Genomic DNA, 528279 nt, shown 5'->3' with positions numbered 1-528279 from the left:
TACCTGGATCGCACCAAACCACACAGAACTGCTCCTCAACTTTTCGTCTCCTTTGATCCAAACAAGTTGGGACGACCTGTATCGAAGCGCACCATCTCCAACTGGATGGCGGCTTGTGTCTCTTTCTGCTATGCCCAGGCTGGATTATCCCTTCCCTGTAAGGTCACAGCCCATAAGGTCAGAGCAATGGCAACCTCTGTAGCCTTCCTCAGATCGACACCGATTGAGGAGATTTGTAAGGCTGCCACTTGGTCCTCGGTTCATACATTCACCTCTCATTATTGTCTGGATACTTTCTCCAGACGGGATGGACAGTTTGGCCAAACAGTGTTACAAAATTTATTCTCCTAAATTGCCAACTCTCCCACCATCCCATTGAGGTTAGCTTGGAGGTCACCCACTAGTGAGAATACCTGCCTGCTTGTCCTGGGATAAAGCAATGTTACTTACCGTAACAGTTGTTATCCAGGGACAGCAGGCAACTATTCTCACGTCACACCCTCCTCCCCTGGGTTGGCTTCTCGGCTAGCTACCTGAACTGAGGAGACACGCCCGGACCATCGGGCGGGAAGGCACTGGCGCATGCGCGGTGCGGGCATCTCGAAACTTCTAAGTTTCTTCAAGCAAGACATGCTTGTGAGACGTCCGTATCGGGGCTCTGTCGGATGACATCACCCACTAGTGAGAATACCTGCCTGCTGTCCCTGGATAACAACTGTTACGGTAAGTAACATTGCTTTAGGCGCAACGCTGGGTAAGAGCCTGCGTTGCCAATCGATGCTGGAGGGGCCCATCGCTGTTTGGAAAAAAACAATGTTGATGCCTTCCTTCATTGGGCCCCCCTGACCATTTTGGGCTCTAGGCACGTGCCTACTTGGCCTATTGGTTAATCCTGCCCTGCTCCCATCCCTTATGCAGCAGAACCCTTGCAGATTCTATCCCTCCCATCCCCCCGTGTAGCATCTTTCTATCCCCCGCCTCCCCATCTCTCCCTCCCATCCAAACAGCGAGACAGAAATAACAAACCGGCAGTGTCGGCAGCAATTTAGACAGGCTGCTTTGCGGCCTTCTATTGCCCGGCTGTTCCTCTGCCTCATCACTAATGACGTCATCAGCAACATGGCAGAGGAATGGGCCGGGCAATAGAAGGCCGCGAAGCAGCCTGTCTAGATTGCTGTCGACGCTGCCGGTTTATTTTAAGGTATTTATTTCTGTCTCGTGGTTTGGATGGGAGGGAGAGATGGGACGAGGAGAGGGGGATGGGAATGCTGCTGCTGCCGCCAGCGACTAGGGCTTATTTTTGGAGGTAGGGCTTATATTAAGATCTACCCTGAAAATCATGCAAGGGCTTATTTTTGGGGTAGGTCTTATTTTCGGGGAAACACGGTAGTTTGAATTTTTCCTTTTTGAAGTTCCTGGCTTTGTATTAGACTAGATTATACTACTTCTTTTCTGAACTAGTACTTACTTGATATAATAATTGAAAACTTAATAAAAATAAATAAACTCCCCTTTTACAAAACTGTAGCACGGTTTATAGCGCCCGCTGCAGTGGTAACAGTGCCCATGCTCATAGGAATTCTATGAGCGTTGGAGCCATTACTGCTATGGCTGGTGCTAAAAACCTTGCTACGGTTTTGTAAAGGGGGGGTAAAAAAAAAAGAAAGAAAATGAGCATCTTAGTATTCTAATGATAATACCTACTGTATTCTTCCTACTGTATGTTATATTACCTAAAGTTTGCTATAATATGATAAGAGGTCTATAAAATCCTGAATAGAGCGGAATGGGTACATTTAAAAAAAATACAAAGACTAGGGTACCTGCCTCAAAGTTACAGAATGGTATATTTTAAGCAAATATTTATTCACTCTGGAACTTGTTGCCAGAAGATGTGGTAAAATCAGGGCTCCTTTTACAAAGCTGTGGCAGTGATTCCCCTGTGGAAAATACACCAAAGCCCATTCAATTCCTATGGGCTTTGGTGCATTTGCCTTGGAATTGCTACCATGGTTTTGTAAAAGAGGGTAGTTGAGTTTAAAAAAAAAATTGAGGGAGTGGTCAAGAGTGCCAGGAAGGAGTTAAAGGCTGCAATGAGCTCAGCTGGGTGTTTGCTTTTTTTTCTTATTTCCTTCTTATTTTGTTGTTTTAAAATGGGCAAAGGCAAAAAGGAAGTTAGGGTTTATTCTCAGACCCAAATGAGATATCTTTACTTACCAGATGAAGATAGATGGCTTCCCTGCCCCAGACTGACATTACACTTACAACTCAATGCTCTGGAAGCCAACGCCAACACTCTGTGCTGGGTTGGTGAATTCTGTGCATGCTCAAGGCTTGCTGGACTCCCTTCGAGAATCCCAGAGAGGGTGGGAGCCAGCAGGCCTTGAGCATTCACAGACACTCAAGGCCCTTCAGCCCAGCCCAGAACATCAGCGTTGGCTTCTGGAGCATCGGGACTTTAAGTGCGATGTCAGTCTGGGGCAGAGGGGAGCAGGTAATAATAATAATAATTTTATTTTATATTTTTTTATTTATTTTTTATATACCGCCATACCCGGAGAGTTCTAGGCGGTTTACATCAATTACATTAGGATCTACGTTAACAAGCAGATTTACAAACAAATAATCGATTATGTAATAAGTAAAAACCGAAATTGACAGAAGATGGAAGGAGCTTGTTGAAGATAGGGAAGAGAGAAGCTATTAAGAGGGGGGGGGGGGAAGGGGGCAAAGTGATAATGTGAACGGGTGGGCCATTAGGGGTCTTGTTTGCTGAATAGGTAGGTTTTCAGTGATTTTCTGAAGTCGAAGTAGGAGGGGGCCTTGTATCATTTGGGCCAGCCATGGGTTGAGCTTGGCTGCTTGGTAGGCGAAGGTTTTGTCTATGAATCTTTTAAAGTGACAGAGTTTTAGCGAGGGGAAGGCGAACAGTTGAGTTCTATGGGATTTCTTGTTTATGTGATAGAGGTTGAAGTGGGGGTTGATGTAGCTAGGAGTAGAACCATTTACCGATTTGTAGCAGAAGCATGCGAATTTAAAAAGGACTCGACTTGAATGGCAGCCAGTGTAGTTGGTGGTAAAAGGGGGTGACATGTTCCCATTTCTTAAGGCCAAAGATGAGACGCACGGCGGTATTTTGGATTATTTTTAGTCTCCTGGTGGGTTTTTTTTTGTGGCGTTAAGGTAAATGATGTTGCAGTAGTCAAGGATGCTGAGGATGGAAGATTGTACCAGTAGGCGGAAAGAGGTGTCATCGAAGTATTTTTTTTATGGTGCGCAGTTTCCATAGTACGGAGAAGCTTTTCCTGACCATGTGGTCAGTGTGGTTTTCTAAGGATAAATTTTTGTCCAGCGTGACTCCCAGAATTTTTAGGGTGGATTCAAGAGGGAAAGTAATTCCTTTCAATTGAATTGTAGTGTTTTTGATTTTGTCATTGGGGGTGTCTAGGAAGAATTTTGTTTTGTCGGGATTAAGTTTCAGCCTGAAAGAGAGCATCCATAGTTCAATCTGGTTAAGAATGTTTGTAATGTGGTTAAGTAGTTCTTGTGAGAAATTGGTTAGTGGGATGGCTATTGTGATATCATCTGCATATATAAAGAATTTGAGATTGAGGTTGTGTAGCAGGTTGCCTAGGGAGGCCAGGTAGATATTGAACAGGGTGGGTGACAGGGGGGAGCCCTGAGGGACCCCACAGGTGTTGTCCCAGCTGTATGAGAACGCATTGTTCTGGAAAACCTTGTAGGATCTATTTCTTAGGAACCCCTGGAACCAGTTGAGGACCTGATCAGAAATGCCGATGTGGGCCAGGCATTCTAGTAGAATAGTGTGGTCGACCAGGTCAAAGGCACTACTCAGGTCCAGTTGTATTATCAGTGCACTTGAGCCTTTGCTGAAGAGCATATGGAGGTGATCAAGCAGGGAGGCAATGATAGTTTCGGTGCTGTGATCTGCGCGGAAACCTGATTGATTGACACTTAGGATGTTGAATTTTTCAAGGTATGCTGCGAGTTCCGCCTTTACCAACCCTTCTGCTATTTTGGTAAATAAGGGGATGCTTGCGATCGGTCTGTAGTTGGATGGGGAATCTGGTGGTTCTTTCACATTTTTTATAATTGGGGTAATCATAATATGACCTTGCTCAGACGGGAAGTTTCCTGTGGATAGAAGGGAATTAACCCATGTCATCATGTTTGCTTTGAAGAGGAGCGGGGCAGCTTTCATAATGTTCGGAGGGCATGTGTCCAATTTGCAGAATGAGTGTGAGTATTTGTTGTAATAGGTATTGAAGGAGTGCCAGTTGATTGTTTTAAATTGTTTCCAACTTAGGTCTGTTCTAGTTCCCGGGTCAGGGTTAGATAAATCCGGGTCGGGGAGAATTGGGAACTGCTCGAGGGGGTTGGGTAAGGTGGGTAGTGTAGATCTTAGTTTTTTAATCTTGGTGTTAAAGAAGTCTGCAAGTGTGTTTGCAGTTAGCGTTGATTCTTCGTGTGTGTTTGTGAAGGTCTCGATGTTGTAAAGGTCATTGACCAGTTTGAAGAGGTTACTACTGTTGGTTTTAGTGTTGCCGATTTTGTGGGAGTAGAAATTTTTCCTTTTTTCATTAGTGAGGTTTTTGTAATTTTTTTGTTTTTGTCTCCAGGCTAATCTATGTTCTAAGGTTCCGGATTTTTGCCATAATCTTTCTGCTTTTCTGAGGTCCTTCTTAAATAGCAGCAGTTCTGCATCAAACCAGCCCTCTTTGTTTGTGGTTCTTACTCTGCGGGTTTTAATGGGGGCTATCTCGTTTAGTGTATTGGTGCTATCTTTGATCCAGGTGCTCATGAGTTGTTCCGTTTCTTCGGTTGGCTTAGTGTTAATTTCGAGATGGGACCAAAATTCAGTAGGGTCGGTTTTTCCTCTAGGTAGTGGAGGATAGGAGTACTGGTCAACAAGGGGGAGGGCGATAGGAGTGCCGGTCATTGAGGGGGATAGGAGGAGGAGATAGCAATGGTCATCAGTGGGAATAGCAGTGCTGGTCATCGGGAGGGGGAAAAGATAGCTGTGCCGGTCATGGAAAGGGGTGGAGGCTAGCAGTGCTGAGCATCTGGAGGGGTGGAAAATAGCGAGAGAACCCCATTTTTTTGGTCCCCAAATCTTTGAGTATATACAGTATGGTAAGTATCGTTGGAGAGTCTTATCTGCAATTAAAAGGCAATAAATGCAATTAACTGGAATTATCTGCAACTAGCTAGAAAAGGCAGTTAATATAAGATTTGACCAGGTTTTGAGTCCCGTTATAGAGCTGAAGGCCCAGCTGAAACTACGGGAACAGCATTTTATTAACAGGATACTAAGAAAGAAGAGCTGGAGAAGAGTGTCAACAATTCAGGAATTCTCATCTGTGATAATAAAAGGATTATATCATAGTTGGTGATCTTTAGGAAATCAGATGTTGGAAAACCAAATGAGGAGATTCAATCCCTCTATAAAGAAAGACACAGGTCAAGAGGGTGGTCTGCAAATGGAAGATACGCTGATCGTAGATACTAGAGTCCTCTATAATAGTTATTGAGACATGTACCAATACTGGTCACCGTACCTCAAGAAGGACATGGCAGTACTCGAGGGAGTCCAGAGAAGAGCGACTAAACTGATAAGAGGTATGGAAAATTTTTCATACGCTGACAGGTTAAAAATACTGGGGCTGTTCTCCCTGGAAAAGAAGAGACTTAGAGGGGACATGATAGAAACTTCAAAATCCTAAAGGGCATAGAGAAAGTAGATAAGGACAGATTCTTCAAACTGTGGGGAAACACAAGCACTAGGGGTCACTCGGAGAAATTGAAAGGGGACAGGTTTAGAACTAATGCTAGGAAGTTCTTTTTTAACCAGAGGGTGGTGGACAAATGGAACGTGCTTCCGGAGGGTGTGATAGGCAAGAGCACTTTACAGGAGTTCAAGGAAGGTTTGGATAGGTTCCTGGAGGATAAGGGGATTGAAGGGTACAGATAAAACTAGAGGTAGGTTATAGAAGTGGTCAGAAACCACTTCACAGGTCACAGACCTGATGGGCCGCTGCGGGAGCGGACCGCTGGGCGGGATGGACCTCTGGTCTGACCCAGTGGAGGCAACTTCTTATGTTCTTAATTGTCTCCTTTGCTTTTGGAACATGTTAGAAACTGGGTTCTGAAGCTTATTACCATAATGCTGTTTTGTTTCTTGGCAATAACATATGGAGTTTTCTGATTTATCAAAAGTTACGCAGAGCTGTAGAAAGGAATCCCTGCTTCTGAAACAAAAACAGCTGTTTTTCTTCTTTTGAAGTTGCAAGATAATGTATACATATTTCATGAGCTTGTTTAATTAAAGAATTTTCTAGATAGTAAATCTCTGCCAGTGAGTGCTGTAGACTAATGTTTCACTAGCTTTGCCTCTGGCTGAATAAGCTAAGGGGCTCATAATAAAAAAAAAAAACATCTAAAAAGTGTCCTAAATGGGTACTTGGACGATCAATAAGCCTGATCGTCCAAGTACCCATAATCAAAGCTGGTTTTAGACGTATCTAAAACCAGCTTAGGCCTTTCCCCTGCCTGTAAAAGTATAGAGTGAAAAGAGGTGTTTTTAGAGGAGGGGAAAGGGCGGGCGGTGGGCGGGAGGTAGGCCGACCTAGACCTAGGTGTGCAGTAAGTATAACCAAAACTTTAGGCAGTTGGCACTTATACGTTTTGACTTAGACTAAGTCAAACAGGTATAAGTGCCAAAAAGGGGCCGCTGAGCTGATCGCTGCAGCTCAGCGGCCCCTGCAACCTGCCTATCCCCTATGGCTCATCTCTCCTACCGCGATGGTGATCACCCAGCCCCGTCCGAACCACGGCACTTTGGGGTGAGCATTGTGGCAGGGCATCTTCCCCTGCCAGCAATCCTCACCCCGAAGTGCTGTGGTTTGGAGGGGGTGGGTGCGGGTGGAGGGGGTGTCCCCGCGCAACTCTCTACTCTGACCTCAGGGCTTGACCTGGTTGATATACTTCCAGCACCTGAGTCGGATACCAAGGATATGAAAGTGTATCGCGTTAAAAATCAACAAAACTTTATAATCAATCTGATATTCACTGGTAACCAATGAAGTCATTTCATCAGCCCCTACTATAAAAAGCTGCACTGGCTTCCAATTGAAGCGCGAATACTATTCAAATTTGCTTGCACCTGTTTCAAGCAAGTCTGGGGACTAGCACCTTCATACCTACAAACTCACTTCATCCTACACAACCCCACACGAGCGACCAGAAACAAAAACATATTTGCATACCCAAAGATTACAGGCTGCAGATAGAAATCATTCCTGGATAGAACCTTTAAGTTCCAAGCGAACAGACAGCAAGTTTGGCTGAAAAACTACATAAACGAACCCAACCTGTCTTACAGTGCATTCCGCAAATCGATCAAAACCGCCCTATTCGAAAAAATTCACTGACTAAAATCGTCCCCTTCCGCACTAGGACTCCCCTCCCTTTAAACGCCTTTCTTTCTTTCTCAAGATGCCCCTCATGTATTCAGATATTCGCTATCCATAGTACTCCAATTCAAATGGAAGTTCTAAAGAAATACTCAGTTACTCATTACCCATTGAACCCCAATCTGTAACTTTCCCCTCTTCACTATTATATTATATTTAGACTCATTGTACGATACTGTATTAGACTTATGTATGGTGTTGTCTTTAGACTTATTGTATTGTATATTATATTTAGACTCGTTGTATTATATTGTACTGTGTTGTATACACTCATTGTATTGTATTGTATTGTTTTGTCTTGTATTGTATGTTGACTTATTGTATTGTGACCTTGTTATTCGCTGAATGTCCAGCCTTCTTACAGTGTGAACCGCCTAGAAGTCACCTGACTATGGCGGTATAGAAAAATAAAGTTATTATTATTATTATTATTATGAATGTTATTTGAATGTCTTAGGTGTGGAAGATGAAACAGAGAAACACAGGGGCCCTATTACAAAGCCATGGTAGTAAAAGGGGCCCAAAGTGTTATATAAAACACACCCCAAATCTATTTTTCTATACTGTTCTCCCAGGAGAGCTCAGAATGGTTTACATGAATTTATTCAGGTACTCAAGGCATTTTTCCCTGTCTGTCCTGATGGGCTCACAATCTATCTAATGTACCTGAGGCAATGGGGGAGTTTAAGTGACTTGCCTAGGGTCACAAGGAGCAACGTGGGCTTGAACCCACAACCTCAGGGTGCTGAAGTTGTAGCTTTAACCACTGCGCCACACTCTCCCCTTATGGAAAATATCTACTTACCGAAAACTACCTGGTATCGTTTATTCGTTGCTTTGAGCCAGAGGAAATTAAACGCTGGACTCATTGAAAAGATGAAAAAATTGCACTTTTATTGAACTCTCAAAAACCTTTGAGCACTTGCTGACCTCACTTGCTGATTAGACCATCTGCGATTGGTTCATCTTCATTTGCAAATCTACCCTCGAATATTTTGACCATCTTTTCTAAGTCCCAAGATCGACGTCATTCACCCTTTGAATTCTTGTATCGAGCCAATCATTCAAGATCTATCTTTCCTCTTGCTTTCTTCCACTGTATATAGTGGAAGCGCTCGTGACCTGGCATTATTAAAGCTAAATCTTCTGTGCTCTTTGGAAGCTGGTTTTTACACTCCTTATCTTCACTTGAGTACCTGATTGTAAAACCGCTTAGATAACCTTGATAGGCGGTATATAAAATCCTAATAAAATTAAAAAAAAAAAAAAAAAATTAAACTTTTACAGCCAAAGGACCAGGATTCAATCTGATCCCCTGCTTCTGAGGATCGCTGCTGATAATTCTGGTGCTCTTTTTACTTAGCTCCTGTTCAGAATGCTTTGCAGTCACATATTTTTCCTTCTCTTCATTCATTCTTGCTTCCAGCTTTACCTTATTGTCCATGGAAATGGCAATCTGCATATGTCCCCCTCTGCCAAAGGTTAACAACTTATCTACAAAGTCATTGTACTCAAAACACCAGTACGAAGTAAACAAATAGCTGGAAAAGTGCATGAATACATATTATAAAAATGAAAATTCGAACTGACTCGTGCCAAACATAGATATTCCAATGTAATGACTCATCACCACTTGTATTAAGATTCGATTAATGAAATATTATTAAAAACCTGAGGTCCTTTTTCTCCTTTATTTTCAATAAGTGGATATCTGGTAATTGGGGGAGTGTTTTATATACTACTGTGACATTCATCTTACCTTGTTCCTTTGAGGGTGGTCTTTTGTGAAGAACATGACAGTAGAAAAAGGCCATAAGGCCAGGGGTGTAGCCGCCATCGAGTGTAGCCTACAAAGAGCCGGGGGCCACCTGCTGATGAGACTGCCCACAGGGACATTATACTTAGTGTCGCTGCCTCTGATCCCATTGTTTAATACTTCAATGTGGCCAGAGAGTTGGAGAAGTGCGAGCCACGAAACTTGTCAAAGGAATGGAGCATTTGAGCTGCAAAGAACGACTCAGGAAACTGGGATTGTTTACCCTCGAGAAGAGAAGATTGAGAGGGGATTTGATAGAGACTTTTAAAGTATTAAAAGGATTTGATATAATAGACCAAGAAGCAGCATTGCTAACATTTTCTGATGTGACACGGACAAGAGGTCATAGCCTGAAACTGAGCGGCAGCAGGTTCAGGACAAATGTCAGGAAGTTCTGTTTCACACAGCAAGTGGTGGGTGCTTGGAATGCACTCCCGGAGGAGGTTGTGGCGGAGACTACTGTACTAGGGTTCAAGTGCAGGTTGGATGCACACCTTCTTGCATATCATATTGAAGGATACGGTAAAGTCGGGTCTCCAGAAAGGAGTACCTAAATGGGCCGCTGCGTGTGCGGAGCACTGGATTAGATGGACCTCGGTCTGATCCGGTGAAAGCGTTTCTTATGTTCTCCAACACCTCTAGCTAGAGTTGCATGCAGCCCTCAAAGTCCTCCATCGTGACCCTTAAAAGGTTGTTTGAAATGCTCTTCAGATCCTGTAAATGCGCTAATTTCAGTCTTGCTCACTTGATATAGCAACTGCAAACAATCCCGTAAGCGTTTTCCTCAGGTGTCTCTTTTATGCAATTTCCTACTGTTCACCCTTTATTTGGCATCGTTGCTCCGAAGAAACATGTGTCTTCTATGGGAGCAGTGGCATAGAAAGAGGGAGGGGTGCCATCTTGGTCTTCCTCTCCGCCTTCACACTCCTTCCCCGCTCCCCCCCACTGCCATTCGTGTGTGCCACTTCCCTTCCCCCCCAGCCCCTAGATAAGCAAATTTTGTGATCCTTGTACATTCTTGTGAACTCCACTTATGCTCCACCTATGCGCCACCTAAACCCAGCAAAGTATGTGCCATTATGTCATGTTATGTACTTTTACACCAGTTGTTATTTTATAAAAGGCTATTTATTCGTGTATGTGGCCACATACTCACAAAAATGACTGTAAAATTACCCCTATAGACCCTAGTGATGCTGCTATTTTTTGCACGTTTCTTTGTGAAGTCGATGCTCCTGTTATATATGCCAGCAAATAAACAGGTATTTGCTGTCAACTTCATACATATCTTTTACAAAAACCCTCTTATTTGGCAGAGCCTTTTGTATAATACTCAAAGAAACATGAATGCATCAACCCAATTCCTATCTAGATGTCCTGTGCTAAATGGAGGTTCACATGAATTTCATGCATTAAAATAGCTGAAGGAAAATTAAATGCCTGAAGCATGGTTAAATGTTTAGATGGGAAGAGGTTATTAAAGCCAAAGGGACATTTAAAAAAAAAAAAAAAAGAGAAAGGAGATCTAAATGAAGGAAAATAGGAAAGACCATAAGCCCTGACAATCAGATGTAAAGTATTAATAATGCAGGCCAAAACATAATCATTTTTTTATACTTTATTCATCCAAGAAAAATCATTCTTGTACAAAAATTCAAATCGCTAAAGTATAACACCAACCATATAAGTTGATCATGTTAGAAAAACTCACCACACAATATTCAAAATGGTATTTAACCAGGCAGTATAGGGACATGGAGAAAGCCAATGCTTGTCCTGGGATTGGTAGCATGGAATCTTGGTACTTTTGGGGATTCTAAAATCTTGCTACTCTTTGGAGTTCTAGAATGTTGCTAGTAGGAGGGCTTCTGCTAGGTTCTTGTGACCTGGATTGGCCATTGTCAGAAATAGGAAACTGAGCTAGATGGACCTTTGGTTTGATCCAGTAAGGCTGTTCTTATATTCACATGAAAACTCAGTAGTTTCAAGTTTATTGAGTTTTAATATACCGACCATCAGCAAGTATCTGGCCGGTTTACAATAAAAATTTAAAAAGATAAATAATTAAAAAATAAAAGTGCACATCAAGAACAAAAACAGGACAGACATGAAAGTAAGGGAAAAGGGAGGGGAGAGTTACATGTTAAAAGAAGAAGGGAGAGAGAGGGGAGAGGGTAAAACGTGTGGGGCGGGATCGCTTTAGAAAAGCGGTTTGCTGAATATGGAAAGAAAAGAAAAAAAATTAAAATAAATAAAAATAAAAATTGGAAAAGAAAAAGAAGATAGAGAAAAAAAAGATAAAGAAGAACAAAAAAAATAAAAAGAAAAAAAGGGTCTCTAAATACAGGAGAATGCGTCGCTAAATAAGAAAGTCTTCAGGCTTATCTTGAATTTATCAAGTTGATGTTCGAATCGAAGATGCGGTGGCAGAGCATTCCACAGAGTTGGAGCTACTACTGCGAAGTTTATTTTTCTAGTGTAGAAGAAGTCTTTTATGGAAGGGATTAACAAAAGATTCTGATCTGCTGACCTCAGAAGGCGTGTTGGGCATTGTGGGATAAGAAGCTAATCAAGATATAAAGGCTGGTGGGAAAGTCTTATTTTAAAGGTGAGCAGAATGGTTTTATAGGTGATACGGTGTGTAATAGGGAGCCAGTGTGCTTCCTTCAAAAGTGGAGTAACATGGTCAAATTTGCCAGTTTTATAGATGATTTTTATTGCTGTATTTTGAATTATTTGTAAGCGTCGGAGTTCTTTTTGGGTGAGTCCATTGAAAAGAGAGTTACAATAGTCGAGGTGGGAGATAACTAGAGAGTGAATTAAAATCTTAATTGAATCCGTATCTAGAATTGAAATGAGGGAACGGATAAGGCGAAGTTTAAAAAAACAAATTTTTGCTACTGAACTGATGTGGTCATGGAAAGTGAGGTCTTTGTCGATGATGACTCCTAGAAGTTTTATTTTTGATTCCATTTTTATAGGGATGGATTTGATAAAAAATTTTCCGGATAAAGTCTCACTGGTGTTGATTGGGAGTAGAAGACCGCAGGATCTGTCAATATTGAGGGAGAGTTTATTTGTGCAAAGCCAGTCATTTATTGTGTTTAATTTATTGTTGATGTTGTTTATTTCCAAAATGTTTGAGGTATTGATAGGGTGAAGTAGTTGTATGTCATCTGCATAGGCAAAAATTGTGAATCCGATAGATTGTGCTAATTTAAGAAGAGGAGAGAGAAAAATGTTGAATAAGAGTGGAGATAAAATGGAGTCTTGCGGAACACCATAGTAGCATTTAACCAAAACTTTCCTCTCCAACTGAGGCCCCTCAATACCAACTGGAGGGTGCTGCAGGAATCTACCAGGATTTTCAGTGGCACTATCCGGGTATGAGCCATAGAAAATCTGGGGATCACCCAATTAGCAGGAGGGGCCTAAGCCTACTGGGCCTATTCCGGTTAAACCAGGTGCCTCAGGCCCCACCTGTGGGCGGGGTTTGAGCCGCCTGGCCCAATCAGGCCCTAAGGCCAGCCATTCAACGGATGGCTGGCCTGCCGGACGGACGGGCTTGGCACCCGTCAGTCTGGCCAATGATTTAAAGGTACGGGGGGATTTGGGGGGGGGATCGAGGGGTCGGGGGTGCGTTGAGGGCAGGAGGGCTTGGGATCCCTCCTGCCCATATTTTAGGGGGGGTAGTGGGTTTACCTGGGTAGGAAGAATTGGGCTCCCTCCTGCCTGATCTTGTAGGGGGGGGGTCGTGGCCAGGAGGGCTTGGGCTCCCTCCTGGCCCCATCGTAATCAGTGGGGATCGCCGGGACAAGAGGGCTTGGGCTCCCTCTTGCCCCGAAGCTGTCAGGGATATTCAGGGCTGGCGGGGCAAGAGGGCTTGGGATCCCTCTTGCCCCAATGCTGTCAGGGTGTCGCCGGGCAGGAGGGCTTGGGCTCCCTCCTGCCCAATCGTAATCCCTGCCAGGATCCTCTCCGTCCCCACCCGTCCCCGCCAGGATCCTCTCTGTCCCCACCCATCCCCGCAAGGAATTACCTCCATCCCCGCCCGTCCCCATAAAAAGCAGCAATTACTTCTGACAGGATCATCAATTCCACAGTTTCTTTTGTGTTTGCGCTGCTGTTTTCCTTGTGGAATCTCTTTGGTAGAACCCTTTTTTTGTTTTCTGTTCAGGTAATTAATTTATAAACCCCCTCTTATATGGACGAACCCTGCTTCCTAAGCCTTCCACCCCCGTGGGAGTCCCGTGGGCCAGAGGGGGGTCCCTGTGGGAGTCCTGTGGGTTAGGGGGGATTCCTGTGGGACCCCTGCGGGACCCGTATGATTCCCGTGATCCCCATTCCCGTGCAGACCTCTAGGTCAGAGCAGACTTTACAGGTAGTTAGTGAAGGGCTAACAAGCGTACATTATGCAAAAATGAGGGCTTCAGTAATCTCAGTTGCAGGGGTACTACTATGGAATAATCTGACAGGGTCAATTAGGATGTAGAGAATGACACGGGGACAAAATTTTCTCCAACCCCGGGGGAACTCATTTTTTCATCCCGTCTCGGCGAGTTCTTTTCCTGTCCCTGCCTCCCTTCCTGCAAGCCCTATCCTCATCTGCCCAAGCCTCAAACACTTTAAAATCATAAGTAGCAACATTCTAGAGCTCAGACTGTGATGTCATAATGCCTCATTCCACCAATGCCTAAGCTCCGTCCTCATCTGCACAAGCCTCAAACTCTTTAAAATCATAAGTAGCAACATTCTAGAGCTCAGACTGTGATGTCATAATGCCTCATTCCACCAATGCCTAAGCTCCGTCCTCATCTGCACAAGCCTCAAACTCTTTAAAATCCTAAGTAGCAACATTCTAGAGCTCAGACTGTGATGTCATAATGCCTCATTCCACCAATGCCTAAGCTCCGTCCTCATCTGCACAAGCCTCAAACTCTTTAAAATCATAAGTAGCAACATTCTAGAGCTCAGACTGTGATGTCATAATGCCTCATTCCACCAATGCCTAAGCTCCGTCCTCATCTGCACAAGCCTCAAACACTTTGAAATCCTAAGTAGCAACATTCTAGAGCTCAGACTGTGATGTCATAATGCCTCATTCCACCAATGCCTAAGCTCCGTCCTCATCTGCACAAGCCTCAAACACTTTAAAATCATAAGTAGCAACATTCTAGAGCTCAGACTGTGATGTCATAATGCCTCATTCCACCAATGCCTAAGCTCCGTCCTCATCCGCACAAGCCTCAAACACATTAAAATCATAAGTAGCAACATTCTAGAGCTTAGATTGTGATGTCATAATGCCTCATTCCACCAATGCCTAAGCTCAAGCCTCAAATACTTTTAAAATCATAAGTGTTCAAGGCTTATGTAGTTAAGGCAGAGCTTACAAGAATGGGGCACGGACAGGGACAGCAACAAAACTCATGGGGACAGGATGGGGAAATTGAGTTCCTGTGAGGACGGGGGATAAAATTTGTCCCCGTGTCATTCTCTATTAGGATGTTCTCTGACATTCAGAGATGTAAAAAGGTGTTAAAAATGACTTTATTGACCTTGTCTCGAAAGCTGCTTCCTTTAATAATACTGTTGGAGCTTTTTTGGTGAACCGCTTAGGTTTAAGCGGGGTAAAAGTTTTTAAATAAATGAATATTGTTTGCTGCTGTTTTGAAACCTTTTACTCCACCTATTGGGCTTTTAAAAATATGTTCCCTTTGAGTGCGATCACCTTTCCACTGCAGCCCGCTTCAGTTTCACAGGAGGCTTCTATGACTAAAATGAGGTTTTGACTGAAACTGAACTGGAACGGACTTGAGACGCTTTGAGGCTTTCTCAGGCAGCTGATAATGTGTCAGGACTTCCCCAGATGAATACCAGGGAGTGTACAGACAGGAAGCCGAAGTATCGAGGGCCCAACCAAACTTCCTTCTGTGCAGAAAGGAGGAGGAGGAGGAGGAGGAGAGATGGAGGGGAATAGCAGAGGTTCTGTTCATTAGGGCTTTATACTGTAACATCCATGGTATAGCCATAAAGTGCAAGAACTTGGAAGGCAACATGGAAAAGCTGTCTTACCTTTTTTATTCAGTTACTTAGTTCAATATTCTCGCCAGCTGGCTGGCTTTTTAAAGATGCTTTTCAATAAACCGGCTTTATTATACTTGAGGGTAGGAAGTGGAGGTTCACTGAAATAGGTGGAATCTGTTCTTTGAAATATGTGGGTACTTGTTTCCCATCCTGTGTATATTAAACCTATACCCAATTTTATTTACTGTTTTATTTTTTAATATTGTATTTTATACTGCCTTTTCCCCTAATGTATTAATGTCTAGTAGTATTTTATGTGATGTATGTGGATTTTATTATTTTTATTCAATATTGTTATTTGTTGTAAATCGCATCGAAATATGATTTTGCGATCAAATCAAAGAATTTATTAAACTTGAAACTTGCTTTTTACCTCAATCGCTATTAACTGTTTCTTCATTTAACCCCCTTTTACAAAACTGCAAAAGCAGTTTTTAGCACAAGTTGGCATAAGAACATAAGCAATGCCTCTGCTGGGTCAGACCTGAGGTCCATTGTGCCCAGCAGTCCACTCACGCGGCGGCCCAACAGGTCCAGGACCTGTGCAGTAATTCTCTATCTATACCCCTATAACCCCTTTTCCAGCAGGAAAATGTCCAATCCTTTCTTGAACCCCAGTACCGTACTCTGCCCTATTACGCTCTCTGGAAACGCATTCCAGGTGTCCACCACACGTTGGGTAAAGAAGAACTTACTATCATTCGTTTTGAATCTGTCCCCTTTCAACTTTTCTGAATGCCCTCTTGCTGTAGTTTCCCCACATCTTGGTTTAGAAACAAGAATGGGCTTTAGAAGGCTCTGCTTAACCTCATTCTAGGCACGACTGATCCTCCCTTTGCTCGGTATCAAGAAGGGAATGAAGAAGGGACTTTCCACTGTTGAAAACGTGCACTGTGGAGATGGAATAAATGCCCTATGCAAATGAGTTGTGACTCCTCCCTCCATCAGAGAGTGGGTGTGTGGTCTTTTACTCAAATGATTGCTTTTGCAACAACATCAACAATAAAATGTTGGCTGACACAAACCAGGAAAACGAATACTGAGAACTTGAATCCTTGAAGAGGAGAAAAGGCAAAAAAAGATAAAATGAAACTAGGATTTCACTGTGAGTACAAATTGGGAGCAAGTTAATTCTGCATAGTCCCTTGGTCCTAGCTGGTTATTACACTTCTCCTTCCGTATTCGCTGTGATCGAGGATTAACAGAACCGCGAATACAGAAAAACCGTGAATAACTTTTTCATATGTTATTCGCTGTTTTCTATTAAAAGCCATCGTGAATATGGTGAAACCGCGAATAACATGGTGGGAGACCTGGCCTGTTCCAGAACACAGCGAAGAAAGTGCTGGGAGTCGGCGATTTTCTCTGGAAACGCTTGGAATCTGCGATTTCTCTATGCAAGCTGATGTAATTGGGGGGATGGGGGAGGAGCCAGCAAGCTAAAAACCGTGAATAATCGAAACCGCGATTGCTGAAACCGTGAATACGAAGGGAGGAGTAAAGTAGCATTATAGGTTAACCTTTTTCACAAATTCTAAATTAGGAAGATTTTTTTTGTAAAGTATTGGGGGGAGGGGATATCTTTGCAGGGGGGAGGGGGGTTCACAGCAGCAGGAGGGAGTGGGCATCCTTCCTGCCTCTATTTTTGTTCTGGGGTCGTCGTGGGAGGGTGTCATTGGGAGGGGGCGACCTGACTTTTTTTTTTATGAGCAAGATATTGTGCATGTATTACACACACACAAAATCTGTGCTCATAGGACAAAAATGAAAAAAACATGTCAGACCTTTCGCTTTTTTCCAGCGATCTGATCATGGCATTGCAATGTTAGACTCTTTTTAATATTAATGCCCTCATTTCAATAGCAATGAGGTCATTTGCATGCCAGTCGGAGAATGTACGAACGCATGGGGCCATTTTGTACATCGGGTCGGGCAAATTAGGTCCGTCTCAAAACCAGTCAAACTGGTTTAGCGACAATCGTTAGACAGTCAGAGTTTTGTGCATCCGGCTCTACGAGCTTAAATTTAGTGGAATTAATTGAAAGCCTTGTTGCAAATGTTTCCTACTTATGCTTGCAGTGGCTTATTAAAATGTACAGTCAAACCTCGGTTTGTGAGTAATCCTGTTTGCGAGTGTTTTGCAAGACGAGCAAAACACTCAGCAAACTTTTGACTCGCAAACCGAGTGTTGACTCGATTTGCGAGCACCCCCCCCCCAATAACCGGCATCGCTTCCCCCCCACTCGCAAAGGCCCCCTCGCTCCACCACGTGAACCGGTCCCCCCCCCCCCCCGCCAGTACAACTTAAATTTACCCACCTCCCAGTCTAGCACCAGCATCGGCACCGGCACGCAGGCACAGCTCGTGTGCCTAGAAGATCTTCCGGCTTCGGTTCCACAGACAAAGCGCGCCTTTGTCCCGGCGCGCTTTTGACCTGACACCACGCGCTTTGTCTATGGAACCGAAGCCAGAAGATCTTCTAGGCACACGAGCTGTGCCTGCTTGCCGGTGCCGGTGCTGGTGCTAGACGGGGAGGTGGGTAAATTTAAGTTGTACTGGCGGGGGGAGGGGGGGGCCGGTTCGCATGGTGGTGGTGGGGGTGCCGGTTGGAGTGAGGGGGCCTTTGCGAGCGGGGGGGGGGGGGAGCAATGCCGGTTATCAGGGGTGGGAACATATCAAAGCGAGTTTCCATTATTTCCTATGGGGAAACTCGCTTTGATAAAGCTATATTGTAGCATATACAGTATTCTTTTTAGAACTGCAATAAAACATTGCATGAATTGATAGCTAAATAAACAGAAACCACTGCTACAAACAAATAGAATGATTCAAACTTCGTCACTCAAACCCTCGTAGAATTCAGGGGAGTATACTTGTATGTGTCAGCCTTATCGCTCTCTTCTCAAGGTTTCAAGGTTTATTAAATATTTGATGAATCGCTATATCTTTATACAAAGCGATGTACATAATAATAAAATAAGTTAAGTTAAAATACATACAGTATATATATAAATATTAGAAGTAAGACAAGACCAACAACAATTGGAAGGGAAAAGGGGTTAAAGTTACATCTGTTATATTGAAAAACACATTTAAGGAAAAAACATTAAGGAGCAAAGGGATTCTTAAAACAAAAATTCATATAATAAAGTAAATTTTATATATTAAAAGCCTGTTTAAAAAATGTTTTCAGGGATTTCTTGAAGGAGGAAATGTCTTTTTCAATTTTTCTGTATTGGGGCAATGAATTCCACCATTGGGGGCCCACTACAGAGAACATATCTAATCTGCGAGTGCCTATTATTTTTAAAGAGGGAACAACCAATAGATTTTGGGAAGATGATCTAAGTGTGCGTGCGGAACTATGGGGAATTAACATTTTTGAAAGGCACTGAGGTTCATTGAATATCAAATTTTTAAATATAAGTAGCAAAACCTTAAACTGTATGCGCTGGCAAATAGGGATCAATGAAAAATGGAGTTACATGGTCGAATTTCCTGGCATCATAGATTAATTTTATAGCAGTGTTTTGAACAATTTGCAGTTGTCGTTTTTCTTTTTGAGTGATATTAAGCAACAAAGAATTGCAATAATCTATTTTAGCTATTACTAAAGAATGAATTAAAATATTGCGAGATTTGGATTCAAGGAATTTGGATATAGATCAAATTATATCATTCAAGAGAGTAATTTTAGGGAGAAAGGTACATTGTGGGACTTAGGTTTTCATTACTCAGTTTCACTGGCTTATTCCAGTTCCATACATCTCTAGTGTCATGTGTAAGTGTTAACACAGTCAAACACACCCCTCCCACACACAGTACTTAAAGGACAGTGATCAACACAAGAAAACGTAAATTCCTATAGCTGATGAAGACTTGGAGTCACCTTTCATTCTCTGCAGGTAGGAACACTATACTACAAGAGTTAATATTGAACATTATTTTACTTTAGTTTATTAGAAAATCATGTGGCATTATCGTATGATACAGTACCATTTGGTATGTCTATGAGGGTTAAGAGCCAAATATCTTCCAAAAATAATAAACTCTTACTTATTTTAACAGGAGTCGCCATACAACAAATAACATGTAATTGGAAAAATTGGAATAGATTAAACTACAGTTTTTGGTGGAATTCAGTGCGTCATATTTATAAAATGGAAAGAACATTAGCTATTCAGAAAGGGAATTTTATTAAATTTCAAGATGTGTGTGGGCCATTAACAAATTATTGCAATGAATAGGTATTATTTTTCCCTGATTTGTACAAAGGGGGGACTTTATTATATGATATATGCGTTATGAGGTGTTGAAAGGAAAGGAGAGAAAGGGATAATTCTATGTAATTTAAAGAATTGTAGAATTTCAAGTGATGTATCTAAGTCAAAATGGTGTTACTTTTTGATGCACTTGATGTAAGTTATAAAAATGAATAAAGGATTTTTTTTTTTTAAAGAACATTATTTTTAATCGTCAATACCCGCATTTTTATTGATTGTGCTTTAGTTGTAGTTCTTTATAACAATAAGAAAAAAGGCAGCAAGAAATCGACAGTTCTCTGTCTTAAATCATTAAAAAAAATGTCCCCGGATAACAAATAGAAAAACCTGATTAAAAAGAAATCATAGACATTATTAAGATTTTATGTTAAAAAAAAAAAAGAAGTAGTCTGATTTTTAGTGTCGTAACAGATGAATGAGTTTTGGCTTGCTCAAATTTTGTACATCGCCAAGTCACTTCTAGAACTTGTCTGTCTTCAGAGTTATCCTCAAATGCTCGTGACTTGTAATCTCTATAATTTAGCTCTTGTTCCACTATGCACTGTTTAGGGCCCTGAATAAAGTTCTGCTATTCAGAAATGATTTTTTAGTTTCAGATTTGGAATTGTTTATCGTCTTTTGAAAGCTTACAGCGTGTTAGCAAATCTACAGCATTGTAATGATAATAAAGAAACATACCTCCCAAATGTATACTACAATATTGGACGATCCCCGATCCTCCGAGGTTTTGGCATTGGCGAAACCAATTACATCAGTTGGCCATTTGGGAAGCTAGAGATGCTGGAATTATAAGAAAGCAAAAGATGTTATTTATACAAATCTGGAGTTCATATTTGCAAGATTTACATCCTAAGGACCGTAGTGCGATTTTAAGTTGGATCTCTTAATTGGCCTTTTATTTAGTTAAATGAAGAGAGTATCATTGGGTAGAGAGTACTATAGGGTGGGGAGGGGGGATAGTAAAGGTTCAAAAACATATAGATATAGTGGGGGTTTATTGAAATTGGAATTTGTTTTTTATTATGTATATTATATTATAATAGTTGATGCATTATTGATGTTGTATTTGCTGTATTTGATGATGTTTGCATCAATAAAAATTGTTTGAATCCCAACTGAAAATATCAAAGAAACTGGCATTTGCCAGCCTAGTAATTCCAGATATTTGGTATTTTATGGCCATTGTGGGCTCCTTTTACAAAGCCGCGCTAGCGGTTTTATCGCACGCATGATGTGTGCCTCCGTGCCAAATTCGGCTTGTGACGACTTGCGGCACATGCAGCGATTGGAGCGGTGGTGGCAGTTTGACTCCTGCGCTGCCACTGCCAGGACACCTCTTCTCACCCTCGGACCAGCAAACGCAGAAGCCGCGGGGCATTTGCTAGGCCGGCCTACTTCGATAATACGAGGTGGGCCGGCCTAGCAAAAGCCCCGAGGCTGCCCGGGTTAGCGGATTCTGGACAGGGGGAGCAGGGAAATGAGAAGGGGTACTACCAGACAGGGGGATTAGGTAAGGGGTGCTGCTGGACAGGGGGGAGGTAAAAGGAAGGGAGAAGGGCTACTGCTGGACAGGGGGAGCAGGCAAGGGGTGGTGGTGGACAGCCGAGGAAAGACAGAGACAGAAAGAAAGAAAGAAAGAAAGAAAGACAGACAGTGGCCAAGAAGAGAGAGAGACAGAAAGAAAGAAAGACAGACACACACATCTATTCTAGCACCCGTTAATGTAACGGGCTTAAAGACTAGTTGGATATAAGAGGACAAGACCTCATACAGCATAAGGTGGTGATGTTATGAGTTTGGTATGACATTGCGGTAACTAATAGAGCTTGACAGTACTTTATAGGGCCTGACAATACGAAGCACAGTAAGGCAGTACAGATTACTCATAGGGATCCTCGATGTTTAACCCACAGCTTTTCATCTTCACTTCCTTTTCTGGAGAGAGTATTCTAAGCAAGCACCACTTTTTAAGTGAAAAAATTCTTCTTGATAGAGTTCCTCAGTCTACCTGTTTGTATTATCTCTGGATAATGTTTTTTGGGGTTTTTTTTAAAAATGTTACTGATTTTCATTATTGATATCTTTCAGGTAATTAACCCCCCCCTTTATAGAAAACCATAGTGCAGCTTCTAGCGCCAGCTGTGGCAGTAACAGCTCCAATACTCATAGGAATTCTATGAGCATGAGAGCTGTTACCGCCGCGGCCAGTATAAACCGTGCTATGGTTTTGTAAAAGAGTGTGTGTGTGTGGTTAAAGCTACAGCCTCAGCACCCTGGGGTTGTGGGTTCAAACCCCCACTGCTCCTTGTGACTCTGGGCAAGTCACTTAATCCTCCCCCAGGTACATTAGATAGACTGTGAGCCCAGCAGGACAGACACAGGGAAAAATACTTGAGTACCTGAATAAATTCATGTAAACCATTCTGAGCTCTCCTGGGAAAAAGGTATATCAAATAAATCAGAGTCTGCATGCTAGTCATGACTAGCTCTGGTAGTTAAACGCGGGCTCTTGAGAATTCTAGTCTTCGTCTCTGAAAGTGAGCTGATAAGATTTCTTAGTTCTAGTGTTGGCCTAACACGGTGTTAGAGTAAGGTCACTATTATTGTAAATTGAGAGAGTAAATAATAATATATACCACAAAAGTGGACTGGCAAGTAGTGTGAGAACAAAGTTTATAAGTATGTCCAGTCTATTGAGTAACAATCATGGTGCTTTCGCAAAAAGTATGTTGTCCACATTCTCCATGTCCTCCTTGTATATCACACAGAATTATCTCAAAGCTAAATGAGAAGCAGACTAACATATTAGAAATATTCCTTGCCCTAGAATAAGCAATACAAGACCCCTCCGAAAAAAATCTGATGAAACTTTAGAATATGCCAGTGCTTATGAACACCTTGTTAATGAGCTAATGGGATTTCATAAATTCCTTTATTTATTTGACTAAAATTGTCTTCCTTATGCCTATCAATTCATAAATAGTTTTTTAATCCCTACACATAACACAAAACATATCTGGATGTCTTAGGTGATAAACTAGGAGGAAGGTATATATTGTTTGTTATTGAGAGCTTTCAGTGCATCGGACCTCCCATAACCTACGTCATCTCAGGTCCACATTCTGCTCTCGCAGTATAATCATCTTCTATGCCATCTCCTCCTTCCCTTCCCTTAGTAGTCAAAACCTCACTATTTAATGTTTCCAACTTCCAAATAATTCATTTTAAAATGTATTATTATTTATTCATTTGATTATTATTGTCCCTAATGGTATTCAATTTTATTATTAAAAAAAGGTTTTTTATATTTCTACAATTTTAACGAATATGAAACAACTATCAAATCATTAATTAACTTATAATGGCTCAATCAATTAATAGAACAGCAACACTTATCTTGAATAGCCTGTTGCTGATCCAACATTAGTTTTGAGTGTTATTTGCCCGACACTCTTTATTTGAGCGTTTCAGTCATTTGACCTTCATCGAGGGAACAAGGAATTTATGAAATCCGGTAACCCCATTAGCTCATTAACAAGTTTTTCATTGGGTTGGATTATAGTTAAGAAGATCCGTTCTCTGTATTCTTAATGCTTATGAATACGTCATACAACTTGAGAAGCTCGATGAGAGAAACACAAATTTGTTTCTGTATTTTCTTCAGAGTTGACAGTGGGTCATCTTTTGTGACCCATGACCCTTTTGATATCTTTGACCCATGATCCGCGTTGCATTATCCCAGCTCCAGACTCAGTGTCAGCAGATAAGGCTACATCTATTTGTGACAGCAATGATGCAAGTTCTCTTCATGTTTTATTTTTATCATTATTTATTCTTTTATGGTTACTGTATGCAATTTCCATTCATTCATAAATGGCAGAAAAACATGCATCACAATTGTAATGGTCACAGTACTACAGTCACTGTTCCAAAATCAGCTTATTTTTGTACCCCTTAAGCACAGTATAGGAAGAGGGAGACAGATGCCTGGATGGAAGAAGGGAGGGACAGGAGGGAGATGGTGCAAGAGGGAAGTGTAAGGGGAGAGAGGGGGCAGACTAAGGAAGGGGGGGGAAGAGACAGAGGAGGGAGAAACTGATGGAAGGGGAGAGAGAGTGTGGAGACACTGGTTTGAAAGGAGGAGGGAGAAACTGATGGAAGGGGAGAGAGAGTGTGGAGACACTGGTTTGAAAGGAGGAGAGAGGAGGCAGATGCTGTAAAAAGGGAGCAGATTCTGGATGGAAGAGGGGAAATAAATGAGCAAATATTTGAGGGAGATAATGATGGAAGGGGAAAGAAAGGGGAGATATAGGGGCAAACACTGTGTAGAAAGGAGAGAGAAATAAAGGGAAGTAAAATAGGAGAGCCAGAGTAAGGGATAGATTGTAAAAAAAGAGAGAATTTGAAGACTAGATAGTAAGAATGAGATAAATCTGGACATAGAGGTAGAAAATAAAGTGAAGAAAGTTGAAAGGATAAGGAGGAGAGAAAAATCCTGGAAAGAGACAAGACAGAGGAAAGCAGAAACGGAGAAGTAAATGGCCAGAAATCAAAGGTAGAAAAATAATTTTATTTTATTTTTAATTCAGGTCAAGACAGTAAGCTGTCCTGACCTGAGAAAGAAGGTTTTAGAAACATAGAAACATGATGACAGATAAAGGCCAAATGGCCCAACCAGACTGCCCATCTGCAGTAACCATTAGTCCAATGAAAAGATATCATCTTAATTCTCAATGGGTTTTAGTAAGCAGCGTAAGAGCATTTTACCCGAGGGCCGGTGAGGTAAATGCTCTGGTGCTCATTGAATTCCAATGAGCGTCGGTGCATTTATCTTGCTGGCCCATGGTAAAAAGCTCTTATGCTGCTTACTAAGACCCATTGAGAATTAAGATCTTTCTCAACATGTCATTGCAGCTGCTTATGTGACCTGGATTCATTTTGAGCACCAACCTCTACCTCCCCTCCCCCCAAATGAGACCTATTTATTGGATAAGGTAAAGATGTGAAAGCTTTTTACCTTTTACCTACCTGTAAACTCAGGGAACTCGTAAGGCTCGTTTGGATTTACTACATATCTGTTTCTTGTGTTTTTCAGGCATTGAAGATCTGTCGATCAACAGAAAGACAAAGCGTGAGAACGGTTCACTCATTCACACAGCTATTTCCTACTTGTGATGTTCATGAAGTCCAAGCTTTGAGAACTGAATTTCATTGGTTGTAAATGAATTTTTACCAGATCCATGAAACTCAGTTCTGTAGCTTAGATATCACGGCCTTCAGATACAGAGGAGGTCCAAAAACTGCTTAACCATTCCGAGACTGAGAGGAAGGCCAAGATGGAAATATCCCAAGAACAGACAACCTTTTGACACTGAGAGAGGAATTCATCAAGTGTTAGGGCTATAACATGGTGACTTAATGGCCCTAATGCTTTTGGTTGACCAAATATGCTTTTTCACTCAGAGGGTGGTGGATGTGATAAGCAGAAGCACGCTACAGGGCTTCAAAGAAGGTCTGGACAGGTACCTGGAGGACAAAGGGATTGAGGGGTACAGATAGGAGTAGAGGTAGGTTATAGGGATAGGATTAGAGGTAAATTACAAAATTAGTCAGAGACCACTGTTCAGGCAGTGGGCCTGATGGGCCGCCGCGGAAGCGGACCGCTGGGCAAGATGGACCTCTGGTCTGCCTCAGCGGAGGCAACTTCTTATGTTCTTATGACAGCTCATGCCATCTGCTGCAAGCACCTCAGCATTCTAAAACTGCCATTTCATGTAGTTGGGAGGGAAAGAGGAGCGAGAATGAACGTGTGTTGAACTGCTTGTGAGATGTACCCTCCCTTTTTTATGAAGCCACGTCAGGCTTTTCGTGTTATCACCGGCCGTGGTGGTTTTAGCTCTGATGATCATAGGAATTCTATGAGAGTCTGAACTAATACCACTGCGGATGGCGATAAAAAAGCCAAACGCGGCTTTCATAAAAGGGCCTAAATGTTTGGTCCGTGTTTGAGGAGGGGTGGAAGGAAAGCTAGAAAAGAAGGATGTGTGTGAGTGGACTGTGTTATTAAAAGCATTTTTAAGAAAATTAGTGGAAAATGGTTATAGTGGCTGTAAATTGGAAAAACGTCTGAGAAAAATGTCTGATTTACTATTCTAACGCTGACGACTGGGCGAATAGTGAAGTGACTATAGAGTGAATAGCAAATGCGAGTTTTTAAAGTTCTTTAGTAGCGTGGGGACTGAATGTTTGACAAAGTCGAGTAAATTAATATTTTAAAAAATGGATTTAGAGTGAATAGCCGACACTCTGTAAGCAGAGGAACTTTTAAAGCCTGCTGAGCAGTGATGGAGTGAACAGAGGAGGTGGTTATTTTTAGAGTTCAACCAGAAATTAAAGCTAAATCAGTTCTAGGTGCCCAAAGGGAGCGGAGTTGGCTGTAGAGTTAACCAGTGCGTTTGGATATTATTTATAGCAGCCCCTCCTATTGTTTTTTTCCTAATTGTTCTCTTTTACCTTGACTATTGTAGTTCTTGCCTTTTTACCTTTTGTTTCTGTTTGTCTTTGTTTTTAAAAGTCTTCGCAAGTTATTGTTATTGTTTGGTGATGCTTTGTCAGCTTAAATTTGTATTTTAGCTAAAGTATGTTCTTATATTTTTGTACACCGCCTAGAACAATCCGGTCCTCGAGATCTACTGGCAGGCCAGGTTTTCAGGACCTCCACAATGAATATGCATGAGAGAGCTTTGCCTGCACTGCCTTCTTGGTATGCAAATCTCTCTCATGCATGTTCATTGTGGATATCCTGAAAACCTGGCCTGCCAGTAGATCTTGAGGACCGGACTTGGGCAGCCCTGGCCTAGAAGGTTGATTGGGTGGTATAAGAAATTTTAAATAAACTTGAAACTTGAGCTGGATTCTGGGTGCCATAATTAGGGCCCCACAGTGCTGGGCAGTAGTTAAACCACATAGTTAATCCAAAGTGTTAACTACTCAAAAATAGTTAGTAGTTGCCCAATAGTTAAACTCAATGGCGTAGTGAGGGTGAGAGGCGCCCAGAGCGTTGTTGGCCCTCCCACGCCCTCTTCTCCAACCCCCCTCCACCTCCACATGCTCCTTCCCTTCCCCCTCCTGCCACGCCCATGCCGCTTCCCCTGTACCTTTGTAATGTTTCTGGCGCGAGCAGCAACCCCAAAGCTGCTGTCACGCCAGCATCGGCTCTTCCTAGGCATGGGTCCAGGAAGTGATGTCAAAGGAAGCGCTGACACTAGCGTGACAGCAGGTTAGGGATTGCTGTTTGCACCAGGAATGTTACAGAGGTACGAGGGAAGCGTTGTGCATGCACGGCAGTGGAAGATCAGGGGGTTGGCGGAGAGGAGGACAGGTGCCTGCGCCCTCATCAAGACGGCACCTAGGGCGTATCGCCCCCCTGCCACTACGCCACTGGTTAAACTACATTTTAAGTAATTAAATACAAAACTACGAGGGGGTGCTGAAAAGTTCTCAGTCCAACCAAGAAGAGAGTAACATGGATATGGTTCAATCATTGACCTAAAACAATGTCAAAAATTTTGTTTCTGCAAATTGGCACTTAACAAAAATAAGATAACACTCTTTTCAGTTACAGTGGCCAAAATAATGCACAGAATTTAGGAAGTTGGTTGGGCTGAGAACTTTCAAGCACCCCCTCATACATTTTAAGCAGCTAACAACAAAATCATTTCAATTGGGTTTTTAAGTTCTTCTGTACAGCTTGCTACTGATTTACTAACACCCCAGCTAGTGCAGTTCTCTTGTGATATAATACTTTGGTTCTGGAGCAAGTGATTGGATATAATAAGAAACCATACTGTGATTGGATGGGTTGGAAAGAATGACTGTGATTGGATGAAATGAGACACCGCATTATGATTGGATAAAATGAGAAACTTCATTTCTTTTATGTTATGGCTATGGTGGTTGTTGTTGATTTAGGAATCAATTATAAGTGGTGTTCATTGTTGATTTAGGAATCAGTTACTGAGGAGATCTTGCAGTCCATCTGCATAGTCCTCTCAGTATTCTCCAGGGTGACTCACAGGTCCACCCAGATCCACTCAGGGTCTCCGCTCCAGGTACCCAGGGCTCCTGGCTGATTCCCAGATGCTGAGGAGGTCTTGCAGCCCATCTACATATTCCTGTTTCTTTTTCTATTTCCATGGCTCCAGCACACTTTCCTCTTGATACTGACTTTTCCCAATCTCTTTCTCCATCTCAAACCTCTGCATTGTTCAAGACCACATTGCCCACCTTCTGAATTCATCACCACACCTTCCCTTTTATCTTCTTTCTTCTTACAAGATCATGAAGGGCATAGAGAAAGTGGAGAGGGACAGATTCGTCAAACTTTAGAAGACTACAAGAATGAGAGGGCATTCGGAAGAATTAAAAGGGGACAGATTCAAAACCAATGCTAGGAAGTTCTTCTTCACCCAGAGGGTGGTGGACACCTGGAATGCGCTTCCAGAGGGCGTGATAGGACAGAGTACGGTTTGGGGGTTCAAGAAGAGATTGGATGATTGCCTGAAGGAAAAGGGGATAGAAGGGTATAGACAGAGGATTACTATACAGGTCCTGGACCTGATGGGCCGCCATGTGAGCGGACTGCTGGGCATGATGGACCTCTGGTCTGACCCAGCAGAGGCATTTCTTATGTTCTTATGATTCAACCATCTCCATTCCATCCGAGCGCACTGTCATTATGGCTCTCCTCTTCTCTGTACTCTCTTGCTCCTTCTTTTGCCCTCTGCTGGGGATATCAATCCCAATCATGGTCCTCCTAATCAATTCTAACATTACTTATGCAGGTCACACCATAACATCTCCAATCTTATTATTGTTCATCTTCTCTCCCCTTCTTTTCTGCCTCTCATGTGCCCTGTGGAATGACCTCTCTGTCTTCAACAAGCTTGCTTACATCCATGACCTCTTTCTCTCTCATTCCCTCCCATCTACTTGCACTAACCGAGACCTGGCTCTGCCCTGAAGACTCTGCTTCAGTTGCTGCCCTGTGTCATGGAGGTTACCATTTCTCCCATACACCTCACCCAGTTGGTCATGAAGGTTGTGTTGGGCTGTTACTCTCATCTTGCAGATTTCAAACTTTTCTTCCACCTCACTCACTGCTTTCTTCCTTCGAAGTTCAAGTTTCAAGTTTATTAAAATTTGATTAATCGCTTAACTTAAAATTCAAAGCGATGTACTATTAAAATGAGGGGGGAATACAAGTAATCATCTGAAACATGAGAAGTGACAATGACAATAACATTTATTTCACATACACATATCCTAAGGCATTCCACTAACAGACCTCAGCAGTGCTACTGTGTGTACAAAGTTTAAACACACAGATTGTTAGCACCAAAATCGTCATCGGTCTAAAGATTTTTGTTAAGAACATAAACGCCTTCACCGAATCAGACCTTTTTGATCCATCCAGTCCGGTGACCCGCACACGCGGAGGCCAAGCCAGGTGTTCCCCGATGAAAACCTGTTTATCCGTATCCATCGATGTGATTTGCAAGAAGGTGTGCATCCAACTTGCCCTTGAAACCTAGAATGGTGGTCTCCGTCACAACCTCCTCCGGGAGAGCATTCCAAGCGTCCACCACTCGCTGCGTGAAACAGAACTTCCTGGTATTTGTCCTGAGCCTGTCGCCTCTCAACTTCAGTCCATGACCTCTTGTCTGATTCACATTTGATAATGTGAATAACAATGCTTCTCGCTCTATTTTGTCGAATCATTTTATTATTTTATAAGTCTCTATCATATCCCCTCGCAGTCTTCTCTTCTCAAGGGTAAATAAGCCCATTTTCTTGAGGCATTCTTTGTAGCTCAAATTTTCCATACCTACTACTAGCTTCGTAGCTCGTCTCTGCACCCACTCCAGCAGGGTCACATCCTTCTTTAGGTAGGGAGACCAGTGCTGGACACAGTACTCCAGGTGTGGTCTGACCATTGCTCTGTAAAGCGGCATTATGACATCCGCCGATCTACTCGTGATTCCCTTCTTTATCATGCCCAACATCCTGTTATATATATATAGTTTTCTTTTTCAAAATATTTTGTTATATTTCAAAATTTTTTGTTATATATATATATATATATAGTTTTCTTTTTCAAAATTTTTTAGTATTTAAATACTCATCTTTTTAAGTAGCATAGCGTAGGAAATCTTGGCTGACATAGACCTATGTTTCGCCTCATATAGGCTGTCTCAAGGCATTTCCCCTTAGTATTACCGGTTCCGTGTCTCCCGCTTGCAGTTACTTGAGGTCTGTTAGTGGAATGCCTTAGGATATATGTATGTGAAATAAATATTTCGATTATCCTAAGAGAACACTATAAACCTTGCCTATTGCATTTGTGTAAAGACAATAACAGACATACTGGAACAATAGGAAGAGAGGCTGAACTACAATGTTTTTAGTAAAGAAACATAAAAAGGATAGAATGTGAGGAGGGGGAAGAGAATGTAAAGTATTTAAAAGTAAAAGCCAAAAACAAGGATATACTGAGAATTTGGAGGTTAGTTGAAATTAGGGCTCAAATGCATCTTTGAAGAGAAAGTTTTAAGGTTGACTTTGAACTTATCAAGACGTTTTTCCTCCCTTAGGTAAGCTGGAAGTGAATTCCATCTGTCTATTCGATTTTCTAGCTTTCCAAGTAGCAATCAATTATCGACCCTCCTTGATAAGTCCCTTTCTTCCTTTCTCAATGACCTGGACTCCTGGCTTTCCTTTTATCTTGCTCAAAATTTCACTCCTTCCAGTGGGAAAAACGATGGGACAAAATTGGAGCAATTATTACACTAGAACAAACCTTTGAAAAATCTACCCCAGTATTTGTCTGCCCATGATGTCAATTCCTTTTGAACGTGTACATCATCACATGCATTGTCTACCTGCATGCAAATATACTGGATAAGTGTAGAACACATGCTTCCTGTAGCTACATTGGCTAGGTAGCTTCTTCAGCAATTACCTGTTTAAATTGCCTTCATCTGGTATTTTTCCTGACTTCCTGCATATTTTCAAAGCATCTGGTCCATTCCGAGAACTATAATGAATTTTCAGAATCTTAGAACAGTTTGTCATTTTCACTCTGTACAACCAAAACCAATGTTAGCTTCATTTTTTTTCCAGCAGGGGGCAGGAGTGTAACAGCAGATGGCATGTGAGTACCAGAAACTGCCAGAGGGCTTCTTCAGGGCTAGAGAATGTTAAATCTGAGGCTGAAGTGATTACAGATGGGCAAAAAGCCATGACATTGTCCCAGTCAGACAAGATAATGCAGATCAATGCTTCAACACTGCATGCTCTGACTTTAGAGCTAGATCTGAGCATTATTTCATCAGCAATATTCTTGCATATTTCTGTGCCGAGAAGCAGGAATATGTGTGTGTGCATGTAGGAGATTGAAGATTATAGTAATGTCAAATCATCAACTTTTTAAATTAACCCTGGTAAGGCTAAACAATATTTTTACTGTAACTGTACAAATTCTCTACTAGAGAACTGTGCATGGTGCTGTAATAACAATACTGATGGATAAAGAAGGCTGGATAGCTTATCTGGTTAACTGGTTATTCAAAAAGATACTCACTAAAGTCAGCATTGCTGAATATTGGAAGTTAAAGCCAACTGGATATCTTTATTCTGTTAACTAGTTTATACGGCCTGACTTACTTGCTTAGCATTTACCAGATTGAGCTGAATATTGGAAGCATCCAGGTAATTTAATTTAAATGTCATTTATTTAAAATTTATTCTAGTTAAAGTAAATCCACACCTACACCCTTGCTTTTGCCAGAGACAACCAGTTACATTTTAACTAGGAAACAAGGAATTTGAATTGAATGAGTTATCTGATCCTGAATTTAGGAATATGCAAGAAGAACAGTTATATGGTCTTCCAAACACATTTTGTATAGAGAGATCACGAGGGCAAGAGTAGTGGAAACCGATGCTGATGCCGGACAGACTTCTATGGTCTTTGTCCCGCAAATAGCAAAAGATTGGAAGAAGATTGGCCAAATCTAGCATTTAATTAGTCAAATTTCTAGTCCGTCTTCTCAGAACGGGTACAAATTTACATATACAGTAGAAGATTTAGCAACAAGATTACAACGTCATATACAGCAGATAAACAGAACAACAAATTAAAAGGATGACGAGCAGTAGTAGAAATTCCTATGTACCTGTTTCGGGTACTGAGCACATTGGCATGGCAAACGATGGGCAACAAGGATGCAAATTCACATATAAGATATTCAGAACAGCAGCAGAGGGATAATTCTTGAGAGCTGTATGGAGGGATGAATACAAGATTTTGGGGCTGAGCACAGTAGCATTTATTCTATTGATGCCAGCAACCCAGACGACATCAATCTCCTTAACTCTAAATTAGACAAAATTTGTCAGTGGCTCCATGATAACATGCTATCACTCAGCTTATCAAAATCCAAATGTCTTCTCTTTCCTTGGAAAGATAACATTCAGCTTAGACTCCCCATCACAATAAAGTTTCAAGTTTATTTAAGGCTTGATATACCGACCATCACATGTATCTGGACGGTTTACAATTAAGAATTTAAAAAAAAAACTGTTAAATTTAAAAAAATCTAATTAATATGAAATAAAAAAGGATAAAACTAAAACTATGACAAATTAGGACTTATTAGAGATGAAAGGTACTGGGGGTAGGGATGTTTTAATTACAATATATAAAAAAAAAAATAAGAGGAAGGATAGAGGGGTAGGGAAAAACGAGAGGAAGGTAGGGATGACATTTCTTAAAAAAGAAAGATAAAAATAGATAATAAACTGACTTACCGCCCACAAATCAGTACTGTAGTAAAGAACTGCTTCATCAGATTAAGAATGATTTGATCCCTGGTGAATATTTTGGACCCACTATCTCTCAACGTCTTAATCCATTCTCTTGTTATATCCAAACTCGATTACTGCAATGCACTATATAAGGGTATCTGTCAAAAAGACATCCGCCGCTTACAATTGGTACAAAACACTGCCATAAAAATCATTACAAATAGAAAAAAATCCGATCATGTCACCTCCCTACTAAAATCTGCTCATTGGCTGCCAATTCCTTACCAGATTATTTATAAAATAGCCATTCTCTCTTTTAAGTTTCAAAATACTAAAGAACCGGCCTTTATCCATAAACTTCTTATTCCTCACGAACCTACTTGAATCTTAAGATCCACCTCTCAGTATCTACTCCATATACCATCACTGAAAATCATTAGCACACGTCGAGCTACTTCATTCGCTATTACATCCCCCACGATATGGAATTCTCTACCTTTTCATATCAGGGTGGAAAAAAAACCTAGACAAATTTAAGGGAAATTTAAAGACTTACCTTTTCCACGATGCATTTGACTCTTAAAAAGATCTTGAATATTGCCAGAGTTGCTCAACAATCTTGATTGTTTTTCCTCCCTTTTGTGGCTTACCTTCTATGAACTCTTTACTTTTAATTTTATAGTTCCCCCTTATTTCCTATAGTTTTCTTTGGGCTCCTTTTGCAAAGCCGCGCTAGCGCCTTAAGGCGAAGAATAGCGTGCGCTAAATTGCCGCGCACACTAGCCGCTACTGCCTCCTTTTAAACAAGCGGTAGATTTTCGGCTAGCGCACGCTAATCCGGTTCGTGGGTTAAAAACGCTAGCGCACCTTTGTAAAAGGGCTGTGTCTGTGTCTGGCCGTTTGGTGGGGGATGGACTGGGGAGGGCTTCAGTGGCTGGGAGGGTGCAGATGGGCTGGAGTAAGTCTTAACAGAGATTTCGGCAGTTGGAACCCAAGCACAGTACAGGGTAAAGCTTTGGATTCTTGCCCAGAAATAGCTAAGAAAAAAATTAGAAAATTTAAATGGAATCAGGTTGGGCAGACTGGATGGACCATTCGGGTCTTCATCTGCTGTCATCTACTATGTTGCTATGTTACTATGTATTGGTCAAGTTTTGTTAACTGAATATTCGTCTGTTTTGTCTTCCCCTTTTTAATACAATTTGTAAAATGCTTAAAAGCTCTGATTTGCATTTAATCAAAAATTTTAATAAACTTGAAACTTAAAACCAATAGGCCCTATAAGTAAAGCAGCTAGAATTACAATACATTCGAAGTACAGTGGTGCCTCGCATAACGAACGCCTCGCACAGCGAACGCTGCGCACAACGAACTTCATGTCTTGCTTCCTACAACGAACTTCGTTTAACACAACGAAGTCGCCCGAGCTGCATCCTTCCGCGCAGGCACTGCGCTTAACTGCCCTCTCTCCGCCTGGCTCCCATATTTTAAACCCCCCTGCCGCCGCTGCTGCATATTTTTAAGCCTCTGCCGCCACCGCATATTTTTAAACCTCCCCCCGCCGCCACATATTTTTTTAAAAAAGCCACCACTGCTGCAACTTTAATCTCACCCGCTCACTCGTAACTGGTGGTCTAGCAAATTTCCCAGCCAGAAGCGCAGAGATCAAGAGCAAGCCTTCTGTGCTACTGCCTGGGCCTGCGCTGATCTCTGAATGGCTGCAGTCAGCTCTCGCGGGACTCACAAGAACTAACAGCAGCCATTCGGAGATCGGCATGGGCCCACACAGGCGTGCAGAGGAATTGCTCCTGATCTCTGCGCTTCTGGCCTGTACGCCACTGGCTGGGAAAGATGGGAGGAATTAAAAAAGGTACCGAGGGGGATGATTAAAAAGGTACTGGGGAGTATGTGGGGGGTGATTATAATACACAGCAAGGATCAACAAAACCCCTGTCTCCCCTCCCCTTCACATATATCCCCTCTACTATCAAGAAAATTGAATAAGCCAAATTATTATAGAATGCTACACAGAAATATCATGCTAACAGAATACCACAGTCACACATAGCAGGAATAGGGTTAGGGTAGTGCAACTAGGGCAACTGTCCCCCCTGGTCAAAGAGAGCCGTAAGCCTCTGCCTGGACTTTGCAGTCCCCAGTTGTGTCTAACACCAGCTTTAACAAGATAAATTTATCTTTTTTTATGTCATCTTAGCATATTTTATGCTACAGAACGAATTATTTTTTTTAACATGTATTGTTATGGGAAAACGCATTTCACATAACGAACTTTTCGCATAACAAACTTGCTCCTGGAACCAATTAAGTTCGTTGTGTGAGGCACCACTGTATAGGATAGTTTTTGGCATTTATGGTATGGGTACATGTAGTTGGCAGATAAGATCTTGCATAGCATGAGGGAACTGAGGCCAATGCCGGACAGAAAGGATTGGAACCAGTGTGTGCTTTTATCATGGATACTGATTTCTGCGAGGTGGGCGAGAAGGAACGAGTGATCCATGGTATCAAAAGCTGCACTTAGGTAAACAAGACAAATAGGATGTCATTTCCCTTAACCAGCAGTCATCTATTATGTCGAGTAAGACTGTTTCAGTGCTGTGGTATTTTCTGAAGCCTGACTGGAATGTGGAAAGGGCCTCCCGTTTTGTCGATGAATGCTGGAAACTGGGTTAGTGCTGCCTTTTCCAGTATCTTAGATATGTAAAGCAGGTTGGAGACAGGCCTGAAGTTGGATGGTGTGTTTGGGTCGAGGAATGGTTTTTTTTTTTTTTAGGATCGGCCTTATGATTGCTGATTTCCAACTTTTGGGGACTTGTCCGGTTTGTAGCAAGGTGTTGATGAGTGGAAGGATAGAGTTTATAAAGGAGTCTTTGACATTAGGAGATACAATGGGCAGGGGTCCAAGATGCAGTTTGAGGGCTGGATTGTGTCAACCACAAAGCACTAGATGACGATCCTACTCCCATTTCATACCAAGCTTCTAGAATCAACTACCCCCCACAGATCAGATCCATCAAAGGATTCATGAACTTTAGGAAAGCAATAAAAACTTACCTCTTTACCTAATTCTCTATTACCGTATGATTAAAATAAAAGAAATGCATATTCCTCTTTATATACCAAGTTAGGCAGTAAAAACTCCTACCCACCTCCAATGATCACCAGCAGGAGGGTGCTCAAACCCTCTTGCCGGTAGGCCCCCCCCACCTGCCCCCGATCGTCGGCAGGAGGGAGCCCAACCCCCTCTCCCCGGGTTTACCTTGAAAGGTGGCTGGCCGGATGGGTCTTCCCATCATCCGGCAAGCCTACCTCCATCCAAATGAGGTAGGCTTGCCCCTCTCTGGCCCATCCCACACCATCCTAAGGCCTGATTGGCCCAGGCGCCTAAGGCCTCTCCTATGGGTGGGGCTTAGGCATATGGGCTAACCGGAATCTCCGTGATCATTCAGGGGCAGAGACTGTCATGATCGCTCAGGGGCGGAGACTGACGGCCACAGCCGCGACTGCCATACTAATTACAACAGAAAGATCCCTTGCCACGATAAGTATAGCGGCCGTGTCTACTTACAATGTAGGCCAACATTTTGCTGGCCTACATTGTAAGCATCTCCCGCTCTACTAGGGAGATGCATAGGGCTGCCTAGGTTCACCTAAGGCTACCGCCTAGCCTTAGGTGAGCTTAGGCGGGTTTGCGGGCCTCCCTTGGCTCCCGAAGGCACCTTCAATATAGGCGGCCTGCCTTGGGGGGGGGGGGGGGGGCATTTTTTTTTTATTTTTTAAACGTGCATCCCGATTGGCTGATTAGACAGCTGATGCCTACAGCTGCCTAAAACTGGGACGCGGTTTACAGAATCCGGGCCAAGATGTATAATGATATGTGAATGTGCATTTTCACAGAACTAAGGAGTTTTTGAGGTACCTTGTTGTGGTTTGCTTGTTTTTCATTTGTTTTTGATGACTGTTTGCTTACTTTATAAAGGCCCTGGTGATTAGTGGCTTCAGGGGAGGAGTATCCCATGTTGCTCCTTGTGGCTTCTTGTTCAAAATGTCAAATCTCTATGTCAGCCTCATGAGCTGCTGTGGGAGGTTGTGGCAGCCATTTTGAAACTGGTAATTGCAGGAGCAAGTCTCCTGCTCATGCCATTCCCAATTCAAATATGGAGGGAAGGGGGAGTGTGGGTTGTCTTGTGATAGCAACAGTGATGATGAGGACAGGGCTATGTTTTTGTTTCAGTTCCAGCCAAAACTGGGCGATGGATTCCAGCACTAGATTTGGCTTTGGTCAGCTTCTAAAGTAGTGTATATACAGGTTCTTATTTTGTACCTTGGGCAATGGAGGCTTAAGTGATTTGCCCATAGTCACAATGAGCTGCAATGGAAACTGAACCCTGTTCCCCTGGTTTTCAGGCCACTGCACTAACTCTTTCAATCTGCTGTGTCAGATTTCTTCATGAAAATTCAATGTCTATTTAGAAGAGTTTGTATTAGAGGTCTACACGGGAACGGGGATCGCAGGAATCCCCCCTAACCCACGGGACTCCCACGGGGGACCCCCCCCTCTGGCCCACGGGACTCCCACGGGGACCCCCATCTATCCAACGGGACTTCCACGGGGATGGAAGGCTTTGGAAGCAGGGTTCGTCCATATAATATAATGGACACGTCAGCCTTAGTAAAAGAGGGGGGTTTATAAGTTAATTACCTGAACAGAAAACAAAAAAAGGGTTCCACCAAAGAGATTCCACAAGGAAAACAGCAGCACAAACACAAAAGATACTGTGGAATTGATGATCCTGTCAGAAGTAATTGCTGCTTTTTATGGGGACGGGCGGGGATGGAGGTAATTCCTTGCGGAGATGGGTGGGGACGGAGAGGATCCTGGTGGGGACGGAGAGGATCCTGACGGGGACGGGCGGGGATGGGTGGGATTTCTGTCCCCGTGCAACTCTCTAGTCTGTATACAGTGGTAGATGTTGACCTGATTGACTTGGTTCTCTCCAGTATTGATGTCATTTGTGACGTGCCAATAGCTCTGCTCTAGGAAGAGCCACAGTTCCGTGCGCTATGGCTCTTCCTAGAAATGAAGGGAGAAGTTCTGTTCCTAAAGTTTAGATTTTATGATTTGCCGATGAAGTGGAATAAACAAAGGACTAATTAGGAGGCTGTACAAGGAGAAAATAGAAACTGCAGTCATAAGATTTCTAAATTTAAGTTGCTTTCTGTGTAGAAGCTATCAGCTGCTTCTTTGTTTATCCAGCAGCCCAGAAATGGAAGCCATTTGAGAGGGTTTTCAGTGAATTTTTCTCACTGTGCAAAATGCAAGCTGATTCTATATAAAGAAAACGACAGATCTCAGCTGAATTTATTGCAGCCTCCCATCAAGTACTGCATGTGTTCATTTGGATGTACTAGGCAATCTTCTCTCATTGATTCCCGAATCAAATCATTGTTAATCACATCAATGGTCAGAGCAAATACAGCTCTTGGAAGTCAGTAAACTCATTAGCTCTGACACCAGATCAAGATTGCTGGGTGGGTATTATTGTCGATATCACCCACCAGCACTTCTTTCCATTTTCTCTCTGTCTCTCAACCAGACTTGCTCTAACCTTCATTTGCAAACAGAAGAGTTGCCTGAATTTAACATGAGTTTATTGATACAAACTCATCTGTTGACTAGGAGAGTTGCACGAGACCAAAATTTCACCCATCTCCTCTTGTCCCCACTGGAATGTAACCCTGTACCTGCAAAGATCCATTTTATCAAGTTTCAAGTTTAATAATAATTTGATTAATCGCTTAATCTAAATTCTAAGCGATGTACATAATAATAAAATTACAAAATAAGGGGAATAATACAGTAAATAACAAAACTAAGACTAACGAGACTATTGACAAATTTAACGAAACTAGGAACATAAGGGAGGAGATGGATAAGAGTTACAATTTGTTTAAAAGTTATAGAAACAAATAAGGGAGATACATAAGGAGAGGGAAGATAAAAAATTACTTCAATAAAATTATAGAGAAAAAATAAAATTAGTTAGAAGACTAAATGACTAATTTACAAAGGCATCTTTAAAGAGAAAGCTCTTTAGTTTACCCTTGAATTTTTCTATATTGGGTTCTTCCCTTAAGTGGCTAGGGAGAGAATTCCAAGTTTGGGGGGCCGTGACTGAAAAGATCAATTGTCGTCTAGTATTAATAATTCTAAGGGAAGGAATCGTCAGCAAATGCTGTTCAGCGGATCTTAATGTTCTATTGGAAGTGTATGGAATTAGTAACTTGTAGATGAAAGCCGGAGTTTTAAAAAGAAGGGATTTAAATGTGAGCAGACATAGTTTATATGTTACCTGATGAGCAACTGGAAGCCAGAGCGCTTTCTTAAGAAGGGGTGTTACGTGATCGAACTTCTTAGCTTTGAAAATGAGCTTAATGGATGCATTTTGAATGATTTGTAGACGTTTGATTTCCACCCATCTCTACAATTAATCTCTTCCATCCCCACCCATACCTGCAAGAATCAATACTATTATTAACTTCCTAACAGTATCTCGAGATGGCATCCGATTAGGCTACTGTGCCTCCTTCATTTAGTTTTTAGTTTGTTTTATTTTGCTTTTTAGTTTAGTTTTATGTTAATTCAATTTGGGTTTTTTTTTTAAAGCTTTTCCTAATTTTGATGTGGGTGAGACAGATAGTTTCAGACTTTTGTCAATAACATCGATTTTCTGAGACTGACCGTCATAGAATGTTAGACCAACGGTTTAAAGGCCTTCCTACCTTTCGATGTTGTGCTGGAGTTTCATCGGAAGATTGCAGCTCTCCTTTCCTTTGGGGACTGCTGCTGTGGGATGTGTGCTGCTGCGTTTGGGCCCTGCTGCTGCACCCTGCTTGCTGTCCTCTCTACTGGATGGCTGTCTTGATTGCTGCTTGGCAGAAGAGAATTACAAGGTGACAAAATTCAACACCATTTGCGTCCCCATGGATAACCGCAGGAATCCATCTCCATGTCATTCTTTAAGGCGAGAGGGAAGAATAAGAGTATGATTGGGCACAGCCAATGACCCTCAAGCCTTGAATTGAAGAATACTGGTGTAGAAGGAGTGAGGTTAGACAGACACTAAAGAATGACACGAGATGGTTTCCCACAGTTATCCACGGGGACGGGAACGCTGATGAATTTTGTCACTGTGTCATTCTCTACTTGGCGGCACTGCGGAAGCTGCTGATTGCAGCGGACCCTGCCTTTTTCCATCCAAGCAGAACCTGTGATCTTTCTGGCTCCGGTGGCGGAGACTGAGTTTGGTTCCTGACAGGGGAGATTGGTGCTGCAACGGCGCTGTCATGGCAGCATAGACTGGCTTTTGCGCCCAACTTCTAGCCTTGAGCCTTTGCTTGTGTCCAGCTCCCGGGCTTCTGCTGGGGTCCCATGAGAAGACGGATCAGCCCTCTTCGCTCTCCCTTTCAGGAGAAGAGAAAATGAGGCAGATGAGCTGATTTAGTGACATTGATTCTGGAACTGGAAGCTGTCTGAGATTGACTGGGATTTATTTTTATTTTAATATCTAATTTTCTTTTGTTTTATTTTTGCTGGGTTTGCCTAATTTTTGCTATTTTTTCTTTTATTTCTGCTTTGATACTGAAATTTTGAATTCTCTTATGTTTAGCCTTTTTGTACACCTATAATATTTACAGTACACCTCTTTCTTACATTACATTACATTAGAAATTTCTATTCCACCATTGCCTTGCGGTTCAAGGCGGATTACAAAAGAACTACAATAAAGGTATTACATGAAGAAAATATCTGGTAATTTCTAGAGGAGATATGGAGTAGATGAGGTTGCTTTGGGGAATTGGGAAGGTATTAGGGAGTAGTATTTGGAAGTGGGAAGGAGCTAGCGGTATTAAGTCATTTGCAGGAATTTGTTGAAGAGTTTCTGAATGTTTTGTAGTCTGGGGTCATAATTAGTAGATTGGAGATTTGGTTGTCGAGTTTTGCTGCTTGTGTGGCTGGGAGGCCATCATATAGTTTTTTTCCATTTGCCTTCTTTGATTGGAGGGTACGTGAATGGAGTGTGGGGTTTCCTATGTCTAGTTGATGTAGTTTGGATGAGACGGTTGTTCAGGTAGGTTGGGCTGTCGCCGTTTATGGTTTTAAATAGTAGACAGTAGAATTTGAATAGTATTCTTGCCGGAATTGGAAGCCAGTGTGAGTTGAGATATGCCTCTATGATGTGGTCGTGTTTCCTCAATGAATATATAAGTCACAGTGCTGTGTTTTGGATTGTTTGTAGTTGTTTTATCATTGTTGCTTGGCAGGGAATGTAGATATTGATTTGTGGTTGCATGGTGCAGCATCTATCTATCGTCATTCCTAGTAGTTTTAGGGTGGGTTGAATGGGGTAATTGATTGAGTTCATTTCTTTATTGGTTATGGTTGGGACTTTGTTATTTTCGAGGAGGATGAATTTTGTTTTGTCTGGGTTAAACTTCAGTTTATGATCTCTCATCCATGTTACTATCGTTTCCAGTGTTTGGTGTAGTTTGTCTGTCATAGAGGGCTTTGGTTGATCAAAAAGTATGAGAATGGTGATGCCATCAGCATAGCTATATGAGGTTAGGGCTAGTTTGTCCAGGCAGTCACCGAGGGAGGCAGTATAGAGATTGAAGAGAGTTGGGGATAGTAGGGATTCTTGGGGTACGCCGCAGGGGTTGGACCAAGGTTCTGATTTTTCTTTGTCTTTACTCTGTAGATTCTGGGTTTGAGGAATCCTTCAAACCATGAGCATACCTTGTCCAATGGTCTACCAGGTCAAATGCTGCGGTCAGGTCCAGTTGTATGAGCAGCATTTTTTTGCCTGTGCTGAGGTGTTGTCTAGCTGTGTCAACAAGGGAGCCTAGTAGTGTCTCTGTGCTGAAGTTGGTTCTGAAGCTGGATTGCATGGGGTGGAGTATGTTGTGGTCTTCCAGATAGTTGGTGAGGAGTTTGGGTACTAGCCCTTCTGTTAGTTTGACATAGAGAGGTATTGAAGCAATGGGTCTGTAATTGGATGGTTGATCCGTTGCTCCTTTAGGGTCTTTTAGGATTGGTGTTATGACGATTTCGTTGAAGTCAGTTGGGAAGAGGCCATTTGTGAGCATGGTTTGTATCCATTGTAGGAGTAGGGCACGGAATTTCATGCTGGAGGTTTTTGTGAGATATGATGGGCAGTGGTTGAGGTCACATGATGCGTGGCTGTACTTTCTGGAGAATTTGTTAAGGTCGGACCATTGTATAGTGGGGAAGTGGGACCAGGTTCTGTCTGCAGCTGTTGATTCTTTTTCTATGGGGGGTATTGTGATTTATTTTAGGTGGGTTGGGGTACCGTTGAGGGTAGCTCTGGCATTTGTAATTTTGTTCTTGAAGTTTTTTCTTCTCTTCATACTTCTCTAGTATGTAATTAAATACTTCTGCCATAAATACTATAGTTAGATTGTGAGCCTTCTGGGACAGAGGGAAAATCATCTAATGGACTGAAAAATGTAACCCTCATTTCTAATGTATTAGTATTGTAAACTGCTTAATACTCACGTATAAGCGGTATATCAGATGTAATAATCCAATTAATGTTCTAAGCTTCAGTCTGATGTTCCAGCTGCCTCTCTGGGCATTCCAGGCTTTATTCTGTTGCTTCAATTGAGTACATTCCATGCCTCATTCTGGAATCACAAGAGATTTTGACTACATTTCCATGGGAATCCCACGTCAACAGCTCCATTCCCATGGGAATCCCATGCCAACTCCTTCCATCCTTGCGGGAATCCCGCAATCCACGTTCCCAGGCAGTTCTCTAATCTGATAACATAAGAACATAAGCAATGCCTCTGCTGGGTCAGACCTGAGGTCCATCGTGTCCAGCAGTCCGCTCACGCGGCGGCCCAACAGGTCCAGGACCTGTGCAGTAATTCTCTATCTATACCCTTCTATCCCCTTTTCCAGCAGGAAATTGTTCAATTCTTTCTTGAACCCCAGTACCGTACTCTGCCCTATTACGCTCTCTGGAAGCGCATTCCAGGTGTCCACCACACGTTGGGTAAAGAAGAACTTCCTAGCATTCATTTTGAATCTGTCCCCTTTCAACTTTTCTGAATGCCCTCTTGTTCTTTTATTATTCGAAAGTTTGAAGAATCTGCCCCTCTCTGGGTTCAACTATTATAAGGCAGTCAAATTTTATTTACAACACTTTTTAAGAAGTTCATGAGTTTTATTTCATGCAGCACTTTTCATTCTATGTAACATTTTCTGTATTTAGGTGATGAAAACTGGAACCTCCTACTACTTATCATTTCTATTGCACTACGACATGCTCATATTAGGGCTATACAGTAAATCCCTGCGAATTCGCGGTTCGCATATCATGGACTCATTAATTTGTGGTATTTTCTGACCGTCTCTTCCTGGTACTAAAGTCATGGTTACACCAATCAGGAGCTGCTTTGACTCGGTATCTGGCCTATCAAAGCAGCTCCTGATTGGTGTAACCATGACTTTAGTACCAGGATGAGGCAGTTGGAAAATGTGCCTGGCTTCGTAAGTACAATTTAAGCACCCGCCTGCACCCCAGCTGCCCTCTCCTGCCTTCGATCAACTGAAAAACCGTATTCGTGGTTTTTCAAAATTCACAGGTGTTCCTGGAACGGAACCTCTGCGAATTTTGGGGAAGTACTGTAATTTACAATTAAATATCCTATATCATTGCATGTTATTACCAAACTAAAATGAGCAGAAAAATCATGACTTTTTTTTGTTTTGTCATTCACCAATAATAGAGTGCAGTGTTTGGAAATAGCGACACCTAAAGTTTGTGCCACTTACACAGCATCAAATTGACGGTTAGATGTCTATGTGCACTAGGCACTATTCTAGAAGGTAGTGCTTAAATTCCATTAAGGGGCATATTCAATAGGATGTCTAAGTCTGAGTTTGGACCTTTTGGGAAAGATATCCAGAAATCCAGCAGAGAAAATGTTCATTTTCAAACTACAAGACGTCTATCTTTTTTGTTTGAGAATGCATTATCCAGACATTTGGGCTAGAGAGTTGCGCGGGGACAGAAATCCCACCCATCCTTGCCCGTCCCTGCCAGGATCCTCTCCGTCCCTACCCGTCCCCGTCAGGATCCTCTCCATCCCAACCCATCCCTGTCAGGATCCTCTCCGTCCCCCACCCATCCCCGCAAGGAATTACCTCCATCCCCGCCCGTCCCCATAAAAAGCAGCAATTACTTCTGACAGGATCATCAATTCCACAGTTTCTTTTGTGTTTGCGCTGCTGTTTTCCTTATGGAATCTCTTTGGTGGAACCCTTTTTTTGTTTTCTGTTCAGGTAATTAACTTATAAACCCCATCTTTTACTAAGGCTGACGTGTCCATTATATTATATTATATTATATGGACGAACCCTGCTTCCAAAGCCTTCCATCACCGTGGGAGTCCCGTTGGCTAGAGGGGGGTCCCCGTGGGAGTCCCGTGGGCCAGAGGGGGGTCCCCGTGGGAGTCCCATGGGCCAGAGGTGGGTCCCTGTGGGAGTCCCGTGGGTTAGTGGGATTCCCGCGATCCCCATTCCCGTGCAAACCTCTAATTTGGGCCCTTAGTACAGGGGCAGCCCTATAATGAGGCCAACTGAGACGGTGGACTCGTAAAGTGTGCATAGTCAATAAAAATAGAAGCTTCGCCCAGCGACGGTGGGATTAGTCTGCCTGGTGATGCAGCATATTAATACTTTTAAAGGGGTGACTCCAGCCCTCATCCCACCCAGATGGAAAATAACGTTCATGACCTGAAAAACCCTCGTGTATCCAGCACATAAGGACTGCCACATTATATAATCAAATATCAGGGATATTAAGGCCTCCATGGGTCTTATCTAAAGCCAAAGTTTTAATCTTATCTTTCCATTTGATATGTAGGATTCTTCTTAAGAAGTATGAATCAAAACCAACTTTATTTTGGGGAGTTTGTTACTGGCTATGTTTCTGCACCGTATAACAGAGTGGGTATCATAGTACTTTTATAAACAAGCATCTTTGTTGGAGTTGTTCATTTCTTATTGTCCCAGATCTTACCCAGTCTGTTCATGACTGTTGCCCCTGTACCAGTTCTAATTTTCAACTCTTTTCATTGTTGTTGTCTTCTGTTATCGGACTTCCTAAACAAAGGAATTCTGGCACCTTTTCTAGTTCAGCTTTTATTGATTTAATTGCTGGACTGTCTGCTATGTTTATACGAGTTATAAGCATCATCCTTTTGCTAGATATAGCTAACCTAATTTTCCCACCAAAATGCATTATTCTATCTGTCTTAGTCTACATTGCCTGAGGAGAACGCGTCGACATGGGCACATCATCTGCAAAATCCAAGCCTCTAACTGCATGCTTTCAAGCCATGTGATTCCTGTATTTCTTATTCCTAAAGCATTCCTCATTAACTTGTCCAAGGCTAAGCTGAATAAAAATGATGACAATACATGACCTTGCTTGTCTTCTCTTACTATTTTAAACCAATTTGTATAATCATCTTCCACTCTGACACAGTATTCACTTTTCATACAGGTTTTTAATAACTATGATGAACTTGGTAGGTACTCATATTCCATATGACACTCCCTATAAAGCCTCTGTTGATGCTGTCAAATGCTCTTTTCAAAATCCACAAAATTTATGGATGCTGGGATTTTTATTGAAACATAGAAACATGAAGGCAGACAAAGGCCAATTGGCCCATTCAGTCTGCCCATCTACAACATCCACTATCTCCTTCTCTCCCTAAGAGATCTCTTATACCTGACCCACGCTTTCTTGAGAAATCTTTTACGCAGGATCTGTCAGGCCTGAACTCTGTCCACGTGAGCCTTAAGCTGGTTACAAATATTCATCTGTAAACGGTTTTTTTTGGGTACAAATAACAGAACTTCTCTTCAATTGTTGAAGTTCAATAAACCTCCTTTGGCAGCTTTATAATTACAGGCAGTCCCCGAGTCACAGACGTCCGACTTAAGCTCAACTCTTACTTAAAATCAGGGTCGTGGCTTAATTTGATTTCACTGAGCAGAATTTCCAGTGGCATAGACTCCTACACTTCTCTAGAAGATTCAGGAATGATGCATGGCCAGATTAGGAACAGTATGTGGTTGTGCATACTGTACCTTAGAGGGGAAAACTGGTAGGGACAGTTGATCCTTTTGTCAGCTGGGAGCAGAGATAAGCATTAAGAATCTTAAAATCTACAAGTTCTGAGTTGCATACAAATCCGACTTAAGAACACTTTAAAAACGTAACTCATTCTTAACCCAGGAACTGCCTGTATAGAAATAATCAAGGCATTGTGACATCACTGATGAGGTTGGCTCTTAGGCATTGGTGGAATGAGGCATTATGACATCACAGTATCAGCTCTAGAACGTTGCTACTCCTTGGGATCTTGTCATGCACTTGTGACCTAGGTTGGCCACTGTTGGAAACAGGACACTGAGTTTGAAGGACCTTTGGGCTGTCCCAGTACAGCAACTCTTATGTTCATATGTGAATCAATGACAGGCAGTCCCTGAGTTACAGATGCCAGACTTAAGTACAGTATAACTGGTACATGGTCACAGCTTCATCTGATTTCACTGAGCAGTATTTCCAGTGGCATAGACTCCTGTAGCAGGTTCAGGAATGATGCACGGCCACATTAAGAACAGTGTGTGGTTGTGCATGCTGTTTCTTAAGAGGGAACGCTGGCAGGGACAATTGACCTTTTTGTCAGCTGGGAGCAGAGGTAAGCAGCAATAAACCTAAAATCTACAACTTCTGAGTTACATACAAATCCAACTTAAGAGCAGCTTTAAAAAAACATAACTCGTTCTTACCCAGGAGAATGCCTGTATACTTTTCTTCTAGTCTTCTGGTGTGTTTTTTCTTTCCGATCCCACATTATACAGTCATAATAGACATTCTATCACTTGATTTGATCCTTTCCGCAAGAGTTCCGCAGAGATGCTGTCTAATCCTGGCAATTTTCAATTCCTTAGTCCTTTAATAGCTTTGATGATCTCATCTATTGTGAATGGACTGGTGTTTTAGCAAACAGCTGGTCTAATGCTGTTTTTGACTTTGGATGGTTTAGTGTTTTCTTAAAATATTCTTCCCAACTCTGGACTTTTTCTTTTCGTCTGTGATGACTTGACTGCCTTTTCTACCTTTTGTTCCTAATCTAATCTAATCTAATCTAATCCTTAGGTTTGTATACTGCATCATCTCCACGTTCGTAGAGCTCGACGCGGTTTACAGTAGGAGAAATAGGAAGGAACTACAACAGAAGGTTAGAGGTAAAAGTGTGAAGAAAATTTAGAGGACTTGGGATGCCAAGATAGAAGAGTTTCCTTGATTCCTAAGTTGGAGGGAGACTTACATTTTTGAGAAAAGCCAGGTTTTCAGATGTTTGCGGAAAACTTGGAGAGAGCTCAAGTTCCGAAGAGGGGAGGTAAGGTTGTTCCAGAGCTCAGTGATTTTGAAGTGGAGGGAGGTCCCTAGCTTTCCTGTGTGGGAAATGCCTTTTAGCGAGGGGAAGGATAGTTTTAATTTGTGGGAGGATCTGGTGGTATTAGGGTTCCTGTTAACAATTTGATACACTGTTTTTAAATCTCCTTTCTGTGCTGCTTCTGAAATGTGAACGTTTTCTTCAGCCCATCTTCTCTTCTCCCACACCCTTTGTGACTTCTTTATCTTGAGGACAATATCATCCTATGATGCAACTGACTGATTTTCTTTTCTCTTCCTTATACATGTCCATGTTTCGTCACTTATCCACTCTTCTTTTTTCTTTCTTGCCTGTATTCAGGCAGATTTACCAAAGGAAAATCATGTCAAAACACATTGATTTCTTTGACTGGGCTACCAGAGAACTGGATCGAGGGCAGAAAGGCTGACCTTTACTACTGCACAAATTATATCATATGTTAACAATTCTCTTTCTAGTCTCCATTGAGCAATTTTTTTTTTTTTCAAAAGCTTTTATGTAAGAAATAGATGTTTGGCCACCTAAAATCAAGGCCAGATTTAAGTTTTTATTACCCAAAGGCAGGACTAGAGGGTTATGGCAAAGATCCTCTCTTGTAGTTTATAGCTGAGGAGCCTTGTGGAGACTGGCAAGCAGGGATGAGGGTGTTGGCCAAGTGGAATTTGTCATTGCAGGCCTGCTGGTTCTTAAAAATTTCCCAGTGTTTGGAAATAAGTTTTAAGTGGTAACCTTTTTATTGGACTAACTTAAAATATCTGTCACAAGCTTTCCTATTTATCCTTTTTTCATCATGTGAAGAAACAGTGCAGCTGTACTGGGGGTTGAAACAGTACAAAATCCTCTAGGTCTTAGTAGCGGCACAGTGAGGGGCGGTAGTGCTTCCCTGTGCCCCCTTTCTTGCCCCACTCATGCCCTCCCTTCCCAGTACCTCTTTAAATCTTCGCCAGCACGAGCAGCTTCTCCATCCTGCTGCTTGTGCCAGCCTGCTGCTCCTGCTGTTGGCTTCCCCTCTGATGTCACTTCCTGGCCCCGCGACCAGGAAATGATTTCAGAGGGGAGTCAGGCCAGCACGAGCAGCAGGCTGTAGAAGTTGCTCGGACTGGTGAAAATTTGTTTTTAAAATCTTCCCCTCAGCCCCTGCATCCATCACTTCCTCTTTCCTCCCTTCCATCTCCTCTTCCCCTACTTATTTCTCCCTCTCCTCTATCCCAAATTAGCATCTGCTCCTCTGGGGGCCATAGCCTGGCATCTGTATGTCTCTTTCTAAGGCCCCCCTCCCCCTGGTGTACATCAGAGATGCCACCAGTAGCTTATCCTATGGGCTCTGCAGGCTTCCCTCTACCGTGTCCTTGCCTGTGAAAAAACAGGAAGTGACATATCAAGGGTGGGGATGCAATAGAGGGAAATTTGCAGAGTTGGTGCTGGTTGCTTAATCCAGCAGTGATTTCTATGAAGTAGACTTGGGGTGGGGATCAGAAACAGAAGGGCAGATGCCGGGCCATGGATGGAGAAGAGGGAAAGAGGGGAGTGAGACGCCAACACTGAGGTGTTTTGGGGACTCATGAGTCATTAGACTAGGTGGGCCTGGGCCTAATCAGGCCCACCTGTGGCTATGCTACCGCTCTGTAGTAAAGTCTACTTTATATTAGTTCTCTAGAGTGGTGTTTCTTAAACTGGTCCTGAATTACCTCCTGAATAATTTGCTTTTCAGGGAAAGCACAATGATTATGAATAACATAAATTTACAGTGACTGTCAAGCCAGTCCTGGAGTACCTCCTAGCCAGTCTGGTTTGCAGATTAACCAAAATGAATACACATGACATAGATTTGCATGCATTGCCTCCAGTGCCTGTAGGGTTACCATGTGGCTCCAGAAATAGGAGGACAGATTGAGACATCCGGGTTTTACTTCCATTGGATTCAGTAGAAGTAACGCGCAGCTGTCTCTATCAGTCCTCATTACTTCCATTGCTTTCAGTAGAAGTAAAACCTGAATGTCTCAATCTGTCCTCCTTTTACCATATGGCTCCAGAAAAAGGAGGACGGATTGAGACATTGAGGTTTTACTTCTTCTGAAAGCAATGGAAGTAAGGAGGAATGAAAGAGACAGCTGGGCTTTACTTCTACTGAAACCAATGGAAGTAAAACCCGGATGTCTCAATCCGTCCTATTTCTGGAGTCATATGGTAACCCTACAGCAGGGGTGTCAAAGTCCCTCCTCGAGGTCCGCAGTCCAGTCGGGTTTTCAGGATTTCCGCAATGAATATGCATGAGCTCTGTTTGCATGCACTGCTTTCATTGTATGATAATAGATCTCATGCATATTCATTGGGGAAATCCTGAAAACCCGACTGGATTGTGGCCCTTGAGAAGGGACTTTGACACCCCCGCCCTACAGGCACTGGAGGCAATGCATGCAAATCTATGTCATGTGTATTCATTTTAGTTAATTTGCAAACCAGACTGGCTAGGAGGTACTCCAGGACTGGCTTGACAGTCACTGATCTAAACTGTAAAATCAGAAGGAAAAGTATGTATTTCGACAACCTGTAATGAATGATGCACAAAATTAGAGCAGTTTAGAGTTCCCTGGTGACTTGCCTTGTGACTAGCGATACACTTTCATTTAATAAAGCTGCTCTGGTATTACATTCTGTAGGCGTCCTATGGACAGGAGCTCGCAGTTCTGTCTATACTCATTTACGTTTAGAATTATGACTGTGGATGGAGGAGCAACAGCGTGAAACCCATTGAAAAAACCAGATATCCTTTTCAGTATTCAAGTTTCAAGTTATTTCTAATTGGTTGTGAGTACACTGCCTATTTGGAAAGCCTTCTAGGCGGGTTACAGCCTAATTAAATAGAGTTGAAAAGAATGCCAAAATCTGATAGGACCGAAAACAAAAATGAAAGATAAAATCAAGTTATCTTAGCTATGAATATGTTGAAGAGAGCATCTAGAAGGTCTGGCTGCTAAGCAGGAAAAATCTCAGGCTTTAGAACAGAGAAAGGAACATGAATTTTTCGGAGGGCCCGATGCTCAAAAGTCCCTGTTAAAATCCTATGAGCCATTGTACTATTGGTAAATTTTCTAATTTCTAAAGGATGAGCAATGCTCATAAAACTTTGCATGCAAATAAGGTTCACAGAGCGACTGACATGGAGAGAGGCATAAAAGTGTGCATGTGCCTTGAAAAGCTACATCGCATGCATGCATAGGAGTGCCTTATTGTAGCGTATTATAGGCGCCATGGGGGGAGGGGCAGAAAACTACCAACAAACCATGCAAATCTTTTTTTTTTTTTAACTTCCACCTTGAAACGACAAGCCTGTTCTGCTGTTCTGACTACAGATGCATCCGGGGACAGAAAACACACACACACACAGATAGCCAAAGAGATGATGATCCCCTTTGTACATACGCAGTCACAAGCTAATAATGGGTGTAGTTTATAGGGAAAGAAAGTTTCGTTTCTCATAAAAAACAGGGAGGTGGGAGGGAAATTCCACAACCAGTACACATAAGATAACCAAAAGAGACAATGGTTTCTTGTGTGATTTCTTGCATAGCAAAATAAGCTTATAAAGAATATACCCTTACACACCTCATGCAATTGACATGCCCCAGATCTGCCGGTATATGGTTTTAATGAATGCACCTGAGATGCACATTTAAGACTCACATATAGCAAGATATATATGCTTTTTTTGTGCTCCCAAACCCTATAAAATTATGATGAATGTATCCCATACTTTTTTTTTTTAAATTTCCACCTCTCATGCATGCAATTGCTTATAATAATAATAACTTTATTCTTCTATACCGCCATAATCTTGCGACTTCTAGGCGGTTTACATTGAAGAGAGCCGGACAATCAACGAGTTACAATATGTAGAATAGTCAGTGAAATTATAGTAAGTAGAAACTTAAAAGAAATGCAGCGAATTACAATGTACAGTTTGTTAAGAATTTCAGAGGGGACATATTATGGAAGAAGCAATGGAACATGTGTTTGGTGTAATTACTGTTTAGGTGATATATCTGTCGAATAAGGCAGTTTTTATGACTTTTCTAAAAGCGTCGTAGGTCAGTCTGGCTCCATTAATGTAGTTGTCTAGCCAGTGGTGTTGTTTATTTGCTTGGTACATAAAAGTTCTATCCAGAAATGTTTTGTATTTACAGCCGGTGATGCTTGGGGATGCAAATAGCTTGCAGTTTCTGGTTTATCTTTTTGGGCTGTATAATACGAAGTGAGATAGCAAGTATGTAGGAGCTAGTCCCCAAACTAGCTTGAAGCATATGCAAGAGAACTTGAATATTATTCGTGCCTCGATTGGCAGCCAGTGCAGTAGTCTGTAGTAGGGGCTAACATGGTCGCTTTTTTTCAATCCAAATATCAAGCGGACTGCTGCATTTTGAACAATTCTAAGTTTCCTCATTGTTTTTTGGGGTATACCCATATAAACGATATTGCAATAGTCCAGTGTAGAGAGCACTAGTGATTGCACTAGTAATATGAATGATAATGGGTCAAAGTATTTTTTGATGGTCTTTAGTTTCCATAATATCAGGAAACATTTTTTTACCACTATATTCGTGTGTTCTGCCATTATCTCTCCATTTTATAAACATGACATAAGGAATTCCACCAAAAATTATAATTTAATCTACTCCAATTTTTCCAATTATACGTAATTTGTTGAATGGCAATCCCAGTCATTATAAGTAGTAATTTGTTATTATTGGTAGAAATCTGACTTTTTGCTCTCATTGCCATACCAAACAGCACAGTATCATATGATAATGCCACTGGGTTGTCTAATAAACAATTAATTTGGTCCCAAATTGATTTCCAAAAATTCATAATGAATGGAAAATAGAATAATAAATGATCTAAAGTCCCTGCTTTGAGATGACAGTGACAACATTTATTAGACTTAGAGCTGTCCAATTTTTGTAACCGAACAGGGATCCATAATGCTTTATGTAACAGAAAAAACCAAGTTTGTCTAATAGATGCCGACACTATGCATCTCATCCTCCAAGTCCAAATTCGTGGCCTTTGAGACGCAGTAATTTGATGCTTAATCTCAATGCTCCAAATGTCTCTCAGACCAGTGTTTGGTTTCTTTTTAATAAATCCAGTCAGCAATTTATATCACTGGGCGGCCTGGTGACCCAAGAAGTCCACCTGAAAGCATAAGAACTCCATACTATATTCATTATTAAGGTTTTTCCAGTCAGGCAACCCCGCCTGAAATGCATGCTTCAGTTGCAACCATCTAAAACTTTCTGATTTATTAAGGCCACATTTATGTTGCAGCTGTGAAAATTCAAGCATTTTACCATTAGAAATAACATAATCTAATCACTTATACTATTGATGATTATTAAGTGATATATTTATTGTTAATTTGTTTGGAAGATTATCACACTTATTGTAAGTTTGAAAATGAATAAAGTTTATTAAAAAAAAAAAAAAAAAAGAATATTTCATAGGAGAGAAGCATGTAGAATATTTCATAGAAATTCCTAACTTCACAGATAGGAGCATCATCTATGTAAATGATATCTAAATGAATTAAAGTAATATGTAAAAAGGAATAGAAGGGAGGAACCGTTAAACAATAGAATTCAGGGAAATTCAATTAATAAAATAAAACCAATAAGGGTAAAAACAATGGAATAAAATTTAAAATAATTCATAAACTGGGGAAAAACCAAAATCAAATAAGTCTGCCAGAAGTCCGATTTCCTGAAGCAGCTCTGTTGCCTCAGCATATTTTAAATAATCCCAACGGCAAAAGTCCAGACAGGGCAGATATCAGCTCGGGCTTTCCAGCTGCTGCAGCCCCGACTCATCGCTTCCAGGCAGAAGATGCACAAAGATTGAAAAGAACTTCAGGGTTTCAGACGTATGTGGCATTGCAAGGATGAGCTTTACTCTCTGTGATTGATGATCTCTGACTGAGAAATAATAAATATACAATGTATTAACCTTGAATTTTTTAAAATAAAAATGTAAAAAGGGTAAAAAAAAAAAACCCACATTACCTTTTAGTTATAAATGATCATTTCTCTACATGGAAGTATATTTATCCATGAAACATTTCTATTATTTACCTGGTAACCTGAGGCACAGAAAAGGAGAAACTTTATTTCAAAATACTACAAGGACCTAGGTTATTAAATATTTTAGAGCAACACAGTCCCATGATGAAACAGCTTCAAGCTGTTAATTCTTTTATTCTCGTGAAAGAGAAATTGTATTCTCTCTTGTTCCTTTGTCTGTATGTCTATTTCAGGAGTTCTCAGTCCAGTCCTCGGGATACACCTTGCCAGTCAGGTTTTCAGCTCACACTAAATATGCATGAGCTTGATTTGCATGCCCTGCTTCCATTAGCTACAATTTACCCCCTCTTCTACAAAACTGCGATAGCAGTTTCTAGCGCGGGGAGCCGCGCTGAATGGCCCGCGCTGCTCCTGACGCTCATAGGAACTCGATGAGCGTCGGGAGCAGCGGGGGCCATTCAGCGTGGCTCTCCGCGCTAAAAACCGCTAGCACAGTTTTACAGAGGAAGGGGTTAATCTCATGCATGTTCACTGTGAGTATCCTGAAAACCTGACTGGCTAGGCCAGTGTCCTGCAAACTTTCTCAAGCTGCGGCACACTAAACATAGTGGCCGCGGCTTGAGGCATCCGTAAGCGCGTGGACGCCGCCATGATGATGTCACGTGCAAGTGTGACATCATGACGTCGACATCCGCACCCACATGAAGGCCCTCCAGACAGGCCCTGACATGGCAGAAAAGGGGCCAGCAGGAAAGAGGGCCGGAGAGAAGGAGAGGCACTGGCGTCTACTGATTGTCTACAACAGTGTTCTTCAACCGCCGGTCCACAGTACGATCGATGTGGTGTTATCTTTGAGCCAGCTCCCTCCTCCTAACTGATTCAGTGCACAAAGCCACGGGCAGTGGCTCCTACGGGCATCCTGCGCCTGAACTGGAAGCCTTCTCTCTGATGTTGCAACGTTAGAGGGAAGGCTTCCAGATGAGGCATGGGACGTGCAAAGTGCAGTTAGTACTATTATGGGGGCGGGGTCTGGGGTGGAGATTGGGTAGAGATGGGTGGGGTCTGGCCCACAACTTAGCCCCGTGTTCCTCAACCGCCGGTCCACGGACCGATGCCGGTCCACAGAATAATTCTTTTATTTCTGCTGGTCCATAGGTGTAAAAAGGTTGAAAAACACTGGTCTATAGGACGTGCCTCTCTCTAGGAGAGGCACGTCCTGTATGCAGTCAGTTTTTTTCTCTCCTCCCCAGTGTGCTGTGCCTGAAATCTCAGGCGGCACACAGTTTACGATACACTGGGCTAGGCATTTTCCAGAGACTGGGGGGCTGAGAACCTCTGCTCTAATTTGATGTTAAGAGGATAGCTGTTACTGAAAACTACTGACAACCTTTAAACTGACTTCCTAAGATCAGTTGTTTTTTTTAAATTTTTGATGTAAGCTTTTGTTTATTGAATATTTTGTGATTATTAATCGTTCTTCACCTGTAGATGACTTTACGATCATTATCCCATTCGCTACCTCTCTCTCTGAAGTTACTCCTAAGGCAACAGAAAGTACAAAATCTGATGGAACAATGGATGACTGAATTTAGACTGAAGCTTAATTCAGAAAAAAACAAAATTCTTTGTAGCTTCACCACACCCACCTGAAACTAAAACTTCACTGTGCATCAATAAACTTAGTTACCCTATTCAACCTACTATGAAGGTTTTGGGAGTAATACTGGACCATGGCCTAACCATGAAACACCAGGTGGACTCTTTGGTTAGAAAGGGTTTTTTCACTCTATGGAAGCTTTGGCCCATCAGAGCTTATTTTGATGGTTCATCATTCAGAATTTTGGTATAACCCTTCATACTGAGCCAACTTGATTACTATAATATCGCCCATTTGGCAATTTCCCAGAAGAATATGCAGAGATTACAACTGGTGCAGAATGTGGCAATTAGGCTAATTTTGGGGTTGAGGAGGTTCGATCATGTGACTCCTTCCTACTGACTTCTGCATTGGTTGCCGATGGAGGCACAAGTGAAGTTTAAGTTTGGATGTCTTTGCTTTAAGGTACTATTTGGTGTAGCCCCTAAATATATAACAGAACTTTTCTCTTTCTCAACCAATAGACACAAGAGAAGCTCACACTTGAACTTTGTTTCTCCACCAGTTAGAGGATGTAAATTTAAAAGACATCATCAACATCTTTTTTCTTATCAGGTATCTTATCAGGGTAAAGATCTGGAGCAATTACTTATGCTTACTAATACTTATGGGGAATTTAGGAGACCCCTAAAAACATATCTGTTCCTTATCTGTACAATCTTTCCCACAATAACTGATCTCTAGAGCTGTCAGTCACTAGTTTTTAACTTTGTTAGTTCCACTCAATCTGTAACACTCATAATCATTGTAAACCGCATAGAACTTCACGGTCCTGTGGTATATAAACTGTTATTATTATTACTTGAACTGTAGGAAATTTGGGTTAATTATATGATCGCTAGAGAGCTAAACATTCTGAGATTATGGTCATGTTTTCAGACTAGGATGTTAATAGCAATATGTTTGCCCCTTAGAAGACCATAAATATAGGAGAGCAACCAACCATATCCTTATACTGGTTTAACTTAATACAAAAATGAACAAAACAAGTCAAGGATGAATTTGCCTGGATATAACAGACCGTAAAGCTTCTTAAGACCTTTGCCCTCCAGTGCCTCAGATACATTCTAAAGGTCTTGTTTATTAAAATGCACTCTTTAATGGAAGCCTCATTATTCTTAGTGAGGCCTATTGACTAATATACAGTAGAGCTTGCATTAACATATGTTAATACAGTGACAAATGTTCATTAATAAGAGGATGGTTCCAGAGTAGCATAAGGGACATTTTCGATAGGACGTCTTTGGACGTTTTAGGAAAGACATCCAGAAATCCAGTAGAGAAAATATCTATTTTCAAAATAGGAAGATGCCTTTTTTTTTTTTTTAATGACCTAGCTAGACATGTGTGGCTCTTAGTACATCTATCTTTTTTTTGGCCATTTTCGAAAACAAGATTTCCAAATGAAAACCACACAAAAACAAGCTATTGGGATGTCCAAAGAGCCAGCATTCTTAGCAAACTGGCTACACAGACATCTGAGCTGAGCAGAGGGACACTCTAGAGCAGGGGTGTCCAACCTTTTGGCTTCCCTGGGCCGCATTGGCTGAAAATAATTATTCTGGGGCCACGCAAACGCTGCAGCAAGACAGAGGAGGGAGCCGGCAAGACGGTAAACACCCGGGGGCAGCAGAGGAAAACACTGTTTCGCCTTTGACCAGGGCCGCACAAAATACTTCACGGGGCCGCAGGTTGGACATCCCTGCTCTAGGGGGTACATAAGAACATAAGAAGTGCCTCTGCTGGGTCAGACCAGAGGTCCATCGCGCCCAGCACTCCGCTCATGCGGCGGCGCAACAGGTCCAGGGCCTGTGTAGTAGTCCTCTATCTGTATTCCTCTATCCCCTTTTCCTTCAGAAAATTGTCCAATCCCTTTTTGAACCCTAATACCGTACTCTGTCCTATCGCGCCCTCTGGAAGCGCATTCCAGGTGTCCACCACCCGTTGGGTGAAGAAAAACTTCCTAGCATTGGTTTTGAATCTGTCCCTTTTCAACTTTTCCAAATGCCCTCTCATTCTTGTAGTTTTCGAAAGTTTGAAGAACCTGTCCCTCTCTACTCTCTCTATGCCCTTCATGATCTTGTAAGTCTCTATCATATCCCCTCTAATTCTCCTCTTCTCAAGGGAAAAGAGCCCCAGTTTCTCCAGTCTCTCAGTGTATGAAAGGTTTTCCATACCCTTTATCAAACGTGTCGCTCTCCTCTGAACCCTCGCGAGTATCACCATATCCTTCTTAAGGTACGGTGACCAATATTGGACGCAGTACTCCAGATGCGGATGCACCATCGCCCGATACAATGGCAGGATAACTTCTTTCGTTCTGGTTGTAATACCCTTCTTGATTATACCTAGCATTCTATTCATTCTCTTAGCGGCCGCTGCGCACTGTGCCGATGGTTTCATTGTTTTATACACTATTAAGAACATAAGAACATAAGCAATGCCTCCGCTGGGTCAGACCTGAGGTCCATCGTGCCCAGCAGTCCGCTCACGCGGCGGCCCAACAGGTCCAGGACCTGTGCAGGGATCCTCTATTTATACCCCTCTATCCCCTTTTCTCTCAGGAAATTGTCCAATCCTTTCTTGAACCCCAGTACCGTACTCTGCCCTATTACGCCCTCTGGAAGCGCATTCCAGGTGTCCACCACACGTTGGGTAAAGAAGAACTTCCTAGCATTTGTTTTGAATCTGTCCCCTTTCAGCTTTTCCGAATGCCCTCTTGTTCTCTTATTTTTCGAAAGTTTGAAGAATCTGTCCCCCTCTGCTCTCTTTATGCCCTTCATGATCATATAAGTCTTTATCATATCCCCTCTAAGTCTCCTCTTCTCCAGGGAAAAGAGACCCAGTTTCTCCAATCTCTCAGCATATGAAAGGTTTTCCATCCCCTTTATCAGACGCGTCGCTCTCCTCTGAACCCTCTCGAGTAACGCCATGTCCGTCTTAAGGTACGGCAGCCAATATTGGACGCAGTACTCCAGATGCGGACGCACCATCGCCCGATACAATGGCAGGATAACTTCTTTCGTTCTGGTTGTAATACCCTTCTTGATTATGCCTAGCATTCTATTCGCCTTCTTAGCGGCCGATGCGCACTGTGCCGCGGGCTTCATTGTCATGTCCACCATTACCCCCAAGCATTTTTCCTTATCTGTCCTGGCAGGCTCACACTCTATCTAATGCACCTGGGGGGCAATAGGGGATTAAGTGACTTGCCCAGAGTCACAAGGAGCAGCATAGGATTTTACGTCCAAGTCCCTTTCTTGGGTACTTTCACTCAATAACATCCCTCCCATCATATAGCTGTACCTCGGGTTTTTGCTTCCTACATGCAATACTTTACATTTCTCTACATTAAACTTCATCTGCCATCTCGTCACCCACTCCCCTAGCTTATAGTGAAAATTTCACTTTTTCCCTAATAAAGAGGGAAAAAGTTAAGTTTTCAGTAAATGAGGGGGGTTACAACCCCCCAAACCCTCCACAACGCCGGTGCGATCTCTATTAAATAAAGTGTGTGTGGGGGGGGGTTCCCCACCAACACCCCCCGTCGGAGCCCCTTAAAATACTGTTTTTCTTCGGCGCACTTCCGCCTTGCGCTCAGTTGTCTGCGCGCCTTTGTCATCGCGCGCTTTTGTCTATGAACCCTTGGGATATTTACGACAGCAATCTAGTTTGAGTAGTTTTAAGAAAATGTTGAAGAAACACCTCTTCTGTAAGATGAAATATGGGACTTGATTTATAGTTTTTTGATGCGAGGCGCTGGTAGCCTCTTTGTAATTTTAGGAGGCTTTACATTATCATCATTATGTTTTATTGATGTTCGATCTCTTGCAATGTATGTGATTCTGTTTATGTATATATTTTCATAATGTAACTTTTCAGAATCCAGGGCACAGCATGCTATTTCTTTGGCTTTCAGAGCTCAGTCGTATTGCTTCAAAATGAAGATTACATGATGTACACATGTGTTACGGGACAACTAACAACTGGAACATATGAGTAACCCATAGGACTGGATAAGAGTTTCTTTCATCGTTATCCATCACTGAATTACAAATAGCCTTGTGCCATTTTCTTTAAACCTGTAGCACCAAATAATTGTTTAAGAAATATGATACGATATAAATATTTAAAAGGTTAAAAGTGGATGACAAGAAATCAATACATAACAACAGACAAAGATCACAAAAATCAATGACAGAAAATGAGTGTAATAAATATTTTATTAATATACTGCACTGTATCATCGATGTGGTATTGATAGCATACCGGATGCCATAGACCTTTGTACTGTATGCTTTATAATGGGTCTAAAATGGGTTTTTTACATTTCACCCATTATTCAACCGGGGGTAGTAAGTGGCATCTGCTGACCCTAAATAGGTAATACCAGGGCATGTGTGGCTCCCAGCAATGTAGTTCAAGCTCTTTTCCTGTTCTATCATGTTGATCCCTGTACGGTTTGTTATGTGTTCTTATCTAATATAATAAAATGCTAGGCCGTGCATGCGCACTCAAAAGTCGTGTTCCCTGATCCGTCGCGGAAACACGTCTGCGCATGCGTGGCCCCGGCTGCGGCGGCGGCTTTCAAATTAAAAAAAAAAAGTTACACAGCTGCGGCGGCCTTCCTCACCCCCGCCTCTCACTGTGAATGGTACTGGCTCCTCTCTCGCACTGCACCAGGATCGAGAGAGGAGCTGCAGCGGCGGCTTTCAACTACAAAAACAAACAAACAAAAAAAAACAGCTGAGGGTAACAGCTCTCACCCGGCTCTCACGGTGAACCCTAATGAACATTTAATCAAAGGAAACAACCGGGGGCTGTCCCTTCTCGCATTCTAAAAAAACAAAACAAAACTGCTGCACACAGGGAAGAAATGCTGCTGCAGCTGCTGTACAGGGAAGTGGGGAGGGAGGAAAATGCTGCACAGGGAAGTAGGGAGGGGAGAAATGCTGATGCACAAGGAAATGGAGGGGGAGGGAATGCTGATATGGCTACTGTACAGGAAAGTGGAAAGGTAGATAAATGCTGCATAGAGGGCAGAAAGAGAGACAAATAGAAAGACAAATAATAGGAGGGAGGGAGACAGAAATAAAAGAAGAAAGACACAAGGACATGGAGTGAGACAGAAAGAAAGAAAGAAAGACAGATATACATATATTCTAGCACCCGTTAACGTAACGGGCTTAAAGACTAGTTTTAAAATAATGTACCCTGTTTTAAAATGTACATCTCTTAGAAGTATTATAAGCGATACAATCAAATTTTAAATAATCCTGAAACCTAAACATCCAGGATTCAGCAGTCACATGGAAGTTTACTGGGCACCGGTCAATATTCAGACTGGTGTGAGAAAAGTGGTGAATCGTTTGAATTATAGCTTGAATTTCATAGCTTGGTTAATTTTCTGGTTACCAGGTAATATTAAAGATCTCTTTGAACTGCAAATTTAGGGGGGGGGGGGACATGAGAAAATAAAGGAGAGTAGAAGTACAGTTTTAGAATTTAGTTTTTTCTCAGTTTACCGCAATTACATTAACTTAGGGCTCCTTTTACAAAGGCGCACCAGCGGTTTTGTCACGCGCTTAGCGTGCACTAAAACGCCACGCGCGCTAGCCGCTACCGCCTCCTTTTAAGCAGGCGGTAATTTTTCGGCTAGCGGGCACTAATCTCGTGCGTGCGCTAAAAACGCCAGCACGCCTCAGTAAAAGGAGCCCTTAGTTTCACCGAATAATATTTTTTAATTCAAATATTTATAGGCCGCATATCCTACAATTCTATGTGGCTTACAACAAATAAAAATTAGGCACTTAGAACATCCCTATCTGTCCCGAAGGTTCACAATCTAGCTACAGTACCTGAGTAAATATATTAAAACTTGTTGTTTAGCCCGTTACATTAACGGGTGCTAGCAGCCCTTCTCCCTTACTTTTTCCTCCTCCCTGTCCAGCAGCACCCCCACCCATTCCCTGCTCCCCCTATATAGCAGTAGCCCTTCTCCTTTTATCTCCCCCTGTTCAGCATCACCCCATTTCCAGCTCCCCATATCCAGCAGTAGCTCTTCTCCTTCGCAGGAGCCCTTCTCCCTTCCTTTTACCCCCCCCCCCCCGTCTAGCAGCACCTCTTCCCTGCTTCCACTATCCAGCAGTAGGCCTCCCTTCCTGTTACCTCCCCCCCTGTCCAGAATCACCTCTTCCCTGCTCCTCCTGTACTGCAGCACCCCCCTACCTGCTCCCCCTGTCTAGTCCGGTGATCTCCAGCCATCAGGCTGGCTCCTGCAGGGAGTCTAGTTCCTGTCCGGTCCCCGCCAGGCGTGCGAGCCTGCTCCGCCCCCTCCCGACCTGCCAGGAGTATTTGAATTAGACCCAACGGTTCCTGTTGAGGGAAGCACTCCTCACCGGACTCAGCGGTGAACTCCAGCCATCGGGCCGACATCCGCCTTGTTTTTTGTTTTTTTTTTAGTTGAAAGACGCGGCAGTGGCTCCTCTCATGATCCCCGCATGCGTCGGAAGTCCGACGCAGGCAGGGATCGTAAGAGTAGCCACCGCCGCGTCTTTCAAAGAATCGTAAGCCGCGCATGCGCACTTCCTATGTGTCGCTACAGCTCACGGAAAACCGGCACACACTTAGGAAGTGCGCATGCGCGGCTTACCATTTTATTATATTAGATAAAAAGATATACCAAAATTCCAAGAATGGCACGGTAAGACCAAATGAATGTTTTCTAAAGTTTCATACGCTCCACTTCTAGTTTTGTACTCTGTAGCCTCGTGAGAGATCTCATTTGTTACGACGCCTTTCCATTTAAATTACCTCTACCTTGATTAATCCTATCTGTCTATAACCTACCTGTTTTGTTCCTTTCCAATCCATTTCCCTGTTAGTTCCCGGCCTCTCACATGCCTACATATCTTGTCAATCTGTCTCATAGATTATACATTCCGAGGAGAAGGCACTATCTATGTTTGTAAGGTACTAGGCACACATTATAGTACTAAACAAATAACTTTTTTTTTTTTGACAATGCAGGTGTTAAAAGAAAAAATTGATGAAAACAAGAAGTTGCCTGTTTGGAATGAGAAAAGCCAAAAAGGAATGAGATTGTGAGCAAAGCTGATGAAGTGGAAGGGTAGTAAAGAATACAACTGGAAAGATAATGAAGTGCGAGGCCATGAATATATTTATAAGTAAGTGTCAAAACTTTAAATATAGTGTGGAACTTCACAGAAAGCCCATGCAAAGAGCTCAGGATCGACGTTACACTGGAGTGATGAATAAGGCAGTCAAATATGCAAGCTAAAGAACTGTGGACTACCAGGGAGTACTGAAAAGTTCTCAGCCCAGCCAAGAAGAGAATGACGTGGATATGGTTCAATCAATGATCTGACACAATGTCAAAACACAGAATTTTGTTTCTGCAAATTGGCAATTAACAAAATAAGATACCACTCTTTTCAGCTATATTGGCAAAATAACGCTCAGAATTTAGGAAGTTGGTCGGTTGGGCTGAGAACTTTTCAGCAACCTCTCATATGTAATAAAAGTGAGCTGAGTATAGGACAATCAAGCCATTGTGACATCACTGATGAGGTTGGTTCTTATTGGTGGAATAAAGCATTTTGACATCATAGTACCAGAGACTGAAACTCTTCATACTACCAGAGGGTGCTGAAAAGTTTCCAGCTCAGCCAAGCAACTTCCTAAATTCTGAGCGTCATAGGTGTCGGAAGACCACATGGGCCGTGGCCTCCCCCAAAATTGCCACTTACTTTTATCCTTGGTGGTCTAGAGGTGCAGCGGGGGAGGGAGGGAAGGGGCTGGGTGCAGGAGATAGGGAGTTGGGAAGGCAGGGAGTTCAGGGGGCTGGGAAAGACAGATATTGCATGTACTGGGAGAGGGTAGGGAAGGACAAATGCAAAGGCTGGGGGGGGGGGGGGTTAGGAAAGGAGGAAAAGAGAGATGCTGCACAGGTGCAGTAGTGGGAAGAGTGAGAAAGAAATGCTTCCGGTGGGGCAGGGAGAAGGAACGGAGAATTGTTGAACATAGGTATGTGGTGTGAGAGGAAAAGAGAGATGATGTATATGGGGAAAGGAAGAAAGAGGGAGAATTATTGGACATGATAGTGGTGGAGAGGAGGGAGGGAGAAATGTTACACTGGGAGGGAGGAAAGATGACCCAAAGAAAGGAGAGATGTCAGACCACTGGAATGGGAAGGCGAGAGAGAGATGCCAGACCATGGGAGAGGAGAGAGATTCCAGGCTATGGGAAGGAGAGGAGAAAGATGCCAGACCATATGAGGGGGGAAGGGGTCTGACCAAGGGAGAGGGATGAGATGTTGCATAGGGATGGAGGGGAAGGGGAGACAGAGGGAGGAGATGGTGCACAGCAATGGGTGTGGCAGGGAAGAGTTAAGAAAAAATGCTTCCTATGATGGAAGTAGGGGAGAAGAAAGAGGGAGGAGATGGTACACATGGATAGATGGGAAGGGAAGGCAAGGAAAAGTAGATTTTGAGAAGAAAGTAGAAAAATGGAAGAAAGTTGAATGTTAAAAGTTAATGCAAGTTAATGCAAAAGATGGATATTTTGGTTGTTTGGAACTTCTGAAATTTGCAAACGATCATCTCTTGGAAAGTTACTACAGTTGCACAGTGTGTTTTAAAGAGTGTATCTGGGTCTCCTGAAGCAGAACACGAAACGGGGCCGCATTATTATTATCATAGTCAGTTTTCTATTATAAAAATAAAAATAAAGATGGATATATGGCAGAAAGTGAAGGAGAGAAAAACAGCAAATGGATAAAGTGGCCCTGGATACAAAGTTAAGAGCACAGATAGAAGGAAGTGCAGCCAGAGACTGGGAAAGATGGTTTGAAAACCAAAATCACCAGGCAACAAAGGTAGGGGAAATGATTTTATTTTCAATTTAGTGATTGAATTGTGTCAGTTTTGAGAAATTATATCTGCTGCAAATAAAAGAAATTGGAATGGTGACAAAGTGTATTTCCAGAAAATTACTCCCTTCAGTAAAATGTTGCCAGGATTAACTCCAAATTAATGGAAGCACAAAGGAGGTAACGCTATACATGGTCCCCTCCATGTATGCGCCCAATGCCATGCAATGACAGCCTATTCTGTAACGGCATTCAGATGCCCAGATTCTGTTATAGAGATTTGTGCATAATCCAGTATTGATACACCTTGCATTTACACACTCACAATTACACCAGCCATAGACCTGGCACAAGTATAATTACTTACCCCTCCTCCCTTTTACAAAAGTGTAGAATGGATTTTAGCGCTAGCCACAGTGGTAACAACTCCAACGCTCATAGAATTCCTATGACCATAGGAGCTGTTACCACCGTAGCCTGTGCTAAAAACCACACTATGCTTTTGAAAAAGGGAGGGGGGTAGGATAATGTGTAACTTACAGTATCTCTCAAACCTTTTTAGCTCTGGCACACTAAACTGAGCAAATGTTTTTTGTGGCACATTATTATTGAAATTATAAAATTGCAAAACCAACAAAGAAATACATTTAAGAGTTATTTAAAGTTGTTTAAGTTATGTATGGATAACTGTAACAGTGAAACTAAAGTAGACAGAATAGAATTGCTAATCAATGCGATGAATGTGCTTGTTTTTGAGTGCAAATTAACTCAAAACGCAGCTTGATAGTTGATGAGCAAGCACGCATTTCATCATCCACCATTTGCAGTCATTTAAAAAAAAAAAATTTAATCTCTGTCAGAGCTGAAAATCCAAGTTCAATAGACATGATCCAAACGGTCACAAAGCCTTGATTGCTTAAACACGGGAGCTGCACTTTTGGAGGGGAGAGCTAGGGAATTCCAGAGCAGTGCTGGAGAACTCTCAGGAAGAGCAAGAGCAGCTCACAGGGGAGGTGGAATAGCCCAGGAAGATGGCCAAGGCACCCCAGGGCTGAGTGATCTGGTAAAGGGTGAGGAACCGATTGACATGGAACTAGAGTGGTAGTATAGCTGGGGGAGTACGGAAGGTCCTGGGGCAGTCATGCTTCATGTGTCCCATCTGACTACACTGCAAACAAGCTCCCCTCCCTCCAGCACTTGGATTTCTTCCTTGGAACTGTCTCCTGTTTACCCTTCCTCTCACCTGTCCCAGCCCTGGGCTTGAGAGGGATGTGATCTGCAGATTCAAAAGTCTCTGTGCTTCTCTCTTCAGTTTCTCCTGCTCTTCCTTGTCGTTTATCCTTTGCTTACAACTGCGAGTAACTATAAGAATAGCATTAGAGTCTTCCATAGGCCAGTCAAGGGCTGCATTCTCCAACATTTCTTTTATGGGGGGGTCAAAGTCCGTTAACAAACTTAGCCACCGTGCCTCTCCCAGTGGTATCCCCGGGCTGCCCAGAAAATTGTTTAAAAGATTGGGCACACCGAGTATGGAAGATTGTAACATCCTCCTCCTTTTCCTGTTTCAAAGACATTAATCTGGACCAATCCATCCTTGGCTCACATATGGTCTCTAAATGTGCGGTCAGTTCTTTTCTTAATGTGATATAAGTATTTACTTCAAATGGACTTGTATAATCCTTAATAGGATCCTCCTCCGGCCACTTCCAACTTTTTTCAGCATTGCTTGTCACTCTCATAAAGTCAGAGTCATTAACAAATAATGCTTTTAAGAGGCTGGTTACATCTGCCCTGGTAGGACTGTATGACACCATTAATTGTGATCCCAAGGGCAAATCTTAATTCTCTCTTTCTATACTATTAGTAATAACTAATAACCTTTGCTCTCTGTTTCTTACAAATGCCAAGGATGTGTAATTCATAAACAAGCAGTTCTAACAGAGACTATCAAGGCGGTACTTTTCATTCCTCTATGCTCTGATAAGAAATATAAATAATGATTCTACAGCAAGACCTCTACTCTCATGACTTAACATTTCACAGTGAAGCAAAACCCTGCTCTCACAAATCTTTCATAGTGTATATATTTCTGAGGGGGGGGGGTCTCTTCTCTTAAACTGCGCTAGCAGTTTTTAGCGTGGTGAGCCGCGCTGAATGGTCCACGCTGCTCCCGACGCTCATAGAGTTCCTATGAGCGTAGGGAGCAGCACGGACCATTCAGCGCAGCCCTCTGCACTACAAACCGCTAGCGTAGTTTAAGAGAAGAGAGGGTTAGTCTCTGTTGGGGCCATTACAGCGTGCTGGCTGGTACTAAAAACCCCTTGCGTGGTTTTGTAAAAAGGGGTGGGTGGGTGAGGGGTAAATGCTAATTTTTACGCTAGCTCTATGACTGACATAAGTGTTTATACCTCACTAGCTCTCTTCACTGTCCAAGTTAGATGGTAAGCTCTTCCAATCAGGTACCATCTACAAATGTCAAAATGTAAAGTGCTGCGTATGCGGTCTTGCGGTATACAAAAATAAAGTTATTATTATTACGCCTTCCAGTGGTATATAAATGATAAGAAGATAAGAAGTTGCCCCCGCTGAGTCAGACCAGAGGTCCATCTTGCTCAGCGGTCCGCTCCCGCGGCGGCCCATCAGGCCTAGTGCCTGAACAGTGGTCCCTGATTAATTTTGTAATTTACCTCTAATCCCATCCCTATAATCTACCTCTACTCTTATCTGTACCCCTCAATCCCTTTGTCTTCCAAGTACCTATCCAAAGTTATACCTAAATATGTCTAAAACAATATGTAAAACCATGCTAATGATCAAAATACGTGCTAATGAATGCATATCCCTAACACGATCCTTTGATTCCTTTCTCATAACGTCTTTTGCCCTGCAGTCTTAATCTCTTGCCAACTGCCACTGGTCTGCCAGATCTAAGGTTATTGAGAAAGATGCCAATGGGCCGTGCCTCTTCGTTTCTCGGTTCCCTTTCACAGCATGCTATAAGGGCCAAGAATAAAAAAACAACAGGAGAAGAGCAATGATCAGCATTTTAAATATTTGGAGGCAGCGACAGCACCGGTCCGGAGCCAGTCAAACTCAAGACGGTCATTGTCTCAAGCTGCAGCACTCAAATAGCTCTGGAGAGTTCCTGTCAAAGAGCAGAACGAGGACAATCCATCACAGTGAAGCTCGACGCTGCATTTCCTACGAATCAATGGCATTGGCAAAATCTTTGCTAACGTGTTTCTTCTGCATAATGGCAAGCTGCAACCCCAGGCACAATCTTTTCTGATTAAAATGGCCAAAGAGCTCAAAACAATCTAATGGCAATTGGCAGCTCTTAGCAAATCACCCTTTATTCTGAAAGAGCGTTTCAACTAGGGCTTCTTCTCTACATAATATTAATGAACAAGATTGCATATTTAACTTGCTTCATCTGAGCCATCTGGAAACCAATTTCAAACTGGCTCAAAATGAAAAGCGAACTATTTTGGGCCTTCTTGAATGCATTTAGAACCAAGGGTGTAAATGTTTTTTTAAAATAGTTAACTGTTTGTAACCCTGGGGGTCACAGGGTGCCCTAATATCCCAGGTTGTTTGCCTCTAAGTAAGGGAATGCCGCTGATTGTCTTGCTCCAGCCCCTGGCTCCCACCTGCTTAAACCATCCTGGAGTGGAGGGATGGCCTAGCGGTTACAGTGGCTGCCTCTCACCCTAAGGTTGAGAGTTTGATCACAAGCCACTTAAAACCTCCTTTGCCCCAGGTTCAGGATTTACCCGGACATGTCCTCTTTTTATCAGGGGATATTGAAAATGGATTTCCATTTTTAGAATTTGTTTTTGTTTATCAGTGGATATTATTTTCACTGGCTTCCCATAAAACAAAGACTATGGTCAGTGTTCCCTCTAAGCGGGCGGGTGTTGTGAGCAAACTTTTTTCACTGTGAGCTAAAAATATCGGGCGCCAGCAAGTTATGAGCCAAATAAATATGTTGCTTTCTACCACAGAACTTCCTTACGTTTGTATGGAATCTATCCCCTTTCAACTTTAGAGAGTGCCCTCTCGTTCTCCCTGCCTTAGCTACTAAGTCTATTCCCTTCAGTACCTTGAATGTTTCTATCATGTCCCCTCTCAATCTCCTCTGCTCAAGGGAGAAGAGGCCCAGTTTCTCTAATCTTTCGCTGTACGGCAACTCCTCCAGCCCCTTAACCATTTTAGTTGCTCTTCTCTGGATCCTTTCGAGTAGTACCGTGTCCTTCTTAAAGTACCAGTGCTGGACGCAGTATTCCAGGTGAGGGCGTACCATGGCCCGGTACAGCAGCATGATAACCTTCTCTGTCTCTTCAGTCCAGCATCTGCCCCTTCCATTCACTGTCTGTCTTTCCCTGCCATCTCTCCTCCTGCCCCCCCCCACCCCCCAATTTGGTCTAGCATCCATCATCTTCCTTCTGTTCCCCTCATGGTCTGGCATCTCTATCCTTCCCTCCCCCCTGTGGTTTTTAGCATATCTCTCTTCTCATTTCCTCCACTCAGATCTGATCATTCTCTGCTCTCTCTTCCCTTTTCTTCTCTGGTCTTCCTTCTCTATTTTCTGCCTCCATCTAAATTAAATTCTTTCTTACTATTTAGTCCCGTTTCCCTCTTTTCACTGTGTCTACACACAGCTTGTCACCCCTTTCCCTCACCCCTCCATTATCTTACTATTTTCTTCCCCCTTTATTTATCTCCTCCTTCCATCCAGTATGTGTTCTTTCCCCACTTCCATTCAGCATCTGCTCTCCCTTCTCAACTGACATCCATCTGCCTTCTGCTCTCTCTCCCTTCTTCTCACTTCCATCATCTGTCCCCTTCTCTCTCTCTCTCATCTCCTCCATTCCATCATCTGCCCCTTCTCTCTCTCTCTCTCTCTCCCCCCCCCCAACTTCCATCATCTGCCCCCCTTCCCCTCACCTTTGTGGGTCACTTTCTTTCCCCTGAGGGTGGCTCATGTCACAGGGGAAGCTTTGGCCGAGCAGAACCGCTTGATTGACAGTGGAACTTACTTGATTGATGTCGATGCTGGGGCTCGTTGCCGTTTGAAGGAAAAAAAAAAGGTGGAAAAAAGGAACCTGTAAAGGCGAGAGGAAGGGAAACCTCCAGGACAGCTGCTTTTTGCCCTCCTTCAGCGGCCCAAGAGTTCAGACCAGCAGCGGCAGCTCTGTGTGCTTTTAACTTCGGCACAGAGCTGCCCCTAATCAATAGTTTAGCGCGGTTTCATGAGGCAGCCTCGGGGCCTTTGCTTCGATGATGCGATGTGGGCCGGCCTAGCAAAGGCCCCGAGGCTGCCTTATGAAACCGCGCTAAACTATTGATTAGGGGCAGCTCTGTGCCGAAGTTAAAAGCATACACAGCTGCCGCTGCTGGTCTGGAGGTGCGGAGACAAGGCAGGAGGCAAACGCGGTGGAAGGCAGGAGTCCCGGCACAGCGACTGCAACAGGAAGTTGCAAGTCAGCTGACGCCGGCCTTTCGTTGCGGCGGGGACCGAATCCTTCGTGGACCGGCAAGATTTTGTTTGCGGACCGGCGGTTGAAGAACTGTGCTCTACACTGTGTGCGCTGCGACGAGAAACTTGTGCGCTGCGAGGTAATATTTTGTGCGCGTGCGCACGTCAACGCAGCTTAGCGGGAACACTGACTATGGTATAAGGTGTTATCAATAGTTCACCAAGTTTTGTAGCATTCAGCCCCTGCATGTTTTCAACAATTAGAGAAATATCGACCAGAGAGGTCAGAGCATGGTATGCGATTGCCAGTTTTCAGTAGCAGTGAGAAGAGCCTTAGGCATCTGAGCCAATCAGGGCCTTAAGCCCCTCCCTGGTGCATCCCAGAATGGCTGGCGATTGGCTGGCCTGGAATTGACTGGCCCGGAATTGATGTCAGGAAGGCTTCTGGGTGTCAAGAAGAAGGTACAGCGGTGGCAGGCGGATGGGAGGTTTGAATCAGCACTGGAGGGAGGGAAGGGGGAGGCTGTCAGGCAGCGGCGGCGGTCCGGGGGGGGGTGACTCGGGCGCTGGAGGGAGGGAATGAGGGAGGCAGGCAGGCTTTGGCGTGGCAGGGAGGGAGAGAGGTAGGCAGGTAGTCTTTGGCTCAGCAGGCAGGCAGGTTGGCTTCGAGGGAGGGGTGGGACAAAGGCTGGAAGGCAGTGAGGGGGACATAGGAAGGAGGCACTGAGGATACTAAGGATATAGGAAGGAGGCACTAAGGGCACTAAGGACACAGGAAGGGGCACTAAGGACATAGGAAGGAGACACTGGGGGCACTAAGGACACAGGAAGGGGCACTAAGGATATAGGAAGGAGGCACTGAGGACACTAAGGATATAGGAAGCGGCACTATGGACATGGGAAGCAGGCACTGAGGGTACTAAGAACACAGGAAGGGGCACTAAGGATATAGGAAGGAGGCATTGGGGGTACTAAGGACATGGAAAGGGGCACTAAGGACATGGGAAAGGGCACTAAGGACATAGGAAGGAAGTACTGGGGATACTAAGGACACAGGAAGGGGCACTAAGGACATGGGAAGGGGCACTAAGGACAAGGGAAGGGGCACTAAGGATATAGGAAGGAGGCACTGAGGGCACTAAGGACATAGGAAGGAGGCACTGGGGGCACTAAAGACATAGGAAGGAAGGAGGGAGGGAATAGAAAGGGACAATTGTTGGGCCTGAGTGCAGAAAGAAAGAAAGAAATGAAAGGATGCACAGTCAGAAGGAAACGCAACCAGAGACTCATGAAATACCAGACAGCAAAAGTAGGAAAAATGATTTTATTTTCAATTTAGTGATCAAAATGTGTCAGTTTTGAGAATTTATATCTGCTGTCTATATTTTGCACTATATTTGTTTGTTTTTCTATAGTTACTGAGGTGACATTGCATATTTTAAAGTCATCTGCCTTGACATCCTTGAAACCCCTCCAAATATAAATGATAATTAACATTTTCTCTGTATATAATGTGCTTTGTGGTTTTTTAAAATTTTATGGTTACCATTATGAATTAATAAGATATTATGGGGCTCATAATCGACAGAGAAAAACATCCAAAAACCGGCCTAAGTTGGCACTTGGATGATCATCAGTCAAAAACATCCAAGTGCCAATAATAAAACTGGGTTTTGGATGTATTTATAAACGATCTAGGCCTTCATTGTGCCACTGAACGACCATAGCTAAATGGGGCGTGTTAGGAGGAGTGTCAAGGGTGGGATTTGGGTGAGACGTGGGCAGGGTTAGACTTAGTCGTACTGATGTATAACCGAAAGTTATACAGCACAGGATCGACGGAACTTGAACGTTGTGACTTAGATAATTTAAAACATGGTCTAAGTCACAAAACCCACCTATAGGGACCAAATAAGCACTGCAGACACATAATACAGACCCCCACACACTACCCCAGTGATCACCGACCCCCACCACCCCCAATATTAATCACAACTTGAAAATTGTACCTCCAGAACATCATCACCTGGCAGCCTGGCATAGGAAAGCCTAGTCGTGCTGCACAGAGGCGTCTTAAGCTGTCTTGGGGGTGGGTTAGGGACCCATGGAAAAGAGGACCCATGCCCATAAGCCCCTGTAATTGCATTGATATTGAAACATGTGCATTCCCCTATACACCCCCCAAACCCCTTTTTTACTGGCATATGTGTGGCTCCTGCAGCCATAAGGGCTATTGGGGGTGGTAGATAAGTGGGTCTAGGGGATTCTGGAGGTGGTTTGGGGGGCTCAACATGACCTATAAGGGAGCTGTAGTGACACCCTTTTTGTGAAGTTCACAGCAGTGCCCTGTAAGGCACCCCACTATTTAGGTGCCATGTCTGGGTGTTCAGTCCATCATTTTGCAGACTCCTCCCATGTCCAACAGGGCTTGTTCTAGGCGTTTTTGACTTGGACGAAAAGTTGGACGAAAATGTGGTATATAGATGGACGATTTAGCGACTTGGACAATCAGATCAGCAGGACATATACTTAGACTATTTTCGAAATGAAAAAAAATTTGGACGTAGTTTTCTAAAATGTGTCCTTAGATGTTTTTTACTTTGGACGACTTGCAACTTGGACAAATACGGACTTAGACGTTCCTTTTAATTATGCCCCTCCACGTGTACATGAAAAATGATGGATGAAATTAGGGGCGGGGCTAAGGAGGGATTGGGGGTGGGACTAACAATTAATAGATGTCCCGTTTTGATGAAAAAAATAAATGGTCACGTTAATTATACATTCATATTTAAATTGTCTCTTCTTTAATATTTCTGGGCAATGGACCTTAGAAGTCCACCCGGACCTGTCTTTAGGTTCCCACTGCTGGATTTGCCATTGAAGCCCATTCCAGCCTATCCTAACCATCCTGTCACTGGAGCTTCTATCAATGCCACTCACTATTCACTCACCCATCATCCAAAGATGTCAAACGAAAAAAACTTTCTGATAACCTAATAGCCTCCAAAGCAGCTAAACTGGACAGACAAATCACCACTCTGTTATCTTCGACTACAGACTACAAAGTCTTCTGGAGAGACATTGAAACCATACTCTTCAAAAAACACATAAAACCTATCCAGCACAACCCAATATCCAACTCTCTATTTACCCTTAGATCTCTCTAATACTCTTTATCTACCAAACGTTATCTAAAACCCATAATTTCACCCTATTCTTATCTCCTAAAGACCTTCACTTCCCTTTGGTAACTCTTTACCCAACATATTTTACCTTAAAAATTCTATGTCATCGCTTATTCTATTCCTTCAAATTTTGAATGTAATTTTTGTTTTAGTTTGGATGTAATCCGCCTTGAACCGCAAGGTAATGGCGGAATGGAAGAAATCACTAATGTAATATAATGCCCTCCCCAGCTCATCCTAAACCAAATCGCCATATACAGGACACCTAGTATCGGCGTTAGTTTGTTTTATACCCTTCATTTTCTAATTTGAGATCCTCTGTATTCATCCCATGCTTTTTTGAATTCCATCACCGTTTTCATCTCCACCACCTCTCTCAAGAGGGCATTCCAGGCAACCACCACCCTCTCTGTAAAAAAAGAATTTCCTAACATTACAACTAAGTCTGCCACCCCGCAATCTCAATTCATGCCCTCTGTCTTTATTCCTAACATTAATATCACACTGCATACCCAAATATATTTTTTTAAAAACTTCTTTTTTTTCAAGCTATATGAGCCATGGAACACTGTTATTTGAATCGTTGTAGGGATTGTCTTATTACTGAGATGTGAAACAAAAGTCAGATCTTTGTCATTCTTTGCTTACTTTGAAGGACAGGTGCCCTAAGAAATGCAGATAAAATCTGATCGATGTATTTCTTTCTTGATGGAAACTATGGTAATTGAAAGAATACCATACTATTTAACATCTGTGCCTAATTACTGACCAACTGTTGGTACGCTAGAATGCTGGAGGGAGTCAAAAGGTACCTGTGTACAGTTGTGAATAATAAAGAAACCTATAAACCACAGTATCATTAATCAAACTATAACTGTTTCATCAAAGATCATTCTGGCAACTCATTGTAGAGCAGATGGAGCTGGAGATTGCTTTCAAAACAGAGAATCTGCAGGCAGGAAACACACCCTAAGGAACATACAACAGGGTTGGATTACTGTGCATTAGGACTTTGAATGGATTATCTAGATCAGGGGTGTCAAAGTCCCTCCTCGAGGGCCGCAATCCAGTCGGGTTTTCAGGATTTCCCCAATGAATATGCATTGAAAGCAGTGCATGCAAATAGATGGGAGGGAGGGTACTCGGGGAAGGCAGCCAAGAAAAAGATCTGGGAATATTGGTGGATAACACAATGAAGCCGGCGGCGCAATGTGCAGCGGCCTCAAAAAAAGCGAGCAGAATGTTGGGCATTATCAAAAAAGGTATCACTACCAGAACGAAGGAAGTTATCCTGCTACTGTATCGAGCAATGGTGCGCCCACATCTGGAATACTGCGTCCAATACTGGTCGCCATACCTCAAGAAGGACATGGCAATACTCGAGAGGGTCCAGAGGAGAGCAACGAGGATGATAAAGGGTATGGAGAACTTTTCATATGCCGAACGGTTAGACAGGCTCTTTACCCTGGAGAAGCGGAGACTGAGAGGGGACATGATAGAGACTTATAAAATCATGAAAGGCATAGAGAAGGTGGAGAGGGGCAGATTTTTTAGACTAGCAGGGACAACTAAAACAAGAGGTCATTCAGAAAAACTGAGAGGAGACAGATTCATAACGAATACAAGGAAGTTCTTCTTCACTCAACGGGTGGTAGACACCTGGAACGCGCTTCCCGGAGAGGTGATAAGACAGAGTACAATTCTGGGGTTCAAAAAGGGACTGGATAACTTCCTGGAAGCGAAGGGGATAACAGGACACTGAGCAAATAGGGTATGGACACTTTAGGTGAGGTAGGGAACACTTTCAGGTCATGGACCTGGAGGGCCGCCGCGGGAGCGGACTGCCGGGCACGATGGACCCCTGGTCTGTCCCGGCAGAGGCAATGCTTATGTTCTTATGTAGATCTCATGCATATTCATTGGGGAAATCCTGAAAACCCAACTGGAATACGGCTCTCGAGGACTGGAGTTCCCTACCCCTGTCATAGACCATAAAACTTATGACTACCATGAACACTAGGGATGTACACGCCCCACACATAAAAAAAAAAATTAGGTTCATTTTCACATTTTCTTCCCCTGATTTTTGGATGTTTTTATTTTCAGTTTGCTTTATGCATTCATTTTTAATGCGCACATAATAGAGGCATTATAGTTAGGCACCCCAGCCTATTTTATAATGGTATACAGGTGCTCACATTCTGTTATAGAATACTAGTGTAAGCAAAAAAATAAAGGGATAAAGAGTGCCAAAAAAAAAGCACCAAGCTTACAATGAGAAAACCACAATTGGTCTTGAGAACGGATACTTTAATTGAAAAGACCCAACACAGCCTATGTATTGGATGAAGCCTACATCAGGGGTCAGAATAAATCGTGTGTTTTTGCCCTACTTTCGGCATACAAAAACAACTCTGCCCCTGATTTTCAGACAAGGCGTAAGAAGCTGATAGTGCTTCGACAAAGTCAGATGGTTGAGTTTTTCAGATGCGCTCTCTCCTGATATAGAGAACCAGTTGTCACTTTCCATTTCATTTTCACGAGATGTTGTTGGTCTTGCGTGCTGGAAGTAGGCAAAGAAACATGATTTATTCCGACCCCTGACACAGGCTTCCAGCCGTAACATGGGTCCTATTGGTTTTTTTCATTTAAAGTATCTTACATTCCAGTTCTCAAGGCCAGTTGTGCTTTTTTCATTATATAGAATACTAGTACAACCCAGCATAAGCACAGCTAACGATATGCACCTACTGTTACACTAGACCTTGCACAAATGTGGTCATGAAAATATGGCAGGGATGCATATACCTGACAATAGCCTGTAAATTATATACATAAGTGGGAGCCCCACCCAGGCACAAGCAATGTTATGAGCTAATATGCAGACTCCAAGAAGAAGGGAAGAGTCCTAACAAGGTCTTCCAAGAGGCACAATAGTGATGAATGCACTAAACAAAACATAAGAACATAAGACACGCATTCACTGAATCAGACCTTTGGTCCATCTAGTCTGGTGACCTGCACACACGGAGGCCAAGCCAGGCGTTCCCCAATGAAGACCTTGTTTACACGTATCCCTCAATGTGATTTGCAAGAAGGTGTGCATCCAACTTACCCTTGAAACCCAGAATGGTGGTCTCCGTCACAACCTCCTCCGGGAGAGCATTCCAAGCGTTCACCACTCGCTGTGTGAAACAGAATTTCCTGGTATTTTTCCTGGGCCTGTCACCTCTCAACTTCAGTCCATGACCTCTTGTCCGATTCACATTTGACAACGTGAATAACGATGCCTCTTGCTCTATTTTGTCGAATCCTTTTATTATTTTAAAAGTCTCTATCATATGAAAAAGGATCTGCAAAAGTTAGAGGAATGGTCTAATGCCTGGCAACTAAAATTCAATGCAAAGAAATGCAGAGTAATGCATTTGGGGATTAATAATAGGAAGGAACCGTATATGCTGGGAGGAGAGAAGCTGATATGCACGGACGGGGAGAGGGACCTTGGGGTGATAGTGTCCGAAGATCTAAAGGCGAAAAAACAGTGTGACAAGGCAGTGGCTGCTGCCAGAAGGATTCTGGGCTGTATAAAGAGAGGCGTAGTCAGTAGAAGGAAGAAGGTGTTGATGCCCCTGTACAGGTCATTGGTGAGGCCCCACTTGGAGTATTGTGTTCAGTTTTGGAGACCGTATCTGGCGAAAGACGTAAGAAGACTTGAGGCGGTCCAGAGGAGGGCGACGAAAATGATAGGAGGCTTGCGCCAGAAGACGTATGAGGAGAGACTGGAAGCCCTGAATATGTATACCCTAGAGGAAAGGAGAGACAGGGGAGATATGATTCAGACGTTCAAATACTTAAAGGGTATTAACGTAGAACAAAATCTTTTCCAGAGAAAGGAAAATGGTAAAACCAGAGGACATAATTTGAGGTTGAGGGGTGGTAGATTCAGGGGCAATGTTAGGAAATTCTACTTTACGGAGAGGGTGGTGGATGCCTGGAATGCGCTCCCGAGAGAGGTGGTGGAGAGTAAAACTTTGACTGAGTTCAAAGAAGCGTGGGATGAACACAGAAGATTTAGAATCAGAAAATAATATTAAAGATTGAACTAGGCCAGTTACTGGCAGACTTGTACGGTCTGCGTCTATGTATGGCCGTTTGGAGGAGGATGGGCAGGGGAGGGCTTCAATGGCTGGGAGGGTGTAGATGGGCTAGAGTAAGTCTTAACAGAGATTTCGGCAGTTGGAACCCAAGCACAGTACTGGGTAAAGCTTTGGATTCTCGCCCAGAAATAGCTAAGAAGAAGAAAAAAAAAAAATTTAAATTGAATCAGGTTGGGCAGACTGGATGGACCATTCGGGTCTTTATCTGCCGTCATCTACTATGTTTCTACTATGTATATCCCCTCGCAGTCTTCTCTTCTCAAGGGTGAATAAGCCCAGTTTTCTGAGGCTTTCTTTATAGCTCAAATTTTCCATACCTTTTACTAGCTTCGTAGCTCGCCTCTGCACCCTCTCCAGCAGGGCCACATCCTTCTTTAGGTAGGGAGACCAGTGCTGGACACAGTATTCCAGGTGTGATCCAACCATTGCTCTGTAAAGCGGCATTACGACGTCCGCCGATCTACTCGTGATTTCCTTCTTTATCATGCCCAACATCCTGTTTGCCTTCTTCGACACTGATGCGCAGTGCGCCGACGGCTTCAGGGTCCTGTCAATCAGTATCCCCAGGTCCCTTTCTTGTTCGCTCTTGCCCAATGTCATACCTAACATTTTATATTCATGTTCCTTGTTTTTCCTTCCCAGGTGCATCACTTTGCATTTTTCTATATTAAACTTCATCTGCCACTTTTCCGCCCATTTCTCTAGCTGGTTCAAATCTCTTTGAAGTTCTTCGATGTCCATTAGTGACCCAACTGTCCAACATAGTTTCGTGTCATCTGCAAACTTGATTATATTACTTGTTGTTTCCTCTTCCAGGTCATTTATGAAGATATTGAATAAAATGGGCCCAAGAACCGAGCCCTGGGGCACACCACTTGTCACCTTTTCCCAGTCCGAGAACTTCCTATTTATGCTTACCTTCTGCAATCTGTCCTCCAGCCATCTGCCTATCCATCTTAGGATGTCCCCCTCTATTCCATGGCTTTCTAGTTTCCTCATAAGCCTTGCATGTGGGACCTTGTCGAATGCTTTCTGAAAGTCCAAGTATATTATGTCCACCGGGTCTCCTCTATCGATTTGTTTGTTCACCTTCTCAAAAAATTGCAGCAAGTTCGTCATAGATGACTTCCCCTTCCTGAAGCCGTGTTGACTGGCTCTCATCAGATTATGATTATCCAGATGTTGCACTATACTATCCTTGATTAGTGCTTCTACCATCTTCCCAGGAACCGACGTAAGACTCACAGGTCTATAGTTGCCTGGTTCTCCTCTCGATCCTTTTTTGAAGATTGGGATGACATTTGCTATCTTCCAGTCATCTGGTATTTGGCCGGTTCTGATTGACAAATTAGCAAGGGATTGTAATAGCTCTCCTATTTCTACCTTAAGTTCCTTTAGCACTCTCGGGTGAATTCCATCTGGTCCAGAGATGAGATGTCCAGTCTTATGGTCTAGAACAGGGGTGAGCAACTCCGGTCCTTGAGGGCCGGAATCCAGTCGGGTTTTCAGGATTTCCCCAATGAATATGCATTGAAAGCAGTGCATGCAAATAGATCTCATGCATATTCATTGGGGAAATCCTGAAAACCCGACTGGATTCCAGCCCTTGAGGACCAGAGTTGCCCACCCACGGTCTAGAACAGGAGTAGGCAATTTTGGTCCTCGAGGGCCAGAGCCAGGTCACGTTTTCAGGATATCCATAATAAATATGCATGAGATCTATTTGCATGCACTGCCTCCTTGAGATGCAAATCTATCTCATGCATATTTATTGTGGATATCCTGAAAACCTGACCTGGCTCTGGCTCTCGAGGACCGGAATTACCTACCCCTGGTCTAGAAGATTCCTTTATTCAAATCTAGCAGGTAAGAATAACAATAACATAATGGATTAGACTCGACATGGCCATGTTTTGGCAATGATGCCTGCATCAGGAGTCATGCAGTCCTTGAGAAACATCACTCAGAAATAGTTGTGAGCTTCTGTTTGAACAAACACTCCCAGTTCTTACATCAACATACTGCTAAAGCTTCAATTGTAAGTTGAATTTGACAAACAGAAGCTCGTAGCTCTTTCTGAGTGACGTTTCTCAAGGAATCAACATTGTGCACCTATATTTTGGATTATTTTTCTCTACATGCATCACTTTGCATGTACCATCCAGTCCCCCCATGTCGAAGCAACCTAGGTAAAACAGAGAAACATACACAATGGTTTGACTGTCTTGATTCATGACTCATCAAAAGACAGATGAAAGTACACTTTACAAAATGTACATCTAAACTGAAACTCGTGTTTGTGAGCAGTGTTTGTATGCAGAAAATATTCAATTTTAAAGAAATGGGCCTCAAATCCATAGGAAACTTAGACTCCAATAGTAAGTCCCTCTTAGTAGGTCGTCATTATTCTCACTGGCTCCGATGTGGAAACAGACCAGGGAACAAAAAAATCCTTTAATTAGGAGAAATCTTCTCTGGTCAGAAAACCACATACTCAGCGGTTGGAAGTTGTTTTTGACCTTTTCTCTTGATGCAGCTTTTGTGAAACAAGGCCTTTTAGCCAAAGTCTCTTGTTGAGAATTGAGATGAGAAGATATTTCCCGATGTGAAGAACTACCTGGGCTAGCAAGATAAATGCTCCAAAGCTCATAAAATTCCTATGGGCATTGGAACATTTACCTCATTGGCCGGCACTAAAACCCTCTAGCGTTGTTTAGTAAAACCCAGTGTGAAACAGTAGCAAAATTCAAACTGGCCAAAGATGGCTGAAAGGTTGTGGTAAGGCAAGGGAAGTGTGACCGGAAGTGAAAGAGTCATAGAAACATAGAAATGACGGCAGAAAAGGGCCACGGCCCATCCAGTCTGCCCACACCAAGACTCACCCCTTATCTCCCTCCATGAAGAGATCCGACATGCCAATCCCATCTTTTCTTAAAATCTGGCACCCTGCTGGCCTCAATTACCTGTTGTGGTAGACTATTCCAGGGTTCAACCACCCTTTCGGTGAAGAAGTATTTTCTGGTATCGGCATGAAATTTCTCACCCCTTATTTTCCACGGATGCCCTCTTGTCGCTGTGGGTCCTTTAAGAAAAAAGTGATGTAGCAGACAGAAGCAACAGGAGAGAGTGGGTGGCTCTACCAACACAACAACTACAAACTTACTTCAAATTTTACTGTAGGAAACATTTATCTTGAGTTTCTCGTGCACCACAAAAGGCACACCATTCAGCATCAGCTTCTGGTCCATCGTGCCCTGTTAATTCAAGGTAAAACAGATATTGAACGTTAGATGATTCAGTTTCGTAGCATCGCCGGGAATTCATTTCTCTGAGGTATCATTACTTCCTCCAGACCTGATAAAAAAATGTTATATAAATTAAGTGTGTTTTACTTTTTCTATCTATATGTATTGGCAAATTCATTGCTCTACTTCTCGTTTCATGGATATTGTAATGGTATTTCACTTCTACTGCAAAATCAATGATTATTAAAAATGTATATTCTGCTTGCAGTTATAGGCTATTTCTCAGAATCCGAGACTTACACTTTGCTTTTGCATATAAATGGATCAAAAATTTACATTTAAGTCACATCTTACCAAGTTATTGTCAGCGATGTGCCATGTGTGATGACCCGTCTATATATCTTAAATTATGTAGGTAGTAGATTCAAGACTAGGGAACATTCTCACCTCTATAAAGACATGGCTACTGCAAATAGCTCATACCTGAATAATTTCACAGAGAATAGCGACTCATATAATTTCCTAGCTCTATCAGGCTGATGGGCAGATTAGATGAACTATACTGGCCTTTACCTGCCTTCATTTACCATCTGGTCAATATTCAGCCGGGCACTGCCACTGAATAGCCAGGTCTTCAGGGGCATGTGGACTGAATATCACCAGTGGTTGCATAACTCCTGGCTCCTCTCCAACTCAGCCCCTGGACTACCCTGGTACTAAACAGCCCTACTATTATTCATTATTTCTAGAGCACTACCAGACGTAAATAGTGCTGTACAGAGTCACAAAGGAGACAGTCCCTGCTCGAATGAGCTTACAATCTAAACAATCAAGACAGATAAACAGGATGCCAGGGTAGGGGGTTACAGTTAGAGGGGATGGTTAGGAGGGTGAGCAGAGGGCAGAGGGGAGCAGGGTTATGAGTTGAAGGCTGTTAAAAAGTGGGGTTTCAGCCTGCTTTTGAATAAGGGAATGGGCATGGCGGAAGGACTCGGGTAGTTTATTCCAGGCATACGGGGCAGCAAGCTGAAAGAAATGAAGTCTGGCATTGGAAGTGGAGGAGAAGCACTGTCTTTATCTGTCCAGTTAAATAATTCTGAATATTGATCTCTGTGTTCATTCTTCAAGGGATCCTGTGGCACTGTTCCCTCTAAGCCACGGCACACTAGTATGCCGCCCATGATTCCAGGTGTGCCGCACGATGCCAGGGAGGAGGAGAGGCACCAGCACTAACTGACATGTGCACTGAGAGGCACATCCTGTAGGCAGTCAGCCGGTGCCAGCGCCTCTCTTCCCCGCGCCTCTTCCCTTCCAGCACCCCCCCACTGGCGGCTCAGGGCCCTGACTAGAGGGCCTTTGCGCATGTGTGTATGTTGATGTGATGACATCACGCATGTGCGTGATGTCATCGCATCAATATCCACACCCTTCTGGATGCCCTCAAGCCACGACCACCACGTTTAGTGTGCTGTGGCTTTGCAAAGTTTGCGAGACACTGCTCTAAGCTGAGGGGGAATCCTCCAACTCCTTTGAGGTCGGGGAGGGGGAGGGTGGTTCAGATACTTACCTTGTCTCTACCACATCAACTAGAATGCTGTTCCATGCACTCAGAGCACGTTCACCTTCATTCTATGATCTCTCAGTGATTGAAAGAGGCCTAGCTCCTGTGTATTTGCACCTTAATGTCTCTACCCTTGTGACCCTGGGCAAGTCACTTAATCCCCCCATTGTCTCAGGTACATTAGGTAGATTGTGAGCCCACCGGGACAGACAGGGAAAAATGCTTGAATACCTGAATAAATTAATGTAAACCCTGGGAGAACGGTATAGAAAATTGAATAAATAAAAATAAAAAATACTACTCAAGACTTTAGAAGTTGACCTCTGAACTTGTGCATTTTTCTGATTTCTCACCTTTTCTTCCTGTTTGATCACCTTAAGATCATTGTATGTAATCATCTCCAGATCCTGCTCTTCTTTCATACCCAGATGGACTTGAAACTCTGTGTCCTGAACACTAGGGAGGCATAATCAAAACTTTAAAACATCTAAAAACCTGCCTAAGTCGGCACTTGGACGCCCTAATAGCAGGGATGACCAAGTGCCGATAATCAAAATCACCATTTTGAGCCAATCGAGGCCCTAGGCCCCTCCCACTGCATCTCAAGATGTATTGGAAGGGGGAAGGCCCATCATTTGCAGCATGCGGCCCCGTAGGCAGAAGGGAGTGGGCTTCCCTCCTGCCGATTTTACATCAGATGGTACGGGTATTGCGGTGATGTGGGGGGCGGTGTTGCCTGATGTTGGGTGGTGTCGGGCGATGTGTGTGTGGGGAGGTGTTGCCTCATGTTGAGGTGGTCGGGGGGAAGGATGTAGGGCTCCATCTGATCCTGGCAGGGGGAATCCCCTTCAGCTGAACTGGCAGGAATCCCCCAAACCAGCTCAGCTGTTGGAGATTTCTCTGCCGCGAACAGACAAGGTAGTTGGGTATGTCTACAAAACTTGCTTTTGTGCGTTTTTCACGTGGACATTTTTATTTTTGAAAATAGCCAAAAAAGATGTCCTAAGGCCATTTTCAAAAATAAAAGATAGACGTCTGGCAGCTTTGAAAATGGACATTTTTTCTTCTGGGTTTGTGGACATCCTGCCCAAAAAGTCCAATCTTAGACTTATGTGTCCTATCGAAAATGCCCCTCCACACTATTCAAGTTTTGATAGATCACTCAAGTTTTCTATACCTTCAGGGAGTCAACTCTGTTGCAGATTATGATATTATTCTGAACAATGCAAACCTTTTCCCAAAAGACCTCCCAGAATATTGTTTGTGAGAATGTTGAAATCCCAGAACAAAGACAGATCCCTTCCTTCAGATTGCATTTACCCCATACACTTTGATGCTTCTCTATTTACCAGTTTTTAACCCTGTCAGTCATTTTAGGGCTCAAACCTAGGGTACTCCATTTATTTCTAAGTTAACTACAGTATGAGAAACTCTGACAAAAATCTTGCTGAAATCCAAGTACACTATAATTCTCCTTCCTGCTCCAACTCTTATCACACAGTTAAAGAAATTGATCAGATTTATCTGACAAGACCTACCTCTAATAAGAGAAATGTGGAACTGGAATACAAACCTCTATGAAATTCCAAATGAAATAAACACCAGTGGAGATTGTAGAGATGGATCAATTAGGGCAGGGGTAGGCAATTCCGGTCCTTGAGAGCCGGAGCCAGGTCAGGTTTTCAGGATATCCACAATAAATATGCATGAGATAGATTTGCTTCTCAAGGAGGCAGTGCATGCAAGTCCATCTCATACATATTCATGCTGGAAATCCTGAAAACCAGACCGGAATTGCCTACCCCTGAATTAGGATCATTATTGTTTATTGATTGAAAACATCTAACTGCCCTACCTTTATTAAGACTATGCTACATAGGATCTGTAGTCCATCATAGTCCAGAAACTGAACTGTCCTTTGTTTCAGTCGTGATTCCATTAATTTACTCACCACAGAAGTCAAATTTAACTGGCCTATACTTCCTAGCCTAATCTTTACTTCTACCTTTGTGAAACTGAACCACATCTGCACATCTTCAGTTCTCTTGAGCCACGGTTGACTCTAAAGAAGCATTGAAAATATCAGATGGAGTTCGTTGTGCCACATCTTTATAATAGAACTATGTTTGACAAATATTTTTATGAATTTAAGAACATAAGAGTTGCCTCCGCTGGGTGAGACCAGAGGTCCATCGCGCCCAGTGGTCCGCTCTCGCGGCGGCCCATCAGGTCTATGACCTCTGAAGTGGTTTCTTTACCATCTCTATAATCTACCTCTGCTTTTATCTGTACCCCTCAATCCCCTTATCCTTTAGGAATCTATCTAAACCTTCCTTGAACCCCTGTACTGTGTTCTGGCCTATCACAACCTCCAGAAGCGCGTTCCATGTGTCCACCACCCTCTGGGTAAAAAAGAACTTCCTAGCGTTTGTTCTAAACCTGTCCCCTTTCAATTTTGCCGAGTGACCCCTAGTATTTGTGGTTCCCCACAATCTGAAGAATCTGTCCCTGGCTACCTTCTCTATGCCCTTCAGGATTTTGAAGGTTTCTATCATGTCTCCTCTAAGTCTCCTCTTCTCCAGGGAGAACAGCCCCAGCATTTTCAACCTGTCAGCGTATGAAAAGTTTTCCATACCTTTTATCAGTTTAGTTGCCCTCCTCTGGACCCCGTCAAGAACCGCCATGTCCTTCTTGAGGTACGGCGACCAGTACTGGACACAGTACTCCAGGTGCGGTCGCACCATTGCACGATACAGCGGCATGATGACTTCCTTCGTCCTGGTTGTGATGCCCTTTTTAATGATACCTAACATCCCGTTTGCTGTCTTTGAGGCTGTCGCACAGTGTGCCGAATTTAATTGTTATGAGTTTATTATATATTATATTTTTGTATACTTGTATATTTGTATGATTCCTTCAATAAAATGTTATAAAATAGAAAAAAAAATGGAACGAGTAATTGCCATACAGCGGGGGCATTTTAAGAAGTTTAAGGATGTTTGGGAGCCATTAACAAAATATTGTACAGAATGAATATTGTGGTTTTTTCCCCCTTTATTTATACATACAAGGCATTGGCGGAATAGAAATCACTAATGTAATGTAATATGTTATGTTTCTTGTCTGAAATTCAATTCATGGTACAAGGGGGGAAATATTTGATGTACATTAGGTTTTGATGGAATATTAAGTGTTGTTAAAGTGTAAAGTGATTATATCTTAAGTTGCACTTATTGAAAGTTGTAAAAATGAATAAAGAATATATATAAAAAAAGAAAATATCAGATAATGGAACTGCCAGAACTTTGTGTTCTTAATACTCTTACATGTGGAACCATCATTTTATCTAATTTTAGTGTAGCTTTTAGTCTGCTTCTCTAGACTCTTGTTGAGTTGTCCCTCTATTAGTGTTTGTGTTACACATATGTACCTGTTTTGATGACAAGTAGAGGTGCGTTTAGTTATTACAGACTCAGGGCTTGACATGGCAACAAGCATATCAACAAAGGGTTTTCTTCTGTTCAGCGGTCCTGTTTTCAGGCTTCTAAAGCATAGTTCACGTCTGGATCTGGCTCTAGTTTCGACACTCAGGTCTAAGACTTTCACAAATAAATACACTCTTTACCTTTACAGTCTCCTATTCCTTCTCTTGTAAGCCTTGTGTATTTTCTCTTTACCCCCAGGTGCAAACCATGAAAATAGGACCAAGTTTCCAAGTTTTATTTATATTTGATTAATCGCTTAATTAAAATTATTTCTAAGCGAATTACAATGTATGAGTAAACATGATATTAAAATAGTAAATAACATAAAATAATATAAAATTAACAATTTATACAGTCAATAAAAACAATATGATACTAAATAGGAAATAACATATGAACTATTATAAAATTATAAAATAATAAAATTGAGAAATTTACTTAACAAATATATACTAGACTAATAAGTTTATAAGTAATGTAAAAGATATTTACATGTAAGAGGAGCTCATATGTAATTCAGAAGTTAAACATTAAACATTAAAGGCATCCTTGAATAAAAAGCATTTTAAATTCTTTTTAAAGTCGCTTAAATTATTTACTTCTCTTAACTGTAAGGGTAAAGAATTCCAAAGTTGCGGCACTGATACAGAGAACGTATCTTGACGGCGGGTTCCAATAATTTTTAAACATAGTAACATAGTAGATGACGGCAGATAAAGACCCGAATGGTCCATCCAGTCTGCCCAACCTGATTCAATTTAAATTTTTTTTTTTTTCTTCTTAGCTATTTCTGGGCGAGAATCCAAAGCTTTTCCCGGTACTGTGCTTGGGTTCCAACTGCCGAAATCTCTGTTAAGACTTACTCCAGCCCATCTACACCCTCCCAGCCATTGAAGCCCTCCCCTGCCCATCCTCCTCCAAACGGCCATGCACAGACACAGACCGTACAAGTCTGCCCAGTAACTGGCCTAGTTCAATCTTTAATATTATTTTCTGATTCTAAATCTTCTGTGTTCATCCCACGCTTCTTTGAACTCAGTCACAGTTTTACTCTCCACCACCTCTCTCGGGAGCGCATTCCAGGCATCCACCACCCTCTCCGTAAAGTAGAATTTCCTAACATTGCCCCTGAATCTACCACCCCTCAACCTCAAATTATGTCCTCTGGTTTTACCATTTTCCTTTCTCTGGAAAAGATTTTGTTCTACGTTAAAGGACCATTCCTTGTTTTCTTGGGTCTCCTCCACAGTCAGGGCTGGATTAAAGGGTACACCTAGCAGGCATTTGCCTTGAGCCTGAAGATTTCAGGGGGTCCACCGCTGGCTGCCAGTGTGCTGCTCCGATGGCTGCCCAACTTACACCCATGACTCTCTCAATGCCCCCACCTACCTCCTCTGGCGCTGCAATTAGAATGTTCAGGCAGCCGGCAGCAGTAATGAGGTGAGCCTGCTGCCATCGGCCTGCCCCAGAAGTTGCTTCTGCAGTGACTTCCTGTTTCCACACGGGAGGGACCTGCAGAGAGGCTTCTTCTGGGGCAGGCTGACGGCAACAGGTTCACCTTGTTGCTGCTGGCAGCCCAAAGATTCAAATTGCAGGGCTGGAGGAGGTAGGTGGGGGCGTGGGGGAGGCCGAGAGCTGGGATGTAAGCCGGACAGGATTAGTGGTGCTTGGACATGGCCCAGCATTGAATATCTGGGGCTAATTTTTGTCACCAAAGGCTAAATATCAATCAGGTATTTTAAAATGTTGCAGTCAGCATTTAACAAAACTCTCTCACTTCCATAGCTGGATACTGATCCTCAAGTGCTTTCTTTGCTGGTACAAATTCTATGGCTAAAAGATCTTGGAGGAGTGTGTGGCGCAGTGGTTGGATCGACAGCCTCAGTACCCTGGGGGTTGTGGGTTCAAACCCCGCGCTGTTCCTTGTGACCCTGGGCAAGTCACTCAGTCCTCCGTAGCCCCAGGTACGTTAAATAGATTGTGAGCCCACCGGGACAGATAGGGAAAAGGCTTGAGTACCTGATTGTAAAAACCGCTTAGATAACCTTGATAGGCGGTATATAAAATCCTAATAAACTTGAAACTTGATCTTCAATTATTGCCTATGAAACCATTCTATCAGGATTAGAATAAAGAGTCACACCGCAGGTCTTAATTGAAAATGTACTTTAATTGCATTCTTCAGATATGGCCCATTACAAAGTACCTGTCAGTAAATAAAAGATTAACGTAAAAAAAGTTGCATGAAAAATTGCATTCCTTCAACTCACCAAATATACAGAAACATCAAGCACTCACTTCATGCTGATGAATTAATACAATATACAGTATAAAACAAGCAAAACTAAAAACAGGATGATGTTTCTGCAAACTTCCAGATCATTGGAGTTGTTTTACAATTCTTTTTGTTTTGGGAGGTTAGTTCCAGTTCGTTTGTACTTGGCTTAGACTTGGTAGGGCCAAAATTTTGCAATTCATCAAAATTCAATAAATATAAACATCATTTCATATTGTTACTTTAGTGCAATACTTTTGCATGGCTTGCAAGCAATTTGGCACTCAAATAAACATGTAAGTTCAGGAAGCTACTGTACTTTTGCTTGTCTAGGCTTGTAAATTTTTATTCAAACTGACTCAAAGCCCCCTTGTACAGTTCATGAAAGTTTCCTATGAAGCCACGAAACGTGACTGGAAAAAGCTTGCTACGGAATGGTATCACCCAAATGAAATGCCAAGTCAGTTTCTCTTTCTAAACAAGACACACATTTCTGAAATCCTAGACAATCTGCTTAAAGACAGATTTTAGGGCCCTAATGCTTCATGAAGATGAGGTCATTGGCATGATTCCCTCTCATCACAGATTATTTGCACAGAAAATGGTTTCTGCTTAAATTCAAGCTTTTCCAGTCCTTCTTCAGTACGTCAAGAACTTTCTTCCCAGTAGCTTCACGGATTTGTTCTTGAGTATTCCCTGCCTTCACAATGGGAAGTTTGGTAAATTCTGACAATTTTTTAAAAAACTTTCTAACAGAGTTCAATACTACCTGTAAACAAACATCTTCCGTAATAGCTTTCCATGTGCTGCCAGAGCACAATCCTGCTCCCCCAAACCCTAAAAGATATTACCAAGCACTCCACACTTAGAAAAAAGCAACACGGTTCCCAGCACCATGAAATGCTTCATTGTCACTATACGTGAAGAGTGTCTAATGTTTTGTGGACTTTTATTGCTCACAGAAGATGCAAAAGAAATAATCTATTAATGCAAAGAAAAAAATGCAAATGGATTGTTAAACTATGAGCTTTCTTATAGTGCAGTGTCTCGCAAACTTTGCGAAGCTGTGGCACACTAAATTGGTGGCCATGGCTAGGGAGCATCCGGAAGTGTGCGGATATCAAAATGATGATATCAAGTGCATGCATGTTGCTGTCCGTGCATGCCTGAGCTGCCAGTGGGGGGGGGTGCTGGTAGGGAAGAAGCATGGAGAAGCGCTGGGGAGGAGGAGAGGCGCTGGCTGACTGCGTAAAGGATGTGCTTCTTGCTGCGAGAGGCATTATCCTGTAGGCAGTCATCTGGCACCAGTGCCTGTCCTCTTCCCTGGTGTCTCGTGGCACACCTGGAATCTCGGACGGTACACAGTTTGCGATACACTGTTATAGTGCCTTGCCAGCGGGTTTCAGCCCCTTTAAGCCGATATTTCAAGCAAAGTTTGCTGGTGGCCAACAAATATATAATTTTAGTATCCCCAGATTTTTTATGTTATATAGAGAGTATCGGGCATTTAGATCACTGAACTGACTGATACTATCTGTATTCATGTGGGCAGGTTTAGGGGTAGGGTAAGCGTGGCCCTAAAAATGATTTGTATAGCAGAGAGATTCAGTCACTAAAGGGACCAGTATGGTCATTGGCCAAGATGTATATTCAGTTTCACTAAACAGATAATGGTGCTAATTATACAGATTAAGAGGGGAATTAATCAGGCAGCCTTAGGGTTTAATGCCCCTTAACACACGTTAAGGGAATTAATGCGTGTTAAACGCTAAAAAGCCCATAGATATAAAATAAACTTTAGAATTTTGTGCATGCTAATTCCCTTAACACACGTTAAAGACATGTTAACCCTTTAATACTGACACTGTCTCTTAGCTTAAGCCAATGAGTATGCCAGCTGAAAATTGACCCCATCACAAAGTTAACCAGATGGTTAATAAATAACTTTAAGATGGTAATGGCCTCTGAGTAGGGTTGCCAGATTTTCCAAACGGAAAATCCAGTCCCCTAGACCCGCCGGCCAGCACGCGCAGTTCCGCCTATCCTGCCCTAATCCCACCTCCACTCCCACCCTAGCCCTGCACCCGCTGCCTGCTCTTGTCTGCAAATCGCGTCGGGCAGGAAGGAAGTCTGCGCATTCACGGCTTCCTCCCTGCCCGATGCGATTTGAGGAGGCTTTTCAAAAGCCGGACAAAGTGCCGGGTTTTTAAAAGCCGTTGGGACCACTCAAATGAACTATTCAGGCCCTTGCTATTAGCAAGTAGGTTATCGTATTTTCTGCACAGTGTCTTGTATACCATGTTAAGTGAAATTTCAGATTTCATAAAGTGGAGTTGTTGCATTCAGTTATAAATATACTTCCCCCTTTTACTAAACCGCGGTAGAGGTTTCTACTATAGCCCAGAGCGCTAAATTCGCCGATGTTGCTCTGATGCTCAGAGAATTTCTCTACTGTAGCCTCTTCCAAGGCTTAGTAAAAGAGAGCCATAGGGAAAAGATAATTTTTTTTTTTAGTTTGTGGGCTTCCTCAATTTTCTGAGTGAATATTCTGGTCATTTACGCATGTTTTTGGTGGCCAATTTTTTTAAAAATGCCTACTTTTCTGTGTGTATACTAGTGGGCAATTTTACAAGGTCCTACTTGAATGTCCAAAACACTGTTCTACACACATAAGTCACTTATAAAATGACCCCCATAGTTCTTTAAGGCCATATCTAACTTTCCTCTACAGAAGGTATGCAAAGACATGATCAATGGAGCTACGTGAAACATTAGACCGCTTATAAATTTGAAAATATTTTAATGTTTTCTATTTTGAATTTCCAGGTCCAACCACACATTTTCTGTTCAAATTTTAACTTATAACAAAAATACTTTAGTTGAACAAGTCGAGATTATACATTAGCAAAAATATAAATAGCTGTATTTTATAATACAGAAGTTGCCAGCCAACAGGGACCAGACCGAAAACAATGCCGACAATCACTTCTGTTGTGCAAACAATGTAGGGAACAGGAAGGCTGAAGTTAACAGCTAGTTAGTGCATTAAAGTCTCTTAGAGACTGGAAACCAGCTCTTGCTGGGTTTAATTCTCAAGCCAGACTTTTAATGCATCTGCTTCGCAAACCAGTAATAATTGATCATTCCTTTTTAAGCCGTGGTTTCATCAAACCAGGGTACAAGATATTTATAGAGAGCTCTAGTGCATAAAATCCATTAGAAACAAGGTCTCTATTACACTCGAAGGAAGGTTAATTCACTTATATGATGCCTCAAAATAGATTAGATTCCCAATTGCTCAACTGGAGACATGGCAAGTATGACATTGCACGGCCGTGAAACTCGAGGGGAATGCATAGATAAGAGGTGAACAATAAAGGTAGCCATCCTGGACACTAAGGGGTCCTTTAACTAAACTGTGGTAAGCGCTAGCATGTGCTTGCCGCATGTTAAAAAGGCTTACCATGGGTGCGCTGGCATCCCATGGTAAATTTGCCTCTCTGCACACGTACATCACATGCTAAAAATATTTTAAATTTTCTTCTAAGGGGGCGTGTTAGGGGGGTAGAGAGTGGACATGACAACGTTGATCAGCGCGTAAAGCGTCATCACTAGTGCACTAGGGGTTAGTGTGGGGCCCTTTCCGCCTACAAAATAGGTGTTGGCAGCGGCTCATGTGGTAAAGATTTTTAACGGCCGCGTGCTAATGGAAAAATTAATGCATAGCCATGAATTGGGAAAATGTGCCATTTTCCGGCCGTGGCACAAGTGACCTTAGCGCGTGGGAAAGGCCACATTTGCTGCAGCTATAATTAAAAGGCCCCCTAAGCTGGGGAAAGGAGACCCTGCCTCCCTTTTGAGCCAGTCAATGATTCTGTGAGCAGATAAACTCTAAAGCAAGTGTGTCCAATCTTTTGGCTTCACCGGGCCGCACTGGCCGAAAAAAAATGTTTCTGGGGCCCAAACGCTGCAGTAAGACACAGGAGGGAGCCGACAAGACGGTAAACACCCAGGGGTAGCAAAGGAAAACACTGTATCGCCCTTGACCGGGGCCACACAAAATACTTCACTGGGCCGCAGGTTGGACACCCCTGCTCTAAAGGGAAGGAGGGGAAGTATTAGCAACCTTTGACTGGAGGGATGCTGGGTGGTTTTCTCAGAAAGGCATGACTCACTGTTAGAGCTGCAGCCTCCATATGCAGAGGTTATGAGATCAAATCCCTGTGCTGCTCCTTGGGCGAGTCACTTAACCCTCCAGTTAGCCCACCACTCTGAATGGCAAAGCCACAAAAAGGCAGGACGCAAGTCCCCGTTCCCTAGTCTGACAGCTCTGCTCTGTGTTTAGACTTGTTCATGTAAGCGCCTGTGTTAGGTTCTGGCATGCACTAAGGACAATTTGAATGTTTTCTTGTAAAGATTCTCATTTAGATCCACTGCTTTTGAAAAAGCACAAGCCAGCCAGGATAAAGGCTTCGAAAAAGAAGGTGACGTGGGATGCTGTACAGAGCACTCATTAACTTATGTCAATCACTGCAGATGAAGTCTCTTTAAAAAGCCTGGTCTTTAATGAGGCTGTACACTTGTCATGCTTTTATGGTTTGTATCTTCTGACTGCTCTTTGATTGAAGCTATGCAGTAATGAGTGAATTTGACAAACTGCTAAGATAAAGGCAAACTTCAGAAAACAACGATATCAAAAACAATGATATCTTTGGTGTCAGCATGGCTTTAAATTACCATCTCACATTTCTTGCTACGCATTCAAACATTTTTTGTGACTGGCCTGATGTGGATTTTATCCTTTTAACAATATCTAGTTTTAATACATATTCTGTGTGAAGCATTATGCGATGTATCTTCAGGAAGGGGTAAAACGCGGACCTGACGGACCTGGCGGATCTAAACCCGCCGTTTGCAGTTAGTTTCTGGCCCTGACAGACCTCGGTGACAATTTAGCGCTGACCGATCCTAATACTTTTCCCTCCCTATGCTGAGACGGATCTGTCAGCGCTAAATTGTCACCGAGGTCTGTTTATCAAGTTTCAAGTTTATTAAATTGTTTGATTAAACGCTTTTCCAATTTCAAAGCGTTTTACATAAAATAAAACAGAATTTAAAATACACATCTTATACATGACATTCTACTAAACGAACAGGGGATACATCTTTAGACAAAACAAAAAAAAAAAGAGCCAGAAACTAACTACAAACGGCACGGACCTCAGATTTTTAAGGACTTGCGGGTTTAGATCCGCCAGGTCCGTCAGGTCCGCGTTTTACCCCTTCCCTGTATCTTCTAACTCTCCTCCAGTTTGTGTTTACAGGAAACATGCTGGTACATCTGGCTAATCATTTATTTTTTTCTAAGGCACATCCTGAAGTTTGGCTACAAACTGATTATAAAAATATGTGCTACCTTTTTTTTTATTCTTTTTTTTAAATAATTGGTTCAGCTGCGAAGAAGCTGGAAGCCACTGGACCAAGCAATCACTGCTGAACTGCTGTACTCCAACTGCTAAGGTCAGCCGTTACTGCCGAACACAGCTTGGGCCCGTTTATGAACGGGGTTTACCGCAGGTACCGAATGGGAGAAAACCTTGGTCACAGTTACCCTGTATTGCATTAAAATAATTGGCAGCTCAGTTTAAAGAAGACACAATTAAATAGTTGGCAACAAATTACAATGGAATACGATACTGTTTCGAAATCCCCCCCCCCGATCGTCAACCTCAGTGGTGCAGCTTTCATGTAACCCTCCGCTCCACCCATATCATTTAAAAATAATGTAAAATGCAGAAGACTGCGCAATAAATAAGGCACATCAGCAGAATCGTTACCATGGCGATTGCTACGCGTCACACGGTAAACTACAGTACACAGATCATAAAATTATAATACGGTTTCTGGTTGCATAAAATGCTTTGTGCAATTTGCAGTGATTACACAGCACATTGAGTTTCCACAGTGGATCAGAACCAGCCAGATCAACTAGCTGGCAAGAAAAAGTACGCAGACATACTCCAACACTAAAGGTCGATATTGCACTTGGTGAGAAAGGTTGAGAAGTTTCTTTCTTTCTGTCGCTCCCTCTCGCTCTCTCTCTCATTAAATAAACTTCACAGCTGAGCTGACGTTCATCACCCCAATATGGGTTGTACAGTGGCTCTCCAGAAAGCCTGTGTGAGATTTAAAGGATCTTTGAATGTCTTTTTTTCAAGCAAGGGCCTTCAAACTGTCACTGAACTCACACTTCTTCGGTGGTTGGCACTCGTAAAGTCTTCTGTGCTCTCCATCCATTGGTCGGAATCGTCCTCACTGGGTTCCAGCCCATTGGACACAAAGTTAGGAGGCTTATTTACGTGATACCTTGCAGGACAGGGACTTGCCGTAGAGGCAGCGAAGCAAGAGGGATCAATTTCTACGTGGCAATCAAGGGAAGTTCTGTTGCCATCTCCCCTGGGAGGCTGCATTTCAGGGGAAGAGGGTGAACCTAACATGTTGTCGGGTCTGTTGGCGTGACGTTCGGTGGGTGACACCACTGCGGCCCGAGCGTGGTCTCTCCACTGTTGAATTCTGCGCTCTCTTTCTTCTTTACTGAGTTTACTCAGCTTTTGCGCTTTCAGGATAAGAGAAGATCCACAAGTTCCTTGCACGGCCTTAATAAAGAACCTGGGAACAGAGAAATTTTTGGATTAAAATGAAACACTTTGTGGGCTTCTTTGCAAGTTCAGAACCAATTACAGAGCAATGGAAAGGCAAGAAATAGAAACGGAAACATGACATATTAGAGACTCTACGGTAGAGCCTTCCAGTTTTCACAGGCTACTTGAAAAGCAAGTCTAGTTTTGAATATCCTGAAAAACCAACTAGCCAAAGGAAAGCCCGGTATTAATATTAGGAGACCCTGGCTTTGATTTTCATTTCTAGGGTTTGTTTTGTAAATGATGCCGATGCCGTTTCAAACAACAAGATTTATGTAAATACCATTCTTCACCGTAGATAGGTGTAGAGGTAGGCTATAGGGATAGGAGTGGAGATAGGTTATAGAGCTAGTCAGGGACCACTGCTCAGGCAATGGGCCTGATGGGCCGCCGCGGGAGTGGACCGCTGGGCAAGATGGACCTCTGATCTGCCTCAGCGGAGGCAACTTCTTATGTTCTTATGCCGTTCCTTATACCTAGACTCAGCCAGCTGCTTTAAAACTAAAGACTATGGGTGCTTTTATCAAGGCGCGCTACGGGACATTTCATCACGCGCTCACCCCCGCGGCAGCCTGAAATCCTAACGCCTCGTCAATGGAGGCGTTAGGTACTAGCGCGGCAGGCGGTTTAACGCGCGGTATTCCGGGCGTTACATCGCTACCGCGCCTTTGTAAAAGGACCCCTATAATTAAGCCCAGTTTAGGCATAATTGTGATATGATAGCAGTCAGTGGCATAGTAAGGGGGCAGACCGCCCCAGGCGCTGTCTTAGCGAGGGGCGCCGGTGCCTCTCCTCTTCTCTGCCCCCCTGTGTACCTCTTGAAATATTCGCTGGCACGAGCAGCGTCTTCCACTTGCTGCTCGTGCCGGCCTTGCCTCCCTACTGTTACTTCCTGGTCGCGGGACCAGGACATGACGTCCGAAGGCAGCCAAGGACGGTGCGAGCAGCAAATGGAAGACGCTGCTTGTGCCGGCGAACATTTCAAGAGGTACGTGGGGGGCAAGGGGTGCTTAAGTAGCAGGGCAGAGTGGGGGGGCATACAGTGCGGCAATGTGGGACGCCACTGGCAGCCATTTTTCCTTTGAGCAGAATCTGTTTAAATTTCAGTTTTTCATAGCTTATAGCACAATGCTACAAAGAGATGATAAGTGTATGTAATGTTGTTATTTGCTCTCAACAAAATCTGTGCTAGGTTGATATGCTGAAACCTGTAACAAAGAAATACATACCGTATTTGCCGGCGTATAAGACGACTTTTTAGTACCTTAAAATCCTCCCCAAAGTCGGGGGTCGTCTTATACGCCGGGTACAGTTTACATGCCCTTACTTGCGGGGCTGGATGTACTCAGTCGCGCGGCTCTTCTTCTCCCTACCTTCTCTGCTTGCAGCACAGAGCCGAACGGAAGTCTTCCCGACGTCAGCGCTGACGTCGGAGGGGAGGGAGGGCTTAAACAAAGCTTAAACAAAGCCCTCCCTCCCTCCGACGTCAGCGCTGACGTCGGGAAGACTTCCGTTCGGCTCTGTGCTGCAGGCATGGCAGGTAAGGAGAAGGAGAGTAGCCTCGCGGTACCAAGAGAGAGGGGCGGCCGCCCCGCCCCGGTTGCAGCACAGCCGGCCAGGTCCCCTTACTTTTGTGGCACTTCCCCGACCGACCGATAACAGCCCGGGTCCGACAATCCTCCCTGCCCTGTAGCCGCGAATCTAAATTACCTTCTTACAGCAGCTGTAAGAAGGTAATTTAGATTCGCGGTTAAGGGCAGGGAGGTTTGTCGGACCGGGGCTGTTGTCGGTCGGTTGGGGAAGTGCCACAAAAGTAAGGGGACCTGGCCGGCTGTGCTGCACCCGGGGCGGTAGAGAAGGTGTGCGGAAGAAGGGGTCGTCTTATACGGCGAGTATAACACAAAACTCTATTTTTTAACTAAAAGTTGGGGGGTCGTCTTATACGCCCAGTCGTCCTATACGCCGGCAAATACGGTATATAAAAAGAACACTTTCATTATGCACTCAAATATCTAACTGTACAAAGCTAATGTGGCTATCTGTGGGTCTGGGTCTAATTCTCAAAATGCACAACCTGATTGCAGGTGGCGATACGTGTCCTACCGCCATCTGGCAGCCAATTGGGATGCACGTTTAAAAAAAAAAAATTGTTCTAGGAAAGACGCTTACATTGTAGCTCGTTTACAGAGACACGTAGGGACACTTAAGCATGCCCAAGAATGAGCGTGGGTGTGGTTTCAACCAGAAGTGGCCTTGGGTGTGCTTAAGCATCCTTACATAGACACCTTAAATGTAGGCCTGCAAAATGCTGTCTTACATTTAAGGCATCAGCAATGTAGACGTGATTCTCTTTAGGACACTGATGCGTGATTGACACATGATTGGCGGCCGCCTCTTAGACATCCACCAGGATCGGCATCCTAAAGAGAATCAGGCCTTGTGTACCGTAACCATGATTGATTTCCAGGGGACTGTCTAAAGAGCAACGTCATTCTGGCTTTTTTTCTGCTACGCTCTTTCTCTACCCAAGCTCCCAGCAGAAACAGGAAGTGGATGGGAAGAAGAGCCACGAGCTTGAAGGACAAAGCATAAATGAATAGAGAAAGAGAATGTATTTGGACATGCCAGTCTCCTTGAGGATACCCCCAATGAAAATCTGAAGAGAGGCTATCAAGGCCTCACATGAGAAGATATTCGGTGGTTCTCCTTCAGCTCATTTGGATCCTAAGTAGCCTCCACTTAAAAATTAGGAAACACCACTGGTCTAAGATACGAGACCCCCCCACAGATGTAGTCAACACCATTTAAAAATGTTGAACACTGTTTTCAATGGGAATGTTCCTCATGTACACATGCCGAACATGATATGAGCTGGGGCTATATTCTGGTTATAAAATACTATAAATACAGATTCTCTAATATACAATAGTTTTATAACTGGGACCCTATATAAATGCTCCAAAAAGGCACCTATTTTATGAAGGCAAAATATGCCTATATGCCTTTGTGAAAGTGGCTCCTAGCAATGAATACTATAAAATACTGAGTGGAGTGGAAAGGGTAGATGTGAATCACTTGTTCACTCTTTCCAAAAATACTAGGACTAGGGGACATGTGATGAAGCTACTAAGTAGTAGATGTAAAACAAACTAGAGAAAATATTTCTTCACACAACCTATAATTACACTCTGGCCTCCCCAATGATTCTCGGTCGCTGTGGTTTTGGTCCTCCCACCCACCCTTCTCCTGGTGTTTGCTTAAATCTTCGGGCAGCCGCTGTGCAGAATCAAACGGCAGACTTGCCCCGGAACCCTTCATTGTACTTCCAGGGGCAGATCTGCTCATGGACGCTGCAGGGCAGCTGCTGAAATTTAAAACTAAAGCACCGAGAGGTGGGTGGGGGACTTGGTCAGGGCGGAGCTCCAGGCCCCCCCCCTCAAGAAACCAGCGTTCCACTCCAATCATGTCCCAATTTAAAATGCATAACTTTGGTCATATAGCCACTTAAGTGTTTGGCAGCCAGGGCATGTTAAAGCAAAACTGTTCCATTTTTGGCTCTCTGCCAGTGCTGAGCTGCTTCTCAATATTGCTTCCCTGGCTTATAAGGCAACGTAAATCCAAAGCCCATATACAAACCTTGGTAAAAGAGCACCAACTGGGGTAATTAGGCATACGAGGTAAAAGGTGGGATCGGACATCTGAACCTCCATAGTCCAGTAGGGGTTTGGACTGGTGCACGTGACACAGATTACGTTGTAGATGAGTGAAAGTACAAAGTAGCACACGATGCTTCCAATCACTATTAGTGCGTGTACTATTGTCTATGAGCAAAAACAGACATGGAAATATTATTCTAAACGCATCTTCGGTTTTATGACATTGAACTTTGCCTAAATACACATGATCACAAATAATATGAATACATTCATTGCTTTGTATGATTTTACCCGGAAGAAGATGGGCACATCCTAACCAGACATCCAGCACTAGGCTCTTCCCTCCCTTTCAGACTCACTCAGCTCTGGAACAACCTTACCTCCCCTTTTAGGAATTTGAGCTCCCTCCAACTCTTCCGTAAACATCTGAAAACCTGGTTATTCTCAAAAATGTAACTCCTCCTCCCTCTCTGGTTATTCTAGTCCTCTAAATTTTCTCTTCATTTTGCCTCTTCCCTCCACTGGAGTTCCTTTCTACCCTAACTCTTGTTAACCGTGTCGAGCTTTACGAATGTAGAGATGATGCGGTATACAAACCTAAGGTTTAGATTAGATTAGATTACAGCTCTGCCTTTGTTGTCCTACATCTTTACTACAGTTTTATAGGCTTGTGTTTAGAATTTGTGGCACCTTTTGGAGGACACGGCTATTTGGAAAACACCACTATCGGCATGACATTACAATCGTAAAGGTTTCATGTCCACTTTAAAACTGGTTACATTCATTGGAGGAGCTTTTATTTATGAGGGTAAATAAAAAAAAAGAAAAGGCAAAATACATTTAACGACTTTAATAGAAATAACTGTGAGCAATTGAACATAACATTTTTTCATATAGTCTCTAACTCTGAAGATCCTTGGTGTTTTTTGTTTGGCAATATTGGGGTTGCTCAGCACCCACATAGCTGGCTCCTAAACAGTGGCGTAGTGGGGGGGGGGAGCAGGGCGGTGGCACCTCTCTCCCGCCCCCTTCCCGGGCCATCCTGCTGCGCACACACGCCCCATCCACGTACCTTTTTATCTTTGGCGTGAGCAGCCACAAACTTGCTGCTGACATTGGCTTCTGCGCTCTCTCTGATGTCACTTCCTATGCAAAAAGGTCTTGGAAGTGATGTCAGAGAGAGCTCCGAAGCCGACGCAAGCAGCAAGTTTGTGGCTGCTCACGCCAAAGTTAAAAAGGTAAGGGGGAAGGGAGGAAGGGAGAAGTGGGAAAGGGGGGGGTGGAGAGCAGGAGGGGTGCCAGCACCCAGAGGAAGATCGCACCCGGGGCAGACCGCCCCCCCTGCACCCCTTTTACTATGCGGCGGTGGTGAAAAGGGTGAACAGAATGCTAGGAATGATTAAGAAGAGGATCACGAACAGATAGGAGAAGGTTATCTTGCCGCTGTACCAGGCCATGGTACGCCCCCACCTGGAATACTGCATCCAGCACTGGTTGCCGTACATGAAGAAGGACACGGTACTACTCAAAAGGGAGAAGTGCAACTAAAATGATAAAGGGGCTGGAGGAGTAGCCGTACAACGAGAGATTAGAGAAACTGGGCCTCTTCTCCCTTGAAGAGAGGAGACATGATCGAAACATTCAAAATACTGAAGGGAATAGACTTAGTAGACAAAAACAGGTTGTTCACCCTCTCCAAGGTAGGGAGAACGAGAGGGCACTCTTTAAAGTTAAAAGGGAATAGATTCTGTACAAACGTAAGGAAGTTCTTCATCACCCAGAAAGTGGTGGAAAACTGGAACGCTCTTCCGGAGGCTGTTATAGGGGAAAACACCCTCCAGGGGTTCAAGACGAAGTTAGACAAGTTCCTGCTGAACTGGAACGTAAGCAGGTAGGGCTGGACTCAGTTAGGGCACTGGTCTTTGACCTAAGGGCTGCCGCGTGAGTGGACTGCTGGGCTCGATGGACCACTGGTCTGACCCAGCAGCGGCAATTCTTATGTTCAAGTTATAACCATACATGTGCAGATCCTTTAGACATAATCAGTGTAAGCATGAGAATTCATCTCTTTAGCAGAAGAGATTGGAAAATACATGTTCTTGTTACATCACAAATAGTCATCTTCAATTATACCACTTTCAGGCTGGGCGTCCTCAATAATAAGATAAGATGTGTCTTGCTGAGAGAAATCCAGATCCAACTGACTTCCACTGGGGTCCATTTGTTACCCGAATTACTGCCGGCCCTTTAGCTACCGGCACCAGCCAGCTCGGCGTCACCAAAAAGCAGCCCCTGAGACCAAGGAGGAAAGTAGACACCTACTTTCCTTTACAGAAGAGGCTTCAAATAGGTACCTTCCAGGGATTCAAGACAAAGTTAGACAAGTTCCTGCTGAACCAGAACGTATGCAGGTAAGGCTAGTCTCAGTTAGGGCGCTGGTCTTTGACCTAAGGGCTGCCGTTGGGCACGACGGACCACTGGTCTGACCCAGCAGCGGCAATTCTTATATTCTTACCCCTTTTTAGAAAATCACCCTTCACACTTGAGGAACTTTATTAGTTGCTACAAAATCATTAATACATACCCAAGTCTTCGTTTCTATGGCCAGGTGAAAGTTAACTGTTAAGATGGCAATGGTGTTTATGGGCGTTCCAAATGAAATGAGATCAATATCGGATTTGTAGTATGTCTAGACAAAAAGGAGGAGGAAAACATAAATTAAACTGAGCATCTGAAACTGCAGACTGTTCCTCTGTAACATTGGCCTCCGTGGCCACTTCTATAAACGCTACAATTGCTGGATCCATTTCTATTCTACATTAGATCCAGATTGCTGGCTGTAGAGAGTAAAATCTCTCCATAGTTCGATGTCACCCCGGGGCTGATTTGTAAGAGTTTGTTATCAGCAGAATAACTCTATCTTGTAGAAATGCAGGGCTCATCTACTTTAGATATCAAAATCTCAATGTCATAGTTTCACAGCCCATCAAGCTTAGTCAACTCTATGTATTAAATATCAGAAACTTACAAAATAAGGAATAAAAAAGCAGATAACACTCTGGTAGAAAGCATCCAGCAACGTAATCCAAAATATAGGACGATTGTAGGCCTGCAAGTATAGAGAATAATTGAAATTATTATTCATGTACTATAATCAAAATATTCTTTCAGCTATAGTAGACCTCAGCTACATAGTTCAAGATCTCTCATAAAAAAAAATCCTTTGAAGGTAATTATGTTTTTTGTTGTCACAGAATCTTGGTAATGAATTCCAAGTAGATAGCAGCCTTTATCACTAAGGGCTCTTTTATATTAAAGTGCATTAAGCTGTTAGCACAGGCCTCCAAAAATGGTTACTGTGCATTCAAAAAAGTTGAAGGGTCCTTTTACTAAAGTGTACAATGTTTTCACTAGACTGTGGGAGCAGATAACACATGCTAATTTGCGCATTAAAGGCTTAGTACGCTTTGGTAAAATGATACCCCCTAGTATACAAACTGTTTGCTGTGTTGTGGGGTGAGAACTGGGCAGGTTATGGACAGAAATTGGGTGCGGATAATGCTTGTAATTAGCGCATGCGAAGTTATTGTGTGTTGTCACTGCTGCAGATAACATGGGTGCACTAAGGGCCTGATTCTGTAAACCAGGGCTGCCCAAGTCCGGTCCTTGAGATCTACTGGCAGGCCAGGTTTTCTGGATATCCACAATGAACATGCATGAGAAAGATTTGCATATCAAGAAGGCAGTGCAGGCAAATCTCTCTCATGCATATTCATTGCGGTGCCCTCCGATGCCTAATGATGCCTACCTGAAAATTAGGTGTGGTTAGGGGCAGAGAATAGGTGTGGTAAACCTAGGCCTCACTAGACGTGCGAGATAAATTAGACCAGGTATAATCTGACATAATATACCGGAGCCTACTTCTATGATGCCTGGTAATGTTTAAGGCACAACTAGGAGTGATTCTATAAAGGACACCTAGTAGTTGACAACCGCGCAGTCCGGCACCTCCAAATTAGCCACGGTTGGGTGGCAATAACCCCCTAATTCTATATATAGCACTCAAAATTGCACACACAGATTTGGCACATACCTAATTGAGCATGCAATTTAATTGTTTAATGCGACAGCGCTGATACTTAGATGCTAACAATTATCGGCGCTAATTGACAACAATTAGAATTTATCCTAGGCGCTATTCTATAAACTTGTACCTGTAAATTATTAAGTGTGGATCTAAAAAAAGGATCTATGGCCATGGGAGGGGCATGGGCATTCCAAAAATTTGCACACACTGTTACAGAATACACCTGATCCACACTTAATTTAGGTGAAAGGATTTATGCCTTCAGTCGGTATAAATCCTCATGCCTAAAAGTTAGGTGCAGATCCCAGCACTGAGCGCTATGCTATAAATGGCGCCCAACTCAGAGAGCTGTTTATAGAATATCACTTAGAGGGGCATTTTTGAAAGGACATCTATGTCCGACTTTGGATGTTTTTGCAAGGATGTCCAAAAGTCGGGTCAGGAAAGCGGCCATTTTTGAAAACGCATTTTATGAAAATGCCTCATCTAGACGTTCTGACCCTTAGGACATCTATCTTTTCTCACCATCTTTGAAAATCAAAATGCCCAAATGCAAAATGTCCAAAACAAGACCATTTGGATGTGGGAGGGACCAACATTTTAAGGGACTGGCCACACAGACATGCCAACTGAGCACTTCTGTGATCTTCACATAAAGGGTATCAAGTCAGTTTCACCATAACCCCCTTATACTGTATGGTGAACCCTCCAAAACTACCCCAAAAGCTAAGATACACACCTGTCTACCACCCCAAAAGCCCTTATGACTTGCAGGTCGCACCTATATGGAAGTACAGTAGGATTTTGGTGAGTTTGGTGGGCTTTGGGCCTGGATCCCCTTCTCTATGGTTCACTACACCGGGCTACTCCAGACACCTGCTTGCTTCTCTACTAGGGTTTCCCATAATATCTACAGCTGTCATAGTGGCTGGTATGTACTGTTTCTTTCACATCTTCGGGGGTGGGGTTGGAAGGGAGTCAGTGACCGCTGGGGGAGTGTGTGGGGAGGTCATACCACCACGCATCCAGTGGTTATCTGGGCTCTTTGGGTACCTTTACGATCCTTATGTGCTTTTAAAACAGGTCTAACTCCAAATGTCTAAATGACACCCTGGATGTCTTTGAAAAGGTTACATTATCTCTGCAAGACGTCCAAGTCTTAAGGCTGCCCTAATCCCCCCCCCCCACAACACGGCTCTAACATGCTCCTTGATTTAGACGTACTGGAGGAAAAAAGACCTGCAAGATATCTAAAAAGTCTGCTTTGGAAATCGGCACTTTGACGTTTTGGCGATTAAAACAGCCAAGGGCCACGTTATGCTGTCTTATGGATGTCTATCTGTTTTGAAAATGATGCCATAGCGGTATACCAGTGGTCTCAAACTCAAACCCTTTGCAGGGCCACATTTTGGGTTTCTAGGTACTTGGAGGGCCTCAGAAAAAAATAGTTAATGTCTTATTAAAGAAATTACAATTTTGCATGAGGTAAAATTCTTTCTAGTTTATAAATCTTTCTTTTTGGCTAAGTCTTAATAATAATAATAATAATAATAATATTGTAATTTATAGCTAAAGAGACATATGATCAAGAAACTGTTTTATTTTACTTTTGAGATTATGATAAACATACCGAGGGCCTCAAAATAGTACCTGGTGGGCCGCATGTGGCCCCCGGGCCACATGTTTGAGACCACTGCGGTATACCAAGAGCAATAAATCAATCAATTTGGTCCTAAGTGTGCAATGTATTGACTGCTGTTTTTAACAATAGTCTGATCCTTCTAGCAGCAAACTGAATGTTCCCCGCCCCTCCTAATAAATATTATTAGCAGCCCATTCTCCCTGAGAAACCACATCATAATCCCTGATAATTATACCCTCCCTAATCCCCTTTCCTGAAGAGCAGCAAGCCTCCTGATGACTACAAGAAACCCCTTGAAGAGGATTCCAACTTTACCCCACTACTTGGCACTTACTGATGGTTTCCATGAAGAGATAGAGCTAGTTTCATAAAGGGCACAGATTGGATCCAATCTGTGAGGGATCCGATCCGATCCGTGTCCAGGGGTTTGATTCACGAATAGCCCTCATGCAAATGAGGGCAATCAGAATCACCCCCCCATCTGAGTGTCGGGATCGCTCTCTAGCGATCCCAACGCATGTGCAGACCATCAGTAGATGGTCTGCGCATGCTTAAGAGCAGAGTTGTTTTTTTTTAATGGTTTTAAAACTTTTTTGCGAGCCAGTGGTTTTAACCCACTTTAAACCTGCGGGTTAAAACCACGGGCTTGCACTGCGGGAAGGTCAGGAGAGATTCGTGGCGAGTTGGGGTGGCAGGAGAGAGCAGGAGATCCATGGCGAACAGGAGATTCAGTCCTCAGAAGTCGCTTGTTTGTGATCGGCCAGCCTAGTTGGTGTTGCAGGGTTTTGGTTAGTGAATTGCGTCCCTGCCTAATTTGCATGCCGTTCCCTTCATTTGCATGCTCAGATCGGAGGATGGTCGGCAGAGAGGTAAGTGAATCGGGCCGGGGTAAAATCAGGTCACAAAGGGGTCGCAAACTGATCGGTTTACTTGGTGAATCTAGCCCATAATGTCAATGCAGGAGTAATTCCCAGAATTTCCTGCCCCATTGCATTCCTGCATTCATAATAGCTGTTTTGACCCCTAGAGGTAATACTACACATCCTCACCAATCATCGCACAGTGGGCCAGTGCTAGCTGTTAGTAAATGACTCCCATTATCTACCAGTGGTTCCTTTTTGTGCAAAGGACCTATTTAATGGCTTGAGGGCCATATTTTATATATAAAGACCTAAAAAAATCAACACTATAATGGACGACACTTAGCATGACTCTATAAAACACCAAAGTTATGTGCAGTTTATAGAGCCTCAATTAGCTGAGATTCCTGCCATGAGAGGGAGGAGATGGGGTGGGAAGAATCTGGGGTGGGGGTTATCACCAAAATTCAAGTGTCCTGCTGTAGCTCCCAGACCCAACAAATCTTTGTAGCTGTTTCATTGCGAGATGATGATTCAGCGTTGAAACAGCTGCGCTGAACTGGCTGCAATGAGATGGCCACGAAGAATCATCCTAGACCCATAGCCAACGATCTCCATTAAATATTTGTGGTCAACGGATAGCCTGGTCACCTGCTATGTCATGCAACATAGCCAGTTAGCATAGGGTTAGCAGACGTCCGGATTTCTGCGGACATGTCCTCCTTTAGAGGACATGTCCGAGGGTCCAGACGGCTTTTTAAAACCTGGCATTTTGTCCTGGTTTTGAAAAGCCTCCCTCAAAATCGCTGTTGGGCAGGAGGACATGCGCGGATGTCATGCAATGATGTCACATGCACGCACGTGTGCGTGACGTCATCACGTCACATCCATGCATGCCATCCTGCCCGGCCAGAGCAGTCAGCAGGAGGCGGGGCTAGGGCGGGATTGGGGCGGGACTGGGATGTGATGGGGCGGGGATAGGTGGAACTGGGCAGGCCTAAGGGGGCTGGATTTTCTGAACGGAAAATCTGGTAACCCTAGGTTAGCATCAATATTCATTGGCTGGCCGGCTAAGTGTAGTGGACAGAAAGACCCACATATATAGCAGGGTCTGTCTTTGGCCGCTATACTATATAGCTGGTCAACCAATGAATATCGGCTTATCTGGCTATGTCAAAAGTGGCTAAACCCCCCCTGAAAATTCAGTGGCGGTTGTTGAATACAGTCCGGCATTGAATTTTCAGGTTCGCCGCTGACTGCTGGAGATAAGTCGGCTGCCTCCTGCGGTCTGAATATAGGGCCTCGTGTCTGCAAAATGAATGACTGAAAATAGCTTGCAAGTGATCAAGCGAGCCCACCTGAGAATTCTGCCCACTTTTGTAGAGTTCTGGCAAACTCAAGAGCGTATCGTCAGAAATATCTTTATCGAGGATTCCAAAAATGAGAGGCGGCAGTGAGGTGAAAAAGAGGTTGAAGAAAGTCAGTTGCCAGGAGTCAATCATGGTGGTGCCGGAGAACATGCAGAAAATCTGGAACCAGAAAAGCAAGTTGACATAGGCCTGTGGGAGCAAACAGAACAACAGATGAAGCCGGTACCATACTTTGTGATACTGTACATTCATATATGACATTTCAGAAGCAGAAAAAGAAAGATGCCTATTAATGAGCTAAGTATTGTCCAACGTAGCCAAATTTATTCATATATACATATATAAATACTACAGTATATACACCTCAAAATAATACTACGTCAAAAATAAATACATTTTTTGCAGATTCCTCAGAAGTGCCACCAGCCAGCCATGATCTTTTTCAACGGCCGCACAACCATTTTTTATGACACACACATCATCTTTAGTGTTCGTGGTGTCCTTTATATTACTTAAAGTCACCAAAATATAAATGTTTCAAATAAATTATAATTTTAAATAACTTAGCTCTCTGCCATTTCCTATTTGCTCGTTTCCTATTCCTTTTTAAGCTTTTTTGTCTGCGCCGGGAAGGGACCAATTTGACATGTTTCACCACTCGGCTTTTTCAAGAACGGTCCCCCTTTCATTCTCATCGCGCACCATCACGCACCAATTAGAGAATGACATGGGGACAAATTTTCCCCCATTCCCGCGAGTTTTGTTTCCGTCCCTGTCCTTGCCCCATTACTGTAAGCTCTGTGTTAACCACACAAGCTTAAAACGTGGATCATTTCAAAAGTAACCTTAAATGTTTTCTATTTAAGGATGCTTATAACTGCTAACTTTTCCCTAGCTCTATTTTCAGCTGATTTTTTTTCCCATTCCTGTCGCATTTGCCTTTATTGTTTCTTTTCTCAAAAAGATTGTACCAGTTAGTCGATGTCCTGTGTCGTCTGTAGTGTTAAACTATTGTTTTTTTAATTGTATCCAATATTTTATTGTAATTCGCTTAGTAAACCAAGATAAGTGATTTTATCAAATTTTTTATTAAACTTGAAACTGGATTTTGAAGTGTTTGAGGCTTGTGCAGATGAGGGCGGAGCTTGCGGGAACGGGGCAGGGACAAGAAAAGAACTCATGGGGATGGGACAGGAAAATGAGTTCCCGCGGATATGAGGAAAAATTTGTCCCCGTGTCATTCTCTACCACCAGCATTCAGCCCTGGTAACCTCATAACTGTCTGTGTCAAGTAGGACACATGTATAGCAATTTCAACCAGTCCATATAATGATCCGGGTTTGACCCTGAATATTGTCAGTACCAGGAGAACTTGTCAAAGACTGGAATATTCATTGCTGGTCCCCACATATAGGCTGGTACTAAATCTCTAGATCTAATTAGGGCTGCCTGCTGCAGGGATGAATATTGCCTGATAAGTCATCAGCATTACAAGTTATAAAAAATGCAAGAAAACAAACAACATGACAGACCAACATCAGTTTTGTCAATAACTAGCTGGAGATATATATTTTTTATTAAAAATGAATGCAGACAAACCACTGTGTTTATTTATAATTATGACAACATTTTAAAACAGGATGAACACTTTTTTAGAGCAAGCTTTCAAGCACAAATAGAATCTCAAGTCACATAGACTTGCCTGCACAAGCTTTCAGAAATTGTCTAACTCACAGATTTATCCAATTTAAATTATTTTCTAACAGGCAACTCATTTACATATACATTAAACTTTTAATACAACTGATAGATTGACTGCACTGATGCTTGCAAGAAGTTTATAAAAAAAAAAAAGCATAGCTAAAAATAGGGAGAATGTTAGCATATATTTGTCAGATCTAATAATTATATTGTTTATACTATCTGGTTTCATGTTTTGCTGGGGGTTTTAAATGTCTTTTACCTAAACACATGTAGGGAAATTTTCCAAACAATCTGGGTAAATTAGGTTCTGAATATTGGCCTTCTTCAATGTTCCCAAAAGTACGAGTGTTGTTGCCAGGACCGGATTTGCTGTAAGATTTTGGCACCCATAGGCAAGATCGAAGGGTTCCAGAACATATAGTAATAACCAGTTCAAGTGCAGGAGGATGGTCTAGAATCAGTGGTCCCCAACCCTATCTTGGAGGACCACCAGGCCAATTGGGTTTTCAGGATAGCCCTAATGAATATGCATGGAGTAGATTTGCATGCCTGTCACTTCCATTTGTCAGCCTAGCATTGGGTTAGCCTAACCAATGTCAGCAAAGGCCTATGGGAAATTATATCAATCTGACTCTGGAATGTGGAAGCAGATAGAAACATAGAACATAGAAACATAGAAGATGACGGCAGAAAAGGGCTACATCCCATCAAGTCTGCCCACTCTGCTTACCCGCCCCCTGTCTATGCCCTAATGACCCAATTCCCTTATCTTGACCCTCGTAGGGATCCCACATGGGTATCCCATTTATTCTTAAAGTCTGGCACGCTGTCTGCCTCGATCACCTGCACTGGAAGCTTGTTCCAATGATCAACCACTCTCTCTGTGAAGAAATACTTTCTGGTGTCTGCAGCAGCCACTCTCTCCTCCTCTCCCTATTGGCTAAGGCTCTTAACATTTGCATCTCCTCTTCCTATAGGCTAAGGCTCTTTACACCTGCATTGTGATGTCATAGAACTTTCTGATTATAGAAACATAGAAACATGATGGCAGATAAAGGCCAAATGACCCATCATAGAAACATAGAAGATGACGGCAGAAAAGGGCTACAGCCCATCAAGTCTGCCCACTCTGCTTACCCACCCCCTGTCTATGCCCTAATGACCCAATTTCCTTATCTTGACCCTCGTAGGGATCCCACATGGGTATCCCATTTATTCTTAAAGTCTGGCACGCTGCCTGCCTCGATCACCTGCACTGGAAGCTTGTTCCAATGATCAACCACTCTCTCTGTGAAGAAATACTTTCTGGTGTCGCCATGAAATTTTCCGCCCCTGAGTTTGAGCGGGTGCCCTCTTGTGGCCGAGGGTCCCTTGAGAAAGAAAATATCATCTTCCACTTCGACACGTCCCGTGAGGTACTTAAATGTTTCGATCATGTCTCCCCTCTCCCTACGTTCCTCAAGAGTGTAGAGCTGCAATTTGTTCAGTCTCTCTTCGTACGAGAGACCCTTGAGCTCCGAGATCATCCTGGTGGCCGTCCGCTGAACCGATTCAATTCTGCGCACATCTTTACTGTAATGTGGCCTCCAGAATTGCACATTAGTGCACAGAATTCACATACAGAAAGCATCCAGGCAGACTGTTTCAAACAGCCCTAATTAAATCATGCTTAAAAGGTAACAAACCAACTTGCAGCTAAGAGGTGCTAAGATGTGTTAATGTCTGATGCTTAGGATGGACAGCTTAGGATATACAATGGATCCAGGCGCACAGAGATTGTCAGAGGCATACTGGAAATTACATTTGACTCCAATCTATTCTTCTCCAGTCTAGCACACCTCACTAACCTTTCTGATCAGTGAAACTAACTATTGTTTCAGACAATTTACTTAGGATGGGAATGCTTAACTTCAATAGATTCTATTGAAGTTCAATAGATTCTATATTTAGAATAAGATTCCAAGCTATAAAAGCCCCCTCTCAACATCAAACCTTCCTTCTCTTGCTCTATCTCTGGAACCCGAAGCTTAGACCATCACCTCCAAACCTCTTTTCTCTCTCTCTCTCTCTGCATCTCCCTGGAACTTCACGCTTCTCTCTGGACTCTGTAAGGCAGGGAAACTGTTTTGCTCTCTCCTTAATTGTAATGTTTAATTGTAATGTTTATGAAGATTGCTTTTCTGTAAGCCTATTTCTATAATATATTCTTTATGCCATCACCTCTGGCTGTGCTTCTCATTTAAGTCTACTTCCTGGTGAATCTTCTGTGAAGGTATTGAACTCGGAACCTGGCGTTTGTAAGGGCGCCTAACATAACCCCTCCAACCTTACATTGGGGAGCGTGACCATCCTTACACCATTATATGCAAATCTCTCTCATGCATAATCATTAGGGCTAGCCTGAAAACCCAATTGGCCTGGTGGTCCTCCAGGACAGGGTTGGGGACCACTGGTCTAGATGAAGTCTACCCAGGGCTGTAGTGAGCTATGCATGGGCAGTATGGCTGTACAGGGCAAGGGCCCTGTCAATTGCCTTCCCTGCTTGGCTGTGATGCAGTGGGTGGGACAGGTACTTTAGGGGACATGTCGCACAGGACATGCTTCGGCACACAGTTTGTGACGCACCTTAACAGCATAAGGACATAAATATTGCCATACTGAGACAGACCAAAGGTTCTTCAATTCCAGTATCCTGTTTCCAACAGTGGCCAACCCAAGTCACAAGTGCCTGGCAAGACTCTATGATCCCTAAAGAGTAAAACGGATTTTATGCTACTCATTTTAGGCGTAAGCGGTGGATTTTTCCAAGTCCATCTTAATAACCTCCTTTTGCTGCTATAACTTACCACATTCTTGTAGAAGAAGTAAATCACCATTCGTGCCAAGCGTGAGTAGCACCAGTGTCCATGAACCAGGAGCAGCTTCTTCAAATATTTAAACCGAGATATGGCAAAGTCACTGGCCATCACAGCCTGAAGTAAAAACCCGAGAGCCATCATTAATATCAGCAAAGTAGCTCATTTCTAAGACATGCGTTTCCTGTCACTCCTGTCATAGTGAATCCATCCATGCATTAATCTGCCAAAGCTGTGCTAATCCTACGCACAGCCATGCAAATATAATACCAACATATGCAAAGCACAAAAAGATGATGTTGATGGAAGATCCAGGAAGTGTTTAAAATGCAATGGATGCGGCCTGTTAAAAGCATTTTGCTCCCCTGGAGCAGTAACCTAATGATTCATGCAGCATCCTGAGGACCAGGTTCAATTCCCACTTTTGCTCTTTGGGACTCTGGACAAGCCCCAGGTACAAAATAAGTAAACTGCAGTACTGTGATTGTAACCCAGAAAGGCAGCTTATCAAATCCCACCCCCGTTCCCTTTCCCTTTATCCCCCTTTTCTATTGTAAAATCCCTCTCATTTCATTAAGACAAAATAGTACAGAACCGGTAAATATCACAACAGTGATACCAACAGGGTTACCAGATTTCTTCATGAAAAAAAGAGGACATGTGGCCATGCCTTATTCTGCCCCCCAGCCACGACTCCCACAAAATCTCATCTATTCTTCCCTAAGCCCAGGCTGTGTCTGGAGAGCCTCCAAGCATCCGCAGATGCAATGTGATGATGTCATGTTGGATACGCACATGCTTGGAAGCCCTCCAGATGTGGCCCTGTGCTCGGGGCCTTTCAAAATCCTGACAAACCTCTGCGCATCAGTGTAATTACTGTTCTCAAATAAAAATATGCAGATACTTCAAAGCCTGCCAAAGCCACACCCACAATAAGCCTCCTTGACGGTGCGTGCTACTGGGATACCCTTATTAACAGAGCCTGTTCTTAGATAGACCGTTTTGTACCAGTAACCCTTCCCAGATCATCTCCATATGTTGTTAAGCACCAACTGTGAAATTTCAGAAAAAACAGTTTGTGCAAAAATTAATTTCCTCTTGCTGAACCTGTCCTCATTTGCACATTTCTTGTACTTTCTGCATGGCAAGAATATCTCAAGCTAGCCAGCTTTTCTGTATAATTTATTGAACAGCCTATGGACTCAGGTTAATGCTCTTATCTAAGTTTGCCTTCAGGTTCTTCATATGCTTGACTGATTCCTAAAGATGACAGAATAGAACTATACCTGCATGCCCTCTTGGCCAGAGATCCCAATGCCAATATCCGCCGCTTGAATCATGCTCACATCATTTGCACCATCACCTAGAAAAGATAGAGGCACACTTCTTCAGGCATGAAGAATCAACCAACAGAGCAGAAAAATGAACTGAACAAAAGTGTTGATGTCTACACAGTCTTTGTATCTTCCAGCAGGATCTTGAGAGTTTGCAGTCTTTGGTAGAAGACGGTGTCTTAATCAACAATTATAAGGGCACCTATGTCAAATGTTTAAAAAGGCAACAAGGTTAAGAGCCCTATGTTAGAAAGGATTTGAAGGGGAGAGTTAAAATTCCTACATTATTTGACATGCTGGAGAACTTCTTGTAAATTATGTATAAGGATGCGCAAGACTGCATGGGCATGTCTCTCCATGTATTGTGGGTACATCAATTTTATACAGATGTATGTGGGGAAAAAAGCTGTATGCCTATGTCCCAATAGCATCCATACTCCTCACACCCCGATCCTTCCTGCAGAACAGCAGCAACTCTCTACCCCAGACATCACCCTGGATATCAACGTGCTTTGGGGTGCTCTTTGCAGCTATTAGAACCACACCATTGGGACACCACCAATTATGATGAGCCCTCAACCGAGCTCTTTGAACATGAAGACCACCCCATCATCTCTACCTTGACAGACCAATCATATCTCTGCCCTGGTTCCTACTGGGGCTCCCTGGCCATGAGTTAAGTGGCAGAAATCATGCCACTTGGACCTTGGACCCCCTTTATATTATTATTTCCCTCTTGAATGTTTTGTTTCTTTTTTTCTTTCTCTCCCACTTAGGGTCCTTTGTGGGTTAGCATCACCTCTGACTGGCTGGTATAGTTTTTACTATGGAGTCGATTCTCAGAAAGGGTTATCTGGATAGGAGCTTTAGTGCTCTTAATGATTTGACTGAGACTCTTGAGGGTCTCAACCCTCTCCTCAATAGGGTTACCAGATGCCCAGGAAAACCGGGACATGTCCTCTTTTTAGAGGACTGTCTGAGTGATTGGAGGAATTTCCAAAACCCAGCAGTTTATCTGGGTTTTGGAAGGCCCCATGCTCGGGTCCATGTCTGGATATCCTCTGTGCATGCACAAATGTCATGATGATGTCACATGCATGCACACATGTGTGTGACATCATCATGTCTTGTGCCAGAAGATGTATGAGGATAGACTGGAAACCCTGAATATGTATACCCTAGAGGAAAGGAGAGACAGGGGAGATATGATTCAGACGTTCAAATACTTGAAGGGTATTAACGTAGAACAAAATCTTTTCCAGAGAAAGGAAAATGGCAAAACCAGAGGACATAATTTGAGGTTGAGAGGTGGTAGATTCAAGAGCAATGTCAGGAAATAATACTTTACGGAGAGGGTGGTGGATGCCTGGAATGCGCTCCCGAGAGAGGTGGTGGAGAGGAAAACAGTGACTGAGTTCAAAGAAGCGTGGGATGAACTCAAAGGATCTAGAATCAGAAAATAAGATTAAATATTGAACTAAGGCCAGTACTGGGCAGACTTGCACGCTCTGTGTCTGTATATGGCCATTTGGGGGAGGATGGGCTGGAAAGGGCTTCAGTGGCTGGGAGGGTGTAGATGGGATGGAGTAGGTTTTAACAGAGATTTCAGTAGTTGGAACCCAAGCACAGTACCGAGTAGAGCTTTGGATTCTTGCCCAGAAATAGCTAAGAAGAAAAAATTTAAAAAATTTAAAGTGAATCAGGTTGGGCAGACTGGATGGACCATTCGGGTCTTTATCTGCCGTCATCTACTATGTTACTATGTCAACATCCATGCATATGAAGACATCCAGACACAGCCCCAAGCTCAGGGTAAGAGACCTGCGGTTTGTGTGGGAGCGGTGCTGGGGACAGAAAAGGGCAGGGTGAGGTGTCCTCATTTTTTTAAAGATGAAATCTGATAACCCTACTCCTCAAGGCACACCCAGCCACTTGGATTCCACCTACTCGAGCTGAATAGTGCTGCTGAAAATCTGGACCATTAGGATTTTCAAGGTAGGTTTTCTGGAGGTCTGGGAGGCAGGAGGGAGGTGTGATGTTTCAGAATTGGCTGGGATAGGTGAAAGGGAGCCGCCCTATTCAGGCTCACACCTGGACCACCAGGGCTTACAGCAGGATTGCAAGGCATCAGTGAGTGGGAGGAGGGACAGGATGCAGAGCCTTAAAGGCCAGAGGAGGGAGGGTGCAGAGCTTGTCAGGGCACTTGAATATAAACCTTCGGTTTATATTTGAGTTAACCTTGTTTCCATCTTTTAGGGGGAAAAAGGTTACCTCGGCTTATAGTTGGACAGTTTATATTGGTAATCCAAGTCCAAAGGATAACATTCTGCAACTGCCTAGATTGTATCTCTCAGGTAAATACTAGACAATAATTCATGATATTCAAATATAAGTGCTGGAGAAGCACCCATTGAATAAGTGCATAACACCATAAGATAGCTCCATACCTATAGAAAGAGTCATGACCTTCAGCTTGTCCCGAACTAGTTTGACCACCATGCTCTTTTGTAAGGGTGTGGCACGGCAACACAATACTGAGCGGCAGGCCCGGGTCAGCTCCAAGAATTTCATCTCCAGGTTGCATTGAAAGATTATGCCAAGTGTTTTCCCATCAATCACCAACCCAAAATCAGGAGCAATAGACTGGGGGTCCAGAGATGAGGTAGGTGTCCTTCTCCTTCCAAAAATCCATCGCTTTGGCTTTGTAGGATTGGAATACTTTCTCACTTCTTCCAAAGTGCAGTCAAGCAAGGATTCACAGGTTTCCTGTGAAATGAGGGGAAAAAGGTTACACTTGGATTTGATTACTTCGTCTGGGACCTGCATTCCTTATGGACACTGCTTTTGATCTGTCAGCGTGAGATAAGTGGCCTTTATTTTTTGCTGCCGGACCTTTGTGACTTTGTCTGCTATTCGGAGTGGTTTGGAACATGGCCTATAATATGGGACCACTGCACTTGCTTGTTGTGTATGAGTACTTGTGTTAGCAGTTTGGTTGTAGCCTCGACGGGCATTAATGAGGTCTTTTTCTCCACTTATAATTTGTGTTGGTGTCATTGATCTTAAATTCCCACCTGAATAACAGAAGAGAGCATTATATTATTGAAAAAGAGGTTACACCACATTCCTGTCTTCTTTTCCTCCAAGAAAAACTTCCACTATTGATTTATATTTTAGAAGTGAAATAAATGTTCTTCTGTTTTTAGCCCTTTTCAGAATCCTGGCTATCTCTATTTAGCCCTTATACTGTATCTTTAGTCAACTGTCCGGCTGGCCTAATTCAGTCCCATATTATCTTATTTGCTTGTATGTACATTTTTTAGTGGGGGTTCTGAAGCTCATGGCAAACTCAACTTTTTGAGGAGGCTGTTTTGAAAGAGAGCACCCATCAGAAGCAAGACATGGCGCCATAGCAACAGCCTACCAAGAAGAGGGGAAATATAACACCGAGCTCTACAACACCAAGCAGCATCATGGGGTAAAGATCTAGAACAATTGCTCACGCCTTCCACTTATGGGGAATTTAGGAAACGCCTAAAAACATATCTGTTCCTGATGTATCTAGACAACTGACCCGCACAATACTTTCTCTTCAATACCGATTCCCTTGAATTGTTAACCTCTATCTTTCACCTCTGTTAAGTTCATTCAACTTGTACCATCTTTTAATCTTTGTAAACCGCATAGAACTTCACGGTCCTGCGGTATATAAGCTGTTATTATTATTAACAGTGATTCTCAACCAAGTTTTGGGGCACAGTCGGCCATTGAGGTTTTCAGGATATCCACAATCAGTATGCAGTGCATGCAAAGCTATCTCATGCGTATTCATTATGGATATCCTGAAAATCTAATTGGTTGGGTGTGCCTTGAGGAGTGAGGCGGAGACCCAGAAGGGTCTCAGTCAAACCATGAACCGCACTGATATGCTGAGATGCCTATTGTTTGGCGCTTTAACCCTTACTGACACTGGAGCTTCAGTTCACCTCCCTGAAAGACTTTTCCAGGGATTGATGTGTCTAATCCTTCTTGTATTGGCTAAGGGAAAAGCTTCTCTAACACCCGGATGCTTTATAGGGTGCCAATATCGACGGCCGCTTAAAAAGCAAGTGCCGATCACATTTCAATCTCATGTCAGAGAAAGATAGGTGCTGAAAACATTGGCCAGGGTTTTCCAGGCCTACATTTCTGGCGCCTATCTTGCTGTGAAGAGAAGCCCTGGACCTATGAAAGCAGGCTGAAAGGGAGAGAGACACTGATTCCATGGCTTGAGTTAGGGGAAAATTAGAGAGGTGTTGGATCTGTGAGGGGAGGGCTGGAGGGAAGGGAAGAGAGAGTGGGTGATGACCACATGGTGTTGGGGGTGGGGCTGAAGAGAAGGAAAGAGAGAGAGAGGGTGCTGGCCACTTAGGGTGGTGCTGGTGGCTGGCTAGAGTTGGAGGGAAAGGAAAGAATCACTGGATCCAGGGGAAGGGCTGGAACTAGAACTGGAGGGAAAGAGGTGCTGGACCCATGGAGGGGAGCCTGAAGGGAAGGGAAAGAGATACTGGATTGGGGGCTGGAATTAGAGGGGAAGGGAGAGAGGGTTCTGTACCCTGGGTGAGGGGCCGGACCTGCAGGAAGGAGGAGAGAGAAGGGAAGGGAAACTGACACTGGAGCTTCAGAACCCCCCACTAAAAAATGTACATAGAAGCATGAATACATCTGAGACGCATTTACGTGCACTGGAAGGAGTGCTTGCAAATTTATCTCATGCACGTTCATGGTGTATATTTTCAAAAGCTGGGTGACTGGGGGTACCCTGAAGTCTGGGTTGAAAATCCCTTCTCTAGACCTATAAGATCTTCCCCCCAACCATCACTGTGTATTTACTTAGGGGGAATTTCTAAAAACAGCAGCTAAACCTAGGCGCAAGCAGGCCGTCTACTGACACCTAAGCTAATTAAACACCGTTTAAAACGGCAAAAAAAAAAAAAAAAAAGCAATGTTAAAGTTCCTACTAGCACCTAAAAAAAGGCACTAGAATTGTGCCTACATAGCTGCTTTATGGCGCCTAATGCCACAATGGCCATGACTAGGGTTGCTACATTTTCCAATTGGAAAATCTGGACCCCCTAGACCCGCCCCCCCCCCCAGTTCTAACCATCCCCGCTCTGTAATCCCTAATCCTGCCCCAGCCCCACCCCCCACTACCTCCTCCCTGCCCGACGTAATTGAGGCGGCTTTTCAAAACTCGGATAAAGTGCCGGGTTTTGAAGGGCCATCTGGACCCACGGACGTGTCCTCAAAAGAAGGACATGTCCGAGGAAAGCCAGACCTCTGGTAACCGTAGCCATGGCTAACGCCAGAAGTGGTGTTAGGCATCGTAAAGCACCTACGTAGGCACGATTCACAGCAAGATAGGCGCCAGAAATGTAGGCCTGGAAAACCCTGGCCAATGTTTTCAGCACCTATCTTTCTCTGACATGAGATTGAAATGTGATCGGCACCTGCTTTTTAAGCGGCCGTCGATATTGGCACCCTATAAAGCATCCGGGTGTTAGAGAAGCTTTTCCCTTAGCCAATACAAGAAGGATTAGACACATCAATCCCTGGAAAAGTCTTTCAGGGAGGTGAACTGAAGCTCCAGTGTCAGTAAGGGTTAAAGCGCCAAACAATAGGCATCTCAGCATATCAGTGCGGTTCATGGTTTGACTGAGACCCTTCTGGGTCTCCGCCTCACTCCTCAAGGCACACCCAACCAATTAGATTTTCAGGATATCCATAATGAATATGCATGAGATAGCTTTGCATGCACTGCATACTGATTGTGGATATCCTGAAAACCTCAATGGCCGACTGTGCCCCAAAGACTTGGTTGAGAATCACTGTTAATAATAATAACAACAGCTTATATACCGCAGGACCGTGACGTTCTATGCGGTTTACAAAGATTAAAAGATGGTACAAGTTGAATGAACTTAACAGAGGTGAAAGATAGAGGTTAACAATTCAAGGGAATCGGTATTGAAGAGAAAGTATTATGCGGGTCAGTTGTCTAGATACATCAGGAACAGATATGTATTCATGGCAGATATTCTCAAATCCTGTCTGGTTAGTTGTGTGCGGAGAATCACTGCTCTAGAGGATGCTACGGTCCAGGAGATATGATTAGCCCTGGAATGTCATACAATATTCTTCCCACAATGAAACGCAAGGTCTTTTACCATAGCCGTCAATGCTATGCCTGGAAACTCAATGCTAGGTCCATTCAATTTCTGGGTTTGCAGAGGCAGCTCAAGATAACCAGTTAAGTGCAATATCCAGCACTTCACCAGCTTTGGGGCATCATATAAATATAGGACTGACTTTGACTTGGTCTTATTTATGCAGTGGCCTCGGCCAGTTAATCGCTGAATATTGGCAGCACTAATCAGTTAACTGTAACTGAAACTAGGTGGTTAGCCTCGAATAGGTGATTTTACCCATTAGGAGCCATTTCTGGCCAGTTAAATCTAATCTATATTATATACTCGAATATAACCCAAGATTTTGGGGCAAAAAAAAAATGGCCCCAAAATGGGGATCTTGGTTTGTATTCAGGTCTGTGCTGACCCCTCCCCCTCCCAAACCTGTTGCAGGCTTCTGCAGGCCTGCCATGAGACCTGGTAGTCCAGTGGTGGCTGGGACAGGGGGGGATTCTTCCCACCTCCTGTCCCAGCCCATTCTAAGATCTATGGGCCAAATTCAATATATGGAGCCAGAAAAATTGGTGCTGAAAAATCTGCATTGAGCGCAGTTATATAAACCGCCTCTGGAGTTAGATGTGGTTTATAGAATCACATATAGCGCCCATCTGTATGACTAACATTTAGATGCACAATTGCAAAAATAGTGTAAAATACCACTTATGTGGAGCAATACACATCAGTATTGTTAAGTCCTTATCATTTAGGACATACTATACGGCCTCAGAAATGGAGCCTACGCACAGCAATGTAATCACAAGCTGAGACAATCCGCGTAGTTAAAATACTCCTGCTCCAATCATTGGCCACTACATACTTATTTAAAGTGCTAATTTTTAGCTTTTTTTGATAGATTTAGTGTTTAACTTAAGACTAATATAAGCCCTTAACCACTCAATATTGAAGAAATGATACTATAACTGTGATACTTTTTAAAAAAATCTTCTTCAGATACTGTGTGTATTATCCAGATTTGAAAAACTAGACCACAAAAACTTATCTGCTTTGTTTAGTAGTCTTCACTGGCGGAGTCTTTATAATAAAACCTCAATGCATGTCCATTTGCCAACGCGGCCAGCGTTTCGCGGGAATTACATACATCTGCTGCGTCAGGGCCACCGGGACATTAACACACACACCCACAATCAGTGCATTCGGTCACAGCTTTTCAAAACATTTAGATGCATCATTTATGCCGTCCACAGCTTCCACTATCTCCTCCTCTCCCTATTGACTAAGACTCTTAACACATACATTGTGATGTCTTAGAACTTTCTGATTATAGAAACATTGAAACATGATGGCAGGTAAAGGCCAAATGGCCCATCCAGTCTGCCCATCTGCAACATCCACTATCTCCTCCTCTCCCTATAGGCTGAGGCTCTTTACACCTGCATTGTGATGTCATAGTCCATTATTGTTATAGGCTCACGACTCTTTAACACTTGCATTATGAGGTCACAGAGCTTTATGGTTATAGAAACATAGATAAGGGAGGTGACTTTAGAGCTTACCTCCGACAAAAAGAACAGAAATGGATATTTAGATTAAAAACTTGTACTCCAAATGGTCTTAATACTAGGATAGAGTGGCGCGCATTTTTTTGAAGGGTAAACCGGAAGTCACAGTGATTGGCTGTTTTTTCCGTGTTTCTCGAATGGGGATTGGTGCGGTGCTTTCTTTATAAGCTCTAAGAACATAAGAAATGCCTCCGCTGGGTCAGACCTGAGGTCCATCGTGCCCAGCAGTCCGCTCACGCGGCGGCCCATCAGGTCCAGGACCTGTGCAGTAATCTTTTATCTATACCCCTCTATCCCCTTTTCCAGCAGGAAATTGTCCAATCCTTTCTTAAACCCCAGTACCGTTCGCTGCCCTATAACGTCCTCTGGAAGCACATTCCAGGTGTCCACCACACGTTGGGTAAAGAAGAACTTCCTAGCATTCGTTTTGAATCTGTCCCCTTTCAACTTTTCTGAATGCCCTCTTGTTCTTTTATTTTTTGAAAGTTTGAAGAATCTGTCCCTCTCTACTCTCTCTATGCCCTTCATGATCTTGTAAGTCTCTATCATATTCCCTCTAAGTCTCCTCTTCTCCAGGGAAAAGAGACCCAGTTTCTCCAATCTCTCAGCGTATGAAAGGCTTTCCATCCCCTTAATCAGTCGTGTCGCTCTCCTCTGAACTCTCTCGAGTAACACCATATCCTTCTTAAGGTACGGTGACCAATACTGGACGCAGTACTCAAGATGCGGACGCACCATTGCCCGGTATAGCGGCAGGATAACTTCTTTCGTTCTTGTTGTAATACCCTTCTTGATTATACCCAGCATTCTATTCACTCTCTTAGCGGCCGCTGCGCACTGTGCCGTCGGCTTCATTGTCATGTCCACCATTACCCCCAAGTCCCTTTCTTGGGTACTCTCATTCAATAACATCCCTCCCATCGTATAGCTCTGCAGAACACCGAGCCGCCATTTCTTTAGGAGGAAATCATTGAAGCGGTAGCTCATACTTTAAAGTAAGTAGATTAATATTAAGGGTATTTGTTATTAAGAAAAATAAGGAATTAAAAATTACAATGTATTTTATCTCCTTAGATAATATCCCCTGATGCAGCCGTAGGGCGAAATAGGGCCTGTCGGGATATCTCTGTGTAAAACAGGTTGACTCTGGGAAAGGAGATTGACTTCTCTAAGCATGATAGCTTGTCATCGCGCTAGATTTTTGTAACTGCGTACTGCGGTGATTTCACATTATCAGAAGAAACCATCAAGATAAGTGCTCCTTCTTCTTTTTAAAAAAGATAATATTTTGAAAAAGTAAAGAGTGACAAACTAAGAGTGAGAAAAATTAAGTGAAAATAGTGAATTTATAGCGGAGTTAGACGAGACCAAGGATGTATTTCTCTATGACAATATTAATATTGCCATAGATGGTTTCACAGGTACTCCCTGAGAAACACTGAGGTCTCTTCCGCAGTCACACATTGAAGAGTAGAGGCACTTGATTTCTGATATCAGGAATTTATGAATATCATTTTGTGTGGTCCATTATATAGAAACATAGAAACATGATGGCAGATAAAGGCCAAATGGCCCATTCAGTCTATCCATCCGCAGTAACCATTATCTGTTCCTCTCTTTAAGAGATCCCATGTACCTAACATTCTAATTTCCTGTACATAGTAACATAGTAAATGAAAGCACATACAGATCTGTCACTGCCTGGACCTGCAGCTGGGAAGTGATGTCAGAGGAAGAGCATTAAAGAGGTATGGGGGAAAATAAAGGGCATGCGCACACGCGGGGAAGGAGCGGATAGGGGTGGGAGGTGGAAAAGGGGGTAGAGGAGGGGCACATGTACATCTTTGGACAGTATTTATTTATGGAGATGGGAATAGGTGCAAAGCTACCTCAGCAGGTTCTGAAGGAAGGAAAGTATATCAAGACAGAAGGTCTTGCCCAGAAAGCACACAGAGGTGGGTGAAACCAGTTCTTAGCAACTACATTCCAGAGAAGGGCAAGAAAATCAGCAACAATAGATGTGCTTCTGTATAGGGTGTCTGAAAGTTAATGGATAAACGCCAACATGTTTTCTAGGCTGACGCATATACTATGTCACCTGGGGCTGGGATTATATTATCAGTACAACACAATTGCCATAGTGCTAAGCCCCCAGAGCTATGCAAGCTTTTCAAGTTCTTCTTTCTCAGAACTATACTATTAGATTTCAATTTTAATTCCTTACATGTTTTCCAGCTGTATGAGCTTCCTCACATGCGTGGATTTCCTCCCTGCCCAACAAGAGCAGGCAACAAGGGGGGGGGGGGGTACATGGCTAGGGCGGGACTGGGGGCAGGGTTAAGGCATTACAGGGCAGGGATGGGTGGAACTGGGCGGGTCTGGAGTGTGGGTCTTGGGGGTCTGGATTTTCCGATTGGATAATGGCACATCAAGCCATTTTCAACACTGATCATAAGTATTTGGCAGGATCCCAAAAGAGTTAAATAGAATTGATACTTGTATCTCAGGAATAAGCAGTGGATTTTCCCAAGTCCACCTTAATAATGGTTTATGGATTTTTCTTGCCCTGGATCGGTAGCATGGAATGTTGCTACTCCTTGGGTTTTGACCAGGTACTAATGACTTGGATTGGCCGCCATGAGAATGGGCTACTGGGCTTGATGGACCATTGGTCTGATCCAGTATGGCTATTCTTATGTTTGTATGTGTGCTAAGTATAGGACAATCAAGCCATTGTGACATCACTGCTGAGGTTGGCTCTGAGGCACTGTGGAATGAGGCATTATGACATCACAATCTTATCTCTAGAATGTTGCTCTCATTGGGGTTCCGGAATCTTGCTATTCTTTGAGATGCTGGAATGTTGCTACTCCTTGGGTTTTGGCCAGGTACTAGTGACCTGGATTGGCCACCGTGAGAACGGGTTACTGGGCTTGGTAGGCCTTTGGTCTGACCTAGTATGGTTATTCTTATGCTCTTATGAGCCAAATATAGGACAGTCAAGCCCTTGTGACATCACTGCTGAGGGTGGCTCTGAGGCACTGTGGAATGAGGCATTATGACATCACAATCTGAGCTCTGGAATGTTGCTCTCATTGGGTTTTGGCCAGGATTGGCCACTGTGAGAACAGGTTATTGGGCTTGATGGACCCAGTAAGGCTATTCTTATGTTCTTATGTAACTTGCCCAAACCTTTGAGGAACCTGTATATTGTGGTACACCTCAGTCCAGTGCCACACCTTGCTTTTCTTAAAAAGTGAAAGCTAGGTTTTGTGCAGGGCATCTGGGAACAGTAGCTAACATGCTAAGTATTGTAGATGATTTGGAAAACAAAAAATGGCTACACACTCTCTCTCTCTCTCTCTGTAAACAGCTGAAATACTTCAGATTGGCATGGAAGTTGATAGGCAGCTGGAGGTATCCCAAGTCACATCGGATCATTGCCTCCAGATGCCAGTTTCCCAATGGACTGTACTATCTGTAATAAGGGGAAGTGACATACCTTGGTCTCTGTGTTAATGGTAAAGACGATGTCCTTCTGGTCTAACAGCTGACATGAGTAGGCGATATTAATGGCTGTCTCCTGCTTATCTCCAGTCAGCACCCAGATCTGAATTCCTGCTTCCCGGAGTGCAGCGATTGTGTCTGGCACCCCTTCCTGTAGTCGATCTTCAATACCTGTCGCTCCTAGGAAAGATCACCAGTAAAGCAAACATTTTCCTTTTGAAGACTGGTTTTTCAAGTTAGAAAATCTTGCAATTTAAAACTTTTTTTTAAAGCCTAGGTGATACACTTATAATGCTATAAACCGAGGACAAGTAGCACATAGCCAGAACCATTATCTTTGTCTAAAATGTTGCCTTCTTGTTTTATTTATCCCTTTTGGGACCTCTTTACTAAACTGGGTTAGCTGTCCATGCAAAAATTCATGAATGCCTATAATGCCAAGGATAACTTTGTAACTGGGTGCCTAGTTGAAAGTGGCAAAAATGTGCTTAGTTCTAGCCTATTGTATCAAGAAAAGTAGGCCTCTGCTTTATAAAATTCTAGAGCAGTGGTTCCCAACCCTGTCCTGGAGGACCACCAGGCCAATCGGGTTTTCAGGCTAGCCCTAATGAATATGCATGAGAGAGATTTGCATATAATGGAAGTGAGAGGCATGCAAATCTGCTCCATGCATATTCATTAGGGCTAGCCTGAAAACCCAACTGGCCTGGTGGTCCTCCAGGAAAGGGTTGGGAACCACTGTTCTAGAGTAAGTGGCTAAAATGCACCTTTGTGCAGGGATCTCAAAGTCCCCCCTTGAGGGCCACAATCCAGTCGGGTTTTCAGGATTTCCCCCAATGAATATGCATTGAAAGCAGTGCATGCACATAGATCTCATGCATATTCATTGGGGAAATCCTGAAAACCCGACTGGATTGCCGCCCTCAAGGAGGGACTTTGAGACCCCTGCCTTTGTATAAGGTGTGATCACTAGAGAATGACCTGGCGATGGGGATGTATAGGGTGAAGAAGGGGTCAAAGCTTGTGGGGACAGTTTGGGGATGGAGTTTGAGTTTGGGAAAAAACCCGCAAAAGAGGCGGTGGGACCCCTGGACGATCAGGGAAGAAAAGGGTACATTAAGGAAGATAAACAAATTGCGGACAAACTAAATTCCTTCTTTGCGTCCGTCTTTACGGAGGAGGATACCGCAAAAATACCAGAAACTGTGAAAGTGTTTAGTGGAGTAATAGAAGACATCCTCACCACAGTTGAAGTAGATTTGGACCAGATATACTACCAGATCGACAAACTTAAAAGTGACAAATCCCCTGGACCGGATGGAATTCACCCGAGAGTCTTAAAGGAATTGAAGGTTGAAATCGGAGAGTTATTGCAAAAACTCACCAATCTGACAATCAGAACTGGACAGATACCAGATGACTGGAAGATAGCGAACGTCACGCCAATTTTCAAAAAGGGATCAAGAGGAGAACCGGGCAACTACAGACCTGTGAGCCTTACGTCTGTCCCTGGAAAGATGGTTGAAGCACTGATCAAGGATAGCATAGTCCGGCACTTAGATATACACGAATTGCTGAAACCCAGTCAACATGGGTTCAGGAAAGGGAAATCATGTTTAACGAATTTGCTTCAATTTTTTGAGACCGTGAACAAGCAAATTGATAGTGGAATGCCGGTGGACATAATATATTTGGACTTCCAGAAGGCATTCGACAAAGTTCCGCATGAAAGACTTCTCAGGAAACTACAATGCCATGGAATAGAGGGAGATATACACAGGTGGATAGGCAAATGGCTGGAAAACAGGAAGCAGAGAGTGGGCATAAATGGGAAGTTCTCAGACTGGGAGAAAGTGACTAGTGGTGTGCCCCAGGGCTCGGTACTTGGGCCGATCCTATTTAACATTTATATCAATGACCTTGAAGACGGAATATCCAGTGAGATCATTAAGTTTGCAGACGACACAAAGCTATGCCGGACAATCAGAACGCAGAAAGATAGCGAAGAACTCCAGAGCGACTTGTATCAGTTAGAGAAATGGGCAGAGCAATGGCAGATGAAGTTCAACGTGGAGAAATGCAAAGTAATGCATTTAGGCAGTAAGAATAAGGAACACGAGTATAGAATGTCAGGAGCAACTCTGGGTAAGAGCGAACAAGAAAGGGACCTGGGTGTACTGATAGATAGGACCCTGAAGCCGTCGGCACAATGTGCGGCAGCGGCAAAGAAAGCGAACAGAATGTTAGGAATGATAAAGAAAGGAATCACGAGCAGATCGGAGAAAGTCATAATGCCGCTTTATAGAGCAATGGTCAGACCACACTTGGAATACTGTGTCCAACATTGGTCTCCCAAACTAAAGAGGGATATAAAACTGCTGGAGAGGGTGCAGAGACGAGCAACAAAGCTAATAAGAGGTATGGAGAACTTGGAATATGAGGAACGACTCAAGAAACTAGGACTGTTCTCCCTTGAGAAGAGGAGGCTGCGAGGGGACATGATAGAGACGTTCAAAATACTGAAAGACATCGATAAAATAGAGCAGAAAAACAAATTATTTACACTGTCCAACGTGACACGGACAAGAGGACATGGTTTAAAGCTAAGGGGGGACAAGTCCAGGACAAATGTCAGGAGGTTCTGCTTTACGCAGCGAGTGGTGAACGCCTGGAATGCTCTTCCACAGGAGGTTATTAAGGAATCCACTGTGCTAGGATTCAAAGGCAAATTAGATGCACATCTCCTTATGAGAGGCATAGAGGGATATGGGTGGTAAAACTACATCAGGTGTATACCTGACTGGGCCTCCGCGTGTGCGGATCGCCGGACTCGATGGACCATGGGTCTGATCCGGAGATGGCAGTTCTTATGTTCTTATGTTCTTATGTTGTGGGAATGGGGTCCCTGTGTATTGGATTGGATTTATTATTTCATTTACCGCTATTGGCATAAGTATTTAGTGATGCACAATAAATAATAAATAATTCATTATCCCTGAGACACACCCTGACCATTTTGCCAAATATTTCTTGAACAAGTTCAAGTGATGCTGACGATGATGTTTTGCCATTTAGATACCCAAACTCAAACTCGGGGAATATAAATGTAATATTTGGTGGATCCAAATGATGAACAGTTCAATTGTACAAATAACCGATCCCCTACCCTAAGTGATTTTAACCTTAATACATTATATGTAAACTAACTTCGGAAGTGCTCAGAACCCGCAGGTAGAGAAGCCGCAAACGGGGAACCTGATAGTACCATCACAGCCAGCTTCATTGACTGTCACCAGGCTATGGACTTTTTTAGCGTTTCTATGAAATGATTGAAGTCTTAAGCATGAATTTCAAGCACTAAGCACTGTATATAAAAGAAGAAGATCACAATAAAATAATATAATAAGATTTATTAAACAGATTTTCAGTGTAGGAGGAAGTGCAGTGATAGATCAAGGGGGTTTGCATTTTGGGGTGTGTCCCCGTTTGCGGCTTCTCTACCTGCGGGTTCTGAGCACTTTCGAAGTTAGTTTACATATAATGTATTAAGGTTAAAATCACATAGGGAGGGGATCGGTTATTTATATAATTGAATTGTAATTTAAAAACGCATGTGATATTTTTCTTTGATTATATTGGTATTTACGAACGAAGACACAACCAACTTACCGGAACCTGAGCAATTCTTCAATGGAAATGAAGCAGAAAAATTAACATCCATGGAAGTGAGCCTTGAAGAAGTGCGCAGGCAGATAGAAAAACTAAAAACTGACAAATCCCCGGGTCCAGACGGAATCCATCCAAGGGTTCTGAAGGAATTAAAGGAGGAGATAGCAGAACTATTGCAGCAAGTTTGCAACCTATCCCTGAAAACAGGTGTGATACCAGAGGATTGGAAGATAGCCAACGTCACGCCCATCTTCAAAAAGGGATCAAGAGGTGACCCGGGAAACTACAGACCTGTGAGTCTGACCTCGGTTCCGGGGAAAATGGCAGAAGCGCTGATAAAAGAAAACATCGATGAACATTTGGAAAGAAATGAACTTCTGATACCAAGCCAACATGGTTTCTGCAGGGGGAGATCGTGCTTAACTAACTTATTGCACTTCTTCGAAGGAATCAACAAACGGACGGATAAAGGAGACCCCATAGACATCGTATACCTAGATTTCCAAAAAGCCTTTGACAAGGTGCCTCACGAGCGTCTACTCCGGAAACTGAAGAACCATGGGGTGGACGGAGATGTGCATAGATGGATCAGAAACTGGTTGGCGGGTAGGAAACAGAGGGTAGGGGTGAAGGGCCACTACTCGGACTGGAAGAGGGTCACAAGTGGTGTTCCGCAGGGCTCGGTGCTCGGGCCACTACTATTTAATATATTCATAAATGATCTAGAAATAGGGACGACGTGTGAGATAATAAAATTTGCAGACGACACCAAACTATTCAGTGGAGCTCGGACTAAAGAGGACTGCGAAGAATTACAAAGGGACCTGAATAAACTAGGGGAATGGGCGACGAGATGGCAGATGAAGTTCAACGTTGAGAAATGTAAAGTACTGCATGTGGGAAGCAGAAACCTGAGGTACAACTATACGATGGGAGGGATGTTATTGAATGAGAGTACCCAGGAAAGGGACTTAGGGGTAATGGTGGACATGACAATGAAGCCGACGGCACAGTGCGCAGCGGCCGCTAAGAGAGCGAATAGAATGCTGGGTATAATCAAGAAGGGTATTACAACCAGGACGAGAGAAGTTATTCTGCCGTTGTATCGGGCGATGGTGCGCCCGCATCTGGAATACTGCGTCCAATATTGGTCGCCGTACCTTAAGAAGGATATGGCGATACTCGAGAGGGTTCAGAGGAGAGCGACACGTCTGATAAAAGGGATGGAAAACCTTCCATATGCTGAGAGATTGGAGAAACTGGGTCTCTTTTCCCTGGAGAAGAGGAGACTTAGAGGGGATATGATAGAGACTTATAAGATCATGAAGGGCATAGAGAGAGTAGAGAGGGACAGATTCTTCACACTTTCAAAAAATAAAAGAACAAGAGGGCATCTGGAAAAGTTGAAAGGGGACAGATTTAAAACAAATGCTAGGAAGTTCTTCTTTACCCAACGTGTGGTGGACACCTGGAATGCGCTTCCAGAGAATGTAATAGGGCAGAGTACGGTACTGGGATTTAAGAAAGGATTGGACGGTTTCCTGCTGGAAAAGAGGATAGAGGGGTATAAATAGAGGATTTCTGCACAGGTCCTGGACCTGTTGGGCCGCCGCGTGAGCGGACTGCTGGGCATGATGGACCTCAGGTCTGACCCAGCAGAGGCATTTCTTATGTTCTTATGTTCTTATGTACAAAAGGCTTTATATCTATATATATATAAAATCGGAGGTATGTATGTGTGTGTATGTGACGCGATCACGCAAAAACGTGACCGATTTGAACGAAACTTGGTATGCAGATCCCTCACTACCTGGGATGATATGTTCTGGGGGTCTCGCGGCCCACCTGCACACGTGGGCGGAGCTACAAACATAAAATCAGATTTCACCCATTCATGTCAATGGAAAAAATGTAAAAAGCTGCCATTCTCACAGTAATTCAAAAACGGCTTGACCGATTTGAACGAAACTTGGTATGCAGATCCCTCACTACCTGGGGTGATATGTTCTGGGGGTCTCGTGGCCCACCTGCACATGTGGGCGGAGCTACAAACAGATAATCAGATTTCACCCATTCATGTCAATGGAAAAAATGTAAAAAGCTGACATTCTCACTGTAATTCAAAAACGGCTTGACCGATTTGAACGAAACTTGGTATGCAGATCCCTCACTACCTGGGGTGATATGTTCTGGGGGTCTCGCGGCCCACCTGCACACGTGGGCGGAGCTACAAACAGAAAATCAGATTTCACCCATTCATGTCAATGGAAAAAATGTAAAAAGCTGCCATTCTCACTGTAATTCAAAAACGGCTTGACCGATTTGAACGAAACTTGGTATGCAGATCCCTCACTACCTGGGGTGATATGTTCTGGGGGTCTCGCGGCCCACCTGCACACGTGGGCGGAGCTACAAACAGAAAATCAGATTTCACCCATTCATGTCAATGGAAAAAATGTAAAAAGCTACCATTCTCACTGTAATTCAAAAACGGCTTGACCGATTTGAACGAAACTTGGTATGCAGATCCCTCACTACCTGGGGTGATATGTTCTGGGGGTCTCGCGGCCCACCTGCACACGTGGACGGAGCTACAAACAGAAAATCAGATTTCACCCATTCATGTCAATGGAAAAAATGTAAAAAGCTGCCATTCTCACAGTAATTCAAAAACGGCTTGACCGATTTGAACGAAACTTGGTATGCAGATCCCTCACTACCTGGGGTGATATGTTCTGGGGGTCTCGCGGCCCACCTGCACACGTGGGTGGAGCTACAAACAGAAAATCAGATTTCACCCATTCATGTCAATGGAAAAAATGTAAAAAGCTGCCATTCTCAGAGTTATTCAAAAACGGCTTGACTGATTTGAACGAAACTTGGTATGCAGATCCCTCACTACCTGGGGTGATATGTTCTGGGGGTCTCGCGGCCCACCTGCACACGTGGGCAGAGCTACAAACAGAAAATCAGATTTCACCCATTCATGTCAATGGAAAATATGTAAAAAGCTGCCATTCTCACAGTAATTCAAAAACGGCTTGACCGATTTGAACGAAACTTGGTATGCAGATCCCTCACTACCTGGGGTGATATGTTCTGGGGGTCTCGCGGCCCACCTGCACACGTGGGCAGAGCTACAAACAGAAAATCAGATTTCACCCATTCATGTCAATGGAAAATATGTAAAAAGCTGCCATTCTCACAGTAATTCAAAAACGGCTTGACCGATTTGAACGAAACTTGGTATGCAGATCCCTCACTACCTGGGGTGATATGTTCTGGGGGTCTCGCGGCCCACCTGCACACGTGGGCGGAGCTACAAACATAAAATCGAATTTCACCCATTCATGTCAATGGAAAAAATGTAAAAAGCTGCCATTCTCACAGTAATTCAAAACCGGCTTTACCGATTTGAACGAAACTTGGTATGCAGATCCCTCACTACCTGGGGTGATATGTTCTGGGGGTCTCGCGGCCCACAACTCTATGTTGCTTGCTCAAGGCTGGGTTCACCCAAGAATTTATATGTTCTTGCTCCAGGAGGTGAAACTAAAATTGTTGTTTATAATCAAGTTTTGTGTTAGTTGTATTGTATTCATTTTGTCAAATATTTCACATTATAATTTGAATATTGTACTTTTTATTAAGCTGTAAAAATATAATTTCATTCACCACTATAAAGTATCTTTATTTGAATCCATTTACAGTGTTATTGCTTAATTAAATACCCGTGCAACGCCGGGGCATCAGCTAGTGACATATAAAATTGTAAAACATGCAGGGGAGGGGTCTGAACTTTTGGGGATAGGGTTGGGGTGGGGGATCGAGACAAATTTTGTTCACGTGCCATTCTTTAGCGATCACTCACGTCAGCTTTATAGCCGATTCAAATGATCATGCTTAAATTTGTCAAGAACACACTTGAACTACGGTATTTTATAATTCATGGGTGGGTATGTAGCAGAGTTTGGGAGGCCATGATTAAAATTCCTCCATTTACGTGCATTGCAAAAGAACCACACTGCTTTCCAATAAAGTTTAGTTTCATTTAGTTTACTCATGCTTGCTCTACCAATTTTTGCAAGAAAATTTCCCTAGAATTTATTTCAGCTTCTCTTTATAAAGAAAGCACTGCAGAAAAATCTTTGCGCCAGAAAATGTTTAAATAACGCTGCTTTGCTGCAATATAGAACATTTCCATTTGGCTAGATTTTGGAAATTCTTTTTCATGCTTACCCAGTAAAGTGAGCCTAGTTTCCAGATACTCAGCTGTCTCCATCAGCAGTTCCTCCCGGTTATCAATTGCTGCCTCTGCTTCTTGGCGAAAATTGGACCATTTCTGAAAATCCTCTGGACTTAAAACCTACAGGAACAAAGATTAAACTAAATCATATGGAAACATTCTTTAGGACAGGACTTCCCTGACTTGTCCTCTGATCTTAAAGCCAGTCGAATCTTCAGGGTATTCTCAATGAATGTGCATGAGATAAATACCCCTGAGGTTCCTTGTGAGCTTGGGCAAGTCATTTAACCCTTCTATTGCCTCAGGTACAAACTTACGGGGGTCCCTTTTCTGTGGTGCGCTAACAAATGTATGGTATAAATTAAAAACTAAGGCCAGTAATGGACAGACTTATATGGTTTGTGTCCCATTTGTGTCACTTTGCCTTGGCGATCGACCATTTTCCGGACCTGGCGGCTGTGCACCCCCCCTAAGTTTGCTGTTGGAGAGGAAGTTCGGGCCAGCCAATCGCTGCCTGGCTGGCCGGAACTTCCTCTCCGACGGCAGAATTGACGTCGGGGAGAGGAATGCTGGACAGCCCAACGCAGGGAAGCAGAGCGAGCTTGGGGCAGCTGTGGCGGCGGCGGCTTTGGGACCTGTTCCCCGATGGTGGCAGCAGTGGCTTGGTGGAGGGCAGGGAGAAAGAAAGAAAGAAAGAAAGGGGGCAGGCAGGGAGACAGAAGGGAAACAGAAAAAAAGAAAGGGGACATGAAGAGAGAAAAAAGAAAGGGAGGCAGGGAGAAAGAAAGGGCAGGGAGAGAGGAAGAAAAAGTTGGGGGAGGGAATGAGGTCTGGAGGAGAGGAAACATACAGGCTGAAAGAAGGGAAGAAAGATTGGATGCACAGTCAGAAGAAGAAAGTGCAACTAGAGACTCATGAAATCACCAGACAAGGTAGGAAAAATGATTTTATTTTCAATTTAGTGATCAAAATGTGTCTGAATTTATATCTGCTGTCTATATTTTGCAATATGGCCCCCTTTAACTAAACCGCAATAGCGGTTTTTAGCGCAGGGAACCTATGAGCGTCGAGAGCAGTGCTGGGCATTCAGTGCAGCTCCCTGCGCTAAAAACTGCTATTGTGGTTTAGTAAAAAGGGAGGGGGTATATTTGTCTATTTTTGTATGGTTGTTACTGAGGTGACAGTGCATAGAGTCATCTGCCTTGACCTCTTTGAAAAAACCCCAGAATAGGAATGATAATTAACATTTTCTCAGCGTACAGTGTGCTTTATGGTTTTTTTTTTATTTTATTGTTGGTAGATCATTTTGACTTGGTCATTTTAAAAGTAGCTCGCAAGCCCAAAAAGTGTGGGCACCCCTGAGCTAGAGCATTGAAGCTGCGTGTGACTGTTGTAAAGGTCATCTCTGACACAACCAGAAGTTGCATCAGAGACGACCTTTACGGCAGCCATATGCAACTACAACGCTCCAGCTGCTGTAAGAAGACAGTTTAGCCGGCCACAGGGCAGGGAGGTTTGTCGGACCGGGCTCGTTGTCCGGTGGGGGGCGTTGCAGATCTTGTTGCCAAAATCTGAAAGGTCAGGAAGGGAGAAAGATGGGCCTGTGATGGATGGAGAGATTGAGAGAAGGGGGCAGATGATGGAAGTGGGTTGAAAGGGGCGAGAGAAGAGGTCAGATGATGGAAGTGGGGAGAAGGGAGAGCAAATGCTGAATGGAAGTGGAGAAAGAGAACACATACTGGATGGAAGGAGGGATAAAGAAAAAGGACATATGCTGAATGGGGGAAGAAGATAGAGTTAGTGAAATAGTGGAGAGGTGAAGGAAAGGGGTGGGTAAACATAGTGAAAAGAGGGAAACTGAGGACTGCATAGTAAGAAAGAATTTAATTTAAACGGAGGCAGAAAATAAAGAAGGAAGACCAGAGAAGGAAAGGGAAGAGAGAGAGGAGAGAGAGATGCCAGAGAACGGGGAAGGAGACAGAGATATCAGATCTGAGCGTAGGAAATGAAAAGAGAGAGATGCTAAGAACCACAGGGGGGAGGGAAAGAGAGATGAAAGGAGAAAGATGCCAGACCATGAGGGAACAGAGGGAAGATAATGGATGCCAGACCTAAGGGGGAGGGGGGGTCTAGAGGAGAGAAGGAAGGGGGAGGCATACAGTTTCTGGAAGGGGCATAGAAGGAGAGAAGATGCCATATAGGGAGGGGCAGAGAGATGGCAGACAGTGAATGGAAGGAAGACAGTATCAAGAAGATGAGAAAAGCAAAAACCAGAGAAGAAAAAGGTAGAACAAAAATTTTCTATTTATTTATTGCTTTAGGAGACATATGTCACTGTTTCTGTGGTGTTGCATTTTATGCAGAGTCCAGCTTCTTGCTGGTTCAATTTAACCTTTGTCTGTGTATTTCCATTTTATCCCCCCTTTTACAAAACTGTGGAGCGTTTTTTAACGCCAGCCGTGGTGGTAGCAGCTCTGGCACAGAATTCTATGAGCGTCAGAGCTGTTACCACCGTGGCTAAAATCCACACTACAGTTTTGTAAAAGAGGGAGGGGTTAGTTTGTGATGACATATTCCATACTAGGCGAAGGTGTTTTCTGTGTTCTGTGTGTTCGAAAGACATGGTTTTCTGTTAGGATTGACAGTGTAGGATTGATCTGTGCTGATCTGGCTTGTTTAGTTTTACAATGGGTGTATTGATGTACTGCTCACTGCAATATGTAAGATGCTGCCTTTTCCTAGGTACTCATGTGTGACGTGTGGCTTGTTACTAAAAATCATGTTTTTCATACAGATGGTGGGGGGGGGGCAAAAAATGATGGGGCCCGGGTGTCACATATGCTAGGCACACCACTGGTTAAGAAGAGGATAGGTAGCTTTATATTTTAAATAAATAACTTTACGTTTTGGAGAAAAGCCAGGTTTTCAGATGCTTTCGGAATAATTGGAATGAGCCTAGGTTCTGCAGCGGGCCAGGGAGGTTGTTCCAAAGCTCAGTGAATTTGAAGAAAAGGGATTTCCCTAATTTACCTGCATACATGACACCTTTTAACGAGGGGAAAGATAGTTTGAGTTTGTGGGCGGATCTGGTAGTTGTGTGTGCAAATTGGCTTTGAGCACTGATTTGCATTATAGACAGAATTTGGGGGTCATTCTATAATAGGTAAACCAATTAGGTGCATACATTATGAAATACTACCACTGATATGTATATAGAGTGCTTCCCCCAGTCTGTCAATTCGTTCCTCCTTCCTGTGCTCTCTCAGGAACTGTTTAATCTCTGATTTCCTTCCTTGAGTTCTTTGCCAAGTAGTGGTCTTTGGGACAATTCTATAAGTGGGTACCTCTGCTTAGACTTCCTTTTGCCACACAGAACTGCATCTGGGTGCCCAAATTCCGTCATAGAATACTAGTATAACCCTGTATCGGTGCGACTCATTTACCCACCCGCAGTAATGAAATCCATAGACTTGGAATCTGTGATTGTGTAAATGCAATAGGAATGCAAGTAGCTTACAGCATTCTGTAAGTTATGCACGTGAGTGAGAGCCCCACCCTCTGCCTTCCTATCAGGGGTCTAGCCCGAAGTCCATTTTTGGGGGATCCTAAAAATGGACTGGGAGTCTTGATATTCTCTGCCCTCCCCCCCCCCCACCCAAGCCAAAATATTAACTTTGCTGTTGGAGCTTCCACGCCGTGCCAGTCAAAGGAATCTCCTACTTGGGTCATCCCTGCAACGACACTCAGGCATGTTTTGGCTGCGAATGCCAGCTGTCCTGGGCATGCTCAGTTAGAGCTGAACTGAGCATGTGCGAGATCCGGCATTAGAAGCTGAACTGTATTAAATGCCGCTGAATGCATGACTTACGAAGGAGAAGTCTTCGGCTGGCAGGGCTTGGCACCTCTGCCAGCCAAGGAAGCAGAGAGGTCCTGAGTAGGGTTACTAGATCCGGACCTTGAGAAGGGTAAAATCCAGACAAGTGGCCCCGCCCACCTAGTTCCACGCAGCCCTGCCCTGTTTCACCCGTCACACCCCGTTATGCCTCAGCCCCGCCCCCAAACCTCTTCTCGAGCTCAGAACCATGTTTGGAGGGCTTCCGAACATGCGCAGGTGTGACATGATGATGTCACACGCATGCGCACGGGCATGTGACATCACCGCGTTGCATCCACACACGCGCACATGCCCTCCAGATGCAGCCCCGAGCTCGACGCTTTTCAAAACCCGGACAAAGTGTTGGGTTTTGAAAAGCCATCCGGATGCCTGGACATCCCTCTAAGAAGAGGACATGTCTGGGTTAATCTGGATACCTGGTTCATAGACAAAAGCGTGCGACGACAACCCAGCGCAGACAACTGAGCGCAAGGCGGAAGCGCGCCGAAGAAAAACAGTATTTTAAGGGGCTCCGATGGGGGGTATTGGTGGGGAACCCCCCACTTTACTTAATAGAGATCGTGCCGGCGTTGTGGGGGGTTTGGGGGGTTGTAACCCCCTCATTTACTGGAAACTTAACTTTTTCACTCTTTTTTAGGGAAAAAGTGAAGTTTTCAGTATAACGTGGGGGGTTACAACCCCCCAAACCCACCACAACGCCGGCGCGATCTCTGTTAAGTAAAGTGTGGGGGGGGTTCCCCCTCCCACCCCCCATCGGAGCCCCTTAAAATACTGTTTTTCTTCAGCGCGCTTCCGCCTTGCGCTCAGTTGTCTGCGCTGGGTTGTCGTCACGCGCTTTTGACCTGTCATCTGATAACTCTAGTCCTGAGCCAAAGGTGAGGAGGCCCAGGCCCCGTGACTACTATGTGAATACCTCCTTTGCCACTTACTTAAAGAATAGTGCTTTTGCACCCTGCTAGCTCTTATGTATTCTCACGAGTAATTTTGCCCAATTGATGCATATCTGCAGGCACCCAGTTATAGAACTGTCCTTCACACGTCTTCTCCTTGCACACGTCCATCTTTCAAGTTTTCTTTCCCTTCTCCTCTGCTGGAGCTGTGTCAGATAACTACCACCCTCTCAGTGAAGGATAAGAATGATAGAACTGTGTTCTGTTTTTCCTACCTTTTTTGCTATGCACAGGGTCCTCAGGCCATCTCTTGCATACCAGTCCAGATGCCTTTGAGTTCTTCCTTGTATTTTTTGATGCTTCTTGCCCTCATTCGCGCTCGCTGTAAAATAATGATGCAAAACTGTATAAGTTATTCTGGTCACAGATTTTCCCCAATCGAGCCTAAAACCTTGAAGCCAGACTTGAAAAGGGCACTGAATACAGCAGCAGTCAGTTCCCAAAAAATGAGCTCTGTGCTGGTCTGTATGAAATATGGACTTTTTATGATGTTTGCAATACCTCATAGCTTAAATTTTTATATAGTCTGGGGACTCTGAGTTGTTATACCATCTTTATCAAAATAACACTGCTGTTATCCAATCATAGCCAGGTAAACGAAGGAGCAATTAAACCATGGGCCTATGGGACTATAGCTCTACTAGACATAGGCAGCGCTGTACACATTCTTTGCCTGTACTTCTTCTGTCCTTGGTGGATTCACAATCTAAGTTTTGTACCTGGGACTATGGAGGGTTAAGTGACTTGCCCAAGGTCACAAGGAGCTGTGGTGGGAATGTTCACCAGGATCTCAACCCACTACATTGCCATTACTAATACGTGATTATTACTACTAATACTACACTTTTCCCTCCGTATTCGTGGTTTCAGCAATTGTGGTTTCGATTATTCGCGGTTTTTAGCTTGCTGGCTCCTCCCCCCAAATTACGTCAACTTGCATAGAGAAATCTCTGATTCCAAGCGTTTACAGAGAAAATCGCTGATTCCCGGCACTTTCTTCACCGTCGGGTAGACTGCAGAGAGTCGGAGTAAAGGGACAATACTCTGACTGGCGGGGAGTCAAGAGCGGTGTGCCACAGGGATCGGTGCTGGGGCCGTTACTCTTCAACATATTTATCAATGACCTGGAAAAGGAGGCAAAGTGCGAGGTTATAAAATTTGCAGACGATACCAAACTGTGCGGCAGAGTTAGATCCAGGGAGGAGTGTGAGGACCTGCAAAGGGACCTGGACAAGCTGGAAGACTGGGCGAACAAATGGCAAATGCGCTTTAACGTGGAAAAATGCAAGGTCATGCATATAGGGAAAAAGAACCCGTTGTTCAACTACAAATTGGGGGGGGGGGGGCATTGTTAGGAGACAGCAGACTTGAGAGAGACTTGGGTGTGCTGGTGGATGCATCACTGAAGCCATCTGCACAGTGCGCAGCAGCCTCGAAAAAAGCCAACAGGATGCTGGGCATCATAAAGAGGGGCATAACAACCAGGACGCGGGAAGTCATCATGCCATTGTATCGAGCGATGGTGCGTCCACATCTGGAATACTGCGTTCAATATTGGTCGCCGTACCTCAAGAAGGACATGGCGGTACTCGAGAGAGTCCAAAGGAGAGCAACGAAACTGGTAAGAGGGCTGGAACACTGCCCATACGCCGAGAGGTTGGATAGGCTGGGGCTCTTCTCTCTGGAAAAAAGGAGGCTCAGGGGTGATATGATAGAGACCTTCAAGATCATGAGGGGCATAGAGAGGGTGGATAGGGACAGATTCTTCAGGCTGAAGGGGACAACAGGTACGAGGGGGCATTCAGAGAAACTGAAGGGAGATAGGTTCAAAACGAATGCAAGGAAGTTTTTTTTCACCCAAAGGGTCGTGGACACTTGGAATGCGCTACCGGAGGACGTGATTGGGCAGAGTACGGTACAAGGATTCAAACAGAGACTGGACGGATTCCTGAGGGATAAAGGGATCGTGGGATACTGAGAAAGCTAACCAGAAAATAAGTATAGAAACCCGACCAGGTCGTGCATGTGCAAGACCGGAGGGCTAGGACTTTGATGGGAAGATAGGACTCAATAGGAAACCAAGGTGGCATGGGGGCCCCTTCTGGTGATTTGGACAGGTCGTGACCTGTTTGGGCCGCCGCGGGAGCGGACTGCTGGGCAGGATGGACCTATGGTCTGACCCGGCGGAGGCACTGCTTATGTTCTTATGTTCTTATGTGTTTTGCCTCTCCTTCAGGAACAGGCCAGGTCTCCCACCATGTTATTCACGGTTTCACCATATTCACAGTTTTTCTGTTTTTGCAGGTCTGTTAATTCCCTATCACAGCAAATACGGAGGGAGAAGTGCACTACAGTATTAGGGGATACAGTTAGTGGGAGTGGTGCTATTGATTAGGGTGCTGAGCAGAGGGGAGAAGGGTTGAGTTGAAAGCTATCTCAAAAAGGTAGGTTTTCAGGCTACATTTGAACAAGGGCGGGTTTTCAGTCTATTTAAACAAGGTAAGGGAAGGGGCTAGGCAGACAAACTCAGGTAGTTTATTCCAGGCATATGGGGCAGCTTGATGCCATTTTGATATTTATTAGACGGTCCATGCTCGGAAGAGCTTACAATCTAGTTTGGTATAGTTCCATATGTATAGCTCCTTATTTTGTGAGTTGGTTTAGAAGCTTTATCCACAATTTTCACATGGAAATTCCTTACTGCTTCTAAATATAATTGTTCTGTGAAGGAACAACCAAAAGGGCTCTGAAAGGGCTGTGGAGCGCAATGATCTTGACGGTACATAACGGTATTAAACAATCTTGCAAATATTTTGATGACTGCTGTTTGAGACGCTGATAAACCACCAATAACAGTTTATACTTCACACGAAATTCCATTGATAACCAGTAGATTGTAAACAAGTATGAAGAAACCTGCTCAAATTTGATAATCCCACATAGCAACCGAATGATTGAATTCTGTGCCACCTGTAAGGCATGCAAACTGGAAGCTGGAAACACTCAAAACACAATGCTACTGGAACACTTGTTTCGAGTCATATTTAGCCATGCACGGTTGAAGCTTGCTCAGCATTCTTGCCCTCTGTTTCATCAAGCTGCGCTAGATGTTTTTAGCGCGGGCCGGTGGGGTAAGTGCTCCATCGCTCATAAGAATTCCATAAGCGTCGGAGCATTTACCATGCTGGTCCACGCTAAAAGCTCTAGCGCAGCTTGATAAAAGCGGCCGAAGATGAGGCTTAAAAGACAACTGCCGATCTATATCGCACCCAAATATCGCACATCAGTAGAAAAATGCATTGATGTATTTAGCACAGAGCTACAAGTAGTAGCTTCAGGATCAAAATCTCTAGACGCAAGCTTAACCTTAGGGCTCCTTTTACTAAGCCGCGTTAGGGCTTTAACGCACGGATTAGCGCGCGCTGGCGTTAGTTCTAGAAGCGTAGCGCGCAGTAATTTCCTGCGTGCGCTAAAAACGCTAGCGCACCTTAGTAAAAGAAGCCCTTAGTCTTTGCAACATTCGGCATTACCCTATTAGCAATTTTCCAGTTGAGAGTTATTTTACGGAATAAAACATCAGTTGAATCATGGATAGAAGAAAAGGCTAAAGACAGAATTGAGTATTACCATCCAGTTCCTGGTGGTGTCTAGAATTTCATTTAACCTCGGCACACTCAACATCAGAGACCCTTCTATTGGGAAAAAATTGTATAGAAATCAGCATATAGCCGATATGATATACCTAATTGTTTTATCAATTTACATAAGGGAAGCTGGTACAGATTAAGCAGCACCACAGATTATTACATTAAAAACTCTCTTCTTTGAAACCATACACACTATAGACAACTAAATCAAAATAACCTGTCACCTTAGACACCCACCTGACCTTGATCGAACACACGAACTTGGTGACAAAAAAGTGCTTCTTTACACTTTGGAAATTAAAAACCATCAAAAAATATTTTGACCCTCTTTCTTTCAGACTACTGGTACAGTCAATGATTCTATCCACCCTAGACTACTGCAACATCATTTATGTGGGTATACCCAAAAAAAAACTGTGAGAAAATTAAGAATAGTGCAAAACACGGCCATCCGCTTAATATTCGGTCTAAAGAAAAGCAAACACATTAGTCCCTACTAGTCCCTATTAGTCACAAGTGGTGTCCCGCAGGGCTCGGAGCTTGGGCCGCTGCTATTTAATATATTTATAAATGATCTAGAAACAGGGACAAAGTGTGAGATATTAAAATTTGCGGACGACTCCAAACTATTTAGTGGAGCTCGGACTAAAGAGGACTGCGAATAATTGCAAAGGGACTTGAACAAACTAGGGGAATGGGCGACGGGATGGCAGATGAAGTTCAACTAAACTAAACTAAACTAAGCCTTAGGTTTATATACCGCATCTTCTCCACTGAAGTGGAGCTCGACACGGTTTACAGAGTTTAAAAAATATGGGAAGAGAGAAGAGAAAGAGTTTACAAAGCATAAAAAGAGGGGATGTAATCAGGAGAAGAGATTATTACATGCTAGAGAAAAGCCAAGTTTTCAGTTGTTTTCGGAATAGTTGGAAACGTTGAGAAATGTAAAGTACTACATGTGGGAAGCAGAAACCCGAGGTACAGCTATACAATGGGAGGGATGTTATTGAAGGAGAGTACCCAAGAAAGGGACTTGGGGGTAATGGTGGACATGACAATGAAGACGACGGCACAGTGCGCAGCGGCCGCTAAGAGAGCGAATAGAATGCTCGGTATAATCAAGAAGGGTATTACTACCAGAACGAAAGAAGTTATCCTGCCGTTGTATCGGGCGATGGTGCGTCCGCATCTGGAGTACTGAATCCAATATTGGTCGTCGTAGCTTAAGAAGGATATGGCGTTACTCGAGAGGGTTCAGAGGAAAGCGACACATCTGATAAAAGGTATTGAAAACCTTTCATATGCTGAGAGATTGTAGAAACTGGGACTCTTTTCCCTGGAGAAGAGGAGACTTAGAGGGGATATGATAGAGACTTACAAGATCATGAAGGGCATAGAGAGAGTAGAGAGGGACAGATTCTTCAAACTTTCGAAAAATAAGAGAACAAGAGGGCATTCGGAAAAGTTGAAAGGGGACAGATTCAAGACGAATGCTAGGAAGTTTTTCTTTACCCAACGTGTGGTGGACACCTGGAATGCGCTTCCAGAGGGTGTAATAGGGCAGAGTACGGTACTGGGGTTCAAGAACGGATTGGACAATTTCCTGCTGGAAAAAGGGATAGAGGGGTATAGATAGAGGATTACTGCGCAAGTCCTGCACCTGTTGGGCTGCCGCGTGAGTGGACTGCTGGGCACGATGGATCTCAGGTCTGACCCAGCGGAGGCATTGCTTATGTTCTTAAGTTATGTTCTTATGTACTATAAACTGCTACACTGGTTGCCAGTGGAGGCACGATTATTATTCAAATTTTATTGCTTTTGCTATAAACTGATGTGGGGAATGGCCCCCACCTATCTCCTACCTCACTTCGAACTATACATCCCCATGAGGACAATTAGAAATCGCAATCTCTTTGGCTATCCAAAGATCACTGATTGCAAATACAGATCCTTTATGGACAGTACCTTTAGGTTTCAAGCTAGCAAACAGCAAATCTGGTTGGACGGTTTCATCAACGGAGCCCGGTTGACCTACGGCCCTTTTTGGAAAGAAATTAAGACAGCTCTGTTCGATAGATTTATCTCCTAGACAGATACCCCCCTCCCCTCCTTTTAAAAATAAACAACAAAAAAAAACCCCAACTATTATCCAATATGTTGATATTGCGTATTCTCACAAATTGTATTCTGTTTTTTTCATTGTCTCTTCAGTGACATTTTTTGCCTATTGTATTCTAAATTCGCTGGCTGTCCAGCCCTCATTACTGTAACATGCTAATATTATGTTTCTCACTAACTGTACACTGTAATCACTGTAATTCACTGATTGTACAGCTCTCTTCACGGTAAACCGCTTAGAAGTCGCAAGATTGTGGTGGTATAGAAAAAATAAAGTTATTATTATTAAATCTCATAGCCACTTCAAGTGTTATACTGGTACGGTTATAGAACCTCAATCCTCCCTTCCCCGTTACTCCATTCATAACTCGGTCCTCCTTGAAGTGCTATAATATAATGTAGTATATACATCTGTAATTCCTTATATTATAAGTCGCCTTGAACCTATTTAGGCATCGTGAGACTCAGAAATACAGATTAGATAAAGCAGATCCTGGCGGTACACCTCTACCCACCTCCCTATGCATAGAAAAAAATGCTTCCCACACACACCTCCTACATTCGGTTCATAGACAAAACCGCCGAAGACAAAGGCGCACGCCGACAACTGAGCGCAAGACGGAAGCGCGCCAAAGAAAAAGAGTGTTTTTAGGGGCTCCGACGGGGGGTTTTGTTGGGGAACCCCCCACTTTACTTAATACAGATTACGGTGGCGTTGTGGGGGGGTTTGGGGGGTTGTAACTGCCCTCATTATACTGTAAACTTAACTGTTTCTCAGTTTTTTAGGGAAAAAGTAAAGTTTTCAGTAAAATGTGGGGGGGTTACAACCCCCCAAACTCCCCACAACGCGGTGCGATCTGTATAAAGTAAAGTGGGGGGGTTCCCCCCCACACACCCCCGTTGGACCCCTTTAAAACAGTCATTTTCTTTGGCGCGCGCCTCCGAGTTGCACTCAGTTGTCTGCGCGCGCTTTTGACCCGACACCCCTACATTCTGTTATTCCAAAAAGATTCAAACCACTGTAAAACTGTTCCTTGAAGCATCCAGCATATCAAACGCTGCAGAAATATCAAGAAACACCATTAGGTACTGAATACCTTGATTGAAGCCACCACAAATCTTGTCCAATGGGGCCACCAATAATGATTCTGTATTGCGAGCCTTGCGAAAACCATATTGATTCACATCCAGTACACTGCACTGCTGCAATTGTTCGTCTAACTGATAATAAACTATTTTTTTCAACAATTGTTGATAGAGTTGGCAAAACAGGTATCGGATTAAAATTAAGAAATCTGATCAACGTGTAATCTAGAGTCTTTAATGACTGGTCAAACAATGGTTTTGGAAGTACCCCCCTGACATAATATCAAATCTACTGAAGTTGTTATAACAGTCGGAACCATCATACCCATTGTTCTCAACAAAATGGGTGAACACAAGTCCCCTGAAGAAATGGTTGGACAACATGATTGCAAAATTAGAACATAAGAATAGCCTTAGTGGGTCAGACCAATGGGCCATCAAGCCCAGAAGCCCATTCTCATGGTGGCCAATCCAGGTCACTAGTACCTGGCCAAAACCCAAGGAGTAGCAACATTCCATTCAGAATCCTAAAGAATAGCAAGATTCTGGAACCCCAAAGAGTAACAAAAGATTCCAGAACCCCAAACAGTAACAACATTCCCTGCTACCGATCCAGGGCAAGCAGTGGCTTCCCTTCAATAACAGACTATGGACTTTTCCTCCAGGAAATTGTCCAAACTCTTTTTAAAACCAGCTATGGTATCCACTCTTACCACACCTACCGTCATTTGTTTCTGGTCTACCCAAGTTGCCACATTATCCAACTGAAACCTTCAACCTCACCTACCAATGGGATGATATCAAGGATATTCCTCACCTTAGCCTCAAAAAATACACTAAATTCATCTGCTGTAAAAGCAGAGAGAAATTCTGCCCTACCTTTTTCCTGCGTCAAATTTCTCACTGAATGAAATGCCCCCGATCCGTCCATGATCTGCCCATTTCCACAACCCCTTTTTTGACTCATTTGGGCAAAATGTATAACTTGTAATTAACTCTAATTAGTGTCAATAATTGCTTGTTGAAACGTGAATTGGTATTAATTAGTTATTCAATTAAATTGCACGTGCAAATTTGTACACACAGTTTTCAGCACTTTTTATAGAATTAAGAGATCTATGTATGTATGCATGTATGTATGGGGTTGTTTTTTTTTTTTTTAATGGGTGTAGGTCTTATATAAATGCTTTAAAATGTACTACTATGAAGTCTGGCATTTCTAGGCCTTCAGGTTATTTCAGACACAGAATACACTTGCTCTGCATTGCCTATGAGTCTTAAGTAATCTATTCTGTATTCAGAACACTGGTTCAGTAAAGTATGCACTTTATCTCTACAGGAGAAGGAGAATACTAGGGGTTGCTATGGTAACATCTCTAAAAAGCTTGGAAGCATTTGTCTATCTGGAGAAGCCTTAACTCACTAACATTCTCTACCTCAGAATGCCCTTGGGGACATGCAGATAATGTAGAGAATATTATGAATGGTATAAAACATGCAATAATGTTAATGTACTAGGAGATTTTAATTACCTCTTGCAGGGTCCTCTAAAAGGTCCATGATGACTGAGTCTGCTCCTTTGGTGTATACAATTATCTCCTTTGTCAGTGGGTGTCGCACAACCACCGACATTCTCTTTCTCACCGAGTCGAAGCCCAATGTGTAAAGAAGTTCAAAAGTCAAAAGGGTTCCTTGTGGAAGCCTCACCGTCACCTGATCAGGGGTCCGGGATACGAGTGTGAAACTGTAAGCTTTTGCAGCATGTACCAGTGCAGCTTCATCTGGGCTTTCGGCCTCATAACAAAGTTCGGTCTCCTCTGGACTTTGGGCAACTGAAGCCATGATGTTCTTGATGCTGTCTATACTGTCTTTGCTGACTGAAGAGTCCTCTCTACTCACAAAGTTCCCATCTCCCGAACTGTCTCTGTCCAGTTCATTAGTGGTTGGGCTCACTCTATTGCCTTTTGCTCCAAAATCTGAGCTGGACTGCATTGAAGAAGATGACTGACTAAGTCTCATGAATTTTAGCTTCTGGAACATCTGCTGAAACTTCTCTATGGATGTCCCTGGTAGCTTCAGTTGGGGTGGCTCTGTAACCTTGAAATGTGCACAAGAGAAGGAGATAATTACAACGTGACCTCTTACCTGAGCTGTAACATATCAAAATGGCCTGTGCTATAGGTGACAGTGATGAAACGAGCAGCCCAGGTTCTTTTCTATATCATGATAATAATAATAATTTTATTTTTTATATACCGCTTAACCAAAACTGGTTCTAGGTGGTTTACAACTAGTCATACGGTGAAGAATACAATTTAAAAGGAAAATACAAGTCTAAGCAAAGAACTGATCCTACAATGGAGAATATGATTTTAAAAAAGTACAGTTTAAAAGAAAAGTTCTAAACGGTTTACAACAAAATAAGAACCAATCGTACAGTAAAAATGCAATTTAAAAGGTGATACGTTACATAAAAGAAGCATAAAATTTTTTAAAAGAGAAAACCAGTTAGGATACAAATTTTTCAAATAGTTGGGTCTTCAATAATTTTCTAAAATCAAGATAAGATAACGTAATTTTACCGAACCAACCATTCCATTTAGCAGCTTGAAAAGAGAGAGTTCGCTCCAGAAATCTTTTATAACGACATAATTTAACAGAAGGAAATGTAAATAAGAAGGTCAACTGGATCACAAGATTGGCCGACAAGCCCCTACCACTGCCTCTGTGAATTTTCATATGCATAAGGTTGTCATCAACACAATACGACATAACAATCCACTTATATACCGCCATGCCTTTCAGTTCTAAGCGGTTTACAAGAGGCAAGAAAACTGTACGTTATAAGCTCACTTGTAAAATTTATCAAATAAATGGGTCTTCGGCTTCTTTCTAAAAACCTGATAAGAACTTGATCCTGATGCTAACTTACTAAGGGCTCCTTTTACAAAGCCGCGCTAGGGCCTTAACTTGCGGAATAGTGCCCTAGCCGCTACCACCTCCTTTTGAGCAGGCGGTAGATTTTCGGCTACCGCGCGCTAATCCGGTGCGTGCACTAAAACAGCTAGCCCTAAAACTCTTATCCTGTTTGATAAGCTAAGACTCTCTGAAAAAAGCGCTTATAGATACAACTTTAACTGTGATGTGGGTGGGTATTATTTTATTCATCTCATAATATATATGAATTTCTCAATATTTTTGCTGTATTAGGTTGGTATTTCTGCAATGGGTGGGGAGGGGATGGGAAGGTTTTCTATTTTAATATTAATTGTTTTACATATTTTATGTATTACATAATATTCAAGATATTACAGAATATGATTATAGAATGATATGTTGTATTTTAAATGTTATATTAAGGAACATCAAGTGTTTATTTATAAGATCACGTCTTTTTATGTTACACTTGTAATATGTAAAAATGAATACAAAAATTTAAAACAAAAATAACTTTAACTGTGGGAAACAAAAATATAATACCAGGGAATACAAACTGGGAAAATCCCTTCTCTTCAGAATCACAGGTCTTTGGAACGACCTTACTACCCCGCTGCGGAACCTGGGCTCCCTCCAATTATTCCGCAAGCAACTGAAAACCTGGCTTTTCACTAAAATGTAATTCTATCCCCCCTTACTCTTCTCTTCTATATATAAGTTCATGTAAACCTTTTTTTTCCTTCTCTTCCTATATTTTAAGTTCTTGTAAACCGTGCCGAGCTCCACAACATCCGTGGAGATGATGCGGTATATAAACTTAAGGTTTAGTTTAGTTTAGTTTAATAAATAAGGTTCTTTATAATAATTGTATTCAACTTAAACAAAGATATGTTTTGACCATTTCATGATGCTTAATAACATCACAATGTGCTTTGATATGTCCTAGAATTCAAGTGATCCAAACTGACATGTTTTTATATCACTAAAAAAAGACTTAGATTTAGCCTAGGATTGTTTGTATTTGTTGATTTAACTTGTCTAAATTCGTGTTTGTGAGATATGTTTCCCATAATTTTGTATTTTTATTTAATGTACATCGCCTAGAACTTGGAATAGGCGATTAATCAAACTTTTATAATAAACTTGAAACAAGTTATATTCAAAGCTACTTATCTGTTGGCACCAGATGCCAACCACATGAGCTGCTTTTTTGTTAATCTGCAGCCTGGGAAACATATATAATTATACAGTTGCTGCCGTGCTGAAAATTTACCCCTATAGCAGGGGTAGGGAACTCCGGTCCTCGAGAGCCGTATTCCAGTCGGGGTTTCAGAATTTCCCCAATGAATATGCATTGAAAGCAGTGCATGCAAATAGATCTCATGCATATTCATTGGGGAAATCCTGAAAACCCGACTGGAATATGGATCTCGAGGACCGGAGTTCTCTACCTCTGCCCTATAGAATAGGCTCCTGCCTGGTGCCCTGCTGAAAACTACAAGGCAGGCCCTGCTTAACTGCTACATAGGCTAGGCAGTTGCCTAAGTTGCAGCTTCTGGGGGTGGGGGTGGAGTGGTAAAGAACATCTAAGCAACAAGTTCTGACAGTCACAGAAACTCACAGACTCACTCACCGGTGTGCATTTTTTACACGTTGATATAATTTTAAAGGATAATTTTAGGAGTTATGTATTGAGGACTATCAAATCTTGGAGGGGAGAGGGAGGAGAGAAGGTAGGAGACTACAGGCCTAAAAGTTAATTAAGGACACCCGAGTCTGAAAGCTCACCATAGGTATCTGATATGCTTGCACCAGCCTTGCAGCCAGGTCTCTTCAGCAGATTGTTTCACAAAAGATACACAACATCGGGAAGGGGTAAAACGCGGACCTCGCAGATCTAAACCCGTACCGCCTTAAAAATCTGAGGTCCGTGTCAGTCCGTGTCCGTGGCGCTTGTAATTGCTGTTGCTGACAGACCTTGATGAGATTTTTGCACTAACGGATCCGTCTCAGCATAGGGAGGGAAAAGTGTTAGGATCCGTCAGCGCTAAAAATCTCTTCCAGGTCTGTCAGAGCCAGAGGCTAGTGCTGGAGTTTGGAGACTTCTTTTCCATAACGCACGTCCGAAACCTAAGTCCCTGCTCTCTTGGCTTCTGCTCTGCCGCTCCAGCACTAGCCTCTGGCTCTGACAGACCTGGAAGAGATTTTTAGCACTGACGGATCCTAACACTTTTCCCTCCCTATGCTGAGACGGATCCGTCAGTGCAAAAATCTCATCAAGGTCTGTCAGCGACAGCAATTACAAGCGCCACGGACACGGACCGACACGGACCTCAGATTTTTAAGGCGGTACGGGTTTAGATCCGCGAGGTCCGTCAGGTCCGTGAGGTCCGCGTTTTACCCCTTCCCTACAACATCCAATCAATCCCACAGAAGGGCTTTCAGCAGACTTACCCTTTGCCTGGGCTCAGTTGCTGTAGACACCATCACTGTATTACAGATGGCAAGAGCCAGGAAGAAGTCATTGATGGGGGAGATCTCTGGTCTGCGGCCACCTGCTGGATTACACCGGGACAGTTCTTCTATCTGGCAAGCAGCGTCTTTCACCTTCTTCAGCAGCGTGTGATCTGGAGCAACATCCTTTTCCTGAACCGCAAGACAGAATTTCTCAGTGAAGGTCTCATGTGCCGGTACAACGCATGTACAATCAACAGGTGCTGTCGTGCCACAGGATCTATAATGTCAGTCGACAACCTAAACTTAATGCGGAATGCACGTTTGCTAGTTAAAAAGATAGTCGGGGGAAATTGTGGAAATCACAGTTTGGTATATTCGTCAGCTTGATAGAATGCCTTTTGATCACAACACATCAAAATTATTTCTAAGAGAAGAAAGAAAAAGAAGCTAACCCCCTAATTCTATAATCTGGTGTGCCGATCTTCAAACTTAGGGCACAAAAATGCGTGTGCAATTTATAAAACAGTTGCTAACTGATATTAACAATCATGAATTGGCTATAATTGGGGTTAACTGGTATTAACTAGCAGTAATTTCCAGTTACGTACATACTTGCACCTACCTCCCTTTATCAAGCTGCGCTAGAGGTTTTTAGCATGTCCCAGCGAGGAATTCTATGAGCATTTACACTAGTCATCAAGCTAGCATGAGCGCTCATGCCTAAAGTTAGGTGTGTAACTGTGGCCCTAGGCCGGTATTCTATAAGGGAAATTACTGAGTAACTGCCTTTATAGAATTTGGCCCTGATTTTATAAATGGCTTCTAGGCACTGTTTGGCGTAGTTGTCAATCATCCACTAGCCACCATATATAGAATCATGCCTAGCGGTATCTATGCGTTCATACACACTGCCATTTAGGCCAGGGTTTTCTAAGGTAGGCGCCTACCAGAGCTTAAGTCATTCCATGCCCTGACTCTACGCCGAATCTGTCCTTAATCCGCCCCTAATCATGCCTACTTGCTGATAAGCTTCTTGGTGTAGACGCCTACTCAAAGTGATAGGCACCTACCAGTTAATTCATTTTTTAATGATATTTTTGGATTTTAATGGTGCTTTCAATTGTCAGTGGCAATCAAGCCAATTAAAAAAAATTAAGTTAGGTGTCTAGATCGGCTTGACGCAACGATCTAGGCGCCTAACTGTAGGTGTCTTTTATAGAATCAGGGCCTTTGTGCTTGGCACACACACTTTAGGTGACCTTTTGAGAATTAGCCCTAATAGCCTAAAGTAGGGTTACCAGATTGTAGTTAAATAAAATCTGGACCCATCGCCCTGCCCCGCCCCGCTCACATCACGCCCTGGCCACGCCCTCTCTACCTGTCCTCTTCGGTCTGGAGGGCATCCGCGCATGCGCAGATGCCCTCCCAACGCAGTCCCAAAGAAGAAGCTTTTCAAAACCCAGACAAAATGCCAGGTTTTGAAAAGCCGTCCTACAAAGAGGACATGTCCAGGCAAATCCGGATGTCTAGCCTAAAGGGTCCTTTTACTAAGATGCAGTAAGCACTAATGTGTGTTTACCTTAGAGTGATCAGGTTACCCATTACGGAAAGGAGACTCTTTGGCCAGTCCTGGTCTTAAAATTACATCCCAAAGCAGTGCAGTAAGTGTAGTCCATGATTCTATCCAATGAAATCAGTGCTACAGATCCCATAATGCACCAGGACGAGGTTGGCAGAAATCCAGGACTGGCCAAAAAGTCTCCCTTCTGGAATGGGTAACCCGGTCATTTTAGCTTACTGTAGGTTAAAAAGGCACTACAACAGGACAGGCTCAGGGGTCCTCATGGTAGCTGTGGGATCTGTGCGTACTAACCCTATGCTAAAAAGTGGGAAAGATTTGTTTGATCAGGGGCGTGTTTGAGACGGAGAGTGGGAATGCCTTGCGTTAATTGGCTAGCACAGGTAATCACCATATGAGAGTCCTTATTGCCTACAAAATAGATGGCGGGATGGGCTCATGCAGTAATCCTTACAAAGCTGTGCTAGTGTTTTTAGCATCGGCCGCCACAGTAACAGCTCCAACGCTCATAGAATTGCAATGAGTATCCGAGCTGTTAGCGCCACGGCCGGCGCTAAAAATGCTAGCACGACTTTGTAAAGGAGGGGGATTATGTTTTATTGTTATTGAAACATTGAAAGTACTGAAGGGAATAGACTTAGTAGATAAGGACAGGTTGTTCACCCTCTCCAAGGTAGGGAGAACCAGAGGCCACTCTCTAAAATTGAAAGGGGTTAGATTCCGTACGAACGTAAGGAGTGGTGAAAACCTGGAAAGCTCTTCCGGAGTCTGTCATAGGGGAAAACACCCTCCAGGGATTCAAGGCAAAATCAGAAAACACCCTCCAGGGATTCAAGGCAAAATCAGAAAACACCCTCCAGGGATTCATGACAAAATTAGACAAGTTCCTGCTGAAATGGAACGTACGCAGGTAGGGCTAGTCTCAGGGCGCTGGTCTTTGACCAGAAGGCCGCCGCGTGAGCGGACTGCTGGGCACGACGGACCACTGATCTGACCTAGCATCTGCAATTCTTATGTTCTTATGTTACACCATAGATTCCATATAACATTGTTTGATATAATGAAGAATCACGTAATGCGGTCAAAGGTTGGACCCTAGTTTCTTTTACACTTCTCCCTCCGTATTCGCGGTTTCTGCACTAGCGATTTCAATTATTCGCGGTTTTTTGATTTCTGGCTCTTCCCACCCGAATGACATCATCCATGTTGCAGAGAAAAATTTTTCCGCGTTTTTCCAAGCACCGATTCCCAGCGTGCACAGAGAAAATCGCAGAGTCCCAGTCTCTTTTCAAGAATCAGTCAAATGAGACCAAGTCACACGCATATGCACTCAAGGATCAGGGATCCCCCTCCCCCATTTCTCACAGTCTGATATCTTCCTCTCTCTTTCACTCTCCCCAGTCATCATGCCTCCCCCCCCCCTCCATCCACAGTCCGGTATCATTCCCTCCATGCTCCTACTGCGAACAAGATCTGGCATCTCTCGCTCATTCTCAAACCCCACTGGTTCTACCTTCAAACTTGTCTCTGAGGTTACCGGCAGGGGTGGTAATTTACACGGGGTTGCCTGCGGCGACCCCGGAGCTTTCCCTCCGCCGTGTCCCGCCGGAAACAGGAAGTTGAGTCGAGAGGGGACGCGGCACAGGGAAAGTGGTTGCGTCAGAGGGGGCGGGAAAGGGAAAGCCCCAGGGCTAGTTGTAGGTTTAATGTTAACGGGTGACATCAAAGATAGGTTTGAATATGGGGAGCGGGGATGAAGTAAGGTTGGAATAAGGGTGATCCACCGGAACGTGAGATTGTTATTCGCGGTTTCACCAAATGCGGGAGGGTTTTTAAAAGAAGACCACAAATAACATATGAAAAAGTTATTTGCGGTTTTCCAGTATTCGCAGCCATGTTAATCCCCTATCACCGTGAATACGGAGGGAGACCTGTATTAGATATTGACCCCATATAACCTTGAATTATTTATAATGCAGTCAAATATCTTGGATTGTAACATCAGTGTTGTATAAGATCTACTGTATATTTCTTGTATTTTATGTCACCCTTTACACAGTGAGTTCAGAATTTTCAAAATCCCTTTACACACTTTTCTTTATGCAGTTTTTAAATGCAGGTTTCTAGATACAATTCCATGCAGTGTTTCAAAGACAAAATGGGACTTCAGTGGTATTCATCGCGCTTATTTGCCTTAATTTGCCGCACAGTCCTTCCACATCATAAGTCCTTTAAAAAAAAAACCCAAGTTTTTTAAAATTTTTCAAAATGCCAAATCTTCCATCTTCCCAGAAGTTCATAAATAAGAATTTGTCAAAAACATTAAAGACAATTCATTCCACAGTTATGGGGTCTTTTACAAAGCCGTGGTAGTGATGCCGCTGTGGTAAACACACTGAAACCCATAGGAACTGAATGGGCTTCGGGGCATTTATCGTGGCAGCATCACTACCATGGTTTTGTAAAAGGGCACTTTAACTATAGCGACGTCAGGAACCTGCCTTGTATTTTATGTCCACATCTAGAACTGTGTTTTAGGTGGGTTCTAAATTGTTTAAAATAAATCAATAAATAGCACATGCACAAGAACAGCTGATTGCAGCCTCTGGTGGTGGCTGGATAGTGCCAGAGGACAACCTGGGCAACTGGAGGGGCCACTGGGCAGCCAGGGCCACTGGGCAGATGTGATTAACATCTGTCCGAATCCTGCAGGCAATTTTCAAGTAATTAAAGAATAACTTTGTATAGTAGCAGACTTTAAGATTTAAAAAGGCTGAAACACAAAATACCCTTTAATTATCCACCCACAGTATTTAATTAAGGTTATATTTTTGAAGGAAGTTTACAAAGGAAATAAAAATTGTAAAACTCTTAGAGCCTATTCCTTTCTTTCTTCCACTCAGTTTAGTAATACAGATTTAGTGAAGGAACCTTAAGGGAGTAATATTCAGCCAGCAGTCGTCAGTGTTTCTGTATACATTGTCTGTCGGCAGCCAAATTAAACCTGAGTGCCGACCCTAAATAGTTACACGTCAACTTGCTGGGAGATACCAAGGCACCACTGCTATGCAGTGGAAGTGCCCAGAGAGCTGGCTGGTTTATTTACTTATTTTAGGCACATCAGTATGACTCCTGAGATTTCTGGTGTGCCGCGACACACTGGCGAGGAGGACAGTCATCCATGCCGGCTGCTTGCCTAAAGGACGTGCCTCTTGCGGCGAGAGACACGTCCTGTAGGAAGTCAGCTGGCGTGGATGACTCTCCTCCTGGCCGGTGTCTCTCCTCTTCTCCCTGCATCTCCTGGACTCCTGTAACGGCGGGTTCGCAGCAATACATGCGCAGATGTTGATGTGATGACATCATGCATGTGCGTAATGTCATCGCATCAACTTCCGGGTGCCCTCCAGCCGGGGCACTGCATTTAGTGTGCTGCTGGCTGGAAAAGTTTGCGGGACACTGTTTTAGAGGCTGACCAAAACCTGTGTTTTCCCGTTTCAGCTGAAACCAAAACTGCCACCGAAACTATCCAGCCACTTTTGGCCGAAACCAAAATTGCAGCTGAAACCAAAACTGAAAACTAAAGTTTGGTTGTATGAATGTGACGGGTGAAACCAAAATTGCAGCTGAAACCAATTTCATCTTTTATAAAATCAATAAAACTCTTTGAACTAAAAAAAAACAAAAACCTGAAAACTAAAATTTGGTTGTATGAATGTGATGGGCGAAACCAAAATTGCAGCTGAAACCAAAACTGAAAACTAAAGTTTGGTTGTATGAATGTGACCCAATGTGGATTGCCAGAACTTGCTGCTGGCAGCCCTCTGCTAAACCCACAGATTATTCCCAGGAACTGCAAGAACAGGCTGACAACTGGGAGAGCCATTTGAACAAATATTTCTCAAGTCTGGCATGTTTGGGTTCCCAAGTCAATGCAGATGTAGTTAAATAAGGACCCTCTGAGAACATGTTAAAAAAAAAAAATCATGATTACCAGATTTTAATGCTCACCCAAACTCTTCATAAATAACAAGAGAAAGTAGCATTGAGATATTTCCTGTTTTGTATTTAAAGGACAAGTACAATACAGATTCTTACTAAAATAGAGTAAAGGACTGCACATACTGGTCTATACTGTGGGCATTATACCAGCCTGATGAAGAATCTGGAATAAAATAAAGCACATTGCCACTAGAGGTCATGGTGTCAGACATTTTGAGAGTAGAGCCAGCAGGGGCAAGAGCGACTGGGGATCGCTCTTGCCCTGACTAACCTCTACACAGCCAGAGATTGTAAGATAGGCCTTAGGGGAACATGTACAGGCGGGCATGGGGGAAAGGAAATTCTTGTTCAAATGGGAGGGGGAGGGAGAGAAAAGGAACAACAGCGTCACCAGTGGAGTGCCTCAGGGCTTGGTGCTTGGACCCGTGCTCTTCAACACCTTTATAAACGATCTGGACATAGGTAAGACGAGCGAGGTGATTAAATTTGCGGACGATACGAAGTTATTCAGAGTAGTGAAGACGCAGGGGGACTATGAAGATCTGCAACGTGATATAATCAGGCTCAAGGAATGGGCATCGACATGGCAGATGAGGTTCAACGTGGACAAGTGTAAAGCGATGCATGTAGGTAACAAAAATCTCATGCACAAATATAGGATGTCCAGGGCGGTACTTGGAGAGACCTCTCAGGAAAGGGACTTGGGAGTTCTGATCGACAAGTCGATGAAGCCGTCCATGCAATGTGCGGCGGCGGCGAAAAAGGCAAACAGAATGCTAGAAATGATAAAGAAGGGGATCACGATCAGATCGTAAAAGGTTATCATGCCGCTGTACCGGGCCATGGTGCGCCCTCACTTGGAGTACTGTGTACAGCACTGGTCGCCGCACATGAAGAAGGACACGGTGCTACTCGAAAGGGTCCAGAGAAGAGCAACTAAGATGGTTAAGGGGTTGGAGGAGCTGCCATTCAGTGAAAGATTAGAGAAACTGGACTCTTCTCCCTTGAATAGAGGAGATTGAGAGGGGACATGATCAAAACATTCAAGGTACTGAAGGGGATAGACTTAGTAGATAAGGATCGGTTGTTCACCCTCTCCAAGGTAGGGAGAACGAGAGGGCACTCTCTAAAGTTGAAAGGGGATAGATTCTGTGCAAACGTAAGGAAGTTCTTCTTCACCCAGAGAGTGGTAGAAAACTGGAATGCTCTTCCGGAGGCTGTTATAAGGGAAACACAAAGTTAGACCAGTTCCTGCTGAACAAAGACGTATGCTGATAGGGCTAGTCTCAGTTAGGGCGCTGGTCTTTGACCAGAGGCTGCCGCGTGAGCGGACTGCTGGGCATGGTGGACCACTGGTCTGACCCAGCAGCGGCGATTCTTATGTTCTTAAAGCACAAATTTTCAGCTTTCACTGAAAACACACTGCCAGTTTCTGCCGAAACTGAAACCACGGCCTCAGCCTTTTGACCAAAATTGAAACCAGGCAGAAAAAGGATTTGGGGCCAGTTTCAGCACCATAACTTTAACTGAAACCAAAATTCAGTCGGCCTCTAGTTTATTAACCGCACAACCAAGGGGTTCTTGGTGGTGTACAAGTAACATACAAAATTTAAAGTGACACTGCATATAATACAAATAAAGTACAATAAAAGAAAACAATGAAATTATACCTTGAACTGCTCTTCTACAGATTCCTGCTTTCTACATCTTATCCCTTCAAGGCTTTATTGGTCTTCTTTGCCAAATGTTTGACAAAATAAGAAAGTTTTTAAAACTTAGGACAGCCTTTTTCTTATCCTAATTTAAGCAGACAGTTATATGTAGGGTTACCATATGGCTCCAGAGAAAGGAGGACGGATTGAGACATCCGGGTTTTACTTCCATTGAGAAAGACATGGGGGAAGCCACTGTTTGCCCTTGGGTTTTGGCCAGGTACTAGTGACCTGGATTGGCCACCGTGAGGATGGGCTACTGGGCTTGATGGACCTTTGGTCTGACCCAGTGAGGCTATTCTTATGTTCTTATCTCTATCTGATCTCCTTACTTCCATTGCTTTCGGTGGAAGTAAAACCCGGATGTCTGGAGCCATATGGCAACCTGAGTTATATGGATACTGCTGCTGAATAATGGCAACTCCTGGCTCCACCTCCAGCTGGTCCTGGTAACCAGATTGTGCTGCAGCAGTCTGACGGGATATTCAGTTGCGCTCTCCAGTTCTGCGCTAATGAATATCTTTTGGGAACGCACTGCATGTTAGTTACTACTACTGCTACTACTTATTTCTATAGTGCTGAAATGCATACGCAGCGCTGTATATTTTAAGATAGACAGTCCCTGCTCAGAAGAGCTTACAATCTAAAAAACTGAGTAGGAATCTCTCCTTCCTCGTTAATTAGCGCTGAACATCAACACCTATGATTATCTGTTTTTGTTTAGGTAGAATGATGAGTTGAAATCAAGTCTCAATCAACATTGATTAAATGTTTAATGTTGCTATGCAAATCATGATTTCTACAGAGCTCGCATATGGAGTAGCACACACAGTAGTAGCCTGCTTATTTCTTGCAACTGCATTTGGTAAAAGCAGTTTGCATAGCAGGGTTTAACAAAGGTTTGGCTGCCATCTTATCATATTTGGGATCATTATGGGATTGTTCTGTAGTGGATCATAAATGTATTATGCAATATTGGTTGCAGAAAGAACCTCTTAGTTTTTGGCATTGGAGGAACCAATTACATCGTGTACTTTTATTTGAGGTTTGGGAGGTTCGTCGATCTCTTAGACAAATTTGTCTCATTTTGAAAACTTGGGACCCCTATATTCAAAAACTTTCACCTAGAGCACGAAGTTTGATTCTTAATGAATTACATTGAAGCTATTGTTGTCTTCATGGTTTCCCAAAACCTGGTTGTCTTAGTCACCTTCCATCTTGGGAGGGAGGGGGGATTGGGAAGGGGTGAGGGGTGAAAGGGAAGGGGGCAGAGGGGGGAATAAGATTTGTCTTATAAAATATTTGGAGGAAAGATAGTATTTAATGAATATATGGATTTGAATTTTCAAAATTTGTGAAATTATTTGTAATGAATATCTATATGTATTATATAATTGTTTTACTTTGTTCTTTCAATAAAAAATGTTTGAAAGTAACAAAGGTTTGGATAATTTTCTATAAGAAAATTCCATAAGCCTTTATTAAGATGGGCTTGGGAAAATTCACTACTTATTTATAAGATAAGCCGAGGGAGGTCTTGCCTCACCAATTTGCTTGACTTATTTGAAGGTGTGAATAAACATGTGGATAAAGGCAAGCCAGCTGATGTACTGTATCTAGATTTCCAGAAAGCTTTTGACAAAGTTCCTCATGAAAGTCATGGGATAGGAGGCAATGTTCAATTGTGGATTAAGAATTGATTATCGGACAGAAAACAGAGGGTAGTGTTAAATGGCCATTTTTCTCAATGGAGGAGGGTAAATAGTGGTGTGCCACAGGGATCTGTACTGGGACCGGTGCTATTTAACTTATTTATAAATTATTTCAAAGTTGGAACTATGAGAGAGGTGATTAAATTTGCAGATGACACTAAACTGTTCAAAGTTGTTAAAACGCATGTGGACTGTGAAAAACTGCAGGAAGATCTTAGGAAACTTGAAGACTGGGTGTCCAAATGGCAGATAAAATTTAATGTGGAAAAATGCAAAGTGATGCACATTGGGAAGAATAATCCAAATTATAATTATAATTACTGGATGCTAGGGTCTGTATGCAAAAAAATATCTGGGTGTCATCGTAGACAATACACTGAAACCTTCCACCCAATGTGCGGCAGCAGCCAAAAAAGCAAAGAAGATGCTAGGAATTATTAAAAAAAGGGATAGTAAACTAGATTAAGAATGTTATAATGCCTCTATTTCGCTGAATGGTGGAACCTCACCTTGCGATATAGCGGCACTAGAAAAAGTTCAAAGAAAGGTGACCAAGATGATAAAGGGGATGGAACTCCTCTCGTATGAGGAAAGACTACAGAGGTTAGAGCTCTTCAGCTTGGAAAAGAGATGGCTGAAGTCTACAAAATCCTGAGTGGTATAGAATGGGTATAAGTGGATCAATTTTTTACTGCATAAAGATTTACAAAGACTAGGGGACACTTGATGAAGTTACAGGGTAATAATTTTAAAACCAAAAGGAGGAAACATTTTTTTCACTGAGAGAATAGTTAAGCTCTGGTAGCATCAACATATGCTCCATTAGAAATAAAGGCCTTCCAAAACGCTAAGTTTTCTATCACTAGCTGTAGGCTGATTCTCTGGAATCCAGTAGAGTTTGATTAACCCTCACTATTGAAAATGTGATTGTGAAACAGCACCACCCACTGGCAGGTCTGTAGATGGAGGACTCCTGCAAAGTTTAGAGGGAATAAAGTCAAGGTCTCCTGCAGTCTAAAAAGAGTAAATGCCTCAACAGCATTTTCTTACCTATATTTTGAAGAAAAGAACCTGACAAAACTTTAAACCTCTGTGCTACACAACTGATATGGCCTTTAAAATAATGACACTAGGCTAACTCTCAACACTTATACTGTCTGACTAAAGATTTCCAGTGGTTTTTTTCTTTACAACAAAGCTATGCTTTAATGCTAAAAAGTGTAAAGTAATATACCTGGGTAAGAGAAATCCATGCAGAACTTACACACTAAATGGTGAGACCTTGGCTAGGACCACGGCGGCACGTGATTTAGAGGTGATCATTAGTGATGACATGAAAGCTGCCAATCAAGTGGAGAAGGCTTCCTCCAAGGCAAGGCAAATGATGGGTTGTATCCGCAGGGGTTTTGTCAGCAGGAGACCTGAAGTGATAATGCCACTGTACAGATCCATGGTGAGACCTCATTTGGAGTATTGTGTTCAATTCTGGAGACCACACTACCGGAAAGATGTGCGGCGAATTGAGTCGGTTCAGCGAATGGCCACCAGGATGGTCTCGGGGCTCAGGGATCTCACATATGAAGAAAGGCTAAATAAATTGCAGCTGTACTCACTAGAGGAACGAAGAGAGAGGGGGGACATGATTGAGACGTTCAAATATGTTACGGGCCGTATCGAGGTGGAAGATGATATCTTCTGTCCTATAGGTCCTTCGACCACCAGAGGGCATCCGCTGAAAATCAGGGGAGGGAAATTTCGTGGTGATTCCAGGAAATACTTCTTCACAGAGAGGGTGGTCGATCATTGGAACAGTCTACCTCTGCAGGTGATTGAGGCCAGCAGCGTGTCAGATTTTAAGAGAAAATGGGACATTCACGTGGGATCTCTAAGGGAGTAAAGTCAGGGGGGTGGGTCATTAGAGTGGGCAGACTTGATGGGCTATAGCCCTTTTCTGCCGTCATATTCTATGCTTCTATGTTTCTAACCAACCTACCAAAAAATGAACCATTTTGGAAAGCGTTGCGGGGAAAATGGATAGAAAAATACATACAAAAAAAGACAAATGATCTAGTCTCAGGAAAATGACAGATACCAACAGTGCCAGCGTATGAGATCATTACTTCTCACAGGACTCAGCAAAAAAAAAAAAAAAAAAAGAGGCAGCCCTGGTTAATCCTGGGACCATCCCCCACGAGCTGCAGAAGGTAAAAAGCTGAATTGTTTGCTCTCCTCATTGTCTGGAGGACAATGACATTTTTAAATGAGACACATTGACGTGGGAGATTTCATTCTCTAGGCTCATGCCTCACTGAAATGTAGTGAGATTATTAGCAGTCACGCCAGGGCTCGCTCTGTCTGAGGGATTAGAAGGAGGCGGCATTATTCATTCTGGATTTGATCTCCACCCAGAGACACATTCTGTGACAGCAGAGATAAAACTGACAGGTCCCCTTTAGTATCACTAAATGTTAGAGAATTAAAGGACAGTTCTATAAGGCGCGTTAAAAATTAAGCGCTAATAATGCGACTATGTAGCACGTACACTGGCGATTTCAGAAATAAGCACGAGGTGCTATTCTATAAAATGTTTGCTTCAGTCCCTTACGCCCAATTCTGTGAAAAGTGCCAATAATTGTACGCGCAATTTTGCTCGCGTTCCCAAGTTGCGCATGTAATTTAGTTGACTAATAGGCTAATTAGTGCTGATAATTGGCATTTTAACAAGCAATTCCACTGTTTATTATTCAAAGCTATAAACGGAGACAGCCCTACCTCCTGGAACAATCGACTAACTCAATCCACCTCAACCAGACACAGGAGAAGCCACACAATATTCACACCCCCGCCAACCAAAAAGGTCAAACGAAGAAAAATACATGACAACCTACTGGCCACCAGAGCAGCGAAAATAGACCGACAACTCACCAATCTGCTGACTTCGACCACAGACTACAAAACCTTCAAAAAAGAAACAAAAACCCTACTCTTCAAAAAAATACATAAAACCAATATACATAGAAACATAGAAATAGACGGCAGATAAGGGCCCACGGCCCATCCAGTCTGCCCACCCTAATGACCCTCCCCTACCTTTACCTTGTGAATAGATCTCACGTGTCGATCCCATTTGGCCTTAAAATCAGGCACGCAGCTGGCCTCAATCACCTGAAGTGGAAGACTATTCCAGCGATCAACTACCCTTTCAGTAAAAAAGAACTTCCTGTTGTCACCTTGCAGTTTCCCGCCCCTGATTTTCCACGGATGCCCTCTTGTTGCCGAGGGACCCTTGAAAAAGAAGACCTCTTCCTCTGCCTCGATGCGGCCCGTGAGATATTTGGACGTCTCGATCATGTCTCCCCTCTCTCTGCGCTCCTCGAGCAAGTATAGCTGTAATTTTTCTAACCGTTCCTCGTACGGGAGATCCTTAAGTCCCGAGACCATCCGGGTGGCCATTCTCTGGACCGACTCCATCCTCAGCACATCCTTGCGATAATGCGGCCTCCAGAATTGCACACAGTATTCCAGGTGGGGCCTCACCATGGATCTATACAATGGCATAATGACCTCCGGCTTACGGCTGACGAAACCCCTGCCTATGCAACCCATGATTTGTCTCGCCTTGGATGAAGCTTTCTCCACTTGATTGGCAGCCTTCATGTCCTCACTGACGATCACCCCTATATAATACAACCAAACATACTCTGAACTCCTCCTTGCAATACCAACTCATCAGCAAACCAGAAAATGTTCAAACTATTCCCTAAATACTTCTTATTACCCTAACAATATGTACTTCTTAATACCTTATTCAATTCTTATGTAATCCGCCTTGAACCGCAAGGTAAAGGCGGAATAGAAATCACTAATGTAATGTAATGTAAGGGTTATATGGGTAAATTCAGGCGTGAGATCTGCACTTAAATTTTACGTGAGTCATAAAAAGTGGCACAGAAATGGGTGGATTGAGGATGTTCCTTTAAATTACGCTTGTAATTACAGAATTAGGGCCTCCGCACCTAAATTTAGTCATCTTTCCTAGGCATAAGCACTATTCTATAATTAATGCCTACCATTAAGCAAGGCTTATACAATAGTGCTTTTTTGGTGCCAATTTTTTGGGTACCATACGTAGAATTTAGCCCTCAGGGCAGTGATTCTTAACCTTTTTTGAGTCACGGACCCCCTTCCCCCAAAATATTCACAGAAACCCAACTTTGCATGCATGCATCGAGATTTGATTGTCTCATACAGTGGCTTCCACCCTGGGCACCAAGTTTGTGAGGGTGCTGGCACCCCTCCTCCTCTCTGCCCCGCCTCTTCCCACATGCATGCCCCCTTCCCTTCCCCTGCACTTCTAGTTGTTCATCACCATGAGCAACAACTTCAATGCGCTCCTTCCAGGTGCTGCACAAGGTAAGTGACATCAGCGAGAGAGACAACGGGGTTGCGAGGAGCACGTTGAAGTTTTTGCTGCTTGTGGTGGGGGGAGGGGAGGCAGAGATGAGGGCAGGGAAGGAGCACCACCACCCCCAGGCTCCATCTGTACCCCCGGACATGCCCTCAAAAGGAGGACATGCCCGGGGTAGGCAATTCCAGTCCTCGAGAGCCGGAGCCAGGTCAGGTTTTCAGGATATCCACAATCAATATGCATGAGATAGATTTGCATACTCAAGGAGGCAGTGCGTGCAAATCGATCTCCTGCATATTCATGGTGGAGATCCTGAAAACCTGACTTGGCTCCGGCTCTCGAGGACTGGAATTGCCTACCCCTGCCCTAGCCTAAGCCCCATTATAGAAGTGGTGCTAAGGGGGGGATTTATTAAGGGGTGCTAATCGATTTAGCATGCTCTAATACAGGGGTCTCAAAGTTCCTCCTTGAGGTCCGCAATCCAGTTGGGTTTTCAGGATTTCCGCAATGAATATACATGAGATCTATGTGCATGCACTGCTTTCAATGTATATTCATTGAGGAAATCCTGAAAACCCGACTGGATTGTGGCCCTCAAGGAAGGACTTTGAGATCCCTGCTCTAATGGTTGCGCGTGAGCGGAGCTCAGTTAGTGCCACTCGGTGAATTCCCCCTAAGTGTGTCTTTTTTGTCGCACCAATTAAAAAGAATTGCCACTTTATCCTTTTTCTAAATATTTCACTTGCTGTGCACTTTTTAAAGTGTTTTTAGATGGTTTGGTTTAACATAATTACTTAGAATGCCTTTATTTTAACCAGAGTCAGAACAAGGAAGGAAAAAACTGGGTGCTATATTTATGAAGGCACCAACCTCTGGGATCTGGCGAGGGGAAGGGGTTAACAAGCTCCTCGTTTCACGCAGTGCTGCCCTGAGTGCCTTAGCACTTGGTTCCAGCACTGCTTTTATTGTAATTTATATTCTATTTCAGACACTGAAGTTACACAGTCCAGGGTGTAATTAATCTGTTGTGCTTGAGACACATGGCATTGTTAAGTAGCATTCCAGATAGAGGAACAGGAACGAATATTCCCAAAAAAGGGTCAGTTTGATAAAAGCCGCTGAATGAATACAAAAATATCTGGTTAATTTTAGCTGCTTATCTTTAGGGAAAAATCCAGTCGAACGCAACTGGCTTGGCTTTCAGCTGAAGCACACCGGATTTTTGATTAGACAGATTTAGCACAACCATTTTTTGTGGCTGTGGTTGCCATCCTAAATTTAGCACTGAAATTGGGAACAAAGTGAATAGTTAGGCCCACTGTTGCCAGGGGCTGAGCTAACTCTGTATTGTAACACATTTACAGAAGCTCATGTATTGTATCACTATTACAGAAATTCATGTAAACCACTCTGAATGGACTCCCCGGTCATTAGTAGCGGTATAGAAGCTTTCAATAAACATAAACATTCAATTATTCTTAAAATTTCTATACTGTCTAATTCCTAGGCGGTTTACAACATAACCACATATTCAATACTTTAAAACAGTACAAAAGAGGGAAAAATCATCACAACCTACATTGCACAGTCAATCCTCGATCGGAACAAATCAGACCCTATAAGAAAGCGTTAACAATTGTGTTTTGAGGAGTTTTCAGAAAGTTACTCTATTGGGCTCATTTTCTTAACTGCCCTATCATCAAATCCCATAACTTCACTCCAGCACAACAAAAGGTCATTGCACTAGACTCTACATATTTTGGATTAACATTAGCCTTTAGCAGAGCAGAATTTTCAGAACGTAACAATCTTCTGAGCTGGTCAAAGGCCATCCTACTCTTGAAATACTCTGGAATTGTACCATACAAAAAATGATGACAATTCATCGCAATCTTATATTGTACTCTAAAAGCCACAGGCAGCCAGTGCAATTGCCGAAGACAAGGTATGATATGGGCATATTTTGTTGTTCCTGTGATCAATCTGGCTGTAGCATTTTGTACCATAAACATAAATTCTATTTTGGAACTTCTTTACCAAGATGCCATTATAGAATGATAGCGTAAGTTGGCATTTGCGTGCCTAAATTTTGACATGAACATTTACAACAGATCTAGGGTTGGATTACACACTAGTGCTGCCCGATTCAGAGAAAAATATTTCGATTCGATTCACCCTGTTGAATCGATTTTTCGATTCGATTCACTGTTAATGACACAGCTTTTTAAGTTTAAACATTTTATTTAACCAAGGTAATATCATATCAAAAATTCCCAGCTTCCATCCCCAGCCCTCCAGACTCACCAGCCCCCCTGCTGATTCCCAGCTTCCATCCCCAGCCCCCCCAGCCGATTCCCAGCTTCCATCCCCAGCCCCCAAGACTCACCAGCCCCCCTGTTGATTCTCAGCCCTCCCTGCCGATTCTCAGCCCTCCCTGCCGATTCTCAGCCCTCCCTGCCGATTCTCAGCCCCCCTGCCGATTCTCAGCCCCCCCTGCCGGTTCATTTACTTACTCGACTGGATGTGGAATCGCGGGGAAGAAAGGAGAAATGCGGAGAGAGAACCAGCAAAAAATACCCTTTGCTTCTAAGGTCCGCTGCATGAGGTCTGCTCACTCCTCCCTCGACGCTCCCACGTCCTTTCATTTCTTCTGATGTAACTTCCGGTTTCGCAAAACCGGAAGTTACATTAGATGAGAACGAGTCTGGTGGCCAGCGGTGAAAAAAAGAATGAACTTCAATCGGGGCTGAATCGGTGAGTCCAGTTTTTTACAAAAACGAACCGATTTGAATCGATTCACCTGATTTGAATCGGTGAAGCGATTCAAATCGGTGAAGCGATTCAAATCGGTGAAGCGATTCAAATCGGTGAAGCGACTCAAATCGTGAATTGGGTAGCACTAGTACACACTACTGCCTAGATGTGGCAGTGATGCTGTAATGTACAGTCTGTAAGTTACATGTGTAAATGTCCACCTTGCTTCTGTCCCACCCATGGCCTCTCTGTGAATGCCCTTAAAATTATGCACTAAGGAGTCCTTTTACTAATCTGCGGTAAGGGCTAGCGTGTGCTTACCGTACATTAAAAAGACTTATTATGGGACATGCACCGGCATTCTGCAGTAAATTTTCCAATTTGTACATGCGCACCGTCCACTAATATGTTATCTTCTTTGAGGGAGTGTGTTATGGGGTGGAGAGCGGGTGTGACAAAACTAATCAGTTAGTGCATGAGGCATTGCTGTATGCTAATTGATTAGTGTGGGGACTTTGACCACTTACAAAATAGGTGGTGGTAAGAGCTCATGTGGTAAGTTTTTTTAATGACAAACCAAAAAAGAGAAATACCATATTTTTCGCTCCATAAGACACTTTTTTCCCCCAAAATAAGGGTGGGAATAAGGGTGCGTCTTATGGAGCGAATATACTCCCCTTCCAGCGGTATCTTTAAATTGTGGTGGTTGCTGGATGGCTCCTCGGAGCCAGCGCTGCACAACTGTGCTAACGCCTGGGCCCGCAACACTTCATCGGGCAAAGTAGTAGATCGGCATTCGGGACGCACTCAGCTGACATAGCGGAGACTGCCGCAGACATCTAGCAGGCACAGAACGGCAGGACGGGGATGGCGGCAGAGAGGGCGGCAGAGAGAGCTTATCAACGCCAGCGATCCCAAGGCAGACTCCACCCGAAGGGAGGCAGTGCACAACTGTCGTCATCATCCTCCGAGCATAGCAGCTGCCATGAGGAAGAGAGCAGGGGAGAGACCACGGCTCTGTTGACGCAGAAGGGGGACTGATTGCTGATACAGCTGGAATCGGCATCCCCCTCAGGAAAACTGAAGCATTTTTGGCCTGGGTCACACCACAGAGTCCATTATATTGATAAAAAGTTTGATGTATTGACCGATAATGTCAATACTGAAATCTCCTGGATTCTTCCCTATAATTCGGAGAACTGGTAATATAGTAGTCGAGTTGCTTTTAATCATGATAACCCAGCTCAAAGTAAGCACAATTAAGCACTGCTTTGCAGATTCTGCACCTCCTATCACGTCTTACTATTTAAAGAGATATCTTTAAGATTGGTGCAATCTCTGCCGTTTGTTTACAAGGTATACAGAGAATCAATAGAGCAGATCTATCTGGTTGAACTAGTTCTGTTGAGTGATTGCAAAGTCCTCGTAATCCTTTGCAATCTCTTTGCTTTAATGCTGTTTATAAATGTTCACCATTGTGGTGACTTGCACAGGGGCTGTTGCAAAGGGTAGATAGGCACAGTGATTGCCTGGGGTGGGACAAGTACCTTGCTGCCTTTTTGAGACAGGATATGACTTTGTAAGCAAAGAACTCAAAAAAGGAAGGAGGAAAAGACTCTTTACCACGGGCATTGTTTTGTCCAGAGAATGCCCTATGGTACATCTAAGGCAGTGGTGTCAAAGTCCCTCCTCGAGGGCCTCAAACCAGTCAGGTTTTCAGGATTTCCCCAATGAATATGCATGAGATCTATTAGCATACAATGAAAGCGGTGCATGCAAATAGATCTCATGCATATTCATTAGGGAAATCCTGAAAACCCGACTGGATTGCGGCCCTCGAGGAGGGACTTTGACACCCCTGATCTAAGGGAAGGGCAGATTTTTATACTTTACAATGCTGCAAACAGCTTTCATTCACTACCATAATATACCATATACCGTACTGTATTTTCTTCTATACTGCAAGTTTTGACAAGGATTTAATGAGGTTTACAATAAAATTTCTAATCAGCGATCATGAACAATGAATTACAGGCTTGATGAAGTAGAAATGTCTTTGCATTTTGAATTATGGGTGTGAAGAGATGAGTCTTTAGCATTCTCCTAAAGCTGTAATATATGTCCGGATTTATACTCTACCAATGCCCAAATAAAAGACAGTCTAACTAGGAAACAGAATTTCTTCCTTACAGTCCTCCATAAATGATTATGATTATAAGACACTAGATCAGTATCTACTACTATTAATTATTTCTATAGCGCTACCAGACGCACTCAGGGCTGCACAGAGTCACAAAGAGTAAGGAAATAGTCCCTGCTCAAAAGAGCTTACAATCTAATCAGGCAAGACTGACAAACAGGATGTCATGGATACAGTTAAGGGGAACGGTTAATCAGCTGGCTGGGTTAGAGGGCAGAGGGGAGTACAGGACAATCAAGCCATTGTGACATCACTGATGAGGTTGGCTCTTATTGGTGGAAAGAGGCATTATGACATCACAGTCTCAGCTCTACTTCCCAAAGACTGAAACTCTTCACACTAATGCTACTACTATGAATTATTCCTATAGCACGACCAGATGCACGCAGCACTGTATAGAGTCACAAAGAGTAAGAAAACAGTCCCTGCTCGAAAGAGCTTACAATCTAAACAGACAAGACAGACAAACAGGATGTCATGGATACAGTTAAGGGGAACTGGCTGGGTTGGAGGGCAGAGGGGAGTACAGGACAATCAAGCCATTGTGACATCACTGATGAGGTTGGCTCTTATTGGTGGAATGAGGCATTATGACATCACAATCTCAGCTCTGTTTCCCAAAGACTGAAACAGGATGTCATGGATACAGTTAAGGGGAACGGTTAATCATCTGGCTGGGTAGGAGGGCAGAGGAGTAGGGTTAAGGATTGAAAGCTATATCAAAAAGGTGGGTTTTCAGTCTGCTTTTAAACAAGGGAAGGGGCTTGACGGACAAACTCGGGTAATTTATTCCAGGCATTGGGGGCAGATAGATGAAAGGAACAAAGTCTGGAATTAGCAGTGGAGGAGAAGGGTAACGCTAAGAGTGACTTATCTGAGGAAGGGAGTTCTCTGGGAGGTGTATAAGGAGAGAGAAGTGAGGAGAGATATCCAACCTAGAACAGTTCACAATAAGGAGCTTGTACTTAGTAATATTGCAACAAAGTGCCTCTGAAGAATTTATTATTAGCCTCTTAAGAATCTGACAGCAGATGACTCTCAGCAGCGAGTTTCAGCTAAGGGGCTAAGGGTAGTGGGAGTTGGGGAGGGAGAGGGGGGAAGCGAATAAAATGATGCACGTCACAAGTACGAATATTGAATCAAGTGAGACCTGCCTCTAATTGGACAGGTGGGCAGTAAGATTTCTAAGGTAGATGTAACATTCCCCGAAAAGGATGGAGGGCTACAATTAGAAAATTTTATTGCTGCTTGACAAATAAAAGATTCATATAAAAAAAAAAAAGAAAGAATCAAATGAGGAAAAAGGCAGGAGAATTAATCATTCTAGCTCCCATGTTTGCATTATGGATGCAGCAAATGTTATGCAGAAACATTTTAAGAACACATGTGGGCTGCTGTGGGAGGAAAAAAGAGACCTTGTACAGCACAGCACACGTGGTTTTGCAAGGAGGAAATGGATTCATTCTACCATATAGAACTTAAGAACATAAGAAACGCCTTCACCGGATCAGACCAAGGTCCATCTAGTCCGGCGATCCACACACGCGGAGGCCCATTTAGGTGCTCCTTGTTGGAGACCCGCGTATCCCTCAATATGATCTGCAAGAAGGTGCACTTCAGGTGAATCGATTCGAATCGATTTACCCCACCAAAAAATCGGCCTCCCAATTAAATTGACTGACCCTCCCCCCTCACCCCTAAAGTAGGAGCAGCAGTGCTGCCCCTTGCTGGCCTGCCACTCCTGCTTTAGAGGGCGAGTGGGGAGGGTCACTCGGGAAGTAGCTTCCCCGCTAGTATTTGGCTTCCCACAGCAATTTACTGAAATTCAGCAGCCTGCCCTGCAGAAGAAGATCGCTGGCTCTAGCGATCTTTGTAAGCTGCCATAGGTTGTCCGAGTTGTCTTCACTCTGCCGCGGTCCCACCATTCTCTGACATGTGGCAGTGATTGCTGTACCTTAGAGGGAACACAGGTAGGGGCAGTTTGCCCTTTTAGGCTAGATTCACTAACCTGCCCGATAGGGCCCGATCTGGGCAGATCCAATGAATTCACTACAGAAAAATATGCAGATGGGGCGATTGGAGGAACGCCCCCTGCAGATGGTATGTGCATGCGTTTTGTGTGTTGTTGGTTTTTTTTAACTGGAAGTTTTTTCCCGGGGCTTCTATCTCCAGTGGTGGCAGCCTCTTCCCTCCTTCCCTGCACTGCGAGCCCGCTGGTTTAAAGCGGGGCTGCACTGTGGCGTGCAGCCCCACTTTAAACCCACGGACTTGCACTGCAGGGAAGGCATAGTGCAGCAGAGATCAGTCTGGGAGCCAACAGGCATTGCTCTCTCCCCTGCCCCAGGGCTTCTGCAACCCCTGAAACAGGCAGCAAGATCGGGGCAGCAGAGAGCAGGGCAGAGAACATGGTGGTGCTGGAGAGTGGGAAACGAAGCCGCCTTCCCTGCAGTGCGAGCCCGCAGGTTTAAAACGGGGCTAAACGCCGTGGGCTCGCACTGCAGGGAAGGCAGCAGAGATCAATCTGGGTGGCGAGAGGCATTTTAGTTGCGTCCCCGGCCCCAGGGCTTCTACAGCCCCTGAAACAGGCAGCGAGATCGGGGCAGCAGAGAGCAGGGCAGCGCTGGAGAGTGGGAAAAGAAGATCTGCGACTGGTCCCCAGAAGTCGCTTCTGGAGTTGATCGGCCAGCCCAGTCGGATCGGGAAATGTGTGTTGTGAATCGCGTCCCTGCCAACTTTGCGTTTCTCCTCATTTGCATGCATGGATTTGAAATGGATCGCTGGAGAGGTTAGTGAATGGGGCCGGAGGGAAATTTGATCGTAAAGGGGTCGCAAACCGATCGGTGCACGATCGGTTTGCTTTATGAATCTAGCCCTTTGTCAGCTAGGAGCAGAGGTAAGCAGCACGAATCTTAAAATTTACAAGTTCTACGTTACATAAAAATTCAACTTAAGAACAGCTTTAACCCTTTCAGGACCATAAGGATCGTAGGCCAATTTTTGTGGTTTTGACGACATTTTTATGGTAAAAAGGGCTTGCAGATGCCAAAAAATTGATTTTTTTTTGTGAAATATCATTATTTTTATTTAAAAAATCACACTTCTGGCTTATGGACAGTGTGGCAAGTGAATCTTCTCGTCAATCTGGCAACGACGCTAATGAATGAATGTCGGAACCAGTTTGTTTACATAAAGGCAGTATCATATGGAATCCGTACATATCAAATTTAGAACTGTAGACTATCCCAATCAAAATTTATAGGATTTTAAAGTTATGGGACAAATATGTCCCTTGGTCCTGAAAGGGTTAAGAACAACTCATTCTTAACCTGGGGACTGCCTGAATATGTATGTACAGACTTTCATAATATTCATATTTTTATCTGTATTACTCATAGAAACATAGAAAGATGATGGCAGAAAAGGGCTACAGCCCATCAAGTCTGCCCACTCTACTGACCCACCCCATTAAGTCTGAGTGCTGCTCGACCCACGTAGGGATCCCACGTGGATGTCCCATTTATTCTTAAAGTCGAGCACGCTGGTGGCCTTGAGCATGTGTGTGTGGGGGGGAAGGGGGTGGGGGGTGGGGAACACTGTTTCATGGGTGTGGTTGGAAAGGAGGGGTTGTAATCTATAACTGGGTACCTTTTTTTGGTGCCCTGAGCTGTGCAGTAGGATCCTATTCTATAACCCTGTAAACGTAGACATGCAAATTTCAGGTTTTGGTAGTATTCTATAATGGAACGTGGGTGCCCCAGTGTCATTATAAAATCGTTTTCCACTGTGCATCCTCAGGGTACTTAAATGGAGACGCCTAGTTTATGGAGTTGTGCATACAATTTTTAAATTATGTGCCCTAGTGAATATTAATCTTATTAAGTCACAATCCCCATTTATCTAACACTTTGTATTATTGCCCCAATCTTCATTCTCTTAGAGTGCATACAGTATAATGTTTTGTCCAAGTCAAACTACAATTTTTTTGAATGGGTGGTAAAACCATTATTACATGGCTGCATGTAATTTGTATAGCACTGCATTCACACTTAAATAAAGGGTAATTTTCTTTCTGCTTCTAATACCCCCAGAATATAATAAATAATAATAATAGTTTATTTTTATATACTGCCAAACCATCAGTTCTTAGCGGTTTACACAATAGGAATTACAATAAGTAATTAAAATACAGATCCAAATAACGTTTTATAAAAGATGCAGACTAACAAAATACAACCCTAACTTATTCAAAGTAAAATATGAACAATACAGATTATTTTTGCTAAAATAGATAAGAAACTGTAAACATTATTCCATAGAAATAATAAGAAATCCGCTTATCAAGATAATTTTGAAATCGATTAAATATTGCATTGTTTTAAATAGATAGGTTTTAAGATCTTTCTGAAATTGATAATAAGTGAGGGCTGGAGAAATAAGAGCATTCACTATTCAGCTATCCCCTGAGTAGCAGAGCAGCTATAAGAACATAAGCAGTGTCTCCACTGGGTCAGACCCGAGGTCCATCGTGCCCAGCAGTCTGCTCACGCGGCGGCCCAACAGGTCCAGGACCTGTGCAGTAGCCCTCTATCTATACCCCTCTATCCCTTTTTCCAGCAGGAAATTGTCCAATCCTTTCTTGAACTCCAGTACCGTACTCTGTCCTATTACGTCCTCTGGAAGCGCATTCCAGGTGTCCAGCACACGCTGGGTAAAGAAAAACTTCCTAGCATTCGTTTCGAATCTGTCTCCTTCCAACTTTTCCGAATGCCCTCTATGCTAGCCATATTCCAGTGAATCATTCTCTACAGCCTCAAAACCCTTTTGAGATCTTTTAATAAGACAAACTATTCATTAGGCCTGCACCTGAAGTTGGTCTTAAGTCTAGCCAGTCATAATCTGGTTTTTGAGTTCAACAGCTAGCACTTTGGGGCTAATTTATGTCCTGAGGTAGATCAGACTTTGAGAATCTAAATCCAGATGTTTGGGAGCAACACATTTCAAAGTGGTCAGTCTAGCCTTCCTAAATTGAATATGGTTTAATTCTGAAGCTCAAGGGCCAAAACTTTACTAAGAACAGTCTTACTTACTAGTGGACTGCTAAAGGCTACTTGAGATGGTGGAATGTCGAAACGCCCCTCTGACTTCTTTCGATAGTGGCCCTGGAAATGGGCCCGGGCACTATGACACCTCCTCAAGGCTCTGGTGCCTCTTTGCCTCACAGTAGATGGGTTGCTGAAATGTAGATTATGCCATGACAAAGTATGCATTGCTGGGATATCTTCTTCATAATCCATTTCAATATAGCTCTCGAGGCGTTTTGCTGTAAAAATAATTAAGAAATTACAAGTTGGTTTTCTTTGTCATAAAAATTCTATTTATCAAGACTTCAACCAAGAATCTGTTACCAGTAATAAAGAATAATAAAAGGATGGTTTTTTCTCTCATAAGAACATAAGCATTGCCTCTGCCGGGTCAGACCAGGGGTCCATTGTGCCCGGCAGTCCGCTCCCGCGGCGGCCCCCCAGGTCCATGACCTGAAAGTGTTCCCTACCTAACCTAAAATATCCATACCCTATTCGCTCAATGTCCTGTAAGGTAAACCTCTATCTGTACCCTGTTATCCCCTTCGCTTCCAGGAAGTCATCCAGTCCCTTTTTGAACCCCAGAATTGTACTCTGTCTTATCACCTCTCCAGGAAGCGCGTTCCAGGTGTCCACCACCCTCTGAGTGAAGAAGAACTTCCTTGCATTCGTTATGAATCTGTCTCCTCTCAGTTTCTCTGAATGACCTCTTGTTTTAGTTGTCCCTGCTAGTCTAAAGAATCTGTCCCTCTCCACCTTCTCTATGCCTTTCATGATTTTATAAGTCTCTATCATGTCCCCTCTCAGTCTCCGCTTCTCCAGGGTAAAGAGCCCCAGGTTGTCTAACCTTTCGGCATATGTTCATATCTATGAACTTTTCAGGTATGAGGGGCCTGCTGAAAAGTTCTCAACCCAAACAAACAAATCTGGGGTAGTCTCCATTGAGTCCAATAACTTTTTCACTTTTTTCGTTCTGTATTTTTCCATTGGAACAAAAAATTGGAAAAACATTGGACTGAGTGTAGAGCCCTCGATGGAGACTGCCCCAATTTTGTAAGTCGGGCTGAGAACTTTTCAGTGGCCCCTCATAAGTGGATAGATCTCTTGGTCTATTTTCTTACTCTCAGTGAAAACCGTCTCAGCACTTATCTAATGAAACAGGATTTCAAAAGATTTTGTCTGAAATAGGAGCATACCCTTAAAACAACATTGTGAGATCTGGATTTGGATTTCAGAAAGAAATGCCACTCCTTTTAATGCTAGTGTCCCAGTGGCCTTCACAAACAAATATATTCATACAAAATATATTTTCCTGATGGATTTGAATATTTAGTAATGAAAAATAACTTTAACATATTTTTGTAAGAAGGGTGTTCAAGTGAGTCTAACATTTTCAACACATCTTACCATTCTCCTGATGGGAAAACTCATTGCCTGTAATGGTGCATCGTCGAAATACCATCTTATTCTCTGTTAAAGTTCCAGTTTTGTCCGAGAAGATGTACTGAATTTGCCCCAGGTCCTCGGTGATATTTAAGGCACGACACTGAATAGATAAGTCTATTTCTTCATCATACAAATCAAGGTCATTATGAATAAAGTAGATCTGGCCCAGTTTTACTAATTCAATTGACACATACAAGGAAATCGGAATTACGATCTGAAAGAAAGGTATAAAAAGTGTTAATATTGCCTGATAGACCTTCCCTTATATCAATACTGTCTTATATTAATCTTCCCATCTATTTCAAAGGTTATCCCATTTTTAACTATAAAAATGCAGAAACTAATAGAAAACTGAAAACAATAAGGTATATAAGAATTAAATTAAATTAAAATTAAATACCACATCTTTATGCTACCTCAGTAAAAGAATTATGGGGGGGGAGAGTAATTCTGTAACTTGGCATCTCATTTCAGGCACCCCAATGCCATGTCCTTAGTGTTAATTTTATAGCAGTATAAGTGCACCAAGATACCCTTATAGGACACTAGCATACGTTCGCATTAGTGAGATGTTTATATGGCTTCCTTTCTGTGAAGTTCACAGCAGTGCCCTGTAAGGTGCCCCACTACTCTGTTGCCACGTCTGGGTGGCCAGTCCATCACTTTGCTGACCCCTCCCACTTCCAAAAGGTCTTTTCTAGGTGTTTTGGACTTGGATGATTTTTTTGGGATCAGAATACGGTATAAAGATAGATGACTTAGCAGTCTGGACGATCAAACAGCTGGACGATTAAAAAAAAATTTTTGGACATATTTTTCGAGAATGGACTTTAGACGCTGCCGACTTTGGACGACTATACTCAGATCAATGTCTACCACCTTATTTCAAAAAAACCTCTTATAGGTGTCTTTCAGGGCTTCAGACATGCCATTTGGTCACCACATACCAAATGGCAAATGCCAAATGGCATGTCTAAAGCCCTGAAAGACACCTATAAGAGGTTTTTTTGAAATAAGGTGGTGGACATCGATCTGAGTATGGTTGAGTTATCAATGCCATATATATGACTGAGACATTTACGACTTTGGACGACTAGCACCTTAGGCCCAAAACAGACTCTATATATGTGTAATTTTGCATGCTAAGCACAAAAAGATTATGGAATTAAGGGTAAGGGTTGGATTTTCTAAACGGCATCATTGGCGGAGGTTGCTTAGAAAAGTGGTGCCGATGACATGTCAACCAAGTGACAGTGCCGTTTAGAGAATTGTGGCCACATCGAAAGTAGGTTGCTGGAAATGTAGGCCAGAGTTTTACAGGCCTGCATTTCCGGCGCCTACTTTAGACGAGAATCGCAACCATAGAGGCGCCTAACAACGCCTACGTCCACTTCCGGCATAAACCATGCCTACTTTAGATGTAGGCACCAGTAGGCGCTTCTATGGATGGGAGTTAGACACCGCTGTTTGTAGGTGCTTGCAAGTGCCTACTTTTTTAAAAATTAGATTGGTTTTAAACAATATGGTCAATTACCGCGTCCTTTATCACCAGTTAAAACAATTAAGTTAGGTGGCGATAGGATGCCTATCACCCTCTAGCTTTCGGCACAGTTTTGAGAAATTGGGCTAAGTGCGCTTCCAGTTATTCATAGTTGTCTAGCAGTTTGCCAGAAATCAAAAGTCATCTCGGTTAATTTATTTGTGGATGTTTCTTATTCTCAAAAACCATGCAAAGCAAGGCTTCGGTGGGGCTCAAACAACCTTTGACCTCATAAGTTCAAAATATTACCTGCAAAAGAATTATCATTGTCAGGAACATGTAGAAACTAGCAAGAGCAGGAGAAATATATGTGCCATTATTTTCTGGAACTTCAAAGATGGGTCTTTCATTAAATGCTACTGTCGAAAGGCCATGCCCTAAAGCAAATAGAAAAGAAATGGTTTCAGTGGAATAATATCAAGACTGTGCTTAGGCATGGTGAAATTAATTGAATAGCATTACCAAGCTACGCTAGATCCTTTGAGGTCTATGTGGGATTAATCTATTCAGTCCAATGCCACTCCAAATAATGTTATTTGGCTGAATTCCAGACATCTGATCGCACAAAAGGAAAAGAAATAATGGAGTAGTTTATTGGTCAGAGCACTAGGCGACAGCCAGGGAAGCCAGGTTCAAATCCCACTGCTGCTCTTGTGATCCTGGGCAAGCCATATAACCCTCCATTGTTCCAGGTATAACCTTAGAACATTGGTTTCCAACCTTTTTCATATAAAGAGCAGCCGTGCGAATTTGAGAAAGCTCTGAGGGACACCCAAAAGATTTCAAGCTTACACAAACTACTAATTTTGCAAACTGCTTTGATCTGCTTGTTCAGACTTGGTATTAAATATTAAAAGTTAATACTGATATTGATTGCACAACACTTCAAAAATCTATTAAAAAAACCAGAATCACTTCATCTTGGATTGTTAGCAGTGGCAAATTCCACTAATAGCACTTAAGAGATTGTTTGCAGTTACTTTATCAAGTGGGCAAGATTTAAATTAACATATTTACATGTTTGAGGGCCTTAATGGAAGACTGGGGCTGCATATAGCCCTGGGGCCACACGATGGAGACCACTGCCTTAGACTGTAAGCCCTCTGGGAACAGGAAACTACATACTGTATCTGACTATACCTCTTCTTGAGCTACTACATGTTGTGAAGTTATATAAAAAATATGATTGGATAGGGATGCCTTTAGGGTAGGGTTACCCGACATCTGGATTTCCCTGCACATGTGCTCCTTTCATTCATGCAGGAGGACATCCCCGCAGGCGTCTAATCTGCGCATGTGCAGATGTGCTGCCTGATGAGTACAGGCAGTAGGGCGCGGGGCTGGGCTGGAGCAGGCTTGGGGGCATGATGGGGCTGAACTGGGGGCGTGACGGGGCGGGGATGGGTGGGCCTGGAGGCTGGTCTAGGGGGGGGGGTCCGGATTTTCCAGGGTAAAGTTTGGAAATGAAAGGTTTGTTTCCCCCCATCAAAAATCCTCCTCCTGATGCTTCTCATCAGAACCCCCTTTCAGAAAACAGCCCACCACAAATTCCCTTCAAAGACTCCCTATCACAAATCGTCACCTGAAGAGCCCCCTCTTTTCCGCTGACACCTTACTTTCTCCTGTGCTCTGCTGGACTTAGCTGAGGAAATCTTTGGTGTCTAGAAGTTCCAGACAGACGCAATCCCCATTTTGAATCCAATGTCAGCAGGGGAAGATGCAACTAGGGCTCCTTCCTGCCCTAGGACTCTTAGACACCAGGGATTTCTACAGGTAGGCCTGGTGGTGTTGCTGGTGGGAGTGCCTACAGGAGGCTTTGGGTCTTTGGGAGAAAGGGGGGTTCTTCAGAGGGTATTTGCCATGGGAGGGGGAATTTCAGGATGGGTTTTGTGAAGCTACCTGGGAATACTGGGCCACAGGTTAGTGGTTTGCTGCTCCAGGGCAGGAAAAATAAATTCATGTCCTTATTTTCCTGGAATAGCGCAGCTTGTGGTATTCATCACAAGTTGTAATCAAATTTCCATAATAATGAGGTGTTTTGCATGCATTTGCATGCATTTGCATAATTTTATCCCATGGTAACTTAATGTGCGTTACAGAAATCCAGCTATATTTCCTAAGGAAAGACACTGCTTTTTTTAACATCTTACCTAATGCTCCAATGAAGCACATGATGAATAATAGCCCCACACAAGAGAAGACATCAACATTCATTTGTCTCTCGATCTTGCTGCGCTTATATCGAGGGCCACTGTTGTTCAGCATTGCTTTCGTCTCATGACCTACAAAGCACAAATTGCAATGGTTTTTTTAATTAAGAAGTGTGCTGGACAAAAATCTTAAATCTACCTGCATTCTTTTGCAATCTGTGAGCAAACATTTACGTCAACTCTACGGTTAGTGAAATGTCTATATCTGTTAAGTAGGCACATGAATAGGGTTACCAAACGTCTGGGAAAACCCAAACATGTCCTCTTTTTAGAGGACTGTCCAGATTCTCAGCGGACTTTCCAAAACCTGGCAATTTGTCCGGGTTTTGGAAAGCTCTGGCCACATCTGGAGGGCTTCCAACAAGCATGTGTGGATGACGTCACATGCATTTGCACAAGCTGGAAACCCTCCAAACGTGTCCTGGAGATCAAGAGAAAAAGAGATGCACTTTTTTGTGGGCGGGGCTGGGACAGAAAGGGGCATGGCCATGCACCCGGGTTTTCCCATCGGCAAATACGGTAACTCTACACATGAAAGACAGCTTACATTAGCATGCTATAGAGAAAAGTAGGCCCCAACTTTTCTTTATAGAATAGACTTCAACTAGGCCTAAATCTAGGTACCTTCATACAGATTTACTCTCGTAATATATAATTCTATCAGGAGGGCACTTTAAATAACCTGAAAACTGGCATTTATGTGCTTATGTTCCTACATATGTGCACAAATATTAATATTGTGGCTCTACGTTCAATGGCATAGCGAGGATTAGCGGCACCCAGGGTAGTGATGCTCCTCTCCCACCCTCTTCCCCACCCCGCTGCCAGGCGCGCAAACCCCTTCCCTGTACCTTCTTATCTTCGGTGCAAGCAGCCACCAAATGCTGCCCGTATTGGCTTCAGCGCTCTCTCTGATGTCACCTCCTAGGCATGGGTCCAGGAAGTGACATCAGAGAGAGTACTGAAGCTGATGCGGGCAGCAAGTAGGTGGCTGCTCATGCTGAAGTTAAAAAAAGTACGGGGAATGGAAGGGGCACGCCCATGGCAGGTGGAGGAGTGGGAAGGGGGTGGGGGTGGAGAGGAGGAGGGGTGCCAGTGCCCCGAGCAAAACCGTGCCTGGGGTGACGTCACTGTATACACTATCCTGTACTATGATATCCAATTGTGTAGGTGAATATTTACATAGGCAGAGTTTGAGTGGGGCATGAACTAGACGCACATTTACATGTGTGGAGGGGCATAATTGAAAGGGATGTCTAAGTCCGTTTACGTCCATCTTGCAAGTTGTCCAAAGTTAAAAGACCCTAAGACACATTTTCAAAAGATACGTCCAACTTTTTTTTACTTTAGAAAATCGTCTAATTATACGTCCTGCCGATCTGATCGTCCAAGCCGCTAAATCGTCCATCTTTATACCACATTTCCGTCCAACTTTCCATCCAAGTCCAAAACGCCTAGAACAAGCCCTGTTGGACGTGGGAGGGATTTGCAAAGTGATGGATTGAACACCCAGACATGCCACCTAGATAGTGGATTACCTTACAGGGCACTGCTGTGAACTTCACAAAAAGGGTGCCATGGCTTCTCCTCCCTACAGCTTCCTTGTGAGCCCCCCAAACCACCTCCAGAATCCCCTAGACCCACTTATCTACCACCCCAATAGCCCTTATGGCTTCAGGAGCCACTTATATGCCAGTAAAAAAGGGTTTTAGGGGTGTATAGGGCAGTGCACATGTTTAAGTATCAATGCAGTGATTACAGGGGCTTATGGGTATGGGTCCTCTTCTCTATGGGTCCCTAACCCACCCCAAGATGACTTTAGCTGCCTCTGGGCTGGACGACTAGGCTTTCCTATGCCAGGTGGCCAGGTGATGATGGTCTGGAGGCTGAAATTTAAAGTTGTGAATAAAATTTTTATGGGGGTGGGGGTTTGGTGATCACTGGGGTAGTGTGTGGGGGTCTGTGTCATGTGTTTGAAGTGCTTATCTGGTGAGTTTAGGTGGGTGTTTGTGACTTAGACCATGTTTTTTACATGGTCTAAGTCACAACGTCCAAGTTCTGTCTAGGCTCTGTTGTTAAACTTTCGGTTATACATGCTGTAAGACTAAGTCTAAGCCGGCCCACGTCCCGCCCAACTCCCACCTTCGACATGCCTCCCGAAACGCCCCGTTTAGCTTTGGACGTTGAGTGGCACTATGAAGGTCTAGGTCGTTTAAAAATACGTCCAAAACCCGGTTTTATTATCGGCACTTGGATGTTTTTGAGAAATGTTCTTCCAAGTGCCGACTTAGGCCAATTTTTGGACGTTTTTCTCTTTTGATTATGAGCCCCATAAACTATAGAATCCTAAACTGGCCAATATTTAGCTAGCGGTGAATCGTGCTTTTGGTCTACCACTGGTGCTATAACCGGAAATTCAATGGAGGGCCCTGTGTGAGCTTCAGCATTAAATTTCTGGTTTTGAAAAAAGTTGGTTAGCCAATTAAGCCAATATTCAGATTTAACTAGAAGCCAACAGGTTCCTGATAAGTCTTTCTTCCCCTTTTTCTTTCTTTCTAAAAATAAAACAAGGAAGAAGCCAGAAAATGGAGCATGCCTATATTAAATTTGTAATTCATAAGTTTTATTGACAGATTGGGTATGATAATTAGAAGAAGGAGATTTGAGTCAGTTTCATGGTTAACAGTTCATTATAAAAAGGCTTTAGAAATAATGATTCCCACAGTTCTTCTGCCATACTGCCCATCACAAATATATACCTTGAGTGGAAGGCACAAGAGTGCGAAAATATGCAACTATGAAGAACATCTATATGGAGCATATACTAGAGCCACTGTTCTCTGTAAGCTGCATGGCTGCGTGGCCAAACACCTTCCAGCAGGAGGTCGCAGAGCTATTTAGCCCCACTGTGGAGCTGGTGGGGTCAGGGCTACCACCTTCTCCCTCCCATCTTCTTTCCCTGCTTTCCCGAAGCAGCAGCAGCAGTGACAAACTAAAATATATACCTGCAATATATACCTTGCAATATATACCTGTGTTCCAGGGCATGTATTGGGAGATCCCGTGACCACTTAATTTTAGTGTGCTACTGCTTCTTTGGGAAAGCAGCAGCAGTAGTGGGGATGTTAGGGACCAGACATAAATCAAAATGGGACGGGGGGAGAGAGATGGGGGCAGATGCTGGTAGAGTGGAGTGGAGAGAGACAAAGGGGGCAGAATCTAGTGGAAGTAGGGTGGGGGGGAAGACACTAGTAGAAGTGGGATGAGGAGAGAGAGAGAGAGGGGGGCAGATGCTGGTGGAGTGGGATGGGGAAAGTGAAGGGGACAGATGCTGGTGGAGGTGAGGAGAGAAATAGGGGGCAGATGCTGATGGAGGGGGAAAGGAGAGAAAGGGGCAGGCAGATGCTGAACGAAGTGGGGAGAAAAGAGAGGGCTAAATGCTGATAGCAATGGGAAGGAGAGATAGGGATGTATGGAAGTGAATAGGAGAGGGAGCAGATACTGGATGAAGTGAGCAGGAGAGGAGGCAGATGCTGAATGGAATGGGTATAGAAAGAGGGCACATGGAAGAGAGGATAAAGAAAAGAGCAGATGGGAGGAGGACAGAGTTAGTGAGATACTGGAAGAATAAGAGAAAGTAAAATAGGAGAGCTGGGGGTAAGGGAAAAAGGTGGCAAGTGTTCCATATTTTTCCGACAGAATGAATAAAGTGGAAAATCACTGGACTTAAGTATATAGCCCACAATGGAGATTGCCCCAACTTTGTTGGTTGGGCATAGAACTTTTCAACGGCCCCTCATACGTATAGGATGAAGGTCTTTGAAGTCTTTGAATAGTGATAATGTGGGGTTGTGAGATACTTAGGGTTCCTTAGGTCACCTCTTGATCCCTTTTTAAAGATGGGCGTAACGTTGGCTATCTTCCAATCTTCCGGGATCTCGCCTGTTTTCAGGGATAAGTTGCAAATTTGCTGCAGTAGTTCTGCTATCTCCTCCTTTAATTCCTTTCTGCTTGACTTCCGTTGAAGAATTGCTCAGGATCCGGTATGTTGGACGTGTTTTTTTTTACAAACGAAAACACGTCCAACATACCGGATCCTGAGCAATTCTTCAACGGAAGTCAAGCAGAAAAATTAACATCCATAGAAGTGAGCCTTGAGGACGTTCGTAGGCAGATAGAAAAACTAAAAACTGACAAATCCCCGGGTCCGGATGGCATACATCCTAGGGTTCTGAAGGAATTAAAGGAGGAGATAGCAGAACTACTGCAGCAAATTTGCAACTTATCCCTGAAAACAGGCGAGATCCCGGAAGATTGGAAGATAGCCAACGTTACGCCCATCTTTAAAAAGGGATCAAGAGGTGACCTGGGAAACTACAGGCCGGTGAGCCTGACTTCGGTTCCAGGGAAAATGGCAGAAGCACTGATAAAAGAAAACATCGATCAACATTTTGAAAAAAATGAACCTCTGATAACCAGCCAGCATGGTTTCTGCAAGGGAAGATCGTGCCTAACAAACTTATTGCACTTCTTCGAAGGAATCAACAAACGGATGGACAAAGGAGACCCCATAGACATCATATATCTAGATTTCCAAAAAGCCTTTGACAAGGTGCCCCATGAACGTCTACTCCGGAAATTGAAGAACCATGGGGTGGAAGGAGACGTACATAGATGGATCAGAAACTGGTTGGAGGGTAGAAAACAAAGGGTAGGAGTGAAGGGTCACTACTCCGACTGGAGGAGGGTCACGAGTGGTGTCCCGCAGGGCTCGGTGCTCGGGCCACTGCTATTTAATATCTTCATAAATGATCTAGAAACAGGGACGAAGTGCGAGATAATAAAATTTGCTGACGACACCAAACTATTTAATGGAGCTCAGACTACAGAGGACTGCGAAGAATTGCAAAGGGACTTGAACAAACTAGAAGAATGGGCGGCGAAATGGCAGATGAAGTTCAACATTGAGAAATGTAAAGTATTACATGTGGGGAGCAGAAACTCGAGGTACAACTATACAATGGGAGGGATGTTATTGAATAAGAGTACCCAGGAAAGGGACTTGGGGGTAATGGTGGACATGACAATGAAGCCGTCGGCACAGTGTGCAGCGGCCGCTAAGAGAGCGAATAGAATGCTTGGTATAATCAAAAAGGGTATTATAGCCAGAACGAAAGAAGTTATCCTGCCATTGTATCGGGCGATGGTGCGCCCGCATTTGGAGTACTGCGTCCAATATTGGTCGCCGTACCTTAAGAAGGATATGGCGTTAGTCGAGAGGGTTCAGAGGAGAGCGACACGTCTGATAAAAGGTATGGAAAACCTGTCATATTCTGAGAGATTGGAGAAGCTGGGTCTCTTTTCCCTGGAGAAGAGGAGATTTAGAGGAGATATGATAGAGACTTATAAGATCATGAAGGGCATAGAGAGAGTAAAGAGGGACAGATTCTTCAAACTTTCTAATAACAAAAGAACAAGAGGGCATTCGGAGAAGCTGTTAGGAGACAGATTCAAAACAAATGCTAGGAAGTTCTTCTTTACCCAACGTGTGGTGGACACCTGGAATGCGCTTCCAGAGGACGTAATAGGGAAGCATACGGTACTGGGGTTCAAGAAAGGATTGGATAAATTCCTACTGGAAATGGGGATAGAGGGGTATAGATAGAAGATTACTACACAGGTCCGGGACCTGTTGGGCCACCGTGTGAGCGGACTGCTGGGCATGATGGACCTCGGGTCTGACCCAGCAGAGGCATTTCTTATGTTCTTATGTTATGTTCTTTTACAAAGGTACGTTAGGAATAGCACGCGCTAAATTGTCGCCGCGCTAGCCGCTACCGCCTCCTTTAGTCAATTTCTGTAGGTTTTTCTTTGGGTATTTACAAGGCATTTTATATTTCACAGTCTCTTACTCTGTCTATAGCAGCGATATTTGTTTAACAAAGCAACCATGTGCGCGTGTTTTGAAAAAACTCAAGTTGTAACCAAAATCAAGGAGAATTAGAAGTCTTCAAGTACACCCTTAAAGATTCTCAAAACATATTACTACTGAAATGTTTAGCTGCAATCAATCGCATTCCCAGAAGGACGGCACAGATAGACCAAGATGATTTCAATTTGAATGATTTTTGCCAATTAAAATGAGGAAATTCAAGAGCTCTCTACCATTGAGCTAAATGCATTTTATGAACAAAATTAAAATAGTGAAAAAAAGAGAAAATGACCCATACAGTTTGAGCTTGATTAGCCAGGATGCTTTGGGAATAGTAAACAGGCCTCAACATCTCCACAGCAACAACTTAGCAAAAAGTCTGTTTTATGGTAGTGCCTGACCGATAAATCTGCAGTTTAAATTTTATTTAGCTATTCCCAGAGGTCAATAAAAAGGCTAGAGAAAAATATTGAAGATGTATTAGATAAGAATAACTGTGCTGCTTGTTTTATATTTTACTTAAGAAATAAATGATATAAGCACTGATTATTAAAGCCAGTGAAATGTATAAATCGAAGATGCTGTCAGACTGGAGCAGTAATGGCCTATAAGCTGCTGCTTTCCAAAAACATCTTTTATGAACAGAGCAGCTTGTTTTAGTAAATGACACATTTGAGGATTATTACTTGCTTATGGAATAGGTTTTAACAATCCTGAACTAGAATAGAAAATATGTTTTAAGCCTAAAGATGCCTCTTGACAACAGCTCTACAGAGTTGGTTGCTAAGAGCTTTCCTTGTTGCTAAGCACATTATCCATGATTACAGCTGTCATTCTCTCTCTCTATTTATCTCTCTCTCACCTTCTTCTCTTGCTCTGGTTTTCATTTTTCTCTTGCTGAGGGACAGATTCTTCAAACTTTTGACAACTACAAGAACGAGAGGGCATTCGGAAAAATTCAAAGGGGACAGATTGAGAACCAATGCTAGGAAGTTCTTCTTCACCCAACGGGTGGTGGACACCTATCACATCCAGAGGGTGTGATAGGACAGGGTACGGTATTGGGGTTCAAGAAGGGATTGGACAATTTTCTGAAGGAAAAGGGGATAGAAGGGTATAGATAGAGGGCTACTATACAGGTCCTGGACCTGATGGGCCACCGCGTGAGCGGACGGTATTGGATTTCAAGAAGGGATTGGACAATTTTCTGAAGGAAAAGGGGATAGAAGGGTATAGATAGAGGGCTACTATACAGGTCCTGGACCTGAAGGGCGCTAACTTAATTGGCAAAATACCATTAACAGCCTCAATAATTAGTTAAAGAAAATTGAATTGGGTGATAAGCGCCTTTTTGATTCTATAAAAGATAGACGCCTATCGCAATGCGCTTAGTGGCGCCTAATGCCTACGTGGGCATTTCTATGGGTGGAGCGTGACTTAGGCACCTGAAATGTAGTCCTTTAAAACCCTCGCCTACATTTCAGGTGCCTATGTTTTTACATAGGCACTGTTAGCTGCGATTCTGTAAACGGCGCCTAAGTGCGAATGACACGTAGCTGGCGCCGGCCATTTAAGTCATCATCTAAAGAATCAGCCCCTTCGTTCATTTTTGGTGCCTCTTTATAGTTTTATTCTAGAAAGATGGGCATATAAAGTTTATCATGTGGAGCCAAAAGGGGGTATGGCCACAGGGAGTCAAGGCTGCGTCTAGGCAGTGCTATAGAATGTGGGATATCCACGCCTCATTTAGGTGTGTGGCTTTATGCCAGGGCTCTGTTGGTATAAATCTTCAGGCCCAAATTGGAGCGCTGTTTATGCAATAATGCTGAGTGCAAATTTTTCTTGGCACCCAAATCTGGGCACATTTTTTGAATCCTGTCTGGATAATTCTGCTGAAAATGAAGGACTGGCTGTGGCCAGCAGCATTTATGTGGATCGCAGGTGCTACTGCATGGATAAGTGTTTTTAATATTAGATCAAGAGAAATTAAATGCCTTGGCATGCTTACATTTAAAGGCATGGAATGAAACAGTTCTTGGGCATTCTGGAAATGACCTGGATTTTCTCTTTCTAGGATGAGACTAATGAGACTGGAGGCCTTCAGAGTGACATTATGCTCTGATAGTGCAGCAGTTTCCAGGTAGTTAAGTGACAATAACACAATGCAATTACCTCCACAGGCCTCCCATTTGCCCTGAGAAGTAATTCACCTGCTAGTTCTATTATTCTTGTTGCATGCTAACTTATGGACTCAGAGGTTCGTTTTGGCTTCCACATTTGGACTCGTTTGCATATCTCAGTAGCCAGGGGACCATTTTTCCAGGTCTTCACATTGAGAGTCTAGAATTTACTCGTGTTTTCAGAGTTCAGTGTGCTGACAAGTAGTTTGGCATTAAACAGAGCTTTGTTGTGTTGTCTCCTGGAGTAACTAAAATGGTTATTGCTTGATCCATGCTGCTCTGTACTTCTGATTCTCCTCAACAACATAAAGATGACTTATCTAGCCTGGCTAAGCTTTCTGTCATGAGTCATTTGTACACATCTCATTTGGCACAAGCACCTCATTTAACTGCTTGTCCATGGTAGATTTACTACAAAAATAAGGACACTGGACAATGATGAAATCAAAGCATCATGGACTTGGACTTGGAAAATAAACTGGCTGACCCAATCACATAAATGGGCCTAGCTTGACAGATATTAATATTAATATTAATATGCCTGCGTTAATATTAAACGTGCTATTATAGCAGCCACTGAATTGGAAGCCAAGAACAGGCCTCGTTGACGAGAAGAGAACACACAACGAAGGAGTCGTGAGGACAAGATGTCAAGTAATCAGCCAGGGCTGTATGGTTCAAAAAAATCACTTTATTCGTAGATAGGCCACAATGGCTCAAAGACTCGACACGGGCAGTATTTCGGCATCAGTGCCTTTATCAAGAGTCTGTCTTGAATGTTGGCACAGCGCCTACGTACACTTTGGGAGAAGCGCTGGTGAAGTGTCAACAAAAGCAGTGTAGAAACTAGTGTCCAAAGCTGAGCTGAAGACCACTGGCTGATTGCTTGACATCTTGTTCTCACGACTCCTTTGTGGTCTATTACAGCAGCCAACATGGTAAACAAACCCATGCTAGGTTGCTCAACGTGGAGCGAGTGGACACTGGATATGACATGGACAGGTGGATTGTCATTACAGCACACAAGTTGGTATCATGCACTGTCATGGCTGCTCATAGCATGGCTGCTCTTACCACCACTTCAATAGCAGACAGTAGATACAGCCACACTACTAATATTTCAGTAGCATGGTCATTTCCCAAATCCTGATCACAAGACCTGATTTCCCTCAACCTTCTGAACATATGGTCCATGCCTTGGGTTACCATTTTAGACTGAGATGAGCAGGCAGAGGGGGGCGGGGCTAGGGGCGAGGCTGGGGCCTAGTGTGGGTGTAACGGTGCGGGAATGGGTGGAACTGGGCGTGCCTGGGGGGGGCGGGTCTATGAGTAACCCTATCTATGAGTAACCCTATCCATGTCCCCTCCCTTGATCACAGTCTGAACCCCTTGCCAAGCCTCACCCTCTAAGTATTGTCTTTCCTACCTATTTCCAATCTAATCCTATAACCCTAACCCTCCTCCACACCCACCGGATTTCCCCAGAAATCCCACCTATCTCTAAAACCTATCCCGAGGCAATGACTGGTGGTTCGATGGTAAAGAGTGGGAACACTCCCTCTCCTCTTCCACTTCATCTGGCTCTGGGTTCAAAATGGTATCATAGGCCCTTAGCAGTAATGCTGTGGTAGTACAGCTAGAGGTCAGCGTTTCTACGTTCTGTCTAAAATGGCACACAATACAGTTCGAGGTAAAACGTTCCAACCTGTTAAAAATTCAATGCTAACTGCATACTGCATTAGATACTGCATACTGCACAGATTATGGGAGGACAATGGGCCTGGTCCGTATATTGCAGTTAATGGACAATTCTCTAATTTAGGAGCCTGCAATTTATGTGCCCTTGCACTACTACTTATTACTTATATAGTGCTGAAAGGCGTACGCAGTGCTGTACATTTTCACATTTATAGACGGTCCCTGCTCAGAACAGCTTAAAATCTAACTTGGCCAGACAGACATGACATAGGGGGTTGGGGATGCAGAACCCAAGGTGAGAGGAGTTAGGAGTCAAAAGTACTCTCTAAGAGGTGGGCTTTTAACCGGGCCTTGAACACTGCCAGGCACAGAGCTCGCCGTAGGGGTTTGGGCAGCTTGTTCCAAGCAAGATAGAAGAGATGGAGTCAGGAGTTAGCAGCCGAAGAGAAGGGCACAGAAAGATGGGACTTACCAGCTGAGCGGAGCTCACGGTGGGGGAGGGGGGTCATAGGGGGAGAGAAGTGAAGAGAGATAGTGAGGGGCAGCTGAGTGAGTGCATTTGTGGGTAAATGTATATTAACTCATTCTGTTAACTCATGGGAGTGTGTGGCACAGTGGTTAGAGCTAAAGCCTCAGCACCCTGAGGTTGTGGGTTCAAACTCCATGCTACTCCTTGTGACCCTGGGCAAGTCACTTAATCCCTAATTGTCCCAGGTACAATTGTCCCAGGTAGAATGTGAGCCCATCAGGACAGAGAGGGAAAAAATGCTTGAGTACCTGAATTTAAACCACTGAGGCTATAAGTGGGATATAAATAGACTAGCTTGCCACACCCACTACCTAAATCAGCTCCTTATATCCTGTTTAACTGTATAAACATCTTGCCTTGAGTTTAGCCTCAGATCTGTTCGTCCTCAAGCACACTGTACCACCCATCCTGTCCCCATCTAATATTTGCATTTGACTCCTCAGCTATAGCTGTAGTATAGAAAAACATTAGTGTCACATCTATCCCCCGCCTTTACTGGTGCATAGAAACATAGAACATGATGGCAGAAAAGGGCCAGGGCCCATCTAGTCTGCCCACACTAATGGCCCACCCCCTAACTACCTCCATGAAGAGATCCCAAATGCCAAATAGAAACATAGAACATGATGGTAGAAAAGGGCCAGGGCCCATCTAGTCTGCCCACACTAATGGCCCACCCCCTAACTACCTCCATGAAGAGATCCCACATGCCAAATAGAAACATAGAACATGATGGCAGAAAAGGGCCAGGGCCCATCCAGTCTGCCCACCCTAATGGCCCACCCCCTAACTACCTCCATGAAGAGATCCCACATGCCAAACAGAAACATAGAACATGATGGCAGAAAAGGGCCAGGGCCCATCCAGTCTGCCCACCCTAATGGCCCACCCCCTAACTACCTGCATGAAGAGATCCCACATGCCAATCCCATCTTTTCTTGAAATCTGGCACGCTGCTGGCCTCAATTACCTGTTGTGGAAGATTATTCCAGCGATCAACCACCCTTTCGGTGAAGAAATATTTTCTGGTGTCGCCATGAAATTTCCCACCCCTGATTTTCAACGGATGCCCTCTTGTTGCCGTGGGTCCTTTAAGGAAAAAGAGATCCTCTTCCACCTCGATACGGCCCGCGACATATTTGAACGTCTCGATCATGTCTCCCCTCTCTCTGCGTTCCTCGAGTGAGTACAACTGCAACTTACCCAGTCGTTCCTCATACGAGAGATCCTTGAGTCCTGAGCCATTTGCTGAACCGACTCAACTCTCTGCACATCTTTTTGATAATGCGGCCTCCAGAATTGTACACAGTATTCCAGATGGGGTCTCACCATGGATCTGTACAACGGCATTATGACCTCGGGCTTAGCGTGGGTTTTAGCGCCGGCAGCGGCGGTAACTGCTCCAACACTCATAGACTCATAGACTAAAACCTGCGCTCCGCATTAGTAAAGGACGGGAGTATATTATTTGAATGTTCTAATTGCTGCTTATTATATACTTCATAAGTATTATGCATCTCTTTCAGTATGTAATATATCTCTCTTATTTAAATTTCAGTGCTGTTAATAAGTATATTTTTGAAACTGTTTCATGATAGTCCTAATATTAGGTTTCAAAAGACTGATTTTGACTTTACTTCATTCATTGCATTTATGTTTCTATTTGGTCTTTTTACTGCTGTTATGCTGTTAACGAAATTCTAAGTTTTAGGTTGAATCATGCCTGCTGTACACCACCTTGGGCGAATCTCTTCATAAAGGCAGTTCATCAATTCCAGTAAATAAATGAATAAATATAAAACGTAATGGCACAGCAAAAACCTGCATAGACGACTATTCCCACCGCCTCTTCGGTATTCCTGATGGTGCATCCACGAAGCAAAAGGCTGTCATTGCTAAAACCAATGCGTTCCTCGTTTGATTGTTCCCTGTAAAAAAAAAAAAAAAAAAAGAAGAAAACAATAGTTTGTTTAGCATCTTTTCCCCAGGAAGCTGGAGTGGAACATTGAGCTTCAACGAACCCCAATTTATAGCAAAAATGATTGTCCCATACAAATCTTCTCGTTCTTTAAGATCTTCCTCATTACAATTGCTCTCAATCCCTTCGCTAAGAATCATAGGCACAAGACGTAATGATATGTTCTCTGTGAAAGCCCCTACATTGTGGAACTCCCTTCCAAATTTTATTAAAAACGAAACAGACCTCGTCGCTTTTAAGAAAATTTTAAAAACATATTTATTTCAAGATGCATTTGATTCATGAAACGTAACATTTTAGGTTCCCGCATTCTTCTTATCTTATCTTAACCCATTACTACCCAATGTGCTTTCCTTTTGATGTCAAATTCTAATATATAACAAAATTGTAACTTTCCCCCTTCCTGTTTGTCCAACTTTGTCTGTCTTTTATTTGACTTTCGTAAACTAAATGTATTACCACATTCTGATGGTTTTTAAACTGTACATCGCTTAGATATTGTTATAAGCGATTCATCAAATGAAGATTAAACTTGAAACTTGAAACTTGAGCCTAGCGGCTGACTACTAGGCCACTAACCAGGGAAGCCCAATTCAAGTCCTATCGTTCCTCAATGCGGTTTTGGGCAAAGTGCTTGACTCCCCATTGCCCCTGGTACAAATTTAGGGGGCACTCAGGCCCAAATTCTGTAAATGGTGCTTAAATTGGCTGGCACCTAGAAAACCAGTGTCAGCCACTTAGGTGCCATTGCGGCTACTGGTGCCTAAGATAGGATTACCAGACGTCCAGGAAAACGTCTTTTTAGGGGACTGTTTGGGTTCCTGGATGGACTTTCCAAAACCCACAGCTTGGAAGGCCCCGAGCTCTGGCTACGTCTGGAGGGCTTTCGACAAACAGCGCAGATGAAGTCACACACATCCACCCATGCTGGAGGCCCTCCAGATGCGGCCTGGAGGTTGGGGGAAAAAAGAGACTAGGATTTTGAGGGCGGGGCTGGAGGCGGAATAGGGCGGGTTGGTGGCAGAAAAAGGTAGGGCTGGGGGCGGGACAAGGTGGGGCCATGCATCCGAGTTTGTTCATTATTAAATATGGTAATCCTAGCCTAAGAAGAAAACTTAGGCTCCGGTAATGTAGGCTAGGATTTTAAAGGTTTACATTTCCAGCACCTAAGTTTTGGAGAGAATCAGGTATGCTCCTAGTCACTCCTAAGGTCATCTTTGTCCCTAAACACACTTACTTGGGAAGGGGTAAAACGCGGACCTGACGGACCTGGCGGATCTAAACCCGCACGTCCTTAAAAATCTGAGGCCCGTGTCCGTGCCACTTGTAGTTTCTGTCTCTGACAGACCTCGATGAGATTTTAGCACTGACGGATCCGTCTCAGCATAGGGAGGGAAAAGTATTAGGATCCGTCAGCGCTAAAAATCTCTTCGAGGTCTGTCAGAACCAAAGGCTAGTGCTGGAGCGGCAGAGCAGAAGCCGAGAGAGCGGGGACATAGGTTTCGGACGTGCGTTATGGAAAAGAAGTCTCCAAACTCCAGCACTAGTCTCTGGCTCTGACAGACCTTGATGAGATTTTAGCGCTGACGGATCCTAATACTTTTCCCTCCCTATGCTGAGACGGATGCGTCAGTGCTAAAATCTCATCGAGGTCTGTCAGAGACAGAAACTACAAGCGGCACGGACACGGACCTCAGATTTTTAAGGCCTTGCGGGATTAGATCCGCGAGGTCCGTGAGGTCCGCGTTTTACCCCTTCCCTACTTACTTTGACCTTAGGCACCATGATGTAGGTGCAATTCTGGCACCTACATTTTTAAAAAATGTATTTTTAGGAGGTGTTAAGGCCCAGCTTCTCTATATGGTGCCATTGTCTACAGCCACGGATCGCGTCAATCACGCAACAGTGCTATTTAGAGCACCATGCCTCCAGCAAAGGTAGGCACCGGAAATGTAGACCAGGGTTTTCAAAGCCTACATTTCTGGCATCTACCGTTGATGTGAATCGCACCTCTTTAGGCCCTTTAAGGTTCCTAACTCTACTTTTGTCGTTAGCCATGCCTATAATGCATTAGATGCATAAAGTGCCTACAGTGGCAGATTCTGGCGCCATTTTTTTTAGGCACCAGTAGGCGCCTTGTAAATCATTTTAAAACATCATTTAAACGGCATCTTTCATTTAGCTTACGTGTTGGTAGGGCGCCTACCAGTACCTAAAAAATCAGCACTGTTTATAGAATACTAGCTGATCACCCGGCGTTGCCCGGATATTTATTTATCCCAATCTTCCGGTATTGATAGACTTGTATTCAGTGATTACACCTGGTAAAAATGGAAATATTTGATTGTTTATTTCGTGGACATCTTCAAGCATGGCCCTTTCTATGGGGTGAACTTGGCCTTAAACGGTAGTGTCGGTATTCATCTTAGCGAGCCCAAAAATTATGGGTTAGTCACTAATATCTCTCAATTTCGATAATTTTTACATGTCACCCCCTTCCCACCCCATAGTATTTTTTCCCAGATAGTATGCCATATGTACACTTCCCCCTCCCCATTCGCGGTTTCTGCACTCGCATTTTCACATAATCGCAAATTTTTTTCTGGGGAGGGGGAAAATAAAAAAAAACATATTTTTTACCTCCCTGCCGCTTCCCGGCCTTACCTGGTGGTCTAGCGGGCTTTCAGGGCAGGAGTGATCTTCCTACGCTCCTGCCCCGTGCAGATCGCCATGAGGAAATGGCTGTAGGGAGTTCCCGTCGTAGTCTCGAGAGACTACGGGAACTCACAGGTAAGGCCGGGAAGGCGGCAGGAAGGTGGGGGTGGGTCAGGGCCGGATAATCGCATTTTTTCGCCATTCACGATCCGGCTCTGCCCGTATCCCCCATGAATAACGAGGGAGAAGTGTATACCAAGATTGGTTAAAATCTTTCCATGCATTTCAGGGTTATGCTGGAACATACATACATACATACATACATCTGATTTTATATATATAGATGGGCCTAAGTGCCCCCAGGTTAACCCAGCAATAGCCAGTTAGCACACACTAATGTTTTCAACTAATTGAAAATTGTTCGATTTGCTGTTTACTGTAAACTGCTTAACACTTTCATAAAGGAGGTATATCAAATTCAATAAATCCAATGTGCTAGCTAGGTTAATATTGACAGGCAAAAGAAGAACGCCTTGCCTTGAGATACAGACAGTCCAGCAAAAGGCAAGGGAGATGTCCTTTCAACCAAACGACAGAGTCTTGATTCGACCAATGACAGAGTCTTGGCTCAAAATGGTTGTCCCAACAAGGATTCTAGTTTTGTTCACGCCGAAACTAGGATCCTTGTTGGGACAACCATTTTGTGCAAAGACTCTTGTCATTTGGTTGAAAAGACGTCTCCCTTGCCTTTTTGCCAGCTAGCTAATACTTCCAGGCCCATTCTCTGCTTTTGACACATCACTTCGAAGAAAATATTTTACAAAATAGTCAATACAAGCTTAGCATTCGCTAACAAGAAACCTGTTATGTTGTAGCTTGTTTTTCACCCACTAAGCATGAATTAGTGCTTAACACCTTTGAGCAAAAGGGTCCCTACAGTAAACTTGCTGTCCATTTAGCATGTTTCAAGTTTCAAGTTTATTATTACATTTGATTAATCGCTTAATCCGAATTCTAAGCGATGTACAGATTAATAAAAATTACAGAGTAAAGGAAGACAGACTTAAAATGACAAGTAACTAAACAACTAAAACATAAAAATAAATTAAATTACACATACAAGTAGAAACATCAGGAAACTTGGGAAAGAATTACAATTTAATTATAAAGTAGTAGAATTAGGGTTCAAAACTAAAAGGGAAGGGAATAACAAAAATCAAAATGGTCTAGGTTAAAATCAGAGCCGTAAGCAATTCAATTAATCGTTGAATGCATCTTTAAAAAGAAGACTCTTTAATTTGCTCTTAAATTTTTCAAGATTCTTTTCCTCTCTTAAATATAATGGAAGGGCATTCCAAGATTGGGGAGCCGTTACAGAAAAAATAGACTGCCGCCTCGTATTGATAATTTTAAGAGAGGGCATGACCAACAAATGTTGATCGTTTGAACGCAAAAGTCTAGGTGAGGTATGGAGATCAAAACAACATTTTTCTTTACTCAAACATTATTTTTCCTTAATATTTTGTAATTTTGTCAACTATTCTGCTACGCACTGAAGGGCAGTCTGATGCAAAAACCAAAAAAGTAACCCCCTTTTACAGTTTCAGTAACAGCTCTTAAGCTCATGAGCATCGGAGGTGTTACCGCTGCGGCTGGTGGTTTTGTAAAGGGGGCTAAAAGGAATGCTTGTTGGATAAACACTGGAAAAACACTTCCCCTAGTACTGTCTGACCTTCCTCTGATTTGCCTTGTATCCTCCACACAGTTTTATTCCTTTTGTGTGCTGACAACCACATATTTTGATTCCACCAGATAAGATACACAGCGATAGTATTTATGGCACAAAATCTGAATTTTGTAGCCTCTTAGAACTTCTAATTATCTATAATAATAAAACGCTAAGCGCGCATGTGCACTCTTAACCCCGTGTTGCCTGATCTGTAATTCCATGGCCGGCAGAGTGCGCATGCACGCTTACCACGCATCTCTCTGTCTCACAGCGGGCTTGCCAGCTCCGGCCAGACAACGTTCATTTTTTTGTTCAAAACCCCCGCCGCGGCTCCTCTATCGAACTTCACCAGAGTCGGAGAAGACTTCAGACTCTGGTGGGGATCGAGAGAGGAGAAGCAGCATCGGCTTTGAACTAAAAAATGAACTTTGGCTGGCAGGAGCCGACAAGTCCGCTGCGAGACAGAGAGATGTGTTGCCAAAATTCAGTCGTAGGAGTCAAGCTCCCTTACTGCTCCCCCCTTCCCTTCTCGTAGTCCCGACTACAAACCTGCTGATTCCAACAGCGTGTGCAGCACTCTACACACGCTGCTTCGGGGCCTTCTACTGCCTTGATTTGCTCTGCCGCATCTCTGATGATGTCATTAGGGATGTGCCAGAGTAAATCAGGGCAGTAGAAGGCTCCGAAGCAGCGTGTGTACAGTGCTGCACACGCTGCTGGAATCGGCAGGTTTGTCGGGATCGTAGGAAGGGAAGGGGGGCAATAAGGGAGCCGGCCAGACCGCGGGAAGAAAAAGGGGAGGTAGGGGAAACGCTGCTGTTGCACAGGGAAGTGGTATGGGGGAGGGAAATGGAGGGAGAGGGAATGCTGCTGCTCTGGCTGCTGCACAGGGAAATGGAGGGGGAGGGAATACTGCTGTGGCTGCTGCACAGGGAAGTGGGGGGAGAGAAATGCTGCTGCATAGGAGGCAGGGAGAGAGACAAATAGATAGAAAGAAAGACAGACAGCGGGAGGAAGGGAGACAGAAAAAAAAAGAAGAAAGACACAGGGGCAGGGAGAGACACAGAAAGACAGACAGACAAAGGGGGCCAGAGAGAGAGACAGACAGAAAGAAAGACAGTGGGAGGGAAAGAGAGAGACAGAAATAAAGACAGACAGACATATATTCTAGCCCCCGTTAATGTAACGGGCTAAAATACTAGTCTGGAAAATAATTAGCTAAATTTACAGACATCTAAGAATAGATTTTAACCAATGCCAAGGACCATAGAAGCAAAGAAGAAAGTGAGCAGGAACAAAGACTTGTTAATAAAGCTGGTGTAATATCTTAACAAGAACAAAACTATTACAGGAAGCATAGACATGTCTCAGAAAACATGATTCTTTGAGATGCTGCAGAGATGAAGCTGTCAGAACTCTGTAAGAATAGTTTTAATGATATGTTTCTCTCACAAGAATCTAATATTGTAGCACAATGGCTGAAGCGGCAGAGGAAAGGCTCTGTCGGGGCTGGCCAGAAGCTGCCTGTGTACCGGCACTTCCTCTGCTCACCGGCTACCGCTACAGCTTCGGATGAGTGAGGGAGGGATGGAGGAAAGGAGGGGGGGGGTTGTCAGGATGCTCTGCTGCTTTGGGAATGGAGGGAGAGATGGAGGGAGGGGGTTGTCAGGACCGGCTCTACTACTTCGGGGGCGGAGGGAGGGAATGGGAGGAGGAGGCGGAAGAGAAAGTAGGAGAGAATGGGAGGAAAGAGAAAGTGGGAGAGAAATTAGGGAAGAACAGATGCTGGACCTACAAGTGGGGAGGATGATAGAGTGAGGTGGGAAGGGAGACCAAACATATTTTTACAGTAACTCTCAAGCAACCAGAAACTAGTTATCCAGCATCCACCAATCCCCATGGGTGCTGGATAACTGAGATCCTACTGTATCCTCGCAGCCTCAGAACCCTATTGTGTCCCAAACTGCAAAGTAGTATCTTTTCCCTCCCTCCCATAAGCTCTGCAACACGAAGCGAGAATATCCAAATTTGAGGGCACACACCACACAACACTATTATGATGTACTTACATGTAGCCTTTGAATTTATTGAGGTTATTGTTTGGTTTTTCACAGATTATGGTGTCCTTAAAGGCTTCTGGGTCAAATGGAGCATCCTAAGAAGAGAATTTCAATGAACAGTTACTATTATTCATGCCAGATGCAATCATTCTTATTTTAGTATGCAGATTAGATCAATTTTTATACAATGCAGGTTTAGTGCCTTCATATCTGAAACTAATTTTGACAGGAATGATTGAACATGCACTAAAATGGTCTGTGAAATAGGTTAAAGGTTTCTAATCATCAGACATCTTGATCACATCTTACTGATACTCAGATCATTTAATAAATAGAATGAGACGTTTCAGAGGAATTGTTATACCGATACTTTTGTTCAGCCCATCTTAGTCTAAGAAATCATCAGTATTGGGATTTAGGAACAGGTAACAGAGGGATGTGTTTAGCTTGCCAAGTTTTAAAAGTGGCCAACTCTTCTGTCTCTACAGGGTAGACTCATCCACCTAGCTATCCGTTGAACTCAATAACAATAGAGGAAGGAGAGATTAGGGTAGACTCATCCACCTAGCTATCCGTTGAACTCAATAACAATAGAGAAAGGAGAGATTAGGGTAGACTCATCCACCTAGCTATCCGTTGAACTCAATAACAATAGAGAAAGGAGAGATTAGGATAGACTCATCCACCTAGCTATCCGTTGAACTCAATAACAATAGAGGAAGGAGAGATTAGGGTAGACTCATCCACCTAGCTATCCGTTGAACTCAATAACAATAGAGAAAGGAGAGATTAGGATAGACTCATCCACCTAGCTATCCGTTGAACTCAATAACAACAGAGGAAGGAGAGATTAGGGTAGACTCATCCACCTAGCTATCCGTTGAACTCAATAACAATAGAGAAAGGAGAGATTAGGATAGACTCATCCACCTAGCTATCCGTTGAACTCAATAACAATAGAGGAAGGAGAGATTAGGGTAGACTCATCCACCTAGCTATCCGTTGAACTCAATAACAATAGAGGAAGGAGAGATTAGGGTAGACTCATCCACCTAGCTATCCGTTGAACTCAATAACAATAGAGGAAGGAGAGATTAGGGTAGACTCATCCACCTAGCTATCCGTTGAACTCAATAACAATAGAGGAAGGAAAGATTAGGGTAGACTCATCCACCTAGCTATCCGTTGAACTCAATAACAATAGAGGAAGGAGAGATTAGCTCCTTCCCCTGCTCCAGCCGACTCTGCCATCTACTCAGATTAAACACTCAAGAAAACTTCTGGAATCTCAGATATTGTTGTCCTAGCCCAGGGGTAGGCAATTCCGGTCCTCGAGAGCCGGAGCCAGGTCAGGTTTTCAGGATATCCACAATGAATATGTATGAGATGGGTTTGCATGCCCTGCCTCCTTGAGATGCAAATCTATCTCGTGCGTATTTATTTTCTATATCCTGAAAACCTGACCTGGCTCTGGCTCTCGAGGATCAGAATGGCCTACCCCTGTCCTAGCCTAATACATAAAAATCAACAATACAAAATAAACAAACAAAATACATATATTGAAGTGGGTGAATAGTAACTAGCAGGAAACCACATGCCAACAATTCCAACCACATTAAACACTCAAAGAAAGGACCCTTCTTCCGGAAATGCAAATAATTTTGTCTTAGCCTTACATCTGCTGCCAATTTGTTCTATACAGTGATGGAAAACATTCTGGTTCTGAACTTGACTTTCTTTAATGCTTTATAAGTTAAAATCAATTTTAAAAATCTTTCCCTCACTGACAAGATACCACCTAAGTTTATTTAAGAGGTAGGAAGCAGTACTCCAAAAGCCAATGAGGATTGTTATTTATTTTCCTATTGCAGTTTTCTGCCTTTCATGAATTATCATTGTGAACAGCTCAGAAACATTGCTAATGGCGGGGTATATCAAACTTTAACATGTAGCAGTGATTTCCACGCTAGCTATCAGATGCAGTCCAGGCCCAGTTTCTACCCCAAAGTGGTGGTTTCTGCATTAACTGTTTAACATAGCAAATAATATGTACCGTATTTTCACTCATATACCGCGCACCCGTGTAAAACGCGCACACGGGTATACCGCGCGGGGAACACAAATTTATGTAATAAAATGTTAATATAGCGCACACACGCGTATACCGCGCATGCTAAAACCTCCTCTCGCCTACTCCGAACCGGCATCCTCCCCCCCCCGCTCGCGTCACCCCCCCCTCCCCCTGTGATCTGAGATAATCTGATCCGGCATTCCCCCTGCGAACCGGCATCCTCCCCCTCCCGCTCGCGTCACTCCCCCTCCCCCGCGATCCTACATCCCCCCAGCACCGCAAATACAACTCTTACCCGATTGGGCACCAGCACCAATGCACAGCATGTGCCAGTGCCAGTGCCCGAAGATTATCTCGGAGAGAGCGAGACCAGAAGGCTTTGAGCATGTGCAAATGCTCAAAGCCTAGTCCAGCCCGGCAGAGGAAGAAGGAGGATCTCTCTCGCACCGCCTGGCCCGGCCCAGCCCAGCCCAAACCAATGAGGGAGGATCTTCGGGCACTGGCACATGCTGTGCATTGATGCTGGTGAAGGTACCGGTGCCCAATTGGGTAAGAGTTGTATTTGCGGTGCTGGGGGGGGATGCAGGATCGCGGGGGAGGGGGGGTGACGCGAGCGGGGAGGGGGGGAGGATGCCGGTTCGCAGGGGAAATGCCGGATCAGAATGTAAAAAAAAAATTGTAAAACGTGCTCACACGTATAACGCGCATGGTTATGCACGGTTTGTAAAATCGTGTATAATGCGCGCGTTATATGCGTGAAAATACGGTATTACGTTAAAATACTGAGCAATTTTCATATGCTAAACATCGCACTAAACAACTAAAGCAGCTTAAGAATTAGTCCTTAAATGTTCTTCCAATCTGGTCCGATTCACTATTGAATGTCAGCATTTCAGTGTGAACAAGTGTCACAAAGCAAATGTCTGAGTGGTGAAAAGCGGTTCAGTTCCTATCATTAGGACCATCGGGAGCAGCTAGGTTAATTATCTGACTGGCTGTTCTTAATTACCCTTTGATAGAAAAAAGGCATAAAACAGGAATTTGAGTTTTACTAGGAACAACATACAGATAGACTTTCAAAGGCACTTGTCTTGTTAGAAGGTGCTGCTAATCAGATAAGAGCCACTGAGAAGGATATTCAGCATCATCAGCCAGATAGGTCTATTGAATACAAAGCCTCAGCATTCCCGCAGGGAGATCCCTCCGAATGAGTAAGGCGTACAAAAGATCCTACAGCCATTTCCTACCTCATCTATGGAACCGTCTACCCACACAGATCAGGTCGCTAGACTCACTAATGACCTTCCGTAGAGCAGTAAAGACCTTCCTCTTCCGCCAATTGGGCCATTAAAAACTGCCTCCTCAATATACTTCTCCTTGTGCTCTTCGCTATGACCAGTGTGGTCTCTAGAATAAGCTCCGTTATTGTCTACTGTAACCTATTTGTTGTCATGACTAGTCTGTTTTCAAACGATTGTAAATGTCTACTTGTAACCCATTCTGAGCTTCTGGGAGAACGGGCTAGAAATCAAAATAAATAAATAAATAGCTCATCTGATCAGCTTTGCATTCTCTGGATGGTGCTGAAGTGGTGCATGGATAGAGCTTGAGTAGAACCAGAAGTGATCTGGCTAGTGGCCAGATTCAGTCTTAGCTTTATCCAGTTTCCGGCCATTATCCAGATTGCAATTCTGGGTCAGCACTGAGAGTAGATACTCAGTGCCCGCTGGTGCCAAGGTCTCTTTGTAAAATATCTTGTAGAGCCCTCCACCACTTTTAAGTAGGTGCTAATCGCACTATGCCATCCTTCTCGTTTTTTAAGTTGGTGTACATCAACTTCTTTCACGTGGCTTTTGGTCACTGCATTCACTCACTACACATTCTTCATTTTCATTGATCTTCCAGCACTAGAATCATTTATCACGCTCACATGCACTCTTTCCATAATGCATCCACTTCACCAATTGGTGGTCTCGCACCAATGACCATACTTTTAAGATATTCTCTCTCCAGCCCTAACATATTTCTCTACACCTAGTTGGTTACACACCTAGACCCTATACATTCTTTGACAGGACCCCTGAGGAAGAAGTGTTTTTCGAAACATGGACTGTGTCAGCTCCGCACCTTTTAACCAAGAACCATTTTTGTTATCATATATTTTACATAATTTTTATTGACTTGAATTAAAATCCTGGCACCTTGTACATTCTCTGCAGTCTTTTTTTGTTCTGCTTGCTGTTCCTTCATTGCAGATTCGTTGATTTCTTTAGAAAATACTAGCATAAATCCTGTTAAATATTGTGACTAAATTGAAAGCATGGGCATTACATTGTTGAGGAACGGGTGTAAATGTGTACGTATATAATACGTGTCAATTGCAGCTCTGCCCACTCTCTACCCAAACTCCGCCCTAAGCAGTGGAGTAGTAATAATAATAATAATAACAGTTTATATACCGCAGGACCGTGAAGTTCTATGCGGTTTACACAAGATTAAAAGAAGGTACAAATTGATTGAACTTAAAAGAGGTGAAAGAAAGTGGTTAGTAAGGGGGGGATGGCACCCGAGGCGGAGGACGCCATACCCCTCCAGTGATTGGGGGGTCTCTTAACTACATTCCCCTCTCTCCAGTACCTCTTAAATCCTACTTATCTTCAGCATCAGCAAGTAAGTACTCCTACCTTCTGTCCACACCAGCTCAAGCCATCTCTTTGATGTAACCACTTGGTCTGTTTAAGCAGGAATTTACATCATAGGGAGGGCTCAGAGCCATTGTGAGCAGTGGGTAGGGTCCCTGCACACTTTTGGTGAAGAATTGAAAGATTTCAGAGGTATCAGGGAGGAGAGGTGCAGTTAAGAGACCCTATTGCCGTGGGGGGAGGGAAGAGACTGGGGGAGATGCCTTGGCTCTTCAACTGGCGGGGCTTGGAGATCACTGCTGTGCTGCTGCTGGGTGGTCTCCCCGCTAAAACAGCACCTGCGACACTCTACCCCACATCCCTCCTTACTATGTCACTGGCCCTAAGCATGCCTATTATACAAATATGTTCCAGCTTGCATCATGTATACTTTCAGAACATAAGAACAGCCACACTGGGACAGACCGAAGGCCCATCAAGCCCAGTATCCTGTTTTCCAACTGTGGCCAATCCAGGTCCCAAGTACCTGTCAGAAACCCAAATAGAAGCAACATTCCAGAGCTGAGACTCTGATGTCATAAAGCCTCATTCCACCAATGCCTAAGAGCCAAACTCATCAGTGATGTCAAATGTCTTGATTGTCCAGTACTTGATTCACTTTTACTACATTTTGATTTCTAGAGTGGCGCAGTGGTTAACGCTATAGTCTCAGTACCCTGAGGTTGTGGGTTCAAATCCCTCACTGTTCCTTATGACCCTGGGCAAGTCACTCAATCCCCCTATTGCCCCAGGTACACTAGATAGAGTTTGAGCCCATTGGCACAGATAGGGAAATATGATAAAGTACCCGAATGGTAAGGCAGGCAGGCGGTGCTATGATGCAGTGATTATACCATTGCCAGTTGGGATGGTGGTAATCTTATGACTGAGCACTTCACATATAATTTTTATAGATTTTGATATTGAAATAAGATTTGTTTATGTGTATAAATGTTTTGAATTTCAAAAATCTATCATAGCTGACAACCTACTTGCGACGCAAGCAGCAAAACTCGACCACTCCATCTCCAACCTGCTGACAACAACGTACAACCTCAAAACATTTCGAAAAGAAATCAAAACCCTGCTATTTAAAACATTTATCCAGTCACCTTAACTCCACACACCTTCCCTCCCCCTCCCTGATAAAACCCCTCTCAATTCCACCGCTCCTCTGGTATTCTTTTCCACTCCAAAATTATCAACCAAGAATACAGTACCCTAAAATGTAATGCTCCTGGAAATGTCCAGCTATCTTATTTGTTACCTTATCTGTTATTTTATTTGTAATATTGCCTAGAAATGTCCAGTTGTTTTACTTGTTATCTAATTTGCAATATCTCCTGGAAATATCCAGCTACCTTATCTCAGTTGTAACCCAAAATTGTAACTTTCCTGGAAATGTCCAGTTAGCTCTTTTTGTTATGTTATTTGTAATATTGCCTAGAAATGTCCTGTTGTCTTACTTGTTATCTAATTTGCAATATCTCCTGGAATTATCCAGCTACCTCATCTCATTTGTTACCCAAAATTGTAACTTTCCTGGAAATGTCCAATTAGCTCTTTTGTAATCCGCCTAGAACTGCAAGGTACAGGCGGAATAGAAGTCACTAATGTAATGTAATCTATTCTCCTGCTGAACTTGTGGGGCTACTGTACAGTTAACAGTAAAATAACACATCTTAACTGTTGTCCACATTGATAACTTCCTCCCTTAGTGTGAAGAGTTTCAGTCTCTGGTAACCAGAACTGATATTGTGATGTCATAATGCCTCATTCCACCAATGCCTAAGAGCCAGCCTCATCAGTGAGGAAGCTATCATTTGTGTAAACTTCTTGGATGATGACTCCTAAAGGGCTGAATAGAATTTCTATTTGTCGATTTTCAGAAGATGGAAGTATGAAATTTACTTTCTTGTAGCTGAATATGGATTTGTTGATATCCAATGGTAGTAGAAAAATTGATGTTTTTATCCACTTCATCTAAATACCTTACAATACACAATGGTATTCCAACTGGACAATTTTTAAGACTCAAGAGATTGTGTTCAACACCACCCATCTTCTATGTTTCAGAGGTTCATCCAACGAGGATGCCCCAGAAGAGTTGTACAAACAGCATATAAAAGAGGTAGTAATGCAAGACGGGAGTGGTTATTTGAAACAAATATACAATCTACTGAGACATCTTTAACTTGTGTTCTTCCGTATTCAAGGGAAGCTTTGAATTTTCGCAAAGTTATCAGGAAATATTGGAATATTCTAATATTGCATTCTAATTTAAATAGAGTTTTATGTTTTGCATATACTAGAAGTTCGAATTTGGGAGAGTTGTTGAAAAAATCTGTTCCAGAACGAAATAGTCATAAAGTACCGCCAGGGCATTATCGTTGCAATCACTGTGTGTATTGTCAATATGTATGGGAAACTACTAAAATTATTCATCCACGGTCCAATAAGCTATTTTATTTGCAAAGCCATACAGACTGTACTTCAAGCAACGTGGTATACGGTATTCAATGCCCTTGTTCCAAGTGGTATATCGGTCAAACAACAAGAAAGATAAAATTACGTATAGCTGAACATCTAAGTCATATACGAAATAACCACCTTCAAGCCCCCTTGGTAGAACACTGGAATCAAGCACAACATGATATTAAGGATTTACAATTTGTGGTTCTTTTACAATTACAGAGTATCAGGGATGGCGATATTTCCAAAATTCTTATGAGAAAGGAGCAAAAACTGATATGTGAATGGGACACCATCTCCCCCAAGGGACTTAATAGAGAGATGGAATGGAACAATTGGTAGGTTAGGTGTGATGTCACAGTTGAAGTCTTTTTAAACATTGCGCTTAGTGCGCCTGTGCAAGCGTCTTTAGACTGTTGATGGGTCGTGCTGCAGGATCGGAAGTTCTTCCATCTCCTGCGCCGCAAATTATTTTTCATATATCTTTCATGCGAGCTTGAATTAATGGACATTTCAAGGAAGTGATTATGATAAGCTCGATTTCTATTGATTTATTGTGAAGAAGTTATAAAATGCATTTCAAAAAGATTTTTTAGCAAATAATTTTTTTTTAAATGTTTTACAGTAGCTCGATCTCCAAAAGAAGCATATGGGGAAACATCGGTGTATGTCGAGATCAATAAGATGATATTTTAATGGACATGGCTATTCACAAAGGAGAAAAAGTTTTTGTTATATTTTGGGGACTTGTTCATTGGAAAAGTCACATTACTGATCAATCGTCTGCCCTTGAGGAGGATTACTACCCCCCCCCCTCCTGGAAAAGCATCCAGTCCTTATATTCAGATAAGTGATTTTTGTTGATGCTGGAAAGTTTTAATGCTGGTTAGCATTGGACATATGCAAAAATAATCAGCTGGGACTGGTGTGATGATAAAAACAGAGGTTTTATCATATGGGTAAAACAATTTTCTATTTGAGCATCTTGGAAAATCTTTAGAACAAATTTAATAAATATTAGTAGGTTTACTGTTTTATCCTCTCATGCTGTTGAGTGATCAATTATTGACATTAATTGTCTCTAATTTTTGGAAGCTAAGAACTATCAAAAAATACTTTGACACAACATCCTTTAGATTACTGGTGCAATCGCTGATCCTAGATTACTGCAACATCGCCTACCTGGGTACCCCCAAGAAAACAGTACAAAAATTAAGATTAGTGCAAAACCCTGCAGTTCGCTTGATCTTCGGATTGAAGAAAAAAGACCACACCAGCCCCTATTACAAAAAATTACACTGGCTACCAATGGAGGCGCGAATACTGTTCAAATTCGCATGCATCTGTTACAAACAAGCCTGGGGCCTAGCACCTTCCTACCCGCAAACACACTTCACTCTGCACAACCCCACACGTACAGCCAGAAACAAAAACATCTTTGCATACCCAAAGATCACAGGCTGCAAATACAAATCCTTCCTAGACAGAACCTTCACGTTCCAAGCAAACAGACAGGAATCCTATAACAGCCTCCGGAAGAGCGTTTCAGCTTTCTACCACTCTTTGGGTGAAGAAGAACTTCCTTACGTTCATACGGAATCTATCCCCTTTCAACTTTAGAGAGTGCCCTCTCGTTCTCCCTACCTTGGAGAGGGTGAACAACCTGTCCTTATCTACTAAGTCTATCCCCTTCAGTACCTTGAATGTTTCGATCATGTCCCCTCTCAATCTCCTCTGTTCAAGGGAGAAAAGGCCCAGTTTCCCTAATCTCTTACTGTACAGCAACTCCTCCAGCCCCTTAACCATCTTAGTTGCTCTTCTCTGGACCCTTTCGAGTAGTACCGTGTCCTTCTTCATGTACGGCGACCGGTGCTAGACGCAGTACTCCAGGTGAGGGCGCACCATGGCCCGGTACAGCGGCATGATAACCTTCTCCAATCTGTTCGTGATCCCCTTCTTTATCATTCCTAGCATTCTGTTCACCCTTTTTGCCACCGCCGCCGCACATTGCGTGGACGACTTCATCGACTGGGAGGCTTATGTTAGAGGAGAAGCTTTGGGGCAGTCCCGCAGGACTTGGTGAGAATGTTGCCATGGTGGCAAAAAAGCTGAAGCATCAAAAGTTGAAGAATCAAACAAAGATGACAGTGCTGCCAGCAGTGGCCATTGGATTCGCCAATTGCTCAAGGGGGCGGTGGCTGGTCCTCAATGCCCTCTCAATATGATTTGGACACAAAATGTCCCCCTTAGACTTTTCAGCGCCCACCGGTGGGCGATAGCGCCCCCGTTGGGAACCACTGCTATATACAGAAATTCTGATATTCAGCACTTTCACATATACCAGTGGTTCCCAAACCTGTCCTGGGGGACCCCCAGCCAGTCAGGTTTTGAAGATATCTCGAATGAATATGCATGAGAGAGATTTGCATACCTGTCACTTCCATTATATGCAAATCTCTCTCATGCATATTCATTAGGGATATCTTGAAAACCTGACTGGCTGGGGGTCCCCCAGGACAGGTTTGGGAACCACTGACATATACTGTAATTTATTTTAACCACTGGACATATCTATATATTCAGTAGCACATAGTATAACACTGATGAATATACAATTATTTAATTCTTCCCTAGGCATCCTTCTGAAAATTGGCCACTGCATAGTTTACTCTGCTTATCTTCAATGTCTGATGTAGAGAAAAAGTAGCAGCTCTGTCAGAAGGAGATACCCAACAAGAGGAAGAGATGCCTGAGGGGTAGTGTATTCATTTATGCTACTCTGTGCCAAAAATATCTCTAATACGATCTATGCCAGGGGCAAACAGAGGAAGAATGCCTATTATGCAACGGATGCAGGCCCAAGAGGTGTGAATTCACAGCAAATTTACAGTAACGTTCACTTGTGGTTTGGCTAATTGTCTAAGTGAAACATTTTCTGTGAGCCAGGAGTTAAAAATAAAAAAAGTCGCTCTGTTGACATTTGAAACCCAAATCTGGTAGTGAGAGAAGTTCAAAAAGTGACTCATAAAGTGTGATAATTAATCACACTGGTGATAAAATTGATTTCAGAAAGGAAACATAATCCATTTCTCCTCACAACTCAGCTTCTGCAACTTAACAATTGATAAGAATACTGATTCAATTTATAAAAAAAAAAAAATCTGTCCTTTTGAATCCTTTTCTAGCTGTGCTTTGCGTTCCCCATAGACCTGTAGAGGAATTCTCTTGCACTCTTTCCACCTCTGCATTGTACAGCAAATGTTTGTTCTTGAGCATTTAAAAATGCATTCATAATTCCAAATTTTGTCCATGGGAACAGCTCTTCTTTTTTTAACTTTATTTTTATGGAATTTTTTTAGGGTTTTTTTTTTAACATAATTTTATCTCTACTTTTTGTTTGAAACAATTAACCACCCCTTTTAAAAAGCCATGTTAAGGCTTTTTTTTTTTTTTTTTTTTTAGTGCAAATCTATTTTATTAAGCAACAGTAAATACAACAGCAATAACAACCATGGGATACATTTTCATCAAACACCCGCGGAGGACCGGACTCTTATGTCCTCCCCGGACCCACCATACCCCCACCCCCCACCGAAGAAGCCCCTACCCCCCACCCTCCCCTCCCTATCCCCCCACAGATATAGAAAAACTCGTAAGCAGAGAACAGCAGAGACACCAAGAAGCACTGCCGATCGTGGTGGTATTAGCTCCGATGCTCATGATCGTCGGAGCTAATACTGCCGCAGCCGGCAATACAAAAGTCTAACACGGCTTCATAAAAAGGGGAGGGGGATAAGTCTCCTTTCTGCAGAAAATCTCGAGCCGCGTCAATAAGCAAAAAGTCTGAGATAGTCAGCCAATCACATTTTCCTCTTATGATGTGATGCTCACTTTTTACTAGCAAAGATTTACTCCTGTTGCACAAACTTGGAGTTCCATGGAACTAATGCTACACTTTACTTCACCTTTACAAGCCTTGCATTAGCTTACAGGTACTTTTAAATACAAATTTGAGACAGACATGGAGGAATCACTGCTGGCCCTAGAATCAGTAGCAAGGAATGTTGTTACAGACTACTGCAATTCACTATTGTTAAACATCACGCAAAAGGAAAAAAAACGCTTACAAATAATCCAAAATATGGCAATTAAAATCATTCACAATGGAAAAAAATATGACCATGTAACTCCCTTTTTAATAGACTCGCACTGGCTTCCCATTAATCAATGTATAACATATAAAATATTGCTCCTAGTATTTAAAACACTATCTACCAACGAACCTCAATTTATAGACCGGTTACTAATTCCACATAACATGACACGTTCTCTGCGTTCTACAACTCAAGGGTTGCTTATGGTTCCTTCCTTGAAAATTATTGGAACCAGACGTCATGACATATTTTCAGTAATGGCCCCTCTCACCTGGAATGCCCTCCCTTTATACATAAGAGAAGTTAAAGACCTCAATATATTTAAAACCAATTTAAAAACGTTTCTCTTTAAAGCTTCTTTTAATCTTTAAACAAATCCATTTTAACTATTTTATCCCAATCCTTATGTTTTTCCCCTACCTGGCTTTTTCTTTCTTCTCATTTGAATAACAGTAATTTTGTAACTTTTTCCCTTTTTATGTATCTGAGTCTGTCTGTTTCGTCTGTTTGTTTTTCTCCCCTTTTAAAGCTGTATAACGTATATTTTATTGTTACTCGCTTAGTATGTAATAAGCGATTTATCAAATTTGATTAAACTTGAAACTTGATTAAACTATTTGGGTTCTGCCAGATACTTATGACCTGGATTTGCCACTGTTGGAAACAGGATACTGAGCTAGATGGATCAACAGTCTGATCCAGTCTTATGTTCTTAATTAAAGTATTTTATACTCATCTTGTAGTGGTCAATAATTTTTAAGGCACTGATTACCACAGGCTTACGTGATCCGGACATTCAACGCCAGGCCCAATTCAACACAAGCTCTTTGAATATCCAGTTGCTCAAAGTTAGGGTTACCAGATCTTGCATCTGTTAAAGAATGACACATGGCCACGCCCCATTCCACCCTCAGGCCCGCCCTGTTCCGCCCCTAGGCCCGCCCTATTCCTTCTCCAAACCCCAGCCCCACGCGAATCTCCTCTCTTCAGGCTGGGGTCTGGAATGCCTCTGCGACGTGATGACATCGCATGCATGCACGTGACCTCGCCGCGTCACATCCGCGCAGATGCACACCGGACTCGGCCCCGATCTTACCAGCTTTTCAAAACCCGGATAAAGTGCTGGGTTTTGAAAAGCTGTCCGGATGCCCAGACAGTCATCGGAAAAGAGGACATGTGCAGGTAAATCCGGATAATACCAGTGATGGGGGAAGAGTGGGGGTGGTGGTGGGAAGAGTGGGGAGGCAGGTGCATGGTACAGCGATGCCAGATGCCAACCTCCATTACTACTACTACTATTTATTATTTCTATAGCACTGAAAAAGCGTACCCAGCGCTGTACATTTTAACATACAATAGAAAGTCCCTGCTCAGAAGAGCTTACCCAATCTAATTTAGACAGGACATTACAGGGTTGGGGATATTATGGTAAAGGAATGATACAGTGGGTCTAGGTATTCAACAGCAGTGAGTGGGAGTTAAGAGTTGAAAGCAGTTTCGAAAAAGTGGGCCTTTAGCTTGGATTTGAACATTGCCAGGGATGGAGCACGACGTATGGATTCTATGGCATAATGACTTCCGGCATACGGAGGGGTTTTGTCAGCCTTAAGCCGGAAGTCATTATGCCATTGTATAGATCAATGGTGAGGCCCCACCTGGAATACTGTGTGCAATTCTGGAGGCCGCATTATCGCAAGGATGTGCTGAGACTGGAATCGGTCCAGAGAATGACCACCTGGATGGTCTCGGGACTCAAGGATCTCCCGTACGAAGAATGGCTGGATAAATTACAGCTATACTCGCTCGAGGAGCGCAGAGAGAGGGGTGACATGATTGAGACATTCAAGTATCTCACGGGCCACATCGAGATGGAAGAAGATATCTTCTTCTTCAAGGGTCCAGCGGCAACAAGGGGGCATCCGTGGAAAATTAGGGGCGGAAAACTGCATGGGGACTCCAGGAAATTCTTTTTCACTGAAAGGGTGGTTGATCGCTGGAATAGTCTTCCACTTCAGGTTATTGAGGCCAGCAGCGTACCTGATTTTAAGGCCAAATGGGATAGACACGTGGGATCTATTCACAGAGAAAGGTAGGGGAGGGTCATTGGGGTGGGCAGACTGGATGGGCCGTGGCCCTTATCTGCTGTCTATTTCTATGTTTCTATGTTTCTATGCCACTGAATAAGAGTTTCCAAGTTTATTTAAAATTTGATAACATTGCTTTTGCATAAATTCAAAGCGACGTACAATAATGAAAAACAGAAAACAAGGGGGGACAGACAATTTGGGACGATACTGACACTGCAAATGAGAGGGAGGTGCAGGGAAGAAGTACAATCGATATAGAAAAGAGAACGAAAAAGTGAATAACGTAGGTGTTTTGCCTTTGTAAGAGTCGATGTCCTACCAATACGGAGAAAAATTATAGCTAACCTTTTAATTTCCCTTTAATCCTGTCAAAGTTTTTTTTCCTCCCTTACTTGGGCCGGTAATAGGTTTCACATTTGAGGGGCTGTAACTGAAAAATGCGTTATTGCGCCTGGTGTTAATTATTGTGAAGGATGGAATTGTTAGAAGGTCCCTGCTTTAGAGGAGGACTTGTTGCTCTGGGGTCCTTTCCCATATGTTGCTTCCGGGCCCTTTATTTGAACTTCTGTCAGTGCATGGCGATTTCATTTTGAAACCCTGTGGCTGAACGTGTGGGTGCCTTTCCCCAGTGCGCATTTGTTTAGGGTGGGGGAGAAGGAGCATTTTGCATGGATGGTATTTTCAAACTGCCACACATCCCCAGGTGCAAGTGACTGTGTGCAATCAGCCTGACAGTTCATAGACAACGGCGCGAAAGACAAAGGCGCGCGCCGACAACTGAGCGCAAGATGGAGGTGCGCGCCGAAGAAAATTACAGTTTTTAGGGGCTCCGACGGGGGGTTTTGTTGGGGAACCCCCCCACTTTACTTAATAGAGATCGCGCCGGCGTTATGGGGGGTTTGGGGGGTTGTAACCCTCCACATTTTACTGTAAACTTAACTTTTTCCCTAAAAACAGGGAAAAAGTGAAGTTTTCAGTAAAATGTGGGGGGTTACAACCCCCCAAACCCCCCATAACACCCCCACAATGCGGCGCGATCTCTATTAAGTAAAGTGGGGGGTTCCCCCCACGCCCCCCCTGTCGGAGCCCTAAAACCAGTAATTTTCTGCAGCACGCGCCTCCGCGCTACGCTCAATTGTCTGCGTGTGCCTTTGTCCCGGCGCGCTTTTGACCTGACACCGCTCAATTCCACTGGCATTTCACGAAAGACTTTGCCAAATGTGCAGCCTCAGAAAAACACATATAAAGTAACACAGACGTCCACATGCACACAAAAAGATCAACATCACCTCAGTGTTTTCCACAAGTGGCAGGTTTGCAATTTCCACATGTAGCTGGTGACACACGTGCAGCCTGGTCCCATTTTATAAACACACTTTTCCATGGCCTGCCGGTTAAGTCGTGAGGCCACAATATAGCCTAATCCCATCCTCCAAACTCCACTGGCTCCCTCTAGAATCCAGAATCATGTTCAAATTCGCCTGTTTTTGCTACAAAACAATATTTGGTTTATCCCCAAGCTATATAACCCCCCACTTCGCCCTTAACCACAACTATAAGAACTCCCATAAAATTCAACTCTTCTCCTTCCTCTCCCTAAAACTATGCCACTCAAAAAAATTCCTCGACAAAATCTACGCCTTCCAAGCCGCCAAACTAAACCCTTGGCTAGCCCAAATGGTCCTCAAGGCCTACAACTACCGTATTTTCACGCATATAACGCGCGCGTTATACGCGTTTTTACCTACCGCGCATACCCCTCGCGCGTTATATGCGTGAGCGCGGTATACGAAAGTTTTCAAACATAGTTCCCACCCCGCCCGACGCCCGATTCACCCCCCCAGCAGGACCACTCGCACCCCCACCCCGAACGACCACTCGCACGCGCTCCCACCCGCACCCGCATCCACGATCGGAGCAAGAGGGAGCCCAAGCCCTCTTGCCCGGCCGACTCCCCGACGTCCGATACATCCCCCCCCCCCGGCAGGACCACTCGCACCCCCACCCCGAAGGACCGCCGACTTCCCGACAATATCGGTCCAGAAGGGAGCCCAAACCCTCCTGGCCACGGCGACCCCCTAACCCCACCCCGCACTACATTACGGGCAGGAGGGATCCCAGGCCCTCCTGCCCTCGACGCAAACCCCTCTCCCCCCAACGACCGTCCCCCCCCCAAGAACCTCCGACCGCCCCCCCAGCCGACTCGCGACCCCCCTGGCCGACCCCCACGACCCCCCCACCCCCCTTCCCCGTACCTTTGGAAGTTGGCCGGACAGACGGGAGCCAAACCCGCCTGTCCGGCAGGCAGCCAACGAAGGAATGAGGCCGGATTGGCCCATCCGTCCTAAAGCTCCGCCTACTGGTGGGGCCTAAGGCGCGTGGGCCAATCAGAATAGGCCCTGGAGCCTTAGGTCCCACCTGGGGGCGCGGCCTGAGGCACATGGGCCCAACCCGACCATGTGCCTCAGGCCGCGCCCCCAGGTGGGACCTAAGGCTCCAGGGCCTATTCTGATTGGCCCACGCGCCTTAGGCCCCACCAGTAGGCGGAGCTTTAGGACGGATGGGCCAATCCGGCCTCATTCCTTCGTTGGCTGCCTGCCGGACAGGCGGGTTTGGCTCCCGTCTGTCCGGCCAACTACCAAAGGTACGGGGAAGGGGGGGGGGGGGGTCGGGGGGGTCGCCAGGGGGGTCGCGGGTCGGCTGGGGGAGCGGTCGGAGGTTCTTGGGGGGGGCGGTCGTTGGGGGGGAGGGGGGTTTGCGTCGAGGGCAGGAGGGCCTGGGATCCCTCCTGCCCGTAATGTAGTGCGGGGTGGGGTTAGGGGGTCGCCGTGGCCAGGAGGGTTTGGGCTCCCTTCTGGCCCAACTACCAAAGGTACGGGGAAGGGGGGTGGGGGGGTCGTGGGGGTCGCCAGGGGGGGTCGCGGGTCGGCTGGGGGGGCGGTCGGAGGTTCTTGGGGGGGGGCGGTCGTTGGGGGGAGGGGGGTTTGCGTCGAGGGCAGGAGGGCCTGGGATCCCTCCTGCCCGTAATGTAGTGCGGGGTGGGGTTAGGGGGTCGCCGTGGCCAGGAGGATTTGGGCTCCCTCCTGGCCCGATATTGTTGGGGAGTCGGCGGTCCTTCGGGGGGAGGGATGTATCGGACGTCGGGGGGGGGGCATCAGGCTTTCAGGATGGGGACAGACCTTCAAGGGGGGACAGTGCACGGAAGTCAGGGGGGGGTGAACGGAGAGTCGGGACAGCGCACGGAGAGGCGGGGCAGTGCACGGAAGTCAGGGGGGGGTGAACGGAGAGTCGGGACAGCGCACGGAGAGGCGGGGCAGTGCACGGAAGTCAGGGGGGGTGAACGGAGAGTCGGGACAGCGCACGGAAAGTCGGGGCAGTGCACGGAAGTCAGGGGGGGGTGAACGGAGAGTCGGGACAGCGCACGGAGAGGCGGGGCAGTGCACGGAAGTCAGGGGGGTGAACGGAGAGTCGGGCAGCATGCGCGGTATAATCGTGAGCGCGTTATACCAAAGTTTTTGTGCTTATCATCGTGATTTCTGCGCGCTATACACGTGTGCGCGTTTTATACGGGTGCGTGTTATTTGCGTGAAAATACGGTACCTCGACTTTAGAAAACTACTCAAAACTCACCTATTTCGAGACCAAGACCCTTAATCCCCTTTTCTATCCTCCTCCTCCTCCCCCTCCTGACCCACTCCCCTCCCCCGTCTCCCTCCCTCCCCCCTTCTTCTCTCCTTGCTATTCGCAACTCTACGATCAATTTGATATGTAACCACTTGTAACTACTATCTCCATGTTGTTTGCAACTCTATGATCAATTTGATATGTAACCACTTGTAATCTCTGTCTAACCAATGTGAACCGCCTAGAACTCTTCGGGGCATGGCGGTATACAAAAATAAAGTTATTATTATTATTAAAGTTATTATAATGCAGTGGTCCCCAACCCTGGTCCTGAGGCACCCCAGCCATTCAGGTTTTCAGGATATCTATAATGAATTATGATAATTAGGTGGTAAATAAAGAGGAGAGAGATGAATCATGGCAAAGCAGTTTGGTGAGAAGATGGTGGAAACAGAGTATCACCCATGGTTGGAATAGATCTGAGCTGATCACCCGTTTTGGAATTAAACCCGATCTCAGGCTGCAAAGTTAGTTTCATTGGGTTAATAATGATATTTAATGACACTGTTTATAAAAAGGATAAAATTAATGGTATGAATGTAGATATTTATTGACAATATTTGTATTATGTAATAGGAGGAGGGAGACACATTAATTGCAAAATATAGGACTATGTCGGGCTGAATTGATTGATCTGTTCCTGAAAAAACTGGCGAACACAACATAACTGAGATCTGAGAATGAACTTATGACATAGGAATGAAACCGGAGGAATTTGGTTGAACAATAAGGCAAAGATTTGCAAAAGGATCTGAGCAGTGATAAAGTGGACTTTGGGATGATTGAAAGGGATGGGAGGGTTTCATCTGTATGTGTAGGGTGAATGGCTGATAATTGATTATGAGTATATTAAACAGTTGAAATTTGATTAATTACTATTGCTGTTAGTAGCGATCTGTGTAGGTATATAATAAGTTCTCAAGTTTATTATAAATTTGATTAATCGCTTATTCAAAATTCTAAGCAATGTACAAATCAATAAAATTACAAATTTCTGGGGGGAAAAAAACAAATGAATAGAACTAACCTGACAAAACTAACCAGGCTAGAAAAACACCCCCCCCCCCATTCACCTACCCTCCAATCAAAGAAGTAAAACGGAAAAAAACTATACGACGGCCTACTAGCCACTCAAGCAGCAAAAATAAACCTGGCTTTTCAGCAAATTGTAACTCTATCCTTCCCCCCTTTCTACACATAAGTTCATGTAATCCTTTTTCTTCTTCTCTACCCACTATTTTAAGTTCTTGTAAACCGTGTCGAGCTCCATTCTCATGGAGATGATGCGGTATATAAACGTAAGGTTTAGATTAGATTAGAAATAGATAACCAAATCTCCAACCCCAGACTACAAGATGTTCAGAAAGGAAATAAAAACTATACTCTTCAAGAAATCCCTTAACAAAGCTTAATACCACGAATAACCCCTTCTTACCATCCACTCCCTTACCCCTGATCCTACTTATCCCTCTCGGAAACGACCTCTGATCTAACTTTGTAACTCTTCTTCCATAACTCTTTTGTAATCCGCTTTGAACCGAAAGGTAATGGCGGAACAGAAATCTGTAATGTAATGTAATGTAAGATATTAAACAAAGGAAAGGATGGGAATAGAAATACAAGTTGTTGATAGTAAATAAGACACGTATGGGGGGAAAAAAAATAAGAGGGGAGAGAGATTTGCATTCACTGTCCCCGCTGCATGCAAATTTCTTTCATGAATATTCATTGTGGATATCCTGAATACCTGACTGGCTGGGATGCCTCCAAGACCAGGTTTGGGACTTAATGGTTAGTCAATCAGCTGAGGACCGAGGCAACTGGGTTCAGTTCCCACTGCAACTCCCTGTGACCCTCTAGTCCCCCAGGTAAATAAACTCACAAAACAGATTGTGAGCCCAGCGGAGACAGAGAAAGTACCTGCACAGAAAGGCAGAATATCAAATTCATGACCCTTCACCCTTTTTGGAGGCAGAACGGGGATTTAGAAGATTATTTCCTTGATCACATATGTAAAACCCTGAATGAAATGAGCACTTTGTAAAAATCTGTGCAAACCTCCAACTGGTGCAAAACCAACAGGGAAATTTTTCTTAACGTACATTGGGTCGATATTCAGCTGGCTTGGAATGGTTCCCAGCCAACTAAATAGCAGACAGCAGGCTATCCGGCGCTATTCAGCAGAATAGGCAGCTATCTCCTGCTAAATATCCAGCTCAGTGGATTGGTCGGTGACCGACTATGTTGTGTGACGTAGCCAGTCATCACCAATATTTGCCAGACAGAGCCGCTTAAAAGGCTCTGTCTGGCAAATATTGAATGGAGAAACTTTAACCATGACTACGGCAGAACGAGACTTAGGAGTAATCATCAGTGCCGACATGAAGGCTGCCACTCAAGTGGAGAAGGCTTCATCTAAAGCACGGCAGATGATAGGTTGTATCAAGAGAAGCTTCGTCAACAGGAAGCCTGAAGTCATGATGCCATTGTACAGAGCCATGGTGAGACCTCATCTGGAATACTGTGTGCAATTCTGGAGGCCACATTACCGTAAAGATGTGCTCAGAATTGAATCGGTTCAGCGGATGGCCACCAGGATGGTCTCGGGGCTAAAGGGTCTCCCGTACGAAGAAAGACTGAGCAAACTGCAGCTCTACACTCTCGAGGAGCGTAGGGAGAGGGGAGACATGATTGAGACATTTAAGTACATCACGGGACGGGTCGAGGTGGAAGATGATATCTTTCTTTTCAGGGACCCTCGACCACAAGAGGACATCCGCTCAAACTTAGGGGAGGGAAGTTTCATGGAGATGCCAGGAAGTACTTCTTCAAGGAGAGAGTGATTGAGCATTGGAACGAGCTTCCAGTGCAGGTGATCGAGGCACGCAGCATCCCAGACTTCAAGAACAAATGGGATACCTATGTGGGATCCCTACGAGGGTCATGCCAAGGGATAGGGTCACTAGGGTATAGACTTGAAAGAGAGGGTCAGTAGAGTGGAAGTATAATTACAATTATACTTAAGGGGGTCAGTAGACTTAAAAGGGTGGGTAAATAGTGTGGGCAGACTTGATGGACTGTAGCCCTTATCTACCGTCATCTTTGTATGTTTCTATGTTTCTATGTTTTGGGCCATTAGGCCTTACCTGGCTTGCCGTTGAATATTGGTCTAGCTGGCTATGTCTTGGCCAGCCAAAATTAGACCAGAAATCCAATACAACAAAATCCAAATAGCACCACTAGGTTCCACAAAGGAAATGAAGCAGCAAAACAAGAAAAGATTGTTTTGGCAAAATAAAAATGCCTTCCTTAGAGGTCTTTTAGGGTTCTTGGCACTCTTAAAGTATAAAAATCACAAAAAAATGCAAGTAATAATAATAATAACAACTTTATTTTGTATAATAATAATAATAACTTTATTTTGTATACCGCCATACCCAGAGAGTTCTAGGCAGTTCACAGCAATTAATAATGTTACAAAAGAAGATACCATTGGGAATTAACATTTTTTGGAATGAACATGTCATTTAAGTTGACAAGAATTAACATTTTTTGGGGTGTACAGGTCAATGAAGTTGACAGAATATCCAATGGAGTACAATAGGAAAATACAATAGGAGGGAAAAAAAACCGGTCAGTGAAGTTAGTTGGTTTGGAGGGTACATTAGGGGGGGAAGGTGGAGGTTCATGTGTATTGAAGGGAGAAGAAGGAGCGAGTGGGAGTGTTAGGGATTCTGTCCATGGAATAAGTGAGTTTTGAGTTTTTTTCTGAAGTCCAGGTAAGTGGGGGCATCAAGTATAATTTGGGCAAGCCATGAGTTTAGTTTGGCCGCCTGGAAGGAGAAGGTTAAGAGTTATTGGGTGAATTGACCATTCTTATGTTATAAAGGCGTCCCTGAATAAGAAAGTTTTAAATTTGGTTTTAAATTTGGGTTCATAGACAAAATCGCGCGAGACAACGGCGCGCCGACAACTGAGCGCAGACAACTGAGCGCAAGGTTGACGGCGTGCCGAAGAAAAGCACTATTTTAAAGGGTTCCGACGGGGGGTGTTGGTGGGGAACCCCCCTATTTTACTTAACAGACATCGCGCTGGCGTTGTGGGGGGTTTGGGGGGTTGTAACCCCCTCATTATACTTGAAACCAAACTTTTTGCCTGTTTTTTAGGGAAAAAGTTCAGTTTTAAGTATAATGTGGGGGGTTACAACCCCCCAAACCCCCCACAACGCCAGCGCAATGTCTGTTAAGTAAAGTGTGTGGGGGGGGTTCCCCCCCCACACCCCCCGTCGGAGCCCTTTAAAATAGTGCTTTTCTTCAGCGTGCCGTCAACCTTGCGCTCAGTTGTCGGTGCGCCGTTGTCTCGCGCAATTTAGTCCCGTCACCGTCAGATTGAATGGAGAATGGCTATCTGTGGTGACACGGCATATGGACAAGTTTATAATGACCAGTTTGGGTCTGCTCATCTCAGATATATGTAATCGTCTTTTTCACATGTTCAACATATAATTGAATTTTTAGATAAAGGTCATTTTCCTTTAAAAAAAAAAAAAAAAATAAAGGAGAACAAATCAGTTGTGCTTACTTGATTCAAAAATCCTCTGACCACTTGTCTCTGCTTCAGATTGCTTTCTCCGTCTAGGTTTGCTGTTTCGATGTGACAGACGCCATTCTGGTCGGAGGAGAAGAGGAGCAGAATGTCAGCTGGGATGATCTCATTGCACTCCAACTTGAGAAAATCTCCCACGCGCACATCCTTCCAGCACTTCTCTACATAATCCTTCTCCGTCCTGCGGGTAGAGAAAAGCATAGTTTGCCAATTGGGAACTGCAGTGGCTTGGTAAGAACATAAGAAGTTGCCTCCGCTGAGGCAGACCAGAGGTCCATCTCACCCAGCGGTCTGCTCTCGCGGCGACCCATTAGGCCCACTGCCTGAACAGTGGTCTCTGACCAATTCTACAAATCACCTCTAATCCTATCCCTCTAATCTTACCTCTACTCCCATCTGTACCCCTCAATCCCTTTGTCCTCCAGGTACCTGTCCAGACCCTCTTTGAAGCCCTGTAGCGTGCTTCTGCTCATCACATCCTCCGGTAGCGCGTTCCATGTATCCACCACCCTCTGGGTGAAAAAGAACTTCCTGGCATTTGTTCTAAACCTTCCCCCTCTCAATTTCTCTGAGTGCCCCCTTGTACTTGTGGTTCCCCATAATTTGAAAAATCTGTCCCTGTCCACTTGTTCTATGCCCTTCATGATCGTGAAGGTTTCTATCATGTCTCCTCTGAGTCGTTGCTTTTCCAGCGAGAAAAGCCCCAGCTTTTTCAGTCTGTCAATGTATGAGAGGTCCCACATACCCTTTATTAGCTAGGGGAGGGCACCATTTGTTTTTTGTTTATTGGATTCAAACAGGTACCTGGACACAAAGGCACTCTCAATTGATGGAGAATGAAAGGTCATCAAAATGTTTTATGTACCACCTTTTTATCGATACATTTTTTGACAGGAACAGTCCACAGCATATACACTTTTATTTCTGTTTATCAAAATGGACTAATACAACAACTAGGTTTTCAGGATAAAGATCTGATTCTTGAAACACATGTCCTGATTGCAGGTGGTGGTAGGGTTACCAGATTTTACTCACGTTAGGGTTTTTTTTAATTGCAGGCCGTGGTGGTAAAAGCTCTGCAGCTCAAAGAACTCCTATGAGATTCGGAGCTAATATCGTCACGGCTGGTGATTTAAAAAAACCTAATGTAGCTTCATAAAAGGGGGCCAATACTACTTTATCCTAAAGCAAAAAAAATAAATATAATTTTTTTTTCTACCTTTGTCTTCTCTGGTTTCTGCTTTCCTCATCTTCCTTCCATCCACTGTCTGCCTTCTCTCTGCCCCTTCTTATATGGCATCTCCTCTCTTTCTATGCCCCTTCCAGAAACTGTATGACTCCCCCTTCCATCTATCCCTTCAACCCCATTGGTCTGACATCCATCTTCTTCCCTTCCCTCTCCTCCCCTCTTCCAATGGTCTGGCATCTCTCTCCTCTCCTTCCCTTCCCTCCCCACACCCCCATGGTCTGTCATTTCACTCTTTCCTCTCCCTTCCCTTCCCTTATCTTCCCTCATCTTCCTTCTCAATTTATTTTCTGCATTTGTCTAGATTAAGTTCTTACTATCCTGTTGTCAATTTCCATTTTCACTGGGTCTACTTACAGCTTGCCACCTCTTTCCCTCACCCCCTCCAGTATTTCACTAACTCAATCCTCTTCCCCCCATGTGCCCTCTTTATATTTATCCCCTCCTTCCTTTCTCTACCCCTTCCATCCAGCATCTTCTCCTCTCTCTGTCCACTTCCATCCAGCATCTGTCACCTCTCTCCACTTCCATTCAGTGTCTGCTTCTCTCTTTCTCTCCTTTCCACTTCCATCCAGCATCTGCTCCCTTCTCTCTCCCATCCACACTTCCATCCAGCATAGGCTCTCCCTCTACCCTCCCCACTAATATCCAATGTTTGCCATATTTCTCTCTCTATCCACCCCTTTTCCATTAGCATCTGCCCCTTGTCTCTCCATTCTCCCCTCCCACTTCCATCAGCATCTATCCCCTTTCTTTCCTTCCAACCCAATTCCATCCAGTATCCTTCCCCCTTATGTCTCTCTCCCGGGATCTTGCTGCACCTCCACGGCTGCTGGCTCTGCTCCGGAACATGTAAGTGACATTGGAGGGAGTGGACCGGCAGCCAAGAGGAGGTTGCAGCAAGCCGGTCCATTCCCTCTGACGTCACTTACTTATTCTGGAGCAGAGCCGGCAGCGGTGGTCATTGCGGGACCTTGCTGCGGCTGCCAGTCCACCCTCCTTCAACGTCCTTGTGACCTTGGGCAAGTCACTTAACCCTCCATTGCCCCAGGAGCCATAGTTAGATTGTGAGCCCACCAAGACAGAAAGGGAAAATACTTAAGAGTACCTGATAGAAGAAATTTATACACTGCCCTGAACTTCTCTACGATAGGATGGTAGATCAAATGCCAATAGACATAATTAATTAGCAGAGCTGCCTTATTGTACACTAACCAATTAGCGCCTGGTTAGCACAGGAGTCTTTATTGCCTAGTAAATAGGTGTCCATAACAGCTCCCACGCAAATAGCTATGCACTAATTGGTTAGTGGTCATTAGTGGGTGAAACAGGAAATGCAGCCATTTGACAGTTGCGTTAAAAGTATCCTCACTGTACAGAAAAACCCTGCACCACTGATACCACAGATCACTTTTTTTGGTGCAGCCTGAACAAATGGGAACACATCACTCCCTTCTACCACCAACTGCATTGGTTACCTTTCGATTCCCGAGTCCTTTTCAAGTTCGCCTGCATCTGCTACAAAACAGTATTTGGTCTTTCACCAAAATACCTCTCCCCCCATTTCACTATGTATTGCACCAATAGGAAATCCCGCAGAATTCAGATGTTTGCCTTCCCCTCCATAAAATTATGCCAGCTCAAAGGATTCCTCGACAAAACCTTCGCCTTCCAGGCGGCCAGGCTGAACCCTTGGCTAGCCCAAATGATGCTAGTGGCCCCGACCTACCTCGACTTCAGAAAACTTCTCAAAACATACCTCTTCCGCGAACAGGACCCTTAACTCTTTTTCCCCGCTACAATCCACCCCCCACACCCCTTCCTTTCTCTCCCCCTCCCCTCTCTTGGTTCCCTCTCCCTCCCTTTTTTCTTCCAATCCAACTATGATAAACATCTGCTAAAACCCCAATACTTCCCTTCCTTGTTGCTTGTAATTCCGACAAAATTTTGTAAATCCGTGTTCAGACCGGATCCTAATTTAATTGATGTGAACTGCCTAGAACTCTTTGGGTATGGCGGTATATAAGAACTTAATAATAATAAAAGGGTCTCCTCTATAAACCCAGCAACCTAACTTAAAAGAAATAAAATCATTCCTTGGCAATCAATGCAGTTTAAACAAGAAGGGACCAGTATAGTCAAACCTTTTTTTTTTTTTTTTCCATTTTATTTTATCACAAGTTTTATGTACCAATAAAATCTCATTCAGGACAGAAAATCCATAGGAAAGATCAGTGCTGAAGATGGCGTGAGAAAGGAGAGGAAGTAGAATTTGCTTTTGCGCATTCACCTATGCCCATCCCTGTTTAATCAATTTGGGACAATACGGGGTTTAGATAAGGCATAAAACCAAGCATGGCATGTGTAAACAGAGATCCAAAGCAATCTGCTCTGTAATTTGGATCCAAAGTGTAATTTCCCAGGTATATCGAGTGGAAGCTCGGGCTTGCCAACAATGTCAAATGCTTTCCCATAGGTACTTTAGCCTCACTGCTAGGGCAAAGTTCTCTGGAAGTGTACCGAGATAAATATAGCCCTAAACACACACTTAAAATCATTTTCTCTGTATCTTGAGAATGGACACACCTCAAGAGGAATGTTCATTTCTCAGCAGCTCTAGAAAGCAAGTGCAGAATGGCTGGAAGAAATCGCTCAATGTACAGATGACACCATTTTCAATTGAAAAACGTTTCCTTCTTCTACAAATGAATCCTGCAACTCTTTGGAGCAATGCATCGACGGTAATTTTTTTTTTATATCAATAAAAGGCAGTAATCTTTTTGAGGTCGTGAGTCAAAACTAGAGCTTTCCTAGCGATCTCTCATCCAATTATTGATATTTGAGGGGGTGATTTGATAAAGGATTTGTCACACATTAATTTAAAAGGCATTTATACAGTTATCTCAGGGTTACATGCACAAAAATGTCACCAACATGTAGGTGTGTTCTGAGGAGCAGCTTGCACGCAATGACACTTATTTTTGAAGCTTATGGATGCCCCAAAATGCCAAAATGGATATTCGTGTGCTTTAAATGCCCAAATCTCGATTTTGCAAGGTAGGATTCGGATGTCCGATGCTGCTATACTTCCAAATAGCAAGGGTGAGTGTTGTGGGAGTGTTTTGGGTGGGACTAGGGATGACCTAAAATCAGGATAATCTAGACCCCCCCAGGCCCGCCCAGTTCCACCCATCCCCACCCTGTAAGGCCCTATCCTATCATCCCCAGTCCTACTCGGAACCAGACCATTTATTATCTTATAACATGTACAGCCAGTCTTAAAAAGTACATTCTATCTGACAAGACCTACCTCTAGTGAATCCATGTTGCCTCTGGTCCTGTAATCCACAGGATTCCAGAAACTTCACCATTCTTTGTTTTAAAAGCGTTTTTATTAATTTGCTTACCAGAGAAGTTAGACTTACCAGCCTGTAATTCCCTACTTCTTCCTTACTTTCATTTGTGTGGAGAGGGACCACATTTGCCCTTCTCCAATCCTCCGGTTCCACTCTTGACTCTAGAGACTCGTTGATAAGGTCAGTCAGTAGAGCCACCAGAACTTCCCTAAGTTCTTTCAGCACCTGTACCCCATCCATCCCCATCGCTTTGTCTACCTTTAGTTTAGCTAGCTCCTCACGAACACAACCCTCTGAAAATCGATCGGGGTCTACCACTCCTCCATCCTTATTCACGTTTGTCTTCTGTGGTCCCGCTCCTGGCGCTTCAGCCGTGAACACAGAACAGAAATATTTGTTAAGCAATTCAGCCTTTTTTTAATCAGCTTCTCCATATTTCTTCTCGTCACCTTTGAGTCTCACAATGCCACTTTTGCACTTCTTCCTATCACTGATATATCTAAAAATTGTCTTGTCTCCTTGTTTTACCGTGTCAGCTATTTTTTCTTCCATTCGCATCTTTGCTTTCCTGACTACACATCCAGCCTCTCTTAACTTTTCCAGATATTTTTGCCTGTCTTCCTCTTTCTGTAATCTTTTGTATATTACATTATATTATCCTATTAATGGCCATATGCTAAACTTCGCATAGCGCATGATCATTAGCGAGTGAGCCTCTACCGCACCTGTTTTGTAGCGACTCATGCACAAAACCTGTGCAATGTTCACTTGCTAGCGCACATCCCCTTGTGTGGGACGCCTCAGCGCACCCCACAGTAAGCCATTTTTTCCCCTGCAGCAAACACATATTAGTGCTTTACTGCAGCTTCATAAAAGGACCCCTTAGTTTGCTTTAGAGAACAGGCTTCTATCAGTACCACATGCCTTCTGGAAGGAGTAACCTAATGGTTAGTGCAGTGGCCTGAGAGCTAGGGGAATTGGGTTTGATTCCCACTGCAGCTCCCTGTGACTCTGGATAAGCCACGAAACCCTCCGTTGCCCCAGGAACAAAATAAGTACCTGCATATGAGTACACACTGCTTTGATTGCAACCACAGGAATATCAGATATAGTATATCAGATCCCATCCCTTAATTGTAGGCACCCTGTTGTGGAATTGTTTTTTTCAGATGCTTATTCAGAAAGAATGCTCAGTCAGCATAACTGTCATACAGCAACAGTGACTTTGTAAGACAAGTGAGTGTTTTGCAAGATTTGTGGCAATGATGCCGTATTCTACAGCCTGACTGGAAGTAAGGAATTCTGATGCATCAGCCTGCCACCAGGCTGGTGTAAGACATCTTGGAGATGAGTGTCACGGCAGACATAAAGGCCTTGTTCTTACTCATCTTATTGCAGTTGATGTGGTTATGAGGTGGGGTGGCACTGAGAGGATATGAGGTCATTTCTGGTCCAGGATAATAAACGTATAATGAATCTCATGCATTGACTAATCAAATTGCTCCTTAATTATAATATTAATTAGAAAGCAAGTCACGGTAAGGTAAACAGATGAAGAATACAAGTTGCGACTCTTGACTATTTACTTCCATAGATCTTTCTTTGATTAAGACAAATTCAGAATGAGACAAATTGAAAACGCATCTTTCCCATGTGCGGCCCAATGACAAATAATAAACATAAGAACATAAGCAGTGCCTCTGCCGGGTCAGACCACAGGTCCATCCCGCCCAGCAGTCCGCCCCTGCGGCGGCCCAACAGGTCATGACCTGCCTTAATCACCAGAAGGGGCCCCCTTTGCCCCCTAGGTTTGTCATCGAAGTCCTATCCCTTGCACCTGCACGACCTGGTGAGCTGTCTATATTTATGCATCACCCCAGCATCTCCCTCAGTACCCCACGATCCCCTTTTCCCTCAGGAATCCGTCCAATCCCTGTTTGAATCCCTGTACTGTATTCTGCCGGATCACTTCCTCCGGGAGCGCATTCCATGTGTCCACGACCCTTTGGGTGAAGAAAAACTTCCTTGCATTTGATTTGAACCTATCCCCCTTCAGTTTCTCTGAGTGCCCCCTCGTACCTGTCGTCCCTTTTAGTCTGAAGAACCTGTCCCTGTCCACCCTCTCTATGCCCCTAAGTATTTTGAAGGTCTCTATCATATCCCCCCTGAGCCTCCTCTTTTCCAGAGAGAAGAGCCCCAGTTTATCCAGCCTCTCGGCATATGGGCAGTTTTCCAGCCCTCTTACCAGTTTCGTTGCCCTCCTTTGGACTCTCTCAAGAATTGCCTTGTCCTTCTTGAGGTGCGGCAACCAATATTGAACGCAGTATTCCAGATGTGGGCGCACCATCGCTCGATACAGCGGCATGATGACTTCCCGCGTCCTGGTTGTTATGCCCCTCTTGATGATGCCCAGCATCCTGTTGGCTTTCTTCGAGGCTGCTACACACTGTGCGGATGGTTTCATGGATGGATCCACTAGCACACCCAAGTCTCTCTCAAGTCCCCCCCCCCCATTTTATACTCGAACAATGGGTTCTTTTTCCCTATGTGCATGACCTTGCATTTATCTACGTTAAAGTGCATTTGCCATTTGTTTGCCCAGTTCTCCAGCTTATCGAGGTCCCTTTGCAGTTCCTCACACTCCTCCCTGGTCCTAACTCTGGCGCAGAGTTTGGTATCGTCTGCAAATTTTATAACCTCACACTTTGCCTCCGTTTCCAGGTCGATAAATATGTTGAAGAGTAGCGGCCCCAGCACCGATCCCTGCAGCACACCGCTCGTGACTCCCTGCCAGTCAGAATATTGGCCCTTTACTCCGACCCTCTGTAGTCTACCTGATAGCCAGTGCTTGATCCATCTATGTACATCCCTGCCCACCCCGTGGTTCCACAGCTTCCTAAGCAGCCTTTCATGTGGCACCTTGTCAAAGGCCTTTTGAAAATCGAGGTAAATGATATCTATGGGTTCCCCTTTGTCCACCTGACTGCTTATTCCCTCAAAGAAGTACAGAAGGTTTGTCAGGCACGACCTTCCCTTACAGAATCCGTGCTGGCTTGTCCGCAGTAGGCCATTTTTCTCGATGTGCTCGCAAATGCTGTCCTTGATTATTGCTTCCACCATCTTCCCTATAACTGAAGTCAGGCTCACCGGCCTGTAGTTCCCGGGGTCACCTCTCGATCCCTTCTTAAAGATAGGTGTGACATTCACCAGTTTCCAGTTGTCAAGGATAGGTTGTCAAGGATAGGTAGACCATCTACTCATCACTGTTTGCCAGGGGTACAGATAGGAGTTGAGGTAGGTTATAGAAATAGTCAGGGACCATTACACAGGTGATGGACCTGGAGGGCCGCCGCGGGAGCGGACCGCTGGGCGGGATGGACCTCTGGTCTGACCCAGCGGAGGCAAATTCTTATGTTCTTATGTACCCACCCACTTGGTGAATTGTACCTATATGCAAAGTTTCTAGTTCTCCCTTTGACCATGTTTGGCCCCTGGGAATGCCTTCTTTTTCTGAATACACATTGTGAATGTAAGTACCTACTTTTAGCTGATTGAAAATCCATGTCGGTGGTTTGAGCAATTTAACTAGCTTACGATCATGTAGCTCCAGATAAATTCTTTGAAAAACTAACCCTTTACGTTTCATCCTCATAACTGGAAATGCTGTCTTGGTGCATTCTTACATGATGTGAGATGACCAAAGAAACAATTAATATTCCTGATTCTGCCACAGCATACAATTAGCTAACTAGGGAGTGCAAAAGCTGCACGATCACATGTGCCTTTAAGTCAACTTGTTGGCTCTAGGGATCTTCTGTTCCTCACAACACATGCTTATTATTTTTTACTGTAAAACTCTTCCCCCCTCCCTTCCCACAAGTCAATAATGAGATGTGCATGGAATTCACAGGAATCTGTCAAAAGCCGCAGAGAGCATGCTTTGGCTAGGCAGGGGAGTTCAGCTCTATTCAGGACTCACATGCAAGGCACAAACCTGCAGCCCTTGCCAGATGAATTTCTCTGTTGCACATGAACATTATAAATGTATAGAGCAAAGCGCAGGGCATTTTCTTCTAAATGCAAAGAAGCAGAATAAAAAGTGTATAGTTCCCCCCTCCCTCACAATATCCCCCCAAATGAAGTTCGCTGTCTGAAACTGCATTTGTTTTTACATTTATTTTAAGGTCAAAATGCACAGAAGCCTGGAATCGGGTGCAACATTTTTCTCCTCCTTCCCTCCCCTCCACTTCCATCATGGGTACCTCCCTCTCTCTCTGTCATTCCCCTTGTAAACTTGCCTTTTATCATGGGCAGTGGCAACATCCACAAATTGCAACTCTGTCGGTATAGGGCTTTCCTCTTTGCTGGGTTCCAACTACTTCCTGCTTCCGTGAAGGCAGGACCTGGCAGAGAGGAAGGCCCAATGTCGGCAGAGAAGTGAATTGTGAACATTGTTGCTGCCGCTAGAAGTTCCCAGACAAACAAAAGCACAACCCAAATGAGTCTGCCGTGAAGCACAATCATAACAAACAAAGAAAAAACTGCAGTCAAGGGTACAAGATGCAGGATGGGTTTATTAAATATATATATATTGTAGCTAATGTCACCACCTTTATACAAACCAGGGTGTTTCGGTTAACACTCCTTCATCAGGGGTCCCTAGTTTGTAAAGGTCTGAAAGCAAACCACAAGAAAAATAAACGTGAGCCTGTATGACGCCAGAGTAAATCACGGAGAAAGTCTCTCCGTAGAAAGCCCCCTCGTTGCTCCACGGAGATTTTTCTACGGAGAAACTTTCTCGGCCTGGTTAAGGGGCAGAGTTTGTGCGTGGAACGAGTTAGGTTAGAGGCGCTGATAGCTGTGACTTTATAAAGGGCACCTAACTTTGAAGGATACGCGGTAGGTGCCGTTTTCAATGGTGCCTGCCGATTCAGGTACCGCTAATAGAATCAGGCCTCCAGCTAGAAAGTGCCAGACGAAGATCATATTCTCATTTGCTACCTCCTAACATCAAACCCCTTAATGGACCTAAGAGCTTTAGGAAAGAAACAGAAACCTACCTCTTCACCTGACTCCTCAAGACAAGCTAGCATTCAGACGGTTACTCCCAAACCACTGTATTCTTAACAGATAATAATAATAACTTTATTCTACTATACCGCCATAATCGTGCGACTTCTAGGTGGTTTACATTGAAGAGAGCTGGACAATCAGCGAGTTACAATATGCAGATAGTCAGTGGAATTACAGTATGCAGAATCTCAAAAAGTAGCGAATTACAATATACAGTTTGTTTAGAATTTCAGATGTCCAACTGGCTTCCTGTGTAGGCTTCAGGCTCCAAGAATCTGCTGATCTAGAACAATATGCACCTCACGGTACCTTATTGTCACATCTTCTGTTCCCTGTTGTTAATTGTTATGTGTCTTGTTTGTTACCCTGTTTCCACGAAAATAAGACCTATCCTGAAAATAAGCCCTAGTTAAGATCAACCACCGAAGGCCTCCCCCCCCCCACCGAATGTCCCCGACTCCATCCCTGACACTAGTGCTGCCTGATTTGATGAAAAAAAATTGGACTCATCGATTCGGCAACCCCCACCCCTGCTGCTTTAGGAGGCCTCAGAGCGGAGGTATGTCAGTTTCATGTGGGAGAGTCGTTGGGGTTCTGCTGCACAGGGGGATGTGAGGGAGGGATAGAAAGATGCTGCACAAGGGGATGGGTGAGAGGGGAGGAAAGATGTTGCACATGGGGGTGGGGGAGAAAGGAAAGAGGAAGGATTGAGGTGGAGGAGAGGAACGGAGAGATGATTACTGTACATGAAAGAAATAAGCTCTAGTGCGTTTGTTGGACTCAAATTATTTTCGGAGAAACACGGTATTATGTATGTTACCTGTTCTAGGTTTCTTGGGGATGACGGGATATAAATTAAAATAAATAAATAAATATGTTTAAGCAGATATTTGCAGAATAATGTTAAGGCAGAATAGATCCTTATCATATAAATGATGAAACAGAGGAATGGTTTCCTTTTGAATAAATTAATCAACTCATCTACTATATGCCTTTTTTTTTTAAAAAAAACATTAGAATTTTTACTGAGTCAAAAAAGTATTCAGAACAGGGTCTAATAACAAATGTTCAAACCTGTACCCAGCACAACCACCTCAAGCTTAATAGATTTCAAGTGAGAGAGCATTTTACATCGTCCTTTCCGGCGTTCAGAGATCCTCCGTTATGGGCTGTTTGAAAACATTCATGAAATCACCTCACAGCCACTCATTTCTTCATTGGGTCTCTTGCAAAAAAAAACACAAAAAAACTTTTCAACAATTCAAATTAAATTAAAGAAAGAAAAAAAAAACTTAACTTCCATCGCAACTAGTTCTCCGGACCACTGCCAGAAGGATCTCTGAACGCCGGAAATCTAATCTAATCTTCTTTTTGTGCGTCGCTCATACCTATACAGGGGGAGAGAAATAGGAGGGAGAGAGAGGAGGTGGATAGGAGGAAGGGGAGAGAAAAAGAGGGGAGAGAGGGGGAAAGGAGGAAGGGGAAAGGGAGGGAGGGAGGAGAGGGGAGGATAAAGGAGATTAAGTATCGAACAGATGGGAAATGACAATGTAAAATGCTCTCTCACTTGAAATCTATTAAACTTGAGGTAGTTGTGCTGGGTACAGGCTTGAACATTATTTTAAAACATTTCCACAACATTTCGTGTGGCTGGTGTACAGAATTGCCCTTCACATCTACAACTCCATTCTCTCTCAGACATTATGTGTGATTCAGCTGCTGCTGAAACCTTTGAAGTCCAATATCAATGCAAGTGTTGCTCTCGGAGCAAAGTTCCCAAATCACTGTTTCCAAAGAACAAAGTGCTTTCTATGCCATTCTTACTACCTCGCAGGTATCATTATGAAAGGGTATCATTTACCCCAGGTGCTGCATTTTCTGGATACTGTGGGCTATTTTGGCTTCTTTTACCTGCAGGCTTGAAAGAGGATCTACCCTCAAGATACTTTGACTGATGCTTTTCTGCATTGCCTCTTTCTCTCCTCTTACAAAAGCAGATTCAAAAGAAAAGCCCATTTTGGCTGTATAACAGACTATTAAGCTGCACCTGCAAATGAGACGGAGTAGAGGAGAATAAAATCGAATTCCCCCTCTAACAGGTTCATAAGAACATAAGAACTGCCATCTCCGGATCAGACCCATGGTCCATCGAGTCCGGCGATCCGCACACGCGGAGGCCCAGTCAGGTATACACCTGATGTAGTTTTAGTCGCCCATATCCCTCTATGCCTCTCGTAAGGAGATGTGCATCTAATTTGCCTTTGAATCCCAGCACAGTGGATTCCTTAATAACCTCCTTTGGGAGAGCATTCCAGGCGTCTACCACTCGCTGTGTAAAACAGAACTTCCTGACATTTGTCCTGGACTTGTCCCCCCTTAGCTTCAAACCATGTCCTCTTGTCCGTGTCGCGTTGGACAATGTAAATAATTTATTTTCCTGCTCTATTTTATCGATGCCTTTCAGCATTTTGAACGTCTCGATCATGTCCCCTCGCAGCCTCCTCTTCTCAAGGGAGAACAGTCCCAGTTTCTTGAGTCGTTCCTCATATTCCAAGTTCTCCATACCTCTTATTAGCTTCGTTGCTCGTCTCTGCACCCTCTCCAGCAGTTTTATATCCTTCTTTAGGTGGGGAGACCAATGTTGGACACAGTATTCCAAGTGTGGTCTGACCATTGCTCTATAAAGCGGCATTATGACTTTCTCCGATCTACTCGTGATTCCTTTCTTTATCATGCCTAACATTCTGTTTGCTTTCTTTGCCGCTGCCGCGCATTGTGCCGACGGCTTCAGGGTCCTATCTATCAGTACACCCAGGTCCTTTTCTTGTTCGCTCTTACCCAGAGTTGCGCCTGACATTCTATACTCGTATTCCTTATTCTTACTACCTAAATGCATTACTTTGCATTTCTCCACGTTGAACTTCATCTGCCATTGCCTACAATTGCAAAAACATTTGCAAAAACAATGCAGAACATCTTTCTCAACACGCTCCTGGACTTTTCAGGACTACCACAATGCATATGCATGAGATGAATTTGAATATACTGAATATCCGTCGTATGCAAATCGACTTCATGCACATCTGTTATAGTAGTCTTCGAAACTGACTGGCCTAGTGTGCTTCTAGGCAGTGGCGCATTAAGCGTGAGCGGCACTCGGGGCGGTGGTGCCCCTCCCCCGCCCTCTTCCCTGCCCCCCTGCCGTGCGCACGCTCCCTTCCCTTTCCCCATACATTTTTGACTTCCCTGGCATGAGGTTGCTGCCCATGTTGGTGCTGGCTCACCCTTTGGCATCACTTCCTAAGTGTGGGTCCCGGAAGGGACATCAGAGAGAGTGCCGATGCCGAAGCGGGCAGCAACCTCGCGCAGGGGAAGTAAAAAAGGTAAGGGGAAGGCAAGGGGCGCATGTGCATGGCAAGGAGAGGAGCGGAGGGTGCAAAAGAGGGTGTGTGTAAAAGAGGGAGAGGGGGCGTAAAAGAGGAGGAAGACCGTGCCCAGGGTGAACTGCACCCCTGCACTACACCACTTCCAGGAGAGGGCTGAGAACATAAGAACATAAGAATAGCCTTACTGGGTCAGACCAATGGTCCATTAAGCCCAGTAGCCCGTTCTCACGGTGGCCAATCCAGGTCACTAGTACCTGGCCAAAACTCAAAGAGTAGCAACATTCCATACAGAATCTCAAAGAATAGCAAGATCCTGGAATCCCAGAAAGTAACAAGATTCTAGAATCCCAAAGAGTAGCAACAGTCCATGGTACTGATCCAGGGCAAGCAGTGGCTTCCCCCATGTCTTTCTCAATAACAGACTATGGACTTTTCTTCCAGGAACTTCTCCAAACCTTTCTTAAAACCAGCTGTGCTATCCGCTCTTACCACATCCTCATCAGTTTCCGAATACAGTTCAAATGTACCTACAAATGTATTCGCTCGGCAGCCCCTCTTCCGTTATCTCCCCCTATGTTCTCCCAAGTGAGCTCCGCTCGGCCGGAAGGCCCCTCCTCTCTTTACTCTTCTCCACTCCGTCCCTTCTGTCTTGCTGCGCTGTATGCCAGGAACAAACTGCCCGAATCCCTATGACGGGCTCCATTTCTGGCAACATTCAAGTCACCTCTTTGAGACTGCTTTCAACTCCTAACTCTTCTCACATTGGGTTCTGCACCCCCAACTCTATATGTGATGTCTGTTTGTCCAAGTTAGACTCTAAGCTCTTCCAAGCAGGGACCGTCTACTAAATATCAAAATGTACAGCACTGCGTACGCCTTTCAATGCTATAAAAGTGATAAATAGTTGTAGTTCTAGTAGCAATCAACAACATTCTACCTTCGGAAAAATCATTCTAACTTTAGAAACAACCAGCTTGCTGATATTCCAAGAAAACATATTGTTCTTCTGGATCGAAAGAGGAAATTTAATATTCACAGTGCAGCAGTTCCAGTAGCTAGCTCCTGTGATAATTCTGTCAAATAGCTCTCATATATTTCTAGCTCATGACTGATTTATCTGTCATTGACAAATACAGAGTTTTAGGCCATTATCGAAGTGCTTAGGGCAGCAGGTGCTTATGAAAGGAAACTGGCAAGGATCCAGCGCAACGAAGCAACCTTGGGGTTTTTTTTTTTTTGTAATCTCTGTCCCACTACAGTCAGGGTGGGATGAGCAGATCAGATGAAACCGCACTGAATTTGAAGGAGGGAAGTATTGATTGGCAGAAGGTGAATAACTTGAAATCAGCCCCTCTAAGCAAGATAATACAAGCACTGGCACGCCTTCTGAAAGGAAAGGACTTTTTCCTACAAGGACTTTGTTGGCTCTCAACCGAGAACTCTTGCTCTTGGGAAGCACTTCAGCCACGTCAGGCTGTTCAATACCGACACTCGATGAAGTTACAGGGAAATACGTACTTTTAAAACCAATAGGAGAAATTTTTTCACTCAGAGAATAGTTAAGTCTCCAAGTTTATTCTATATTTGATATACTGACCACCAGCGAGTATCTGTTTGGTTTACGGAGTAAAATTACAATGTTAATTACAATATTAAAATTAAAATATAGTTCTAAAATTTTTTTTAAAAATCATTTCCACGTATTTACATAATTGACGGACGGGACTTACCCCCTCTTTTATGAAACCACACTAGCATTTTTTAGCACAGAGAGCCGCACTGAATGGACCCGCGCTCAAGTTCCTATGAGCATTGGGAACAGCGCGGGCCACTCAGCGCGGCTCTCTGCACTAAAAACCACTAGCGCAGTTTTGTAGAAGAGAGGGTTAGACTGGTTAAGAACATAAGAATTGCTGTTGCTGGGTCAGACCAGTGGTCCATCGTGCCCAGCGGTCCGCTCACGCGGCGGCCCTTAGGTCAAAGACCAGCGCCCTGAGACTAGCCCTACCTGCGTACGTTCTGGCTCAGCAGAAACTTGTCTAACTTTGTCTTGAATCCATGGAGGGTGTTTTCCCCTATGACAGACTCCGAAAGACCGTTCCAGTTTTCTACCACTCTCTGGGTGAAGAAGAACTTTCTTACATTTGTACGGAATCTATCCCCTTTCAACTTTAGAGAGGGCCCTCCAGTTCTCCCTACCTTGGAGAGAGTGAAGAACCTGTCCTTTTCCACCAAGTCTATTCCCTTCAGTACCTTGAATGTTTCAATCATGTCCCCTCTCAATCTCTTCTGTTCAGGTTAGGATGGGAGAATAAAATACATCGAAGTTGCCAAAGGTTGTGGTAAGAAAAGATAGCGTAGCTGGTTTCAAGGAATGTTTGGACAGTTTCATAGACTGCACTTGGACCCCTGAGGAAGACACGTAGGTAAAAAACATGGACCGTGTTGGGTCCCCCATTCCAGGTTGTGGACATATTTTACTGCTGTTCTATTTGTACAAAAAGTCCTAATCAGGAACATCGGTTTCCACAGTTTTTTTTGGTTGGCATGAAAACTTACACCAGGTTTCAATTTGTATAAATTCTCACACCCAAAATTGGGTGCCGCAAACCGTGCGCCTTGGCAGATTCCAGGTGTGCTGCGAGATGCCGGCGCTGGCTGACTGGCGAGAGGCACGTCCCGTAGTCAATCAGTCAGCGCCTGCGCCTCTTCTCCTCGTTGGCGCCTCTATTCCTTCTCCTCACCTCTCCTTCTGAAGCAATGCCCCCCCCCCCTACCGGTGGTAATAGGAGGCTCAGGGCCGCGGCTGGAGGAGAGTTCCACCTGCGTGGATGTCAACACGAGGTCACGCATGTGCGTGATGTCATCGCATCGACATCCGCACGGTTCAGGGTGCCCTCCAGTTGCGGCCGCTAGATTGGTGTGTCGCAGCTTAGAATGTTTGCGACACATTGCTATAAACAGAGCCCGACTCAGAGCCCCATTTACAGAACACTGCTTAGTGCTCTTTTTTGGGGGCTCATGGTTTGCTGGCATATACAGGATTTAACCCATAGTCATTATGGCCCCAAGTCTATAAATCATGCCTACAATATAGGCACCTAGGAGCATAGTGCTCAATGCATGTCAACCATTGTATAGAATCATGCCTAGTGGCACCCTATTTGTGAGTGCAGCTAAGTCCAAAACACATGCCTACATGATAAACACGCCCACCGACAGGCACCTACTATCCAATTACGTGCAATTATGTACCTTTTAATCAATTAAGTTAGGCATGCAGATTGGCTAGGCGGTACTTGAGAGAGTCCAAAGGAGAGCAACGAAAATGGTAAAAGGGCTGGAACACTGCCCATACGCCGAGAGGTTGGATAGGCTGGGGCTCTTCTCTCTGGAAAAGAGGAGGCTCAGGGGAGATATGATAGAGACCTTCAAGATCATGAGGGGCATAGAGAGGGTGGATAGGGACAGATTCTTCAGACTGAAGGGGACAACAGGTACGAGGGGGCATTCGGAGAAACTGAAGGGAGATAGGTTCAAAACAAACGCAAGGAAGTTTTTTTTCACCCAAAGGGTCGTGGACACTTGGAATGCGCTACCGGAGGAAGTGATCAGGCAGAGTACGGTACAGGGATTCAAACAGGGATTGGACGGATTCCTGAAGGATAAAGGGATCATAGGATACTGAGGGAGGAACTGGGATGTAACACAAGTATAGAAAGCTAACCAGGAAATGAGTATAGAAACCAGGTCGTGCATGTGCAAGACCGGAGGATTAGGACTTCGATAGGAAGACAGGACTTAAATGAGAAACCAAGGTGGCAAGGGAGCCCCCTCTGGTGATACAGACAGGTCGTGACCTGTTTGGGCCGCCGCGGGAGCGGACTGCTGGGCGGGATGGACCTGTGGTCTGACCCGGCAGAGGCACTGCTTATGTTCTTATGTATAGGCGCCAACCTTTTAGGAGTCTTTCATAGAATCAGGGCCTAAGAACCCTGTTTATTAGACACAGCCACTTGCTTGCAAAATACACCTAGGTGTTTCTGATTCATAATCCGTTGCGATGGACTGTCACTGACTTACTTGATGCCTCTTGAGTTGTTCTATCTGCTTCGGCATTTAAACACATGTTCGAGTTATCCCAATTGGTTAAAACCAGTGCAATAAATTCCAGTGAAGCAGTGATGATTCTACACTTCCACATGACATGATTCCTCCCGTGGAATAACATTCCAACCGACTTGTTCATGAGAAAATCAGAATGAAGTTTGGCATCTGGATAATTTGTGGGCTTTTGCTTTGCTGAAGGTGGTTAAGAGAGAAAACGCCAGCCTTGGAGACACTCATTTTGCTGTGTGGTTTGTCCATGGGTTCACTACAAATCTTTAAACAAAACTTTATATATTTGCTTTTCTTTCCTCCATAGAAAGTCCTTCTGGTGACGTTTGCAGTAGTTGTTAGCGATGCTGATTAGACATAAATGAAGGCTGACATTCCCCCCCCCCCCCCCCCAAGCTGTCCAGTGTATCTCTAGTTCAGTCTTTCTTTTGTTAGGGTCAACCTTAGAAGTCAGCACCCAAGAGAAAGATCTGGATGCCACTGTAGACACTATGCTGAAGTCTTCTGCCCAGGGTGTGGCGGTAGCAAAAATTGTAAACAGGATGCTAGGAATTATTAGGAAAGGGATGGTAAATAAAACCACGAATATTATAATGCCTCTGTATCACTCCATGGTGCAACCTCATCTTGAGTATTACATTCCATTTTGGCCGCCGTGTCTCAAAAGAAGATATAGTGGAATTAGAAAAGGTTCAAAGAAGAGCGAGCAAAATGATAAAGGGGTGAAACTCCTCTCATACGAGGAAAGGCAAAAAGGTTCAGTCTCTTCAGCTTGGAAAAGAGATGGCTGAGGGGGGATATGACTGAGGTCGACAAAATCCTGAGTGGTTGTAGAACAGGTAAAAGTGAATCAATTTTTCACCATTTAAAACAAACAGGAGGAAATATATCTATTTTTTATAAACTGAAAGAATAGTTAAGCTCTGGAACTCATTGCTGGAGGATGTAGTAACAGCAGTTAGAGTAGCCGGGTTTAAGAAAAGTTTGGACAAGTTCCTGGAGGAAAAGTCCATAGTCTCCCATTGAGAAAGATATAGGGGAAGCCACTGCATGGAATGTTGCTACTCTTTGGGTTTCTGCCAGGTACTTGTGACATGGATTGGCCACTGTTAGAAACAGGAACCTGGGCTAGGTAGACCATTGTTGTGCCTGTTCAAACTTTGGTCCCTCTGTTGAAACTATAAAAATGGAGCCGATATAGGACTTACCTGGGAAGAAATCATTCCTACCTGGATAAGTGCCACTCACCGAGTCCACATCCAGATGTTCACAGTATTATCCAAACTAAACTAAAACTTAGCTCTGTATACCGGATCATCTCCAAACAAGGAGCTCGATTTGGTTGACAGTACAGCGGTACCTCGGAATCCGAATGTACAGGAACTGCAAGCGTTGCTCAGCCCAAAGGTTCCGCTCTGATGCAGTTTCCTGTTTCCAACGCTTGCAGTTGCCGATCTTGCTGCCTCTGCCTGGGGGACCCGATCTTGCTGCCTCTGCCTGGGGGACCCGATCTTGCTGCCTCTGCCAGCGGGGACCTGATCTTGCTGCCTCTGCCTGGGGGACCCGATCTTGCTGCCTCTGCCTGGGGGACCCGATCTTGCTGCCTCTGCCAGCGGGGACCTGATCTTGCTGCCTCTGCCTGGGGGACCCGATCTTGCTGCCTCTGCCTGGGGGACCCGATCTTGCTGCCTCTGCCTGGGGGACCCGATCTTGCCGCCTCTGCCAGCGGGGACCCGATCTTGCCGCCTCTGCCAGCGGGGACCCGATCTTGCTGCCTCTGCCAGCGGGGACCCGATCTTGCTGCCTCTGCCAGCGGGGACCCGATCTTGCTGCCTCTGCCAGCGGGGACCCGATCTTGCTGCCTCTGCCAGCGGGGACCCGATCTTGCTGCCTCTGCCTGGGGGACCCGATCTTGCTGCCTCTGCCTGGGGGACCCGATCTTGCTGCCTCTGCCAGCGGGGACCCGATCTTGCTGCTTCTGCCTGGGAGACCCGATCTTGCTGCCTCTGCCTGGGGGACCCGATCTTGCTGCCTCTGCCTGGGGGACCTGATCTTGCTGCCTCTGCCTGGGGGACCCGATCTTGCTGCCTCTGCCAGCGGGGACCCGATCTTGCTGCTTCTGCCAGCGGGGACCCGATCTTGCTGCCTCTGCCAGCGGGGACCCGATCTTGCTGCCTCTGCCTGGGGGACCTGATCTTGCTGCCTCTGCCAGCGGGGACCCGATCTTGCTGCCTCTGCCAGCGGGGACCCGATCTTGCTGCCTCTGCCTGGGGGACCCGATCTTGCTGCCTCTGCCTGGGGGACCTGATCTTGCTGCCTCTGCCTGGGGGACCCGATCTTGCTGCCTCTGCCAGCGGGGACCCGATCTTGCTGCCTCTGCCAGCGGGGACCCGATCTTGCTGCCTCTGCCAGCGGGGACCCGATCTTGCTGCCTCTGCCTGGGGGACCCGATCTTGCTGCCTCTGCCTGGGGGACCCGATCTTGCTGCCTCTGCCTGGGGGACCTGATCTTGCTGCCTCTGCCTGGGGGACCCGATCTTGCTGCCTCTGCCAGCGGGGACCCGATCTTGCTGCCTCTGCCTGGGGGACCCGATCTTGCTGCCTCTGCCAGCGGGGACCCAATCTTGCTGCCTCTGCCTGGGGGACCCGATCTTGCTGCCTCTGCCTGGGGGACCCGATCTTGCTGCCTCTGCCTGGGGGACCTGATCTTGCTGCCTCTGCCTGGGGGACCCGATCTTGCTGCCTCTGCCAGCGGGGACCCGATCTTGCTGCCTCTGCCTGGGGGACCCGATCTTGCTGCCTCTGCCAGCGGGGACCCGATCTTGCTGCCTCTGCCTGGGGGACCCGATCTTGCTGCCTCTGCCTGGGGGACCCGATCTTGCTGCCTCTGCCAGCGGGGACCCAATCTTGCTGCCTCTGCCAGCGGGGACCCGATCTTGCTGCCTCTACCTGGGGGACCCGATCTTGCTGCCTCTGCCAGCGGGGATCCGATCTTGCTGCCTCTGCCAGCGGGGACCCGATCTTGCTGTCTCTGAGTTTGTGGAACCAAGGAACAATTAATCCAGTTTCTATTATTTTCAATGGGAAAAATTGTCTTGGAACTCAAACGTTTTGGAACTCGAACGGGGTTCTGGAACGGATTAAGTTTGGATTCCAAGGTTCCACTATATTTAAAAAAAATCAAAATGAAGGAAAAGAAAAAAGAGCCAGTGAGTGAGAGACGACACAGCTAGGAAGGATTTCTAAGGTGATTAGAAAACAAAATTGTTTTTAAAGCTTTATACTGCTGAATTTCTGGACAGACTGGTGCTGGGGGTGGTCTGGGCACGGAGCTAAGACAGAGCAGGGAGTTACCTGGTTAGTGGTGATAATCAATCCACTAACTGGGTAACAATCTAGATAAAGTTAGGGCTACAAAAAAAATGTACTTAGTTTATCCTAGGAGTTATCTGGGTACCAATCTGAACATTGCCGATACCTTTATTCTCAAACATTATTCTCAAACCTTCAAGATCCTGAAGGGTATAGAAAGGGTAGACAGGGACAGATTTTTCAGATTACGGGGAACCACAAGTACAAGGGGGCACTCGGAGAAATTAAAAGGGGACAGGTTTAGAACAAATGCCAGAAAGTTATTTTTCACTCAGAGTGTGGTGGATACATGGAATGCGCTTCCGGAGGTTGTGATAGGCCGGAGCACGTTACAAGGCTTCAAAGAAGGTTTGGATAGGTTCCTAGAGGATAAAGGAATTGAAGGGTACAGATAGGAGTAGAGGTAGATCATAGGGATAGTCTGGGACCACTGCTCAGGCAATGGGCCTGATGGGCTGCCCTGGGAGCGGACTGCTGGGCGGGATGGACCTCTGGTCTGCCTCAGCGGAGGCAACTTCTTATGTTCTTATTAGTACCAGTATTTGGGTAGGCCAGGTACTAATGGGGGGGGACTTCTATATTTGGCACCTAACTTCTGCACCAACCTTTTTGGTGTGGAAAAGAGTTCCAGCAGACGCAAGGCGTCAAAATGGGGCAGAAAATGGCAGATCTGTACAAAAATTGCACCCATTTATAGCCTGGGCAAATCACTTTATCCTCCATTGCCCCAGGTACAAAATAAGTGCACATATATATGTAAAGTGCTTTGAGTGTGTAACCACAGAAAGACGGTATCCAAGTTCCATTCTCCCCTTTCTGTGTGGATTTGCCAAAGGGGCATCATGACAGTAAGGACCTGGGCATCGCATCCAACTTGTGCCCTGAGATTTACATAGAAACATAGAAATTGACGGCAGAAAAGGGCTATAGCCCATCGAGTCTGCCCATACCAATAACCCACTCCCTGACTTTTACTCCCCTATAGATCCCACGTGAATATCCCATTTTCTCTTAAAATCTGGCACGCTGTTGGCCTCAATCACCTGCTGAGGCAGCTCGTTCCAATGATCGACCACCCTTTCGGTGAAGAAGTACTTTCTAGCATCACCCTGAAATTTCCCTCCCCTGATTTTCAGCGAGTGTCCTCTGGTTATCGAGGGCCCTGTAAGACTGAAGATATCATCTTTCATCTCTATACGCCCCGTGATATACTTAAAGGTCTCAATCATGTCCCCCCTCTCTCTTCGCTCCTCCAGCGAGTACATCCGCAGTTTTTTTTAGTCTTTCTTCATATGTGAGATCTCTGAGCCCCAAGACCATCCTGGTAGCCATTCGCTGAACCGATTCAATTCTCAACACATCTTTCCGGTATAAATCCTTGTGCCCAAAATTGAGTTCAGATTTCAGCACTACGCATTGTTCTAGAAAGGGAGACCATCTTGGAACGCCCTTTATAGAATACCATTCAGTGCTGTCTATTTATTTATTCATTCAGTTTTCTATACCAGGGGTAGGGAACTCCGGTCCTCGAGAGCCGTATTCCAGTCGGGTTTTCAGGATTTCCTCAATGAATATGCATTGAAAGCAGTGCATGCAAATAGATCTCATGCATATTCATTGGGGAAATCCTGAAAACCTGACTGGAATATGGCTCTCGAGGACTGGAGTTCCCTACTGTTCTCCCAGGGGAGCTCAGAAAAATTTACATAAATTTATTCAGGTATTCAAGCATTTTTCTCTGTCTGTACCTGAGGCAATGGGAGGGATTAAGTGACTTGTCCAGGGTTACAAGATCTCCCCTCTCCCACCTTTCCCCTAAAACAGTGATTCCCAACCCTGTCCTGGAGGAACACCAGGCCAATCGGGTTTTCAGGCTAGCCCTAATGAATATGCATGAAGCAAATTTGCATGCCTATCACTTCCATCATATGCAAATCTCTCTCATGCATATTCATTAGGGCTAGCCTGAAAACCCGATTGGCCTGGTGTTCCTCCAGGACAGGGTTGGGAACCACTGCCCTAATGAATAAGCATGAGAGAGATTCGCATATGATGGAAGTGATAGGCATGCAAATTTGCTTCATGCATATTCATTAGGGCTAGCCTGAAAACCCAATTGGCCTGGTGTTCCTCCAGGACAGGGTTGGGAACCACTGCCCTAAAATATATGCATTGAGATCTTTCAGTCTGTCCCCATACGCCTTATGATGAAGACCACACACCATTTTAGTGGCCTTCCTCTATCCTTTTTATATCTTTTTGAAGCTTGATTTGGTTAAAGGTGCTAGAAAAGATCTTTAACCTTTTGCCCATTCGCTTAACCACACACCAGTTCAGCATAACTACACTGGACCGTGGTGTCAGAAGAGCCGTCCTGTCAGATGTGGCATGTTGCATGGCAGTGACATCACGATTTGAAGCTAGGAAGTCCAATGCAGAAGACTATAATTATAATGCTTGCTCTGTTATGATAGCATGAGAGTTTCAGTTTAAATTTATATGGCAAGTTCCTGACGATTGATTCCTAGCCAGTAATTTGGACACGAATGGCTCTAATCAATGATTGTAATGTTGAAGAAAAGCAGGTTTGGGCACATCTCCTAATATGCAAATAACTTCCCTTTAGAATGAAGAGACGTGTTTTCTTTTAAGCCAGTCATCTGATTGTGATGTTACAATGCACGAGAGATACTCACTTATACAAATATGAGTGACACATTTGCACACACACACGTGCACCACCACCCCAGTCCCACATGAATATAGGACCCATCTGGCTGACAGTTATTCGTGGCATGAAACTTCCACTTTTGACATCTCTTGCACAAAAACCACACAAGAACCTTAATGAAAGATCCTGAAGGGTATAGAAAAGGTAGACAGGGATAGATTTTTCAGATTATGGGGAACCACGAGTACAAGGGGGCACTCGGAGAAATTAAAAGGGGACAGGTTTAGAACAAATGCCAGAAAGTTCTTTTTCACCCAGAGGGTGGTGGATACATGGAATGCGCTTCCGGAGGCTGTGATAGGCTGGAGCACGTTACAAGGCTTCAAAGAAGGTTTGGATAGGTTCCTAGAGGATAAAGGAATTGAGGGGTACAGATAGGAGTAGAGATAGGTTATAGGGATAGTCTGGGACCACTGCTCAGGCAATGGGCCTGATGGGCCACCGCGGGAGCGGACCGCTGGGCGAGATGGACCTCTGGTCTGCCTCGGCGGAGGCAACTTCTTATGTTCTTAATGCAACTTATTTGAGCAGTGCACAGGATAGGAAGAATTATCTCCAGTGTCTGCGCAAGATGGCTTTATGCCAGACTCCAGAAAATTATCAGAATTTGAGCAGGAAACAATATATTCATAAATAATTTAACTCTCCCTATAGCAGCTGATTCTGAGGAGTCATAAGTATCAGGCCATTTATGTGATGCTAAGTTCAGAAAACACTTGTGTTTCTGAGAGCAAAAGATACGAGTAAAGGTCTGTTTTGTTGCGGGATTTGTGTGCGGATGTCCTACCCAAGGCTAAAGCTATTAGAGGGGGGGAGGGGTCATTTACTAATGCAGATAAAGACGACTTCCATTGTTCAACAATGCCTGGACTTTTAGCCAGAATAAGGAGGAAGAAAAGTGTGCGCTTAACCCTGAATTCTATAAAGTCCACCTAAAGTTAAGTGGCGCACCTAGTCGATGTTGACGCCTAACTTAATTGATAGGCTAAATTGGCAATAAGCGCATATTTGATGCAATTGAAATGAATTACTGGTAGGCACACAACTTGGTAGGTGCTCTCTCCAAAATGGGTATGATTAAAGGGCAGATTGTGGGCATTTTTATGAGTTATGTGCATGATTATAGAATACTAGTCTTTAAGCCCGTTACATTAACGGGTGCTAAAATAGATGTCTGTCTGTCTTTCTTTCTTTCTTTCTGTCTCTCTACCTCCTGCTGTATTTCTCTCTCCCTGACCCTCTTTCTCTGTCCCTCTTCCTGTCCCTGTGTCTTTCTTCCTTTCTTTCTGTCTCCCTCCCTCCTGCTGTCTGTCTGTCTTTATTTCTATGCGTCTCTCTCCCTGCTCCATATGTAACATTCCCCCACCCCTTCATTTCCCTGTGCAGCAGCATTTCCCTCCCCTGACCTCACTTCCCTGTGCAGCAACAGAAGCAGTATTTCCCTCTCCGTCCACTTCTCTGAGCAGCAGCAGCAGCAGCGGTATTTACCTTCCCCTACAGGTCCCTGTGCAGCACCATTTCCACCCCCCCCATTTGCTTTCCGCGGTCTGGCCTACCATCGCACTCACTGTGATAAAGGAGATCGAGAGGGCACAGCAGGAAAAACGGCACTAAAGGTAGAAATTTATTTTTAAGTTTATAGTTGCCGCCGCGGCTCCTCTCACGATCGCTGCCTGCATCGGAAGCCTTTTCCGACGCAGGTGCGGCTCATGAGAGGAGCTGCCGCAGCACCTTTAATCTTAAAAATAAACTTCTACTGGTAGTGCCGTTTTTCTTGGATTTAGGTTTGCGCGAGGTGGAGAGCAGGGAGGCCAGCTGGTGGTGGGTGAGTGAGGGCGGGAGGGGGGAGTCGCGGCGTGTTTGGTGCCTCTGTCAATCGGCCCCTGCCACAGCTAAGCGCGCATGCGCACTCCTATCTGAGGGTCCCTACAGCTCATGGAAAACGGGAGCACGCAGGTGGGAGTGCGCATGCGCGCTTAGGGCTTTATTATATTAGATGGTCCAATGTGCGTACAACTTAGGTGCAGGCTTTTAGGCCAAGAAAACCCTGACATAACCAGGATGCGCCTGAAAGTTAGGATGCACCTAAAAGTTAGGATGCACAGCGATACCTAACACCGCTTAGGTGGCGCTTAGTGTAATTCTCTACAAAGCGTCTTACTTTGACAAAATGATGCCAATTTTTTAGGTGAAATATATAGAATCGGGCCTTACAGTAGATAGCCTTTTCCAGCAAAACTCCACGCATGGAAAAAGCCGATGCAAGTGACAGCACGTACTTTGTACCCATGGCAAGATTCAAAGCGAAAAGGCACGCTTGCTTTTGCTTTACAAATTGGAGCAGCACTGATAGGTATAAACCTCATTGTGGACAGTTTGGAAATTGCCACAGAATTGAACTTTTTCAGCATTCATTCCTACAGTGGGAGCGCTTTAACACAGCTGATTGTAAAGGTGAGACACCTTCATGGGTTGGGATGTGTAGAGTGTACACTCTCTAAAGAGTTACATTGAATCATTATTTTCCTCAAACTTGTAGGACTTTATTTACGGTGCCTAGATGTATGTTGCAATCCTATAAAATATGCATGAACAGTTATGCACAGATTATGTATGCATGTCATACGATTCCATTCTATACAACATTTATAGCCCACTTTAATCTAATCTAATCTAATCCTTAGGTTTGTATACCGCATCATCTCCACGTTTGTAGAGCTCGACGCGGTTTACAGTAGGAGAAATGGGAAGGAACTACAACAGAGGGTTAGAGGTAGAAGTGTGAAGAAAATTTAGAGGACTTGGGATGCCAAGATATAAGAGTTTCCTTGATTCCTAAGTTGGAGGGAGACTTACATTTTTTGAGAAAAGCCAGGTTTTCAGATGTTTGCGGAAAACTTGGAGAGAGCTCAAGTTCCGAAGAGGGGAGGTAAGGTTGTTCCAGAGCTCAGTGATTTTGAAGTGGAGGGAGGTCCCTAGCTTTCCTGTGTGGGAAATGCCTTTTAGCGAGGGGAAGGATAGTTTTAATTTGTGGGAGGATCTGGTGGTATTAGGGTTTGAGGAATTCCAAGAAAGAGGGATAAAGGGAGGGAGGATACCATATAGGATACTTTAATCTCCAGATTCTAGGCAGATAACAATATTTAAAAATAATACGTCAAAGTTCTCAGTAAATTAGCAATACAACAATTAAAATTATGAGTTTTTAAAAACTTTTGAAAGATATAATATGAAGAAACTTTCCTTAATTCAGTAAGAAGGTCATTCCAAAGTTTGGTTCCTACATATTCAAAAGATTTACTTATCAAAGACTTCAAAGAAATATATTTACTTGTTGAATAACTGAGCTTCAGAGAATGCTGGAAATGAGAAGCAATCTTACAGGAAAGGATAAATATCTTAATAAACCTTCAGGACCATACCATAAATATGTTATATATCAATGTACCTACTTTAAAATTTATTCTCTTCTTAACCATCAACCAATGCAATTGATTTAAAAATGGAGTCACCCGATCATATTTCTTAGCTTTGAATATCAGAAGCAATTGCAATATATATTTCAACTTCAGTGTAATCCCACAGCACAATGAATTACAATAATCTAACTGGGGTATAATAATTGCCCTAACTATTGTTTGAAAACTATTAGAATAAAGCATAGAACATATTGCACATAGTTGAAGTAATTGAACCCCCCCTGTCTTACTCAATTCATTAACTTGCTTCTCAAAAGTCAAACAATCCAGAATAATACTAAAAATCCAACATTTTTCCTCAACTATAAGTATCTCACCAGTAGACAATACTATTTTTTTTTACCCATAAAACCTTATGGATTGTCAAAACAAGTCAACTTGGTCTTCTGCTTATTAAGTCTTAACAAATTAATAGATGTCCAGTTATCAACTGTTATTGTATTCTGAATAAATCTAAAAGCCTCCTCAAAATTTTCTAAAGCTGGACTCAAAATAAAAATATATCCGCATAAGACAAATATCCACCCATATGCACATATACATGTAGATATGGCAAAATTCTGCCTACGTGCTATACTGTAAATATGTTTGTATCTTACATAGGCACATTTTACAAGTAGACATGCATATTGACCAATAACTGATAGAATATAAGTTATATGTGTCACTTATGTCAGCTGTATGATTCAAGGAGCTGATTCTAAAAAAGGACACTTAACTTAGGGGTCTTTTTATTAAGGTGCGCTAACTGATTTAGTGCACGCTAAATGCTATGGCATCCATTATATTCTTATGGATTTCTTAGCATTTAGCGTGCACTAATCTTTAGCATGCGCTAAATTGGTTAGTGCACCTTAATAAAAGGATCCCTTATTTGGCAAAATACCCTTAACAGCTTCAATAATTGGTTAAAAAAATATATAATTGGGCAATTTGTGGCTATCCAATTCTATAAAAGATAGGTGCCTATCGCATGGTTCCTAATGCTTACATGGCCGTTTCTATGGGAGGACTGTGACGTAGGCGCTGCTAAGTGCAGTGCTTCAAAAATGTAGGCAACTGAAATGTAGGCCTTCAAAACCCTGGCCTACATTTTAAGCACCCAAGGCCTCCTTTTACGAAATCGCAATCGCAGTTTCTAGCGCAGGGAGCCGCACTGAATGGCCTGTGCCGCTCCCGACGCTCATAGAGTTCCTATGAGCGTCGGGAGCAGCGCAGGCCATTCAACGCAGCTCCCTGTACTAGAAACTGCTATCTCAGTTTCGTAAAAGAGGGGGTACATTTTTACATAGGTGCCGCTAGCTGTGATTCTGTAGATGGCACCTAAGTGTGACTGACAAGTCCATGTATAGAGTCTGCCCCGAAGTGTTTCCAAATATATTATAGGCATGAATTTTTGCTGATATGGTTGCATTCTATAAAAGAAAGTAAGGTCCCCCTATTCAAAATGATTCAAACAGCGAGTAGAGGCTGCTGGCCGTTTAAATCGCCTGTCCAGAGTACCGAGCAAATTCCATGGCACTTAAGTGCTTAAGTACCGCTTAAGTGCTTAAGTACATGGCACTTAAGTACCGCTGAAAATGTCCAGTTAGTGCCCAATGCAAAATCAGCGATTTCAGCATTATTTGGAGGGCCAAGTCAGCACTTGGCAGGTTAATTGCCAAAATTCAGAACTTAACCGGCCAAGGTAATCGCATAAATAGGATCGTGTAACAGTCAGTCCTATTTTTATGCAATTATATGTGCTGACTATCACTCTATGAGTGTCGGGAGCAGCGCAGAGCATTCAGTGCACTGGCTTGTGCTATAAATCTCTATTGTGGTTTTATGAAAGGGGGTGGGAGTTAGCTGGCTATGTTTTTGCTGCCCCTGTATACTTAGAAATTCAGTGCTGGAGCCCGGACATAGCTAGGCATCGAACTTCTAAGGAAAACGCCAGCAGTGAGTAGGAAAATGCTGATGTGCCTAAAACGTAGGTGCCCAGTCCTCGAGACCCACCTGGCCAGTTAGGTTTTCAGGATATCCACAATGAGTATGTTATGAAATAAAAGTGCATACCGTGGCGTGAGGGCATGTAAATCTATCTCATGCAGATTCATTGTGGATATCTGGAAAACCTGACTGGCTAGCTGTGTCCCGAGGGCTGAGTTGAGAACCCATGCTCTAGAATAGAGGCTCCTATAATCGCAATAGGACATACAAAAAAAAATTTTTTTGTAAAAAAAAATTTTGTAAAAAATTTTTTTAAAATAGCGCATGCTCTGAGGCAAGGGGCCGCTGAAACGTTCTCAGCCCAACCAACAAAGTCGGGGCACTCTCCATCGAGGGCTAATTGGAAGCACTGTTTTGTAAAAGGAGTCCCAAATACTGTATTTTTCTGACAGAATGAAAAAAAGTGGAAAATCACTGGACTAAGGGCCTGTTTTACAAAGCCGCGCTAGTGACTGCCGCGCGGCAACAGCCTCGAAGCCGTTTAAATCTCTATGGGCTTTGGGGCCGTTACCGCGCTGCAGCTGCTAGCATGTCTCTGTAAAACAGGCCCTAAGTGTATAGCCCTCGACGGAGACTGCCCCAACTTTGTTGAGAACTTTTCAGCAGCCCCTCATATGTACATGTGATTTTATAAAGTACATTACAGCATCACGCCTGCTCTGCTCAGGGATTCCTAGTTGTACACAACATAAGGTTGCTGTATGTCTACATTTACAAATGTATATCCCTATTCAATTTTACAAGAGCCACTTTCAGAGGGTAACCTATGCTTTACATGCAGAAAATGTTGTATAAAATCACCCCAACAAAAAGCAAAACTGAAACTGCAGACTATGTACAAGGCACAACTATTCTAAGTTTCGAATTCACACAGGCATTTGTTTGATTTTTTTCATTGTGGTTTGTTTCAATACCTTATCCACCATGGACCCCTGATGAAGGCGTGTTATCCGAAACACGGACCGTGTCGGGTCCCTTGGTTGGTAATAAGGTTATAGATTTACTGCATTTCTTTGACAGTATAATAAACAATGCCTGCATCCTGTACATAGTCTGCAGTTTCAGCTTTGTTTTTCGTTTTGGTGCTCGGTTCACTGCAGATTTGGTTGGATATTTTCTTTTTTGTGGTATAAAATCACCCCTTCAGGGACTATAGACAAAAGCTTAGTAGATCAGCCCTGTATAGTACTCCCATCCAGTAAGAATGGTCTGATATATTAACCTAATATTTTGCACGTGACATAGGTACGAAGTGAACTGGACTGTGCAGTTCATCACATATTTATCATAGAAGTCTGCTGAAGTCCAGAAAAACTAAATTTTGCATTTTAAAACCCCCAATGGTACGTGTCTGTGAGTTGAGCGATGCGATTGGATGTGCACAGGTTTGCAGTTCATTTTCTTGCTTTTCAGAATTTTTCTTGATTTTTTTTTTTCTTTTTTTGCTGGGGGTGTTGAGTTCACGCACTCAAATTTTTTATTGTGTGTTCGAGCTTTCTAAAGCTTGCAGACCTAGAAAAGGACTTGGGGGTTTTCGTGGATAAAACAGTGAAACCGGCGGCACAATGCACAGCGGCCTCAAAAAAGGCGAACAGAATGTTGGGCATTATCAAAAAAGGTATCACTACCAGAACCAAGGAGGTTATCCTCCTGCTGTATAGGGCAATGGTGCGACCGCATCTGGAGTACTGCGTTCAATACTGGTCGCCGTACCTTAAGAAGGATATGGCGATACTCGAGAGGGTCCAGAGAAGAGCAATAAAAATAACAAAGGGCATGGAGAACCTTCTTTATGCTGAGAGGCTGGAGAAGCTGGGGCTCTTTTCCCTGGAAAAGCGGAGACTTAGAGGGGATATGATAGAAACTTACAAGATTATGAAGGGTATAGAGAAGGTAGAGAGGGACAGATTCTTCCGGGGCAACAAAAACAAGAGGGCACTCAAAAAATTGAAGGGAGACAGATTCAGAACAAATGCTAGGAAGCTCTTCTTCACTCAGAGGGTGGTGGACACCTGGAATTAGCTTCCAGAGGAGGTGGTAGAGCAGAGTACGATTTTGGGTTTCAAAATGGGATTGGACGAGTTCTTGAAGGAAAAGGGGATTGATGGGTATAATTAGAGGGATACTATACAGGCAAAATGTCTTAAATGATAGATAACTTACAGGTCATTGACCTGGGGGGCCGCTGCGGGAGCGGACTACTGGGCAAGATGGAATTGTGGTCTGACTCGGCAGAGGCGATGCTTATGTTCTTATGCTTATGTTCTTAAGTTAATATGTTTAGGTTAATACGCATTAAATTGATTTTGCACAAATAAAATATTTTAAGTCAGCCTAACAACCAAGGGTTCCTTTTACAAAACGACGCTACTGATTAGCATGTGCTGAAGCCTATGGGAACTGAATGGGCTTCTTCGCATTCAGTGTGCAGCTAATTGGAAGCACTGTTTTGTAAAAAGAGTTCCAAATGCTTACTATGAAATTCACATCCTTACTATCTGGTGGTTGTTTTGTTGGGTTTTTCTTGCATATTCATACTTACTGTCTATCCATTTATCTGGCTGCTATGAGGGATAGCATTCATGCTTTATGTCATCTTTGAAATATCTTTCAAGATTACACATGCAAAGCAAAGTCAATATGGGAGTGTGTGGTACAGTGGTTAGAACTACAGCCTCGGCACCCTGAATCCCGCACTGCTCCTTGTAACCATGGGCAAGTCACTTAAACCCCATTGCCCAGGTATATTAGATAGAGTAGGAGCCCGCTGGGACAGTTAAGGAATAATGCTTGAGTACCTGAATAATTTATAAGCCGCATAGAATTGTAGGATAAGTGGAATATAAATTATATATATAAAAAAGAAAGACATGTGAGACTTCCATACAGTAGGCCACATTACAGTAAAGATGTGCGCAGAATTGAATCGGTTCAGCGGACGGCCACCAGGATGATCTCGGGGCTCAAGGGTCTCTCGTACGAAGAGAGACTGAACAAATTGCAGCTCTACACTCTCGAGGAACGTAGGGAGAGGGGAGACACGATCGAAACATTTAAGTATCTCACGGGACGTGTCGAAGTGGAAGATGATATTTTCTTTCTCAAGGGACCCTCTGCCACAAGAGGGCACCCGCTCAAACTCAGGGGTGGAAAATTTCATGGCGGCACCAGAAAGTATTTCTTCACAGAGAGAGTGGTTGATCATTGGAACAAGCTTCCAGTGCAGGTGATCGAGGCAGACAGCATGCCAGACTTTAAGAATAAATGGGATACCCATGTGGGATCCCTACGAGGGTCAAGATAAGGAAATTGGGTCATTAGGGCATAGACAGGGGGTGGGTAAGCAGAGTGGGCAGACTTGATGGGCTGTAGCCCTTTTCTGCCATCATCTTCTATGTTTCTATGTTTCTATACACAAATACAGGATCTCTTCCTGAGGCGAAAGGTTCTCCGAGTGCTCTGGCAATGAAAATGAGAATTCTTACCTGCTGTAAATAAGGCAGCCCATGCTATTGATCTCCTTATCCGACTTGCACCTCCTATAATCCTCCCAGCCATCCTTGATTGCGGTGATAGACAGAATAACAATAATAGGAATCATAGAAATTGCCGGCTGAAATGCATTTACCACTGGCACAAAGTTCAACACAGCCACAGCCACAAAATATAAATTAGCAAAGCGGTGGAACTGTTCAAAGAGGTTCTTGGGGAGGAAAGACAGGACGGTGTATTTTGTGGTCTTGATTTCGTTGGTAGCATAGTCCTGGTTTGGGTTGTCCTTCCATTGATAGTCGTCAAAGGGTAGATTGGAAGTCACCACTCTTGTTTGGTCCTCTCTTTTCCTCCTTATCCGCCTCCTCATTGCATTGCATAGAGTCTCACCGCTCAAAGAAGTCATCATTGGATCGACACTGTTTTTAAGGGCAGTTCGACCCTTTCTCTTAACTCAGCCTTTACTTGTGTGCCTGGGCATACTTGTTCCGTTTCAAGATGACTCCCTTTTCTCTTTCCAAACCCGAAAGAAGAGATCTTGCACGCTACCTGATTCTCCTGTGTGACTTGCTTCAAACACTTTGCCTCTTCTCTTTCACTAGCTATAAAGCACACCTGTAGCATTCCTACGTCACTGCAGGTATATGTGTCAGCCCATAAACCAGTTATACAAAGGTAGGAAGGGCTGCCTCTGGGCCCTAAAGCCTGTCAAATTTTGAACCGGGAGCAGATATACTACTTAGAACTTTATTGGGCAACCTATAATTACGACCTATTGAGTGTTCATCACCCAGATGGAACCACAACGTGCACCTTAGTTTCAGCACTTCAAAAATACACATGCAAGGTGACCTGGCAGAAAGGTATTTTGCAAATGCAGTGAAAACAAAATTTCATCTGATTTGACAGAAATGAAATAAGATAACACTCATTTCAGGTAGAGTGGCATAATAGCGTTCAGAATTTAGGAAGTTGGTTGGTTGGGACGAGAACTTTTCAGCACCCCCTCGTATGTAATAAACAAGTATAGGAATCAAGCCATTGTGACATCACTGATGAGCTTGGCTCTTATTGGTGGAATGAGGCATTATGACATCACAACCTCAGCTCTGGTTACCAGAGACTCTTCACACTACCAGGGGGTGCTGAAAAGTTCTCCGTTCAACCAAGAAGAGAATGAGGTGGTTTCAGCTACAGTGGCAAAATAGCGCTCGGAGTTTAGGAAGCTGGTTGGTTGGGATGAGAACTTTTCAGCACTCCCCTCGTATGGAATCCAAGTAAGCCATGGATAGGACAATGAAGCCACTGTGACATCGCTGATGATGTTGGCTCTTATTGGTGGAAGGAGGCATTATGACATCACAATCTCAGCTCTGATTACCAGTGACTGAAACTCTTCACACTGTGAGGGAGTGCTGAAAAGATCTCAGCCCAACCAAGCAGAGAATGACGTGGATGTAGTTTAATTGGTGATCTGAAACAATGTCAAAAAACATAGAATTTTGTTTCTGCAAATTGGCACTTAATGAAGCAAGATAGCACTCGGAATTTAGAAAGTTGGTTGGCTGAGAACTTTTCGGCACCCCCTATACTAAAGTCTAATTTTCTTTTTCAAATGTATTTGGTGAGGGTTGTAAGAGATAAAGGGAATATGATGTCCGAAAAGCCACAGTGAACTAGGGATGCCCAGGAGAAAACATTGTTCCATTTTTCATGGTGTCAGGTCAAAAGCGCGCCGAGACAAAGGCGCGCGCAGACAATTGAGCGCAGCACGGAGGTGCGCACCGCAGAAAATTACTGTTTTTATGGCTCCGACGGGGGGTGTGTGGGAGGGGGAACCCCCCACTTTACTTAATAGAGATCGCGCCGCGTTGTGGGGGTGTTGTGGGGGGTTGTAATGTAACCCCCCACATTTTACTGAAAACTTCACATTTTCCCTGTTTTTAGGGAAAAAGTTAAGTTTACAGTAATATGTGGAGGGTTACAACCCCCCAAACCCCCCACAACGCTAGCGCGATCTCTATTAAGTAAACTGGGGGGGCTCCCCAACAAAACCCCCCGTCGGAGCCCCTAAAAACTGTAATTTTCTTCGGCGCGCGCCTCCGTCTTGCGCTCAGTTGTCGGCGCGCACCTTTGTCTTTTGCAGGGTTGTCTACGAACCATTTTTCATTCTGCTTTGCTAGTTTTGTTTCTCCTTACATTTTCTCATGTTCAAATTTTGTTTCAGTTCTTTGCACACATAAATATGTTACAAACGTGGGGTAATTTGTAAAGGTTTTTCCCATTTAGGAGGCCATTTTTAAAAGGGGTTCCTAGTTATAGAGCAGGGGTCTCAAAGTCCCTCCGTGAGGGCCGCAATCCAGTCGGGTTTTCAGGATTTCCCTAATGAATATGCATGAGATCTATGTGCATGCACTGCTTTCAATGCATATTCATTGGGGGAAATCCTGAAAACCCGACTGGATTGCGGCCCTCAAGGAGGGACTTTGAGATCCCTGTTATAGAGCCTACTTGTCTATATGAAATACTAGTGTGAGTGACAGGTGCAAACATTTTACAGCAGCCCTAAAGCTAGTCAAAATATGTGTGTCAGTACCTTTCAAATACTTTCATACTTGTGCACTCCACTCATGCTCTACCTAAACTCCACCCCCGTGCACACCCAATGACAAAGGATGTGCCATGATTGTATTTCAAAGGAGCAAACAGCACCTCACTGAGATGTAGACAGACAGACTGAACAGATGACTGGTTAAATAAGAGGTTAAAAAATGAAAATTTTATTGAAGGGACTCGGCAAGGCCATGATTGAGCAACAATACTTGCATCAGGAGTCCAATAACCTTGTTCGAGATAAACATAGAAACATAGAAATAGACGGCAGATAAGGGCCAAGGCCCATCTAGTCTGCCCACCCTAATGTCCCTCCCCTACCTTCACCCTGTGAATAGATCCCATGTGACGATCCCATTTGGCCTTAAAATCAGGCACGCTGCTGGCCTCGATCACATGCAGTGGAAGACTATTCCAGCGATCAACCACCCTTTCTGTGAAAAAGAATTTCCTGGTGTCAGCTCGTAGTTTCCCTCCCCTAATTTTCCACGGGTGCCCTCTTGTTGTCGTGGGACCCTTGAAAAGGAAGATATCTTCCTCCGCCTCTATGCGGCCCGTGAGATACTTGAACGTCTCGATCATGTCCCCCCTCTCTCTGCGCTCCTCGAGTGAGTATAGCTGCAGTTTGTCTAGCCGTACTTCGTATGGGAGATCCTTGAGTCCTGAGACCATCCGGGTGGCCATTCTCTGAACCGACTCCAGTCTCAGCACATCCTTGCGATAATGCGGCCTCCAGAATTGCACACAGTATTCCAGATGGGGCCTCACCATGGATCTATACAATGGCATAATGACTTCCGGCTTTCGGCTGACGAAGCCTCTGCGTATGCAACCTATGACTTGTCTTGCTTTGGATGAAGCTTGCTCCACTTGATTGGCAGCCTTCATGTCCTCACTGACGATTACCCCTAGGTCACGTTCTGCTTCAGTTCTTGTTAGGATCTCGCCATTTAGGGTGTAAGTCTTGCATGGATTTTGGCTGCCTAGGTGCATAACTTTGCATTTTTTGGCATTGAAGCTGAGTTGCCAGGACCTAGACCAGCGCTCCAGTAGGAGTAGGTCGTGCATCATTTTGTCGGGCATTGAAACATCATCTATTGTGCATTTGCCCGCTACATTACTTAGTTTGGCGTCATCGGAGAATAATGTTATTTTACCCCGAAGCCCTTCTGCCAAGTCCCTTATAAAGATGTTGAATAGGATTGGGCCCAAGACCGAGCCCTGTGGCACTCCACTGATCACCTCCGTCATTTCAGAGGGTGTGCCGTTCACCACCACCCTTTGAAGCCTACCTCCAAGCCAGTTCCCAACCCATTTCGTCAATGTATCACCTAATCCTATAGAAATCATCTTGCTCAGCAACCTGCGGTGTGGTACGCTATCGAATGCTTTGCTAAAGTCCAGGTACACGATGTCCAGGGACTCCCCAATATCTAGCTTCCCCGTCACCCAGTCAAAGAAGCTGATCAGGTTGGATTGGCACGATCTCCCTTTTGTAAATCCATGTTGACGGGGATCCCGTAGATTCTCCTCATCCAGGATCTTATCCAATTGGTGTTTTATTAGAGTTTCCATTAGTTTGCTTACTATCGATGTTAGACTCACTGGTCTGTAGTTTGCTGTCTTCATCTTGGAGCCTTTCTTGTGGAGTGGAATGACGTTAGCCGTCCTCCAGTCTGACGGGACGCTGCCTTTCCTAAGGGAGAGGTTGAAGAGCTTGGACAGTGGCTCCGCCAGGAGATGTGTTCATATCATCCACAGAATCATTCTTTTGTTCAGGGCTAAGCTGCAAGAAGGGGAACCAGGTTAATAGACTCCTGAATTGCCAATCACATCTCACTGCTCGGTTTGTCTGGCCATTATTTCAAAATACATTCTTTCGAGTTGGTCAGTATATTATAAGGTCCTTCATGTGCATTTGTAGCCACATTCACTGGTAGATGGGCCAAAGATTCCGGTTGGCCCAGGCGCTTAAGGTCCCTTCTACAGGAGGGGCCTTAAGCGCCTGGGCCAATCAGGGCCTTAGGCTCCTCTCCGGTGCATCCCAAGATGCACCAGGAAGGAGCAGGCCCGCCTTTCCAGCAAAGGCGGGCCTGCTGGCCGGACACAGGAACATATCTGGCCATCCATCTGAAAAAGGTTGGGGGTCCAGATGGGGTTAGGGGGGTCCTGTGGGGGGTCTGGGTGGGGGTGGGCTACCTTTGGGGGAGTGTCTGGCAGGAGGGACTGGGCATCCCTCCTGCTGCGATCATTCAGTGGGGTTGTGGCAGGTGCCGGGCAGGAGGTACTGGGCATCCCTTTTACTGCGATCATTCAGGGAGGGGGAGGTCACAGCAGGTGCTGGGCAGGAGGAACTGGGCATTCCTTCTGCCACGATCATTGGGGTGGGTGGGGGGGGGGTCACAGCAGGTTCCAGCAGGAGAGATTGGGCCCTACAGGGGCGGGAGGATGGGTTGCCTGGGCTGCTGAGCTGATCGTAGCAGCTGCAATGAGCTCATTGGCCCAATCTGGAACTTATACCTGTTTTGACTTGGTCTACGTCAGTGGTCTCAAACACGCGGCCCGGGGGCCACATGCGGCCCGCCAGGTACTATTTTGAGGCCCTCAGTATGTTTATCAAAATCACAAAAGTAAAATAAAACAGTTTCTTGATCATATGTCTCTTTAGCTATAAATGACAATATTATTAATGGAGACTTGGCCAAAAGGAAAGATTTATAAACTATGAAGAGTTTTACCTCATGCAAAATTGTCATTTCTTTAATAAGACATTAACTATTTTTTCTGCGGCCCTCCAAGTACCTACAAAGCCAAAATGTGGCCCTGCAGAGGGTTTGAGTTTGAGACCACTGGTCTAAGTCAAAACGTATAAGTTCTGTACAGGCAACCTCATGAAACTTTCGATTATGGCTACCAGACGACTAAGTCTAGGTTGGCCCACATCCCGTCCACTTCCTGCCCTAACCACTCCTCAAAAAACACCCCTTTTCACTCTGGGCGCCCAGCGGCAGTGAAAAGACCTAAGCTGCTTTTACATATGTCTACAACTTGTTTCAATTATCGGTACTAGGACGACCTGTCTTTTTGATCATCCAAGTGCTGATTAAGGCGGGTTTTTAGATGTATTTTCTCTTTGATTATGTACCTCTTAGCCTATAGGGAGCGGAAGAGAGATAGAGCAGGGCTGCCCAAGTCCGGTCCTCGAGATCTACAGGCAGGCCAGGTTTTAGATATCCACAATGAACATGCATGAGAGAGATTTGCATCCCAAGAAGGCAGTGCAGGCAAATCTCTCTCATGCATATTCATTGTGGATATCCCGAAAACCTGGCCTGCCAGTTGATCTCGAGGACTACTGGACTTGGGCAGCCCTGAGAAAGAGGATGCTACGGATGGGCACATTGGATGGCCCATTTGGCCTTTATCTGCCATCATGTTTTTATTAAATGCGATGATACTGGAAACAGTGGGAGCAAGTGAAGTCCATTATATCTACTTTATTTGTAGTTTTATGTTCTTCTGTTCATTTTACTTTTAATTTTACCCTGGGCGAGTCAGGAAATCACTAACATCTTTGAATGTAGGGGTTTGACCGTTATAGAACCTTAAGGCCTTGAACTGAGGCCTTTCCTACCTGCGTTTGGTGATGGCTGGGGATCGTTGCAGGATCGCAGCTCTTCTTTTCTCTCTTTTGGATGCCGAGGTTGTGACTGTGAGTGGAGTGGCTGCTGTGTTTGGGCCCAGTTCTGCCCTGCGCTCTCTTTTCTCGTCTTCTGGCTTGTTGGCTGCACTGTGGATGCTGCTGAGTTGGAGTGGTTCTTGGGGACCGCAGCGCCCCTTTTGTGCTGGCGGGACTGCGTTGTACCCGATGGCTGTGCTGTAGGTTCCTTCCTTCCGGCGCCGGAGATTGTTGTGCACCACTTTTCTGGCATGCCGGGACCAAGGACAGTTGACGGAGACTGTGTTGTTGGCTTGCGTCGGTGGGGCTTGCCTGGATGGTGTGCAGTGGGTTGGTGACAGCGTCGGATGACCTTTCATGGCCTACTTGAACTCTGAACCCTTTCCATACATGTATAAAAGTGTTCAAATGCATTGTGAAGCAGTAACACTATCCGAAACCTAAGTCTATATTAATAACCAAATTTGCAACTCCTTTCAACTGCCTCACTCTATATCATCCAACTTTAACCCGTATGCATGTATAAACAACCAAATCTGTAACTCCTCTGGTACGTTCCACTTCATGTATGTTAATTTGCAACAAAACAACAAGGCAAGCAGTCCACCAAAGAATCCAACGTCGAACAAAAGAAGATCGGCTGACAATAAGAAGATTCAAATCAGGTTTATTCAAGGTGCTCCCAGGAACCATGCCTGATGCATTTCGCCAAACAAGGTTGGTCAATGCTAACAGAAAACAATGTCTTTCATACACATAGAACAGTATGGAATAAGTAATCACAAACTAACCCTCCCCCTTTTTTCAAAAGCATGGAAGAGATTTATAGCGCTGGTTGGCGGACTAAATGTTCTGCGCTGCTCTGACCCTCATAGGAATTCTATGACCTTCGGAGAAGTGCAAAGCATTCAGCATATTGGCTTGTGCTACAAACCAAAGGAACGGTACAGTTTAGGGCAGGGGTGTCAAAGTCCCTCCTCGAGGGCCGGAATCCAGTCGGGTTTTCTGGATTTCCCCAATGAATATGCATTGAAAGCAGTGCATGCAAATAGATCTCATGCAGATTCATTGGGGAAATCCTGAAAACCCGACTGGATTCTGGCCCTCGAGGACCGACTTTGACACCTGTGGTTTAGGGGGTGAAGAAACAGTGGTGCATATCTCCCCATACTTAACAAAATAGCAGACATAAATTTGAAAAATGAGAAATAACAAATCACTTTACAAATTAACAAATAAAACATAAAATGGAAAATAAGATAATATCATTTTATTATACTAATACATTATTAAATTGGGTTTCAGAGGTCAAATCCTCTTTCCTTAGGTCAGTAAAGTAGACTGCTGTTACAGTATCCTGTCCTGACCTGAGGAAGGAGAATTTGGTCTCTAAAAGTTAGTCAAAAATGTATTAAAATTAGTCCAATAAAATGATCACTGTATTTCCATTTTCTATTTATAAACATTTATCAATACAGCTACAATACTACTTTATCCTATAGCAAAAAAAATTAAAAAATAGAAATATTTTTTCTACCTTTGTCTTCTTGATTTTCATATAGGCTCTTTATCAGCTGAATTATGTGTTTGGGTATTCCAATTTGCACTAGAGCTTTCCATAGTTTATTGTAATCCACACAGTCAATAGCTTTGCTGTAGTCAATGAAGCAAAAGTATAGGAGGTTTTGGTATTCTTTGCTCTTCTCCAATTTTCATCTAACATCGGACTAGGACTCGAGCATGAGTTGATGGCACCTAACAAACTTTGTTGCCCGGTTTCTGCTTTCCTCATCTTGTCATTTTCTTCCTTCCATCCACTGTCTGCCAACCCCCTTCCATCTTTCAATTTCTCCTCCTGCCCTCCCCACACCCCCTTGGTCTTGCATCCATCTTTTTCCCTCTGTTCCCCTCAAGGTCTGGCATCTCTCTCCTTCAATCTCGCTCTTCTCATTTCCTCCACTCAAATCTGATTTTTCTGTCTCCTTTCCTCCCCCCCCCCCAACCCATGCTCTGGCATCTCTCTCTTCTCTATTTTCTGCTTCTGTCTATATTAAATTCTCTCTTACTATTCAGTCCTCAGTTTCCCTCTTTTCACTGTGTCTACCCACAGATTGCCACCCCTTTCCTTCACCCCTCCACTATCTCACTATCTTCTTCCCCCCCATCCAGCATATGCCCTTTATCTTTATCCCCCTCCTTCCATACAGTATGTGTTCTTTCTCCACTTTCATTCAGCATCTGCTCTCCCTCTCAACTGACATCCGTCTGCCCTCTTCGCTCTCTCCCTTCTCCCATCATCTCTCCTCTTCTCTCCTTCTCTTCCTTCACCCCAATTCCATCGCACTGTCCTGTCCATTCACCTGCTCACCACTGCTCCTGTTTTCCCACATGCTCCTGACGCTGATGGCACAAGTTCTCCCCACTTCCGTCATTTGCCCTCTTCTCTCTCTCTCTTCTCCCCACTTCCATCATCTATCCACCTAACCTCTCCCCCTAGTTGGCCCATCTCCCTTTCCCTCACCTTCACGGGTCACCTTTCAGATGTTTTCTTTGTCAAACGGGCCCTGGCATCGATGGCAAATATTATCTTGCAAGCGGTGCTCGGCCCAAAGCTTCCCCTCTGATGTGAGCCTCCTAGGAGAAAACAGCATCTTTCCTCCCCTCTCACCCATCCCCTTGTGCCTTCCCTCTGCAGCATCTTTCTATCCCTTCCTCTCATTCCCCCCCCCCCCAAAAGCAGAATTCGAGCAGTATCTTTCTTCCCCCCGAAGCAGAACCTTTGTATGGCATTTTTCTATCACTCTCCCTCTCATTCCCCCTCCCATTCCCCCAAGCAGTAGAACCCTTGAGCAGCATCTTTCCATTTCCACCCCCATCCCCCTGTGCAGTAGAATCCAGCATTTTTCTATCCCTCCCGCCCATCCCCCTGTGCAACAGAACTCTTGAGCAACATCTTTCAATTTTCCCCCCGCCGCCTTGCAGCCAAACCCCGCTGACCCTCCCATCCAATCCTCCCACCGTGAGATGACTGAAAAACCTCCCAGATCCAACAGCGTTGGCAGCCGCAGAACTCTAAACATGCTGCTTCGTGGTCTTCTACTGCCCGTGATTCCCTCTGCTGTGTCACTGATGACATCATCAGTGATTCGGTAAAGGAAATCACAGGCAGTAGAAGGCCGTGAAGCAGCATATTTAGAGTTCTGTGGCTGCCGACGCTGCTGGATCCGGGAGGTTTGTTGGTCGTCTTGCAGTGGGAGGGTTGGATGGAAGGGTCGGGAGAGGGGGCGACGAATGCGACACTGCTGTTGGCAAATGCAGCAAGGGTGGGAAGAAATGCGAGGACCCAAACGGCCCTAAAGCACCGCACCGGTGGGCCTCCCCCCTGACCATTTCAGGCCCTAGGCACGTGCCTACTGGTCCTATTCTTTAATCCGGCCCTGCACTTAATACTGCAAATTAATCCATCATGCCCAGCAGTCCGCACACGCGGCGGCCCCCCCAGGTCAATGACCTGTAAGTGATCTATTACTCTAAAGCATTGTGTACTGTATAGTAACCCTCTAATTGTATCCCTCGATCCCATTTTCCTTCAGTAACTTGTCCAATCCCATCTTGAAACTCAAAGTCGTACTCTGCTCTACCACCTCCTCTGGAAGCGCATTCCAGGTGTCCACCACCCTCTGAATGAAGAAGAACTTCCTAGCATTTGTTCTGAACCTATCTCCCTTCAATTTTTTTGAGTGCCCTCTAGTTTTTGTTGCCCCTGCCAGTCTGAAGAATCTGTCCCTCTCTACCTTCTCTATACCCTTCATGATCTTATAAGTTTCTATCATATCCCCTCTAAGTCTCCGTTTTTCCAGGGAAAAGAGCCCCAGCTTCTCCAGCCTCTCAACATATGAAAGGTTTTCCATGCCCTTTATCATTTTTGTTGCTCTTCTCTGGACCCTCTCGAGTATCGCCATATCCTTCTTAAGGTACGGCGAAAAGTACTGAACGTAGTACTCCAGATGTGGTCGCACCATCGCCCTATACAGCGGGAGGATAACTTCCTTGGTTCTGGTAGTGATACCTTTTTTGATAATTCCCAACATTCTGTTTGCCTTTTTTGAGGCCGCTGCGCATTGTGCCGCCGGTTTCATTGTTTTATCCACCAAAACCCCAAGTCCTTTTCTAGGTTGCCTTCCCCCAATATCATCCCCCCATCGTGTAGTTGTACATCGGGTTTCCTTTCCCTATGTGCATGACTTTGCATTTCTCTACATTGAAGCTCATCTGCCATTTATTTGCCCACTCACTCAGTTTGTTCAGATCCCTTTGAAGTTCTTTACATTCCTCTACAGATCTAACCCTACCGGAGAGTTTTGTGTCATCCGCAAATTTTATAACTTCACACTTTGTCTCTGTTTCCAAGTCACAAGGTTTTGATACAAGTAAGTGATATTCTCTCTCTTATCTGCCCGAAAACCAGCAGATTTCATACCAGGTTGAAAGGATCCATTTCAATTAATAGGCAACAACGGGATAATTTGATAATTAATATCTAATTTACAACAAATCTGACACCAAGTGGCTCGTAAAGGTGCAAGTATAAAATAATAAGGATTCCTCAGAACAGCATACTCCAACCTAGAGAAATGAAGTAAATAACTGCACTGATAAGATTTCCACAAATGAAGTTCCACTGAAGTCCAAGAAAAATAAAACATTGAAAGAAACCAGTCATGTATATATCTCATATTACAAAAATCTACAAATTGGCGTAAAGACAATAGACCAAGACCTCCCGTATCTATTGGCATAGCCACTGTTGGCAATGGAAGATGGGGTCTACCTTCTTTCCAAATAAACCCTCTAAGAAATTTATTTAATTGAAATTCAATTTTGGGGGGAAAGAATAAGAGGAAGCATCTGATAAATATAAAGCCATTGAGGTAAAATTATCATATTGTATAGAGCTATTCGCCCCATCAAAGAAATTAGAAAATGACACCACATCAAAAGCCGAGATTTAGTCTTTTCTAACAATGGCTGTATGTTTACATCATGAAGTTGAGTGAAATCTTACGGTATTGTTATCCCGAGATATACTATTTTACCTGGCGCCCAAGTTAAGAGAAAAGTGCCATTGAGAAGGTAATGATGATTGGAATGGAAGAACCATTAATTTCTGGTAATTCAATTGAAATCCAGAATGGAAGCCAAATTCATTCAGTGCATCTAGCAGATGTGATAAAGAACACTCCGGATCAGTCAATGTAAGCATAAGGTCATCTGCAAAGGCTAGAACCTTCATTTCACAACCCACAATGGAGAGACCTGTCATATGGACATCATGCTGCAAAGTATGTAATAATGGTTTCATATAAACAAGAAAAAGTAATGGAGATAATGGACAACCCTGACGTGTCCCTCGAGAAATTACAAAAGAAGAACAAGTCCTGTTAATAATAATAGATGCATGAGGTCTAGCATATAGGGCATGCAAGCAATCAATAAACCATCCTGAGAAACCCATGTATGAAAGTGTCGAAAAAAGAAAAGACCACTCCACCCAGTCACATGCTTTTTGAGCATCCAAACTAACCAAGAGTCCAGAAATCCCCTGCTATTGACCTGTCACCAACGCCATCAAAACCTTGTGAACATGCAGAAGTGATGGTCAAGCACGGACAAATCCGACTTGCTCTTGTCCTATAAGTAAAGATAAATAAGAAGCAAGCCTGTCTGCCAAGACCCGTGCAAAAATTTTAAGGTCAACATTATGCAAGGAGATAGGGCGGTATGAATTGACAACATGAGGGTCTTTTCCTTGTTTCGGGATCAATGTAATTAAGACATCTGTAGTACCAAGAGGGAAGGAACCATCTTCCACACAGGAGTTAAAATATCGCACCAACTATCCCGGAATGTGGTAAGTAGTAATTTGTGATATTCCATTGTAAATTCATCAAGTCCAGGCGCTTTACAAGTTGATAATAATTTAATGACCTGCTGAACTTCTACTGCCCGCAATGGTGCATTTAATGAATCTCTCATCTGGGGGGTTAATTGGGGTAGTACTGAGTCTTCCAAATATGTCTGCACCAGAGAAGGCTGAGAATGAGAGTCTGCAGTATACAGGTTGGAGAAATAATCACAAAAAGCTTGAGAGATCCGAGCAGGGTCATTAATATAAGTCCCATCTGGGAGATGAATAGAAGGAATCAACCTAGGTCCACTCCAAGCTTTGGTGAGATGAGCAAGATAACATCCAGGACAATTACCAAAATGAAACAAATTAAATTTACGATAAATATTGTTATGTTTAGAAAGCCCATGGAGAAGAGCATTTAAGGCTACTTGTGCTGTCAACATACCCTCCTTGTGAGCCAAAGTAGGGCGATAAAGATAAGTCCTCTTTGCATTCTGAAATTGACGTTCGAGAGATAATTTTGGAAGCTATACGATGATTACGTCCTGCAACGTAGGTTATAACATCTCCATGGAGTACAGCTTTGGATGCTTCCCAAAAGAGAATCGGGTCATTAGCATATTCTGAATTAAAGTGAGTATAGTCTGCCCATTTTTCCACAAGGAATTGTTAGAAATGGGGATCATCATATAAGTAGGTCAGAAATCGCCAATTGCCACTTCTACGGGTGCCCAGCTCTAAATCTACAAATATCAGAGCATGATCAGAGATGGCCATCGGGCCAATAATAGATGATAGTACCCGAGGAAACATGGATTGAGATATAAGAATATAATCAATATGAGACCAAATAGAGTGAGAACGAGAAAGATGTGTATAGTTTCTTTCAGTGGGGTACAATAGTCTCCAAGAATCAACTAAATCTAATACGGAACATAAATAGAGACCTAATGTGGAACATAAATAGAGACCTCTATTCCCTTATGTGGAATACAGGTCTGCTGGCCTGAGGAAGACCTGTCTAGAGAAAGGTCCAACAGTTGGTTCAAATCTCCAGCTAAAATAAGGGGACCAGCTTCAAAACTCAATGCAGTCTGAACCAAGGAGTGGAAAAAGGCATGTTCGTAGATAGTGGGAGCATATACCACCAATAGATTAAAAGAAAAGGAACTCAGAGTTACTTGTAACAAAAGAAAGCGACCATAGAAATCTTTAGCTAGCAGTTTAGTATGGCATTGTAAGCTTTTGCTAATTAAGATAGCTACTCCTCCCTTTTTACAGTTAGTTGAAGAACAGTAAACCTCTCCCACCCAACCAGTTTTAATCTTCATATGTTCTATATCAGATAACTTTGTTTCTTGTAAACAGGTTATGTCTATCTCCTGGCGTCGGATATATGAGAGCAATTTAGCACATTTAATAACTGAGTTTATCCCTGATACATTCCAAGAAGCAATTCTCAGCAAGGAAGGCAATTTAACCACCATCATCCCAAACATAAAAAGATATAGTTTTCAAAGAGATAAAGTTGTAACATTTGGGGCCCAGCCCTCCACCCAGATGGAATTATGCATCACTGTCATGTAACTAGGCATTAAAAGGGTAAAGTAACATAAAAACCAAGAAATAAAAAGGGAAAAAATAAACAATATACGATTAAATGAAAGAAAAAAAACCCCCAACCATTTAATCAACCAAAACCAAAAATTTACAGTCCTGGAAGACCACCCAACCCTCTCAATTTTCCAACCCGCCCCCCTTCCAAACCCCCTCTCCATGTCCCCATAGGCATCTCTGATCTCCACACTGAACAATAGGAAATCAGGGAGACTGAGTCACAAAGAATGTAATCTGTCCTCAGGTCCCAACCATCTAACATAAATAACCTTAGAACCTTAAACTAAAGTCTAGTCCTCAAGTAAAAATAATGTAACAAAATTATGAAGCAGAATGTCATATGAGATTAGTAGCAAAGCGTGAACAGTTAAAAGATACCTTATGTTCATCAAACATTTATAAACTTATGTAAACAATAAAATATAACCATAAATAACTAAAAATAACTGTTAAATAAATTTAAAAAATTTCATTTCAAGGTCCTGTAGCTTCTTGTGTTGACGGCAGAGATCTCATAAATTCACCGGCAGTTGAGGCAGATTCAAAAGCCCGCCATCCAGCATTAGTTAAAATCTTCAGCGTCGCGGGGTACGCCAGCGTGAAGTGCATCTTATGCTGCACTAGGTCTGTACAAATCAATGAAAACTGTCGTCGCTTGTCAGACAGGGAAGAGTAGTCTTGGAACAAACTGATCCGGTTCCCTTCAAATGTAAGTAAATCTTGACTTTGACGATATTTTTGCAAGAGGGTTACTTTATGTGCATAATTATGCACTTTAGCAATTACTGTTTGAAGTCATTGCCATTTTCAATCTTGCAGCCCAATTGATGTACTCTTTCAAAACGGATAGGTCCAATGCCTGTGGGGAGTGGTAATTGTTTGTGCAACCAGTCCTCTAGTTGAGACAGCAGATGAGAATCTTATCCCTGCGGGAGCGATTTTCTAAGACTTCAAGTCTAGCTTCTTGTATACAAAGCTGTTCCGTTAGGGCTGCCATTGAACCTGAGGTAGTCGTTGTTATATCCTCAACTTCTACCACACGGACAGGAAAGACTTCACTCCTGCTATTTGGTCAGACAGCTGGGTAAATCTTGGCTCCAAAGCATTCACCACAGCTATAAATCTAGATTCCAAGGCCTGAACAACTGCTGTTGTTACTTCTTGCACTGAAAATTCTGAAAATTGACCAGTCTGTGTTGCCAGTCTGTGAGTGGGTTTTCACACTATTTTTCCCCTTCACAAGGCGCTTTGAGCTCATTGATGTTTCAGATCTTAGCAGATATTTTTCCACGTATCTTAAATGAATTGCAGTTCGGGTAGTAGATAAGGACAGGTTGTTCACCAAGGTAGGGAGAACGAGAGGGCACTCTCTAAAATTGAAAGGGAATAGATTCCATACTGAAGTGCCGGAGTGGGACCGCAGAAGACAAATGTGAATAGGGATGGAGGAGTAATAGACCCTAATCGATTTTCAGAGGGTTGTGTTCGTGAGGAGATAGCTAAAATAAAGGTAGACAAAGTGATGGGGCCGGATGGTGTACATCTGAGGATGCTTAGGAACATAGGGAAGTTTTGGTAGCTCCGCTGATTGACCTTGTCAATGAGTCTCTAGAGTCAGGAGTAGTACCGAAGGACTGGAGAAGGGTGGATGTGATCCCTCTGCACAAAAGTGGAAGTAAGGAAGAAGTAGGAAATTACAGGCCGGTAAGTCTGACTTCTGTTGTAAGCAAATTAATGGAAATGCTTTTAAGACAGAGAATGGTCAAGTTTCTGGAATCCTGTGGATTAAAGGACTGGAGGCAACATGGATTCACTAGAGGCAGTGGCGTACCAAGGGGACAGGGACGGGGGGGGGGGGGAGATCTTCGGTCTTCCTCTCTTCCCGGCTGCCCTGCACTTTCTCTCTAGTCCCTCCCCCTCCCCCTCTGCGGTCTTCCAATGCTCGGATTGGATGCTGGAAGTGTCAGTGATTAAGACACCCACTGCCAGCCAGTTTCTCCGGAATTCTTCTCTCTGCTGCGTCCCACATCCTGTGATGCAATTTCCTCTTCCCACACAGGTAGGACGCAGCAGAGTTCAGTAGTAGGCAGGCAGAGGGTGTCTAAATCACTGACACTGCTGGCAATGTGTCACAGAAATCAAAGACAGGGGGTGGGGTGGGGGGGAGAGGGAGGAGGGGGAGGGACTAGGGAGAAATACCAGAGTCCCAAACTGCATGACAGAGAAAGATGCTGTTTGGAGGGGGAGGGGAGAAAGATAGGAAGGGATCAGAGGCGAGGGTAGGGGGCAGGGTGGAGTAGAGAGATTATATGAAGGAATAAAGGAGAGGGGGTAAGCATTAGAGGCATGAGAGAGACAGAGATTGATGCTGGGAAGGGGGTCAGCAGAGAAATATGGAGAGATGGAAAAAGAGAGATGCTGGATCTGGTGTAGGAGAGATAAAAATGAAGAGAGACGAAGCTGGAATAGATCATACAAAGGACAGAGGGGGCACAGACTGGATGGAAAGGGGAGAGGGTAGAGGATCATAGAAAGAAGGCAGGTGCCATATTGAAGGGGGAGAGGGCAGACAGTGGATGGAAGGGGCAGATCCTGGATGAAAGGGAGTGAAGAGAAGATGAGGAATTCAGAAATCAGAGACGACAAAGGTAAATTTTATTGTACAAACAGTACAAAACACAGCCCTGAGACTGATCTATTCACTGAAGAAATACGACCATATCACCACCGCATACCTCGACTCACATTGGCTCCCAATACAAGCAAGAATACTATTCAAATTTTACTGTCTACTATTTAAAGCCATGACTGGAGACAGCCCAGCTTATATGAACAACCGCCTTATCTGAACTACCACAACCAGGCAAAGGAGAACCCAGACACCATTCATGCACCCCTCAATCAGAGGCGTCAAACGCAAAAAAATGTATGATGGCCTATTGGCCATGCAGGCAGCGAAACTAGACCACCAACTATCCAATCTACTGACCACAACACCAGACTACAAAACTTTCAGAAAAGAAATAAAAACCCTGCTATTCAAGAAATCCATCAATACAAACTAACACCCCAGGAAGCACTTCAAAACCCCGTTCAACTCTGTAGCTCTTCTGGAAATGTCCAGATAACTTCTTATGTAATCTGCCTTGAACCACAAAGTAATGGCAGAATAAAAGTCACTAATGTAATGTAATGTATTGTGGGCAGGGCTGGGGCAGCGTGGGGTGGGGCAGATTAGGGCGGGGCCATAGGTGGAGTCATGTGTTCTCTTTTTTTGTCTTCACAAATATGGTAACCCTACCTATGTGGGCCTACAATGAAAATGTAGATGTCATCTACGACTTGCAGAGGGCCCAGATAAGACTAGATAAAGGCACATATGAAAGGTCCCCTTTAATCTTAGCACTCTAGGTACTTATCCAATTTGGTCACACCTTAATTCAACCCCGAGCATGTAAAGAAGTAGACCATTTGACACCTTATGATCTTTTCAACACTTGCGGATACTCCTACAAAGTGGAGGGTTTTGCTAAGGCCAGCTCACAACACTGCAATATTCTCAGTGATATATAGGGAGATCTTGAATTCTGTTTGCCATTTTTGCATCCAGACCTGTCTTCATGGGGAATCTTTACCATTTATCCATCACAATTTCTCTAAAGAAGAAAAATTATCCTAACTTTACCCACTTTGAGCCTTACAGTACCATTCCCTGTTCTATTCTATCTCCTTTTCTCTTTCCTCCTCTAGATTGTACAGAGATATATTTTCTGTTGAAAATATTATTACTATCCATTCAATCGTGTCTGACCTTTGGATACTCTGTATTTAGAATAGCCTTACAGTAACTGGAGAGACTGTTAACAAGTTCTTCCTTATTACCTGAGCTCCGAACACATCCTCAGTAAGTCCAAAGGTCTAAAATTCTAATGCGTTAAACAAAGAAACCTTGAAAAGGGACATTGATGGCCTGTAACTTAAAAGACTGTCTCAGTGACAAGGAGTTTATTGACCTGTGTTATCTAAAACTGGAAGATAATTCAATAGTTGTTTATTTATTTTTAAAACCATTTTATTTAAAAATTTATTACACGCAGCATCCTGCAATTCTCCATGGGGTACAATAAAACGTACACAATAAAATCAAGTAAGAAACTTATTTTTTTTATTTGGGAATAGTTGACAGGTGCCATGAAGATCAAATGCAATAAGGAAGCACTGCACATGAACAAAACCAATTAATTTTCTAACCTTGAAAATGACAAAGTATTGTGCTAATAAAGCAAGGAAATAACAACCAGAATGCTTCCTTGAGTGACTCATGCGTGTCCTTCTGATAAAAAATTACACAGATCAACACATCATTTTCATCAGAACTAATGTTAGGTGGGTTTTGTAGTATTTGTCATGCTGATTACAAATCTGTGTTCAGGTTTTCACTAGCACGTCAAATTATTGTGATGAAGCTCATTATCTATAATTATAAACTTTAATTGGGCGATATATCATGCGTTCATAGGATAAAAGTATAAGGAGGGTTAACGACAGTTGTCTTTGGGTTTTTTTTTATGCTACAGACAGTGATTAATATCAGTCTTTATCATGCCGAAACATTGTACTAATCATCCAGATAGTTTCTGTTACATCTGTGGTTCGTTCATGACGAAAGCATAACTCCAACCCCCCCCACCCCCACCTCCCTCTCCCCCCCCCTCTTCTGGTTTCCCACTCCCTCCATTTTATCCTCTAACCCAACTACGATAAACCTGTGCCTCCTTCCGCGCTACCTGCAATTCCGAAAAAATTTTTTGTAAATCCGGGTTCAGACCGGATCCTAATGTAACGAATGTAAACCGCCTAGAACTCTTTGGGTATGGCGGGATATAAGAACCTAATAATAATAATAATAATAATAATAATAACGTTGTCCAATTACCGTATATCTGAAGAAGGTAAACAAGTTGCACTTTGGCTGTCCACTGGGTGACCAGGATAAGTCTTGGGCTCCACAAATCATCTGTACCAGTTGTTCCAACAGACTTCAATCAACGAAAGGCAGCAATGTCATTTGCAATCCCAATGATATGGAGGGAACCGCGAGACCATATTAAAGATTGCTACTTTTGCCTTGAGAACATAAGTGGATTCTCAGCTAAAACTAAGCACAAAATTATATATCCTACTCTGAATTCTGCTATTAGGCCTGTTCCTCATGTGGAACATGATGAGGAATGTGATGATGATGATGCAGCAGCTGGTCACAATCCATTATCTGATCCTGATTATGTGAATGATGAAGATTCAGAACCAGAGACCTTCACACAAGCTGAGCTCAATGATTTTATTTGTGATCTTAATCTTTCAATAGAAAAAGCAGAACTTCTTGCTTCAAGGCTTAAGCAAAAGCACTTGCTTGCAAAAGATGCTAATATAACTCATTACAGAAAAAGGAATCATAACTTATCAACATTCTTCACAGTAAATGGCTCATTGTGCTTTTGTCATGACATCAATGGGCTCTTCAACAGTTTGTCACAAGTGCATTGTCCAGATGAATGGCATGAAGGCAGTGTTACTGCACAACAGAAATTCCAAACCAAGTATATCAATTGCCCATTCTGCTCATCTAAAGGAGTCTTATGAGAATATGAAGAATTTACTAGAAGCAATCAGTTATAAAACACACCAGTGGAACATCTGTGGTGATCTGAAGGTCATTGCATGTTAATAGGAATGCAAGGAGGATTCACTAAATACTGCTGCTTCCTGTGCTTGTGGAATAGCAGATCTACAACTGAACATTATGTCAAGCATGTCTGGAAGCTGAGGGATACCTATAACCCAGGGACAAGCAGTGTGAAATTTATGCCATTGGTGGATCCTCATAAAATATTTATTTCACCTCTTCATATCAAGCTGGGGTTAAGGTCATGGGTAAAGCAAACTTGCCAAGTTTTCAATATCTTGTTAAGAAATTCCCATAAAACAGCACTGCAAAACTGAAGTAAGGGATATTTATAGGCCCACAGATCAAGTCCATTATGCAGGATGAAGATTTTAAGCAATCACTCTCAGCAGCTGACCTTGAAGCAAGTGGTTAGTGGAAAACTTTCTGGGCAACCATAAGTTTCCTTTAAACAAGCAAGGAGTTCAGAATTTCCTTGACTCATATCAGAAATGTGGCTGTCGCATGTCATTAAAAATACACTTTTTGCACTCACATCTTGACTTTTTTCTGGAAAATCTTGGTATGGTGAGTGACGAGCAAGGAGAACGTTTTCACCAGGACATTCAGTTAATGGAGTGTCGCTACCAAGGTTCCTGGAATGAGAATATGATGGCCGACTACTGCTGGATGTTGTGCCGTGACAATCCAGACACAACTCACAAAAAGAAATCATACTCTAAGCATTTTTGAAGAAATATTGGCTGCTAAGTGAAACAGTACAGAATAATTATGCTATGCTGTATGCTTATTGGACCGAAGATACTGCAACATTTCTTTAAGTGTTTGCTGCAATTCTTAAAACCCTATATGCTAAAACGCAATAAACTAACATTAGCCATAACTTTAAAAGTTTATAAGAACATAAGAAGTTGCCTCCGCTGGGTCAGACCAGAGGTCCATCGCGCCCAGCAGTCCGCTCCCGCGGCGGCCCATCAGGTCCATGACCTGTAAAGTGCTCCTTTGTCTGAAACCCTTCATTCCCCTTTTTCCTTCTATCTATTAACCTTTCATAGTCCTATCTCTACCCCTATCTGTATCCCTCAATCCCTGAATCCTTCAGGAATTTATCCAATCCCTGAATCCTTCAGGAATTTATCCAATCACTCTTTGAAATCCCGTAATGTACTCTGTCCTATCACAACCTCCGGAAGCGTATTCCAGGTGTTCACCACCCTCTGAGTGAAAAAGAATTTTCCTAGCATTGGTTGTGAACCTGTCCCCTTTCAATTTCTCCGAGTGCCCCCTTGTTCTTGTGGTTTCCAATAGGCTGAAAAATCTGTCCCTCTCCACCTTCTCTATGCCTTTCTTGATCTTCTATGTCTCTATCATGTCTCCTCTGAGTCTCCGCTTCTCCAGGGAGAAGAGCCCCAGCCTTTCTAACCTGAAAGGTTTTCCATACCTTTTATCATTCTTGTTGCTCTTCTCTGAACCCTCTCAAATTATCGCTATGTCCTTCTTTAGGTATGGTGACCAATATTGGACATAGTACTCCAGATGCGGGTGCACCATCGCACGATACAGCGGCATGATGACTTCCTTCGTTCTGGTTGTGATACCCTTCTTAATAATACCCAACATTCTGTTTGCTTTCTTTGAGGCTGCTGCGCATTGTGCCGTTGACTTCATTGTTGTATCCACTAGTACACCCAAGTCTTTTTCAAGGTTACTTTCCCCTAGTACTTAGTGGTTAGTGGAAAACTTTTGTAGCTGAACATCAGGTTATTTTTCCCTATTTGCATGACCTTGCATTTCTCTACATTGAAGTTCATCTGCCAGTTATTTGCCCAGTCCTCCAGTTTGTTCAGGTCCCTTTGTAGGTCTTCACATTCCTCCACGGTTCTAACCCTGCTACAGAGTTTAGTGTCATCTGCAAATTTTATAACTTCACACTTCGTCCCTGTTTCTAGGTCATTTATTAAAACATTGAACAACAGCGGTCCAAGTACCGACCCCTGTGGAACACCGCTCATGACCCTCCTCCAGTCTGAGTAGTGTCACTTTACTCCAACCCTATGCTTCCTGCCTGCCAACCAGTGTTTAACCCATCTGTGTACGTCCCCTTCCACCCCGTGGTTCCACAGCTTCCTGAGTAGCCGCTCATGGGGTACCTTGTCAAAGGCTTTTTGGAAGTCGAGATAAACGATGTCCATCTGGCTGTTTATCCCTTCAAAGAAGTGCAGTAAGTTCATTTGGCACGATCTTCTTTTGCAGAAGCCATGTTGGCTCGCTTTCATTAGTCCATTTTTTTCTATGTGCTCACAGATGCTGTCTTTTATCAGTGCTTCTACCATCTAGCCCGGAACAGATGTCAAGCTTACCAGCCTATAGTTTCCCGGGTCACCTCTCGATCTCTTTTTAAAGATAGGTGTAACATTTGCTATTTTCCAGTCCTCTGGGATCTCCCCAGTTTTCAAGGATAGGTTGGAAACTCGTTGGAGCATTTCTGCTATTTCGTTTCTTAGTTCTTTTAATACCCTTGGGTGGATTCCGTCTGGGCCCAGTGATTTGTCGCTTTTCAGTCTATCTATTTGTTGGAGGACATCCTCATGGCTTACTTCTATTGTTGACAGTTTTTCTTCTTGGTCTCCATTGAAGATCTCTTCGGGTTCTGGTACATTGGATGTGTCCTCGTTTGTGAAGACTAAGAGAAGAACTTGTTTAACCTATCAGCTACCTCTTTTTCCTCCTTTACCACTCCCTTTCTGTCTCCATCATCCAACAGTCCTACTTCCTCCCTCGATGGCTGCTTCCCTTTAACGTATCTGAAGAACGATTTGAAATTTCTTGCTTCCCCGGCCAGTCTTTCTTCGTATGTGACTAAAAAAAATAACTAATACCAGATCTGAAATCAGTATGAAAAACTGATTTAGAAAAATGTGCTGTATGGTCAGATGATTCCCCTCAAAAATTTTTGTTGCCTTGTGTTATGTTGATATGCCTTCCTGTGCAGCTTTTCCTTAACCTATTCTGTATTGGGCGTGAGACTTAGCTTGATTGTTTCCTGAAATTTCTGTATTTTGTTTTTCTTGTTTGGTACTTGTAACAGCGCAAGCGGGTTTGTGGTTTTTGGGCCTGTAAACATGACCAGCAATAATACAGAAAAGTTCTTTAATGACTCAAAAAAACAAAACTCCTCAAATCTTGTTGTTTCATAGGATCAGGCATATAGAATTCCCAGTCTCTTGATTTGAAAACAAAAGTTCTGAGCTGAGCCTGGAGATGGTACTGTCACGCCCCAAACACAGACTGAAAAAGTCTTCTTCAAGCAGGTAATGAGGTCTGGTCCTAGCCAGACCTTAGAACAAAACTCATTTAGTACCCCAGAATTAGCTTATTTCAGCCAAACAGAGTGTCTGGATGTTGAAGTCAAGGATATGCTATAACTACTTCTTCCTTAATCTCCTAGTACTCCATAACCTAGTTCTGGCCCTGCTTTATATACCTCCTGGCAGCTGTTTCCCTGAATCCTCCTGCCCATATCACTTCCCCCTAAGGAGGAGTTACCTATGTTATGGTGGTTCTATGTGAGGGAGTATCCAGCAGGAGGAGTGGTAGTGCCTTATAGACTCCCTCACATACCCTCCACTTCAACTCAACCATACTTGGTTGAGCACCTACAATGTCTGGGTCCACTCCATAGGACAGGAAGTCAGCATTAGCATGCTCTCGGCCTGCCCAATGTTGCTACTCAAAGCTGAAGGCTTAAAGGCGAAAGAACCACCTCATTATGTGTGCATTCAAGTCTTTGTGACGAGCCATCCACTGAAGATGTACTATGGTCTGTGACCATCAGGAAGTGTCAGCTCAGTAAATAATAATGGAATGTTTCCAAGGCTCATTTGACAGCTAGGGCTTCCTTTACATTACATTACATTATATTAGTGATTTCTATTCCACCATTACCTTGCGGTTCAAGGCGGATTAAATCCAAACTAAAAACAAGAATTACATTTCAACTTTGAAGTAATAGAATAAACGATGAGATAAAATTTTAAGGGAGAATTATGGGTTTTAGATAATGTATGGTAATTAGAAAAAAATTAGAGAGTACTAAGGGTTTATAGAGTGTTGGGTTAGTATTGTTGTGCTGGATAGGTTTAACATGTTTTTTGAAGAGTATGGTTTTAATTTCTTTCTTGAAGGTTTTGTAATCTGTGGATGAAGATAACAGAGTGGTGAGTTTTTTGTCCAACTTAGTTGCTTTGGAGGCTATTAAGTTGTCATAGAGTTTTTTTCGTTTGACATTTTTGGATGGTGGGTAATAGAATAGTGAATGTGTTCTTCTGTGTCTGATTGAGGAGGATTGATTTAGTCTGTTATACCAGTAAGTTGGGCTTTCTCAGTTGTAAAGTAAGCAGTAGAATTTGAAGTTCCCTCTTGTTTCTATTTCCTCTCCCTAGGTAACAGTTTGTGGCTAATGAAGATCACTGAGTATTCCTCTCCATTTACCTCCTGGGCCAGGGAAGGCCCAAGATCAACCTCAGAGGCATCTGTTTGTACCATCAGGTTTGACACTATGAAATGCAATTTGGCTGCCCCAGTTAACTGGTTTCCCCAGATAGATAGTCTATGTGGCCTCTGGCCTGCCAGCTAAGCAAGCAGTCCTTTCAAAATTCACCAAGAAGTGATCCAGATCATCCTCTGGTGTCATTTAGGTAATATAGGAACAGGAACAATTTCATTGAACCCAGATCTCTATAGTCCTAGACCTGGGAGCCCTGTAGTCTGGGCCTGGAAGCTTTGTTGAAGTTCTACCAGTTTCTGTAGCACCTGTTGCTGCTGCTCCAAGCGCACCTGTATAAACTGCTACTGCTACTGTTGCTTCTGCTGCTGGGCCTGCATGAATTGTTGTTACTGCTGTTGACCCTCCATCATGAGCTAGATTAGTTTCTCCATTTTTACTAGCAGCACTAGGGTACTAAAAAGAACTTGCCTCTCTGGCACTAACCTTACTGTTGCAGGTCTCTCCCTCGAAGTGGAGCTAATCCCTTATCCTCAAAATATGTCAGGATATTAAATGCAGGCTTAGATCCTGAAGTTCATGGGATCCGCTTCATCTGGTGGTTAGAGCTGAATCCCATTCCTGACTAAGAGTGTGAGCAGGGTTTGGGGTTTTGGGGCCTGCAAACACACAAACACAATGAGCAACAGTACAGAAAAGTCCTTTATTGACTCAAAATCACAAAACTCCCTGAATCCTGTTGCTTTACAGGATTGGGCATACAGAAAACCCAATCTCTTGGTTTAAAAACAACAGTCCTGAGCTGAGCCTGAAGATGGTACTGCCATGCCCCAAACACAGACTGCAAAAGTCTTTTTCAAGCAGGTAGTGAGGTCTGGTCCTAGGCAGACCTTAGAATAAGGCTCACATGTATTTAGTACGCCAGAATTAGCTTACCTCAGCCAAGCAGAATGTCTGGATGTTGAAATTAAAGAGTATGCTGAGGCCACTTCTTCCTCCTTCTCCCCTAGGCCTCCCTAACCTAGTTCTAACCCTGCCTTATATACTTCCTGGCAGCTGCTTCCCTTACTCCTTCTGCCCATGTCACTCCCCCTAAGGAGGAACTACTTATGTTAAGGTGGTTCTGACAATGTGAGGGAGTATGCAGTAGGAAGAGTGGTAGTGCCCTAAAGACTCTCTCACAGTACTGTAATAGACATAACAAACTAGATTCAGTAAATTATGCCCAAACAATGGTGTACCAAGGGGGGAGGCGGAGGGATGGTCCGCCCCTGGTGCATGCTCTAAGGGGGTGCATAGCCAGTACACCAGATCTGGGACCTCCTGCTCTACTCTACCACTGCCGAACTAGCAAACTATCATCACTTTGACACTTTGTTTCAGGGTCATATTGGTACACCCATGTTTCATCAACAGTGATAATACGGCTCCAAATATCATCATGCCTCTCCAAAAGGTCCTGGCAAACTTTGACTCTCCTTTGCTTTTGTTCATCGGTGAGCTCCTTCGGGACCATTTTTGCACACACCTGTCTTATGCCAAGATTTTCAATTAAGATTTTTCTGTTTCTCTATTGATGTTTACTTGGTCTGCTATGCTTTTCCCAGTCAGCCGACAATTTTGCCGCACAATTCAACAAATTTTTGCAATATTTTCGTCAGTTTCGCTTGTTACTGGGTGCCCTGGCTTTTCTTCATCAGTGACGCTCTCTTTCCCCTCAGGAAAACATTTAATACATTTGTACACTGCCTTTTTCTTCATAGCATTGTCCCCATAAACTTGGGCTAACATGTCACCGACTGCACTTCCACTCTTGCCAAGTTTAACAAGAAATTTGACGTTTGTTTGCTGCTCTAATTCAAGCTCCAACATTCTCGTGACGGCATACAAAAACACGCAACAACCATAATGAAAGCCACTCGGCAAGACCCCACCGCACATCAACACAAACACAGCCGTGAGACTGATTTACCGAGGTTATGAAACCTTATGTTTGTACAGTGCTGCCAATAGAAGCGCACAGAGGCAAGTTTGCAAACTTAATTGTCAAATCTCATACACAGATCAGGAATATCCTGTTGCGGAATATATATCAGTCCCAGCGTTTCTGATTTCAAATTGTCACTTCAGGCTTGTGGTTTCCTATGTAATGCTGCTCATACCAGGCACTTACGTTATAAGTTAGATTCAGAAAATGAGCGTGGGAAAAGATTGGCGCTAAGGCCCAGCTTCTATAAATAGTACTGGAAGTTAAGGCACCTAGACTGGCACACCGAGCCAATCTAGGCACCTAATGTAATTTTTGAATTGGCTTAATCAGCGCTGATAATTGAAAGTGCTATTAAAATCCAATTAAAAATGATTTAAAAAAATTAATTACTGGGTAGGCGCCTAACTCTGTAGGCGCCTACAACTTTGAGGTAGGTGTCTACACTGAGGTACCTACTGGCAAGTAGGCATGTTTAGGGGTGGATTCAGGGTGCAGTTTGGGCATGGAATGACTTAGGCCACGAAAACCCTGGCCTAAATGGCAGTGCGCCTAAGGATTCAACCCCTGCTAGTGCCTAAGAATGTGATGACCCGTCAAATGCGCTCATGACAATTGTGCGCCGACAATTGCGCCCCGCCATTTGCGTGCAAGGACAAATGCGCGCACTGACAATTGCGCCCTGACAGAATACTATTTTGCCTTTTTTGAGGGTTACAAAGTAAGTAACCCTCTTTTTTTGAGGGGGAACCCCCCCCCACTACACTTAAAACATTCATTTCCTATTTAGTGTTAGGGTTAGGTTTAATCATGATTATGGGAAACCTTTTAGTGGATATCTGGAAGGCCCTGATTTGCTCAGACTCCTCAGGCCCCATCCCTTGGGAGAGGTTTGACGCCTGCCCCTCCCAAGGGACGGGGCCTGAGAAGTCTGAGCAAATCAGGGCCTCCCAGATATCCTTCACAGGCCGCAATTGTCAGGGCGCATTTGTCAGAGCGTAATTGTCCTGCGTGGATTTGTCGGTGTACCTAAATACTTAGGCGCCGCTAGCCATGATTCTATAAATGGCACCTAGTGGATGACTGACCACTGCGCCAAATGGCACCGGGACTCAGATGCCATTTATAGAATCGGGGCCTAAGTGCAATTCCATAAAAGTTGCACGTCCTTTACAGAATCATGCCCAAGCGCAGACTCTGCATTGCCCTTTGGGCGCCAGACTTACGTCTGCTGAAACCTTGTCTTAATACAGGTGCCCGTGTTAGGTGCTCTGAGGCGGTATTCTGTAATTGCGTGCACAACATTTTGGAACACCCCTGGCCACACTCCATTTTCAGATAAGGGCTATAACAGGCACTGCAGCCAGATGCCAGAACAAATCCTAAGTAGCACCAAATTATTGCTACTTAAAGGCTTGCTAATCAAATTGTGTGTGTATCTTGAGCACTTACCCAAATTTAGGTGTTCAACTTAAGGTACCATATGTAGAATATGGAGGTATATTTATTGTATCAATCTATCTATAATTTAACAGCAGACATCACGAGGAAAGATATTTTCTGCAGTCCTTATCACTGAATTCTTTCACCTTTCAAATAATACAAATCTATAGTTTATCTGAGGATCAACTGTTAATCATTTGCATAACATTAGGCTCTACTAAATTCTTGTGGAAATGTAGGAGATGTTTGAAAAATGCAGGTGCACGCTTCATAATTCCCTTGTAGTTCAAAATAGAAGCACTTAATTTCCGGACTTAAAATACGGTGTAATACATTAAAATGTCAGCAAAATCAATCATGAGTAATGGTGTAGTGGCAAAGCAAACAACCCTACCCATATATCTGAACAGCTGTTAGTTGTCAAGAAGGGAACCAAGGGGGCTACATTTCAAGAGTGTAGTAGGATATTAGCACAGGGGAAAACGCCAGCTTAGTTTTCTCCTTGACTTTTGGTACCATTTATTTTAGCAGGTTTCCACTGCTCACCTGAAGCTAGTTTCCCACTCTTCTAGGTATTTAACTTTCTTATATTGCTGACCTGATGTTGGACATCTTGTGTGGGGGAGAAGGGCAATTATTTTTCATGAGAGACAAACCTCATCACTTAGGGGCTCATAAGAACATAAGCATCGCCTCTGCTGAGTCAGACCATAGGTCCATCATGCCCAGCAGTCCGTTCCCGCGGCGGCCCTTCCAGGTCAATGACCTATAAGTGATCCTTTACTCAAAAAACATTTTGCTCTGTATAGTATCCCTCTAATTATACCCTTCAATCCCCTTTTCCTTTAGGAAATCGTCCAATCCCATTTTGAATCCTAAAATCGTACTCTGCCCTACCACCTCCTCTGGAAGCGCATTCCAGGTGTTCACCACCCTCTGAGTGAAGAAGAACTTCCTAGCATTTGTTCTGAATCTGTCTCCTTTCAATTTTTTTTTAGTGCCCTCTTGTTTTAGTTGCCCCCGCCAGTCTGAAGAATCTGTCCCTCTCGACCTTCTCTATACCCTTCATGATCTTGTAAGTTTCTATCATGTCTCCTTTGAGTCTCCACTTCTCCAGGGAAAAGAGCTCCAGCTTCTCCAGCCTTTCAGCGTATGAAAGGTTTTCCATGCCTTTTATCATTCTTGTTGCTCTTCTCTGGGTGCCTATCTTCTTAGGTAGGATTTTAGAAAAGAGAGGCGTCTATTGCATGAGGCCTATTGGCACCTAACCACAAAGTAGGTTTGTTTAGCAGTGGAGAAAGACTTAGGGCTCCTTTGATCAAGCCGTGTGTTAAACCGCCGGCCGCGCTAGCCGCTACCGCCTCCTCTTGAGCAGGCGGTAGTTTTTTGGCCAGCGCGGGGGTTAGCGCGTGATGAAACGTCGCACGCGTTAACCCCGCTAGCGCGGCTTGATCAAAGGAGCCCTCAGTCGCTGCTAAACTCGATTCTCTAAAGGACTTCGGTACCTATAATGTAGGCTTTTAAAACCCTGGCCTACATTACAGGCGCCTAAGTTTTAAGTTAGGCGCCGCTAAGCGCGATTCTGTAATGGGCGCCTAAGTGTGATTGACATGTAATCTAACAATATATAGTAAATCTACTAGATCCCAATATAACAGCCAGATTCTACGAATAATCTTCAAAAAAGATTCTTCAGGATTAATTTATGAAGCAGCAGCCATATTTGAATGTTTAATGGCCATCTGTAAATACAGTAGGAACTGGAGGCTTGAAAGTCAATAATTTGATCGTAGTTGACTGAGATATAAGTATTCTGATGCAATTTTGTTTTCAGTAGGCAACGAGCAAGAATACTTAATCTTCAGACTGAGAAAAAAAGACCACATTAGCCCATACTACAAAAAACTGCACTGGCTACCAATGGAAGAGCGAATACAGTTCAAATTTGCACGCATCTGCTTCAAACAAATCTGGGGCCTAGCCCCTTCCTACCTGCAAACACACTTCACTCCACACAACCCCACACGAACAACCAGAAACAAAAACATCTTCGCCTATCCTAAAAATCACTGGCTGCAAATACAAATCTTTTCCTTGACAGAACCTTCATGTTCCAAGCTAACAGACAACAATACTGGCTGGGAAACTACATAAATAAAACTAGGCAGACCTACAACGCATTCTGAAAATCAATCAAAACCACTCTGTTTTGAAATTCATCACCTAAACAGACCGACCTTCACTCTACGCATTTTCCCCCTACAAACTCGAAGCAATCTCTCAGGCAATTCCAACCCCTCTCACATCCCCCTCCCCTTACAACCCTTTTCTTCTGTAACATTCCCCTCACGCATTTGTAATTCGCTGAATGTCCAGCCTTCTTTCGATGTGAACCGCCTAGAAGTCGTCTGACTATGGCGGTATAGAAAAATAAAGTTATTATTATTATTACTTTCTACACCATGTCACATTTTATTACTGTGAATTCCATTGGCTTCCTATGGAAGCCCAGGTGCTGTTTAAGCTAGGTTGTTTCTGCTATAAAGCACTATGGGCTCCTTTTACGAAGGTACGCTAGAGCTATAACATGCGGAATAGCACGTGCTACATTGCCATGCGCGCTAGACCTTAACGCCAGCATTGAGCTGGCGGTAATTTTCTGCGTGTGTTAAAAAACGCTAGCGCACCTTAGTAAAAGGAGCCCTATATGGATCAGCTACTCCTTATTTGGTCAATAGATTCTTCTTAGCTTCATATAAACATAGTAGAAAAACTCATCCTTTGTTTAACTTTCCTTCTGTCCAAGGCTGTAGAAGGAAAAAATGTCTCGATCATACACTAGCGTACCAAGCAGCTTCTTACGATAAAGAATTCCAAGTGTTATTGCTCACAGCCAATTCTTATAAACATTTTAGAACACAGCTGAAGACCTATCTTTTTTCCAAGTATCTGATTAACTCATTTTGTACTGTTTTCATTAATAGTCTTTTGTAAATCGCGTTGAACTTGTGATTACGCGGTCAACAAGCACAATGTAATGCAAAAAATGCAAAGGATATCCTCCTTAATACATATATCGTAAATGCATTTTTCTAGTTGAAGCTTTCTGGTCAACTTACTTAGTATATACTTTTGTTTTGGAAAAATTGATCTTTCTGTCAAATTGGTATCTTTTGTAGTCCTCTACGCCATCTTTGATTGCCACGATTACCAGCACGATAGCCAACGGCAGTATTGTTATGTCCCTTTGGAACACCTCCAGATTGGGAATCCAGTTGAGGACAGCAAGGAACAAGAAGTAGAGATTGGCCAACCTGAGGAGTACAAAGGTAAGAACAATAACTTGGTTATTCTTTAACTTTCATTACATTTCAGGAAAAATGCAAGTACAATAAAACCTTGGATTGCAACTAACTTGGTTTGCAAGCGTTTTGCAAGACAAGCAAAACATTTTATTCAATTTTAACTTGATATACAAGCAAGGTCATGCAATATAAGTACATACAGTATACACGCGTCACATCATCACAACTGAGCCGATGGTTCTCTCTCTGATACTGAAGGAGTGTAGTCAAGTTCAAGTTTGTTAAAATTTGATATCCTTCCTTATTAAAATTCAAAGCGGTGATACATAGTTTAAAATCAACAATAAAATACAAATCAAAACAAAGAAAGGGGAGAAAAAAATAAATAAACCATAAACACTTAAGCGTAAGACAAAGACATACGAGTAGACAATGACTAACTGGAACAAGAGGAAAAAAGGGGAGAAACTACAATATTAATATAGGAAAGAACAAAAGGAGGGGAAAAGCCAGAAGGTCGGCCGAAAAGGCCGAGCTAACGAAATGTTAAAATATCCTTAGAAGGACGATTACACTTCCCCCTCCCCATTCGTGGTTTCGGCAATCGCGATTTCACATATTCGTGATTTTTTGGGGAGTGGGAAAAAAAGAAAAAAATCCCATAGTTTAGCCTTCCCTCCGGCGTCCCGGCCTTACCTGGTGGTCTAGCGGGCTTTTGGGGCAGGAGCGATCTTCCTATGCTCCTGCCCCGTGTAGATTGCCAATAGGAAATGGCTGTGGGGAGTTCCCGTCGTAGTCTCGAGAGACTACTGTTATATATGCAGTATGGCTTTATATGCAGTACAACTAAGTCTAGAACAGCCCATGTCCCGGCCAAATCCCGCCCTCACCACTCCTCCTAAAACGTCCCTTATAGCTCTGGGGGTACTGCAGCACTGTGAAGACTTAAGTTGTTTTTAGAATGTCTAAAACCTGGTTCGAATATCGGTACTTGGACGACTTGTCTCACTGATCGTCTAAGTGCCGATTTAGGCTGGTTTTTAGACGTATTCCCGTTTCGATTATGAGCCCCTTACTGTTTTGTTCTAGTTCTAAATCCCTGTTCATAACATTAGCATTCACACCCTGTCACCACTATTACTACCATTAAAACTTACATACAATAAATCCAACTATAAAGTTATTAGTGGAATAAATGTTTGGCCGCAGCTTTATTTTCAAACAACTTTAACAAGGTTTAATTTAATTTAATTCTTATATACAATTCTTAATTAATTTTGTTAACATTCCCAAGTCACAATGTGGCTATCCTCACACACTCCCTCCCCCCATGAACTATTTGGTGATGAAAGTAGCTCCTACATACTTGCTATCTCACTTCATATTATACAGTCCCATAAGACAAACCAGAAACTGCAATCTGTTTGCATATCCAAGCATTACTGGCTGTAAAAACAAAACCTTTCTGGACAGAACTTTTATGTACCAAGCAAACAAACAACAACACTGGCTAGACAACTACATTAATGGAGCTAGACCAGGGGTCTCAAAGTCCCTCCTTGAGGGCCGCAATCCAGTCGGGTTTTCAGGATTTCCCCAATGAATATGCATGAGATCTATGTGCATGCACTGCTTTCAAGGCATATTCATTGGGGAAATCCTGAAAACCTGACTGGATTGCGGCCCTCAAGGAGGGACTTTGAGATCCCTGAGCTAGACTGACCTACGTCGCTTTTAGAAAAGTCATAAAAAACGGCCTTATTCGACAGACATATCACCTAAACATTAACTACTCCAAACACAACTTCCATTTCTTTTTTCCTACTATGTCCCCTCAGAAAATTCTTAACAAATCATATTCTGTAATTCGCTACTTTTTCTAAAAGGACCCCTCTGAAATTCTAAACAAACTGTATATTGTAATACGCTGCATTTTTAAGATTCTGTATACTGTAAATTCATTATCTATCTACATGTTGTATCTCGCTGATTGTCCAGCTCTCTGTTGTGAACTGCCTAGAAGTCGCACGATTGTGGCGGTATAGAAGAATAAAGTTATTATTATTATCCTTCCAATCAACCTCATGCCACTTCAACTATAGCATGACCTAAAGTATTATCAGGTCATACCCCCCAACTCATGGTAATGACGTCCATAAGTGATCCATATTCATTCCCACTTCATGGTGGTGTCATCCATGAGTGATCCATTTCATTCCCCCTTTAACATGTACATTAACTCAGTCCCCCAGTTACATTTCACAATATTTCCCCCAAATTTGGCCAAATCACCCATGTTATAACAGCGACCGCCCCAACCCCAAACCCCTTTGCATCCCCCCCCACATCAAAATTTCAACCCTCAACTCCATGCAACTGAAAGGCCAGTCACTAAAGATACATTCAGTAGTATAAAATCTGAGGGATCCATGCCTAATTTAGAAGTGACAATTTACACCAGGTTTCCCTTGGTGCAAGCCCTCGCATCCATGGAGTCTGGCGCTAAGAGCAAACTTGGAGTGCCGTTTATAGAACAGAGATCAGCGCTCATGTTTTTCAGTGCCCAATTTTCAGTACATTTTACTGAATCTAGTTCATAATGTCATCTCATATAGGAGCTGTCTAGTTTGAAGTGCTAGGAATACCTATAAATGCCGGTATTTTAGTCAATTTCTGAGGTAAGTGGCCGCTTATATGTGTAAATGACATGGGATAAAATACTAATTAGCATGAAAGCATGCACTTTCACTGTGAGCATGTAAGGGGAGCATGTAAGCATCATCATGGCCAATTTTAGATCGTTTAATTCAGAGTACGAGAGATAATTTTAAAAAATGATTCCTAGGATAGAGATTTGCAAGCATTCAAGGAAATTGCAAAAGACCAATCTGAAATGTTTCTACAATGGCACAATTGTGACTAATAAAAACTTCATATGCTATTTTTCTCTTTAGTTTCTGAGTCATGGTGGTCACACAGTTAATCCACAGACATCTGAAAATTGTGGCACTTATATTCAGTGCTACTTAACTGAGTTGAAGGCTGTCCTCAGGTAACCCTGTAGCTATCTGCTGTTTCCTGGGATATTCCTGGCGGCTGCAGTATCAGGTATAGAGCTGACACTGAATATCTGGGTACAATTCAGCTGGTGGCCAATGTTTAAAAAAAATCCTGACAACCATGAGGTAAATATTAACCCCTGATATTTCATTCCAAATATATGTTTAGTTATATCAGGCATTGTTTTCTGAACTAGAACAGAGTGGCTGATTCTATAAATGACCCCTAACCGCGCCTAACTTGTAGACGTCGTCCACACGGTTGTCAATCAATCGCATGGTGCTGTTTATAGAGCCTAAGCGGACTTAGGCATTCTAGAGGCAGGCGCTGGTATATTAGGCCAGGTTGTACCAGCACCTAACACCAGCACCTAACACGAACGCCTAATGATGTCTAAGTCAACCACGCCTATTCTCTGCACCTAACCACGCCTACTTTTCAGGTAGACATTGTTAGGTGTCAGAGAGTGCCTCGACTTAGGTGTTGCTAGGCACTGCGTGGATATCTGTGTGCAACCTAACTTGATAATAAAAATAATGATTTTCAATTGGTTAATGGCGTGGTCAATTACCATACCATTTAAACCAATTAAAAACAATTTAGTTCCTCACAGAACTAAGTTAGGCGTCACTAAGCCTCTGTGATTTGGGCACCTAACCTAGGCACCATGTATAGAATCAGCCCCTGACTATCTATTAGGTGTCATTGGATACATTTCAACGACATGTTGAATGGCATTTTTTAAAGGATGTCCAAGACAAAAGAGGACTCCTAAATGCTATGGGTCAATGAGAGGACACGGAGACAAATGAAGGAAAAAAAATTCCTTAATGCTTATTTCATAGTGAAAGAGAACTTCAGTAACCCAGGGTTTACATAATAATAATAATAACAACAGGTTATTTATATACCACAAAGCCGTGAAGTTCTATGCGGTTTACATAATTTTAAATACATTTAAAATACATACCTCCTGGGGTTATTGTGATTTTTGTGAAACTACCATCTCTCAGAATGGACCCATGTCCCAAGTGATTGCCAATACAAATTAAATTATAATACCACATGTGATTCTAAGGGCTTAGTACATGTCATGATATGCCCCTGTCAGAAATATTATGTGGGACATTAGGAGAATTAGGACATTGAACATAGAAGAAAATTGAATACATCAACATCTATGATAAGTAATTTTTGTCAAGAAGGCCATTCTTTTACTGAAATTAAAAGGTTCATTATTGAACAAATTTTTCCTTCAAACTTGGGTGGTGATTTCAACCATCATCTGGCCTACAGAGAACAATTTTGGATACGTACTTTGCAAACTGTCAAATCTCATGATCTAAATGATTTGCGTTGAATGGTATCCCATCATCTAAAAGGGAGGGGTGGTGGGTTTTATTTAGCTTTATAGTCAGCATTATATTCATGTAGTTGCCAGATGTAAGATTTTTCCCAATGAACATATGAACAACATAGACTTTTTATGAGTCTGAGTTTGGACAGTGCATGTTTTGTTAGTACTGATAAAGTTCATTGAGGATGACATCGTCACATATTGACAACACATTGCTGATGTTTTCTTCAGCGTTCAATTCCCTCCAATTTTCAAGGGTTTAAAGAGTATCAGTGATTTGAATCATGATCACTGGAACACTGCCCATACGCCGAGAGGTTGGATAGGCTGGGGCTCTTCTCTCTGGAAAAAAGGAGGCTCAGGGGAGATATGATAGAGACCTTCAAGATCATGAGGGGCATAGAGAAGGTGGAAAGGGACAGATTCTTCAGATTGAAGGGGTCAACAGGCACGAGGGGGCATTCGGAGAAACTGAAGGGAGATAGGTTCAAAACAAATGCAAGGAAGTTTTTTTTCACCCAAAGGGTTGTGGACACTTGGAATGCGCTACCGGAGGAAGTGATCAGGCAGAGTACGGTACAAGGATTCAAACAGGGATTAGACGGATTCCTGAGGGATAGGGGGATCGTGGGATACTGAGAGAGGTGCTGGGATGTAACACAGGTATAGAAAGCTAACCAGGTAATAAGTATAGAAATCCAACCAGGTCGTGCATGTGCAAGACCGGAGGGTTAGGACTTCGATGGGAAGATAGGACTCAATGGGAAACCAAGGTGGCAAGGGGGCCCCTTCTGGTGACTCAGACAGGCCGTGACCTGTTCGGGCCGCCGCGGGAGCGGACTGCTGGGCGGGATGGACCTATGGTCTGACCCGGCGGAGGCACTGCTTATGTTCTTATGTTCTTATCTGAGCTTTTCTAAAGGTCCCCGAAGCAGATGATCGAAAGAGGCTCGTCAAACTTATGATATAGCCAGTCGTCAGGTAAGTGCTTCACATTGTCATTTTGTGTTTTCTCGTTCGCTGAATACTTACACATCACATCTTCAATTTAGTTTTTTACTTTGTTGAGTGGGTTACAATTGAAATCTGACTGGCAAAGAGCAGACACTCAGAGTACTGAGCATTGAAACTTTGTGGTTTAATGAGAGAGAATAATTATGATGTAACTAACCCCCTCCTTTACAGAGCCGCACTGCAGTAACAGCTCCGACGATCATAGAATTCCTGAGCATTACCCCTCTCCTCAAGTTGCTTCATTGGCTCCCTGTCCATTTCCGAATACAGTTTAAACTCCTCTTGCTGACTTACAAGTGCATTCGCTCTGAAGCCTCCCCGATATCTCTCCTCACTTATGCTCCCCCCCCCCCCCTGTGATCTCCACTCATCGGGCAAGCCCCTCTTATCCGTACCCTTCTCTTCCACTGCCACCTCCAGACTCCGTCCCTTCTTTCTTGCGGCACCATATGCCTGGAACAGGCTGCCTGAATCAATACGTCGTGCTCCATCCCTGGCAGTGTTCAAATCCAAGCTAATGCCCACGTTTTTGAAACTGCTTTTAACTCTTAATTCCCACTCACTGCTGTCAGATACCTAGACCCACTGTGCCATTTCCTCTACCATAATCTCCCCAACCCTGTAATGTCCTGTCTTAATTAGATTGTAAGCTCTATTTTATGTTAAAATACGCCTTTTCAGTGCTATAGAAATAATAAATAGTGGTAGTTTCTGAGCTGTTACAGCCACAGCCAACACTAAAAAAACTAACGCGGCTTTGTAAAGGAAGAGGTATTGCATTAATGAGTAGGGATTTTTTTGCCTGCATGCAGCTATTAATACCGACCTATGCTGCCATTGAGTAGTTTGTGTTGCTAAAGTTACTGAAGTTCTCTCTCACTATGAAATAAGCATTAAGGAATTTTATTTCCTTTACTTTTCTCAGTGTACTCTCATTGACCCGTAGCATATAGGAGGGGTTTTCTGAGTTTTGTTTGATTTAGTTATCACTTCTATTGGGATTTTTTTTGAATCGAGTCAAAAATGGGACATTCAAATCAGAACATGCCAAATCAATTCCTACTTCACATGTTCAAAAATCTGTGAGATGGACATCCGTGTGCAAGCTGAAACTTTAAAATTTTGAATGGAGGGAAGCGAGGAACTGTAGAGCAGAATTTTTAGAAAATGATCACAGGTTCAAATCCCACTTTAATACTTTGGGCTTCCTCTACTAAGCTGCGCTAGCATTTTTAGCGCACGCTAACCCCCACGCTACGTGCAAAGCAGGGGTGTCCAACCTTTTGGCTTCCCTGGGCCGCATTGGCCCCCAAAAAATGTTTCTGGGACCGCACAAACGTGCAAACGCGGCAGCAAGACAGAGGAGGGAGCCGGCAAGACGGTAAACACCAGGGGGCAGCAGAGGAAAACACTGCATCGCCCTCGACTGGGGCCGCACAAAATACTTCCCTGGGCCGCAGGTTGGACACCCCTGGTGTAAAGACTAACGCCGGCTCAATGGAGGCGTTAGCGTCTAGCGCGTGCTAAAACCGCTAGCGCAGCTTAGTAAAAAGAGCTCTTTGTTTTTGTAACTGTGAGCCCTCCACGAACAGAAAAAATACCTACTTTACCTAAATATACAAGACACCTGCAAGCCTGTAGGTATTTTTCTATTCATGGAGGGCTCACAAACAAAACAAAAAGAGTTGAGGTGGGTTCTCTGGTTTACAGTCCACTGCAGTAGCTACTAGGTCACTCCTCAGACCTGCTGTCTGCTCAAACTCAACCCAGAAAAAACAAAATTCTTCGTTGCCTCTCCACACCCGCTTGACACCAAAACCCCACTATGCATCAATGAACTTAGTTACCCTATTCAGTCCACCATGAAGATATTGGGTGTAACTCTAGATCAATGCCTAACCATGAAAGACCAGGTGGACTCCTTAATCAGAAAGGGTTTTTTCACTCTATGGAAACTTAGAACCGTTAAATCATATTTCAACACGTCAGCATTCAGAATCCTAGTGCAATCCCTTGTACTAAGTCAACTTGACTACTGCAACATCGCCTACTTAGCAATCTCCCCCAAAAAATATGTGACGTCTTCAAATAATGCAAAATGACTCAGCGGTCAGACTTATCTCTGGGCTAAAGAAATTCGATCATGTAACACCCTACTACCGGCAGTTGCACTGGTTGCCGACAGAAGCACGCGTAAAGTTTAAATTCGCCTGGCCTCTGCTTCAAAGTACTATATGGACTAGCCCCCAAATACATAACGGACCTTTTCTCCTTTTCCACCAACAAACATAAGAGAAGCACACATTCAAACTTCGTTTCCCCTCCAGTTAGAGGCTGCAAACTAAAAAAACACCATGAACACCTTCTCTCACATCGGGCGGCATTATGGGGTAAGGACCTAGAGCAATTGCTCTCGCCCACTACTTACGAGGAATTTAGGAAGCGTCTAAAAACATACCTGTTCCTGAAATACCTAGACAACTGACTTGTTCTTCTCCCTTGTACTTACTCACTCTTTCCGTTCTTAAGTCCAATTATTCTGTACCTTCTCTAATCTTTTGTAAACCGCATAGAACTTCACGGTATTGCGGTATATAAACTGTTATTATTATTATTATTATTATTATTAATAAGAATATTCATAATACCTAAGGCATTCCTGGGAGGGCATTCCAGGTGTCAACCACTCTCTGAAATGCCCTCCCAGAGGAGATTATTGCGGAATCGACCGTCCTAGGCTTCAAGAGCAAACTAGATGCATATCTCCTTAAGAGAGGCATATAAAGATATGGTGGACTATAAATTACGCCAGGTGTACACCTGGCGGGGCCTCCGCGTGTGTGGTTCGCCGGACTTGATGGACCGAAGGTCTGATCCGGTGATGGCAGTTCTTATGTTCTTATGTTCAGGTCACAGAAAAGTGCTGTGATTGAGTAGCTGTCCTTTCGAGTAATTAAGGCATGACACCTCCTCAATCCCCCAGTGGTTGCTGTCCCTTCATCTCCCCCAAAGTGAAACCAGAAGGGGATAATAGAATCTATGACTGCTAAACAGGTCTAAATAAGGATGATCTTCATGTAAGACATGGCTGTTTATTCCCTTTGGTAATCGCTGTTGGACATCCAAATTTCAGGCCCTTCCTGGTCCTGCCCAGAACATACCCTCTCGCTATTTGGATGTACTGCACTTTTGGCCACCTCTATTCTACCTTTGTAAAATCAGGACTTCTGAGCCATCCATATGCTTCAAAAATGAGCACCATAGCTGACTAAATACTCACGCTCTGTCTTCCCACCAGCTAATGGCTGCAAACACAAAAAATTCCATGAGTGTCTGCTCTCTTTTCCACCTGCTATGTACGATAGTGATCTCAGGCACTTGTTTTCCATGTCTCATTTTTATCTTCATTTTAGAAGGCAAATAAAAACTTATCTTTGCAATAAGTTTATAGGTAATTAGCTTTTTTCCTGCCTGCTTATTCGTTGTACTTATATTACACTTCCCCCTCCGTATTCGCGGTTTCAGCAATCGCGGTTTCGATTATTCACGGTTTTTAGCTTGCTGGCTCCTCCCCCCAAATTACTCCAGCTTGCATGGAGAAATCGCTGATTCCGAGCACTGACAGAGAAAATTGCTGATTCCCGGCACTTTCTACACCGTGTTTTGTCTCTCCTGCAGGAACAGGCCAGGTCTCCGACCATGTTATTCGCGGTTTCACCATATTCACGATGGTTTTTAATAGAAAACAGCGAATAACATACGAAAAAGTTATTAGCGGTTTTTCTATATTTGCGGTTCTGTTAATCCCCTATCACAGCGAATACGGAGGGAGAAGTGTACCGCATTGAACTACCTGGTTATGCGGTCTACAAATTGATTTATTGCATTGTATTGTATGACTGTGACTGATAAATTTGGGGATTATTTACCAACATACCAACAGCACTATACTGTAGATACCTGTAAAGCTGTTCGAAGAGATTTTGGGGCACCAAAGTGAGAATGGTATACTTTGTAGTACGAATCCAGTTGTCGGAATAAAATCTTGAGATTCTTTTCCAGTCTGTCTCACATCTCTTGTTGCTTGGAAAGATAATCCTTTGTTTGTCTAGGCTGTATCGAAGGTGATGTTTACCAGAAGATAGTAAAGGTGTGGTTTCTGCCTCTTCCTGATCAGGTTCTTCCACTGCCAGATGTTTGCATCGGTACAGAGCCGAGTCCACCGAGACTGCCATACTTGACTAAGGAAGTCTAGAAGATGAAGTGATAAAACATGAACAGTTACAATTTTTTCTAAGAAGCAGATCAGGCCAGTTTTATGTGATCAATTCAGATCAGAAATAGCAGTGCAGAGCTTGTTTATCAAAGCAAAACATTTTATTAAATTTTAACTTGATATACAAGCAATGTCTTGCAATACAAGTGCATACAGTATACACACATCACAACTGAGCCGATGGCTCTTCTTTATCTGACACTCCGGGAGTGTAGTGACTGTTCTAATTGAGCGTGGTCTTGCAATACAAGTACGTCGGACCACCGGACCAAAAAAAACCCACCATGCTTCAATGACATGCAATCCTACAAAGCTATTTTACCTTATGTTAGGTTATGTCCATACGGAAAATGATGTAATATAAACCACCATAGGCTATGTCTTTTCGTAAAATGCTGCAATTTTTAAATACTCTATGTCCACTAAGTCTATGGGCTCCTTTTACAAAGGTGCATTAGGGCCTTAATGCGTGGAATAGCGCGCGCAAGCCACTACCGCCTCCTCTTGAGCAGGTGGTAGTTTTTGGGGGTAGAGGACACTAGAGCGCGTGCTAATCCGGTGCATGTTCTAAAAACGCTAGCGTACCTTTGAAAAAGAAGCCCTATATTTCCAAACCTGTATGGTAGGACTATACTGTAAAAGCTGAAAATTATACCTCTGTGTACACCAAGTTTGTTTTTCCCACCAAAGTTTGTCCTGCTTATACTGTGAAAGTCATTCAGAGTTGTGAAAAATAGATTTCTGGGAGGACTAGCCCTGCTGGTTTTGAACAGGTTCCCTGTCCTCTGTGGGTTCTGGTAGCAGGGCCTATACTGTACTAGCTCTTATTCATACAAAAACACTTTCACCAAAAGGAAAAAATTGAAGGTGTAATAAACAGAGACACAGGCAGAGACCAATCTATGCGGAGGAAAAAGCCTCAGACAGGGGCCCACCCACCTCCACAATGGTGGAATAGCGGTGTTCAGGCGATCACTTCACTGGCATAAAACCTCCTACTGTAGTGGTCATAGCAATGTGTCTAAAAATTATTATTATTGCTTTCAAATTTGAATGGTAAGAGAAGATAATGACTTAACTTTCTCCTTAAGGATCGGAACACCAACGGTGGCCAGCGTTTCACTGTCAAGCTGCCTCAGGGTGTAAACAAGTCGGACTTGTTTACACCCTGAGGCAGCTTGACAGTGAAACGCTGGCCACCGTTGGTGTTCCGATCCTTAAGGAGAAAGTTAAGTCATTATCTTCTCTTACCATTCAAAGGAGAAAGTTAAGTCATTATCTTCTCTTACCATTCAAATTTGAAAGCAATAATAATAATTTTTAGACACATTGCTATGACCACTACAGTAGGAGGTTTTATGCCAGTGAAGTGATCGCCTGAACACCGCTATTCCACCATTGTGGAGGTGGGTGGGCCCCTGTCTGAGGCTTTTTCCTCCGCATAGATTGGTCTCTGCCTGTGTCTCTGTTTATTACACCTTCAATTTTTTCCTTTTGGTGAAAGTGTTTTTGTATTCATTGTGATATTCACCATATCCGAGTTTTTGTGCTATTACTCTTATTCATAGCCCCAAATCTAAAGAGAATGTCATCAGTTCATAGAAAACCAAATGGAGAAGCAAAAAAAAGTGTTTCTGATTCTATTCAACTTTCTCTGGGTGTCATAAAGCAAAAAAATTTGACCACGTTACACCGCTATTGATTAAGTCCCATTGGCTACCTATTAGCCACCGAATTACTTTTAAGATATTATTCTTGGTTTTTAAAGTTCTAGCTTTCAATGAGCCTCAATTCATGTCTAGAATGCTCATTCCTTATTATGCCCCTCGTTCTCTACGATCATCATCACAAGACTTATTAACTGTCCCTTCCTTAAAAATTGTGGGGACAAGAAGAAATGACATGTTTTCTGTTACAGCTCCACAAACGTGGAATGCATTGCCACTTTACATCAGAAAAGAAAAAGATCTTATCTCTTTTAAAAAAACTCTTAAAAACTTTTTTATTTAACGATGCTTTTATCAAATAAACTACGATACCTTTTATTAATAAAATGCAGAACTAAAAATTTTTTTCCCTTCCCCGTGTTCTTTCCTCTTTATGTTTTTCTACCTGAGAGAATTGTAACTTTACCCCCCTTTTCCTTCTATATCATGTCCGTCTTTAAGCTACATGTATGAAGAAATTTGTAATGTGTTATAAGTATTTTAACTTTTTACTTGTGTCTTAAAATTGTCCTCTAAAAAGTTGTTTTTTAAAAATTGTTTATCGCTTAGAATGTTTGTATAGGCGATTCATCAAATAATAATAAAACTTGAAACTTGATTTACTGGCTTTTAAGGCATGCTAATGCCATTCATGTGTATTATTTGTCACAGATCCCTTTCTCTGTAATGGGTCCTGCTGTAAATGCACAATAAGAACTAGATTCAATAAATGACATTTAAAACATCAGAAAAAAATTAGCGCTCAGTAGTAATGTTGCCCAATTCAGGGAAAACTTTTTCAATTGGATTTGGCCTATTCATTGAATTGATTTTTCGATTTGATTTGATTTAATTCACTTTTCTTACATTTTTTTTTTTTTTTTTCCCAAACAGCCTGGTGGGTTTATTTTTGTAACCTCTTCACCCACCCCACCCCCCTTTGTCCTCTCAAACTCCATGTTGGTGCTGTGGTGTAAACAAAACAAAAAAAGACATTTTCTCGCTCGCTGTCTAACACCAGATCTGGCAGGACACTGACGTATTGTAATCACAAAATAGAAAATAAAATGATTTTTTTCCTGCCTTTTGTTGTCTGGCCATTTTATAATTCAAATCATGTTGGTCCCAGGCTCTGGTTTCTGTTTGTCTCTGTTAATTCGCTCACCAAGGTCTCCTGCCCATTTGACGTTTCTTCTTTCTCTGTGCTTGCCATCCATCTTCCATCTCTGTACCTTCCCTTCCACTGCCATATCCAACAGTTCTGTTTCTTTCCCACTCTCTTTTCCTGCCTTCTGCCCTGGGTCAAACATCTGTATTCCTTTCCATGCAGCATCTCTCCCTTTCTCCCCTCCATTATCATGTACAACCATAGGCAGTGGAACGCTTTTTTGTTTGGGGGGAGGGCAAAAGCTCTGCCCTAGAACCCGCCCCAGACCTGTCCAACCTCCTCTCCAGACCTCACCCCCATAATAATAGTACTAATTGTAAACACCATTTCTTCCACTCATTTTTCATATACACACACAATATAAGCTTATTAATAATACACAATGGTAACCACAAAATTAAACTACACAAAGTGCACTCTTTTTCCCCTCCCCACCAATGCACAGCATTTCTTCCTCTCTCCTCCCCACCATGTGCAACGTCTTCCTCCCCACCATGTGCAACATCTTCCTCCCCCTCTCTCTCATTCCCTCCTTTGCTGCAAAGGGAGTGGGGAAAGAGAGAGAGAGGGATCCAGGGTGCCTCTCTCCCACCCCCTCTACTGCCACATCCAATATTTCTCCCTCTCTTATCCTCCAGACTGTGTGCAGCATCTCATGCCCCTGCTTACCAGCCCCATATCCAATATTTCTGCTTCTATCACCCCTCTCCAGCTCCACGCCACATCTCTTCTTCCATTCCCTCCACCACCATGTCCAACATTCCTCTCTCTTGCATTCATTTCCATGTGCCCCACGGTTTCCTCTCCACCACCACATCCAATATTTCTCCCTCTTAAATCTCTCTACCTCACGCCTCAACCATCACCATGTTCAATAATTCTCCTCTTTCTTCCTTTCCTCATGTATACCATTTCTTTGCCTCTCACTCATAGCCATGCTTAATTCTCCCTTTCTATTCTCTCCCCCACCTCAGCATCTTTTTCCCCCATCCTTCCATCCTATGTCCGAAGTTCATGCCCCCTCCCAAGAGTGTGTTCCTGTGTTCTGGCTGGCTCTAAAACATCCAAGTAGGTCTCCTCCTCATTCTTTCCAACTGCACTTCTTTTTTCATAAAGCCACATGCAGCAACAGCCGAGTATGGCAAGAGGTCCTGGTGTGCTCCCAAGTATCACTAAATTAGGGAGATAATGGATATTATTCTGTGATGATAAATTCAAAACTCTCTATAATCAAATCACAGCTCTAATATTAATCAAATAAAAATATATATAAATAAATATTAGTAAAGTGCTCAGACCAATAGCCCATAGATTAGTGATAACACCAAACTGAGGCTAATACTGGGACCATCATTGCCTTCACTGTCCCAGGCCCAATCCAAATACAACAAGATGGAAAATTACAAGTGATGAGTTGGGACACGATAGCCACAACAATGGAAAAAAATACAAAGGTGCCTGTAGTGAATAATCACAATTTGTTGTACTTGAACGAATGATATATAAACCAAATTCCCATAGGTTAGTCCCGAGCCCCCCGACTCGAGTTTCGACTCTTCATCAAAAATCATAACATGATATTCTAACTACTTATTAGAACTGAAACTTTAAACAAAATTTAGTCTACTAAAGATATCACTCAGTGATAATCTTAAATACAGGATTTACCCACAATTCTCACATATAAATACTTCTATGTGGACTAAATTTTGTTTAAAGTTTCAGTTATAATAAGTAGTTAGAATATCATGTTATGATTTGTTTTGATCGAAACTCGAGTCGGGGGGCTCAGGACTAACCTATGGGGATTTGGTTTACATATCATTCGTTCAAGCACAAGAAATTGTGATTATTCACTACAGGCACCTTTGTATTTTTTTCCATTGCTGTGGCTATCGTGTCCACCCCATTATTTTACATTTTAAATTGTGTGTAAAAATATATGTTTATATTTTATTAATTTTTGGATCTCGCTTAATAAAACTAAATAAGCGATTCATCAAAGCCCAATAAAAACTTGAACTTGAAAATAATCACACTAATTTGAAGTTATCTTGACCATAATGTTGAGCTTGAATTAAAGAAAATTTGATTACGGTATACTCTAATCATGACAGAGAAAATAAAATGACCTTTACTACCTTTGTTGACCAGTCATGTTTCTAATCCTGTTGGCTGCAATCTCTAGTTTCATACTTTACTGTGTCAAGTTCCTCTTGCTGTCTTTCTGAAGCATGGGCCCTCCCTCTCCAAGATATAAGAAGACGGCCTCAGCAGGCCAAAAATATCTTCTCCAGAACATCAACAAGAGCAACTTGGCAGCACCAACATATCACCTCTCATCCCCAAAGAAACAGCAAGAGATGCTCAGTGGTTTCATCATATCACCTCTCAACGGCATCATATAGGTTGGGACCACTGAGCTCCTCTTGCTGTTTCTCTAAGGCTGAGAGGATCCCCTCCCCAAAGCCAGTAGTGTCTGGCCAGCACCCCTCTGGTATCACTCTTTTATCTTATGCCGCTGCAAACTGAAACAAACTGGCTGCAGAATCTTCCCATGCATACCTGTGGCTGCCAGTCCGCCCTCTCTGATGTCACTTCTTCTGGGGCAAAGCCAGCAGCCATGGATATGTATGGGAAGGTCCTGCAATCGATTTGTTTCAGTTTGTCGCTGCTGCTTCGGGAAAGCAGCAGAGGTGGGGATGCTAGGGGCAAACACTGGGGGATGGGGGAAGGGGAAGAGAGAGGGAGCAAACACTGGTGGATTAGAGGTGGGTGGGAGAGAAGAGGCAGACACCGATGGATGTGGATTGGGTGGGAAATAGAGGGGCAGATGCTGATAGGAAAGGGGTGAGGGAGAGAGAGGTTAGGCGCTGGTAGAAGTAGGGTAGGAGGAGAGTAAGGGGACAGAAGCTGGTGGAAATAGTTTGGGGTGGGGGAGAGAGAGGGGTTAGATTTTGTATAGCAGTGGAAAGACAAATTCCAGATACAACAGGGGAGAGAGATGGCAGATGTTGGGGGGGGGGGTTAAAGAGAGGAGGGAGTTGAAGTAATGGGGAAGTGAAAGGGAAGATGCTGGATGGAAGGTGATGGGGACAGAGGGGACAGATGGTATGGAAGGGTAGAGATACAAAAAGGATGGAAATATTGATGGAAGGGGAGAGAGAAGAGATGCTGGATGGAAAAAAGAGGGGGGAATAAGTTGTATGGGAAATGATGGAAGAGAAAGTGAAAGGAAAGAGAGGGGGGAACACTGTATGCAAGGGGGAAAAGACAGATGGAAGTGGAGACTGTGTGGAGTTGCTGAACAGAAAGTGGGAGAAGAGGCAGATGCTATAAAATAGGGGGTAGATGCTGGATGGAAGAGGGGAGAAAAATGAGCAGATATTTGGGGATAAGAGACAGAAAGTAGGGAAATAATGATGGAAGGGGAAAGAAATGGCAGATATAGGGGGCAAACAGTATAGAAGGAGAAGAGAAAGAGGGCAGAGTTAGTGAAAGACTGGGAATAAGGGGAAGTAAAATAGGAGAGCCAGGGTGAGGGAAAGAGATGGAAAGCTGTGGTAGACTGTAAAAAAGAGGGAACTTGAAGACTAGATTGTAAGAATGAGTTAAATCTGGACATAGAGGTAGAAAACCGAAAGGAAAAGGAAGAGAGAAAAATCCTGGAAAGAGACTTATGACAGAGGAAAGCAGAAACCAGAGAAGTGAAGGCCAGAAAATAAAGGTAGACATTTTAAATTTAGGATAAGGTAATGTGGACCTGTGTTTATAAAGGTTAATAATTATAAATAGAAAAGAGAAATAGGATGATATCTTTTCTTTTTTTTTTTAAGTTCAATCTTTTTTATTGTTTTAATCAAAAACAATATAATACAAAAATAGATAACAACAATGCATAAGCACATCATACAGAAAGCAGAGAAAAACAACAATATCATGAGCAGGTAAAAACATCCAACAATATAATATAGTACCATTTCCTAGGTAAGAAAAATTCTAGTCTCTTCAATGTCAAAATCAATAGTATATAAAGAAAGTACATGTTCACCAAGATATAGCAATAAAATAATAAAATGGATATTCAAGAGTTACAAAAATTCACAACAGGAGACCAAACCCTATTATGAGCTAAAAGGGCATTGTATTTTTCAGCAGCTATTTTTTCATATTTAGAATTTAAACAAACAGTATTCCACCACATAACATGACTAATGGAGGAAAAGTCCTTCCAACAGGAGAGAATTGATTTAAAGGCTAAAAGTAAGAAACATTTCAACAATTTGGCTTCATATTTGTCTAACGGTGACTTCAGAGCCTGAGCTCCAAATACCAATATTGAATAAGAGATCTCATCATTAATAGACAATATCTTACAGATCGTGGACCAAACATTTTGCCAAAAAACTTGTAAATGCGGACAACTAAATATCATATGATCAAAAGTGCCAATAGAGAGTAAGCAGGACAGGATGATATCTTTTCATTGTTTTATTTTAAATATATTTTTGACCAATTGTCAGAGACCATAACCTCCTTTCTCAGGTCAGGACAGCTTACTTTCTTGACCTGGGGAAGGAGGTGTTGGCTTCTGAGAGCTAACTGAAAAATAATTTAAGTCCATTCAATAAAAAAATCATCTTATTTTCCATTTTTAAATTTATATTTGTAATCTGTAATGCACAGTGTGTATAACAGCATCAGGGTAATGTAATGGAAAATTTTTGCTTGCAAAAAAAAAATAAAAATATGTTGTTCACATGAACTTAGTCCTTTTAGAGGGAACATTGGTCATAAGGCATATGGGAACCAGAGTGAAAGGGCATAAGATGAAGTTAAGAGGTGATAGGCTCAGGAGTTATTTAAGGAAATACTTTTTTCAGAAAGGGTGGTAGATGCGTAGAATGGCCTCCTTGTAGAGGTGGTTGAGAAAAAAACTGTATCTGAATTCAAGATAGCATGGGACAAGCACATGGGATCTCTTAGGGAGAGGAGGAGATAGTGGATACTTTTCTGGGCAAACTGGATGGGCCTTTTGGCTATTATCTGCCGTCTTGTCTCTATGTTTCTATTTCCTGGATGAAGCAAAATATGGCCTTAGCTAATGGGAAAGGGTGTGTTAAGGCCACCTTTTGCCACAGCTTAATAAAAGGACCATATTGTAAGTACAACTTTTACGTAAAAGGGCCAGTATTCAGTTGTTATCATCTCCCTTTGGGAGATTAATTTTTTTTTTTTTGGGGGGGGAGCGTTTGTACATTACTACAAAGAAATCTGAAGGTTAATGAGTAGCTGAACAGTAACAACCATTTTCTTCCTTATGTAGGGAACTTCAATGTAGGGAAATGCAAGGTCATGCATATAGGGAAAAAGAATCCGATGTTCAGCTACCAAATGGGGGGATTAGTACTAGAGGGAAGTAACCTTGAAAGAGACTTGGGTGTGCTGGTGGATACAACAATGAAGTCAACGGCACAATGCGCAGCAACCTCGAAGAAGGCAAACAGAATGTTGGGTATTATTAAGAAGGGTATTACAACCAGAACGAAGGAAGTCATCATGCTGCTGTACGGTACGACCTCATCTGGAATACTGTGTCCAATATTGGGTGCCGTACCTTTTCAACCTGTTTGGCCACCCTAAGATCATCACATACAATCATACCCAAGCCTGCTCTTCTGTCATGCACATAAGTTCTTCACCCCACTAAACTGTACCTTTCCTTCGGTTTGTAGCACTGGCTGGCATGCTGAATGCTCTGCAATACTCCGACAGTCAGAGTTCCTATGAGCGTCAGAGCAATGCAGAATATTCAGCGCGCCAGCTTGCGCTAGAAATCTCTTTTGTGCTTTTGCAAAAGGGGGTTGGGATTAGTTTGTGATTACTTATTCAATACTGGTGGTTCTGTGATCTGTGTGTATGAAAGACATGGTTTTTTTGTTAGCGTTGACCAGCCTTGTTTGGCAAAACACATCAAGCATGGTTCTTGGGAGCACCTTGAATAACCCTGATTTGAATCTCCTTATTGTCTGCCGATCTTCTTTTGTTTCACGTTTGATTCTTTGGTGGACCGCTTGCCTTGTTGTTTCATTACAAGTTAACATACATGGAGTGGAACATACTAGAGGAGTTACAAATTTGGTTGTTTATACATACATATGGGTTACAGTTGGATGATATAGAATGAGGCAGTTGAGAGGAGTTGCAAACTTGGTTATTAATATAGACTTATTTTTCGGATAGTATTACTGCTTTACAATGTTAAAAATTCTAGTTGTAGACCTGATTGATATCCAGAATGAGTTTGACATGTAAGCAGTCTAGCATAACAAGTTAGCTCAGTTTGTAGATTATGACTATTGACTTTGGTTTATAGATTGTAGATTCATTTGTAGTGTTATATGGTTACGCTTATGGTCATTGCTTAGTCTACGTATATGAGTTCAAAGACTGGTTGGATCATTGGAAGAGGTAGGTTTCACTGCTTTCTAGAAGTTCATTAGACCTTCCAATGATTGGAATATAGCTCTAAGAACTGGGTTTAATCTTCCTAACATCCTTGGCTAGCAAGGACTATGTAGAATTGGTGTACTATGATGGTTTTACTTCTTATAAAGGGAAATTTGAAAGTGTGTCAGGACAAGAAGGTTCAAAAGAAGCCTAAATCATCATTGGGCATGTTTTGACTGCTGTAATAAAATAAAGCTACTATTTATAGAGGCTGATCTTCAACTTCCCACCTTTCAACCTGCCTTTAGTCTGCTGTCAACTTTGTACGAATTTTGATGACATCATTGGAGAGTTTGCCAGGAGAAAAGAAAGAAGAAAGTTACTGTAAAAGTTTCTTATGACTATTGTTTTTAGGCCAACGGATTTGCAATTATAGTTTAATAAATGTTTTAGATTTATTTCTTCAATACTGCCACAAATCCCAGTTTCCTAAGGTGAACTAATTAACATACTGCTATGCAAATGGGTGTGGGAGTTTATAATGTTATTGTATATTTAACTGGCTTCTTTTTAGTGGGACGTGTGAAATCAAATGGAAATCCCACCTGCTGATGACTCAAGATTGCAGTACCGTACACTTTTATATATGGATGGAAAGGGTTCAGAGTTTAACCCCCTCGTTTATGAAACTGCAATAGCAGTTTCTAGCGCGGGGAGCCGTGCTGAATGGCTGTGCAGCTCCCGACGCTCTTAGAAACTCAATGAGGATCGGGAGCAGCGCGCGCCATTCAGTACGGTTCCCCGCGCTAGAAACTGGTATTGCAGTTTCGTAAAAAGGAGGCCTATGTGTTGGGCAAGTAGGTAGGAAGGGAAGGAAAGGGGGATTTGTTCAGAGATGTTTAGGGGTTGCGTAGAAGAAAAACTGTACACTGGCACTGGTAATCTTTGTTTTGAATTTTAAAATAAAAGATAAAAAAGAAATACAAGTGAAAACAGGCAAATAAATGGGGGTGGGGCATGGGGGCCAGTGTACTTGTGTGTCTAAGGGGTCATTTTACTAAGGCATGCTAGCGTGTCTTAGTGTACGCTAAAAATTTGCACTAGTGCGCCTTTTAGGGCCCCCGAAGAATTAATCCTGCCCTGCCTGTAAATATTGATATTTACAAGTATGAATTGCAATAGGGCTTCTAAAATCTAATATAATAAAACCCTAAGCCGCGCATGTGCACTCCCACCTGCGTGCTCCCGTTTTCCGTGCGCTGTAGGGCACCGCAGGTAGGAGTGCGCATGCGCGCGAATCTCTCTCTCTTTCTCTCTTCCACCGAGGCGGATGTCGGCCGTGGTGGCTATCGGCGACTGAAGGCCGCGGCGGCTGTTGGCGGCTGCAGGAAGCAGCGGGCGAGCACGGAGCCCCCAGCAGCGGGTGGCGGTCAGCCCGAGAAACCCCTGACCTACAGGCTGGGCCGAAGTTTCTGTTTGAACTTAAAAGACGCTGCAGCGGCTCCTCTCACGAGCCGCTCCTGCATCGGAGAAGGCGGCGATCGTGAGAGGAGCCGCCGGAAAGTTACACTGGTCGGGGCTCGGGCTGTTGGGTCTGTGCAGGCTCCTCTCGCGGTAAATGGAGGGAGAGGGAATGCTGCGGCTGCTGCACAGGGAAGTAGGGAAGGAGATAGGAAGAAAGACACAGGGACAGGGGCAGGGAGAGAGACAGAAAGACAGACAGACAAAGGGGTCCAGGGAGGGAGAGAGACAGAAAGAAAGACAGCAGGAGGAAGAGAGACAGAAAGAAAAAGACAGGGGTAGGGAGAGAAACAGAAAGAAAGACAGACATATATTCTACCACCCGCGGGAGGAAGGGAGACAGAAAGAAAAGAAGAAAGGGACAGGGAGAGACACAGAAAGACAGACAGACAAAGGGGGCCAGGGAGAGAGACAGCGGGACAGAGAGAGAGAGAGACAGAAATAAAGACAGACAGACATATATTCTAGCACCCGTTAATGTAACGGGCTAAAATACTAGTAACCAACATAATGCTTTATTTTGTCTTAGATTGATTACTTTCTTTCTTGACTAATTATTAATGTAAATTGTTGACATCTTGATTAGGCAGCATAAAAGTATTATAAATAATAAATAAGTGATCTCAGCTTTCCGTCTAGCATACAATGGCAGAAGGGAAGGGAAGAGCAGGAAAAACAGGGATAGCCCCATTGCTGAATAACAGTTATAATTATGGTGATTAAAATGACATCATTCTCCTCCCTGCGGGATGATTTTCTTCTGAGTGTTCTAGGAAAACCGTCAAAATGACGAATCAGTAAGGATTCCAGAGTTATACTGTACCATTTTTCAATTGTTCAATTGCTTTATAGTTGAACAGATACAGTTTAGATACAAAATGACCCGTTAGCCCACAGCTTAATTTACTCAGCGTCACGCTGATATAGGAAGTTTGTATTGAGCAATACCAGTGATTTGGTTTAGCCCCTAAATCAGGGGTAGGGACTCCGGTCCTCGAGAGCCGTATTCCAGTCGGGTTTTCAGGATTTACGGCTTTCAATGCATATTCATTGGGGATATTCTGAAAATCCGACTGGAATACGGCTCTCGAGGACTGGAATTCCCTACCCCTGCCCTAAATACATAACTGACCTTTTTCTCTTTCTCAGCCAATAGACATAAGAGAAGTTCATACTTAAATTTTGTTTCCCCTCCGGTTAGAGAATGTAAATTCAAAAGTCATCATCATCTCCTCTCACACCAGGGTAAAGATGGGGTAAAGATCTAGAACAGGGGTGTCAAAGTCCCTCCTTGAGGGCTGCAATCCAGTCGGGTTTTCAGGATTTCCCCAATGACTATGCATGAGATCTATTTGCATGCACTGCTTTCAATGCATAGTCATTGGGGAAATCCTGAAAACCCGACTGGATTGCGGCCCTCGAGAAGGGACTTTGAGATCCCTGATCTAGAACAATTGCTTACGTCTACTACTTATGGAGAATTTAGGAAACGCCTAAAAACATATCTGTTCCTAAAGTACTTAGGAAACTAACCTCATCCCACAATAACTGATCCCTAGAGTTGTTAATCACTAGCTTTTAACTTTGTTAAATCCACTCAATTTGTAGCATCTTTTTTTTTATATATAATTCTTTATTGATTTTTAAACAAGAACAGTATATTATTGCATTCAGTCATAACACTAATATCTATATAGATAACAGAACTATCATTCAATAATTACATTATTTTGCATATAGTAATAACATAAGAACCAAGTAAATAATATAAAATGAAAGCAAGTTACCTAAAATATCATTATCAATAATTCCTCCCAACCCCCCAACCCCCCACCCTCCCTGGATGTGTAAAGATAAATAAACCAAGAAAAAATTCAGACAAAATACAGTATTATATTTGTACAAATGTAGTCAATGGGCACCGAATTTTGTTGAATATTCCACTAAGTCCCCTACACTCCGCATTAATTCTTTCAATTTGTAGCATCTTTTAATCGATGTTAAACGGCAGAACATTGTTAAATCCATTCAATCTGTAACATCTTTTAATTATTGTAAACCGCATAGAACTTCATGGTCCTGCGTTATATAAACTGTTATATTATATTATTATTCTCAACCAGTGTAGCAGGACACACTGGTTTGTCACCAAACGTTCGACATGGACATCAAGCCTGTGCTTTACCTAACAGCCACCTGTGCTTGCAAGGTGGGGAGAGCAGGTGTGCCCTCCCCCTTCTAAGTGCGCCGGTCCAATGTCACCTTTACCTTCGTTCAACTTCTCATCCATTTTAGTTGCAGGGAACTGACGGCTGCGGCAGCGACTCTGAAACGCAGCCTGTGGCCTCTCTCCACTCTTTCCTTTTGCTGCATTCTGCCCATGTGGTAAAAGGAAGTTGCATCATTGGGGGCGGACCACGGCAGAAGGAAAGCAGGGAGGGAGGCCACAGACTTGCTTAGAAGGGGGAGGCCCTGTTTGCTCCCCCTAACACCGGCCCTGCCTTGAACAGGAAGTTATATTAGAAGGAGGGCTCGAGAATGGCATGAGGAGTAGCAATCTGCTCACTGCTGGCAAAGAATAGAAGCATTTAGGATGTACAGAGACCTCCCCACAGTGGTATAGTGAGGGTATGAGGTGCCTGGGGTGGTGGCGCCCCCTTGAGCCCTCCTTTACACCCTCCTGCTCCGTCACCTCCCCCCCACTCCTTCCCTGCCCACCATGCCACATTCATGCCCTCCCTTCTCCCCTATACCGCTTTAAATTTTCACCAGGGCAAACAGCTTCTCCAGTATGCTGCCCACACCAGCTTTCCCTGTGATGTCACTTCCTGGCCCCACGATCCATAAGTGATTTCAGAGGGTGAACCAGGCCGGTGCAAGCAGCAGGCCGGAGAAGCTGCTCGAGCTTGTGAAGATTTAAAGAGGTCTAGGGGTGGAAAAGGAAGGTGCGAGTGTGGCATGGGGAGCAGAGAGGTGCCAGCGCCCCTACCAAGATGGTGCCCAGGGCAGTCCACCCCCACCCTTCCTTACTACGTCAGTGCTCCCCCATCAGAGGGTGGGGAGAGATACTAGGCCGCTGTGCCGCTGCTGGGTGGTACTCTTGCCAAGAGGGCGCCCGGGGCGCTCTACCCCCCATCCCCTTACTATGCCACTGTCGCTGCTAACTGGATAGCAGTGTTGATCAGTGCTAGTGCTGAAGTGTCGCAGGCTGAATTTTGACCCCAATATGGAGAAGAGAATATTTGTATTTTTTCTCGCTTTTATAAAATAAATGCCTTTTTGGGCATTTCGCCTTGTAGGTGCGCCCTTATGACATTCACCCCTACATAATCACTCCAGAGAGCTAAGCTATGTACATGCTGCATTAAATTTTGTGATATTCCTCTACAGAATCTCTTTGATCTGTTAATGTTTTGGCTTTTCAGCCTTGTTTTATACCACTGTGGAGGAGTGTGTGACACAGTGGTTGAAGCTACAGCTTCAGCACTCTGGGGTTGTGGGTTCAAACCCCGCACTGCTCCTTGTGACCCTGGGCAAGTCACTTAATCCTCCATAGCCCCAGGCACGTTAGATATTATTATGAGCCCACTGGAACAGATAGGGAAAATGCTCTTCGCCTTCCCCTCCCTAAAACTATGCCACTCAAAAAAATTCCTTGACAAAACCTACGCCTTCCAAGCCGCCAAACTAAACCCTTGGCTAGCCCAAATGGTCCTCAAGGCCCACAACTACCTCGACTTCAGAAAATTACTTAAAACTCACCTATTCCGAGACCAAGACCCTTAATGCCCCTTTTCAATCCTCCTCCTCCCCCCCTTCTGATCTACTCCCCTCCCCCGTCTCCCTCCTCTCCCCCCTACTTCTCTCCTTGCTGTTCGCAACTCTATGATCAATTTGATATGTAACCACTTGTAACTACTCTCTCCTTGCTGTTTTCAACTCTATGATCAATTTGATATGTAACCACTTGTAATCTCTGTTTAACTAATGTGAACCGCCTAGAACTCTTCAGGGCATGGCAGTATACAAAAATAAAGTTATTATTATTATTATTATGATTGTAAAACCGCTTAGATAACCTTGATAGGCTGTATATAAAATCCTAAGAAACTTGAAATATGACTTTCTTTTGCTAAAAACTTTAATAAAGTATCATGGGAAAAAAAAATAAAAAATTTCTGACTCCATCAGAGGTCCTTTCCAGTAGGCCAGCCATATGGCATGCCCATTACCACATCTCAACACTAACAAAGAAAAAAGGAGACACGGAGATGATGGCTTCTGTGCCAAGGGCTCATACTTATGCTGGTGTTGTCAGGGAGATATATATCAAACAGCAAGGGCAGTATTACGGAAGGGCACAAAGACAGCATTTTCATTTGCATAGCAATTATTTTTCCCTGAAGCAGTTTGATGCTTGCGCTGCTCCAGAGAGCCTTGTGTAATCAGAAACCAGCCACGACAGTCCTGAGGAAACTATTCATTTCATTAACAGTCCAAAAAAAAAAAAAATGCAGCATTTGAGAACACCCTGAAGAAGGGAACCACGGATATACAGAAATAGCACAGAGGAAGACCCGGGTCCTGAAAAGATTAAGATTTTTTAAAACCAGAAAATGCTGGCATACTACTAATTAGCAGATTGCCAGCACAAACTATAGGTTATGCTGTCAGAGAGAGCTGCAATATAATCTGTGCATTAATCCAGTGAACAGATAAAATGAACTGATCTCCTATTGCAGCGTCTCTTAAACTGTGTGCCACGGCACAGTGGTGTAAGCCAAAGAGATTCTGGGTATGCCACAAGAGATTCCAGATTTTTATTTTATTTTATTTTTTTTAATATTCTTTATTCATTTTCAAAATTACATTAAGTGTAAAATATATTCATTCACAGTAACAATAAATATATAATTTATAAACAATCATTGGTACATTATATACATTTTATCCCTTCCCCTTTCCCATCCCTCCCGTCCATATCTTCCATTATTATATAATATATGTAATAAGAAAAATACCCCCCTCCCTATATCCTGAACTGATAATTAAAAGGGAAATAATTTTACTTAATCCTTACAATATTTTGTTAATGGTTTCCAAACATCCTGAAATTTCTTAAAATATCCCTTTTGTAACGCAATAAATCTTTCCATTTTATAGATATGGCATAAAGAATTCCACCAAAAGTTATAATTTAATCTCTTCCAATCCTTCCAATTATATGTAATTTGCTAAATGGCAAACCCACTCATTATTAGTAATAATTTATTGTTGTTAGCAGAAATCTGACTTTTTACTCTCATTTCCATACCAAATATCACAGTATCATAGGATAATGCCACTGGGTTATCTAATAAATTATTAATTTGGTCCCAAATTGATTTCCAAAAATTCATAATATATGGGCAATGAAACAATAAATGATCTAAAGTTCCTACTTCTAAATGACAATGCCAGCATCTATTAGACAAAGAACTATCTATTTTTTGCAACCTAACAGGGGTCCATAACGCTCTATGTAACAGAAAAAACCAAGTTTGGCTCATAGATGCAGAATTTTATTTTATTTTTACAAATTCCCTTCATAAGTATACACTAGAATAAATGACATGTACACTACATATACAAGAGTCTGCCAATGTTATGAGTGTACATAAAGATACAACTGCCCAGTAGTTATCCTAACTTGAGCAACAAAGCAATCAAGGCTTTGCTACCATTTGGATCTTCTTATCTTTGCGAACTTGGACTTTCAGGGGAAGTATAAATATTTGGCCTTCAAAGATACTTGGTGGTCCTACTGCTAGAAGTACCAGAGAGTTGAGGAAAAGGAGGAGGAGGAGAGGGAAGAAAAGGTTAAAGTGCTGGATGAGGAAGTAGAGAGAAAGACAGAAAGATATAGGTAGAGGAGGAGAGATAAGAAGTAAAGGAAAAAGAACAGGAAGCGTTGAACAAGCTGTTGGATATAGAATTGGCATCACAGGCAAGAAGCACTGCGCGATATCATAACAGCTGTTACCACTTCTAGAGCACTCCTGGATAATGCAGTGCTATACTTATATAAATAGCCCCTATGAAGCTTAGAATTTAGGGAGATAGTTATGACAACAAAGATGCACGCACCTGCAAAAAAAAGCTATTTCACTTCCTGAAAATGCTACAATTTAAACCACCCTATGTCATAAGAACATAAGAAGTTGCCCCCGCTGAGTCAGACCAGAGGTCCATCTTGCTCAGCGGTCCGCTCCTGCGGCGGCCCATCAGGCCTAGTGCCTGAACAGTGGTCCCTGATTAATTTTATAATTTACCTCTAATCCCATCCCTATAATCTACCTCTACTCTTATCTGTACCCCTCAATCCCTTTGTCCTCCAAGTACCTATCCAAGGCTTTTTGAACCCCTGTAGCGTGCTCCTGTTTATCACTAAGTTTATCACTATGTCCACTAAGTCTGTACTTGTAACTCTAAGTATTATATCTGTACTGTAATTGTTGTACACTTCCCCCTTCTCATTCGCGGTTTCTGCACTCACGATTTCACATAATCACTATTTTTTTTGGGGGGGCGAGGGGGAAAAAACACCCATATTTTTGCCTTCCCCCCGGCATCCCGGCCTTACCTGGTGGTCTAGCGGGCTTTCGGGGCAAGAGCGATCTTCCTACGGGAACTCCCCACAGCCATTTCCTATTGGCGATCTGCACGGGGCAGGAGCGTAGGAAGATCGCTCCTGCCCCGAAAACCCGCTAGACCACCAGGTAAGGCTGGGATGCCGGGTGAAGGCGGGAGGGAGGCGGGTCAGAGCCGGATATTCGCAGTTTTTCACCATTCGCGATCCAGCTCTGCCCCTATCCCCCGTGAATAACGAGGGAGATGTGTACTCTAAACCCTTGTCCATGCTGTAAATGCTCTTTTACAAAGCTGCGCTAGCGGCTGCCACGTGGCAACAGCTCCGAAGCCCTTTGGGCTTCGGGGCCGTTAGCGCAATGTAGCTGCTAGCGCGGCTTTATAAAATAGGCCGTGTGTCTCACTAAAATTTGTCTTACCCTTAATATGAATGTACTCCTGTAACCCGTTCTGGGCTCCTTTGGGAGGACGGGCTAAATAAATGTGGACTGGCATTAAGACGTTATTTTACCACTAACTCATACAATGAAACATAGTTCCTAATAACAGCAAACTAATATAACTAAACAGGAGAACATGTGGTGGGCATCTTCCCCCCCTTAATCACCAAAACACAGTCCCAGAATCCTCAGCATAAGATTCAGCATGATTTTGCACTGTAGCAACTAAATCATGGTGAAACTGCATAAAACTTTGTGCATGGTGGACTATATATGAAAGTTTACCACCATAAATCAACATTTATTTATTTTATTTATATTCTGCTCTATCAAAACATTTCTAGGCGGATTCCAATTCAACATACACAATTTTAGCTTCTTCCCACCTCCCAATACCTTCCTGATTCCCCAAAACAAATGGAACTCGTAAGAGGCACCAACATGGAACAACAGGAGCCAGAGGAGAAAGGACCTTGTGAAATAGAGACCAGAACTGAGAGAAAATTACGAGAACAAGTGGTGCAGGGGAAACAGGCTGAGGACGTCACAGACACACAGCAGCAGGAGGAGGATGAAGCTCGGGGGCTGGCAAACCATGAGGAGGACTGCAGGAGTACCAAAACACGAGGAGAACAAAAAGAGAGGGCAAAAAAATGGGTCTTAAACTGCCTGTACACAAATGCTAGGAGCCTGAGTGCCAAAATGGGAGAACTAGAAATCACTGCTAGCAAAAAGGACCTAGACATAATTGGAGTCACAGAAACGTGGTGGACTGAGGAAAATCAATGGGATGTGGCCATACCAGGGTACAAACTATACAGGAGAGACAGGGCACATAAAAAGGGTGGAGGAATAGCGCTGTACGTAAAAGACTCCATACCCTCAACCAGGATGGAAACAACAGTACAGGCGGATGGCTTGGAATCACTATGGGTTAAGCTACAGGGAGGAACTGGGGCAGACATTAAAATGGGTCTGTACTACCGCCCACCAGGACAACCTGAAGAAATCGACCAGGACCTGGAGGCAGAACTGAGGCAGGTATGCAGAAGCGGAAAGGTGATGGTGATGGGGGACTTCAACTATCCAGGGATAGACTGGAGTATTGGGCACTCAAACTGCGCAAGGGAGACCAAATTCCTAGAGGTCATGAGGGACTGCTTCATGGAGCAACTGGTCACGGAACCAACACGGGGTGACGCCACTCTTGACCTAATCTTCAACGGACTAGAGGGGCCAGCAAAGGAGGTGACAGTATTAGCCCCGCTAGGTAACAGTGATCACAACACGATCCAGTGCAGGCTAGAAATTGAATCATCAAAGGGGAAAAGAACCACAACGATGGCACTCAATTTCAAAAAAGGAAATTATGATGCCATGAGGGAAATGGTGGGAAAAAAACTCAAAGGTAACATAGGGGAGATGGATTCCGTAGAAAAAGCCTGGACCTTACTCAAGGGAACTGTGCACGAAGCGCAAAACCTGTGCATCCCCAAGTTCAGGAAAGGGTGCAAAAAAAATAGAACAAAAAACCCAGTGTGGATAACAAATGCAGTGAAGAAGGCGATAAGTGACAAGAAAGCATCGTTCAGAAAATGGAAAAAAGACAAAACAGAGGAGAACCAAAAAGTGCACAAAGAACACCAGAAGGAGTGTCACCGAGCGGTTAGAATAGCAAAAAGAGAATATGAAGAGAGACTGGCAGAGGAAGCAACAAACTTCAAGTCGTTCTTCAGATACGTCAAGGGGAAGCAACCGGCAAGAGAAGAAGTGGGACCATTGGATGATGGAGACAGGAAGGGAGTGGTAAAGGAAGAGAAAGAAATAGCTGACAGGCTAAATGAGTTCTTCACGTCAGTTTTCACGAGGGAAGATATAACCAACATCCCAGAACCTGAAGAGAGCGTAAAAGGAGACCAAGATGTAAAACTGGTCAATTTAGAGGTAAGCCAAGAAGATGTACTCAAGCAGATAGACAGACTAAAGAGCGACAAATCTCCAGGTCCGGACGGCATTCACCCAAGGGTACTCAAGGAACTAAAAAACGAAATAGCGGAGCCACTTCGACAAATATACAGCCTATCCTTAAAAACCGGAGAGATCCCGAAGGACTGGAAAATAGCAAATGTCACGCCCATCTTCAAGAAGGGCTCAAGGGGAGACCCAGGAAACTACAGGCCAGTGAGCCTGACCTCAGTCCCAGGAAAGATGATGGAGGCACTGATTAAGGACAGCATCTGTGAACACATCGAAAACAATGAGCAGCTAAAACCGAGTCAGCATGGCTTCTGTAAGGGTAGGTCATGCCTCACAAACTTATTGCACTTCTTCGAGGGGGTAAACAGCCAGGTGGATAAAGGGGAATCTATAGACATCATTTACCTTGACTTCCAAAAAGCCTTCGACAAGGTACCACACGAAAGGCTGCTTAAGAAGATATGGAACCACGGGGTACAAGGGGTGATCCACCGATGGATCAAAAACTGGCTGGCGAACAGGGAACAGAGGGTTGGCGTAAAGGGCCATTACTCAGACTGGAAAGGGGTCACGAGCGGAGTTCCGCAGGGGTCGGTGCTGGGACTGCTCCTGTTCAATATCTACATAAACGACCTAGAGGCGGGAACCAAGTGTGAGGTTATTAAATTTGCAGATGACACCAAACTATACAGCAGGGCTCAAACCAGGGGAGACTGCGAAAATCTCCAAAAGGATCTAACGCAGCTGGAAAAGTGGGCCGAAAAATGGCAAATGAGCTTCAACATAGGGAAATGCAAGGTCATGCACGTGGGGAAAAAGAACCCGATGTTCACATACAAAATGGGGGGAACACCGCTAGGGGTCAGTAACCTGGAGAGAGACCTGGGAGTGATGGTAGATGCAACACTGAAGGCATCGGCGCAGTGCGCTACAGCCTCAAAGAAAGCTAACAGAATGTTGGGTATCATTAAGAAGGGTATTACGACCAGGACGAAGGAAGTCATCATGCCGCTGTATCGTGCAATGGTGCGGCCGCATCTGGAGTACTGTGTCCAGTACTGGTCACCGTACCTCAAGAAGGACATGGCAGTACTTGAGGGAGTACAGAGAAGAGCAACTAAACTGATAAAGGGAATGGAAAATCTCCCATATACCGACAGGTTGAAGCAGTTGGGACTTTTCTCACTGGAAAAGCGGAGACTTAGAGGAGACATGATAGAAACCTTCAAGATCCTGAAGGGCATAGAAAAAGTAGACAAGGACAGATTTTTCAAATTAAGGACCACCACAAGTACAAGGGGGCACTCGGAGAAATTGAAAGGGGACAGGTTTAGAACAAACGCTAGGAAGTTCTTTTTCACTCAGAGGGTGGTGGATACATGGAACGCGCTTCCAGAGGCTGTTGTAGACAAGAAAACATTAAATGGTTTCAAAGAAAGTTTGGATAGATTCCTAGAAGAAAAAGGGATTGAAGGGTATAGATAGGTATAGACCACTACTCAGGCAATGGGCCGCCGCGGGAGCGGACCGCTGGGCAGGATGGACCTATGGTCTGCCTCAGCGGAGGCAACTTCTTATGTTCTTATGTTCATCTAATCTTTATCTCCTCTAGAAATTACCAGACATCTTCTTCGTGTAATACGTTTTTTTTGTAATTCTTTTGTAATCCGCCTTGAACTGCAAGGCAATGGCGGAATAGAAATCTCTAATGTAATGTAATATCTAAAAAATATTAGACAACATTACATGAATTCAAAATTAAAACATGTCTTCAGGAATCTTGACAAGGCAACTTTGCAAAAGTGGGCTTCACACTGAAAAGAAGGCAAACTACGCAAAAAAATGCTAAACCTTCTAGCACTTTACACTGTTTTCTGGGTGAATCTCACCTGTGCAAATTTGTTTCAGACTTTAGGACTTTGGTCTTTCTGTCATCACCTCAAAGACAATTCTTTAAGCTTGCACCTAAATTTAGGTAGTAAAAAATGAGCACATTATATTATCAGATGCAAAATCAAATCTACAACAATATAGTAAGACACCCCACCCTACCATAGAGCATCTGAAGTTCTTATACAAACAGGAAAAAAAATATGGAGAAAAAGAGACCTCAGAAAATTTGCTCAACTTAAACATACTACGTATCATAGATAAGAAGAGTACAAAACACAGCTCTGAGACTGATCTATTCGCTGAAGAAATACGACCACATCACCGCCGCATTCCTCGACTCACACTGGCTCCCAATACAAGCAAGAATTCTATTCAAATTTTACTGTCTACTATTCAAAGCCATGAATGGAGACGGCCCAGCCTACTTGAACGACCGCCTTATCCGAACTGCCACAACCAGGCAAAGGAGAACCCAGACGCCATTCACGCTTTCCGCAATCAGAGGCGTCAAACGCAAAAAAATGTACGATGGCCTACTGGCCACGCAGGCAGCGAAACTAGACCACCAACTCTCCAATCTTCTGATCACGACACCAGACTACAAAACTTTCAGAAAAGAAATAAAAACCCTGCTATTCAAGCAATCCATCAAGACAAATTAACACTGCAGGAAGCATTTCAATCCCCCCGAAGCAACCCGCTCTACTCTGTAACACTTCTGGAAATGTCCAGATAACCTCTTATGTAATCCGCCTTAAACCGCAAGGTAATGGCGGAATAAAAGTCACCAATGTAATGTAATGTAAAGAACATGTCAACAGACAAAAAAACTCCACGTATAATTACATAAAGTCACTTCATAGATCCTGCAGCCATGTGCTACTGGTGAAGGTTCCAAGGGAAAAGTGTTCCACATCTTGGAAAAGAAATTAATGGAGAAAGTTTAAAAAAAAAAAATACTTAGCTTACACGGTCCCAGCTGCTCCTCATAATTCTCCAGAAGACAACCCTGACAGTGGTCCTGTTTCGCCAACGTGCTATATCGAGGGAAATCGACTTTGCAGCTACTCCGTAGAAGGGAGGAGCCATCCCATCTCGGACTCATCAGAGTTTTGTATAAGAACTGCAGATGTTCTATGGTGTGTGTGTGTGTGTGTGGGGGGGGGGGGGGTCCTACTATGTTGTTATAGATTTGATTTTGCCTAAATTTAAGTACCAATAGTGCACGTGTTTTATAAAACAGCAGCACTTTGGCGTGATTGGTGCCAATAATTGCCAGTTATATACCTGGGCGTCGGTCATGGTGGTGCAATTATGAGCTTCTATGATGTAGTTACAATACATGAGCTTCAGTAATGGTGTTACAATATATGAGCTTACCTAAGTGCTGGGTGCTGTTCTATAAACAGTCCCTCCAATATTCAGCTAGCAATTGTCAGCATTTTTAGAAATGAGAGCAAAGAAACAAATATCATCTAATAATAACAAATTATTGTTAATTTTAACTGGGATTGCCATTCAACAGATCACATATAATTGGAAAAATTGGAAGGGTCTTAATTATTGCTTTTGGTGGAATTCTGTTGTCATATATATAAAACAGAAAGGGTGTTAGCTGTCCAAAAAGGTATTATAACAAATTTCAAAAAGTGTGGAGGCCATTGATGGACTATTGTAAAGATTAAAAATATTCTTCTCTGAATAAAATGTTTCAGATATTAAGGGAGGGAAGGGGAGAGGGGGTATTTTTTGAATATAATTAAATTAATTCATCTTTATGAATGATTAAGGAAAAGATTTATTATATTAATTTATAAGTTGTCAGGTGTTATTTATATTGATTGTACTTGATTTGAGATTTGAAATGAATAAAGTTTATGGGAAAAAAAAAATACTTCCTGTCACTGGCTAAATTAGCCCTGGATATTCAGTGTTGACCAATGTGTGGGCACCAGCAATGGATATCTAGGGCTAATTTGGGCAGCCTTAATTACTGGAACTTATTTGTGTCCTGGCCAACTTTCATCCAGCGTAAGAAAGTTATGTGTGCAGTGGCGTAGTAAGAGGGGGGGGGGTGCGATCCACCCCGGATACGGTCTTCTTAAGGGTGCAGTGGCATCCCTTCTCCTCTCCTCCCCCCTCCCCCCGTTCCTCTCCTTGCCTTCCCCCGCACCTTTTTAGCACTGATGTCACTTCCGGGACCCACGCCTAGGAAGTAACGTGGCAGCATGTTGCTCCCTCCGGAGAAGTTTAAAAGGTATGGGAAAAGAGAAGGGGGCGCGGGGGAGAGGCCGGGAGAAGGGTGCCACCACCCCGGGCGCCACGCACCCTTACTACATGTGCCCAAGCTGAATACCGAGCCAGCACCTGCATAACTATTTTTACTCTTTAAAATCCTCTCGATCCCTTTCCTGACCTCTCAAATAGCTTCCCTCCCTCCAACACCTTTCCCCCAAGGCTATGATGCTCCAGATTAGAGAGTTGCGTGGGGACAGAAATCCCACCCATCCCCGCCCGTCCCTGCCTGAATCCTCTCTGTCCCCACCCATCCCCGCCAGGATCCTCTCCATTCCCACCCGTCCCCGTCAGGATCCTCTCCATCCCCACCCGTCCCCGGAAGGATCCTCTCCGTCCCCACCCGTCCTCATCAGGATCCTCTCCTTCCCCCCCCCCCCCCGTCCCCGCCAGGATCCTCTCCGTCCCCACCCGTCCCAGTCAGGATCCTCTCCGTCCCCACCCGTCCTCGTCAGGATCCTCTCCATCCCCACCCGTTCCCGCCAGGATCCTCTCCGTCCCCACCCGTCCCAGTCAGGATCCTCTCCATCCCCACCCGTCCTCGTCAGGATCCTTTCCGTCCCCACCCATCCCCGCAAGGAATTACCTCCATCCCCGCCCATCCCATAAAAAGCAGCAATAACTTCTGACAGGATCATCAATTCCACAGTTTCTTTTGTGTTTGCGCTGCTGTTTTCCTTGTGGAATCTCTTTGGTTGAACCCTTTTTTTGTTTTCTGTTCAGGTAATTAACTTTTAAACCCCCTCTTTTACTAAGGTTGACGTGTCCATTATATTATATGGACAAACCCTGCTTCCAAAGCCTTCCATCCCCGTGGGAGCCCCGTTGGCTAGAGGGGGGTCCCCTTGGGAGTCCCGAGGGTTAGGAGGGATTCTCGTGGGACCCACGATCCTCGTTACCATGCAGACCTCTACTCCAGATCCTTCCCCTCCCCTCTGAATGAGCCTCCACCCCACCCCCAATATCCTAAATTAGGCTACTTAGCTATGAAGTTGCAGGCACTGAATACTGCTGGCACCCGCGAAACCCCGGGCTCCTCCCCAGTGCTACCCCCAGCACCGCCCATGACCTGCTTACTTTTTGGCTCCTGCCCGCTTAAATCGCTTTGAAAATCAACTGGTCTGTGCCTCCATCGCTTAACACACAGTTTTAAGGGCATACACATGGACAGAGCATGGGCATGATATGGGCATGTCACGTGACACATGCAACTTTTGCACATTGTATGGCAAACTGAGGCATTGCTCCCTTATGCCAGCCATCGACCTGGTATAAGTAGGCGCACCTAACTTTTGGTGCAGCGACGTGGCTTTGCGCTAATATTCTCTTAGTGACTTAGATGCACCTGTAAGCCATGATAGAATTAGAACTAAGGGTGTCCTTTGGTAGCACCTAAAATGAGACGCCAGTCTATAGAATTGCTGCCCTCCCCTTCTCTGCATAAAGGAAACCCCAACTGGTGAAGCTGGCACATTGAATACTGCTCACCATTGTCAAGGAGTCTAGCCAAGGGTGGAAAATGAAACAAAATGATAAGAATTTATTCTCTGATCCAGCAGATATAGGTCAGGCACTAAGCGCTAGGTATCCGTCTTCCCTGAGGCAATCCAGTTTCCGGACACTAAGCACAGGTAAGCAACACTGAATGAGATTTATTGCTAGATCCGAGTCAATGCTAATAGGCAGTAATGAGTAACCTGATGAATAACAAGCCACAAGAGCCAATGCTTTCTAACAAGTGTCTAGATTCCTTAGTTCCCAACTTAGGATATAACAAAGTGACAGTGGATTTAGCTAACACATGAATTCTAACCTTATAAAATGGAGGATACTGACACATCCTGGAGCTTTTGTTTCAAATGAATGTACTTTATGAACAGAAGAATTGGTGCTGCTGGGTCAGACCAGTGGTCCATCATGCCCAGCAGTCCGCTCACGCAGCAGCCTTTAGGTCCCTATTTGAGTCTAGCCTTACCTGCATACGTTCTGGTTCAGCAGGAACTTATCTAACACTTTCTTGAATCCCTGGAGGGTGCTTTCCCCTATAGCATCCTCTGGAAGAGCGTTCCAGATTTCTACCACTCTCTGGGTGAAGAAGAACTTCCTTAGGTTTGTACGGAATCTATCCCTTTCAATTTCAGAGGGTGCCCTCTCGTTCTCTCCACCTTGGAGAAGGTGAACAATCTCTCTTTCTCTACTAAGCCAATTCCCTTCAATATCGTGAATGTTTCGATCATGTCCCCTCTCAGTCTCCTCACTTATTTTAAATGCTTAGAGACAGAGAATCTGCTTACAATCTTTCTGGTCCCCACTCTGTACACATAAATGGTTCATCTTTTTCAGCATCAAAGAGCAAAGATATGCATATAAAATTCACTTTTAGGGCCAAATTATATAAAGGATGCCTTTGCTAGGCACCCCTAGGTGCCCTAATCATGGACGCCTAGCAACACCTAACTTTGGGATGTGTGTGCAACTGTTTTATAATAAATTAGCTTAGTCGGCATGGTAATTATCCACACCAGTTTTTAGCTAATCAAAATATAATAATTAGCAATTAAGAGTCTGGCACCGAACTCTTAGAGCGCCTCGCAATAAGAACATAAGAACTGCCATCTCCGGACAGTGGCGTACCAAGGGGGGGGGGGCAGGGGGGGGCGGTCCGCCCGGGTGCACGGCCCAAGGGGGTGCACAGCTGGCCACTCACTCACTACAATGCCGCACGTGCTAGACGCTAACACCTCCATAGAGCTGGCGTTAGTATTTTCAGTGTAGCGCGGGGCTAGCGCACGCTAAAAATGCTAGCGCACCTTTGTAAAATGAGCCCTACGTGTATATAGCCTTTGAAGGAGACTACATTGTTTCACTTGCTTTTTCACTAAACTTTTCAAACCACCCTTGTATTTCCATCTTTAATCCACCTTTATCCAAACTGGAGTGCAAAAAAAACCATACATAGTTATAAAAACAAAACGATATTCTTGGGAGACTGTTTAGGGAGGAAAAGTCTGAACGTAGCATCTTCAAATCTATCTAGGTACTTTTCCAGGAAAATGTAAACGACGTCAAAATAGGTGCAAGTAACCACATGTGCTCTGCACCCAATGCAGGTTTCAGAATGAAGGGTGTCCTTTCGTAAGTCAAAATCAAGTGCAGTCCTTGTCCCAGTATGAATAATTTGACATTCGCTTCCTAAATGCACTGTTGCAGTCTTGACAAGGCTCAACAGAAACATGAGTTACGTGTCTGCACGAGACTTTTCACGTGAATTCCTCTGCGTACGATGAAGCAAATGCTTTCAGTCTGGCCTGTGTGTAAAAAAACATTGTACAACTCAGCTACAGAAGAATGTGGGCAGAGTTGGATGGCAGCCGGATGCTTCAACTAATCCTTAAATGTACAGTAAAGGAAAACCCCACCCTTTGACTTAACAAAAACACTGATGCCAAGGAGTAGGTGAACTGTCTATTTTTAGATGCAAGGATTCATGCAAATCACGGTGTCAGGTCAAAAGCGCACCGGGACAAAGGCGCACGCAGACAATTGAGCGCAGCGCGCACTGCAGAAAATTACTGTTTTTAGGGCTCCGACGGGGGGGGGGGGCGTTAGAGATCGCGCCACGTTGTGGGGGCGTTGTGGGGGGTTTGGGGGGTTGTAACCCCCCACATTTTACTGAAAACTTCACTTTTTCCCTGTTTTTAGGGAAAAAGTTAAGTTTACAGTAAAATGTGGAGGGTTACAACCCCCCAAACCCCCCATAACACCGGCGCGATCTTTATTAAGTAAACTGGGGGGGCTCCCCAACAAAACCCCCCGTCGGAGCCCCTAAAAACTGTAATTTTCTTCGGCGCGCGCCTCCGTCTTGCGCTCAGTTGTCGGCGCGCGCCTTTGTCTTTCGCGGGGTTGTCTATGAACCCAAATCACAGGTGAACTTCATGGTCAACATAGATCAACTCCTGCCTATAAGACTAAACCTCACAGGCCATGAGACTACACTTCTCCCTCCGTATTCGCTGTGATAGGGGATCAACAGACCCGCAAATACGGAAAAAACGTGAATAACTTTTTCATATGTTGCTCACGGTTTTCTATTATAAACCATCGTGAATATGGTGAAACCGCGAATAACATGGTGGGAGACCTGGCCTGTTCCTGAAGGAGGGGCAAAAGACGGTGAAGAAAGTGCCGGGAATCAGCGATTTTTATCTGCCAGCTGACGTAATTGGAGGGGAGGAGCCAGCAAGCTAAAAACCACAAATAATTGAAACCGCAAATGCTGAAACCGCGAATACGGAGGGAGAAGTGTACTACTTTTCAGAGAAGGATACGTTCCTTCACATATATCGAGGATATGGCATCCTTTTCACAGCTTTAAGAAGCTTAATCCACTGCACACAGCTTACGGCTTCCAAATCACAATCACTCGAGTCAACGAAAAGTCACAAGATTGGCCAACAGTCATAGCTATAGTGACCAGAGCCCCACAGCGAAAACCTTTGCCTTTACATATGGAGAAAGCTTGCTTCTATAGCAGATGGAAAATGAAAGATTTCTATTTTTTTTGTGTTACATCCGATTATTACTTTTCTGATATTAACAGTATTGGTGAATAATAATCTGAAATCATCCCACTGCAGAGCTGAGGCATTTAGCTCGGGAGGTTGATGGTGGTTTGAAAAGTTTGTTAAAAATAAGCAAGTTAAAAACAGTCTCCATTGAGAGCTATACACTAGAAAATGCCGATCTCAGAAAACGCCTAAGAGGCGGCCGCTAATCATGTGTCAATCATGCATCAGATTCCTAAAAAGAATCGCATCTACATTGCTGAACAAATGCCTTAAATGTAGGGATGCTTAGGTGTCAGGTCAAAAGCGCGCCGGGACAAAGGCGCGCCCAGACAATTGAGCGCAGCGCGGAGGTGCGCGCCGCAGAAAATTACTGTTTTTAGGGCTCCGACGGGGGGGCATGGGGGGGAACCCCCCACTTTACTTAATAGAGATCGCACCGCGTTGTGGGGGCATTGTGGGGGGTTTGGGGGGTTGTAACCCCCCACATTTTACTGAAAACTTCACTTTTTCCCTAGGGAAAAAGTGAAGTTTATAGTAAAATGTGGGGGGTTACAACCCTCCAAACCCCCCACAACGCCGGCGCGATCTCTATTAAGTAAACTGGGGGGCTCCCCAACAAACCCCCCCATCGGAGCTCCTAAAAACAGTAATTTTCTTCGGCGCGCGCCTCCGTCTTGTGCTCAGTTGTTGGTGCACGCCTTTGTCTTTCGCGGTGTTGTCTATGAACCGATGCTTAAACAGGCCCAAGGCCACTTTCAGGTGAAAGCAAACCCGTGCCCCACGTTGGCCATGCTTAAACATCCCTTTGCATCTCCAGAGATGCGCTACAGATGCCTACAATCTAGGCATCCTTTATCGCACAATAAAACCCCCCCCCCAAAACCTGCATCCCAATTGGCTGTCAGATGGCGATAGAACACGTAAGGGCAAATTCTATAAGAAGCGACCAAAAGTTAGGCTGCGCATTAGGCACGGTTTAGCGCGATTCAAGTAAAATTGGGCGCTGTTTAATGAATCACGCCAAGCGGCACCTATTTTGGAGGTGCCCAAGAAATAGGCCGGTGACAGGTCAATTGCGCATGGACAAAAATGTGCGGACAACTCAGCGCAAAGACAGTAGCGCTCAAACACAATTGCGCGCAAGACAATTGAGTGCAAGGATATCTCCGCGCAAGACAACTGAGCGCAACGACAATTGAGCGTGAGACAATTAAGCGCTAAGATAACTGAGCACAATGACAATTCAGCGCGCCCCTAGATGGCGCCTGCCAAACGAAGGACACGCGCACGTCCAGCACGTTAACACGTCAACGCGTTTTCAGTATGGTTCCCTTGACTCTTTGCGTTTTCAATAAAAGTCAAGCGAATGCATTTTCGTTACTATGGTTACGTGTCTTCATTATATATGTCCTCCGAACGGCCCGCCTTCCTTTCGCTGCCTGACCGTGTCCGTTATAGGTGAAGATCTGGTTTTGCTAGTACTTCATCTATAACAAATGCCAGCCATAGGCTCAACTAAAAGTCAGGCACCTATGTGTGCGCTTAAGCACGCTTAAGAGCAGCGATTCTGCAACAAGGCCGCAATCCTCACCCCGAAGTGCCGCGGATCGGGGAGGTAGGCGATCGGAGTCGTGGCAGGAGAGATGAGCCATCTCTCCTGCCGCGATCATTGTGGTAGGGGGTAGGCAGGTTGCTGGGGCCACTGAGCTGATCGCGGCAGCCGCAGGGTAAAGGCCTAAGCTGGTTTTAGATACGTCTAAAACCAGCTTTGGTTATGGGTACTTGGACGATCAGGCTTTTTGATCGTCCAAGTACCCATTTAGGCTACTTTTTTGACGTTTTTGTTTTGTTTTGATTATGAGCCCAATAGAGTATAAAACCATTTTAAATCAGGAGGTTCTAGTAATGGTTTCCGACAGCGAAGCATAAACACACTTGAGGAATGGGCCGCAAAATGGCAAATAAGATTAAACGTGGATAAGTGCAGAGTACTGAACTGTCCTATAATTTTTTCTATGTCGCCGATTGATGTGTTCGAAAAATTTCTGGTGGAGAATTTATCTTTCCACGAGATCAATTACCACCTATAAATAAGGCTTATTACTTACCAACACCAAAAATAAATAGTGGATCAGAAGAATTACTTGTTTCTGAAAATTTACCAGTTTCTGGAAATTTGCCAGTTGATATTGACTTTCCAAATGTAACAGCAGTTTTGGAAAATTCTTTTACGGATGTAAAGGACAGAGATATATTTTAATTGTAAATTTTATATCTGAGCAAGATCTCAGTTCAATTATGAGGTTATTCTTTATGAAAATAGGTACGCTTTTCTGAGGCCAACGTATATGGCTACACCATGATGTTACAAAACCAACACAAGAAAGGCGTAAGCAATTTTTAGCAATGAGAGAAGATACAAAGAAATTGGGGGCTACTTTTACTTTAGCTTATCCTTGTAAGTACATAATTAAGTAAATGGGTTTAAAATATGTTTTTTATGCACCTGATCATCTAAGATCCTTTTTGGACCTTAAGGGCTTAATCAGTGATGGAGAGTCTAGCTCTAAAAATTAAAATCCGGGAGGGGGGGAGGGAGGGGATAGACATATTAAGCTTTTGTCTTATTTTTTTATAATTTGTAATTTTACTTTATCTCCCTGCAATATAGATCGTTCCTCTAAATTGAGGTCTATGAAGGAGTTATATCCATTAAGAATTGGTTTTGCTTCTGATAGGAATGTGAATATTTCTTGTTTTGTCTCTTTTTACATGTGGATTATGACTCTGCATTGCTTTAACAAATTGGATGGAGACTAAGGGGCATGGAGACACAGGAGGACTGGGTGGCAAGAGGACGAAAGCTGAGGGCATTTTAGGGGCTACACAAGGCGAGGGGGATCGAACAGAGGCCGGGGCCCAGGAGGGGGCAAGAAAACCCAGAGGAAAAGCGGGGAAGTGGGGTGGCAGAAATGTGGGGAAGCTGAAAGCTATGAGGGTAAAGGCAAAGGGCAAAACAGAAGTACAGGGAACAGGAGAGGCGGCCCAGGTGAATGAAGAGGTGAATGCAGAGGTGGAGGAAAAACAACGGGACCTGCGGTGCTTATACGCAAATGCAAGAAGCCTCATGGCCAAGATGGATGAACTAGAGGTCGTGGCCAAGGGGGAAGACCTGGATATAATTGGAATTACAGAAACATGGTGGACAGAGGAGAATCAATGGGATGTGGCGCTGCCGGGGTACAAGCTCTACAGGAGAGACAGGACCCACAAGAAGGGAGGAGGCATAGCACTATATATAAAGGACTCTATCTACTCAGTCGGGATGGATACGGCAACGAAGGCAGAGGGGCTGGAATCGCTATGGGTCAAATTGCCGGGAAACAAGGGTGCAGGCATAAAACTGGGGCTGTACTATCGCCCACCTGGTACGCCGGAGGAAATCGGACACGACTTGGAAGCTGAACTGAGACAAGAATGCAGGACTGGAAGTGTAACAGTGATGGGGGACTTCAACTACCCGGGGATTGACTGGAGTACAGGTCACTCCAACTGCACTAGGGAAACGGGATTTGTAGAAGCTGTGAGGGACTGCTTCATGGAGCAACTAGTCAGGGAACCGACGCGAGGGAGTGCTACTCTTGACCTCATCCTAAACGGATTAGAGGGGCCTGCAAAAGGGGTAGAAGTGGGAGGACCACTAGGCAACAGTGACCACAACGCGATCCGATTCACATTAAAAAGGGGGACACCCACAGTAAGGAGGACCGCAACAACTGCGCTCAACTTCAGGAAAGGGAACTATGTTGCTATGAGGGAAATGGTGGGGAGGAAGCTCAAAAACATCCTTAGGATGGAGACTGTAGGAAGCGCCTGGTCCCTATTCAGGGACACCCTGCAGGAAGCACAAAGAATGTACGTCCCAAGTTTCAGGAAAGGCAGCAAGAACAAGCGGTCAAAGGACCCAGTTTGGATCTCAGCAGAAGTAAAGAGGGCAATAAACGACAAGAAAGTGTCCTTCCGGAGATGGAAAAAGGACCCAACGGAGGAAAATCACCAGGCGCACAGGAAATGCCAAAAGGAATGCCACCGAGAAGTTAGAAAAGCAAAAGGGAAATACGAAGAGGGGCTGGCCAGGGAGGCGAAGAACTTCAAGGCATTTTTCAGTTACGTAAAGGGGAAGCGACCAGCGAGAGAGGAGGTGGGGCCGTTGGACGATGGGGATAGGAAAGGAGTGATTAAGGAGGATAAAGAGGTAGCTGAGAGGTTGAACACGTTCTTCTCGTCGGTTTTCACGAGAGAAGACACATCTAATATACCGGACTCAGAGGAGCTCATGAGTGGGGAACAGGCTGAAAAATTAGAACACATAGAGGTAAGTAAAGAGGATGTCCTCAGGCAGATAGACAGGTTAAAATGCGGCAAATCGCCGGGCCCGGACGGGATCCACCCAAGGGTTCTGAAAGAACTAGGACAAGAAATAGTGGGCACAATCCAGCATGTTTGCAACCTATCCTTGAAAACTGGAGAGGTACCAGAGGACTGGAAATTGGCGAATGTCACACCTATCTTCAAGAAGGGATCGAGGGGTGACCCCGGGAACTACAGGCCGGTGAGCCTGACTTCAATTATAGGGAAGATGGTGGAAGCTATGATCAAGGACGGTATTTGCGAGCACATCGAGAGATATGGCCTACTGAGAACAAGCCAGCATGGATTCTGTAAGGGAAGGTCATGCTTAACGAACCTTCTGTACTTCTTTGAGGGAATAAGAAGTCGGGTGGACAATGGGGAACCTATAGACATCATTTACCTTGATTTTCAAAAGGCTTTCGACAAGGTGCCACATGAAAGGCTGCTTAGGAAGCTGTGGAACCACGGGGTGGGAGGGGATGTGCACAGATGGATCGAGCACTGGTTGTCGGGTAGACTGCAGAGGGTCGGAGTAAAGGGACAATACTCTGACTGGCGGGGAGTCACGAGCGGTGTGCCACAGGGATCGGTGCTGGGGCCGTTACTTTTCAACATATTTATCAATGACCTGGAAAAGGAGGCAAAGTGCGAGGTTATAAAATTTGCAGACGATACCAAACTGTGCGGCAGAGTTAGGTCCAGGGAGGAGTGTGAGGACCTGCAAAGGGACCTGGACAAGCTGGAAGACTGGGCAAACAAATGGCAAATGCGCTTTAACATGGAAAAATGCAAGGTCATGCATATAGGGAAAAAGAACCCGTTGTTCAACTACAAATTGGGAGGGGCATTGTTGGGAGACAGCAGTCTTGAGAGAGACTTGGGTGTGCTGGTGGATGCATCACTGAAGCCATCTGCACAGTGCGCAGCAGCCTCGAAAAAAGCCAACAGGATGCTGGGCATCATAAAGAGGGGCATAACAACCAGGACGCGGGAAGTCATCATGCCATTGTATCGAGCGATGGTGCGTCCGCATCTGGAATACTGCGTTCAATATTGGTCGCCGTACCTCAAGAAGGACATGGCGGTACTTGAGAGAGTCCAAAGGAGAGCAACGAAACTGGTAAGAGGGCTGGAACACTGCCCGTACGCCGAGAGGTTGGATAGGCTGGGGCTCTTCTCTCTGGAAAAAAGGAGGCTCAGGGGAGATATGATAGAGACCTTCAAGATCATGAGGGGCATAGAGAGGGTGGATAGGGACAGATTCTTCAGGCTGAAGGGGTCAACAGGCACGAGGGGGCATTCGGAAAAACTGAAGGGAGATAGGTTCAGAACAAATGCAAGGAAGTTTTTTTTCACACAAAGGGTCGTGGACACTTGGAATGCGCTACCGGAGGAAGTGATCAGGCAGAGTACAGTACAGGGATTCAAACAGGGATTGGACGGATTCCTGAGGGATAGGGGGATCGTGGGATACTGAGAGAGGTGCTGGGATGTAACACAGGTATAGAAAGCTAACTAGGTAATAAGTATAGAAATCCAACCAGGTCGTGCATGTGCAAGACCGGAGGGTTAGGACTTCGATGGGAAGATAGGACTCAATGGGAAACCAAGGTGGCAAGGGGGCCCCTTCTGGTGACTCAGACAGGCCGTGACCTGTTCGGGCCGCCGCGGGAGCGGACTGCTGGGCAGGATGGACCTATGGTCTGACCCGGCGGAGGCACTGCTTATGTTCTTATGTTCTTATGAATAAAAATAATAATAAAAATAATGTGGATAAGTGCAAGGTAATGCATGTCAGTAACAAAAATCATATGCACGAATACAGGATGTCTGGTGCTGTACTCGTAGAGAGGCCCCAGGAATGAGACTTGGGAGTACTTGTAGACAAGTCAATGAAGCCATCCGCGCAATGTGTGGTGGCGGTGAAAAGGGCAAACAGAATGCTAGCAATGATTAAGAAGGGGATCACAAACAGATCGGAGAAAGTTATCATGCCACTGTGCCAAGCCATGGTGCACCCTTACCTGGAATATTGCATATAACACTGGTCGATGTACATGAAAAAGGACATAGTACTACCTGAAAGGGTCCAAAGAAGAGCGACAAAAATGGTTGCCGTACATGCAGTGGCAAAGCAAAGGTGGGAGGCACTCAGCGCTGTGGCGCTGCCCCCCCCCCCCCCGCGCCCCTTCTGCACCCCCACACCACACTCGCGCCGTCCCTTCCCACCCCCATACCTCTAAATCTTCACCAGCGTGAGCAGCTTCTCCACCTGCAGCTCGTGCTGGCTTTCCCTCTGATGTCACTTCCTGGCCCCACGACCCGGAAGTGATTTCAGAGGGAGCCAGGTCTACACAAGCAACAAGGCTCATGCTCATGCGGTGAAGATTTTAAAGAGGGATGGGGTAGGGAGGCGTGAAATGGAGGGCATGAGCGTGGTGTAGGGGGAGAGAGGTCCCCACCGAGGCAGTGTCCGGGGAGGTCTGCCCCCCCCCTTACTACGCCACTGTTTACATATGCAAATTGCAAATAAGGCTTCTGAAATAACCACCCTGGTGGCTGCTCCAGCTGACTAGCAGGCCCTATATTAAAACTCTATGTAGGATGACAGACATTTTTCTTTACCGTTTGTGTTTTAGAAGCAAAGCAATTTGCAAAGTAATCTCCTAAGCTTCATATAGGTGCTTATTAAACAAAGAAAGAGAAATTGTGTTCTTTAGATTGTCTTTAGACTACAGAAATGCCTATGCCTATCCAATTACATGTTCTTAAAAGTTTGCCAGTACAATGTGAAAATGACAGGACTTTTATTATAGGTGAAAAGTCTGGATACTGATGACAAATAGAGGCAATTCAATATTATTATAATAATTACGCAAATGAACTCACTTTCACTGCATTCTAAAGTGCTGTGCAAACCCTTTTTTTTTGGGGGGGGGGGAGGAGGGAGGGAGCTACAATGGCAATTGAGAGAACAGAACCATGCTTCTGTTCTCCTTCCAGACAGAAAGAGAGAAAAAAAGGAAAATTCATTTAATTGCTCAGACTTATGCAGTGATTGTTAATTTTCAAATGGAGTTATTAGGACCATAGCAAGCTATGTGCGGGCAGTGCGGCCACACAAAACGCAAAGGAGATGGGGGCTCTAAAACTGTGTCCTGTCTGTTGCTTTCCCTGCATGGCTGTAGTGAAATGGGTACAGTAGCATTATAAAGGGGGATGCGGACCACCTCGGACACAGTGTCGGTGAGGTCACCGGCACCTCTCTGCCCCGCCATACTCGCGCCAACCTCCCACTCATCTGAAAAACATATAACCATTTTGGAAAAATAATCATTTAAATAAAGCTTTCCTACCCCCTAAAGATAATTTTTGTAGTTTTTGTTTAGTATAACTGAGCAAAATAGGGACATTTACTTTATATAACCTTCTAGGATCCCCCGGTAAATAAATACCTAGATATTTAAAATGACTCTCCGTCCACTTTAATGGAAAATCTGGACTCCATTCTCTACTTAACTTTTCAGTAATTGCTAAAGCCTCAGATTTGTCTATATTTAATTTGAAACCAGAAAAGTCCCCAGATTCTGTAAAACTTTCTAATAATATTTGTAAAGATAAACGAGTATTTGTTAAATGAACTAAAATATCATCTGCAAATACAGCTATTTTAAAGGTAAAAGGCCCTATATTTACCCCATAATGTCATTATTTGAAATAATATCCCTAATTAATGGATCCCAAGTTAAAATAAACAACAATGGGGATAAAGGGTGAGAAGTAGTCTTTAAATAAAAAAATTGTTTAATACATTTATAAGCTTAAGTATTATCTGCCTCCACCCTCTTAATTAGTTTCAGTCTATGAAGGAAGACTAATGGGAGAATGATGAGGTAATGCTTGATGCTACAACTATATCACTTTAATATCCATCCAAACTAAATTTGGGGGGAGGATAGGGGGGAGAGGTCAATAGGAAAAGGGAAGGGGGGGGGTAGGAATTAGGGGGAGGGTATTGAGAGATGTAATAGGTATTTTGGAAATATATTTTGAAGAAATGAAAGATATTTGATGGAAATTAATATGATGAATTTTAATTTAATGACTATTTTATTGTATTATAATATTGTATATTTACTGATTTCTTTAATAAAAATGTTATAAATTAATATCCATCACTGTTCCAGGAAGGAGAATCTGAATGCAGAATTCCTATCCAGAGAACAATCAGGCATGATAAATACCTACGGTGTAAGATCATTCCCAGAAAAAGGCAGACATGCCCCACACCTGAGACTGATACATGGTAGAAGTAACTGGCAGCTCAACAAAAAATGTAACAGCCCAAGGAAAAGAAGAACATTTTCCAAGAATGTCTGGCATGGAATCCAAACCCTCCTTCCCAACACACACACACACAATACCAAAGACCGTCTATGGACAGAACTCTGAAAGAGAGAGGGACAAAGGAAGAAAGGAAGAGAGGAGAATATGGTTGCAGTGGTTAGCATATCTGGGTTTTAAAAAGGGTTGGATAAGTTCCTAGAGGAAAAATCCACAGCCTGCTATTGAGATAGACATAGGGGGAAGCCACTGCTTGCCATGGGATCAGTGACATCGAATGTTGCTACTGTTTGGGCTTCTGCCAGGAATTTTTGACCTGGATTAATAACTGCAGCAGGATATTGGGCTAGATCAGAGATGGGCAACTCTGGTCCTCGAGGGCCGGAATCCAATCGGGTTTTAAGGATTTCCCCAATGAAAATGCATGAGATCTATTTGCATGCACTGCTTTCAATGCATATTCATTGGGGAAATCCTGAAAACCCGATTGGATTCCAGCCCTCGAGGACCGGAGTTGCCCCTGTCTGGGCTAGATGGACCATCAATCCGATCCAGTAAGGCTATTCTTATGTTCTTAAGTAGATAGTCATAGTTACAAGACAGGGAAAAGGCGTAGGGTTACTACATGGTTCCAGAAAAAAAGAGGATGGATAGAGGCAATGGAATTAAAACCCGGATGTTTCAATCCGTCATCCTTTTTTCTGGAGCCCTATGATAATGCTAGGGAAGGGAGTGGAAATAAAGGAAGGGATGGGTGGGATAAGGAGATATAATAAGAAATGATGTATGTGGCCTGCTTGACCAGCTCATTCGGTGCTTGATCTGACAAAAGAAGGGTTACCATATGGCTCCGGAAAAAAAAGGATGGATTGCGACATCCAGGTTTTACTTCCATTGCTTTCCATGGAAGTGAAACCCAGATGTATCAATCCGCCCTCCTTTTTCTGGAGCCGTGAGGTAACCCTAGTGAGAAAAAGTTATTGAAAGTCAGAGAATCGAGGTGGAAGTCAGAAGTATGCTACTTAGTCCTTGAAAGTTCTAGAAAGGCTGAATCCAAAATGGCTGCCTCATTACACTAACACTGCATACCAATGAGGTGATCCATCCTAGATGTGCCAGGGTTTGAATTCTGCCCATTCCATGCTGCACATGAGCAGTAAGCAGAAGCATGCTTGTAATAAAGTCTGGGGAATTAGTGACTGGTTATAAATAATAATTAGCTAATTTTCCAGGCAGCCAGCTTTCTAATTAGTTCACACTATGCTGCACCTTAACAAGATGAAGTAGAGCAAGATGCAAGCATTCAACACCTGATGCTTAATAAAAACAGTAGGAGGAAGGTGAAATGTTATGCAGTGAATCTCAGGGTATCTGAATCTTATGTTTAGACATTTTTATTGAAGGATCAAAAGAAAATACATTCAGATAATATATAAAGGTATTCCTTACAAATGAATTCACATATTTAAAAATTCCATTCTATATAACACATATTATCAAATAATATTATCAGTCCTTCAATCGTTTTATATTATAATCCATAATCCCTCATTATCACCCCCTCTCTCCCCTTCCCTTTCCTTCTCCCTCCCTCCCCATCCCCCCCATTTCATTTCCCCCCTCCATCCCACTCCCCCTTCCCCCTCCCCAAATGAAAGGTGACAAAAAAAAAAAACAAACCCAAGATCTGGAATGCAATTTAGACAACCATAACTTTAATGTAATTCAGATATCTGAATCATAAGTGTTGTTTAATTCATCCAGAATCAGGCACTTGCCTTCTAAAGCTGCTCAGGACTGCATTTTCCAGGTAAACTTTCAAAGGCTTAAGTACCTTTCGTGCAGATAATATTAGAGGGTTTGATTTTCAGTGGCAGTTATCCGAGTGAAAGCGACATCTTCCCTGATAAATGCTGCTCACTGGGACCAGTCACTGACTTCCAGATAATATGGCTGAAAATCTTCACTGATCACACCTGCACTATCTGGATATCGTTTGAGCAGTCCGGGGCTGGAGCTAGAAATTATCTGGGTATATTCAGCAGAAATGTTCAGCAGAAATATTCAGCAGAAATGTCAAGTTGCCCAGTTCTAGGACAGTCCTGGATTTCTGACTCCCCCATTCTGGTAAGCAATGAGACTTGAAGCACTGACATCCATGAATGGGCTCAGGCACTACATAGCCCACACTGCTTTGGAATGTCACGTTCAAAACCAGGAGTGGCCAAAACATTTCTAGCTTGGAACTGGATACCTGGTACTGGCGCTGAAACTAGTGGTACACATATAGCTTTTGGTGGCTACCATATACCCAGATATTCAGTGCCAGTATCTGGATATGGCCCAGTGCTGAATAATACATTTAAGTACTAGGGGCAATATTTGAAGTCAGCACTGACTGCAGTGTTTAAATATTGGGAGAGGAGGGGAGTTCATTTTCCTGAGTCAGCCTTTTCCAGCAAAGCAGAATTTTTGCCACCTGAGAACACGTTCCATACAGAAAAGAGGCGTTCCAAGGGTTGGGGCATTTCAAAGGCATGTTTATATATTATGGGTCTGATTCTTTAAAAATCGCCTACAGTTAGAAGCCCAGACTGGTGCACCTAGTTGATCTAGACACCAAATTTAATTTTTAAGTTTCCAAGTTTAATTAAAATTTCTTATATCGCCTAATCAGCCTTCTAGGCGGTGTACAAAATCATAAACGAAAACAATAGTTAAAATACAAATTTAAAAAGACAGGGGGCGACAAAGACTTTCGGAGACATAAAACCATAACAAGTGGAAACAAGAAAGTAATAGGCAAGAACTACAATTTCAAAGATAAAAGATAACAATTTAAGGGAAAAACAGTAGGAGGATAAATAAGAATAAAACCATTCTAAGTCGCCCTTAAAAGGGCAGTTAAATCTCAAAGGCATTGATAAAAAGCAATGTCTTTAGCTTTGTCTTGAATTGATTAAGAGTTGATTCTTTGCGTAAATAAGCTGGGATACTATTCCAGAGAAAAGGAGCAGTCACAGAAAAAATAGAAGATCTCGTGTAGCGTTTATGTATTTTAGTGACGGAACAGAGAGAAGATCTTGAGCTGAGGATCGAAGGGCCTTAGAAGGGTTATATGGGATAAGAAGATTATTAATGAATAGTATTTTAGCCCGTTACATTGACGGGTGCTAGAATATATGTCTGTCTGTCTTTATTTCTGTCTCTCTCTCAGTCCCGCTGTCTTTCTTTCTGTCTGTCTCTCTCCCTGGCCCCCTTTGTCTGTTTGTCTTTCTGTGTCTCTCCCTGTCCCTTTCTTCTTTTCTTTCTGTCTCCCTTCCTCCCGCAGGAGCGGCTCGTGAGAGGAGCCGCTGCAGCATCTTTTAAGTTAAAACAGAAACTTCGGCCCGGCCTGTAGGTCAGGGTTTTCTCGGGCTGACCGCCACCCGCTGCTGGTGGCTCCGTGCTCTGTGTTTGTCCGCCGCGGGCCTGCAGCCACCGACAGCCACTGCGGCCTACAGCTGCCACGGCCTGCAATCGCCACGGCCGACATCCGTCTCGGGGAAAGAGAGAAAGAGAGAGAGATTCGCGCGCATGTGCACTCCTACCTGCGGTGCCCTACAGCGCACGGAAAACGGGAGCACGCAGGTGGGAGTGCGCATGCGCGGCTTAGGGTTTTATTATATTAGATTCTGGCTGATTATTTTGTTGGGTTTTAAAAGTTAACAAAAGTATTTTATAGGTGATTCTGTGTTCTACTGGTAACCAGTGAGCTTTATGTAAAAGGTTCAATCAGCATTATTAACTGAAAAACACCATTAAAAACCAATGAAAATTTTTTTTTTCTAGTAAATGCCTAGAACTGCATTGCAGATGTCTACATTGTAGTACAGTGATTAAAGCTACAACCTCAGCACCCTGAGGTTGTGGGTTTAAACCCACAATACTCCTTGTGACCCTTGACAAGTCCCTTAATCCCCCCATTGCCCCAGGTACATCAGATAGACTGTGATCCTGCTAGGGCAGACTATTTATCATTTTTATAGAGCTGAAAGACACACACAGACAGGGAAAAATGCTTGAGTACATGAATAAAATTCCTGTAAACCATTCTGAGCTCCCCTGGGAGAATAAATAAATGCACCGAGGCACCTCCCAGCAAGTAGGCATGGTTAGGGGAGGATTTGGGGTGGAGTTTGGGCTTAGATTGGGTTAGGCGCTGGTATTTTGCACCAAGAGAACCCTGGCCTAATATACCAGCATGTAGGCCCCAATTCTGCAACCGGAGCCTAATATTAGGTACCTATTTCGAAGGCGCCCATCTAAATTGATGAACAAGCTCAATTAAGCTTTTTAATCAGCAATAATTGAAACTTAGGCGCCTATCAAGAAAGAACGAATCTGCAATAAGGCGCCTTTAAAAATTTAGGTGAAAAAATAAATTATTTTAAATGTTTCCCATATTATTTCATCTTTACATTAAAAATTAAAAGTATTATAAATCATTATTTATATATATGCATGTGTATTTTTGGGTTCTTTATGCGGTAATTCGATAGTGGGTTGTCCTAGGGGAATAATTTTTGGTAAAGCATCAGCTTGTGGGGTTTTTGGCCAACTAACATGTCTTTTATTTCAGAAAGCCTGTTTGATTGGACCTAAATGTATTATGCCATTTGGGTTGCAGAAAGAATCTCCAAGTTTTTGGCATTGGAGGAATCAATTACATCACTTATTTTTATTTGAGAGTTGGGAGGTTCGAGGTTCGCCTAAAAAAACTCGTCTTTTCATGGACGTTTGGGATCCTTATATTCAGAATCTTTCACCAAAAATACGAAGTTTGGTTATCAATGATTTATTATGAAAATTAGGTTGAATAATTACATTCCAGTTATTTATTTTAATTCTTTATTTTTGTCAACTTTCATCCAGGGTGAGGGATTTCATTTAGGGGAAGATAGTGGGTAGGGGATGGAATTAAGGGGGGTGTAGATAAGATTGAATTAATTCATATGGAAATTAAATTTGAAAGAATGATTTAAATTTGTATGAAATATTATTGTAATTCTTATTGTATTGAATGTATTTTTGTATTATCCTATTGTACTGATTATTTGATTCTTTCAATAAAAATTGTTATACATAAAAATTTAGGTGGCCTTCAAAAAACAATAGGCGCTATGCAAGTTAGACGTGGGCTATGTGTAAAGCACCTTGTTGCAGAATTGCTGATCTTAAGTGTGCTTAAGCGTTCAGCTAGGTGTACTTTTAAGTTGTGCCTAAAGCTGGCCTATTTATTGGGTGCCGCTCAGCGTGATTCATTAAACAGCACCCAATTTTACTTGAATCACGCTGAACAGTGCCTACGTCAGCGCCTCACTTTTGGGCACTTATAGAATTTGCCCTTTAATCTGTAAACGTCTAAGCTTTACCCGGTACTGTGCTTGGGTTCCAACTGCCGAAATCTCTGTTAAGACTTACTCTAGCCCATCTACACCCTCCCAGCCATTGAAGCCCTCCCCTGCACATCCTCCTCCAAACGGCCATACACAGACACAGACCGTGCAAGTCTGCCCACTGGCCTAGTTCAATATTTAATATTATTTTCTGACTCTAGATCTTCTGTGTTCATCCCACGCTTCTTTGAACTCAGTCACAGTTTTACTCTCCACCACCTCTCTTGGGAGCGCATTCCAGGCATCCACTACCCTCTCCGTAAAGTAGAATTTCCTAACATTGCCCCTGAATCTACCACCCCTCAACCTCAAATTATGTCCTCTGGTTTTACCATTTTCCTTTCTCTGGAAAAGATTTTGTTCTACGTTAATACCCTTCAAGTATTTGAACGTCTGAATCATATCTCCCCTGTCCCTCCTTTCCTCTAGGGTATACATTTTCAGGGCTTCTAGTCTCTCCTTATACATCTTCTGGCGCAAGCCTCCTATCATTTTCTACCAGTGCCTAATTCAATTTAGGCACCACTAGGCCCGATTCTACAAATGGCACCTAGCTTTGATTGACATGCGGTAAGTTCTATTTTCTTTGGCACCCTCCGAGTTAGGCGCAGTTTTTAGAATCAGGCCCTATAACCATACATTTGATTTCTCCATAAGGACATACAGTGTAATTTACTGTATATTATCATTTGGAAATACGGAAGAGTACATGCATGCCACCTAACAAGCCAAATTGCTTCCATTCTGTTTTTCAAAACTGGCTTATTTTATTCAGACTTAACAGCGCATGTGTATTTTTGCAGCTAAGCACCCTACAGAAAATTTACCCTTATGCATTCACACCAGTGGCATAAGGTCAGGGCCTTCTGGCGATCCGCCTCAGCCCCTAAAGGCTCTGAGAGCACTGCTCTGAATTCAATTGGTTGAGCAGGCAACAGGCAGATGCTGCTCAGCCAATCAAATTCAGATCAGTACTGTCAGGGCCTTCAGGGGTTTGGAGAATCCCCAGCCCAAGAGCACTACTTTTTTTTTTTAGGGGGGAGGGGGGGAGGGAGGTTACTTTTTGTTTGATGCAGTTTGACTGGTTGAGCAGGCTGCCTACTCAACAAATCAAATTGCATCAAGAAATAAGTAAATAATAATAATAATAATAACTTTATTTTTGTATACCGCCATACCCAGGGAGTTCTAGGTGGTTCACATCAATTAATCAGATTTACAAGCAACGAAGTCGTTGAGGTAAGCATGAAAGGAATGTACAAGTCATTGGAGTTAGCAGGTTGGGAATGAACAATAAGAAGGAGTAAGAGGAGAGTTCAGATCATTGATGGAAGGGGTGAGAGAAGTGGAAGATGGGGGATTAGGGGTTCTGTCCGTGGAATAAATGAGTTTTGAGTAGTTTTCTGAAGTCGAGGTAGGTGGGGGCCTCGAGCTCAAACAACAACAAAAAGCAGGGCAAGAGCTAGGGATTCACTGAATTCCCTGAAAGCCCTCACCACACACCACACACCACTGATTCACACTGATATTATATACATAAATCACTCTGAGAAAAGCGGTAATGGAGGAGCGTTACATTAATTAATGTACACGTTATCTTACGCACTTCAAAGGAAGGCTACCTTCAGGTGTTATATTGACTGAGTCATGACTAAGGGTCAGATTCACTAAACGCACCGATCGTGTCCCGATGGTGTTCTGAACAGTTTGCGATCGTTCCCCAACCCGATTCACTAACCTTCTGGCCGATCCTCCATACATGCAAATGAGGGGAAACGCATGCATAAGTAGGAAAGCAGCGATTCACTAAACAGAAGAAGGAAGACCGATTCTGCTGGCCGATCCAAAAAGAAGCTGAAGGAGTCTGGGACTGGTTTTCCTAAGTGTTGAACTAAGTTTTCTCTTTAATAAAATGCTGAATTATGTTTCATTGAAGACCTAACTTATCTCATGTTCTAGCCTGCCTGCATTGAGTGGTTTAGCTTGAGCATTTTAGCTTCTTATGGCTATCAGCATACACGATATTGTATTCCGCCCTCCTGGACATGTAACAGAAAGACTGCAGGGCTTAGATAAGTGACCTGCTAGTGTGAGCTTAGGACCAATGATTGTTAAGAAAAGTAACACGTGAAAAGTTTTTTCTAGAATTCAGTTGTATAGCCAGAAGAATGTATAAATATCTCTGTAACATCCTGGTTTCGGGACTTCTGAAGCCAGCTTTGGGGCTCAGGGGTCCGCATATGCTGAACATCTGTGCTTTCTTCAAGTCTCTAAGTTTTGTGGCTGGCCAAAGTGACCTTTCAAAGCGACTGCTGAGTCGCTCAAGTACTTGCCGACTGTCCTGCTCTCTGCCGCCTTGAAATCCCAGTCCTGCAGCCCTAAAACCATCAAAATAAAAAAAACATCTCCCTTCTGCAAAAAGCGCCCTGCTCTCTGCCACCCTGCCTCTCTGCCAGCCCGTGTTTTTAACCTGCGGGTTGAAAGTGGGGCTGCACTACAGCATGTTCTGCTTAGTTGTTCCAGTCTGGCTGCAAAGTGTGTTCTGTTCCCGAAATGATTCTCGTGGGGCCAGCGAGTGCAGCCACCCCCCCCCCCCCTTCTGTTTTGACCTCAAGCTTGCACGTATCGCATCTCCACCCAGAGAGGATGGTCTGCGCATGCGTCTGGATCGCTTGTGGGCATGTGTCCGAACAGATCATTTGCATGGGGCCTCTTTAGTGAATCGGTCACCCAGCAAGATTCGGACACGGATCGCCTATGTATCACCCCCCCCAAAAAAGAGTTTAGTGAATCTAGCCCTAAGTGACACTAGGAAAAAAGTGTTTCCTATGACCACCGCAGAGCTGTAGAACTCCTTACTCAGTGGACTTTAGCAGGCCAAGGCCTACAGGTCTTTCAGGAAGGCTCTTAAAATGTGGCACTTTCAACCATCATTTCCAGGGTAAGAAACTTATGTACTACTACTACTACTAATAACTTTATTCTTATATACCACCAGACCATGCCAGTTCTAGTAGGTTTACAACAAGAGAACCTAAAACATTCAGCGAATTGTACAGAATCATAGTAAGATACATAACAAACCAAATGAACAAAACAGTAAAAACAGTAAAAAAAAAACCCAACTTAGGTTACAAATCTATCACATAATTGCGTTTTTACTAGTTTTCTAATAATTTTACCAAGCTAATCGTTCATTTTGGCTGCCTGAAAAGCAAGAGTTCTATCGAGGAATCTCTTGAAATGACAAGATTTTATAGTAGGCTATACAAATAGATGTACTCTGCGTGTGGACTTGTTTGAAAGATCCAGGAAGATATGGGAAATAAGGTAAGCTGGAGACACACCAAAAACTGATTTAAAACAGATACGGGCAAATTTGAACAGGACTCTAGCCTCCATTGGTAACCAGTGTAATTTTTTGGTAGTAGGGACTGATGTGCTCCTGTTTTTTCAAACCAAAAATCAACCCGTGCAGCTTTTTGTACAACTCGTAATCTTTTAAAAGTTTTCTTATAGGCGCCCAGATAAATTATGTTACAATAGTCAAGAATACTTAAAATAGATGATTGGACTAACAAGCGGAATGATGCTGCATCAAAATATTTCTTGATGGTTCGGAGTTTCCATAAAACCAAGAAACATTTTCTAACTAACAAATCTCTAGGTTGCTCCAAGGTGAGGGCTTTAGTTTCAAAGTTTGGTTCCCGGAAACAAACAAGCGGTTAGTTTGAGAATGTGTCCTGACAGAGGCAAATTCTGAAGGGTTCAAGTATTAATATCAAAAGTATTATTCAGTGGGACGTATCTGGGTAGGAATGGTTCCTGCTTGGATAAGGCACACTCCCCCGCTCCATACCTTGTTTTTCAAGTGCATTTAATAAAGTGTGGAGCCCATTGACTAAATTTGTAAAATTATAATAATGTTTATTTATCTTTTCTTCTTCTCATTTACCTTTACACATCCAGGGTGGGGGGGTTGGAGGAAGGGAAATAAATTTTGATGGTTACACTTGGGTAATTTAATTTTATCATTACATATTATGATCTATGTTGTATTACTAATCAAAGTAGGAAAAATGGGAGAATTTTGATTGATATATATGTTACCTGTACAGTTAATAGTGCAATGTATGTAGTAATTATTGTTCTTTTATTTGAATTGCACTGTTTTAGTTTGAAAATCAATAAAGATTTACAAAAAAAAAAAAGAGCATTATCCAAATATCACTGAAAATCCAGACAGACCACCTTGGCACTCTCGGAGGGGTGGAGTTTTATAGGAGACATGCCCCCAGATAATCAGAGGGACTTGGCTGAGAACAGTTCCTGGCTGGCTAAATACCATTTGATCAGCCAGTGGCATAGCGAGAGTGAGAGGCACCTGGGGCGGTCAAGCCCCTCCCCCACCCTCATCTCTGCCCCTCATCTCCATCCCTTGTTTCTTCCCCCATCTCCCCTGCTGTGTGCACCCACTTCCCTTCCCCTGGACCTCTAGTTGTTCACTACCATGAGCCATGAGCAACAAGAACTTCAACGTGCTCCTCACAACCCCGTAGGTGCTCACTCTGTTGTCACTTCCTATGTGCGGCACCTGGAAGTGACATCAGCAGGAGAGATGAAGTGGTCGCAGGGAGCATGTTGAAGTTGTTACTCATGGCAGTGAAGGAAGGGAAGGGGGCATGCGTATGGCGAGGAGAGGAGTGGGAAGAGATGGGGTGGCAGAGAGGAAGACGGGTGCTGGTGCCCCCATCAACATGGTGCCCGAGGCGGACCTCCCTCCCCGCCCACCTTACTACGCCATTGTGGCCAGCTAGCCTCTGATATACTGACTTGGCTGGCTAGACAGCAAACTTTGACCTGGATATTCAATGGCAGTGGCTTATGACGGCCTTGGCATTGATCGCCATGGACCACAGGAGGTAGCCTGGCTCTTGTGACTCTGGGCAAGTCACTTTCCATTGCCCCAGGTACAAAATAAGCACTTGTATTTAATATGCACACTGCTTTGATTGTAACCACAAAAAAGGCGGCAAAATGGATGGACCATTCAGGTCTTTATCGGCCGTCATTTACCATGTTATAATGTATCAGTTCCATACCTCCCATGATCTCAGTATTGGGCCTATGGAGATAGTGGCAATATTCATTCTGCTTACTGGGTAGCTATTTGGATAAAGTTAGGACAGTAAAAAGAGACTTCTAATCCAAGAACCAGTCTGGGGGGAGGGGGGAGGTGAAGAGTTATTAATTCAGGCCATTGCTCTTTCTCAACTTATTGGAAGGCTATTATAGTTTTCCACATTTAAATGACCTTTATGTGAAGATCTCGCAGATCCTCTTAACTATTACCCAGTTTCTCAACTTTCATTTATTTATTTAATTTTCTATACTGTTCTCCCAGGGGAGCCCAAAACGGTTTACATGAATTTATTCAGGTACTTGAGCATTTTTCCCTATCTGTCCTGGTGGTCTCACAATCTATCTAATGTACCTGGGGCAATAGGGGGGATTAAGTGACTTGCCCAGGGTCACAAGGAGCAACATGGATTTGAACCTAGAACTGAGGCTGTAGCTTTAACCACTGTGCCAATGCATTACATCCATGATAAACTGGTTTTAGATGAAATTTCTCTACCAAATACAAACTTTTAGGTCTTACTGACGTTCTACAAATTTCCATAGATAAGGAACTTGATGTGCCTTAGGCTTCTTTAGATCTAACAGCTGCATTTGATCTTGTAAGACAGTCTATTCAGCTTCAAAGCTTAGGTGAACTAGGAATTACAGGAACAGTCCTATCTTGGTTCACCTCTCATCTACAGGATAAGACGTTCAAAGTCTCTCAGTCTGACGTGCTTTCTCCCACACATAATCTGACATGCAGAGTACCACAAGCCAGTCCTTGGCTCAATTTTATTCAATGTATTTAGTGTTCCATTAGCTCTTCTTGTACAATCTTTCGGTGCCACATTCTATTTTTACGCTGATAATTTTTAGCTATTTCTGCTGGATTTAAGGGATTCTGATACCATTATTGAAATCTCTTTGAAATTAAATTCTATTATGTTTATTAAAATTTGATAGATGCTGGCATTGTCTTATTGATATAGGGACTTTGGATCATCTGCTATATTTTTGTCCGTTTATATTTATATTTTGGAAGTCAATTTAGGGACAAATAAATTTAGTTTTGGATTCAAACATTCCACTATCATATGAGGCTATAATTTGTGGAACGACATAACATGTGAAACCCACTCTAGATAAATATAAGAGTCGTGTCTTTATGATCATGAGAGGTATAGCCATTCAATTGATAACGAGTAACTGGAAGAACCATGACAGAATAAGTTATACTTTTTGGTGGGTGAACGTGTGCACCACTTACAGATACAAAAGAATTAATACAGAGTACAGGGGATTTAGTGGTATATTGAATAAAGTTTGGAGCCCAGTGACTAAATTTGTAAAATTATAATAATATATATATATTTATCTTATCTTTCCTTTTGTTCATTCACCTTTACACATCCATGGGGGGTGAGGGGTTGGAGGGAGGGGAATAAATATTGATGGTGACATTTGGGTAACTTTATTCTTCATTTATACTATATGTTATGTTATTGTTATATGTAGGAAAACTGAAAATCTTGAATGATATATATGGTGCCTGTACAGATATTAGTGTAATGTATGTAATATCTATTGTTTGTTCATTTGTATGACACTGTTTTAGATTAAAAATCAATAAAGATTTAAAAAATAAATAAAATGTGATATCCCACTGAAGCTTACAACGGTTCTCAGTGGCTAACAATAAAGACACAGATTCAATGAAAGAAAAGAACTCCACAACATATACAATCATCCAAGAAGGAGAGAGAGAGAGAGAAAAAGGAAGGTACCTATATAAGAATCCCTACATATCTTCTTAAGAGCTATAATCATTTTGAGGAATATTTGACCCAAAAGCTGACTGGAATAAAATAGTCTTCAAAAGAGTCTTGAAAGCTTTAAAATTCAGTTCAAGACGAATGTTGTTAGGAAGTTTATTTCAAGAACTTGGTACTAAGGGCTCCTTTTACTAAGGCGCGCTAGTGTTTTTAGCGCGCGTTGCATTGCCACACACGCTAACCCCACGCTACGCACCAAGAACTAATCATTAGCGTCTAGCGCGTGCGGCAATTCTGCGCTTGCTAAGCGCGTGCTAAAACCGCTGTCACAGCTTAGTAAAAGGAGCCCTAAATAATAACAAAAAAAAAGCTTTACATATGGTAAATTCCCAGTTGTGTGATTATTGATGGATGGTGATTAGCTTTCAGTTGCAGGTGACGGGAATGCGAACGCTAATGTTATAAAAACCATATCTAAAGTGTGATATTAAAAGAAAGAAACATTTTAAATCATTGCTTCCTCTCGTCTCTCTCTTTCCCCCCCCTCCCCCCCCCCCAGTGTTTTCACTTTTAGTACAGGTCAACTAACTCAAATGACAGGCAATTATCTACAGAGACAGCCCCCAGTGGTGGTGAACTTTTCCTAATATAATAGCCATAAAGAAAAGCTATTGGCATGTGGAGAAAATCTTACCTTAGGTGGTTCAGGGCTCATTGTTAATTTCTACATTTACACAGCAGGGGCAAGTGTTACCGGCTACTGGAACATTAATTCCCAAATAGCCAGTAATACATTGCCCATGTAGTTAGCGATACTGTTGACTGTGAAATTTCAAGATATTTAAATCTCAGGAGCAAAAAGAAGCCAAAAGTACCTCAAATTTAACATTTCTTATGAATCAAGAATCATTAAAAAATGGTTCCAAACTTCACCCGTGCCATGAAACAATTAAGCTCAGAGAATCATCTCTAGCTGGTTTGAGCACGCAAAATAATGCATTGCACCTTTTATTAATCTACTGCAGAAGAATGAAACTGCTTGCAAAACTACAACACTTTAAAAAGGTTGAGCCTATGGAGGGGCATTTTCAAGTCCGTGTTTGGACATTTTGGGAAAGACGTCTAGAATTCCAGCAGAGAAAATGTTCATTTCAAAACTGCAAGACACCTATCTTTTTTTCTTTTTTTTTTAAAATAACTTATCTAGACGTTTTGGCCCTTAGTATGTCTATCTTTTTTGGCAATTCCCAATATAATGAAGTCCGCATGAAAAAACACAGAAAAGCAAGCTTTCCCGACATCCAGGCAGCCTGCATTCTTAGCAAACTGTTCAGGCAGCTGAGCATAGAAGTAATGTAGTGAATTCCACATAAAAAGTACCAGGTACAGATGTCCCTATAATTTGCTTATATTGTAGGGTGAGCCCTCCAACACCTACCCAAAACTTACTGTACCCAATTCTGTACATCACAACAATAGCTCTTATGCCTGCAGATGACATTTTAATGTAGGTACAGTAGGTTTTGGAGGGCTCACCATACAATATAAGCAAGTTATACATCTATACCTGGGACTTTTAATGTGAAATTCACTGCAGTAACTCTGCCCTTTTGCTCTCTGGACTCAGAATGATGTCTGTGTGACCATCTAAAGCTGTAGGAGGAGGTGCTGAAAAGTTCTTAGCTCAACCAAGAAGAGAATGACAATCAATGATCTGATACAATGTCAAAATATAGAATTTCGTTTTTGCACATTGGTCCACTGGCTTCCTGTGGAGGCTCGAATTAAATTTAAATTCGGTTGCCTTTGTTACAAAGTCCTCTTCGGCATGGCGCCCACTTACTTATCTGAATTATTTTCCTTTACTCAATCCAAGCATTCATGCAGTTTACACAGCCTTTTTACTTTTCCATCTGTCAAAGGCTGTCGTTACACAAAATACCACCAATCTTTGCTTTCTTATCAGGTGGCTTTCTGGGACAAGCAACTGAAACCTTTGCTCTTGAGTTCCATGTCTTACAATCTTTTTCGAAAGCAACTGCAGACACATTTGCTTGCAAATTAATCAATTTTCTTTAGATTATATTATTTGTCAAATTTTGTAAACTGCAGCGAACTTATCGGTTATGTGGTATAGAAGTGACTTGTTCTCTTCTTAACTAAATAAGATGACACTCTGCAGTTACAGTGGCAAAATAACACTCAGAATTTAGGAAGTTGTTTGCTTTGCTGAGAACCTTTCAGCGCCCCTCATAATGCAGGCTAGAATGTACTGGGCTTTATTCACATCTTTGGGTGGGGGTCGGGGGTCGGTGACCACTGGGGAAGTAAGGGAGTCATGCTTGGACACCTTGTACTTGTGGTTCCCCAAAGTCTGAAGAATCTGTCCCTGTCTACCTTCTCTATGCCTTTCAGGATTTTGAAGGTTTCTATCATGTCTCCTCTAAGATTTGGACACACAGGAGACAAAACAACCAGAAAGTCTGTTCTGAGAATGCTCACTAGGACGTTTTGACTAGTAAGACATGCAAGTGCAGGTTTATGCTGTCTTTTGGACGTCTGTCTTTTTTGAAAATGAGCCCCACTGTTATATTCCATTTGAATTCTGTCTTATTTGTATGTGGGTTTTCCTAAAGCTTTTTTTTAAAGAGTTTTCTAAGGTATTTAATGTTTTCAGAGGTTGTTGTTTACATGCTGTGGTGGGACAAAGGGTCAGCAGTAACCAAGCCCTGCCCTCAACACAGCCCAGCCGAGCGGTAACTGGAGTGACCATAGGTGGGGATTGCTACCCAAAGAAAGTTGTCCAAACACTTGGGGGTCTTTTTGCTATGGCGCACTAAAAATTAGCAGGCGCTAAATGCTAACATGTGTAAACGTGTCCATTATATCCTCTGTAACACAAAGAGAAGACTTCTCAGAAGAGAATTCACAAACTTATTTTTAGAAGAAGATTCAGTTACTGTAAAGGACACTTAGGCATACACTCAGAATATGTGTAGTCCGACCAAGAGCCAAAGCTCCTATAGCCAAACCCACCGTCCCATCACTGTGTCTGGCTATTAAGGGTTGAAAATAAGATGTTCTTCTGAAATATCTGACTGAATTTTTCAATGGCAGGAAGGATAAAGAAATCCTACTTAACTTAAATTTGGTCTAGTGGAGGTCCCAACATGGGCCATGTTTCGTGGTCTTTTTCAAGGAACCCAGAGGGAAGAAATGGAAAAAATTCCAATGCCAGAGAAAAGCAGGGTGATGTAGACAAGAAGATAATTCTAAAAAATAAGGAGAGATAACAAAGCTTTTTTAGAATTATCTTCTTGTCTACATCACCCTGCTTTTCTCTGGCATTGGAATTTTTTCCATTTCTTCCCTCTGGGTTCCTTGAAAAAGACCACGAAACATGGCCCATGTTGGGACCTCCACTAGACCAAATTTAAGTTAAGTAGGATTTCTTTATCCTTCCTGCCATTGAAAAATTCAGTCAGATATTTCAGAAGAACATCTTATTTTCAACCCTTAATAGCCAGACACAGTGATGGGACGGTGGGTTCGGCTATAGGAGCTTTGGCTCTTGGTCGGACTACACATATTCTGAGTGTATGCCTAAGTGTCCTTTACAGTAACTGAATCTTCTTCTAAAAATAAGTTTGTGACCTCTCTTCTGAGAAGTCTTCTCTTTGTGTTACATATTTTGCTTTGACTTCTCAGCCCTGAAAATTTTGTTTGTACAATCATCCTCACCTCTCCTATTTTTGACATTATATCCTCATGTTGTTGCGCATTAGCATTTAACACACGCTAATATCTAGCGCACGCTAAGATGCACTAGCGCGCCTTAGTAAAAGGACCCCTTGGTGTCAAAAATAAAAGTTCTTTATTAATCCCATTCAGGGTTATGGCATCAAAATGAAAGTTTATCGAGGTGCTTTGTCCTGCACTGCTTTGCACCAAAATATCAATTCTTCCACAAAAACAACAACACATAACATAAGAACATAAGCATCGCCTCTGCTGAGTCAGACCATAGGTCCATCGTGCCCAGCAGCCCGCTCCCGCGGCGGCCCTCCAGGTCAAAGACCTGTTAGTGATCTTTTACATACAACATTTTGCCTTGTATAGTATCCCTCTAACCATACCCCTCAATTCCCCTTTCCTTCAGGAATTCGTCCAATCCCTTTTTGAACCCCAAAATCGTACTCTGCTCTACCACCTCCTCTGGAAGCGCATTCCAGGTGTCCACCACCCTCTAAGTGAAGAAGAACTTCCTAGCGTTTGTTCTGAATGTGTCTCCCTTCAATTCCCTCAAGTGCCCTCTTGTTATTGTTACCCCCGCAAGTCTGAAGAATCTGTCCCTCTCTACCTTGTCTATACCCTTCATGATCTTGTAAGTTTCTATCATGTCCCCTCTAAGTCTCTGCTTTTCCAAGGAAAAAAGCCCCAGCCTCTCCGCATAATATTTTGCTGCTTATTTTAAAACACAGTACATGAAAGATTTACTGGAATCCCTTTCTTCTGCACTTCTCAGGCAGATGCCTATCAGTCTCCTAAGCTTGGAGTCCAAGTATCACCCTGGCCTCTACCACCTTTATTTTATCCACTGTGCTATACAGTCCAAAACCAGAATACTCAATAGGAGAAACTATGGATATGTGTATGGAACTGTCCCTTGCAATATAGTCCCTCAGGTACCAGTCTCACTCCTGGGATACACATAGTCAGGCTACCAGGAAGTGATGTCAGAAGGAAGGCTAAGGCCAGCCTGAGTAGCAGGTAGGAGATTCTACTTACTACCAATGAAAATTTGTACAGGGAGCTTATAATCCAGCAATGCTCGGGAGGGAGGGGGGACGGCACATGTGGTAATGCTGGGCATCTACACCCCGGGTGCAAGTCAGAGCCAGTTCAGAATGCAGGCTGAGGCTGGAGTTATCTCTGGTAAGCCAGAGGGTTTCTTTCTCCCTTCCTTTTCTCTGATATCTCTCCCCAAGATGAAAAAAGAGAAATAAAACCCAGATGTCCTACCAAGTGGAAGTACAACTCGGATGACTCAATCCGTTCTTTTTCATAAGAACATAAGAACATAAGCAATGCCTCTGCTGGGTCAGACCTGAAGTCCATCATGCCCAGCAGTCCGCTCACGCGGCGGCCCAACAGGTCCAGGACCTGTGCAGTAATCCTCTATTTATACCCCTCTATCCCCTTTTCCAGCAGGAAATTGTCCAATCCTTTCTTAAACCCCTGTACTGTACTCTGCCCTATTACTCCCTCTGGAAGCGCATTCCAGGTGTCCACCACTCGTTGGGTAAAGAAGAACTTCCTAGCATTCGTTTTAAATCTGTCCCCTTTCAACTTTTCCAAGTGTCCTCTTGTTCTTTTATTTTTCGAAAGTTTGAAAAATCTGTCCTTCTCTACTCTCTCTATGCCCTTCATGATCTTATAAGTCTCTATCATATCCCCTCTAAGTCTCCTCTTCTCCAGGGAAAAGAGACCCAGTTTCTCCAATCTCTCAGCGTATGAGAGGTTTTCCATCCCTTTTATCAAGCGTGTCGCTCTCCTCTGAACCCTCTCGAGTAACGCCATATCCTTCCTAAGGTACGGAGACCAATATTGGACGCAGTATTCCAGATGCGGGCGCACCATCGCCCGATACAATGGCAGGATAACTTCTTTTGTCCTTGTTGTAATACCCTTCTTGATTATGCCTAGCATTCTATTTGCTTTCTTAGCGGCTGTTGCGCACTGTGCCGTCGGCTTCATTGTCATGTCCACCATTACCCCCAAGTCCCTTTCTTGGTTGCTCTCATTCAATAATATCCCTCCCATCGTATAGTTGTACCTCGGGTTTCTGTTTCCAACATGCAATACTTTACATTTCTCAACGTTGAACTTCATCTGCCATCTCGCCGCCCATTCCCCCAATTTGTTCAAGTCCCTTTGCAATTCTTCGCATTCCTCTTTAGTCCCAGCTCCACTAAATAGTTTTGTATCGTCCGCAAATTTTATTATCTCACACTTCGTGCCTGTTTCTAGATCATTTATGAATATATTAAATAGCAGCGGCCCGAGCACTGAGCCCTGCGGAACACCACTCGTGACCCCCATCCAGTCCGAGTAGTGGCCCTTCACCCCTACCCTCTGTTTCCTACCCGCCAACCAGTTTCTGATCCATCTATGTACGTCTCCGTCCACTCCATGGTTCTTCAGTTTCCGGAGTAGACGTTCGTGAGGCACCTTGTCAAAGGCTTTTTGGAAATCAAGGTATATGATGTCTATGGGGTCTCCTCTGTCCATCCGTTTGTTAATTCCTTCGAAGAAGTGCAATAAGTTCGTTAGGCACGATCTCCCCCTGCAGAAACCATGTTGGGTTGTTTTCAAAAGTTCGTTTCTTTCCAGATGTTCATCGATGTGTTCTTTAATCAGTGCTTCCGTCAGTTTCCCCGGAACCGAAGTCAAACTCACTGGTCTGTAGTTTCCCGGGTCACCTCTTGATCCCTTTTTAAAGATGGGTGTGACATTGGTAACCCTATTCCTCTCCCCCTTCTTTCTAGCCCCACCCCGGGTCCAACATCTCTTCCTTCAGTCTCCTGTTTCCTCACTAATTCTCTTTCTCTGCTATCCCTACCATGGTCTGACATCTCCTCCCTTCGGTCCTCAACCCCCTTCCTTGAATTTAACTTTTTTTTTTTTTTTTGGGGGGGGGGGTTCAAATGCCTGTGGCGATAGCAATTTCCAAACACTGCCCTGCTACTGGCCCTGGCTCGCCTCAGAAAACAGGAAATATGTCAAAGAAGGCGGGCCATGGTAGAGAGATGAGGCCAGCGGTCATGGTAACAGTTCCCAAGCATAAAAAAATGCTTTGTGTATATGATCAGCTTGCTGAGCGGTTTGCAACTAAAAAAATAAAAATAATTAAAAACGAATGACAGGTAAATAAGAATAGGAAAGACATTATAAAACACAAGGCTTTTTTGTGCCGGTACGTGCTGGTACATTATACCAACGCCTTTTTGACTAGCTTCCCCCCTCACGGCCACAGTCTGGCCTCTTCCCCCTTCAGTCCTCAACCCCCTTCCTTGGCTGAAGGGGGAGATGCCAGACCATGGTAATTAGGGGGGAAGCTAATAAAAAAGGCACAACGGCACAATAAAGCCTTGTGTTTTATAATGTTTAGGTGAAAATATGAGCCTCTCCTCAGTTTTGCTGGTTTTGTAAATGTGCAGCTTTGAACTAATTATATCTGCCAGGAGTGACGACTGATTACCACCTGCTGAAGTTGCTGGCTGAATCTTCTCAGCAGATTGCTAAATGAGCCATACGGAGCCAGGAGTGCACTGGGAATCCCACGTACGTAGGGAATAGACACGTTCTGTTGAAATGATCCTATAAAAGACCTTCTGGATCAGCAAGCGTGTGTCCTCTGCTTCCCCAGGGGAGAGGAGGCCAATCGAGTCTCGAAACAACTGCCGTTCGTCACCAGGGAACAAGTCTAGAACGCGGGTTTCATTCTTATTTACATATATAAAAATAGAATTAGGAAGTACGTGTAGGCAGAAAGGTGAACATAAGAACATAAGCAGTGCCTCCGCTGGGTCAGACCATAGGTCCATCCTGCCCAGCAGTCCGCTCCCGCGGCGGCCCAAACAGGTCACGACCTGTCTAACTCACCAGAAGGGGCCCCCATGCCTCCTTGGTTTCCTAATTGAGTCCTATCTTCCCATCAAAGTCCTAGCCCTCCGGTCTTGCACCTGCACGACCTGGTTGGGTTTCTACATGTATTTTCTGGTTAGCTTTCTCAGTATCCCACGATCCCTTTATCCCTCAGGAATCCATCCAGTCTCTGTTTGAATCCCTGTACCGTTCTCTGCCTGATCACTTCCTCCGGTAGCGCATTCCAAGTGTCCTTTGGGTGAAAAAAACCTTCCTTGCATTTGTTTTGAACCTATCTCCCTTCAGTTTCTCCGAATGCCCCCTCGTACCTGTTGTCCCCTTCAGTCTGAAGAATCTGTCCCTATCCACCCTCTCTATGCCCCTCATGATCTTGAAGGTCTCTATCATATCTCCCCTGAGCCTCCTTTTTTCCAGAGAGAAGAGCCCCTGCCTATCCAACCTCTCGGCGTATGGGCAGTGTTCCAGCCCTTTTACCAGTTTCATCGCTCTCCTTTGGACTCTCTCAAGTACCGCCATGTCCTTCTTGAGGTGCGGCGACCAATACTGAACGCAGTATTCCAGATGCGGACGCACCATCGCTCGATACAGTGGCATGATGACTTCCCGCGTCCTGGTTGCTATGCCCCTCTTTATGATGCCCAGCATCCTGTTGGCTTTTTTCGAGGCCGCTGCGCACTGTGCAGATGGCTTCAGTGATGCATCCACCAGCACACCCAAGTCCCTCTCAAGATTGCTTTCTTGAGAGATTTCTTTCTGTGAAGAGGATCGATTTCAGGGCAATTTTCAAAAACGTTGTGTTTGGATAAATTGGCCGTCTAAAAATGACCCATCCTTTCTCTGGTTAATGGTGGGGGGGGGGGGAGGGGAGGTCAACAACACTTTCCACCTTTGGGGTCCTTTTATTAAAGTGCGCTAACCGAATTAGCTAAATACTAAGACATCCATTATAGTCCTATAGGCACCTTAGTAAACGGACCGTTTCATGAGACATTTTCCATTGTCTGCAGGCACTTTTTCCCTGTGAGCGTTGCACCAGTTCTCAAAGGGGAAATATGTGTTTACTTTCCAGGTGAAAAGTATCTGTGGAGATCTCCATTAGAGAATGACATGGGGACAAATTTCTCCCCGCAAGAACTCAATTTCCCCGTCCCTTACCCGTGAGTTTTATCGCTTTCCTTGTCCATTCCTGTAAGCTCTGCCTTAACTGCACACACCTCCAACGCTTATGATTTTCAAGGGTTTGAGGCTTGTGCAGATGAGGACGGAGCTTAGGCATTGGTGGAATGAGGCATTATGACATCACAATCTAAGCTCTAGAATATTGCTACTTAGCATTTTCAAGTGTTTGAGGCTTGTGCAGATGAGGACGGAGCTTAAGCATTGGTGGAATGAGGCATTATGACATCACAATCTGAGCTCTAGAATATGGCTACTTATGATTTTCAAGGGTTTGAGGCTTGTGCAGATGAGGACGGAGCTTAGGCATTGGTGGAATGAGGCGTTATGACATCACAATCTAAGCTCTAGAATGTTGCTACTTATGATTTCAAAGTGTTTGAGGCTTGTGCAGATGAGGACGGAGCTTAGGCATTGGTGGAATGAGGCGTTATGACATCACAATCTAAGCTCTAGAATGTTGCTACTTATGATTTCAAAGTGTTTGAGGCTTGTGCAGATGAGGACAGAGCTTAGGCATTGGTGGAATGAGGCATTATGACATCACAATCTGAGCTCTAGAATATGGCTACTTATGATTTTAAAGGGTTTGAGGCTTGTGCAGATGAGGACGGAGCTTAGGCATTGGTGGAATGAGGCGTTATGACATCACAATCTGAACTCTAGAATGTGGCTACTTATGATTTTAAAGAGTTTGAGGCTTGTGCAGATGAGGACAGAGCTTAGGCATTGGTGGAATGAGGCATTATGACATCACAATCTGAACTCTAGAATGTGGCTACTTATGATTTTAAAGAGTTTGAGGCTTGTGCAGATGAGGACGGAGCTTAGGCATTGGTGGAATGAGGCATTATGACATCACAATCTGAACTCTAGAATGTTGCTACTTATGCTTTTAAAGTGTTTGAAGCTTGTGCAGATGAGGACGGAGCTTGCAGGAATGAGGCAGGGACAGGAAAAGAACTTGTGGGGACGGGAAAATGAGTTCCCATGCGGACAGGGAAAAATTTGTCCCCGTGTCATTCTCTAATCTGCACCTTCCTTTTATTAGCAGGTGCTTCAGGGCTGGCACTTCTACTAGACGAAATAAGTGGCTTCTTAAGAGTGGTGAGATTCTGGAGGTGACAAAAGTCATTAGGCAGCCTGGGTGGATATTTTAATTCGCTCTTCTAATCTAGGGCGGGAAGAATAGCCAGAGTTCAGCTGGCTGATCAACAGCTAAAGAACAAGGAAGTGGGACTCTTCAGAATATGTGCAAACTAAAGGTCTGCATCCCCGCCCAATCTGATACAGACTTCCAGAAGGCCTTCATCTTGTGAGGCCTCAGGTAGAGAATGACACGGTGACAAAATTCATCACCGTCCCCGTCCCCGCGGATAACCGCGGGAAATAAACCCATGTCATTTTCTAGTGTCTATTTCATCCTCTGTCCTTCTACACCAGCATTCTTCAAAGCAAAGCTTGCGGGTCAGTGGTTGTGGCCATTCATACTCTGATTCTTATGTGAGCCAAGGATAATGAAGCCATTGTGACATCACTGATGTGATTGGCTCTTAGGCACTGGTGGAGTGAGACATTATGACATCACAATATCTGCTCTGGATACCAGAGACTGTCATTCTGTAGTGTCTGTTTCAACCTCGGTCCTTCTACACCAGCATTCTTCAAAGCAAAGCTTGCGGGTCAGTGGTTGTGGCCATTCATACTCTGATTCTTATGTGAGCCAAGGATAATGAAGCCATTGTGACATCACTGATGTGATTGGCTCTTAGGCACTGGTGGAATGAGGCATTATGACATCACAATATCTGCTCTGGATACCAGAGACTGTCATTCTGTAGTGTCTGTTTCAACCTCAGTCCTTCTACACCAGCATTCTTCAAAGCAAAGCTTGCGGGTCAGTGGTTGTGGCCATTCATACTCCGATTCTTCCCTCTCTCCTTAAAGAATGACATGAAGATGGTTTCCCGTGGTTATCCGCGGGGACGGGAACGGTGATGAATTTTGTCACCGTGTCATTCTCTAGCCTCAGGCTTCCACGTTGTTTAGCTGCTGGTCAGCTAGTAGAGCTTGAGCTAGGGTTACCAGATGTCAGGGGAAACCTGGACATGTCCTCTTATAACAAATCAGTCTAACTGCTGGGTTCTGAACAATGCGCAATTTACGAAAAAGAGATCGCTGTCCTGCTAAGAAAATAATATTACAATAATCCAAAAGATTTAGCACCAGGGATTGCACAAGTAACTGGAATGGTACAGCATCAAAATAAGACCTTATAGATCTAAGGGCCCCTTTTACTAAGGTGCGCTAGCGTTTTTAGCGCACGCTAACCACACGCTAAACAAAAAAATATTAACGCAAGCTTTATGGAGGCGTTAGCGTTTAGCAAGTGCGGTATTGTAGCGCACGCTAAGCACACACTAAATCCGCTAGCGCACCTTAGTAAAAGGGGCCTTAAGTTAAATAGCATTTTTAAAAATGCTTTGTGTACATGATCAGCTTGCTGAGCGGTTTACAATGAAAAAAAATAAAAATAATTAAAAACAAATGACATAATAGAAATTTTGTGGGATAAAATAGAAAGGGAAACAGGGAAAGAAAGAATAAAGGAAAACAACACGAGGAAAAAAGGCCTCAAAGAAACTTTAGAAAGATTTAAAAATAGATTATAATGTATCATATGCATCTTAAAATAAAAAGGCTTTCAAACAGACTCTGAATTTAGCTAAGGAGGTTTCAAGGCGTAATAAAGGTGAGCGGCGCCTGGGGCGGGTGGCATCCCCTCCCCCACCCTCTTCCCCGCCGCACGTGCACCCCCTTCCCTTTCCCCCTACCGTTTTAACTTCTCCGGCGTGAGCAGCATGCCCACATCAATGTTGGCCTCCCCCTTTGACACCACTTCCTATGTGATGGGTCCCAGAAGTGACGTCAGAGAGAGTGCCAACGCCGATGCGGGCAGCTTGTGCCAGGGAAGTAAAAAAAGGTACGGGGAAGACAAGGGGCGTGTGGACGCGGCAAGGAGAGGAGCGAGAGGGCGGAGAGGAGTTGCGGACCGCCTCCCCTCCCCTATGCTATTGGGTAAAGCATTCCATAAAGTAGGAGCTGTTTCAGAAAAAATATATTTAGGGGTAGTATCATAGATTATATGGCGAGCTGACGGTACAGCCAAGGATATTTTGTTGACTTGATCTGGGTGTTCATGAAGGAATGTAAGGGACAAGTAGTTTATCTATAAATGCTGGTGTGATCCTGCTTATCTTTAAACGTTAAAAGCAGTATTCAACATATTACCAATAATTGGAAAAATCACAAGAATCTTAATTACACATTCTGGTGGAATTCGTTATGCCACATTTTTAAGATGGAAAGAGCAATAGCGGTACAAAAAGGGACATATAATAACTTTGTAAAGATATGGGGGCCATTGGCAAAGTATTGCGATGAATAGTCATCAGTTCTTTTCTGATCCTTTTCTTTTTCATTTTTAGTTTTATCTAGCACACTCAAGGGGGAGGGTGGATTTGGGATGTAATTTAATACGATATGTTAGAATATATTGTATAATATAGTATATTTTATTTTAGTTGAGAATGTGATGAAGGGTGGGTGGATGGGGATTTTACACTATTAGATTTGATGTGTTAGATATAGTGGTATATGGAAATTGCTTTTATGATATATTTTTGTGCACTTATTGTTTGATTTGAAAATGAATAAACTTGAAATTTAATAAACTTGAAATTGTTCCCAATTAGCGCCAATAATTGCTGGCGGCTAATTATTGGTGCTAATTTGCTCATTGTTGAAATAAATCACTCACACAAATTGGGCATATGCCCAAATTTGCATTCACAGATATCTTAGGCAATATAGCAGTACTTGTCTAAGGTTTATATTCTAATAGCAGGAACCATGGGCAGCCTTGGAAATTTTCGGTTTGGACCCACTTGGGGACCTCGGCGGTGCAGCTGTGTGTGGATTTCATTCACAGTTTCATTAGCACTAAAGTCTTCATCGGTCTATTTTGTATAGTTATATATATATATATATATATATATATATATATAGTTTTATCCTTTTTTTATATGTAACTCTATATTTATTATACTATATTTATTAAACTGTGAGTGAGGTCTGCGCATAGCTGCGCCGCTGAGGTTTTTGGGTGGGTTTGAATCGGGGGTTTCTAGGGTTGTTTATGGTTCCTGCAAATTTGCATTCGCAATTTTGAGCCTCATATATAGAATTTGGGGAGTAGCCCATCCTATTTAGAAAGCTCTAAGTGGACTCGCACTAAGGGGCAAATTCTATAAACGGCATCCCCATAGTAGGCAGTGGTAGGCGTTCTACCTCTGTCTAACTAGCCAATTGGGATGTACTTTTTAAAAAAAACCATGCTGAGACAGGCAGCCTACATTGTAGGCATTTTCACGAGTTAGGGAGGCGCTTAGGGCCGCTTAGGCTCACCCGAGGCTAGGTGGTTTCGCCCGGACGTTGCCTTGGGCGAGCTTGGGCGGCCCTAGGCATCTCTCTAGAGCTGCAATAAGCACCTGAAATGTCGGCTAGCAAATTTTCAATGGGGGTTCCAGCAGGAGGGACTGGGCATCCCTCCTGCTGGCCGACTTCGGAGCTGGGGGCGGGGTTTCCTGCTGCAGCCAGAGAGCCGATCGGGGCAGGAAAATTCCCTTGCCGCGATCAGCTCAGCGGCAACATGATTCTCTAACCGGTGCATGTGACATGGATGCTGGTTGGAGAATTGGGGTGGTTAGGCAGGGTTAGGCATCTGTCCATCAGGACAAACATAATTCTATATAGGACGCCCATGTGCGATTCTCAAAAGCTGTTTAGGCAGCTGCTGAGACTAGGTGTCCTATACAGAAGTACTAGTTCGTATGCGCTATGTGCCTTGCCCTACCTGCAGTTTGGTCTCCATACCCACTCTGCAGCCATGCTCCACCTAGTTACCACTGCTAACACAAAATGCTCTTAACATGTGGTATAGCGTGCACTAACTCTTAGTGCAAACCAGTTACTGTGCTTGTGCATTGGCGGCTAATGTGCGCTAATTTGAGCGTTAACTTCCTAACACACTTTACTAAAGGGCGCCATAGTCTTTCTAGTACAGTAAGACAAGTTGTTTTTGTTAAAGATAGAGGTAGAGATAGGACTATGAAAGGTTAATAGATAGAAGGAAAAGGGGAATGAAGGGTTTCAGACAAAGGATCACTTTACAGGTCATGGACCTGATGGGCCGCCGCGGGAGCGGGCTGCTGGGCGCGATGGACCTCTGGTCTGACCCAGCGGAGGCAACATCTTATGTTCTTATGTTCAACAAATTACATATAATTGGAAGGATTGGAGAAGATTAAGTTATCATTTTTGGTGGAACTCTTTATGTCATATCTATAAAATGGAAAGATTTATTGCAACGCAGCGGGGATATTTCAGGAAATTTCAGGATGTGTGGAAACCATTTACAAAATATTGTACAGATTAGTTGGCATTGTTTCCCTTAATTTATTAGTTTAATTGTGAAGGAGGGGGATATTTTAATATTACATATTTTATAAGATAATGGAATATATGGTAGGGAGGGATGGGGAGGGGGGAGGGATAAGAGTTTATGTAAGATACCAATGATAGTTTTTAAGTGATGTATTTATTGTTAATGTGATTGAACATATATAACACTTATTGTAATTTTGAAAATGAATAAAGATTTATATATATTTTTTTTTAAAAAAGCAGTATTTTAAATGTCAACCAATGTGAAATCGGTAACCAGTGGCATGACAAGAATTCTAATAGAAGAGACTATAGGATAAGTATTCCCACCTATTATTAAGCTTTTCCTTGTCATACATAGTTGACGTTGCTGAAACCCTCTTTTGTTTTTTATTTTACTATTTTCCAGAAGAAAGTTAAAAGCATGGTGATATGAGAACTTTGTTGTGAGACAGCATTGTTGACTGTTGGAGTGTTTTAAAATAGGAGTAATTTATTAACAGAGAAATTCTATAACTAATCATTTTTCTGTTCAATCATATTAGTTTGCATTTTTAGAATTTAAGGGTTTAGCATTTGTTTCAAGGACTATATGCAATGGGGAGGTTTTGTTTTAAAGATTTATGGCCCCTTTTACAAAGCCATGGTAGTGATGCTGCCTTGGTAAATACACCAAAGCCCAAGTGTACTTGTGCACCTAAGGGCCCTTGAATAATTAATCCTGCCCTGCTCATTTGGGCTTTGGTGCCGGAGAAGGATTTTATGCATACCGTGGACCACCAGAAGAACTAACTAATTAATTCTGGAAGAGATCAAACCAGCTGAAGCCCAAATGATGAAGTTATGACTGTCTTATTTTGGTCACACTGTCAGAAGAGAAAGATCATTGGAGGAGGACACTATGTATGAAGGAACCAAGTGAAGAGGACAACCTAGCTGGACATGTTGAAAACAACCATGGGGATGACACTGGAGGACCTTTCCGGACTAACACAAAACCAATCTCTTTTTAGATCTGTAATTCATCAAGCTGCTAGGACTCGAATGTGAGTCGATGGCACCTAAGAGATGCAACCAAGAAAAAGAACACAAGGGAAACTGAAAATAAAGTCAAAGTAGGAGGCAAAGAGGCTAAGCAAAATCTTATTCTGAGGAATCTAGTTGGTATTGCTTTCACTCCACCGTAAACTGGCAACTTAGCCTCTATGTTCATACAGTCTAGGAGCGCTGCATGCAGATTATACGTGGTCGCTCATAAAAATACTTGCAAATCTGTTTTTTAGAACTTTTTGCTCATACACACACAAAAAAATTAAGATTTGTCGCTTAAATGAAGAAAAAATTTGCACTCATCTGACTAATCCTAGAGGGCGCATTGCTTCCCCCTCCCTTTTCGCTGTTTCGATGTTCACGGTTTCGATTATCTGCGGGTTTTTCCCCTGGCCACCCCCCTGAGAATCGCTTGTTGGTATCGAACAAAAACTGGCCCCCAGGACTTGGAGGGAGGCGATCAGAGACAGAGGGGGGAGGGGGGATCGGAAGCAGAGGGAGGCGATCAGAGGTGGCGGAGGGATGATCGGTGGGAGAGGGAGGCCATCAGAGGCGGAGGGGGGGGGACGATCAAAGGTGGAAGGGGGCGATCGGAGCATGGACCTTACCTTGTGGTTCCTGTTGTAGTCTCGTGAAACCACGGGAACTCAGCACAGGTCTCTGTACGGGGCAGGAGAGTAGGAAGATCGCTCCTGCCCCATATCACCGCTAGACCACAAGGTAAGGTCCGGGGATTGGTCAGAGCTGGCCAAAAGTTATTCTCGGAAGTGTAATAGCAATTGTTTTACCTTTTATTATAGTAGCAATTTCTGCCTTTTCTGCACAACCCTCTGGCATGCATTCAGTGGCACCCCTCCCCCACCCGTTCCCTCCTGCCGTGCACATGCGCCCCTTCCTTTCCCCTGTACCTCTTCAACATTCCCGGCGCAAACAGCAACCCCAACCTGCTGCTCGAGCCAGTGTTGGCTCTTTCTCTGACATCATTTCCTAGGTGCAGGTCCAGAAAGTGAAGTCAAAGGAAGCAGCAGGTTGAGGTTGCTGCTCCCGCCGGGGGTTCATAGACAACAACGTGGAAGACAAAGGCGCGCGCCGACAACTGAGCGCAAGACGGAGGCGCGCACCGAAGAAAATTACTGTTTTTAGGGGCTCCGACGGGGGTTTTTGTTGGGGAGCACCCCCCAGTTTACTTAATACAAATCGCGCCAGCGTTGTGGGTGGTTTGGGGGGTTGTAACCCCCCACATTTTACTGTAAACTTAACTTTTTCCCTAAAAACAGGGAACCCCCCAAACCCCCCACAACGCGGCACGATCTGTATTAAGTAAAGTGGGGGGGGGGGGTTCCCCCCACGCCCCCCCGTTGGAGCCCTAAAAAAAGTAATTTTCTTCGGCGTGCGCCTCCGCGCTGCGCTCAATTGTCTGCTCGCGCCTTTGTCCCGGCGCGCTTTTGATCTGACACCCCTGCCGGGAACACTACAGAGGTACGTGGGAAGGGAAGGAGCGCATACGTGTGTGGCAGTGTGGAGGCGGGGAAGGAGCAGGGGAGAGAGGAGTACCCCCATCACGATGGTGCCTGGTGTGGACCTCCCCCCCTTACTTGTACGGTTTGTGTCCCATATATGGTGATTCGGTGGGGAGGGCATCAATGGGAACTCCGCTAACTTAGAACATGAGGACTTAGAACTGGTTATTCTTTATGGTTTTTATTTTGTTAAGTTAACTATTGTAAACCGAGTCGAACTTTCTTGGAATGATGTCTTGGTATATAAAGCCAAGCCTTAGATTAGATTAGATTGGTAGATATCCGGAATAAACTGAAAACTCATCTCTTTGACATCTAATCACTTGTATCCTCTTCTCCTCCTGTATCTTCCTGCCCTCCATTGTCCTCCCTAACCTCTTCTAACCCTTTCCTCTGTAATGTCGCCAAAGAGCTTGTATAGGTATGTGCAACGCACAACTGGAAGAAATAAATAAAATATCCTGCAAACAACGGTTGGAACCTAGGACAATACCAGGTGGACTTTAGTCTAAGGCCCAGATAAATCAAAGAAGAGACAAGTGCTATATTTTTAAGGAGAATAACTAATGGGCAGACTGGATGGACTGTTCAGGTCTTTATCTGCCATCATTTACTATGTTACTGAATGCATTTTCTCTGAAGTGTGCTCAGCGCAGATGTAGTAGTTTAGAAAACAATGATATCCAAACAGGGAATCAAGTTGCATCTGTTCCGTGGCACACTGTGCTGGCGGAGAATTTATAAGCCAGGGATTCTGTGCCGTGTTGAAACCCAGTTCAGTAATTATCATGTATCACCTTCTTCAGCTGGTTACAGATGGCACTCGGCCATTTTTCTCATTTTTGTTGTCCTCTAAAGCTACAGATGCAATCAAAAGGATTTCCTTTGTTAATGGTACTTTACAAGTTGTTCTGAATGGAAATCCTTAAGACAGAACTCAGAGGAATTAAGAATCTGCAGATTATGATCTTGCTGCCGGCTACTTCCTTCGACTGTACCAAAGCAGAGTCAAGTCGCTAAGCTGACTTTGGGCTAGATTCACGAACCTTTGCCCAATCGGATCCGATCCAGGCCTGATCCAGGCAGGTCCGATGAATTCACTAAGCTGTAATGTGCAGATGGGGGAGATCGGAGGAACGCCACCCCATCTGCCTCCCGGATAGCTCGATAACGATCCCCGCCCATGCGCAGACCATCTGTAGATGGTCTGCGCATGCGCTGGATCTCAGGGCCGACCTAGATTTTATTTTTTTAAAAGGCAATGGTTTTAATGGAGCCCGTGGTTTTAACCCACTTAAGCCCGTGGGTTAAACCACGGGCTTGCAGTGAGGGGCAGGGAGGTAGGCAGGCAGCGTGTTTGGGGCAGGCAGGCAGCGTGTTCAGGGCAGAAAAGCAGGCAGCTTGTTCGGGGCTGCAGGATAGGGGCTGACAGGGCAGAGAGCAGGGCAGCAGAAGGCAGGGCAGCCGGAAAGGGCATCAGCGACTGGTCCTCAGCGGGCGCTTTTTATCGGCCGGCCCAGTCGGTATTGCAGGGTTTTCTTTAGTGAATCGCATCCCTGCCTACTTTGCATGCTGTTGCCCTCATTTACATGAGCGGATCGGAGGATGGTCGGAAGAGAGGTAAGTGAATCGGGCCGGGGTCGCTAAGGTGTTGCAAACCGATCGGTACACGATCGGTTTGCTTTGTGAATCTAGGCCTTTGACAGTACCTGTATGAAAGAACAGGGTGGACTGAGAGGAAGAAAAGGTGGGGGTGTTGGAGATTAGAAAGATGTGTGACCCAGAATATGGGTCACAAATGGATATCTATCTCACATGTATTTTAGAACAGGATTAAGTCTATTTTAATATATGTGTGAGGTGGATGTCCACGTGTTGGAAATGTCTAGCATGAACATCCATTTTACAAATTTAAACGTCCAAATTATGAACTGGAAAAATATGGGACATGGATGTCTCTCTGGCAGGATAGGAATATTCATCTTATAAAATAACCACACGGAGCAGCCTAGTGGTTAAAGCAGGGAGTTAAGACTTGAGGGACACAGGTTCAAATCCCACTTTAGCTGTTAGTGTTTTTGGGGTTTTTTAAAAAAATTGTGGTCCCTCCAGAAACAGAAAAATAACAACTGTACTTGAATGTATAGCACTTCAATAGCCTTCGGGCTTGCAGCTGTCTTATATATTCAGGTAGAGTAGATATTTTTCTATCCCTGTAGGGCTCATAATTTAAAAATAAATAAAGAGCGGAAGTGGAATTAGAACATGGGTCCCTTAAACTTGGAGGGGGGGGGGGAGGCTTCTGGTTGGAGCATCACTAAGCGGTGGCTTGTTTGAGGGGGCCAAGAGGAGCTTTAGGTATGGGGAGCTCTCATGCCATTCCTTTTACTGATGGTTATTTGACCCTTTAACACGTGGCCCTGGAGGCAGCTCACGAGCATGGGGTAAGCCACTGCTTGCCCTGGATCAGTAGCATGGAATGTTGTTACTCCTTGGGTTTTGGCCAGGTACCTGGATTGGCCACCATTAGAATGGGCTACTGGGCTTGATGGACCTTTGGTCTGACCCAGTATGGCAGCTCTTATGCTCTTACGTGTGCCAAGTATAGGACAATCAAGCCATTGTAACATCACCGATGAGGTTGGCTCTGAGGCACTGTGGAATGAGGCATTATGACATCACAATCTCAGCTCTGGAATGTTGCTCTCATTGGGGTTCCGGAATTTTGTTATTCTTTGAGATTCTGTATGGAATGTTGCTACTCTTTGGGTTTTGGCCAGGTACTAGGGACCTGGATTGGCCACCATGAGAATGGGCTACTGGGCTTTATGGACCATTGGTCTGACCCAGTAAGATTATTCTTATGTTATTCATTTGTCATGGGAGACAGTAAACTGAAGGACTGTGATACCGCAGATTGCCGACTCCCTGCAGTAAAAATACACCATTTACCACACTACAATAACAAGGAAGGAATGGCCTAGTGGTCAGAGCTACAGCCTCAGCACCTTGAGGTTGTGGGTCCAAGCCCCACACTGCTCCTTGTGACCCTGGCCAAGTCACTTAATGCCTCAGGTACATTAGATGGATTGTGAGCCCACAAGGACAGATAGGGACAAAATAACGGAGTACCTGAATGAAAACCGGCAGCAGCGAAAAGGGCGAACAGAAAGCTAGGAATGATTAAGAAGGGGTCACAAACAGATCGGAGAAGGTTATCGTGTCGCTATAACCGGGCCATGGTACGCCCTCACCTGGAATACTGCATCCAGCAATGGTCGCCGTAAACGAAGAAGGACACGGTACTACTTGAAAGGGTCCAGAGAACAGAGACTAAAATGGTTAAGGGGTTGGAGGAGTTGCTGTACAGTGAGAGATTAGACAAGCTGGGTCTATTCTCCCTTGATAAGAGGAGACTGAGAGGAGACATGATCGAAAAATTCAAGGTACTGAAGGGAATAGACTTAGTAGATAAGGACAGGTGTTCACCCTCTCCAAGGTAGAGAGAACGAGAGGGCACTCTCTAAAATTAAAAAGGGATAGATTCCGTACGAACGTAAGGAAGTTCTTCTTCACCCCAAGAGTGGTAGAGAACAGGAATGCTCTTCCGGAATCTGTTATAGGGGAAAACACCCTTCATGGATTCAAGACAAGGTTGGACATGTTCCTGCTGAACCAGAATGAATGCAAGTAGGGCTGGTCTTGGTTAGGACACTGGTCTTTGACCTGGGGGCCGCCGCGTGTGCGGACTGCTGAGCGCGATGGACCACTGGTCTGACCCAGCAGCGGCAAATTCTTATGCTCTTATGTTCTTACTTAGACAATTAATACGTGGTATATAAACTAAAATAAATATATACAGTCAAGCTAGGACTTTTAGGATTCAATGCTCTAAAGTGCACTCCCAAATTAACATATACTATGTAATGCCATTAACATATGTTATTAGTAAATAGGTCTCATTACATAAAACAAGGCCTGCTAATGAGTATTAGCAAGTAGTAATGCTTTAGTGTCATTAAGTAAATCTAGCCCATAACTACGGGAGAAGAGATTCACCTCAGAATACTGCTCCAATAATCATAATAGATTAGGAAAACATTACTACCATTAGTACATTACTCCAGTAGATAGAACCGAAGCACACTACCGGGCAGAGCTCTGGGTTTCTGGCCCAGAAATATCTAAGAAAAAGGATTGTTTAAATTATTAATTTATAGAGTGTGTATGGTTGGACAGAATGGATGGACAATTCGGGTCTTTCTCTGCCGTCATTTACTATGTTACAAGTGTTGGTCTTGATTTCTGTACACAGAATGACCTCTGGTGGCCAGTATTCTTATTGGAGCAGATGTAGCAAATATTATCGTTTCAAAGTAGTGTAGATACCCTAAGGAAATATTACTTAGTGGGTCTTCAGAAATCTAACTGGAACTGGTGGTTGTAGGAATGGTATGGAGATACTTTTCCATCTTTTGCATGACTATAATTAGATAACTCCCGTAATACTGTTTTTAACAGTGTTCCACTCACATTGTAGAACCCCCTTCCCCTTGAATTAAAACATTCAAAGTTAGCTGTAGAACCTGGTTATTGAAAAAGTTCTTTTTATACTGGAGGTTAAGGCAAGATTGAGCCAAGTGCAGAGGGTCAGTTTGCTATTTAAATAATCCTAATGAGTCCCTGTTTGTGTATAGTTAACCATGGAATTATTGTGCTACTCACCATCTTTTCCTTGAGTATTTGGTTATCAGGGTGTTTTTAATACTTGTGTCTTATTTTTATATGCTTTTATAGTGTTTCTGTTTTTGGGATTTTTTTTAATTGTAAACAACCTTGATTTTGCTGCGGGAAAGGTGGTATAACCACTAAATAAATAATTACTGAGGTACTCATGATTTGGGATTTTAACATCAATTAACCAAAGTCCCTGTTGGACCTATTTGTTAACTAAGGGGCCCTTTTTCCAAGCGGCGGCAAGCACTAATACGTGGTTATTGCTGCTTAAAATCCATATATATGGGACTACTTGTTGTCATGGTACAGGCAATAGGAGGCTCAGAGACTCCAGAGCGTCAGTCAAGTAATTAGGTACGTGTAGTTGCCTCTGTGTTGACGGATAGTGTTTTCTTGGGTCTCACCCTATTGTCTCCAAGCTGTGTCTTCTCATCTCTTTCACCTCCGATTCTGAATATCTTCTCCGCTGCATCTCTTATCTCCCGTTACTCTTTACTGCACAACATAGTTTGCAGACCAGACTTGCTGTACCCACACCAAGCTTACCTTCTCAATGTAGGCATGACTATCTTCCTTACCTCTTCACACTGTTCTTGGAGTTGGAAGAGAAGATGCCTTGGACTTTATATTGAACCAGTTTACCATGTAAACCCCAACACAGAACGCTACAATCATTCTTGTTTTTCAGATTCTTTACTTTTATGTTTGGAAATCCATTAATACACAATGCAAACACATAAAACCTATTATCAGAGCACAAACATACTCCAGTAATTTGTATATTTTTGTGTAATTTCCTAGAAATTCCATGTAGGCAAATAACATTTTACACAAAATTTAAAGCTAGTTTTTTTAAAAAATTAGGTATTTATATACCTATGCCTTTTGTTGATTTTCCACATGAAATAATACCATTTTTTACTAGTGTTATTTAAAATTATGACATCTCCAAAGACTGATCGGTCGGGTCACACCCTGATGTAGCCTGTCAGTGAAACGCTGGCCTCCGTTGGTGTGCCGATCAGCATTAAGATAAGTGGGATTCGTTCCTCTGTCAAAAAATCTTTTGTATGTGAAGCACAGTTTTTGCCTAAGTGTTTTAGTGCTCATTTTTAAACGAAGGTTTTGCCTGTGAGGTTACGGCTCAACCACCTTTATATCCACCTTTGTGGTGGTGGGAAGGCCCGTTCTGAGGCTTTTTCCTTCCTTTTGAGCAAACACTAAGCTCTACTGGCTTCATAGTATTTCTGCATAATTGTACAACTATAACATCTTTCTACTATAACAGTCTCCAATTGAAAGAGTTTTATTTACATACATTGGTTTTCAATATATCTGCTAGTACCTAGCATATGTGACACCCGGGGCCCATCATTTTTCGACACCCCCCATCTATATGATAAATATGATTTTTAGTAACAATCCACATATCACACAAGAGTGTACCTAGGAAAAGGCAGCATCTTAAACACTGCAGTGAGCACTAGAACACCAAAACATACATCGTAAAACTAAACAAGCCAGATCATGCACAGTCAATTGATCCTGTACAGTTGATGCTATCAGAAAGCCATGTCCCTTTCATACACACAGACAGATGCACCCTCGCCCAATATGGAATAATCACAAACTAAAAATAGAAATATGTAGACAAAAGTTAAACTGAACCGCCAAGAAACCAGACTCTGCATACAATGCAACACCACAACACCACAAAAACAGTAATACATGTCCTCTAATACTGTGCAAAATATAAAGACAGTAGATGTAAATTTGAAAAAACTGATACATAACAAGCACCACTTTACAAATTAACAAATAAAAATAAAACAAATAATGAGAAATAAGAAAATACCATTTTATTGGACTAATCCCCGTAAGCTCGGTCCCCATCCCCGCAAACCACCTGATTCCATCCACACAAGCCTTGAATTGTTTTATATTGAACTTATTATACTAAAGTATAAAAAGAAACAATATTCTGTACAATTGTCAATTTATAAATCGGCGTCTTCTCCCCACTCTCTCTTCCCCATTTCCCTTCAGCGTCCTCAGCCCACTCTCTCTCCACTTTCCTTCAGCGCACGCACATAAAAACAAGCAAGTAATTTTATATCATTTTCATTCTATTCATTCATAGAAATTAAAGTCTAAATAATGCAGTCACATAACAAAACATGATTTTACAAAAATATTTCCCTGCACAGTCAAGCCTGCAAGGATTACTAGATGTCTTTCAGCAGCTCCCCTCCCTCCCCCTTATCTTCGTGGCCAAGTCAAAATGATCTACCAACAATAAAATTTTAAAAACACAAAGCACACTGTATGCAGAGAAAATGTTAATTATCATTTATATTCCGTGGGTTTTCAAAGAGGTCAAGGCAGATGACTTTATGCAATGTCACCTCAGTAACATCTATACAAAAATAGACAAATATACCCCCTCCCTTTTTACTAAATCGCGATAGCAGTTTTTAGCGCAGGGAGCTGCGTTGAATGCCCCATGCTGCTCTCGACACTCATAGGCTCCCTGTGCTAAAAAACGCTATTGCGGTTTAGTAAAAGAAGGGCCATAGTGCAAAATATAGACAGCATATATAAATTCTCAAAACGGACACATTTTGATCACTAAATTGAAAATAAAATCATTTTCCTACCTATGTTTGGTAATTTCATCAGTTTCTGGTTGCACTTTATTCTTCTGACTGTGCATCCAATATTACTTCCCTTCTTTCAACCTCCTGTATGCTTCCTCTCCTCCAGACCTCATTCCCTCCCCCAACTTTTTCTTTGTTTCATCCTGCCCCCTTCTTTCTTTCTCTCCCCATGCCCCCTTTCTTTCTGTATGTCTGTCTCTCTCTCTCTCTCTGTTCCCCATTTCTTACTTTCTTTCTTTCACCCTGCCCCCTTCTTTCTTTCTCTCTCCATGCCCCCTTTCTTTCTCTCTGTCTTTCTCTCTCTCTCTCTGTCCGATTTTTTTCTTTCTTTCTTTGTTTCACCTTGCCCCCTTTCTTTCTTTCTGGCTACCTGTCCCCCCCTTTCTTTCTCCCTGCCCTCCCCCATGCCATCGCCATTGGGAAACATGCTGCTGCCACTGCCGCCGGGGAAAGGCTGCCACTGCCGCTATCGGGAACAGGCCGGCGCCGAGTTCTACCTCCCTGCTTTTCTTCCCTGCAGGGCTGATCAACTCTCGTCGCCCGACGTCAATTCTAACGTTGGAGAGGACGTTCCGGGCCAGCCAGGCAGTGATTGGCTGGCCCAGAACATCCTCACCAAAGTCAGAATTGACGTCGGGCGGCAAGAATTGGTTGGCCTCGCGGGGAAGAAAAGCAGGGAGGGAGAACTCGGCGCCGGCTTGTTTCTGATTGCGGCAGTGGCAGCCTTTCCCCGGCGGCAGCCTATTCCCCAGTGGGTGACCAGCTGTGCACCCCTTTGGGGCGTGAACCCAGGGTGGACTGCCCCTCTGCCCCCCCCCCTCGGAATGCCACTGATGAACACAGAGGATCTAGAATCAGAAAATAGTAAATATTGAAGAAGTAAGGCCAGTACTGGTCAGACTTACACGGTCTGTGTCTGTATATGGCTGTTTGGTGGAGGATGGGCTGAGGAGGGCTTCGATGTAGATGGTGTAGATGGGCTGGAGTGAGCTTTGATGGAGACTTCAGTAGTTGGAACCTAAGCACAGTACTGGGCAGAGCTTTGAATTCTTGCCCAGAAATAGCTAAGAAGAAGAAATAAAATTTAAATTGAATCAAGTTGGGCAGACTGGATGGACCATTCAGGTCTTTATCTGCCGGCATCTACTATGTTACTATGTAGAAAAAAAATTGACAGTATACATAAACTCATTTACAAATGGATCAACCATACAGTTCTAGTAGAATCAAAAAGCTAAAGTCTAAAAAAAAAAAAAAAGCCTTAACAAACAGAGATTTGAGGAAATGGTATGGGGACGACTTAGGGCTCCTTTTACAAAGCTGTGCTAGCGGTTTTAGCGTGAGCTTAGCATGCGCTAAATTGCCGCACGCTAGACGCTAATGCCAGCATTGAGCTGGCGTTAGTTCTAGCCGCATAGCACGGGTTTAGCGCATGCTAAAATTCTGCGCGCGCTAAAAACGCTATCGCAGCTTTGTAAAAGGAGCCCTTAAAGATCTCAATATGTGGGAGTGGAGATATGCAGAAGAGTCAAGTCTCTTTTCAATTGAAAGGAAGCTCTGGAATGAGGAGATGGTGAAGGTGAAAGTAGATAGGCTTAGAAATGATCTGAAGAAATACTTCTTCACAGTAAGGGTGGTCAATATATGGAATGGCCTCTTGGTAGAGGAGAAGACTGTATCTGAAAGTGGGAGAAATACAAGAATCTCTAAGGGAGAAATAATAGATAGGATGAATGGACAGACTGGATAGATCATATTGTCTTTATCTGTTTTCATTTTTCTATTTTTCTCTATTTCTAGTAAAATCATATGCAAATTATAAAAACACAGAGCACTTAAAATAAAATGTCTGTTCAAATTACAATATGAATCAAATCAGCATTACTTAAATATTCAAGAGAACATTATTCTCTCAATCATTAATGAAACAGAATAAACACATTGCATTTTCAATAAATAGAAAATTGTTGTTTTTTTTTAACAGTTTCAACACAAATATAGTTGCTAAAAAAGAAAAAAAAACAAAACCCTTAATCCAAAGACAAATCAAACCTGATCAAGTTATGAACTTTGTCTCTAGGGCAAGAGGATATTAGCTTCTATGTGTTTGGAATTTAAAACATAGTAACATAGTAAATGATGGCAGATAAATACCTGAATGGTCCATCCAGTCTGCCCAACAGTACATGCTGTATAAATTAATGATTTAATTTAAATTGTCCTTTTTCCTAGATATTTCTGGACCAGAAACCCAGAGCTCTGCCCGGTAGTGTGCTTAGGTTCCATCTACTGGAGTCTTCGTCAAAGCTCACTCCAGCTCATGTAAACTATCCCAGCCGTCGAAGTTTTCCCCAGCTCATCCTCAACTGAATGGCCATATGTGAGACCAGAGATGTCGGAACGCATGGTTTTTGGGGGGAGGAGGGCTCAGGAGCTCTGCCCTAGCCATGGTGGAACCCTACAGCACAGGCGCAACCTCTTCCTATCTCTCGACTCCCCACCCACCTTCTCCCGGCGTTGTAATTGTAAGTCTTCAGGCAGCCAATGCACAGCATCAGCGAGCAGGCCTGCCCTGGAAGTAGAATGAAGTGCTCCGGGGGCAGGCTTGCTCATTGATGCAGCAGCTGCCTGAAGATTTAATTTAGAGCACTAGGAAGCAGGTGGGAGGGTGGGCACCAACGAGAACATCAATTTTTGGGGAGGCCATGGCCCTTGCGGCCTCCCCCGTTCCAACGGCTATGTATGGGACACAGACCATGCAAATCTGCCCAGTACTGGCCTTAGTTCGTCAATATATATCCATTTTTTTCTGATTAGAGATCCTCTGTGTTCATCCCATGCTTTTTTGAACTCCATCACTATTTTCCTCCCCACTACCACCCTCGGGAGCGCATTCCATGCATCAACCACCCACTCTGTAAAGAAGAATTTCCTAACATTACTCTTGAGTCTATCACCCCTCAACCTCAAATTATGCCCTCTGGTTTTTACCATTTTCCTTTCTCTGAAAAAGATTTTGTTCTACGCTAATACCTTTTCAAGTATTTGAACACCTGAATCATATTTCCCCTGTCCCTCTTTCCCTCTAGGGCAGGAGTAGGGAACTCCGGTCCTCGAGGGCCGTATTCCAGTCAGATTTTCAGGATTTCCCCAATAAATATGCATGAGATCTATTTGCACGCACTGCTTTCAATGCATATTCATTGGGGAAATTCTGAAAACCCAACTGGAATACGGCTCTCGAGGACCGGAGTTCCCTACCCCTGCTCTAGGATATACAGATTCAGGGTTTCCAGTCTCTCCTCATACACCTTTTGGTGCAAACCTCCAACCATTTTCATCATCTTTCTCCACTTTAAGTCTTCTTATGTCCTTCGCCAGATATGGTCTCCAAAACTGAACACAATACTCCAAGTGGGGCCTCACCAACAACCTGTACAGGGTCATCAACACCTTCTTCCTTCTATTGATTAAGCTTCTCTTTATACAGCCCAGCATCCTTCTGGCAGCAGCCACCGCCTTGTCACACTGTTTTTTCGCCTTTAAATCTTCAGACACTACCATCCAAAGGTCCCTCTCCCCATCCATGCATATCAGCCTCTCACCTCCCAGCACATACAGTTCCTTCAGATTATTAATCGTCAAATGCATTACTCTGCATTTCTTTGCATTGAATTTTAGTTGCCAGATATTAGACCATTCCTTTAACTTTTGCAGATCCTTTTTCATGTTTTCCACTTCCTTCTTGGTTACAAATCTTGGTATCATTCACAAAAGGCATATCTTTCCTTCTAACCCTTTGGCAATGTCGTTCACAAACATATTGAACAGGATAGGCTCAGCACCGATCCTTGAGAGACTCCACTACTTACCTTTCCTTTCTCTGAGCGAAAACACCACCCTTAGCCTGTGAGGTTCGTTCAATAGTGTCTTATGAGGAACCATGTCAAAAGAACATAAGAAGTGCCTCTACTGGGTCAGACCAGAGGTCCATCATGCCCAGCAGCCGCTCACGCGGGGGCTCACCAGGTCCAGGACCTGTATAGTAACCCTCTATCTATACCCTTCTATCCCCTTTTCCTTCAGAAAATTGTCCAAACCCTTCTTGAACAAAGGCTTTGCTGAAATCTAAGTAAATCACATCTAGCATATGCCCTTGATCCAATTCTCTGGTCACTCAATCAAAAAGTTCAATCAGATTCATTTGGCACAATTTACCTTAGTAAAACCATGTTGCCTCAGATCCTGTAACCCATTAGATTCTAGGAATTTCACTATCCTTTCTTTCAGCAATGCTTCCATTATTTTTCCAATAACCAAAGTGAGGCTTACCAGCCTATAATTTCCCGCTTTTGATGAAAATCAAGACACTTTCCCCTTTGATTTCAAGACTAGTTGTATCATGCAAGAAAACCAATATACTATATATTCTTGGAATGGGAACCAGCTATTTATATTTCAAAAAGATAATTGTATAAATCCTATAGAAATAAGGAAAACAGAACTGAGGTTACTCGGTTTAGCATGATACTGCTATTTTTGGGGTGGGGGTATTTATCAAACGACACAAGAGCATAAGATTTGCCATATTGGGACACACTTAAGGTCCATCAGGTCCAGTATCCTGTTTCCTCAGTGGTCAATCCTGGCAAATACCTGGCAAAATCCCATGAATAAAACTAATTTTATGCTACTTATCCTAGAAATAAGCAGTGGATTTTCCCAAGTCCATCTTAATAATGACTTTGGAAGGTCCTCTGATATAAATGGTGGGCTGATAACATTAGATGTGAGAGAATAGAATTGGGGAGAAGTAAAAGGAGAAAAAGTGGACAAGGCTTGATGAGGTGAGGGCTGGTTGAGGGTCCAAGGTATGTGATTAGTGGGGGGCTGTGAGGTAGTAGATAGTTACTAGGGAAAGGTAAGTTAGGGATTGGTGGGTATTTGGGAGTTGTTGATTGGGTAGATTTGGGCAGGAAGCTGATTTATGAAGGAAAAATGAGAGTTGTGAGCGTGGCTTTGAAGAGGAGGGTGTAGGAATAGCGGTGGGGGGGGGGAGCCTGGGGATTTGGGGTTTAAGAGGGAAGGTTTTCTAGTTGCATTTTGCCTTGCCTGCCCTTCCTACCCCTGGTTTTTTTTCAGGTTTTCTGCTTGCAGGGTGGAGAGTGGAGGTGTGGGTTGTTTGGGATATACAGCGGGGGTTAGGGATTTTTTCACATGTTCATTGGAATAGGGAGGTGTGTGTAACACCGGCACAGGAAGCTCTGAGGTTGGCCAGCACCAGAAGTCTTACAGGGGGATGTTTGTTGGTTTGAACATGATTACATGGATTGAGTTGAACAGGGCAGCTAGGTCGTTACCGACTAGCTAATGGGGAAGGAGTAATAAGGGAGTTGCTTCGGAAGAAGAGTTCAATTGAATTTTGTTTTGTAACATTGAATTCTTATTGATGTGTTAAAATAAAGCTGTGGCCAAGATATTTTCTCCAACATAGTTGCAGGACTGTTATTTGAATGCTAAGTGCTAAGTGCATTATGGAAGAGGTGTGAGTGCCAATGTTATAGACTTTAGAGAAGGTTAACTCTGCTTATTTAACTAAAGACACCTAATAGGTCTCTTCAACAGAAGAGTGATGTGGGAACTATGGAGACGGTGCATACCAATGGACATTAGTGTGAGCCATCTGCCATTGTGCTTATGTTATTCCTATGGGTGTAGCAGGAATAAAAAGCACAATGTGCCCTAAAAATTGATGCGGAAGAATCAAACCCACATTAAGGTTTTAACGCACATTATTTGTCCCTTAACATGACCCAAAAAGTAATGCTGCCTGACTAAAAATATCATGGCAATATTAAAGACACCAAGGGTTAGGTAATAATGAGAAGCAAAACATGTCAACGCTTGCTTTTATCTCATTATTATGCAAATACCCTAATGAAACCATAAGTTGCATTAGGGTCGAAAACATAGAAACATGACCTCCAAAACAGTAACCATTATCTCGTCCTCTTTCTAAGAGATCCCACGTGACCATCCCAGGCTTTCTTGAAATCAGACACAGTCTCTGTCTCTACCACCTCTACTGGGAGACTATTCCACGCATCTACCACCCTTTCTGTAAAAAAGTATTTCCTTAGATTACTCCTGAGCCTATCACCTCTTAACGTCATCCTATGCCCTCTCATTTCAGAGCTTCCTTTCAAATAAAAAATATTCAATTCATGTGCATTTACCTCATGTAGGTATTTAAACGTCTCTATCATATGTCCCCTCTCCCGCCTTTCCTCCAAACTAGTAAACAGATTGAGATCTTTAAGTCCATATGTCTTATGCTGGGATTATTTTACCATCTGGGAGCATCAGGCCGCAATGCCACAGTCTGATGCTCTCGGACTTGTAAAGCTGGGTCCTGTCAGGCTCATGGCAAACCCTCTCCATGAATTTAGCCCCCCCCCCCCATACACACACAGCCACCCCTCCAACAGGAGCTAGCTTCCAATTTTATTAGGAGTCCATGGAGGCTCTAGGAGGTCTTTGGTTTTTCAGGGTTGTCATCTAGAGAGTCAAAAGGGGTGCCCAATCACTCCTGCCCTGTGCTGCTCTGGCTTCCCCTGGATCCCTGGAAGACCCTGGACTTCTGAATGACGCCTAACCCCTAAAGACCCCTTTAGACCCCCCCCTGGAACAGTAATGAAAGATAGCTCTTATGGGGTGAGCAAGCCGAATGCATGGGAAGGGCTAAAGTCAAGCATATCTCTTGCTTCTCAGGACATCCAAAAATGAAATCTGATAAGGATGTACTGAAATAGCAAACTGAATGCTGGAATGCCTAGAATTCAACCATTAATGGAAAGCCTTCAAAGTATCACCAGGACCAGTCCAAGTTACAAATATATCATCAATGAAGCATAGCCAAACGATGATATATATCGAAAAAGGATTACTCTTAATCACCATCTCCTCAAATTTCTGCATAAAAAGGTTTGCTACTGAGGGGGCCATAGTAGCTCCCATGGCATTTTCATGGCAAGTAATTCTATTAAAAAGTCAGAGCTAATGCATCTAAAATCAGATGACAACGCCCAAAATTCTTTGATGATTGTAATAGCCTCATTTTGTGGAATAACCATATACAGAAATCTTACAACAAGACTGACAAGATATAAAATTTTAGATATATCCTCAATCTCTGTTAGCTTACTCAAAAAATGTGTTGCATCCCATAAATAGGAAAACTCACTGGTCACATTCGAGCGCAAAAAAAAAAAATGTCCTTGAAACAGGACAAACAGTTCTAATATCAAACTTGTATTGGAAATAAAAGGACACTCCGGGGGGCTAATCAAAGTTTTCTGAATTTTCGGCAGGACACAGAATAGAGGAGCCCTAGTCAATGTCCAAAGAGTTTTGGATCATAAGAACATAAGCAATCATAACTTTGGAACTTACTAACATTCACCTACTGCAGGGGTAGGGAACTTCGGTCCTCGAGAGCCGTATTCCAGTCGGGTTTTCAGGATTTCCCCAATGAATATGCCTTGAAAGCAGTGCGTGCAAATAGATCTCATGCATATTTATTGGGGAAATCCTGAAAACCCGACTGGAAAACGGTTCTCGAGGACCGGAGTTCCCTACCCCTGACCTACTACATTACCCAGTTGACTTAGTAAATCCAGTCAGCCCAACAGTCACAGTTCATAGACAATGGCGCGAAAGACAAAGGCGCGCCCGGACAATTGAACGCAGCGTGGAGGGGAAAAAGTGAAGTTTTCAGTAAAATGTGGGGGGTTACAACCCCCCAAACCCCCCACAATGTGGCGCAACACCCCCGTCGGAGCCCTAAAAACAGTAATTTAGAGCGGCGCGCGCCTCCGCGCTGCGCTCAATTGTCCGGGCGCGCCTTTGTCCCGGCGCGCTTTTGACCTGACACCCATTTGTTGCTTATTATATAGCACGGATTCCAGTTGTTGGGTTTGTTGTGTACATAATATATCACGTTTCAATCCTATGCACAAGGGTTACCATATGCCTCCAGAAAAAGGACGGATTGAGACATCCAGGTTTTACTTCCATTGCTTTCAATGAAAGTAAGACCTGGATATCTCAATCTGTCCTCTTTTTTTCTGGAGCCATGCGGTAACCCTACTATGCAGCATTTATATCATTTCTGATTTGCACAGTAGAAGGTTTTTCTTCTACATTTTTATCGAAGAGTTCTACATTCTTGAGTTTGTTATACCATTATTAATTTTAATACGTTTATGCTGAACTGATTATAGCTGAGTTTTAGTGCTGAATGTATTTAATTCCCGAGAACTCCCAACTATTGGCTGCAGCAAACGTTCGTCCAGCTGTGCTACTGAGAAACATCAATAATGATGGCTTCTAACCAATTACAATAAATGTGAGAAAGGATCAGTTTGTACTACTATTCATGTAATGACTCACTGCCTGATTTTTATTAGGTTACTGCAGCTGTAACATTCAATCAGTTCTCCTATCTCAGAACCAAACAACCTCCCGTTAATCTTTGTCACTACAGTCATTATGTAAAAAGCCCTACACAAAATTATTTCTCAAATATCAGCTGTATTTCAAACAGTCGCCTTGCAACATGCCTTTTTCTGAGCTCTGTTCTGTAGATTTTAATACTCCAAAGTCAGATTTAGACGACCTATCGAAAATGCTCCTCCACACGTTCAGGCTTGATTATTTTAATAATGGGGTATCTTATTAAATTTGTTTCTGGGGGCGGTTTCTGGTGGGGTACTGTCTTATGTTAACAGAGTTCTTTCCCACCTTTATTTGATTTTGATTGCATACTGCTGAAATTTGCCATTTGGTAATAAGGCAGCACATTAAGTTTAATAAACCTGATTATCTCCAGGTAAGTCCTGGGGGTGGTGAAGGGGCAGGAGGGTGGTAGAAGGGTCAGGCTGAAGTAAGATGGAGGGGTTTGCACCAGGGATAGGATTTCAATCCAGGGTTTGAACTAAGGTGGAAGGTCTTCTCGAGGGTGCTTGTATCAGATGTATGTGTCTGTGTGTGTGTGTGTGTGTATGGAGGGGTGGTGGTGGAGGGATTTGGATAGAGGAGTAAAGGTAACAGTCAGAGGGGTGTGTGGAGCAGAAGTGGGGTATGGCTAGGGCTACCAGACGTCCGGATTTCCCCCAGACTTGTCCTCCTTTTGAGGACATGTCTTGGGGTCCGGATGGATTTTTTAAAACATGGCTCTTTGTCCAGGTTTTGAAAAGCTTTCCCCGAAATTGTGTCCGGCAGGAGGACATCCGCGCATGCACGGATGTCACGCAATGACATCACGCGCATGCGCGAGTGCACGCGACGTCATCGCTTCTGCACATGCGCGGACACCCTTCTGCCTGACGAGAGCAAACAGCGAGGCGTGGGCGGGATTGGGGGCAGGACAGGGTGGGGATGGGCGGGCCTGGGGGTGGGGGCTAGGTCTAGGTGTCCAGATTTTTACGAATGTGAAATCTGGCAATCCTAGTATGACCTTTGCTGCAGTGTAAAGTTTGAGCACCTGTGCTATTGGCAATCATGACAGCTACCATGTGGTACTGACTTTTGCATGCGCTGTCACTGCTAACTAGAGAATGACACGGTGACAAAATTCATCACCGTTCCCATCCCCGCGGATAACTGTGGGAAATAATCCCATGTCATTTTCTAGTGTCCATTTCAACTTCAGTCCTTCTTCAAAGCAAAGCTTGCGGGTCAGTGGTTGTGGCCATTCATACTCTGATTCTTATGTGAGCCAAGGATAATGAAGCCATTGTGACATCACTGATGTGATTGGCTCTTAGGCACTGGTGGAATGAGGCATTATGACATCACAATATCTGCTCTGGATACCAGAGACTGTCATCCTGTAGTGTCTGTTTCAACCTCGGTCCTTCTACACCAGCATTCTTCAGAGCAAAGCTTGCGGGTTGTGGCCATTTATACTCTGATTCTTCCCGCTCTCCTTAAAGAATGACATGAAGATGGTTTCCCGCGATTATCCACGGGGACGGTGATGAATTTTGTCACCGTGTCATTCTGTACTGCTAACCACTCCTGCTCTCCATCCCTACTTGTTTTAAGCAGCTAGAACAGGCTGGTTTTCATTTATGGTAACTGTAAAACTCCTGCTCGCTGTTTAACACAGCTTAGTAAACGGGGCTGATTTGTTACTCTTATGTCCTTTAATATGAGAAATTCAGAATATCAGTCTCCAGTACTATATAGGTCTTCAATCTTAGGGCCCTTTGTATCAAGCTGTGCTAGAGGGTTTTAGCACAAGCCAGCACGGTAAATGCTACGATAAGAACATAAGAAGTTGCCTCCACTGGGTCAGACCAGAGGTCCATCGTGCCCAGCGGTCCGCTCCCGCGGCGGCCCATCAGGTCTATGACCTGTGAAGTGGTTCCTGACCACTTCTATAACCTAACTCTACTTCTATGAGCGTCGGAGCACTTACCTCACCTGCACTGTGATTCAGGTTATTCTTCCCAGTGTGTATCACTTTGCTTTTGTCCACATTCAATTTCATCTACCATTTGGATGCCCAGTCTTCCAATTTCCTAAGGTCCTACTGCAATTTTTCACAATCCGCATGCGTTTTAACAGCTTTGAACAGTTTAGCCTCACCTGCAAATTTAATCACCTCACTCGTTCCGATTTCCAGATCATTTAGAAATAAGTTGAATAGCACCAGTCCCAGTACAGACCCCTGCAGCACTCTCCTCCATTGAGAAAAATTCTATCCAATAACCAATTCCTAATCCACAACTGAACTTTGCCACCTATCCCATGAGACTTTAATTTTCTCAGGAGCCTTTCGTGAAAAACTTTATCAAAAACTTTCTGAAAATCTAGGTACACTATATCAACCGGTTCATCTTTATCCACATGTTTATTTACACCTTCAAAAAAGTCAAGCAAATTGGTGAGGCAAGATCTCCCTTGGCTGAACCCATGCTTACTCCATCTTATTAAATCATATTTGTTTACGTGTTCCACCATTTTATTTTTTATAATTGTTTCCACCATTTTGATCTGCACTGAAGTGAGGCTCACCAGTCCGTAATTTCCTGGATCTCCCCTGGAGCCCTTTTTAAAAATCGGCATAACATTGGCCACCCTCCAATCTTCAGGTACTACAGACAATTTTAGCAACAGATAACAGATCACTAACAGCAGGTCAGCAATTTCATGTTTGAGTTCTTTCAGTACCCTGGGAGTACCATCCGGTCCTGGCGATTTATCACTTTTTATCTTGTCAATTTGGCTTAATACATCTTCTAGATTCACCGAGATTGCTTTCAGTTCCTCCGCATCATCACCCTTGAAAATCATTTCCGGTTCAGGTAGATCTCTTACATCTTCTTCCGTAAAGGCCGAAGCAAAGAATTCGTTCAGTCTTTCCACTATGGCCTTAATCTCCCTGAGCACCCCTTTTGCTCCTTGACATCCAACGGTCCCACAGATTCCCTCACAGGTTTTCTGCTTCTGTTGTACCTAAAAATATTGCTATGAGTTTTTGCCTCTTTTGCAAGTTTCTCTTCATATTCTTTCTTTTTTTTTTTTTTTTAATCAGCATCTTCACCTCCATTTTATTAATCTTCCAGTACACTAATTAAGATGATATTCACCAGGTTGGTGGCAGGTGAGGTAATGCCACAATCCAATTCACCGCTTCTTGAGGGGGAGAGGGAGCCAGGAGAGTACTGTCCGGAGGTGAATTCTCTTCCAAATCAGGAAATAGAACTGTCCAACTGTTAGATCTGAGGGCACTAGGTATTTCTTCTTATCCAGGTCTCCTATCCGTGTCTTTGGAACTTTCTCCACACTGACCAGTACCCGGTCTGGATACTTCTTGCGGATCTTCTCACCCTTGTAGTGCCGCTTCTCAAAGGCATGCTCCTCCTTGTAAACAAACTTCATGGTGGCGGCTCTGGCTTCCCCCTCGCTCGCTCTCTGTTTCCACTTCTTCATATTCTTTCTTAGCTGTCTTTATCAATGCTTTGCATCTAACTTGCCAGTGCTTGTGTTTCTTCTTATTTTTCTTCATTCAGATCCTTTTTCCCTTCTTTAAAGAATGTTTTCTTGGCTCTAATAGCCTCTTTCACTTCACCTTTTAACCACGCCGGCTCTCGTTTCCTCTTCTTTCCCTTTGCTGATACGTGGAATACATCTGGTCTGGGCTTCCACGATGGTATTTTTAAATAACATCCATGCCTGGTTTACAGTCCTAACCTTTGCAACTGATCCTTTTAGTTTCTTTTTAACCATGTTTCTCATTTTATCATAGTCACCCTTTCGAAAATTAAAGGCCCCTACAGTAGATTTCTTTTGCGATGTTACTCCCAGTATCAGCTCAAAGTTGATCACTGTTTCCCAGCGGACCCAACACAGTTAACTCCTGTATTATGTCTTGCATTCTACTAAGGACCAAATCTAAAATAGCACCTCCCCTCTTGTCGGTTCCCGGAAAAGTTGCTCCACGAAGCAGTCATTTATGACATCTAGGAATTTTACAACCCTAGTACTCTCAATTCTCCCCAAAACTTTTCCCTTATACTAGGGGTGCTCCTCAAGGAAAAAGTAGTTCTTGATTTATAACTTTGAATTTTTCCCTCGATGGATATGTATACCAGATAGACTAAGTCAAGTGTCTAACATGTTTTTTTAAATGATTATAATTAAAATCATCCATTATTATACTGTTGCCCATTTCTCCAGTTTTCCTAATCTCTGAAAACATTTCTTCATCTCTCTGCTCATTTTGTCCCGGGGGACGGTAGTATAACCCTACCTTTATATTCCTTCCCTTCACACATGGAATTTCTATCCAAAAGGATTCTACACGGCTATCTATGTCATGCAGAATGTTTATTTTATTTGATTCAATTCTCTCTTTAACATATATTGCAACCCCCCCTCCAATTTGATCTACTCTATCCTTGTGATATAATTTGTACCCAGGTAACACCGTGTCCCATTGATTGTTCTCCTTCCACCAGGTCTCCGAGATGCCTATTATATCTGTCTCATCATTCAGTGCGATATACTCTAACTCACCTATTTTATTTTGTAGGCTTCTAGTATTTGTATACAGATACTTCAAATTGTGTATTTTCCTTGCAACTATAGGCTGCTGAGAAGACAGGGAAAATTTGAGTTTTTTACTCTGCCTTCCTCTTAAACCCTACTGGCTTTGTTTCACAATTATTGTAACCTCTCTACCGGGACTCCCTAAATATCCTGTTTCAATAGTATGTTCCAAGGATACCTCACACTGAACCATCTGCTCCCGGGCAACTGTCAGCTTTCCCCCCCAACTCGGTTTAAAAGCTGCTCTATCTCCTTTTAAAACATTAGTGCCAGCAGCCTGGTTCCATCCCAGTTAAGGTGGAGTCCATCCTTTCGGAACAAACTCCCCCTTTCCCAAAAGGTTGCCCAGTTCGTAACAAATCTAAATCCCTCATCCCTGCACCATTGTCTCAACCACGCGTTGAGACTTCAGAGCTCTACCTGCCTCTTGGGTCCTGCTCGTGGAACTGGGATCATTTCTGAAAATGGAACCCTGAAGGATCTGGATTTCAGCTTTCTACCTAAGAGTCTAAATTTGGCTTCCAGAACCTCCCTCTCACATTTTACTATATCATTGGTACCTACATGTACCAGGATAGCTGGCTCCTCCCCAGGAGTATCTAAAATCCTATCTATGTGACATGTGAGGTCCGCCACCTTCGCACCAGGCAGGCAAGTGACCAGGCGATCCTCACGCCCACCAGCCACCCAGCTATCTACAAGCCTAATAATTGAATCACCAACTACAACCGCTGTCCTAACTTTTCCCTTCTGGGTAAAAGCCCCTGGAGACACATCCTCGGTGCAAGAGGATATTGCATCCCCTGGTGGGCAGGACTTAGCTACAAGTTTATTTCCTACTTCACCAGGGTGATGCTTTCCTTCTAGGAGACCTCTCTCCTCCAAGACAGCACAGGGGCTACCAGACTGGAGGTGGGACTTGTATACAACATCTCTGTAGGTCTCCTCTATGTACTTCTCTGTCTCCCTCAGCTCCTCCAAGTCTGCTACTCTAGCCTTAAGGGAATATACTCGTTCCCTGAGAGCTAGGAGCTCTTTGCAATGAGCACACACATATAACTTCTTGCCAACCGGGAAAAAGTCATACATGTGACATTGAATGCAAAAGACTGGATAGCAACCCTCTTGCTGCTGGACTACTGTCTGCATCTTGTTATTGAGCTAATTAATTAACCTTATTAAGCTACTAGGAATATATTAGACTAGTATAGAGAGCCTTAGGATCTTATTAAAATTTTGTTCTTCTAAGATCTAAACTGTCTTTAGAAGGGAACCTAAAATTGAGCTTTTCTCCCCAAACCTATCAAAGCTCAGAGCAAAATAATGTATACTTATCCAAAGATATGTCTTCTACTTTTCTCCTCTCAAAAAGAGAATGTCCTCTTCCCTCCTTTTCTAACAGACTCTAAAGCAGACATGGGCAACTCCGGTCCTCGAGGGCCGGAATCCAATCGGGTTTTCAGGATTTCCTCAACGAATATGCATCAGATCTATTTGCATGCACTGCTTTCAATGCATATTCATTGGGGGAAATCCTGAAAACCCGAATGGATTCCGGCCCTCGAGGATCGGAGTTGCCCATGTCTGCTTTAGAGTCTGTTAGAAAAGGAGGGAAGAGGACATTCTCTTTTTGAGAGGAGAAAAGTAGAAGACATATCTTTGGATAAGTATACATTATTTTGCTCTGAGCTTTGATAGGTTTCGGGAGAAAAGCTCAATTTTAGGTTCCCTTCTAAAGACGGTTTAGATCTTAGAAGAACAAAATTTTAATAAGATCCTTATCTTTGGATAAGTATACATTATTTTGATCTGAGCTTTGATAGGGTTAGGGTTAGGCTACACTACTGCCTGACTGATTTTGCTGAGCTAAAAAAGAGAACTACAAAAAATATAACTCATTAAAACCCAAGTTTACCTTTCACAAGTTTGAATACCACCAGTGAAAATGTTCCAATGGAAGTGTTTTTTTATTTTCTCAGCAGAGCAGATACTCTCAGTAGCTCTTCAGGTGGGGAAAAATTTGAGTTTCCTGATCTGGTGAGAGGGTTTGAGGGTTAGGTGCTTCAGGTTTGTGCAGGTTGTCCTTGTTAAGATCAGCTGAAGAAATGTGAAAGGTAATTTGGTAGTAGTATAAGACTAATTTAAGCCGAGGGGGCAGAGCCAAATAGTAGTTCACAAGTTGCTGTGAAAACTATCTTTTTTTTTTTTTTTAAATCTTTATTTTCATTTTATAGTATTGACATAATATTAGTCAAAACAAGAAAATAATACAAGTCAGTTCAAAGATTAAAATGACACAATAGGTAATAATAAACATTTACAATTGAAATAGAGGAATCAAGGCAAAATTTTTCCCTTTCTCATACGGCATAACATTAAACACAAAATAAATTTTTACTGGTTTGTATCGTTAGACCTCAATCCATGGGGGAGAAAGCTTTAAAATTGCTGAAATCTTAATCATATAGTACAAAGAAAAATGAAAATGGTAGCGGGAGAGAACATAACCAAAAACCTTATACTTGAGCAGGTTGAGACTGAACTTCTCTCAAGAATTTAAGTTTGCTCTTTAGCAGAAATAAATTCTGTCAACTGCTGAGGTTCAAAGAAAATAAATCTGTTCCCTTGATAGGTCATTACACATTTACAGGGGAATCTGAGTACAAACGTCGCACCTAACTGCAGAACCCTTGGTCTCAAAATAAGAAATTGTTTTCTTCTCTTTCAAGTTTAAAGATGTACCATTTATGACTAAAATAGTGAGAATGTATCCAGACGTGTCACGAAGAGAAGAAAACTATCTTTAATGCAGATCCTCTACAACCTCTCTCTTATAACCAGGTTTACTGAGGGTTAGGCACTAGGCCAGCATTCCTCTCCTCAAGGGTCACCTGTGGAATCTGATCTCTTAAGAAAGTCCTCAGAGTTCAGAGGCCCTGGGGGAGCAAGTAGAGGCCTTAAAATAGAATATACACTTTCACCAAAACAGTATAATAAATGTCGCAAAAAAAGTGAACAGTACTGCTACAGTTTCAATAAAGGGAGTTTCAGATGAATAGAGGAAAAAGCCTCAGACTGGAACCCTTCCACCACCACAATGGTGGTCCAAGGTGGTTGGGCGAACACCTCACTGGCAAAAAACCTACAATCTTACTCCCACAAATTGTAAACTTAAAGCAGGGCTGTTTTGTGCAAAAAGATAGAGGAAATATCCACTTATCTTATCAGTTGATCGGTACACGGACGGCGCCCAGCGTTTCACATATCTGCTGCCTCAGGGTGTAAAACGGTCCGATCGAACTTTAAACAGGACGCAAAACCACATCTCCTGATCAAAAGGCCTTAAAATAGAACCATGAGAGCCCTTCAAATGTTATGCGAGAGGATAATATTATTTTTCACAATTTTATATGTCATGTCACAGTCAGGAGCAAAAGTTTCTAGTCATGGCAAGGAGCAAAACCTTTTCGGGTAAAATTTATCTAGGGATGAAGATGAGCTAGAAGACTATTTAAATCCCTAGCTAAATTTCACAAAAGCAGGTACTAACCATGAACGTTTCCACAAGTTAGATCACGAGGATCTTAGCAATTTCAAGAAAAGCCGGACTAAATAATCATGTTTTAAAAGGGCATCATTTGTAATGAGCAGGGGAAGTGGAAAAGACAAGGACGGGAAGACATGGGAGCAGAGAGAGACAAATCATTGTCAACTGGAAGTGCCTAGCTTTTTGTAAACCGGCCCTGACTTGAGAGACACAGTGTGAAGCAGCAGCTCCATAATTGGTGGCATTTTCCAGTTTTTCTTGTCTGGTAGGCAGGCTCAGCAAATCGGTCCAGACTTGTTCTCAATGAAGCAAAATAACTAAGCTGCACTGTTCAAAACCAGAAAGGTTTCTTTTCAAATTGCATTGGACTTCTTAACAGGTAGTGGTACAGAATTATGTGGAGACAGGGTCTCAATTACAATGTCCTTCCTGTGCCTCCACAGACAGCACCAAGGAACTGACACCTTGTTATGTAAAGCTGTGGTGTGTTTTCCATTTTCTTTAAACAAGAAACAGAAATCTATTATTTTCTTTAGCAAACACATTGAAGTTTAGCTGCCCTCCTTCTGTCACGTTTTGTAAGAGTAATTTCTCAAAAAGGACATTTCATTTTGCTAGGTTATATAAGACTATTAATGGGTCCAACATGCTGATGGCATCCTTGAGCACTACAGTGTAAATACTGTACATACTCGAATATAAGTCGATCTGAATATAAGTCGAGACCCCCCTTTTCCCCCCAAAGGAGGAAAAATGGTTGACTCAAATATAAGTCAGGTGGCTTAATATTCAAGTGCACTGCCCTGTCAGCTCTGCACCCGGCTCCCTTCCTGCCAGGCACTGCACCCAGCACCCTTCCCTCCCTCCCCTGTCAAGCATTGCATCAACCCCCTTTCTTCCTTCCCTCCCTCCTCTGTCAGACTCTGCACTGAGCACCCTTCCTTCCCTCCCCCGTCAGACTCTGCACTCTCCATCCCTCCCAGGCTCTGCCCCCCCTCCCTGACCTAGCCTCATACCTCTACTGCCGATCCCCGGCGGAGCTGCAGCGGGTAGGAGTGAACTTTCCAAGTTCCTGCCCCACTGCTACCTGGCTGCCATGAGTTTCTTCGGCTGCTGAGCAACACGAGCAGGCACTGCTGCTCTGTGCTGATCGACTTCCTTACTGGCTCTCGCAAATTCTCACGAGAATTCATAGGAGCCTGTAAGGAAGTCGCTCAGCACTGAACAGCAGCGCCAAATCGCTCATGCTGCTCAGCGGCTGAAGAAACTCGCAGCAGACAGTTAACAGAGGGCAGGGACTCAGAAAGTTCACTCCTGCCCGCTGCACCTCCACCGGGGATCGGCAGTAGAGGTATGAGGCTAGGGCAGGGAGGAGGGCACGGTGCAGAGCCTGGTAGCAGTAGCCAGCAATAATTTTGGAAGGGGGTGTATTGTTGGCTTGAATATAAACCATGACCTCCATTTTTGGACTAATTTTTTGGCCCAAAAATCCCAGTTTATATTCGAGTATATATGGTAGGTTGATTTTAATAGCTTACTATTTGTATTTATCACAGTGCTGCGCCCCCCGTGCCCTCCTCTCTGCCCCTCCTTGCCTTTCGTGCCACTCGTGCCCTCCCTTCCCACTCCTGTACTTCTTATAATCTTCACCAGCACAAGCAGCTTCTGCAGCCGGCTGCTCGCGTAGGCTTTCCTTCTGATGTTACTTCCTGGCCCTGCTACCCGGAAGCGATTTCAGAAGGAACCAATCTGGCACGAGCAGCAGGCTAGAGGAGTTGCTCATTTTGGCGAAGATTTTAAAGAGGTCAGGGAGGTCAGGGAAGGGAAAGCATGGCATGGGGGGGGGGGGGACAGAGAGGTGCTGGTGCCAAGAATGCACCCTGGGCTGTCTGCCCCCTGCCCCCTTACGTCGCCACTGTATACCACTACTAGGCATACACAACATTGTATGCGAACACATAAGAGCTTACAATCTATTCAAATCAGGCGCCCATGTCATCAGTCGCTGATCACATGTCAATCATGAAATGGCATCATTTATAAGAACATAATAATTGCCGCTGCTGGGTCAGACCAGTGGTCAATCGTGCCCAGCAGTCCGCTAACGCGGCTTCATAAAAGGAGCCCTAAGAACCTCATCTGAAATATTATAAATCAGCATTCTTGTTTATCAAATCAGTAAGTTTTTAATAATTTCCTAAATGTAAAGTAGGAGTAGGATTGAGCAATCAACAGGCTTAACCAGGAGTTCATCTTCCCAGCCTGATACTCCAATGGCCTGTCCCAAAAAGTCTTATAACGACAGGCCTTTGGGGTAGGGAAGATGAACATACCTGAATTTCTAGCACATTTTGTTGAATAAGACAGTTTCAAATAAGAAACCAAATAAGAGGGCAATAATCCAAAAAGCGCCTTATAACAGATACACCCAAACTTAAAATACACTCTGGCCCCAAATGGCAGCCAATGCAGTTTGACATAAAAAGGACTAACATGATCATATTTTTTAAAGCCAAAAATCAAACGAACTGCAGCATTCTGAACTAATCAGAGACTTAATATAATCTTTTTGGGTAACCCTAAATAAACAATATTGCAATAACCCAAAGCAGACAATACAGTAGATTGGACCAGTAACCGAAAGGACTCCATATCAAAAAACTTTTTGATGGTCCTCAATTTCCACAATAACGCATAACTTTTTTAAAATTAATAAATCTGTACGCTTCCTAAAAGTTAAACTGCGATCCAAAGTTATTCCCAAAATTTTCAAATTTGACACTATCTCAAAACTTTGACTTTTCAATTGTATAGTTGTTTCCTGAATTTTTTCATTAGGGCTTGCCAGAAAAAGCTTACTGCCTCTTTTACAAAGCCGCGCTAGTGGCTGCCGCGTGGCAACGGCCCCAAAGCCCTTTAAATCTCTATGGGCTTTGGGGCCATTAGCGCAGCTTTGTAAAAGAGGCCTACTTTTTTCAGGATTAAGCTTCAACCTAACCTGTAGCATCCACAATTCTACCTTTTCCAAAATATTAGAAATTTGAGTAATCAATTCATTCGAGATAACCTTACAGGGTAGCAATATGGTAATGTCATCTGCATAAATATAAAACATCACTTGTAAACTTTGAAGTAAATGTGCCAAAAGCACTAAGTAAATGCTGAACTGTGAGGTGTTTGCAGTGTACAAATGGAGTGTTATGTTATGTAGAGCAAGATGTTAACAGAGCTATGTAGTAGAGAATGACACGGTGGCAAAATTCATCACCGTTCCCGTCCCCGCGGATAACCGCGGGAAACCATCTTCATGTCATTCTTTAAGGAGAGAGGGAAGAATCAGAGTATAATTGGGCACAACCACTGACCCGCAAGCTTTGCTTTGAAGAATCTTGGGGTAGAAGGACCGAGGTTGAACTAGACACTAGAAAATGACATGGGATTATTTCCCGCGGTTATCCACGGGGACGGGAACGGTGATGAATTTTGTCACCGTGTCATTCTCTACTATGTGGCTTCCCTGTTTTTAGAAATTATATTTGCATCACCATCATATTTGTTCAATAAAAAGCAATGCAGCCTGAGAACCTTTATCCGAAATCCTTGAGGCCAGGCATATTTCAGGTTTTGCAATTTTTCAGTTCTCAGAATGATAATGTTAAGCCAGCCCTCCAAACTTTTTGGCTTCTCACTGCCACCCTAAATGGAATCGGCACTTTCCACTTTCCAGCCCTCCAAAGCTGAATTGTGCAGAGATCAGAAGAAAACCATGCACCTGCTTTGTTTCAAAAAGAAGACAGAAAAGGCGACCTGGGGTGCTCCATGTCTTTATTCACAATTAGGACCCGACATGTACGTGTTTCGGCCGTAAGGCCTGCCTCGGGGGTCTGATTCACAATGTGGAACACTGTATCACAACTGACTTCTTATCATCGAAATATACAAACCAATAGTCAGATAAAATAAAATAGGTGATTGAGATCACTCATAGGAGTTTAGCCGCTTAGTAATGCTACGTGATTTACACATCAATCTACTAAGCAGCTAATTGTCCTAATTGTGAATAAAGACATTGAGCACCCCAGGTCGCCTTTTCTGTCTTCTTTTGTTCTACCATGAAAAGATAGAATCTCCTGTTTGGGTGTACTTGCTTTGGTTTCAGGGAGAAAGAAAATCCAACGTAGTCTGCAGTAAACAACAGCAAGCAGAAAACAACGAACAGACTGCAGATAATGTACAAGATGTAGGCATTGTCTATTAATAAATGCAGTAACATATACAACCTTATAGCCAACCAAGGGACCCGACACGGTCCGTGTTTCGGATAACACGCCTTCCTCAGGGGTCCATGGTGCAAGACTTGCTTGACCCCATTTGATCGTGATTGGCGTGTGTTTGTTATCTTTTATGCAGTTTGCTTTATACCTTAACCACCATGGACCCCTGAGGAAGGCGTGTTATCCGAAACACGGACCGTGTCGGGTCCCTTGGTTGGCTATAAGGTTGTATATGTTACTGCATTTATTAATAGACAACGCCTGCATCTTGTACATTATCTGCAGTCTGTTTGTTGTTTTCTGCTTGCTTTGGTTTCAACATGTATCACGGCGGGGGAATTGGCTATTTCCAGATTGCCGATGAAAACAAAAACAAAAAACTGTGGATACAGATGTTCTGGAGATAATTTATTATACACTGACATATAAAACCATGAAAATTCAATTTAAAAAGTATAATGATAAAAAATACAGTGATAAAAATCCAACCGGACCCTACACGGTCTGTGTTTCGGCAGGGGATCATTGGGTCTCCCCATTTTTCTTCATCTCCAGATCGTGTCAAATTTCGGTTGCCGGAGCTTTTCGGTTTTTGGACTTTCGAATAAAGGATCACTTGTACCAATACTTCAAAGAAGATCTGGGTTGTTTGAATTAATTTGCTCCTGTTGTCAGTGAGACTCCAGGACCAAACTGACATGGATTGATCACTGAGGACACCATGATTGGCAGTGGTGGTAGAGGTCCAATGTAAATAATTCATTATTTAGCAATCCATTTTCATACTTATTCATTCTCCCAACAAAAGGTCTGTTCTCTTCTGAAAGGTGAAATAATCTCCAGGGCTTGTGAATAAAACCACAGTTCAAGTGGAAAAGGGTTTAATTTAAAATGTTAAATAGGTAATCAGTTCAGCCAAGTGACATTGTGGATGAATTATATTCTGTAGTCATTAAAACTGGTAAATAATGAATTTAGTGAATAATGTTCTTTTGTGAGATAATTACTTACACGAACCAGCTGTAAACTAAGGGCTCCTTTTACTAAGGTGCGTTAGGGCCTTAACGCGCAGAAGAGCGTGCGCTAAACTGCCCCGTGCGCTAGACCTTAACGCCAGCATTGAGCTGGCATTATTCCAGAAGCGTACCATGCGGTAATTTTACATAGTAACATAGTAACATAGTAGATGACGGCAGATAAAGACCCGAATGGTCCATCCAGTCTGCCCAACCTGATTCAATTTAAATTTTTTTTTTTTTTTTTTTTTCTTCTTAGCTATTTCTGGGCGAGAATCCAAAGCTTTACCCGGTACTGTGCTTGGGTTCCAACTGCCAAAATCTCTGTTAAGACTTACTCCGGCCCATCTACACCCTCGCAGCCATTGAAGCCCTCCCCAGCCCATCCTCCACCAAACGGCCATGCACAGACACAGACCGTGCAAGTCTGCCCACTGGCCTAGTTCAATATTTAATATTATTTTCTGATTCTAAATCTTCTGTGTTCATCCCACGCTTCTTTGAACTCAGTCACAGTTTTACTCTCCACCACCTCTCTCGGGAGCGCATTCCAGGCATCCACCACCCTCTCCGTAAAGTAGAATTTCCTTACATTGCCCCTGAATCTACCACCCCTCAACCTCAAATTATGTCCTCTGGTTTTACCATTTTCCTTTCTCTGGAAAAGATTTTGTTCTACGTTAATACCCTTTTAAGTATTTGAACGTCTGAATCATATCTCCCCTGTCTCTCCTTTCCTCTAGGGTATACATATTCAGGGCTTCCAGTCTCTCCTCATACGTCTTCTGGCGCAAGCCTCCTATCATTTTCGTCGCCCTCCTCTGGACCGCCTCAAGTCTTCTTACGTCTTTCGCCAGATACGGTCTCCAAAACTGAACACAATACTCCAAGTGGGGCCTCACCAATGACCTGTACAGGGGCATCAACACCTTCTTCCTTCTACTGACTACGCCTCTAATTTTGTGCGTGCGCTAAAAACGCTAGCGCACCTTAGTAAAAGGAGCCCTAAGAGTATACTCAAGAGAAACGGTTTTAAGAGCACACTTAAGGTCCCTTTTACTAAAGTGTAATAGATTCTGCAGTTACATGTTTAATGCAAAACTTAACATACACTAACTTTACAGTCTTTGCAGACTGTCGTTCGCAGTTGCTCGCAAGGTGAAGTGATTATTTGTGCCCTCGGGACGAGCCCTCTACCTTGAGAATGCCCGAAAAAGATCTTACTCGCACTACCCACCGCACTTCTAGAACAAATTACCTACCTGCATAAGATCATTAGCAGGTCTACTGAACTTCAGGAAGGCAATAAAAACTCACCTCTTCCCCTGAGCCTCTATGAAAGGGTGCCCCGAACCCTCTGACCCTCCACTGTCTCGAATCAAAGACGCTATATCTGAAAGTCACACTTAGAGCAGTAATGCCAATATATAAAGAGGGGGAAGAGCAAAGCACTGTATTAGAGAATGACACGGTGACAAAATTCATCACCGTTCCCGTCCCCGCGGATAACCACGGGAAACCATCTTCATGTCATTCTTTAAGGAGAGAGGGAAGAATCGGAGTATGAATGGCCACAACCACTGACCCGCAAGCTTTGCTTTGAAGAATGCTGGTGTAGAAGGACTGAGGTTGAAACAGACACTACAGAATGACAGTCTCTGGTATCCAGAGCAGATATTGTGATGTCATAATGCCTCATTCCACCAGTGCCTAAGAGCCAATCACATCAGTGATGTCACAATGGCTTCATTATCCTTGGCTCACATAAGAATCAGAGTATGAATGGCCACAACTACTGACCCGCAAGCTTTGCTTTGAAGAATGCTGGTGTAGAAGGACCGAGGTTGAAACAGACACTAAGAATGACAGTCTCTGGTATCCAGAGCAGATATTGTGATGTCATAATGCCTCATTCCACCAGTGATGTCACAATGGCTTCATTATCCTTGGCTCACATAAGAATCAGAGTATGAATGGGCCCAGCTTTGCTTTGAAGAATGCTGGTGTAGAAGGACTGAGGTTGAAACAGACACTACAGAATGACAGTCTCTGGTATCCAGAGCAGATATTGTGATGTCATAATGCCTCATTCCACCAGTGCCTAAGAGCCAATCACATCAGTGATGTCACAATGGCTTCATTATCCTTGGCTCCCATAAGAATCAGAGTATGAATGGCCACAACCATGACCCGCAAGCTTTGCTTTGAAGAAGGACTGAGGTTGAAATAGACATTAGAAAATGACAAGGGATTATTTCCCACGGTTATCCGCGGGGACGGGAACGGTGATGAATTTTGTCACCGTGTCATTCTCTTAAATTCAATCAATTTGTACCTCGCTTAATCTATTGTAAACCGCATAGAACTTAACGGTATTGTGGTATATAAATTGTTATTATTATTATTATTACACTGTATCAAACAGCAGCATCAGTGTTGTCCTTTAGAGGTTTGGCGGCTTCACTTATAATAAATTGTGAGGAAGAGGCTCTTGTCCCTGAAACCAAGCCTGGTCAAACCACTGATGACGAGAGAAAATTCCAATACAAGGATGTCACAGAGAAGATAAGTTCAGTTTGTTTGATGTTTTTTTCTGTCTGACGTTGTGCAGCTGTATTTATACAAAAAAAGGGAAATGGGGAGAGCCAAGTTTTATCTCCTATTGATGTTAAATTTTTGAATTGAAAAACATATGGCTCATCTTATCTCATTATTATTTGACACACATGGTGTTTCCTATGATGGTGTGCGGCTAAACGGTGGGCTCCCACTCACCTTGGAAAAGTCTGGGCCAATTAAGCATTGAAGCCGTGATTTTAACACTGGTCTTCTTGGAGCTTACTACCTCACACTGAAGATACATCTCACTAATTATTATTATCATTATTTATGTGATAGTACACTATTGTGGTAATAGTGAAAAGGGATATACAGTAGAACCTTGGTTTGTGAGCATAATTCGTTCCAGAAGCATGCTCATAAACCAAAGTGCTCATATATCAACGCAAGTTTCCCCATAGAAAGTAAGGGAAACTCGCTTGATTCGTTCCACAGACCCCTCCCCCCCGTGCCTCACGAGGCCACAGGTGCTACTCGCTTCCACCCCACCCCACCACATCACATCCCAAAAAGAACCCTCCACCCCTGAGGCCACTGGCGTGCTTCCACCCCACCCCTGAGAACTGGCATTGCCCCCCCTGCCCGTGAGCCCACATTCCCCAAGAACTGGCAGCGCCCGCACACCCAAACCTAAACCGCAATCTGGCACCGGCACGGAGCACCAACCCACAGGATGTGCCGATGCTAGAAGATCCTGCCTCTTGCCACTGATCTCTCCTGGGCTGGGCCTTGAGCATCTGCGCATGCTCAAGGCCTTCTGGCTGCCGCTCTCTCTGAGATTCTCGGGGTGAGCAGGAGCCAGAAGGCCTTGAGTATACACAGATGCTTAAGGCCCAGCCCAGCAGAGATCAGCGGCAAGAGGCAGGATCTCCCGGCACCGGCACGTCCTGTGGGTTGGTGCTGCGTACTGGTGCCAGATTGCAGTAAAGGTTTGGGTTGGTGGGTGATGCCGTTTGTCGGGGGTGGGGGGCTCGCAAATCGAGTTGACGCTCGGTTTGCGAGGCACGATTTGCTTGAGTGTTTTGCTCGTTTTGCAAAACACTCGCAAACCGTATTATTCGCAAACCAAGGTTTGACTGTACTTTGCTCTTCCCCCTCTCTATATATTAGCATTACTGCTCCAAGTGTGACTTTTAAGTATCTTTAGAAGGATTTTTTTTAACTACTTGTCCTATATCTGATCGCGACATGTTTTCTCACACAATGTTCTTCCACACTCATACTATTCGCCTTCTTTGTCCTACTCTACTATATGCCATATTTGCCACACTATCTACTATGCTTCAATCTCTCATACCATGTCTGCCACACAGTGTTTGCTGTTCCATGTCTTCTATGCTATATTTCATCATGCAGGCTTGCCTTACCAATTTTACCAAGTCATGTCATTCTATGTTACCCATGCTCACCATACTATTTCTCACTATATCATGTAATGTTTCGATCAAGTCCCCTCTCAGTCTCCTCTTTTCAAGGGAGAAGAGGCCCAGTTTCTTCAATCTCTCACTGTACGGCAACTCCTCCAGCCCCTTAACCATTTTAGTCGCTTTTCTCTGGACCCTTTCGAGTAGTACCGTGTCCTTCTTCATGTACGGCGATCAGTGCTGGACGCAGTATTCCAGATGAGGGCGCACCATGGTCCGGTACAGTGGCATGATAATCCTCTCCGATTTGTTTGTGATCCCCTTTTTAATCATTCCTAGCATTCTGTTCGCCCTTTTCGCTGCCGCCGCACATTGCATAGACGGCTTCATTGACATGTCGATCAGAACTCCCAAGTCTCTTTCCTGGGAGGTCTCTCCAAGTACAGACCCGGACATCCTGTATTCGTGAATGAGATTTTTGTTACCGGCATGCATCACCTTACACTTATCCACGTTGAACTCATTTGCCATGCCGCAGCCCATTTCGCAAGCATGTTTATGTCACGTTGCAGATCATCGCAATCCTCCTGCGTCTTCACTACTCTGAATAGCTTAGTATCGTCAGCAAATTTAATCACCTCGCTCGTCGTACCAATTTCCAGATCATTTATAAAGATGTTGAAGAGCACAGGTCCAAGCACCGAGCCCTGCGGCACCCCACTGGTGACACTCTTCCAGTCCAAGTATTGTCCATTTATCCCCACTCTCTGTTTCCTATGCTCCAGCCAGTTTTTTGATCCACGTGAGTATTTCACCCTCGATTCCATGACTCGCAATCTTCCGAAGTAGTCGTTCATGTGGAACCTTGTCGAATGCCTTCTGGAAATCCAGATAAACAATGTCAACTGGATCGCCCTTGTCTATCCCCCTGTTTACCCCCTCGAAGAAGTGCAGCAAGTTTGTCAAGCAAGATCTTCCTTTGCTGAAGCCATGCTGGCTGGTCCTCATCAAATTGTGTCTGTCAAGGTGCTCAATGATGCGGTCCTTTAACAGCGCCTCCCGGTACCGAGGTCAGACTCACCGGTCTGTAGTTTCCCGGATCACCCCTCGAACCTTTCTTGAAGATCGGGGTAACATTCGCCACCTTCCAGTCTTCCGGAATCTTCCCGATTTGATCGACAGATTGGCTATTAGTTGAAGCAGTTCAGCTATAGCCCCTTTCAGTTCCTTGATTACTCTTGGATGGATGCCATCCGGTCCAGGGGATTTATCATTTTTAAGACTATCAATCTGCCTGCATACCTCTTCTAGACTGACCATCAACCCTGTCAGTTTCCCATCTTCGATTCCCGTGTATAGCTTGTCGGCTTCCGATTTGTTGTGTATATCCTCTTCGGTAAAAAATGTGTTCAGTTTGTTGGCGATAGCTTTGTCCTCCTTTAGCACTCCTTTTATTCCATCGTCATCCAACGGCCCCACCACTTCCTTCGCGGGTCGTTTCCCCTTAATATATCGAAAGAACGGCTTGAAGTTTTTTGCCTCCTTGGCTATTTTTTCCTCGTAGTCTCTTTTGGCCCCTCTTACCACCTTATTGCACCTGCTTTGATGCTGTTTGTGCTTTTTCCAGTTTTCATCCATTTTTGACCTTTTATATTTCTTAAACGAAGTCTTCTTGTCTCTGATCACTTCCTTCACTGCTACAGTGAGCCACGCTGGTTCCTTGTTCTTTTTCTCTTGGATCCTTTGTTGTTACGAGGTATATAAAGATTTTGTGCCTCGGTGACTGTGACCTTAAAAGGAGACCATGCTTGCTCTAGCATCTTTACAGTGTTTATCCTCTTCTTAATCTTCTTCCCCACCATGAGTCTCATCCCTTCGTAATTCCCTTTTCAGAAGTTCAGTGCTGTGGCCGTCGTTCTGGATAGATGTTTCGCCCTTGTGTCCAGGTCAAAGCGGATCATATTGTGATCACTGGTTCCCAGCGTTCCCTCTACTTCTACACCTTGCACTGTTTCTCGTAGTCCATTTAGAATCAAGTCCAGAATTGCGTTTCCTCTCGTATTTTCCTTGATGAGTTGTTCCAGGAAGCAATCGCCTACAGCATCCAGGAACTTGGTCTCCCTACCGCAGCCGGAGGTACCTAGGTTCTAGTCTATCCCCGGATAATTGAAGTCACCCATGATAGCTGCGTTGCCTCCCTTTCAGTTGTGTTTAATCTCATCTTGTCATTTCTTCATCAATTTCTTCTGACTGCCCTGGGGGTCGGTAGTAGATGCCGATCTTTGTTTCCATTCCATTTGTTCCCGTAATTTTGACCCATAGAGACTCTGACTTATTCTTTGTGTTCTCTCCGGTAGACTCGATTCCCTCTTTGACGTATAGGGCAATGCCCCCACCTTTTGGTACCACTCTGTCTCTGCGGTATAGCGTGTATCCCGGTAGCACAGTGTCTCAGACATTTTTCTCATTCCACCATGTTTCCATGATGCCGATGATATCAAGGTTATTGTTTTGTGCCATAGCTTCTAATTCACCCATCTTATTCTTTAGGCTCCTTGCATTCATGTACATACACTTGAGTTTGCGGCCTGCTACTTTCTTGCATTTCCTTCCCTCTTGTGTTCTTTTAAATCCGTCAGGATTTCTGTCTTGCCTATAATCTGGTGAGTCTTCCCCACTGTCTTTCTGCATGGTATCCTCTGGGTATACCGGTTCCCGAACCATTTTTTACCATAGCTTAGTAAAAGGACCCTTGTAAGAGTAGTAACATGTTTTATAAATACATTTTAATGCAAAAGGTCACATCTCTTTTTTCAATTTTTTATTTCATATTTTGTGTATTTAATAGAGGTATGTGAGCTAAAAATTGCAATCTGAGAAGGTCAGATTTGACAGGTTAATAACTTAGGATTGGATTTCATGAACCGCTATCTCTCTTCATCCTGATGCTTTAACTATCTGCAAAGGACAGCATGGATTGGATTTTAAAAAGGCTTCAAAACAGACACCTCATAAAGGACACAAGTTACAGATAAACTAGTTGTATTAGATCACTTCTCTGAATTTATACAGTATACGCGTGGAATTGCCACACGTGCTAGCTGCTACCGCCTCCTTTTGAGGTGGTAGATTTCCAGCTAGCGCACGCTAATCCAGTGCGTGCAATAAAACCGCTAGCGAGGCTTTGTAAAAGGACCCCAAAAGTAAATTGTGTAAAACAGGGTCAAACTATAACAGTTTGGTTTTGGGGGCATTTAACTTCATACGCACTAAGGAAGCCCATTCATGAAGTCTGGAAATACAGGAATTAATGGCTACTGATAAATTTGATAGTGATGGATCAACCTCAAGTAAAAATCAATTCTGAGATAGATAAATTCAAATATTTCAATGTCGTCATATATAAATTAAACAATTTAGGAGACAAAGGAGAGCCCTGAGGCACTCCACAAACAAGAGTCCATGATGAGGAAAACTTGATACGATCATAATTTAAGGAATCCACTGAAGCATAAGTATTACTCTATAAACACATGATCAACCAGAAACAGTAACATATCTACATACCCAAAGATCACCGGCTGCAAATACAAATCCTTTCTGGACAGGTCTTTCATGTTTCAAGCAAGCAAACAACAATCCTGGCTGGGTAATTACCTCAATGGAGCCAGGCTGACCTACGGTGCCTTTCGGAGAGTATTATGCATCCTTGGATCTTGTTGTATGCCTTTTTGCTTTATTGTAAAACCAATAAAACTTTTGAACTGAAAAAAAAAAACGTACTGTTTGACAGGGTGTCAGGTCAAAAGTGCGCCGGGACAAAGGCGTGCCCAGACAATTGAGTGCAGCGTGCGCCGCCGCTCTGCTCTAAATTACTGTTTTTAGGGCTCCGACGGGGGGGCGTGGGGGGGAACCCCCCCACTTTACTTAATAGACATCGCGCCGCGTTGTGGGGGCGTTGTGGGGGGCGTGGGGGGTTGTAACCCCCCACATTTTACTGAAAACTTCACTTTTACCATGTTTTTAGGGAAAAAGTTTAGTTTACAGCAAAATGTGGAGGGTTACAACCCCCCAAACCCCCCATAACGCCGGCGTGATATCTATTAAGTAAACAGGGGGGGGTTCCCCAACAAAAACCCCCATCGGAGCCCCTAAAAACTGTAATTTAGAGCGGCACGGCGGCTGCGCTCAATTGTCGGCGCGCGCTTTTGTCTTTCGCGCCGTTGTCTATGAACCGTTTGACAGATTCATCTCCTAAACAAAAGCCTCACTAAACTTATAAATTTATATTTTCCTTCTGTCTATTTCTTGAGTAACATGCTGTTCCTCACTTTTTGCATTCTGTAATTCGCTGATTGCCCAGCTTTATTCCCTGGGTTGCATACTTGAGATTCATATTGCATACTTGAAATCCATATTGCATACTTGAGATTCATATTGCATACTTGAGATCCATATTGCATACTTGTGATCCGTATTGCATACTTGAGATTCATATTTTCCTCTTATTTGTTTCTTGTGTAATAAATTGTACCATTACTTCTTGTATTCTGTAATTCACTGATTGTCCAGCCCTCTTCGATGTGAACTGCCTAGAAGTCATCTGACTATGGTGGTATAGAAAAATAAAGTTATTATTATTATTATAAACCATGCCTCGTTTTTTTTCTGACAAATTTTAGGTGCCAAATATAGAATTCAGTCCTTGTTGTCTTATAGCACGTACAACTTTTACTGCATTCAACGGTGCTCATAACGTTAACTCCTTCTTCAAATAAGTTCTGCAGTCAGATGAAGAAAATTCAATTTGGTTGATCCCAAGTCTTCTCCCAGAAATGAGTCACCTTGGCATAGGAACATCTTATCTGTTGATTGGCAAGAAATGTTATATAGAAAAAGCACTATTTAAACTGCTATCAGTAATAACCAGTCGGATTTTTTTTTTCCCCTCAGCTTTTCTTCCTCTTTGAAAACAACCGTATTCATAAGAGGTGAAGGTTTCTGATTTTATTGATCAAAACTGGATTTAATCTCGCTAAACCTAAGTGAGAAAAAGGGAGGTGGTGTCAAAAGACTGCGTGCGATATAACTCACTACACCCAACTGCAGAGCATTAAAAAAAGACTTAATTTTATCAGGATCTGTGCAAACCTGACAGTTTCATCTGCTGATGTCAAAGATATATCTAAATTATAGAATAATTAAAGACAGACTGTAATGTAGGCAATTCCAGACATCTGCTAGGATTAAATGCTGCCCATAGATGTACACTGAAAACTTTACCTGTCCTTAGATGTATATTTTAACTTAAGAACATAAAAACTTAAGAATAGCTTTACTGGGTCAGACCAATGGTCCATCAAGCCCAGTAGCCCGTTCTCAAGGTGGCCAATCCAGGTCACTAGTACCTGGCCAAAACCCAAGGTGTAGCAGCATTCCATACACAATCTCAAAGAATAGCAACATTCCGGAATCCCAGAGAGTAACAAGATTCTAGAATCCCAAAGAGTATCAACATTCCATGCTACCGATCCAGGGCAAGCAGTTGCTCCCCCTCCTGTCTTTCTCAATAACAGACTATGGACTTTTCCTCCAGGAGTTTGTTCAAACCTTTCTTAAAACCAGCTACGGTAATAGCTCTTACCACAACCTCTGGCAACGCGTTCCAGAGCTTAACTATTCTCTGAGTGAAAAAAAATTTCCTCCTATTGGTTTTAAGAGTATTTCCCTGTAACTTTATCGAGTGTCCCTTAATCTTTGTAATTTTTGACGGAGTGAAGAATTGATCCACTTGTACTCGTTCTACTTGATAATAATCCTCTCATTCTTGGGTTTTCATTTGGATATATGAGTAGTATTACAAGTCTTTAGCCTTATACAGTGGTGTAGTAAGGGTGAGCGGCGCCCCTCCCTGCCCCCCTGCTGCATGATTGCCTCCCTTCCCTTTCCACGTACCTTTAAAACGTCTCCAGCATGAGTAGCATGCCCACGTCGGTGTCGGTTTGCCCTTTGATGTCACTTTCGAGGCGCGGGTCCCAGAAGCGACGCCAGAGAGGGCACCAATGCCGATGTGGGGGAGCAACCTCATGCTGGGGGTGTAAAAAAGGTACAGGGAAAGCAAGGATTGCGCGTGCACGGCAAGGAGAGGAGCGGGAAGGACGGAGCGGAGGAAGGGTGCTATACCCTTAGGAAGACCGCACCTGGGGTGGACTGCCCTCCCACATACTTCCCCTTACTATGCCACTGGCCTTATACAGTACCCCGAAATTCACAGGGGTTCCGTTCCAGGAACCCCCATGAATTTTGAAAAACCACAAATGCAGTTTATTGCCTGTCAAAAGGCAGGGGAGGCAGGAGAGGGCATTTGCAGTGCCGGCAGGTGAAGAAAATCGCTCGCGGTCTGCTCCGACCGCCTCTTCCTGTAGCAAAGTCGGGCTACACCAATCAGGAGCTGCTTTGACACGCAGCTCCTGATTGGTGTAGCCCAACTTTACTACAGGAAGAGGCGGTCAGAGCAGACCGCGAATGAGTGAGTCTGCGATTCATGAACTGCGAATTTGCGGGGGAACACTGTAAGAACATAAGAAGATAAGAATTGCCACTGCTGAGTCAGACCAGTGGTCATCATGCCCAGCAGTCCGCTCACACGGCGGCCCTCTGGTCTAAGACCAGCACCCTAACTGAGACTAGCCCTACCAGCGCACGTTCTTGTTCAGCAGAAACTTGTCTAACTTTGTCTTGAATCCTTGGAGGGTATTTTCCCCTATAACAGCTTCTGGAAGGGTGTTCCAGTTTTCTACCACTCTCTGGGTGAAGAAGAACTTCCTTACGTTTGTACGGAATCTATCCCCTTTCAAGTTTAGAGAGTGCCCTCTTGTTCTCCCTACCTTGTGATGTAGCATATGTACAGAATTAGGGTTGCGATATAGCAGCTGCTTTTTAACCTAGTCTTTCCAGACTGAATTTCCAGGCTGTTGAAGACGCTGCACATATGGTAAGTAATGTGTTACTTTTGCTAATTATGCTATTGGTGATCATTTCATTCTAAGTGCGGATAAAATCCAATCGGCATCTGTCACTCAAACATATGGGTATGGTTATGTTTACTGTCACTCAGTAACTGAAACGAGGAAAGTCCATGACAGGGGCAAAATAATACCAAATTGTCTCTTAAAACGGGGATGTCAAGGTTCAAGTTTAATTAATTTTAAAATACCGATCATCAACGTGCACCTGGCCGGTAAAAATGAAAGGTTAAAATAAATTTTTGTAGGGGGAGGGGAATATAAACATTAAATAGACAATCCTGGAGGGCCGCAAACCAGTCCAGTTTTCTGGGTCACCCTAATGAATGTTTATGAGCTACATAAACACACAGGGCCGGATACTACAAATGGAGCCAGTAGCGGTGGCTGCCTAAAAAATGGCTGCCGATCGCACGTCCGTCACGTAATGGTGCTGTTTGAAGAATCACGGCTATCTCAGGCGTAGGTTTTGAGGGCTTTTGAGGCCTACATTTCCAAAGTCTATGTTTGACGTGAATCATGTCTGCAGAGGCACCTAAAGATGCCTAAGACAGAATGGCTCTGGGGGATCCTTGATAAAGCAAATTGTTGCGAAACATGTCAGATCATGCAACCCAGTAGCATATTAAGCTAAGTATACAATTTATTTGAATATGTTTAAACAGAATAATCTCAAGGAAACTTCTAAAACTTCTAAAAAGATTATGGTGGATAAAAAAGTTAAAAAGTAAAAAAAAAGTTTACCTAAATAACTGCAATAAAAGAATGTGGGCCAATGAGGAATAAAAACACCGGTATCCCTACCTCTATTGAACATTACTAAGGGTGGAGGAGGTGTACCTGAGGCCATATTTTGCCAGATTTGAAATATATGAGAGCATGTGGAACAACCTGTAAGTTCATTTCTGGCATTAGTAATGCCTATTTCGACCTTAGGCGTTCTAAGGCGCCCCTGTAAACGTGATCTTGGCACGGGTTATGTAGGCGCCTCTTGGTTTTTAAACAATTTAAAAATTGCTTTCGAACAGCTTTGCCGCTGAAGTTAGGTACCGGTAGAGCAATTCTGGAGGCCGCATTACCGTAAGGATGTGCTGAGACTGGAGTCGGTCCAGAGAATGGCCACCGGATGGTCTCGGGACTCAAGGATCTCCCGTACGAGGAACGGCTGGATAAGTTGCAGCTGTACTCACTCGAGGAACACAGAGAGAGGGGTGACATGATCGAGACATTCAAGTATCTCACAGGCCGCATCTAGGTGGAAGAAGATATCTTCTTTTTCAAGGGTCCCGCGGCAACAAGGGGGCATCCGTGGAAAATCAGGGGCAGGAAACTGCACGGGGACACCAGGAAATTCTTTTTCACTGAAAGGGTGGTTGATCACTGGAATAGTCTTCCACTTTAGGTTATTGAGGCCAGCAGCGTGTCTGATTTTAAGGCCAAATGGGATAGACACGTGGGATCTATTCACAGAGAAAGGTAGGGGAGGGTCATTGGGGTGGGCAGACTAGATGGGCCGTGGCCCTTATCTGCCGTCTATTTCTATGTTTCTATATTAAGGCGCCATTTATAGAATATGGGCGCAGGGCTAAATTCAGTATACAGCACTGATAAAAATTAGTACATAGTGTTATTTTATAAATGGTGCTCAGAGTTAGAGAACAGCACTTAGTGCCATGATCTGTGCCCAAAATACCAACTGAAATCTGGGATTCATAGTCAAGCGCGAGAGACAGACGCGCGCCGACAAACGAGCACTGACAATTCAGCGCAAGACTTCAGTGTGCCGCAGAAAAACCTTCTTTTAAAGGGCTCCGATGTGGGGTGTTGGTGGGGAACCCCCCCCCACTTTACTTAATAGTGATCACGCTGGCGTTGGGGGGGGGGTTGTAACCCCACATTATACTGGAAACTTAACTTTTTCTCTATTTTTTAGGGAAAAAGTTAAGTTTTCAGTATAATGTGGGGGGTTACACCCCCCACACCCCCATCATGGCAGCGTGATCCCTATTAAGTAGAGTGGGGGGGGGTTCCCCCCCATGCGAGCCCTTTAAAAGAAGGTTTTTCTGCGGCACGCTGAAGTCTTGCGCTGAATTGTCAGCGCTTGTTTGTCGGCGCATGCTTAAGACCCGTCACCGAAACCTGGTTTAAATTATTTGGCCCAAATTAGGCATGGATAAGATTACCATAGTTTGAGCGCCTTACAAACCCAGGCACAGGACCCCGCCCCGTTCTGTCCCTATCTCCACTCAGTTTTACCCGCCCAGCCCCGCCCTGTTCTGCCCCAGCCCTGCCTCCTTAAAGCCTCATCTTCTTCCCCGATGAGCTCCAGCCACATCTGTTTTGCATGTAGGTGCATGTTTTGAACTTGGGTGTCGGTATTTAGGCTCAATGAAGTTACAGGAAAATACTTTTAAAACCAATAGGAGGAAATATTTTTGTTGAGGACATGTCTGAGGAAATATAAATGTCTGGTAGCCCTCACCCTCTCTGAATCATACTCTTCCTGAATATTACAATACTAGTCATTAAGCCCATTACATTAACGGGTGCTAGAATATATGTCTGTCTGTCTTTCTGTCTCTCTCCCTCCCACTGTCTCTCTCTCTTCCTGGCCCCCTTTCTCTGTCTTTCTGTCCCTCTCCCTGCCCCTGTGTCTTTCTTCCTTGCTTTCTGTCTCCCTCCCTCCTGCTGTCTGTCTGTCATTCTTTCCCTGCATTTCCCTGTGCAGCTGCAACAGCATTTCCCTCCCCCTCCAGGTCCCTGTGCAGCAGTAGAAGCATTTTCCCCCACCCCCTTCCCTACTCTTACCACGATGTGGCCTGCTCCTTTTGGCCCCTCCCTCTTCCCTTCCCGCGGTCTAGCCTGCTCCAAGGAACCCCCCCCCTTCCCTTATTGTGTTCCTCGCAGGCAGGCCTAGCTTCTCTCTGCACGTTACCTTTTTTTCATTCTGTTGCCCTCCCTCGCGTGGCTGCCTGCCTGGTCCCATTGAGCGGCTCGCAGCTGGAGTTTTTTTTGTTGGCGCTTCCCTGCCCGCCCCGCGGTCTGGCCTGCTCCAGGCGAGTGTCGCGTCGGCTCCTCTCGAACCCCGCCAGCGTCGGAAGCCTTCTCCGACGCTGGTGCGGCTCAAGAGAGGAGCCGACACTGCGATCTTGTGGAGAGCAGGGAATCCAGCGCTGGCGGCCAGTCCTGCCGGCGAGTGCAGTAGGTGCTGGGAAGCAGTAAGGCCGGGGACTCGGGCATGCGCACTCCTGCGGCCACGAACCTACATCTCACGGATCAGGGAAAATGGAACACGCAAATAGGAGTGCGCATGCGCGGCTAGGGTTTTATTATATAGGATAACTCAGTAGCACTGTAAAGTCTAAAGGCTGACAAGTGCTCTGCCTATGACATATAACATGACCTACAATAAGGATACCACTTTTGAAACAAATCTATTTTTTAGCAATTATTATTTTTACATGTTAATGTACCCTATCTGAGCTCAGTGGAGCTCATCTAAGCAGAGAATCGCAGAGTAAGCCCGTCAGCAAACGAGATTGTATTTTCTTTTAATGCAAAAAAACAGCCACCGGTAATATACAATCAATCCTTGTTTTCATCAAATGCCAAATATTTTTAAAAGATTTAACATTTGCAAGAGCTTGCAACAAACACATCACAGACATGCATGCAAGTTTCAAATTTATTAATTTTTAATATACCGACCATCAACTGGTATCTAGCCGGTTTACAGTAAAATGTTAAAAATAGAGTTAAAAGGTTATATTTATAAAAGAGAAGTTAATAAAAGTGTACATTAAAGACATGAACAGGACAAACTTGAGAGTGAGGATGAGGGGTAAAGTTACATAATTAGAAGAGGAAGAAAAGAGAGAGAAAAAAAAAAGAGTTGGAAAGAAAATGGAGGGAGAGGATAAAACATTTGGGATAGGGTCGCTTCGTAGAAGCGGTTGGTTGTGTGGAAAAGAAATGATTCAAGAGCAGTTGAAAGCATCTTGAAATAAGAAAGTCTTTAAGCTTATCTTAAATCTATCAAGTTGTTTTTCATGACGGAGTTGATATGGTAAAGCGTTCCATAATGTTGGGGCAACTACTGAAAAATTTGATTTCCTAGTGTAGAAAAAATCCTTTATAGAGGGAATACGCCAAGAAATCTGATTTTAGCAAACAGTACAACTTATCTTAGCTCTCATAGGGATCCTTTTATTAAACTGTGGCAAAAAGTGGCCTTAACGCGCAACTTACACAGATGCTTCCTGCAAGCTAAGGCCATTTTTCTCATAGCTAGAAAATGGCCGATTTTTCCATTTTCTCAATTAATAACCATATAACCAGCCAACATGGTTTCTGCAAGGGGAGATCGTGCCTAACGAACTTATTGCACTTCTTCGAGGGAGTTAACAAACAAATGGACAGAGGAGACCCCGTAGACATCATATATCTAGATTTCCAAAAAGCCTTTGACAAGGTGCCCCATGAACGTCTACTCCGGAAACTGAAGAACCATGGGGTGGAAGGAGATGTACATAGATGGATCAGAAACTGGTTGGAAGGTAGGAAGCAGAGGGTAGGAGTGAAAGGCCACTACTCGGACTGGAGGAGGGTCACGAGTGGTGTCCCGCAGGGCTCGGTGCTCGGGCTGCTGCTATTTAATATATTCATAAATGATCTAGAAACAGGGACAAAGTGTGAGATAATAAAATTTGCAGATGACATCAAACTATTTAGTGGTGCTCGGACTATAGAGGACTGTGAAGAATTGCAAAGGGACTTGAACAAGCTAGGGGAATGGGCGACGAGATGGCAGATGAAGTTCAACGTTGAGAAATGTAAAGTATTACATGTGGGGAGCAGAAACTTGAGGTACAACTATACGATGGGAGGTATATTATTGAATGAGAGTACACAGGAAAGGGACTTGGGGGTAATGGTGGACATGACAATGAAGCCGATGTCACAGTGCGCAGCGGCTGCTAAGAGAGCGAATAGAATGCTTGCTATAATCAAGAAGGGTATTGCGACCAGAACAAAAGAAGTTATCCTGCCGTTGTATCGGGCAATGGTGCGTCCGCATCTGGAGTACTGCATCCAATTTTGGTCGCCGTACCTTAAGAAGGATATGGCGTTACTCGAAAGGGTTCAGAGGAGAGCTACACGTCTGATAAAAGGTATGGAAAACCTTTCATATGCTGAGAGATTGGAGAAATTGGGTCTCTTCTCTGGAGAAGAGGAGACTTAGAGGGGATATGATAGAAACTTACAAGATCATGAAGGGCATAGAGAGAGTAGAGAGGGACAGATTCTTCAAACTTTCAAAAAATAAAAGAAGAAGAGGGCACTCGGAAAAGTTGAAAGGGGACAGATTCAAAACGAATGCTAGGAAATTCTTCTTTACCCAACGTGTGGTGGACACCTGGAATGCGCTTCCGGGGAACGTAATAGGGCAGAGTACGGTAATGGGGTTTAAGAAAGGATTGGACAATTGCCTACTGGAAAAGGGGATAGAGGGGTATAGATAGAGGATTACTGCACAGGTCCTGGACCTGTTGGGCCGCCACGAGAGTGAACTGCTGGGCATGATGGACCTCAGGTCTGACCCAGCAGAGGCATTGCTTATGTTCTTATATAGTAATTTCTCCAGGTCTCCGAGCACTTTTCCAGGTCTCTGAGAATATATTGCACTTCAGTTTTGCTGAGATATATATGTGGAGGGGCATAATCGAAAGGAAAGTCTAAGTCGGTTTTCGTCTTAGCCACAAGTCGCCCAAAGTAAAAAACAGTCTAGGACACATTTTCGGAAATTGCGTCCAAAATTTTTTTTGAAAATCGTCTAACTATACGTCCTGCCGATCTGATCGTCCAAGTTGCTAAATCGTCCATCTGTACACCACATTTTCGTCCAACTTTTCGTCCAAGTCAAAAATGCCTAAAACAAGCCCTGTTGGACGTGGGAGGGGTCTGCAAAGTGATGGCCTGAGCACCCAGACATGGCACCTAAATAGTGGTGTACCTTACAGGGCACTGCTGTGAACTTCACAAAAAGGGTGCCATGTCTTCTCCTCACTACAGCTCTTTATAGGTAATGGTGAGCCCTCCAAACCACCTCCAGAATCCCCTAGACCCACTCATCTACCACCCTAATAGCCCTTATGGCTGCAGGAACCACTTATATGTCAGTAAAAAAGGGTTATGTGGGTGTATAGAGGAGTGCACATGTTTAAGTATCAATGCAGTGATTACAGGGGCTTATGGGCATGAGTCCTCCTTTCCATGAGTCCCTAACCCACCCCCAAGATGACTTAAGCCGCCTCTGTGCTGGACGACTAGGCTTTCCTATGCCAGGCTGCCAGGTGATGATGGTCTAGAGAGGCTGAATTTTAAAGGTGTAATTACGATTTTTATGGGGTTGGGGGGGGGTCGGTGATAACTGGGGTAGTGTGTGGGGGTCTGTATTATGTGTGTGCAGTGCTTATTTGGTCACTTTAGATGGGTTTTTGTGACTTAGACCATGTTTTAAATGGTCTAAGTCACAACGTCCAAGTTCCGTCTAGGCTCTGTTGTAAAACTTTGGGTTATACATGCTGTACGACTAAGTCGAAGCCTGCCCACGTCCCGCCCAAATCCCGCCCTCGACACTCCTCCTGAAATGCCCCGTTTAGCTATGGTCGTTCAGGGGCACTAAGAAGGCCTAGGTCGTTTAGAAATACGTCCAAAACCCAGTTTGATGATCGGCACTTGGACATCTTTCATTTATGATCGTCCAAGTGCTGACTTAGGCCGGTTTTTGGACGTTTTTCTCTTTCTTTTTTTTTTTTTTTAATATTCTTTATTCATTTTCAAGATTACATTAAGTGTTAAAATATATTCAATCACATAAACAATAAATACATCACTTAGAAATAATCATCGATGCATCTCACAAATTCTTATCCCTATCCCTATCCCAACCCTCCCTCCCATATATTCCATTATCAGATAAAACATAAAACGTTTTTCTCTTTCGATTATGTTTAAAGATTACATTTATAGCTGTGATCATTTAGGGCTCCTAACGGTTTTAACGCGTGTTTAGCACACGCTAAAATGCAGCACGCACTAGCCGCTACCGCCTCCTTTTAAGCAGGCGGTAGCTTTTGGGCTAGCGCGTGCTATAGCGTGCGCTAATCTTGTGCATGCACTAAAAATGCAAGCGCACCTTGGTCAAAGGAGCCCTTAGTGTATTGGTAGCAGTGTACAATTTCCCAGTATTTGTTCAACATTTGCATCTAGTGATGCTCCCTGCAATTAATTGACACACAGTAATTTCACCATTAGTGCACACCCTTTAAAAAAAAAAAATTAGTGCGTAGTGCATAAGTATGAGAGAAGGTAAAAGGCCCGCACACGTGGCAAGGAGAGGAGAGGAGCGGGGTGGGGAGGGGTGGAGAGAAGGAGGGGTGCCCTGTCCTTAGGAAGACCACGCCCAGGGCAGGCCGCACCACTGTACCCCCCTTATTACGCCTTTGTATATGGCACCACCCCCTGAAGATCACCGGCAGGAGGGATGCACAGTCTCTCCTGCTGGAAACCCCCCCTTCAAAGATCAACATCAGGAAGGATGCCTAGTCCTTTCCTCCAGAACCCCCCCCCCCCCAGAAGATCAACATCAGGAGAGACCCCCCAGTCCCTCCTACCAGAACCCCTGAAGATCAATGGCAGGAGAGATGCCCAGTCTTTCATGCTGGAACCCCCCCCCCCCCCCCCAAAGATCAATGGCAGGAGGGATGCCCACTCTCTCCTGCTGGAACACCCCCCAGAAAAAAATGCCCCCTCATACTCCCGCCAAGATCACCCGGATCCCCCTCTTCCTGTACCTTTTTCTTGCAAACTGGCATAACAGGCATTCGGAGATGCAGATCTCCCATAAGAGCCATAGAAGACAGATGTTGCTTCTGAGCAACAAGGCCAAAGAAAGGGTTAATATGAGAGTATACCTAGACTTCTACAGCATGACTACAGGAGTCGGTGAAATTGATCGAGCTTTTTTTTTCCTTCAGTGTCTCTAGATTGGATATTGACAGCTAATAAATGATCTGTCCAGGATGCATTATTATGGAAGAAAAAAATGTTGAGTTTTATATAGTGTGTGCTAATATATGTATGTGGGGAGGGGGAGGGAGCTTGGATGAACTGAGCAGAAACTTAATGAAGAGCAATGTTGCTTTAATCTCCTAGAGTTGGGATAAATCTAAGCTGCTCAGTTTTCAAGACAAATGTGCCTTCTAATCAGTGACTATATAGCACAGGGAGATAAATGAGTCTCATGAATATGCAACTGGAAGCACCTGGGACAGCGAATGAGCTCTTCTCTTTGACTCCTTTGCCTCCTATATGACAGAGAAGAGCAAAAGCAATGTCTCACACGAGTCTTCTGTATCCCAGGCTAACCTCCGATGAGGAACTTTGCTGAGAGGTGCGGTGGCAGATGGAAGAAGAAATTTGTGCCAGTCGTGAAGGGCTTGAAAGAAGCGGGCACACCGCTTCAATGGCGGTCATTTGCGAGAACACTGCCAGCTAAAAGAAGCGCATATATGATCAGAGCCACAAGTACGAATTCTGTGCTGAAAACAAAAAGAACGAGGCATCATTCTAGTGCCAATTAAAAAGGCTGAGGGGCAACTGGAATTAGCAGGTGCAGAAAACCTTTAGAAGGCTTTGAAGGCCTTAAGAAAGGACGATTAGGGCACTGGAGAATAATGGAAGAGTAAAGGAAGGAAACGACGGGTTAGTACATGAATGACAAAAAGAGATTGATAATGTTTATTTGCTGTATCTGATGTACTGCCATTCTCAGGCAGTTACATGGCGGTTTACGATCAAGGGCACAACAAAGCTGAAACGACAGGACAAAAACCACAATAGCAGCATTATTAACATAGGGATCAGAAGAGAGGCGAGTATGGATAGAATAACAAATATATACGCGAGTATTATTGCTCCCACCTCTTATTCATACAATCTGGCCCTGTTGTATTTCATTTCAACTTAAGAGCATAAGAATTGCCATACTGGGACAGACTTGACCCAACCCAACTGTGTTTTGGCTAACACCTGCATCAGGGGGTCCTTAATAGATGAAACATAGGCCTATTCGAAACATAGGTAACACCAAAATCCCTTAAGCAAAATCAGGAATCAATGTGTAAACGTGCAAACAACCAGAGTTCTTTGAAGACTCCACAAAACCACTTCGAGCGACTCTCGTCATGAAAAGGCAGTTAATAAATCAAAATAAATAAATTAAAACACAAAACTCCATTTCCTGTGGTCATCTCTTCACTCCCTGGCTGTCTCTGCTCCTTTTTGTTCCTGATACCGTAAGTGAAAATGTGGAAGTTTCCAGCAGTAGGTATATAACTGAAAACTGAGCAATTTATCAACCTATCCCCAGAGGTTGGTCCAAATTAGCAGAGGTCATCAAGGAGACTCTAGGAGTCATGAAGCAGGGAATTGGATTTAGAGTTGGTTGGAGGACAGATGAGAGGTTTTCACACACCCCTTGCCCTGTTTCAGAATAGTATGTTGTGCACTTACCCTCCCCTCCCTTTGTCCGTTTTTGACTATTGCAGTCTGGTGTTCTTGGGAGTACCAGAATCAGTCTTGGGGGCGCTTCAGGTAACTCAAAATTCAGTGGTGCGCTCTCTGTTTAAATTGGACAGACGTGAACATGTAACAGAATAGTTTATAAAGTTGTATTGGCTGAAAGTAAAGGTACAAGCTACTGGTGAATGTCTTTATGTGCTTACAGATGTTGGCCCCCTAAACACCTGGTCCAGAGCATCTTGCCACGTGAGACGGCTCGACTGCTCTGCTCAATTGAGCTTTGTGATCTGTCTGCACCATCTGTGTGGGAGTTAAGGCTTTCCTCTTCCAGAAACAGTGTCTTTCACTGCATCGGCTCCTGGGAGTGGAACAATCTTCCAGGATACATTCACCGGCAGCAAAATGTTCAGAACTTTAGAAAACTGTTGAAAAGACATCTGTTCTGTGAAATGAAATATAGGGTCTGAGTTTGGCAGAAGGAGTGATGACTCTTGAGTGCTGGTCACGGAGGTGTTCGATGGTCTGGTTTGTTTTATTTGGTTTATTGATGTCTGTTATTGAGACCGTATTGTTTGGCATGTCAACGAGGGCTAAATGTCAAATATCCTCTAATAATAATAAGCTTCTACTCATTATGACAGGGGTTGCCATACAACAGATTATGAATAATTGGAAAAATTGGGATAGGCTGAATTATAGCTTTTGGTGGAACTCATTGTGTTGTATTTTCAAAATGGAAAGGATAACTGCCGTGCAGCAAGGAAATTTTAAGAAATTTCAGGTTATTTGGGAGCCATTAACAAGATACTATAAAGACTGAAATTACTGCATAGAATAAATATTAATTTTTTCCATTTTGTTCATACACATCCAGAGTGGGGTGAGGGGTGGGAACATTTTATGATTTCTTTTGCTTATGATTAATTGTTGAGTATAAGGGAGGGGGGATATTTGAAGAGAGCTATCATTTGATGATATATTAAGTGATGTTAAAGTATAAAATGATTGTATTTTGTGTTACACTTATTATGAGTTTTAAAAATGAATAAAGATTAAAAAAAAAATAAAAATATATATATATATATATATATAAAATTCCATACGTCATACTCTTGTATGACGTATGGAATTTTATATATATATATATATATTTTTTTTTTAATCTTTATTCATTTTTAAAACTCATAATAAGTGTAAAAGTCTATATCATATCCTTAAAAGTCTTAAAAGTCTATATCATATCCCCTCTAAGTCTCCTCTTCTCCAGGGAAAAAAGACCCAGCTTCTCCAATCTTTCAGCGTATGACAGGTTTTCCATACCTTTTATCAGACGTGTCGCTCTCCTCTGAACCCTCTCGACTAACACCATATCCTTCTTTAGATACGGCGACCAATATTGGACACAGTACTCCAAATGCGGGCGCACCATTGCCCGATTCAATGGCAGGATGTATGTATTTTGATGTATGTGTGGGTTTGGCTGCTTTTAGCCTTAAATGAAATTTTTCGTTGATGCAAAGTGTATATTATATATATTTTGATTTGATATGTAAGTATGTAATTTGTTATAGTGTGTCTCTGAAGTGTTTTGTACGATAAATGTAAATCTTTTATTTTGTATGTTAATATGTAACTCGCCCAGGACAAGGGCGGGTGAGAAATAAACAAACAAACAAAACCATAGCACGTTTTTTAGCACCAGCCTCAGTAACAACTGAGGAATCCTATGAGCGTCGAAGCTGGTACCGCTGTGGCCTTTGCTAAAAACCGTTGCCCTGATACTAGTGCTTAACCTGAATGCTCTTAATTTGTGATGCAATGTTTATGTTTATTAAAAATCTTTATATAACGCTTAACTAGTCAAAAAAAAAAAAAAAGGATCAAAGCGGTTAACAATATAATAATAACTTAATTTTGATATACCGCAATGCTCCAAATAGTTCAGAGCGGTTTACAGAGGAAGAGACTGTATACAGACAGCGATAATACAAAAAACGTTCCAAATTACATTAGCATGTGAAGATTAATCGAGTTTATCTGGAAGTGTTTTAGGAACGCATCCAGGCAGAAGTGGGGGTCAGAGAAATTTGTCAAAGAGATAAGTTTTGACTGACTTCCTGAAAGTTTGATAAGAAAGTGTGTTTGAAATAAAGTTGGTTAAACGTTTGTTCCATTTGCCTGCTTGGAATGATAGTGTTCGATCAAGGAATCTCTTGTAGATGCAGCCCTTCAAGGATGGAAAGGTGAACAAGTAATGAAAAGAACTCTATATACATAGTAAAGAAAAAAACATATAAATTTCTAATATATAATACTTAATAACATAATATAACATATAACATAACTTTATTCTTCTATACCGCCACATATCTTACGACTTTTAGGCGGTTTACACTGAAGAGAGCTGGACAATCAGCGAATTACAGAATACAAAGAATAAAAGTACAACATGTTTCTCAAGAATAGTCAGAATAGAATTATTAATTTTAAAAAGATTTCTGTTTAGGAGATAAATCTGTCAAACGATGCAGTCTTAATTTCTTTCCGAAATGCGCCATAAGTCAACCTGGCTCCATTGATGTAATTGCCTAACCAAGACTGCTGTTTACTTGCTTGAAACATGAAAGTTCTATCCAGAAAGGACCTGTATTTACAACCAGTGATCCCTCGGTAGGCAAAAAGATTACAACTTCTGGTTATCCTAGTGGGGATATAAAGCACGAAATGAGGTAAGAGATAGGTAGGGGCTATTCCCCAAACCGACTTAAAATAAATACAAGAGAACTTGAACATTATTCGTGCCTCCATTGGTAACCAGTGCAGCAATCTATAGTAGGGACTAACATGATCGCTTTTCTTCAATCCAAATATTAAACGGACGGCTGTATTGTGCACTATTCTTAATTTCCTCACAGTTTTTTGGGGTATACCCAAGTAAATGATGTTACAGTAGTCCAATATAGATAAAACCAATGACCGAACCAGTAATCTGAAAGATAAAGGGTCAAAATATTTTTTAATGGTCTTTAATTTCCATAGTGCAAAAAAAGCACAAAAGATCGCATATATAACTTGAGTTGTATCTCAATCAGAATGACCCCTTAAAAAATAAATTTTACTTACATTAGGAATCTCGATGTTATTCTCTATCTATTGATCACATCGAGATTCCTAATGTAAGTAAAATTTATTTTTTAAGGGGTCATTCTGATTGAGATACAACTCAAGTTATATATGCGATCTTTTGTCCATGCAAAAAGATTTACATAGGCCAAACTAAGAGAGAAATTAAACTCAGGATAGCTGAACACTTGAGCTGTATTCGTACTAATAAATCTGAAATTCCTCTAGCGAACCATTGGCACACAACAAAACACTCATTAGATGATCTGAGGTTCTGTGTAATTAGACATTTTGACTTTTACAGGCAGGGCAATATCTCTCGTGTTTTAACATATCATGAACAACGTATAATATTTTCTTGGAACACTGTTACCCACGATGGACTCAACAAAGAGATAGAATGGACTATACGATAATTTGGATTTTTTTGACATTTATTTTTATAGTCTTTTTGTCATCGGTGAGTGTTTCTGGATTGGCTAACCTTATCACATGACCATCTGACGTTAGTATATCCGTCTTGCCGTTCAACGTTAGTTCATCTTATCAACATAAGAATCAATGACGTGATTCTCTGTCCTCGCATTCCTTCCGATGTGAGATCCAAGGGTAACTTCATTTAGAGTATAATGAATGATTTCTGTTACAACTTAAATGTATTTAATTTTATAAGATTTTTTGATAACAAGTTTCAGGTAATTGTTTGATATATAGGTTTATATTTGTTATTTTGATTTTTAGTTTCAGTCTTCCTCCTGATGAAGCAACTTTTTGTGAAACACAATCGGTGTTGAGGAAGTAACGGTGTAGACCGAGTCTTGTGGATTATCATACAACATTTCACATTGAGGATTTGGTTATTTTGTCATTACACGTTGGAATTTTTCTTGGGGGATTTATTATCACAATAACATCTGAACTTTTTTGAACTTGATTTCAAACTAGCGACAGTGGATATAAAGGAGATTCTTTAACCTCTTGCACCTGAACCTGGACATTGCCAATCATTACGTGAAGCTAAGTACCATCTTTTTTTTCCATTATGGTTTAGTTGTTGATTCAACATTAGGTTATTTCATCAACTATGGATAAGGTAGGTAGGAAGGCGGGTGCAATGATGGAAAGTCGCAATATCATTATTCTATAACACTGCTGTGTTTGAATGATATTACATACTGAGCACTCACTTATAGTTAGTATATAGTTTTTTTTATTATTTCTGATTTATAATTAGGTTGACAAACCATTGAATTCTTATATTTATATATATCTAAAATTTCATTGGTCATGCTATTCAAAGGAATTAAAATAAAGATATCATCAGCATATATGTGGAGGGGCATAATAAAAAAAACGTCTAAGTCCCCTTTTGGCCTAAGACCTTAAACGTTGAAAGTAGAAGCAGGGAAAATGTCCATTATCAAAAAAAAAGTCCAAAATTAGTTTTTTTAAAAAATAATGGCTTGCCTCTACGTTCAGCTGTTTAAACGCCCAGACCACCACTACGTCTAAACTTATACCCTATAATCAACCCAAAAAAAGCCTTAGCCCCAAACGTCCAAAACAAGAGCTTTTAGGCGAAGGAGGAGACAGTCCTTTGCCTAAAAGCTGGATTCTGTAACTGGTGTCTGTCAAAAACAACACCGGTTACAGAATCCACCCCCCCATGACATCGGGGCAAGAGGGAGTCCAAGCCCTCTTGCCCCATGGCATCCCCGAACCCCCAGTGAAGATCAGAGCAAGAGGGAGCCCAAGCCCTCTTGCCCCGCGATCCCCAACCCCCCCCCCCCCCCCGCTGAGTCCGATGGGGCCAGGAGGGAGCCCAAGCCCTCCTGCCCCACAGCCCATCCCCGAACCCCCGATTACGTTCGGGGCAGGAGGGAGCCCAAGCCCTCCTTCCCCGCGGCCCCCCCTGAACCCCCGATTACATTCGGGGCAGGAGGGAGCCCAAGCCCTCCTGCCACATGATCTCCAATCCCCCCAAGTCCAACGTAACCCCCACCCCCTACCCTCCTGCCCTCGAATCGCCCCCCCCATGACTGCACCCCCTGAACCCCCGATGAGCCCCCCACCGACCCACGACCCCCCGCCAACCACCCGACCCCCCCTACCCCCAATCCCATCCTCCATACCTAGTCAACTTTGGCTGGATGGACGGATGCTCAAACCCTGCCCACAGGTGGGGCCTGAGGCACCTGGGCCAACCAGAATAGGCCCGTGAGCCTTAGGCTCCTCCTGTGGGTGGGGGGGATTAGAGATCACAGGGCAGGAGGGCTTGGGCTTCCTCCTGCCCCGAACGTAATCGAGGAGCAGCGGGGCTTGGGCTCCCTCCTGCCCTGATAGTGTGTGTGTGTGTGGGGGGGGGGGGGTGATGTATTGCGGCAGGAGAGATTGGCCATCTCCCCTGCCGCGATACGATCACTCCTCTACCGAACTGCCACAACCTGCGGCAGGAGAGATTGGGCATCTCTCTTGCCAAGGGTCGCGGCAGTTCGGGTAGAAAGGTGATCGCATCGCAGTATGGGAGATGAGGCATCTCTCCTGCCGCGATGGTTGCGGGGGGGGGGGGGGGTAGGTTGCTGGACCGCTGAACTGATCGTGCCAGCCATGATCAGCTCAGGAGCCCCTTTTCGGCACTTATACCTGTTTTGACTTGGTCTAAGTCAAAACGTATAAGTGCCGACTAGGCAACCTGCCTAAAGTTTTGGTTATACCTGCTGCTAGCCTAGGTCTAGGTCGCCCACCGCCCACCGCCTGACCTTTCCCCTCCTCTAAAAACGCCTTTTTTCTCTCTGTGCGTTTAGAGGCAGGGGAAAAGCCTAAGCTGGTTTTAGATACGTCTAAAACCAGCTTTGATTATGGGTACTTGGACGATCAGGCTTTTTGATCGTTCAAGTAGCCATTTAGGCCACTTTTTAGACGTTTTTTCTCTTTTGATTATGAGCCCCATTGTATTTTAAGTTTAACTTTTGTAATAGGTGTCCTAAAGATGAAATGTAAATATTAAATAAGTTGGGTGATAGCGGGGACCCCCGAAGGATTTTTCCAAGAACTGGAGTATTTCCCATCACAAACTACTTGGTATGATTTTTTTTGTTAAAAAACCCAGGAACCAGTTCCAAACTCTTCCCGAGAGCTCCATTGCGTCTAGGCAATGTAGCATTATTTCAAGATCAACTAGATCAAAAGCACTGCTGAAATCTAGTTGCAAGATCAGAGCACTGGTACCTTTATAAAAGGCCGTAAAGGCGATTCACGAATCTAACAATCTAAAATTAAAAAAATAAAGGAATTAATTAATTGATGCAGATTGAAGTACTAAATCCAAATCCTGTCAATGTAAGAAAGCCAATAGAAAAGAATGTGCCTTTACATGTCTTTTAAAATTTAGGAAAGTTTCTTCCTTTCTCAATTCTACAGGTAAACTATTTCATAAAATTGGAACCAAATAGAAAACTGCACAATTTCTAGTTGACACAACAATTACACTCCAATGTTGCCAAAAATCCTAATATAGTAATAACACAAAGAGGCAAACCGAGTCACATCAGGATTCATTAGGAGGACGCTCAGGGAATTAAACTTTACTCGCAGCTCACAAGCAAAATCGTGTGATTATAACAATATAAAGGGTGCTCTCAGTGTGAACCATCAGCGATAGGAGTCCAGCTCCGACACTTCACCTCTGGGTCAAGGCGGTAAGCCCCCACCCACACACCATCATCGAGCACCCTGAGTGTGCTGAAAATTAAAGCAACCTTTCACCAATAATCCAATAAATCAATAAACCAGTGAGTAAATCAGAATAACTCAAACAATAATAATACCTGAGCGACCCCCAAATGAACCCTGCCAGCCAGACCCCCCGGACCACGCAACAAAATCAAAAGATCACCATACAGAAAATGAAAAAAATAAAAGAATTACTTATCTGAAAAACATCTCACGAACTACCAAGTGAAAACCGCGCCAGGAGAAAAGGTTGCTTTAATTTTCAGCACACTCAGGGTGCTCGATGATGGTGTGTGGGTGGGGGCTTACCGCCTTGACCCAGAAGTGAAGTGTCGGAGCTGGACTCCTATCGCTGATGGTTCACACTGAGAGCACCCTTTAGATTGTTATAATCACACGATTTTGCTTGTGAGCTGCGAGTGAAGTTTAATTCCCTGAGCGTCCTCCTAATGAATCCTGATGTGACTCGGTTTGCCTCTTTGTGTTATTACAATTTCTAGTTGAGGCAAGATGAGGTACATCTACAAACATTGCAAACTTAGCCACGTGTGTTGCATTTGTAGCTTCAGTTCATGAACTCCAGGGAATTCTAATTACACCTCAAACTTTTTAGGGCTCATTTCATTCTGTTTCCAGTCTGGAATTTAAAAAAAGACACTTTCTGGCTGCTTGTCTTATCGAATTATCTTGCTGCACCACTTCAGGAAGTGCATTTTAAACAGGAAGAACACAGCGGGGTGGACCTCATCGCTGTCAAATTTGCATATATTTGCAATTTTCTATGCAAATGATTGTGTAAAAAAACAAACAAACAATCAGCACAAGCCCTACATAATACAGCGCAAACCAAACATTTTCACATGATTTCAGTTTCTACTTGAAAAAAACAAAAGGAATTGATCCCGAAATATCCACAAAGAAGAAAATCCAGAGAAAACCCAAAAAAACTCTGTGGAGTGACGATGTTCCTAAATGGACTTTAATTGAAAGTGTCAAAGTTCCAAAGGTACACTGAAATCATCCACATAAAATAATTCCATCCACATAAAAGTAAATCATCCACATAAGAGCCTTAAAGGACCTAGTCCGCTAGGGATACAGGACCCAACACGGTCTGCGTTTCGACAAAAAGTCTTCTTCAGGGGTCCCTGGGGGTCCTATAAAGGTGAATACGTGGGAAACAATTGTGTGGTGAGCCGGAAGTGAGACACTGCTTGTGTTTGCAACATTCTAGAGCTCAGACTGTGATGTCATAATGCCTCATTCCACCAATGTCTAAGCTCTGTCCTCATCTGCGCAAGCCTCAAACACTTTAAAATCCTAAGTAGCAAAAATCAAAAGGAACTGACCCCAAAATATCCACAAAGAAGAAAATCCAGAGCAAACCCAAAAAACTCTGTGGAGTGACAATGTTCCTAAATGGACTTTATTTGAAAGTGTCAAAGTTCCAAAGGTACACTGAAATCATCCACATAAAAATAAATCATCCACATAAGAGCCTTAAAGGACCTAGTCCGCTAGGGATACAGGACCCAACACGGTCTGCGTTTCGACAAAAAGTATTCTTCAGGGGTCCCTGGGGGTCCTATAAAACTGAGTAGGTGGGAAACAATTGTGTGGTGAGCCAGAAGCGAGACACTGCTTGTGTTTGCAACATTCTAGAGCTCAGACTGTGATGTCATAATGCCTCATTCCACCAATGTCTAAGCTCCGTCCTCATCTGCGCAAGCCTCAAACACTTTAAAATCCTAAGTAGCAAAAATCAAAAGGAACTGACCCCAAAATATCCACAAAGAAGAAAATCCAGAGCAAACCCAAAAAACTCTGTGGAGTGACGATGTTCCTAAATGGACTTTATTTGAAAGTGTCAAAGTTCCAAAGGTGCACTGAAATCATCCACATAAAATAATTTCATCCACATAAAAATAAATCATCCACATAAAAGCCTTAAAAGGACGTAGTCCGCTAGGGATACAAGACCCAACACGGTCTGTGTTTCGACAAAAAGTCTTCTTCAATATTATTTTAGTTTCCCACGTACTCACCTTTATAGGACCCCCAGGGTATTTGCCATTCATTTTTTGTCCTATATACAGTGGTGCCTCGCACAGCGAACGCCTCGCACAGTGAACGCTGCGCACAACGAACTTTATGTCTTGATTCGTACAACGGACTTCGTTTCACACAACGAAGTCCGGGGTTCCTGCGGGGTTGGATCGCAGCGGGGTTGGTCGAGCCGCGAGGGTAGTCTCCTTCTCCTTACCTGCCCTGTCTCAGCACACAGCCGAACGGAAATCTTCCCGATGTCAGCGCTGACGTCGGAGGGAGGGCTTAAGCAAAGCCCTCCCTTCCTCCGACGTCAGCGCTGACATCAGGAAGACTTCCGTTCGGCTGTGTGCGGCTGCGGCAGGGCAGGTAGGAAGAAGGCAATGGCGAACGAAAGAGGGGGGAGGGGGCGGTCCGCCCCGAAGAATGTGCACAGCTGGTCAGGTCCCCCGATCGACCGACAACAGGCCCGGCCGACAAACCTCCCTGCCCCGTAGCCGCGAATCTAAATTACCTCTTACAGCAGCTTCAATAATCCAGCTGCTGTAAGAAGGTAATTTAGATTCGCGGCTACAGGACAGGGAGATTTGTCCGACCGGGCCTGTTCTGTTGTCGGTCGGGTGCAAAAGCGCCACAAAGGTGGAGGCAGGGAGGGAGGAAAGGTGGAGTGGAGAAGAAAAGACGCTTAAGGGGGGAGAAGGCCGCTGAAAGCACATGTTGGAGCAGGGGATGAGAGGGAGGGAGAGAAGGGGAAATATTGGACAAGGGCAGAAGGGATGCTAAATCATAGGGTGACAGGCAGAGAGAACAACAGGAAAAAGAGTGGAAGCAATCTTGAACCCTGAGGGTGAGGGCAGAGAGAGGTGGTGAGATGATTGATCATGGGGAGAGGGACAAAAGGGAATAGAGATGGGATAGGAAGATAGTGGAAGTAAAAGGACAGGGAGATGTATGTTTTTAGATGTATCTAAATAAAAATAATAACAAAAAATTTATCTTTTTTATGTCATCTTAGCATATTTTATGCTGCAGAACGAATTATTTTTTTTTACATGTATTCCTATGGGAAAACGCGTTTCACATAACGAACGTTTCACATAACAAACTTGCTCCTGGAACCAATTAAGTTCGTTGTGTGAGGCACCACTGTAGTTCCCTTTGTGTCTTTCTAGCTTGTTTAAACACAAGTATTCACTGATCATTTGTTTAGCATGGTCTTTGCACGTCCACCATTTTTATAATATAATTAAAGTTTTTCACTTCACTCTGCATTTTGCACAGACTCAAATATTTTCTGTTTTCACATATTTATGATATTTATCACTTTTTTCACCAACTCATTTTTATTAGTGCCATTTACATCACTGTGTCCTTTATCACATATCTTTCATACTCTTTGAATGTCAGATATCATTCACAGTTTCACATTTTATCACCACTACTATTCATAATTTACATGTATTCTTAATACCCCTCATTATTTATAGGACCCCCTGAAGAAGACTTTTTGTCGAAACACTGACCGTGTTGGGTCCTGTATCCCTAGCAGACTAGGTCCTTTAAGGCTCTTATGTGGATGATTTATTTTTATTTGGATGGAATTATTTTATGTGGATGATTTCAGTGTACCTTTGGAGTTTCTACTTGAAAACAATTATAGCTACTTTGGTACGGACAAAACTCCCATGGATTCTTTGCTTCACTTAGGCACATCTTTAAAGGTGATGTTATAAATATCCAGTGAAACCCAGGCCAGACCTGGGTGGATTTACTCTTCCACATCTATGACCTTGCAATCCCATGGTCATTTTAGTTATATCGCATATCGCCTATTGGCTACGTGGTTTACGTTCAGGTACTCAGTCATTTGTCCCTATCTGTCCTGGTGGGCTCACAATCTATCTAATGTACCTGGGGCAATGGGGGATTGAGTGACTTGTCCAGAGTCACAAGGAGCAGCGTGGGGCATGAACCCACAACTTCAGGGTGCCGAAGATGTAGCTCCAACCACTACAAGGGAAGTACAAGGATGGAGTGAACCGGTTCATCTGGCCCTGAAGCATTTACCGCACCGGCTCATACGATAAACCTCTAGCACAGCTTGGTAAAAGGGGTCCATAATTAGGGTTACCAGATTTTTGTCTGGAGAAAAATGGGCACATGGCCCCGCCCCATTCTGCCTCTCGCCATGCCCTATCTGCCTCCAGTTCCGCCCTGTTCTGCCTCTAGCCACACCTCATTCCACCTCTAGCTCCCACAAAGCCTTGTCTTTGTTTTCTGACCTCCAGGCCACATCCGGAGGGTCTCTAAGCATGTGCAGATTTGTGTGATGTCATCTGCGCATGCTCAGAGGCTCTCCAGATGCAGCTGGGAGGTCCAGGCTTTCCATAACATTACATTACATTAGTGACTTATATTCCGCCTTTACCTTGCAGTTCTAAGCGGATTACAGTGTAAGACAGCTGGACATATCCAGGAAGTTACAATTCAGGGGATGTATACAGATCAGGCGTAGAATAGAGGGGGGATAGCTGGGGTTTTCTAGGAAGTTATAATTGGATGATGCTTACATAATAGATGCCGGAAATTACAATTTAGGAGAAGGGTTTAGGCTTGGTTGCTTGTTAGGTTCGGTTGGGAGGTTGTATAGTTTTTTTGAAAAGTAGGGTTTTGATTTCCTTTCGGAATGATTTAAAGTCGATAGTTGTTGACAGCAAATTGGAGATAAAGGGGTCCAGTTTCGCTGCCTGCGTTGCTAGGAGGCCGTCATACATCTTCTTTCGCTGAGTTCCCTTGAGTGGGGGATAGGCGATAGGCGAATAACCTGGACAAACTAAAAAGAGGTCATGTCCGGGTTTTCCTGGACATCTGGTAACCCTACCCATAGCTAGACTGCGAACCCATCTGGACAGTTAGGGAAAATACTTAGAGTACCTGCCTAGATTGTGAACTGCTGCATCAATGGACAGTATATGAAATAAGATATAAACCTGAAACTTGCAATATATATCTGGCTATTGACGTCTGAAATACACTAGGGTTTTTTAATGAAACACTTCCTATTCTGCTGTACCATGATAAAAGGGATGTTTACCATCAGCAAAACAAAACAATTTGTATGTAAAATAGCATCTGTATAAATAGTATTATTCTGCTGAGGCTACTAATTTTTTAAGAAGGATATTAAAACTCTTCACCAGATGAGCACCTAAGTTCTCATTAAGTGGAAGAAGAAACTCTGGAACATTGGAAATGTATCATAGTAACATAAATAAGAGGAGACTGAGAGGGGACATGATCGAAACGTTCAAGATAATGAAGGGAATAGACTTAGTAGATAAGGGCAGGTTGTTCACCCTCTCAAAGGTAGGGAGAACGAGAGGGCACGCTCTAAAGTTAAAAGGGGATAGATTCCGTACAAACGTAAGGAAGTTCTTCTTCACCCAGAGAGTGGTGGAAAACTGGAACGCTCTTCCGGAGGCTGTTATAGGGGAAAACCCCCCAAGTTCCTGCTGAACCAGAACGTACGCAGGTAAAGCACAGTTACTTACCGTAACAGGTGTTATCCAGGGACAGCAGGCATATATTCTCACACATGGGTGACGTCATCTACGGAGCCCCAGCGCGGACAGCTTTTTAAGCAAACTTGCTAGAAGTTTCAAGTTTGCACACTGCACCACGCATGTGCTAGCCTTCTCGCCACTAGAGGGCGCATCCCCACCTCGTGGTCCTCAGTTCCATATCCAGCAAAGAAAAGCCATCCCCGGGGAGGTGGGCGGGTTGTGAGAATATATGCCTGCTGTCCCTGGATAACACCTGTTACGGTAAGTAACTGTGCTTTATCCCAGGACAAGCAGGCATGATATTCTCACACATGGGTGACCTCCAAGCCAACCAGAAAGAGGGTAGGTGGGAGGATGGCAATTTAGGAAAACAGGTTACGTAACACCGACTGGCCAAACCGGCCGTCACTCCTGGACAAGGAGTCCAGACAGTAATGGGAGGTGAACGTATGAACCGAAGACCAGGTGGCAGCTTTACATATGTCCTCCATAGGAGTAGAACGGAGGAAAGCAACCGAAGCTGCCATCGCCCGGACCTTGTGCCCCGTAACTCGACCCGAGAGCGGGAGACCAGCCTGAGCGTAGCAAAAAGAGATACAAGCAGCTAACCAGTTGGATAAGGTACGCTTGGAAACCGGATGTCCTACCCGATTAGGATCAAAGGACAAAAACAATTGAGGAACCTTCCGATGAGACTTAGTACGTTGGAGATAAAAAGCCAACGCCCTCTTACAGTCAAGCGTGTGAAGCGCCGTTTCACCAGGATGAGAATGGGGCTTCGGAAAAAATACCGGAAGAACAATGGACTGATTGAGGTGGAAATCAGACACAACCTTAGGCAAAAATTTGGGATGGGTGCGAAGAACCACCTTGTCATGATGAAACACAGTGAAAGGAGGATCCGCAACCAAAGCCTGTAGCTCGCTAATCCGACGAGCGGACGTGAGCGCAATCAAAAAGACTACTTTCCAAGTAAGAAACTTAAGGAGAGCTTTATCGATCGGCTCAAAAGGTGGTTTCATCAGTTGAGCCAAGACCACATTAAGATCCCATACTACAGGAGGAGGCTTGAGAGGAGGATGAACATTCACAAGACCCCTCATGAAACGAGAAACCAGAGGATGCAGAGAGAGGGAACGACCCTCGAGATGTTGATGGAATGCAGCAATGGCGCTAAGATGCACTCGAATGGAAGTCGTCTTCAGACCAGAATTCGACAGATGCAACAGATATTCCAGCACCGAAGACACTGGAACAGAACCCGGGTCAAGGTGGTTGGTGGAGCACCAGGAAGAAAATCTGGTCCACTTCTGGGAATAGCAAAGCCTAGTCGAGACTTTGCGAGAGGCCTCTAAGATTTCCCGCACTGAGTGAGAAACTGGAATCGAAGTCAAGGGGAAAGGAACCAAGCGGTCAGATGTAACGACTGAAGATTGGGATGTAACAGCGAACCCCGACTCTGAGACAGCAGAGAGGGAAAGACAGGCAGAAGCAGAGGCTCCCTGACACTGAGTTGAAGAAGCAGGGAGAACCAGTGTTGTCTTGGCCAACGAGGCGCAATGAGAATCATAGTGGCTTTGGTCGATTTCAGATGAACCAACGTTCTCAAAATCAGAGGAAAAGGAGGGAACGCATAAAGGAACCTCCCCTCCCAGTCGAGAAGAAAAGCATCGGCCTCGAGACGGTCCCGGGAGTACATCCGAGAACAGTAGAGGGGTAGTTTGCAAGTCTCGGGCGAAGCAAACAGATCCACCTGAGGAGTCCCCCAGCGGTCGAAGACTTCGCGTAGGACTCGGGAGTTCAGCGACCACTCGTGCGGCTGGAGGAGACGACTGAGTTTGTCTGCTAGACAATTCAGCTCCCCCTGAATGTAAACCGCCCGCAAGAAAACGTTCTGAGAGACGGCCCATGTCCAAAGCCGCAGGGCTTCCTGGCACAGAGGCCAAGAGCCCGTCCCCCCTTGCTTGTTGACGTAATACATTGCCACCTGGTTGTCTGTCCGAACGAGAACCACTCGATCGTGCAGGAGGTGACCGAAGGCCCGAGCGGCCAGATAAATGGCACGAAGCTCCAACACGTTGATGTGACACCGACGATCCGCGGCCGACCATAGGCCTTGCGTTCGTAAACCGTCTAGATGAGCTCCCCACGCATACTCCGAAGAGTCCGTGGTCAGGACCTTGCAATGCGGAGGGACGCGAAAGAGCAAACCTCCGGACAGATTGGTAGAGTTGGTCCACCAACGGAGCGAGCGTCTGAAAGACGGAGTCACAGTCAAACGTCGAGATAGCGGGTCGCGGTCCTGACGCCATTGCGAGGCCAAGGTCCACTGAGGAATCCTCAGGTGCAACCGAGCAAATGGGGTCACTTGGACCGTCGACGCCATGTGCCCCAAAAGCACCATCATGCGTTGAGCCGACACTACCTGCAGTTGCGAAACCTGCCGGCCCAGGCGAAGCAGGGCCTCCAGTCGCGGAGAAGGAAGGAAGGCACGGAGGAGAACCGTGTCCAGCACGGCCCCTATAAACTGGAGGGATTGAGTCGGCTGCAAGTGAGACTTGGGAAAGTTCACCTCGAACCCGAGACCCTGAAGAAGCGTGATAGTCTGTTGGGTCGCTGAAATAACTCCTTCCCTTGTCGGGGCCTTGATCAGCCAATCGTCCAGATAGGGAAAGACCTGCAACCCCCGGGAACGCAGAGCAGCCGCGACCACCACCATGCATTTCGTGAATACCCGAGGGGACGAAGCCAGACCGAAGGGTAGTACACGGTATTGTAGGTGCAAGTCCCCGACCTGAAATCTTAAAAACTTCCGAAAGTCGGGATGCACCGGAACATGGGTGTACGCTTCCTTCAAATCGAGGGAGCACATCAAGTCCCCCTCGTCCAACAGAGGGTATAGAATCGGAAGCGATAACATACGGAACTTCTCCCTGACCAGGAACTTGTTGAGCTTCCGGAGGTCCAAAATGGGGCGCAAGTCCCCGGTCTTCTTCGGGACCAAAAAGTAACGGGAATAAAATCCCCGGCCTCGCTGATCGAGAGGCACCCTTTCGACCGCCCGAAGGCTCAACAAGGCCCTGGCTTCCTCTCGGAGAAGGGTCACTTGGCTTCGATTGGACGGGCACGCCCCGGGGGGCATGTCTGTAGGCTGCCTGGAGAAGTTTAACGAATAGCCCTCTGAGACGGTCCGGAGCACCCATGCGTCTGACGTAATCCCAGACCAAGCCCTGGCAAAAGCCGTGAGCCGACCCCCGATGGGGAGGGGGTTGGGCGACCTCGCGGCGGGGGCCAGCCCCCGGCCGCTCATCCCGTCAAAAAGACGGCGCCGGCTTGGATGCCCCCTGCGTAGCGGGCTTGGCGGGCCCCCCTCTACCCTGTTGGTTAGGGCGACGGGTGGAGGTCTCGAAAAGGCCGGTGTTGATTTTTGAGGATACCGCCTAGGCGGCTGTTTAAAAGGTCTCTGAGCCGGCGGCTTAGGCTTTGGACGAACCAGAGACGCCAGAGAGCGCTCTTGCTCAGAAAGCCTCTTGGTAGCCGCATCCAGGGAGTCGTCGAATAACTCCGACCCGACGCAGGGTAGATTGGCCAATCGCTCCTGCAGGTTGGGGTCCATCTCGAGGGTCCGTAGCCACGCCAGCCGGCGCATGGCTACCGCACAAGCCGAGACCCTCGAGGCAAGCTCAAAGGCGTCATATACCGCATGAAACAGATAGAATCTGAGCTGGGACAGGTTCGACGCAAAAGTGGCAAATTTATCCCTGTGGGACTCCGGGATCACCCCCTGAAAATCCGGCAGATCCTTGACCATGGACCTGAGGTAGGAAGAGTAGGCGAAAGCATAGTTGAGGACCCTTGTGGCCATCTGGGAATTCGCGTACAGACGGCGGCCGAATTTATCTAGGGTCCGACCCTCTCTCCCCGGGGGGACAGCAGCCGAGACTCTAGAAGGCTGCGAGCGCTTAAGAGCCGACTCCACCAAGAGCGACTGATGGGAGAGTTGCCCCTTGTCAAACCCCTTAGGGGGAAGAGTCCGGTATTTGGATTCCATCTTGGTGGGCACTACCGCCACTGTAAGAGGGGTCTCAAGGTTCCGCAGCAAGGTTTGAAGGAGGACCTTGTTAAGCGGGAGGCGGGGGGATTCCCGCTGCGGGGCAGGAGAATCCTGTTCCTCCAAAATTTCTTTGGTATAGTGTGACCCTGCCGACAGGTCCACCCCCAAAGCCCTCGCCATATCATGGACAAACTTAGAAAAAGAAGATGTCCGTGCAGGCGGGGAGGGTGACCGAGACATCTCAACGGAGCCGAAGGGAGAGGCCTGGCGAGAATACCCGAACTGTCCCCCGGACCCCGAACCCCAAGAGGCACGATCCCGTGACCTCGAAGGAGTCGGGGACACAGTCCGCCGAAGAGACCCCCGTGGGGAACCCCCCGGGGTACGGGGAATGGAGGCCCGTCCCTTCCGCCTCGGTGAGGAGGCACGGGAACTCTCCTGGATCGGGGACCGCAAAAGATCTGGGTTGTCGAGGCGGAGTTCCTCGACACGCAAAGCTCCGGTCTCGGGCGGGGTCGAGCGACGACTCCTCAGAGGCGAGGCTCGAGCCCGCTTAGCCTTTTTAAGGCGGTGCTTCGCCCGAGGCTTGCTCGAGGGCGAGGAACCCCGCGAAGACCTCGGGGACGAGGACGAGGAGATCCGGCGTACCCGGCGCTGCTTGTCTCGGGACCGCACACTGACCTCGGGCTGTCTCACCGGGGTCGGATCCGAGGGAAGCGTCGAGGTCGAGGCCGAGGGGGCTTCGGCCGCTGAAAGGCCGGTGCCCGAGGCCGAGGTCGCCAACTGCGGGGCCCCCGAGACCGAAGGCGAGGCCGAAGCCTGCTGCAAGGTCTCAATGGCCCCAGAAAGCTCCGAGGAGATTAAAGCGCGAAGCAACTCCTGGAACGCCGGGATAGTGAGACCCGGAGGCAACACCTGGGGGCGCTCCGCAGAGGGCGACCTCGGTTTCGAGTATTCCCTCGGGGCTAACCCCTTCGACACCTTGGGCTGGGTCGAGGTCGACGGTCCCGCCGACGAAGAGCCCGAGGATGGCTTCCTGTTAGATGAAACTGAGGAAGGAAGTGGAGACTTACCCGGGGCTTGCTTCTGCGAGGCAACCGGCTTCGCGGGAGCCGAGGGGTCCGATGTCGAGGCCGAGGTCGAGGCCGGGGCCGAGGCCGAGCTCGAGGCCTTCCCCGTCGGGGTATCGACGGCAAAGAGATCAGCCATGCGGGCCTTGCGATGAGTAAGGGCCCGTTTCTGGAAGGTGGCACACTTAGGGCACGATGCTGTCGGGTGATGGGGCCCCAAACACCGTATACAGCACCTGTGAGGGTCAGTGATGGACAAAAGCCTATCACACCTACCACACTTCTTAAAACCCGTTACGGGCCGGGACATGGGCCCAAAACAAGGCCGGGAACAAGCGAGGTTCCTCGGCCACGGCTACCGGGAGCCCCCGGAGCGAAAAGGAAAAAACAAAATATTTTTTTATTTTTTTTTTTTGAGAAATAAAGAAAACAAAGAAAGAAAATAAACGTAGCGCAGCGACCGCGTCGAAAATCCGAACACAGCCGCGGCGACAGAAGGCAATAGTAGCACAAATTTATCCACAGGGCTTCTGGCTCCGCGGATGAAAATGAACTGAGGACCACGAGGTGGGGATGCGCCCTCTAGTGGCGAGAAGGCTAGCACATGCGTGGTGCAGTGTGCAAACTTGAAACTTCTAGCAAGTTTGCTTAAAAAGCTGTCCGCGCTGGGGCTCCGTAGATGACGTCACCCATGTGTGAGAATATCATGCCTGCTTGTCCTGGGATAAGGCTAGTCTCAGTTAGGGCACTGGTCTTTAACCTAAGGACCGCCGCAGGAGCGGACTGCTGGGCACGATGGACCACTGGTCTGATCCAGCAGCGGCCATTCTTATGTTCTTATAAGAATAGCCTTACTGGGTCAGATTAATAGAACATCAAATCCAATAGCCCATCCTCACAGTGGCCAATCCAGGTCACTAGTATCCGAAAGGGTAATTGAGCTTTAGCAGATGCCCTCTTGTCGCCGTGGGACCGGTAAGAAAAAAGATTTCTTCCTCCACCTCAATGCGGCCCTTGATGTATTTGAATGTTTCTATCATGTCCCCCCCTTTCTCTGCACTCTTCGAGAGAATATAAGCGTAGTCTGCTCAAACATTCCTCATATGGGAGATCTTTAAGTCCTGAGACCATCCTGGTGGCCATCCGCTGAAACAACTCCATTCTCTTCACATCGTTTTGCTAATGTGGCCTCCAAAACTGAACACAGTATTCTAGGCGAGGTTAAACCGCAAAGGCGGCTTCGTAAAAGGAGCCCTTGGTGTGTACTAATCGCTAGCGCGTGCTAAAATCAGTTAGTGCCCCTTAATTCCCCGCTGAATATTCGCCGTGGGAGTCAGCCCGGCTAACTCTGCCCCACAATCTTTATGTTTATCTGCAGTGGAGGAGGAGTGTGTGGCGCAGTGGTTGGATCTACAGCCTCAGCACTCTGGGGTTGTGGGTTCAAACCCCGTGTTGCTCCTTGTGACCCTGGGCAAGTCACTCAGTCCTCCATAGCCCCAGGTACGTTAGATAGATTGTAAGCCCGCCAGGACAGAGAGGGAAAAGGCTTGAGTACCTGATTGTAAAAACCGCTTTGATAACCTTGATAGGCGGTATATAAAATCCTAATAAACTTGAACTTGCTAAAATCACCTCTCTCAGAGCATAAATCAAAGTGATTAACAATTTAAACAAATTGCCAGAAAAGGACTCCAGTTCAAGTAAAGGAAAGCATCTTTTCATTCAGGGCTCCTTTTACAAAACCTCGGTAGCGACTGCTGCTGTGGTAATCCCTCTAGCACCCATAGGGATTTAACGGGTGTCAGAGCGTTTACCGCACGTCTGCCGCCATCGTGGCTTTGTAAAGGAGGGGCTCAATTAGATCATTCACAAATTGTAATGTTGACTGCAGGTTTTCCTCACCCTTCAATATCTTCAATATAAAGAACACTTCTAAGATCATTTCTTACCAGAAAAGAAAGAAAGGGAATGGGACCATATATAGATGTATACAGTATTTCTAAATTTCATCAGAAATTGGGCCGCTTGAACCTTATGTTAAACAAGTCAATTGCAAGCCAGGGTACAAAAATTATTTATTTTGGCCTTCTTATACTAAGCCGCGGTAGAGGTTTCTACTGTGGCCTGGGTAGGGTTACCAGACGTCTTTTGAGGACTTGATCGGGGGTCCGGATGGCTTTTCAAAACCTGGCACTTGGTCCGGATTTTGAAAAGCTCGGAACAAATCACCGTCGGGTAAGAACATAAGAACATAAGAAGTTGCCTCCGCTGAGGCAGACCATAGGTCCATCCTGCTCAGCGGTTCGCTCCCGTGGCGGCCCATCAGGCCCATTGCCTGAGCAATGGTCTATATCTATCTATACCCCCCAATCCCTTTTTCTTCTAGGAATCTATCCAAACCTTCTTTGAAACCATTTAGTGTTTTCTTGTCTACAACATCCTCTGGAAGCACGTTCCATGTATCTACCACCCTCTGAGTGAAAAAGTACTTCCTAGCGTTTGTTCTAAACCTGTCCCCTTTCAATTTCCCCCAGTGCCCCCTTGTGCTTGTGGTGCCCCTTAATTTGAAAAATCTGTCCCTGTCTACTTTTTCTTTGCCCTTCAGGATCTTGAAGGTTTCTATCATGTCTCCTCTAAGTCTTCGCTTCTCCAGGGAGAAAAGTCCCAACTGCTTCAATCTGTCGGTATATGGGAGATTTTCCATTCCCTTTATCAGTTTGGTTGCTCTTCTTTGTACTCCCTCAAGTACCGCCATGTCTTTCTTGAGGTACGGTGACCAGTACTGGACACAGTACTCCAGATGCGGCCGTACCATTGCACGATACAGCGGCATGATGACTTCTTTCGTCCTGGTCGTAATACCCTTCTTAATGATACCCAGCATTCTGTTTGCTTTCATAGAGGCTGTGGCGCATTGCGCCGATGCCTTCAGTGTTGCGTCTACCATCACTCCCAGGTCTCTCTCCAGGTTACTAACCCCTAGTGGTGTTCCCCCCATTTTGTATGTGAACATCGGGTTCTTTTTCCCCACATGCATGACCTTGCATTTCCCCACGTTGAAGCTCATCTGCCATTTTTCGGCCCACTTTTCCAGCTGCGTTAGATCCTTTTGGAGATCCTCGCAGTCTTCCTTGGTTTGAGCCCTGCTGTATAGTTTGGTGTCATCTGCAAATTTAATGACTTCACACTTAGTTCCCGCCTCTAGGTCATTTATGTAGATATTGAATAAGAGCGGTCCCAGCACCGACCCCTGCGGAACTCCGCTCGTGACCCCTTTCCAGTCTGAGTAGTGGCCCTTTACGCCAACCCTCTGCTTCCTGTTTGCCAGCCAGTTTTTGATCCATCGGTGGACCTCCCCTTGTACCCCGTGGTTCCATATCTTTTTAAGCAGTCTCTCGTGTGGCACCTTGTCGAAGGCTTTTTGGAAGTCAAGGTAAATGATGTCTATAGATTCCCCTTTATCCACCTGGCTGTTCACTCCCTCAAAGAAGTACAATAAGTTTGTGAGGCATGACCTACCCTTACAGAAGCCATGTTGACTCGGTTTTAGCTGCCCATGTTTTTCGATGTGCTCACAGATGCTGTCTTTAATCAGTGCCTCCATCATCTTTCCCAGGACTGAGGTCAGGCTCACCGGCCTGTAGTTTCCCGGGTCCCCCCTTGCGCCCTTCTTGAAGATGGGCGTGACATTTGCTATTTTCCAATCCTCCGGGATCTCTCCGGTTTTTAAGGATAGGTTGCATATCTGTCGAAGTGGCTCCACTATTACGTCTTTTAGTTCCTTGAGTACCCTTGGGTGAATGCCATCCGGACCCGGCGATTTGTCGCTCTTTAGTCTGTCAATCTGCTTGAGTACATCCTCTTGGCTTACCTCTAAATCGACCAGCTTTTCGTCTTGGTCTCCTATTACGATCTCCTCGGGTTCCGGAATGTTGGTTATATTCTCCATCGTGAAGACTGACGTGAAGAACTCATTTAACCTGTCAGCTATCTCTTTCTCTTCTTTTACAACTCCCTTTCGGTCTCCATCGTCCAATGGTCCCACTTCTTCTCTCGCCGGTTGCTTCCCCTTGACGTATCTGAAGAACGACTTGAAGTTTGTTGCTTCCTTTGCCAGTCTCTCTTCGTATTCTCTTTTTGCTTTTCTAACCACTCGGTGACACTCTTTCTGGTGTTCTTTGTGCCCTTTTTGGTTCTCCTCTGTTTGGTCTTTTTTCCATTTTCTGAACGATGCTTTCTTGTCGCTTATCGCCTTCTTCACTGCACTTGTTATCCACACTGGGTTTTTTGTTCTATTTTTTTTGCACCCTTTTCTGAACTTGGGGATGCATATGCTTTGTGCTTCGTGCACAGTCTCCTTGAGTAAGGTCCAGGCTTTTTCTACGGATTCCATCTTCCCTATGTTGCCTTTGAGCTTCTTTCCCACCATTTTTCTCATGGCATCATAATTTCCTTTTTTGAAGTTGAGTGCCGTCGTTGTGGTTCTTTTCCCCTTTGATGATCCAATTTCAAGCCTGCACTGGATCATGTTGTGATCGCTGTTACCTAGTGGGGGTAATACCGCCACCTCCTTTGCTGGCCCCCCTAGTCCGTTGAAGATTAGGTCAAGAGTGGCATCGCCCCGTGTTGGTTCCGTGACCAGCTGCTCCATGAAACAGTCCCTCGTACTGATGTCCGATGTGTCGAGGTCAGGTCGACTATCGGCTTTCCCCTTCTTCTCAGTTTAAAGCCAAGTCTATGACGTTCTGGACGTTGTGTGCCAGCATCCTCGTCCCAGCTGTGCTAAGGTGCAGTCCATCTCTTCTGTAGAGCTTGTTCTTCCCCAAGAAGGTAGTCCAGTTCCTAACAAAGTGGAAGCCCTCCTCCTCGCACCATCTCCTCAGCCAAAAGTTAATTGATTGTAGTTCGCTCTGTCTCTTTGTGTCCGCTCTCGGTACTGGCAAGATCTCTGAGAAGGCTATCTTCCTTGTCCTTAGTCTCAGTTTCCTCCCCAGAGTCCTAAACTGGTCAGTTAGTGTAGTCCTGTTGAAGTTTCTCCTGCTGATGTTGTTGGTTCCGATGTGGATCACTACTGCTGTCTCCTCCGTCTCGGCTCCCTCCAGGATCCTCTCGATATTGTTGATGATGTCTTTTGTTCTTGCCCCCGGGAGACATGTTACCAGTCTGTCCTCTCTCCCTCCGGCTATGTGACTGTCTACTCCTCTCAGGATTGAGTCCCCGACCACGATAGCCGATCTCCCCTTCTTCAACTGTCTCTCTGGTCTCAGATCTGTGTCGTATGTGTAGTCCGTTTGTCCGTCCTCTGGGCTCTGCTGTGTCTCCGCCCCTGGTCTCAGGTCTGCATCATCTGCGCAGTTCGCTAGTCCTTTCTCCTGGCTCTGATGGATCTCCTCCTCCTCTGCCTGCCCAGGTCCTCCGCAAGGTCCTAGTTCCATGGTGTCTGGTGATTCCTGTCGTCCAACTGTCGGTTCCCTCCTGGTGTGTTGGTGGTCCTGTGCCTCTACCATCTTGCAGGCCTCCTCAATGAATTTCTCGAGCTCCCTAACTTGTTCTGCGATGTGGCTTTCTCTGGCGGTGTCCACGGTTGTCCAACACTGTTCTTCCAGGGTGCACAGTCCCTCCAGTTCTTGTACTCGAACCTGCAGTCTCCCGACCTACTTCTTCAGGCTATCCAGTTCCTGACATCGATTGCAAATGTATACCTGCCTCCCGGAGGGGAGGTAGTCATACATATGGCACTCGATGCAGAAAACTGGGTAGCTCCCCTGGGTTCCTGTAGCCTCCATTCCTGTAGCCTCGGTGATTTGGGAGCGGTGCCTGACGTGCAGTTATCTGAAAAAGTAGAGAGAGAGAAAGAGTGATAAGAGGAGAATAGAATTTTTTTTTTTTTTTAGGTTAGAAGTTATTGAGGTTAGAAGTTAGAAGTTGGATTTAGATTTGCTGCTGGGCTGCCTGGGCTCCTTCACAGGCTTCCTTCGCAAAGGTGCTCTCGCTGCTCGCCTTAGCTGCGCGCCGAATGGCTGGGCGCCGTTGGCTCCCTTCTACTTAAAGGGGAGCCCGGGCGCCGATGCAACCTGTGACGCAACGGGGGGGGGCGGAGCTAACTCTCGCCGCGACCCCAGGTCTTTCTGCCTGCTTCCTGCCCTCGCTGTCTCTCCTGCTATCTCCGGCCCCGGAGGGCATCCGCACACGAGCAGACGAGCAGGCAGTGGGGGCGGGGCTAGGGCAGGATTGGGGGCGGGACTGGGGCATAAGGGGGCGGGTCTAGGAGGTCTGGATTTTCCAAATGGAAAATCTGGTAACTGAAGGCCTCGAGCACTAAATGCTCCAGCGCTCATAGAATTCATGAGTGTCAGAGCATTTCGCGCTCCGGGTTGCACCTTGGTAAAAGGGGGGGTGGGGGATATTTCTTAAAATGAAACAAAACTGAAATGAAGATCAGAAATAATGAATAAAATAACAGAAAAGAGCAAGTGAAATGAGAAAAAAAATAATGAAACCAAGCTGTCTACCATCTACATTTATATTGAAAGAAAAGAGGACTCATTTTAAAGCATCCTTAAAATTTTTTTTAAAAAACTATTCTTTTTACAAGAGTTTTCTTAAGAATTGCATTTCTGGGAAAGAACAAAGTGGGACTGCAGAGCAATATGTAATAGAAAAATATACTGACAGCAGCCTGGCCTGAAAATTCAGATCTATGGTACTGCTGGAGTGAATCTGACAAGGCTCAAAGTTTCAAGAACCAGTCAAGCCAGACTGTGATTACAGCTCTATCGAAGAGGCAAAACCTGAATTCTATCAGACTCCTTGCAGCCTCTGTTAGCCGAGGCATGTGTTCTCAGTGTGCTAATTATCGCTGCTGATAGAATGAGTCTGACCCTAGAGTCCATTGGAATTCATCACATATAAAATGGTAGCAGTCCTCGACAGAGCTAGCCGAATAAGCTGCAGGCTCTTATATCATCAGTTCTTTGATTTTAACAGTATAATCATCATTGCACAATGTACTCCCAAATCCTAACGCACTGGCTTTTCATTAGAGTAAGGTTTCTCAAGTAGGTCTAGAAGCAAGCCCTCAGCTTTAGCAGCGGCAGTCTGGTTTTCAATAATATCTGGAATAAATAAATATGAAGGGAGGGTAAGGGGATCTGGATTAGGCTCACACTGGGTTCATAGACAACCCCGCGAAAGACAAAGGCGCGTGCCGACAACTGAGCGCAAGACGGAGGCACGCGCCGAAGAAAATTACAGTTTTTAGGGGCTCCGACGGGGTTTTTTGTTGGGGAGCCCCCCCCCCCCCCGTTTACTTAATAGAGATCGCGCCGGCGTTGTGGGGGGTTTGGGGGGTTGTAACCCTCCACATTTTACTGTAAACTTAACTTTTTCCCTAAAAACAGGGAAAAAGTGAAGTTTTCAGTAAAATGTGGGGGGTTACAACCCCCCACACCCCCATGCCCCCACAACGCGGTGCGATCTCTATTAAGTAAAGTGGGGGGTTCCCCCCCACACCTCCCCGTCAGAGCCGTAAAAAGTTTAATTTTCTGCGGCGCGCGCCTCTGCGCTGCGCTCAATTGTCTGCGCGCGCCTTTGTCCCGGCGCACTTTTGACCTGACACCGTTCAATGTATAGTATGGGGCTCATTTTTGGAAAAAGAAAAACATCCAAAGAGTGGCATAAAGTGGCAGATGGACATTTTTCTCGCCAAATCCTTCCAATTCACTATTTTCGAAACCTAGGGTTACCAGATGTCTGGACTTCACCGGACATATCCTCCTTTTCGAGGACATGTCCGGGGGTCTGGACGGCTTTTCAAAACCCGGCACTTTGTCCGCGTTTTGAAAAGCTTCCCGTCAAAATCGCCTCGGAAAGGGGCATGCGCAGACACAACACGGTGATGTCACATGTACGCGTGCGTGGCATCATTGAGTAGCATCTGTGCACGAATGCCGTCTGGTGATGGGCTGGGGGCCTGTGCCTGGGAGCATGGCCATGGGTCCGGATTTTCCTTTGGGAAAATCTGGTAACCCTATGAAAACTTATTTTGAAGACGGATTTCTATACGGTTGATCCACGGCTCTTCTAAATCTCAAAGGGGTGCGTTAGAGGTGTGGCTTTGGCAGGACTAGGGTGAACGTATGACCTGGATGTTTTTCTGCCATAATAGAACATTCTAGAATACATCCAGGGTACAAGAAATAAGGCCCAGATTCTCTAAAGAGCGCCCAAGCTCAGTGAAAACACACCGTTTAAATGGTTTTCTCCAATTTTCAAGACACCTACCGGCTCCTAACTGCAGGCATGGCTAACGCCGGAAGTGGCTTTAGGTGTCGTAAAGCACCTATGGAGGCATAATAATAATTTAATAATAATAATAATAATTTTATTCTTATATACCGCCATACCCGGCGAATTCTAGGCGGTTTACATCAGTTAGCATAGGATCCGCATTGACAGCAGATTTACAATGAATTTATCAGCTAAATAACAAATTTTAACCGAACTTGATGAAGGGGGGGGGAGATTGGGGGAGGTCGGGAATAGAGAAGTTATCGTGGAGGAGGATAAGAGCAGGGGGCGAATTAGGGGGGCGAAGAGTAATGAAAGTTGGGGGGCCCTTAGGGGTCATGTTCACTAAATAGGTAAGTTTTGAGTGATTTTCTGAAGCCGAGGTAAGTGGGGGCCTCGAGTATCATTTGGGCAAGCCATGTGTTCAGCTTGACTGCTTGGAAGGCGAAGGTTTTGTCTAGGAATCTTTTGAGGTGACAAAGTTTTAGCGAGGGGAAGGCGAACAACTGAATTCTACGGGATTTCTTGTTTGTGTAGTACCGGTTAAAATGAGGATTGATGTAACTTGGAGATGAACCATTTACCGCTTTGTAGCAAAAGCATGCGAATTTAAAAATAACTCTAGATTTGAATGGCAGCCAGTGAAGTTGGTGGTAAAAGGGGGTGACGTGTTCCCATTTCTTTAGGCCGAAGATGAGACGCAGGGCGGTGTTTTGGATTATTTTTAGTCACTTTCACATCTAAGGTAGGTTCCAGAAATGTAGGCCTGGAAAACCCTGGCCTACGTTTCTGGCACCTACCTTTGCCAGAGGCATGATTCTCTAACCGGTGCAGTTGTGTGATTGATATGCGACCAGCGGCCACTTTTAAGGCAGCTGCTGACAACGGCTCCAGTTAGGGAATTCGGGCCTAAGTGCTTAACAACGAGTAAGCGCTAAAAAGGTGCCCTAAATGACCACTGGAAGCATGACCCTTCCCCACATTTCCCAGTAGTCACTGACCCCTCCTAACCCCCACAAATGTAAATGAAACAGTATATACAGTGTTCCCCCGGTTGTTCGTGGTTGGCGGTCTCGGTCATTCGTGGTATTTTCGGACCGCCAACAAGGAGAGGGCAGCAGGAGAGGCAGGAGAGAGCAGCCAGAGCGCCGCGAGTGCAGGAAATCACTCGTGGTTCGCTCCGACCGCCTCTTCCTGCACGAAGTCGGGCCTTATCCAATCAGGAGCTGCTTTGACACGCAGCTCTTGATTGGATAAGGCCCGACTTTGTGCAGGAAGAGGCGGTTGGAGCGAACCGCGAGTGATTTCCTGCACTTGCGGCGCTCCGCCTGCTCTCCTGCTGCCCTCTCCCGCTGCCCTCTTCAGGTTCCCCCATGAAAAACCGTATTCGCGGTTTTTTGAGATTTGCTGGGGTTCCTGGAACAGAACCCCCGCGAATCTCAGGGGAGCACTGTACTTGCCTATATGACAGATATTATGGCCAGACCTATTAGAGCAGCCACAGGTCTCTGGAGTAACCTGGTGGTCAGTGTAGTGTACTGCAGATAATGGGACCAGGCCCATATCCCATTCTCACTACTACATTTGTGGTGGAGAGTGTGAGCCCACCAAAAACCTACTGGACCATCATACCATTTGTAAATTGCCATTCCAGAAAGACCGATCTAATCCTGTATTTTTCAGTCACACTATGCCTAATTAGGTTCAAGACGACTTACAATATAAGGAATTATAGAATGTATAAATTTAGGGTTACCAGATTTTACTCCTGTAAAATTAGGACCCATAGCCCCACCCCCAGGGCTGCCCAGTTCCACCCCGCCCCATTATGCCCAAGTCATGCCCCAGCCTCAGCCCCGCCCTATTGTACCCGTCAGTCCCGCCCCCTCAACCTGTGCATGAGCAGATTCCCTCCCGACGCGGTCTCAAGGTGGCAGCTTTTCAAAACCCAGACAAAGTGTTGGGTTTTGAAAGCCATCCAAATGCCCAGCCATGTCCTATACAAAGAGGACATGTCCGGATAAATCCAGACGTCCGGTATCCCTATATAAACTACATTATATTATAGCAGTTAGAAAGCATATGTAACCATCGTCTCAATGTTCCCTGGGGAAACAGCAGCACTTGATTGCATTTTTTTTCAAATTCCCTATTATTGCATCCAGCTTGTCTGACAGCAGAGGACAAACTGCCTTTCGCAAGAAATGAGCCACTTTGCTGGCACTTCCAGAGAATTGCGTGAACGGATGAGACCTGGTTCCGAGAATTTAGGAAAGGATTACCCCTGGCAATGTCCAGGAGCCTTATGATGTACAGGTAATGGCCTATAACTGCAGTCTCCATTTTTTTTCTTCTTAGCTATTTCTGGGCGAGAATCCAAAGCTTTACCCGGTACTGTGCTTGGGTTCCAACTGCCAAAATCTCTGTTAAGACTTACTCCAGCCCATCTTGAAAAGTGTTTCGTCTCCTCCATGTCTTTGGAGAAACACTCTGAAATGAAACTCAAGCCAATTTTTCCTTTTTGATTTCTCGATATTAACCTCAAAATGCCCAAAAGCATGTACAATAAGAACTCCCTGACTTATAGTAGAAAGAGTTTTTTGATCAGTCACAACAAGAAGTATAAAACCTGCTGCCTGTTTTCTAAAGAATATTGGTATTTCTTGAAGAGTAAGGGATAAAAGTCATTTTTTTATTTCATTTACTCATCTCTACCTTTAACTCTTGACCTTGCTTTTCAAATAAGAACATAAGCAGTGCCTCTGCTGGGTCAGACCAGAGGTCCATCATGCCCAGCAGTCCGCTCACGCGGGGGCCCACCAGGTCCAGGACCTGTATAGTAACCGTCTATCTATACCCTTCTATCCCCTTTTCCTTCAGGAAATCATCCAATCCCTTCTTGAACCCCAATACCATACTCTGTCCTATCACACCCTCTGGAAGCGCATTCCAGGTGTCCACCACTCTTTGGGTGAAGAAGAACTTCCTAGCATTGGTTCTGAATCTGTCCCCTTTTAATTTTTCCGAATGCCCTCTCGTTCTTGTAGTTTTCGAAAGTTTGAAGAATCTGTCCCTCTCCACTTTCTCTTTGCCCTTCATGATCTTGTAAGTCTCAATCATGTCCCCTCTAAGTATCTGCTTTTGCAGGGAAAAGAGCCCCAGGTTCTCTAACTTTTCAGCATATGTAAGGTTTCTATACCTTTTATCAATCGCGTTGCTTTTTTCTGAACCCTCTCGAGCATCACCATATCCTTCTTAAGGTACGGCGACCAATATTGGACGCAGTACTCCAGATGCGGGCGCACCATCGCCCGATACAACGGCAAGATAACTTCTTTCGTTCTGGCTGTAATACCTAAATCTAGCTTAATGCAGTGGACTGAGAACCTGTGAAACTGGGTCCAGTTCCCACTGCAGACCCTCTACTGCCCCAGGTAATAAACCAATCAAATTTAGACTGTGACCCCACTATGGACAGAGAAAGTACCTGCTTGTAAACTGCTTTGGTTGAACCATAGAAAGGCAGTATTACACGCTGAGTGGACAAATATTTTCTGATTCAATTTAAATGTATTACTTCGTAGCTTCATTGCATGCCCTCCTAGTCCTTGTATTTTAGGAAAGAGTAAACAAGTGAGCCATATCTACCCCATTCCACTCTACTCATTATATTATAGACCTCTCTCATACCTCCCCTCAGCTGTCCCTTCTTAATGCCAAAGGTCGTAGCTGTTTTAGCCTTTCCTCAAAGGGAAGTTGTCCCAACTTCTTTATCATTTCATCACCCTTCAAAGCACCTTTTCTAATTCCACTACATCTTTTTTTCAGCTGCAGTATTCTTTTAGACCAGTGGTCTCCAACTCAAACCCTTTGCAGGGCCACATTTTGGATTTGTCAGTACTTAGAGGGCTGCAGAAAAAAATAGTTAATGTCTTATTAAAGAAATGACAATTTTGCATGAGATAAAACTCTTTATAGTTTATAAATCTTTCCTTTTGGTTAAGTTTTAATAATAATATTGTAATTTATAGCTAAAGAGATATGATCGAGAAACTGTTTATTTTACTTTTGTGATTATGATAAATATACCGAAGGCCTCAAAATAGTACCTGGCGGGCCGTGTGTGGCCCCCGGGCCGCGAGTTTGAGACCACTGTTTTAGACTCTTCTCTTACATTTGAAGATCAAATTTCTAATTTCTGGAGGAAGATTTTATGTATTATGAAGAAACTTAGGCTTGTGAAGTCATGCTTTTATGAACATTATTATGCACTCTTGGTTCAGATGTTAGTGTTACCTAAGCTTGATTACTGTAATTCTTTATATTTGAACTTAACATCAAAACGGATCAAAAAAATTGCAGTTAGTCCAAAATACTGTAGTTAGATTAATTTGGGGTCTAAAAAGATATGAAAGTGTTGCATTAGCATATAAAAATCTTCATTGGTTATCAGTAGAGAGGCGAATTGTTTACATCAATTTGCAGAGTTCATCGTATATTACAGACTGACTCTTCAGATAATCTGATTTTGCTTTTTTCTCATTTGCATTATTCTTCCACCAGATTATGTGGTACCTTATTACTATATTTTTCCACAGATTAGAGGAGTACGGTATAAAGGACAGCTCAACTCCTCTTTTGCTTACGCTGCCATTGCAATTTGGAATAATCCACCTGTTTACATTAGGACAGATATCAATTACTTAAGGTTTCATAAAAAAATAGAAAACTTTTTTATATGACTTGTTGTAATATTCATGCTATGATGATATTTTAATTATTGATTGGTTTTATATTTTCACGTAGATTTTACAGCCTCTTTGAATGTAAATCGCCTTGAATCTTTTTGGAATAGAGCAATTAATAAATTGTAGATTAGATTAGAATTACATATAATATTCATGATTTATTTACTCAGTTTTCTATACCGTTCTCTCAGTACGGTTTACATGAATTTATTCAGGTACTCGATCATTTTTCCCCTGTCCTGGGGCAATGGGGGGATTAAGTAACTTGCCCAGGGTCACAAGGAGCAGTGTGGGTTTGAACCCACAACCCCAGGGTGCCGAGGCAGTAGCTTTAACCACTGCGCCACACTCTCCCCGTTCTGGACCTCCTTGCCAGAGGATGTGGTAACAGTGGTTAGCATAGCTACTATTTGAGTTTCTGCCACATACTTTTATGACCTGGATTATCCACTGCAGGAAACCCAATACTGGGCTCTCTGGACCACTGGTCTGACCCAGTATGGCTGTTCTTATGTACCATGAAGCAATACAAAGGCCTTGTCATATTCTCAGTTTTGTTCTCCATTTCTTTTCTGTTCCTAACATTCTATTTGCTTTTTTGAGTCACCATTGAACACTGAGCAGAAGGTTTCAATGTATCGTCAATGATGGCACCTAGATTATTTTGCTGGGCAGCGACTCCTAGTACGAACATACGAATTGCCATACCGGGTTAGACTAATGGTCCATCTAGCCAGTGGCGTAATAAGGGGGGGGGGGCCCAGTGCGCCATCTTGGAGGAGGCGCCAGCACCCATCCTCCTTTCCGCCCCGCTCCTCCCTGTCACATGCGTGCACCCCTTCCCTCGGTGTGAGCAGTATCGCGAACTTGCTGCCCGCATTGGTATTGGTTCTCTATATCACTTCCGGGTCCCGCACCCAGGAAGTGACATCAGAGGGAGAGCTGACACGACGTGGGCAGCAAGTTTGTAATGCTGCTTGCACTGGGAAAATTAAAGCGGTACAGGGGAAGGGAAGGGGCGCGTGTGGCAGGGGGACAGACAGAGAGGAGGGCAGGGGAGGGGGTGCCACTACCCCAAACTCAACTCACCTCGCTATGCGACTGCATCTAACCCAGTATCCATTTTCCTACAGTGGTCAATCCAAGTCATAAATACCTAGCAGAAACATAAATACCCTGTTTCCCCGAAAATAAAACCTATCCTGAAAATAAGCCCTAGCATGATTTTTAAAGATGCTCCTAATATAAGCCCTACCCCAAAAATAAGCCCTAGTTAAGATCGACCCCCCCGAATGTCCCCGACACTCCCTAACTCTATCCCTGACACTAGTGCTGCCTGATATGCTGAAAAAAATCGGACTTGTCGATTCAGCAACCCCCTCCCCTGCTGCATTAGGAGGCCTTCGGTCTCACAGTGGGAGGGTCGGTGGGATTCTGCTACACAAGGGGTGAGAGGGGAGGAATGATACTGCACAAGGGGGAGGGGGAGGAAAAGAAGAAGAATTTGAAAAGAGGAGAGGAAGGGAGATACGATTCTTGTACATGAAAAAAATAAGACATCCCCAAAAATAAGCCCTAGTGTGTTTTTTGGACCCCAAATTAATTTAAGACACTGTCTTATTTTCAGGGAAACACGGTAGTAGCAAAAAGTACAGGACAGCTTTTTCTCTTGGTTCGTAGCAGTAGTCGTAAAAGTGAAACAAGCTGTTCCCTGTGAGGGCCACTTTGACTTATGTCTCACCTGGCCATTGGAGCTATTAAAGCAGTGTCTCTCAAAATATTTTAGCTCTGGCACACTGAACAAAGCAAATGTTTTTCACAGAACATTAAAATTGAAATTATAAAATTACAAAACCAACAACAAAATTTGAGAGTAATTTATTTAAATAATTGCAACAACAGTGAAACTCAGTAGTCGACAAGCAAGCTCGCGTTTTATCATCCATTAACTGCAGTAATTCTCTTTTTTTCCGATTTTATTTCTGTCAGAGCTGAGAAATCCAGGTTTGCAAAGATAAAAAGATCCAAATGGTATCAAAGCCTTGATTGTTTTGTTACTCAAGTGCTGCATAAAAAATAAAAATAAAATTAATTTTCAAGGACCAATCACGTCAAAGAATGATGCTTGTCTGGGCTCTTGTATCCTAAACAGTAACTACACTAAACACTAAAACCAATTCTATTACTTCTAATATGTCCACTCTTGCGTATAATGTTGTATTTTAATAATAATAATAATAACTTTATTTTTCCATACCGCCATAGTCAGGCGACTTCTAGGCGGTTCACATTGAAAGAAGGCTGGACAGTCAGCGAATAATGAGGAGCCTAAAATAGAAAAGTTACATAAACAAATTACATACTAATTTAAGTTCCATGGGTAAAGGATACATGAAAAATTGGAGCTTCCTGAGAGATTGAATAGCGTTTATGGGGGTTTGTTTTAGTTTGAGAGAATGACACGGTGACAAAATTAATCACCGTTCCCGTCCCCGTGGATAACCGCGGGAAATAATCCCATGTCATTTTCTAGTGTCTGTTTCAACCTCAGTCCTTCTACACCAGCATTCTTCAAAGCAAAGCTTGCGGGTCAGTGGTTGTGGCCATTCATACTCTGATTCTTATGTGAGCCAAGGATAATGAAGCCATTTTGACATCACGGATGTGATTGGCTCTTAGGCACTGGTGGAATGAGGCATTATGACATCACAATATCTGCTCTGGATACCAGAGACTGTCATTCTGTAGTGTCTGTTTCAACCTCAGTCCTTCTACACCAGCATTCTTCAAAGCAAAGCTTGAGGGTCAGTGGTTGTGGCCATTCATACTCTGATTCTTCCCTCTCTCCTTAAAGAATGACATGAAGATGGTTTCCCACGGTTATCCGCGGGCACGGGGACGGTGATGAATTTTGTCACCGTGTCATTCTCTATTTGAGGGTGGTCTGTTTTGGTCAATGAATTTGTCGAACAGAGCGGTTTTTATTGCTTTTCAGAATGCATTGTAAGTCAGTTTGGGTTCATTTATGCAGTTTCGCAACCAGACTTGTTGTCTATTCACTTGGAACATGAAGGTTCTATCCAGGAAGGATTTGTATCTGCAGCCTGAGATCTTTGGGTAGGCAAAGATGTTTTTGTTCTGGTTGTTCATGTGGGGTTGTGCAGAATGAAGTGAGTTTGCAGGTAGGAAGGTACTAGGCCCCAGACTTGTTTGAAACAGATACTTGCAAATTTGAATAAACTGTACATTGTAATTCGCTGTATTTTAAGAATCTGCATATTGTAATTCGCTGATAGTCCAGCTCTCTTCAGTGTGAACCGCCTAGAAGTCACATGATTATGGCGGTATAGAAGAAGAAAGTTATTATTATTATCCTTAGCACGCAGACACTCATAACATTAATGTTTAAATATATCACCGGTCATATCGAGGTGGAAGATGATATTTTCTTTCTTAAAAGGACCTTCGTCCACAAGAGGGCATCCGCTGAAAATCAGGGGCGGGAAATTTCATGGCGACACCAAGAAGCATTTCTTCACCGAAAGAGTGGTTGATCATTGGAATGAGCTTCCAGTGCAGGTGATCGAGGCCAGCAGCGTGCCGGATTTTAAGAGCAAATGGGATACCCATGTGGGATCTCTAAGAGGGTAGAGTTAGGGGGGTGGGTCATTAGAGTGGGCAGACTTGATGGGCTATGGCCCTTTTCTGCCATCATTTTTCTATGTTTCTCTATGTTTCTAACAGACTCTTACATATGTGACATACATGTCATCTATTCTAGTGTATACTTTGAAGAGAATTTTTAAAAATAAAGTACAATTCTATGTGGATTACAAATTATTCAGGTACTCAAGCATTTTTCTCTAACTGTCCCAGTGGGCTCCCACTCTATCTAATGTACCTGGGGCAATGGGGATTCAGTGACTTGCCCAGGGTCACAAGGAGCAGTGCAGGATTTGAACCCACAACTACAGGGTGCCAAGACTGTAGCTCTAACCACAGCACCACACTCTCTATATTACCTTGGAAAGTGGACTTGACACAGCCACCACACCATTTCACTAAAAATAAAGTAAAATTATTTTTCCCACCTTTGATCTTCTTTTCGCTCATCCTGGACCCAGAACGAGTCCCGATTGATGCGACTCATCTCCAGTGCAGGATTTGCCTTAATATAGTTAGTCCCCACAAGCATCTCTGATTCCTAGATCACCGTCTCTCATAGCTTCGGCTTCCAGTACCAGCGGCGATGCAGTGGGAACATGAACAGGAAGTCCGACATCATTATGCCTCCCCGGAAACTCTCAAGTCCTCTTCCTCGTGCAGTCTCCCTGCAACCAGCAAGCCAGATTGCACCAGACGGGCTCGCCAAAGCGCCCAATGCCAAATGATGTACACCCAACGAAAGAGCAATGCTTATGAATAATTGTTGGGTATAAGGGAGGGGGATATTTGATGCGAGTTAGAATTTGATGATATATTAAGTAACGTAAAAGTATAAAATGATTGTAACATAGTAACATAGTAGATGACGGCAGATAAAGACCCGAATGGTCCATCCAGTCTGCCCAACCTGATTCAATTTAAAATTTTTTTTTTAAATTTTTTCTTCTTAGCTATTTCTGGGCAAGAATCCAAAGCTTTACCCGGTACTGTGCTTGGATTCCAACTGCCGAAATCTCTGTTAAGACTTACTCCAGCCCATCTACACCCTCCCAGCCACTGAAGCCCTCCCTTGCCCATCCTCCACCAAACGGCCATACACAGACACAGACCGTGCAAGTCTGCCCAGTAACTGGCCTAGTTCAATATTTAATCTTATTTTCTGATTCTAAATCTTCTGTGTTCATTGTATTATTTGTTACACTTATTGTGAGTTCTAAAAATGAATAAAGATTAATAAAAAAAAAAAAAAGTAAAATTCTGGAATCTCTCATGGCACACCACCGTGCTACGGCACAGTTTGAGAGATACTGTGCTAAAGTAAGAGGTGTCTGAGAAAGAAATGAGGGAAAGAAACCATCTACAAAGAGCAAACCAGCTTGTGAAGCGTTGCATCCCCAGCGTGTGACATTCACCAGTCCATCGACAAGTACATCATTATGTCTTAATTCAATGACAGCTGGTGCAAGCCTAGGCCAGGAGCTAACTAGGAAGAGACTTATAATGATGCAGTAATATGTCTGCAACTCTGCATCCTGTTTATTACCAATGGGCACAGACGCCGTAGGACGTCAACAATGATAACAGATAAGACTGCTGAAGGTGAGAATTTGTATCCTCCTCTAGAGCAAGTGGAAAAGCTGAAAGATAGGTACTCCATTTTCTTCCCATGAATAATCCATCAGATATGAGACTTTCTAATGGCACACATTGCTAGAGGAAAATAAATAAATCTTTCAGACATTCATTAGACACTAAAGCCCATTAAAGTACAAACTCTTGACGCTTTAAGGAAAAACAGTTAGTGATGTTAACCTAATATTTTTTTCATAAATCAGAATAATTTTGACATTTTAATGAAAGAGTCTCGCAGGTGCCTGAACCTCTTCACTCTCTAGTCGTAGTAATGGAATGTAAATGTGGCAGCTACAGTCTGCTATTTAAGGCTCTAGAATGAATTAAAAGGAGATAAATTATTTTAACAAAACTTATTCGCAATTTCTAGCTACAGTTCCACTTCCAGGCCCAACCAAGTGGCAATTTCAGCAATGCTGAACCCAGAAAGGGCATTCCAGTTCTGCCTAGGAGAGAGCGAACAGAGCTTTATTTTGCTGCACTACCTGCAAAATAAATGAACATAAGAATTGCCGCTGCTGGGTCAGCAGTCCACTCACGCGGCAGCCCTTAGGTCAAAGACCAGTGCCCTATTTGAGTCTAGCCTTACCTGTTGTGTACGTTCTGGTTCCGCAGGAACTTATCTAACCTTGTCTTAAATCCCTGTAGGTTGCTTTCCCCTATAACAGCCTCTAGAAGAGCGTTCCAGATTTCTACCACTCTCTGGGTGATGAAGAACTTTCTTACGTTTGTATGGAATCTATCCCCTTTCAACTTTAGAGAGTGCCCTCTCGTTCTCTCTACCTTGGAGAGTGTGACAATCTCTCTTTCTCTACTAAGTCAATACCCTTCACTATCTTGAATGCTTCGATCATGTCCCTCTCATTCTCCTCTTTTTAAGGGAGAAGAGGCCCAGTTTCTCTAGCCTCTCATTGTACGGCAACTCCTCCAGCCCCTTAACCATTTTTGTCGCTCTTCTCTGGACCCTTTTTCATGTACGGCGACCAGTGATGGACGCAATATTCCAGGTGGGGGCGCACCATGTCCCGGTATAGTGGCATGACAACCCTCTCAGGTCTGTTTGTGATCCCCTTCTTAATCATTCCTAGCATTCTGTTTGCCCTTTTCGCCGCTGCCGCATATTGCGCAGACGGCTTCATTGACTTGTCTACAAGTACTCCCAAGTCTCTTTCCTGAGGGTTCTTTCCGAGTACAGCACCGAACATCCTGAGATGATGAAAACTAATATAAAGGTGTTCCTTTTTAATAAGAGCATATAGGCCTACAGAACCACATGGAAAATTATTTCAGTATAGCTACTATGATGTATCTGACAGCAGCAGATTAAAGAAAGCATCTATGGACTTTTTGGAATACTGCTCTAAGGCTGCATGCCAGTAACAAAAACCTACCCTTCTGCAACAATGACATTTTCATATTACCAGTGTGCAGATGTGGTGCAATTTCCATCTTATTTAACTTTGTATATACTGCCTGTAAGAACACAAACCATCAAAGGCGAGTTTATATGTTATTCTATGGGGGGATAGGGAGCCAACGTGCCTTTATCAAAAAAGGGGTAACGTGTTCGTATTTCTTAGTTCCTGTAATAACCTGAGTTTGTACCTGAAATGATGGAGGGGAAGACACTTACCCAGTGGTGTAGCAAGGGTAGGAGGCAGCCAGGGCAGAGGGGGCAGAGAGGAGGGCATGGGGGGCGACCCAAATGCCCTCCTCTCTGCCCCCACTCCTTCCCCGCAACAGTCACGACCTCCCTTCCCCCTTACCTTGTTAAACCTTCGCCAATGTGAGCAGCTTCTCTGACCTGCTGCTCGCGCCAGCGTTGGCTTTCCCTCTGATGTCACTTCCTGGCCCTGTGACCCGGAAGTCATTTCAGAAGGGAGCCAGGCCAGTGTGAACAACAGGCCTGAGAAGATGCTAGTGCTGGCGCAGATTTAAAGAGGTACGTAGGTGGGGGGAAAGGAGGGTGCGAGTGTGGCGTGGGGTGATAGAGAGGTGCTGGCGCCCCTGCCAAGACAGCGCCCTGGACGGTCCACCCCCCCTTACTAAGGCACTGCACTTACCCAACTTCACAAGGAGCTGCAGGAGGCTTTGAACTTGAAGTCTACAAAATCCTGAGTGGAGTAGAATGGGTACAAGTGAACTGATTTTTCACTCCGTAAGACTAGGAGACACTCGATGAAGTTACGGGGAAATACTTTTAAAACCAATTGGAGGAAATTTTTTTTCACTCAGAGAATAGTTAAGCTCTGGAACGTGTTGCCAGAGGATGTGGTAAGAGTGGAGTGGAGGAAAAGTCCAAAGTCTGTTACTGAGAAAGACACGGGGGAAGCCACTGCTTGCCCTGTATCGGTAGCATGGAATATTGCTACACCTTGGGTTTTGGCCAGGTACTGGTAGATTGACTACCGTGAGAGACTATTGGGCTTGATGGACCATTGGTCTGATCCAGTAAGGCTATTCTTATGCTCTTATGGCTTCCCTGGTTCTTAGCCTACTGCTCTAACCATTAGGCTACTCCATTCCCCTTGATTATGGGGTTATAATTATGAATGTGGCCTACTCTTAAGACATGCTATTTTACTACTAACTTCTGCTGTTTTAGCACAGGTCTTGTTTAATGTCGTGAGACCTACCAGCTGATATTCAAAATGACTTAAGCGAGCAGGGGCCTCTCTTGCCCATTTAAATTGCTTACCATTACCTGAGTGGCGATATTGTTAGGCCTGCTTATTTTTGTGTATATGTCGTATATGTATCAGCTTTTTATATATATTTTTAATAAATTGATTGTCCCTTAAGTTGGTTGACTGTGTCCCTTCCCCACTCCTTTTTTTGTTTTACACTTTCGCACGTGGGGTTGTGTTTCCTCTGTGTTGTGGGATATACTTAACAGGACGGCGCCAATGATTATCACCACAGGCCACCAAATAAAAAAAGTTGGTGGGTCAGGAGTGGCACTGAAGACATCATTACCAGCCTTCTAACAACCTAGCAGCCTTCTAGCAACACAGGCAGCAAAAATTGACCCCAACCATCACCAATCTGATGATCAAAACAACAGACATCAAAGTGTTTCGAAAAGAAATCAAACAATTCTTTTCAAAAAAACACGTCCTTACTTACTATTCCCCTCCCCAATCGCACATGCACTCTCCCCAGTAAACAACACATTGGTCAACCCCTCGAACCTCATATACCAAAAATACCCAGACTCCTAAATAAGCATCTCCCATAGGTATCCATTTAATCTATTCCTTCAATGTTAAGTATCTTTCTTCAGTTACCTATATTGTTTTCCCCACTGTACCCTGTAAATACTTGAACCCTGTTAAGTTATTCTATCAATAAATCCAGATATCTTATAACTTGTATTTCTATACCACAACATGTAATTAACTTGAATCGTCCGTGGTGTGTGATCCGTGGCCGTGTTCCATTTTAGAACCCGGCCAATGATCACTCTGGCCACTCCCCTCCTCCCACCCTCACCAACCCGAAGGAAGCTCAACAGACCTCCCGCCCTCATCTCACCAACCCGAAGCAAGCTGGACCATACCTCCCGCCCTCGCTCACCCCTGCTGTCGCTGCCGCTGCTCCTCCTCTTCGGGGCAGCCTGCAATCGTGGCCGGCTTTGGCGGGCCTTGAGGGCCGCTTTCCGGCCTCGGTGGCACATTCCCTCTAACGCACGGGATCGCGTCGGGGGGGGGGGGGGGGGAGCGTGCTTCCAGGTTGGGGAGCGGCCTGCGAAGTTCGCTGGGGCCGGCCACCACGATCGCGGCCTGCTTTGAAGAGGAGCAGGCCAGAAGACGCCGGGATGGAGGGAGGGTAAGCAGGGGGATTAATTCAGGGGGCCAGAGGGAAAGGGGCCATGGAGAGATAGGGAGAGGGAAAGGGGGCTGCTTTGGGGGGGAGGTGTGCTGGGGACAGACAGTTTTACTCTGGGGGGAAGACAGAAGGGGCCATGGAGAGACAGGGAGAAGGAAAGGGGGCTGCTTTGGGTGGGAGGTGTGTGCTGGGGGCAGACAGCTTTACTCAGGGGGGAGGGAGACAGAAGGACACAGACAGCGGCCAAGGAGAGAGAGATAAAGAAACACAGACAGACAGACACTCTATTCTAGCACCCGTTAATGTAACGGGCTTAAAGACTAGTTTCTCTATATATTTTCAGCAGAGTTCTAGCTGCAACATTTTGTCCAGGGAGAAAACAAATTCTTTGTGGATTGTGATCTTTCTCATCCAAAGGAAAATACAGTACCAATGTACTGTAGAAAACTCACGTCTCTGCATAATTCTTATGCTGAATCAATTAGTTTTGCTTCAATACGGAGCAAGAAAACCCCCACTGGTTTGTCTCTCATACTTTCCAAGATATAAGATGGAACAAATTTGCAAACCAATAAATCCATATTGGTTTACGCATTCTGTTTTAAATATATGACCAAACCAAATCTGAGAATGGAATAAGCAGTTCTTCAGCACAACCAACTTGATGTCAAAGCCCTGGAAATCACAGTACTATTTAGTGGTAGCCACTGAGGATTACACAATCAAACCTTCCATGCTGCTTTGTTATTAGAATCTATGGGAACTAAGTGCATGAACGGCACTCTCTAGCAACTCTACTCAGCCGTATATTTTAAGAACATAAGAATTGCCATACTGGGACAGACTGAAGGTCCATCAAGTCTAGCATCCTGCTTCCAACAGTGGCCAACCTAAGTCCCAAGTACCTGTCAGAAACCCAAATAGTAGCAACATTCCAAAGCTGAGGTTGTGATGTCATAATGACTCAATCCACCAGTGCCTAAGAACCAACCTGATCAATGATATCACAATGACTCGATTATCCTATCTATACTTGGCTAACATAAGAACATAAGAATTGCCATACTGGGACAAACCGAAGATCCATCAAACCCAGTATCCCGTTTACAACAGTGGCTAACCTAGGTCCCAAGGTCCTAGCTAGATCCCAAGTGCTGGTTCTTTGAGATAATTATATTATCACTCAAATGCCAGTCTGGACTAAAAGTTGAGCAAAGTTAGTGGAAGCTGCATTTCCCTGAATATTCCTGCATAACTAGTTCAACATGTCAAGGCAGGATTTAGTGTTGGTCTTGTCAGGAATACAAGATCTGACCTGTCAGCAGACTTTGTGAAGGCCAGTACTTTAGAAAGTTCCAGGAACGCTTGGAAGTGATATGGAGGACAATGATAGAAATGTGGGTGGAGAGCTGGGGTTGGGTTGAATATAGAAATGTATAGGATTATCTACTCAAAATGGAAGAAAATCTACTTGGTTGACTAGATATACTAATTTGAACCTTTTCTATTTATTTTAGATATTTGTATACTAAACTAAACCTTAAGTTTATATACTGCATCATCTCCACGGATGTGGAGCTCGGCATGGTTTACAAGAACTTAAAATATAGGAAGAGAAGGAAAAATAAGGTTTACATGAACTTATATATAGAAGTGAAGAGTAAGGGGGGATAGAATTACATTTTAGTGAAAAGCCAGGTTTTCAGTTGCTTGCGGAATAATTGGAGGGAGCCCAGGTTCTGCAGCGGGGTAGTAAGGTCGTTCCAAAGACCTGTGATTCTGAAGAGAAGGGATTTTCCCAGTTTGCCTGCATAGCGAATACCGTGTAGAGAGGGGAAGGATAGTTTATACCTTTGGGCGGGTCTGGTAGAGTCAGGACTTGAGGAGTTATAAGATAGTGGGATTAAGGGAGGAAGGATGCCGTGAATGATCTTAAAAGCCAGGCAGGAGCATTTGAAATGGATTCTGGAAATCACTGGGAGCCAGTGAAGTTTGGCTAGTTGACTTGCATTTTGCAAAGATCAACTTGGCTGCAGTATTCTGGATTAGCTGGAGTCTTTGAAGACTTTTTTTTGATAGGCTTAAGTAGATGGAATTGCAGTAGTCTAGTTTGGAGAGGATGATGGATTGGATACTGCCTATCAAAGTTATCCAAGTCATTTAAAATCAGGTACTTAAGCATTTTCCCTATTTATCCCAGTAGGCTCACAATCTATCTAACATATATAGGGCAATGGAGGATTGAGTGATTTGCCCAGAGTCACAAGGAGCAGCATGGGATTTGAACCTACAATCTCATGGTGCTGAGGCTGTTGCTCTAACCACTAGGCCACTCCTTCCTATTGTTATTTTACAGCCTTCTACTAAGCTGCATTATGTAGCTAGTGAGGGATTTAGCGCTTGGTAACATAACTATGATAATGGTAGTGCACATTAAAGCAGCCAATGTGTTAAAAGACTCACACTATCTGCTTAATGCAGGTAGGGGTGGGTCATGTGTGAGAAAGGGGCAGTGACAGGGTGTGGCCAGCTAGCATATGAGTTGGTACCACTGTGCCGATCACAGGCTGTCATGACTGACAATAATACAGTAAACACAAAAAAGGAGAAAAGAACTCCAACCAAAACAAACAGTTAAAAAGAGCAGAGATGCCCAAACACTTTTTTGTTTCAATGATGTGATATGAAATGAAAAGTGACAAGAAAAGTGTGGAGTAACTTATAAGTTTCATGGCTCATTTTCGTCTTGGCTGGGCTTCACCAGCCCCTCATATTGTGATGTCATAATGCCTCATTCCACCAATGCCTAAGAGCCAACCTCATCAGTGATGTCACAATGCCCTGGTTTCCCTATACTTGTGCCCATTGACTAAGATGCATTTGCCTCATTGAAACGAAAAGTATCAAGAAAATTCACCTAAGGGCATACACACATGAAGACTCCGATGTGCTAGCATTGATAAAGGAAAGAAGGAGAAAGGGACTTCAGAAATGTAAAAATATTTTTAGAATAAATTCTATTATTTACAGTCATTGGTCCAGAAACACTTCTCTGTATTTAATATCTATGTATATAACATGTGTAGAGTCAGCAGTCCATGGGAGGGTGAGGGGGCATACATTTCCTCTCTGCTCTCTAACTCCCAAGCAGGTCCATTGTCTTTCTAGGTTCCTCCACCCCCCCCCCCCCCCCTTGCACAAATATAGCATCAATCTCTGCTGTTGCTCACTTATACACTCATCCCCCTATGGGTCTGGTGTCTCTTTGCTCCTCACTGGTTCTCCAGTCCTGGTGTGTGACCAGCAGAGGCAGTGAAACAGACTACCTGGGGCTTTCCCTCTGCTGAGTCTCAATTCCTGTGATGTAATTTCCTTTAGGGCAGTGGTTCTTAACCTTGTTGGAGGTACTGAACCCCACCAGTTTCATATGCGTGTTCACCAAACCCTTCTTTATTCCCTTAGATTTGCCGGAGCTAGACTAGAATTACTCAACTTGGCATTGCAAATCAAGCAATTAGGACGCCGACTCCCATCACGTTCCATTATACATGTGAATCCATATTGTACTTATTCGTCCGACCACTTTCGTATTTTGCTCGACATAGTTAGTAAGGGATTAAAATATTAAGATAGGTATCACTCGACGTACCATCACAACAGTTACAATTCGACTACTGTGCGCATCAAATCCCCTGCAGCACAGATAGGCCAAGCGATGTTGCGTGATCACCTGCAGCCAATTATGGACAAGCGGGGCGTATCATCACGAATCATAAGCGCTTCGGTCACGTTCAATCATCTATCAGTTAAATCACAAATTTTGATCAGGAATTGATTGATGTATATAAGGCGTTAGTTACAGATTGATAGATCAAGAAACCGAGTACACGATCAGTCTTGATCAAAATCACTGAATAACTGATAGATGATTGAACGTGACCGAAGCGCTATATGAGTCGGAGGTGTGTTTTGACCTCCGCCGACCCCGAGAGACTGACTCACCGAACCCCTGGGGTTCGGTCGAACCCAGGTTAAGAACCACTGCTTTAGGGAGATGTGACCTCCTCCCAGTGGCAAATTTCATCTGCCACTGGTACATAAGTGCTATTATAATCTTAGCACACAAATGGTATTTATAATCAGACAGTAAGGTTACAGAATTAAAAGATATATTAATAAAATTATTCTAAACTCCTCGTCTCCTCTCCATATTCCCAATGATTTTAACATTTCTGAAGTCCTTTACTCCTCTTTCTTTTTTGTATTATTTGAGACCCTCCTTTTGGAAATATTTATATTCTATGGCATAGGATTAGCAAAGTGAGATTTATTAATAGCCCTGATTGCATCATTGTGATTTACTTTATGATTTGATTTTTTTGGCCATAGATACTCCTTTATATTTCATGTGGCATCATCATCTGCTATTAAGCAGCAGAAATGCGTGGCCGGCCACAGATAAGTAGGAACTAGCCAGTAGGAACTTCAACAAATCCAACAGAACTGCAAAATCTGTGTAGCAGAGTAGCCATCAGTGGGCAGTAGTCTACCACTCTGCTGCCGGCCTGGTGCCTCACTATAATTGCAATTTATTGCTATGTGATATATTTTTTGGGTCAGGAGGAGAGAGAGAAATTGGGTGACCATGTGACTCACTTGTAGGCTGCTTTCTGCATGACCACGTTTATGACTCTATGAGAAGCAAGTTCAGACCATTCCTTTTTCCTGTGGCTCATTGTTTAACAGCATTGGCTCGCACGGATCAGTGCCTGCGTGCGTTGCCTGCACTGTGAACCAGCTCATGCAGTAAGGATAACAGATGGCTCCACAATAGGTCAGCAAAAAGCTGAGCCGGCCTTGCTTCTCATTCCCGTTGTGCTGTCACCATGGGGCTCTAGTCCCAGTTCAAGTTTTGGAAAGCCAGGACAAGATAGACACATAACATCACAAAATTAGGACGGCCTATGGCCTTCTCTGATGGTCTGCTATAATATAAGAAACAAGAAGGGGTTAGTCAGCTTCACAATTTTTCAAATCGGCGGCCTCAGTGTGCCGTTACAGCCGTTTTTTTCCTGTGTGCTGAGGCCAGTTTCACCATAGCTAGAAATAGGCAGTTTTTCCTATTTCTGGAATCAATGACCAAACACTAATTGCACAATTGCCCTGTAGCCATTAAAAATATTATCACAAGCCACCTATTTTGAAGACAGTAAGGGCTCCCACGCTAACCCTGCGCTAATCAGTTAGGGCTCCTTTTATCAAGAAACATAGAAATATAGAAAAATGATGGCAGAAAAGGGCCACGGCCCATCCAGTCTGCCCACACCAAAGACCCACCCCCCTATCTACCTCCATGAAGAAATCCGACATGCCAATCCCATCTTTTCTTAAAATCTGGCACGCTGCTGGCCTCAATTACCTGCTGTGGAAGATTATTCCAACGGTCAACCACCCTTTCGGTGAAGAAATATTTTCTGGTATCGCCATGAAATTTCACACCCTTGATTTTTCACGGATGCCCACTTGTCGCCATGGGTCCTTTAAGAAAAAAGAGATCTTCTTCCCCCTCAAGGTGCGGTAGGGGTTTAACGCGCGGAATACCGCGCGTTAAACCACCTGCTGCGCTAGCCGCTAAGTCCTCCATTGACTTGCCGCGGGGGTTAGTGCGTGATGAACTGTCCGACGCGCTAACCCCCGTAGCGCACCTTGATAAAAGGAGCCCTTAGTATGCAACAATGCTTCATGCACTGATTAGCGCTGCAATACCCACTGGCCACCTCTTGCCATGTTCTCAGCAGCCATTTCCTCATGGCGATCTGCACGGGGCAGGAGCTTAGGAAAATCGCTCCTGCCCCAAAAGCCCTCTAGACCACCAGGTAAGGCCGGGAAGGCGGTAGGGAGGTGGGGGGTGGGTTAGAACCGGATAATCACGATTTTTCACCATTCGCGGTCCGGCTCTGCCCATATCCCCCGCGAATGACGAGGGAGAAGTGTATTGTATTTCCCAGTATCTTTCTGTTTATAGTTTGTAAACTGTTTGAAACAATGGTTAGTTTAATTGATAAGGAAGATGTGATACTTGCAGGCATGGTAGATGGGATTAGTAACATAGTAACATAGTAGATGACGGCAGATAAAGACCCGAATGGTCCATCCAGTCTGCCCAACCTGATTCAATTTAAATTTTTTTTTTTTCTTCTTAGCTATTTCTGGGCGAGAATCCAAAGCTTTACCCGGTACTATGCTTGGGTTCCAACTGCCGAAATCTCTGTTAAGACTTACTCCAGCCCATCTACACCCTCCCAGCCATTGAAGCCCTCCCCTGCCCATCCTCCTCCAAACGGCCATACACAGACACAGACCGTACAAGTCTGCCCAGTAACTGGCCTAGTTCAATCTTTAATATTATTTTCTGATTCTAAATCTTCTGTGTTCATCCCACGCTTCTTTGAACTCAGTCACAGTTTTACTCTCCACCACCTCTCCCGGGAGCGCATTCCAGGCATCCACCACCCTCTCCGTAAAGTAGAATTTCCTAACATTGCCCCTGAATCTACCACCCCTCAACCTCAAATTATGTCCTCTGGTTTTACCATTTTCCTTTCTCTGGAAAAGATTTTGTTCTACGTTAATACCCTTTAAGTATTTGAACGTCTGAATCATATCTCCCCTGTCTCTCCTTTCCTCTAGGGTATACATATTCAGGGCTTCCAGTCTCTCCTCATATGTCTTCTGGTGCAAGCCTCCTATCATTTTCGTCGCCCTCCTCTGGACCGCCTCAAGTCTTCTTACGTCTTTCGCCAGATACGGTCTCCAAAACTGAACACAATACTCCAAGTGGGGCCTCACCAATGACCTGTACAGGGGCATCAACACCTTCTTTCTTCTACTGACTACGCCTCTCTGTATACATCCCAGAATCCTTCTGGCAGCAGCCACTGCCTTGTCACACTGTTTTTTCGCCTTTAGATCTTCGGACACTATCACCCCGAGGTCCCTCTCCCCGTCCGTGCATATCAGCTTCTCTCCTCCCAGCATATACGGTTCCTTCCTATTATTAATCCCCAAATGCATTACTCTGCATTTCTTTGCATTGAATTTTAGTTGCCAGGCATTAGACCATTCCTCTAACTTTTGCAGATCCTTTTTCATATTTTCCACTCCCTCTTCGGTGTCTACTCTGTTACAAATCTTGGTATCATCTGCAAAAAGGCACACTTTTCCTTCTAACCCTTCAGCAATGTCACTTACATACATATTGAACAGGATTGGCCCCAGCACCGAACCCTGAGGGACTCCACTAGTCACCTTTCCTTCCTTCGAGCGACTTCCATTAACCACCACCCTCTGGCGTCTGTCCGACAGCCAGTTTCTGACCCAGTTTCTGACCCAGTTTCTGACCCAGTTCTGGCTTCTTTGTCCCATTCAAGCAGCCTATCTTCTTGATAAACAATCCAGTCTGGCTGGATGCGTTAATGTATGTGAATTCTGTGCAGAAGCATTTAGGGTCTATCTGCATCAACATTCCAGAGTCAAATTGATATAATGTCCCATAGGCCTTTGCTGACGTTGGTTAGGCCAACCGAAAATGCTGACTGGTAGCAATGCTAGGCTGACAGTCCCCATAGATCAGGGGTAAGGAACTCCGGTCCTCGAGAGCCGTATTCCAGTTGGGTTTTCAGGATTTCCCCAATGAATATGCATGAGATCTATTTGCATGCACTGCTTTCAATGCATATTCATTGGGGAAATCCTGAAACCCCGACTGGAATACGGCTCTCGAGGACCGGAGTTCCCTACCCCTGCCATAGATGATAATATGCCCCCCCCCCCCTTTTACAAAACTGCGCAAGAGGTTTTTAGCGCCAGCCAGCGCATTGAATGCTCTGCACTGCTCTGACGCTCATAGGAACTCTACGGCTGTTAGAGCAGTGCAGAGCATTCAGTGTACCGGCCGGAGCTAAAAACCTCTTGTAAAAGGAGAGGATAATGAGAATAATGAATACAGAATTTAAAAACTCAAATAAATTGGCAAAACATATTTAACAATGGACTTATGGTCTTCAATAAATAGTAATTGATTTATTTAGAAAATTTCTAACCTGCTTAAACCTAAGCGGTTTACAAAATACAAACATAATCCGCAGAACTTAAAAGGCCCACATGACCATAAGGTCCACTTAAGGAAAGGCATCAAATTGCATGACAAATTTATAAAATAGTAGCACTCGTGGACGTGATTAATGCCAATTAGTTCTAACACTATAATACAAACTTTCCCACAAATTCTATATATACAGCACAAATTGGTGTGCGTAGCCGATTTGCGTGCGCAACTGTATTATTCAACAGTGCTGATAATTGGTTCTAATTAGCAATTAATACCTAATAATTGATGCTAATTAGCACTAATTAGAAGTTACGTGCACAACTTGCTAAGCACATTCTATAAAGTGGTGCATGTCATTTGCTGTGTGCAAATCTCAAAAACCAAGGGAGAAGCACGGGTGGATCCCAGGCATTCCTAAAAGTTAAGTGCACTGTTAAAGAATATGCCCGATTCATGCATAACTTAGACCAGTGATTCCCAACCCTGTCCTGGAGGAACACCAGGCCAATCGGGTTTTCAGGCTAGCCCTAATGAATATGCATGAGAGAGATTTGCATATGGAAGCGATAGGCATGCAAATTTGCTTCATGCATATTCATTAGGGCTAGCCTGAAAACCCAATTGGCCTGGTGTTCCTCCAGGACAGGGTTGGGAACCACTGACTTAGACGCAGGCATTTAGGCCTGGTTTTCATTGGCTTAAATGGGTGTGCCTAAATATTAGTGATGCGTACAGCCGCACATAACCTTTATAGAATTGCACTAAGTGCCGTCCTTATCGGTGCCATATCTAGAATTTGGCCCTTTCTACATATGCCACTTAGCATGTAACTACAAGTGGGCCATACTGGTGGGTAGCAAATAGGCATGTCATAGGTGCTCTGCCTAGCAATGTGTGCAGCTTATAGAATACACTTCCCCCTCCCCATTCGCGGTTTCGACACTCGCGGTTTCACATATTTGCAATTTTTTTTGGGGGGGGGGAACCCATAGTTTACCACGTTCCCGCCTCTTTCCAGCCTCCTCCCGGCATCACAGCCTTACCTGGGGGTCTAAAGGGCTTTCGGGGCAGGAGCAATCTTCCTACGCTCCTGCCCCGTGCAGATCACCAATAGGAAATGGCTGGAGGGTGATCATAATAACATGATTTTTTTTATTTTTTTTAAATTCTTTATTAATTTTTATTACTAACAAAAAGTGCAACACAATATTCACATCAGTAATAATAAATAAGCACTTAAATACAATCAGTATTAGTACAACAATATATGCCCTCCCCCCCCCCCACAATTACCTTAAAGATCACCCTAATGATACATTCCCACCCAAACCCCCGGATGTGTCCGAATTGAATCAAAAAAAGAAAGATAAATGAACTATAACAATTGTACAAAAGATGTTAATGGACCTCAAACTAAGTTAAATATCTTAGAATGCCCTAAAATGTCGGCATTTATCTTTTCATACCTGTAGCTTAAACATAAGCTCGCCCACCAAAAGGAAAAATTAAGATGATCACAGTTTTTCCAGTTTCGAGTTATCATCTGTATGGCTACCCCAGTCATAATCAGAAAAAGCCGGCATTTATAACGATCCATGGGTAACATGAATTTTTAAAAAAGGGTTCCAGAGGTGATGTGGGAAATGGTGACGGGACTAAATCGCGCGAGACAACGGCACGCAGACAACTGAGCGCAAGGTTGACGGCGCGCCGAAGAAGAGCATTATTTTAAAGGGCTCCGACGGGGGTGGGTGGGGGGAACCCCCCCACTTTACTTAACAGACATTGCGCTGGCATTGGGGGAGGTTTGGGGGGTTGTAACCCCCCACATTATATTTAAAACTGAACTTTTTCCCTAAAAAACAGGCAAAACGTTTGGTTTCAAGTATAATGAGGGGGGTTACAACCCCCCCACAACGCCAGCGCGATGTCTGTTAAGTAAAATAGGGGGGGTTCCCCACCAACACCCCCCGTCGGAACCCTTTAAAATAGTGCTTTTCCTCGGCGCGCCGTCAACCTTGCGCTCAGTTGTCTGCGTTCAGTTGTCGGCGCGATTTTGTCTATGAACCGTGGGAAATTATAGACTGGTGAGTCTGACATTGGTGCTAGGAACAAAGAAACAGAGCATATATAGTACATAAGCATGGATTAATAAAACAAAGCCAACATGAATTTAGTCAAGGGAAATCTCGCCTCGCCAATCTACTCTTATTTTTTGAAGGGGTGAATGAACAAGTTGAGAATAAAGGCGAGATGGATGATATTGTGTATTTGGATTTTCAAAAGGCATTTGACAAAGTACCTCATGAAAGACTTCTGAGGAAATTAGAAAGTCTTGTGATAGGAAATAAGGTCCTCTTATGGATTAAGAACTGGTTGAAAAATAGAAAACAGAGAGTAGGTTTAAATGTTCAATATTCTCAATGGAAAAGGGTAAATAGTGGGGTTCAATTTACCAAGTGAAAAACTACAAATCCACAAACTCAAGGGATCCACATAATCAACTCTCAACAACCCTTGAATACTATACAAGCCTTTCTGCTTAAAGAATTGCTTTGGCTCAAAATTACTGAATTTGTGTTAAAGAAATGTATTTTTAAAGAAGGAGGAAAAAGCCTCAGACTCATGCCTGCTGCAAACAGGCTTACACATAACGATATCTCATTGGCATAAAATAAACCTCCTCCTCACCAAACACTTTTCACCAAAGTACTGTTGTTTAGATTTTATACATGTGAACAAGCTATGTTCTACTACAACAGTGGTTCTTAACCTTGTTGGAGGTACTGAACCCCACCAGTTTCAGATGCGTGTTCACCGAACCCTTCTTTATTCCCTTAGTTTTGCCGGAGCTAGACTAGAATTACTCAACTTGGCATTGCAAATCATGCAATTAGGACGCTGACTCCCATCACGTTCCGTTATACATGTGAATCCATATTGTACATATTCGTCCGACCACTTTCGTATTTTGCTCGACATAGTTAGTAAGGGATTAAAATATTAAGATAGGTATCACACGACGTACCATCACAACAGTTACAATTCGACTACTGTGCGCATCAAATCCTCTGCTGGTTCAAAAGGCTCATATCAAAAGCTGGTAGTACTGAAGATCACTTCATTCGCCGAATTTTAATTTATGCCGTATAATTTTATAGTCTCCTTTTTCGTTGCTGTTTACTATTTTTATGAACATTTTATTCAGTTTTGTTCTTGTCCATTTTTATTATAGTTTCTAGAAATTGAAAGGGGACAGGTTTAGAAGCAATGCTAGGAAATTCTTTTTCACTCAGAGGGTGGCGGGCACCTGGAATGCGCTTCCGGAGGCTGTGATAGGACAGAGTACATTACGGGGGTTCAAAGAAGGATTGGATAAATTCCTGAAGGATGCAGGGATTGAGGGATACAGATAGAGGTAGAGATAGGTTTATGTAGGGATAAAGGGGATTGAAGGGTTTTAGGCAAAGGATCACCTTACAGGTCATGGACCTGATGGGCCGCCGCGGGAGTGGCTGCTGGGCACGATGGACCTATAGTCTGATCCAGCGGAGGCAACTTCTTATGTTCTTATATTGTATCCATGTGATCATTTTAAACCATCCAACTCATGAAAGTCCCTTACATAGTCATAACTGACTTAAACACCAGAAATCCGGCTATGTTTATCTTCCCTACCCCAAGGGCCTGTCGTTATAGAACTTTTTTGACAGGACATTAGAATATCAGGCGGGGAAAATGAATTCTTGGATAAGCCCGTGGATTGTTCAGGCTCATTTTTACCCTATATTTAGGAAACTATTAAAAACTCATTTATTTGATAAACAAGAATGTTGATTTTTATTAAGTTTAAGTTTATAAAGGTATTTTTATTAGGCTGTGTCTTTTAAACTCTTTGCTCCAACTATGATGTACTTAATTGAGGTATTAACAGCTGTATGTCTGAAATTGTATTTTAATTATGATGTATTAATTTGCTCATTAGTTGTAGTATGTACGAGATTGTATTTATTAATTGAAATGTTTTTTAACTTTCTCTGTTGTAAACCGCCTAGAACTACTGGTAGGGAGGTATACAAGAAAATAAATTATTATTATTATTATTAGTCAAGGAAGAAAAACATTACAAGAACAGGTGCCAGTCGATCCTAGCGTTTAACCCAAGGGGTTCTTCCGACCCCAAACAAAAAATCCACTCTTGCTCACGCTTCAATAATGTTCTATTTCTGTCATGTATATGTTCAGGAATATGATCAATGATGCAACACTTCAGAGAAGATATATTGTGATTCTATTGTTTGCAGTGTTGAATGAGTGGTTCCTCCAGTTTATCACAATTAAGACTGCTCCTATGTTTTCCAAAACCGGTTCGAAACCGGCATATGGTGTGCCCCACATACAACTTGGGACATGAACATAGGACTACATATGCCACAAAACTCATGCTGCATGTTTGAAATTCAAGACAGAATTTTTCTTTTGTCAACGGATGTTGAAAAAACTGTCTTAATTCTAAAGTACAATCGTACGTCAAACAAGTTCCACACTTCATGTGTCCACCTTCCGTTCTTTGAATGCCCTTGGAAAACTTGGTGAGGTTGCAGAATATTCCAATGTTTCTTAATAATTGAATCAACTTGTCCTATGCCATTCACATACCTTAGGACACATGTTGGAATCCATTCCTCTTGTTCCTTGTTTTTCTCCATAAACAAAAGGTCTCGATTACAGAACTTGGCTCTTTTAAATGCTTTATTGACAGTACAAAACAACAACCTACTCTTTAAAGTTTTTGACTGTTGTTTAAAAACTTTAATATCTGAACAGTTTCTCCTAAATTGGAGAAACTGAGAAAAAGGCAATTGATAGTGGGAAGGCTGTAGAGGAGGAATCACCATTGCATACACTGAAGGTGCAATGGGAGAGATAGTAAGAAAACCAGGAGAGGACAGAATCCTGGAATCCCAGCAAGGACAGCATATCAAGGAGTAGGCAGTGATCAACAGTATCAAAGGCAGCAGACAGATCGAGAAGAATGAGGATAGAGTAGAGGAGGTCTTTGGATCTGGCCAAGAACAGGTAATTGGAAACTTTAATAAGGGCAGTTTCCATGGAATGCAGCGGGCGAAACCCTGACTGACGCGGATCCAAAATTACATTACATTAGTGATTTTTATTCCACCATTACCTTGCGGTTCAAGCATGGGATGAGAGGCAGCGAATGCAGGGGATGAGCCAGGTTTGGGGTTTGGCACGTCTAGCAGGATATGAGATTGGAGAAGCAAGGGTATCTAAAGCAGAGGCGAGAATGGTATTATAAGAGAGGACAGCTTCGTTGACAGTCTTGAATATGCATGGAGCAGATTTGCATGCCTGTCACTTCCATTATATGCAAATCTCTGTCATGCATATTCATTAGGGCTAGCCTGAAAACCCGACTGGCCTGGTGGTCCTCCAGGACAGAGTTGGGAACCACTGATATAGGGGTTGAGGAGAGGGATGAGCCAGCAGTGGAAATGGCTCCGGGGTCAATAGCCTGAAAGTTCTTGAATGTCTTGGTGGCGATTGGCTGGATCTGGAAGGTAGGGTGATAAATAGTGAACGTTAATAGGTGATGGTCATAGAGGGGAAGGGTGGTATTGCAGAATTTGGTGGTTGAGCAGTTGGTCTAGGCAGTAGGTCTAGGCAGTGTTCTTTCTGGTATGTAGGGGTGGTGGAGCACAGCAGGAGATTGTATGAGGATGTTATGGCAAGGAACTTAGAGGTGAGGGAGTCAGAAGGGTCATCGACATGGATATTGAAGTCACCGAGGATGAGAGAAGGGGATGAGGTCTCAAGGAAGGAGGAGAGCTAGGAGTCAAAGTTGGTGATGAATGAAGAGAGGAACGTATCGAGGAGTCGGTATATGAGTGCTTTTCGGAGAGGTAGGGGAACAAAAAGATGGATGGAATGGACTTCAAAAGAGAAAGAGCATTGAGATGGTGGTGTGAAAAGGGGTTGAAATCTGTAAGAGGGTGAGAGTAGTAGCTCTACGCCTCTTCCTTGACCAACCAGGTGAGGCATGTGGGAGAAAAGGTAGCCTCCATGACATAGGACAGTAGCTGAGGTAAAGTCATCAGGGCAGATCCAGGTCTCTGTTAGTACAAGCAAGTGGAGAGATCGAGAGATGAAGAAGTCATGTATGTAGGCAAGCTTGTAGGGAACGGAGTGGGCATTCCATAAGACATAAGAGAAGGGCAGGGTCGGGGGGGAGGAGAGAAATAGAAATAAGGTTGGCGGTATTGCAAGACTCAAGCACAGGTCAATGGCACATAAAGATAAATAAAAAGGCACTCTAGAAAGGGTACCTAAATATTCTAATATTCCACAGTTCAATCTTCAAATGGGAATTTTTAGAAAGTTATGTGCTTGATAGTAGTGGTGTATCCAGACAGTCAATTCTGGGTGGATATGGTCCCAAAATGGGAGTCATAAAATTGTCTCTCCATCCCTCTCCTCCACGTGTATTCTAGCATCTCTCCTTCTCTTTTCTACTCCTCCCCTCTCCCTTTCCATTGATCCAGCATCTCTCCCCAATTCTCAACATCACCCCTTTCCCAGTGTACCTCTTAAAACTTTCTTCACTTCTAGAGGTCACCAGCAGTGATTTACACAAGCTGCTTGTGCTGGCCTCAAAGCCTTTCCCCTATCACAACTTTCTGTTTCTGCATGTAGGGGATGCTGGAATGTTGGCAGAAAGGAGGCAAGAGGAGAGGGAGAGATGCTAGGAGTCTTCAGCTGGCTTAGCTTTGGGATCCCTGCCAGCCCCAGCAAGGTTACACCCCTTTTGCGCGGGCCCTCTTATGCTTGACTTCTAGCAAGCTTCTAATCTTCTGCTGGAGTAAAGGAACAGTGTATTAAATTTCATTTTGCATCAGTTTGTGCCTACTGGGATCTTGTGTTGTTGCTTTTTACCTAGTTGAAGACTGCAGAATATATAATTTTAGCAGAGCTGAAGCACTGAAGTGTTTGAAGTCTATTTGCACACTTGATTTGCTAAGTTGAAATTCAACTTTATCAAAGTTTGATGCTCCCACATTGAGAAAGGATGCAGTCACCTATAAAGAACAACTCTTCTGGGCTGGAATAAAAATCCTCTGCAGCTATTAGAAATGCCAGTTATCAGTGTTTCCAGAAATTTCCATGGTTACTGCATTTTCCATCACAGATACTACAAGACTTAGATTAGCAAGAAGCAGTTGAGAGTTACAAATATTAACATTTTATGATAATAGCAATGGGATTTTGTCTGATTAAAATCTCATAGCTCGGTATGCTCTCAAGAAGACGTTTTGGCAACTGAAGGAGATTACAGTTGGCTTTGTAAATCAAGCCTTTCACTCTTCTTTCTGAATCAATTTGCATATTGATCATTATAGGAACTCAGTTTCCTTAGCATGCATTTGTAATATTTTCCTTTTACAAAAACGAAATCTTTTCTGCCGTTATACTCATTTAAAATCTAAATTCGCATTTGGGTTTAAATGCTACCTAATCTCCATTCCACACTCTTCTGCATATATGTGTTCACAAAACAAATAATCTCATATGTAAATGGACTTAAACTGCCACAAAGTTCCGAGTCACTGATTGAACAGAATATGCAAGCAGCCCTGAAAGCCATAACTACAGTGGAGAGGAACAAGCAGCACTGAATTCCAGGAATCTTTTTCTGGCCTCTTATGCCATAGAGCTTTCACTATAGGTTAGAAGGCATTGGGGGGGGGGGGGGAATTCTATAAGGGGAGTGGTAAAGTAGCTGCTCACTTTGGGGTGCAATAAGTTTGTCAGGCACGATCTTCCCTTGCAGAAGGCATGTTGGCTTGTTATCATAAGTTTATGCCTCTCTAGATGCTCCTCAATCTTTTATCAGCGCTTCCGCCATTTTCCCTGGAACCGAGGTCACCTCTCGATCCCTTTTTAAAGATGGGCGTAACATTGGCTATCTTCCAATCCTCCGGGATCACGCCTGTTTTCAGAGATAGATTACAAACCTGCTGTAGTAGTTCTGCTATTTCCTCCTTTAGTTCCTTCAATACTCTAGGGTGGATTCTGTCCAGGCCCGGCGATTTGTCTGTTTTTAATTTTTCTATCTGCCTGTGTACATCCTCAAGGCTTACTTCCATGGATGTTAATTTTTCTGCTTGGTCTCCTTTGAAGATTTGTTCAGGTTTCGGTATGTTGGACGTTTCTTCTTTTGTAAATACTGACGAAAAGAACATGTTTAGTCTTTCCGCTACTTCTTTCTCCTTCTTCACCACCCTCTTCCTATCTCTGTCATCCAGTGGTCCCACCTCCTCCCTAGCCGGCTGCTTCCCTTTAACATATCTGAAGAACGGTTTGAAATTTCGTGCTTCCCTGGCTAGCCTCTCTTCATATTCTCTTTTGGCTTTTCTAACCACGAGGCAACATTCTTTTTGATACTTCCTGTGTTCTTTCCAGTTCTCCTCGGTTTTGCCCTTTTTCCATTTCTTGAATGAATTCTTCTTACCACCTATTGCTTTCTTCACTTCTTTAGTTATCCACGCCGGGTCTTACAAATATGCATAATCAACCATTTTCTCCCCCCATCCAATGATTATTCAATAAAACACAGGAACATAGACTATCCCTATAACCTTATCCTATTCAGATTAAAAATATCCTCCCACCCACTCCAGGTGGACATACTCAAAAGTCAAATTAGGACAGAAATAGCCCCCCCCCCCACCCCCCACCCTTTCCTGGATGTGTACGAAAATAAACCAAAACTGACTCATAATCAAAGACCTACTATAGTGATGTCAAGGGCTTAAATAAATGTGCCCCAAACTATTGGCATTAATTTTTTCATATCTATAGCTGGAGCACAAATTTGCCTACCAGAAAGGAAAATTTAGACAGTCAAAGTTCTTCCAATTTCGGGTTACCATCTGCATGGCTATTCTGGTCATGACAAGAAAAAGGCAGCATTTTATAGCAGCATTTTGGATTCCTTGCCATCAGAAATTCACTGCTTATCCCAGGGAGTGAACAACAAAGTTTGAAATCACTCAGATAGACACTTCCTAATGACTTAGACTGGCAACTGTGAGAAACAGGATAAGAACATAAGAATAGCCTCACTGGGTCAGACCAAAGGTCCATCAAGCCCAGTAGCCCGTTCTCATGGTGGCCAATCCAGGTCACTAGTACCTGGCCAAAACCCAAAGAGTAGCAACATTCCATGCTGATCCAAGGCAAGCAGAGGTTTCCTCCATGTCTTAACAGACAACTTTTCCTCCAGGAACTTGTCCAAACCTTTCTTAAAACCAGCTACGCTATCCGCTCTTACCACATCCTCTGGCAATGCGTTCCAGAGCTTAACTATTCTCTGAGTGGAAAATAAATTTCCTCCTATTGGTTTTAAAAGTATTTCCCTGTAACTTCATCGAGTGTCCCCTAGTCTTTACAATTTATGACGGAGTGAAAAATTGATCCACTTGTACCTGTTCTACTCCATTCAGGATTTTGGGCTCAATGGGATTTTTGCCTGATTTAACACAGCAGATTTTGAAGGGGGGGGGTTCCCCTAAAGTGTTTTTCATATATAAATTATGTTTTAGAGATGGAAATAGCCCCTATGAAATTGTACTGCCACATATAAACATGTTAGGGTAACAACATGATTGCATGAACTTAGGGATCATCCATAAATGATGTCACATGATTTTGATGCACAATTGGCCACCCCCATTATATTTTGTCATGCCTCTAACCCTCCTCTAAAATGAAACGGCAAACTTATTATCTCTCCTACGCCTCAAACAAATGAAAAGCCTATAGAAAACAGTTGCCACTGTTTTAATAAAGCAAAAACTTATCAGTCCATTCTAGTGTTCTAATGGAAAACATTTTTAGACCTACTGGAAACAGCTAAGGTGACCCTATATCTTCAGTTTATAATCAGTTCAGCATTGCAAGCCCCACATAATGCTGAGTATGTTGAATTGTTCCATGACTTAATTACTCATTCGTCCTGCCACGGTTGACGATAAATGATCTGCCATTGTGCAGTTAGGAATACTGCTGACATCAGCCTTGCTTGCTGGAAGAAGTAGTCCACTTAAATCTGGATTGTTTTCATCATGCCACTCTATACTTCCTTTATTATCATCACACTCATAAGAACATAAGAACTGCCATCTCCGGATCAGACCCATGGTCCATCGAGTCCGGCGATCCGCACACGCGGAGGCCCAGTCAGGTATACACCTGATGTAGTTTTAGTCACCCATATCCCTCTATGCCTCTCGTAAGGAGATGTGCATCTAATTTGCCTTTGAATCCTAGCACAGTGGATTCCTTAATAACCTCCTTTGGGAGAGCATTCCAGGCGTCTACCACTCGCTGTGTAAAGCAGAACTTCCTGGCATTTGTCCTGGACTTGTCCCCCCTTAGCTTCAAACCATGTCCTCTTGTCCGTGTCGCGTTGGACAATGTAAATAATTTATTTCCTGCTCTATTTTATCGATGCCTTTCAGCATTTTGAAAGTCTCGATCATGTCCCCTCGCAGCCTCCTCTTCTCAAGGGAGAACAGTCCCAGTTTCTTGAGTCGTTCCTCATATTCCAAGTTCTCCATACCTCTTATCAGCTTCGTTGCTCGTCTCTGCACCCTCTCCAGCAGTTTTATATCCTTCTTTAGGTTGGGAGACCAATGTTGGACACAGTATTCCAAGTGCGGTCTGACCATTGCTCTATAAAGCGGCATTATGACTTTCTCCGATCTACTCGTGATTCCTTTCTTTATCATGCCTACCATTCTGTTTGCTTTCTTTGCCGCTGCCGCGCATTGTGCCGACGGCTTCAGGGTCCTATCTATCAGTACACCCAGGTCCTTTTCTTGTTCGCTCTTACCCAGAGTTGCGCCTGACATTCTATACTCGTGTTCCTTATTCTTACTACCTAAATGCATTACTTTGCATTTCTCCACGTTGAACTTCATCTGCCATTGCTCTGCCCATTTCTCTAACTGATACAAGTCGCTCTGGAGTTCCTCGCTATCCTCCTGCGATCTGATTGCCCGGCATAGCTTTGTGTCATCTGCAAACTTAATGATCTCACTGGATACTCCTTCTTCCAGGTCATTGATGTAAATATTAAATAGGATCGGCCCAAGAACCGAGCCCTGGGGCACACCACTAGTCACTTTCTCCCAGTCTGAGAACTTCCCATTTATGCCCACTCTCTGCTTTCTGTTTTCCAGCCATTTGCCTATCCACCTGTGTATATCTCCTTCTATTCCATGGCTTTGTAGTTTCCTGAGAAGTCTTTCATGTGGAACTTTGTCGAACGCCTTCTGGAAGTCCAAATATATTATGTCCACCGGCATTCCACTATCAATTTGCTTGTTCACGGTCTCAAAAAATTGAAGTAAATTCGTTAAACATGATTTCCCTTTCCTGAACCCATGTTGACTTGGTTTCATCAAGTCGTGTGTATCTAGGTGCCAGACTATGCTATCCTTGATCAGTGCTTCAACCATCTTTCCAGGGACAGATGTAAGGCTCACAGGTCTGTAGTTGCCCGGTTCCCCTCTCGATCCTTTTTTGAAAATTGGCATGACGTTCGCTATCTTCCAGTCTTCTGGTATCTGTCCAGTTCTGATTGTCAGATTGGCAAGTTTTTGCAATAGCTCTCCGATTTCAACCTTCAATTCCTTTAAAACTCTCGGCCATCCTTTCACATTGCCAACACGCAACAGCTCACAAAGGTCTAACTAATTTAGCCGGAACAGGCTGATGTTTGTACATGGGCTGTGTGGTTTTGCAGTATTGCCACAGATGTGACTTAGTGATGGCATGTCTTGCATACCCCGTCACTCAGAACAGCCTGGACTGACAGACATTATAGATCACATGGAAAATTTCTCGTATCGTAGCTGAACAGTGGACACCTTCAAAGTTACGAAGAGGGATGAAAACTTTTCCATTGCTCCAGCTGTCATTCATTGAGTCCTTCACTACTTTGAATAATAGGTAAAGGAGGTGAGAGAAACCCGACTATAATCACATTGAAATTTGAGGTCCTTGGTTATAAGCAGCATTTACCGTCACCACAATCTGGACAACAAATTATGCTTTGCAAGCGCCAATTTCACCGTTTCAATATATTCAGCAACAGTGTATTCTTAGCGCGAAGATAATCGTTGCAATTAATCCACAAGTCTCTCTATATGACCAATAGGGACCCCTGAAGAAGAAAATTGTGTCAAAACACAGACTGTGTTAGGTCCATATGTTTCCAGTGGCTTCCCTAGGCCGCATTGGCTGAAAAAAATGTTTCTGGGGCCGCATAAATGCGCAAACGCTGCAGCAAGACAGAGGAGGGAGCCGGCAAGATGGTAAACACCCGGGGGCAGCAGAGGGAAACACTGCATCACCCTCGACCGGGGCCACACAAAATACTTCACCGGGCCGCATGTGCCCCTCGGGCCACAGGTTGGACACCCCTGCCCTAGATGTTTTTATGTGGATTATGTCTTAATAAAGCCTTCATCTTAGACATCAACTCTCCACATGCCTTTTGTTTTTTGCAACTCTCAATAGTGACCAGGAATTATTTTTAAGACAATAGCGTTGGTGTTTAAGGTCATTCACCAAGGGATCCCATGTTATTTGTCACACACACAAGACAGGAAAGGATAAAGAAGCAGCAGGCTTCGGGGACAAGAAAGAGGCCCAAGGGAGGATAACAGACCCACCAAGACAAAAAAGCGGCAGAAGAAGTAGACAGGAAAGAGCCAAGCACAGGAGAGAGCACAGCGCCCGCACACATAAAGACATAAGACAAAGGAGAGGACATCTAGTGGACTCCGAAGAAAGAGAAATGGAAGCAGCAGGAACCCGGAGGAGCTTCCCAGTGTACTGCACAGAGTGTCATATGTATGACTACCTTCCCTTGGGAAGGCAGGCATACATATGCAGTCGGTGTCAGGAACTGGAAAGCCTGAAGAAGGAAGTTGGTCGACTGCGGTGCAGGGTTCAAGAGCTGGAGGGACTCCACGTCTCAAAAGCACCTTTCAAGACAACTGAAGACCCCGCAGGAGAAAGCTACATCGAGGAGCAAGTAAGGGAGCTCGAAAGATTCATCGAGGAGGCCTACAGGCAGGTAAAAGAGCAGGATCATCAGCAGCGCTGGAGCGAGGAAGCTACAGCTACACAAGATGGAGGACATGGGCCAACAGATGGAAGACAGGGGCCAACGGACGCCGAGGATGAAGGATCACATGAAGAGTCGTGCAAGCAGAGAGGACGAAGACTGGCGGGCACCCCGAAAGAGAAGGACTGAACCACAGACTTGATACTTGAGGATACAGACTTGAGACCAGTGAGGAAGCTGAAGAAGGGGAAATCTGCAGTCGTCGTGGGAGACTCAATCATGAGAGAAGTGGACAGTCACGTAGCAGGAGGGAGAGAGGATCGGCTAGTGACCTGTCTCCCAGGAGCAAGAACGAAGGACATCACCGACAGAATCGAGAGGATCCTGGACGGCACAGAAACAGAAGAGACAGCAATGATAATCCATGTGGGAACAAATGTCAACAGGAGAAATTACAGCAGGACTACGCTAATTGAACAGTTCAAGATCCTAGGAAGGAAACTGAAGCTGAGGACACAGAAGATAGCATTCTCAGAGATTCTGCCAGTACCGAGGGCAGACGTGAAGAGGCAGACCGAGCTACAAGCAATAAACGCATGGTTGAGGAGATGGTGCAAAGAAGGATTCCTTTTTGTAAGGAACTGGACAACTTTTTGGGGGAAGAACAAGCTCTTCAGGAGGGACGGACTACACCTGAGCAAGGCAGGAACGAGACTGCTAGCAAACAACGTCAAGAGAGGAATTGAGCAGGCTTTAAACTGAGATGAAGGGGAAAGCCGATAGTTGACCTGATGTCGACGGTTCGGACAAGAGTATCCAAAGAAGATACTGAGCGGGAAAAATGCTGGGAACAGGCAAGAGACGAACAACAGAAGCTGTTGACCAACAAAAAGGACAAACAGATAAAATTAGAGGAACAGGAGAGATCAGGAAATCAGGTTGCAGACGAAAAAGATACACCAAAAAATGAGGAAGAAGGGAACAGAAATGAGGGACTGGCAGCCCAAATAGGGGATGGTATGGGGAGCAAAACACATGTAAAACCAGCAGAGAAAAGAAAAGACCAGGACTTAAATTGCTTGTACGCTAATGCAAGGAGCCTAAAGTCCAAAATGGGAGAATTAGAAGCCATAGCCATAAAAGAAAACCTAGACATCATTGGAATCACGGAAACATGGTGGAACGAGGATAACCAATGGGACGTAGTGCTGCCAGGGTACAAACTCTATAGAAGAGACAGGACCAACAAGAAGGGTGGAGGAATAGCACTATACATAAAAGACACCATTCCCTCGTCCGGAGTGGATATAGAACCAAAGGCGGAAGGACTGGAGTCATTATGGGTCAAATTACCAGGAAAAGGTGGCCTTGACATAAGATTGGGTCTATACTATCGTCCACCTGGACAAACGGAAGCAAACGACAAAGATCTGGCAGCAGAATTGAGGCGGGAAGGCAACAACAGGAATGTGACAGTAATGGGAGATTTTAACTACCCCGGGATAAACTGGAATATTGGAAACTCAAACTGTGCGAGGGAAACAGAATTCTTAGAGGCTGTGAGGGACTGCTTTATGGATCAGCTTGTCAAGGAACCAAGAAGAGGATATGCCACTCTTGACCTAATCCTCAACGGAATAGGGGGACCTGCAAAAGAAGTAGAAGTAGTAGGGCCACTAGGAAACAGTGATCACAACATGATCCAGTACAAATTAGGAGTAAGTACAACAAAAGGGAAAAGAACCACAGTGACAACGTTCAACTTCAAGAAAGGAACTATGATGCTATGAGAGCAATGGTAAGAAAAAAACTTAGAAACAGCTCAAGGAAAACAGAAACTGTAGAGCAAGCATGGTCTCTATTCAAGGGCACAGTGCAAGAAGCACAACATATGTACATCCCCAGATTTAGAAAAGGGTGCAAAAAAAACCGAACAAAAGACCCCGCATGGATAAACAATGAGGTGAAGAAAGCGATAGGAGACAAGAAAAAATCATTCCGGAAATGGAAAAAGGACCAAACTGGGGAAAACTGGAATGAACACAGGAAATGCCAAAGAGAATGTCATCAAGTGGTTAGGAGAGCGAAAAGAGAATACGAAGAGAGACTGGCCAGGGAGGCATAAAACTTCAAATCATTCTTCAGATATGTTAAGGGGAAGAAACCGGCGAGGGAGGAAGTAGGACCGTTGGATGATGGAGATAAAAAGGGAGTGATAAAGGAGCAAAAAGAGGTAGCTGACAGGTTAAACAAATTCTTCTCGTCAGTCTTCACAAGCGAGGACACATCCAGTGTACCGGAACCCGACGTGATCTTCCATGGTGATCAAGAAGAAAAACTGTCAGCAATAGAGGTGAGCCATGAGGATGTCCTCCAACAGATAGATAGATTGAAAAGCGACAAATCACCAGGCCCGGACGGAATCCACCCTAGGGTACTAAAAGAACTAAGAAATGAGATAGCGGAAATACTCCAACGAATTTGCAACCTATCCTTGAAAACTGGAGAGATTCCGGAGGACTGGAAGATAGCAAATGTTACACCTATCTTTAAAAAGGGGTCAAGAGGAGACCCGGGAAACTATAGGCCAGTAAGTTTGACATCGGTTCCAGGCAAGATGGTAGAAGCACTGATAAAGGACAGCATCTGTGAGCACATCAAAAAAAATGGGCTGATGAAAGCGAGCCAACATGGCTTCTGCAAGGGAAGATCGTGCCAAACAAACTTACTGCACTTCTTTGAGGGGGTAAACAGCCAGTTGGACAAAGGGGAACCTGTAGACATCATTTACCTTGACTTCCAAAAGGCCTTTGACAAGGTACCCCATGAGCGGTTACTTAGGAAGCTGTGGAACCACGGGGTGGAAGGGGACGTACACAGATGGGTCAAACACTGGTTGGCAGGCAGGAGACAGAGGGTTGGAGTGAAGGGTCACTACTCGGGCTGGAGGAAAGTCACGAGCAGAGTTCCGCAGGGGTCTGTACTTGGACCGCTGCTGTTCAATGTATTTATTAATGACCTGGAAACAGGGCTGAAATGTGAAGTTATAAAATTTGCGGATGACACTAAACTCTGTAGAAGGGTTAGAACTACGGAAGAGTGTGAGGACCTACAAAGGGACCTAAGCAAACTGGAGGAGTGGGCGAATAAATGGCAGATGAAATTCAATGTAGGGAAATGCAAGGTTATGCATATAGGGAGAAAGAACCCGATGTTCAGCTACCAAATGGGGGGATTAGTATTAGAGGGAAGTAACCTTGAAAGAGATTTGGGTGTACTGGTGGATACAACAATGAAGTCAACGGCGCAATGCGCAGCAGCCGCGAAGAAGGCAAACAGAATGTTAGGTATTATTAAAAATGGTATTACGACCAGAACAAAAGAAGTCATCCTGCCGTTGTATCGGGCAATGGTGCGCCCGCACCTGGAGTACTGTGTTCAGTATTGGTCACCGTACCTTAAGAAGGATATGGCAATACTTGAGAGGGTCCAGAGGAGAGCGACACGAATGATTAAGGGCATGGAAAACCTTTCATACACTGAAAGATTGGAGAAGCTGGAGCTCTTCTCCCTGGAAAAGCGGAGACTCAGAGGAGACCTACAAGATCATGAAGGGCATAGAGAAAGTAGAGAGAGATAGATTCTTCAAATTTTCAAAACATATAAGAACAAGAGGGCATTCGGAAAAATTGGAAGGGGATAGATTCAAAACAAATGCTAGGAAGTTTTTCTTTACTCAGCGGGTGGTGGACACCTGGAATGCGCTTCCAGAGGATGTAATAGGGCAGAGTACGGTACTGGGGTTTAAGAAAGGATTGGACAATTTCCTGTTGGAAAAGGGGATAGAGGGGTATAGATAGAGGATTACTGCACAGGTCCTGGACCTGTTGGGCCACCGCGTGAGCGGACTGCTGGGCACGATGGACCTCAGGTCTGACCCAGCAGAGGCATTGCTTATGTTCTTAAGCTATGGCACTCAGAGCACTGCGATCTGAGGGGGCAGTACAATTATTGCTTACAGGTTTCTCAGCAGCGCACTATGAGAGTATTAGGTCCTCTGCTATCTCTTTCATAATAGTAACACTATGGAATAAGTTGTCTGGACCACCAAGAGCTCTTGTCGATTTACAGAAGTTTAAGAAACTTCCCGTGTCATTCTCTAACTGAAAGAAAGCACCAGCAGCCATATTTATACATAAAACAATCACCCCAAATTGTATCAAACTGCTTTTCTCTTTTCTTATTTTCCAAGTTGGATTATTTAAGCAGAGGAAAAGAATATCTTACTGCACATGGCCCAATTTTGAAGGAACAGAAACAAAGTGCAGTACATGAAACAGCTGTGTCGGCATTGTTCATGCAAAGAAAAGTGACCTTGAAGGCAACAAAGAGTTAATAATTCAATCCATCATGCAGGGACAAGTCATTAGAAGGTCGCAGGATAGAGTCCGTGACTTCTGGAATAACAATTAAATTTAAATCAATAGAGAAATTAGAAGGAAAGATTACAAAGTGGGGAAATGCGCACAGTGAGAATTAATTTTGAAACCGTATCCTGCTGTGCAATCAGTTGGCACCACATTAAAATTCAGATCCAAGTCCTCTTAAGGAAGTCATTCATTTGTAGATCTAATGCAATGAATGCTGAATAAAAATATTGACTGAGCTGGAAGACAATTTGTTTTAAATCTCTAGTTAATATGACTGCAGTTTGACTTGGAGGTTACAGAAAATGCACACACCAACCAAGCAAAAAGATTACTCTTAAATAAAATAAAAATCCAACAAATGAAGTGGTAAAGACTACAACAGATGATGGAGCTTTGCACTTGGGACATGACCTAAGAAAAAATCCCAAGTTGCATCACAAACCCGTCTTGTACCTGATGCCACGATATAAAGTTCTAGGTCTTATCTTAACGCATTAGTGTCTTTAAATGATGATACTGTCCATGTAAATTCAATCTTGGGACACTTTCATTCTTCTTGAAGGGTTCCATTTGGTTTCCTCTTTAAATCAGCTCTCTAAGGGCCTCTGTTTAGAAAGCTGCGGGAGCGATTCTCCTGCGGCAAATGCACCAGCACCCATAGGAATGAAATGGGCTTTGGTGCATTTGCCACAGGCAAAGCACCACTGCGGCTTTGTAAAAGGGGCTCTAAATCAGAATATTTGAGAGGTTTTCATCTGAATTTAAAAAAATCTGGATTATCATGAATAATCACCCTTAAGACTGTATCATGGGCATAGCCCCCCCCCCCCCTCCTGCCCGCTCACCCTGTTGCGGTTTTCCTGGGTCAGTGGTATCCTTGCTAAAGGCAAAGGCATGTGGGACCATTTTCCTGCATCCTCCACTGCTAGCTCAGTTGTTCATGACCCTCTGATGTAAACTTCCTGCATCAGAAGGGTGGGAAAAAGGGCTCGCACACCTTTGCTTGTAGCACTGATACCGCCTGATCTGGGAAAACAGCAACAGGGTGAGTGGGGCAAGAGAGAAAGGAGAAATGCTGGATAGATGGGATGGGGAAAAGAGGAAGAGATAAGACAATTCTGGATGAAGGAGAAGAGATAGAAAAAGATAGATTGAGTAATCCTGGATAGAGAAGAAGAGACATAGAGAGAGAATGATGGGATGATTAAAACAAAAAGAAATGGAATTATGCTGAATGGGGAGAGATGAGTTAATGCTGGATGGGAAGAAACAAGAGAGAGAAGGTAACGCTGGTTGGGGGAGAAGAAAGAGAATAATAGAAACATAGAATATGACGGCAGAAAAGGGCCATTGGCCCAACATGTCTGCCCACTCGAATTGGATCCGATCTGTGCCCTTAAAGTCAAATCGTTCTACAACTAGGCCAAAGCCTGTTATTGTTTTTGCTTGGCCCAGTTTGTTCCCTTCTGGTAACATTTATAGATAATGGGGGGGGGGGGGGGTTGTTTCATTTAAAGCTCTGTTCCTCCTCAATCCCCCCCTTCGTTTTTTTTGCAGCTTGCCATTTCCTGGTCAGTGTATCTCTTTCCCCCAGAAGCGCAGTAGACTTCTATCACCAGGACAACCATCTCCTCTAAAAATCTAAATGCTTTAACAATTTCTTAAAATAATGCTTGGGCAAATCAACTGTTCTAAAATGTGACGACATCTGCAATACAGAAAATATTTATCTGTAGCAGATGCCAATAAGAGAGATCACACTTTCCATTCACTGTGTACATATTGTAATGAGCTGTGAAATTCAAAATGAGAACTGTTATTTTCACAGGTTTCATTGCCAGCTTCATTTACTAAATATACCAGCACTGGATTCTGGAGACTCTTGAACTAAACCTCGCTTTACAGAGCTACTGATGCCTCAAGGAATAGTGTTAAAAATTTCATGTTTTGATTGAAATCAAATTATTTGGTTTGTTTCCTCTACTTACTGGCCTACTTGTCAATCCAGGAATTCACATTAGAAAAAGCTTCTACTAGAAAAGCCGCAATGGCGTTGGCTTTAAACGTTCTCATATAAAACGGTTTCTTTGAGCTGGTGAGTGAAATGGGGTGGTAGCCATGTTAGTCCACTTTTAAGCACACAGAAAGGGAGTCCAAATGTACAAGAGCAAAGAACACCACCCAACAAAGGTGAAACTGCCTCCAGAACTGGGCTGAAAATGTACTTTATTTCACAATATGTGATCCAGAAAAATAACCCCTTTCTCTCTTTCACAAAAGATTTGTCCAAATGCAGTAAAAAGCTTCAAGTTTCAAGTTTTATTGAGATTTGATGAATCGCTTATTATATACTAAGCGAATAACAGTAAAATATAAAATCAACATATAATTTAATGTTGGATAGGTACTTGGAAGACAAAGGGATTGAGGGGTACAGGTAAGAGTAGAGGTAGATTATAGGGATGGGATTAGAGGTAAGTTACAAAATTAATCAGGGACCACTGTTCAGGCACTAGGCCTGATGGACCGCCACGGGAGCGGACCGCTGGTCTGACTCAGCGGGGGCAACTTCTTATGTTCTTATGTACAGCATTAAAATGGGTTAGACGGACTGACAGACAGACAGATAGACCTTGATACATAAGGGAAAAAGGGAGGAAATTACAAAATTAATATTTTTCATTATTAAAAGGTAAAAAGTTAGAAAATGGATAGAACAGGAGGAAGGGGTGTAAGGTACGTCTTTAAAGATTAAAAGTGTCTCTAAAAAGAAACGTTTTCAAGTTGTTTTCTAAAATTGAAAGCGATGTGTTGTCTCCTCACTTGCATGCAAATCACTTTCAATTTTAGAAAAAATTTTACTGCATTTGGGCAAATCTTTTGTGAAAGAGAGAAAAGGGTCATTTTTGTTGGGTGGTGGTGTTTTCTGTAGTCAACTTTTAAGGCAATATATAGAAATATTTATTTTGTCTATTAGGATTTACTTACCACCTTTTTGAAGGAATTCACTCAAGGCAGTATACAGCAAGAATAAGTCAAACATACTGTAAGCAATAGATAATTACTGCAGTACAAATATTCAAATTACAAAGTATAACATAGCATGCTGCATTACCTCAATACAATATACAGTAGATTCTCTGTTAACTGGAATTTAAGCAACTAGAACTCTCAAGCAACCAGCAAAAAATAAAAATAAAAAATCAAAGAAATACTATAATACTTTAAATAAAAATAACAATAAAATCAATTTCTGGTGATAATTTAAGTGTAAACTTGGCACACCACACCTGAGTACACCCATGCTTTGCCTACCACATATCTGGTAGTTTGTCTGGAACAGTTTATGGTATGACATAGTATGGGGTATAGTATTAGTTAGGCCAATTTTTAATAGTAACTCTCAAGCAACCAGAAACTACATTTATCCGGTATCTATCAATCCCCATGAGAGTCTACTGCACAATAAAACATTTTAGTAGACAGCAAAGAGTGTAAACAAAGATGGAACATATAGATAGATAAGACAGATTAACAGGAGTAAGAAAATAAGGAGATACATAAGGTCAGAATGGTGCTTGAAAATTTTCAGCTAGGGTAGGAGTGGATAAACATATCCTGCTTTAGTAGGTGCAGCCAAGTGTTACTCCTTGTGTGTGTGTGACTAGCAAGTTAGTTACTTCTTCTATTAAAAGCCTGGGTAAAGAGTCATGGTTTCACTAGCACATGGTTCTTGTGTGCTGCCACAGCAGTTAGTATGGGTTTTCCTCAAAAGAAAGCACATAGGGACTGTTTGATATATGCTGCCTAAAATAAAAAATTGGTGTTGACTAGTACAGTGCTAAGTGTGATTCTATAAAAGCTAGGTGCACTTGGAGATCTGGAGAGTCTTTTCAAGCTTGTGGAGGAATGGAGTGGAGATGGAGAGTTCCAGTACCGTGGAACTGACATCATCAGAGCGCCCGGGTTCTATAAAAATCCGCCAGTACCTGCAATGCAGCCACAGGGCATGGCCAAAGGGGCATGTCAGGCCCCTTGGGAGCCCCTTGAAGCCTTGAAGGATCAGAGAAAGAAGTGGGACCTTTAACTCTCATTTCATAAAGATCAGCTAACTCCAAGTGTATTCGGTTTTTATGATCCTTTCATTATGGGGAAAAGGAAAGAGGCTTCCAAGACTATAAAGGGCCAGCAGGTACTAGTACTCCACTACAAGGCCCCATGGACAAATATGTAGTTCCACAAAGGCAGTCTGTAGAAGGACAGCTGGGACAAAGGCAGTCTGTACAAGGACAGCTGGGATCTCCGGAAGAGTGTGCTCCCCTCAGTTCTCCTGATAGGACTCCTCCTCTTTTCCCCAACACCTCCAATCTTGAAACTTTACTCTCCAGAATCTCTGAACCTGAGAGGAAGGCTGTTCAAGTCAGTTAGTGCTACCTCCTCTATTGGTCTACTGATTAATTTAAGAACATAAGAATTGCCGCTGCTGGGTCAGATCAGTGGTCCATCGTGCCCAGCAGTCTGCTCCTGTGGCGGACCTTAGGTCAAAGACCAGTGCCCTAACTGAGACTAGCCTTACCTGTGTACGTTCCGGTTCAGCAGGAACTTGTCTAACTTTGTCTTGAATCCCTGGAGGGTGTTTTCCCCTATAATAGCCTCCGGAAGAGCGTTCCAGTTTTCTACCACTCTCTGGGTGAAGAAGAACTTCCTTATGTTTGTATGGAATCTATCCCCTTTTAACTTTAGAAAGTGCCCTCTCATTCTCTCTGCCTTGGAGAGGGTGAACAACCTGTCTTTATCTACTGGACAGAACTCTCGCCTTCCAGGCAGGTAAATGGAACGATTGGCTGGGTAACATTACTTCAGTTTTAGAAAATCATTAAAAACGAATTTGTTTAATTGATTTGTAACCTAAGAATTTTATAGATTTTCACTTCTTCCATTCTGTAAGCTTGTATTTGATGACTTTATATTGTGACCATTTCGCTGATTGTCCAGTACCTATTGTTGTAAACCGCCTCGAACTATCATGGCTTTGGCAGTATATAAGAATAAAATTATTATTATTATTATTACTAAGTCTATTTCCCTAAGTCGGTGGTGTAGCCTAAGGATGAAGTATTAGATGCATAACATCTTCAACAGGATGTTACTGTTAAGGATATTTGGACAGTAGTGACTAGAGAATGACACGGTGACAAAATTCATCACCGTTCCCGTCCCCGCGGATAACCGCGGGAAATAATCCCATGTCATTTTCTAGTGTCTATTTCAACCTCGGTCCTTCTACACCAGCATTCTTCAAAGCAAAGCTTGCGGGTCAGTGGTTGTGGCCATTCATACTCTGATTCTTATGTGAGCCAAGGATAATGAAGCCATTGTGACATCACTGATGTGATTGGCTCTTAGGCACTGGTGGAATGAGGCATTATGACATCACAATATCTGCTCTGGATACCAGAGACTGTCATTCTGTAGTGTCTGTTTCAACCTCAGTCCTTCTATACCAGCATTCTTCAAAGCAAAGCTTGTGGGTCAGTGGTTGTGGCCATTCATATTCTGATTCTTCCCTCTCTCCTTAAAGAATGACATGAAGATGGTTTCCCACGGTTATCCGCGGGGACGGGAACGGTGATGAATTTTGTCACCGTGTCATTCTCTAGTAGTGACCAGAATTGAGTATAGGATGGGCGATACTGTATCTAAGTTATGCCAATTCTCTCAAGATTCAGTTGCCAAAATGGAGGATATGGCAATAGATATTCTTCATATTGATCAAAGGCTCCAGAAAGTGGAACCTCAAATTACCACACTAGTTCTACTGCAGTGAAGGATAACTTTTCAGTCTGTTATGGTTTAGAGAAGCTAGAGAATTCACTGAGAGCTAAGAATCTTAGATTATTGAATTTTCCATTAACAAGTTTAATGTGTTTAGTAGATATACTGCTTTCTAAATACACTGAAAATTTCTCAGTCTTCGAATTTGCCTCAAAAATCTTGTGTGGTGAGTGAACAGGAGGGAGCTCTTGACTCACTGGAGGGAAGCAATTTTAATGTAACTGAATTTCTTGAATCTTCTACAGATCAAATTGCCTCTAGAGCTACGCTGCTAGTTACATTCACCACAGAGGTTGATAAAATTATGGTGTTAAAATCTTATTTTAAGAAAAAATTAATATTTATTTTCTGGTCAAAGGAGTGAAATGTTTCCAGATGTGGCTCTGCCCACTCAGGCCAGGAGGAAATTATTTCTATAATTGAAAACAAGGGTATTGACAATAGGGGGATCTTTTTTTATGGTTCCTTTATGGTTCCCAACCCAACATCCAACACTCTCTATACCCTTAGTACTCTCTAATATTCTTCTATCTACCAAACGTTATCTAAAACCCCATAATTCACCCTATTCTTATCTCCTAAAGACCTCTACTTCCCGTTGGTAACTCTTTTTCCAACGTTTTTATTACCTTAAAAATTTTATGTCATCACTTATTCTATTCCTTCAAATTTTGAATGTAATTCTTGTTTTAGTTTATGGCAGAATAGAAATCACTAATGTAATGTAATAAGTGTTTGATCTAGGAAGGGAAATAATATATTTTCTTTGCCCCTCTTCAATTAGACGATTTTTTGAAGGATAAGGTTTTTTAGTAGTTACCAAATGTTATTTGCGAATTTTCAGTATTCGCTGGCCGGCTATTCCCCTAGCCCCCATGAATATTGATGGAGAAGTGTAAAACTAAAGCGCAGGGGAGGGCATCTTGACAGCAAAGGCAAATAATATTAGCTGACAAACTGTATCTGAGTTATTGGACCATAAACTGGTTATAGAGTTACCAGATTTCCTCTTTTGGAAAAGAGGACACATGGCCCCGCCCCATTCCACTCCTGTCCCATCCTGTTCTGCCCACAGCCCCACCCCCACACAAATCTTATGTCTCCTTCCCCAAGCTCGGGGTTGCGTCAGGAGAGACTCCACACGTATGGACGTCAACATGATAACATTATATGCACGCGCGCATATGTGTGATGTCATCACGTTATTGTCCACGCATGTGCAGAGACCCTCAAGATGCAGCCCCGAGCTCAGGGACTTCCCAAAACCCGGACAAACTGCCGGGTTTTGGAAATTCCTCCAAAAGGAGGACATGTATGGGTTTTCTTCAATATATACAATAGCCTGTGGCCAAAAACATAAATACAAACATGGCAGCTATGAATGTTCAATATAAAACATGAAAACGCTTTCCTGTATATACAGAAGTGTCCAACATGCCTTTCAGGTCAGTTGAATAAATTGGGCATTTTGCTGAGCTCTCATCCTCTGCAAACTTCCTGCTCTCCTGACGCGTAGCTTTTGATATTTAGGCTCCCTCCCCTTTGTTTCCTTTTCTAAAAATAAATTGTTGCAGAGGAATGGCAGTGGTGTCCACAGCAAATAGCACCATTTTGTTGGTAATTTTAGATCTGAATTTGTTTTTGTTTTGTTGGCCTCACAGCTTAGAGTTACTATATTTTGTGAAGTAAAATCCCAGATGCACAGCCCTGCCCCATTCTGCTCCTAGTCCCGCCCCCACAAAGCTTTGTCTCTTCATTCCTGGCCCCCGGGATGTGTCCACAAGGCCTCTGAGCATGTACAGACTGTGACCAGGCAGATATACACCAAGCTCAGGTCCCAGTCTGCTCAGAAAAGAAAGAAGTGAAAAAGAAATCCCGAGGAGGAATTGGGAAGGATCAGGTTATGGATGAGCTAAATAATAGCACTGACCACCGGGGGAGCCCAAGAGGCCCTTGGAACACTGCCAGGGCTGACACAGCAGGGCGTGTCCCCAAACTATATAACCCTGTCTCTCCCAGTAGAAAAGCAAGCCGGCTAGGAAGGAAGCTAGGTCCTTGCCTTCCTAAGGATCCTGTCCAGCCAGACAGGGACAACGAGTGCCAGCCTATGGAAGTTGAGCAGTTTGAACAGCCTGGTGAACTATCTCAATCTGAAGAGCTCATGGAAATCCCAGAGGCTTGGACTTGTGAGGAGAATGAACCTGAACCCATGCAGGTGAACTTAATGCTGAGCCACAAACAGTGAAGGTGTTTGCAAACTGTTTGTGGGCTGTGTTTTGCTGTTTGAATGAAGTTTTTGCTGTGATAGCTTAGAGAGAGAGAGTGTGGGAGAGGATTTGCTGCCACCTGGGAGGGAATTTGTAGTCTGTTTTTCAGGCCAGTAATTGTGCAAATCCTGTGACTCTCTCTTTTTCCTGGCAGCCATAATTTGTGATTGCCAGAGGCTGTTTTTTTTCCTTTATTTTTGTGCTATGGACTAAGAATGAAGGATACCTGAATGTTGGATTATAATTTTTGTTTGGACTGAATAAAGCAACTGCTTTCCTGCAGTCTAAGTAAGCTCTTGGGAGCCAAGGTCTTTGTATGAGACAAGACCTAGAAAACTGTGGCAAAGTAAAGCTGATAGCTAAACAAGCTGACTTTTGTTTCTTTGCTCCTTTTTGGCAATTGTTTGATTTTCTTTTTCTCTGATAATTGCTGTATATAATCTGAAGGAAAAAATATCAGAATGCTGAGTGACATTACTTACCTGTTCCAAAGACATTAAGTAAAGTGAACTGTTTATTTAACCTGTCTGAGTGTTGGAACTTTATTTTGGAGTTTTTTTGAAATCCAGTCCTACAGGATGACTCCATGTCGGGTCACACGTAAATGGTCATTTTCATGTGTAGCCGTACTCAGAGCCTTAAAATCCTATCCGGGATTACTCTGACGGCCACAAGACATGTGTGACGTCATCCGAGCATGCTCAGAGGTCCTCCAGATGCAATTGGAGCTCAGGACTTTCCAAAACTTGGACAAACTGCTGGGTTTTGGAAAGTCTTTCCAGGCACCTGGACATTCCTCTAAAAACACATGTCTGGGTTTTCCTGGACATCTGATAACCCTAGTCACGGCAGTATGTTTTCCTAAAAGTGACCAGAACGCCTTGTTCTGTCTCTCTCCAGCTACCGATGCATACTCAGTACTGGAAGTGTATTAGGGAGCCTCAGAGACTGATGGCCTGATGAGCCATGAGATTAGAAAACTGGAGGAGTTTAGCAAGAGATCTCCAAACTGGTCCTGGAGACAAAGCAGATGCTGAGATTTCAAAATGAACCCAACAAAAGAATTAATCTGGCAGTCAATCAGGAACCTGAATGTCCCAATTATCAAAGTGAACTTGAACAATGTCTCATGCCCAGGAATCCAGGAACACTTTACATAAGTGTGACACAATTATTACTCATTAAAAATTGGAATATTTCCTCCAGCTAATTGGTGATGGGTGACAGACAGCAGGGCCTGTTTGATGGCAGCAAACAGAAGGACACATGCACCAGCTAGCAATGAAAAGAAAATGTTATGTGATGTTAGGATTTCAAATTTGGCCACAGACAGTTGAAAAGTTAATTACGCCAAAGGTTACAGCTGAAGCCTGGATGGCCAGAGACAAAAAAGAAAAACAACAACAACCCCGAGTCTCAGGAGTGTTTTGATATATATTACTGAGGTGATTTATTTGTATTTATATCTTATCTTTTCATCATTATTTTCAATCTTATATTATTGCTATATACTTCAGAGTTATTTTAAGAAAACAACTGGGAACATTTTTCAGTTTGTTTTCAGTCTGTTTATACCGTATTTTTCGTGCCATAAGACACACCTGACCATAAGACTCACCCTAGATTTAGAGGAGGAAAAACCAAGAAATAAATATTCTGAACCAAATTGTGCTTTTTCCTTCATTTTTGTATGTTTTTTTTAGCAACTGAAGAAAATTAATCCAGCCAGCCCTGTATGATTTCCAAGCGTTGGGCGCCTGTGATAGAGGCAGCTTGGGTTTTTTTGGAGAGGGGCGGGCAATACCCCTGTCACACGTCCCCCCTCCTATGCCTATGTTTCCCACAGAGGCTGACCTTTTCCCACTCTCTGGCCCCCATGGGGTCTCTATGGTGGCTTAATGGCCCAGAGTTGGAGTGATCTCTTTCTGCTCCTACCTTGAGACAGTGCCAAGTACAAAACAGCACAGATAATCTCTCGTAGTGAGCTAGCAGTACTACCACTAGGGTGCATCCTTTCATATAAGAAAAGTGAGGGTCAAAGGATATTCAATATAAAATAAACCAAGCTCAAAAATAACCTCTATCACTCGACACCAAAGTGAAAATTTGAGGGCAAACCTCTAAAGACAATACACGTCTCCCTCCGTATTCGCGGTTTCAGCAATCGCGGTTTTGATTATTCGAGGATTTTAGCTTGCTGGCTCCTCCCTCCATATTATGTCAGCTTGCATAGCGAAATTGCTGATTCCAAGCGTTTACTGAGAAAATCGCTGATTCCCAGCACTTTCTTCACCGTGTTTTGCCTCTCCTTCAGGAACAGGCCAGGTCTCCCACCATGTTATTTGCGGTTTCACCATATTCACGATGGGCTTTAATAGAAAACAGCGAATAACATATGAAAAAGTTATTCACAGTTTTTCTGTATTCGCGGGTCTATTAATCCCCCATCACAGCGAATACGGAGGAAGAAGTGTAATCCATTATTCTATCTTAGTTCCCTAAAACCATATATTGCAAATGTATTTAAAATATAGATCCACTTGGTGCAAGTGTTAGCAGTTTCTGGCACTTCATTACTGATAAATAGCAACTTTGAAATTAGCAATGGAACAATCCTTGACACCTAATCTTTGATTTAATTTTCACTTCAAAAGTTTAAAATAATACTTTTAAACAAAGCGACACCCACTCTGTAATCATAATCATTGCTCTAACAATTTGGTGTCAAGAGAACCTGAAGGTAAAACATATGTCTCAAAAACAAACACGAGTAAACCACTGCCAGTTTATAGAAATAACACCCATTACACACAGTGGAACTCGGCCATGTACACAGTGTTTCTTCTTACAAAAAGTTAATGAATTAGAAATGAACAATATATATGTGTACCAGATTCATGGAAAACTGTTTTTGTTTGGGGTGTTTTTTTTTTTTTTTTGGGGGGGGGGGGTTTCAGTCAGCTTTTTTTTTTTTGTAATTCTTTGTTCATTTTTATAACTTACATCAAGTGCATCAAAAGGTATCAACCATTTTAACTTAAATATATCACTTGGAATTCTACAATTCTTTTTATCCAGGATCTATAACAGTATTAAAATCCCCAGCCATAACTAAATTAGAAACAGCCAGTGGTAGCAACAATGGCTGTAGAGATTTTTAAAAATTTAAATTGGTTCGAACTGGTTTTCAAAAAGGTTTGGACAAGTTCCTGGAGGAAAAGTCCATAGACATGGGTCGGTAGCATGGAATGCTGCTACTATCTGGGTTTTTGCCAGGCACTTGTGACATGGATTTGGTCTCCATGAAGACAGGATACTGGGCTAGATGGACCATTGTTCTGACCCATTAAGGCTATTCTTTTGCTCTTAAAGCAGTGATGTTTTCTGTTAACTCTGCTAACAAAATTGCATTCCATTCATTACATTACATTACATTAGGGACTTCTATTCCGCCTATACCTTGCAGTTCAAGGCGGATTACAAAAGAGCTACTGGACATTTCCAGTGAAGTTACAACAGTTTGTTTGTTTTTTGGTTACAAGGGAGGAGAGGTACCTGGATTAATTCTGAAAGAACTTGCAAATTGGATATTAAATTGACAGTACGTTACTGTGTGATATAACAAATAGATTACAGTTAGAGTACAAATAAGATTACGTTACATTTCAGGGATCTGAATACTTGGTTGGTGTTTTGGGGAGGAAGAGATTATTTAAGTGGAGTTTTTGGGGGAGAATTTATCTAGGAGGAGGGGGAAGGGTTGGGTTAAGATATCTGGATAAATTTTTTGAAAAGTAGGGTTTTGATTTCTTTTCGAAAAGTTTTGAAGTCGCCCGTTGCCGTCAACAGGTTGGAGGTGGAGTGGTTAAGTTTTGCTGCTTGCGTCGCCAGAAAGTTATCAAACATCTTTTTGCGCTGAGTGCCCTTGAGTGGAGGGAAGGCAAAAGGGTTCAGAGTTCTTCTTTGCCTTGAGGTGAGGCTCTGGTTTAGGTGGTTGTTTAGATAGGGGGGGCGGAGCCGTTTAATGCTTTGAATAATAGACAGTAGAATTTGAATTGAATTCGTGCTTGCATAGGTAGCCAGTGAGAGTCTAGGAAGGCAGTTGTAATATGATCATATTTTCTCAGGGAGTAGATCAATCTGAGGGCAGTGTTTTGTATAGTCTGAAGTTGTTTTATCATGTTGGCAGGACAAGGTAGATAGAGGGAGTTGCAATAGTCCAGTAGACCTAAGACTAGGGATTGGACAATTAGCCTGAATTGTGCTGGGTTGAAGAATTTTCTTATTTTACATAGAAAATTCTTCGACCCAGCACAATTCAGGCTAATTGTCCAATCCCTAATCTTAGGTCTACTGGACTATTGCAACTCCCTCTATCTACCTTGTCTTGCCAACATGATAAAACAACTTCATTTTAACCCTTTGTTCTTCTGGGCAGTGGCATACCTAGCATATTTGACACCAGGGGCCTATCATTTTTTTAACACCCCCTCCTCTATATAAAAAATGTTTTTAGCAATAATCTATAAGTCATACAACAAGGGTGCACCTGGGAAAAGGCAGCATCTTAAACGGTGCAGTGAGCACTAGAAGATCAATACAGCCATTATAAAACTAAACAAGCCAGATTAATACAGATCGATCCTGCACAGTCAATGCTAACAGAAAAACATGTCCTTTTCATATACCCTTGCCCAGTATACTGTAGAATAAGTAATCACAAACTAAAAATAGAAATATGTAGACAAAAGTTAAACTGAACCACTAAGAAGCCAGACTCTGCATAAAATGCAATACCACAGAAACACTGACATGTTTTCTAATACTGTGCAATATACAAAGATAGCAGATATAAATTTGGAAAAAAAAAACCACAACCTAGCAAATAATATTCATTACTTTACAAATTAACAAATAGAAAGAAAACAAAAAATGGAAAATAAGAATATACCATTTTATTGGACTAATCCATTTTTCCAAAACCTCCAACTTCAGATCTCCCTTTCCCTGGTCTTCCTTCTCCCTTCCTCTCCCCCCCTACCCCCCCCCCCCCCAATTTAGTGCAGAATTTCTCTCCTCCAATATTCCCCTCCATGGGAGAGGCAGATAGTGAGGAAGACCTCAAGAAGTTGATCCTGAAGATGAAAGAAGAAAGCAGGAAGATAGGACTTTACCTGAAGATCAAGAAGACCAAATTCATGACTACTGCTAACAAGACAATCCACATAAAGATCAACAATAAAGAAATATAAGTGGCTGACAGCTTTGTTTTCCTTGGGTCCCTCATTGATCACAGTGGTAGTTCGACAGCAAAGATCAAGCGTCAATTAGCCCTGGGACATGCAGCTATGGTGAGCATTGATCAAATATGGAAGTGCAAGGACGACTCAGTCACCATTGTATTCCCAATCGCAACGTGTGGTTGCAAGGCATGGACATTCATGAAAGCAGATAGAAGAAAAGGTGACACTTTCGAGCTGTGGTGCTAGAGAAGACTTCTACGCATCCCATGGACAGTTAGGATCACCAACAAAGATGTTCTTGATCATATAAACCCAGAGCTGTCCCTGGAAGGCAAGATTACCAGACAGAAACTGACTTATTTTGGACATGTGATAAGGGAAAACTCACTAGAAATGGGGTGCTACTCAGAATGGTGAGTGGTAAAAGGAAGCAAGGGAGCCCAACGGTCTGTATACCATCAAGAATGACATAGGAATGAACATCAAGCATTTGAAAGAAGCCATGGAAAACAGGGAAGCATGGCGAGGACTGGCCTACAGAGTATTCAAGGGTCGGACATAACTCAATGGATAATAGTAGCAGTATTTAATTCCAGTACAAATAACTGAAGCTGAGCTAATGTAGCCAATAAAACCAAATCTCCCTATATGTTGAAAATTCCTTATATGTTGAAAATTCAGAAAATGTGTACTATCTTTAATTCGGGCTCCTTTTACAAAGCCACGGTAGTGGCTGCTGCTGTGGTAATCGCTCCATAGAATTTATATCAAAAAACACCCAGTTAAATATAATCTTCACACACTCATAAATAGGTACTCATAAGGAAATACTTTGATACTCTATCCTCAGAGAGTTGATCTCCCGTTGGTTCCAGTGAACAGAGCCCACCGAACCCGATCTTCATAGGATCTCATTGGATCAAAATATAACGTTTTTTTATCTTTTTCCTTTTTTCCTTTTATCCTTTTTAAGTCAATAATTTTAATATAAATAATTTTAATATAAATAGTGAATATAAAACTTTTACTTAGCTTGTAAGCTTTATTTTAAAGAGGGGAGTGCCTCCACCAACATGTCCATGTTTCACACGCTTTCCTCAGGGTCGAGGCTCCCTTAATATATTGTTTTGCTCAGCAGAAATCGCTCCATTCGATGTGCTATCATTCTGATTCGGCGGGCTCTGTTCACTGGAACCAACGGGAGATCAACCCTCTGAGGATCGAGTATCAAAGTATTTCCTTATGAGTACCTATTTATGAGTGTGTGAAGATTATATTTAACCGGGTGTTTTTTGATATAAATTCTATGGACTAATTCCGGTTATACGTATAGCCACCAGAGTTACTTTCTATACTGTGGTAATCGCTCCGACACCCATAGGGATTTAATGGGCGCGAGCATTTGCCATGGGGCAGCTGCTATCACTGCTTTGTAATCTCATTCAAATAAGGTTGAAGAAATTGGTCCACATATTTACTTAACCATTCTAAAAGGGAATCTCTTGCACACCTGGAGGATGTAATATATTCTTATGATTTTTTGGGCAAACTATAAAACATAAGTACTGTAAAGTGAACAGTACAGAAAAGGAACATGATTTCTCAGCTTACTGTTGTGTGATGTTGGAACAAGTGAAATTAAAATGAATGCTGAGGGAACATTTCTCGGTGTTTAAGACAGAAAGAACAAAAATGGATTTTCTTGTTGCAGACGGTAAGCCCAAAGGGTCTAAATGCTGCCACAAAATGGTAGTCCTTTTTTTGTAAAATCAAGAGTAGTGTGATTAAAGAAAAATAGGAAACACTGTGTCATTGACGTCATGATGTGGAGATTTTAAATGCTGGCGTCTTTTTCCCCCAGGCAGCCATTTTGTTGCCATAGCAGCTGTATTCTGGTCATCCCCTGAATCAGCAATTGGCAAAACAGGAAAGCCCTGTCGGAATCAGTTTGTGAGAGCAAGCTCGCAAGGATGGGCTTCTTTTTCCAGCTAAGTGGGTTTTTTAAAATCATTTTTATGGACATACCCTCCGATATTCAGTGTTACTTAGCTGTCTGGGAACAGCTCCCAGCTGGCTATATATGCTTAAACAAACAAAAAGTCACTCCATATGTATTGAATCAGAAAAAAATGTAAAAATGTTCTTCTTTATTGTTTTTAGGAACTGTGCTCAGAGACATGAAGGCTATAAAACCGCCTCACCACCCAATCATTGCATAGTTCAATACAGTGTCAGAAGAATGGTATATATCTCTCTAGTTGAATGCGCAAAACCAAACAGGTTATAGCTTTATCATTTTGGGTATGAAACTCTAAAAAGAATAAAACTTAGCTTTAGGAGACTCGCTGGTTCCGATGTGCACGTTTCAATACTGTGTCAGGGAACCGAAAAACCACTGCTGAACCCTTCCAAAAAAGTGGGCAATGAAGTCTCATCTATTGTTAGAACTCCGGTGCTAACTGCAAAAATTAGTACCTCCTCATTATCCAGCGGCTATATATGCTTGGCTGGCTATTCACTGATATTCAGCAGCAGATAGCCAGTTATCACCTACTGAATATCTGGATCACCGGCTAGCCTGGTGACTGGTTATATCGCACAAAATAGACAGCCACCTCTGATATTCAGCAGTTGGCTGGCTAAGGCATGTGGCCAGATATAGTCACCTAAAAGCAGGTCTATCTGTGACTGTTAGGCCTTACTTGGTGAGCCGCTGAACCGTCTGTGGCGGCAAACATTAAACTAGAAATTCAATGCTGATAGGGTCCTGGCATGGAATTTCTAGGATCGCCGCAGCCTACGAGAAGTAGTCAGGCTGCCTCCTGCAAGCTGAATATTGGGCCCCTAATCTCTGGAAACTAGTGAGGATTTGTATAATGGATTACTGCTTGTTGCTGGACTAAATTTCTTGTTTATATTGACCCAATGTGAATTATGGGATCTCACAATTATTTTTTGAATACAGTTTTCTTGAGGTTTCTTTGACCTTTGGTTAACGCGAGTCTGATGAAATCAGCAACCACAAAACCCAAAAGGTTCCACAGATGATAAAGCAGAAAGCAAAACAAAAGTATTTTTGTTTTGTTAACATGAGTCTGACAAAGGTTATCACTATGGGGCGTAATGACAAGGCTCTCGTTTGACTGAAATCTTTTTCCCTCCACGTTTTTTGTGAAATTGAATATGGTGATTTCCCTATTTTACACTAGAAGATAGTGGTGTGTAGTTGGTTTTTCAGGTTTAAAGCACCTATTTCCTTATTAACCCCTCCCCCCCTTTTATCAAGCTGCACTAGAAGTGCTCCGACACTCATAGGAATTCTGTGAGCGTTGAAGTATTTACTGCGCCGACTCGCACTAAAAACCTCTAGTGCAGCTTGATAAAAGGGGCCCTAAGTTAAGATTACCATATTTTTCTCCAGGAAACACCGGACACATGACCTCACCCCGTTCTATCTCCAGCCCCACCATGTTCTACCCTGGCCACGCCCAGTTCTGCCTCCAGCCCCACCCCCCACAAAGCCTTCTCTCTTCCAGATGACATCATCCGCACACGCTCAGAGGCCCTCCAGATGTGGCCAGAGCTCGTCAGGGCTTTCCAAAACCCAGACAAATGCTGAGTTTTGGAAAGTCCATCCAGAAGCCTGGACAGTCCTCTCAAAAGAGGACATGTCCGGGTTTTAAGAACATAAGAAGTTGCCCCCGCTGAGTCAGACCAGAGGTCCATCTTGCTCAGCGGTCCGCTCCCACGGCGGCCCATCAGGCCTAGTGCCTGAACAGTGGTCCCTGATTAATTTTGTAACTTACCTCTAATCCCATCCCTATAATCTACCTCTACTCTTATCTGTACCCTTCAATCCCTTTGTCTTCCAAGTACCTATCCAAAGCTTCTTTGAACCCCTGTAGCGTGCTCCTGTTTATCACATCCTTTGGTAGCGCGTTCCATGTATCCACCACCCTCTGTGTGAAAAAGAACTTCCTGGCGTTTGTTCTAAACCTCTCACCTTTCAATTTCTCTGAGTGCCCCCTTGTACTTGTGGTTCCCCATAATTTGAAAAATCTGTCCCTGTCTATTTTTCTATACCCTTCATGATCTTGAAGGTTTCTATCATGTCTCCTCTAAGTCTCCGCTTTTCCAGGGAGAAAAGCCCTAGCTTTTTCAGTCTGTCAGTATATGAGAGGTCCTCCATGCCCTTTATTAGCTTAGTTGCTCTTCTCTGGACCCTCTCAAGTACCTCCATGTCCTTCTTGAGGTACGGTGACCAGAAATGAACACAGTACTCCAGGTGCGGGCGCACCATAGCACGATACAGTGGCAGGATGTCTTCCTTTGTCCTGGTCGTGATACCCTTCTTAATGATACCCAACATTCTGTTTGCTTTCCTTGAGGCCGTGGCACACTGCGCCGACGCCTTCAATGTTGTGTCTACCATCACTCCCAGGTCTCTTTCATGGTCGCTCAGATTTTCTCAGATTCCTGGTAACCCTACCCTAAGTGAACTGAGATAATTGAAATAATACATTATTATGGTGATTTGTTAGCTTCCCCAATTTCTATTAAATATTTCATAATCTGTTTGTTTGTTCTGGCCAGGCAGATGGTAATATAGCCCTGCAAGTATTCTCTTTCCCTATGGCATCTGTTTTTTTTTGGAGCAGGGGATAGAATGTTCTCTCCGCAACACCAATGACATAGCATTTTGGCAGCCCTGCTATACTTTATATAACATGTAGCTATTTTTGAAAATCAATAGATATAAAGTTTAATAAAGATTGTGCTTTGCCATAATATAAAAAGGCTTTCCAAAGTTCTTTATGACTTGCGTCCATGAGAAAGCTATTCCAATTCCCATCACACTTTGCATCGGTGCCCCGGCTGGCGGTTATTATAAAGGCCGAGGAACAGAGCACGATATGCCAGTTACTAATGAAATTGAACATTACTGGCTATACCTCTTTGCCAGAATCAGTAATGATAATGCCTGTGAATAAGCCTCCATAAATAACCCAGGAGATTGTAGCTCCATAAATCAGCATGTGCCCGGGACTGGGACAGTCTGTGGTCAATACACAATGCAGCCAAAAACAATGAGGCATAAATGTGACTGGCAAGTATAGGGAATTGTCAATAATCCTTTAGTTTATAATAAAACTTGTTTTTGCAGAGTGTTTTATGGATTCACCAACTTTCTAGACAGCAATGCACTCGTGTATCTCTGAATTTAGTTGTGTAAAGGGGATGGGACATGTATACTGCTTTTCCTGCAAGTGGTTACAATCAAAGCAGTTGAGACAGATACATAATGAAGTGTTAAGTGACTTGCCCAGGACCACAAGGAGTAGGCAAGTCAGTGGGCAGTGGGAATTGAGCTCACAACCTTAGGGTGTTCAGGCAACTGTTCTAACCACTAGGCCATTCTGCTACTCAGATATTATGCCTGATGATTGTTCTGGTCTGCAACAGTTTATTTGATATCTTGGTCCATAGGTGTAGGAATGGGGGGGGGGGTTTCCCAAAGGGGCCATGGCTTCCCAAAAATTGCCACTTACTCATTTATTTTATCCCTGGTGGTCCAGAGGTGCAGCGGGCAGGAGCGGGTTTTCCTTGCTCCTGCCCTGCTGCTAACCCGGTAGGTCGCAGCTGGTTTTTTTCTGCTGCTGAGCGGCAATGAACAGGTGTGCACTTTGGCGCACCTGCTCGGCGCTCAGCGGCATCTTTGGCTCCCGTGAATTCTCATGAATTGCGAGAATTTGTGGAAGCCAGTCAAAGAAGCCACTGAGCGCCAAGCAGGCTCATGCTTATTGCCACTCAGCGACAGAAGAAACCAGCCACGACCGACCGGGTTAGCCATGGGGCAGGAGCAAAGCAAGCTCGCTCCTGCCTGCTGCACTTCTGGACCACCAGGGATAAAAGTAAGTGAGTAAGTGACAATTTTGGACCACCAAGCCAGAGGAGGTAGGAGGATGGAACAGGGTGCAGAGCGAGGAGAGGCGCCGACGCCTATGATGTGCCTCTCCGGCAAGAGACACGTCCTGTAGGCAATCAAACGATGCCAATGCCTCTCCTTCTCTCCAGCCTTCTTCCCTGCTGGCACCCCCCCCCCCACTGGTGTCTCAGGGCCCATCTGCAGGGCCTTCGCGCATGTGCGGATGTCGATGTGATGACATCATGCATGCACGTGACATCATCACAGTGATGCCTGTGCACTTCCGAGTGCCTCAAGTTTCAAGTTTATTTAAAATTTCTTATACCGCCCAATCAGCCTTCTAGGCGGTGTACAAATTCGTAAAAACAGAAAACAAACTTTAGCGTGCGGCAGCTCGGGAAAGTTTGCGGGACACTGCTCTAGAGGACCGGAGGGACAGGGGAGATATGATCCAAGTTTCAAGTTTATTATTAAATTTGATTAATCGCCTATTCAAAATTCTAGGCGATGTACAAATAAGTAAAATTACAGAGTTAGGGGAAACAGACATAACTAACAAAAAAGACTAAGTCTATTAAACATGATAAAAAAAACCAACTTATACAAACATATTAAAACATGAGGAGAGGCTAGGAAAGAAATACAATCTGATTATAAAGAAAAACAATTAAGGTTAAAAACGATAGGAAAGGGAAAGAAAAAACAAAAAATTTCGGGAAGATAAATACATTTATTCATTGAATGCATCTTTAAAAAGAAAACTCTTAAGTTTGCTCTTAAATCTTTCCAAGTTTTTTTCCTCTCTTAAGTAAATTGGAAGGGAATTCCATGTTTGTGGAGCTGTAACGGAAAAAAAAATGGATTGTATTGATAATTTTAAGAGAGGGAATGACATTTAAATACTTAAAAGATATTAATGCAGAGCCAAATCTTTTCCAGAGAAGTAAAACTAGAGATCATGAATTGAGATTGTGGGGTGGGAGTCTTAAGAATAATGTTAGGAAATTCTTTTTCACGGAAAGGGTGTTGGATGCCTGAAATGCCCTCCCTAGAGAGGCGGTGGAGAGCAAAACGGTGACAGAATTCAAAAGGGTGTGTGACGAACACAGAGGATGTCTAATCAGAAAGTGAAGGGTATAAATTGAAGAGCTGGGGCCAGGACTGAGCAGATTTACATGGTCTGTGCCCCGTATATGGCTATTTGGTTTGGGATAGGCTGGGGGAGGGCTTTGGGAATTCCAGTCTATGACCCAGAAATAAAAGACCATTTAATCATGAATTTATAATGCACGTAACTACTGGGCAGACTGGAAGGACCATTCAGGTCTCTACCTGCCGCCATTTACAATGTTACTATGCTGCTTCCATGTGCATTTCTACATAATACGGGGTGCCCACAAAAACACTCCTTGATTTTAAATGGTTAGAAAATCAAAACTTATTGGAAAGATCTTGCACTTTCACCCTTATAAGCTGCAGTTGGTGCAGAAGTTACAACCTTCAGGCAATGCAACGTGACAAAATGACCAGGTGTTCCTCAAGTGGCCCCAAAGATCACCAGACATTACCGTTTGTGCCTTTTTCCTTTGGGGGTACATGAAAGACAGAGTATACGTACCTCCACTACCCGCCACTATGGATGATCTGCAGAAACGCATCACTGAAGCTATAAACGCGATCACGCCAGATATGCTTCGGAGAGTCTGGTCCGATCTCGATTATCGCATCAATGTCTGCTGAGTAACAGATGGGGGCGCACATCGAGTATATGTAATCAACAGATACCATATGAAACTTTATGAGTTGATGACACTGTAGCCTCAAAGGTGAAAGAATATTCCCATAAATTTTGGTTAACTAACCATTTAAAATCAAGGAGTGTTTTTGTGGGTACCCTGTACAATACCACTTCTGCATGCACTTCTCATAATACCATATAGGGTCATCATATGGCTCCAGACAAAAAAGAGGACGGATTGAAACATCCAGGTATTACTTCCATTGTGGAAGTAAAACCCAGATGTCTTAATCCATCCTCTATTTTTCTGGAGCCATATGATAACCCTAATACAATCCCACTTCTGTATAACACAATACCATTGGAGATAACAATCTTTCTGCTCCTGTCCTAAGACCTAAGTCTGTGAAACACTTGAGAATTTTTTGGACAAGTTCCCCCTCCCCCCCATCCGAAAACTGTAGTTAAAAATGTTTGTCCTATCACTTTCTGTTCAAATGTGCCTGAAAGCACGTGGAGCGTAGTGGTCTGTTCAGAATGGAGTATTATTTATGAGGGAGTGACAGCCTTGAAAAAAACGTTGGGAACACATGGGTGAAACATGTCAGTTTATCTCCCCCATTTGAATGACAACCATACATAAGAACATAAGAAATGCCTGCACCGGATCAGACCTTGGGTCCATCTAGACCGCCGATCCGCACACGCGGAGGCCCAGCCAGGCCTACCCTGGCGAATACCTTAGTTACTCATATCTCTCAATGTGTCTTTCAAGAAGATGTGCAGCTAAGTACAAGTTAAGTACAAGTGATAAAAATTGAGTGCTATAAAAATAGAGAAATATTGCAAAATAAGAAATTTATAAAAAAGAAAAAAAGAACGAGAAAATTTCTAACCCCCCCCCCCAAAAAAAAACCTAATAAAAAAAGTGACCGATCCAGTGACGATTTGAGGCATAAAGCTGCCCTCTATGAGTGAACACTGAGTGGGAGGTGGCCTCGCTGCGGATCGAGATAATGGTTTTCTATGAAATGTCTGCAGAATGAGGTGTAAACATATGCGGTTTACCTGCCAGCATATATATAAAGTGCTTGATTAAGTATTGCCTCTTTCTTTAATAGTATATAAGATTAGTGCCACAGGACAATTTATGTAGCCATAAAAAACAAACACAAAAAAATCAGGAACAATTCCATCTGTAACTTACTGAGAAAGTTGGGGCAACCAGAGCCCAACGTTTGGTTCCTTGGAAAACTCTGTCACCTCTGTTCACACCAGACCAGAAGCAACTGGGTGGATTCCTGAAAGGTTACATGCAGGAAACCTTCAATGTCAGCATTCATTGAGTCAGCAATCCTGATCCCATTCTTAAAGTTAAAAGCGTCCCTCTTCACTGCCTTTGCGGGCTTAGGTTCTAGACTCTTTTTTAAGAAGGTGCTCTCTGCAAAGTGCAAGATTTTTGCTTCTTTTCGTCGATCAGCAATGAGGATCTCCTTTCTTCCTGTTGGCTCTCAGATGCTCTTGCTAGCTTTTTACTTTAAAACAGGAGTAAGTGCTCTTGAAGGGAGGACTAAACATTTTGACCCACCCCAAACTGTAGATGGAAAACTGATCCTATACGAAGAGGTGAGGTTTTCAGATACAGGAAAAATGACATCATCTCTGGGCATCCGCACAGAAGCGGCTAAACAAGTCAAGGTGCATTCATTTACAAAGGGGAAAGTTTCTGCGAGTTCCCTTTTAGGCTTTTGAAAATTATGATGCAGACAGCACTTTGCAATCTGAGTTTCTACATTAAGTCACAAATAGTGTTAATGTGGCCTATATTTATCTGCTATTTCGTCCGAGGACAAAATAAATGGGAAATGTATTGCCTACCCACAACATGATTTGTTCTATCATTAACTGCCAGCTTCTGAAAAGAATCATGGGTTTGTACCCAAATCAGAGTGTGCATTTTAACATGGACATATATAAAAACAGGAGAAGGAAACCTATTTCGAAATCTTTAAAGTAGCCCATGGAATATAGTGATGCTGCAAATTTGCTTCTACATTTTCCATTCACAGATTGTGCTGTAAATGGAACAAAGGCACTTGTATCATAACACTATACTGCTTAAAACTATATTTAGACGTCAGAGAAAGGGCGGGACCGCCGGAAGAGGAAGCAGCGCAGGCGCAGGGCTCACAGAAGGGCCGGGACCGCCAAGAGGAAGCAGCAGGACACCGGTAGGAGCTTCCACATGATGGGGGCAGGGGGGGGGTCGGGAGGCTGTGGGGGTGCGAGCGGTCCTTCAGGGTGCGGGTGCGAGTGCGTGTGAGCGGTCCTTCGGGTGGGGGTGCGGGTACATGCAAGCGGTCCTTCGGGGTGGGGGTGCGAGCGGTCCTGCGGGGTGAATCGGATGTCGGGGGGGGGGGGGGGAAACGATGTAAAAAAAAAAGTTATACAACGCGCTCACGCGTATAACGTGCAAGGTTATGCACGGTTTGTAAAATCGTGTATAATGCGCGCGTTATATGCGTGAAAATACGGTAATTCTCTCCAGTCAATGTTTATCACTATGCAGACCACAGAGAGTGACTGGGTGTATATGCCATGAAATGGCAAAAGCACACAGAACATCATTCTCGTTTAGAAAAGCCTCATCTGAAATACTTCACAAGAAGAAAAAAGAGCTGAGAGGGTGGCACCCTCTGGAAACTCCCGGTTAGCCACCGCATCGCCTACAAAATACTATTCTTAGTTTTTAAAACTTTATGTTATAATGAGCCTGAATTTGTGACCAGGATGTTAATGCCATAGACTTCCCCACGATCTCTCCGTTCAACTTCGCATAATCTTCTGTCCATTCCCTCTTTGAAAATCATAGGCAGCAGAAGGCACGACATGTTCTCAGTTATGGCCCCCCCCCCCAATTATGGAACCTTCTACCTCAATACATTAGAGCAGTGTTCTTCAACCTTTTTACACCCGTAGACCGGCAGAAAAAAAATAATTATTTTGTGGACCGGCAAACTACTAGGACTAAAATTTAAAAATCCCGTTTCCGCCCCATCTCCGCGAGCTCGGTCCCCACAAATCATCTGATCCCATCCACACAAGCCTCAGTTATGATTTTATATTGAATGTATTTTATTAAAGTATAAAAAGAAACAATATTCTGTAGAATTGTCATTTTATAAATACAAATAATTCAGAGCAAGGATCAACAAAACCCCTGTCTCCCCTCCCCTTCACATATATCCCCTCTACTATCAAGAAAACTGAACAAGCCAAATTATTACAGAATGCTACACAGAAATATCATGCTAACAGAATACTGAAGTAACACATGACAGGAATAGTTTTAGGGGAGTGCAACTAGGGCAACTGTCCCCTGGTCAGAGAGCGCCCTAAGCCAGCTGAAAGCTAAAGAAGCACTGCCTGGGTTTTGCAGTCCCCAGTTATGTCTAACACCAGCTCTAGCAGGATATATATTTCAAATCTGATATATTCTAATCACAAAATAGAAATAAAATTATTTTTTTCTACCTTTTGTCGTCTCTGGTTTCTGCTTTCAATCTTTTTTTCACTCTCTTCCTTCCAGCGTATGCCCTCTCTGTCTCTTCAATCCAGCATCTGCCCCTTCCATCCACTATCTGTCCTCTCCCCCTTCCATATGGTATCTGTCTTCTTTCTATGTCCCTCTCCCCTTTCCATCCAGCTTGTGCCCCTCTCTCCTATTTACATGATTCATTCCAGCTTCACTGCTCTCTTCATTTTTATCTCTCCTACACCAGATCTATCATCGTTGTCCCTCTGCTTATTTTTCTGCTGACCCCTTCCTATCATCAATCTCTCTACTTTCTCATGCCTGTGTCTCCCCTTCCCCTCCTCTAATCTCTCTGCCAGCTGTTTCCTTCCTTTTTTCATTCTCCCTTCCCTCCTCCTCCTGTCCAGCAGTAACTCTCTTCCCTTCCTCCCCTCCCAGCAGCATCTCTCCGTCTCCCTCTCCAGTAGCAGCTGTCCCTTTTTTTTCCTTGCCCAGCAGCTTCCCAGATTCCTTTCCCTCCTCCCCTCCCAGATGCATCTCTCCTTCTTCTTCTCCCTGTCCAGTAGCAGCTGTCCCTTTTTTTATCTTGCCCAGCAGCTTCCCAGATTCCTTTCCCTCCTCCCCTCCCAGAAGCATCTCTCCTTCTTCTCCCTCTCCAGTAGCAGCTGTCCCTTTTTTTTCCTGGCCCAGCAGCTTCCCAGATTCCTTTCCCTCCTCCCCTCCCAGATGCATCTCTCCTTCTCCTTCTCCAGTAGCAGCTGTCCCTTTTTTTATCTTGCCCAGCAGCTTCCCAGATTCCTTTCCCTCCTCCCCTCCCAGATGCATCTCTCCTTCTCCTTCTCCAGTAGCAGCTGTCCCTTTTTTTATCTTGCCCAGCAGCTTCCCAGATTCCTTTCCCTCCTCCCCTCCCAGAAGCATCTCTCCTTCTTCTCCCTCTCCAGTAGCAGCTGTCCTTTTTTTTCCTGGCCCAGCAGCTTCCCAGATTCCTTTCCCTCCTCCCCTCCCAGATGCATCTCTCCTTCTCCTTCTCCAGTAGCAGCTGTCCCTTTTTTCCCCTGCCCAGCAGCTTCCCAGACTGATAGTGGTTTTCTCCCCTCCCAGCAGCTTTTCTTACTTCCCAGCGCAGCGATTCACGAAGGCAGCCTCGGGTCCTTTGTTGTGTCGCGCCGCCTCTGAGGAAAGAGGAAGTTGCATCATCAGAGGCAGCCGCGACTCAGCAAAAGCCCCGAGGCTGCCTTCGTGAATGGCTGCGCTGGGAAGTAAAGGAGAGCTGCAGAGAGGGGAGAAAGCCACTGTCGGAGGCTCCCCAAGATCTCTCCGGCCCAGCGCACGCTTCCGATGCTGATCTTGCCGGCCCTGCGCGGACCGGCAGGAAGTTGAAGTGAGTCAATCTTGCCGGCCCTGCGCGGACCGGCAAAAATTTCCTGCGGACCGGCGGTTGAAGAACTGTGACTTAGAGAACTAAAAGACTTGTCAGTATTTTAAAAAATTCCTTAAAAACACATCTTTTTAATGATGCATTTGATCTTTCACTTGCAATTCCATAATTTTTTCTTTTTTTTTTTCTTCTTTTAACATATGGAGCAGATCTGGCACTAAATTTCCCCTCCCTTTTGTCCATTCCTTTATTGTTTTTCTTTCTTACTTTATCAAGCATTGTAACTTTTCCCTATTTTTCCCTCACGATTCACGTTAGTTTAACCACAATGTCACTGTCATTTTGTACGTCAGCACCTGATACTTATTTGTAACCTTTTAAATAAGCGGTTTATTAAATACAAATGAAAACTTGAAACTATTTCGACTTCCTCTCCTTTCGCTTGCTAGTCCAGTCTCTAATCCTAAGCACCCTAGATCAGTGATTCCCAACCCTGTCCTGGAGGAACACCAGGCCAATCGGGTTTTCAGGCTAGCCCTAATGAATATGCATGAGAGAGATTTGCATATGATGGAAGTGATAGGCATGCAAATTTGCTTCATGCATATTCATTAGGGCTAGCCTGAAAACCCAATTGGCCTGGTGTTCCTCCAGGACAAGGTTGGGAACCACTGCCCTAGATTACCGCAATATCATTTACCTGGGATCCTTTAAGAAGATCGCTAAGCACCCGAGACTCATCCAGAATGCTGCCGTCCGTCTCATCTATGGCCTAAAAAAGTCAGATCATATAAGCCCCGTTCTACAGAAAACTTCACTGGTTGCCGATGGAGGCAAGGGTCATCTTCAAATTTGTCTGCCTCTGCTTCAAAACCCTAACAGGCTCATCCCCAATCTACATGTCACACCACTTTGTATTCCCAAGCTCCACTCGCACACGCAACGCCTATCTCTTTGCCTTCCCCTCCCTAAAGGGCTGCATCTACAAGAGATTCCTTGAAAGAACACTGTCATTCCAAGCAAGCAAATGGAATAAATGCCTAACCACCCTCGTCTCAAACACTCCCTCCTACCAATCCTATAGGAAATCAATTAAAACTTATCTCTTTGATAAATTTCTCCGACTCCTTCTGACCTTGTTGTACCTCTGAAATACTTATTGCACCCTGACACCAATGCAATTCGAAACTATTCTCTGTAACATCGCTGTCTATGCAAAGTCTCTTCCTCTGTAAACCACTCTGAACTGTTTGTGGTACTTGCGGTATACAAAAATAAAGTTAGTATTCTTAATTTAGTAAGCACTAGAGAAACAACCCAATTAAATACCTTTGCTCTTAAAGTTTGATTTCACTTCCTGATGTTTTCTGCAGATTCCCTATGCCAGGAATCTGAATCTCTGCAGCCATCCTGTGTAAACTGAAGCAAAACTGTACAGAGGATCCCTGCTTCTTAAGAACATAAGAATAGCCTTACTGGGTTCATCAAGCCCAGTATCCCGGACTCATGGTGGCCGATCCAGGTTAGTACCTAGCCAAACCCCAAAGAGTAGCAACATTCCATGCTACCGATCCAGGGCAAGCAGAGGCTTCCCCCATGTCTTAATAACAGACTATGGACTTTTCCTCCAGGAGTTTATCAAAACCTTTATTAAAACCAGCTACACTATCCGCTTTTACCACAACTTCTGGCAATGCATTCCAGAGCTTAACTATTCTCCGAGTGAAAAAATGTTTCCGCCTATTGGTTTTAAAATTATTTCCTTGCAAGGAAATTCTTCTTCACCCAGAGAGTGGTAGAAAACTGGAACGCTCTTCCGGAGTCTGTCATAGGGGAAAACACCCTCCAGGGATTCAAGACAAAGTTAGACAAGTTCCTGCTGAACCAGAACGTATGCAATTAGGGCGCTGGTCTTTGACCAGAGGGCCGCCGCGTGAGCGGATTGCTGGGCACGATGGACCACTGGTCTGACCCAGCAGCGGCAGTTCTTATGCTCCTATGTTCAACGAGTGTCCCCCTAGTCTTTGTAATTTTTGACAGAGTAAAAAAATCGATCCACTTGTACCTGTTCTACTCCAGTCAAGATTTTGTAGACTTCAATGATATCTCCCCTCAGCCTTCTCTTTTCCAAGCTGAAGAGCCCTAACCTTTTTAGTCTTTCCTCATACAAGAGGAATTCAATCACCTTTATCATCTTGGTCGCTCTTCTTTGAATCTTTTCTAGCGCCACTATATCTTGAGATAAGGAGACCAGAATTGAACGCAATACTCCAGGTGAGGTCGCACCATGGAGTGATACAGAGGCATTATAATATCTTTAGTTTTGTTAACCATCTGTTAAAAAATAATTCCTAGCATCTTGTTGGCTTTTTTGGCCACAACCACACATTGGGCAGAAGGTTTCATCTACAATGACACCTAGATCCCTTTCGTGGGCGCTAACCCCCAAGCTGGACCCTAGCATCCGGTAACTTTGATTTGGGTTATTCTTTCCAATATGCATCACTTTGCATTTGTCCAACATTAAATTTCATCTTCCACTTAGACGCCCAGTCTTCCAATTTCCTAAGGACTGCCTGCAATGTTTCACAATCCGGCATGCGTTTTAACAACTTTGAACAATTTTGTGTCATCTGCAAATTTAATCACCTCACTCATCGTTCCAACTGTCTCTTTTCCAAGCTAAAAAGCCTTAACCTTTTTAGTCTTTCCTCATATGAGAGGAGTTCCCACAATGCACTGACATGCTGTGGTACAAATGCATGGTGCTTCTTAATGCTGAATTAGCACAGGAGCCTTAACCACCTGCAAAAAGGTTAGTGGCAACGGCTTTTCGGGTGCTCTGTACACACCTACAAACCATGCTTTTATGACCCATGGTAATTTCTGAATTGCTGTGATCAAAATCAGTTGTAGGCACCTACTAAGCTAATTTTGGCCATAGGCCTTAGTAAAAGGGCCCCTTAGAGTTACTTCAAGAACTTTCTAGAACTTTCCGTCAATATAAATAGTAGTACTGTATAACTATAGAGATCTTAAGCCCACCAGCTCAGCTCAGTTCTACCAGCTGCTTGTGCCTGCCTTGGCTCCCTTCTGACATCACTTCCTAGTTCTGTGGCCAGGAGAAGGAGCCGATGCTGGCGCGAGCTGCAAGTGAAAAATGCTGATCATGCCAGAATTTTATGAGGTACATGGGGGTGGAGAGGAGGAGAGGCGACCCCTGCGAAGATGGCACCTAGAATGGTCCATCCCCCTTTACTACGCCAATGCCAGGAGCCATTAATGTCAAGTTAAATAGCATTGAATAGCGATAGTATGTGTGCATTTGACACCTAATAGTAGATGCCAAGCTATAGAATGAGGGTGTTTATGAGCATTTTTTTTTTTTTATTGAGGGTGCCCTCTTTGGAACAGAAAAATATAAAAATTTTCTGGTTGCCTATCCCTGTCTCCCATTTCTGTTGTTTCGGGAGACTGGAGTACTTGTGTTGTTGGTTCTGGAACTGACTGAATGCTTTGCAGTTAGGGTTACCAGGTTTTCCGTTCCACCCATCCCCGCCCTGTCATGCCTTCATCGCATCACTTACAAAACACTTCTGTTAACATTTAAAACCATTCGAATGAACAATACAAAAAACCCAAAATGGAGACTGCAATAGGCAAACACGAAAAAAAGTTTCCTCTAACCCCAAAAATAGGGAAAAGGACCGAACCGACAAACAGCCTAAAACTAATAATTAGTGGTGTGAATGGAGAACCCTCAGTTCCTAAAGCACCAGCTGCCACAATCAAAACCCAGGACGGGTATTACTTGTGAAACATCCCTGGGTTTCCAACCTAAATTTACTAGTGCACAAATGTGCTCAAAGTAAAAAATAAAGTGAAATAATGAGTGAAAGATCATAAGGCTGTAAATTGGTTCGGGTGTCTCTATCCCTCTTCCTAGGGTGAGGAGCAGCCAAAGTCACCCGTGCTGGCTCAAACACTAACAAAATCAAAAAGCAAAAATACTTAGCTTCTTCCAGTGAAATCTGGAGGACAGAAGAACCAGCTAAGAATCAACCCGTCCAACAGGGCTCCGTTTCGAGGGGAGACCACCCCTCTTCTTCAGGAACTAGCTGGATAGTGCGATTGTGCTCTCAAATGCCAGCCGAAGAGTAGAAAGTCCGGAATGAAAAAGGCCCGGGTGACTTTGGCAGGTGAGGAGGGTTGTCCTTTCAGCTTAAGTTTTAACAATGAAGTATTGATACAAACTAATTCTTCCCATTGCAGTTGTATGCAAAAATGCAAACTTTCCTCTCAGGATTTTTGCATGGAACCTTTTATGCTTACAATCCAGTATTAAAAAACAAACTAGTAAAGGAACAGTACAGCTACTTCAAAAATCTTTTAACCTTAGGTGGTGCTCAGATTCCGAGATGGAAGTAAAGAACTCAATCTGGGTACTAACAGGAAACGGAAAATTCATTGATTCAAATCAGGACAAGCTTTGAATACAAGTTTGCAAGTAGCGGGTTCTCTGAGGAAGCCAGGGCGGCGAAACACGTCAGGACCCAGCAAAACCAACGCTTTCTGTATTCTTCAGCTAAGTCTTCTTTTTTGAAGTTTACTCATTTTGAAGTTTATCCACATTGAAGTTACTCAAAGATTGGACAATATTTTGCAATTTCATGGATTAGTGAACATTATGAGTTAATTCTCAATAAGCACTTTAAAACATCTTTTCCATACGGTACAATGATAGATACCATAAGAGTCTCTTTAGGGGTTTAGTCCCCAGATTGAGTTCTTTACTTCCATCTCGGAATCTGAGCACCACCTAAGGTTAAAAGATTTTTGAAGTAGCTGTACTGTTCCTTTACTAGTTTGTTTTTTGATATGGCTATTTAGGAACATTTTTGTCTTTCTTGAATTCACCCAGTCGTTTATATTACAATCCAGTATTTTCAAGTTTGATCACTATCTTAGTTCATTGTCTTGGAGCACAGAGCCTGGGACCAACATGATTGAATAATGACCAGACAACAAAAAGGTAGAAAAAATAATTTTATTTTCTGCTTTGTGATTACAATATGTCAGATTTGAAATGTGTATCCTGCCAGAGCTGGTGTTAGACAGCAGCATACATAGTAGATGACGGCAGATAAAGACCCGAATGGTCCATCCAGTCTGCCCAACCTGATTCAATTTAAATTTTTTTTTTTTTCTTCTTCTTAGCTATTTCTGGGCGAGAATCCAAAGCTTTACCCGGTACTGTGCTTGGGTTCCAACTGCCAAAATCTCTGTTAAGACTTACTCCAGCCCATCCTCCTCCAAACAGCCATACACAGACACAGACCGTGCAAGTCTGCCCAGTAACTGGCCTAGTTCAATCTTTAATATTATTTTCTGATTCTAAATCTTCTGTGTTCATCCCACGCTTCTTTGAACTCAGTCACAGTTTTACTCTCCACCACCTCTCTCGGGAGCGCATTCCAGGCATCCACCACCCTCTCCGTAAAGTAGAATTTCCTAACATTGCCCCTGAATCTACCACCCCTCAACCTCAAATTATGTCCTCTGGTTTTACCATTTTCCTTTCTCTGGAAAAGATTTTGTTCTACGTTAATACCCTTCAAGTATTTGAAGCAGCTGTGAACTAGAACCTAAAGGAGAGAAGAAAAGTCTCTTTTATTTATTTTGTTTACATCACAGAACTGGCGTAGGGTTGGAGAGGTTGTAACCCTAGACTTCTACTAAGACTAAGGGATCCTAAATCGGTTAGCGTACCTTAATAAAAGGATCCCCAAGTATCTTAATAAAAATGTGGCCCGCGACTTAGTGTTTTTTTCAGATTTCGGCCCTTTGTGTGATTGAGTTTGACACCCCTGATTTAGAGTCTGTAGAAAAACAAAGGACAAATTTCAAGCCATATGTTATGCATGACACCTAATAATTAGATCAGCAAATGAATAAGAGCTCATGCAAGTAGTGTGCAAACCGTGTTCAAACTCAATTTTTAGAGCCACTGAATAATAGGAGTGGAATGAGCAGATGTTCTGGCATGTCAAAGTTGGCACCAAATGTACCAAATGGTGTTTTGAAAACAGAATGATTGATGCCCTGTCAAAATTGGCAGTCATTACTCTTTTGCAGTACATTTTCTGTCACCTTTGCTGCAGCTTAGAAGGTTTCGTTGAAAACACAAAGAAAAATAATATTTTACTGCTTACAGTATTAGTGTGAGGTGTTAGATACATAAATATCACCAACGTACACTATTTAAACACAAACAGAGAAACGTAACATATCATGGTAGACAGAGACTGCAAAGCCCATCTACTCTGTGCATTTTTTTCTTCATTATTTAAACTCTAGATTTTGCTTTCCAGCACTTAAGGATCCTTGAGTCCAGCCAGGTATTTCACATTTTGAGCTACATTTACTTAAAAAGCACAATTACATTATCACTCTAGTATGAATTAATGAGTCTTGTATACCTCGGGCCTAATTTTCAGAGGTCTAATTTTAATAATGATGTGTACTAATGGCATTAGCACTTTTACATAGTAAATGTCAGCAGATAAAGACCTGAACTGTCCATCCAGTCTGACCATTAGTTGCACATATTATAAATTTATGGTTTAATTAAATTGTCTTTTTCTTTGAAATTTCTGGGCCGTAGACCCGGTACCTTCCTTCGGTTCCAACTACTGGAGTTGCCATCGAAGCTTAATCTAGCCTATCCCACCATCTCATCGTTAGGGGATATATATACCATAAACTCTGCCCAGCAACTTCCTCATGTTCCAAGTTGATGGAGTTCCCATCGATGCACTCCCTAGTCCATCCTACACCGAATTGCCATACAAGGGTCACAGAGTGTGCAAGTCTGCCCAGTATCGGCCTTAGTTCTTCACTTTATACCATTTAATTTCTAATTAGAGATCCTCTGTGTTCATTTTTGAATTCCGTTTCCACAACTCCCTCGGAAGGACATTCCAGGTATTCACCACCCTCTCTGTGAAAAAGAATTTACTAACATTACTCCTACATCTATCTCCCAGCAACCTCAATTTATGGCCTCCAGTTTTACCATTTTCCCTTTTCTGGAAAAGATTTGGTTGCATATTAATGCTTTTCAAGTATTTATCTATCTGTATCATATCTCCCCTGCCCCTCCTCTCCTCCAGAATAAGAACAGCTTTACTGGGTCAGACCAAAGGTCCATCAAGCCCAGTAGCCCGTTCTCACGGTGGTCAATCCAGGTCACAAGTACCTGGCCAAATCCCGAATAGTAGCACATTCCATGCTACCGATCCAGATCTTCCAGCAAAGGGGAAATACGAAGAGGGGCTGGCCAGGGAGACGAAAAACTTCAAGGCATTCTTCAGTTACGTTAAGGGAAAGCGACCAGCGAGAGAGGAGGTGGGGCCGTTGGACGATGGGGACAGGAAGGGAGTGATTAAGGAGGATAAAGAGGTAGCTGAGAGGTTGAACACGTTCTTCTCGTCGGTTTTCACGAGCGAAGACACAACTAATATACCGGACTCAGAGGAGCTCATGAGTGGGGAACAGGCTGAAAAATTAGAGCACATAGAGGTAAGTAAGGAGGATGTCCTCAAACAGATAGACAGATTAAAATGTGGCAAATCACCGGGCCCGGACGGGATCCACCCAAGGGTTCTGAAGGAACTAAGACAGGAAATAGCGGGCACAATCCAACATGTTTGCAACCTATCCTTGAAAACTGGTGAGGTACCAGAGGACTGGAAAGTGGCAAATGTCACACCTATCTTCAAAAAGGGATCGAGGGGTGACCCCGGGAACTACAGGCCGGTGAGCCTGACTTCAATTATAGGGAAAGATGGTGGAAGCTATGATCAAGGACGGCATTTGCGAGCACATCGAGAGGAATGGCCTACTGAGAACAAGCCAGCACGGATTCTGCAAGGGAAGATCATGCCTAACGAACCTTCTGTACTTCTTTGAGGGAATAAGCAGTCGGGTGGACAATGGGGAGCCCATAGACATCATTTATCTCGATTTTCAAAAGGCTTTCGACAAGGTGCCACATGAAAGGCTACTTAAGAAGCTGTGGAGCCACGGGGTGGGAGGGGATGTGCACAGATGGATCAAGCACTGGTTGTCAGGTAGACTGCAGAGGGTCGGAGTAAAGGGTCAATATTCTGACTGGCGGGGAGTCACGAGCGGTGTGCCACAGGGATCGGTGCTGGGGCCGTTACTCTTTAATATATTCATCAATGACCTGGAAAGGGAGGTAAAGTGTGAGGTTATAAAATTCGCAGACGATACCAAACTGTGCGGCAGAGTTAGGACCAGGGAGGAGTGTGAGGACCTGCAAAGGGACCTGGACAAGCTGGAAGACTGGGCAAACAAATGGCAAATGCGCTTCAACGTGGACAAATGCAAGGTCATGCATATAGGGAAAAAGAACCCGTTGTTCAGCTACAAATTGGGGGGGGTATTGTTGGGAGACAGCAGACTCGAGAGAGACTTGGGTGTGCTGGTGGATGCATCACTGAAGCCATCTGCACAGTGTGCGGCAGCCTCGAAAAAAGCCAACAGGATGCTGGGCATCATAAAGAAGGGCATAACAACCAGAACACAGGAAGTCATCATGCCACTGTATCGAGCGATGGTGCGCCCACATCTGGAATACTGCGTTCAGTATTGGTCGCTGCACCTCAAGAAGGACATGGCGGTACTTGAAAGAGTCCAAAGGAGAGCAACGAGAATGGTAAGAGGGCTGGAACACTGCCCATACGCCGAGAGGCTGGATAGGCTGGGGCTCTTCTCTCTGGAGAAAAAGAGGCTCAGGGGAGATATGATAGAAACCTTCAAGATCATGAGGGGCATAGAGAGGGTGGATAGGGACAGATTCTTCAGACTGAAGGGGACAGCTAATACGAGGGGGCATTCTGAGAAACTGAAGGGAGATAGGTTCAAAACAAACGCAAGGAAGTTTTTTTTTCACCCAGAGGGTCGTGGACACTTGGAATGCATTACCGGAGGAAGTGATCAGGCAGAGTACGGTCCAGGGATTCAAACAGGGATTGGACGGATTCCTGAGGGATAAAGGGATCATGGATACTGAAGGAGGAGCTGGGATGTAACACAAGTATAGAAAGTTAACCAGGTAATGAGTAAAAACCAACCAGGTCGTGCATGTGAAAGACCGGAGGGCTAGGGCTTCGATAGGAAGGCAGGACTTAAATGGGAAGCCAAGGTGGCAAGGGAGCCCCTTCTGATGATTCTGACAGGTCCGTGACCTGTTTGGGCCGCCGCGGGAGCGGACTGCTGGGCAGGATGGACCTGTGGTCTGACCCGGCGGAGGCACTGCTTATGTTCTTATGTTCTCATATGCCTCTTGGCACAAACCCTTTACCATTTTTGTCACCTTCCTCTGGGCCGCTTCAAGCTTTCTTATATCCTTCGCCAGATACGGTCTCCAAAACTGAACACACCAATGACATGTACAGGGGCATCAACACCTTTCTTCTTCTGCTGCTTACTTCTCTTTTTACACAGCCTAGCATCCTCCTGGCTAGTCGCTGCCTTATCACTCTGTTTTGTCGCCTTCAGATCCTCAGACACTATCACCCCAAGGTCGCTCTACCCATCCGTGCTTATTAAATATCCAACCTTGCCTCCACTACCTACATTGTGAGGCTAGTGCATGTAGTCACCAATATTTCTCTGCAGAAATATTTTCTGATGTTATAGCAGTGTGTATTCTATTTCTGCCTCATAACATGAGCTCTTGGCTTAGAATTTCCTTATCACTAGAAACTTCTTGCCTCATGTGCATAATTTATTCCACTGAATGTCTTTATTACATATGCTATTCTCATAACATAAATCCATGCCTTTCTAAATGGCTAGCTAAAGCAATCAGCATCCAAAGGAAGACTCCCTTAAATAATTTCCAACTATTCATTGCAAATAAATAAAAACAGTTCCTATAGTAGCTGAAATAAGAGTTCTGCCAGACAGGATCAGGACGCTTGAATTACAAATATAAATACAATTCATAAATATACATAGAAACAGAGTATGACGGCAGAAAAGGGCCGACGGCCCAACAAGTCTGCCCACTCAAGAACCCTCCCTCCTCCCGGAATCCATCTTTTAAGCATTCCTCTGGAGCGACCCTACCTGTTTGTCCCATCGTCCCTTGAAGTCGAGCGTGGTTCTGGCCTCGACTACCTGACATGCACAATGGAGAGGACATAACATCATATCATTCTTCTCCCTCTTATTACCTTTTGTATACAAAGTTAAGTTTCATCTTGGAATTATACCATCTGTCTAAGATATATTCACAACATCTGTCTAAGATATATTCACAGAGACACAGAAGATTGGATAACATCTTAGGTGGCCATGACTTATTTATAAAAAATATATATATTTTTGTAAATATTTAGAGGTCAATATTCTGCTGCACAGGTGGAGTTTTATTTTAGAACTGGGCACCTAGTATAGAAACATAGAAACATGACGGCAGAAAGAGGCCCAATGGCCCATCCAGTCAACCAATCTATCTCTTCCTAACAGATCCTACATGTTTGTCCCACGCTTTCTTGAATTCAGACACAGTCTTTGTCTCTATCACCTCTACCAGGAGATTATTCCATTTCTGTAAAAAAGTATTTCCTTAGATTATTCCTAATCCTATCTAAGAGGCACGCACGCACAGCAAGGAGATGAGGGGGCAGACGGAGAGGAGGAAGAGTGTTGTGCCCTTAGGAAGATGGCACCCAGGGCGGACTGCCCCCCTAGCCCCCCCCTTACTATGCCACTGAACTCCACATCCCTAGTGAATGATTAGAAATAAGTACCCCCTTAGAGGCGAGAAGCCCAGATGAGGAAAACAAGTCATGAACCATTCCCACAACCATATGTGAAAGCCTGGCTGGCTCAAGGGTTGAGTGCTGGGTTAGTAACAGGAGGTTGAGGGTTCAAATCTTAGTCTGTTATTGAGAAAGACATGGGGGAAGCCATGGCTTGCCCTGGATCGGTAGCATGGAATATTTCTATCCCTTTGGTTTTGGCCAGTGACAGGTCAAAAGCGCGCAAGACAATCACGTGCAGACAAAAACATGCAGACAACTCAGCACAATGACAATGGCGCTCACAGACAATTGCGCTAAAAACAATTGCGTGCAACTATATCTCCACGCAAGACAATTGAGCGCAGCGACAACTGAGCGCGAGACAATTTAGCGCAAGATAACTGAGCGCAATGACAATTCAGCGCATTCAGCGCGCCCCTAGATGGTGCTTGGAGAACGAAGGACACGCGCATGTACAGCACGTTCACACGTGATAACGTTAACACGTTTTCAGTATGATTCCCTTGACTCTTTGCGTTTTCAATATAAGTCACGTGAATGCATTTTTCGTTACTATGGTTATGTTTCCCCATTATATATGTCCTCCGAACAGCCCGCCTTCCTTTCGCTGCCTGACCGTGTCCGTTATAGGTGTCTATGAACCGTTTTGGCCAGGTACTAGTGACCTGGATTGGCCACCATGAGAACAGGCTACTGGTCTTGATGGACCATTGGTCTGACCCAGTAGGGCTAAACTTATGTTCTTACATGAGTCAAGTATAGGACAATCAAGCCATTGTAACATCACTGCTGAGGATGGCTCTGAGGCACTGTGGAATGAGGCATTATGACATCATAATCTCAGTTCTGGACTGTTGCTCTCATTGGGGTTCCGGAATCTTGCTATTCTTTGAGATGCTGGAATGTTGCTACTTCTTGGGTTTTGGCCAAGTACTAGGGACTTGGATTGGCCACCGTGAGAACAGGCTACTGGGCTCGATGGACCATTGGTCTGACCCAGTAAGGCAATTCTTATGTTCTTATTCATAGAAACATAGAAAGATGACGGCAGATAAGGGCCATAGCCCATCAAGTCTGCCCACACCATTTACCCACCCTCTTAAGTCTACTGACCCCTAAAGTACAATAATTATACTGTCACTCTACTGACCCGCTCATTCAAGTCCTAGTGACCCTATCCCTTGGCATGACCTCAAGCCTGAGAAAAAAAACATCAGATGAAATGTAATATTAACTGACACCAGAATAGTAAGAACATAAGAAGTTGCCTCCGCTGGGGCAGACCAGAGGTCCATCTCGCCCAGCGGTCCGCTCCCGCGGCGGCCCATCAGGCCCACTGCCTGAGCGGTGGTCTCTGACTAATTTTATAATTTACCTCTAATCCTATCCCTATAACCTTACCTCTACTCTTATCTGTACCCCTCTATCCCTTTGTCCTCCAGGTACCTATCCAAACTTTCTTTGAAGCCCTGTAGCGTGCTCCTGCTTATCACATCCTCCGGTAGCGCGTTCCATGTATCCACCACCCTCTGAGTGAAAAAGAACTTCCTGGCGTTTGTTCTAAACCTCTCCCCTCTCAATTTCTCTGAGTGCCCCCTTGTACCTGTGGTTCCCCTTAGTTTGAAAAATCTGTCCCTATCCACTTTTTCTATGCCCTTCATGATCTTGAAGGTTTCTATCATGTCCCCTCTAAGTCGTCGCTTTTCCAGCGAGAAAAGCCCCAGCTTTTTCAGTCTGTCAGTATATGAGATGTCCCCCATACCCTTTATTAGCTTAGTTGCTCTTCTCTGGACTCTCTCAAGTACTGCCATGTCCTTCTTGAGGTACGGCGACCAGTACTAAAAAAAATGTCAGTTCAACAGCATAGATTAAAGCTTTTCATGCCTCAGCATAAGAAATCATAATTAAACTGTTACAGACTATATTAATTTGCAGCCTAGGGCCTTGCTGCCCTGGGTAGGCCCACTCACCATCGGAAGCTAAGCAGGGTTGGGCCTAGCAAGTACTTGGATGGGAGACCACTTGGGAATAGCAGGTGCCATAGGCTGAGGAAGCAGCAACATAGTGGAGCCACATACTGTACAGGAGAAAGCAATGGCAAACCACTCCTGTAGTCTGCCATTAACATCACAGGGTGGATTCCTCACTGTGTGTGTTGCCAGGGGTCAGTAGCCAACTCAATGGCATAATCCATCCATCCAAATTAATTTGCAGTATTACTAGCATCCATATGTATAAGAGTTTCTTGTTCTATGAGAAATTCATCCAGGTCACTCAGATTAAGAGATGCTTTTCTTTTATGATATACAACTTTCATCCTGGCTGGTGCTAACAAGCCATAACAGACCGCTGACGCTTTCAGTCTAGGCCGTAGTACTAAAAATTGATGTCGCTTTTCCACCGTATCTTAAGTGAAATCAGGAGACATGTAAATTACTTGACCTCTCCAGTGGATTTTGTGTAATTCTTTCATTTTGGCCAAGATCGCTTTTATCTGTGGATATCGAAAGATATTTAACACTATTCTACATGGATGTTGGATCACCGCTGGGATCCCGCACCAGCACATGGTGAATGCGCTCTATTTCAAATAGCCTGTCAAAGGATAAATTCAAAACTTTATGTATCCGAGATTCAAAAAATTGGATTAGGTGATCTCCTTCAGATTTCTCATACAATCCTGTGATGCGGAGATTATTTCTCCGGGTGCAATTGCTATAATCTTCCAGGAGAGATTCAAGGTGGCCTATAGCCTCGAGATCCATGCATTGCTGAGCAGTGATTTTGTCTAATGCCTTATATTTCTGTTCCAGAGTCCCAAACCTGGTGTCTACTGCAACCATCTTTGCGGTAAAATGAGAGATTTCAGTCTTTATTTCTTTAATGTCTGCTTTATTTTCCAATAGGAGCACAGATATTTGTCTAAATTGTTTGGCTACCTAAGCCATATTGTCGTCAGGATTAATAGTCTGTTGTTTATTTGAGAGCGATGGAGGGTTTTGTTTGGGTTGCTTAGTGATAAGATTTAGTCCAAAAGCAACTTCAATTTTATCTGTTTTATGTTGCGGCATCTCTCTTGGATGTTATGAAGGCTTTTACTGGTATAGGACAGTTAATAATTAAGGAAAAATGGCTGTGAGAAAGGAGTTGACATGTTATCCCTCCATCTTATTTGAGCTCCCTAGCGTCAACCCATATATAACATTTTTATATCAGAAGTTGAATTTAATCGCAATATGCTGAGAAACCATTTGGATGATAAATATCCTTTTATAGAATAATGCTTATGTTGTCAGATTTCATTTGATAACAGTAGCAGAATTGATGAGCCAAATGTTATTATAATGTGAAATCATTGTACTGAATTATTTTATTTTCAATCTTCTCCAAAAGTTGGCATGGCCATTTCCAAAACAGAAAACCCTCAAATCTAATGAAAGATATTAAAAATTGTAACTTTATGACTGATATTTCCTTATAAGTCATATTTGATCAAAAAACCTCTGAAAACCTGTGTTTAGTATTCCGAGAGGAGCCCTCTGACAGATTTTGAACGTTTATGCCACATTTGCCTAACTGAATTGGACGTGTATCCCATTGGCCTTGAGTGATAAATGGATAAACATGCAGATTCTCAATTTCTCTCTTTTGATCTGTACATAAGAATGCAAATCAATATTCCCATCCATCACATTTTGAGAAATTTCTTTTTATAGTGTATTGTAAACTGCTTTGGGTGAACCTCTTCATGAAAAACGTGGTTACCGCCCCCCCTCCCCTTTTAGAAAACTGCAAAAGCGGATTTTTAGCATAGGCTGGCACACAGAATGTTCTGCGCTGCTCCTGACAATCATAGAGCAGTGCAGAGCGTTTAGCGCGCAGCCCTGTGCTAAAAACCGCTTAATAAATAAAAATAAATTGGTGTTTTAATTGAAAATATAATTTTTAAAAAGTTGAATACTAATTGAAGTTGAACGCAGAATTCAGCACGGTACCTACCAATGCCCAAGTAAATGCAAATTGGTGTTCAATTAAAACACTAATTTATTTGGATTTATTAAGCGTTTTTTCATGAAGAGATTCACCCAAAGCAGTTTATAATACACTGAATATTAATCAGCAAACACACTATTAAAATAAATTTCTCAAAATGTGATGGCTCAAAAGAGAGAAATTGAGAATCTGCATGTTTATCCATTTATCACTCAAGGCCAATGGGATACACGTCCAATTCAGTTAGGCAAATGAGGCAGAATCGTTCAAAATCTGTCAGAGGACTCCTCTCGGAATACTAAACACAGGCCTTCAGAGGTTTTTTGATCAAATATGACTTATAAGGAAATATCAGTCATAAAGTTACAATGTTTAATATCTTTCATTAGATTTGAGGGTTTTCTGTTTTGGAAATGGCCATGCCAACTTTTGGAGAAGATTGAAAATAAAATAATTCAGTACAATGATTTCACATTATAATAACATTTGGCTCATCAATTCTGCTACTGTTATCAAATGAAATCTGACAACATAAGCATTATTCTATAAAAGGATTATATTTATCATCCTAATGATAGGAAAAATATAGACTAATATATTGAAGCCTAACATTATGACACAAGCTGGCAGTTAAGTCAAGTAAGGCGCTGGTAGGCGTCATTCCGGAAACGGCACCTAGTGGTTAATTGACAATCACACCAAATCACAACCACACCAAATACCATTCGTTCGGATTTCCCCGGACATGTCCTCCTTTTCGAGGACATGTCCGGGGGTCCGGATGGCTTTTCAAAACCCGGCACTTTGAAAAGCCTTCTCTAAATTGTATCAGGCAGGAAGAAATCCGCACATGCACGGATGCCATGCGATGACATCAGGTTCACGTGCGTGTGATGTCATCGTGTGGCATCTGCCCTTGCGCAGATTTCCCCTGTCCGACGAGAGCAGGCAGTGGGGTCAGGGCGGGGCTAGGGTGGGATTAGGGGCGGTACTGGGGCGTAACGGGGCAGGGATGGGTGGAACTGGGTGGACCTGGGGGCGGGTCTAGGAATCCAGATTTTACTATAGTAAAATATAGCAACCCTACACCAAAATGGCACCTCGGAGATAGGCACCATTTATAGAATCTGCCCTTTCCTTTATAAAGTGTTAACCCAAGAGGCGTGTACAGGAAGAATGAAAGAAAAAGAAAGCTGGTGTGGAATTTGAGAGAAAGTGTTAAATTATTATGTTAGAAAATGCAGAGAAAATAGGAGAAATGCCTGTCCTTATCGGCTTGGAATGGAACCTATGGGGCTCATTTTCAAAAACGATACACATCCAAAAGATGGCATAAACTGGCAATTGGACATCTTTCTCCAGTGCGTCTAAATCTTATGGGGGCATGTTAGAGGTGTGTCTTGGGCAGGTTTAGGGTGGGATTAGGACTTGGACATTCTGCAGGGATAATCAAACCTTTAGCAAAACGTCCAGAGCATCATTTAGATGTTTGGAGCTAAATACGTTTTAAAAATGAATAAGCGTCCAAAAGGTGCCCAAACTGATCAGATAACCACTGTGGAAACCCCCCCCCCCAGTACATTCCAATCTGTTTTACAACTTCAGATGGTCACGCAGATAGCCGAGTAGAGCAGTGCAAAGCAGAAGGACACTCTAGAGCAGCGATTCCCAACCCTGCCCTGGAGGACCACCAGGCCAATCAGATTTTCAGGCTAGCCCTAATGAATATGCATGGAGCAGATTTGCATGCCTGTCACTTCCATTATATGCAAATCTCTCTCATGCATTTTCATTAGAGCTAGTCATTTTGACATGGACATTTTGAAAATGGACATTTTCTCTACTGGATTTATGGATGTCTTTCCCAAAACATCCAAACTCAGACTTAGATGTCCTATCGAAAGTACCCCTCCATGTTTGTTTTCCTCTCTTAAGAACATAAGAACATAAGCAGTGCCTCTGCCGGGTCAGACCAGAGGTCCATCCCGCCCAGCAGTCCGCCCCCGCGGCGGCCCAACAGGTCATGACCTGCCTTAATCACCAGAAGGGGCCCCCTTGCCCCCTAGGTTTGTCATCGAAGTCCTATCTTCCCATCAATGTCCTAACCCTCTGGCCTTGCACCTGCACGACCTGGTGAGCTGTCTATACTTATGCAACACCCCAGCACCTCCCTCAGTACCCCACAATCCCCTTTTCCCTCAGGAATCTGTCCAATCCCTGTTTGAATCCCTGTACTGTACTCTGCCAGATCACTTCCTCCGGGAGCGCATTCCATTTGTCCACGATCCTTTGGGTGAAGAAAAACTTCCTTGCATTTGATTTGAACCTATCTCCCTTCAGTTTCTCTGAGTGCCCCCTCGTACCTGTCGTCCCTTTTAGTCTGAAGAACCTGTCCCTGTCCACCCTCTCTATGCCCCTAAGTATTTTGAAGGTCTCTATCATATCCCCCCTGAGCCTCCTCTTTTCCAGAGAGAAGAGCCCCAGTTTATCCAGCCTCTCGGCATATGGGCAGTTTTCCAGCCCTCTTACCAGTTTCGTTGCCCTCCTTTGGACTCTCTCAAGAACTGCCATGTCCTTCTTGAGGTGCGGCGACCAATATTGAACGCAGTATTCCAGATGTGGGCGCACCATCGCTCGATACAGCGGCATGATGAATTCCCGCGTCCTGGTTGATATGCCCCTCTTGATGATGCCCAGCATCCTGTTGGCTTTCTTCGAGGCTGCTGCACACTGTGCGGATGGTTTCATGGATGGATCCACTAGCACACCCAAGTCTCTCTCTTAAATAGAAGTCTATATTTATTGGATAAGAATTGAAGACATTTAGGGTGCCGCCCCCTTCTCCGCCCCACCCCTACCTGCTCTTTCCCCGCCCTCTATTGCTACACGCTGTCACCCTCCCGTCTATTGCTGAGTAGCGCGGATGCGGACAGGGTGATGAGACTGTTCACTGCATGTCACTATAACAGGTGAATGACCCTTCTGGCAAAGTCATATGACATTAAAACCACCCTCAAACCACTCTATACTTTCTAAAAGAAATGTGTGGTTTATTATTATGTCCAGCCAAAAGAATAATATTCTCAAAACAAACAGCAAACTTTCTTGTAAGTCCTTTAGTCAGGCTTAAGCTAGCCTTTTAAGAGTTCAGTTCTCATTGGGCTGACTTGTTCCCAGTTAGGCCCAGCAAACCCCATCCAGGGCAAGCAAACAATTCTCAAAACCAAAATATACCCCCCACATACAGTGTAAACTTCCCCTCAGGGTTTTGAGGCTGGCCAGGGCCACAGCCCTGCAAGTTTCCTGGACTATTATATTCAAATATATTTTACTGAGCTCAACAAAAGCATCAAACATAACATAAAGCAAGAATACATAAGCTCAACATTTTAAGAAACAAAACCCATCCCTACATAAACCCCACCTCAACACAACCCATCCCAAAGTAAACCCCCCCCCCCCCAGGGTCCTCCTTCCTAGCACATCTCAACCAGAAAATCATACATGAATTAGGCAAACTAGGTATAGCAAAAAAAAAAAATAAATAAAACACACCAAAATGTAAAGATTCTTCACAACTTCTTCCTGGACTATTATAAATTGTATACAGTTCTCTTCACCAGGTTCTTGCTGACATCCAATACAAAGAAACCCAATCTTGGTGAAGCAAAACAATTACTGCTACACTTCCAGTACCTGCCCTCTTTCACTAGAGGCAGATGTGTGCCGGCTCCTTAGAGCATAAGCTGCTGAGTAGCTTCCCTCATCCCCTCTCCTAGCAATGTTAGGGGAAGAGAAGACCCTCAAAATATCCCACCCGGATGATACAGCATATATCAACCCAGCCTACTTCCTCCACAGCAATTCTTATCCCAGCAGTGTTGGTAATCATGCACACAAACAGCAGAAAACAAAACCTCTCCAACAGTAGAAGTTCTTTGCTAGTGGCAACCCCCCTCCCCAAAAAACAAACAAACAAACAAACACAGCAATACTATTAGCAACCCTGAAGTCCTTTTCTCCCAAAGTTCCAATCAAGGCTCTGGTAAGCTCCACCAGAAAACAAAACTGTGTTGAGGTTTTGGAGTTCTTTTCCCTTAAGCAAAATGAAAAAAAGAACATGCCACAAAATGGCTACTTGCCCACTTTACAGCAATTATCTTCCATAGCCTCCACTGGCTCAGGCTCTGTACAGTCCATGCTTTCTCCTTCTGGTTCCAGGTCAGAAGTCCGAGAATCCCCAGCATTCACCCATTCCGTGGGGTCTCCTTACTGGGCCTGTAGCTATGACTTAAGAGCTCTTCTCAAGCACTGTTCCTCAACTGCCCTCTTTTTGTCTGTTAGGACCACACCCAAACCTAGCTGAGGTGGCAGTAGGATTTCTCTCTCTCTCTGGCTCCCCTGGTGGTTAGTGAGATTTTCCTCCTACTTGCTAAAAGGGGACTGCCTAGGCTGAGCTAGAGGATAGACAGCTTTTGAAACTTTAGGCCTGCTTTATTTGGTGGCATGGTCTCACAGATCCTTGCTTCTCCTGTGTGTCAGGGCTGACTGGAGGGTCGGAATTGTCACAGCTTGTGCCCCTTCCCTTTACCCATATCTCCTTAACATTCCCAGCACGAGCAGCAACCCCCAAGCTGCTGTTCACACCAGCGTCGGCTTTTCCTCTGAAGTCACTTCCTAGATGGCCGTTTGGAGGAGGATGGGCAGGGGAGGGCTTCAATGGCTGGGAGGGTGTAGATGGGCTGGAGTAAGTCTTAACAGAGATTTCGGCAGTTGGAACCCAAGCACAGTACCGGGTAAAGCTTTGGATTCTCGCCCAGAAATAGCTAAGAAGAAAAAAAAAAAAATAAAAAATAATTTAAATTGAATCAGATTGGGCAGACTGGATGGACCATTCGGGTCTTTATCTGCCGTCATCTACTATGTTACTATGTTACTATGTAGATGCGGGTCCAGGAAGTGACATCAGAGGAAGAGCCGACGCTGGCGTGAACAGCAGCTTGGGGTTGCTGCTCGCGCTGGGAACGTTAAAGAGGTACAGGGGAAGAGGTGTGCATGCAATCTCAATTATTGACCAGCCTCTCTCAGGACTTGCAGAACTGTCTTTCTCCCAGGACATCCTCACCAGCAATATAAGCAGACTTCCTTCCTTTCTTCAGGCAGTTTCATGCAAGTCCACCCACCTCTTTTCTTCTAACCAAACTGCTTTTATTCATTGGTTGGGAAGGTTCTGGAACATGCCTGACTTACCCAGGACTCCTTGTTCTGGGTTTTCCCATTCACTGAAGGCTATTGGAAGTCCCCTTCCCCAATGGGATTCCAACCCAGGATTTCCTTCCGCCTTCCTAAAGCTCCAGAGGAAACCAGCCTGATGGGAGATGTAGTTCCCCTAACTGAACAGAGAACCTAATCTTTCCTGGTCCTACTCAGAAACCCATAGCTCCCCCCTGTGGCCTATCCAAAAATGACGGGCACCATGCCTGTCACAGTGTTGAATTCAGCATTCAGTTTTGGGCATGAGGACATATGCCAGCTGTAATTCCACTAGTCTGTAATACTGCACACATCTTTTGTGAATACTCCTGACCCATCCATGCCCCTCCCATGACCATGCTCTCTTTTGAGTTGCACATGATCTAAGTTAGGTACCCATTGTTATATGGACATGGATATAGTCAGGGCATGGACACGTTACATTTTCTGCATTATATGCATGTTTTCAGAATGTTCTGGATTTCTATGTTTACCAGGGCATCAATTTGTCTGACCAAGGTTTATCTCCAATATGTTTTTCATGCTTTTTAAACATCTTGGTGGGAGGGCAGAGATACATTGACCTTACAAAGCGATTACACATATGGTCCTAGTATTGTAAAATATGTCACAGGCTCTGCACTTTTTTCCCCTCGCATGTCAATATTCCCACGTCTTTGACTTCTAAAATGGTGCTGCAGGTGAAAAAATGTCAGTTATGCATAGTAAAACCAAACAACACAGCTACAACGCGACATTTGGATTCTGCACATTATATCTGGAGCCTTCAGAGGTTTCTATCATTGCCGGAAGTTCTATTTAGTCTGGATTCTCTTGAAGGATGTTTGACTCCTACCACAACTACAGAGCCAAAAAGCATAACTATGTTGAATCGTCTCCTATTTGATGTCCTTGAGAATAAAAGACTGTATTTTACTTTGGCTTAAGTTTTATTCCTGTTGGTTTCCTTGAAGACAGTAACTGTTTTAAAGCTTTCAAATCCACTTGTGACCTCTCCGACTTCTACACGATTATCATGGAATCTAATTTAAAAAAATCAGTGTCTTTGTTGACCAGTATCCTGACTGGCATAGAAAATTGAAAACACACACTAACAGTAGGTGCTCAGCCCTCTATCTCTCATTATTCAGTCCCTGTGCTTATAAACTATAAAACAAAGGCCAGAATGCTTTCTTAGTGCAGGATAAGGAAAATGGGAAAGCAACTGGAGGTAAGATTACCAAGATGAGCTGCAAGAGAAGAAAAAGCAGATTATGCTGCAGCATGACTCATGTTTTGTATTCCTTTAGGAAAAGGAAAGGATTTAGATTATGCCTTTTTTAAAGTAGTGCTTGAAAGTGAGTTACTGTAGATATTTTCTTGTTTCCAGAGGGTTTGTAGGCTAAGTTTGTACTTGAGATAGTGGAGGGTTGATTGGTTTGCAGAAAATCATAAGGGGCTGTAGTGGGAATTGAAGGGAAGGGATAAAACACGGACCTGACTGGCCTTAAAAATCTCAGGTCCGTGTCGGTCCGTGTCGGTGGCGCTGGTAGTTTCTGTCGCTGACAGACCTGGACGAGATTTCAGCGCTGACGGATCCGTCTCAGCATAGGGAGGGAAAAGTGTTAGGATCCGTCAGCGCTAAAAATCTCTTCGAGGTCTGTCAGAGCCAGAGACTCGTGCTGGAGTTTGGAGACTTCTTTTCCCCGCTCTCTTGGCTTCTGCTCTGCCGCTCCAGCACTAGTCTCTGGCTCTGACAGACCTCAAAGAGATTTTAGCGCTGACGGATCCTACCACTTTTCCCTCCCTGAGACGGATCCGTCAGCGCTAAAATCTCATCAAGGTCTGTCAGCGACAGAAACTACAAGCGCCACGGACACGGACCTCAGATTTTTAAGGCCGTATGGGTTTAGATCTGCGAGGTCCGTCAAGTCCGTGAGGTCCGCGTTTTACCCCTTCCCGGAATTGAACCTGGCTACCCGATTATCTGCCTACTGCTCTAACCATTCTCCATTACTTTGTGTGCTATCTATCATTTGTGCATTCAGTTTTCTAAGTACAGGGTGGTAGAGTTAAGTTAGTAAATATTTTCTTGCATCCATCTTATGTGACATTAAGGACCGGATTCTCAAACAGGTGCCGATTTTCTAGGTGTCAGTAGGCACCCATACTTCCATAAAAATGCCATCCAAAAGGCATTTTTAACTGAGATTTGAGGCGCATACCGGCACCTAGAAAATTGGCGCTGGAATCATGCCTACGTAGGTGCTTTAGGAACATCAAACACCAAAGTAGAAAAGGTCAACGCCGGAAGTAGCGTTAGGCAGCTATAAGTGCAATTCATGCAAAGATAAGCATCAGAAATGTAGGCCCGGAAAACCCTCGCCTACATTTTTGGCGCCTAACTTTCATGTCAGCACAATTATGAAGCCAGCACCGATGTGTGATTGACACGTTATCGACGGCAGCTGTTAAGGCAGCCGCCGTTATCGACGCCGGTTCGAGAACCTGGGCCTCAGGGCCTTAAAAGAATGAAGCTGAAGATTTTGTTGAGATAATGGAACATGCAAGGAGACAAGGGACTGTGCATGTGCTTGGACAGGGAAATTATGCAAGACGAAGAGGTCAAAGCATGGGCATGAGAGAGGAAACAGAAATGTGGGAATTTCAGGAGGAGAATGGCGGCCTACTAAAGGACAAGAACGAGATAGCTGTAGGGCGGGGGTGAATACACATGCTAAGCATTCAGTTCAGAGAGCTGGAGGAAAGAATCTTTATAGCCTAGATCAGGCCCATTAGACGTGTGGTCCCAACAAAGGATGGGTCTTGTTAGAACTATCTTTTCCTTCTCTTAAAGGAATTATCTCTAATTGATGTAAACAGAGTCGAGCTTTATTATATGAAGATGACCCGGTCTATAAATCTAAGTTTTAGTTTAGTTTAGACACTGGCCAGAGGAATGTAGAACAGCATAATAGGATTGAGAAAGGATAGAAGGGAAAGAGAGAAAGTACAAATGGGGCAGAAACCTCTAAAGGTCTTCTCATCAAAGTTTGTCCAAAGGGTAGGGATATTGCAAAGGATGATTAAAAGGAAGAAAGACAATCAGAAATTGAAAGTGTCTCATTTCTTTCACAAATTAGGCCTACCAGTTATATTAATGAAAGCTTTGCAAATTGTACAGAATTCAGCAGCCCACAATTCATAGACCGTTTATTAATACCCCATTCTTCAAATCGCTCTTTACGTTCCGATTCTCAAGAATTATTAATGGTTCCCTCTTTAAAAATAGTAGGGACAAAACGCCACGATATTTTCTCTGTAGTGGCTCCTCTTACTTGGAATTCTCTTCCTTTATATATCAGGAAAAATAAAAATTTAAACCAATTCAAAACCAATTTAAAAACATTTCTTTTTAAATTATCTTTTGATCTCTAAACTCATCTCATTGCCAATTTCGAACAGAGCACCTTCAATCCCGTCCCACTGTTTTTTCCCTCCCCATTCAGACCTCTCTTTCTCCCTTCCTAGGGAAAATATTTTTGTAACTTTAATTCCTTATGTTTATTCCATATGTGTCATAGTCTGTCAATATTGTTTTGTGTGTCAAATTCTTATTAGTTAAAGAAATATTATTTTACTGTTATTTTACCCCTTTTGTGTTCAATATTATATAATTTAACGATGATTGTTATACTTTGTTAATCGCTTAGTTTGTAATAAGCGATACATCAAATAAAATTAAAACTTGAAAAAAAAAACTTAATTATAAATTAAACTTGAATTTTAATGGGGAAATCCTGCTTTGAACATATCACTCCAATTTTAAAGACGATCCACTAGTTACCAGTACATCTCCGTGTACAATTCTTAAGATCGTTCAACAAGGAAATTACCAGAGTTTTTTTTACTAAATGTTTAGCCTTATATACACCTGGTAGATCATTAAGATCAGATAACTGTAGGTTATCAGATATATGAAAAAGAGATGAGATAAAATATGTTTACACCAGAAATTCCTCTTTTTCTGTTGCAGGACCCAGTAGCGTAGAGAGGGTAAGTGGCGCCTGGGGAGGTGGTGTCCCTCCCCACCTTCTTCTCACCCCCCCACTCCTTCCCTCCCCCCTGCCGCACATGCCCCCCCCTTCCCCCATACATTTTTTCCAGGCAAGAGCAACAGCACGAACTTGCTGCCCATGTCATGTCGGCTATCTCTCTGATGTCACGGGCCCAGAAGTGACGTCAGAGAGAGGTGACACTGACATGGGCAGCAAGTTTGTAATGCTGCTCGCGCAGGAAAAATTAAAGAGGTACAAAGGAAGAGGCGCACATGCACAGCAAGGGGGGGCAGAGAGGAAGAGAGGTGGGGAACACCACCATCCCACCCATTGAATCCCAACTAGGAAACCTAAGCAGAAAAAATACGTACCACCCACATGTCAGATTCACACCATCTCCCACCATAATCCTATCTCCAACCATTCCACAAACAACATATCAGACCCGATAGCACAAGAAACCTATCTAATCTATTCCCTCTTCCAAAATCCAGTCGGAGTTCCAAGACCACACCTACTCCTATACCATATCTCTATGTCAATAAACTGCAAATAGTGAACGACATCATCTCTGATAACAATATTGGCGTCACATTTTTTTACTGAAACCTGGCTGAAAGAGAAGGACACTCCAGAACTTTCCCATCTCTGTCCTGAAAGATACAACACTCTTCATGCCCCAAGACAAGCCAAAAGAGGAAGCGGTCTCGCTCTGATCTACAAAATCTCCTTTCACGTATTACTGTTGGACTCATCCATTCCACAAGATCTCGAGTACATGGTGTTGTGTCCTACAGGATGAAACAAACAATCCTTACAGCTCTATAGGTCTACTGAGCATCTACAGACCACCAGGACCATGGTCACTACCCAGTAAGAAACTGCAGGAAATCATCTCCAGCATCTCCTACCAATTCACAAGATTGCTACTTCTAGGAGATATAAACATACTGCTTGAAATGCCTGACAACCCCACAACCAAAGTCTTCAAAACCTTCATACAAGACTGCCACATCGCCCTCAATCACCCAGATCCTAGCTCAGAAAAAATTACGCACTAGACTTCATAGCCTATAATCCCCAACACTTTACCTTCAACATCAGATGGAAACCAGTTCCCTGGTCGGACCACTACTTACTCTCCTTCTGCATTAGTCTCTATATGGGGAACACATTCTGTTATACCCCCAAGGGAGTAATCCCCTCCAGGGCTAAACAGACCCCATTCGAATCTGGTCCATCATCACTACTCACCTTACAAAAACCATGGGACACCCTACTAAAATGATCAACCACTGGAACAATATCATAACACAAATGCTTGAAGCCACTGCCCCTTTTCATTGTCACACATCATGAACCACAAAATCTCAGCCCTGATACACAGAAGTTCTAAAAGCAGAAAAGCAATCATGCAGGAGGCTAGAATGACAATGGAAAAAGAATCAAACTTCTCACTACAAATCATTAAAGAAAACAGCAATCAACACCTACAAATTCCACATAACTGAAACAAAGAAACAATACTTCACTGCCAAAATAAAACACAAATCACTAAACAGTAAGAATTTTTTCAAAATTATGTGCTCCCTATATGCACCGCCTACCCTAGGCCTGTATGACACCCTATCCAACCTAGCACTCAAGACTTAGCAGATTTCTTCCTGGACAAAATAAAAAAGGTTCAAGAAGACATTAAGCAAGTGTCATCTGTCTCCAAACCTAACACTTCCCACAAACAAAAGAAGAACGAACACCGTCCAGCTAATCACAACTGGAATAAATTCGTCACACTTACAACAGAAGATATCACCGCTCTACTAAAAAACCTCTCCACACAACACTATATCCTAGACACTCTCCCCTCAAAATTACTAGCAAATGCAGTTGCAACAATTATTCAATGCCTGACTACTCTCCTCAGCTCCATCCTCTGCACCAATCACCTGCCACTTCAAATGGGTTGCATAGCCTTGACCCCAATACCCAAAACTCAAGGTGTAGCCTTCGATCTACCATCCAATTATAGACCAATTGAAGGCATTCCTATTCTAACGAAGTTGATCGAAACCCTAGTCTGCAAACAACTCAACAAGTACATTGAGCAGCGCTCTCGTCTCCACCTGACTGCATTAAGAATGTCCAAAGAGTGCCTATGTTCTATCCATAGAACTCAGATCTAGACCTGGTTTTCATTCGCCTACAATATAGGTATCATATGGATGTCCTAGGTCACTCAGTGTTATGTAAATGAATCAAAGGATGCCCAAACAGTCATTTCCCAAACCATGCCCATTCCATGCCCACGCCTATTGAGTTAGGCGCAAGTTTTAAACATGGGCGTCCATGAAATTGTGGCTGCGTCTACAAAGTGGTGTCTATGGCCTTTGGACGCCTAAGTATCACTTATCGATTAGGCATGACTTAGGCGCCCTTTATAGAATTGGGGCTAAAATGACAATCAATGGCAGGAAAGGTTTATAATATCAAGAGGTAAGAACAAATAAGGTAAAAACAGGATGATGGGGCAAAAATGCAAGAAGAAAGCAAAGGAAGAACTAAACTGAAGTGTTAAAAATAGGGTCAAATGCCAGTTTAAAATAATAGGCTTTCAAATGTGATTTAAATGATTTAAGAGATTTTTGCACAGATATAGCGGAAGGGAGTTCCAGAGCTTTGGGGCCATTACAGAGAAACTAGAATCTCTCTAAATGTCTAGAAAAAGCTGCCTAATTGATGGGATGGTCAGTAAAGATTGATTGGAGGAACGCAGCTCCCTTCTAGGAGAGTATAGAATCAGATGAGAAAATAAAAATAGAGGAGAACCATAAAGTAAGTAGGTTATATTTATAAAGAATCCTGAAGGAGATGGGAAGCGTGTGCTCAGTTTTGAGAAGCGGTGTAATATGGTCGAATCTTGAGCGACGGTAGCGAAGCTGAAATGCAGTGTTTTGTACTAGTTGGAGTCAACGCAGTTGATACTGTGAAAGTTCAACTAGTAATGAATTGCAATAATCCAAGCGAGAAGTGACCAGTGAGTGTAGGATGATTCGCAAAGAATTCCAATTTAACTATGACCGAATTGAGCGGAGCTGACGAAGCTGTAGAAAAGAAGATGACAATGGGACTGTACATGGGTGGATCAGAGGCATCCCTTGGTTTTACACATGTAGTCATAGAAAAAGGGAGATCCGCACCTGATTTAGACATGTGAATTCGCATCGCGTTTCAGTTCATGCAAATAGATGCGCTTAAAGTCAGATGCAGTTTTGGCCATAAGTGCAATTCTATAAACCACGCCTAACTTTAAGAGCTGTTTACAGAATAGCTCTCAATGGATTTTTTACCGCATCAAATTTTTTTAGTCGATATACAGAATGTAGCCCTTAGGCCCTGATTCTGTATAGGACACCCGGGAGAGGTGTCCTATTCAGAATCGGGCCTACACTAAACCCCGATTCTGTAACCGGCGTCCATGTTACAGACGCTGGTTAGAGAATCGGGCTAGATTAGACACGGCCCGCTACACTTATCGCGGCAAGGGATCTCTCTGCTGCGATAAGTATAGCGGGCCGCAGCCCCCTGTCCGATTGCAGGCAGGAGGATGCCCTAAACCTCATGCCTAAAGATGCTTGCCCCCGACACTACCGACCACCCCCTCCGACACTACCGACCGCCCCCCCCCCAACATTACCGATCTCCCTCCCACCCCAACACTACTGATCTGGCAGGAGGGTGCCCAAACCCTCCTGCCAGAAGATGCCCCCCCCCCAACAATATCGATCGCTGGCAGGAGGGTGCCCAATCCCTCCTGCCCGAAGACGCACCCTCCCCCCCCTCCGCGCTAACATCCCCCAAACCTCCCCCCCACCAAACTAACCTTTTCTTTTGGGCAGACGGGTCTTGCCCGTCCAGCCGGCAGGCCCGCCTCGTCGAAATGAGGTGGGCCCGCCCCTTCCCGCCGAAGCCTAAGGCCTTAGGCGAGCTTAGGCGTCTTGCGGGTCTCCCTAGGCTCCTGGAGGCGCCTTCAATATAGGCGGCCTGCCTGGGGAACATTTTTTTTAAAACGTGCATCCCGATTTGCTGATTAGATACTATAGGACGCCTACAGCTGCCTAAAATTGGGACGCACTTTGGAGAATCAGGGCCTTAGTGTCTAACATTAGGCACCAAGTTATAGACTGAGGAGATAAGAACATTATAAATTCTGATCACTAATTCTATCCATTTCTTTATTTTGTATCGGGTTGACTTCAAACAATGCAAGCTTATTTTTTTTTTTCTTTCCAAAGTCAGTATCACAGTTAGTATGCTTCTTTTCCAGTTCATGCTTCACTGCTTCCCATGCTTGTAAGAAGAAATGAAATTGAGCAATAGCAGGGCTCTGAATTTCAGAAAAACTCAGCAATAGCCAGGAGAGTCTTTGTATTTTTGAAATTCAATATTTCTGGCAAGGAAGTGATAAAAGGGCACCCGTGTCAGATTAAAAGAAATATAATTATCCCTGGAGGGCTAAGATCATTGGCAACTCTGGAAATGTGTATCAACCGTATTTTATGTGGTAAAAAGAGTTCTAAAAAGCTCTCCTGAAAGGAATACACTTTTCCTCAACATTCAGGTTTCTCTATTTTAAATAATGATGAAGATCTGTGTCTAAAATGAAAGGATGGCTACCTCTTGATGTGAAGTATATGCTAATATATATATATATACTAGTTGTTTAGCCCGTTACATTAACGGGTGCTAGCAGCCCTTCTCCCTTACTTTTACCTCTCCCCCCCCCCCCCCCCGTCTAGCAGCACCTCTTCCCTGCTTCCCCTATCCAGCAGTAGGCCTCCCTTCCTGTTACCTCCCCCCCTGTCCAGAATCACCTCTTCCCTGCTCCTCCTGTACTGCAGCACCCCCTTACCTGCTCCCCCCCTGTCCAGTCCGGTGATCTCCAGCCATCAGGCTGACTCCTGCAGGGAGTCTAGTTCCTGTCCGGTCCCCGCCAGGCGTGCGAGCCTGCTCCGCCCCCTCCCGACCTGCCGGGAGTATTTGAATTAGACCCGACGGTTCCTGTTGAGGGAAGCACTCCTCACCGGACTCAGCGGTGAACTCCAACCATCGGGCCGACATCCGCCTTGTTTTTTGTTTTTTTTTTAGTTGAAAGACGCGGCGGTGGCTCCTCTCATGATCCCCACCTGCGTCGGAAGTCCGACGCAGGCGGGGATCGTGAGAGTAGCCACCGCCGCGTCTTTCAAAGAATCGTAAGCCGCGCATGCGCACTTCCTATGTGTCGCTACAGCTCACGGAAAAGCGGCACACACTTAGGACGTGCTCATGCGCGGCTTACCATTTTATTATATTAGATATTGCACCTAGAAATAATTTAATTGAATAATATAACTTATTCCCACAATACAATTACCCTGAATTTTTGTGTGCATTATATACCTGGCTTGTTAGATTACAACAGGAATAGAAAATATTCAGGGGCTGACCCAATGCAAGCAGCATGAACCAGTTCCACCTATGTAGCAAGGAGAAAGAGACAGACGCATTCTGATGTGTGGCAGTGGAAGCAACCTTGAGGGATTAGTGAAACCACTGCTGCCTGATGGGTAGTTAATTGAAGTCTACTGACAATAGGGGAGCCATTTCACTCTTCTCTCCTGATTCCAGATGGAATCACAGATTTAGTATTAATAGCACGCAAATAGGAGGATGTGAGAAATGCTTTTCAACCAATTTCTGTTTTATCATTCCCTCTGTGAGAAACTCCCTAACCTCTATTCGTCCTGTTTATCTGTTCTGATTAGATTGCAAGCCTTGTTGTGCAGGGCTTGTCTTTTATACGCATACATCTGGCAGCGCTATAAGATATCAGTAGTAGTAATTTCAGAGTAAAACAAAGATTATATGACCTGTGGACAGAAACAGAGAAGAATGAAGCTATCTATGGCTTATCTAGTCTACTTTCCCATCCTCTCCCTTCGAGATCCAACATACTTGACCCGAGCTTTCTTGAATTCAGATACACTCTTTGTCTCCACCACCTCCACTGGATGGCTGTTCCACGCATTCACCATCCTTTCCATGAAAAAGTAATTTCTGAGGTTATCCCTTTCACTTTCATCCTATTCCCCCCTCATTCATAAGAACATAAGAAGTTGCCTCCACTGGGTCAGACCAGAGGTCCATCTTGCCCAGCGGTCCGCTCCCGCGGCGGCCCATCAGGTCCGCGACCTGTGAAGTGGTTTCTGGCCACTTCTATAAACTACCTCAAGTTCTATCTGTACCCCTCTATCCCCTTATCCTCCAGGAACCTATCCAAACCCTCCTTGAACCCCTGTACAGAGTTCTGGCCTATCACATCCTCCGGAAGCGCGTTCCATGTGTCCACCACCCTCTGGGTAAAAAAGAACTTCCTAGCATTTGTTCTAAACCTGTCCCCTTTCAATTTCTCCGAGTGACCCCTAGAGTTTCCTTTCAATTGAAAGAGAATCGTCTCATGCGCATTTATGCCATGCAGGTTTTTAAAAATGTCTCTATAATAGCTCCCCCTTTTCCTTCATTGTATATGTATTGAGATCTTTAAGGCTGTCCCCAAACCAGCAGCCATTTTGGTAGCTGTCCTGTTTATATCTTTTTGAAGGTGCACTCTCCAGAATTGTACCCAAAATTCTACGTCGGATGGTTCAATCAATGATCGGAAACAATG

General features: G+C 43.7%; 1 protein-coding gene across 2 annotated transcripts; it reads right to left on the bottom strand.

The window, feature by feature from the left end:
- Positions 1–92225: 92225 nt before the first annotated feature.
- On the bottom strand, positions 92226–516526 carry ATP10B (ATPase phospholipid transporting 10B (putative)). Of its 2 annotated transcripts, none has more exons than XM_033927737.1 (23): positions 516408–516526; positions 289128–289418; positions 279551–279745; positions 216723–216927; positions 195002–195087; positions 188392–188498; positions 176172–176303; positions 174271–174398; positions 172443–172695; positions 171042–171274; positions 147588–147779; positions 143729–144293; positions 135561–135667; positions 130494–130620; positions 122581–122765; positions 113779–114097; positions 111284–111360; positions 109989–110114; positions 105427–105627; positions 100508–100588; positions 100064–100168; positions 97460–97644; positions 92226–93791 (listed from the first exon to the last, which is right to left on the bottom strand). In XM_033927737.1, exons 2-23 carry the CDS (start codon positions 289400–289402, stop codon positions 93350–93352), a joined length of 4326 nt encoding a protein of 1441 aa, XP_033783628.1. In that variant the 5' UTR covers positions 289403–289418; positions 516408–516526; the 3' UTR covers positions 92226–93349. The 2 variants fall into 2 exon arrangements, with proteins under 2 accessions (XP_033783628.1, XP_033783629.1); XM_033927738.1 differs by lacking the exon at positions 516408–516526 and adding an exon at positions 311222–311292.
- Positions 516527–528279: the final 11753 nt, after the last annotated feature.

This window comes from Geotrypetes seraphini, chromosome 18, assembly GCF_902459505.1.
Source record: "Geotrypetes seraphini chromosome 18, aGeoSer1.1, whole genome shotgun sequence".
Classification (NCBI taxonomy): Eukaryota; Metazoa; Chordata; class Amphibia; order Gymnophiona; family Dermophiidae; genus Geotrypetes; species Geotrypetes seraphini.
The sequence above is the reverse complement of the archived record's forward strand: the minus strand, read 5'-3'. Positions and strand labels throughout refer to the sequence as shown.

Excerpts from the sequence above, each read along its gene's own strand:
- ATP10B (XM_033927737.1), bottom strand. The coding sequence starts at position 289,402 with ATGGCAGTCTCGGTGGACTCGGCTCTGTACCGATGCAAACATCTGGCA. Across the intron at positions 188,499-195,001 it reads AATAAATTCAAAGGCTACAT|GGAACAATCAAACGAGGAAC; the intron begins GTAAGTACATCA and ends TTTTTTTTACAG. Across the intron at positions 172,696-174,270 it reads CAATGATAATTCTTTTGCAG|ATCGTAATTCCGATTTCCTT; the intron begins GTAATATTTTGA and ends CCTTTCTTTCAG.